Source organism: Molothrus ater, chromosome 2 (assembly GCF_012460135.2).
Source record: "Molothrus ater isolate BHLD 08-10-18 breed brown headed cowbird chromosome 2, BPBGC_Mater_1.1, whole genome shotgun sequence".
Taxonomy (NCBI): domain Eukaryota; kingdom Metazoa; phylum Chordata; class Aves; order Passeriformes; family Icteridae; genus Molothrus; species Molothrus ater.
Genome location: NC_050479.2, coordinates 27065284 through 27552905, shown reverse-complemented (window position 1 = coordinate 27552905; position 487622 = coordinate 27065284). Strand labels below are relative to the sequence as shown.

The 487622-nt window shown below is 41.6% G+C and overlaps 6 protein-coding genes across 6 annotated transcripts; 2 read left to right on the top strand and 4 right to left on the bottom strand.

Annotated features, from left to right (window-relative positions):
* The first annotated feature begins 75873 nt into the window (after positions 1-75873).
* On the top strand, positions 75874-322852 carry SH3RF3 (SH3 domain containing ring finger 3). Its single transcript, XM_036380397.2, has 10 exons — positions 75874-76312; positions 229923-230198; positions 236945-237040; positions 259481-259849; positions 274698-274798; positions 278810-278980; positions 282886-283136; positions 287251-287555; positions 309585-309922; positions 319617-322852. Exons 1-10 carry the CDS (start codon positions 75917-75919, stop codon positions 319783-319785), a joined length of 2472 nt encoding a protein of 823 aa, XP_036236290.1. The 5' UTR covers positions 75874-75916; the 3' UTR covers positions 319786-322852.
* Positions 322853-342589: 19737 nt separating this feature from the next.
* SEPTIN10 (septin 10) lies at positions 342590-366678 on the bottom strand. The gene is given in 12 exon segments (XM_054513990.1): positions 342590-344360; positions 344569-344754; positions 347111-347243; positions 354207-354369; positions 354926-355022; positions 356490-356651; positions 360228-360414; positions 361876-362071; positions 362750-362867; positions 366439-366479; positions 366482-366581; positions 366583-366678. Coding segments are annotated over 12 exon segments (1623 nt in total). The 3' UTR covers positions 342590-344216.
* SOWAHC (sosondowah ankyrin repeat domain family member C) lies at positions 366677-371722 on the top strand. Its single transcript, XM_036388297.1, has one exon. The coding sequence runs from the start codon at positions 366806-366808 to the stop codon at positions 368312-368314; it is 1509 nt and encodes a 502-aa protein (XP_036244190.1). The 5' UTR covers positions 366677-366805; the 3' UTR covers positions 368315-371722.
* Positions 371723-410943: 39221 nt separating this feature from the next.
* CHAMP1 (chromosome alignment maintaining phosphoprotein 1) lies at positions 410944-422353 on the bottom strand. The gene is given in 3 exon segments (XM_036386413.2): positions 410944-413444; positions 413446-414625; positions 422269-422353. Coding segments are annotated over 2 exon segments (2838 nt in total). The 5' UTR covers positions 414565-414625; positions 422269-422353; the 3' UTR covers positions 410944-411725.
* Positions 422354-431039: 8686 nt separating this feature from the next.
* UPF3A (UPF3A regulator of nonsense mediated mRNA decay) lies at positions 431040-456804 on the bottom strand. The gene is given in 11 exon segments (XM_036406759.2): positions 431040-431317; positions 434564-434858; positions 437919-438079; positions 439936-440094; positions 440187-440242; positions 443650-443760; positions 443847-443945; positions 445887-445993; positions 454163-454269; positions 456524-456763; positions 456766-456804. Coding segments are annotated over 11 exon segments (1548 nt in total). The 3' UTR covers positions 431040-431143.
* A 1926-nt stretch (positions 456805-458730) lies between these two features.
* On the bottom strand, positions 458731-481403 carry CDC16 (cell division cycle 16). The gene is made up of 18 exons (XM_036387292.1): positions 481298-481403; positions 478401-478455; positions 477412-477509; positions 476900-476938; positions 475933-476073; positions 474381-474540; positions 473651-473745; positions 472901-473034; positions 471776-471855; positions 470173-470222; positions 469427-469500; positions 467395-467520; positions 465927-466079; positions 465259-465322; positions 464736-464797; positions 462501-462636; positions 461859-461949; positions 458731-460768 (listed from the first exon to the last, which is right to left on the bottom strand). Exons 1-18 carry the CDS (start codon positions 481343-481345, stop codon positions 460503-460505), a joined length of 1872 nt encoding a protein of 623 aa, XP_036243185.1. The 5' UTR covers positions 481346-481403; the 3' UTR covers positions 458731-460502.
* Positions 481404-487622: the final 6219 nt, after the last annotated feature.

Here is a 487622-nt window from a genome sequence, read left to right as displayed (position 1 = left end):
ACAAACTACCAAAGCAATGATTGTGCTTTTCTAACACCTTTTCCTTTTTGCTGTGCTTTACTCTTCTAGATGACGAGTAACAAAGTAAGAACAGCTTGTGTCTTGTTTTTTATTATTAGGACCAATAAGGATTTGAGATCACACTTTGCTTCCATTTCTCAGGGTTTGTTCCTGGGAGCTGCTGATTACCTTCAAAGATCATAATATTTGGGAAGCGGATGATTTTTAGCATAGTGCAGACAGTGTCATTCTTTAAATACAATAATGGTTGATTATTGTACTTATTATTGCATTTTAATTTAATACAATAATGGTTGAAATTTAGAAATACTTCACACGAAGGAACTGAGGTGAAATCCTGCAGTGACCATTGACAAAATTTATTGAAATTGTAAAGAGAATAAAAGTCCCATGGTGACCATTCAACAAATAATGTCTGTTCTCGGCTCTACAGTACATTTGCATTTCTTAACTAAAAGCCAAATATTGTCAGAGAGATCAACACACAGTTCTGGTTTTTCCATGGTTTACATGAAAACATCTCAATTACTGCATGTGACAGGCACAGAGAATAGCAGCTGGGGTGCAGTGGGAGGGAGATGCAGCACAGCATGGTGGTGCCTCTGGAGGTACTGCAGAGCACGTCCCTGCGTGGGGCAGGATGTTATTGGGAGGGTCCTGGCCACGGAGAATCCTTCCTTGTACAAGTGCATGAAACAATGGTGCAGCAGTTTCACTGTTTGGCAAAGGTAATGGACGCAGTATTATGTCGTGGCCATGTATACTTTGGTACTTGATATTAGAGTCCCAGAAAAGCCTCTTGTTTGTCAATGGGCCTCTGTCTCACAGACAAAGGGATACGTATGCTGCCAACAAACATTAAGTTTTTTTTATTATTCTACTTTTTACATAACTGTGTTTGAAGGGGATTTATTATTTTTGTAAACTAAAGGCTGGCTGCATTTAAATTCAAAGCTGCATCCCGAGCTGCCCGGGCCACCATTGTTGGGAAGAGCAGGGAGCGAGAGCAGAGGAGGGGAAGCTCTCCGCTGGGAGCGGGGCCCACACAGCGAGCAGGCGCCGTGCGGTGCCCGGGGGAGCGGCGGCTGCAGGGCACGGCCCGGCCTGCAGCACCAGCCAGCCCCGGGGCCCAGGCAGGGCACGGTCCATGGGAGCAGCCCCCGTGTGCCCCATCCACCCACCCATCTCATGGGCAAGGCTCCCCCCGGGGCTTCAGCCAGGGGAAGGGGCACAGAGGCTGAAGCCCAGCTGCCGGTGCCAGAGCTGGGCAGAGGACACCCTAAGCAGCCAAACCCCCCTGTCTGTGGGCACTGGCGAGCTCCGGCCTGCCGAGGCTGCTCTTCATGCCAAGCACCACATGCACAGGCAGGAGAGGGAGCAACCACCACCTTGGCTAAGGAGAGCTGAAGTTCCAGCCCATCTCATGGACATGCCTACAGGAATCACATGTTTACAGGCACGAGTGTGTACACAAACACATCTGTTTGTACACACATGCCTTCAGAGAGGCTGACTGGTCTTCACATCTCTCTTCAGCCAGGATGTCCCAAAACCCCAGGAATGTCCTAGTGCAGTGGCATCTCATGGTCAACATGCCTGGTAGGGTTGCAATTACAAAGTATGCTGCCTCTGCTCCTAGAGAAGGAGATGAAATGGGTTTCTTTGTTGGAATACTTTCTCCTTCGAGTCGATAATCATAAAATCTCTTCATAATTTCTCTGAGGCCCTCATTTCGTTTTTAATGAAGGTGTTTACATTCCTAATTAAGGAGTGCATTAAGCCTAGTGGTACCTTATCTGATAAACCCATTAGTAGGCTATGTCAAGCTGAGCCTTTCAAGGTAGCAAGCTAGCTTTAAAACTGGTTATCCTCTGGGCTGAAATATGCAAACCAAGAGCTCACAATTAACTTGGGTTAATTACAAAATACCAGAAATGTAATAATATATTTAAAAATACAACACAGGTGCTAATAACTTTTTTTTTAGTTTTCTCCTCCCCTTCTCCTTTTTTCTCCTCTCTGCAAGAGCTCACAGCCTGTCACTTTGTTCCCAGGTAACACCCCCTATGCTCCACAGGTGTTAATCACCTTTTTCTCTCATGTGGAGGGATTCATTAGCATAACAAGATTGATCCAAGAATTCTTGCTTCTCCCTTGCAGTTAGCATGGATTTTACTGGTGCTTTCTGGACCCGATGAACGAACTAGGCTTGAAATGTTTATTTTTTTCAAGGTATGTCAGTTGGTCTAATAAAAGACATCACCTATCTCTCCATACCTATTCTCCCAAACACCACCATCACATGACTCAGGAAAACTTTGAGACACCACCTCCTTGCCACAAAAGTGTCAGCTAGTGGAAGTACCCACTTAACCTCCTTCCTTGTGACTGCACCCTGCCTGTTTGGGAGCAGCTATTGTTTTCCAGCATGGCACACTCAGCTGCTTGTCATTGCAGCCCAATATACTCAAATTAGACTGGTTTTGAGGGACCAGGCAGGAGTCTTCAATTCAGTGGTTGCTCTTTTGATGTGATCTGTAGGACCGGTCTTGTTCTTTATGCTTTTGAGTGTCAAATTTTTTATCAAAGTCAAGGATTACATGAAATCTTTATCAGGAATTAAAACTTCCTATCAAGGGGAGCTTAGGAGCCAAGTACTACCTACCAAGGACATATTGCACATTTAATTTGTGCAATGTCTCTACTGTGATTTTACAGGAGAGGGAATAGGCTACGAGCAGCCATCTTGGAAGAAGGGGCCAGTAGTGTCCAGGGGCTGCTTGCTGCAGGTAGCTGAGCAAGCCTCCTGTCAGGGCAGGTGTGGGTCTGCCTTCCGTGGGTCCCACTGGTGCCTCAGCCTTCATACCTGTGACCTGGGAACTGAGGTAACTGGAAACCATTGCACACACTGCTGGCCACCCTGCAATGTATGAAGGCCAAACTTTGCCACCTGCTGAGCTGACGGCAAGCACTCCAGAAAGCACAGGCAAAGTGGGGAGCTCAGGCTGGCAAACTAATGACCTGGAAGGCAAGCCTCTGTGGTGTTCAGAAAATGTATCTGCAGAAAGGAAGCCACATTCCTGCTGCTAGTGCTGTGCCGGGTGAGGTTCCCCCCTGTGCACTGCCAGGTATCTGTGACTCCCTGCCCCAGTCACCTGGGGAGAGCTGCTGACTGCCCCTGGCTTGGGTACTGCTCACCCTAGCCTACATATTCTCTTCAAATATACTGTATTTCAAATCAGCTTTATATTTCCTCTTCCCCTCACTTCATTAATTGTTCATTTAGCTGATTCACATGCCTTTAATGGTGCTACAACCCAACTAAACTGCTGAGAACAAAAGATATTTTTATCACTCATAAGAACATATACTGCCTCATCCCATTCCAGTGACACGGGCACAAGAAAACATGGAGATGCAGTTTCAGAAGCACTACCCTGTCCTGACACAGAGGTGATGTGATGGAAATATGGCAGAGCACTGTGGAAAAAATAAAGAGGATGACACCAGAGAATAACTGACACAACAGTGTCATAGTCTTAAAAACCATGAGTGTCATGATCTTGATTTTTATCATCTAGATGTTGCATGTTTAAAAGTTTAAAGTCATTTAAAGCTGCTTTCTGATAAGAGTCTTAGGACATGTCATGAGTCTGCTGTAATTGTGAACTCAATCTCAGGTTTTATAGTGTTCTGTGCTGCTGTAGAAAAAACTAAACGAGGATAGGAAAGGGATGTCTGTGAAGCAATGACAGTTCTAAGATGTATGGAAGACAAGGAGCCAGTAGAAGTATTTAAAGTTATCTCCAGAAACATCCAGTATGATCAAATAAATATAATCTTTTCTGTTACCTACCAGAAAGTGACACGTTTTCCTACCAGATGCTGAGGAACGTTGTTTTCAATAAATACAGGTCCTGACAGCTGCTTTAATAGTTATGTGTAGTACCTCATTGGCCCTAAGACATTTTAGACTTGCTATTCTCTAAAAATGAGAACTTCCTATAGCTCCTCTTAGAATCTTGGGAATGTGAAGCATCACCCACAAATAGCTGAATACCTTCTGTTTCCTCTAATTGCAGTGCTTGCTGAGAAAGGAGAAATGCAGGGACAGCACTAATCGTACTGCACATTTAAAATCGGGTATGAATCATCCTCCCCATAAAAAAATTTGAATAGATTTAATACTGCCCCACCAATGGTTAATTTAATGTTTTACCGTATGTCCCAGGAGTGTTCTCTTTACACACTTCACAAGTGAAGGTTGGCAAAGCTCAATCTCCTGAACAGGATTCCAGCATCACTGGGGGGCAGTGCATTAGCACATGTATTAATAATGCACTCACCTGCTTCTGAGAAAGCAAGATTTCCAGAGAAATGTTTAGCTAACATGAGACATTCTGCTCAATGGAACAAATATGCACAAATATCTCTCCTAAATGTACTGTTAGATTACTGACTTGCTAGCTAAACAACCATTGCTAACCTGAGGATGAAACCAAGTCTGAGTACAGAGATAGTAAACTATTTATTGGCACTAGATCAACAGATTCTAAATTAGCTACAAAGCTGCAGGGAATCCTGAAATGTGAAATCAGTTTGGTGTGGGATTTATTTTTTTTTTTTTTAATTCTAAGCCCCTCAGGAGATTTGAGACGGTTTGATCTTCATCTGGAGACTTGTCAAAATTCCATAGAAACCTAATAGCCTGCCAACATGGGTGGTTGCTGCTTGCAGGCATTTTGACATGGCAAAGGTCCTGTCTGCACGCTGCAAACCTGTATCCGTCAGAGGCTGCCTGGAACGGCATGAAACCAGGAGCTGTGCGGTGTCAGAACGCTGTGTGCAGGACTGCAGGGTAATGTATGCACATCCCAGCTCTCCCAGGGCCGCCAAACTGTGGGAGGAATCCATCTGGCCCCTTAATTATTCTGAGCTCTGCCTAGGAGTTAAACCCCACAGGCTGCTGCCACACCTCTATACCAGGGTTTGGGTGGGATGGTGCTCTGTGCTCTCTGGTTAGAAGAGAAATGAAGACTGGAGGGCAGCTGGGGAGGAGGGATGAAGCTGGGCAGAAGCAGAAACCAGGGCAAAAGTCTTGGCATGGAGTGCTGCTGTCCAGACCAGGAGCCTGCACTGGAGAGAAGGCACTGAGAGTAGAAACAGGAATGGGAAATGTGACATAACTGGAAGGCAGCAGAGCACAGGCTGCAGTGGCCCTTTGGTAGGGTCCTGCCTGCTGGCTGCTCCACAGCCAGTTGCCTGGTGGAGTTTGGGTTACATGACTCTGGAAAATGGAATGGGGCCTTCAGGTCTGGAGGTAATCAGAGTGCATAGGGCCTCCAGGCTTGGAAGCAATCACAGCATGATGGAATGGACTGGGTTGCTGAGGCTTCACAAAGCAGAACTGGAGCCATCCTGTGCTGAGCAGTGGGAGGGGAAGAGGGTGAGCCTTAAGCTAGCCTTGTGATGAGGCTCAAGCTCTTGCAGGCATGGGAAAAGACAGCTTGACAGAAAGCTGGGATGTCTGGCCCATGGCAGCAGAGAGAGACACGCTCACATTTCCCCAGCAGGGCTCCACTGTGCTGTGCCAAGCACCTAGGGATGGTGGCAAGAATTAGAGCCGTGAATTAGTCAGTAGGACAAAACTTAGTTACACACCAACCTGAAGGAAGACATGTAGGTATTCTGGCCTGAACCCAGGGGCTGGAAATTGAGGGATACACATACATACAGCAGCTACCATAGGTGAAACACAGGAATTACATGGCAGGAAAGAAGGCACTTGGGCAGGACCTGCCTTTCCGAGTGAAGCCCTCACCCTGAGCAGTGCACGTGGAGGAACCGGTTAGCTCAGAGGAGCCTGAGCTAGCAGGCAGACTGGGACTGCCCAGGACATGTCCCTGGGAGAGATTTGTTCTTTCTGTAACTCAATCACCCTCTCACTGGGGCCTTAACCTGCTCTCACTGGGGTCCTCACAATGGTTTTGCAGTTGCATGGCTGAGGGGAGATGGGTGCTTCCCTGTGTCGTGTTTCAGTGGTAAAGAAAGGTAACATATCCACCCCTCACTACGAAAAGCACATTGAGGTGCTGAAGTGTGTCCAAAGAAGGGCAATGAAGCTGGTAAATGGGCAGTGATCTGGAGCACAAGCCTGATGAGGAGCAGCTGAGGGAGCTGAGAGTGTTTAGCCTGGAGAAGAGGAGGCTCAGAAGGGACCTAGAACCATGTGAAAGGAGCCTGTAGGCATTTGGAGGTCTCTTTCTTCTCCCAAGTGATAAGCAATAGAAGAACAAATGGTCTCAAGTTGCACTCAGGGAAGTTTAGATTGTATATTATGAAAAATTTATTCACTGAAAGGGTGGTCAAGCATTGGAACAGGCTGTCCAGGGAAGTCACCATCCCTTGAAGTGTTAAAAAATCATGTGGATATGGCAGTTGGGGACATGGTTCAGTGGTGGGCTCAGCAGTGCTGGGTTAATAGTAGGGCCCCAGTGTTCTTAGAGATATTTTCCAATCTTAAAGATTCTGATACCTGCACCAGGATTATACCTGTGTTGGAGACTTGCACTAATCCCAGTCACTGTTCTTGTTCCCCTTTGGGTATATTTGAACAGGTTTCAGAGCAGACTGGGGCAGAAGTGTTTGAGCTGTTTAGCATCCCTCTAGGCTAGGAAGAGGCAGAACTTGCTGGAAGTTTGTGCTTACTCATCAGTCCCAGTCCCTGGATGTTTGGAGCTTGTGGAGGAGGAGGTTCTCACTGGCTTTGTGAGTTTTGTTTTGTTTTGCTTTGCTTTGCTTTGTTTTCTTTTTCAGGGCTGGACATGCCATGAAGAGTTTTGTTGGTGAGCCTTGCAGCAAAGAACAGATTGACCTCACCACAGGCTGGTGGATCACACTTGGACTTCACAAGGAAGAGAGGAAGGGCTGAGGAGGCACTCAGAGAAATGGCCTGACCAGGTCCCACACAGCTGTAGTAGGGCTATGGCAGGATGAGGGGTGAAGTGGGATGTGCTGGGCTCTGGGAGGGAGAGATGGGCTCTTGGGATTAGAGCAGTAGGTCCCTGGCAGAGGAGAAATGCTGCATGTCTGGCTGGAAGTATGTCACTCCATTCAGCTTGTGGATAGCACAGCAGTGCAAGGCAGAAAACAGAGCTGGCTAAAACTAGCTAAGATAATTCTAAGAAGATTAAAAATAATTTTGGCAATTAATGGATAATTCATATTTATCAGGATTATAAGAAAGAAGAAGAATAGCTTACAGCTGTAGATTTAAATGCTTTTTTTACTGTCCTGGCACTTAAGAATTCACTGTAATTGCAGCAGTGAGAGGCTGAAGGGTTTCCTTGGATTACAGCTGCCTGCAATTCAGATGACACTGCAAACACTTCTTTAGTTCTCATGGATCTTTATTGGAAAACTTGGACTATAGATGCTTACTGGTGTGCATATTGCATCTCCATTGTACGGCCTACATGCAGTTTATTACTAAACATGGAAGAAATGAATTCTCCCTATATTTCATTTCTATCACATCTGACAGCTTTGTAGTTTGTGTCTGTGTGTGCCATATTTGTGGCCAAGTATTTTAACATAAAAATTCCTTTTGCAAGGCCAGAATGGATATTTTTCCTATACTTCATCTCCTGCTTTTTTCAGCAATTTTGATGATGAAGTAACATTAATAGAATAAGTTTACACTGAAACAAATCTCAGAACTACATGAAATTAATATAATTAAAACAAAATTCTTGCATCTTCTCAGCTGTACTTTCTTTAAAAGTATATGTACCTCCAAGGCACACCCAAAAAGACCAGACTATAAAGCCATCAGATTCTGCAGAGAATTATACAGACCTTTGATAATTCATTGTATTAGTACATTAAAGTGCATCCTGTCAGAAAAAGAAAAAAGATGTTTCTGTGATAAGTGCTTATTTTATATAAAAGTTATCAAATTATTCAGTGGTAAAAAAACCACCAGGACAAGATGGGACCTCAAGAAATCTTCTGATTCACACTCAGAGCAGTCACCCTTCTGATTCATACTAAGAGAATCATTCTCTGCCACACCAAAAAATTTTCATCTAACTGCATCTTGGGAACCTCCAGTGGCAGAGACTACACAGTTTTCCTTCATCTCTTTATTCCACTGCTTCCCCATTCCTGCTGTTAGGCAGCTTCTCTGCATGTCTCATCTGCATATCTCTCTTCATTCACTTGGAGCTGCTGCTGTTTTTCTTACCCACCACAGACATGAAGGATTATTTCCTTCTGCTCTGCAATCGTCTCCTAGGTATCTGTGACCTAAGCTTGGTCATATTTTATGTAAAACAGCTCTGATTCATCCAGTCTTGCACCATTACCCATGATTTCTAGAGCTCTGTCTGATTGTGCTTCTACCTGGATGTTCTCCACCGTGACCTCATCTTTCTTGAAATGAAAGCTGAACAGAGTAATTCTATGAAAGCCTTGGCCCCCCTGGATAGAGCATTGCATAAAAAAGTTTATAAATTCTTTTTCACACATCCCTACATGAAGTTCTAAGAGAATAAAGATCCTGAATTCAGCTAGGGATCTGGTGAAGACTAAAATCTCATGTATTAAGCTGCTACAAGTTTGAAGCTGGTTAGTCTTCGACTTGCTCTTCTCGTTTCTTCCCCATAAGCTATTTGGCATTACTACCAAGATGAGGAAAAAATATCTTGCATTTGTAAGACATATATCAGTTTTGCAGTGTTTCTATTTATACCCCAGCAAATACATTCCAGTTGTGCCTAACAACTGTCCTGGGTTTTTCATTCTGCTGGAGTAAACTCTACTGAATTTTCTATTCTGCCAGTGATGCCATAGCAACACATTCCCATTCTTCATGCTCCTTGCTTTGCCAGGCTGGTAAAGGGGATGTTGAGGCTGCTATGGTAAGAGAGCTTTTATCTGGAGAACAAAAGCAATCTGCACCCTCAGAAAGCTGTCATCGTCTCTCCTGCAGACTGCTGAGCCATGCCAGCTCACATCTTTTTGCTGTGATGCTGGATGAAAGCAGTGACTCCAGCAACACGAGCTGCTATTTTGAGTTGGATGCTCAAGTTGCTGAAAAAGATTTTTCTGGCAGAATATCTTTGCAATATTTCCACTACAAAATCTGCTTTTATCCTCAAATTCTAATGTCTCTTTTTTGAGGACTGAATGTTTTACAGGCAACACACTTGCATGGTCAGGAGAGAATACGGTTGTGAGGGCTGGCAAGAACAGTTCTACTTTAAACAGAGCTGGGAAATTGCTCCCCTATGTCCATTAACTTCTCCAAGTATCTCCTATGTCACTTGTTGGCCAACTCTGAGCTCGAGCTACTGGAGGATGCCTTAATAGATAACATCTATTTTAGCAAAACAAAACTATCAATGTCTGCAAATATTCATTGCAGATATTTAACTGCTCTTTAGAACAACTACGTTAAAATTTGGTTAACTCCTTAAGTGACCTGGGAGAAATGGGGTCACTAAGTGCATTTACCTGCCATCCTGAGTGTAAAAGCAAAGCAGACTGATATGTAATGAGTAGAGCCCAGGAAATGTTATAGTGAAGCTTATATCTTGTCTTTTTGGAGTACATTGGCAATGGCTTAGTGTTGGCTACATTTTTTTCTGTGTAGAAGACTGGAGGATGGATTTCACATGGAGACACTGAGCTTCTCAGAAGCTTTCTTTAGTGTAAAGCAGTGACTGCTCCTCCAGAGCCAGCACCTCTGTACCTTGAAGATCAACAATTGAGAAGAAATATGGGAAGCTTTGATTGCATACAAACCCTAATATTTTCCCAGCATTAAACTATGTGCCTCTACTAAACCAAAGTTAGGGCAATCAGAGAGGGAATTTTCCATGCAGGGGGTGAAGTTTTAAAGAACCTCATCTTACAGGTTGCAGTAAAATCAAGCCCCAAGGACAAAAGAGAGATGATGAAAATATATGTTTTTAGCTTTCTGCTTTTTTTCCAGTCTCCTGAAAAGATAGTGCATTGAAAATATACTGGAGTGCCATGCAGGTATATTATTGCTCAGCTGACTTTGCACCCTGAGAAAGCACTTGATGGAGTCAAGTATCTGCTTTGAAAGAGTCGAACAGGTCAAAATTCTGCTTACACTATCACATGAGCAAGACAGTGCTAAATGAATGTTTTTGGAGAAGTACAGGATGGGGAAAGACCATGTCTTTTCTGCCAGCTACTCTCAATTCTAGCTGTTGGGATGGACCATATAGTTTTGAGTCTATGTTGATTGAAAAGCTTGTATGTACATGAAAGCCAGCTGGAGCAATGGAGGAAGCCTTCTCTTTGTCTGAATCAGCTCACACACACGAGGCCATACTGCTAATACCTCCTTCAGAACTTTCTGGAGCACCTTGAGGTGCTGGCTTGAGTCAGTTGGTGTAGTAACCTCCCCTCCTGAACAGCACAGATTTTGAGAGCTACCTCCCAAATCAAATTGATATATTTTAATTAGCTACATTTTGTGTTAAAAACATTTGTGTGTTGTTTCTGCAGGGCAAGTTAGAAAAAACCTTATACACAGCAAAGTGATGCACATCAGATCTGTGATCTATGATGGGACAGGCACGTACAGCAGTGAGGAGTGGAGAAGGGTGGCACAGATAGGGCGCATGTGGTTTAGAAAGATAACCAGCCCAAAAATAACTGATGCTGGGTGCTCCTGGGCAACATGTGGGCTTGAGAGGAGCTGGTGCTGCTGTCTGCACAGAGCTCAGTGTCCACACACCAGGAGGAGACATGAGGCAAGGCAGGACATGCAGTGACCCACTATCTTAGAGCTGAGAATGGTAAATCCATCAAATAGCTTTGAAGAGCCAGAAGCAGAAATACATTGTTTACTCCTTAAAACCTAAAATGTTATACAATTTGGAAACAGAATGGATGAGACTTCATAGAATGAGAAATTTTGAGGGCTATTTTTTTCCTTTTATAAACAGCTTTCCTCCTTGGTGGCTGGTAGGACAGCCAGACTTTAACCCTCTGCCATTTCTTTTGTCTTTTTTAGAGCTGGAACAGGTGTTGGTAGTAACCTCACCTTAAATTAAGCTTAGTTTTAATAAACATGTTTCTAGGATGCAGAACTCAGCTCCTTTTTTGTGACCAGATATCTTGACCACCCTGAAATCACAGCTGCTGATTACCATGGCTCCTCACATCCTTCCACCTTCACTACACTGTAGATAGCAAGTCACACTAATATTAACAAATTTGTTATACCTAGAAGCATTGTTTTGCAGCCCTATAGGCAACTAATAGTGATTGCTGCAGAGCTCTTGCAAACAGCTCCATGGTTTCTGGAGTCCAAAGGCAAAATTCATAAAGTATTTTATGGTGCTGGTGAACTCACTAGCCAGATTTTTGGGAGGTAGTGTTCCTAAGCTAAAAAATTGCAGCAAGGTGGTTGCTCCTTACTGGTCACAAATAAAATTTAAAGTAATTCTGCCCTTCCTTCAGGTTAAAATGTCTGCTGCTATCAATATGTAAATAAGTAAGACACAGTTCTGGATCACACAGGTGACTGTGGTGTTCAGTGGATATAAATAACAAGGAACTATTACCTCTTGGAGAAGCTGTTTTGGTAAATTCAAGTCTAAGCATGAAGCAAGAGAAACATAAATTTTAGGCTTTTCCTGTCAAACATGCTGTCTCGTCCCACTGGTTTGAAAAAGAGCAGTTGTTTCCCTTAGAACAGCATGAAAGCCTTGGGGAAAATTAAAATGGTGAGAGATTCAGTATGTAAAATATACAGTGCAGAACACTAGAGAAATCTCAGTCTGGGAATGAAGAATCACTCTTGTCACGAGCTGGCAGGAATTTTATCCCTCATTTACACAAAATTGAATTTGGGGGATTGATCGGTGAGCCTGCTAGGTGAGCCATCTACTGGCTGCTCAATGCAGTGCCCAACAGCTGACCACCTCCATCAACTCCACGTGTTAATAGGTTGAGGAATCTAATGCAGGAGGATGTGTGCCTATGTGAAGCAAGATGTTAATTAGCCTGCTGCTGGAAAATATAATTCGAAGAATTTCTGGAAGAAGAAATGCCAAGTTTCTAGTTAAACTTGTTGAGTATCTCTGGCAAATTTGAGTAAGAAACTTTCTCTGGAGAGTCTATAAAAATAACTGTTCAAGCCAAGTAAACAATGTATTCAGTGTGACAACTTTTGTCTTTGTGTCAGCTCTGATTTTCACAGATTATGATGAATGCATCAATGAAAAGCTAAAATAACACTAAAGGCTTGTAAGTGGGGAGGGGATTCTAGGAGAGGACCTGAACTGGTAGTATGAATTAAACCATGGAGTTAAATCACATTAAACCTCCAAGGCTTCTTCTGAAGGTGGCTGCTGGAGCATTCTCCATCTGCTTACTTAATTAATTTAACATCCACCACGAAGAAACCTGGAACAGCCTAAGTCTCACATCACTGTGAAGCCACAAAAGCACTGAGGGCCACACATGTAATTGTTCTCCCATGCTTGACATGGCTGCTGCTGCCTTCCTCTGCATAAGTCCTGCATGTTGGCAGCCCTTCTAGCTGCAACTTTATCTGAGATGTATCTGAAACTTGTGACTGTGCTGCAGCTGGAAAAGGGGAGTCTCCTCTCATAGGGAAAGACACGGTCTTCCTATATATATATATATATATATATATATACACACACATATATATGTATGTATATGTATGTATGTATGTATATGTATATATGTATTTGAGAAACTGCTTTACAGTGTGGGAAAGGACTAATGCTGCCTTTCCAATCCATAGAAATCCAGGCAGACCCCTGGTGCATATTCTTTAGGTGGCTCAAACACAGCATGCCATTGTGCAGTGCTGTTCTTGTTCTTGGCCTCACATTACTGAAGGTTATCCAGCAGGGAAGGGAGGCTGTCCTGGAAGTGAACTGCAGTAATGGAGGCTGGAGCATGATGTGTACAGGTAAGTAGACTAGCAGAATTGTTTGTTGCGTTGCATACTAGGAGCTTGCTTTAAAGGGAGGGGCTGAAGCACAGAAGGATGATTCCCATGATAGACTGACTGCTCTAGATCGGTTTGGAAGCAGTAAATATGAGAGACATTCTCTCTTAGGTAAACATGCTTTTTTCTCTAAAGCTTTGGACCTGTCTTTCGAGGGTGAGCTCATGTGCAGCTGAGTAGACTTTAGTTATCTTCCTATGGATCAGTCTGACAAGTTGCCATAGATGCTTCAGATAACTTAGAAAACCTGTAACCATTACTACGCCCTGCCTTGTGTGCCTCCATGGTCCACTGGAGTCCTTATAGCTGGATATGAGTCAAAGCACCTTCCAGGCTACTTTAATATATTTTGGGACTAAGCCAGGAGAGGCAAAGCCCAAGGCATACCTCAGGCTCTGTGCTGAGGCCCTTGTTGCCACGTGAATATATTTCTTCTGCTATGCAAACTACATAGTGTGCATGCAGTAGCTCCTGGTGACACTTTGCATGGTGCTTTTAAACAGACATAGTCAGCCCAGCCTTGTTTTCTAGGTAGGCTTTTTTCCCCTGTCCTTTAGAAAGTTTTCTCTTGTATTAGGGATTTAAAGCCTGCAATGTCCAGCATTTTTTACCCTGGAAGGCACAGAGGGACACAGCTGTGTCTCTGTGAACAGTCCCATGCTCCCTGTGTGATGGCACTCACTTCCATCTGCTGAGGTAGGGTGTATGCTGAGGTGCTTGACTCCAGCCTGGGAGGGATAGACACCACTGTTCCTAGACTAGGAGGGGCTGAGACACTTGAGAGGACGTGGGTTGTCTGAACAGCCCTGTTTGAAAAGTACAGCCTGGCAGCTGGGGATGAACAAGGCTGCTTCCTCCCTGAGGTGAAGCATCAGGCACAGCTGTGCAGGTGAAACCCCCTAAAGTCTGCAGTGAAGTTCTCAGTGATGCTGGAGGCATCTGGATTTGAGCCATGAGACACAAAGAGCACATTCTGTATGGCAGTTGACAGAGTTAATAAAAGAGAATCATGTAGATAAAACTGGTGGGTGTTCAATGCACTCAAAGGAAATAGGTCTTATAATTTCTCTATCAAAACAATACCACTATAAGCACCAGAGACCTACCCTAACATAAACCTATACTTAGCAGTTTGATCAGCAACCTGAAAAGTATCTTGAAAATAGCCAAATCTGAGCTCAGAGACTGAAATACAACACTCTATACATTCCAAGTAATGGAATAATCACTAGCACATTAACAATTAGTAACATTAACATTAACAGTTCAGTTACAGAACATATGAGAAGTGCCATAGCCTTTGCTGTACCAAAGGGTTTATTTGTAGTCTGTTGCTTGCACTGAAATGACATGTTCAGGGAGATGAAGGGAGCCTGTCAAAGCCCATTTGAAAAGTCACTTCTTCTAAACAAGGCCGTCTGCTTTCATCCCTCTCTGCATTATCAGCTGAACTGCTGGCACCAGGTATTCAAGGAATTTCAGAGGTAAGCACAGTATTTCCTTGTCACTGTGATGGGTTTGGCAGAGCATTTGGACAATACAGCTAGCATCCTGTCACACAAATTGACATCTTGGGAAAGCAACAGGCTTTAAAAACAATACTCACCTTTCTCTAGGACTGGGATATTCAGTGATGACTAGTGCCTCTTTTACACATGAATCACTCACTTTCATCCTTTAAATGTGTTCAGAGAGCTGGAGGTTGGGATGCTTCTGCTACAGACTACCTGGGTTTGTAATTAAAGTGCCCACCTCCACTCTTGCTTGTTCCAATATACCTGTATCTCAGGGAGCAGGTTTTCTCTGCTAGAGATTGAGCTACTCCCCAGGCTGCTGTACATCTCAGAGACAATTAATCATGTTTGCAAAGGCTATTGTTTATGTGGCCTGTGGTTAGTGGGCACGGCCTTAGATGAGATGCTGGGCTTTACCAAAGGGACAGGTTTGGCACTGGTGACTGGAGACAAGACAAAGAGAAACACCAGCTGCTGTGCCAAGTGATGTGGGCACCCTTCCTTCAGAGGACTGGCATGCAGCCAGCAGCCTAGCACTGTCTTTGAAGTATCAAGCTGCTGACAGTGCTGTTTAAGATCAGAAAATAGGCATCCTATTTAAACCATGCTTGGTGCTTAAGAAAGGGAATGTTATCAAGCTCAAGTCTCAGGAATGCAGGCCCACAAAGGACCACCCCACTCCCTGCAGTGTGGCCAAGCAACCAAAGTCCCACTGCTCTTTCTAGATGAAATCTCTGAGCTTCCCCTATGAGGCACAGTCCAGAGCCCATTTTGTTAAACTTAAAACATTACCCCTCCAGTCACATGCTCCAAACACACACACACCCTAAAAGGAAATGGAAAGTATTTCTGAGCACAGCACAGTGCTGTGTTTTCTACTGTATGTTTAAAAGGCAGTGGCATGCTGCTGTGAAAAGCCATTACATACAATTTGTATATCCTTTCATAAAATCCTTCCACGTATTTTGGGATAGAAGTTATATGAATAAGACTGAAAAATATGGTCCTATCTATTATCTTCCTTATTTTTAATGACTTCTCACCATCCTGCTGCATGCTGTTTCTCAGTACTACAGCACAAAGTGTTGGATACTTTGGGCTACTGCACTTCAATGACATCCTGAATGAACTCAAAGGAACCTCAGAACGGTGCTCTGACTTTGAATTTATCCCAGTCAGACATGCACAGTCCTCAGTTCTGATAGTTTTTTCTCTCTTCCACTGCATTTTCCCAAGAAACAGCTTGCAAACCACTCCTAACTCTGTCAAACTCTGCCCATTTTTATTTTCAAGTCAGAAATGTGTGTCCTAGCAAAGACCACTTCCATGATAGCTCAAAGCCTTCAAACTGCATCTGTCTTTCTGTCACTTTGCCCAATGAAGTGACACTTTAGAGAGGGCAAAATGATTTCTCACTACTTGGAAATCAGAGATAATTTTTCTCAATCTTTTCCTCACGTGATTATCTTTTAGGGAGAGGCTAATTATGTACAACTTGTGGGAAAATATTTCTAGGCAATTATTAGGATGCATGCAAAGAGTTGTACTGCAATTATCTCCCCTTAGAGTAGTCAGGTGCAAATAACAATATTTCAAGGCTCCCAATATGAATGAACTAGGCCCCTGACTTCCTTCAAGAACTTGTTCTTCTCTGTGTAGAGGAGCAACATTAATTTCTCTTTGCTGTTTTGGAGGAGTACTGAATAGCAAAGGGCTTCTTTCTCTGTTCATTTGCTATACAGGATCAGTTTCCTGATGATTTCAAAGAAAGTACCCAACCTGGCAGGACCAAGCCTGCCACCCAGTACCTGCTCAGGCCCTTTACCCTGTGCTGTGCAAAGATTCAACCAGAGACTTTCCCAGATATCACTGACATTACAAGAAGGAAGCAAAAGGTGTAACTCTGTCTAAGTGAGCCTTTGATAAGAAGATTAATTTAAAACTGTACACTTTGCTCATTTAACTTTTTTTTTTTTTTGCAAGGAAATATAAACCAACACTGTAATTGTACTTTCGCCTGTGGGAATAATATCCAGAAATAACATCTCTACTGAAAATCTAGTAGCTTAAGATCTCTGTGGGGCTGCTTCTTTCACTGTAAGACCTATAATTAGCCATCCATTATAGCATTGAGCAGTGATCCTGAGGAAGCCCCTATTTTCTCCCCAAGCACCCTACACAGACATGCCAGAGAGCAGGTAGGGAATGCTCTGAGGTTCACCCTCCTTCTCAACACAGGCATCTCAGGGAGACCCTCCCTGGTGCCCCTTTGCCAGGCTCTTCAGCAGGGACACCCTGTGGGCACCTCAGTGCTCTCAGGTGTCTGGTACTTGGCTCACTCAGTGAACACTAGGATTGCTACAATCTGGTTCTAAAGCCATGGTGCTGTTATTTGAGCTGCTCCTCCACCTTCCTTTTGCTTTGGGGTGAGCAAAGACAGCAGCTGTCTGGTTGGGAAGGATGGAAAGCCACGAAGCCAAGCACTCCTTTCCTCAGCCTTTGGAGCAAACATGGTGGCTTTGGAGATGGAGATGGCTTGGTGGGGCTGCTACAGGTCAAGCAGTCTGTGCCTCCAGGCAGCAAATGCTTTCTTAGCATGACTGGAGGGCATAAGGACATGCTTCCAGGGTATTTTACTGGCCAGATTGAGGACTGAGCTCAGACTGGATGAAATGGTGCATACAAAGAAGGCTTGGCCAAAAGGGTTTCCCCATGGTTTTGGGAAAGATTTTTGCTCCCCTTAAAATAAATAAGCATTTTTATCAGGTAAAATACTATAAACATGCAAATTGTTTCACATAGCAACTCCTACATTTGAATTGCTTTGTATTTTCCAAAGCTGTGTCCCAGTATTACTGTCTAAAACCCTTTCTGAATTAGAACTGAATTTATAAATTGTTTTAATTACTTAGAAACAGTGTTAACAGGTTTTGAGTGTGTGCATGTGAAGAAATAACTGGCTGAAAAACTCCTTTCTATGTGTAATCTTTATTAACATTAACACAAACACCTCTGCAAAAGTGGCCTGGAGAACTCTGGTGATGGACACAGGGCTGAGGAGGCTGGACCTCATCTTGACAATTTCAGGCACTGCGACCAACATACAGACAGTCCCCAGATGTGCCAGACTTCACCCCTCACAGAGCTTCCTCTGAGCCTGCCAGCCATCCTAAGCCTGTGTTTAGAAAAGACATTGAGTTCCTAGTGTGAAAGCTCCACACTGACTTCTGATGGGGATTGCCAAGAAGATGGGCTCTCCAAGGCTCAGCTGCCCTGGGAAGACTGTTTCATGGCAGCTCTTGTGTTATGACCTTCTAGTCCTGTGTGCAAAGTAAAGCAAACAAGCTTTTTTACAAGCACTTCATTACTACAGGTCAATGCCATCACACACTCAAATTTGCTTTTCATGGATTCAGTGCAATGGGCACAAAGATGATTCCTCTAAAGTACCAAAAATCCAGGATCCAGGGCATGAAGGAATGCAAGAGAGGTAGTTCTCTGCTAGATTTTTAAATGTGATTACTCCTCACAAGCAATATTTTACATTGATCCTCACCAGCCTACTGCCACTGTGAGAAAAAAATCCATGATCTGCCTCAGATGTAGATACACTTGAACTTCACTTTGTCATGTGTCTTTAGTAAAGAAATGGGTCCACAGAGAAGTGAGGTTTGACTTAAAGAACAGGTCCTGCTTTTCTGAAATTCCAGATGATAACACAAAGCTGAAGGTTTGAACAAAGAGCTGGTGTAAATCTCTAGACACTGCAATAGGTGTAATATAAACTGCTTTTTTCAGGCTTGAAAAAAAGCAGTTTATATTACCGGATAGGTGCCATTTCTTTATCTAGCAATTTTATATGTTGAAGTCTACCTCATATTACTCATTCAGTAATGTCAAAGCCTGATCTTCTTCCAGGCATCTTTGGAAACATGAGGGTAATTTTCACAAGGCATAGGAAATTTATAATTTTTTTTTAAATAGAGTGATCTTACTTTTTGGACATCCAATGTTATTGGGTCGCCCACTCAAGAAACCCCTACTTTGATCTTATATTGTAGCCAATTTTTTATATTCTGTTCTGTGATTTTCATATAAGTTCGTTAGGCATTAATAATCAGTTCATATTTGTGATAATAAATTACCTACATAATTTTGAAACCCTACTAGGATGCTGCAAAGTGATCATATTGACATTCAATGTAGGAATCCACTATATGCAGTGGCAAATGTAAAAGTTGTATTTACTTGGGTAGCTGGGAACACCCATGAAAGCAGGGAAGAAGAAATGTATGATATTCTTGGGGAAAAGGAAATGGTTTAAAAACTGGGCAGTGGATCAGGAGCTTTCTGGATCTGTTAACTAAGCAATTCTTCTCGTTGCTGGCCTCAACAAAGGCTCAACACAGCTGCCCACATACAGGGGGGTGGTGGCACCTGAGATGTCCTGTGGACTTCTGCCTGATCCCAGTGTGCCACTTCAAAAGGCAGTGGGTCCCCTCAAGGTCCTATATCAGACCTGCCAAGCTCACATGGACATCTTACATAGCACAGCTTAAAGGCAGTAGCCACACGCTGGCAGGCAAATGAATGCAGCTCTTCAGAGGATCTCATTTAAAATCACAGGCAGAAAAAAAAAACACTAAAAGATCTCATCTTTGAGACCACATAAAAGAAAGATGCAGGGTGATTTTCTGATTTCAGGTTATTATGGTAACCTGTTTTCTTTTGGGGAAAGAAGGCACATGCAAACTTCCAGTGGCTGGTGCCCATGCAATTAATTATTTCTACATGATCTGAGAGTGAAAATACTATTTTTCTACTTGCTTCAGACTCTTGCAGGTCACCAGAGAAAACAATCATGTCATGTGAAAATTGCCATACAGAGTCAAACCAGCTGTGTTTTTACCTATAAACAGAACATATATGCGTAGGGGCTGTATGGTATAAAAGTAAAAGCCATCAAAGGCACTGTTCCTCTGACTTTGAAGCAAAAAGCCTGTGTTTTGAGGGCAGGATCAAAAATCTGGGGCCTCACACAGTAGATCTGTTGGATGAAAGGGGACAGGCTGAAGAGGTAAAGAAAAATCCCCCAACACCTTATTTTCCTGAACAAACGGAGGCTGTCAAGTGTGAGTACAGTGACTGTAGCTTCCCAGAGCTCTCCAACTCCTCCTGAGAACATCCTTATCAAAACCTTTTCATGAAGATGGCTGCAATTAGCATACAAGTAGCATGAGGCAGAAAGAAGCTGAGGTGCAGAAATGTTGTTGCACAGACAACCTCAGCTGCGTACTGACCAATGCTGCATTTGGGGTTCTCTGATTGAAATCTTCAGGGAGTTCCACGTTCAATCACTTTGTTTTGAACAAAAACTTCAGCTTGTTCACACTGTTTCTCACTCCCTTCTTAATTGTTAGAAATTAATACCCTTGACGTACTCTTAAACCACACAGTTTGGCAACTACTTTACAGTGTAGGCAAACATTTGAGCTTAGTGCTAAATATGCGGGTGCTGTACATACACAAATAAAGACTGTCTCTTTCTCAGAGATCTTACAGTCTGAAAGATAAAAGATGAAAGAGCGTTTGGAAAGATGAGTAACTGGGGGGATTGTGGGAGGGGTTCACCTCAGTTAAAATGTAAAAACCTGGATAACATTCAAAGAATGTACAGATTTTGGTCCTGGAAGTGTGCATTTTTTTATGTCTAACAGTTTTGTAATTAAGAAAAAGGTTGAAACTGTTGACATTTTCTTGTGCCTGGTTTTTCTAGGACTGAGGTAGCATGTTGCTGCTAATTCTCCTGACACCCCCAAGCCATCCTGCCACAGTCGTCCTCTGCACAAAGCCCAACACTCTCGTTCAAACCACTGGCCCTGCTTGGGCTTTGACCTTGAGAGGGGTTAGATTTGGAGACCAGATGTCTCTTGTATATGATGGATAACTTTACACTGAAATACAAGAAATTTTTAGCCTTTTTTGCTTGCATATAATTAGGAAGCTTATGAGTCACAAAGTAAACAGAAATAAATGTGATGCAATCAGCATGTGCAATTCCATTATTTAATTTTGCAAACATTTCTTCAAACCAAACCTATCTATCTTCAGACATCAAGCATGGGTTAAATACAAGGACCACCAGACACAAGGCTACTGAGCTGCTCTCTCCTTCGGAAGGAGTAGTTGGGGTGTAGGCTGCTGGGGCACAGCAGCAGGGTGCTCAGCACTGCCCAGAACCCTTGCTCATAGTTGCCTCCAGGCTTCTAGACATGCAGTTTTTTGCTCCTGGAGATGGAGGCATTTGTCATCAGGTAGCACTTTTCATGGTACAGCTATGGTGCATTAGGTATCCGTGGGTTGTAACTTCTTCATATGTCACCTTTCATGTGACATGTGACACTTGCATCCACAATGAAAGGACAAAGATTAATTCTTCTTTCATTCTTAATGTGGTTTAGTACACATCAGATGGTGCCTCTCTTGGTTTTTGGGATCACACCACGATAGCTTGTTCCTCAAACAATGTTTGACATCAAACTTAACTGCAGATCACAGAGATGACAGAGATCATTTTGCTTTAGCAGTGTAAGGAGAGCTCAGATAGTAATAGGAATAATGCAGTTGCAGCTTTTTTTTTTTTTTTTTTAATCCAACAAAGTGCTAGTAGGATGCCACATGGATATGAAACAGGCAATCCCTGGCATAAGGACGTTGTGTGTCTGTTGTAAAGGCAAAGGCTGACGTTGCCTTGTGAATCCAAGTGACACACTTGGAGCCATCCACACTTTGATTTCAAGCCAGTGAAAACCAGACTTTCTTTTTGCTAGAGTTGCTGAAAGGTTGGTGAAGTGGGAGGCAGCTAGTGCCAAGGTAGAACTATGCATGTTTCTTGTCATATGTCTTCAAGTGATGCATTCCAGGGTTCTTCATTTAATCATCCAGAGATAAATAAGCTACTACTTATTAAAAACTAATTATGTGTTAAGCAGCCCAGCTAAAAGATAATCTGTGTTACAGAATTCCTAGTGGCAAAATATCCAGGATTTTTTACATGTAAAAGCATGAAACTGTTATGATCCTTTTGAAGTTTTAAGACAGTCATGCATTTGCTTGAAAACTACTATGGAAGCAGTAAACACTCTTGTTTGGATCTGATTCTTCAAGGTGAAATACAGGTAGCTCTTCACTCAGCTTCATGGGCTTAGTTCTCACAAGTCTGACATAGCTGATAATATTTTTGAGCTATGTGTTTGACAATCAATGCAATATAAAAAAAAGATCTGTGGTTTTAGTATCGATTAGTCTCCTCACCAAAAATTACATTCCCAGCTAGAATACTGAAGAGGCTTAACAAAGACACTTTGAAGGGAAAGAAACCCCAACACTGCCTTTTTCTTTGCTTCTCTAATTGCTGCAGATGTTGTGCAGTTGCACCTATGAAAAGTTAAATATTATGTCTCTGTAACATTTTTGATCTTCATTAATTATAGCTCAGAAAACCTTACAAAAAGCAGCCTGCCTCTTTAATACAAATAAGATTAATTGCATGGATGTTCAGAAAATGAGCCATCAGTAGTTAAACAAAAAATGTTTGTCTTTAAGCAGCCCTTGAATGATTTTTTTTTTTTGAAACTGTTACAGGAAGTGAAGAGGCTGCCAAATTACTATGCCCGTGAGCCCCACTCTTATTATCAGCCTAAACGAACGCACACACCCCGTCACTTTCATCCTCTTCCAGGTCCAAGAAAAAGAAAAAAGGAGGCAAAAAAACCCAACCAACCTTCCACACAAAGAGGTGTCTCTGAAGTCTGGAATGCACCCTGGCTGTTTGAAGACAAGATTTATACCTGACACCCTCCTTTAAGCTCATTGTTGAGACTCGCCTGCGTTCAAATCAACCGCAGACTGGCTGCTGCAGGTACCTCATCTTACAGCAACCACATCATCCAAGATAAATGCACCAGGAATTGCTATCACTTTGAGGTGAAAAAAAACGGGTGGGGGGGAGCAGAAATCAAGCCTCTGATGCAGGTAGTGGGTGGAGGAAAAGACAGACGGGCACGAAGGAGTGTGTAAGGGTGTGACCGGGGAAGAAGCCACGACAGCCGCCAGCCTGCGGTGTGGGACGCAAGGATGAAATGGCTCTGGCTGCCTGGGTGGGCACCTGTGCTCTGGCCCAGCCTCTCCTTGCCTTTGGCAGCCAGGCTCTGGGACCAGGCATTGGGCAGGATCCTTGAGCCACCCCAGTGCCAGGGAAGCGGTAACCACTCGGGTGCTTGTGAGGGACTGAAAGGAGCCATTTGACTTGGTGGGAGACAGTGAGAAGGACTGTTGCCATCAATTCATGTCATTCCCATGTTTTCTGAGGCAAGCCTGATTTCTTCATTTTAGGATCCTGTCCCTAAGTAAGCTGTGGTTAGCTACTTTAATTCAGCTTCTTAAATTTCTCTGGAGGAAAACCCTTGTTAGTAAGGACTTAATTTTACACTGGATCTGTCTGGTGGGAGGCAAAGCCATAGGGCACTGAGTTAGGTAAAGCAAACAATAGGAGAGACAGAGGAGTGTGCTCAGGACAGTGTCAGGATGTAGAGAAATACAGCTGAACCTCCTAGAGCTCAGGCTGCTGAAACTCTAGCATTAGCAGGAGTTGAGCTAGTTGTTGAAGGCTTTGAAGTGATGCAGGCAGAAAACCTCTGTCATAATGAGAGAATAACACCTGGCAATTGGCAGAGATGCTTATTGCCTATATCATACTATTGCTCAAAGGCCCAATAAAAATTGGGGTGTAAGGATGCAATTTGTGGTGTAGAACCAGCTAAGAAGCATTTTCCATGGTGAAGAATTACCATGTCATTTGGAATAATGCCTCATTAATCCAGGGCATTCAAAAATAGTTTTGAGGAGATAGTCTGAAATTAAACTGATAGAGAAAAGAAAGCAGAAAAGATGACAGCATAGGTAGTTAATGCAAAACTCTAAAGTTTAAAAAACCTTCCCTTCTGAAGCATTTCATAATACCTATCTTGGATCCAGAGATCAGAAAGCAATAAGGGATTAGCAAAAAAACTAAGGTTCCTACACAGGTTTGACCTGCTGTTGGGCAGGACCCATCAACATGTTCTGGATTTAACCCAACAGAAAGATCTTTGTTTGGTTTTCTGGTTCTCCTTTGTCAAGCAGTTAAGTCTCAGGGCTTTACAGGGCTTCTTCCAAAACTTATGGGCTGGCAGGGATGTTTGAGATCTGGGAAAAAGGAGCTGTTTTAATCCATTTCAGTTATAGAAAACTTTCTATATTTAGGATTTTAAATTATGTTTCATTAAGAATGCAAATTATGAGCATTTCTAGGACTCCAGGTACTTGCATGTCCCAGCTAGCACATAAGTCTCATGCCATTACAAATCTGAATAAGGCAGGTTAATTTTGCAGCAGAATTAAAATAGAGCAAAAGGGAGGGCAGGAAGAAAGCTTGAACAACACATTTAACGTTTGCCAACTTGGGTGGGAGGAAAAACATCTACACTAGCACCAAACTGACACAACTGCATGTGAAGCTGCAGCATCAATCTCAGCTTGGCTACAGGTATCCTGTTACCATTTATAATTATTTTTTAGATTTTTTTTTTCTATGGACTGTTTTGTAATTTTGTTTAGGTTTTTTTTTTTCTCTTGGGGGGTGATATCTTCTACCTGGTGACAGCAAAAGATTCTCAGAGAAATTGGTTTCATCAACCTGTGACCAATGTATTTAAAAATGGAGCATGGCTCCGCTGCAGCAATCACGGGAAATGTTGCAGACACTTAGCCTGGAGCCTCCATAATTTGTGACACCAAGCTTCTGAGGAAATAGCATTCAGTATTTCATTCTGACATTTCAGCTCTTGACAGCACTACAGAATGCTGCTTGAACCTAAAGTCAAATGCAATAAACTGTGCACAGCTTTGCCAAAAAAAAAAACCCAAAAAACCAAAACAAAAAACATGAGCAAAGCCAGTTCAGATTGCCATCACAGGGAGCCACAGGAGTGGGAAACAGAAATCCCTGGCTCTAAGCAGCTGCTTCACTCCTGCCTGCCTATTAAAAATAACAGAATTTTCAAGAAACAGTTACAGGCACTATCAGGGCCTTCTGGCCTAAACACAAAATCATAAAACCATTTAGGTTGAAAAAGAACTTTAAGATCATCGAGTCCAACTATTAACCCAGTACTGCCAAGTCCACAAACTCGTAGAATCATTGCATTCTTCCTTCCCAAAAGGATCTTCAGCATCTCCCAAAACAAGAAGGGTTGATAAAGTATCTCACCAAGTGATAAAAGACCATCAGAAGATGCAAATATGAATATGGATGAAAAACTTGTACATTAACTGAGATTGTTCACATAATTGTTTGTGATTAACTACTTGGCCAGGGTGTAAATGTATTTTGTATTTGTACACAATGTGCATCTGTTGCTGGTATTGAGCAGCTCCTACTGCAATAACATGCTAAAAAGGTTCCAGGAAACTTCTGTTTACTCGTAACCACTGGAACTTTTAAAATTTCTTCCGCACCAATGAAAAATGGGAATACTTATTTATATGTATAAATAAGTATATATAAAATGGGAAGTATATAAAGTATAAATAAAATGGGAATACTATATTATATGTATATATATGTTATATGTACATATGTATGCAGGGCTACATGGTAGATCAATAGACACATTTTAGGCTCAAGATAGTTTTTCTGCAGCCTATGAAATTTTGTTTGTACTTTCCCCCCTCTTTGTGTTTCTGATCTAATAATTTTACTGTTCTGAAAATGGATCTTCAAAGTTTGGTGTTCATTATGTTATTCAAGAATAAGAGCACCAGCAATGAATTAGACAGCAAATGCCCTGGATTCACCAACAATTCCTTCTCCACCCCTAAAGAGATGCAATCTTTCTCCCTGTACTCCAAGCATTTGCTGGTTTTGTCCCCATTCGGTCCTTTGCCTCTGATTAACTCAGTTCTTCCCTCACCACACATGCTTTGTGGGGCCAATGACTCCTTTTTAATGTTGTGTGACTCCTCTGGCTGCCATTCCCCACTCCACTGTAGCTCAAGCAGCACCTCAGTGGAAAGCAGCAGGTATCCCTTCCCCCTGCCAGCACCCTGTGCTGTTCCCACAGCCACTGCTCATGTCCCTGCTGTTTTTCATACTTTTGGGAGCCCAAGCGGGATTTGAGCATCCTTTCCGACAACCCTCTTGTTTGCTGCAACTCTGACCCTCTGTTCTACCTGCTCCCTTCATGCACCTGTTCTCCAGGGCCATTCAACTCCCCACAGAAAGAAGGTGCTGGACAGAAACCCCAGGCAAGTCACTCTCACCTGCTTGGTGCCTATGCTACCAGGGCAATGTGGTACCATGTGTCATCAGCCTCTGCCTGCAAAGGGGTGGGCAATGTCAAGATCATCTTGCAAATTGAAATACAGCAGCAGTCATGTTTATGATTTGAGAGAGCTGTGAGAAAAGCCTCTTCCTGCCTCCTGGCACACCTGTTTCTCTCCAAGAGTTGAGGACAGCCTGCCCGATTCAGAGTCCCTTGGAGTCCCCCAGGCCCTGGTCTGGGGCAGCTCTTAGAAGATGGCTTAGTCTGACTAAATGTGTTGTTCTGTGTAAGCAGTGGAAAAGTCATATTTGTAGTGGTAGCAATGTATTCTATAGCAAAGTCCCATAGTAGAAAATTATTTATTTCCATGACTATTTGCTCGAAATAAAAAAAAGGGTTATAGAAACATAATTTCTAGAAGATAAAACTATCAAGTGCACAACAGCAGCTGAAGAACTACATTTCTTTTACAGCTTGTCTGAAGTGTCACCTTGCAGGGACCTGAGGGCATGTTATAGTGAAGAGCTTTAAAACAGCGAACAACGAAAGCTAATTCTTCTCCAAAAAAGGCAAACAGGAAACTTGTTTAAAGGACAAAGCTTTCGGTGCATAGCAAGTGCTTGTGTTCACATGTGTGCTCAGGTTGCTTTCAGAGTCTGTTTTTTTGGCTCTCTTGGCTCTGTCTCCAAAAGACATCTACAAAAACTCATGTATGTGTGTAAGTGCCAAATGTGTACACAGCATCTCAGTCACTTTGACAGCAAGCGACAGTTAATTCAAACCATGCATTGCAGGGAGCTCATCCTTTCATGATAAATGGTGGTATTGATAGATGAGTTATTTTTACATTGAGCTTAATTATATTAAATCTCAGCCCACAAGTGTGCAGCAGAAAGGGTAGCATTTTTCTTTGTTACTAATAAGCTGTGCTTGTTATTTTTCTTCTCCACTATTCACATGCAGTTAAAAGTGACCCAAACCCATGTAAATTATATGCCAATTAAAACCCTTTCATCTTTGTTGTCATGTCATAACATACTGGATATACAAATCTGTTAAAAAAAAAAAAAAAAAACACTAAAAAAAAACTAACAAAAACCCTGCCATAAGACCACCTCATCTCTTAGCACTTCATGGTGATGTAAGTTTAAATCCTTGAGGAAACAATGACTGAGTTTGCCTGTCTGTATGGAATCAGTTCTGTACATTTTTCTTGCCCAGACTGTTACATATATAAAGCTCCTCACCTGAAACCCTGATGTCCTGTTTATTTCTCACACTACTTCCTACTCTCTTGTAGGATGAACTCAAAACTGTATACAGAGATACAAATTTGTTCTCCCTAATTTAAGTGCCCAATAAAGCAAACTTCAATTTTTAAAACGTAAAGATAGAATTGTGCTGTTCCTGCTCCCAAAGCAGCATCAGCACCTGGCTGAAGTCAGCATGCCTACTAACAGAAAGGTATATTAGCTCAGTCAGCAGTTTCTCAAATAAAAAGAGTTAGTTTACAATACAAATGTCAGTGCTCAGAAAATGCTAGAACATTTAAACTTCAAAGCCACTCAAAAGCCTGGAAATACAAACCTAAGATGACCACATTGATACCACCTATTACCCCTTCACTGAAGTCTGCTCTGCAACATCTTTCTCCTAAATCTCTGCTGTATTCTCTGCTTGCACTCTGAATAATTATTCTTTAACAGATTAAAATGTATTCCTGTAACTTTAATAAGGACTAAAGGCTTGATTACAGGGTATGGTTAGCACATTTCAGAGGAGTATATGTTTTCCACAGATCAATTTATTGGTGCAGGTGTATGACACACTTTGAGTAAAATGGGACGACATCAAATACTCCCTCTATTTAATTTGGAACAGGGAGCTGAATTTCCAACACCTGCATCTCAAGAGAGTGCCAAAGCTATGGGGTTATTGGATATTAGCAGCAGGGCTACTTTGTGGTTTTGGTTTTTTTAAACTGGTTGTATTTACCCAAACTTTAAGTGGATTCCAAAGCAAATGGGCTTTGTGTGGCCATGAAGCAATTTCCCACACACTTCCACAGCTTAAATGGGCACCTCCAGCCCCTTTCCCCTGGGGACCCCAGAGGTTTCATGGTGCACAACAGCATGTGACAAGGGTGCCTTGTGAGCCACTGACAAATGCACATGGCAGCAAGGTCTTTGCAAATGTCCCAGTGAGAAGAGCTTCATCTGGAGCTGGCCACAAGACACTGAAAATCAGAAATCATTCTTCATGCTTGCTAGTGTTCATGGAGCTATTTGCCTCTTAGCTGTCTTTGACTTTAACTAGCCTGGACTAATGTCCAGCATTTTTCCCAGGAAAGTTTCCTTCTTGACTGAGGATCAGGCCAGATTCATAGCAGGAACAGTGGACTCAGCGCTGCACAGCAGACACAGAAGGTGGCAGCATCCTTGCTACAGCCAGAGTCTCAGAAGGGACACCTCAAAACAGAAATCTTCAAAATGCCTTGGCCATGACCCTGGCAGGGCTTAGAAACCTGACAAGGCTTGGCCATACAGTCCTCCAGACTCACCCCAAATTCCAGCCTATGGAACTTCTCCTACTACTGCTTCATATCTTTGCACTTAATACCCCCATCATCTACAGGGCAACACAAGGCCAAACACCTCCACCTGCCAGGATCCTCCTTTGTTTGAACACAGTTTTGTAAATCTTCCCTCTAAGTGGCTGGGAGCTGGCTGGGTGGCTCCATAGAGAGGGAGCTGTTCAGAGCCCCTGGCCAGGCAGCGTGGCTATACAGGCTCTCTCTTTGTCCAGCTCCCTCCTCTTGCAGCTTTTCTGTTTTGCATGAGACAGTTTTTGTCTCTTTTTCACTCACTCACATGACTTCCAAACCTAGTGACTGGGGCACCACCTGGGTCAGGGTTTGGAAACTGGGCTACAGTTCTTACTCCGAGCTAAATTTAGATCTCTTATATTATTACCCAGAGCCAACATCTCCACACACTTTGGCAGGTGTGTGTGGACACCCTAGCCACCATGTGGCAGCATTATTTTTCTTTTGCTCTCCAAATTGTCACTTATGCCTAGGAAAATGTAACAGTTAAAAAAGCAAAAGGAATAGACAGGCAGACACCCCTTTTGGAATGCAGAAGAGCTGGGGCTGGGGACACTGCTGTGAGTAAACAGCTAAAGTCTTCACAGACTGAGAAACACGTTGAGTCCAGATCTCCCACCTGAGCTCCCTGAGCATGTAACAGTGTGACCATGCTCAGTGGCAGGACTTGAAGTGTGGCATGTGGGTCTGTTCATCCAGCACAGGCCAAGCCAGGTAAAGCATGTCCAGAAGCACACGTTCAGGCATGCAAGGAACTCACTGGATGCAAACGTGGGTGTTGAGGTATGTAGGCACCTCTGTGGTGAAGAGGAGGCAAGGAAGATTTCTCAGTATCTAAGTTTCAGACTTAGCATGTGAGGTGACTTGTCTGCTAGGCATCCAAGTTCCTCCTTGGGATTAAGTCCTTGAAGATGATCTAACAGAAAGTGTCTGCTTCTCACTTCAGAGTGCTGCTGATCAAAGACTCTGAGAGTGCCTGTTATTCTGTGCACTTTTCACACACCCAGCACTAATTGCTCTTCTGTGATTAAGGAAAAGTGCTTTATCTATATATACAAAAAAGCATAAAAACTCCAGATGAAAAATATTGCAGAGTTGAGCAGAATTGTTTATGAGTTTTCATTTGTTCTGTGAAAGTCAACATACCTATGAAGATAAGCAAAGTTCTGTGTGCACCTCTTGTTAGATTAATCCATCTAAAATTAGTAATGGTGGGGAAAATACTACAGAGAGCAGCTTCTGCATGTATTTCTGGGAAACTTGAGCTGTTAGCAATGTCTTTGCACTTGGCTTTGCAATGGGAAAAGCAGATGTCTTTCACTCCTTTTGATTAAACTCATACAGTTTCAGCAGCTTGTGCAGCAATTGCGCCTTTAAATTTTAATCCATCTCTGACATAGGCACAGGCAACAGCATATAAAAGTACATCAACATTTTGTTAAAATAAATGGCAAAATCACTGACAACATCAGGACTGAGGCAGCATCTCAAGTCTTCCCACTCAAATCTTTATGCCAAACTGTTTTAAAATGGCACGAACAGAAAGTTCTGAAGAAACAAAACAAATCCAGACATCATGCTTTCCTCTCATTTTCTTTCCTTCTGCATTTTAGAATTCCAGAAAAAAGGCATGCATACAGAAAATTTTTATTTTTTACTTTAGCTGCTAAACGCATGTATCATTCCACTGCTTTTGTCTTATTTTTGTCACATATATTTTAAGAAATAATTTTATGATGCTTCTTATGAGCATCTCTGAAATTTTCCAGGGAGACTTGCATAATTAGCAAGATCTTACTGAATTAATAAGCCAGAGCACTTTTGTAAAGGCATGAAAATAATGCCAAGGCTGTGCTGTGGATGTTGAGCTCAACTGCAGTGCTTTGTTGAGAGCAAGCACTCCCTTCCAAAGCAGCCAATGGCTCTACCAGCTGTAAGCCCATCGCTTTGCAGTCACAGACTCTTGCAGTGATGCCATACAAAGCCTTTCGAGCTGCTGCAAACCACAACAAGTTCAAAACTTGACTCATGTCTAGAACTTCGACTCCCTCTCTGTTGCTGGCTTAGTCACTGCCAGCAGCCCTGCATGCATCTGCTGATCCTGCGGTATCCTCAGCACCGTTCCCTCCTGTGGGAAAGCCCTGGTTAGTCAGACTGCAGCGAGGCAGGGTATTGTTAGATTTCTCTTACCATTGTGCTGCTTTGTTCTTCCTGCATTCTCATCTTAATGACGGTGCGAGCTGTTGGCCTTCCACACTTTCTTTGTGCCTATGTAAATTCAGTGTTTGATGCAGAGGAGGCGGAGACAATTTCTAAGTCAAGGGGCAGGTGTGAGTGAAAGGAGCAACCCAACAGCCAAACTATTTGAAAAAGAAACCTTTAATGTCTCATCAGCTCAGCGCTAAAAAAAAAAAAAAAAGCCTTCATAACTTGCCTCAAAAACTGGAAAAACAGGGTGTCTAGCTATAATTTAAGACATTAATAATAACAAGATATTGCAGTTCCCTGACACATTTTGACTTTTGCATGGTGAAATGCTATCTTAAAACTAGGTCTGATTATAGAAATGTGAAACACAGTCAGTGACAAAGAAATTACAGACAGGTTTAGCCCAGGCTAAATTTTAGAACACACCTGAAAAAATTGTTCTTTCCCTTTCTTTAATGACATTCTGAAAAGGATATTTGCAATGTAACAACTTTACAGGACTGACCATGGTCTTCAGAGATATTTAGTGCAGCCTTGGGATGTCACACCTCAATTAACAAAAAAAGTTTCAGCAAAAAGTATTTTTTACCTGCAAGCAATGAGTATACACTTTTCCAGTCTGGGAGTCTCCTTTCCAGCGTAGAAAACATAGTAAAGCAAGAACGAACACATCCTGTCAGATGGGAACAGAGGACAGTACAAGCTGTCTATATCTCCACAATTTATTTTTATTTCCCTGGTCTAGAAAAGGCTTTCAGGCCTGGAGTTAAAGCTTAAGAGCATGAATAGCTTGCTTGCCATTTGTGGGACAATGTGACTATTTGAAGTTTTGTGTGCTTATAAGCTCCACCATTGTAAGTTACAATTTACAGAAAACAGGCACATAAAGTTTCCTCACCACAAGCATCTTTACAGTCATCATGGAAATCTCAACAAGAAACCAAAAGTCAAATTTCTTATTGGATTTATTCCTTCTGCTGAAATAATAATTTTTTTCCATGGCTGACTCATCTAGAAAAATTTTATTAAGTTAGTAGCAAATGCTCTTTGCCCCTTCAAAGCTATCACATAAAGATAACAGTGTTTTCTTTTAATCTTTTTTTTCATTACTGAATATTATGCTTACAACAGTCCTGCTTTGCTACAGATGGTTTCCTGTTGTTTCTGCCAAATGTGAAATAGCTATAAAACTTGAAAAGGTTCTGATGCTGTCACTGCATGAAAAATTACATCTACAAGGGAAAATTAAATATGAGCCTTAGCCTTTAATTTCTTTAATCTTACTTAGTAAGTGAACTTTTTTACTCCCACCCCCAACTCAAAGCTTCCGATAACATGACCTGAAGGGAAAAACACAGCTATGTATTTTAGTCAGGTATAAAGCCTTCATTAAGAAAAACAAAAAAAGAGGAAGGGGAAGTAGATAATTCTCATGTCCAGACCAACCAAACAGCCACCAACTCCAGCTGACAAGAGCAGTGCCTTTGGCTCAGTTTCATAAAATACATAAAGTCATTTCTGTTAGAAGACTGTGAAGTTCCTGTTTTCAGTGCTATAATAAGGAAATCTGTCACCTTAGCAGACAAATTACTAGAAAATGGCTTGTGCAATCCCAAGGGGACAGAGCCTTTGCTCCTTGCGTGGGCAAACCTCAGTGAACTCAATGACAGCTTTACTTGAACACAAGAGTATTAAGAAAGACTTCAAAGAGAAATTGAATTTTATACATGTGATGAAGAAAACTTGTGATGCTCTGATGCTCTCTATAGGCACAGTTCAGTGTTAAATGGGCAAAGGGCTAGGAAAAAGGTATTTTACTAGCAAAGTAACTTACTAAGGCACATAACTTATGAGTGGAGCATCAATGAACAAGTGAGCTTCACCGCTCCCTAAAATTTCTGTCAGTGTTTGACCAGCACCACATCAACAGACTCATTTTCTAGTAAAAAAAAATCAGGGATCATTTAACCACATCCTTCTACCAACAAGGTAAGACTGTGCTCAGTGCCATGGATCTGCCTCTACAGGCACTGGGGGTAGAGACAAAGAGAGTAAATATGAGAAATTGCTCTGTCATTTTGAGTGCATTTGTCTGCTGCTGTACATAGAAGGTCTGATATCTTCGAGCTCTGCAGCATGAGAAGCAAGTGTTCTGTGTTACACCAGAGATTTGGCAAGCACCCTTTCTGCAGGAAAAAAGGCATTTAATTGCAATCTCACCCAAGACATTAGACCTCAACTTCCCAGCTGCTCAGATCCCTACTAGGGATCATTCTAGGGTTTGGATCTGATACTCATTTGCTATAAGAGGAGTTTCACTCTTGGTTGGAAAGAGAAGTTGGTGGAGTTTTAGGTTTTTTTAACCTGTGGTGCCTTTCCCTGCTGTGGAGGCTGCAATTTAAAAGTGGAGGTAGAGGTGACATTGTGGGCAGGAGTGAGTGGAAAATATGTACACTCATCAAGCTGCAAGCAGATGTCTCATCTACATGTGGACGTGCCTCTCCCATGTGCTGTACCCCCAAGGGCACCACTCACTGCCTCCTCAAAGTTGCTCCTGGTGTTTCCCCATGCATAGATATTTGCAGCAGAGGTACCCATTTGTTTGTTTAGTCTGACTTCCACCAAAGCTAAATTAGAAACAGCTTATGCAAGCTCTGGGAGACCTGCACTATACTGGGCACACTCCTGTAGTTCAGCCCAGCTGTGGCTCCTTGGTAATTGTGAAGATATCCAGGTCTGGGAGAGCAGGGATGCAAGGCACCTGTAAGGCTGACATGCTGGACTTGCTGCTTTCTCTGAGAGACCCTGCCTGGTGCCTGATTTTGTTGTCTGTGAAAACCACTGACTGATCACTTGAGCCAGGAAAGCACTCACAGACAAGCACCCTTTATTTCTCTTTTGCAGTGTAGCCTGTGTACATGGGGATCTTGCAAGAAAATCAGAAATTGACAGGCAGGTTGGATATCTGCTGACATGACTGGAGAGTCTCCTGTTGGCTTTATTGGCAAGTATATCGAGGCCCTTTACCTTCATTTTATCAGGTTGGGGTTTTTTTGGTTGTTTTTTTTAATTTATTACCATTATATAATTTGGTCACCAGATGAGTATTTTGCACCTTTCACATCCATTTAAATACGACAAAGTGCTAGTAATGGATTTTTCTCACAACTGGTTAGAAACCATGATAAAAACCATAACCCTACCACATCAGAGATGTTCTTCATATACCATAAAATATTTGCATTTAGGTTTCCTTGTTGCTAGCCAGTGCCATCTGTTATCTGTTTTGGTCTGCTTATAAGAACTGGCAATTTTTGAAAATTGAAAGCAAGACAAGAACAATGGCTTTTTGCTTTGTATTTTACTCCCCAAAGAAACCAACTGAATCTACACATGCACAGAAAATATACCCCTCCAACTGGCAATATATTGGCACATGCTTTTTCTGTATGGAAAATTTAAAGACAAGACTCATCACAGGGAAGTATTTGAATTTAATGAAATAAATCTGTGCCCCACAATGCCTGGATACTCAGTTTTACATTTGTCTCTCTTGGAGGGTGTTGACACAGACTTGGTGATGGAATAAATGGTGACAGCTGAGATAGTTACTGCCCTCAGCTGTGCGCTCTGTCCCTCTCTTGGAAATTTTTACCCTCCTGCAGCTGGCAAAACTGGATGCTTCGTGAAACCAGCTTTAGATTGCCAGACTTCACGCCAGCCCATAAACTCCCGTGGCTTGGAGGTGAGCCCACAAGCCATTGAGCCATGCCTGCTGTGCAGGTGGTAAACACTCAGACAGAAAGGGGGTGGCCAGTTGAAGGTGCTGCTGCTTCACTTGGCCCCTGTCACGTACCACTGTATGGGTGGCAGCCCACAGATCATTCTTTCCTATGTTTGTAAGTACAAATGTGCCCAACTCAGGGGACACATTGTCACAGCTACCCACCGAGAGAAGAAATGGCAAAATCCCGAGTGACAAAAAGAGAACATGTCCCCAGCCTTTCTAGTTTTTGTGGACTCCAATAGGAAGACAAATGTTACTTAAGGATGGTAATTTCAAGTTTTGCTTTGTTATAAGAGGTAAATTGAAGTCCCTCATGTTTGAGGATGTCGACTGTTTCATAGCTCCTAATGAGAGCAGGCTATAAACCAGCACCAGGTATTTTAATAGACTCTCTCTATTTTAGCCTTTGATATCATCTGTTCCTCATATTTTTGCAGTACCAGTGTTTCTCTTCCAAGATGTGTGATATAGATGTACAGGGTCTTTTCGTTTTCTTCTTTTCAGTGACAGAAACCAAGTTCTAAAAAGCCTCAATTTATCAGCAATTACTGCACAGATCTTTTTTCCTCCCTGATAATTCTCCCAAGAAGTGGAGTTTGTATAGAGTTCCAAAAGAAAAATGGAGCATGTCCTAGGAATGCATCCTTCTAGCCTGGATAATTACAAATATCTAATCCTGAACTAATAAAATGGTTCTTGCTTCAAATGGAATGCAAAATTCTGACAATCTGCAAATAATTGTGTGGTGCTTAACTGGCACTTCAGTAGTTTTTGTTTGTGATATATCCAGAGGAAGAGATGGATGCACTGTCAGAATTAAAGCTCTCTCATTATTTGTCCATACGTTTCTGCTTTGGTCCCCAGGCTGTTATGTTGCTGTACAGAGGATAAGGCCTAGTCTTCATATGCATGTGGAGTAGGGAAAAGTGTGAATTATTCCTGGGTTCCTTCTTACTAAAGAGCTGGTTTGGACTTGGATGCAGCTAAGTTTTGCTGCACCATATCTTTCCTGGCTGCAAAGCCCAAAGAACCAGAGGCTCATTGAGGTGATCTTCAGGGAATGTGCATCATCAGCACTTGCACAGCAGAGACAAAGACAGAAAGAAACTGGAAGTAATGGATTTTTCTATGCCAGGCTCCAGTAAGGAGCTGGTATCTCACTGAGGATTGGTTGGGAAGAGCTGGATACTGAAGGGTAGCAACTAGATTGATCTTGAAGATCAAAAGGGTCTCTCGGTCCATCAACATTCAGGATGCTGCAAGTATAATCTAATTAAGTTTTCTGAACTCTTTTGCTTTTTCTCCCCGATTCACCCATAGCCATTGATTGTATCAAAGTAACATTCTCAAAACACAGTATACCATGCACATTTTATTATCAGAGCAGGACCCTGGATAGTCAGGCTATTGAGACCCTCCTAGCTTCCTATGCCCAACAAGTAAAGCAAAGATCAGCTGCGATACCACCAACTGCTGGAGAGGTTCCTTGTGGGACAGGGAATGGGGCAACATCAACCTGCTCAAAAAGTCTTTCTGCTAATAAAACTTATACAGCTCTGGCAGTCCCTTCTGCTACATAAACTCTTACCAGCCATCTCCTCCCAAAAAGCAAACAGGAAAAATTTAAGGCACCAAATAAAAAAAAAATCTCAGCTCTGCAGAACAGTCTCTAAAAAAGAATGCCAGAAATTCTGTGAAATCCACCAGGGACTTAGCTATTGATTTTGCACTGCAGATGGTCAGACATTATGGTAATGTGGCAATGTAAAACCTGTTGCTAGATTCATGGTGAGTGATTCAGTTCAAACATTGTGGCTTAACTTCACAGAATGACACTTCTGACATTTCAAAACTAGCACTTGCTTGCGTCAGATCAGGAGGATGTGGCTCTGACTCCATCTCCACAGAGATTTGAAAATCCACTGGCAAAGCTTTAACTTCTTCATAAGACAATAGCAGATAATGATTTTTAAGTCATTTTTGTTTATCTTTTATTCTTTTGTTTCTAATGGACTCCTTCTGAATTTGAAAATAACGTCCTCTCGACTTTTGTTCTGATTTCCCCAGTGGAAAGAAACTGAAAAAGCTGATCTACGTCAAGTCAGAAGAAATGTGTGCAAAGTTAATATAATTCAGGAAACAGTGTTTGATCACTGGATGTAGCCAAAGAGCCAGCAAGAGCTGAGCACACAACACTTGTGGGAGTTTTGCCATTGACTGCATTGGCCCAGAATCTTATCCATTTGTAATAGAATTGGATGAATGATAAATCAAACAAAGGAACAGCAAGTTACTTGGCCTCCAAATAATATTTGTATGTTCTAGTCTTCACTGTATGAAGATTCTTAGTTTTCTGGGACGAGTATAGTTGAACACTTGGTCCATAAATTGACCATTGGCAGAGGTCAGTTACACTTTGCCAAGGTGGACAGTCTTACACATCACAATTCCATCCTTGTTCAGTAATAATCTACATCTTTACAGGGACTTACCTTCTTGGAATATACATGACAACAAAGTGTCTCTGTTTTTGTAAATACCTCCCTGACCTATTGACACACCAGCCAGAACTTTTCTACATGTTAGGAAAGAAGGGTTTTCTGCTACAAAAGCTGCTGCTTCAGGACCTGTTGAGTAAAAAGGGGTACCTGTTACCTTCTATGGCATCATAAAATATATACTGGGTCTTAAGGGCCAGGAGGCCCCCAGAAGGCAGTAAAGGCCTGCTTTCAGAATAATCAGAAGGAGAAATTAGATACATTTTACAGGAGTCAATGGAAAGGCTGGTCTACACTCAGCTTCACACCAATGACTCATGTAGGGTGGGGCTATGCTGGCACCTCTCTGGTTATTCTGCTATAGGCAGTAGTTCACATTGCAATTTATCTACCTTTTTGCTGAAAAGAGAAGTAGTATAGATATGATCTGAGACCCAGTTGCATCCTAGCATGGTTAAAGGAAACAACTCTGTTGATGATATTAGAGGGGAATTCCTCCATTGATGACAACATGAGAAAAACATTATCTTAATATTAATCTAATCTTCAAAAGCTTATGCTGCTATTTCTTGAAAACTGAGACTTGGATCATTTATAGCACAGCTATATGGGTTCAGTTAGAAACTTTAGACTCCATTAAAATATTTCAGTCCTCCAAGAAATGCCACCTTAACACATAAAGTTGAAATGTTCCACGTGAAGTAATTTTCGGAGGAATTCTTAACAGTGCTATGGTACAATTGCGTTCAGTTCAACATTTTCAGTGAGATGATTTCCATGGCACACAATTCAGTATGATGCCTTGAAAATGACCATCTCACAATCCTATGTGAAAAATTAAAGCATCACATGTTTTTCATCTAGCTGTAATAGAGAAAAATCAGTCTATTTATGCCAGTGGTTTTCTGCAAAAGCTATCTATGTTCTAAAAAAAAAAAGCCTGCTGGCTTTTTCTGGGCACATTCTCATCTGAGTTCTTTGTTGTGGTCAGACTACATTATTGCAAACAGAACTCAGCTCTGCTGTGCCCTACCAACCAAAAGAACTGGGCTAAGCTCTGGTAACAGTTTCACTATTGTCAATGATCTCCAGTGAAAATGGGTTCACAGGAGGTTACCTGAAGGTGGAATTGTTCCCACTGAGTGGTGTGGAGCCAACTTGCTGCTGCTCAATATATTTCCTTTATTTGATAGTTCTTGTCTTTTTCAATTTTTCAATTGATTTCTTATTAGTATTGGTCTTCAATAGAGGATACCCAAACTTTCTTTCTTTTCACTTTGTACAACTTAGGCATTTCTGAAGAAATGCCTAAGTTGTACAAAGTGAAAAGAAAGAAAGAAGAACAAAGAAGTGAGTAATCCTGATAATAGTAATTTGGTTTGGCCCTGCTTTGCACAGTCACATTAATTTCCTTTTAAAATTTGCAATCTTCCATGATTTTTCCCATAGAGCTTCCAGAGATTTCCACCATTTGCCCAAAACGTTTCAAGACCTATCATTCGAAACTGCAGCACACAACATCAACTCCCACCTCTGCTGTAGAGGAGGGGCAGCATGGCCTTGTCTACTCAATGAAAAGCAGCCAAAACTGTGAAAGATTTCCTTGTAGTTTGAGGCACATAGAGAGGTTTGGGGTGGTAACCCAAGGAGGTGCTGGTCACTAAGCTCCTTGGCATTGTTGCGCTATTGATGAGGATCTCACCCCATGGGGGACAGATCCTAAGTGCCATCCATTGCCCTTTCATACAATATATAAAGCTTCACTGGTTGTAAAAATGAAAACACCTTTTCTCTTAGGCATATTAGTGTCTAGCTGCACTTTTACTAATACACAGTATCAATGCTCTGGCCGTGGCAGCAGCAGCTGCTAAAACCATCCAACTCAGTATAAATGACAATCTTTCAGAGGCTGCAAGGTTCACAGAGGCCACTTCACCATTGGAGCAGGTTCTGCAGTCCCAGAGGAGCTCTGCCCAGGCATAGCTGGGCATTTCAAATCTACTTTGGCACCATGTATGGCTACTGAGTCCTGTGCCTGGAGCACAGGTATGCAGCACCACTCTGCCCAGCTACTTCTCAGTGTGGGCAGCAGCCTGCTTTCCTCTCTGGACCTCAGTCTCACAGTACCCTTTCACAGAGAGATTGTGGAAGCAGGGAAAATCAAAATCAGAATGCTATGAACATGTATTCACATGTGTATGCAGTCAGCCACAACACTATCAATACTGTGATATTTTACAGCAGTGGTTGGGACTTCAAAAGTATAGCAGCAGTGTAAAAAATACATGCAAATTAGTTTGCAATGTTAACACAAAACTCAAAAAAGCAGTTCCAATATTCTCTGGAGAAATTTATTCTTCCATTGAAATAAAAAACACACTGGATCCTCTAGAGTTTAGAAACCAGTCAGAACATCAGTACTTCTAATAATAAAAAAGTCTACCACGCATTCTGTGTGAAGAAACTAACTTCTAGCCAAAGGTACTACCAGGAACTGCAGTTACTTCCTAGAATTCACAGAAAAAGCAGTTCTTTAGTCCTGTGCTAGCAGCAGAGAAACTCTCTCGATGGTAGACCTCTTTCAAAGAAACTTAAACCCAACACGATATCCAGCCACAGCCCTCAGTGACATCCCCGTGACAGTGTGGATCCTGTACCAGAGGCACGCTGGCTCTGGGGAGAGGCAGGCGACGAGCTCGACGGGAGCCTACCTTGCACAGACGGGCTCACGGCCTCCGAAGCCCGGAGAAGGGCTGCTCCGGCGGGCGCAGGGAGCGGGATGCCCGCAGCCGCTCCGGCGGGCACACAGGAGGGAGCGGGATGCCCGCAGCCGCTCCGGCGGGCACACAGAGCGGGATGCCCGCAGCTGCTCCGGCAGGCACAGGGCACACAGAGCGGGATGCCCGCAACCGCTCCGGCAGGCACAGGGCACACAGAGAGCAGGATTCCCGCAGCCGCTCCGGCGGGCACACAGAGCGGGATGCCCGCAGCCGCTCCTGCGGGCACAGGGCACAGGGTCCCGCTCGCTCGGGCTCTCACAGGTGCCAGCGCGCGTCTCCTCCGCTCGCAGAGTTTGTCATGAATGTCCCCAGCTGGGTCCCAGCGAGCCCAAACACCTCGGAGCGTCAGCCCACGGCCCCGCGGTCCGCTCGCAACTTCTCCTTCCCTCGCTCTCCGCTGGGAAGTTCGGCAGAGCCGCGGGCGCCGGAGCGGGCTCCGCTCTCTGCGAAAACTCGCCTGCCCCACCTAGAGGAGCCCCGCAGGATGAGGAGGAGTCCCGAGCCCATGCCCGCTGCCGTCGAGCTCGGATTTGTCTGGGGAACGGAAGGTTTTATCTGCTTTGGCCGAGAGAAGGGGAGCCAGAGCCTGGGGTGCCGGGGAATGCTTCTGGGGAGCTCCTGAGAGAAGAAGGGAGGGGGAAGTTTGATGACGAACTGGTTCAATTTAGTGAATGTTGCTATGGCAAAATCAAACTATCCTGCAGGAATACCTGATTTTCAGATAACTTGGGGCGGCTCCTCTGAAGCCCGCCTCAGTTTCCTATTCTTCAGTGTAAGTTTTGGAGACTTCCTGGACTTCCCATAGGACTCTTACCAGAAAGGGATATCATGGGGCACTTCAGGAATCACTGGTTCCTCAGGAGCACAAACAGCTCCTTGCTGCATCTAGAAAATTCTAAAGAATAACCTAGATGATTTACAAATTGAAAATGTCATAGGTACCTTTCTGAACTATTGATTCTTTTATTCCCAAGCAAACTTGAAATATTCTTATACAGTTGTGCTTTCTAAAGGTGGCAAATTCTGGTTGTCAACTAGCTTTGGAAAGGGAATTGCCAGTATTTCTGCAAAGACAGTGTTCCTCAAAATCAGAAAATGTGAAATAACCTACTCAGATAGCGTTATTTATCACTGAAGTGAAAATAAATGAAATTAAAAACACCCAGCCCACCTGCAAGTGGCTTGAGAGCAGTTAGAGCACTTAATTCAGAGGTCATAAAGGAGAAACATATCAACACTACATCTTTTTTGAGCATCCAATATGTACTATGAAAAACTGACAATGCTTGATCAGTGGAAAATATTTTTCAAATGAGATCTTTCAGCCTTGTTGGATACAAGATTCTTAATTGTGCATTGGTGTGTGTTGTTCTTGTCATCCTGCAGCTGACCTTACAGTCACCATCCCACTGGGCAAAGGCATGCATTGAAAGCAGGGGTGCTTTTGTTCTTATCTAACACCTACCAAACTCAATATGTGAATCAACATTAAAATATAATCGGGCATTTTTTCATTTTTTTAAGAAACATATTCAATACAATGGTTCCAGCTGTCATAAGCTGACCCTGGACTACACAGCAAGTTGCTTCCTTCTTACCTGCAGAGAACAGATTTTGGCTGGTATCACTACAACATGGATAAGCCTGTCTGACCTTCCATGGGGATCACTTCTCTTAGCAGCAAGTGAATTTTTCCTGAACCTAGTTCTTTTCTGAAGCAGAGTTATAGGGGAGACAAGGATGAAGGTGGTAGTATCAGGGCAGGTTCACTGGAAATGATGGAATAAACCAGGAAAGATGTTGCTTCCCTATAGCCTACAGGGTGTATCCATTCCTGAGAAGAGACAAAGGCAGCTGGACCAGGAAAGACAGAGGATAGTGTGGAGCAGAGGGCAGAGGGAGAACAATAGCTGTTTATCCCCATTGCCTTCCATTGTAGAAGCAAGGCTTATACAATGCTTGTGTTCCCTTCGAATGGCATTTGAATCTACTGGCCAATAAAGATACATTCTCAGAAGCCTCTAACAATAAGCAGCTGGCTAAAGACAGTCATCCCAAATCTATTGCCTAGATTTGGAGAAAGCATACTGTGAACACACCTTATGAGAAAGCAACAAATCCATGCAGAGAGAGACCTCACACATTCTCCAGCCACCCAAAAAGCATACATCTTCTTGGACCACACAAGTCAGCCAACCCACAGAACACAAATCTGTAGGAAATCAGGATTCATTAGTTCCAGTACTTCTGGAGCAAGATGTTTTTCTGTGGATGGTTTATCATTGTGGGTCTGAGAAGCACTGGAGAATTTTATGATTTATATTTTTGGGCCAAATTAGATTAATTTTCATTCTTCTGTTTGTCCCAGTCTTCAAGGCAGCTAGGCTGTGCCAAGGGAAAATTCACAATGCAATATGGTTGGCCAAGGTCCTGCCTCTAGTGAACCAAACCTCATGGTTTGGTTTTGAGGTCCACATCCTATCAGGGCTGACATCTGGCCCAGAGAAGCTGCTCTGCAAAGACACTCTGTGAAAAAGAGAAACTCATGTTTTGCTGACCCAGCCACAGGGGAAAAGTAAATATGAAAGAAGAAGAGTTACTTTTGTCAAAGAGCCACCAAGATGACAGTGTGCTTTTTAAGCTGCCACATTGATTCCTGGCATCAGGGAACAGACTGAAAGGATTAACTACCCCTTTCAGCCCCTATGACATCCATGTCACTCACCTACCCTCTCTGACATGAGAAATTCCTGCACTGAACACCCAGCTGGAATGAGGGGACATGCAGGTATCAGTGACAAAATAAGTATATGCAGCCACAAGAAAGGAAAGGAGGAATGAGCCATGATGAACCTATGAACTTGTGAGGCTTCTTACTGCTTACCTTTTCTATCAGAATGGAGGTCTATAGGCACAAGAATATCTGTTGTCACATTATCATCCTTCCACCCTGCCTTCAGTCCCACCAGAGGCAGCCCAAGGGTGGAGCATGTCACTGCAATATTTCTTAAGTTTGTCCAAAGGGCCTGTGTCTTCCCTCAAGTCATGGGAGAGGTAGAATGACATGAGAAGTGCCTGTACTGCAAGCCTAAGACAGTGAGTTTGCCTGGTGTGTGTTCTTGCTGCTGCTAAGTAAAGCTGATGGAGCTCTCCCTTTTTGCATTTTCTGTCTCCCTTTTCTGCAGGGCTGGTATCCCCCTGCCACAAGACACTGGCATCCAGAGGTGGTACATGAGGAGAAGGAGAAAGCATCATGCCCATTGGAGATACCTTCTCCTTTTGTGGTGGAAAATTGTCTGGTTTATAACAAAACTTGAGCTGTCTGAAGACCTCCATTGTCTCACAGAAGAAGTGACATTCATTTTATTGCAACACTTAGAGCTGAGAAAGATACTGTAAGAAGGAAAATGAAATAATTGAGCAGAACCTCCTAGGAATGAAAAGCCAACACTTCTGGAGGTGTGCTTGATAAAGGGCCCCTTTCCCAGAGCTTACATTTATTTCCCAAAATACAAAATTACAAAATAACCAGCATACACCTGCAAAGGGCTCCCATTAGCATCCTGCCTATTTCAAAAGCTGGACTCACTGGTGTTAGACTGATGACCATACATGAGCATACTCATCCAGGGCTTCTAACCCTGCTCCTTTCCTTCATAACCCACCCAGTTATCTCAGTCAGATTTATTGCAACACCTACCACTGCCCTCAGCCTTTCTCCCTCAACACTTTCTATGTCCATGGGGTTGCCCTTCACTGGTTCTATCTGTCCAAGACCCATCGCACTGCTTTCAGATGCCACCCATTTTATCAGGCCAGAGAAAACACACATGGGTGCTGGTTTATGTAGAGACTAGACCAATAAAGGTTCCTTACAGCCAGAAAAGTTTGGTTTCTTTTAAATGGCATCTTTCAGTGATTCTTCAGGTTTAACTGACTCACTTCTTCAGCTGACTCATTACAAGCCCCCTGCCTTACACTTATCTGGGAACTGAAACTGCTCACCAAGTCACAAAACCCTACACAGCATTTGGAGAACTTCTTCCAAATCTTCAGGTACACTGTTTCAAATTAGCCCATTTAAATATATTTCTGGTTTTCAGAATTATGTCTTTTACAAGAACCTAGTTCACAAGAACCTAGTTCTGAAAATTGCAAAGCAATTAGCTTAGCTCAAACACCCACAGTAACCATGCCCTTGAGTTTGCAATAAATATTTCAAATAATTAGCAATGTATTTCTGTGCCTTATAGAATGTGTGTAGTTAACAAATACATTAATCATGACTCCTTTCCTAAAAGGAAGAACTCATGACAAATACTGCAGAAGTAATTAAAACAAAAGCAAATGAAAATACCTTTTCCCTTGCTGCTAAGAAAGAACTCCTTATTTGTTATATGGTATTTTCTTCCCAGTCTTTCATAAACTCAAGCAGGCTTTGGAGAGCACAGGAGGATGGATCCAAGCACAAACCCTTCTCAAATATCTGAAAAGCCGAGGGAAGAGAGGAAGCTAGGAAAGAGTTAAACTGATGGGCCAGGAACAAATGGAATACAGGATGCTTGAGATACACTGTGGTATCAGAAGTATTCTTAAGAGGCCTCTTCCTGCATCACAAATGTCTCCCAGAGTTTTACTATTCATTTTATAAAAACCCTGGATTCTAAGACAGTCAGTAGCTCAAACTCTTGATCTAGACTTTGGATACAGCATTTTAAACCAGTGATCAATGGATGTTTACTGTGTTACACTATATTTGAATCTACATTTGTACCTCCATTCTCTGCAGCATTTTTGTTCAAAGCATGTATTGCTTTGTATTGTAATTTTTCACTTTTGTGTATATGCTGACCTTCTCTCTTCATTGACATTTCTGTACTTACTGTTGTAAAATTACTTTCTTTACCAATGTCTTTCCATATAGTTTCACTTAGTTTTATTTCTTGATGTATATTCTAGAGATAAGACATTTGTCAAACTGCTGTTTTCTTTTATTACCCTATTGTTATATCTAAAACTGGCTCACATTTTGTAAGGTTTTATTATTTGGGGAGGAGAGAGAACTATGGGTATTAAAAACCATTAATCTCTTATGCTTCCAGATTTGTCATTTTTATTCCAAACCTTTTCAGTATTAGGAGAGATTTCTTCCATCTTCAATATTCTTGCCTATCTTATTTAATTTCATATTTTCTCTGCTGAAATCATCCTGCACAGAAGATGACAATGTCAGAAAGTTTCTTTAAAACCCTAAACTTTAGGGGACCACTTAACATATGTGTATATTCAATGTAAATTATGCATACTTACACACATGTTAATGCTCTGTTCCAAGCTGACCTTGTATTTTCTCTACCTTTTGAAAACAGTCCAATTTTATCTGTGTCTCTCTTTGATATCAAATCATCAGAGGCAACAACAGTGCTGGAAATTTTGCCTATGCTAATATTTACCAATGGCTTCCATCAGGAGACTTCATCATAACACAGATTTTGACTTAAGGATGTGAATTTTAGAGAAAATAAAATTTATAGTTTGCTTTTTGCTACTATACACACTGATCTGAGAGTTATGCATCTCTGAATATCACTATTTGCAATTTTACAATGAAAAGTGAATCATTAAATTATCCAAACTTTCTTCTTACAGTGAATGTGCTCCAACGTTGTGGAAAGGAAAACAACTTTTTCCCCTGAAATAATTTCTTGTTAGTGTTATTGGCATTTAGTGCTGACCTGCAAGGAAGAGAAATCTCCTATGCTTGTAATGACTCATCCCTGTGTACAGGAAAAATGCAAGAGCTGGGAAGAAACAGAATGTGAGAGGAAGGAGGAGGCAAAAGAAGGAAGGGAAGATAGGAAAACATAGGGCAGTGGTTAGGCTTGAGGGAACAAAGAAGAGAATGGCACAATGACAGGCTAGAAGGATGGAAACAGTAGCACAAAAGGAGAAGAAAGTTATGAAGATTAGCAAGAAGAACAAGATGAGGGAAAACTTACAGAGGAAGAGAGTGAACACTGGGAATGACCAAAGGTAAGTATAATTGTAAAGGTTGTGTTTTATTTTTTTCAGTGCTTTGCTGGTTTTTTGAGGTTTTTTCTTTTGATATCTGAAACTAAAATTTGCAAGTTTGTTGTGTCCATATGTATATCCATGGCTGGACAGCCTCATACCCACATGTATGACTGCAAAGGGAAGAGGGGGACTCAGCAGGAGACCAGAACTAACATGGCAAAGCCAGAATGCACAGGAACTTGCCTCTGCAGTTTCAGTCCCCAGACACTGGCCATGCACCCAGCCACAGTCAGTGTACACTAGAACAGTCCTTCTTTTCTCCATTATGCAAAGTGCAAGCAGGAACCTTATTAATGACACAATAGCAAACCCTGCTACCCATATATTAACTTTTTAATGAAAGTTGCCAAGTACTATGTATGTCTCTTGTAAAACACTCAGTATTCCTCAGAGCTTTATGAGGAATATTGATTGTATCAATAAATACAACTTCTCTCTAAAACGGGTGGTGTTAACCTGATGTAATAGAAAAGGGAGGAAGACATAGGTGTAATGATAACCAAATATGCCCAATAATTTCAGATGTTTGATTTCAAATGTGTCAGGACTGATATTTCAGTCTGTATCCCAATATACAGCACTTGATATATTCTGGGGGGGGGGGGAGGTTTGCAGTGGCTTCAGCGGCAGTCAGAACTTGCATCACTCTGTCAGGCCTGTGCATCTATTGGGGAGCAGGGTAATGAGGCAGGGAGCCTTGGAGTTTCCAGAGCAGCATTGGCTGCTCAAATATGACTTCTTCTCTTGCATCTCTTTGCCTTTACTTTTGTTTATATATTGCAGCAGAGGAAGCAAAATCTAGTAAAAAGCACAGCACAGCACAGCACAGCATGTAACCAAACAGAATACAGTATGTCGTGGTTTGATATTGGGCAAATGTCAGGCACCTGCAAAAGTCATTCACTCACTCTCTTCTGCTATAGTTGGGCAGAGGAGAGGAAAAAAAATTATGAAGGGCTCATGAGTTGAGGTAAGGACTGGGACAAAAACACTCTAAGGGCAAAACAGGTTCAAATTAAAAGACATAAGGTAAATTTAGTATTAACAGTCAGAAGAGGATAATGAGAAGTTAAATAAGCCTTTAAAACACCTTTTTTTCCCCAGCCTCATTCCCACTGACAGCACAGGAAGACAGGGCATAGGGGTTTTGGCCAGTTCATCACTTGAGATCTTCTGTTCACTCAGGGAGAGGAGTCTTTCCTCTGCTGTGCTGTGGGGTCCCTCCCACAGGCAAAAAGTCTTCCCAAAACTGTTGTGGCATGGGTGACTCGTCCATGGGGTGCAGTTCTCTAAGGATAGACTGTTCTAGTTTGGAAGCAGGGGCCCTGTCTCTTGATTCAGGTCTCCCACTGGATCACAGCTTTCTCTGGCATCCCCCTGCTCTGGTGTGAGTGCTTTTCACACAGGCTGCATGTGGATCTCTGCATCCCCCATGGACTTCATGCACTACAGGAGGACAGTTTGTTTCATCACAGTCCTCCTAACAGCCTGCAGAGGAGTCTCAGCTCCGACGCTTGGAGCACCTCCTCCCCCTCTTTTTTTTCCCACTGACCCTGGTGCTGCCATGTTGTTTTCCCTCACACATTCTCACTTCCTCATTTTCTCTGACCAGCAGAAAAACTGCTGCTCGTAGTTATCATTGCCAACAGGTCCCACTAATTCCTGCAGCATCTCACAACACCTAGAAGTTGTTTTTGTCTAGGTTCCATGTCAGGGAATTGCCGTGTTTCCACTGCTGGCCACATGGCCCTGCCACCATTGTGTCAGTGGTGGCTGCCATGGTGCTGGTGCTATTTAATGCCTCTTCTCATGTGGAGTGCCAGGAAGGAAAAGCTGCTGCCACTGTCCCTGCCCTTCTGCCTGTGGTGCAGCTGGCTAGGGGTGGCCAGGCTGGCAAGGATCACCGCAGGCCGCAGTGGCAGCGGCCATGGTGGCACATTGCCACAGGCCGGGATGGCAGCGGCCATGGTGGCACATTGCCACAGGCCGGGATGGCAGCGGTCATGGTGGCACATCGCCACAGGCCGGGATGGCAGCGGCCATGGTGGCGCATCACCACAGGCCGCAGTGGCAGCGGCCACGGTGGCACATTGCCATAGGCCAGGATGGCAGCGGCTGTGGAGGTGCATCACCACAGGCCACAGTGGCAGCAGCCATGGTGGCACATTGCCACAGGCCGCAGTGGCAGCAGCCATGGTGGCACATTTCCACAGGCCGGGATGGCAGTGGCCACAGTGTCTCTCTACCCTTGGAAAAAACTGGCTGTGTGCTGTTTTGATGTTCTTCTTAATATGTCATCACAGAGGTGTTACCAACCTCTCTAACTGGGACAGAAGCATGTCCATCTTCAGAGCCATTAGAGATTGGCTCATGGTCATGGTGGAAGCTTCTAGCAGCTTCTCACAGAAGATACCCCCTGTGGCCACACCCCCCTCACCACCAAAAGGAACACACTGTAGTTTGTACTTTCAAAGTAATCTGAGTAAGTCCTTAAATTCAGTCTCAGATGTCCAATTCTGCTTTATGTTTGTATAACCTCTGCCAGTCAGACAAAGCTAGTCTCCAGGCCTGTCACACTCAACAGGTGACTCCCTACGCTTGGTTTGTACACAAATCACTTTTCATGGATCAGGCTCCATCCCTCAGAAGTTATTTGAAACTTGACCACTGCAAGCTTTGTCACCTGGCAAGAGCAGTCACCAGCATATTAAAACATATATTTCACTATTACAGTCATGGGTATATAGGCAAGGGAAATCTTTAGTCAGCAGTGATTTCTCTCCAAATAGCTACAAGATACTAAAGCTGCTAGCCACCTAAAAAGTGAATTAACTTGCAAGAATTATTTGTAGATATTTCAAGCATGTCCTGAGCCTGAAAACACCTTGCTTTTAGCATAGAACTGGAGGCTTTCAGTTTGGAGTCTGTTTTCCTCTGTTTTGTGTAAACATTGTATAAAACCATGGAGTATTCTTGGAGGAATCACTTTAAAAGGGTATCTAGAACAGTGTATTAAGCATTTGTTTTAATGCTGATCATCATAAGTTTTTTTGATGCAAAATATATGATCATCACTTCGATTTAATAGAAGAGTATAAACAGGGCATGAATGGTATTGAGTTTATAAACATCTTGCAAAATGAGGTTTTTAAATTGCTGGTGATTTTACCTTTGGTTCAAACCAAAATCTAATTGAAATTTGGACCATAAAAGTAGGGGTAGAAAAAACCACAGTGATATTACAATTTGTCACTTAAGTGGTGAAAAAAACCAAAAAGGCTTAGGTCATGAGTCTGACCAAAACAAATTTCTATGTCTAGTAGAATAAACCATTCCATTCACTACCAGTCAGCTCTTTCTCCAGAGTGACAAGAGAGTTTAAATTCACATCCCTAAAGGTCAATTACACTTTTATTACTCTTAATATATGTAATTAATCTTTAATCCAGGAAGCTTGTATTAAGAGGATTTATTCAGGGTGTTTTCAAATACATGCCAGTAGCACATTTTTCAAACACAGTGCAATAAATTCCAATTTTGTTTATAACTTCTTCCTTTACAGATTACTTCCCTTCATGAATGCAGATGGTTTGCACATTTGATTAATATTTTAATATGGTCTCGTATCACCTGAAATATATGACTGTGGTGTATTACTATACTTTAAAATACATAATAAATTGAAACTGTCAGCTGGTTAAAGAGAGCAAACCCAGCCTTGCAGTAATACTTCCATCCAAGTGCAGGTGACTCAAGGTTAGCAGGTAGTCAGGAGGCAAGGGTGACAGCACCATCTAGATCATCTACTGTCCACTGGTGGGCTTCTTTCCAAATATTCCTGTTTCCATTTTAGAGGTGAACTGTAAGGCCATGTGCTTGCTCAGAGGTAGAATCCTAGTTTCTGTGCTGAAGCAGTTCATAACCTCTCTCAGACCAGAACACACCTTCTCTACCTTGCCCTTAGTTCCTACAGTGTATCAGCTGAACTGGTTGGGATCCTTTCCCAGAAGAAATTCAAAGCTTTTTTCAAGATAATTTCAAAATTCTAATTCCTGGGAAAATACCCTCAGGATAGAAGGCATATGTAGGTGTGTGAGAGACATATGTGTTTGTTTCCCTTTCCAGCACAGCTAGCAACACAGTAGTCAAAGTACTCCCCTGGTACATTGGGCTTGAATTAAATTGGGCGCTTACACTGAGACTTCTACCAAGAATTTTCACTGCTTGCTGGTTAAAGGTTTTCATCTTCTTCATTTTTTCTTTTAAACTAAAGGGTGAAGACAGAGAAAAATGGATCCAGGTGTTGGCAGCTGCCAAAGATTTTGTTTTAAACTGATGCCTTTTCCTGTGCATTCTCAGGCCCAGGGTATTGATTGCTGGCAAGACTCCTCAGTAACATCATTGAGCAGGCACAGAGTGTCTGTGAAGTCAGTGAGCCACTGTTAGAGCAGCTCCTGTTCAACAACAGTGGAAAGCATCTCTGTGCAGGCAGTTTGCATGGATGTTTTAAGAGCTTGTGCCTTCAGAGAAAGATATGGGAGCTAAACAAATTGAATTCACTTTGAAGGTACATTCACATTGAAGATACATTTGCCACAGCAAACTCACACCAGCACTTTGGTGTACCTAACAAAGACCCTCAGACAGCTGAAGAGACTATGCAAAGTGCAGGGAGAGCAACAGGAACAGAGAGAGTGGCCAGGATGTGCTACAGAGGTGCCTCACCCTACACACCCACAGCAACAGCACAACCTGGTCTGTAAAAACACAAACTTGTCTCTAAAATTACAAATAATGGAAGACTTTATAAACTTTTTTCCTCCCCCCTGCTAATAGCACTTTTGCTTCTATAATGCCAGATGATCTTAATTTGTAATTTAGGAGAGACTTAATTACTGTAATTGTTAAGAAAAGTTAATTTAAATGCTTACAGAGTCAGTGACCCAACATGCTCAATGAACTGCTAAGGTTAGGTACAGAAGAATGTAATCTTAATGTACTGAATTCCTTTCCTTCAGGCAAATACAGGACCAAATGTTCAAAGCTGCTTCTTAAATTGCACATGCAAAATCTGAGGAGACTTCTGCCTACGTGTAAGAAACATGATTTGCATCCACAAATACATAATTTAATTTAAACATATCTATATATTATATTCACACTAAGGGAGCAAGCAAAAAAAAGCACCCTGGTAAACACTGCAGGCAGTTTTCTCTGCTCTTTCACATGAATAAAAATACTAAATACTGTACTGTAATATTTCTGAGTTAATCCTTTAGAGTACCCTGTGAAATGTGAACTTTGGTTTCTATATCTACCTTTGCAGCTTGTAATCTGCTGGTTTGATGGAGCCTGTACTTTCCTTCCAGCAGTGCTGTTAGGCTTAGTTATTGACTGGTATATTTTGAGATTCTTGATTCCTAGGAATATTTGGAACATTCTTTAAATGCAGTTACATTCTCCTTCTTTAAATGCAGTTACAATTCACTCCAGTCTGTTCATTTTATTAAAATTTTAGGAGCCTTCTTTGGTCTTGGGTTTTTTGGTCCTCCTGCACATTTTTTACCCTCTTTCTTTATACTAAAGTAGGCATTTCCATCCCCTCCAGGCCAACACACTTCAAATCCTGTTCTCCAGGTGGGTAATAAGAATAAGAGTGTGCCAGCACTAGAAGACCACACTCAGCAATTTCAACAACTTTGCCAGTGCTTGGGAAGACTAGAAAAAAAATTATTTGAATTCAGAGTGGGTGAGGGGCAGGCATGCCAAGCAGATTAGGAGAAAAACCTTGTGAGGAAACCTTGGAGCTCAAGGAGGAAGAGAAAAACTGGGACTGGGAGCTGGATAGTGAGACTGGGAACTGAAGTTGTGAAGCAAGACAAAAACTGAACAAGACTGCAGTGGAGGGGACATGGGGACAAGACATTGGGTGCAAGTACTTGTTGTGGGGTGGGGGACTGGGAAGGTGCAAGGGCTTGGGAAGGGCTGCAGAGCTGTGCTGAAGACTGCAATGAAGGAAGTCATTCAGATAATGACTGCACTCAATGCCAAAAGAGGAAGAACTGAGGTGGCACTGGGAACTGTAATGCTGGCCCAGCATCAGTAGAGTTCACAGCAAAATTGGGTTGGCTCTGTAGGTTTTATCTACATATTACCAGAAGCAAAAATGGTGTTACAAGACATATAAAAGCCCCAGAAGTCCTAGTTTCTATTGTGAAGAGTTTGAACTGCCCTTAACATCTCTATTTTATCAGAGTTATACTGTAGTACAACAAGCTGAAATGTAAACAGTCTGGATACAAGTAGCAATGATTAATTAGTAAATTTCTCAGAAGTGCCTCATCCAAACAGCACAAGATGTATTCCCATTAAAAGCACAAAGAAATCCACTCTTCATTAAAAAAGCTGCATTTTCCATAAAGCTCCCTGAATTTTCCCCCAGAGCTCTAAATATCCTCCCTTACCTCATACCAGAAATGCAGCAGACACAGCTACTCCAATGAAATTCATGAACCATCAGAGGATTGTCCAAGAAAGTGAATTTGGTGAAAGCAAGACTGATGTGGACCAGCTATTGGGGCTGCATGGGCCTGGGCCAGGCTGTGTAGCTGTGAAGGTGCCCTGACACCTTGGGGCTGTGCCAGGCAGTCAGAAGGGGAATGGCAGACCCTCCACTCTGGCAGTAAATCAACTTCTGCATGGTAAGGTTTGGACACACAAGTATGGCTACTTGGAACTGTGAAGAGATTTCTCCTGCCTGACAAGTGGTAGATACTTGATGCTTTAGACACGGCATAAATAACTTGATGTTATGGCACAAAATTTTCAAACACAAGGTATTTTTCTCAGTTTTCAGTACATGCTGTTCACTCACATCAGCTAGGCTCTTATCTTCACACAGGCAGAAAGGACAGCTAGCTAGCATCACCCATGTTTCTTGATCTCTGGTCACTGATGGGTCAGTCTCTTTTAGCCTTTACAAATTTCTACATGTTCTTATTATCTCTTAACCACTATTTCCACCACATTTTTTCAAGGTGAAATTACCACAATCAGCAAGTCTTAATTTTTTTCTCTTCCCATGCTAAAGGTATAGACTGATAAATACAGTCCCACATTAAGTCCCTGATCCAATAGGTGAATTAAAATGCTCTTGGGACCTCTCCCAGTGACCAAAACACCTGGGTCCTTTAGCAGGCACTGGATCAAACTGTGCAGCTCAATAAGCCTGTGGGAAAAAAAAATTACTAAATCCTAATGAGTCTAGAGTAATTTCAGACCCTGCTATGCCCCCTACCTTCAGCTGCTATTTCTGGAGGAGCAGACCTCTCACAAGTCTTGTGTCATTCCTGCCAGCCACACTCAGAAGCCCCAGATATTGAGGGCATGTCCAATGGCAGTAAGTCACCTATTGTTAGACAAGATAAACTCACAATCAGTCCCATTCTTTCCTTGTGAACTTCTGGTAAATTTAAAAATAGATACATCTTGTAGACTTGCAATTCCATGGTGAGTGCTGGAGGCAATGTCTGGGCCATACATATGATATTATGTCACTGTGACCCATCTCTATTTGTAAAGATTAAAATATTAGTCAGTGTGGACAGATTTCATAGCTAAAGAAATGCAGATCTTTTACTGGTGAGTGGCTAAAAGTCAAGGCTCTGTGAAATACCTGCTGAAAGTCAAGGCTCTGTGAAATACCTGCTAATTTCCAGTACTTTAAATTGGTATTTCACTGTATGACATTAGCTTCATCTGTAAATATGCTGGTCTGTTGGTAGATAGGTTGCCCTTTTTCGCTTGGTATGATTTATTTATTCACTCTCCAGAGCCTAATTACATCTCCACTTTTATATGATAAATATGAACTCTTTCCCTGCAGACTTAACCTCCAAGATCTGGGGGCATAAAACTTAATAATCTTTGATAATTACATGATGGCACCCCTGAAAATTAAGTTAGAGCAGCTGCAAAACATGTGAAACAATGAGACTTATCTATATTATAGTCCTGATGAAATCTTGTAGAAACTTTACAATATGCTTTATTGACCTCTCTAGGGTACTATGATACATCCTATGTCAGATCCACATCACTGTAATTGAATTTTAGAGAATTTCTATGATGACTTAAAAATTGAATCTGTTCCCTGGTGCCTTTTCTTTCAATACAACCTAAATCCTTTTTTCATTCCTCCTTTTAATTATGAAGGTGGGGAGACTAGAGAAAGTGTTATCAGTCTTCCTTGGCTTAGAGCCCTTTGCTTATGCTAACATTTTTCCATCAGCTATCAAATAGTGAATGCATTTTATGCAGGAGGGGCTCAGGCAGTTTTCTACTACTTTACATACAGCAGGCAAGAGACTGGTACCAGCACATTGATAATTTCAACATTCAAGCCCTAGCATTGCTCTGTATGATCCAATTGCCTGTTCCCAACTGGATCCCACTGTGCCTTATGCAGCACACTCCTGTGAGATGATGTGGATGGTCATCCTCCCTGTGCAATGCCAGGGAGGGCTGACTCCCACAGGGCAACCCTCTCCTGACATGGCTTAGCCCAGGTGCGCCTCTGTGAATTAACTTTGGACATACCTACTGAACTTGGAACATATCAGAGGTTTAGGGAGAGCCTGTAATACACCTTCAGTTTTGGCACATCTCTACTGTCTTTGAGGAAGGTCATAGGGATGCTTGAACTTGGTGGTGTTCTACAAGTGGTTGTTGCAGCTCTCTCTCTCTTCATCTCAATGGACTTGTTCATGTATTTTGTTAATCAGTATAGACACAAAAAGATGAAGAGGGAGTACCAATATGGTTCCTAGAAAGCCAGCTTCAAGAACCAAGTTGACTGGAGTTCACTCAGAAAGGTGCAGCCAAACCACTTTCTCTCTCCAAGTTAATAATGGCTTTCAGTAACAGTGAGTGAGAGCACATACAACATGAGTGCATGGCATTTCCCCTGCTGGGACATCAACTTAGATAGCTTTCCCTGAACAGTGACTGGAGATCCCATCTCCTTTCTTGTCCCCAGCTATGCTGGGTTTCTCCTTACCTCTCCACATTCAAGAACAGTCTAAGTGTATTTATAAAATGACTTTTTATGGTAGGAAGAAATTGCCTCAGTAGGGCTCTCTAACCAGAGCAAATGCATGTTACTCATTACATGTCTCCTGTGCAGTGAAATCATTCGAAGGCACAAGCTCTTCTTCCTTCCCTCTGCGTGAAATCCTCAAGGGACAGTGCCACTGCCAGAGCTGTGGCATTTCCCAGAAGAGCACACACTATTTACTTTCAAGACTCTCCACTAAAATCCATTTGCTTCTGGTATAGAGCACAACAGATCTGTATAGAATAAAACATAAGGAGAGCAGTTGCTTAATATGGTGGGATACTGAACTTTTACTTGCACTGTTGTGTCCTGGTGCTGTTGTTCCAGAGAGTCTATTTTGTATCTGTTCATGTCAATTCAATATTCAGGGGCCTCGTGAATTCCCATACATGCTCAGGAGCTGTCTGGCTGCAAGTTAGTCTGCTCCCTTATCTCTCCTCTCTCATGAAGAGTGGCAGAACTGTGTAATAAAACCTTTAAAACTGGATCTGGTTGAATTAATTTGCAACAATTCTTAAGTGAAACTAGAGAGTCCTCCTCTTGCTGCCTTTCTGATTTTTCCTTTCTTCTGGAACTGTAAAGACAAATAATGACACTTAAATCTGTCACTTTCTATAAATGCTCTACTTTATACAGAACCACAATAATGCAACAACAATGTTGGGGGGAAAAAATTTCTCTATTTAAAACAATGCCATTTTCACACTCTTTTGGGCACCTCTGATCTTCTCAGGCTACTTTTCCTCAGACCTCCCCTTCCCTTTTTTGTTAAAATGCAAAACACAGAAGATTTTGTCATCTCTGTGTTTGAAGAAAAAGATTCTATTTCTGAGAAGAAGAGCTATTTTTGTAGCTGAGCAAAGCATGGTTATGTCTAGACTAGAGTGGGAAATGGCAGCTGGCAAAGAAAACCAGAAAGGGCATGGCAAGTTTATTTGCAAAAGCAGTAAATACAGGCCAAAAATGCACATGGTATGTCATTATAATTATAAACAATTTTAAAAGAAACTGTGTTTTCACTTCGTTCTCATCCTAAGCAGTTTGTGATATCTATAACTATGCTACAGATCTATTTACTGCAACTCTAACCATATACGCTATGCTAAACTATATGACTTCAGTAAATGTTCAGTACATTTGATGAAATCAGGCACTTGGAGTATCTGCTGGTTTTCCACCATGAAAAACAAATTTCTACATGTTCCAGAAATGAAAGCAAATATCTCATTCCATAATTACTTCAGTGAGTCTTACATTGTACTTATTGCATTGGAGTTTGCCCACAGGAGAACTGCCTTTGCCTCTGGTACTAAAATGACTGATAAAGAACTTCAAATAAATAAATAAATCATTGATGAAGGTTGAATAATCAATCTCCAAACTAGAAATCAAATTAAATAACTATTTCTAAACCAGTTCATTCTACTGTTCTATTACAAGTAAGCCAGCACTGTAATCTATATTAATTTTCTTGGCCTTTTATCCGAGACAAATCAAGAGAAGTTAATGTGTTAGATAATGGGCTTCAGGAGTCTGCCTTTTGATTTTGGTTGGTTTGATTTTAATTGGTCTGTTGATACCTTCCAGAGGCTAAGGATTCTGGCAGTATAAAATATGCATTTTTTGCACTTTAGATTTGCATCTTCTTAAGATGTAGACCCGAAAATTTAGTGGGCTAAGAAATGAAGAATCAGAGAATAATGTGTTCATGGGGCCTAAGGCTTGTATTAATACAAAGAAATAGTGCTGGGTGTGTGGTTATGCAGTGTGTTAACCAGGGACAAGTTCTGTGGTACCCACACTAGATGACTCCTTGTAGGTCTCTGCCCTTACATGCCATCACAGCGCCTGCAGGAAGGGCAGAAATGTGGGGCAGGATAAAGGGCAGGCTTTTGGTTGTCCAAAAACCTGACCTAGGTGGTTCTGGGGTAGGAACTGCTCCAGGGGAAAACAGTGTGGATACTCACTCTGGATGCTGTGCCGTTTCTCTGAGCCTCATCCCATGGGAAGTTGCCCTGTGTGCAAAGGGTCAAACAAGCACGACCTGAGCTATAGATACCCTGCTGTTGTCAAGGCACTTCCACACTCAGAAGGGGATATGGGAAAGTGAAGTGTGGCTCAGGCTCAGATGCAACTTCTTCCCTCTCTTCTTCCCCACTCTTTGGGGCATTTCCAGTGGCCTTTTAGCTGTTACTTTTAACAAGAACACACTATAATACTGTGGTACAGTAATGTGTTTTTCCAGTTTCATGGATTATTTTTTGCAAAAAGCTGGTTCCATAGGTATGGAGATGGGCTGAAACCACTCTGCCAAATCCAATGCCCTGGGTGATGGGAAAGCTGATTAGTGCTCTAGTTTTCATACTCATGATTCAGGCCATCCCTCACTAAGCAAATGAAATAAAGAAAAGACCTGTTCTGGGAGAAGGCAACAGTATTGTGTAATACTTCAGTAATAAAGTCCCAACCAGCTTGGCAGCCAACTAAACATCTCTGTTTCTAAAGAGGAAATATGTGCTATTGCAAAGGTCATTGATGACATACATGGACTGCCTGGGATGTACTCTACTTCTGGGTCATGCTGGAGTGCAGGATTTTGGCCCATACCACAGTTTCTCATGATCCCTTCTCAGTATCTCTTTTGAGAGGAAAATGGGTTTACTGACATTTGTTGAGTTTCAGTGCAAGAGATGGCTGTGAAAAAACAAGCCATATTCTTTAATAGTATTTCGATTTGTTTTGTGATGCTTGACTAAAATACTGACTAAAATACTTCCTAATGTCCTATTTCTATAAATCGTTAATAGCTTACTTCAGCAGATTCCATGCAGGATGAAAAAAAATCTAGGATTAGGCCCTGAAAGTACATTTCCTCCAGGTTAACATTTTAGGTTGATTTTGCTTAAATAAATATCTGAATTACCTAGATTACTGCATTTCAGGTCTAGCCTATGGAAACAACTTGTAATAATGGTTTTGCCTTTTATAATGATTTTCTTCCAAGCACAGAGTTATTAAAAGGCAGACGAAGTATATTACAAGTCTCATTACATTTCCTGTAAAGCCAGCATTATATATCAGATATGGAGAGATAGACTGCAGTATAATTTGCTATGGGCAGCCTCAGTAAGAATTTGCTGGATCTGTCCCTCTCTCCAGATAACCCTGCCTGCACAGCAGCAGCCATCCATGATGGCTGCCACTCAGAAGTCTGTTCCTTCAATGATTAGATTTTTTTACCTTGCAGTTCCTACTCTTACAATATTAGCTGGAAAGACATTTATTATGGATAACAAGATTTAATTAGATTACTTAAATAAATCTTCATTGTCTCTCATAATTCTAGTAGATTCAAGTCTTCTGAAACCATTAGTTTTTTTCAGAAAGAGGTTGATGTATTTATTAATTTGCCATGTATGAGTCTGTGAATGATAAAATAAGAAATATGATGTACAAATTCTACATTCTTCAGATGATGCTGTGATTGTTCTTTTCCCAATGAACTCTAAGATTTTTAGAATACCAAATATGTATGAAAAGGAGAGTGGCAGACTTTTAAAAAGAAAAGTAGAGAAACTTCCAGATTCTCATAGAAGGCATATTTTTAATCACGTTTTTTTAAAACTCTATCAATAACTTTCAATAATAAAGCTTTTTTATTACCTCATCCAACCATAGAAAGATTTCTTGTTAAATTAAATAATCTCCTTCGAAGGATGTTAATTTAGTCTCCTTTACTAAATGAAATACCCAGCTATGGGGAAAAGGTAGACCATAATTTGAATAGTTAAAAATGTATCAATGCCGCTAATTCTACTTCAGGAGATACTAAAGTCAGAATGGATTACTGAAAGAAATAACTGTAGAGGAAAGAAGACTTATTATAATTTAAATTATGAAAAATTCTTAATGTCACTAATTCTATCGCAATCGCTTTTTGTGTAACAAGCCATTTATCATTAGGATCATTTCAGTCAGCTGTGGTGATAAATGGGTGCTGATTAAATGAGTGGATAAAGCAAGGTTTCTAGTACTGGGGGTAAGAACAGCACTAAAATCTGTACATAAATGTTCCTTTTGAGTTTTGGGGCAAAAAATGGTGTTCTTTTTCTTTCTTAGATGTTAGTTCCTTGAACATGTGAAAGTCTGAATCTCGTGGCAAACACAGGTCTTTCATGCAAACTCAGGGACTCTCTTCACCAGCAGTGTATTCTGTGTCTGCACTTGTAGATGCTGTTTAATCCCACTGGAGGATATATTTTCATATATAAGGAAAAATCTAAGTACTGTCTCCTACTTCAGAGGAGAAGAAGTATTAAATTATTTTCTATTTTTTGGCATATCAAGTGTGTCAGGAATTTCTTTTTTTTTTTCTGTCTAAAAGACATGTGTAAAGAGAGCTTTGCAATATACAGGTTCCAGCCCATGAAAGCTGGGTGTGGGTTACCTCAGCCTAAATCACATCTCTGAAAGATGCAGGGCCAATTTCTCTTCTCTCAAAATAAGATGGAGGAGACCTGCACATGTTCATTTCCCTGAAGTCTGGCATCTGATGGAGTCCTCTGAGTCTGAAAGGAGAGGGGTTTGTCAAGGCTCAGCTATTAGGAGCATTGAGAGCTTTTTTGAGCTACTCCAAGCTCTCAGGTTTGTTTTTCATCAAAGAGCTCCATGTCCCTCCTAGCCACTTCTCACAGCAAGAACTGCAAAAAGAAAGGGAGAATTACTGGATACAGGTCTGTGATATACTGATAGTGAAGAGGAGCTGATGCTTTTCTGCTGCTTCTCTGCACCATCAGTTCACCTAATATTATTCTCTTCTGGGTGTCCACTGATCACCTGTAAGGCGTAAGGAGAAACTCCTTTCTATTATCTAAATGCCTAATTTGCCACTAGCTGTTTCCTACACACACTTTTCTTTGAGAGGCTGGGAGAGAGGCACAGACAGGTGCTCTTGATGGTGTAACATCCTCAGGTAAAACATTAGCAAGTACATCCACATCAGCATTTTAACCCAGACCAGGACTGTAGTTTGGAAGTGGTGGTCTTGGTGGTCCCCACTCACTGCAGTGTGGGTTGTGTCACAGCAATGCCACTGGGTGTGCGAATGGGGTTCCCTGAAAGAGATTAAACCAGGTGTGTCTCAGCTGCACACCCAACATGCCCCAGTGTGGTCCTGGGGATCAGACTTGCTGTTATCACCCCTAAATTGTGTAATGTCAATCGCAGGTTTCCAACATCAGTGGTTTTGCTCTAGAAATCCATATTTATTGAGTTTCTTACTTATGAAGGTAGACATAGTCTGTTCAGTTCACATACTGAAAGTTAAGGCAGTTTGTGATCTGCAGTCAGAAAGGTGTTATCCTGCTGGATGGTTTGGCAGGGAGGAGCAGAATGAGACTCTCATTCACAATACAGTGATCTACCTTGAAGCATCCATGGGATATCCTGTGACTGCAGGAATTGGAAATCACAGAATCACAAAATAGGCTGAGTTGGAAAGACCCCACAAGGATCATAGAGCCCAACACCTGGCTCTGCACAGCATCATTCCCAAGAAACGCACCCTATGCCCGAGACCATTGTCCAAATGCTCTTTGAACTCTGTCAGGCCAGTGTTGTGACCACTTCTCTGGGGTGAAAAACCCTTTTTTAATATCCATCCCAAACCTCCCCTGACACAACATTCCCTTAGGTCCTGTCACTGGCCACCACAGAGAAGGGATCAGTGTCTGCCCCTCCTCTTCCCCTCATGAGGAAGTTGTTACTGCAATGAGGTCTCTCCTCAGTCTCCTCTGAGCTGAACAGACCAAGTGACCTCAGCTGTTCCTCAAAAGGCTTCCTATTAAGGCTCTTCATCATCTTCGTTGCCCTTCTTTGGACTCTATCTAATAGCTTTAGTATATTTTTTTATATTGTGGTGACTAAAAAGTTCTCAATTTCTCCTAATCTTTCCTCTGCTCCATTAAAGATATCATAGCTGGTCTTTCTGTGGCAGGGGAAATGGCACTTTGATTGAAGCCTCTGTTGCAGTCAACGGGGACTGGATTCAGAGACCCTGCAGATCCCATCCAGCCCTGTTCTTCTCTGCCTACACCTGGACAAATATTAGAGAAGAGTGGATGAAAACAAGCTGGGAGCATAGATCAAGAACTAATGTTGATGCAGGGTGCTGGATTCCCAATTAATTCAATACCCTTTTTCACAAATTTCTTTGTATGGTTGTCTTCAGCTACCTTAGAAAGCAGACACTGCTGACATGAACTCTGCTTTGCTGGCATTGTAAGGAAGCTGATCTCGAGACACAATCAATCCATCTCCCAAGTACTTGGGGCATTAACAAGTTTGTAGCTCTGCAATTTCCATGAATTTTGTCTAAGAGTCTTAAAAAAAATATCTCCCTGACTCAATGCTGTTGGGTTGCTACTCAAGGGAAAATAACCATCTTCAGCCTCATGATTTTCACCAGTGCCATATAATATATCAGAGACGGATTTTTTTTTACCCAGCAAAGCTAATTGTGGAATTTAGCTCCCCACAAAATGCTGCCTGAAGAGAGTAGCATTTGCTAGTGTTATGAAATGGCTTTCCCCCTGCACTTTTTGAAAGGGGAAAACAGAGCCCTGTCTCCATGAACTGTAATGACTTCATTTCTCTCTTCCTTAAAAAAAGCCTTATTTCTTCATCAAAGCACAGTTGTATTTTTATGCAACACAACAAAACACATTGATGGATCTTAAATGATGATATAATATCACTAGAAACTTCCATAGACCTTCTGAAGTTACCTGACTTTGTAGGATAGAAATTACATTAGATTTCCCTCAAATCACTTTCAGCTAAGAACATGCCAATTAGTCATGGGATGTCCCTGTGAGCCCCTTGTGGTACCCAGCCATACTTTGAGAATCCCTGGAGATGCCCAGCTGGCTCAGAAGCCACTCATCCCACATAGTTTGTCCCCAGGTACACCCCTGCCCCACTTGAATTGGGGTATATCCAGCCTGGTAGGTTCAATCTCCCTTTGCAAACCAGTCATGCAAGTTGGGGAATTGAAAAAGGGCCATTTCCAACAACTTTTTGGTGATGGCAACTGAAGGATAATTTTACATCTTTCAGTTCCTCCCACAGCTTTTGCAGCATGCATCTGGGGTTCTGCCCCTCAGATGTGGATCTGTGGTGATTTCTTTCCAAAATTCTTGATTTTCATCCAATAGTTGCATCTTGCCTGTCTTGCAGTGGGGTACTCTCCAGTCTGACTACAAACCAGCTCCTCCCATCTATAGCATACCATCCTGTCCACTTGCTGGTGTCATAAACACCAGCAAGTGTTTATTTTTCAATTTCTTCAATGCAGTGTAATGGCAGAATATTGTTCCCTTCTCTCTATTTGCCTCTGTTTCTGCTAGTGCAAACGCACTCTTGCCTCCTTAGCATTTGTCTAGGAAATATTCCTTGCAAAAACTTCAATTTATTTTCCTTTTATTCTCCACAGCCCTGTGGATATTACAAACTTTCCAAATTCTACCATTTCATTATTTAGCTGGGTATTAACACAGAAAACAAGACCAGACTAGGCCTTGGGAGGTGATTTACTCCATCACTCCGCCTGAGGCAGGATGATCTGTACTTATGTTGTTCCTGGCATAGATTTGTCTAACCTGTTCTTAAGGAAAGTTTTATCCTCTCAGGACCTTATTCCTCAGCATATGGGAGATTGCCAGCAGCCATATCACCCTGTCTGTATTCAGCCCTGTGGTGTGCTGACAACTGCACCTAATTCCCCTGACTGTCCTGAAACCCAGGTTTACATAGCACACCCCTGACATCACAGCTTTGTCACTGCTGTTTTTTGCACTGGTGGTTGCATCCTGTGTTTCCCTGGGCTGTGGTATCTCTGAGATCCTACCTCCCCATTTGGCACACTCTTTGCACTGAGATTTGCTAATACAAAATCAATGTTGACAAAGTGGTATCTCCAACCATGCCCCTGCCTCTTTCCTTTGGGCTGTGGAAGGAGGTCCCACCTGGGCTGAGTTCTGCTCTTCTCCCTGGCAGATGCTCCTCTCCTTTTCTTTAGCATTTAAAAAATGTGGCAAATTTAATTTTGAGGAGTTAAATAATAAAGCTGCTTCAGCGTCTCTGTGTGATGGTCATTCCTTCTTATGCAAGGTTTTAATATAACTCTCACTTCTCTTTTTGTACATGGTAGCTTACCCCAAAACCTTACTTGTATCTCTTTCAATAAGAGCTGAACAGACAGCTCTTACTAGCCTTCAAAAGTCTCATAGTTGTTTTTTAAGGCAGAATGCACTTGATTCTGATTAAGAAAAAAGATAGTAGGCTTTTGCCTGTACAAGCTGTTCACGGAGATACACAAACATGCTGAATGATGGACCTCCTCCTCCTCCATAGCAGAGCATTTATTCAAGTTGCTGATGTTGTACATGTTGGAAAACATCCCTCCTTCTCACTGTTGTGGGAACTGGTTACATAGGTGTCCATAGCATCTTTGGCAGGGATATGCTTCCAAAGGAGCATCAGACCGTGCTGCCTAAGCTGTTGATTTAGCCAAAGTAGATTGAACTGCTGCAGGCCTTAGTTCTCTTTGATTTTTCTTGGCATCCATTCCTCTTAATAAGTTTTCTCTATTACATAATGCCACAAAAGACAGTTAAAAAAAGTCCCAACAACACAAATATTTCTCTGTGAAAGTAGACACCAATGCTTCCTTCAAATTTGAAGCTGCCAGGCATCTGAAATTAAAATAGGTAACAGAAGGACACAAATTGAACCCCACTTGTCAAAGAAAGCCCTCCCTGGAGGCACTAGACCTTGTTCTGCCTTTGCCAGGAAAAAATTCAACTGTTTAGACTCTTTTTCCAAGACAGGTGGAAGCTGACTTGTCAGTCTACTTCAGACACTTACAATGTATTGGTGGCAGTGTCAGTCCATGCTGTTATTCAACACCTCTCCACAGCTAAGAATTCATGTTTGAGTGCCTGCTATGGGAGCAATGCCTTGCTGGTGAGCTCAGTCAGCATTTCAGAGATGTGTGCTGATTTTTGTGTGAGCATAAACTAGGCTGGAATAGCTGCATGCTTGAAATGTCTCCTTTTCATCTGTACTTCTAAAGGTTTGTGCCAGTAGCTCCTGAGATATGTTTAGCCAGTAGCTCCTGAGATATGTTTGGAGGCCTCCTGCCTCCAGACTCTGCAGTGGTGAAGGATGCAGTTCATGGAATCACAGAATTGTTTGGTTTGGAAGGGACCTTAAAGACTATCTAGTTCCAACTCCACTGCCATGGACAGGGATACCTTCCACTAGACCAGGTGGCTCAAAGCCCCATCCAAGCCTCCTCGCATTTTCTCTCACAGGCCTGGAGATCATCAGCATCTCAATATACATATATGTGGACAGTACATCTTCAAGAGTTGCAGTCTTCCATAGAAAACGGTCCTTCTCCTGTCTATTAGAGAGCTGATAGGACACCTTTATATTTCAAGATCTGCATTCTGTCACATTAGCATTTGTTAGCATGTTAAAGTCAAAGTAAAATCAAGAAGCAGTAAAGCTTTATGTCTTTTCCCAGCTCATTTTTCTGAAATAATTATGGTATTTTGGTCCATGTTATTAATATTATAGGGTTTGGTGATCTATTTGCACAAACAGGAAGTGATTAAATCAGTCTTGGCCTCATTGTCATGGAGGTCACATTACATTGCCTTCCCAACTTTTTGTTGTGTGACTTCCTAAAAAGGCATGTGATAGTATTGCTTCTTAATAACCACCTGACTTTTGGCCAAAATGTACAATTTTCTGTTAATATTTATTAGTTGCTATTACTTAACTGGCCATTGTAAACCAGTGTTTGGTAATAAAACCTCTATTTTTTCCTGCATTAACCCAGGATAGGTGAGTTCCTAGACAAATTTTTCTGAGAAATGAGTTTGTGATATGTTTTGTCTGCAGAAAAGATCTCTCAAATTTACTTGCATCAGCATTTATTCTGTGTGTAGATTTTTACAATACACAGTAGCCCTGACATCATGCAAGCATAGTCTGGAAGGGCAACACTGTAGAGTCTGTAGTTTTATTGATTATGTTCAGTTTTAAATTATGGGGTGAAAAACCTGATGTGCAATACCCTGGACTATATAATTTACGCTCTGCAAATGAGTTATAAATGCTATTCTGCTGGGCCATATTAATGATTTTTGCACAAGGGTGAATTATTACAGAAGGGCTAAGACACTATGAGCTGGCCTTCCAGTTATAGGCTATTATAATTTGGTTTTTCAGCTGGGAAATAAAGAGAGGAAAATTATGGAGAAAGAAATGCTTAATTTTTGTATTGCTCTTTTTTGTAAATATGAAGCTGGGTACATGCTAAGCATTTCTGCAAATTAAAGAAAATGTGCTTCGATTATATTCAAGACCTTTTGTGTTTCCTTTCCGTAAGTGGTGCAGCAAATAAACACTCTGATTGTAATGCTCATGAAGAAGGTAAATCCCAGAGAAGTGTGTGAAAGAGTGCAAGCTGATTTGTGGAGGGGTACTCACACAGAAAACCCCGTATGGATGATCGTTCTTCGCTGTCCAGAACACATGAATATCTCCACATAAACATTCCCCTTAGGAAAATTACCCTGCATGCTGGGCATTGAATAATTGATTAATTACTGGTTTCCAGGCAATGCATTTTTTACATAATTTCTCCAGGTAATATTTCTGATGAAAGAGAAATAACATTTTTAAGATTTTGCTATTTGTGCCTTTGGAAGCATACTGCTCTAAAAAAAAAACCCAAAACCTTCAAATGTATCCTGGATTGTTTAATGGTGAAAATTTGCAATATTTCAACTTGGGAAGTCACTTGAAGCTTAACAATGATATCTAAATTGGTATCAAAACTAATTTAAAGTTATAAAAATAAGCACAGGTCACATGAACAGAAGTGGAAAGTTTTATTTCCTGTTTTGTTGAATCCTACAAATCTCAGAATCTGCAATTGTGTTTCCTGTAGAAGCAAAAAGCTTTAGCAAAAAGCTAAAGATACAAAATCTGAAATACTTCCTAATATATTTTCTTTATATAGAGGCAGAATGCACTCCTCCTATTTACTGAGGCCAGAGGTAATTCAGTGCTGCCACAACAAAACACCTCCTCCTCTGACAGCTTTTCATGAGGTAAGAAGCGGAGGCTGCACCAAAACTGAACTTCAGGATCATTTTTGGCTCCTTGTCTTCTGCAAAATGTGTAGGCAGCATCCCACAACTGCTGAGGGTGACTTCCTCTTCATGGCTTAAGTGTGTATTAGGGGATAAATATTGATCTACAGGGAATTGCATCACAGTAGTCTCTGCTAGGGGGAAAAACCCTCCTTCTTCCATGTTATTGAGATGGCTCAAGTCAGTTGAATTCACTATTTCCTCAAGAGAGACTGTGCCCTTTCACCATGTGATTCATTTCCTCTCTATTTTCATGGAGTTTGTTGACTTCTATGACCTCATTTACAAAAGTAGGCAGTAACCACAACTTGGACTAGACCCCAGCAAAAACTAAATGTTCAGGTTTTGTAAAGAAAACTACAAAGCACGTAATCAGAGGGCATTATGAAGATAGATTATGTCATGCCACAAAATTTTGCATGCAACAGGATGTGTCAAACTGGGTTATCATATCTGGCAGAGTTATCATATTTATTATTTCTGAGTAGAATCTTTGCTGCTTTGCTTTAGAGCCAATCAGCCTGCTCAATTTTTATGCATCCAGAGAAGCTGATAGTTAGTGAAATATAAGTAAATAACTAATTTTCTACCTAGACTGAATTTGGAAAAAGTGTTTCTTCAGAAAACTTGGCAAACTATAAAGAGGGTTGTTTTTTTTTTTCTTTCTTTCCTCCTTTCCTCTCCTCCTAGTTCCACCTGGTGTTTCTGTGTGGTATTGTTTTCCTTAGCTACCCTCAATGTTAAATAATTCATAAATTATATCTATGGTGCTAGACACTTACAAGCTTCCCCTCAGACCAGCTTTCTTTGAATATTTCAGACTGACTTTTTCAGTCCACATACCTAGAAAATATGAGTTAGTCTGCAGAAGTGCCTAATGTTGGAGCATGCAGTATAAGATCGGCATCAAGAGGATTAGGGCACAAGGCTCCCTGGGAAGGTGAATCCTAGTGTGGACTGGAAACATTGCTGCATTTCTTGAGCCATTTATTGGTATTTCCAAACTGAAGGATGCTATTTTTAAAAATCTTGTATTGTGCGTTAAATAAGATAACAGCACTTCTTTATATACTGATTTTTTTCTTTTACAACTTTTCAATATTTGCCTTTTATAAACTTAGTGTTGATGTGCTGGAACTGTTATTACCAGGCACTTAGAATGTAAATAAAACAGCTTTTCTAGAGAGATGAGTCTGACTTTTAAAGATAAATATACAGAGGAGAAGGATAAAAATCATAGGAAGAAACTGAATACTATGTTTCTTATTCCTCTTTTCTGGCATTGGGGAAGCAGTTATGCTAAATGACAGAGAGGAAGAGTTATAGCTGCAGCGAGTGAAATTTTGTAAGCTCCTCTGTAGGACATAATGTGCCTTTGGAGACCTGACTGATTCCTCCTCTTCCTTGATGTGACAGTAAAGTGAAGACACCACAAAACCAGTTTTGGTCACATCAAATCAGACATTGGACTGGGGAGAAGAAAATATTAAGCCATGCTTACTGTCCTTCCAAGAAATAAGTGCTGTACAAATCCTTTAAGCCCTGTATTGAAGGCTGGCTGATACTCATTCTAGAAATCAAGTCCTCACAAGGTGTCCAAATGCTTCCTACGATACAAACATCAAAAGATTTCTCCCTATGTAATAGACCACAGTATAATCCTGACAAGTGCGCCCTTATTATAGCAGAATTTACCTATTTATTTATTATTCATGAGTACATTATAGCATCTTCAGAAATATACTCTGCAGCAGGTAATCCAGTATGGGAAAACAAAAATGCGTACGTCTAATTATAAGTGACATTGAAGTATCCTGTAGCAGCATACTTCCTTGGCACTGGCAAAGTACTGCATTATAGATTAAAACAACACAAACACATTACAGTTTGTATAGTGCTTCACTGTTGCTGGATGTATGTTGCTAAGAAACAAAATTGAAACATCTCTTTTGAACCTGAAGCCTCTTGTGAGCGTGGCGTTGCATGTGTCGTAAATGTTTTTCACTTTAGGATTGACTAAATGCCAGACCAGGAGAAATAGGGAGGGTTCATTAGTCTTGCATGTTTTCCAATCTACTGCCAATGAACCCAACTATTACAGTAGTAAAACCATGTAAGGAGCTTCAGTGTGTTCTTCTGATGAAGTGTTGACAGCTGCTTGTTTGAATATTAATAAAGTCTATTGAGCTCTTCCTTGCCTGTATTGTCTGTAGCTTGAAACTGTGAAGATTTCTCTGTATATTACATCTCTACATTTCTAGGTACATGCCTGTCTGTGGAGATGGTACCCATTTCATCCCTAGAGATAGCACACCTCACTATAGAGAAAATTACAACCTTGAGCTCCATTAAATTTTTATTTTGGTAGTACTGTTTGTTGCTGTTTCCCCTCTTCAATGTAAAGAAGTCAACGCTGATTGAAAGAACACGTGTCCTCTCTCACATATGGTAATTAATCCTTATTCTTCCAAACTTTTACAAATAAAAGTCAAAGTTATTCCTAAACCACATGCAAAAAAAGTTAATTCTCCTTAAAAAAAATTAAAAATTATTAAGTCAAAAGTGTGATAAAGAAAGGAAGAATGTTACAGTGCAGAGTATTGTTTCATGTGTTAACTGCAGATGGTTTGTTAAGTCGATCATGCATTGATTAGCTGTTGGTGAAGCAGCAGTTTCTGCTGGCTGGATGCGCTGGCTAAAGTTTAAGGAAAACACTGACAGCAGAGTGGTTCAGTTCCTGCTGGGGAGGGGAGACCTGGGTTTTTCATTTGCAGAGCTGAGAACCCAAGGACACGAACACAACTGTTGTGCCTACACAGCACTGGGCAGATAGGTGAATGGACATCCAGGAAAAAACTGGGCTCCTGGCAAATAAGTTTTCTTAGCTGGTTGCTGCAAGTGGAGTAATCTTGATTAAATATTCATGGAGTAGTGTTTGACTAAAATTGGAAATATTGGCCATCCCCCGCTGAACATAGCCCAGTCCCCATGAGGGCACACAAATTCAAGGAATTCAGGTGTCAAGTGCCAGTTTACTGCAACTTGGCCTTTTAAAACAACTGCAACACAAGAAGAATAAACAGCAAATTTTAAACTGTTAAAAACCTGGCAATTTGAAATGTGTAGGTTAACCATAACAATCCCTTCTTACTCCCTGCAAGGGATTTCTCTAAAGCAACTGTGCAGGCATCTCATTAGTAGCAGGACAGTGAGGAAACAGTTTATCCTCTCATAGTTGTGACAAGTAATCGTAACACAGGATTAACGTGGGCATCTGCAGCCATGCAGCATGGGTCTCCCGTGGGTTCACAAATCCTTCCAGCAAATCTGCTCCAGTGTGAGCTCCTCTCTCCACATGTCCATGGGACCTGCCAAGAACCTGCTCCAGTGTGAGCTCCACTCTCCACATGTCCATGGGACCTGCCAGGAGCCTGCTCCAGTGTGAGCTCCACTCTCCACATGTCCATGGGACCTGCCAGGAGCCTGCTCCAGTATGGGCTTCCCACAGGGTCACAGACTCCTTCAGGCATCCACCTGCTCTGATATGGATTCTTCCATGGATATCTTCTATCTGTAAGTGGATAACTTCTCCACTGGCTGACCAACATTGGCTGCAGGGGTCCAACCTGTCTCTCCACAGTGCTCTCCAGGAGCTCCAGGGGAATCTCAGCTCCTGAAACACCTCCTCCCCCTCCTTGTCTGCTGACCTTGGTGTCTGCAGGGCTGTTCCTCTCACATAACCTCACTCCCCTCTCCAGCTGCAGTGGCCCAGGGTCTCTCCTTTCCCCTTCTTAAAAGTTATCCCAAAAGCTCCACCACCCTTGCTTTGGCCAGCAGTGGGTCCCTGTTGGAGCCCACTGGCATTGACTTCAGGAGACAAGAGGGGAGCCTTCTAGCATCCTCTAACAGGGGGCACCCCTGTAGCCCCCCTGCTACCAAAACCTGGCCATGCAAGCAAGCCCAATACAGAGACTTTGTCAGATATCCTCAAAGCTGCTGTTTATTTTACATGTGATTTTAGTGGGAAGAAATCAACTAACTGGAAAAGGTATTTTGATAAACGGGGTAAACTAATTAATCACTAACTGAAGTATCTTTCTCTCATTTTTTTTTAAATCTGTTTTGCTACAGGAAGAAAATTCAATCATGATTGACAAAGACAAAAGAAATAGAATGTGGGGTTTTATCGTCTTACAAAACTGTAACTGACTCCTAGAGAGGGCAAGGAAATATAGTTCTGTATACTGTATTCATGCCTGGAAAAATTCCTCAGGACTAGGATAAAATTCCTCTTTCAGCCTCTGATGCCATCAAGCTCATTCCCACAAAGATTAAAAATTCCTTGCAGCATTCATGTAAAATTCACTGCAAAGAAGGTGGTATCATAAATGCTTGAGGCCTTAAAAAAGTTGCAGAAAAATCCGAAGTTTACACTTTATAAAAGCCCAAGTTTACACTTTATAAAAGCATCTTGAAAGCCCAAGGAAGGCTCTACAATCACATTGGAAGGGCAGTGCCTTCCAGAAGGGCTGGATGTGCCATAAGAGCTACAAAACAGGCAATGCCTCTGTCCACACCTTAAAAAAATCCCGAACTACCAGGAATGAGATAAAAGTTGTCAGAAAACTGCAGTGATTTGATAGGCTGTCATACTGAGACTGGCAATGGAAATGTATTGTCAGAGGACATGCCATTGAAAAAAACTCACAGTATAATGCAGTAATTTTCCTAATGTCAAGAGTTTTGACATTTATTCATCATTTTCATGGTCAAAATTATTTGATTTTTTTTCTGGGTTATTTTTTGCCTGTAGGAGTTTCATAAAGGCACACTGATTATACAGGCAAGGTGCAAGGGAGGGGACAGAAGAGCCAGTCTGGGCTGTTGGGGAAGATGAGGCAGGACAGCTGAAGTGCCTGCTTGAACATCTGCTGCCATTCCACTGCACTGTCACACACATATCCTTCTGACCTGTGGCCTCCATGACCAACATGCATGTAAGGAGACAGCAGAGGTACATGGATGTCATTCTCTCTCCTGATGTCAGTGCTGTGGTTAAACACCAGGCGAGGAACTATTTTCTCCTCAGTATTAAAATACTTTCAAGAGTAATTAAAGTAACAAAGAGTCTTTTAAGTTGGCACTGAAAATAATCCAGAGCCCAAATGAGTGGATTTTCTGTGGCTGTTTCACATGGGGGAATCTCAGCTACTCTCTCCAGACCTGGAAGCAAGGGCAGGCTGTCACACACATGCTGCCAGGACAGGTATAGTGACAGCCAATGTACATTGGGGCAGTGGTCCTGCTGTACCTTCTGTAAGCATTTTCAGCCACCAGTTCTGTACAGGCTGGTTTTTGCCAGGTTACCCTCTCCATGGATAAGGAAAAACTCTTGATGGACTTTATTGCTAGGTTTCTATATTGGAGGGCAATGTACAGGTATATGTGGATGGATGGATGGATGGATGGATGGATGGATGGATGGATGGATGGATGGATGGATGGATGGACAGAAAGATCAGCTGATCTTGATCAAAAATCTTATCTCCAGTAAAAGAAGCAAAGAGAAGATCCCATAATCAAATTTATCTATTTTGCGGTATTATTACCATGGTCTAAAATTTGGTATTTTTTGTTAGATATACCTGATTGTTTAGGTCAAATAAAAGGAGGAAAAGGCAGAGCTGACAAGTCCCCTTCTTTCCTCCTGTTTGGTATTAATATAACTCACTTCAGAAATCCAAGAATGCTTTATTTTTTTTGAATCTAAATGTAAATAAAGTAAGTAATGTAAGTATAACTGAATGATCATTTAAACATATAGAGAAAATGCACTAGTAACTGCTGAGAATTCCACCATAACTTTAATCACATTGAATAATCTAAAATAATAATGCCTATCATTTGTATAATGCTTTCCAGGTTTAGGAAGAACCACAAAAATAGAGCAACTCATTGTTATTTAGTAGGCAAATGTTCCCTCACTATGCAAACTGAATAGTTATTGTGCTGTAGACTCTTAAAAGCAGAGCAAGCATACAAGCAAGAATTGAGAATGATTTCTGTATAATCAAACCCCATTTGGCAGAAGACTGCAAAAGCATTGGGCATTTTCAAGAGCAGCATGCAAATACATGAAGGCAATGCTGAAGGTGCAATGTTCATTTGCTGTCCTGAGAAAATGCCTTCAAAACCAACATAGATATAGCTGCAAACAGCAAAATCTGTCAAGTCTCTCCTGATCCTGAACTAAATAGCAAGAGAGATCATGCAGGGAAAAGAACCAGGAAAGCAAAGCAGAACACCCTTTTTAAACTTTGAATTGAGACACGAAGTAATACCTAGTATATATTAATTTAAGGACAACTACAAATGAAGTCTTTGAATGCTTCAGCATCACTCTACTCTCCTGAAACAGTATTTTGCTTTTTTGAATCTCTGCTTGTCTCCAGGTACTCGTCATTCTTTACATCCATCATGGGAGTGAAGCCACTTCCACAGCCTGAAACACCAGTTGCTTATCAGCTGCCTTGTCAAACACATTCACCAAGGAATGTGTGGCAAAGTGGGCAGCTACATCCCTGTGTGTAAAGCAGCACCTCTGCTTGAGAACCGTGTTAATCACATTACTTAATTAGTTCACAAATAATCACTTCACACTTATAATCTGTAGCTAGATGTTTTGGCAGCTGAGACAGGGAAATTAATAAAATCCACATTTGTTTAAAGTAAACCTGTTACATCTTTATCTTCTTTTTTTCCATGTGTTTTATCTCAGGCTTCTGAGAGTTTAATCTTTTTTCTATTTCTAAACTTAATACTCTGAGTATTTAATTTCCTAATATATAAAGCAATTTTTCCCATGGTCTCTTTGGCAAGAAGAAAAAAAGTATGTGTGGTGATTTTATTTCTTTCATTTCCTTTAGGCCTGGCCTGGCCTAACTTCCACTAAGTGCCAGGTACAGAGAGGCAAACAAACACACACTAAACTTGTAAGTCTGAAAATACTTCTCCTGACATCAAAGAAATAGGAGGTGTTTTTTCTAGTTGGAGTCCAACTTGCAAGTCTCTTCCTCCTTTCATAAAAATGTGCTTTTATTGTCTCTAGTCATTTGTGCCATTTCTGTATAAACCTTTCACTCTCCTAATCTTTGCCTCCCTTCCTTTTTCCTTACTTCTTGTTCATCTCATGTCCACTTTTCTCTCTCCTTCTCTGATTCTCCATTTCCTCTATCCTCCTTAGTGTCCCTCATCAATTCCTTCCCTCACTTGCAGTCCTCTGGGGTGGTTGGAGAGCTCCCTGACCTCCTCTCCCTGCAGGGGATGTAGCTTTGCTTCTGCTTCTGTGATGGCACGCAGCTTCTGTTTAAGAGGGCACTTTCCCGGTGGATTACAGCAGATTCTCATTTTAAGTGCACCAGCAATTTCTTCTATTAAATAATAACTGTTTTGCTCATCTGCAGGTATTTTAAGCCACCCCAATATCAAGGCACCCTCTGATCATCTTTGGGTGCTGGCTCTCCAGAGTGCTGGAGGGGCTGCTCTGGGACTGTAACTGGGCAGCTCTGGTGGCTGGCTAGTTTGGCTGTAAACTCTGGAGCAACCAGAAGGAAGGAGGGATGAAAAATGCCCCTCTAATCACTGGAGGTATTCTGGTATGTAACACAGCACTTTTGGCTTTTATGTTTTGACAGTGATATTTAAGTTTTCACCTCTGAAGGAAGCAATACAAGGTCCCGAAACAATTATACATTTCATTGCAGACTTTCCAATATTTCTCTCTCTTTGCTGAAACAATGCTTTTTATCATTAAATGTTCTCCACTGTTTCTTTTTCTTAAATTAACAGTTTTACTCTAGAGAAAGTCAAAGTCCTTGATCCTGTGTTCCACATTTCTCCAGGAATCATTATTATTTATAGTTTAAAACTGTTGTGCTTGGTATTTCTATCTGCAAGGGCATAGGTTCTAACCTTACTGGCCATTACCAACAAATAATGATCTGAGCTCTTTCTTCATTGGGAGCTTTTATTTGGCTTTACACATATTCCTTCTAGAGCAGAAAAAGAGTAGCAAGAGATTTGTGGCTTTTCACACGCTGAAATTAAGTAAATTTTATTGTACAGTGTCTAGATTACCCTTATCAAACAGGTTCAACTTTGTGTGTGCATTGGAAGTTAACTGCATAGTCATGAAGCTGATGGAAAGATTTTGTGCAGCTGTCATGACATGGCCCTCACAAAAACGCAGTTTTAAAAGTGTCACTTAAGAGATGGATAGGAGGGCTTCTGCAAGCACTTGGATTGCAATCCTCAATTCCAAAAGTGCTCTGTTGCAGCACAGGTACAGAAGAAAAGACTGGGTTAGGGGTTGGACCACAGCTGAAGAATTTTTTTGGCAAGACTATAACATATTTCAGTCGTAGTTCCTGGGTTAAGCAGGGCCCTAAATTGTATTAATAGTCGAAAGTTAGACAAAAAGGGACTTGTCAAATGAAATATTTATATGAAGAATAGGGCAGCTTTCCTTAGGAGAAGCTCTGTGCATAGTCCACGCATGCAAGTGGCTGTATGTCATATTTTTAAACTTCGTGTGGTTAATAAACACCACAGATGCGTAACTCCAAAATGACAGGGTCTCTCCCCTTACCGCAGGGACTGACCACCAGCTCACACAGGACCCGGGCACATCTTGCGGCAGCCTGGGTACCGCGACAGACTGGACGGTAGCCGGGCGGGCAGCTGGCTGGAGCACAGGACACCCGGCAGGAAGAGAAGGCGCGACCCCCGCTCTTATTTTCCCCCTTTCGGCCCCCTGAGGGTTGGCTACGATACTTTAACAATTAAATTACAATTATTTGGAGACGCCCTGGGGCACCGGGGGTGACGGGCCCCGCGCCGCCTCCAGCCGCGCCCGCCAGGGGGCGCCGCGCCGCCAGGGATGGCGAGGGCCCGCGGGCCGAGCGCGGCTCCCCGCGGGGCTGCCGTGCCCGCCGGCCCTGCCCGCCCGGCCGCCTCCGGGACCGCTCTCCGCGGGGCGCCGGGCCCGCAGGGGCTCCCCTCCGCCCTCGCCTGGCTGCCGCCGGCTTCCCCGAAGGGTCTCATCCGCCTGTCCGGCAGCCTCCGCCGGGAGGAGAAGGAGGAGGGAGTAGCGGCAGCAAGCGGGCGGCGAGCCCGGCTGGGTCGGGTTACAGGGAGCCACGGAGCGGCGGCGAGGCAGGCGGGGACCGCCTGCGGGGCGGCCGCCGTGCTGCGGGCGCCCCCCCGGGGCTCCCCGCCGCTCCCCGCCCCGCGCGGAGGCGCGGCGGGCGCCTCGCCGGGCCCCGCCGTAGCTGCCGAGCCGCGCCGGGCGGCGGGAGGAGGCGCGGGCAGACAGGTGCCCTCCTCCCGAAGCGCTGCGCTCCCCGCCGCTGGCAGCGCCGCCGCGCCGCACGGCGCTGGGCAGCGCCGCCCGGGCAGCCCCCGAGGTCGCCGCCGCCCGCCGCCGGGGACAGCCCCGCCGCCCCGATGGCCCCCGCCGCCCCGCCGCCGCCCCTCCCTCGCCGCCGCGGGCCGCGGCGGCCCTAGGGGCGTCGGGGCCCTGCGCTGCCCCGCGGAGGGGAGGCGGAGGCGGCGGCGGCGGGGCGGGGGCGGAGGCGGAGGCGAGGGGGCGGCGGAGCGGCGGTGGAACGCCGGCGGAGCGGGAGCCGGCGGCGGCGATGGACGAGTCGTCGCTGCTGGATCTTCTGGAGTGCTCCGTGTGCCTGGAGCGTCTGGACACCACGGCCAAGGTGCTGCCGTGCCAGCACACCTTCTGCCGCCGTTGTCTGGAGAGCATCGTTAGCTCCCGCCACGAGCTGCGCTGCCCCGAGTGCCGCATCCTGGTGGGCTGCGGCGTGGACGAGCTGCCCGCCAACATCCTCCTCGTCCGCCTCCTGGACGGCATCCGGCAGCGGCCCCGCGCCGCCGGGGGCGCCAGCGGCAGCCCCAGCTCCGCGGCCCCCACGTACCCCCAGCCCGCCGCCGCCCCCAGCGCCGTCGCCGCCGCCGCCGCCTCGGCCGCCGCCAGCCTGCGGGAACTGGCGGCCGCCAGCCGCAGCGCCCTGCTGGGAAAGGTGGGTGCCGGGCCGGGGGCGGGCGGGCCGGGAGCGCGGCCGGGCGAGCGCGCGTCCCCGCGGAGCGCCGGGCGGCCCCGGTTTGGCGGCGGGACGTCCCGCGGGCGGCGGAGGGTGTGTGCCCGCGGGCACCGGCGTGCGCCTGCCCCGCGCTTGTGGCCAGTGTTGTGGGAGGTCCCCGATCTAGCGATGGGACGCTCGCACGGGGATGTCATCAAAGTACTCTGGGCGGCCGCGGGCGGCGGGAGCGGCCGGGACTGCCCCGGGAAGGACACCCCTCTTTGGGTGGGTTTACACCGCCGTGGGGCAGCTGCTGCGCCGGCGGTCCCCGGGGCCGCCTCCGGTGTAGGAGAGCCGGACGCGGAGTTGTGAACCACAGAGTGCCCTCGAAAGCGCTTTTAGCCGGCGTGTCGCGCGCGCCGGGTGCCTGTCAGGTGCGGGCAGGAGCGGCTCCCACCCTCGCCCTGCCTGCGGGGCGAAGTCTCTGGGATCGCTCGGCCGGTCCGAGCCCGGCGTGTTCCTCCAAGCCCGGAATTCTCCCCTCCGCTCTCCGGGCGCTGCCGGTGCTGTTACAACCCCACAGAGCCCTCCTGACAGGCGGTACGGAGCGGGGTTTGAAGCTGAAGCTTCCCCTCTCAAGGGAGCGTAATTTCATTTTTATGTATAAGGTGTGTGATTTATCGAAGGCGAGTGCTGCAGCGTGTGCATTTATTTATTGAACTCTTCAATCGAGTGCCCCATCTTGCGCCCTTTAAAGTCCATGACAAGGGTTTCATTGGCTCAGAGGGGACAAGAACAGTTCCTTTCACTGTTCTGCATTGCCCTTTCATGCGATATGATAAAATTTACTATTAGACCTCTTCAGGAGACTTAGGAATGGAGACAGTCTTAAAACTGTGAACTTAATCTCACTTTTAATGTCATATACACTGGATATGTTTAATTGTCTTTGATCTTTTACAAAATCCACTTGAGGTGGAGTTTAGTGTACAGGATTTTGATTTTAAAAGGTCAGTGTAGAGATTCCTTGTGAAGTTGTATTGCTATAGTAAATCTTTCAATTAATTATTTTTCTCCTTTTTTTTTTTCCCTGAAAAAAAGGAGTAGACCTGTATTGCTGTTTTAAAGTTTTCCCTGCAGGAAATTATGGCAAATGCCACACATTGTTCTGTAAAATTCTGACCTGCAGTTGGAATTGAAATATGCTAGGCAGCATTTCTGGAAGGGTAGATCTTTTATTATTGAGCCATAGTCTTCAATGAGCTTCAGGTACCTAATAATGACGTGTCCAATTTAAAGAAGAAAGGCAATGGAATTCTGCCTTCTGCTTTTTTTCCTTGTTTTCCAACTAAGCTTAGTGCTGTAGCTTTGTCACAGCAGACAGCTCCCATCGTCTTAGTTTCAGCATTATAGAAAGGGAAGTTTGCATTCATTAGGTAAAGTACAATATCCCATGGTCTGGTTTGAAGTCCAGGCAGGTGTCTCTTGTGGGAGGCAGGGTCTGCTGATTACACCTGCAGTGTTTGTGTTGGAGGGGCAGGGTCTTGCACCCTCACTTGGCTTTTGTGACCATTCAACAAGAGAATCTCTGGTTATCAAATCTTTAAGTCCTAGTCAAGCTTGCATATTACAGTGGGGTGCACATGTAATAAAATGCCTGATGGGGAAAGCAATTTGCAAATTTTTAGGGAAGTTGAGTTTTTGTTATTTTACCATAAATTGTCAGTCTTTTAAAAAGTTGCCTCCCTAGCCATTATTGCAGATATCATGTAGTAAATAAAAACACATTGCATTTTATAATTTTCTGTCTTTGATTGCATAGCACTTTGGTGAGCGTTGGCTGTTCTGTTGTCAATTTCTGTGAGGCTTGTTACCCATCTGAATTTGACAGAAAGCAAAATGACACGACTTGAGAATCACATTTTGGCTATTATGGTTAACAACTGTGTTGTTCTTTTCCCCTTGCTGGGGTTAATGGGTAATTCTGGAGCAGTGGGTCTGCTGGGACAGAGTGGGTCTGTGGAAGTGTTTGCTTGGCCTTTTGACTGATGGCACAATTTTATCCTGGAAATCAATGCAATGTGCTTGATCCCTACAAGGTTCATTACAGTGAAAGAAAGTCTGAACTAATCTGCTTTTAAAAAAAGCAGCAGGGGAGAATAATCCTCCTTGGAGCTGCTGATACAGCTGATTGCTGAGCAGTCCTGGAGACGAGAGTGCAGAACCTCTCTCTGTACTAAACAATAGATGGTACAATCCAGGCTGGAATCAAGCTTTTTGAGGCTGATACGGAAGAGAAGAATTACATCCCTTTCTCTCTTGCGTTGGTCTTTGACAGCTCAGCTGCCTTGAAGAAAGCAGAAGTGATTCTTTGTGATATATATATATATTTCAGAAATTGCTGTAGATTTGCTGCCTGGGGCTTAAATGCAAATTGCACTACTTTGCTAATTATTACCTTTCATTTTAGATAATGCAGTATATGAAATAGGATGTACCATTACGAGCTTTTTGGTTAGGAAGGAAAACGCTGATTGTGAAGTGTAATGGCAGAGAGCCAAGGTCACTTCTATCAGACTTCAATCTTGCCCAGATCCTTGGACCAGTGTGTTAGAATCACACCAGGGATCTGTTTCTGTGGGAGTTTTAATTAACCTTAGAAGACAGAGCAGGGTCAGCCTCTGTGTTGCTATCATGCCTGTATTTTGCTTCTGCACCTTATACTTTGGAGAAATCTTCTTTGCATAGATGCTATTTTCTGAAATCAACACATGTTGTTTATCTCTTGGGCAAAACTCTGTGGGGTTTGTGTTTTTTTATTGGGTCTCTGGCCTTTCTTTTCCCATAGTTTGTCACAGACTTGGTCTGTACAGACTGCTGAAAGCCAGTGTAAGAGGGGCTGAGCTGGGGGTGAACTGGCACTGGTGCTGTTTCTAAAGTTGTCCAACACCATTCTTCAGAAACACTCCTGAAATACTGTAGGTGTTTGGAGATACGTGGTACACATTTTCAGTATGTGGGAGTGCTGTGTACCTACTAATATATGATTGAACAATATTTGGGATCCTATCAATATACAGTAGTGTGACCCAGTGTCTCTGTTTCAGCGTGTAAAAAACAACAGTCTTGTTCTAAATGGTATTGCATATTTTGAGATACTCACATTAAAGCTGTTTAAATGCAGAGTATGGTATTAGACACTATAAAAGGGTCCAGCTGCTGAAAGAGCCCACTGGAAGAGTGAAGGAAAGGAAATCCAACAACTGTGTGCCCCCCCACCCTGCTCTGGGAATAGACAGGAGGCTAAGAGTGGTTTATAATGGTAGGCGCATTACTCACAAGGTTATAATTTATTGGCTCCTCTGTTTCCATTACCACTGCTGAATTGCTTGGGGAATTCAGGTTCTGTCAAAGTAAATGGCTCCCTTAGATTGTTGAGGCATTATGGTAAATCTGCCTTCTTTACTGAGTGTGGAGTTTGGTGTTGTATTTTTTTTTAACAGTTAATGCAGTTTATCACTTAATTTTTTTTTGGGGGGGAGTTCTTAAGGTCTAATAGCCAGCTAAGTGCATGAAGTCTTTAGTAATTTCCTCCCAAACTAGGCGTCTTTCACTCCAGGTGCAAGGCTTATTGCTTGTTTGCTCATAATACAAACTGAGAACAACATTTGCATGAAAAAGAAACAAGCTAGTAAAACAAAACATGTCCTTTTTCCCAGAAGAGAGAACATGGCTGAAGTGATGGATAGGGATGTGGTGTGTTACCAGATGGTTGTAGGTGCTGGTGAAGAGTAAGATGTGCACATAAGGAAAATGATGTGTCAGCAGCGTGCCTGAGCAAAGTGACGGATGGGCTGCACTCCCGTGTTGCACGGGATGCATCTCATATGTATCAGCTTTGCAGGGCTATTTCTCTGTTTCAGGAGGAAGGCTGCCATTTGCTAGCCCTTGGCTTCATGCAGGTTTTGCAAGCAGAGGGAACAGCGCTAATTTGCTAAATAAGCTTTTCAGCTACTCTGTAGAAATTCTCCAAAGGAGACGTTCTGTCACTTTTTTAAGAGTTCTGCCTCATCCTGGACTGGGTACTGTGGATTAAAGGAGTTGACCTCACAGTATTTCTCTGCTCCCCTGTTTCTTTCCTTTTTTGTTACATTGTCTATCAGGTGAAGATCCTACCCTGGATTACACAAGAGGAAGCAGATGGAATCTGGCGTTTATATGCATTTATATATATATTACAGCAGGAGAGGATTGTGTAGGGGACACACTTTGTCTTGGGCAGAGGGTAGTCTTCAGCTTGCCTTTTTAGTGGTCAGGCTTGCACAGACTGGAGTGCCATTCAGCAGTGTGCCATGTACATAAACCCTGGGACTTACCTTACTTTTGTTCATTCTCTTTGATTTATTTGCTTCTGATGCTGTAGTTTCACTGATCAGCACTTGAACTTTGTCATAAAGCATCCAAAAAGGAGTGATGTTCCGTGTGTCAAAGGCTCTGATCTTGAGGATTTCCTTTTTGTCTGGCAGATGGCTAAAAATGTGTTTTGACACAGGAGATTAACTACCATACTAAAGGATATTGTGAAGAATATAGCCAGAAGTATTTAAAACCCCAGCAGCTGAAGCTGTCTCCACAGAAATGAGTGAGCAAAGGAGAGGGGATTGCTAAGGGGCTGTGTCAGAAAAATTCATCATTCACTGAGCACTTGGACTTTCCAGAAAATGTGCCATTTGCAGGTGTCATCTTTATATCCATTACGTTTTCCAGAAACGGAGTATTTTTAGCTGTGATTTTTTTCTGTGTGATGATGTTATTTTACTTGCAAGCTAGAAAAATGTGTGATGGACCTGATGTGACCAAAGGGGGCCAGTGCTGACAGTGGACTTTTTCTTCTGAATTGGGGTGGCCAGCAGTAGCTCAATCACACCTAAAAAAGTTGTGGGGCAGTGGAGAGAACTTTGTGTCATTAGCCCCAAGCCCTCCCTATTAGTTTGTGTCAGTGTGACATGCCTCTATAGGACTCTTCTTGATGTCAAATGTGAATGCTAAGTTTAATCCCTGCACGTCATCCTTCTGAATGATTCATGATGAATGCTGGTAACATTTAGCATATGACAGGGTTCCATGTTCCATAGCTGGTTACTCAAAGACAGATGGATAGGCTTGCTCAACTCAGCCCTAAAGTGCACATTTCAACCCTGGCAATTTTTGCCCAGCTGCCCTAAAGCTCTGCTGTGGTTTCAAAGCACATGCAGAACATGGTCATTGATGTCTAGTGAGCTGCATGACCTTCCTGGGCTTCACATTTCCCAGCTGGAAACCTGCCCCAGTAGCACTAGGCCACCCTCGTGTGCTTCTCAGTCTTCCAAAGGAAGCTGCCCTTCAAACACAGAATTATTACAAGAGAAACTGGGTTTTGGGAAAATTGAAAAGTGCTGGCTGTATGCACTGAAGCTGCAGTGGTTATTTTCTGCTGTTGTGTGGGGTTTGGCAGAGATGCTGTGCTGGGTTTGCGGGGAGCGCCGGCGCAGGGATGCAGCGATGTGTGCTGCACATGGACTGTAATAGTACACTGTATTCCTTGTTTCTAATCTTATCAGTTCATGTTCAGGCAGACTCCTGGCTCTGGCTGGGTGCCCAACAGGTCAGACGGGCTGCAGGCACTGGCTGGTAATGCTGGGTGCCTGCACTTGCAGGTCAGGGGGAGGCTACGCATGCTCTTTCTAGATGAAGCTGTGTCCATATGATCAATAAGCTGCCACATAGAGTGCTACAACAATTTTTTATTTATGCCATGGAGGATTTCTTTCTCTGAGAAGGTATTTTCTTATACTATAGAGTTATTTTTTTCTGCTCTCATAATTTTGGTTTAGTAATCCCATTACAATTTCATCTTGAAAAGGCTGGGTAGTTCTTGAGTTTTGCACTGTTGTCTTTATATTGTCCCCTCTAATTTCACTATTCTGTTCAATATTTCATGTTGTTTCTCTTAAGAAACAGTGCTTCAATTTCAGATTAAAACCATAGTTTACTCTTGCACTTCAGTGACCCACCTGAAATATCGTCAGCTGTGAGTTGCACTTGTTTTCAAAGCTGTAGATCATTCTTTCTTAAAAACCTTTCCTTGAGCTTCAGGAGGCATTATAACTAATATTTCACTCTGATTAATTTTAATTAATCTTTAAGCATCGGAACATTGTAATTGATGACCTATAGAGCACTGGATTTATTCAGTGTTCAGGGACTTTGTGACTTCTACAGACAAAAACTGCTGGGGATAAACACGGTTTCTGCTTTCCTGCATTCACTCATCACATATCAAACTAAATTTTTGCAAACATGTTCAATGCAGTCCTGTTAAAATCTGATATTTTACAGCAGGTTTTCTCAATCTGCCTTGAGCTGTCATGGGAAGAACCCAAGATTAGTTCTAAAAGGACATGAGTGCCTGGACAAAGATAAACTACAGGATTTGAGAAAGTTGCATGACCTTGGCGTTGCCCAGCTCCCACAGCAGCTGTGCTTCTGCAGCTGGGGAGGGAGTGACAGGGAAATACAGTGCCAGCTGAAAGCTACAGAAGCCTCTTCCTTGGAGCAGCCTAGCAGCCTGGTACTTTGGCTGTAAAGTTACTGGTCTGACTGTTATGCACCAAAAAAAAAAAGAAAAAAAAATTATTTCTAGTGCATGATGCAGATGAGCCTGCGAACAGGTTCTCCCCATTTGCCAGCCCCGTATCCCTTTCTTTTGCTAACTTGGATTCCTCTGACAGCTTGAGCCATGCCTTTTCCTGACTGTATGGGCTGGTGGAGGGGTTGCTGATGTGCTGGTTTTACTCACTTGGCTCCATTACCGTCTTCTCAGCAGTAATGTTAAACTTGTTACCTCTTCTTTGTGGGAAGTTTTGCTTATGTTGCTAGAGGATTGCTGAAAAACCTTTAAAATTGTTTGAATAGCTTTAAAAAGAAAAACCCAGACTGTGTGCCTAATAATTTAATCTAATTGTCTTTGTATGTAATTTGAATGGTTTTGTTCCGTTAGACAGAATAAACATTAATTTAATGATGCATGTACATGAGATGGCTCTTAGGGGAAGAACAGAAGGAGAGAATATTACTTTTGGTATTAAAAAGACATTTTGTTTTCAAAAGCAGAGAGAAAAATGTAAAACATCTGGAATCAAGAGCACTTTCTGACCAGCCTTTTGAGCATAAGTTCCATTGGTTCCCCAGAACTTGCTGCTCACTGATTGCTATCAGCTGGGGTGACCTGTGAACTCAGGTGATGGGCAGCTGAATGTCTGCCCAAAGGAGCTGATGGAGCTCTTCAGGTGTCAGTGGAAGGACTCGTCACCTGGCCCTGGGCTGAGTCTGTCACATCTGCAGGCCGGCTATTGAGGGGTTAAATAGTGAAAAACTTGCTTGGCTTTGTCTTACAACTGGTTTCTGGCACTTTCAGAGCATGGGTTGGCCCCTGCTGGAGTTTGGCTTCTTCTCCTGTCGGAGTGGTTGGGATTTTTGGTGCGCCTGGTCTGTTTGCATGTGGTTGACCGAGGGCAGGGGTTTCTGAGGGACACAGATCCTCATGAACAATTTAAAGCTGTTTCTGCAGCAGGTCTCCATCTTGGCCCATTTTGGAAACAGGAGGGCTTAGCTGTCTGGTTCACAGTGCTGGGTGCCAGGAGGAGAAGGAAGGCTGTGGGATTCGCTAATTAAAAAAAGGGAGAGATGGAGCTGTTTTCTTTCACCATGGTGTTTGCATAATATAATTTGAATCAGGAATGCTGAGGAATTTTTGTCCACTTGCAGTGGCAGTGGGACAAAGGTGCAAACCCCTTTCCTGCTTTGCAGCATTCAGCCTCTTTTTTAAGATACCTAAAGGATTTGTGGTAGGGAGGAATTTGTCCCTCATGTTGGCTGTCAACAGGAATATGATTTATCAGACAAGTGAAACTAATGCTGTATATGGTTAAGGAGTGCCTTTCTGTGCACAAAAATGGTATTTATGAGAAGAGATTGCTTCTTAGTCAATGCTTAGAGTGTCTTTCCACTGCTACAGCAACAAGCACAAGAGTCTGATTATTCAGGCAAGTTAGCATTAATTTTTTTCCAAGTTTTTTTAAAATCTGATGCAAACCAATATAAATTTGCCATTGCTAATTTTAGAGTGGTCTGCTTGTATAAGATAACAAATCCCAGTTTTACTTTAAAGAGAAAGTGTTTTAACAGAAGGCTGGCAAGATTGTTATCAAAATGCTAATGATCATTTCTCCTACAGTCTCAGTTATTTTCAGAGGGAGGACTAGAATAGATACATAATATGAATAATATTGATTTTAATATGTATTACTGTCTCATTAAGCTGTTACAGTCTTCCCCTTCTGGACAAAGGTTTATTAATTGCTGCAGTTGATGTATCATTGAAGTGGGTTTAGGTGCAAGAAGAGTATAGGGAAAGAGAGATCTAAAGTGTTGACTGTGCAGTAGTGGATGGACCTTTGGGTTAAGATATTACGGCCCTAAGCAAACGAAGGGGACGCTGCTGTGTTTGATGTGCTGCCTCCTGATTGCCTTCCCTGCAACAGCCAAGAAGTCAGCCAAACACAGGCACTGTCTTATTTACTTTCCTAAATGATCATTTCAGTAAATATTACTGAACATGTTTATTTGTGGATTACTTTCAGGCCAATTCCAATAAGAAACTCCTCTGTGACTTGCTATAAAAAGACATGATTTTATAAATATACTTTTTAATTTCTAAATTAATTTTGAAACAGCTTTAACAGCTTTTAGTAGGCTGCCTCTTTAGTGGCTGCCTTCATATGTGTTTTGAAATGCTTTTATTTCAGCTTGTACCAGGTTTACAATATTGTCATTCTTATAAGCAAATCAATATGTTTTCATTTCCAATAACTGCAGTAATTTATGAATTTGTAATTATTTTAATGCAGTGAAGTCGAAGGAAGTAGAAGGAAGATTTTGTTTTGATTGTGTTTTGATTGACTTCAACTTATATTTAGTTGTCTGTAAACATGGTACACTCAAATATAAGTATGTATACTATATATATCTATATCTATCTGTATATCTATCTCCCTGAATGTATATTTTCTTGTCAGGTGGGCCTGTTCCATGCTTTCTCATGTCCATATCTAGTAAATTGTGCATTATTGTCAGACATGGGTGTGTGCTGTGTCACAGCACAGTGCCTGGTCCAGCCACATCTCTGGCTGTGTGTCCATGGGGACACGTGTCCTCAAGGGATCATAGGAATGCACCCACACAGCTTCCTCTTGCACCCCAAAAACACAGGCCTGTGCTTGTTGTGTGAGGGAGAAGGGATGTCCAGCAAGGGTTGGCTGGAGAGGAGGAGGAGGAATGTGTCCCGGTGTGCTGCAAGGCACCTGTTCTCAAGGATGCTGGGACAAGTCATGATGGGCTCTTCTGATGCTCATTGCTGAGCCTCCTGGTGATTTCATGCTAAAATGTCACGAGATGAGGCACAGAAATAGCACAGACTCTCCTGACAGAAGTGGGATCTGTAGCATGTTGAGTGGGCACGATGCATCCATGCTGGGGCTGCTGCTGCTCGGCCAGCTCTGTGTAGGGAGGGTGCAGCCCTGTGGAAGAGGCAGGCGAGGACATCTTTGTGTTCAGTCCAGAGCATCTTGCATTTCAGCCAAGAGCTTTTGTGTGGAGAGCCTCATTCTTTTGCATATGCTTTTTCTAAAACAAATCATAAACCCCCCTGGGAGAATAGAGTCATACACACACGTCATAAAATACAGTAAAAATAGTAGTTGACAACCATGAGATGAAATTTTTTGCTTATTCTCTTCTGCTGTTTAGGTAATCATGGTGTTAGATCTTGGTGGGAAACATCTGACTATTTATATTTCACACTCATGCAGCAATGTAAAATCTGAACCAATTACACCTTTTTAAAAATTAGTAAATTTTTTATAAAAGGAAAGCATGTTACCTTTGATCTATATTGCAGAAGGGAAAATTCATTTTTTCCTAGAGTTTTATCTGTTCTTTTGATAAACACAGGACTTCCTTTTATGTGCAGTTAGTCTCACTTCTGTCTGAGTGTAAACTTCCACGATGGTCGCTACTGTTGAAAATAATTCAACACATTTTAAAGAAGGGGCTGTGGAGGTTTCATCATCTGTACTAATATTGTTCAGCCAGGGAGATGTCATTTTCTGCTTCCTAATAAACAAGAACTCAATGGCCAGGGCTGAATGGCCAACCCCCCTTCATCCCTGGCTTCTAAAACCAGGAAGCAAGCAGCTAAAGGGAAGGTTGGTGTCTTCCTCCCTTTGTCTTGTCAGCAGCACACTACAAGAAGTACAGAGGTGTTCAGAGCCACAAGGTGTTCAAGAGCCAGTTTCTTCCTTTCTTTCTTCCAAGAGCCAGTTTGCTTTCCAGTTTCTCCACTTGTGATGTTCATTTCATATGAATTTTATACTGTTGAAATCGCTGTTGCTAAGAATTGGTTTTACCTGTTGTATTAAAAAAACCCCAAACCAGCAAGATATAGCATTTAATTTGCTGCAGTGTGTAGAGCAGAGAGACGAGCCCTGTCTACCCCCATAAATGAGAGCAGGAAATAGGTTTGGTGCCTCAAGCACTGTGATTATCTGGGGGACTGGGAGGAGTTTGTTGTCCTGTTTAGTGCATCTCCTCTCCCAGGTGTTTCACCCACCTTTAAAAAGATACAAAAAATAGGAATACCAGAAAGAAAGTGCTTTGTTGGTAGTGGTAACAGAAGATCCAGCAAAGGATCTGTGTCATTGTCCTTCCTGCAGTGCTTCATCACATGAATCCTCGCTTTTAAGTGGGCTAGGGCACCTGCCTGTGCCTTCACTCCTGCTTGTTGAATTTTTAACCTCCCAAACCAGCACATCCTCTCTAGCCTATATTGCAGAGCCCAGCTTTCAGGATGAGCATCATCACCTTTTTTACTGTGTGATGAGCTCAGAGAAGGACCCAGAAGATGAGCTTCTTTGACGTGGGTGATAAAGTGCTTCATGAGTCACTGGTGGTAGTGGTCAGGGGCCCTGGGAGAGGGGGATGCCTGGTAGTAGGTAATGATAGAATGACTGTACCAAGTAGAGTCATACTGAAAGGCAGCACAGGGCTGGGCAGAAAATGAGAGAGCAGCATTTTGGATGTTCAGTTTCCTGTGGGAGTAGAGCTTGTGTGATAGCCTAATCTTAAAAATATGAGGGAAGTATTTAGGGAGAGTTTGCCCTGACAGCATTGTAGATTGGTATTCAATAATAAGATTTGGAGACCACGTTGAACTTTCTAAGTCTTTGTACCCCATTCTCTGAACTCAGAAACCTGTGCTGCACCAGGGACATGATCAGCTGTTGATGGTGGGCATCTTCCTCATTGCTACAGCAAGAAAGGACGTGGTGGGCTTGTGCTTTGTTATTGAATTAATGCTCCCAAGACTCAGCCTGCTTTGACCACCACTCTTCACATAGGCCACCACTTACTTAGAAAACAGAGGCAGGGGCAGCTGTCTCCAGCCAGTGAACATGGGAGGAGAATTCAGGGTGCACAGAGGTGACAATAAAAGGGGCACAGTACCAAGGAGAAGAGGGGATGTTCCCAATGGCTGATGTTCTTCATTTCTTTGTAGTTCTTTGTTCTTCATCAATCATCAAATGAGGTTCAAAAATTCCAGGAGGTATTCCATTTGTTCCAGCCTTGTTCATGTGTTTTAGATTTTTGTTAGTTTGGTTTTATACAAAATAGAAATGTAAAATCTTCCTTTCTCAAGTGAAGAGATGAAAGGAAATTACCTTAAGTTGCACTAGGAGAGGTTCAGATTAGATATTAGAAAAAAAAAATCACTGAAAGAGTGGTTAGGCATTGGAGTGAATGGAGTCACCATCTCTGGAAGTGTTCAAGAGGCATCTGAATGTGTCACTTGGGATATGGTTTAGGGGTGATTATGGTGGTGCTGGGTGGATAGTCTTGAAGATCTCTTCTAATCTTGGTGATTCTGTGATTCCCTCAGCAATACCCTTCATGTAGTGAGTAGTTTCTACACTAGAATGCTGCCCTGCCAAAGAGGGTTTTCTTATTTAAGTTGATCATTTGAGAATTAATTCATCTGGTTATAAAAATTGTGGTGAAAGAGGAGTGGTTGTTTTAGGATCTTGGATGTAGGAGAAGTGTATTTCCTTTATACTTTACATAGTTATCATTCAGGAGATTTTTTGTTGATGCAGGGGCTGGGGTGAAAAGAGGCTGTGCTCAAAGTTGAATTTAGAGATAGCAGGAAATAGGATAGATTTGAGGTTCCTCAGCTGGTCTGATGCTTTTGATGAATGTGTTTCTTTGATTGAGTCATCTCATGAGTTTTGGGTAGTGATGCTGATTCCCCAAATCAGTCAGTGCTGGTGAAAAAAATAGAAGCTAAACACTGAGCACAGACTGTGGTCAGCCTGCAGTTGTCTCATTAGTGTGTAAACTCAGAGCCATTGGCAATGAACAGATAAAGACCAGAATGAATCTCAGGTAAAACAGTAAAGGTTATTTCAGGGGTTTTTTTTTGGTGGATTTTTTCCCTCCCCTGAAGAGTTTAAAAGAGCATTAAATGATGCCTCTATAGCAATATTTTATTTTTGATGTCATGTAGTTGCAGACCCAAGAAACTAAAAGTATGAGGAGATTCTGATCCTTGTGATATTCAGTATCCTAGCTGCTTAGTAGCTTTGTCTGAGTGAGCTTAAATACACACTCTTCTGGTTTTTGTGTCTTTTTTCAGTAATTAATGAAGAATGTGAGTAATCTGCTACTTGACAGATCTGCTCTTTAGGACTCTGACTCTGTTTGGTGGGAGGTGTGAGAAATCACTACTGTAGTATGTAGCAATATTGTAGCACCTCCGTAGAACCATTTTGGAGAGTGTTGCTGGAAGGCAATAGTGTCCTTCCTAGGAATAAAAGCTTGAAAAACATCATTCAAATAGTTTTGCTTCATTGACTTGGTGAAAATATTATTCAAGATAATGGTTTGCACAGATGGAGTTGCTGTATTACTTCACTGTAGGTCTGTCAGGTGTTACTATTTTCTGCTCTCCATGCCATGAATAGATTTGCTTTTTCCCTCTTATTTAATGTATTTTCTTTCTTTGCACAGGCAAGAAGCAAAAGGAAACAATTTTTCCAGGAATAAAAGACTCATGTGGAGGCTGTGTCCTCATCACCATGGATTCAGGCCATGGAGGGGTTTGCTTCCATTGGGGTGTGGGAGGATGTTTTCACTCTGGCTTGATGGGAGGTGACAGCTCAGGAAACCCCCATGGCCCGCTCTGTGCCCTGTCATGTCCCGTGCTGCTGGCACCCCTTGCTGCTGACAGCTGCCTGGGCAGCAACATCTCAATGGCCCCATTGCTATCTCCCCTTGACATTGTCTCTGCCCCATTGCCCAGGATCTCACCCCTTTGTCCCAGGATCCTCTCTGTGTGGGGCAGCAGACAGTCTCTGTAGCAGAGCTGTTTCTGAGCTTTGACACTCCCTATTCATTTTGTGAGCAGCATTGGAGCAGACATGGACCAAATAAATGGAGATGTGGACACCCTGTGAAGTTCCTTAGGTTCTTTACTGGGACCAGTACTGTTCAGTATCTTCATTAATAACAGAGACATGGGATTGAGTTCACCCTCAGCAAACGTGCTGATGACACGTGTCAAGTGGTGCCATTGAAATGCTTGAGAGAAGGTGTGCCATCCAGAGGAACCATGGCAGGTTCAAGGAGTGGGTCCATGTGAACCTCATGGAGTTCAACCAGGCCAGGTGCAAGGTTTGGCCCTCTGGCAAACACTTCTGTCACTACAGGCTGGGTTACAGATGGACTGGGAACCCCTCTGCCTCGAAGGATTTCAGGATACTCGTGCCTGGAAAGCAAGGCATGAGCTGACAATGTTCAGACATGTCCTGGCCTGCATCCAAAGCAGCATGGCCAGCAGATTGAGGGAGGTCATTCTACCCTACATCACTCCCAGTAGACCCTACCTTGAGTACTGCAGCTCTGGGATGCCCCAAACAATACAGATGTGGACCTGTTAGAGGGGGTCCAGAGGAAAGCTGGAACACTTCTCTTAGCAAGACAGGCTGAGGGACTTGGGTTTGTTCAGCCTGGAGAAGGGAACGTTCCAAGGGGACCTTATTGCAGCCCTACAGTACCTAAAAGGGGCTTACAAGAAAGATGTATAGAGATTTTTTTTCTCCAGTAGTTACAAGACAAGGGGTAGCAAATTTTATGTGGAAGAGGGTAGATTTAGATTAGATATAAGGAACAAATTCTTTGCTGTGAGGGCTGACAAGGCACTGGAACAGGTTTCCCTGAGAAATTGTGGATGCCCCATCCCTGGAAGTGTTGAAGGCCAGGTTGGATGGGGCCTGGAGCAATCTGGTCAGTAGAAGGTGTCCCTGCCACTGGTAAGGGAATTGTAACTAGATGATCTTTAAGGTCTCTTCCATCTCAAACCATTCTGTGATTTTGTGACTCCATGACCAGAGAATGAGCACAGAAAAGAGGATGTGGCAGACACAGCTGAGGCAGCAGCTCTCCGGCCACAGAGAGCAACACACAACTTTCCCAGGCCTTTCTGGGAAAGGCTGTGAGAAGATCAGAGCAAAGAATGAGAAACAATTCTTATCTTCACTTGCTGCACCTGTTATTGTGAACATGTGGAATGTGCTATAGAGATTTGTTTACCAAAGGGTGATTTCTTAATTAGCCAATGGTGATGGTGTTTAGATTGGTGGACCAGTTAGGTCCAGGTGTATTGTTGCTGTCTATAAACGCTTTGGGTTTCTTAATAATGATATAATATAATAAAGGGACTGATCAACCTTCTGTGAATCATAGAGTCAGTGCTAATTATTACCCAGCTAGGGGTCCATTGCAGTGACACACAGCTATAGACAGTGGAAAGTAAATATTGTAAAATGCATGTGTATGTGTTTCATGAAGTTACAGTAGTGCACATCTCTACCATGGATTCTTTAAACATTGTGATGCAGTATGAAGATGCTACAAGGAAAATTGTATTTTTGTGCTGAAAGGTTTCTTTGGGTGTAATGCTTCCAAATTGAATATAGAATTGAATAAAAATAGAGTCATTCTCTTATCTTTATTCCATCACAGCTTTGCTGGAGGAATTCCTTTGATTTGCAGAAAAATTTATAGTGGAAAAATCATTTGACATTCATAACAAATATAGTCTCATCTTTAATGGATTGTTTATATTTTGCAATGAGCGTTCTTTTTCTGAACAATAACAGTAAATTCTTGACCTTTTGTTACAGTTTCCAGTTCTTCAATAAATACAGGAATCTTTAGTTAGTGTTTCTTAACTCCACAGAAAACAGTAAATATCAGTGCTTCCTTTGGGGATGAGAAGTTAAAGCAGGACCAAAGGGACCCATTACCAGCACAGCAGGACCAGGGAGTGATCACACTCCTCCAGACTTGAGCACTGTGCTCTTGTGGCACTTGATGCACTCAAGCTCTTGTCATCATCCTCATGTTTGGAAGGAGCGTGACAGACATTTCACACGAGTTCCACCTCCTTTGCTGTGTGCTACAGCTCTCTTTGGCTTAGAGTCAAGTTTAGTTGCTGAAATGGTTTTCCTGTTCTATTTCCTAGTATTAAATTGCTGTAAAATTAACTGGAAAAGTGCTATTATGTACCCTGTTTCTTTCTTTTGTCTTCACATTCTGGGGTTTTTTTTTGTTTGCATATGTTTAGTTTTCCTTTATTTTCTCTTTTATTGCATCTGTGAAGCTTTTGTTCTCAATTTTCATGTCATTTGACATATGAGAGAAGCCAAATGAAATATTTCACTTTTCTGTTTCAAGTTAAAAACCAGTTTTTATGCTGAACAATAACTGTATTACAAGGAAGCCTGATGTGCCCTCAGTGCCATTACAATATGTTGAATAAAAGGTAATTTAATGGAAACAGTGGAGTATTTGAAAGTTCACTGCATGCAAATTGGATTTTTGCCTTTTATTATTTACATTGCACCTTATTCATATTTAAGGCCACAGGGATTATCATCCTTCTTAATGGCTTTATTTAATAAAGACTTTGCATTTCACAGTATAGGATGGAGCACAGGCTTCAATCTGTTATCAGGATTTCAATTAAGTAGCTTTAGCTTCAGCTGACCTATAAATCTGATAAATATATCTAAATAATTAATTTGCTTTCACTGGCTACTTTTAAATACAGCTGCTATGTACTTAGTTGCTGAATGGTACACCAATGCTCATAGCTTGCTTTTATTGTTATGATTCTAAAGATTACATGTGTCTGTTGAAGTGACTGGCTAGGCCAGGGCTGGTCTCTCAATTTGAAAGACCTTGTAGAGGGGCTGCAGTTGTGGCTGAGGACCATTGCAGCTGGGATGCAAGTGCACCTTGAATTTTGGAAGCAGAGGCTAAGAATGAGTAGATGTTGTGGATCAACACATCCCTTAGCTGGACTGAATCATCCTCTGGCTGTGATTATGTATTTTGTAAACCTGGGGTTGGATGTAATCAATTCCAGGGTGGAGGAGTGATGATAAATACAGGAGACTGAATGAAATTTTGTTGCTCTTGCATTTCAATTCTGTTGCTCTTCACCTAAAAAGAGTCATACACCAGTGTAATTTTGCAGTCATGGTTGGGGGTTTTTTTGAGTCACATTTAAATCTTGCTAAGCACACAAAACAAATAATGATGTTATTTTTTTTCTGCACCTTTTTGGGTATTGAGAGAGGCTGAAATTTGATTTTAAGTGAGCGTTATAAACAGGCTTGAAAATGGGTTCCTCAAAAGTACAGAGATAGTACAATATTTCCTCCTGTAAACTCACTCCCTGCAGACCAAAATGTTGATACCCTGAAATAAGCAATCAGCCTCATGCCAAGCTCTGGGGACAAAGCAAGTACCAGATGATTCTTTTGGTGGGACTCATGAAGCATGAGCTGGTGAAGCCAGCTCGATGCCCACTAAAGCTGCCCCCTGGCCAGGAGAGAGGAGCCGTCCATTCCCCTGAGCTGCTGCACACGGGGGTGCTTGGAGACTCACCCCAGAGTGCAGGTTGGCATCCAGACTGGCAGCTGTCAAAAGCGCTGCTGATGTGGGGATCCTGCTCTTTCCAAAGTTATTCCAGCTGGCTCACATCCTGAGGACTGAAGATTTCAGCCCTTCAGGGACCTGCAAAGACCAGAACACCAGTCGAATTTAAAATGCTTAAGTTACAATACCTAAAGCTTTAAAGATATTTTCTGCCTATCAATGCATCATTAACAGAGTGTATGTACTCAAAGAGAAATGTAATATTTATTAAACACAGTTAATTTAGACATTTTGGCATTTGGTATGCAAAGATTATGCATTTTTCCCAGGAGTTATGTTAATTATTTCAGCATGATAAGTTTAATTTTAAAAGGGTTTTTCTTTGCTAAAGGGAGTGTTATATGTGCGTGTGTACAAGGAGAACTTTAATTAAAATTTCTGTTCTCCATTGTTTCAGGAGTTTAAAATGCACTTTCTCCTCTGTGAGTCAAAAAGGCTGCTTAAATTTACAGGACTCAAAGAGTTAATGTATGAAAATGAAGACATTCAAGGTTATATTGCTGACAGTGCCATTGTGTTGGCAAAGAAAAAAGATGAAACACAGCCTCAATTTACTTCTCATGCAAATAGTATTTTGTTCTGTATTGTTAGAAGAAATTATTCCATATCTGGAGAATATGGAAAACATGGAAATCATGATGCTGCCTCTGCTGACCTTAATATAATTTTATTTTTTAACTATTTCTCTCCCAGGCCTCCTGAAAGGCTTGAAATAAAAATAACTCTGTTTTTCTGAGGAAGATCTGAGAATTTTAAATATGATCCTCATTTTTGGTGCCTACTGCAACTGATAAAATATGGGAAGTTCTCCTAATGTTTGTGTGTACATCTGGACACTGGGAAACTGATGCTCTTAGACACATATTCCATAGGAAAATAGGATATATTGAGTAAGTTTGGAAAATATTAATCAGTTGGTACATTTAATTTGGCCATGGTATAGGAGATTGTTGCCAGTGTTAGAGAATTGATGAATAAACTGGAGCGGAGCAGGGCGGGGTGGGGAAAAAGGCAAGGTAAGAGTTTATGTCAAAGCTGTCTATTTCTTGTAGGTTCCTGAAAGTTCTTCTGAAAACTTCTATGAATTTCAATGGAAAATGAGAAATCCTAAAATAAATAAATCATTTTCTTTCCTTTTAGCTGATGTTGTTTATTAGACAGTTCTAATAAAAATACAACTGCTGTAAATCAGTACTTGTTGAGAGCAAGCTCCAGCCATGGAGTAGAGCAGCCCTCCAGAGAACCCCGAAGGGACACCAAACGCCAAGGGTAGCTTCTCTCCTGGAAACCCATGATCGAGAGGCTATGGCTATAATCATTCACTGGGAGACTTTCACTTGTGCCTGCACCGCCCTCTCCTGTTGAAATTCTCCCAGAAAAGTCAGGAGGGAATTAATGCCTCTGCTGCTGCAGCTGTCACAGGTATCCTTTGGTGGTGCTCTTGACGGGGTTGTCACCTGTCCTGAAAGGATTTGTCACCCAGATGTTATATGCTGAACCAGTAGCCCTTAAATATCATGTGCATCAGCAATACAGGTCAGAGAACCACATCACTGGGAACTGCTCATCTGCTAACCACCATCTGGCAAAGCAGCTCCTGTAACAACAAGAAAAGCAAATAAAGAAGAATATAAATGTTTTGTTTCAGGAGTTGTATTTTCCTTTGAAGGTTGATAGCAAGGGGTCAGTCTGTTAAGAAGGAAACTTTGGTCCCACTTCAACTCACTGCCTCAGTGAACCTTTTGTTATTTTATTTCAAAATAAATGTTGCTATTTTTACCTTAAAAATAACAAATGTTACTGATTGAAAATGGTTTGCTAAGACAAACGTTCATCTGTAGCTATGGGAGCACTATTGCTCCTTCTGTACAACACACACACATCTTTCCCTTGGGTGTTTGTGATCAATCTGTTTTTCTGCTATTTGTCAGTGGAAAGGCCCTGGCTCATTTCTTTCTAGTGAATCATATTTTGATTGTCTCATTTCCTACTGAAGTGAGTGAAGTTGATTTGGGCATACGCAGGCTGTAACTTCTACACATATCTCTGCTAAGCTGCAATGCATATTAATAAAATGTCTAAAATTATCTTCTACTATGAACTTATTTAATGCACTAAAGCCTTCTGAATTAGTTCAGAATAAATTATAGGGTTATCCACATTCAATACTTCTTACCAGGTGGAAGCAACATGCCCTGGGCGTTTGGGCCAGGGGACCAGCACTCCCGGGTGCCTTGAGGAACAAGCTCACCTGGTAGGATGAAAGCAACCCAAAGGGTCCTTGACAGGCACCTGTAAAGAAGCGCTGAAACAGGGCTGAGGTGCCTCACAGGCAGTGTGGAATAGTCTGGGTCTGAATATGGGGAGTGTGTCCCTGCACAGAGTCAGAGTGTTTGGCAGGGACCTCTGCAGGGAACCTTATCCAACTCCCCATCTCCCCATCTCCCCTGCCACCAGCTGGCAAGGAACATGAACAGAGGTACTGAACAGCACATGAATGCAACAGAGACTGCCAGCTCATGGCAGTGAGGGTGGTGGATTTAAAAGTAAGCAGTCCTTAAAACTGTGAACCTGTTGCATTGTTAGGCTCCCTCTTTGTCAATATTTAAAGGATGCATTTGGCTAGTTTCTTGATTGGGTGTGTGTTTTAATGTTCATATTTGTACTATCACTAATTGGAAGCAGAGCTGGAAGGTGCAGCCACTTCAGCCACTCAGATGTGAGAGTCTTTCTTTCCTTCAGACTTTGGAAGTTGTCACCTGTCCTGAAAATGTATAGTTTGTCTTTGCTTTGGTGCTACTGTGAGTTAATCTGAAGTATTAATAGCTATTATAGTTGTTTGATAAACAGGTTCAACCTCATAAGAGAGAAATCAGAAGAGCAGATTAATAGCAGAGAGTCCTTTGTTTAACTTGGCAAGGCTCATCACAAGCCATCAAAGGAAGCAGTCACTTTGTCAGCAGTATTGAATGGATGAATATTATAAACAAAGAGGTCACCGAGTCTTGCAGCCTAGTTTTTCTAAGAAACAGAAGGGGTTGCCAAACAGGACTAGAATATAGGTGTATTATATATTCAAAGCATATGGGGTTCATAATTACTGTTCCCTTTGGTATTGGTGAGTTTTCTGAAAACAGAGGAAGGAAACAGGTTTTGAAGGAGCCTGGACACGACATGCAACCCATTTGTTTTTCTGAACCATTTCTCTAAATTAATTCCATTGCTTCCCAAGTAGAGTTGATAACAGGATGTTGAAAACAAGAGTATTTCAGAACCAATTTTGAAAGGAGTTCCCAGTGGTCTGTTAGAGATGCAGGTATTCTGACAATAATTCCCCATTCCCAAGTGAGGTATTCGCTTAAGGCTCTAGTTCAACAGAGGCTTTAAAAGTATGCTTGTGTCAATCTCTGTTGCTACAGTTTTGCCTGTGGTTAGCTCTAGTAGTGTGTTCTCAATTAAACATGTTTCTGATGTGTCCTCTGCAGAAATAAAGGGCTGACTTGAGGTTAGAGATAATTTCCTCTGAGAAGCTACTGAACTCTGTTCAGGCTGTACCTGTCTGCATCTATTTAGCACAAGGCAAGGCGGTGACTTACATCCTCCTATCAGGAATTGTTCAAGAAAACAGCTGAAATCTTCCACTTGATTAATTCATAAGAGAGGAGCTGAAGCAGCTCTGCAAAAAGCAGGACTATAAAATGTAGTTTTGGGGTTACTGCTCTTTGTCAGCTGTTGCAGGAACAATGAGCATTGCAAGTGTCATAGGCATCTTTAATTATATATGGCCTACTTCCTGAAATATTCATAAGGAATGGAGATACAAAGTGACAGTTCTGGTTGGAAGGTATAAAGGTTATTCCTAAGTATCAGCAAGGTGATTTCCCCTACCAGGTTCTCCATCTAGCAAAATAACTGAATTGCTGTGTTTACAGGAAAAAAAAAGTCAAAGCTGTTCTTTCACCCATGCATCTTCTTTCACCCATGCCTTCTTTGCCATCCCACAATAATGATGGGTGTAGATGTGTCTGAAAGTCCTAAGCACTTCAGGTGTGAAAAAATCCTGGCTCCTGATGAGGAGCCAGAGAGTGAAGACAGTGATTTATAGGACAACATAAGCATTGCAGAATTCAGAAGCAAGTGTACTCTTCAGTTTTAGGTTTGATGAGTCCTGTGAGCCCTGCAGGACTGGTGAGCCCCATAAACCATATGGTTATCAAGTTGTGTGAATTCCAGTCTGAAACAAATGCAAAAACAGAAGAACTGGGTTTAGCACTTTGTTTTTTACTGCCTGTGCTTACATTAGGATTGTGTTAGAAATAGGAGCACTAAACTTTTACAACTGGCAACAGGTGGAGGAGGATGAACAGAAGGACTGTGTTCTGGATGTGCAAGATGCAGATTGTGGGACTTAAAGGTGCTGCTGTTCTAACGACATAACTCATTTAAGTGTGGCCCAGCAGTAAGCCCCTGGGGCAGCCATCAGTCATTTCTGCACACTTAACACTGCCACCAGCTCGGCGTGTGTCCCACTCCCAGCCCCTCACCCTGCTGGTCACACCTCTGTGCTGGAAGGGGAGGAAGGGTGAACCAAACAACTGCAGTGTCATCCTGGTCCCCCCATCTCTCAAAGGGGCGTGCCTTTCACTGAATTTCATTTCTCATCTCTTATGCAAGCAGGGAACAACCTCTCTGCACTACCAGCCTGCACTGCACAGTAGCTGTTCAGACACGGCAGCATTTACTTTAACCAGTGGTGCCCTGTCCCCTGCTGTCCCTGCAGGTTGCTAATGTGTTTCTCTGTCCCTGGCACTGGCTCAGCTATATGTGACCCTGCAGTGCTTCTTCCCTGTCTGCTCAGTTATGTTGTTCACTGCAGGTGCCCTTACTCACTGACACATTTAGCTGCAGTCATACTGAGCCTCATTTGGCCCTCTTGATTGGTATCTTGAGCCAATTAATGGTCATTTTTAGGAATAGATCCCAAACTTAAGCCGTGCTTTAACCAGATGCTCAGAAATTTACTTGCAGGATGCGCGATGTTTACTCATTCTAGTGGCTGCTGTTGTCTTACCAGCAAGTACACATGGTTCTTTGGATGGTCTTAGAGACCACTCCTTCATCAGGGGTGACACACCGTGACCCAGCAGGACCATGACGACTTTTGGTGCCTCCTACTAGTTCACATGACCCTCCTAAAAGTGGGGCTAAGGCAGTAGAGCACTCTTAGCCTCTGTTTGCCAACACTGCACACATGAATGGAACCACGTGGCCATTCCCTTCAGCCTTCTCTTATGGGAGACAACTGCAATGCAGAAGTCATTCTGGAAAGATCCACAAAGCACCTGTGTCCTGATGGCCTGATTCAGCAGAGCCTACAAGTCACTTACCAGCATTTTTTTATTAAATATAAGATCAAAACTCAAAGGAAACAGTAGGAGCAGGATGAGCCCTGCTAGTGTTTCTAGATCCCTAGGACGGAATAGAAAAATCCAGTACAATATACCCAGATATCCAGGAAAACATCTCCCCCAGCTGGGACTCCATTTGAAGTGAGTGTGGGAACAGAGTATGTCAGCCCAACTTGTGAGGGGTTTTAGTGCCAGGGTGTGCTGAGCTGTGCCCTGCCCAGCACCATCACTCCAGCTGTGGAATTCTGGATATTGCAAAACCCTTATTTTAAAATTGTCACAGGCTGGCATTTTGAGAGCTGCCTCCTCCCATGACTTGGAAGAGCAGCTGATTCCCAGCAAGCCTCAGCACTAGGCAAATTGCTGCTTTCCTACCCATTTGCAGCCCTTGGAGTTCTGTATGAGGTCAAATAGCTCAACCAGACACTTCCTCCTGCACCTCCCCCAAGCCTCATTTTAGGTAAGTCCTTGCTGGCATAAAGGGCTGCAGAAGTAGTCTCAGGAAAAGAATAATCCTGAGCATGGGTCCTGTCTGGCTGCATGGCATGGCACTTGGTTGCAGCTCTTAATTAAAGCCTGAATGATAATGGACCATAAGGGGTTTTTACTAGGACTTTTGGGATTTTCAATTTTTTTTATAACAAGGAAATTTTTTTATTTTTTATAATAGGAAATAATTGCCAGTAGTCCACATCAACAAAGTCTGGAACAGATGATAGGGACAAGCTGCTGAATCTCTAATTTGTCCTTTATCTTAGCAGTGCTCCAGGCATCTGATGATGGAGCAGTCAAGATATTAAGTGTTGTCTGATTAGCAAAACATGAAGGAATGCTGGGGATTTATCCCAAATATCATTCTTCTGCCTGCTTTACATGGCTTTAAGTATATATGTGGATATATAGCGACAATACATTTAAAATCGTTTTAAAAGGTATTAATTCTCTGACTTACCATGAAAGTTCAGCTTGGAGTGTGGCTGTTTCATTTGTACAGATACATTTAAGATGAGGGAGGCTTATGTTATTTTCAGGTAAATGAAAATAACATAAAAAAAAGAAAGTCTAACATAAGAAAATAACATAAGAAAAAGAAAGTCTAACTCTTTGCAGCCTCAGACCTGACAGCACTTTGGTTTTCATTATTATTTATCTGCAGGCACCATTCTCTGTAAGAGATCCCAGTTTCTCTCACACCTGGTGACACTCTGCTGTCAGGACTCTGGAGGATATGTGTGTTTTAAAAAATTATGTGTATTGAAGTTTTACGGTAAAAGCGTCACGTGTTTTATCTCAGATGTGTCAACCAAGGGGAAAAACACTAAAAAGAAGGAAGGAAGAAAAAATTACATCAGAGCTGAATAATTTTTGTACTTGATTGTTTCAGAGTAAAATGTAGTACAGTGAGTGTGCGTAATTTACCTCTTCTTGTTGACTCCCTTTGCAGAACTGTATCTGAATCATTTCCTGTTAGTGAATAAAATCAAGAGGTTTTCAGGGTTGTTTAGTCTGGGCAACTGGGAGTTGGTGTAGCTAATGTGTTCCAGGAGGTTAACCACTGTGAACTCTCTTGTCTGAGCTGTTTCCCTTTTTCGAGTAGTTTTCTGCCCATACAGTTGCCTTTCAGGTAGCAAGTTATCAGCTGTCTCGCCTGTAATGTGAAAGAAATGAATCTGTGGCAATGTAAAATCTCAAAAACACGTATTGTCTGTCTCTGCTATAGCCAGGGAGGAGGTGAAGGAGAGAGACTCTTCTACAGCAATGATTTTTACTCCCAGAATAAAGACATTCATGCTTTATGTGCAGTAGTTTTTGAAAGCCTCATTTTGTATTCACATAAAATCATGGTAACAGGCAGGGTATTTATGTGTGATTCATATCTTTAACTCATGGGAATGTGTTTCCTCTGAGGCATTTTAATGGAAATTTTTATTTACAGATAGAATCCAAAAATGAATAGGAATTTTAGGTGATGCCAGCAATGGGGAGTAATTAATACAGACTCCTTCTGACCTCTGTGGTGCTCTTGCTGTGGAAAACTGGGCACAGACAGTGTGGCTTTATGCTTTCAGAGCCATCTGGAACGGGTGATGACACGGGTTGCATCTGGCTCCTGGTGTCAGGATCCTCAGGTGGGAGGGTTTCTTCAGCAGAGCGGATTCTGTGGCATCGAGTCGCTAATCACGGGCGGATGCCTGCAGGCGATTGCTGCTGGCAGTGCTTTCTTCAGCATTTAACCTGGGCGCTTTGCAACACCAGTGCTTCTTGTACTTCTTTTATTAGCTACCTTTGTGAGCTTTTCATTGATTTCCCCCCACCCCCTTCTTTTTTTTTTTTTTTCTTTTAACTGCAACTGATGTATTTGTAATTAATTATTTAGTGGACATAGTATGACATAAAAGGGAATATTGTACAAATGATTATATTTTTCTCCTTTGTGTGGCTTTTTTCCTGCTCTCTTGTGATCTCCCCACAGCTGATCTCATGGGTGATGACAGTAACTGCTAATGGGCTTCCACTTATCCGCAGTTATGGGTGTGCTACATTTCAGTCCCTGTAAGGAGAATAAATTCTGAGGTTCCTTAATTGGAGAGTATTTTTCATGTGTAACAGAAACACACTAATGGATACCAAAAGCTAATTCCATTCTTGGGTTTCAAATTAATTTGTATAAAAGCTCAGAATTTAATTCAGTTCAGAATGTAGTCTTAAATCAGTAAGAGGAAGAATGGTGAATATGGTGAATACTAGAAAGCTGATGTTCATTATATTAATGTTTAGAAAAGAAATGCGTTCTTATTTGTCTTACACTTCACACTACACTAACAGGATGGCTGCAAACCATGGAACTCCATTGTAAGTACCTTACAAACCATTTCTTTACAAATTTCTGTTTGACTTAAAACAGTAATCAACCTTTTTGCAGCATTTTAAAAACGCTACATAAACCCATCCAGTATTTTGTGGTAGGCTCTTAATTAGGCCCAAATTGGATGCTAGATCTGTAGAACTAAATGAAGGTGAAAGCCTCTTAAAAAATTTTGTTATTTGTGTGTTTAACTAATACTGTACCAGTTCTTAATAGCCTGAGGGTCCAAAAGAAGAACTGACTGAATAATTTTATTTCTAAATACATGTACCTTGACAATGGCAGTTTTTAATGGCAAAGTTTCATTCTTTATGTATGCTGGTATAATATAAGAGTGCTTCAGTTAGCTTAACAAAGGTTAATGAAAATATGCTGACAGTGATCTGTCTGTGGTGTTTACTGAAATTTTCAGTTAGCTTCTGTACTAATTTCCACCCTGCAAAGCCAGAGAGGTCATTGGATTTGAATAACATATTGGGCTTTATTAACAGTTCTTTTATGAATTTGTTTCACATTTCACATGTAGGTTTTACATGCACCCAACAGGTGAAAGAAAACATGGGAAGTTGTGTGGCAAATGTTTGTCTCTGATCATTGCTTAGAGGTGCATGGTCTCGGTGGGTGGGTGAGGATGCGAGGTGGGACCACGCTGTCCATCACATGGGGCTGTGGCCATACCTGTTCCTGGGACCCCTGCCATCTCTGTTTGCTTCTCCCCACTTCAGAATGTGAATTGAAAGTGGATGTCTACAGATTCAGACAGAGGCAGGATTTACCTCAGGAATTGAGCAGGTTTTCTGGGGGAAAGGGAGGAATGAGAAGAGACCCCAAAGCCGCCTGGGGCAACTGCCTTTTGTTGTTTCCCTTCTATAACTTCTGGTTAGGCTGGGTAAAAGGAGAGATCAATAGCCTTACTTCAGCTTTGAGAACCTTACCTGAATGTTTATCAATTAGAGCTCCTCTAATACCCTCTCTTTTCTCTGAACATCTTTGGACAGTAGTAAGGGAGATGCATCCTCACTCAAAATCTTTTTGTCTTGTGTGCTGTTTCTAAAAGTTTGCTTTAGCTGCCTTATTTGGGCTCTTGCAAAAAAACCCAAATGAAGAATGTTTCAATTATGTCAAGTGTATTTCTGAGAAAAAGGTTAAAATTGGTCCATTTGAATGATTAAGAAATGTACCTAGTGATGGTTCTCCAGAACCAGAACAGGTGTGTCCTTTGCTGGCTGTTCTGAGGGCTCTGCTCGTCAGCTTTCCAGTGTTTACAGGACACATACCATTTTTTCTTGCAATTTAGACCATAAAGTCTTGAAAGCCAGGTTTCTGATTTAATCTGCAATGCCCCCTGTTAGAAGGCTGTTTGCAAAAAAGAATTACTAGTAACAACAACTAGTTGTAGCACAGTAGTGCTGTTTTCCAGTGCTACCAGGTCATTCAGGTAACCTCCACTTACCTCGTGGAGGGATAGAATGTAAGAAAATAGTGCAGAAGGTAGTCTCACACCTGAACAGTTGCAGCTGTACTAATCACCAAAGATTAGGAACAGGCCTGCCCTTAATAGGCCACAGCTGTGTCCAATAAGAAGAGAGTGGGTTAACTGGGTGAGGAGAGAGACGGAGTTTGTTGGTTGAGCTGTGAAGAAGAAGGAGTCAGTGCTGTGAGGGGCTGCCCATGAGAACTCACTGAGAAGGTATAGGAACTTTTGCAATAAGATGACAATGTTACCTCAGTTTCTCTGGCTGTGAAGTTAATGTTACTTTGTTTTCTTATCAAGAGGAGATTCTCTGGAGTTTCTTTCATGCTTGCAGCTTACCATATAACAGCTCTCTATGATCTTGCTATTTGTGGGTTGGTCTTTCTGAGAAGTCTGTAAAAAAAAAAAAAAAAAAGTGGGCATGTGGTTCTAAATGAGCTTTTCTTGTAAGAGTGTCTGGGGCTTTTTGCTTTTTGTTTGTTTCCTTTGTTTTTGTTGGTTTATTTGGGTTTTTTAGTGGTGTGGGGTTTTTTTCTCTAGGTAAACTTGTTGTTCAGAAATTGGCTTAAAAAGCAAGAAAACAGCAGATATGGGGGTGATGTTTTTTTTCCCTTTTATTTATGTAACCACTGCTTTCTAGAAACCTGTCACAGGATGTTTTTAGGAAGCAGTAAAGACTTCAGATTTTCACTCTTTTGTCTTGTTTATTTTTTCTAGGCTCATAGGATTCCCTGGGAATAGTTACAAATGCAGGTGTGAAGTTAGGTATATTGTTGAAAATATGCAGATGGGTGTTCATACAGTCTCAGGGGAGCAGGCCTGCCTGCTCTGTTTGCAATGCACAGAGCACTTCAGCAGCCAGAGTTTTGCAGCAAATTGGTGACATTTTCAGTAAGGCTAATGGAATCGCTTGCACAAACACAACCTATGCTTCAGGTGTGCCAGGAGTTAAGGAATACGGTGTTTTGCAAGGATGCATCAATAGGATTACATTAGTAGATAGAAAACATGATTTTTTTCAAATGCCTATTCTTAGGTTTGTCAGGTGAGATTTTATTCTTCCAGCCATGACATACTGTTGAGTTCCTACGGTCTTAAAAGGATATGAGAAGTAGAAGTGTACTGAGTACTGCCATGTCCTACAGTTGTTTCCCAGCCCTCTTCATTTTCTATGGTACTTTAACCCAGCTCTTAATTTCTGTTACCTGTGAATCTGGGAAGTGGTGGAGCTTGAATTAGAGCTTTAAAGGTGAATAGTTTTTTTACTGTCTACTGTAAATGCTCAGCAATTTAATGATAGGAACAGTACTCTTTGGAGACTTGTGGGTGTGCTGCAGTTATCTGGAGCTAAATCCCTTTGTCACCTATGGAAAACAGATGATGTTGCTAACACTCAAGGAGTGTAGCATGTTTAAATTAGCTGTACAGGAGAGCTCAGTGCTCAGCACTCTTGCAGGCTGTGGTCAGAATCAACAAGTTTCCATGTGTGTCACCACAGAAAGGTGCACTGTTGGGTTCTGGGATGCCACAGCCTTTGGGGATCTGACCCTGACTGTAGTGCACCTCTGCTTGGGTCCAGCATTCCCACAACCTCCTGTGGTGGGAGTGGGCATGCCATGATTAGAGACACTCAGGAAAAGGTCTTCAGGTCCCTGGGAGCTGGCATTTCGTTCCTTGGCACCAAATTCCCAGGTAGCCAAGAAGGCCAGTGGCATCTTGACTTGAGTCAGGTGAAGTGTGGTCAGCAGGACAACAGAAGTGGTTGGTCCCCTGTACTCTGCACTGATGAGGCCATACCCCAAATGCTGGGTTCAGTTTAGGGCCCATCACTACAAGAAAGACATTTTGGTGCTGGAATGTATCCAGAGAAGGGCAATGGAGCTGGTGAAGAGTCTGGAGGAGGAGATGAGGGAGCTGGGATTGTTTAGCCTGGAGACAAGGAGGCTCAGGGGAGACCTATCAGTCTCTACGATCACTTGAAAGGAGGTGTTGCGAGGTGGAGGTCAATCTTTTCTCCCAAGTAACAAATGATAGGATGAGAGGAAACAGCCTCAAGTTGTGCTAGGGAAGGCTTATTTTAGATATTGGGAAAGACTTCTTCACTGAAAGGGTTGCCAGGCATTATAACCAGAGAAGTGGTGGTGTTGCCCTTCCTGAAAGTGTTCAAAAAACATGTGGATGTGGCACTTGACGACATGGATTAATGGTTTACATGGTAGTGGTTGTAGGCTGACAATTGGACTTGATGACCTTAAAGGTCTTTTTTGTTTTAATGATTGTATGATTCAACAATCTGTCTCCTCCTGCCTGGGCAGTGACAACAGTACTTGTGTCAGATACTAGAAACTGCTGCTTTGCAATGTTAGAAGAAATGGATTTTGTTTTCTGTTGTGCCTCAAACCATGGGGTTTTTTTGTGTTGTGGCCTTTGTTAGTCCTGAGGTGCAGTTGCAACAAAAAAAGCGTATATGAGATGTCAATAGTTTCAACAGATGTTTTAAGCATGGGGATGGTGTATCAGCAGAGATATCATAGAATCGTGGAATGGTTTGGTGGGGAACCTTGGAAGGGGCCTTAAAGATCATCTAGTTCCACCTTCTCTGCCATGGGTGCCAGGGACACCTTCCATTAGACCAGGTTTCTCAGAGACTCATCCAGCTTGGTATTGAGCACTTCTGTGTGACCACTCATTTTTACTGATCAAAGTTAATGAAGCCACAATTTTAATTCCAGGTCAAAGGTGCAGGAGGGTTTTTTTCATGTTGTCATTGGGAATTGTAACCACTGTGCTACCATATGTGGAAATCACTCAACTGTTACATTTATTTTGTTGACCATCTGGTCTGCTGCTGCTGGGGACCTCAAGCCTTGCAAGGGTACATTGAGGTACCTTCTATTTCAAACCACACTGTTGAAACCTGGAGCAGTAAGATGCTTTAATGAATGCTTCATTCACACCACTTCAGCAATGACAGACTGGCAATGGCATGACTAAGTGATTGCTCTGTTAGTAGGAGCAAACATTTAGAAAGTGTTCTTTTGGTTGTGGAAACTTGCATTGCTGACTTATAGATCAGGCTAGCCAGGTTTTTGTGCTCTGCAGACTGGATTAAATGGTAGAAGATTGCTCAAAGGTTACTCATTACCTTGTAATGTTACATGATGGTGGAAAATACTTTAAGGATTAGATAAAATTGTCCTGTGGTCTTAAAGGCTGCAGGAATTATGGAAGAAAGAAGTAAACCAAATGAAATTTGATATAATTCTTGTGTGTTTGGTGTAGAAAGCATTTTCAGTGTAAGGTGAATTGTTGTGCTGTTCATCTTTCCAGAAATATAGATGGAATTTCTATAGGAAGGCTAACTTTGATGCCAACAACATGTACGTTCACTAACCCATGTACTGTGATCCTTGTTAAATAAGCCTGAGGAATAGTGGGAATTCTTCTGTTTAGAAGTAGAGGCACTTATCCTCATCTGTTCTGTTTTCTCTGGAAGCCACAGTTGGGCTCTGCAACATAATGTGGTTATCAGTATCACTGTACTGCCAGGACTAGAAATTAGTCTTGTGGTGTGCTTTAAATAGGACTTAATTCAAGTCTGAGGCAAGCTGTTTGTGTTTGCTTATAGTGAGAATGTTTTTGTTTTTAAATAAATGGAAGAAAATAAAAGAAAAAATAAGTAAACCATTTATGTCTTTGTGCTTGGAACTTGTTTTACAAAGACTGCTGTGATTTTAGAACAAAACCATATAGAAAGCAAATGTACGTTCAGCTTCAGTTAAACTTGCCTTCTCCAACCACAATAGGCATTATAACAGAAGGAGTACTTATCATGAAATTTATGATACAGTCAAACCTTATGGAAATGCTTTTTCTTCAGATACAATTAAAAAAATAAAAATCACAGAAGCAGGAGCTAAACATGCCTCATCTGTCCAACATCTCTTGGTGGCAGGCCGTTAGAAGTAATGAGAATAATTCTTGCAAACAGCTCAGTCTTCTTCAGGCTATTTAAAAAGCCTTGGCTTTTCCTACACAGTCTTTATGTTTCGATATCCATTACGGGGTAGGATGCTTTTCTTCTCTTCACTGCCCTTGACTTGTGTGCTGTGGGTTTCTCTTCACAGCACACATCGTGCCAACACATTCACACCATTCTTGTGGGGATCTCCATTGACAACCTCCCAGCTATGTCATGCTGAAGCTGCCTCGACCAGACAGATTATTTGCCAGAAAGACACAGGGATCAGCTTGAGGTCTGCAGTTGTGTCTGCACTGCTGTGTGTGAGCAGCCATGGAAAGGGGCCCTATGCCAGCCTTGTCTCTTTTCCCTGTTGCTGTTCCTTGGGAGGGCACTGGTGGGAGCACTGTGGGTGATGTAGCCAGAGTGTGGGGCTCCTTGCCTGCTCTGGCTGTCCTCTTGTATTCCATCCATCTTAAATGGGTACCACAAGACTTGAGTTTTAGCAGACAGAGCAGCACAGGATCCTCCCCAGAAGGATCTCTGTCTTTCTTAAAGCCAAGACAGATGGGATTTGCGATTATCTGGAGCACAAGTTAAATTGTGTTCAAAGTGTCAGTGCAGAGAAACATAAACCTGCAGCTCAGGTAAGTTGAGATGTTGCCATTGAGACTAATGAAACAGCACAGCTCAGAGCTACATTAAACAGAACTGTCTTGAGATACTAACCAAATCCACTGACGTGGAAATGTGTGTTAAGAGAGGCATGCCTCAGAGGCTTGCATGTGGCAGAGGTGAGACATGCAGTAAACAGCTTTTGAGAAATAAAATTTTCAGTTCAGGTACTGCAGTCCTAACTTTCTTGTCAGGATGGCAACATGCCCCACTCACACCTCAGTGTGGATGGGAACAGCAGCACTGCCAGTGGAGATGAGAGGGAGTGCAACTGAAATCCCAACACAGAAAGCAAAAGCACAACAGAAATAGTGTTGTAAACTGCTGCTGTCCTGGAAATAACTGTGTAAAGCCATAGTTATGACAGTGCATTATGTTACTTTGCCAATAGAAGTTTGTGATACAGGATCATTTGTAAATGTTAGATTGAGTCCCTGCTTAAATAGCAAGGAGCATGGAAACACTTCCATGTGCACATGTATTCTTCCAACCTGCATGACAGTTGTAGAAAGCTGAAGTCTCTCTGCCATGGAACTCAGCAGAGCATCATCCCCTACAGGTGAATTTTGAAGTTCAGTAAACATAGTTTGCATCAGTTCTGCTGGCTTAAGTAAATGTGATTTGAAAATACACTATTTTAAGATTTCTCCAAATTTAGAGGAAGCATTTTCTTGCAAAAATGAACATGGGCTGTGATCTTGTGGTGTGCTGGTGACAATCAAGGCAAAACTTTCAGTGTTGGGGACTTTCTGTACTGGGATGGCCCCTCTGTTAAAGGCAGTGCCAGGCTTTACCTTTTGTACATGATACCTGTGTGGAGGGAACGAAAAAAGCAAGCAACTGTGATGTCTTCAACCAGAAAACTGTTAAAGAAGCACCATTATGTAGTAAAGCAGGCATCACGCTTCTCTTTTGCCCAGTATACTTGTTTCTGAACTTCTTCTGTCTATTCCCATGTCACTCTGTGAGAGATGTCATGGCATCAACTTCAGACTCACCAGGTTAGAGCTCACCTTATCTGCTTTCCTATGTTATAAATCTCATTTCTGTGGGGATTCACTTTTTTTGTTTTAACTGCTGGCACTTTAGGATGATTTGACAGGAGTATTTTTGAGATAAATGGTCCTCCTGCAGATAAGGATAAATGTAGGTGTGTTACAGAAATAACTAATAGTGAACACTGTAAAACAGTGGGGAAGGAGTGAGGACAGATGGGTTTGTTTTTCCTCAGGGAATCTAAAATAAACTTGATCTGTCTTCTTTAAATCCTTACACTCAGTTGACAAAAATATAGGAAGTGATGTTTATTCAAGTAATAGAAATCTCTTTAAAAACAGTTTACATCGGCTAAGGAAATTTGGCAGGTCAGGGATTTATTTATGTATGTATATATGTAACTGGGTTTAAGGGAGGGCTGATGCTTCCCTGTACTCTCTCTGATAGTAACATAATCTGTTTTATTTTCATAGATGAATCCAAAATCTGTATTTGGCATTCTGTGTGTTCTGCAAAGGATATTTTTTCTCAATTTAGGCCGGATTTTCAAAGGCATGTACAGCAGATAGGCACTTAATTTGCACTCATGTTACTAGAATTTGACCAGTTTCTTCTTTCTTGCTTTTTGGCATTTTTCATGTCACAGTTTTTATTTCAATTGCATCTGCCTAGTATAAAGGTGTAGGCAAAAGAAGCACATGTCTGCCAGCTCTTCTGCCTCTTGTACTCTTGATAGACTATTGCTTTACACATTGCTGTACCTTTTTCATTTTTTTTTGTCTTGTTTTGGTTTTTGTTACTTGCCACATTTCTGGATGCCCAGTAAGTAGGGTAAGCAGTAGCTCAGGCTGGAAAACTGGAAATCCAACAAGCCAGAGCCAACAGCTGCTGGGCACTGGCTGCCAGTCTGAGAGGCTCCAGACACATCATTCTCCCTGCATCTGTGGCATGAATTGCTCCTGACCCACATGATAAATCTGATGTGTGTAATGCATGGCAGAGCTGTTGTGCATGTGTGGATCAGATACACAGAATACCAGAGACATTGCCATGATTTTGCATTTATGGTAGAACACAGACCAGCTATCACCTAAGCCTTCCTTGCTCTCTTTAGGATAGACTTTTCTTGTGTGTAAGGGTTCGTATCTAAAATCGCCATAAAAGCCTACATTGTAGTTAAGTTTCTTAACCACACTTTTCCTTTGGGTGTGCTACTTGCGGAGATACCAAATTACTCACTCCATTTTTATCCTTTTTTTTATTTTGGCTATTTTAGTTAAAATAATTTCTGTAGTTGTCCAGATTGTGCTTAGCCATCATGCCTGTCAGCAGTGTGCTGTGGCCATCAGCGCTGTGCCTTGCCTGAGGCAGTGTTCATTTGGATGTACAACTTTGTCAGTATGGAACACGTTCTGGGCAGGATGCGAGCTCCCAGCCCCAGGGCCACGGCAGATGTCTCAATTGCTTTGGACTGAAATTGGCTCATTATTGCCAGTGTCCTATTTAGACCAGTTAGAAATAAGCAGTAAAAGAGTAAATTGCTTGAACTCTGTTGTAGTGAGGGTAAGTGAATTTTTACAAACATTAGTGTTAGTAATGCATTGTTTAATAATTAATAATTTTGATGCACAAATAGACATTGCATGGCTATAAGTGATTAAATGCTTTTCACGTATGCTTACTTTGTGACAAAACACTCGATTAGCTGCCCCAGTCATGTGTCATTGTTACTAACCTGAGAATCATATCAGCATATGAGAAAACACAAAGTATTTTCAGTGAGAACCAAAGCTTCTCATCTAACTAGGTGCTGTACCTGTGTATTTATGGTGCAATTTTTCAGTAGTTACTCCATAAAGGACATGTATTAATCTCAAACCAAATTAGTTTGCTTCAAATATATCTGCGATGTCCTAAAAAATAATAAAAAGTCAAGAATTTGACAGGCACTGTTGTTTGCCCTTATACATGTTTAGGAAAAAGGAAAATAGATGCATTTAAAGGCATAGTATGTACAGATTTGCATAAACAAATGCAGGTACTACCTGCAGTTGACACTGGCTCTTGCTAGAGCATGGGGAGCACAGTGCAGAGGAGCTCCATGGTTGCGCTTGCTGCCAGTGGCTGAGTCCCCTTGCTGCAGACCAGGTTTGCTGTGTGGTTGGTCTCTGGTGGCTCCTGACATGCTGAGCACCACTTGTACATCACGAAGGATTTGAGAGGAAATTCCTATTCCCATCCATTGAATGAACTGAGTGTCCAGTAGCTTTTCTGTGAGGTCAATACATCAATAACCTGGGTCAGTGTCCTCTTCTGTGTGAGGGACTGGGACAACTCACCTTGGGTTGGATCTCTTGCCATCCCAGCGTCCATGCCAGGGAGGACAGCACTTGCTTTGATGGTAGTGCCCACCCTGGAGCCAGTCACTAGGCACAGGCTGCCTCTCCTTCTGTCCTTCCTTGGAAACCTGCCTGCTGTCCTGCCTGCAGCCTCAGGGATGCTTGGGCAGATCTGGAGTGGTCAAACTCAAAGCAAACAGTTTGATAACTCACTGCAGAATACCACTGGGGTCCTTCTCCTGTGGGTGAGGTGGAAATGATACAAAAATAGCCCTGTCACATCATATTCCTGTATTTCTGCTTCAAATTGAACACAAAATAAAGGGTTAACAGTGAAGAAGGCTATGGTTGCTTTTGGAAATCCAGCTAACAAACAAAGATGCAAACTGCATTTGCTTACATTATTGATTAATATACAAAGGTTTAGTTCTCTGTGTCCTTAGCCTGAAACCCAATAATAGGCTAAATCTGATTTGGACTGAACATGTTGTCTCCAGTTTATTTGTCCATTAAAGTTTACTGATAAATTGATCTTTCTTTAATGGTTTTAGTGTAAGAGATAGCCTATAAATCACTATTTTAATGGAAACAAATACAATATTGATGCTAGGTTCTTACAAGCAAAGCAATGGAAGATAATTATCACGATTTATTAATAAACCAAAGCAAACAAGGATCTGGTGTACTATCCAAGAAACTTGATTTCTTTTGTTTAATCAGATGTTGTAAATATGTTTTCATCATTGTTTTAGAATAAGGTTTTGTATTTCTGAAATAGTTTTCCCTTTGATGTATTCATCAAACTAGCCAATATACAGATTGACTCCTATGCTGCCTTTTTCATTTTGGTTTTTGTGCCCAAGTACAGAAAATTATGCCACTTTTTAAAGATACATTTACATCAAAAGTATCAAGGTGTCTGGCTTGGAGCAGACTGTCCTGGGCAAGGGAGGGAGCATCCCTGCCCGTGGTCTGGGCAGGTCCCCCCTCAGTGCTGCCTGCAAGGTAAGGGTGGCTCCCCAGCCAGAGTGAGCCCAGGCACAGCAGAAGGAGCAGCACTATAAAAAGAGTGACTCAGACCCCATAAGGCACTTTTTGTCTTCTGCACTGGAGGGTTCCAGTGCCTTAACTGAGTTTCTTACCTCCATTTGAACCTCACAGATATACAATGTGTAGGATAGCAAAGCCTTTATTATAAACGACCATGTAAGTCAGTGGGTTTTGTTTCTGTCATGTCAATGCTGGTACTTCAGATTCCAGCTCTACTATTCAGTTTTACAAATGCTTTGCAGCTACCACCTTGTTCTCTGAAAGTGTCAGGAATTTTCTCATGGTCCTTCATGTTACCCAAAGTGTAACAGGAAGGCTTGTCCTCTCTCTGAAACAGGCATGAGTGTCAAAATCACCTCTGCTTGCCTATGTCTGAACATAATATAATAAGATAATCTAAAAGATAATTTTAATTTGCTGTTTTCTGAAATAGCCCCTTTATGTTCCTTGTAAAAAAACCTTAATAGCTTTTTGAGGAAGCCTGCATAACCAAAGAAAAAGTGTTTAATAAGTTCCATCTTTACACAACAGCTGTTGAATTAAGCTATTTTCAACCTTTGTGGAAGTTATTCAGAATTTCTGTTTTGTTAAATGCAGTTCAAAATTCTTGTTTGTCTTTACTGCATAGTCCTCACTTTTGTACTTTGACCAGCTCAGTCTGGTGCATTGTAGTACACAAATGATTAAAAAATGGGGTTTGTACCCACAGCCACACATAAATGTGCACGGAAATCAGAGAAAAATATCAGGCCCTGTTTCTTCTGCATCAAACAACATAGCATCCTCATTAACTGAAACTGGTGTTTTTCCTCTTCTGTCTTTGCATTTCTTGAAACACCTTTTCTGAGCTCATGTAGCTCTCAGCCTCTCATTTACAGATGTACTTTGTGTGTGGAAAAAGGAAGATGGGAGATTACACTGGTAAATCTAAAAGAAGCTGTTAAAGCATGAAAGAAGAGGTGACTTTGGAAGGGGATAGAATCCTTAAGTTTCCACCACTGCCATAAATGAATTAAGAAGATGATGCTTAAAAGTCACAAAAGCAGATTGCAAAATGTCTAAAGAAAGTGACCAGGGCAGTCACTGTGGGTCTGGAGCTGGTGTCCATCCCAGTTCCCACCAGCAGCTCTCTCTGCTGGGTGCTGGTGCTTAGAGGGACACTGGAGGTGGGAGTGATGACCAATACTGCACACTGGCACAACCCTCTAGCCCAGATACCCACCCTTGCCCTGTCGTTCCCAGTAGCTGGGTGGTTGCAGGTTTAGGTTTCAAGGCTGCTAAAATGCATAGGAAAAATGAAAAAAGAAGCCCCCCACTTTTCACGTCTGCTCTCTTCCCCCAGCTTCATATGGTCTGGAATATCCCTCTGGTCAGTTGGGGCCAGCTGTCCTGTCCTCCCAACTCCTTGTGCACCCCCAGCCCCCTCCCTGGTGGGTGGGGTGAGAGGCAGAACAGGTCTTGACTCTGCATAAGCCCTGCTCATTGATAGCTAAAACATCCCCGAGTTATCCACATCAATTCCGGCACAAATCAAAATAATTAATTCTATCCCTGCCAAAAACCACCACAGGGTGGTTGTGGGTTTTAATGCTGTGGCACAAAACAAAGAGTTTGTTTTCTTAAGGCACTCCAAAAGTGAGTTTGAAGATTTGGATACTGGGAAAGGGCATCTCCTTGCTTTTTGGAGTGAAGTTCTTTAATTTTTTATTAGTGTAGACTTCTCATTTCCAAACTCAGCAGGTTTTTAACAGTGTTTGGTTACACTACAAGACCTCCATTTCTGAATTCCAGCTGTTTTTTTCAGTGGTATTAATGCATCAACAGGGTGTAGCAAAGCTGGCTGGCAAGGGTGAGATGCTGTACCCCTCTTTCAAAGTTTATGATATCTGTTGTAAGCCCCTTGAAAAATAAAAGCTTTTGAGAAATGTTGAAATGTCCATTCCTTTCTTTTGTACCCTGCACACAAATCACCCACCCTAAGATAAAACTGGAGTCTAAGGAATCATAGTGTAATCTTCTCTTGAGATGGCAATCTGCTTCAGCAAGTCCTTCAAATGTCTCTTACAGGAGCCTGCTAACCTTCTCTGAATGACATATTAAAGAACAATAGAGCCAGCCACGATGCCTCTGGAGCTGCTGCAACTTTGAGGTCAATTAATTGTCACTTAGGATGATAGATCTGAATTCACCATTAGTTTCACAGCCTGCAAGGGACTGGGGGCAGGCATGCTTGCCTTGTACACGGCTTAAAGCCCTTGATGTCCTTGATGCTGAAGGAAAGATGAAGGGCAGTATCACACAGTCAGCTTTATAAGCAGAGTCTCTTGTTGATTTAAGGAACTTTGTGCTTCTTTCCTGAGGGTGAGAGACCTGTGTGAGAGCCTGGACATGATGCTGTGTGGGCAAGCAGGAGTCTGGTGTCCTGACCATTTAGCCAGGCGATGGGCTGCCAGCTATTTATTCAGGATCCAACTGAAGATGGGCATTTTGCCCCATTTTCCTTAGCAAGTGTTTAGAAACACAAAAAGCAAATACATAGCCCAGTCTGAACAAATAAGGTCGTTCTCAGGGATTTCTCAATGCTGGTCAATGCCTAAAGATGGCTCAATGCTGGTCAATGCCTAAAGATGGTTGAAAATCTCTTCTTGGAGATACAGGCTCTTATATAAATAAGCTGGGGGTCAGTGATTTTTTTCCCCACAAGAAAAGCACAATTTACTAGGTCCATAGAGCACAAGGGTGAACCTGCACTGTCTCATAGCTTCTCTCCCTAGACTGCTTCTGGGTTCTGTCTCTAGACAGAATGGCTGCTCCATATGTACTGTTCTTCTTCCAAGCTGCCTGACTGACCCCACTGGCTTCCTTTGAGAAAAGAGTTGAAGCACAGCCTGGGTACAGGCCCCCAGGGCTGCTGCCAGCTGTACACCTGGGCTCTGGTTCCCTCCTTTCTGTGCTGTGCCATCACCTTTCTCTGCAGCTCTTGAAGCGTCCAGGTCCAGGCTGGGCCTTGCTGACTTCCCTGGTAAATGCACCAGAGGAAAAGCAGACATTACTGTGATTTTGGAGACTCCTGTGCAGGAACTGAGCTGGGAGGATGAGATGCAGTATCCAGTCAGCTGTGTCCCCCAAAAGTTTATCTGTCTGACTACTTGCTATGCAGAAGGAGCCTGAAAGAAGTTTTAGTTTTACTCACCTGTTTGATTTCTGTGGAATGCTGGGACGTTGATGTTGGAGTAACAGCTCTGGCAGTTTCAGTGACTACTTAGAACTTTTCTTCAGAGGGTATATTTAATTACATCACGTTTTCAACTGCTGTATTTTCAATACTTCTAATGTCTTAATATCACAGTGTATATATATTGAAGAAAAAAGCCCAAGTCTTTTGGGGTGCAGAAAAATAGAGAAGGATCTAGGAGCCGTCTGCTTGTTGGAAGTCAATCAGTTATTTTTAACATTATTTTGGTGTAGATGTTGAATATCTAGTACAGAAGGGGATTGCAATGGTGATTCACTGAAATATGACGTACAATAGGCATTGCAGAGGAATTCACAGTTCCCTGTCCATGGTGGATACTGCAGCCTGTGGCAGCTCCAAGAGGCTGCTGGCCACCAGCAGCATCAGATCAGCCATCCCTTAGGGCTTCCTCTCCTTGCTGCCTTACCAGAGGCCAGCAGCTCAGCCAGCTTTCTCTGACACAGAAATACTTCCAGGCTTCAAAACTGCCACTAGCAGTTTGTTGTCACACACTTGTGTCATCTGCTGCTGCAGCCTTCAGAGGTTAGACTGGGGAGAGGCAGAAAACAAAACGTCTGCTTCACTAGCTAGTGAGTGAATGGCTCATGGTGGAGCTGTGCCAGATGCATTGTTTTCTACCCCCAGAAGTGCTGAGGCTGCTCAGTTACCCTCCAGGTCAGGAAGAGAAAAACTGGCTTAACAGCCACTGCTCCCTTGTCACCCCAGGGAGGGCTGTGACACCTGAGATGCCACCCATCAGGCAGGAGGTCATGCTTGTGTCCCCAGCACCAGATAACCATCTCTGACTGTGGGACTTGTTCTGGTTGTCCAATGAAACAGGCAGTGGATTGTGATTTTGTCAATGTTGATGCAAAATGATATTTTGAGACATTTGGCAAGAGCTAAGTCCCACTTGTGAAGGGTGTATCAAAATGAAAGATGAGAAACCTTTGGGTTTTTATTTTTTAAAAAAAGTGGTGAAACGGAGCAGTTGGAGTTCCCTAAAATATTTTGCAATGTAACACATATCAAATATTTACCAGATTTTTTTTTAAATTCAAGTGGAAGTTGTGAATCCTTCTAATGCTTCTGAAACTGCATGTTTGACAAATAAACCCTTCATCCAAAAACTTCACTTGACCATCTTGTCAGCACTGTAGTATGTTTGCACTGCTAACAAAATCATCCCACTCACTAATCCTGCTGCTTGCACTCTGCCATTTTCTAAAGTGGCAGCTCAGTTTGAGAGGGGAGCAGAAGTGAAGATAGTTCAAGTTAAATCTGCAGCAAGGACAGAGCTGCACAAAACCAAATCCAGGCTAGAGCTCTGCAAAAATTGGCTGTCCCTACCAGCTTTTTATTCTCCAGAAGTCTTAGGGCATCTGAATCTGCTTGCTGGACCATTTTGGCTGAATATAAAATAAAAGTAATAATTTTGCATTGGTTGAAATATTTTCTTTTGTCATTTTCAAAACAAGATCAAGTTAAATTCTTATTTTGAAAATGCCATTTTAATTGAATTACTGTGAGTTTAAACTGAAGCCAAGTCAACAACCCCAGATAAATTTCTGTAACTGGAAGATACCCACCCTTGCTCCCTGGCTGGGGAATCTGAAGGGTTAGTACTGTCTCAGTGGGACATCTGATGGCAGCATCTCCCTCCCTGGGGTGGAGATGCTGCTGTTGCCACAGCTGCTCCTTATCAGTGTGGACAGGTGGGGCAGGTGTCTTTTGTGGGCCCTGGGGAAGGGTCAAACAAACCCCAAGCCAGCAGCTGGACCAGAGCTCGTGTTTTCAGCCAGCATACTTACACAGAGGGAGCTTCCAATTTCTTGAGGAAACATAAGGGCTGAGAGTGCCCAGACAATCTGAGCAAGCCTCTGTAGGTGGTGGTGTCACCAGGTGCTCAAGAGGAAAAGGTTTGAAGAGGTTCCACCACAAAAGGTGCCCTCAGGAGAAGTTCTGACTTAGAAGCGCCTTTCTCTCCCTGGCGCCAGACTGGGCAGGGGGGAGCTGCATCTGACAGCGTCTTCCTGCATTTTGCAGCTTTTTTTTCCCTGTATTTTATTGTAGCCCTAGTGCTGCTGCAGCATTCAGAGTTGGAAACCCACCAGCCTCCCAAGCCCTGTCCCTGGGTACTCCTGCCTTTCCCAGGGAGTGGGATCACTCTCTCCAGATGTGATCATATCCATTAATCACATGTTTAGAGGCCAGTGATCTTTCCTTAATGTCATTCTTTCTGATCATATCTCTCCAGATGTGATCATATCCATTAATCACATGTTTAGAGGCCAGTCATCTTTCCCTAATGTCATTCTTTCTGCAGATGCTTCTCCATGCTTTTCCATAGTGGTTTCAGCCAGGCCGCAGCACAACAAGGAGTCAAAAAATGTAGCTGTTCTCACTAAAAAAAAATCCATTTTTTGAGCAGTAGGAGCATTTAAAATTCACATGCAAGCAGACATGATACGGGAAAGCTTTTTTATGCCACACCGCACTGAAATTTTTGTGGTGTTTGCCCAGACAGGATCGTAATTCAAGGAAACAGATGGGACCTGTACTGAGTGCAGGACTCTCTCCAGCCCCTGCTGCCAGCCACCAAACAGTCTCCCTTTGCCCTCAGCCTGCAAAACAGGTACAAGTTCAGTTGCAACTACCCCAGCAAACCTTTGCATTGGAATTAAGAAAATATTCTAAGGAGCTGAACAAATTTTCCCCCAGTCTCTGTGTTAGGAATAATGGGAATACCATGGTAACAGCTTTCCCTTGCAAGAAGGAAGTGATATTTTGATGGGGGCTGCTATAGAAGATGGAAACAAAACTGATACAAATGCTGTGATTTTGAAATGAACTTAGTAAATTATAGATAAATCTTCTCTGGAATGCGTTGTATAGTTATCTGTCTTCCACATATTTTATCCTTTTATAGATTTTTATAAAAGGAATGAAAAGATCAGGATGCATGGGACAAATAAAACAGGAAAAGCAATAATAAAAAATAATAGTTGATAATTTTCATTGACAGAATGACAAGATTTAGGGATTCTGCAAAAGACACTGAGATTCGGTTGTTCTTAATTTCTTTTTAACAATCTTACTGTAATCCCTAGCCATTGTAAATCTCTTGCAGTTTGAAAAAATAGATGACAAAGTCTCTTCACAGATAGGAAAAGCTTATTTGAAAACAAAGAATACAGACAAATCATGGACATTAAAGCGTTTTAATTATTCTGGTACCAACTAAAGAAAAAAACTGACAAAAAATTAAAGGAGGTTTATTTTCTGTAGAAACAGGGAAGGACTGTTTTCCTACATAATTTGAATAAAAATCCTGCAGAGGCTAGTGAAGACATCATTGAAGGCAGTAACAAAGCTCCAGTTACTAATAGTTCCTCACTGTTCTGGCACAAACTTCTCATTCTCATTCAGGGCTACTGAGCTCTTTTACCATCTGTAATTCTTCCCTCACAGCTGTGGGCTTAGGACTATGCACTTTGCAGTTGGAAGGACTGCAGAGTGGGGACATGTTGTCACTGGATTACATGGTGACAGTTCTAGGGGTGTATGAAGTCAGGCTCACGAAGCTGTGTCCAGTTTTGGTACAAGTGCCAAATGTGTTCTCATCGTAATGTATAAAAAGGGAAGGAAGGAAGGGATGCAGATGTTTTCATCCTCAGAATCTTTGTGAATAATGGAGTACATTAAGAGAATAGTTGTTTAGGTATTTTTTTCACTTTCATACCTAATGAACTGAGGCACAGACAGGCTTTCACAAAACCTGAAAGTTGGCCTGCTGTGCTAACTATTGCATTCTCTGCAGAGAGAAGGATTTTACAATTGCTTTGTAAGGGTTGGTATTGTTAAAAGTTCAGTGTTAGCGACAGAGAAGTACTAGAAGAGGTCAGACAAGAAAGGCAATGCAGTCTGGAGTTGTTACAGGACTCCTGATAAGCAGCAAGGAACAACGCTTTCCAAGAAGTATGAAAAAGGATGCTAGGAGTTACTAGCTGGACAATGTGCTTTGAAATACTGAAAGTCTGTCTTGTTGGCAGACAAAACAAAGGAGTCTTTTATCTCTCAGACCCACTGGACTAACACAGAAGAAAGACAGGGACTAACCTTTAGCCCTGAGGCCAAGTCACAGATTGGTTTGCACCTGTATTGCTTATGGTGAGCTCTACCCAGAGCACACCCGGTGCATCCAGCCCACACAGAACTTAACCATGAATCTCCTTGAGGCCCCATGTGGTGTTCTAGTAGCCCTGAGGTATAAGCATGGTAGGTTTTGTGGTTTTCTTTTCTATTTGGAGTTTTTTCTTTTCTGTTGGAGTGATGCTTTTATTTCATGAAGCTGAAGATGCATGGTGCATGACCTGGGGCATGGCATGAGGCTGTCAGACCCAAACTGAGCATTTGAAACCTGCTGGGATAACATTACAAAACTGCATGGAGCATAGACTGCCGTGCCTGTTGTCTTCTCCATGCTTTGGCGGTGCACTCCCCAGAGTGAGTTATTCCCAGGAGGGTGCTGAGGCACTGGCTCAGGAAGAACTGACTGGAGCAAACAAAGCCAGAACCAGACAGAACAAAAAGTAAGCACTGGGGATGATCAAGACTCTCATTACTGACTTCACTCTAAGTTAGTCCAGAAAAAGGTGGAATAGATTGTAAATAGTTAAACATGTATGATCAGGAAAGAACAGCTGTTTTCATCAGATAATTTGCTTTTGTATTCACAGAAATGGTAAAGAAATGCTCCTCATCAGAAGAGGCTGGGATCACTCGGTGCTGGGCTGGAAGCATCTGATATGTATTAGGGATGACCAGTGCCACACCAGCCCCAGCCTAGAGCCTCAGAGCCCAGCTCCAGCTAGTTTTGCAGGGAAAGAGTGGGGCTGCATCACCCCAGGGCTGAGTACAGCTCCCAGCTTGAGACCTGTGAAAACACATGTGAGCACATGAGTGGGAGGCAGAGTCAGCCCAGTCCACTAACACGTGCCTTTGCCACCCAGTCTCCCTCTGGGCCTGCATTTACACCTGCTTTGGGAAAGGGAATGGCAGAAATGGCTGTGGGGTGCCTGACATGGATTATCCCTGTGGGCTGCTTCCCGAAAACACCCCTGCTCTAGGCAGGCAAGTGGTCATGGGGCCAACACAGGCAACTGGCCTCTCTGCCCTCTCTGCCTTCTTCACAGTGCCCAAGTCAGGCTTTGAGGATTAAGAGATTGCAAGATACTAGAAATAAAATTTCTGATGTAATACCAGTCATTTGTGCATTCCTATGCAGCTCTTAAATTTATACTTGCCCTGGTTTGGTATGGTTGCAATGCGATGAGAAGGTACAATGAGAACAATTTTCTTTCTTCTTTGCTTCAAATACAGTGCTGTGAGCTTCATGGCAGAGCTTACAGAAAAGCAAAAGCCAGAAGGAAAGCAAATCCACTACCTTAAGAATTAAAAAAACCCCAATACAAAACAAAAAAAGGATTGATAAATTATAAACAGCCTTAAAGCAGATTTCTAGTGAGCAGATGGTAAGAGACAGTTTTTGTCACTCAGAATGGTAGTGGTTAATTGAACACAAAAGATAAGAAAATAACAGATGCATTTATCAGTTAATTTGCTTTTCTATTCAAAGACAAAAAAAATTATAGTGACTTTAAGTAGGAATTGTGTCCCTGTTAGAGTAGGAAAGGGCTTATTTGGAAGGCAGCAAGAATAGAAGTAGGTATTAAAGATGTCTCTAAGTAGATGACAGAAAGCAATAACTGGCTACGTGTGCTGAAGTTTTCCATTTTGTTGTTCTATCATGAAAAGTCAGATCCCTGTTGATGCAAGAGGATGAAATGTGTTTGTTAATTATGTTTGAATAAGATAACAAACTGTGATCTCAAAGCCATCTGTAAATGTAAAACCAGGTGGCTGAGCAGCAGAATGAAGATCACAAATAGAGGATCATAAAAATTTAGGGTGTAAGAACCACTTGTATGCCTGGTCTGTTTATGAAAAAAAGGCAGTAAAGAGTTTCTATATTTGTAGGCTTTACCTTGAGAACAGAATTTCTCATGATTCCCTTTTGCTCTTTGGCCTTTCTTTTTATCAAGAAAATTAGTTTTTGTGCAGGCTGCACTGTGAGAGAATTCTCCCTGAGGTGACCTTTCTTTAGTACAGCCAGGTTGTTATTGCCCCCATGTGCCCTGATGCCACTTGAGCCCCTTTGTGGGACATTCCTGTGGCTCCTGTCCACAAGCAGCGAGTGGCACGAAGGCAGGAGTGTGGCAGGAGATGAGACCTTCCCACAATCAGTTGTGAGGCTCATGGAAAACGGTGCTTTGCATTTCTCTGCTTTCTTCCTCTGACCTAGATTTTTAGGATTTACTCCCCCTCCCGCTTTGGTTTGGGTTTGTTTTACTTATTCCTGGAAACCTGCTGTGATGATCTGAGCTACGGAGGAATGCTTGTCCTTCCAAATCTGAAGTTAAAACCCATTTTCTGCACTGTGTCTTTTCAGTGTTTACCCGTCCCTCTTTTTAAAGACACCAAAATTAACTAATTGAGATGAGACTTTACACACCATAATTTTTCATAATACAGAATTAATTCTTTTCTGGAACAAGTGGGGAAATCACACAGAATGGGAAAAAGTACTTAAAAAGTGAAAAAGACTGTTTTTTGGGGACATTTGTGTAAATTTTTTTAATATTAAGTACAGATTCACATTTTTTAGAAATCCATAAATCTTGACCCCAGATATTTCTAGTAAGCAAAAGCCACTTCCATACACTTGCCAGACTTGCATTCAGTTGATACATGCTTAAGGCATGGATATGTGAAGTATAAGAATGCTACCAAAATAAGTGTATACATGTTCCCTTTGTGAATATGATGTGCATATCTGTTAAAGACTTGTTATCTTTGTTACATGAAGTATGTTGATGCAAACCTTTCCTCAGGGTTATTACTTTAACTAGTAAACAAACATGTAAAACTAGGTAATATTGGGTTGCAGTTGGTTAGAGCAGAATCAGATAGAAGTCAGTGTCATTTTGTGGAACTTCTCAGGTTTGCAAACAAAAAAGTGTTCCTCTGCAGCATTTTAACACATGCTTTGGAAAAGAATCTGTCTTCATGAGTGCTGAGAGGCAGTGACATCCAGACATAATTTGTAAGAATCTTGCTCTGTGTATTGCAGGCATCTGCAAAGCTTATATTATTGCAGCCCCTCCCTGAAATGAGGAGACATTTAACATTGCCATGGTTAATGTTAAATAAACAGTGCTGGAGAGCAGCTTTTAGAGCGAGCTCTGGAGTTTGATATGGAGGAGTTGTAACTCTGTAGGAAACTTCAGGTCGTTTCTAATATAGCATTCATTGTACCTTTAACCACAGCGGGAGCGTGTATCCCTGGATCATGTACATGGCTTTAGCTCTGTGTCAAAGGTAACCAGAAAATTGGAGCTAATTGCATCATCATGTGAAAGGGTTACAGGAAAAGCATGAAGGTTTGAGATGGAGTAAAACGTGAAACTTTGGAGAGATTTGATTTTTGCCTCAATGTGGAAAGTCTAGCCTTTCCAACATTTATTATAGTTTCTTGGAGTTATATAAGGTGTTTTCCCTTCTGAAATGCATGAATTAATTGATCAACCCAAATTTCAGTTTAATTAAGCTTTCACTTTTGACTTACTCTTTGATGTGTGTAAATATATTCTGTATAATATCAGCTTTTTTTTCATGCTGATTTTGAAGTCCTTTAAAAGTGAGATGGGGATGTCTCTAATTGAGGCATTGACTCTGTATCTCCAAAGTATCATGCCTCCTTATTATTTATTACTTCCCTCTAGAGAACTATCAAAGTGATATTTTGAAAATCTGAAATTCTGACTTTTCAGAATACACACTTTATAAAAAGATGTTGGAAAGCTATTTGCAAGATTTCTTAAGCAATCAAAGCCCTTTAGGATGATTTCTGAATTGGCCGTTACAGTACATGACACGCACAATGAAGTTAAATTGTCATTATTTAAAAATTAGCGAGTAAAAATTAGGCAGAAGCATCTATGTGGAGTGTCTCATTGCTGCAGATTCAGAATCTGAAATGCCTGTCACATCTGCAGCTCATTATGACCCGAAATGGGAGAGTGCCTGGTACATCTGCGAGAACAATGCCTGGTGACTGCTGGCGTAAGTGGACATGGCTGGTGCAGGGTGTGCAGGGTGCCAGCAAGTCTTTATCCTTGATGTCACGTCCCACATTGCCTCCTGACAGCTGGCACAGGAGGTCATCATCGCCTTTGCAGCACTTTGTCTCCATTTGTACTGAAAGCACTGAGAAGCCCCATTATTTTTGAGGAGGGCATTTTCACGGGTGGCTGGTTGTTGCCCACGCGCTGCCTGTGGGACCAGGGTCTTGTTTTTCGTGCCTGTGGCCAGCAGCTCCTCAGCTGTCTGCAGCAGGGAGGCATGGGCACGAGGCCAGGGAGCATCTAGCATTGATAGGGGTGTGTGCAGTGGCTTGGTGGGACTCCTTTCCCTGGGTCTCCATTCTAGTGTCACAGACGTGGTGAGGGTGTTAGCATCCACCATTATGGGTGATGGTCTTCATGGCGTTTGGAGGGATTTGAATACTCAAGCTCAGTGGAAATTTCACAGGAACAGAAAGAGGTACATCTTACTCATACAAACACATATGCCCCTCTCCTGTTTTCAACTCTGAAACAAAATAAAATTATGAAGATCTTGGGTTTAGTACCCACGAAAATTGTATTTTCCCCAGCCTTGTTTTCGGGAATAGAAGAATCATTTTAACAAGCACATCTAACAAAACCAAAGCAAAGTGCTTCCTTGGTATAAGCCAAACACCTGGCAGGGACACTGAAAGCCTGTCAGTTTAAGTTTGGCAGAGCACTAAGCAACTGAGGGTGGATGGGAGGCAGCATCCGGCTGCTTTTCCCAGGAAGGACTTGTGCCAGATCTGGTCCACAATCCTCCTGCAGCCGAGGTGATGCTTGCAAGACAAGCAGCACTGCTGTGGAAGTTTCCACTTACCTGGGTCACAAATCTCAGACCTTGCTTCTCTTCTCTGTAGTGTGCCACATGTGAAAGGCTGCCTACAGGACATAGGTATTTACTTCAACCTGTTGCTCACTAGAGAAATTTAGGACTCAGCGGTACAGGTGGACTCAAACTGAGCTCACCTTCATTCATCCGTGCACATGTAAACAGGAAAATAATAGCTAGATGGAACAAAAAAAGCCACCCAGCTTGACTTGACAGAGTTTGCCTGAGCATCTGTAGGGAAGTGGAGGTGGAGGAGAGGATAGGGGGGTTGTTTTGCAGGGATGGTGCTGGGCAGGAAGCAGGCAGCCGTGTTTGCAGCAGCTCACTTCAGTGAGCACAATGCACACAATTACTGAAGTAAGAGATGTCAGTGAACAAATGCATTTGGCAAACTATTTGTGCTTAATGTATGCTGATTTGTGAAGTCTCTGGTGGTTTTCTTTGTCCCTTGGGAAAAAGGAAGGGGGGGAGAGAGAAAGTGTCCAGTTGCCATGACAACAGAGCAGGGCTGAGGAGAGATGAGACTTATCATATTTTCATTCTTGATGCTCTATATAAAATTATGTAGGTAATTACACATGTACTGATTTGCCATGCAGCAGAGCAACTTCTTTTAGGACACTGCGTATCATGCAACACCATGCTGATCCCCTTTTAGAGCAGAGACACAAATGTATTGACATTTTGCTGGGAATACTGCTGGAGAAATTACAGCAGCAGGAACGAAAGAGGGCGTGACAGCAGCCCTGCTCTCCTTTAAGAAACAGAATAAGAATCAATTAACAAGTTGCCAGTGGAAACCTGGCTATAATTATAGCTCTATTATGCTGGCCGTGTTGTTTTCCCATAGAAAATACAGCTTTTAATTAACTTGTGGATTTGGCACTGACACCTACGCGCTCCCTTGGTATAAGCCAAGGAACAAAGTCGGTGTTTCCCTGCTCAGCATTGGCACTTTATCACAGCTGAAGGTGCCAGTAGCACCCACAGAGCTGCCCTGAAGCTGGATGATCTGGGCATGGTTTTTCCCAGTCTGGAGGGAAGCAGGTGTAACTCTTCTCCCCACATTGTATTGTGCAGATAAGAAAGATGAAGCTGTTTTCCTCAGTGGAAATGTTATCCTTCCTGGAGGGTACCTGAACTGACTGGTCAATGGGGGGATGGAGGGAAGGAGCAGCTGGTGTTCCTGGGGGAAGAGTGGGGTGGAAGTGGATCTCTCTTAGTGCCCAAAGGCCATGTCCTTCATGCAGTCCATGAGATGCTTGGTGCAGGAGCTGGGGAAGTACAAATTCTGGCCAACAGCCTGAACAGGACTGATTTTGCATTGTCAGGAGAAGGTAGGGAGGAAGCCTCTGCCACCTAGACCTCACCAAGATACCCATTTGTTAAATCTGTTGGGATTTTTTTTCTTCCACTTCTTTGCCTGCCACTTTTTCTCAAAGGCATGCTGAATTACTTGAGGGAAGTAAGAATATTTCAGCTGTGGCAAACGTACTGCTTTTAAAATGCAAATGTGTTATACATGTGTACACCAGGCACTGCTGCTGCTTTTCTTCTGGCCTTGAGAGCAGTTCAGTTTTTGAGTGTAATGCAAAACCAGGAGGGGTTTTCCTACAGAAATACATTTCACTGAGTAGCGTGTTTCTAGCAGTGACCTGTATGGGGTGCTCAGGGAATGAGTCTAAAATGCTAAAATGGAGGATGTTTTTAAAGCAATTTTTCTCAGTGGTATATTCTGCCTGCAGCTGGCAGCCAGCAGCTTGGGAGTTTCCCAAGCTGGGTGTTGTGTGTAGTTTGGAGGTCAGTAATGGATTTCTCTCTGAAATGTTCTGAGAAATCTCTTATTTATTCTCTTTTTTTTTTTTAACTTTTCACATACAATTTTGGCTATTACCACATCCTGTAGCATTCAGATTCAGTTATAATTATGCTTTCAGTAAAAAGATAATCCTCTGATTTATTTCAGGCCTGCTGACTGATAATTTTTCACTGAACAATTTTTGTGCAGTAAGAAACTGTGAATACTCATGCTGCCCAGGCTGAGTCTGTTCTGTGTCTTCTTGTGTGGAAGGCTTTCCAAGCCCCAGCCTGTCCTTATTCTTCTCAGCCCTTTTCTCATTCCACTGTGTCCTGTCATTGCTTGGAAGCTCAGTAAACTCTGACTCACCATGCAGGAATTAATGGAACCAAACAATTATTTTGAATTGTGTGATGCTTAGACTGCATTTTCAAGTCAAGTTAGAGGAAGCAGGTTTATCCATGTATATGCAGTTTGAAACAGAGAGCTAAGAAGGATCATAAATGATACTGTGAAAATATTTTCTGAAACATTTCCTGAGTTTTCTTTGTGTGGCCAGTGAACTACAAAATCATGAGTCAGAGCAAGCCAATAGGTGTAAAAGGTGGTATGGAACTAGATGACCTTCAAGATGCCTTCCAACCCAGACCATTCTAGGATAAAAAAGCTGATGGGTATTTTACTCTGTATTGAATGTTTCTCCACCTGGAATCCATTGTTTGCTTAATTTAACATGTTTTCACCATGTGTCTTTGAGTTGTTGGTGTTACTTTATCATCTGTCTGTGAAAGACATTACACCACTAATAAACAATAACAGGAATATTGAGCTGTGGCCACACTGCAGGGAGATCCCTGTGTCCCTGCAGACTCATAAACAGTTCAAGAGTGTTTTTCCCTTTTGTAGTATCAGAAAACAAACAAAATGCAGAATCTGCACCATGGTCATTCTAGGCAGGAGAAAGCTGTACTGTGCTTAAGGGCTTCTCTGAAGCACTCACAAGCCTTGAGCCTTGAATGAGCAATGAGGATGGTCTGGGGATGGAAAGAGGCAAAGACCCTGCTCTAACCACCTTCCTGGTCCTGGAGTGGGTGGGTAATCAGACCAGCCCAGGTATAAAATACAGTAGGATGAAATAATCCAAGTTTATTTTCCCTCCTTCAGAATCTCTCTGGAAGTCCTTGCAAGGTGAACCTCAGCTGCACTAGACTATTGTTTTTCCTGGCAAGGCTTTGAGATTTGCTCTTTACAAACCTGGGTGAGCTGTCGCTGGCTCAGGACTGGCCAGGGAAGGAGCACACTGTGGAGTGCTTTCATGAGACTCCATGTGGGATCACAGGATATCACTGTGAGTGCCAAGTGATGATTTGAGGTGTTGCTTCTTCCGATTTCATGTTAATAGTTGGGGCAGTGTGGCATTCACATTCTCTGAACATGATTCCTTCGCCCAGGGTTTTTCTCCTGGGAAGCTGAAAGGCAGTGAGAGGCCTCAGAGAAAAGGAAAACAATACTTATCTCATTTGCTTCTCATGTGTTGTGCTCATGTGGAATGTGGTTGGAGACTGTTTACCCATAGGTGATTGCTTGATTGGACTCTGGTGTGAGTTGTTTTGACTCATTGGCCAATTGGGGCTAAGCCCTGTCAGGACTCTGGAAAGAGTCACAGGTTTTCATTATTATCTTTATTATTATTATCTTTATCATTATTAGCATTCAGTAAGTATCTTTTCTGTATTCTTTAGTATAGCATAGTATAGTATTCTTTAATAAAATATAGTATAATAAAGTAACAAATTAGCCTTCTGACAACATGGAGTCAGATGCATCGTTCTTCCCTGCCGCGAGGCTTGTCGTGCACTTACAATAGGGCAGCCCTGAGAGATGTCCCTCTGAGATGTCCCTCTAACATGGGGAAGGAGTCCTGGAAAAAAAAGTGTTGGGTTTTGGTTTGTCTGAGTTGTTTGTGTTTTGTTGTTATTGTTTTTGGTTGGGTTGTTTGTTTGTTTGTTGGGATTTTTAATTTTTTTTTTTCATTCTAATATCTGGGAATGAAAAGGGAAACTCACCGTTTACCAGCAGCTAGCTGCCTGTAGATTGCATTTTGGTAAATCACTGGAGTGCTATATTTACAATACTTTGGCTGTGCTGCTTTTTGTTCTCACAGAGGGCAGAGGTGCTTTCTGAGCCTCAAGGGGATATGTGAGCAGCAGGGTTGGGGTGCTTGGCCTCAGCAGCTCCCCAGGTTTTTCTGAGCCTGGCAAGGCTGATGAGAGTGATGGCAGCATGCTGCTGAAGGTCTGTTTTCTTAAGGCATGCCATCACCCTGATGCTGTTTGGATGGGAATGGAGAATTGTGGTGAATGAAATGACTCTCTGGCCAGGAGGAATGGGTCAGGTTTTTATTTACAACAGTCGAAGAAATTAAAAAGGAAAAAAGTTTCCTGGTTCTGATCACCTTGTTAGGGTTAATGCAGTGAAACAGAGCAAAATACAGAGCTTTTTCAGAAATTGTTTTCCACCTGATTGAATAATTTCAATTCTTTTAAGTCAAGGAAATCCTGTGTTTCCTCAGCAGCTGTTGCAGCAAAGATGACTGCATATATATTTATATTTTGCATATATATTTATATTGCTGGAGGTTCTTTTTCACTTTATCATTGAATGGCCCTTTACAAATAACAGATATTCAGCTGCTTAAGTGGCTGGACATTTGACATCATATTTCCTGAAATCTTGCATGAAAAGATATTTGCATCAGAGATGCATGACCATTATTACATGGCTAGAAAATTTACTAAAACAGCAGGAATGGTGAATAGAAATAGCAGCATACAGGCTGTAAGAGAAGAGACTAGGATTCCAGCAAAGTTTGATGTCTGGGACATTTTGGCATAAGACTGTAGAAGCAGTCTGAAAGCAGATCACACATTCTTACTCTGAAACAAGGCACTAAATAGGGTGATCACAAATATACCAGTAGTGGTTCAAAAGTGTAACAAAAAAAGAAGAATCCTAATTTTGCTTGAAATATGGAAAAGTGGGATGAGGCTTAGAAAACAGGGGCAATTCATGGAAGGGAAATAATATGAAAAGAAAAAAGACTGAGAGGTGGAAGAACTAGCCTAGTGATTTTGCATTTAAAAGTTGCAAAATCCTCCCTCTCTCCTGGGTCTCTGGAGGGTACATGTCAGCAGATCTGTGTTTGTCACGTGGTGGGGTACATGTGACATGTTGTGCATGGCAGGCACAACCTTTACATCAAGCATCAGTAGAGAAACTTGTAATCTGTTCTGGCTGTAAGATGTTCTCTGTATTTTTAAAACCCTGTTGATTACATGAAAAAGGGCAAAGTGGACCTTGTCTTTTGGGCAGTATATCTTTTTAACAGGAATGGCACTGGCAGAGTTCCTGTACTTTTTTGCCATTAAATAGTGCCATTAATTCTGAGCTTCTGCTTCAGACCTTTTGTTGAAGTTGAGATGCTCAGTACTCCAGCCCTTGCGTGTTGTACAGTTGTGAAGAAAGCTTGTACTTTGCTTGTCATTTATCTGCACTTTTGACTCCAGATAAGTGAATTTCTGGACACAAGCTTTAGTGCTTGTTATTGTATTCACCATGGGCCAGTGAGCTTTTGGGCTGTCAGTGATTTTCAAAGTTGTTTCTGTCCTCTTATTTGACCCTTTTCCAGGGGCTTTGGAGACTGAGCAAAGGTGACCCACCACCTTTGTAATTCCACTTCAGAAGTAGTACTTACTCTACTAGTAAAGTACCTACTAATTATCTAAACAGCTGTGTAATTCATCTTGGCTGTCTTTGTATGACAGAACTACTTTTTTGTGGGTTTTTTTTTTTTTTTTTTTTTTTTTTTTTTTTGTTGAGTGGATTTTTTTTGTTGTTGTTGTGGTGTTTTGTTTTGTTTGGGTTTTGGTTTTTTTGTTTTGGTTCTTTGTTTTTTGGTGGGTATTTTTGTTGTTGTTTTTATTTGGTTTGGTCTGGTTTACTTTGCTTTGCATTGGTTGGCTTTGGTTTTGTTGTGTTTTTTTGTTTGTTTTTGGTTTTGTTTGGGTGGGGTTGTTTTGGTTTTTTTTTTTTGTTTTTTTGGAGGGTTTTTTGTTTGTTTTGGGAGGTTTTTTTAGCAGTGAACAATAAAAGGTCACATTTTCTTGTGGTTCCTGGTGCGAGGTTTCTGGCTTTTGATAGGCAGTGTCAGGTGTTGCCATAATAAGGTATAGGAAAGTTACTTAATTACTGTAATTTAATTTGAAATTGTCAAGGTTTTCTGCTGTTCATTGCCTCTTTAGTTGGTGTATTTTAATGAACTCCAATGGTAGGATAAATGCCTCTTGGGTCATCATAATATTAAGTGTGTGAACCCTGCATGCAGTAAGGTATAGTGTAATTATTTTTTGCTCCTGTTATGTGATGGATTTTGTACCTTCAATTAGGAAACAGAAGAAGCTGAATTACATCTGTGAACAGATGGAATTGGAGCTCCTCAAGCTGCTGTGTTCTCTGGGAAAACACAGCAACAACATACCAGAGAGAAGAGGGTTGGTGAAAAAGTGCCTTTCGAGGAGACAGGAGATGAATAAGGATAAATGCCAGGAAAGAGGGCAACTAACCTTTTTACTCTGGGAGATTTTCAAATGGGTCTAGTTTGCAATGGCCATCTAGAAATGTAGACATCCAGCTAAATTCATTATAGTTCATTATTTACCAGAAGCTGCAGCTCAAATTAAAACAGAGCTAAAGAATTGCTTCAGTGTTTTCAAAACTGTTTATGTTGATATAAACTAAATGATGCAAAAAGCTAAAAATATAAAAAATAAAGTAAATGGAATAATTTTTTATTCAAATCAAGCACTTGAATAGCATGAAAAGTTTTTGGGGTATTTTTGGTCAATTGGTTGGTGGGGATTTTTTGCTTGTTTTATTTTGGTTTGGTTTGCCTGTTTGTTTGGGCAGGGAAGGTTCAGACAGAAAAGAAGAAGACAGTAAAGCTCTCTTTAGCTGTTTTGGTTTCTTTTTCCCCCAAGATATTCTCCCTTTCAGGAGAAGGCTGGGTAACCAGTCTACCTGGAAACACCAATGTAAGAAATGTATTACAAATGTAGTATCCAGATCCATCAGTCTTATTCCACTCTGGCAGTTCGTTGTTGTTAAGGGAAGGGCTCATGATCTCATTCCTTCTGCCTGTCTTCTGACTTTTCTTTCTCAGTTGAAATAGCATTTCTCAAATCATACTAATGTCAAAATTGAGACATTGTGTTGCTTTGCATGTATAGTACTGTCAGCTGATCAACATGAAATTTTCTTCTATAAATCTAGCTGTTAGTAAATGTACATGAATTCCTGGAAAACACTGTACTGTAACAGTGGGGTGCTGTAACACACCATGAAAGCTCTTCAGGACTGTGCAACCTAGAGGAGGGACACTGTGATAGCCTGAAGCTGGCTGATGTGGATGTTATCAGAAAAAAAGTTGCTAACAAACGGCTAGCCCTGAGATCCAGAGATATGGTATTTTGCTGTGCAGAGAGGTACTTTGTATGCATTCTTCTCAAAAATCTGGCTCAGTGACAAAATACCTTCCTGCTCTTTCATGATAGAAAAACAGGAGTAGCCCAAGTCTGACAATATCTTGGAGGCTTTACTCCTAGGAAATGTTTTGCTCCCCAAAGGTTAGTAGTTACTCTTGGTGGGAGGAGCTGTTTCAGAGGTCCTTGTAACCCCTTTCTCTGCTCAGGTGATGTTCACAGTCAGGAGCCCAGTGATCTCCAACATGGTTCTGATTGCGAACAACAATTGGTTGTGCTGGAAGTTTTAAACTTTCCATGTAAGCCATCAGCTGCTGAAAAACATGCTTCTATTTTCCATATCACAAAATTAAAGAGCAGTTGGCTTTCTGTCCTCATTTTTGTTTTCCTTTCCACAGTTGTGTATTTGCGTTTTGTCCACAGGCCAAGTCTGTGTGGTTCTTGGCAGGCTCTCTCGGACATTTTTCTACTGAGCTTTTATCAGAGCATCTTAGTCTGGGTTACATGAAATAATACAGAAAGGCTGAAGAAAGGAAACCTGTATTACAACCATTAATTAACGCTGTGTGCGTGTGATCAGTGATAGGCGAGCCACAGATGCAGTTTCATTTTGATGCTCTATTGCTTTTTTGCTCTGCAGTGACATTAATAAATAGATGCAGGCAAGCATTTTAGATTTCATTACTGCCTGAAACGCCTTTATTTTTTGTCTTGCCCCAGTTTTTTTATGAGGCATCATCATGCTCAAATTAGAAAGAAACTAAGCTGTATGTCACTGCTGAGAATGATTGGATTATTCAATTACTGTGAACAGTGCTCGCAGAATAAAATATTCAAGAAATATTGAAGGAAAAATCCCTAGATAACCTAGCTACATAAAGGTTACATGTTCAGGCATGGTTATAGTCCAAATGTAAGGCGGGGGGTGAGATTAGGGCAAGGGGCAGCTGCAGGGTTGTGCATTGTGGCTCATGTGATGAATGCTGCCCTGGCCCTCTGGTGAACTGTCCTTGTGATTTAACAGAAGAGCAGAAAGAGGTTCGTGAGGCATTCAGGGCTGAGATCTCCCCCACAGTTTATAGAGGTGCTGATAGGGTGCAAGGTGGTGTTCCCAGCCAGCCAGGCCTGGGGACCAGGAAAAATCCCATTAAGACTACACTGATTTCTTTGTCACCTGGCAGTTCAGGGAAATGGAAAACAAATGGCATGTGGATACCTTCAGTGTGCTTCTCTTTAGAAAATGAACTTTTTTCTTTAGCTGAATGACTTAAGGCAGGAGCTAGTCACAGTTTCCATGCTGAACTGAGCTCTGGGCTACCTAAAGCTGAATATCTAAATTATTTATATTGCCAAGCCTGCATTGCCATCAAGCATGGGATTAGGCTGTTTTGTTCATGTGTAGGCTAGAGTCACTGGTTTGAACCAAACATAACCTTATTAGGATTATGTCTGTACTTGTGCTTCAAACTTTGGCCATCTTTCTCCCAGGAAATCTGTGTTTGTTTTATTTTAACCACAACTCCTTCATGGTAATAAACGTTCCTATTTAGTGAAGAATTTTAGGTAACTGAGAATACTCTGGATGGTGAAAATTTGCTGTCTAATAGACAGTGCAGAAGTAGGTAAGTCAGTCAACAGCAAAAAAGTATTACAGGAAACCAAAGCATGAAGTCATTGATTTTAACGATAATGTTGCTGTTTTACACCAAGCTTAAGTGAATATAAATGTAACTTCTTGATGAGATACTGGCAAAAACCATCTGTGCAGGTTTTTTGAATTGCATCTGTGCTTAAGCTAGCTCTGCATTCTAAGAAGAAGCAGCAGCAGCCGACCTTCAGCTGACTCCCAGCAGCATTTCCCCTTTCAGCAGCAGCCAGGAGCAGCCAGCAGCTCTGCTGTGGTTGTTTGGGATGGTGGTAAAACGTCAGACCTTTTATTTTTACCACTAACACGGTCTTCCCGTGTTTGTTATCAGCAGGTGGTTTGGCAGGATAGTTCAGCTTTGATGCTTAGAGCAGAGAAATGGTGAATTGAGCTGATTCTTAATAAGGCTAGTTATCCCTTCACTGCTATTTGCAGTACTGTGGTTAATAGGGTATCAGGACTCAGTCCAAGAAGTTGAAATAATGAAACAAAAAGCCCATTGTCTCCGTAGTGATGAAGGTAATTAAAAAAGAATGGGACTGAGGGGTTCTATATGATGCAAATCATTATCTTTGAGCTTTTCTTATACCTCACACCTTTTGACCCAGATGAAGTTGTATTTCTGCTCTATAAATTTGGTTCACAACTCAGTGATGGCTGTTTTGCTCATCAAGGGATGCAAAAGGTTTTTGTTATGGTCACTGATTTTCCAAGAAATCTTATTAATTTGCAGACATCTGCATTCATTTAGATGCACAGAAGGAAAAAGACAATTTCATCTTGCTTCTTTATTTGTGATGGATCTCTGGTTTTGTTAAAAAAAAAAAAAAATGCACCCAGGGAACAGATCCTTAGGGAAATCACCGGAAACAGTTCCATGTTAAATTTATAGATCCAAATATGTTATCCTTGGCCTTTCTTGAAATGCTCCAGTGGGATGTCTACGAGAATATCTCCAAAGGTAATAATACTGATGAAGTTAAACTGATATGGAAAACTGGCCGGTGTAATTATTCATTAAAATTTTTAAAGCTGCTGTGAGCATTGAATCCCGAGTCATGCTAGCAGCTGCAAGACAAAGCAGGGAGACATGCCAGTTTTGAGAAGCATTGTATAAATGGCATTTATTTGATGGAGAATGACATAAGTCAGAGTTGTCAGCATCTTCTGAAGGATCTGGAAGTCAGACTACTCATACTTTTTGTTACAATTATTACTAAACTTGACTCGAATGGGCAGAGATCATTAAATATATTTTTAATGCTGCTCCCACCCCCACACACTTCCAAGCCAAGGTCAGAGGGCAGCCAGATAGCTGATTATTTCATCTCCCACCCTGCTGCACAGACAGTGTATTGGAGCAGCACTAATGTCTGTGCTAAGATTAGTAGCAAGCCACTTTTAATCTTAACTTGCAGTTGGACACGTCTGACCTATAAAGCGTAGGTGATGAGAAGTGATGTCAGATTTAGTGGCTTTCCTCTGCTAGAGTGGAGATTGTCAATTTTGTGGCATTTAAAACTGTTTCTTCTCTGCTGGGAGCGATGACTTAAGGCAGCAACTAAAGTCTACGAAAATGCAAACTGACCTGCAAATACTCGTCAGCAGCCTGGCAGTTCCCAGCCTTACAAGTGAGCACATTAAAGGAGGAGGCAGTCCACATTCTCCAGGGCAAGGAAGTGACTTGTCTGCTTGTGAGGATTATGTTTATCAGGGTCATTAAATTCTGATGTCAAATGTGACTTCTAAGACATGATTTTTTGAATAACCATGTCTGTGGAAAACTTTAAAACATTATTTTTTTTCTAGTTTCATACCACTTTCATAACACATTTCTTTGCTCAAATGGTGACACAAAATAGTATGTTTGAGGCCAATGAGATCTTTTGATGAACGCTTTCTTTTGTATTCTTTGTGTCCATAAACTCGAGGCTGCAGCATCTCAGATTCAAGAAAAAATGCAGAAGGTGTGTTTTGACATGACTGGCTTAAAAATGCCATGTGTCTCCAAACTAATAATTACATTAGATACAATTTTTCATGTTCATTTTGCAAAATATTGCTGTAATATCCTATGACCTTGCTTCTTTTCCAAAATACCACTATGGAACACATGATAAAATTTAATCCTGTTACTTGTTTATTGGCATCACTTGCGTATATGGGAATGTTTCTCAGTGTGCTACTAGGACTGAATAGTTTGTCAATAATATATCCACTCTTTAGTTCAGTCTTGTTACATTCTGATGTTGGGGTAGCTTCAAGCTTCACAACCCAGGTCTTTCTGTAGTGAGCTGAGTGCTAGTGCAGAAACACCTTTCACAGGTTTGTGCAAGTCTGCACGTGTGTTATCAAGAATTTTCCACAGGAAGCTTGCTAAGTTGTCAGTGGCTCAGATGGTGTCATCCACTAAAAGATGGCCTCCTGTCAAATATCTATTTTGTCCTTTTTAAAGCCTGAATATAGAGCCAGATTCCTAGCCTGTCTCAAATGTGATGCTGGTTCCAAAGTGAAGATGCTGGCTGCAGGTAATCCCCTTCTGAGCAAGGAATTCCAGAGCATGTGGTGCTGGAAAGGTCAAACTCATTTGCAGGGAGTTGTGTTTAACTGTGCGGTGCAGAAGTGAGCTTCATTACTTGTAATTAATCCTCACGGTTCCTGTATGTCAGTTTACAGACACAGCCGTGAAGGTAGTCCATGGAAGATAATTAATATTTGTTATTCCTGACTTTGAAAAGACTCTGGATAGCACTGTTTATAAGTCCTTCCTACTGGGAGAGCCTATGAGGAAATTCCCTGATTAAATCATCAGTGCAGTTGTCTGCCTTAAACTTTGGTTTACAGTAATTACTGCCCTTTCACAACAGAAGGGCATGGGGTGACATGGTGGAAGACACACACTGGCAGATTTTCACAGTTTCAGAGGAAATGTCCTTTGGGGAAAGGTTAATGCAGTTATCGGGCAGGTTAATGCTCTGGCATTCCCTGAGGGCTGTTCATTGATATGGGTATGGAGGGGGGTTCTTTATAGTATTTTTATTTTAAAACTATTAGGCTGCTCAAAGAGAGTGAATGAAATCTAAAAATACATGTTTTATTAAAAGAAGAAATTTTTTTAGAAAATATAGGTCAAATTCTCCACAGTTGTCAGTGGGAAGTTAGAACTAGTTGTAGCAGAAAGTAGAAAATATTCTCAATTCTGTGAATTTCACCTTGTGTTCAGATGAGATTTTGGCTTCCTATTTGCATAGCAACCTCTGCATACAATCTTACCATCCTTTTTCTGTATTGTATTGTAGACTGAGCTGAAAGATTAAAGAAGAGCGATTTTCGTGCTTTGTAGGTCCATTATCAAACAGAAGACATAATCTTATTTCGTGTTTTGATGTTGATATGAAGCATTTTTCAATTTTATGTAAACTCTGCAGCTTAAAAAGACGAAGACTGATTTTTGTGCAATTTTATGATCTGCAAACTGAGATTATTTAGTACCTCATACAAAATTTTACTCTCTATAGTCCAGATCATTCATTTCTTCCTTTTTGCCATTTCTGTAGGAGAAACAAATATACAAAAGGCTTCTTCACATGCTAGAGTTTTTAGAAAATATTTCTGGATTAATGTAGGTACTCAGTGGTTTTTGGCCAATTCTTAAGATGTAGAGTTTTCTGGTTTGAATCACAACTTTCTCTCATTAGAGTGATTCTAAATTACTGTGGAAAGAAGGAAAAGCAGTTAGTAAGTTTTGGGAAAATACTTCTGTTAGTGAAAGGGCTTCTTCAATATGAAATAGCCTATTTGATATAATGCTGGTATTTTATTGGTGTATGAACTAGGGTCAAACTCCTTGGCTATGAATTAGAAAACTTAACTGCCTGGATTTTAGTGCCATCTTTCTGGCAAGAATTCAGTGATCCAGTGAAAAAATTTAATCTTTTTTCTACTTCACTGGTTTGGCCATCATAAGCAATGCTGTTATGGACTGTAAAGTAGCATTTTTTTGTCTTTTGTGACCTAGTACTCACATTGTCAGAAGTGCTGCATTTGCCACCTTCATGGTACTAATTAGTATGTTTATAATGAGCCTCCAATACTGTAATCCTCATCAGTCTACACACCTGACAGCAGCTTGCATATCTCAATGGCAGACAAAGTCAGGGAGCTAAATTTTCTGCCATATGGAAGTTGGCTATGAAAATGCACTTCTCTCTAATTCTATCCCAAATGTACTGGTGTTTTGAAATGTACCCTTTCTTTATGGATAATGGGTTACAATCATTGGAGAGTTTTTATGCAGAGGTTTTAAGAAGAAAGAAATAATAGTTCAGAGAAGAAAAGAAATAAATAGATAGGATTATAGTCCTAAAAGCTAGTGAAAGGAAGGATTTGGTTTTCAAGGTTTGCTGTAAAGTTTGCTCTCAGAGTCATATGACAGCCATAAATGGCACAGGGTGCAAATTTGTAATTTCTGCAGGGAAGTCATGTTTATCAGGAGTGGCTTGTTTGCCAAAGTGTCAAAAAAAGCTGACAAACTAAAACATCATGTTGTCACACAAGGGATAGGGTTGGGAAAAATGTGTGGTGGAAAGTGACTGAAAAGCAAAAGAGAGAAGAAAAAAGCTTTACCTGCAGTATACTGGGATACTTCCATTATGGTTTTGACAGTTCTCCTTACAGGATGGGTTGTCTTGCAATGAATGCAGCATCACCCAAGCAAGGTGGAGCAGGTGTGGGCTGAGCATTTGGGATCAAGCAACAGTTGAACTTCTGGGGTCCCTCGGAGTGTTGACACATGCCACTGGCTCTCCCAAGTGCTGTGGTGGTGTGGTGCTGTGTCCTCTGTGCCAGCAGGATTTATTTGGATCCACAGAGATGGCTGGTCTAGTCCTACTCACCACCAGCCTCCCTTCTCCTGCTGCGTCTCAGAAATTTGCTTCCACTATGTTTGGAGCAGTGATGCAAAATATAAACTTCCCATCCTATTTATTTCTGTCTAAGGATTTAGAGGCATAGCACCTGAAGCTTTTTTTGCCTCTGGCTTAAACATTTTTATGCTTGTCCTGCTAGACTGCTTCTAGGCAGGGGGTCCCAATCTCCTTACCCCATGTACTGCTCTCAGTGCTTTTTCTCCCTCTCCTTTCCCTCTCCTGCTGCTGCTGGGGTTTGCCCAGCTGCATGAGGGAGCAAAACCAAAGGGAAATTAATTATGCTTCATCCTGGGTTAATTTTCATATGGGTTAGTTCCCTGACCCAGCTCACTGCACAGCATCCAAATATTCATGCTGGCAGGAGCAAACGGGAGAGAAAAGAGCAGCTGCAGGTGCTGAAGAAGGCCAGAGCATCCTCTGCAGCAGCAACACTGCTTTACACTGGGGCTTTGTGCTCCTCTGTCACAGCATGTTAGACAGAACTGCCTCAGGAAGGGGGTTTGTCACTAGGATGTTGCACCAAGGACGGGGACAGCCAAGACACAGAGGTTGCAACCACTCACAGAAGGCTGGCACTGTCCCAGCACAGCTCACCAAGGATTGCCATGATTATCTTCCTTCCCAATTTTCACTGATTTCTGGTTTTGTGAGTCATGGGAAGTATAGATAAATTCTTACTCTCAAGGCTTTTTAAAAGGAGCTGCACTTGGGAAAAACTTCTCTTAATAAGGTCCTGTCACTTTTCAGAATTTTCCAAATCTATAGTAAAAAGAAAATCTGTGATTTCCCCTAATAATAACAACTTCTATATGTACTTAATACTAGGTTATTATTCATAGTTTTATGTTCTTATACTGTGTGAATTACACTTTCCTGTGTGTCACCTTTTATAAGAAAAACTACTTTTTCCTTACTTTTTTTGTTAAATAATGCACTGTAGTTCTTGAGTTTTATAATTCCCTGGGGACTTTTTGAATATTTAAAAGATGAGCTTGCTGTCAGCCTTCATACCTCTGCCTTCTTATTTGAAGAAACTATTGGCATCTTTATGCCTAAGCTCAAGTAGAGGAATACATTCATACAAATTTCATACAAAGCTTATATTAGTGTACATTGGATATGTAATAGTAATACAATTTCTTTAGGTAAATAATACATTTACCAGTTGCAAAGCACAGACTTTGGGGGAGTTTCTTAAGGAATAGCTATAATATTGAGTTCTTGGGATTAGCTTGTTATTTTTATTCCTGTCAAAAGTGCAGGGTGTTTTGTTTCAGCACCAGGGATGCGATGTGCACAGGTGCTGTGCCTGGTGTATGTGCTGGACCCAGCACTCTGATATGTGGGGTCTGCCTCAGAGCACTCTTCAGTCTTGACTGGTTGCCAGCCCCAGAACTGGTAAATGATCAGTCTGGGGCAATGGAGGACAGCAGAGGGCTCTCTGAGGTCCCACTGCCCACTGAACTGGGGATGGGTTTATGCAGTGGCTGGTGGGGCAGGGAGCTGGGATGAGCTTGTGCAGCAACTTGGTGGGCAGGGCTGGAGTGGAAGAAGGACCCCCAGGAGAAGGGACCACCTCCCGTTGCTTCTAATGGATGGAGCCTCTTTGCAAGTCCTCCTGCAATCTGTGTGTGGGGTATCTCCTCATGGATTTGTGTACATGCATACCTTAAAGCCAGACTGGTTTCACAGAGCTCTCTAAGTTATTATTTCCTGAGCAGCAGTTCGTTAATGCAAAGTGCATGCATGGGAACGCAGAGGGCTCTTGACCTGCCTGGTGCCTGGAAGCGAAGTTAAGCGAGCATGAAATCATTAACACAAGGCTGCATTTGTTTGGAATTGCAGTATAACACAGCCCTCTTGCAGTGACCATAATGTTAATAGATGTAAAGAGGTTGCAAGTGCTCAGTGGAGTGGCATTTTTGGGTACATGCTATGCCTGGTGGACCAGCAGGCAGGGCTGGTCCCTCAAACCAGGGCAGTTGGTATCAGAGGATTTTCTTGAAGAATCTCCTTTCCACTCACATCCACCCTGGCAGTTTTCACTAGGTCTGGCAGCTCTTCACTGCTTTTATTCACAGATAAATTTGAAACTGACTTTTTGCTGAGAATCCATTTTTTTATGAAATTAGAAATAATGCCATTAAAATAAAGAGTCTTCATCATGTTTTCTGTTGGCACTTGCTCTGGGAGATGCCTTGTTTAAAGCAAATCCTACAGAGGGTTTTGCAAAGGTCTGAAGAATGAAAAGTACTTAGTGAATGTTTTCCTCATTTAAAAACAAATTCTGTTGGCTAGGTATAACTCTGTGACTTGGCGTGAAAACTCTGAATTTATTTGGCTCTGTTGGTCTTGGCTGCGGCGTGCGTCTTCTGCTAATCTCGGAGAGTTAATGAATTAAGTGCAGTTACTTATTAAAGCAGCTGCGTGGTGCTGACTTTGCAGGGAGCCTTGCAGCCCTGGTGCTGGCCTCAGGGGGCTGTGGGGCAGGGGAGGCTGGTGCTGGGGTTGCAGGAGCCAGTGTGGGACAAGGGGAAACTGTACCAAGGCCAGTGAGGGCCATTCCCAAGCATCCATCTCTTTTACACCACCACCTCCTTTTTCATCATTATTCTGTTTTTCATCCTGTTCTGCTTCATAGCTTACCTTGCACCTGTAAAAGGGGGTTATGTGTGCCCAAAAGTGTGCATGCTTTTTTCCCAAAGATTCATCTCTCTACCAATCCTGCCTGCCCCATATGCTTAGGTGGTCATGATTACAACAGAAGTGTTGCTATCAAAAAGATAATAAGCACTTAATCTACCTGCAAATCTTGTATTACAACTGAGCTGCTGCAGGAGCAGCAGCTGAGGGCTGCAGGACATCCCCCTGCATGCCTTGTTTATCTCTGCTGTACCCCTTCAAGGCCTTACTATATAGTGCTTGCTTGTTCTTAGGAAAGGGATCTTTCAGCAGGATGGTTTATTCAGCATCATCTCTTCAGTGAAACCTCAAAGAACTTTGTATGTCTATAGAAAGGGATTTGGTTTATTTTTAATTTTAATGTTGGTTGTTTTCATGTCTAACAGATGTGTACCCCCTGTATTGGTGCAGCCCCCCCTCCATTTTTGTTGATAGCAGCAAAGCAAACAAGAAATTCTTTTACCTAGGAAAAGGTTTTGATATGTTAAATACAGCCTTTTAGTCAGAATCTAGGTTTGCCATTAGATATTTCTATGTCTTTCCCTCCTAGGCTAGAGCACACTTTGTGACTGGAAACCTCTTTCCTCTGTAACAACCTAAATGTTGTTAACAAGTCACCTCTGAGCTCTCTTGGGCAAATAAGAAAGTCTTTTGGTATTGCTTCATTTCCTCAATCTCAGATAAATTTTGTATCATTTTCCTGAATCCAAGCCCTCTCTAATCGGTCAGTGTTCTTTCTCCCCTGATGGATGGGCAGCAGTTGGGACAGGGTGCAGTGCTTGCCTAAGGACTTCCCTGCTGCCACAGACCCTCATCCTTTATTCCTTAATCCTTGCCAGTACACCTGTGATTTTTCATAGGGCTGCAGGGGTTTACTGTAGTTCAGAAGAACCCTCCTTGTCAGGCAAGATGATTTAAATAATTGGCACATCCACAGTTGTGTTTATCCACCCCCCCATCCCTCCACCCGAATTTTGACTCTTCTCCAGCTGTTACTGAAAATTGATTGGTATTTTCTTTCAGATCATTCATGAAGACACGAAGCAGTTTTGTAACCAGATCCCTGTAGGCCCCATTAAAAAAGCTACTCTCAGATGATGAAGCCCATTTATGATTAGAGGGGTTTCATTCATGTGGATGAACTCATTGTCAGCTTCTTTTTAATCGATTTGGCATCAGCTGCATTGATTTTGTGTAAGTGCTTTTAAAAACAGTCAGGGTTGCTAGTTATGCATGTGTCTGGGTGCTGCACAGAAGTCTGTCCTGGGGCTGGAGATTGCTTCTGCCCATTGTTCTGTCAGAAAACAGCAGCAAGTTTGCTTGACCAGACCTGTTTCCTGTAAAACCATGTTGATTAGGGTTAATTAATTATGCTATCGTCTTTTCATTAGGTGTATAACTTGGACTGCTGTGTTTAGAAAGTAATGTTTCATTGCTTTAGAAAACACTTAGGATCCTGAGTCCAGCCTGCAGTTTATTACATATAGGAAATACGGTTTATTTGTTTCTCACAGGCTTTCGTCCATAAATTCAAGGGTGTGAGAATGATGAGTGTGATTTACCAGCCAGGCCATTCCTGAGTGTCTGCCTTTTCTTTATTTCTCGATTCATGTCCTCCAAAAAAAAAAAAAAAAGTCATGATACATAATGGGTTTTAAAAGGGTGTTTGTGTGTGTTCGTTCCCCTTAGTTCTCTCTTCTGTCATCTCTCTACTTGAGAGCTTGACAGACTGTTTTAGCATTACTGATTGCAATAACACACCAACCAAAATTCATCCATGAAACAGAACTATAGTGCTGATTTCAAAAGCTTTAACAAAAGGCTTCCCATCTGGATCATTTAAAGCTCTCGTATGGTTTGTTTCAGTGTGTGAAAATTGAAACGCTCCTTTCTGACAACCCAGAAGTAAAATTGTGTTTGATATATAGTGAACTCAACAGTTGTTTTCCAACACACTTGTTTTTTCTGTTCTTCCTTATTTTGTTTAGTGTTATCATTCATAAACAATTGAAGGTGCCATTCCATTCCCTACAATTTTTTATTTTGTTACCTTGTTTATGCTGCATTAAACCTTGTGTGAAACCAAAATTTATGCGGTGACGATAACTCTGGATTTGATACTGCTCCAGACTATTTTGTTTTATTGAATGAGACATTTATTATTTCTAGTTCTTTGCTAGCTTTATGATCACCAAGGATATTTTCTGTTTAAAAGGCTAACAAAGTTAATTGGTGTGGCACTTTCCATCCACAGATCCTAGCACAACTGAAAATTAGGCACAGATAGGATAGGTATGGGACTCAGCAGTAGAGGAAAGTGCTTCATTACCCTTGTTTTTACCTTACTTATCCAAGTCTGTGACCTAGCACAGGGAGCTGGATAGAGCAGCCCTCTGTGTCATTAGACAACGTGCATCACACTCATGTCAAATAATTCTTTATCTATTTTTTACCATAGAATATATTTAAACAGCTAAATTTTCTGTGCTTTATTCACTCCAATGGCATGTATTTCAAGCTGAAGGAGTAACTCCCTGAGCTAAAATAAATCAGGGATGTTGCTGTAGGCTGAAATGGTGTTTTGGTCATTGAGTGGTATGCTTCGTGACTTAGGTCAACAGTACAACACAACAAAAAGAACAGTTTTATATTTGAAGTGTTCCAAGCTTGTGTTCCTGGCGTCTGAAGAACAGAAGACTTGACAAAGAAAGCTGTGGACACATTGAAATGGCAACCACCCTTGTCTCCCTAAGTTTACAGGGTCTGTTTTAGGAATGGACTGTACAGTACAAGTACACTGAGAGTGTCAGTCAGTGATGTTTAGTGGAGAAGTCTCAGATGGCTCAAATTCAGGTGACAGTAAAGAACCTGAATATTGAAGCAATTAAACAGTTGTGCATTTTTGTTAAACTTACAGTAGCAAAATACTCCACCAGTCTGGGACATGAACCCTGTGGTTTAGTTTTCAGTGAGAAGAGTCACTTTGGAGTCCTCAATGGGAAGGTCACTTGGCACTGCAAAACTACCTTAAAGCTAATTTTTTTGGGTTCTATGTGCTTGTAATGAGTGAGCTTCCTTTAAAGCTCTGCTTAAGGCAGGGGGCTGGGGAGGGTGTATTTGGGCAGCATGAACTGATGAATGTAAGCAACAGCAAGGCACCAGCATTTTCATACAGCCAGTGCTGCTGTGACTCAGTCTTGGTGCAAATTTGTGCTGGGTCTCTCATTTCTTAATGCAACCCTGAAACATAGGGAAGAGACCTGTGATGTGGCAAATGTAGCCCTGGTATGAGTGGGAGCAGCACTCATTTCAGCAGTACAGAAGTATTTCTGCCAGCTCCACATCTTTCCCTGCTGAGCTTTACAGTTTTGTTTTGCTGTGCACGTGGCTTCATGCCCTGTTGAAAAGCCTTTCTCCCTGAAGAAGCATCCTCCCTGCTGATGCTTGCTGGAAGCATTTTATAGTACCTTAGGGACACCCTTGGTTTTCAGTATGGTGCTAATGCACAGATAGCACAAGAAAGCAGGAAAGAGTTTATCTGAGTATGCAGTGCTCACTAGTTTACTTTTTCAGTTTCTTCTTTGCCACTACAAAACAGGTATGGTGCCACTAGTTTCTAAATTTTTTGCTCTTATTCTAAAAGGAGAACGTTAAGTTGATTTCTATCAATATATGATCCTCCTGAGCATATCTCCTTTTAAAAGGTTAAGAGCACAGAAAAAATAGGATTCCTTAAACAATGCATCTAGTCTGTTAAGGCAGAATTTCAAGGTATTTTGTCTTGAACAACACCTAGGGAAGAGATGACTTGCAGTGTCATCTACATTGCTATCTGTCTTGGTGGACACCCTGAAGAGAAGATATTTTTTTGTGTTGAGGATAGTTGCTCCCACATAGTAACATAGTGAGTTCAGTGTTTTTCATGTTTTCTGCAAATATAGCAATATTGTTAATACCATTCTTGATGAAGGAAGAAGCTGATATTACTCATTTATGCACAGATGACTCTCCTTTCTTCACCTCCTCTTTACCAGAAGTACATGAAGTAGCACCTGGGTGTTTTTTAAATACAAACGTTCACATGGTCTTAAAAGGTGGGGTATTTCAAACTGATGCCTTTTCATCTATGGATATCAATGAATGCATAGCACTGTGGCTTTTTCCCCAGCAGCTGGCACAGAAAAGAAATTGAAAGGAAGAAAGGTCAGCGATTAGAGAGGAATGCCTTGACCTCTATTCCAGACTTAAGTGAAAAAATATGAGAAACACCCCCTAAATGGCCAAAACCACCTGTGGATAAGTGTTGGCTGTGGTAGTTAAGCTGTCATTCATGAAAACTGAAGAAAGGCAGAGAGATAGCTGTTTACTTTAAACATCTTAGGGAAGAGAGGATTTCCATGACAACACAGAGTTAAATGCTAGCACTGTATAATAACAACAAAAAAAGTGTCTTTCAAGATGTCTTGCTGAGTCTCCTGATGGAGTTCCTCTGTCACCGAAACAGTTTTAGTTTAGGATGTTGAACAGGGCATGTATGAAAGGAGTTAGCAGAAAATCTTTGAACCTGTGGAAATGTGCTTCAGCATCAATTCCTTGCCTTTATGGTTAACTGCTAGTACAGAAAGATCAAGAATTTTTGCCAATGATTTACTGTCTGATGTGGGCATTTCTGTTCCAAGATTTAGCCCTTAGAATGCATTAAATGCTTCCTTTACAGAGATGTTGTGCAAGGGGTGATCAGGCACTGGAACAAGGAACAGGTTGCCCAGGGAAGTGGTGGAATCACTGTCCCTGGAAGTGTTCAGAAAGCATGCAGATGGCAGTAGCTGCACTAGGGACATGCTGTACTGCTGGACCTGGCAGTGTTAGGTTAATGGCTGGACTTTAAGGATCTTAGAGGTCTTTTCAACCCTTAATGATGAATGATTCTCTGATTTGCATCCCACACAAATCATAAACACTCTGTGAAATGACCACTGTTTTAAAAAGTAAGAAATTCCCAGATGTTTTTGTATAGTGGTTTTGAAGACATAACAGCCATGTTTTTTTGGGGGGAGATAATGCTGAGATAGGCAAGGGAGTTAAAATCCACACAATGCAAAGTAGTCTGTAACATGCTGCCCCTCCTGTGTCATTCCAGCCATCAGCTGTATGGGAACAGTTCTTTTATAGAAAGAGTGACAACAGCCTGACCTGTAACATATATATTCATTTTCCTATGACAAATTTAATTAACAAATGGGAAGTTTGGTGCATTTGCATGTTTTGGAATTCTGATAAGAATAAGGCAATGTATGGCTATTACTGATCAAGGCAAAAGTGTTTTCCTGCCAGTGTTTTTGCATGCTGTTGTTGTCAGCCCCCAGAGTGAAGGAGTATGGGCAAAGATCTATATTAGGCCTTGATGAACACCTTTCATTCCCATATCAGTTGTGGAAGAGGTAGTGAGACCTGGAGATTTTGGACTAATATATGTGTGGTCAAACTCCATCCATGTGCAGGGTGCTACCCTCCTTCCCAGCTGTCCCAGGCTCTGTCTGTAGAACCCTTTACCCTGCAGTTTCTCTCCTGATACAATCACGGTTTCACCCTGACATCCATGAAGGTGGAGACTGTTAATCTGGGTCAAATACACCGGAGAGCTGCTCCTTTGTAACACATTTAACCACCACCATACCATTACACTGTTTGGACAACTGGATAAAAAAGATGCCAGTTGCCAGTTTTTCTGTGTGCCAGTTGTTTTAGTCCCTTTTTTCTCAGGAAAAGATTTCCTGGAGAGTGAAGGGTGATTTTACTTTTGCAGGTGGTTGTGGGGCTGTACAGCCACTTAACTCCCTTTTTGCTTGTCAGATGAGTGCTGCATCTGACCCTGTCCTCTGCTCTCTTCTTGTCTTTTTTTTCCCTCTCCTCTTTCCTATTTGCTACTTTATTTTAATAGTCTGGAGTAACTCGCCAAGACCAGCAACGTGACTGGAATACAAGGACAAATTAGAAACAGTGTTTTCAACTTTCTGCTCGTGAAGTTTGCCAGGTCTTGCTGAGACAGATAAGGCCATATTAACTCTCTTTAATGACATTTGCTAAATACTAATTTGCAAGAGAGGAAGGTGCCCAAGAAAAAGCAAGTATTCCTCTTTCTGTGGAATGTTTTCCCTTTGTGTTTTAGGACTTTAAGAGCTTTCAAAAATAACTTAAGGTCAACTACAGCTCTTTATTTGTTCCCCAAAAGAATTGCAATATCCTTAAACACCACTTGAAGTAACTGTGGTCAGGGGACACATAGATATATGGCTATATGATATCTCCATTAAAAACAGAGTCATTAAAAGAAGAAATTTAGCATTTTTTAGCTTGTGCTTTTAATAGAACCTAATTATTTTATGTGACATTTATTTGTTAATGTACTAAAAGTTTTGTGTGTGTGTGTGTATTGCTTGTTTAGTAGTGAAAAAAAAATAGAGATCTTGATATAAAATTCCAAACTGTGATTAATAGCACATTTATTCATTCTTTAGTTCTCTTACAAAGGGCAATCAATTGTGAAAAGAATGGTTTAAATCAAGACAAAGAAAATCTTTCTTGCCCCAAAAGAAAGAAAAAAACCCATGCATCTTGTTCCAGTGTTTTCTCTTTCTCTGTGTCACATTTCATCTTCAAGCTCTGAAATAAAAGCAAATGAGATAAAAGCCTGGATTAGAAAACCAAAGAGGAAGAGTGAACCCATTGCCTTTTTACTCAGTTGAAGATAATTATGCCACTAACCCGAGATGGGAGAGGCTCAATTCCCTTTACTGCCTGGGGGAACTTGAATCCATTTCCAGGAACAGTTCCTATAAACGTGGAGGGGAGCGGCTGATCCCAGAATACCCCTTTTGCTTTGCCAATGGTGTTCCCACTTCGCACAGCTTACTTAAATATTCATTAAATGAGGGAAAAAGCAAGCTCTCTGCAGCAGAGGGGGATCTAGAGAGGTGCTCAGGGAGCCTGTGGTCCTTGGCTCACCAGCTGCTGCCAAACAGCCACCACTATTGCATGGGGGCTGCAGCATCACCCAGACCCCAGGGCTGTCCCACTCTGGAGACTGGAGGTAATGCACTTCCCTTTGCCCATAGACTGCTCTATTCCATCCAGGCTCAGCAGATGGAGGAGGCTGAGGTCTGCTCCCTGCCCAGGATGGTGCTGCCAGGCCATGGGGCCTTCAGAAGGGGGATGGAAGGTCCTGACCAAATCTTGCTCAAAGGCACAAAATTGGCCATTGCTGCTGAGAAACCCAGCTCTTGTACAGAAAGTGCATCTCCCTCTCTGGCCTTCTCCCACAGCACTTCTGGAATATGCATCTTTGCTGTCTTTGTTTTTATTAAATGTATCTGAACATCAAAGCATTCTGGAAATAGTGCTGTGAAAACTTGGGTGGGTTTTTTGTAATTTTACGTACAGCACCTTGAAATTTCATTTCTCAGTAAATTGCTGTATGTCCCAACCCTAATTAACTGGTCACTATTGCAGCAGTGGTCAAGGGCTTTAAAACACTCCAGGTAGGAAATATCTCTCCCAGCTTTATCAGCACATTATATCATCCAAGTCTAACCTTATCCTTGTACTGCCCTTAATAACTTCTCTGCTTTACCCATAAATACACAACCCTTTCTATCTATACGGTCCCTTTTACTTGAGGGGAAAAAAACAATGAAAGATAGCATGTTTTTACTTTTTAAGTCCTAAATGGGAGTGAGACCTGCAAATTATTACTGCTGGCTTCTCTCTCTGGACAGGTGGTCACTTCTGGCTCCAGGGACTGCAATTCTATATGGGTACCTTGTCTCACCATATCATTATCCTCATCCCTGTCCATTTGCCTCCTGCTTTCCTTGACATATTTTAATCTTGCTTCTTGCTCTGCTTCTGTAACTAAGAGGAACTCAATGCCTCCTTTGGAGTTTCAGATGTTACATCAGTAAAAATATTTTCTAATATGTTTTCTATTCTGAGTACTTCACACAGGGAGTTGTTTCTTAGCTTTGTGTTTACATGCAATCTGTAATCCCTCTGGAAATAACAATGGTGCTAATGTCATTTATAGATAAAGTGAAAGCATTAACAAAGTTCATAAGCAGTTTTGCTAATATAAATAATGTAAATTCATTATTTACATGCAAATATCATGGGGATGCTTCTGTTTCTAATAATACTATCAGCATCATGTATACTTCCTTCCAGGTGTCCTTTGCTCTGATTTATCGTTGCTGACTTGGTGATGTTTAAAAATAATTATTGCAAAGCATTTTGCAATTTTTTTGCATTGTTTACATATAGAACTTTTTTATCTTCCTTTGAAACCCATAGAATCAAAAACCTGCTACAGAAGCAAAAATCTGGTCTACTGTAATCCATACTGTATACAATGATGCTTTTAAAATAAGTTTGTTATTGGAATCAAGTCAGATGAATGTAAACTAAATGCACCAGCTCATAAGATAAGTAATTAGCAGTTCTTCTCTGTAAAGTAAAAGATCTTAGTTTAATAATGTAACTCTGCTCTCAGTCAGCTGTATTTAAAATTAAGTATATCAAAATCAGATTTAGGATCTTTGGAAACTGAAGTCAATTTATTCAAGTCAATAGAGCCAACTACAGATTTGACCCTGAATATCTGATGAGATATACAACCCAAATTTTCACAAGCATGTATATTAAAAATGTGTGTGCAGTGCAAATAATGTTTTGTAATAAAATTTATTTACTGTTACAGTGGATTTTTATAAATGCAACCTTCAAGGATGTAGTACCCATGTGCTTTGTCACCCCCATACTGCTCACTTCTCAGAGCTGGCTCTTACACAGCCAAAGACCTTTATGTGCAGTACTTGGTTTGACAGTGAAGGGTGGCACTGAGACAAACCTTGACCTGTCACACCTGAAGGAATTTCACTCACTAAGAATAAGTTCTATTGCTTTTCCTGATACCTGACTGCAGGTAGGACACTCTTAAAAACAAACAAACAAAAAAAACCAAAAAACCAAAAATCAACCAATGAACCAACCAACCAACCAAGTCAATGTTCTAACAGCTTTGTAGAGTATGGAGATTGCCGTGATAATTTACTCCAGAAGGTTAAAAAGCTGGGGAGAGCCATGGAGAGGTAGGTGTAGATTTAAAAAGCCTTAGGTGATTTTTGCAAAGATAGATGTGAACAAATGGTTGCTGCTTTTTTTTATGAGGAATCTGGGGATCTGTGGCAACTCCTGGTTATCAGCAGATGAAATCAGAGCTAAACTTACCCACCAGCCAACCTGGACTGATGTCATGCCCTTCATCCTTCAGACTGGCTCCTCTACCCTGTGCCAGAGGCAGTTTTAGCACTTTGGAGCTTTGATGAATCCTAAATACATAGTCAATACACTAAATGTGCTCAGCCACCAGCACTATGTTTTTATTAGAAAGAGCTTTCTTAGCCAAAAGTGTGATGCTTTGACAGCACGTCACCTAATCAATTTCTCGTTTTTCAAAGTAAAACATGCAGGCTATGTTCTTAGTTGCTTCCCACTTTGTATAAATACTGTCAGTTGTCAAAAAAAACCCAAAAAACCAGAAAAATAAATAGAGAAAGATCTAAAATGCTAATGCCTTGATTAGCATTCTTCACTGACCTGTCTCTAGTGGCATGAACAGCAGAGGAGTGTGCTCAGCTCCTGGAGCACCTCCTCTCCATTGCACTTGAATTCTTTCCCCTGAGCCCCAACAGGGTTTTGCTCTTTAGTACAGTTTAGGCTTCTGTCCAATCGGTCCAGATTGGCAGATTTCAGTCCAGATGGTTATGATAGATATGGTACCCTCTCTTTTAATCTCAACTAAAGAAGTTTTGACAAAGGCCTGTGAATTAAGTGGGCTATGAGTAGCAATGACTGAGTGAATTTCACATTTTTGCCTAGTCCATCTGCCAGGCTGAAAAGAGGGAAGGCAAGCAAGCCGTTTCAGTATAAATTAGTGTGCCTGAATTGCACAAATCCAATTAGTTAACAGGCAGGACATTTCTCTGCTATTACTACTATTAAAAAAAAAATCTCTTTGGCAAAATGCACATTGAGTAGTAAATCTTTCCTTTTCAGTCTTGCCATCCATTTGGTACCTTTGTCCCACATTTACATGGAAATTTTACTCCCCTTGAACACAAAGCTTCTCCTCTCAGCATGCAAGCTGCATTAATTGTCAGTAATGTGGGCAGAAATATATTCCATAGCATTATATCATCAAAACTGAATGGGATTAATAGCCTGTCCTGTTGTTATAAGGAGTTTGGCAGCGTGTGTTTTATCTGTCAGCAAGATGACTATTTATATTGTTTTGGGGTAACTGCCATAATAGCCTTTAGTATAATTGCTTATCTGAATGCACACAATTAAAACTATTTTCGGGGGGACTTTGTGCTTGGAACTCACTAGGGTGGACGCTTTTTTTGCCAGGAGGGAGAGGACAGCACAGTGTGCTTCATGGGACGCCTCAGCACAGCTCTGCCTGCTGAATGTGGCCCTTTTTCAGTGATGGTTGCCTTTCATAATAACAGGTTGCCTTTCTTTTAACACTGCCCTGCCAGTCCTTCCTTCTTCCTCATGAGGAGCTGGTTTGCAGCCCTCTGAAGCTGGTGAAGTTCCCAGGGCTTTGAGTCATGCAAGGAGCCCAGATCCTTCACTCCTTGCTGCCTCCTCTTAAGCACAAACATCAACAGCCCCTGGTCTCATCCCCCAAAAGATTTTGGCACTTGGTTCCCAGAAGCACTACTATGGAGCTTCACTTTTGTTCTTCTGATGTCATTTTAACTTCTTTCATAGAACTGTAAGGGCTGATGGAAGTGTTTTCTTCAGGCATGGTCTGTGTGTGGATCCTCCTCCATGAAAGCATTTTGAATCTGAGTTTCAGCAGATGAATTCAACAGGCCTCTGCATGGTGGAGGGAAAAAATCAGTAGTACATTCTGGTATTTATGCATATTTAAAAACATTTGTTCAAATGGGTATTAATAATAAGCTGTAAGTACTTCATTAGGAGAATGAAAGCAGGGAAGCAATTTACATTTTGCATTCAGCAGTAGCACTGCAGCTGAAATGCCAAAGAGATTTCATGTTGGAGGTCCATTTTCACACTTTATGAAAACTGAGGTCACACTAATAAAGCATGAAGTTGGATATGCTGTAAATATGATAAGTTTATTGCAAGTCTTCAAAAATTCATGTGTGTCCCAGTGTCCATACAGAAGCTTATTTACCATAATAGGTTTTTCAAATAGAAAGTGTGTTAATTTGACTGCTTAAAGTTTCTTAATCCCCTCCTATCGAATGCTTTAAGAAAGTATCAACTTGAAACTATTTACATTCCAAAACCTGTATTTTTTCAGCCCTTTAGATGAACTGTTGGTTTTAAACAGCTGAAGCTCCTAGTTTGACAAAATATTAAGATTATCTAATGGAGATTATTTTTAGTTTCAAAGAGAAAAATATTGATTCTTTGTTGTCTCCTCTATTCCTCAGTCATGCACAAAAATCACAGAAATATGAGTATTAAATAGTCTTTTAAGCTGTCACACATTAATACAAAGCTTTTAAAATTAAATTGGAGATCAATAAGAAACTTAATTTTAAGAACATTTCTTGGCCATGCCAAACTGTTTGAGTTTGTTGATATCTTAATGGACCTTAATGGAGACATTTTTAAAACAAAGAATAACTTGCTGAAGTAGTTGGCTATTGTTAACACACACATGCACTAGTTGCAATTGTTTTTTATTGCTATGGGAATAGCAGACAACAGTAACAACAACAAAAGATCAAGATTCAACATATTTGTGAAAAAAGATGGTTGATTTGAAAATAGAATTAGGAGAGAGCAGAGTCTAACTATACATTTCCTGTAGAGCAATTCTTCAATTACTTAATGCAGTCTTGTTTCTCAGAATGTTATTTGTTGAAAGCACATGATTATCTCCTGAACCTTCTTGAGTTAAAGTTGATAAAAGTTTTAGAACATGTAATTTTTTGTTCTTGACACTGCATGCTGCTTTCATGTGTAGTTTCTAATAGTAAGGTACTCTTTACTATGTTTACAAATCCGTGCTTGGAAAAGCACATATACGAATGGGTAGGTTTGCAGAAGGATTTACGGACGAGCCAAGGCGTGTTCTTGGACCATGACGGCTCTGCTCACAGGAGAGCCATCTCCTTTCCCATAAATGCTGCCAGACATGTGGGTTTCTGCAAGTGTCAAGCCAGGTGGGGCAGTGCTGGGTCAGTGGCGTGGGGATACTCAGCTTTACGGACCAGTGGCAAGATCTGCATGAGCCAAAGGCCTTCAGTTTAGAGAGTGCTTGCTTGTTCCCTCTGTCCCCTGTCCCTAAACCTGGGGGGTCCTTTGGGAGCAGACTGGCCACATCCACAACACACAGCCCTCAGCCCTAAATCTCCTTGAGCCCCAAATAGTCAGTGGTGGTCCTGAGACACAATTATTATTTGTTGTGCATCTTTTTAGTTCCAGGTTTCTGGAAGCATCAGCGTGGTGCATTGCAAACATGAAAGGCAGGACCTGGGTTCAGTACCTTGGGACCGTGGGAGGAAAGTACATCCAGCTTCTAGATGAGACCATGATATAATGTTGGAGGGGAGATGCTATAAGGAAGACAGAGAAAGATGTGGGGTAGTCTCCATCATGTCAGCCTTAGGGGATGGAGCAACATATCCCAGGATCATGTCCAGAGATTGTCTTGAGGAGGCAAAACAGCAGGCAGCAGAGGGCAGTGAGCCATCAGGAGCCAGGTCTTGGCCTCTCTCCCTGGCCTGATTTTCTTTAAAAGTATAGTCAGGCAGTTCTGAACAACAGCAAAACAAATGTATGTAAGTTCTACTTTCTACAAAGAGGGAAGCAGGAGAGTGCAAGGAGCAGAGGATGTTTGACATCTGCATGTTCAGGTAGTGGAAAAGTTTGAGTAAATGTGTGACAGGTTAAATTAATTTAGGTTTCTTCTATCAATATGTCTGGCCAAAATTGCTGAGCTAATGAGGCTAGTTCTTTACTTTTATCTCTGGTCAAAGTGACCTCAAATGTAAAGAATCACATGGTTGACAGCTGGGTATTGCTTTAATGTTGTATTGCAAGGTAAATATGTGCACTAAATGAAAAAGGCTGGAAAAGTGCCTTCAGAATGATTTTCATGAAAACAATTGCATTTATGAGGAAAACATCTGCTTTCACAAGAAAATGAAGAGAGAAAAACCTGAAAATTGGAGCCAGTTGCTCCAAAGCTGCCCTGCAATGCTGCAGAGCAGTGGTCGTTTGGGTACTTCATGTTCCCAACCCCTTGGTGAGCTGAATTCCTGGCAGGGCTGTATTTCCCAAGAGGTAGCACAAACTCTTAGGATGTGTAGGATTACACTTCTTTTAAGGACAGGACTTCTTTTAAATCCCAGGTGATAATGATGGTGTGAGGTGAGTTTTGGTGCTCTCAGTCCACAAAGACTAGTCAATTCACCAGTTTTAGTGCTTTTAAGCACCCGAGATGTGCAGTCTAATAGCGCAACTCCCTAACAAGGCTTGGCCCAGTCCACCCTGGGACTTTGTGCCAGCATAACTTTGTTGAGCTGAGCCATGCTAAGGTACAATTTGTAGCTGGCAGGGCTTTGCCAGCCAGAGTTCCTGGAGAGGGCAGAGAAATGCTGCCAAACCTGCTGTTGGAGGAAGCTTGTCTGGCACTAAGGCAGCTTGGCCCCAGTGCCGACTGCATCTGGGGGAGAAGGTTGTTGGTTTGGGAGAACAGTGCATTCTACACCCAGCTTTCCACCCAGCACTGCAGACACTATGACCTGTCATATTTAATTTATCACATCAAATCTGATCTGGCCTCCTTGATCATACTCCCTTTCAAGGCAGCTGTACTAGACATCACCAGTATTAGCTAGAGCTAGCGCAACAGCCAAAGATACTTGGGGTGGAGGCAGGCATGCTAAAAACAACAACTTGGTTGTTGTAATTTGCAGTCTTATCATGCTTTTTTGGCTCAGCAGTGTCCCTGACAGGTCCCATACACTGTGTACAGCTGGCCATTTTGGTTCTATGCCAAATGAGAATTTCCTGGTGTTAAAAGAATTCTCAGTTGTCTATTTCTGGGCTTCCAGAATAGAACAAATCATGTTTAACTTGGCTGTAGAGCTAACACTGAATACCTTGAAACAAATCCATAAATTAGTAAGTGAAAACTGGGTCTTATTGTCCACAAAATACAAAATTTTGATTCAGATTACTCTTTTATTGAGCCATATTGCAAGGATGGTCATGCTTCCCTATCTAATTCCCTCGGTGGAAGAGCAGAAACAGGCAAGAATCTCTTATCCTGCATCACTGTAAATCCAGGCAAACTTTATTTGCTGGAGCAGAATTAATCTACCCTGTACTGACTCAACCCCAGTCATGGTCCAGCCTCTTATCTACAGTAAAGGCTACTATGTAATAGTTTGTGGAGAAGTAGAATAGAGGAGCAGAGCTTGACAAACGAAACCTCAAATCAGAAAAGTCTTTGCTTATGTCCATCTAAAACCTTCCCAGCAACTGCTCTGGGGAGAAAAACAAAAAAAAAAGTAGGTTTGCAGGCACAGTTTTCCAATTACTGCACTCTTCAGAGGCACTTCCACACTGGATTTTGCTCCTCCATTACATTTTGGCAGCATCTCTGACCAAAGGTGCCTATTTCCTAAACAGATAAAGCTGCACTGCCAACTGCAGGGTTTGTGGCTTGGCAAGTCCCATTCTGGCTGCAAGCTGCCCTAATGAAACTAATTGGAGGTTCATTTGCAACATGGGGAGTCCTGTGATGGGAGAAGTTTTGCCTTTTTAATGTTGACTTTAAAACTTCAGCAGGCTGAACTTAGATGGCTCTTAGGCATTAAGTGTTTTTTGTTGACTGTGCTATGTCACCACTACTGTCATGTCCTGTATCCATGATGCTGTATGTCCCCCTGCACTGGAAGATGTCCCATCTTTACAAAGGATGTGCCACTAGGCAGCCTTGCCAGTCTTGGTCACAGACTATGTCATACAGGAGTTGGTGTTACACCTGCTGAAAGGCCATGGAACAAGAGCAGCAAGCCCAGACATCCCTGAATTTAAATATTTTGGATACAAAATCAAAAGCCATTTATGGTTTCCTTGATGTTTGAAAGGTGAGTGTGAGCCCAGCTGCACCTCAGCCCCGCTCCTTGTTGAGCACTTCACAAAGTGCTTTGTGGTCTGTGTCAGAGCACCTGGACCCCTGCCAGCCAGGTGCTTTCAGGGGTATTCTGTGATCTATGCAACCATCTGACCAAGTGATTAAATGCTGTGTATCCTGTCATTACCATCATACAGATCAGCAAGGGGAAAGCAGAACATTTTCCTCCTAGCACCCAGTGTTGCATCAGACTTTTCTTTAGGATTGCCTTGCAGTCAGACTGGCCTGTTATGCTTGTGAATGGAATAGAAAGTTCAGGGAGGCCCTGCACCCTGGCCATGTCTAGAATGGCCAACAAACCCTTTAATTTTCCCAATCTGAAATCCTGCAGCTGGAAAAGCACTGCTAGTCACTGAAACATCTTACTGCAAATAGAGAGTCACAGTAATGATGCTAAGGGAGAACTTGTGGATAAAGGTGACAATGTTCAGATGCACCTGTTGGAAGGTAGAAACAGCATGCCATAGTCTGATGAATGAGATTAGAAAGACCTTACTTTTCACCCTCTTTTTAAGGCCTTCATTCCTTAATCCATCTCTCTAGACCTCTTTCAGTTGGCATGCCAGACTGCACACTGCTAGATATCAAAACACTTCAGTGTGGTCTGGAGTCCTGAAGGTCCCTCTCAGCTCTGCTTGGTGTGACAGGGTACCACGTGCTTGCCTGTAATGACCACTGCTGGATGGTGCAGACAGGAGGGTCCTGGTGGAACAGCATGGTTAAAGGAGACAGCATATTCAGCTGTTAGGGGAAAATGGTGAAGAGATTGGCAAAGCATATCAGATTATCATAATCAGGAGATGTGTGTTGATTCATGCCTTCTCCCCCCACTCCCCATGATCAGCATGCTGTTCCTCTTCAGATGGCTTTTCAGTGTCGCCTGCTGCAGCTCTTCCACATCTTTCTAAGTGTTACATTCTCCTGGCCTGAACCACAAGATTTGATCTCCCAGGGTCCATGTGGGTTCTGTCTCCACAATGTAATGCTGTACTCACCTTAGCACAGCCAATATCAGGTTTTACAGAACACTGAACAGTTTGGTAAGAACCAGTTTGGAAAAATTATTGGCAGGAGATTATGTGTAGGACCCTTCCCTCAGACCTGAGAGACTCATACTCAAATGCCTGGGCTGAATTAGTCAGAGCAGGCAACTATACTTGGCTGTCCCTGTCTGATTTAACACCCTGACTACTGAGTTGTTGTGGAAAACACCAAGCTCCTCAGTTTTGCTTTAAAACGGGATGAGGGGAAAGGTAGGTGCTGCCTGCTTTCCTAAAGAGGCAGAGTTTTCCCAACAGCACTCTGCTGATCTTACTGTGGGCAAGGGTGGGAACATTTTCTTCCAAGTTGGCTCCAGCACTCAGATCCCTGAAAATTTTAAATATCCCTTACTATGCATAAACAAAATTTGCCTAAACATAATCCCTCCCTCATCATCCTGACTTCATCTACACATGCAGCTTTAGCAGTGTGACTTTTCTCTTGGATATGGCAGAAAAAAGCTACCTGTGTCCTTAGACAGGACAGAGAAATGTTTTGAAATGTATTGATCAGCATGGAGTAGTGGAGACCTCTGCAGTGATTTTTTATATGTGTGTGTGTGTGCACAGAACATTAGAGATCATCATGAAAATAAACAAAATGAGAAAGGATCTAGAGGCATCAAGCAAAAGGTGACCATGTAAATAAGCTGCAAAATTTCTCACACCAAGCTCATTACATGGATTTCCTTGTTGCAGTCCTTTTTCCCAATACATTTTAAGTGCTGACTGGATAATGTTTCCAGGGTGACAGGGGCATTTTTTCATCATAAACCAATATACATTTAGTTTCAGGCCACCTTGTGTTTTTACAAGATACAGCTTTTTCTTCTGAGAAGTCTGTTTGATAGTGAATTTGAGTAAGGGTGTTTTAATAGAACATGAAGCATGTGGGTGGCTTTGCTGGCTGTGTTTTAGGAGAAGCTGTACCTTCAATTTTACAGACAATGCTCCGCTTCAGTAGACCATTATATTAGTCCACTACTGCTAACATAGCAGTCATATTGAAATTGTATTGCTACATTATACAAGTATGGTTAATTAAACCCAGTTATCAGCCCAAGTTCACACAATAGCTGTGAGTGGGTAGAGGAGAAGCAATGAGTTAGGAAAAAAGGTATATGTTCTAGAGAAAAATAAAGGGAGAAAGAGAGGGAAGGAATGGGCACAGTTGAAGAGAGACCATGGATGTCAGGAGAGCAATTGGATGGTGGCTGCAGCCTGACCTGTGCTCTCTGCCCATGCTGAATAATTAGGGAGTCTGTTAATTTTTTGTATCATTATTACAGTAAAAGACATACCTTACCACATGGAGCTAAAGAGGGATAGTACAAATGAAGCATAACTGACAGTTTTTAAAATAGATGTTCATCAAAGGTTTACTTAATGTCTCTGAAGTACAAAGCATAATAAGGCTGTGGGTTTAATGTGTCTGGAGTAAAAAACATGTATATCCTCTGCACTATCCTTCTTTCCTGCTCCAGCTGGCTTTTAATGCACTGTTGAAAACAATCGAGTATAAATAGTAGTGCTTGAAAGAAAAGTTGATATTCAGACTGTGACTGTGTGGGACTACAAAAATTACTTGTTGGGTCTTTGGTCATATTCCAGGGAGGCATGAGAAACTACAGCAACAGTGCCTTTTCCTGTTGAGCAGGGCACCCTCAAACACAAGAAGGGCAAAGCAATGTGGGAATCCTCTGCAGACCTTTGCAGAAATCAGGGTCCCAGTATGTTGCCAGAAACTCCCCAGATGTGGAGTTTCCTGCTGTCCATCAGCACACTGTTATCATTTGAGTTTTCTTTTTATTTGACACATTTAAGTCTAGTACCTGAGCTTCAGGGAATAGCTGACACTTTTAAGTGGCAGTTAAAAAAAACCACTTTCTTTTGTACTCTTTTTACTGGGGCCTGTTGACCATAAACCTAAAAGGGTGAGTTCAGTCTGCCACCATTCTCTTCTTTAATACCCCATTCATAGCATGACATATTTGTACTGAAAATGAATCCAAAGAAATCCCAAAGGCACAGATGATCTTTTTGGGGGAAGAAAAAAAAGGCTTTAGTATACTGAACTGTTTCATGAAAGGACTAACATTGGCTGAATCATAAACGCAAATGAGTGTAGCTGTGATGCCAGCAGTTAGCATTGAAGTGCAATTATTCATGGCTGGCACTGCCAATTTAAACTCAGCTGTAGGTTGGTGGGCTTTCATTTACTGCAAAAGGCTTGTCATTTTTTTTTGTGGCATTAATGTGTCATTGTTGACGTGGCATTAATCCTTGAACTTCTGTCTCTGGAGTGCAGTTTAATGTAAGTTTACCTAATACACTGAGGAGGTGAGTTTATAGATGAACATGTTGCTGCATGATCTGTCTAGTTTGCTCAAGTGGGTGCTGGGCATTGTCAGGGGTGAGCTGTGGGTCTGCAGGGAGGAGGCTGTGGAAGCAGGAGCCATCATGTTAGCATAGCATGGTCCTGGGCCTTGCTGCTTCATGTCCTCTGTGGGGCTGGGTCTCCTGTTCCAGAAGCCTGTACTGATGTACCTCTTGGTAGGTCATGGTGTATGGGTGTGGCAGAAAAAAAAAAAGGGGGGGGGGGAAGGGGAAGAAACTCATTTTTAGGGAAGAACACTGTATTTTGCAGCCTGGTTGCCTCAAAGGCAGACCACGGGATGGACAATTTTCAATGTCTATTTGTAGGTTTTAGACAATAGGGCAAAAATGAGCAGTTAAAACTTAAATGGATGGCAAAGACGTTGCTAAGCATGTTGGGGAGACTCTCATGGGTTAATTTCACCTGTTACCAAGAACATTGTTTTCTTTGATTAGCTAGGTTGTGGTTTTTTCATTAATTACCTTCCAAAGTAGGACACATGCTAGGGAGGTTTATGTATTTTTCTTTCAGAAAAAGCTTTTTCTGATTTTTAGTTTTCTTTAATACATGAATATGGGACTACTTTATTTTTCTTGTTCATAAAGTGCTCCCCACTAAATTGTTGATGATAACCACTGGCAGATTAATTTCTTACTTTCTTTTGTTCACAGTGGAAAGTCTTTTACGAGGCAAAGTTTCAGAAATTCACTAGCAAATTTGCTTGTCACAAAGGCTTCCAGATAAATTAAGAGACTTCACACACAGGATACATCAAAATACATTTTAAAAAAAGGTTCTTCCACAATAATATTATCAACCTTTATAAAACATGTACCACATCCTGGGTTATTCAATACATGTCTATATTTTGTCAAAGCAGGTACAATTTAAACAATTTTTGTGATAAATTCTCTCTGCCTTTCTTGATTCCGCTGGCAGAACAATAACCTCTGACATAAATATCCTGAATTCTGGGATAAGTGCCTTATAGGTAGAGCCTATAGCAACATGCTTCGTGCTCAAACCTCAGCTTACCTGGCAGTGAAATTGTTCAAGTTCACATTTGAATTTAATTTTCATTGACTGGGACATTCTCCAATTTTTTTTACAGTATTTGGATCAGAGTAATATTTTTTCTACTCTTCAGCTTCACTTCCCCTCTTCTCCCTACCTCCCCATTACTGCTTCCCCTCCTTAATTTATTTTCTTTTACTTCTGGATCAAAAATTCAAAAGTACAGTAGATTTTAGTGCATTTCTTTATATACCTGTCCAGCATGCTTTTTGACTAGACTATACTGATTGGTGAACTACTTGGAACCAAGCAGTCAGCAGTTCTGTCTTGCTCCCCATAAGTCCTGAAGTTGTTTTTATTCCCTCTGTGAAAATGGCTATGTCAGCAGAGAGTACAAAAGGAATCAAATTGTACTTCATCTTATTAGAAAACTACCTGGAAGCCAATGGAGACATCCCACTCCTCTTTGCCTTGCAGGTCTTTGATCCACTTGAAAAGCCTCATCCACTGTCAGGAGGGCTTGCCTCCCTGCATACTCAGCACTACATGAAAGTGTATTTAAACTGAAGATTAGTATTGAAAATGCCCAGAAAACAGAGTTTTCCCCACATTTCACCTTCTTCCCAATGCTTGATTTGGTTCTTCTAGTCACAGTCCTAATATTGCCAACTTCAAGTCTTGTGAATCCAAGAGGCAGCTTCCTTTTTCCTCCCTCCTCTCTTGAAAAGCCTACAAGATTCACTTAAATTAGAGGGGTCAGCAAGCAGCTAATGTTGTTCCATCACTGGATCTCAAAAAAATCTCCACAATTGGGAGGGTTGGTACCACTGCTATCTCTGACATTGCTTGTGGGACTTAGGGGCTTGGACTCCTTCTGGAGCAAGTCCAGAGGAGGTTCCTAAAGATGATCAGAGGGATGGAACATCTCTCCTATGAGGACAGGCTGGGAGAGCTTGGGCTGTTCAGCCTGGAGAAGATTCCAGGGAGACTTCATTGAGGCCTTTTAGTACCAAAAGGGAGTCTAGAGAAGAGGTGGAGAGGGACTTTTTGCAAGGGCTTGTACTGATAGGAATGGCTTGAAACCAAAAGAAGGTAGATTTAGATTAGGTATTAGGAATAAATTCTTTACTGTGAGGGTGGTGAGGCACTGGAAAATGTTGCTCAGACAAGTTGTGGATGTTCCATCCCGAGAAGTGTTGAAGGATGGGTCTGGTGGCAGATGTCTCTGCCCATAGTGTTGGAACTGGATGGTCTTTGAGGTCCCTTCCAAACCCAAATAATTCTTTCATTCTGTGATCAACAGCCCATCCCTGACAGTTCATTTACCTCATCAGCAGAGTGGTTGCAAACAGCGCTTGACCCAATTCTTTCCCTTCCTGCTTCAGGCTCCTTACTCCTGGGGCAACTGGGAATGATGGGAATGTAAGACAGAGAGAGGAGGTTTATGGGTTTATTTACTGACCTTCAGGATGCACCCTGCTGTGCAGAGTCTCTTGCTCACGTACACAGAGGCACATGCACTCACACGTGCACATTAAGGCTGCTACATAGTGATCATACAACCCCCTCTCAGAGCCCGTGCTCATCTCTTTAATATTTGATAGCTATTTGGCAGTCAGCAGAAAGGAGCAGAGCTTTGTGTTATGTAACTCCTATTAGAAGTTTGGGGTTGATAAAGCATAAGTTCCATTTCTCATTATGAGAAATAAAGTGTGTTTCTCACTTCTTTGCATCCAAATGCCAGCCTTTGATGTCTGTACTTGGCCCTCACTGCAGCTAAAATCTCTTGTGGCATGTACTTCATAGCCATGTAAAATAGCAGTGTGTTTTTTGCCCTGCTCGTTAAGGAGATGCCAAATGATGTCAAGTTTAGGCTGAAAGTGCTTTTCTGCTCTACAATCAAATAGCTGAGCTCTGGAAGCTTATTGCTGCTTTTTTAAGCATCTTCGCACCCAGTTGCAATGAGATTACTCCATTCCTATTCCTTCTTCTGCCTTCCTCATAAACTTACAACTCCCTGTTTGCTTGCTCTTAGTGCAGTGCAACAGAGGGATTAAATAAACTTCATCTTCCCTTTTTGCCTTCATGCTTTAGTGCATTTCAAAATGAAATAGGACTGTGATAAATTGCACCTTGAAGAAACCAGAAGCTTAGAAGGAGGTTTAGGTTTTAGGAAAAAATTAAAGTGGCTAAAGCAGCAGGCAAATAAAACACAATTTGAAAGCTTATAACTCCCTCTACTTCTGCACATCTGAGATTCTCTCCTGGACCTGTCCCCCTCCTCATCTATGTTCTTAAAGAAATCCTCTTGACAGCTATTATGCCCTGTGTTACCACAACACTACATTCAGTACTTCAGCTTTACAGGGTAGGAGAAATGTCTAGTATGACCTTCAGTCTTAGATATCCTTCTTTATCTTTTAGAATTACTTCCCCAAGCAGTCCTTATTTAAGCTTTTTGTTTCATGTGGTGTGGAAGCCAATGATTTCACATAAATATGTGATTTCACATATTTTTAAGTTGGTAGATTGAACTGCAGATGATAAAGGCTCTACTTTATCCTGTAAACCAAACTGCTTTTAATAGTACCCCATGCTTATCATGTGGCCCCAGACTTTTTTTCTCCTCCCTCCTAGAAGTGAGACTGTTGTTTGAGAGAAGCAGCTAACTGATGGTGGAAAATGTGTGTCCCTCCCGTTGCTGGGGAGATGTGCTCAGGAGGAAGGGGCTTCCAGGGAGAAGAGGGCAGCTGGCTCCTCCTGCCCATGCAGCACTGGTGGTTTCTGTGATGTGGCCACCTGTGCTGAGTGGACTGGGTTGAGACCATGCAATCAATCATTGCCAGAAGGCCCTGAGCAGCAATTACTGATGCTAATGGCTTTGTGTGTTACTGGTGCAGGCTGGAGTGAGCCCTTTATGGGTGCTGCATCTGGGGATAATGGAGAACTGTGGCAACCAGTTTCCAGCTTACCCAATTTAAAGGTCTTGCTATATGAGCTAGTGCTTGCTTTTTACAAACCTGCTTGGTGGAGCTTCTGCTTGCCAAGACCCACTCTCACTTAGCTCTATGAAGAAGACTGTGAAGACACATCATTTTGAATAGCTATTACCAATATTGCAAAGGGCATAACCACTTGTGCACTAGGGAAGTTTACTTCCTTCCTTGGACTTGGTGGAGGATGTAATTTTGGAAAATAGAAAGGCAATATTATTTTAAGGTACTACTGTGTTAGATATGAGATGTGCCTAATTTTATGTTTTAATAAGCATTGACTAATCATTGTCTAATCTCTAGAGTTTTCTTGTTGCCTAATCTTTGAAAATCAGTGTTGAGATACTCTAAAACTGAGGCTTTTAAAAACCAGTTTTGACTCATAACTGATTATACATTAAAAAATAAAGCTATATTTTGATGAGGTAGGAGTTGATACATTCCCCCCTCTGGCACTTATTGCAAACCAAGGACTATATGTGAGATAATTAATTTCTAGTTTCTACAGCTATGAAATTTTTTTCACAACAGAAAGCCCATTTTTTCCAACAATATGACAATACTGTGCTTTTAGAAGTGGCAGTTTTTGTGACTTACAAACATAGGTACAGGTTGTTTTGAAGGTAGTGTCATACACACTGGGTTATGACACAGGATTGGTGTCACAAAGAATAAACCCATGCAATTTGTCATGGGATATAATTGAAATAATGTCTTTAGCAACATGAAAAAGGAGATTGGAAGTTTATAAGAAATCCAGCAAGACCAATCCAGAATTTTTGTAGCACCTGCCAAAACAGGTCTGAAGTTCGTGTTGAACTGCATCCTAAGACCTCAAGGAATAAAATACTACTTAAAAGTATACTAAAGTTTTTCAAATTGTAGTAATCTATTTTGCATGATCTGCAGAATATACCAGTATCAGGCATAAAAAGCCACCATAAATTAGGTACATATTCTTATGTGGTGTCTTATATATTAGGCAGAATATGCTTTGTCAGTTACATTAAACACCTCCAGCATCAAAAATTTAGGCTTAAGCTGAAGGATGAAAGTGGCCTGCATGTGCACTTTCAATGCTGCTCTCACGAGAACAGGCGAGCCACCAAGTCAGGCACAGCAATTCCTCTCCCCCTAAAGGTTGCAGGACTCTTACTAAAGATTTTAAGATGAATTAATGGATATTTTAAGGGTAGTCTTGGGTATTCAAACTGACAAATGTATGCAACTGATGAATATGCACTTGACTCAATTCAAGTGAACAGTAACACAAAAAATGTAATGTCTTCAGTAGCATTTTGTAACCTCTGGGAGTGGGTGATGTTTAGATATAGAAACCTGAAGGAAACCCCATCTGGGATAGCATCCTCCTCTGAATAAGTAAAATTGAATAAACATTCATAGCTTATAACATGCAGTGGGTGGTAAAACAGATGAATGTCAGAAGACTACATTTCTGGAAGAAATAAGAAAAATACAGATGTGGCAAAAGATTATTGAAAAGCAAGTGATTGTTAAAATAAGCCGTGAAGAGACTGCCTCTGTCAGGTCTTTGTAGCTCTGGCTCTCTGAAGAGGTAAGAAAGGAGGTTAAAAAGTCTATAGCAAAACATTTCTTTTTTAAAAAGTGAAAATTACGTCCATCCCTTTCAATTCTATTTGGGAGTCTAATAAAAGATATTATCTCTCAATACAAACCTTGTCTTTTGTGGCAAGATTTACATGCCTCTGTGACATGAAATCCATTAAGCAGATCTAATTAGACATCCATGCCAGAATGTCCTCCGAATTAATGAAATACATTGCAGTCAAAAGGAAATCTCAGAGGAGCACCTAAACAGGAATAATGCCCGCCAAGTTATCTTTGGTTACCTCCTTTTCCTCTGATAATGAAAATGTTCAGGCAGCCAGAATTAATAACATCGTGAATGGCAAATAATGAGTCCCAGAATGCTGGAAGTAAAAAGAGAGTTGGACTTGTAGCCCTTTTACAAAGCAACTGAAGGAGTAAAACTGAGCATCTCAACCAAAATGATTGAAGCCTAACTGTCTGGTACATAAATATCATCCTTCTATTTTCCTATAGCTTTATTTTTTTCCCCAGTATTTTTGTATTCAAGGTTATAGCGTGTCAAATATAACTAATGTAGCAATTTAATCAGGAGTTGCATCTCATTTAAGGCTGAGTTATTTCTTTTCTTGTGAGAGATGGATGGATGGATGGATGGATGGATGGATGGATGGATGGATGGATGGATGGATAGATAGATAGATAGATAGATAGATAGATAGATAGATAGATAGATAGATAGATAGCTTTTTATAGATGTTATCCTCCTATGCCATATAGAAAATTAATGTCAAAGGAATTAACAAACCAGACACCACTTCCTCTTGAAATAATGAAAGGAGGGACAGGTGGGAGAAGAGACATTCAGCACTGGAGAGTGGAATAGGGGTTGGACAGGTACACTGTTCACTGGGTAAAAACTGGCTGGATAGCCAGGCCCAGAGAACAGGTGTGGATGCAGTTGCATCCAGCTGGTGGCCAGTCACTAGTGGAGTTGCTCAGGGCTCAGTACTGGGGCCAGTCTGGATTAATATACTTTTCAATTACTTGGATGAGGGGATCGAGCCCACTCTCAGTCAGATGACACCAGGCTGGGCAGGAGTGTTGATCTGCTGGAGGGCAGGAAGGCTCTGCAGAGGGATCTGGACAGGCTGGATTGATGGGACAAAGCCCATCAATCCAATTGCATGAGGTTCACCAAGGCCAAGTGCTGGGTCCTGCCTTTAGATCACAATAACCCCAAGCATTGCTACAGGCTGGGGCAGAGTGCCTGGGAAGCTGCCCAGTGGAAAAGGACCTGGGGGTGCTGGTGGCAGCAGCTGAACATGAGCCAGCAGTGCCCAGGTGGCCAAGAAAGCCAATGGCATCCTGGGCCTGTGTCAGCAATAGTGATCCCAGCAGGAGCAGGGCAGGGATTGTCCCTCTGTACTCATCACCAGTGAGGTCACACCTCAAATCCTGTGTTCAGTTTTGGGTTCCAGCTGCAAGAATGACACTGAAGGGCTGGAGAGTGTCCAGAGAAGGGCAATGGAGCTGGGGAAGGGTCTGGAGCACAAGTCTGATGAGGAGCGGCTGAGGGAGCTGAGGTTGTTTGGCCTGGACAAATGGAGGCTCAGTGGGGACTTTATGACTCTCTGTCAGCCATCTTAAAGGAGGTTGCATCCAGATGGGTGTCAGTCTCTTCTCCCAAGTGACAGGAGATAGGACAAGAGGAAATGGCCTCAAGTTGCACCAGAGGAGGTTTAGATTGAATATTAGGAAAAATTTCTTTACTAAAAAAATGCTTGAAAAAGCATTTGGACAGGCTGCCCAGAGAAGGGGTGGAATCGCCATCCTTGAGGTATTCAGAAGATGTGTGGACATGGGGACAGGGTTTAGTGTTGAACTTGGCAGTGACAGTTTAATGGTTAGACTGGTTTCAGACTGATAATCTGAAAGGTCCTTTCCAAATCAAACGATTCTATGAAAATTAGTGTGATGAGGAACAGAAGAGGCATGAGGAAGCTTCCTGTCTGTTTGGTGCACACATAAGCCCCTCTGCATTATGGTCCTTGCACTTGGGGACAATACTGTCCCTGGGACCTGCCACCCCAGTCTGAGCCAGCAGCTCCCTCACCCCACATTCAGGGGGTGTCCCTAGGGGAACAGGTCTGCCTTGGATCTGCCTTGCTTACTTCCTCCTTCTACTCCACTGCAGTGGGCTGCTCTAGAGCTGGTTTGGAGATGTGAGCCCTGAGGAGCACAAAGGGGGTGTCCCTACTGCCCCAAGGGGCTCGGTGCCAAGGGTGGCAGCAGCCTCTGTGCAGACAGACACAGGGATGGTTTGCAAGGCTGGCCCCCAGTCAGGAGCACCCTCAGGTTTTTATCACCTACTCAGCTGGTGAGGCTCCTGCCCATGGCCAGCACCATGCTGTGTGTGGTTGGGGACATTTATTTCAGAGCTCCTGTTCTGAGTTTAACCTTCCTGTGCATGATGAAGGAGGAGTTTCTGCCAGATACTGTAATAACACAGAACACAATTTCTATTGCTTTGATTATTTTTTTATTCCTGTCAAAAGAAGCCACATCTGCTCTAGCATCAGCAAATATGCAGCTTTTTATGGCTTTATTCCCTTGTAATATTTGTCCTAGATAAGGTCTGGTTGCTAATTATTCTGGCCCTGGTCCTTCCTTCCTCACCCCTGCTGAAACATACCCCCTGTCACAGCTTCAGTCAGCACACAGAAAAGAAGCAGTGTCAGGCCTCCTAGCACTTCCATTATTTTTGACTGACAGCCTAAATTAAAATCCTTTACTTTGCTGACTTTCATTAAAAAGCAACAACAATTGGTGTTTGGGTGGAGGAGAGGAGTAAAAAATAAATAAAACCAGCCTCCAAACATGAACTTTGCCATGCTTTTTATACTGCATAAATAGCATTGCCCCTTCAAATCTGTAGCTGATGCTGCAGAGATTACAGCACAGACAGAGCTACACCATGGTGTGCCAGCTGCCCCATCCTTCCTGGTTTGCACTGCCTCTGGCCACCAGGAGTGTGATGCCTGTTGGATAAGCAAAATAGCTAAGCCTGGGGAATGTTAGGCTTTAGGGACTGATGCCATTTAGTTTTATTTTATCATGGGAAGGAGGAGATGAAGACCACACTTTGAATTTTTCTACATAACTCTATATGTGCGTGTGCAAGTGAGCATCTGGGTATGTGCTTTTTCTGTGCAGCTCTCAACCAAATACAATGCCAGCTTTCCCTGACCCTTCAGAAGTCTCCAGAAGGACCTAGATAAAAAATCCCACAACAGCAACTGGCCCTAGCCAGGGTCTTTTCTTCGAGAAAGTTATTTTTCTGCCTAAAATATTCCAAAGGGACAAAATTGCTTCTTGCTATCAAAAATAATCTATACAGCAAAATGCCTAGCATGCACAATTGGTGCAATGTGCAAGGCTTCATATTCATTTCTGTTATTAAACTAGGGGGTTAATTTAGGCTTGGCACATAATGAATCAAGGAGATTTATAAATAATTGCCTTGGAGATAAGTCATACAAAATCTTACATCTGCTTCTTTGTTAGTGCTTCTGGAGTGTAGTCATTTTGGGAAAGACTAAAACTAGCTGATGTACATATATTCCCCCCTTCATAAGTGATCTTGTTCTGGGCAGTTGGTTTGTTTCAGAGTAGAGAATGCAGGAATTAGGATTTGCATGTAATCCTGTTGTCTGAGGGATGTCCAGCCCCTGCAATTCACTATTGGGGTTTTCCTTGAAGTACTGGCAACTGTGGATCTGGTTTTAAAGGCCAGCCCTGTCCTGACATTAGAAAATAATGCTTTCAACTTGCTTCCAACACCCAGAACTGGGTAGCATCCCCCAAGCCCAGTTTTTGAGAGCAATAAATGCATCTATAGCAAATTTTCAGTGTCTGATAAGAATATTTTCCCCATCAAACTAGAAGCATGGGCAAACAGGCACTGACTGGCCCTTCTTCTCTCTGGAGAGAAGTGAGTGTAGCTGGAGCAAAACCCGGGCTGGAGGGTGGAGAAGTGGCTGTAAATGCACCAAATGCTTTGTTCTCCTCCCAGGCGTGTTCTGAGGTCTCTGCAGAGTCTCTCATAAATCCTAAGCAGCAGCCCCAGGGCCATGAGGGACCCACTGACATGAAGCCTTTTAAATCTGCCCTTTGGAGATGTAGGAGGGACAGCAGGAAAACCACCAGAATAATAGAGCCACCAGAAACTGCTAATGTTTGCTCAGTCCAGCCTCTGCTTCCAGATGAGCCTAAGCTGTTTTCCTTTCTATTTTTATTTAATTATTTTTTCTTGGTTCTCAGTGTTTCCAGAGATTACTTTGTCCTTTTTTCATAAGCCATCAATTCACACTGTGATCTGAGACACTGAGGGAACAGAGGATCTGATGCCAAAATGTTAACAGATTTAAGGTATCAAGAGGCAAGTCACAGGAAATAACTCATTTGTTCAGGCATTCAGAGCAAATATTTATAAATTTCTTCAGAAATAATTCCCACTTCCCAAAGCCAAAAGGCAAAAGGCAGTTTTTTGTCTGGATGTATTGAGACTTGTATGGGTAACTAAGAATAGCCTGGAGAGCAAGAAAGGAAAAAGCAATCTGCTTTGAATTTGTAGAAGATCTACCTTAGACATTAAGTAAAGTAGGATGCATTATGTCTAGGCAAAAGGACCTGGATTATGAGGACTCTGGAAAAAAAATGAGGGCCTTTTTTGACTGGATAAGTTTACACTGAAGTGAATGAAATGCCAGAATCAGGAAATGGAAAGCTGAATGCTTTGGAAATAGTCTTCATCATAGATCTCTTAGGAAACACTGGTTCCTAGGCCCAATCAAAAAATATTTGCTCTGCTGGAAAGGTGTGATGAGAAAGAGAAATGTTTAACTGAAAAACAGGAAATCAACATATTCTTTTTTTTTCCATAACAGTTGGGATTGTCATGAGTTTAAATCTTATTGCACTAACTGTAGTCTGTCAGAAGTGTTTGAAATAAGGTGTTTAAACTTTTGATTGGTGCAATTACATTTATTTAATGAAGTTAGGCCTGATTTGCACAGATGCAAATGACAGCTGAACCACTCACATTCTGTCCTTTTATACATTCACCACCAGGTCTTCGGAGGATGCATGAGTGACTGTTACATTCATCAGTATACAATGGGAGTAAACTTCAAGCACTGTTAGACAAAAATAGCCAAAAAGCAAACCTAATCAACTTACTTTTATGCAAAAGTTGTTTATGGTCTTTCTCAATTTGGAATAAGAGTGGGTGGAATTGAGAAAAGCTCAGTGAATTTACGCTAAATCCAGAACACAGCTTGTGCACCATTTGTGAATGGACGAGGAGACTCCACAGAAAAGGGACATTTTGCAGCTCCCATCCTCTGCTGTGGTGTCTGGCTGTTGCAGACTGGTTGGAGCTGTGATGTGCTGGTAAAGTGAACCTTGCACTGAGGTTCTGGGGAGAGGGGGACTCAGTGGCAGGGTGTAGGCTGTCCCTAGAGCCTCATCATTTAGTGTTCCCCTGCTCCTCTTGGCTCATGCAATCAGACAAATACCCATTACATTGTCCCATGTATTGAACACATAGGCACTCACCATCAGAAGGGACTTGAATGCCATGCATGAAGGAAGCTGAGAGACTTGAGTGCCAGGTTAAGACAATGATTTATCTAGGTCATCATGGGTCTTTCCATCAACATTCATCTTTTCCTGGAGGAACCATTTGTTTGGTTCCTGAAATAAAACGCAAACACTATCCAGCAGTCTCTCTTATGGCATTGCACAAAAATAAGCTGCTTCCAGATTGCATTAAATTTGTCCTAAAACCAATTTGGAATAAATATGGTCAAATCAATGCATGTATTGATGAAGCATTATTGTCTTACAGTTGACAGGATTTGGGCCCGTTTCTCATGTATTTCCAGTTTGAATTTCTTTGGCATTTCTGGATTAGCAAAGGCACAATCCTTGCCAGGTTCAAACCAACTAGGATCCTGGTGCTGGGGTATTTTTTGTGCAATTAGTGCTGAGGTACTTTAAATTCACCCTGCTGAATGCAAGCTTAGGTTAAAGCCTTAATGTGGTTTTGAGTATTGCTGCCTTATGCCTTTTGCATGTATTATGGTAGTTATTTTAACAGTGTGGAAGGACATAAAATGATAGTTTAGGGCAGAAAAATAATGAAGATAAAATACTCTGTTGAAACTGCTGTAGAAGTAGAGGTAGCAGACAGGGTCTGACTGTTTGCACTGAAATCTGGCCAAACAACCAGAAGCTGAGCAGCAGCTCTTCTGAGCAGAGGCAAACGTGTGGTTTGGTCCTCTGGGCAGAGCTGCACGGTGACCCCAGGAACAGGCTGAGGTGTGGGTCTGCTGCTGACTCAGAGGCAGAGGTGCCAGGAACATTTTGGGCAGCACGTTTGGTTTCATTTCAGCGTTTCCTGTTCAAAGACCGCACAGCCTCAGTGTGCTGATGTTCTCAGATGTGATCCAGTCACAGCCCAATGTGGGATGGCTCCAGGCAGTGAAAGCTGTAACTGCTTTGCCAGTGAAGTGGAAAGTATGTATAATGCACATGGTATCAGTGACTAGTGTTTTATTCATTAAAGGCATCCTAGTTTTGTACCGCTATGTCCGCGGCAGACCAGGCACACTTTGAATTGTGATCCAGAGGTTCACAATATATTTCAGAAGGTCTGACATCATCTCCAACTGCACAGAGTATTAAAGTATTTTACAGCTGGTGCACGGTATCAATAGCCATGTGTATGAAAATAATTCATGCCATCATTTAGAGGCACTTGTACTCTACTGAGATGCTAATTAAGGGGAGAATACAGTACACACCCAGTGTCAGAGGTCATGACATTACTGAGATTTTGCTCATCAAGTTGCTGGTCTTGGAAAAGCTTCATGGTGCTTCCCATTTCTTTCACAACCAGTTCTGCTGTCGGAGGCAATACTTGACAGGACAATGGTAAACATGCCTTTACCAAGTCAAGTCCATATATGTTAAAATTTCTGTCTCTCTCCATCCTAGGCTTTCTGCAAGCCTGAGTTTGCAATGTCAGCAGATAAAATAGAGATGGAAAACTAGAAACAAAACAGAAGAACACAAATGCTTCCCAAAAATGCTCTCTTACCGCTGCTAGCATTTCTATTTTGCCTCAGATCACTGTAAAAATAAACAAATTGAACTGTTTGTGCTTTCCCTGTAAATTCTGGTGCAACTTTTTACATGGTTTCCTTTGAAACCATATCTCCAGCCACAGAGACTCCAACCACATCTGAGCTAAGCCCAGACTATCTTTTTGTTTAACCCTTTTATTTTTCCCTCCAGCCTTGCTGGCCAGTATTTGTATAGCATGTTGCTAGGCATATGTGTAATTGTATCTTTCATGATTCTTGATATCTGAGTGGTAAAGAAGGACTACACTATAGTTAAGTAGTGTAAATATTGTTATGATCAAATAGTAATACCTGGTTTAGATCCTAGTCTTTTAGGTCCCACCTGTGTTGCTGCCCCCTTGAGTAGTCCAGCCCATTTTGGTGAGATGAGTCCTGCTAGCAGAGCCAAACCTATTGCAAGAGTGTGATGGTCTGATTCAGAACTTGCAAATAATCTTGTCACATCTTCACTGAGTCCCAAAGGAATATTGCTCCTGGAAGAACTGATGGCATGCTGGCTCTGTGCATACAGGGAGGAAATTTCTGTGGATTGTTTCTCCAGGTGCTCTTTCAGTTTGGGGAGAAAAGGACTTGAGGCAGAATTTCATGTATCGATGTGATTCCTTTTTTTGAAATGACCAAAACTCTTCCTTCCTGCAATCCACCAAGGCAATCAGCCTTACATATTGTTCTCAACACTGAGGCATTTGAAGAAAATGTTTTCCTGACAGATCAGAAAGATAAATTGCATCTGTTTACTTTCAATATGTCTTTAAGACAGAGTGCCTCAAGTGCCAGAGCAGGCTGTGGGAGGTCTCCTTCATTGGTTTTAATTAACATTACTTTGCCTCATTAAAATTGCTAATCACTTTGTTCCACCTAAACTGGAATAAAATATAAACAAAATATGCATTTTCAAAAAGGAATTAGCAGAAATTTTAAATGAAAGTTAGGAAAATCTGTATTAAATTTAGATATTCTCACTTGACTGTGTAACCAAAGTCTGATGTTAGCCTTGTAGGTGTCCTCTTTGCCTGCCTCCATACTTGCATTTAGAATAATATTATCTCTTCTTGTTGTTCCTTATAACTCCCCAGACTTCTTTCTTACCTTCTCTCACCTGCCAGTACTCTTTTGGCTGCTCACTGATAAGAGTGGCCTTTCCTCTCCCCACCCACTTATTCTAATCTCCATTCCAGCTCTCAGTGGCTGAAGAATGTCTCTTGGACATAATCTTTACGTCCCCTCCTTAGAGGACAAAGTACAGTTTTTCCTTTTACAATTCCAAAAAATGTATAGAGCAATTTCTGTGATGAATTGCCATTAATTGCTTTCAGTTCACCATTAGTGAGGGACTTTGCTTTCAGGTTTTGAACATGTGATCTCCACATATCAAAATGACCCTTTCAGACATTGGAAGGCTCAACAAGGTGTAAAAAGTCAAAGTGAAAGCCCAGAAGTCTGTCATAATGACACTTAAAAGCTGGCCTCATTGCAGTGCTCCTCAGGAAAAGCACATTAAGACTGGAACACCACACATCTTCAACATTTTGTAATCTTAAGTTACCTCCGTACTGAGCTGTTATTAATACATCAAATCACTGGTTGTGTCTGACAGGAACACAAAAGCTGCCTGTTAGAAAAATTCACAACTAAAATAGTTCTTTGGAAGGAAGCTGACCACTCTATTTTGGGAAAATACTGTAATTCAAAGGAAGCAAATATTGTCAATTTTCTCTGCTATTTGCTAGCTGTTGACCTTTGTGAGGGACTAGCGCACCTAACTCTTGTTGCAGAGGCCTCCTCCATACAGTGAGGGGAGAGGAATAATCAGTTTCTGGAAGGCAGTTTGATTTCCATCTCTTTTCAAGAGAAACTCAATCCATCTACCATTCTTCATTGCCTAAATATGGAGGCAAAAGTGACTGTGTTTTCAGTTTGGGAGCCTCAAGTAGGTTTCTGAAGTCAGGAGGGATGATTCTAAGCCCATGTGCATAACTGTAGCTACACCCCCTGTGGTTTTTTTTCCCTTTTGACTGCTGAAGTTGTGAATCCAGACATAGTTTACCATGGCACATGTGTGCTAATCTGCATAAATCTTCACATAATAACCTAAATGGAGTATCATTTATTCTCCAGCAGCCCTAAATGAACTAGTTGTGGTCTCACAGGGTGATATGGTTTATAAAATGAGAATGGTCAAATACTACATAAAATACAGACAGGGATGTGGCAGTGATTATGCAAAGGAGAGTTCACCTGGGCAAGCTCACCTGGGCAAACTCACCCTATTGCAGGCTGCTTCTGAGTGAAGAGGTGAAAAGTTCTGTCTGGTGTTTTGTCAAAGCGTTTGCATTTGCATCTTTTCCCTGTTCTTTGTTCAGTTGTCTCTCTTGGACAGGGCTCACTGTTCTCTCTGTGATTGGCAAAGCAAGGTTCTTCTGAGCCTCCTGAAGACATCTAAATGTTTTTGCAGTGACCGGTTCAATGGCCTTCTGGTGAGACTCAGAGTTTGGAGTTACTTTGGACTGACTTTTTTTGATAAAAAATGAGATTTCTGATATATGAGTGCAAGCTAATCATCAGCGAAGGGGAACCTACATGATTTTACAAGCCAGGGTCCTGACAATGAGCAGTATTTGAAAGAAACACACTTGGACAACCAGAACTTGTTGAAATACTAAAGGAAGGAATGTGTGAAAAGGAGAAAAGGAAAAATTAGAATTTTAACAAATATGATGAGATGATGGAAGCAAACCAAAAGACACGCAGCCTTGCTGGAAATACCAGCCCTTTTTTCACATACTCATGAAAAAAAATTATGGGACAAACTTCCTCTTGTAGAGCAGAAGAGAGAGCCACTGGAGAGATACTTGTGGGGTTACAGCTTGTGGAATTGAGGATTTAGTCTGCTGCTACGAGGTTCTTCAGTTCAAGTAACACAGGCAGTGCTATGTTTAGGCGAATGAATAGAGAATTCAGCAAGAAATCTGTCAGCTGTCTCCCTAGCATAAAAAAAAATTGAATGAAACTGTAAGGTTGGCAAGTTTCCACCAATGGTTACTAACAATAGAGGAAATTATTTAAGTAAATGTAGAATTATGCAAATTATAGAAGATTTTGGGCAAGGACATGGATAAAAGCCAGTTTGATTTTCTTAGATATCATTTCAAGTGAATGAGGGAAAAAACACAGAAGTTAGGAGACTCAGGGTTTGGATAGATGACTGCCCTTCTGAGGTGAAGCTGGAAGTTAAGGTTCTATGGAAAATTATGCATCACATCCCACCCAGACCATAGAGTCCTGTACATACAAAGTGCAAGAAAAAGGAACTAGATAATTCATCAAAGGAGACATAAAACAAAAGAGAGAGCAGTAAAGAGTTCAAACTTAGAAATTTTTTGCAAAACAAAATGAGTCAATGTGATATAGAATGTCAGATAAAGAGATAATCTTAGTGCTTAGAAATTGCATTAATACTTCAGACAAGCTGTAGGAATGAAACATTATCCCTGAAGAAAAGATGCAATTATGGTACAAATGCCATTTCTAAAAACTAATAGGTTGGTTTCTAACACTGAAATATTAAGGTCATTGGTTTCTATCTTGCTTATAAAAGACAAAGAGGGCAAGAAGGGTGGGGAGAGAGTGGGGTGAATCTACATTGCAGTCTGCACAAAGCCAGTGCTGCCTGTTGTATGAATATGGATAACACTGGGATCTTGAAAGCATGTGGGTCAATATTAATCAGCAGAGCCTCAGTGAACAGTGTGGTGGTGGATGTCCTCAGATCCCTCACAAGGTTAACAGAAAGGGTAAAATCTGTAAGGTGCTGCTTACATTTGTGTCTGTGATGGGTGGAAGGAAGAATGGCAGGGATGTAGGGCATCACAGTGGGAGACATGCTGCCTCATGAAGACAATGCTAACACATTATTAAAGTTTGAATAAAAGGTGGTTGAGAATGTCCTACGTCAGGAAGCAACTGCTTTCTAAAATTTTCTTACAATGGATAAAGAAGTTTTGCCTGAGTGACCGGTGAGGACCCTGTGATCACAGCCTGGTTACAATTCAATATGGGCATACAGGTGCCTGGCATTAAAGAACAAGTAATATATCTGCACTGTTCCTCAGAAGGATCAATACACAAAGCTGAGGAAAACTAGTAGTAAAATAAACTGTGGGAAAATCTTTTGCTATAAAAATGCAAAGAGTTTTAAAAATGGATTTTATTGGATGAGGAGATATAGATTCTGTTACAGAGTGGGACATTGTTTTGTCTGAAAGCCCATTCTGTTTCAGGATTATGAAAACGACAGTAATTAGAAAGAAGCAATATTATAGTTAATTTTGAAAAAAAATGCTTAGGAGATGGTAATCAATATAAGTTAGAAGTTACAACATGTAGATAATTGATGAGGGAAGCTAAAGACATCAGGGAAAAATCAATGGTTAGCAGAGCTGGGGACAGTAAAGATTATTTAAGTATTTTAGAAAAAAAAAGATATCCTAGCAACAGTATAAGGCATTACTTGATGGAGATGGCAAAATTGTTAATGATGCAGAAAAGAGAGTTCATCAATAAACATTAATGTTCTGGCTTTTTTCTAGAAAAAAGCAAGGTTACGTGTATGAAGCAGGTGATGATGGTAAAGTACTTCCCAGCTCAGTGGTGACAAAAAAGGGCATAGTATCCCTTCTGGGTTAGGGCAGACTTACAAAGCAATTACTATGACTTGCTGAACTGGCCCATTCAGTTCAGCAAGTCATAGTAATTTCTTAGAATTAGGAAAGCCTCCTAATTCAAAGAAACTATGTAAATTAGGGTAGCAAGCTCCCTATGTGGGTGGAGTTTTAGGGTATTCACAATATTTCAGATGATGTACGAGGTCATAGTTACTGGATTGCAAGACATTTAGGAAAGGACTGACTTCCAGACTCCATACTCAGTTCTTATGCTTGGTGTGTTTGTGTCTTTTTGAAGGCATCCTTCACGCCTTGCAAGAGCAGTGGGCAGTGGACATGCTGGGCCTGAGGACCAGCCTGGAGGAGCACAGCCTCTGACAGCCTTACCTTGGTTGAGTTATGTGAGTGGAGGTGGAAAAGGGCTTTGCTTCAGGTGTGGGAGATGTTCACATGGCCACATCAGAATAGTTAAGGGACCACATGATACTGAGAAGTTATGTGAAGAATAAGATGACATAAAACTCTGAGATGGCATTATCAGAAGTTCTGGTTTTGTCTTTTTCGCCCATTGGTTTTCATATGAATAATGGTTTCAACAGTGAATAAAATATATTGCATAACCTCATCAGTACTAATGCTCTTGTTTTGATAACATTTAGGAAGGAGAAATAGTGGTAACAGAGGTGAAAACTACTGGCAACAATCCCTTTTCAGTGATAGATCTCTTCAACTGTCTCATAATCATCTGTATTTCACCACAGAGCTCTTGATAGCATAGCATGGAGGGAAATTATCTCTCCTGGTTGTGAAGGTGGCACAAAAAACTTGGCTGCCTTTGTTGTGTTTCATATTAAATAATGTCAGGACAAAAATAAAAACCTGTTAACAGCTGAGATAAATAAACAGCTATGAATGTTTATAGTTTATGACCCTCCTGGGGGTTCTATGTTAGAAGAATTATTTTGTGAGAAGAAAATTGTTCTTTTGCTGGGTCTTTTCATATGCTGCAGCAAACCATGAAGAGCCAACATTGGCTTCTCAGCTCCTCCTTCTCTCTGATATGGCTTTACAGCCAGCAAGACCTTATGGCTTTGTCTTCTGAGCTTGTTTCCAGCAGAGCCTTATTCCAGAAGGACAATGCATCTTGCAGGCCTGCCTTGCAGGGCTTGTGCTGTTGCTACCCCCACCCTTTGGAACTCAAGCTGACTTGTGAATTCTTGAGTCAAGACACCATCATGGCAAGATTTGTTGTAAAGTCCTCCATATTGGGGTCTTCTGGTCTTCTTGTTTGGGGGTATTAGTGTGCAAATACAGCATGTTCTGAAGCTCTGTCATTCAGTGACAGCTTCTAAAGATTAATTTATATTATTCTTTATCCATAACTGCTGTTTATTACATATAAAGGAGGCAATTAAAGTAAAGTGGTTATTTAAGGTAGCTCTCATAAACCTTAAACCCCACATTATAACTACACATAGCTTAAATTGCTGGGGCTTCTCCCTAAACTTGGCTTCCTTTTCTGTATTTTGCACTCTTCTTTTTGTAGACTTTTTTTTTATAAATCCGTGTTCTGCCAATACACAGAAGGATTTTCTGATCAAGATTCAATTGTAATGCCATTTACATATGTATTGCTAAAGTAATTATGAAAAGGATTTCTACCTTTTATGTCTCCACAATTGAGTATATCTTACCAGTGAATGAGTAATTTTCAAATTGTACAAATGGGTGGTCTGGAAGATTATTTCCCATATTGCCATGTTATTTCAGTAATTCCCCTCCATATGGGTTTTCTTTTTATGCATTTTCAAAACATTTTATTTCCCTTCAATATGGGTATAGTCTTGATGAGTCTCAAGATCTCAGAAATTGATAGACTTCTCACATGGAGCTCTCTCATTTGCACATCATGTGGTGATAGTGATGAGGGCAGTGGTGAAATGCCAGTGTGACAGCTGTGGGTGACTCTGAGGAGGCTGGACAAGCACATGCCATTCCTCTGCAGCATGTACAGCATCTGCAGAGAAAATGAGCATTGAGCTAATGATACCTGTGATCTGAAATAAGACAAGCATTACCTATCGATTGACAAATCAGAGTGACTCTGCTTGTGCTCCTGCTAATTTCATGCCCATGCATTTACAGTCAGACACAAATTATAAATCTTCTGGGTTGGCTTTTTTTCAGTTTTTCATATTATATTGTGAACTGCACTAAAAGGTGATTTTATGCCTGGGATACAAACATGTGGAAAATTAACAGAGCTTGGGAAAGGCACTAAAGCTCTGCCAGTGCATTAATTATCTGGCAAGTATATCTAAAATCTGGTAAATCACCCATAACATCAGCAGACATAAGAGAGATTCGGCCTAAATTAGCAACTAACATTTTAGATGTGATTCTTACTTAGACACACAAGTAAGGAGAATAGTTTCTGTAATAATCATCGGAATTCTACTACTGACAATTAGTCCCAAAAGAGACAATTCTGATTTCTGCAGCTCATCCTCTTTGACACACTACTCAGAATGTATGTAAAGTGCAGAACATAGTGATTTGACTTTTCTCAGCAAATTGTACATCTGTTCAATAAAATAAAACCCTGAATTTTAGTGTATTTAATTCCAATATTAGTGTACTTCCCTAAAAGGAAATTCAAACATCATAAAAAATTTCTAGAATATACCATGTTTAAATGGCACAGAATGTATGTTTACTAGCAGAAGATAGCACTTAGTTGAGATCTTTCCCAGTGCCTTCATTTCAGTTATTTTTCTTGCTTCAACTTACAGAGAAGTCATTGTGGTGGTGGGGTGACAGAACACTTTCCTTGGAGAGCACTGGATCCAGTGCAATTCTGTGTAGAATTCTGAGTATACTCTGGGTTTAAGTAGAAGCACAGAAGAATGAACAATTAGACACAAATAATCCACAATAATACTACTGAAAATAAGAGGAAAACAGGAAATGTATTTTACTTCACAGTAATGGTCTTTTTATTTGAGTTTTCCACAGACTAAGATTTTTCTCTAAGTGACGTATTAGGATGATTTTTATTTACAGAAGAGCATATTTGTTACTCATCTTTGACTCTAGAAAAATAATTTTCTCTATATTTCTTTTAGCAAATCGAATTGTTCCCAGACACACTCTCAGTGAGAAAGCACTAGGTAATATATGCATTTTTTTTACTAAAGTGCACTGCAGTCAGGCTGGATGACACTATTCTGCCTCGTGCCAAGGTTTAAATCACTGGAATGTCTAAAGATAAGATAACAGGGGGAAAATCTCAGAAGTAATAATTTGTTAGGAAAACTGTCCTCGGGGTGACAGTGGAGAACATGTCTGTGCCTGGGAACATGGCACCTCCTTGCCTGGTTCCAGATGGCCCTGGTGGTTCTTCTTTTCCCCAGGCTTGGAGATGGAATGGAAGGGATTCTAACCATCAGCAGCCACTCAGGTGGGTTGCCAAGAAGAAGCACAGTGACCTGTCAGGTAGGTGCAAGAACTCTTGCTGCATTTTGGCACATGCAGGCAGGGCAGCAGGCAGACAGGCTTGCCCCCACAGGCAGCAGCAGTGGCCAGCACCCTGGGGAGAGGGATGCTTGCAGGCAAACATGAGCATCCTCTCTCCTGTTGCATCTGCTCTCCTTGAAGACAGCGGTGGTGTGGAGGTTTATTGAGATTTCTTGCTCAGGTTTTGGGAGGGGAGGAAAGGTGGCTGTTCAGCAGGAACATACTGTGAATGTAGAGGATGTGGGGCAGGCAAACTCTCTTATGCAGACTAGCAGAGTTCTTTGAACAGCCTTTAAATGCTCTGTGAAAGGTGACTAAGAAAAACAAGCAATAGCTGCAGGAACACCTGCTCCTCAGGTAGAAAACTGGAGGTGAAGCACAGAGAGCTTGGTAACTGCTCCTTTTGCTGAGCTTCAACTGGGAACAGGCAGTGTTCAAGGCTTTTGGACTCTGATACAGAAAAATAAATGCAATTTTCCTTGTCTGGGTTCCTCTGGTGTTCATGATGGAGACAAAGGTGTGGAGCTATAGCAAAACAGCCTTTCCATGGTGATGCTCACTTGGCCATGAAATGGGACCTGCTTCTCCATGGGGACTTGAGGATGATGCACAGAGCTGGCAAAGTACACTGCAGATATGGCCAGTGTTTCCCAGTTCAGGGCTGTGAGAGTTTTTGGTCTGTGCTGGCTGCCAGGGCCAGAACTAATTTGAAAACCAGGCATCCACCCTGAAATGCAGTCAGCAAACACTCCCTACAGCCACTTGCTAGTGCCAGAACTTCCAGAGGTATGTTCTTCTCCTTGTTTGAGACACCTCTCCCAGAACAGGATGAAATACTTGATTGAACTGCCTGTTTCTCTCCATTGCCTGGAGTGGAAGCCTCTACACTGCCAGAAAAGCCAGATGCCTGCTTTTCAGGGTGGGTGAGATACGTCTGGTCTTCAGAATCTGCATTATGCTGAGAAGTCACCTTGTGTGATGATACCACAGCTGCTACAACTGTAAAGTTGGGTGATTTTAAAGGCTCATTGAATCCCATTGTCATTCATGAATTAACATGGTAAAGGCTGAGTTCCTAGGCCTTAGACTAGGGGTTTCTAAGGAAGCTTTTCTAAATTGGAAGAAAACATGATCTGGGTATTTCTGTTGCTATTGCACTGGGTTTTTTTCCTACCAGTAAAAAAGTATTTGAAGTACTGAGTACGCCTTCCTTATATTAAAAACATTTTGTAGAATATTGGATGCTGAGAATGAAAAATGCCCACTGAGCAGAGGATGGAGAACAACAGGCATTTCTGTTTCACAGTGCCTGTGAGAAAAAAAGGATGGTTTCATGTCAGAGTGAGAGTGAATTAGATGAAAATTTCAGTGAATTGAGAGCTAATAACCACTGTACCCCACAGACTCCAAAATGCTTTGAGTTGCATGAAACCTTTTGTTTGACATGGAATGGAAGATTTTATTTTGGTTTCAAACAAATTCAAATATTCTATGAAATAAGGAAAATTTGTAGATGGAAGTAACTTCAAATGAGAAAATCAAAACCTTTCATTTTCAAAATGTCAAAATGAAGCCTTTCCATTTTTCACTGATTTCTTTTGTCTGAAGCTAACAATTCAGCAAATTTGATACGAATTCATGAAATATTTATGTGATGATGAGTCTTCATTTTATTTCAATAAATAGCTTACAGTTAAAACTATGCACAGCTTAAGCATTGCATCATGTTGTCCAGCCAGCCCTTTAACAAACACCAGGTTCTTTTCTCAGATATTTTAAAGCCTGAATAGGGGCTGTTACAGACACTAATAAAAATGAAAAACTATGTATCATTCTTCATAAAAATATAGATTCTCTGTTAAAATGTAGACCAAGAAACCTTTAGTCGTTGTAAAAGACTTAAATTACAAAAATGGGTGAAATAAATAATTGAAATGTTGGCGCATGTCGCATAAAACTTAATCCATTTACTGATAACTGAGTATTTTTAAAATCTGCTTCTGAGAGTATTTCTTTACAGCTTTTTCTGCAGTTTCACTATGTATGTCCCTTGATTTGGTCCTGCTTTGTTAGAGTTCTTCCACCGCAGTTTTCCCAAATGGGCCGGGTAAACACTGAGGACATAAATTGCAAATATATATGCATGACTTGCCCTCAATTTGCATGATTATTGCAGCAAATATAAACCTGGCATAAGGCAAAACAACAACCTATTGATAAGGCTGGTTGCGGCAGGCTTGGGTGCCTAACTCTTTGTGGACAGTGCCTTGATTTATGCTATAAATAATCAGGGTAGGGTTTTATGTTGAAGCCTTTGTGTGGGAATTAAATGGGATGTCCTAACCCTTGAACTATCTTTGGGCTTCAGTTCAGAGGCACTGAGTTCAATGTCACAGGAAACATGAAGGGGACTCTAAGGGATAGGAAGAGTGATGCAGTACGCCCCTGTTGCTGTTGATTTTTCCTTGGGGATCCTTCTCACGTTGCTTTTTGCTGATAGGCTTCAACTTTTTTTTTGTGAAGCATTTTCAGAAAATGATTGGGAGAACATACACACATACAAAATTTATAAGTAGCAAAGAATATTTTCAGGAGGGGAAGAAGAGGCACTGTTAACATAATACATGCTGGTTTTGTTTGTACATGCATAGTCATATACAGAAAGAGGAAATGTTATTTGTTCATAGCATAGGTGGAGTACTTAATTCTGTGGAAACTTTAGGTTATTGTTGGAGGGCAGATTTAATATTTAATGCAATTAAATAAGTAGAATCTATAGAGAGCGTAAGATAGTATTAAAGTAATTGTAGCAGCTTTTCTCTTTGATAAAATGGTTATGCAAGAAGAAAGTCTCTGCCAAATATAACATGTTCATCATGTTCTTTTACTTGGTTTTGGGACAGTTTGAAGGAGTCCCTTTGTATATGTCTGCCACATCATTCTGTGTACTGAGGAGTAAACCTCAGTATGAGGCATGTGCTTCTGTGGTTTCTGATAAATTGCACTGCAGCCATGGCTTTGGTCTTTTTGTTTTCCCTTCTGGCTTCTTTAATACCCTGGGAATTCTGGCTTTGCAGTATTAAAAATGAGCACAGTGTAGAAAGCAGCTACAAGCCTCAATGCATATTGTTCTTGGACTTTACAAGTGGCATCAAAATGCAGTCAGAATTCACTCATGCCATAATTGGAACAAGAAAAAAGCAAGGTACACAATAACTCCTCTCCATTGATGCACAAGGTCTGAGCTGGGGGGAGGGATGTCCAAGCATGGAACGTAGATACATGGAGCAAAGCCTTCTGAACTTGGCATGCCTCTTGGTCCTCCTGTGGACTGATGAGGTCTCTCAAATGTAGATGCAAATTTCCCATGTCACACCTTGCTACCAAGTGCAAATTGAGTCTTATGTGAGGGTGGCTAAAATAAACAGTTAGCAGGTGTATTAAACAGTCTTTGGGTTCCATATCACATCCTGGGAAGACAAGCATACTGTCTTCCCCAAATGTGATATGGAACCCAAAATGCTTTCTTTGGAACTAAACCACATGCAGCTGACAGTCTTCAAAGTTTCATTTTGGTGGCTTGCTTTTCTTTTCCTTTTTCCATTAGAAATGTAAAGCTATAATCAGCTGGAGTAGTAGGTCACAGGGTTTCATTTTCATGGAGGAGGAGAAGGGTGATAAAGACATTTTTTATTCACAGAGAATGTTATCATGCAGCATGAATGGGGACTTGAGCTCATTTAGCCTTTCTCTGCAGCCTCTCAGAGCTGTGCTTTACAGAAGAACACGTTAGAATCTATGAAAGTTTCATTACTAGATTTGTCAAGAAACATTTGTCTGTTGTGAAAAAGAAAAACCTACTTAAATTCTGGAGATCAAAAGTCAGGTCTCCTTACTCTTAGGTGACAGACCTTTGTGTCTGCAGCCTGCCCAAGGTAACAGACTCTGGCCTCACTTCTGAAATTAGGTGTGGATTTCCTGCTGGCAGTGGGGAAACAAGGCTGAGGTCTCCTACACAGGGATGGGTTGCCTGATTCATATTCTCTGTGTAGAGCTGCCTACCACAGAGTGCAGAACCCTGAGTTTTAGCCTTTCTTCCTTTTTTTCATACTACCAGAGATGTTGCCTACTGCAACAGTGTAAGAAATGGAGCAACTTGAGGTCTCAACCCTGTGGCAGATGTTTCTTGCTCCCCTGACTTTGGAGATGCCTCACTAACTAAACCCAGAGTACCAATTCTCAGGTGACAGCCTGACAAGAAATTTAGGGGTGTAACTCAGAGGGCCTCATACAGCAAAACTGTCCAAGGCTTAGCCCCAGTGTCCAAATCCTAGCTCTCAAAGCCAAAGGCAAAGTGTGGATGTCAGTGGATACATTAGGATGCCCCAGAGGACTGGAGAAACTCCAGTGACTGATGAAATAGGTTCTGAAAGGTCACCTGGTAAAGGAAAAACTCACCAATTTTTACCTTGCTTAGAAAATAATGTATGTCAAAAATAAGGTAAAATCTTGCCTTTGCTCAGCAGCTGACATTTTCAAATGAGGTCTTTCATTCTCTTGGGGAAAAAAGAAAGGTTTGCAAGAGGAGCTGTGGGGAGATCTGCCTCTAAGTGATGACTGTGGCAGAGTGCTGAGGCAGCTTGAACTCCTGAAGAAGTTTAGGAGGCTACACTCAGTGCAGGGGATATGAACACAATTTCCAGTAATTCGGCTCTTGTTGTGTCCCCTCTAGAACTGATACTGCAAGAGGGGTCAAAGCAGGAATATAGGACACACTGAAAGACTGAGGAACAGGAAAGAGGCACACATTTTCCCCAGTTTCCCACACATCTGGTTCCATATGTTTGAAAAATTCTATCGTGGTCCCCATATAATTATGCCTCTACTCTCTGTGAGATTTATGGTGTAGGATCCATGAAGTATTTGGGAACCTCCCACTAGAGTCCATTCTGTGGGCACACAGGATAAGGCCTGTATTAGATCTCTGCACCGTTTGGAAGATGGCATTTGAGCTAAATGTATTGCATTTAGCCACCTGTTGAGACTGCAGGATGCTCTGCAGCTCTGCAGCCTGAGCTCAACAGCAGAACTGTGTCCCAGGATGGCTGCACACCAGTGAATCCTGTGTACATCCTCCTAACATGACCACTGGGTTTGTGTGCTCAAGTCATCAGTTACTTTAAATGTGTCAATCAGGAAAACTCTTGGAGTGTAGGATACGAGTGAGAGCAATCCTTATTTAAAAACATGTAGGTTGGCTGTGGTTAGATCACTGGGGAAGCCTGTGGCTTGTCCACATTTAATGTTAAGTCAGGCTTAAAATCACATTAGTTAAAACAAGTTAGCTAACACACTTGCACATGGAAACACTTTTCCTATTCTGATGTGTCTAGAGGAAACAGTTTCTTGTCTGCAGTAGTGAATAATGCTTTGCATTTATTTGCTGATCCTACTTATTCTTACCATAAGAATAAGCACCTGATTATTACTAACCTCACAGGGTTATCACATCCCTGTGAGGCACTTGCCCTCAGACATCCCTGTGATGATCAGGTTAATCACTGCAACAAAACAAAACTGAAAGGAGAAAAAGGGTTATGTTTTCAGTCCACCTAAACCCTTGAATGGACTGATTTCACTGGTGTCCCTATATGGAATGTTCACTTAAGAGTTGGACTTGATGATCCTTCCTTGTGGGTCCCTTCTGACTCAGAATATTGTGTGTGTGTGTGTGTGTATGGAAGAGACAAGGCTGGAGGAAAGAAAGAGGGCCCATCAGGAAGGTGGGGACCATCTCCTTTGGCAGCAGCACAGACATAGATGGCTTTTGGAGAGCATGAACCTGGCCAGGTACACCAGGTCTGCCCAGCTGGCAGCAGTCTCCTGGGCCTGGTCCTCTGCTCAGCCTGGGGGACCATTCCCAGGAGGCAGCTGGTGTGCAAAAGGATGGCTGCAATGCTCTGCAGCTGCCATTTTTATGGTGTACTTTGAGTGGCTGTTTTCAAGTTCGATCTCTTGGGTGATCAGTGCAGCTTGGCAGCCCTGCAAAACCTGGAGGGGCAGCAATTGGCAGTGCAAGGGGGCAGTGATGGTTGTGGGTCAGCAGAGTGAGCTTCTGCAGCCAGCACTGTCCCAAAGGTAGTGTGCTCTCCTGTGGCTCCTATCCCTTCTTCTGTCTCACTCTACAATAAACAGCACAGACATTGGAGAAGCTATGTTGTCTAAGTCAAGAAACTTCTAGGGTTTTCCAATCAATTAAGCAAAGCATGTGTTAAACTACTTATCTGGAGGATTGACTTGCCTTTCTTAGCCTTTCTTTTTTAAAGGACTTGATATATCTCTAGCACAAGAAAAAGAAATAGCCTAGTAATAAAAAGCAAAAAGGTATTGGGAAGCTGGAAGCCGATATGCATATATAAGAACTCTCACTAGTTTTAATTACTTCTATGCCATACTGATGAGAAATTTGGAGAAGCTTTCAAATTTTACCATAAATTTTTTACCATCTATTTCTTAATGCACTGGCTGCCCAGACAGGGGCACCATTTTCTCTAGTCTGATTTACAGAGACAGTGTTTATGTGAGTATCTTCAGGTGGTACACTGAAAATCTTACTTCCCAGAGAGTAGTGAGATCTTTGCTTGCTATAATCTTACATCATTGCTTGCATGGTTTTTGTTCTCAGGAATATACTCCATGTGTTTTTTATGTCTTTGTTTTCCCCTTCCCAACTGTTTGATTTGTGTGTTGATAGCAAATTATTCTTATTTTCAGGTTACACAGTTTATTAAGTGGGGAAATTCTGTTGTTTCAGGAGGCTAAGATGACATTAAAAGACAAGTACTGGAGATAAAAGTGCATGTCATACCAACTTAGGTATACAACATTCAAAGCTTGAAAACTAAGCCAGGGCATGCACAGAGCCAAATTTGGGTCAGCTGTTTCACGGCTGGTGCCTGCTGGAGCAAAACTGGGTTATTCTTGAGATATGCATTGTCTAACCTCTGCCTCTCCAGCCAAGGTATCATGAGAACTTAGCAAGGGACTCAAAAAGGCCCAGGCTCTTCTGTAAGCAGGCAGGTGGGACAGGGCTGTGGTGGAGCTGGGGCTGCAGGCCAGGAGGGAGGCTCCGTGACTGACGTACACAGAGTCCCAGGATCCTGCAGGTTTTTTGTGTGTGGCACTTCTGGGCACTCAGCAGGGTGCCAATAACAAGCCCTTCTGTCATATTTAAAAAGTTAAACTGAGCTGCCCCTGAAGGTACCCTCTTAACTGCAGGCATAGATTGTATGGTTGGAAGATGCTGTGGTGTCTGCTTCACCTTTTAAATGCTGCTTATAAACCATTCATAAATTTTTTGGTATTTGTTAAAAGTAGTTTGCAGCATCTCCATAGCTCAGGGCAGTTGTGTTTCCATCTGTTCTGCCTGCTGTAAGTTGTCAGTTCTGGATTTGACACTGTGGAGGAAAACTGGCGTATGACAAAGAGGAAGCAGGACCCACGGTGATTGACAGAATATTTTCTCAGTGGGAAAGTGCAGTGAACTCAGGCATAAAAAGGGGTAATCCAAAAGATATTTATCTCCAGGGATCTAAATTATATTAGAAAGTATACAAACAAAGATGCTGTGGGCTCTACACATTCTCGTGCTATCCTTTAAAATAGATCATTGCTAAAGGAATGAATAAGAGAAAAGTCTTTGTTGATAAATTCCCTGGGAATGCATTATAATTCTGTTTTGAGCCTTTGCATGCATTCCTGGAAGCATCACATGTCACATTACCCTTATGTGTAGTTGTGAAATGTGGAATTTAAACACAGTTTGGCCAAGATAATTTTTTAGGCTGCTGTAACTGTACCATTGAACCAGTATGTGCTGGAAGGTGCACAGGCCTTACTCAGGAGGTTTAGGTTTTTTCTTCTGGTCCTTAGCCTAGGTAAGCACCATATAAAGTGATAGGTAAAGAAACCTTTGGGATGAAGAAGCAGATGGTCCAAAGCTATAAGGAAGTTTGATGTCTAAGAGCTTTACTGGGCTTCTGGAAGCTGGAATGCCTGTACATGGCAAAACAGATGGTGGTGCTGTACCAGTGACTGGCACTTCTGCATGCAAAGCTTGGGATAGGGCATTTTTTCCTCTCAACTTTGTCTTTGGATACATTGCTGAACTTGCCATGGCCTTACCAAGGGCATAAAGAAAATTATTCTGACTGGCAAATGGTGGTGTTATTGTTTGTGTCAATGCCATCCTGGCTCATGAAAAGCTCACTGAATTGCTGTTAAATTGCATTGTAGCAAAATAACTTTCATAAGGCTGTGGGGGATTTTCTGAACCATCGTAAAAAGTGGAAATGTGAAAACTAAAACTATTGAGTCCATTTAATATCACTGAGAGAACATACCCAGCCAGTGCACTCTGAGCTGACACAGATGGCACACTACTCTCGTCTTGTCTTCATAGATTGAGAAAAGAATCTCTTAGAAACAATCATTGTCTCTCCTTTCCCGCTGCCCCCACCCTCAGTGTTAGTTTCTGCTGGAGCGTTTCATTGCCGTCCCTGCAAACACACTGGGAGCTCAGCACCACCAGTCCTGCTCAACCCTGAGCCAGGGCAGCTTCTGAGGGATTTGGAGAGTAGACACAATCAGCCTCTGTCCCACGTGATAAATAAAAGGGACCCACTTGGGAGGATGAATAGAAAGTTATGATGTCCAGGCTTGTCCTAGCCTTATCCTTTTTTGTGGTCATCTGCCTCTGGTCACCCTTCAGGGGTTTTTGAAAAGGTGCCTGGGATTTTATTTGGTGTTTCAGTTGACTGACAGACCTTTATTTACCTCTCCTGGAGGTCTTACACTGAATGTTCATTCCTTGCCCTCTGTCATATGGCTCTCTGCTTGGTCATGTTGTCCAGGCTGGTCGGTTTCCCCATGGCAAGAAGACAGTAAACTCGGTGTCCCTCTTTCTGTCCACCGCCTTTCTCCTGAATCTCCTGGTGCTTGGGAGCTGTGTTCACCTGCTCCTCGGAAGGACACAGGGCTTTGCAGCACCATTGGCATGGAGGGCTATCACCTGAGAGTGCCTCTCCCTCCAGCTGGAGCTTTCTCTCTGCTGGCACCAGACTGGCTCTGCTACTCACTTCTGGGTTGTGGTTACATGACACAGCTGAGCCAGTGCACTCCTCTGGAACACTGGCCCAAAGCACAGCCAGGAGTTTTCCAGTGGGACTCAAGCTCCCAGGTCCATACTAAGATGGGTACAGGGGAAGCGAGGGTTAAAGGAGAGGTAGAGCAGCTGAGGAGGAAGGAGACTGTGCCTGGCCACAACAGTGAGACATAGAGTGACCAGCAGGTTGAGTGGGGTGATTCTCCCCCTCTACTCCACTCTCATGAGAGCACACCTGAGAGCTGCATGCAGCTCTGGGAGCTCTGACATAAGGATGTGGACATGGAACTGTTGAGGTGAGTCCAAAGGAGAGCCATGAAGGTGATCAGAAGGGGTGAACACCTCTCCTATTAGGACAGGTTGAGAGAGTTGAGGATGTTCAGATTGGAGAAGGCTCCAGTGAGACGTCCTGAAGGGAGCCACAGAAAAGCTTGGGCTTTTTGGGGATTTTTCAAAGGGCATGTAGTGACAGGACAAGGCTTTAAACAATGGCTTTAAACTGAAAGAGGGCAGGTTTAGATTAGATACTAGAAAGAAATTCTTTACTGTGTGGGTGGTGAGGCACTGGAGCAGGTTGTCCAGAGAAGCTGTGGATGCCCCCTCCCTGGAGTGTTCAAGGCCAGGCTGGATGAGGCTCTGTGCAACCTGGTCTGATGGAAGGTGTTTTTTTAATGTCCAGGAATTAATTTCAGGGAATGGAAATATCCTTATTCATAAATAAAGCACTGGCCTGAATTTGTGCCCAAATTTAATCAGAACCAAACCCATGTTTCTAAGATGAAATACCTTTACAGCAGAGGAGGAAATACCATAATGTCCCAGTATTCACTGACTCATGACATTCTAGCTAAGCTTTGTATACTGAAAACATTCAAAGTGTTTGACATAGACTTAAATAAACATTTACCCTTTTGGTGTTCCATCCAAGTAGAGCCCAAGGCAGTACTTGAGACTTATCCATTCATAACTGTGAGAGGAATGTGGGACCTTCCTTCAGAGTCATTCCAGCTTGATCAGCTGTGGTTTGTAGTGCTAGGAATAAAAAAGGTTTGTTTTTTTTTTTTAAACTTGGTTTCAGGTTTTTACCTCCCAAAATGTTTCTGTCATTCTGGCTTTTTTTTTCTCCATTTTCAGGGTTTTTAAGCTTAGTAATGTGAAAACCAAACTAATGTCTCAACTAGACATGAACTTGTGCATGAGCTTTTCTGTCACAACCCAAAGTGCAGCTTGGTCTTGATGATTTCAAATTCCTGAAGTATGAGAAATTCAGACTGAGCTACGTGCTTGCATATATGCAAGTCATATTTTGCCAAGAGGAAAGGAGATTTCCCTCAACAATGTATAGCTGCATATCTGAGTTTCTCAGGCTAAACCTCTGTAATTTCTAAATAAGAAACTTTGGCAAGTCGTAGGAGTTAGAGAGTGCTAGGCATACAGTGTGCTCCAGGGGAAAAAGAACATTGTTTTATCATGAGCTTTTGCTGCACTTTTAGAGAACAGAGCTGGAGAAAGAAAGAGGCTTGTTTATGGTTGCACTGAGTAACACAGTTATCAGAGAATACTGTATTATCTACACAGAAAGTATTGCTGAGGATATTTAGGTTCCCTCATAACGTTTGTAGATGCTTTCAGACTTTACTAAAGTTGTGATTAATTTCTGGAAACAGATCTCCCATGTTTCTCACAGCTGTGCTAATTTCTTTATTTAATATTTAAAGTCATGTCCCCCATTGATTTTGAGGGTAGATTTCACTTTCTTAAAATACCTTCCTGCATGCATGGTTGTGCAGAGAGTGCTCTATCAAATTTTAATCTGAAAGGATCAGATCCCTATTCTTTGCAAATTTTTAGAGGTCTTTACTTCTGCTAAGAAGTTTGAAAATATAAAGGACTGAAGTTAACTTCAGAAGCTTCATTAGAAGCACAGTTTGCCTGTGAACCTTAGAACAGAGAAAGGTTAGAGAAAATGAGATGCTGGAGTATAGATTTCCCTTGCGTAAAAAAAGGTGTTTTAAACATAAATCAACATACTAATATCTTTAAAGTGAGCAATTAAAATCCAGTTCACTTCACATAACTCCTGCAATTGCCTGTGCATCAATATTAGAGGCAGAACAGAAAATGCTTTATTTTTATTTTTAAGAAATCCTTAAAAGTCCTTTAACATTGTATATATTGGCACATAAAACCCCATAACTTAAACACTGAGACATTAAATTAAGCTTTTAATAGTGTTTTTTTTTCAGAAATCAGATGGTATTTAGAATCCTGCAGAACAGAAAAAATACATTTTTGCTTGGAAAAGCAAAATGCAGATGCCATATATTTGGGGCTTTTTTTGGCACGGTGAACTAGATGAGTTCAATTTTTGGCTTGTGAAGTCAAATCTTCCCACTATTGTTTTATTTCAGTTTTAATTGTGGAAAAGACATATTAAATTTGTAGTCTTCTACTCGTTATATTTGCTTCTCAGGTTATGCTTTCCTACTAACCCTAAGTGCCCCCATATTCTTTTTCAAGTTGCATTAATTTTTCCCTCAGCGTACCATTGAGAGAGGTGCTGTCTCAGCTAATAAGCAAATCACTCCTTGAGCAGCCAAACTAACAATGCCTGCTTTCCAATGGATGCCTGTCTCTTGCTTGATTGACTTTTAACTGAATTAAACTGCAGCTGCAATGTGTGTGCATCCCTTGGTAGGCTCTCCAGCCAAAGTTGTTCCCCCATGAGGTTTCTCTGTTGTTTCGAAATACATGGTCCAAGTGTAGCTCTTCCACTACGCAAGAACTCAGATTGTTGCTCTCTTTTCCTTCCTCTCTCTGGCTCTCCTGGCTGGTGTGGTTTCACCACCATCTCCTCTGCAGGGCCATGGTGCCACCTTGGAACTCCACTCTGCTCCTCAGGTTTGGCTGAAAGTGCCCAGCAGGCTCCAAGTCCCTAGGGCAGCTGGAGAAGCAGGCAATTTGTAGTATCACATAATCTTAGAAAACCAGGCTAAAAACTGAAAAAACCCAAACCAAATTGGGTCGGAGAAATATTGGGAATAGTTCCTGTTTGGATTTTTCTTCCTGAGAGTGGTGCTTTATGGGACTTAAGCACTGTTTGCCAGCCCAGTGGAGAGGCCAATGAGCATGACAGCAGGAACAGGAAGGCATCCATGTCTGCTCAATGCAAGGCAAATTTACACCCCAACTAGGACTATGCCTTAAGCACCAGCATGGTTGCTTTCAGCCATTAGTCCTGAAGGTGTGTTTTTATGAAGTACTAAATGTACTCACCAGAGCAGAAACAGTATTTATCCTGCCAGTAGTAGAGCTGGGAAGGGAGCAATGTGGATTCCTGCTCCACTGAGCATGTGCTTTATAGAAAAGTGGAACTGTTCCAGTACATAAGCAAATAAATAAATAGAATCCACCTCCAGTGTGCTCACAGCTATCCAGAGACAGGGGAGATGTGAACTTGGGTCATCTGATTTTCAAATGCATGTTCTGCTCCGGAGCGATTTAACCCCCCATCTCTTTTCATTCTGGAAGTGATGCCTAATTTCCCCCCTAAATATGGCCTTTTGCTTAAGTGTGCCACAAATAAAATTACAAACTACATATTTGATCCTAAAAATGGTACATGTACTTGCTGGAATTTCTCCACAGCCTCACTCTCAGAGAAGAATGTATTTTTTATGCACACACATATATATACATAAGCAAGCCAAAAAAGCCTCCTTGATTGTGGTGGGTTTTCTTTCTTTTAAAATGCTTTTGAACCAAGTTCTTACACAGTTATTATACACCATTTCAGGACACATTTTTCCCTGCTGTTTTGAGAAGAAAGAAATTTTTTAATGTTAGCATTAATGGCATTCAAGTTTCATAATGGTGCATACAATGTTAATATATTGCTGAGCACGCCCTGGATTTCAGAAATGATTTGCACAAGACTAAAGAGGGAAAAAAATTGAATGTGGTGGTGAAGCAAATATATAGGTATTTGCCATAGAATCACAGAATCAAACAATGGTTTGAGTTGGAAGGGACGATCTAATTCCAACTCCCCTGCCACAGCAGGGACACTTCCACCAGACCAGGTTAATCAGAACCTCATTTATCCTGGCCTTGAACCCTGAGAGGGTTGGGGCATCCACAGCTTCTCTGGGCAACCTGTTCCAGTACCTCACCTACCTCACAGTAAATATTTTTTTCTCTATATCTATTCTAAACCTACCCTCTTTCAATTTAAAGCCATTAATCCCTTGTCCTGTCATTACATGCCCCTGTGAGAAGTTTCTCTCCAGATTTCCTGTAGCTCCCTTGTAGGTACTGGAAGGTGTTATAAGGTGCCTTTGGAGCTTTTTTCTCCAGCAGAACAACCAGTTCTTTGAGCCTGTCTCCAATAGGATGTTATCAGTTGTGGTCCTACCCTTTTTGTGACAGTTCCCAACAACACAGTTAATTTTCAGCTCACTTGTTTGAACAACTGCTAAGTTTAGAAAGGGTGTTGTTGTTCTTTTAAATGTGCATTGCTCTGGCAGAACTTCTCCTAACCCATAAACTGGAATAATACCTTTGAGATCAGCAAGCTTCTTTAGATTTACAATCAGACAACCGAGATAAAAGTCTGGCCCAAATACTCAGTCCCCCAGGACTTTCCAAACCAGACAGTAACCATGCACTTTAGAAAGAGGGAAAACATTGAGCACAGTTTAAGTTTTGAGCTAAGGAGTGAATGAGCACTGTATATCTTCTTTTAGGACTCCTTTTTACCTATTTTGGTCCACTACTATTTCATTTACTGTTTTTACATGCTACATGAATAAGACTGCTAGGGAAATTGTTTAAATCATGGTTTACTTGCTAGGAGGCTATAGGAGAAAATGACATTTTGTAAATGCCATAAATTAAGTTTTTATTTTAGACTGCCATGATAAAATTGCTGTTCGTAGGTCTGCTATCTGTTTTAATTATATATTTTAAGGAAAGTATTTTAAATGACCAGTATCTCATAATTTCTTCCTCTAGTGTATAATTTGAATAATATAAAGGAATTAAATTCCTCTGAGGTTACAGGCAGACAAGGATTTGAAATATTGCCTGGAGATAGGTTGGGCTTTCCTGTTAATGGGACTCATTTTTATGCAGGGAATTGCCACATTCAAACAGACACCCTTTCATTTTAATGTTCCTTTTTGTTCTTCAGTCTCTGAGTGACAACATCCTAAAAGAGCAATGTATGGCAGGTGATTAAAAAGGACAAAAATTCCAGACAGCATCCTGAATTACCTTCTGAGCAGCACTGATGATTGCTTCAGCCCTCTCTGTGGCTGCAGAGAATTCAATAACCTGTAATTGAAACAAATATGTGAAAAAGAAAAAATTCGCTTTGTTGATTATCTGTACTTAGAGCTAGATCCAAAACCTGGTTTCCTCTGGGCATTTCTGGATATATGTACTCACCTGATGGTGACTAAGTAGAGGCATTTCCTTGTGCTGTCAGGAACCAGCAGACACATGCAGGCAGAGTGAGTGGGTGGCAGCAGAGGGGATGCACCAAGACACATTGATCTAATGTGTTTCATTATCTAGATCACATTTTGAATGGCCATTACAAAGTAATTCTGTATGGTCTGTGCATTGTGGATAACAAAAAATGGCTACTAGTGGGATTCATTAAGCAGCAACTAAATTTCTTCCTTTGTGAAAACAGTTAAGAACAATTTTTAAGAAATTATTTCCCCTAAAAATCTGGAAGAGATCTGCAGAGATAAGGAAAAGAAGATATGTAGAAGAAGGCACTGTGTTGCTTACATCTATTTAGTGCTTGTTTTTATCTCATTTTTTTCCTTGCTCAAAATACAATTGTCCCTCATGAATTTCAGTGGGATCACTCCTGGAGCAAAATATTATGGTGAATGACATCCAGCAGAATTCAACCATCCCAGCATGAAATTTTATCAGGCCTGTTATGTCTATTCATCTTTTTTTCCTATTATAGAAGGCATCAGGAAGTTCACCTGTGGTGCAGGGGTGGGGACACCTTGGCCTGTTTTGACCACTGAGAAAAACTGTCCTTGAGAGGAAACTCACAGAAGACAAGAACAGTAATTCTTCAGATGGTGCAAGCCCTGTGCCACCATCACTGTTGGTTTCTGAGAGCTGATAGAGGGTTCTGTATCCCTCTCTCTTCATAATGGATTTGTTTCAATTATTAGGTCTGCAATGTCTGTGTTATGTGAAAGAAAGGACAAACTTGTTTTGGGAGTCAACCTTGGTATTGCTGCATTGTATGTTTATACAGTCCTCTGGGATTTCCCAAGTGATGCTTGGCAGGTCACAGGGATGCAGTAAATGGCCCAGGAAGCACATTCAGGTGGCACAGCATGCCCTGGTAGGGATTTTTACCTGCAGGAGAACAATTGTGTTTGGATGGGACAACACTGATGCTTTACAGGCTTTTACCCTGACTTTGATGGGAAAATGCTTTAATGTGGAGATGTAACTGTGATTTTATCTGGGCACTTAAATTAAAAAGGCACATGTACCCTGAAGCCTTTTGCAAATATTTGAGGCACCTGGGATATAATCTGAAAATTCCGCCATCAAAAGTGGCACTTAGGCAATTGAAGTGCAGGAGTGACCTTCGAAATAACTCAGCAAACGAGACAAATAGGAAGCTAAAACTCCTGTCTTGCTGGCAACTCACCTCTCTCTCCACAAATAAGCTATTCATAAAATGCTGCCGGGAGGGTGAATTGTGTGGCACATATTTCATTTCCCCTGTCTTCAGTATATCTTACCAGATGCCCTGTAGTTTCAAATAGATGCATTTTTTTTCAGATTAAGCACTTCCTAAAAGTAATGGTCCTTGATAGCAAAACTGGAGAATGATTTGCTGCTTGATTAGAGACCAAGTCCATGAAAATAACCCTTTTGATAGATGTACTGTATTACAGTGAATGATCCTTCCCTGCCTGGTCTTTGCATGACTTGATTTGGCAAATAGCACTGATTGTGGGTGGACTATGACAGTCCAACAAGTGTCATATCCACTAGAATAAATCATAGCCCAGAAGCATAAATTTAGCTAAAACACCTAGTTGACTAGTTCTGATATTTTTTGTATCTTTCTTACATTTCTTTACATTAATTGCCTTGCCTGCAAAATCCTTTTATTTCGTAATGGGTTATAAGTAGGAAATGTTGATGTAGTTCTTCTTGGGTTATCTAAGTCCTTGCTTTCAGCCTTAGTAGATTTCAGGTCTCTTCCAGACTTTCAGTATATTGCTGTTCGTTGGTGACATTCAAATTAAATGGGGTGTTTGGCCCTTGAGAATTCAAAATATGGGCAATTTAAGTAAATCACTTTATTAAACTCTGACTCACTTTGAACTTAAGATGTGTGCACTTCAAAGGGTCAGGCTGGATGTACAACCAGTAGTTCAGCAACCTACGCAATATTCTTTAAGCTGCCAAAGGCAGCTGGAAATATTGTGAGATCAAGCTTTCTTTTATGCAATTTCCACATTTTCCTTTTTTACCTTGCAGTAAGCTAAAGAAATTTATGTATTTGGGGAAAAGAGAAGGAAATATTTCTTTCAGTATTTCAGAAACTCAGCATTACTTCAGATCTACCTTGAATCGACCAGTGGCTGAAGGAATCTTTATTTTTCCCTAAGCTTTCTGTAACATCCTTATTTAGACCTTTCAGGTTTCTGGATCTCAATAAATCTGAGGGAAATTGCTGAAAGGCAGGGCTGCAGGACTTGCAAACACCAATCTAAGTCAATGTTCTTGATATCTCCAGGCTTCTCGCAGCAGAACCAGGACTTGGCAATGGCCAGTCATTAGGCTCTGACTGAAATAGATAAGTCTCTGTGGGGGAAAAACCCCAACTTTGCTTCAGTTGATAAGTCCTGAGATGGAACATTTTCCTTTGGGTCATGAGAAAGATTTAATATTTTGTGGCCTGGAGCAATCTGGCACAAATCCATTCCATAATTCCCATACACCAAACACACATTCTTTTCTCTCCACCCCAACCAAAGAGTTTTGCTCAGCTCCAATAAACAATTCTGTATAAATTGCCATATTGATACGCTTCTCATTTATCTCAGTTGGAGTTTTTATTTGGGCCATATTTTTGGAAGAACTCAGGTCTTCTCAAAAGTATTGGTCACCCAGATTGAGTGATTCTTTGGGCACTGTCTGGTGAGCAGTATAGTAAGTTAATTTTCATGCTGTCGGCTCACAGTGTTTGATAACCTAACCTGTGACAATTTCAGAAGCCTAATAAATGGGGCTTCAGTTTTATTTACTGATATTTCACTCAAATATGAATGGAATCTGACCATGGAAATATTAAATTAGCTCTATCATGCCCTTCTCTGTCAGAAGGAGGTGAATTATGAACAATAAATAAGTGCTGAATGAAATACTCTCAGAGCACTGCACTATGCCTATGGTTTATTAGAAATGAAGCAATTCCACTTCATCTGTCCTGTCCAGGTTCTCCAGGTCCCTGAGACCTTATTAAGGGAAAATTGGTCTTCGGTAACTCAAATGAATGACACACAAAACAGGAGGTTTTTAAAAAACATGAGTTTTTAAAGATCAAGTTCCCTGTCTTAGTTCCTTAGGACACAAGAGGAAGATAAATATTTGTTATATAAAAGACATAGATAAATTCAAAACATAATATTGGCAAAACTGGAAGATGTAGATCTACAGGAACTGGAGCAGATTTTTGGGAGAGAAACTGGACAGGAGGAGGAAGGACTGATAAAAAAGCACTGCTTTGAGTGGATTGTGGTTAATAGGAGAATGGAATTCAAGCAGCTGAAGGATAAACAAGCCAGAGGGTTGTGTATTCATTCATTCATTCACTCAGGATTTAGGGGCAGAGAGGCTACTATGCTGGAGGCTATATATGCAGCTATTATGCTGGAGATAAGGAAGCACATGGGGGAAAGATGTCTGGTCTGAACAGACTTTCCTGCAGTGCTTCTGTTGCCTAGGCAGGAGGTGCTTCAGGAACTGCTGTCCTCCCCATCCTGCAATATCTCTGCCTCCCACTGCAGGAAAAATCAGCTTGGCTTGGAGCTTCCCCTAAAGTGACCAAACCTCTGTGGCTCTCCAAAGGGGATCAGGTTCCTCATCTCCGTTTATCAAAAGCAGTCAGATGAGTCAGTCCTCTGGTTCTACATTGTTCTGCATCAGGGTAATTATAACATTTCATGGGGCAGCATAAATGGTGAGGAAAGCATGAAGAACTGCTGCTCATATTACAGGGGGTGTGGGGATGGCAGAATGAATGCTGGTGGGGGAAATTCTGGGGGAAATATGGGGCAACTCCAGCCAACTCCACAAGGTCTCTCTCATCAATGGGGCACTGCTGCTCCTTGGGCTGGAGGCTCACACACAGCTCGTTCACACCATTCTAAATCTACCAATCCTGTTTCACCTATGTCCAGTGCAAGTTACCAGAATTTAAAGATTATGAGCTTTGTGAATAACTAGTTCTTTCATGTAGTGGGCCCATACTGCCTCTTCTTAAGCCAACTGATGCAAGTACAGAAGAATGAACGTCAGGGAAAGAAGAGGTGTGACAGCCTCCTTCAGTTACACAGGGGTAGGAGGTTGCAATAGGGCTGAGGAGAGGTGGCACTTTGTTCTGTCATGTTTCCTGGGGCAAAAGGAGATGCCACTCATCAGCTTTGTCTGGTCACTGTCCATTTGTCTCCATGGGTATTGTTTTGACCAGGAGCATGTGTTTGAAGTGTTTCATTCAAGCATTCTGCTTGACTGTGCTTTGGCTCTGTCACATGGTGGTCTTGAAACACACAAATTTGGTACTTTCCAGAGGAAACTCAGTGGGAAGATGCAGTCCACCAAACGTGATGCCCCCCAGCTGGTAATGGACATTTAGTGCATGGCTGCAGAGTGGAGACTTGTGTGAGGTAAAGCTCACAAAGCTTCTACAGCATCATTCTAAGGTCCTCAGCACCAGCTCTTCCACTCTGACATTCCTCTTCTGTGACTCCAATCCATGTGCTGATGTAGGCAGACACTTCCTCTTCCAAATTATCCCCATGAACTTTTGGAGCATGCAACAGAGTCGGCTGAGTCTTGCTTTTCCACTCGGTGAAAATTAGTTCTTTCCAACTTCTTGAAGAGTCAAGGAATTACACACCCAGGAATGGGGAAGTTGATTGGCATTTTTAAAAACCCTTTGGTTTCTCCTGTTGATTTTTTTAATCACCCAAATATATACATGTAACTTTTGAGACTATGAAGTAGAATTGATGGGTACATAGCCTTTGTCTGTTACTTTTCAAAAGCCTGAGCTATTTAATTCTTCTTAAAATTAAAATAGAAGTGGTACATTTTACACTAGCTGACAGAGACTATTTTTTCTGTCCAAGTCAAGTCAAGAACATAAATGTTAATTGCATTCATGTATGTTTCCCTGCTATGACGTTAAGTGAGGGCGGAATAGGAAGAACTTCTCTGGCAGAAAGAGAATTTTCAGCCTGTGATTAACATAAATCAGGAATTCAAATCTGGGTGGCTCCCAAGTGAACCAATTAAAGCATCACAGAGCCCTAGATCACCCCGTCTTTCAGACTTCCAAGTGGAAATGCAAGTAAAACCACAGTGTGGTTGTATGGGGTAAGGCACAGCTTTTAGAAGAGGACTGAGCAGGAGATACTGGCTTTTTTTCTCCAGCTGAATATAATTCTTGTCACCCTCACACTGAGCTTCACCTCACTTCCTCAGTGAAGCTCCCTTTGAATGCCTTGGCCTACTTCCATGAGTGAGGACAGCCAAGTCAGCCCTGCTGTGATGAGCAGGTCACCAGCTAGTCCTATTTGCCCATCACTCTGAAAGTCTCTTTACTGTTTTGATTTTCCCTACCTCTTCCTAACTTTTGTGTTATGCTTCAAAACTTAGTTGGAAATCCACTCTGTCCAAAAAAGTGGCTTTCTAAACCAAGTCTCATTCAGCATGGAAAATTAAGTAGAGTGTACTCTCAAAGAAGTATTTTAAATTCAGCTGTGATGGAAATGGATCATTGTGAAGGTCATCACCTTAAGGAGATTTTAAACCTCAAATTGGTTGAAAATATGTAATTAATGTTTCCTTAAAGTGGAAAGATCTACTGCAGTGTGAGTGAAAACAACACTTGAAACCCTTGAGTCAGATTTCAAAATTAGGACAAATGTGTTTGCTGTATACCCAAATTAATGCTGTGTGGAAGTAGGAAGTAACTTTGAAACTGAAACAGAGCCAAGGCTGGCTTTGGAGTAGTTTTATTCCACAGCTAGCTATAGGCCTTCCAGTTACTGAAAAACAAATGTGGCATGCTTACCACCTTTTATGTGATGGGGAAAGTGACCACCAGGAGGAATCCTGGAAATATTTCTAAAGCTGGAAGCACGCAAAGATGTGGAAATAATTACTGAAGTAAAAAAAAAAAAAAAAAAAAAAAAAAAAAGAAAGAAAGAAAGAAAGCTTGGAATACTCTCAAGGAATTAGCATAATCTTTCTCAAAACTACAACAACAACCAAAAGAACCAGGAACGAGGAAAATTTGGATCCTTCATATCAAGAGACAGCCAAAGCCGTCAGAGCACATTGGCTGCCCTGAAAGCATATTTATTCAGCTTTCAGCAGATGATTAGCAGAAATGAGACTTAACAGGGCAAAGATCCTCAATGTAGGATCTGCCAGGAGAGCTTGGAATTTGATGTTAAACTGGAATAAAAGGAACTATGCTTGGTTTAGTATGTCATTGAACCATTCAAAAGTTCGTGCTTTGAGTTATGTTGAAATTTTTCAGATTTTGAATCTAAAAAACATTTGCTATTCTTTTAGTATGACTCATAAGAACAAATCAGATGGATAAAGAGAAGTTGATTTCATATTAGTGTGTTGGTTTTGTGCAGAAGTGTATTCAGTAGATTAAATTCTTGGAATGGATACAATAACTCCATACCCTTTTTGTTTCAGGCTTGTACTGTTATCTTCAGAAAAATAAGATTACTTTATTCCCTGGGAAAATGTCTGTACTATCATCTTAGACTGGTAAAAATATTTCTAGGAAAGGAACCAGGACTTGGGTTTCTTTTTGCTTGACTGCAGAGTGCTCCTTTGTTCAGCTATTTGTATGTTTTGTGCTGCATTTAAGATTTTCTTTTCTTGCTGCTGCTCGTGGGATGTGCTGTGCCTATGGCAGTGCAGGGCTGGCAGTTCTGGGGAGCACCTGCAGCAGCCAAAGCAGAAGCCAGCCTGTTGTCCTCCTTGGGATGATCCCACTCTTTCAGCTTCCATGTAGCAATGGCAAAGGTAAGCCAGCAAATCTCCATAGAGAAGGAGCAATTAAAAGTACTTATTGATGGCTGCTTTATTTAGAAGTGCCTTCAATGCCTCAGGTTAAATATTAAAATTAATTTTAGGAGAGGGAAAATTTTACATTTTTAAATTTTAGGAGATAGAATTTTAAAATTCTTTACATTCAAAATTTGAAGAATTTTAGTGAGAATGTTGCTTGCTGTAGTCATCTTAACTATTTTTCAGACAGTTCTATGTAATTTGGGGGGCTCTAAAGTGGTTAATTTGGTTTTGTGATGTTCTCCACTCTGTACACATACCAAATTCTTAAAATTGTTCCTGATTGTACCTCATAGCTCTTCCTTTTTATCACTGCTGCTGGTCATGTGTTTAAGAGAAGTGGTGATGTGCACTACAGAAAGTGCATCATTGTTGCCAGTGTTGTTAAAAAGCTCCACAGCCTCTCCATGTCACATGTGGCATCTCACAAGGCTGGGCATTAGCACATCCCCTCAGGTGCACTCTTCTGAGAGCCCTTGCAATGGACAATTCCAACCAGCAATGGACAATTCCTGTCCTCAGTGCTTCCCAGAAAGGGTTTGGCCATGTTCACGAGCGAGCCTTCAGGCTTGAATTTCTTGTGAGGGGTACAGGCAAAGTGCTTTCTTTTTAGAGCAAGGATGTGTGGCTCTGAAATTGTCAGTTTTATCATCCCAACAGAGCCAGCTGCCTCACAGATATCAGTAATGTGAAGTAGAAATGAGAAGACCAATGTAAACAAACACAAGGGAGCAAAGAAATGCATTTCCTACCTGGAAATGTAGAGTGTGCTAAGGATAATACAGCTAGGAAAGGTCTGTCACAAGATTCATAGTCCCTGGGCATATTTCATTGATGTGAGTGGTGCTTACACAGCAGATAATTTGAGCTGGTTTTACCTTCACAGCGTTGACAGAGAAATATTTTCATGCCCTAAAACAGGTCTTAAACAATAGCCCGATCACATTCCGTGCACAGGGTGATCTGCTCAGGGCTCTGCGGGGCTGCTCGGGTTTCTTGCTGCCACAAGTATTTGTTATCACAGCAGACAACAGAGTCTGTAATGGAATAGGTACATGAGCTCCATTCCATCTGCAGACACATTTTTGAATTTCTACTTTTTTTCTTTCCATCTTCCTGCTAGTAAAATAACCACAGATGAATAGTAATAGAGGGCATTTATTATGTGGAAGCAGACGGTGGGTAACATTTCTTCGCTGGGTACAAAATCTTGTTTTACTTTCAAGGAAATGCAGAGTCAAGCCTGATAATTTTAGACCATTTTTACAGCATGAAGAGGCTTCCTGAAAAGTGCCAGTAATAGGAGGTGTTGATCTGTAAACCACAGACCTTGCCCTCAGTGTTCTCTCTGTGAAGTGCTGAAGCCCTGGTATCAAGTGCTCCTTACATCCACCACATTTTTGCTCACTGCTGTTGTAGTTTAAGTATTCTTTGGCGGGTAAAAAAACAACAACAAAACACACACACACCCAAAATTAACAAAAAACAAAAACAAATTGCCCAAAACAAACAAAAAACCATCACCACACCACATCTGTGCGTCTTCCCTTTTAAATAAAACTTGTGCTCAATGGCACACCCATGGCATAAACAAAAGATGGTGGTAAAGATTTATGACCGAATTCTACAAACATTATATCAAAGGGGAAAATAGTCTAAACTTTAAATTCATGTTACTTGAAAAACAGATTACAGAAGTGCCCCAGTTATGATTTTCATCTGGCTTTGTTTTGGTTCTGTTCTAAACCTCTCTTCCCACATAAGGGCTCTCTTCCCCATTCTCCTCTTTTGCCATTTAATTTAATAAATTATCAGAGCAAATGTGCCATGTAAATTGAAATATGCAGGAGGAGTCATAGAGGATGAGAAATGATGGGGATTATCACAAGAGAAGGAAATTCTACAAGTAAATACTGGCTCTCTAATGCTGACCATTTTTGGTGTGTTTTGAAAAATCAGATTGTGCTTTTTTCTTTCAGTAAAGAGAATCTCTTGGACTGGAAATGAAAATTGTTTACTTCATGGGATATGACTTATTAGCACTTATAAATAGTAAACAGCAATATTTATCTTCCAGTATTTTCTTGATTAGAGCATAAGATGAGTAGCTGGGGTTTTTAACTATTTCTGTTAACCAAATAAATGTTTACAATTAATGCATGCACTGCAAGATAATTTGTTTTTCAGCAAAATTTGCCTTTTCCTTTTTTGACAGGAAAGTCACCTGGTGGTGTTTCACCACTAAAGCAGACAAGCTTTATCTACTCATATCCCTGAAGATGTGAGTTAAAACCATCTTGATTTGTAAAACTATGTTTTTATTTTAAAAAATACGCTTACAACACCAAATTTGATTAAAGAGGGAATTTGCCACTGGCTTTTGACTGTGGCTGTGGAGAAGAAATGGCCAATGGACATGCCTATGTCATGGCTTCCAAGGATTTTCCTCTTCACCAGAGCAGGAGCAGAAGGCTGCACTTGCCTCCAAGAGCTTAGTCTTTTATGGAAGTTGAAAACCTGGAGACTCCTGATGGACTTATGAGACACAGCTCTAGCTGGGAGGAGAGTAGCATTTATGTGAGGAATAGTTTGCACTATCAATCTCATCATTTATTAATCTTTTCAGATATTTCTGAGCAAAATGCACACTGTGCTAATCTGTTTCTAAGTGGATAAGGAGGCATGGGGTCTTGGCATGTGGTCAAATCACATCATCTCAGCAAGGGATTGCCCTTCCTTGAGATGTCAAATGGTGCCTTGACACCATGACTGGGTGGGCTGGGAGCTGGCAGGGAGGACCAGGGAGGCTTCACCAACCCCAACTAACTCTTCAGCACCAGCCCCTGGCAGCAGCTGGTCCTGTCCTGTAGCTGTACCTCAAGGAGCCAAGAGCAGCAAATTTTCTGAAGCAAGTCAGAAAGCTGATGTCTAACCAGTTATGAAAGGTGAAGCAAAATAGTAGTTCTTCCTTGGGCAACAATTTAGGAAACAATGAGGGACTTAAAGGAGTTGTCCTCTGTGCATCTTCCCCTTTAAATAAAACTTGTGCTCAATGGCACACCCATGGCATAAACAAAAGATGGTGGTAAAGATTTATGACCGAATTCTACAAACATTATTAAAAAATTATTGCTTGATACTGTGTACGCAGAACACTGAAAAGGAAATCTATTTTTATTAAAGTTTGGAATATGAAAGTGGGAGATGCTGCCAATAATTTTTCTAAAATCTGATTTATAAATGAAATGCTAATGAATAATTCCACAAATGGAACTACATGGACTAAACCAATGAGGCAGATTTTCGCTGCTGCTGGTACAAGAATAAATCTGAGTGAGTAAATCTGCTGTGTATTCCCAATTTTTATCATAGTTGGGTGTGGAAATATAATTTTGTGCAATATTTAAAGAATGTAAAAAGTTGGCGCACAAGGGCCAAATGCTGTCGCAGTAGTAGGAGCATCCTTGACAGTGCCAGTCCTCCAGGCAGAGTCTCACAGGGCATCCAGTGGTCTACACTCTGCTCCTGGAGAACCTTATTAGGATTCAGTATTAGCAGGGCATAGCAAAATTGTACCTAAATTCCCTTTCCCAGCTCTCTGGAAGAGCTGTTTTTTAAATGAGTGCCTCTCCCTCTGTCCTTGCTCCTGGAGAAGGTGGGAGCTGCCTGGCCTTGAAGACAGCAGGCATGGGCAGTGCTGGCTGCCACCAAGGAGCCAGGGCTGGAGGACAGCACCTTTCTGACACACACAGGGACCAGAGGGGATCTCCTCTTAATGCCAATTAGAGCTACACAGTGTTTGCTGAGGGAGGGGTTTATTACCATTGGTTCGGTTGTTAGCTTAATGAGATTAGACAAGATCTAATGAAAGAAGACAAGTACATAACGAGTCTATAGTAGTTAAACTGCTCTGCTCTGGGGTTTTCTGGGGCTGTGACATGGCCTGCTCTAATAGCCTGTTCCCTGTCACACTGTCCCATTCCCACAGGTGCCTGACTGAAAGCTGTCATATTGTCAGCACTGGTATTTCCCCTTGTACTGAGCTGGGAAAGGGTTGTCAATCCGATTTAACTGGCACTCCTACATGTTCATGACCAAATGATGGCATCCTTTAATAAACCCTGAGCTGTGCAGCCAGTGATTCATTCCTGACAAATGGGTCAGCACGGCCCCACTATCCACTTTACCCAACTCCCAGGGCTGCTTCGCCAGGGAAGGGGCAGCAGCAAAGTGACAACTGCCCAACACACAGATAACAGTGGGAAAAACTCAATGGAAGCATGTACGGCTAATGATGGTAGAAATGCTGACTGGGAGGGGTAGGCAAGGTTCTGCAGCTGAGGGGGGGTTGGTCTGGAAGTCCGAGAAACAGCGAATGCCTCCTGCATAACTGAGCATTGGCCACCGCGTTGTGGAGGACGAGAACAAAAACCTTGGTCATCTTCAGCATCTCCAATGCACTTTTCAAATCATCTTCCAGACTTGGCTTCCTGAGACATTAAAAAAAGAGGGAAGGTGAAGCTGTAACTATAGAGATTGGGAATAATTTGGCAGCCATCAGAAATCCAGAGCAGGTTATCCTGAGTTACTGCACTTTTAGGGAGTTTGGTATCAAAGGCACCTCTGGTTTATGACTGGATGGTGACAGAATCACAGAATCACTCAGAATGGTAAAGACCTCTAAGACCATCAAGTCCAACCATTTTCATAGTACTACCATGTTCACCACTAAACCATATTCCCCAGTGCCACATCCATTGACTTTTGAACACTTCCAGGTATGGTGTTTCACTGGGCAGCTGATTCTAATATGTGATCACCCTTTCAGTGAAGACATTTTTCCTAATATCTAATCTAAACCCCCCTTGGCACAACTTGAGGCCATTTCCTCTCATTCTGGGGGAATTCACAATAAATTAAAACTAAATGCAGAGGGGAGTTTTAATATCATTATGTATTTATTTTTTCAGGAGGAACAAAATCATTACTGTGTTGGGTCAGCCAAAAAATTATCATTCTTTTGAACCTCTTAGAAGAGACTGAGGAACTGATAGGTGCCCCATGTGCCTAGAATCCCCTTGGGGAACTGCATTAAAATAGAGACAAGACATTGCAAGAAGGTAGAGTATTTTCTGCTATGCCAAGGGGTCACCACAGCTTAATTAATTAGAGTTTCTCATTTCTCAAACACAGAGTATCCAGCTGTCTCATGCCCTCCCCTCTGCAGATGTCATATGTGTCATGTACTCAGAATTTATGTCAACATTTGCCATCTCATTGAGTGCCTCCATCCTTTGGCCATGTGATAAGCCATTGTTATTTGCTGCTCATCTTACCAGTCATTCCCATTAGCACTATTAACACCAGAGCAGGGGGAGATTTTGTTTTGCATAAACACCTTGTGCTGACCTTCCTTGGAGAATTTCCCCATCAAGGAAAGACTATTTACAGATGTCACACTGCTGTAAGGATGTATATTGAGGAAGTGGGGAAAGGATATGAATCATCCAGGAATTCACACTGTACAAAATCTTTTCTTTTTCTTCCTTTCAATGTGCAGTCCTTTATCTTTTTTTCCTTAATGGTATTTTTGCTGGAATACTTTTTGCAGAGCAGAAGACTGGAGCTCTTCAAAGCTGCAGTGCCAAGTGTCTCCTCTCCCTCCTATTTCAAAATAAATCATTCTCCTGGTGGTAATGAGCGATACAGAAAAATGCAGGCAGTGAGGATTTTGCCAGGGAGAGAGATTTGTAGTGCTGTGCTTTGGCTTCTATGCAAAGTTCTCTTTAATGACACTGCCACAGAAGGAGTATTATATTATCTGTCCCACTGCTCAGCCTTCAGTCTCGGCATTGTGTAAGCACACTACTTTTTTACATTTATAAGCAGCAAGCGATTCCAGAGAAATTCCTGTTCCAGCTCAACGGAGCACAACTGTGTCATTACCTCACCCTGCTGGGGCAAGTCCTGCTGCTGCAGCTGCAGAGGGTCCCTGCCAGCTGCCCTGGGAGGCTCCAGCTGCCCTCCCCAGGAGCCTGCACAGCCTGCAGGGCAGGAGAGCTGCTCCTCCCTCGCAGCAAACTCAGCACCATGGGGCAGCAGCGGGGCTGCAGGCACTCTCCAGCATCTCTGGAAACCCTACAGGGAAAAGGAATTGTGGGGACATGGCTGGTCCTTGGCTCTCAGTGGGTTCAGGGGGAACCTGGATCCATTAACCTGTCAATACTGATGCAGTGAGACAACCTGCACCCGAAGCAGTCTGCTGATCACTAATGTTTGGTGTGTTTTCCTGATAAATTTTTCTTGATTTTGGAGGGAAAGTTAGGGGATTGTTTTTTCTGTTGGATTAACCAGGTTTTTTTGACATTCAGATACAGTATAAACAGGTTTTTACCTTGGAAATCTGGAGCTTAGAAGAGCTAAGCTGTTGTTTGAACAAAATTAATTTTACTTTACTGTCATAACAAAATATTTCTGAAGATTTCTGTTTCTCACAAATTGCTTGAAAATGCCAGCTTTCATTTGTGCAGACTGTGCTGAACTAGTAATATTCATAAATAATCTCTAAAGCCTTGTCTAGTTAGAAGAACCCCGTGCCTGTCCCACCAGTACACCTTGACCTCACACTGAGGGACAGATGAGACCAGTAACTGAGTTCCCAGCAGTTTCTCCCTGGTCAGATAACCAAACCGTGCTGGGTTGTACTTCCATGGTGCAGAAGCACAAGGAGAGCACATCAGCTGTGTCCCCCTCTTGGCACAGCCATTCATTCACACAGATCAGTGTAAACCTGGGCTGAACTGCAGCCAGGAGTGGGGATGGAAGTGCCCATATCCTGTTACCAAGTTCCTGAGCTGCTTAATCCCTCCAGCTGAAAGCTGACCTGCAGCAGATGCTGTCTCAGCAGCTTCCAGGAGTCAGAGATGTCCAGGCATGGTAAATTCAACATATAGGGCCACTTTCTCTGCTGGTGTTAGTAGCCCCAGTTCTAGTGACACCACCAGCATAATAATGAATCATGCCATAAAGAAGATCAGGCCCTAATTATCTGAATTTGCCACGGCTCATGTTTCGTGTGACACAGAGGCAGAGTTTTGAGTCAAGAGGCCCTTTGTTAACACATTCCTGCATTTCTCAGTATCTGATGTGCCAAAAGTAAAGTGGCTCTTGACGCTTATTTCCTCTGAGCTGCCTTTTCAGCAATGGCTTAACCTTGATTTACAGCACTGTCAGTGGATCACAAGGCCCATCTACCCGGGTGTTTCAGGGCGCTGTTATTTTTGGAGACAGGTGCCAGATCTGTTCTTGGTCGAGTGTCTGTGGTTGACACCATAGTGACCAACATGCTTATTCTGGGGACACTTGCCTGGGGCTCTGGCAGGGCTGAAGGATTCTTTCTGTGACACCTTATTCACAGTGCCCAGGAGAAGATACTGGCCAACGTGGCCTCACACCCCCCCATATCAGATGAATATTCACAGTTCTCCCATCATTATCATTTTGGGCTTTTCAGCAGGAGATGAATGCACCTTAATGCTCTAATAAATAAAGATACTATCCTTAGACTCTGGCAGGAGGGAGGACAGCTTTATACATGAGGAAAGTGGTGTTTATATTAATGGTCTTCCAATTAGCAAAAGCAATTTTAGGGTTCCTTGATTTTTACAATTCTTCATTTGGGGTTAAAGCCACTTCATTTTCCTAGCAGGAGACCTGGAAAATGTGGCTTGCTTTGGCATTTCAGCAGCACTTTCTGGCACATGTGGGATTTATGGCTGGTTTGATGAAGTTAAAGCTGGCACAGCTTTTCTGCAGGTGGAACATTTGAGCAGACAGGTTTATACAACTATGAAGAAGTGCATCAGACTGGAGCAGAACTTGATTTAGGGGAAATCTGGGGAAGGTGGAGTGTTATGAGAGAAGAGAGAGAAATAAATATAAAATAAATTCAAGCACTAGATTAGATGCCATCCTCTCTTTCCTCACACTTTGGGAGTCTCTGGCATCCCCTAAATAGAAGGCAGGCACTCTAAATCAAAGCAAATGTTTTATCTGTCGTTTCTGACACGACTCAATGTTTTCTTGGGTGGGCTAGCAAATCAGGTGGGCTGTAACCATCTTTCTCACCCACAGTGCTGTTCTGAGGTTCCTGCCCATGTTTCAGAGGCACTGCCAGAAGGTGGGGACGGCGTGGGGGGAGCCCCGTGTTCTCACCAGCATGAGACGAAACATCACCCTCACATCCACCTTCCATGATAGCTCAGATGTTGTCACTGTCCAGACCTTCCCTGAAAGCTGGAGCAGTGCCATTGCATTATTTCCAATGTAAATGGGAGCTCTTTAATTGCTGCCTGTGTGTCCCAGGGCATGGTGAACATCAGCTGACTGGTGTTTGTTTACGAGTAGCATCACGCTCTACCATGGCTTCTCTTCAATGAGGTTTTATTCATAAGCTTTCTTGGTTGTGGCAGGGAGAGTTTTCTGGTTTTCTGTGATTCATAGCAAGTGAACTTTATCTTTTTATTCATAAAATTCCCAAATGATCACACAGAAATGCTTCATTCCTGCCACTATCCCCCCTTAGAGGTTTGTGTGCCAAAAAAAGACTTGGAATTGGCTGACAAGTAATTTCCTGATTCGCAGCCATTCCAGATTTACTCAGCTACCAGTCATCCCCACAATGAGTTGTTCCTGTTGGAATGGCAGCAGAGTTATTCCTTTTGTGGGTTGGTTTTTTTTTCTTCTGTTCTACAGGTTTAAACCTGCCAGGTGCTGAACCTAAATTCCTGCAAAAGCTATCAATGAATTCTGACTTTAGTCATACAGCTGGGTGATGAAGTGACATCTGGATTTCCTATTTTCTGGAAGTGTTAACCCCTTTTGAACCTTAATCTGTAGCAGATGGCTATGGCTCATGAATCAGGTTTATTTCTACTGGAGTATGTCAAGGAAAGGATCCAGATTGCTTTCTATCCTTTACCTAAATGATGTAGACATCTCAGCCCAGAAAATAATGAAGAACACTTTTGTCCTTAGGTGTCTAAATCTCCTGATACAGCTCAGTGTTTTGGCCCCAAAGTTTCCAAGATCCATAGGTGCAGGAGCACACAGCCAATCCTGCCTGCTTGGGCTCTGGGTACATAGCACCCACACATGTGCCATCCTATTGCAGAGACAAGGCAAAGTCTGCTTTTCTCTTCCCAAATCCTGGGGTGGACACTGTGTTCAGAGCTCACAGATCTATTAGATGTAGGCCTAGGGAAAGGAGATTGCCAGACTTGTTAAAAATACCATAGCAATTGTATACCCACCCACAGGTATCATCCATGAAAGACCCAATCTCTCCACGTGGTTGTGCCACCAGTCTAGAGGACATCTAGATAATCTTGCCTGTGCCTCCTGTTGAATTTGAGGCACGGTCAGCTAGATTAGGGTCAAAAGAAGATCAGCTGGAAGTAGCCTTAGGATAAGTGACTATTTTTGCCGAATCTGCCTGTTGCAAAGAAATTCAAGCCTGAAATTTTAGCCAGGGTGACATAGCAGTGTTACTGGTACTTGCAATGGACAACATACTTTTTTATGGAGTTTTGTGAACGTACAAGTTTCAGTTGTCATTTTGTTTAAATTAACTAAATGAAACTTTGTAAGCATTATGTTTGCAGAGAAAGCCCTAGTAATGCCAACCCTGCAGAGTTCCATGTCAATAGGTAAGCAAAAGTTACTACTATGTAATTATTTTTTACATCCCTTTTTTCCACCAGCTTTAATTATGTTTTATTATTTCTTGGGTACAGCAAGTGCTGAAAAAGTATGCATAACTGATTAAAGTAGCCTTGAATTGTGTGCTGAGTTTGAGAGCAGGGGCATAGTTTGTGCTTCTTTGTGTATCTGCAGGTTCAGATCACATCTGCCTGGCTGTGCACTGGGCTGTGTCGGCACAGACAGTGAAATGGACAGGCTGAAAATCCTGCACGGTTCTCCCGACCTCCAGCAGGACTGCACAAAGGAGGGGCTGGTGCAGTGATGTGCGGGAGGCTGCATTGTGTCAGTCATTTGAGCAATTGGCCCCTGGTCTTATCCTTAGCACATACTTAACACATCTTGCCAAATTATGCGGTTGCTTAGTAATGCGAACAAATATCCCCTGGAGATTCAATAACCAAACTCATTATCACTTGTCATGTAGGCCAGGAACTGAATCCAGATCTCCAGGAATGAATGACTGGTGTGTTAACCTAGTCTCCTACTGCTAAAATAGCAGAATGAATATGTGCAAAGTCAGCTCCACACAGTGGGTAAAAATATGCCCATGGTAGGAACACAGAGAAGGTCTATTAAAAATGATTCTCATTATGTAGATTCCATTATCTGAAATAAGTCGGGGGGAATTTAGCGTTTGTTAATGTTCTGAAGAGAGACATAAATGAAGACTGATTTTTTTTTTTTAATTATTTACTTTTAATTTTTGCAAACTAAGCAATAGCTATTCTGGTTAAGTGTTGCAAAGGAAGAGGTTGTTGCATATGTCATCCTCTGCACCTCAAGAGGCCACTAAACCCCTTTGAAAACGAGACCTTCATCCCGTGTCACTTGTGGATGCTTTTAGGTGGGTCTACAACACTCCCCTCAGCTACGTGCAGAGGCCCCTGACCTTGCTCCACACAAGATTACCTTGCAAGAGTATGGCCACACTGTCAGGACTCATCAGAATGGTGCTGACACTTCCCCAGGATCCACACTCATATCCCAGGCAGAAATGTGCTCTGCTGCAGGGACATACCCGCTTATCTGGGACTAGCTGGATCACACTGCTTTGTGCACACTATAAATCCATGATCTGAAATTTTTGCAAGTACTCTACCTCTCTTCAGCAAGTTCCTTCTGGTTCATCAGGAAAATGCAGCGAGTCAGCCAGTTTGCTTAACAATGATTTTTGGCAGTGAATCCAATATTTGTAGATCTGCATACTGAATACATATGCTGTTGGCTATAAAGATACCACATTTTTTCACTCATAAGCAATCCCAGCTGCATATATGGTTTTTGGACATAAAAAAAAATTATTCTGGAGTAAATTTCAGGCCAGCTGCTCAGTGTACAAATGCAAATTGGTTTAATTCATGTAGATAATGTATGCACATCAGACATTGAGGGTGTGTGTGCACTCATAATGATGGAAGTTCAGAGGAGATGCAGACTGATGATTTGCCTGAACAAGGTCGATTCTGGCAAGCAGGGAAGGGAAGATCTTCAACTTTTGTTGTCCTTTCATGTGGTATCTACTCAAAGGTAAAATAGGCGTGATCTCCCTTAAGGAACATTTTCTGTCACTTCTGCTGGACATCATTAGTGACGATAAATTATTTTCTAAAGTTCAGTCCACAGGATCTTTCCACTGCCATCAGCACTTTTCAACTTCTACTGAAATAACCCTGTGGGACAGCAAGTTTGCAAAGTTCTGTGCAATTTTTTGGTGTTAAAATAGCCAACAATTGTTATAATAGAGACCAAATTGAGGGGATGACAGCTTCACAGTAGAATGTTTTGGAACTGGGTTTGACTTTTTCCCCCCCTTTTTGTTTTAAGGAGAAATTTGTGTCTTTGAACTATTGAACACATAATTTATCATTTTCTACCTGTGTGATAAGACATTGATCTAGTAGCTACAGTATCTCACTGGCTGAACAGTCCTTCTGTATGTCTGGGGATTTTTACAGTTATCAGGTTCTTGCAGGAGTAATGGCATGTTTAGTGCTCTAGAAGTATGAATCACTAGGTATGTGCTACACTGATATGCCCAAAGGGCTTTTAAAGCTACTGTCACACTGCATCATGCTTACATTGCCTTCATCTCATGCTGCAGAACTTTTGCAGGTTGCGTGACAAAGCTTAATTGGGGTTGGCATTCCTGCAAGGATTTGGGTGTTGTCCATATCCGGAGCCAGGACACAGGTCAGGGTGCACTGGGGCACAGAGTCATACCAAGTGTCTGCTCAGGCCTGCATCATTCTTTACATCTGTGGTCAGAAAGAAGCTTTCTCTTCCACTCAGCTTACAAGGTACATTGATGATAAGCTTTTCAATTTTTCTTGGTGCTTCTCATCTTGTGGTGACCCAGCCCTCTTACCAAAATTCGCTCAGCTCCCTTCTTTATCAGGAGCAGAACATCAACATTGCTTCTGCTATGTCCTGCTGTCTTCATTTACCATGTGAAAGTTGCAGGTTCTGGTCATTCCTGCTTGGTGCTCATGAGAGGGATTTGAAGGGGCTTTGCTGCCTATGGTGAAGTGCAGCACATAGAAAAAAAATGGCTGAGAACCTGAGAAACAAATCTGTTACAACATTTCTTGTTGATGGCAGAGGATTAGACTCCGAGGCCATGTGGGAGTCCAGCAGCCTCAAAGGGGTTTCTCTCCATTATATCTTGACTTTTCTTATATTTGCTCAGATTCTGGATTTGCTCATACTTGCTTTGTTCCAGCCTGCACTGCTAGACAATTACAGCTGAATTGTTGTTGTGCTGTAATGGACTTATGCATAATTTCTGAGCACAGATATAATCTTTCAAGTTCTAAATCCATAGAAACATTCAAACGAGGATATGGACAATTCCTTAGTTGAGATTCTGGCAGGCAGGGGGATAAGGTGGTGAAAAGAAAGCACTTACATGATATGGAAATTAAATTCCCATCCTTTGAAATATAGCATGGTAAATCCCATCTGCTCAAGTGAAAGATCCAGTGTGTTTTCCCAGACTTGGAGCTATCACTTACTGTTGTATTGAAACTGTGTGTTTAGGGTAGTGATGAGCCTTTGGGGCCCATGTGGGGGCTGCTGCTCTAAAAGGATGTTCTGGTTCCCTCTGGGCCCTCCCATTAGATATGAAGTCCCATTGCACTCCTTGTGCAGCAGCACATTGTCCTCATCTCACAGCCAGAGGAGGCAGCTCAGGGAGCTAAATCCACAGACACACTAACCAGCAAGGATCTGCCTGAAGATCGGCTCACATATCATAAAATTGCACACTTGGCCACTTCTTTCTCAAGTCTTTCTTCTAGGTCCTGCTGCTGAGAGAGTCCAGGGAGTTGCAGCTTTCTCCAGCAGTTCAGAGAGAGATGACTTGACCACAGAGCACTCACTGCTATTTCACAAAATGCACTTGCAGACCCTTGGACTTCAGATGTGCTGAGGTCATACAGTGCACATAACTATGAATAGCTTTCTGAAGGCAGAATGATGGAATAATTAAGCATAATGAGCAGAGAAACAAAGCTGAATTGGTTTTGATGTCATGGAAATACAAGATGTAGTCTTTTTCAGAGTATCTTTATATTTTTTCCCAGCAACACTGAACTCCATACTTCACCTGTGTCTTGCAGATGTCTCGCTTCCATACCAGAGTCACTGTCCTGAAATAGGGGCCTAATTCCAGTGAGAAGAGTTAGGGCAGGCTGGGAGCCTGAGGTGCTAGCTGAAGAAGGGGAAAGGTAAAGCTAGTGTGCTGATTTAGCTGCTAGGGAAGTGTTGTATGTCTTACTTCTGCCCCTCTCAGGGGCCAAAGTCCCTTCTTCCTTTTGTAAGATATACCCTAATCCTTTCCCAAAGTTGTATCTAAAACCTATCTTTGAAAAGCAAAATACTTTTCAGTTTTATAATATGGACAGAGAAGAAGCCTGTTTCATACAATATCCCTGTGATTGTAGCATTAACCCAAGGTAGAGGCACAGGGTTCAATTCTATTCTGAAGGGATTTGAAACCATACAGAGATGAATAAGTAATAAAAATGTATACACTGTATATATATTTTGCTTTGTTGTTAAGTTTGTTAAGTCTTTTTCTATTGCTAATATGCAGTGAGTCTAATTGAAAATAATTTCCTTATCAGCAGAGAAAATTATTTCAGTAAAAGCAGTTTCTTTCACCAAGTTAGACAGTTACCTTCTTAAACCTGAAAAACAAATGCCCAGACGTCCTGTTATTATTGGTTTGAATTATTTATAACCTGTAGCATTTCACAAGACATTGGAAAAGCAAATGGATCCCATATTTTAAGGATTACTTGGTGGTAAAACATGCATGCAGTGCAGCATAGGATTGCTATCATGGCATTTCCCCTGGTGTCATTTCCCACAGAACTTGAGTGTGCTGCCACAACAGTGACAATCAGGAATACTGTCATTATGAGCAGTGGGAGAGCACTTGATTTATTCACATTCATGTAAGCAAAGGCAGAACCTGGCCTTGGAAAACAGAAAGGTCATTGCATCTAGCAAGGTGTAGCTGCAGTTTTCAAAATGACTGCACAGCTTGGCAAGATAGGGTTTATGAGCTGACTTTGTATCAAGAACACAGCTATGTGAAGTATTTTCCCCTCTGAGCTTTACAGCCCCATATCTTCTCACAGAAAAGCAGGGGTATTAGCTTTGTTTGCAGCCCTGTTGATGTCAAATGCAGGTGCTGATGATGCAGATGTCTAGGTGAGGCAAGATTTCAGCACTGGTTGTTTCCCCCCTGGCACTTGGGTCCTGAGATTTCCTGAGGTAGGTAAAGGTCACCAGCATCTCAAAAATTGTACCTGAAGTCAAGCAGAAGTCCAGGAATCAAGTATTTATCACCAAGACAAAGGGACACCAGAAAACTGTGAGGGAGAAGGTAGGTAGGGAATTGTGGGAATAGTGCTGACACTCATGTGCCTGTGCCTTTTTCCTCCAAAATCTCTGAACATCAGGCACCCCTGATTGTGATGAGGGTTTTCTAGCTGGTTTTTCTTTTTTATTTATTGTACTTCATTAGCCAGTGCTTAACATTGGATACTATATACTCTAGGTTAGCCAGAAATTCAAACACTTCTGTCATTAATATCAATATCTCTGCCAGAGGGCTGGTTACAGCACAAGCCTTTTCTTTTCCCTTTCCTAAAGACATTTTTCACCCAGATCAACGACTGGTGATTATCCAGTCTAAATCAGGATCCTATTATGTGAGGTAGAGGAGACTCTTTTGACTACTGCTGAAATGTATGTAATAATAATAGCCTTAGAGAGGAGTGAAATGTAGCACAAGCATCCTGTGTGTGTCTCTTTAATTAGAAACCATGCAGAGTTTGAAATCCAAGGTGCTTCCTAACATGTGCAGCATTCATTTTAATCATTCCTCAGAGTGCAGGAGGAAGCATCAATTAAGTTCAGCATGAGAGAAACTCCTGGGAGTGGGTGCAGGAAATTAATTTTTTTAGTAATATTATGAAATTGAGGATGATGATGATGATGATGACGATGATGATTATGATGATGATGCCCAGGGACAGCACTTTGAAAGCATTAACCTGAAAAGGCAGTGAGGAGCTCCATACTATGTCAGCAAGCAGCCAAAGCACTGAAAGATCCTTAAGGCATAAATTTGACCCATATTCTGTAGATAATCAACTTTCCTCTCCCCAAAGGGGATTTGGGAGAATGATATAAAAGCATGATTTGCATTATGAAGCCTTGTATCTTCCTTGATGTTTTCCTTGTCTGCTCCAAGTGCTATTGCTGCCGAACATCAAACTGCACAGGGGTTTGCTGCATGCTGGGCAGGAGCTGAACTGTTCCTAATGGGAGCCCAGCACAGCAGTGGAGGAGCCTTTTCCAGCCCAGAGGAAATGAGGACTGGCAGCACTGGAGTGCAAGGTGCTCTCTGACCTCTTCAGCACAGTGGGCACTGCTGCCCAGCGTGCCCAGCACACGTCAGAGTCAGAGCTGATTAAAGCCCTCCTGGCAGTCAGCTGGCTGACCTGCAGGAAGGTGCCAGCCTGTCCTGTCAGCAGGACTGAGGCCTGAAAGCAACTCCCAATCATCTGCATGAAGAGAGTGTGTGTCAGGAAATTGCAGCTAATGAATCATTTCAGGGCACGGGATCTGGGTGGGATCCCATGCCCTGAAACAAAGTGGAGGCAGGGTGGGGGATGCCAGGGAACCTGCAGTCCCACCAAGGAGTGGGCAGGGATTCTGAAAAATAAGGTACTCTTTGAGGGAGAATAACAGCCATGGGGATACTTCTGACAAACAGGGCTGAAATGCTGTGGTTTAAAAAGCACACATTTTTCATTTTTACTGCATAGCAGATATTTCCATATTGCTAATCACAGCAAACAGAGGGAAAATAATCTTTCTAAATTCCTGGCAAGTGAGTCATCATGTACATTTCTTCAGACAATGAGAGGATGGACACTCCAGATGGGCTCTCACTTGAGAAGTTCTCCAGCAGCAAGGGGATGAGGAGGCTGCTCACAAGTGCAGATGTGGATGAGCTAGCTCCTCTCACACTGACGTTTTGAGCCAAGAATATTTCAACATTGGCATCTCCTGATGCAATTTCTTCTCACTGGCCATAAAACCTGTCTTGGTGCAAAAGAAACCTCTGTGATTTTCATTTAACTATGAGAAAAGAGCCATAGCCATTTTTGTATAACAGGATTTGTGTGGGCTGTTGGTAAGGGCACGCTGCTGATAAATAAGGTTCAGTTGTAAATATTCTCTAGTGACATGGGAATTTATCCACCTATTGAAGTTTACAACTGAGCTACCAAGGAAACATGTTCTTTAGCTTCACTGTGTATGCAGTCCACGGTTCATTTATCAAACACCCTGTCAGTTCAGGGAAGGCACAGTTCAGGTAATACAGTATTTATGAAACTGTGAATACCACCTCAGAAAGTTCTCTTAGAGTACATTTTTTAAAGCTGTCTTATGAAAACTTTGGACAAGTGGAAAGCAGAGGATATATTTTCAGTTTTATAGCACAGGAATCTGCTGTGTGGTCACATGCAGTGGAAGAGATACAACAGAAATAGGTGCTTCCTAGGCACCACATTTATTTATCATAAAGCAAAAAGTAAAAGCTGCATAAGTAAATAAAATGTGATTTTTTGCAAAGTTGGAGTTTAAATAGGAATTTCAGATCCTCCCCTTCATCAGATATAAAAATCAAGACTGGTTTCTCATCCTTCACTTGTTTATCCATTTCAGTTTACAGGCCACCCTGACACCACAGGCAGGTTCTTTGGGTGGGCACTTTTCATTCCATTCCCATATCAGAGGGCCTTAATGGTCTTTTATCTTACACTCCCTCTCCCATATTCCTTGGAAACCCTGGCAGTGACCCTGCTCAATCCCCTATAAAAAAACATCCCTGTTTTACCCTTCAGGACTTGCAATACTCTGCCTCAGAGATTCCTCGGCTCCTCAGTAAAGGCAGGTGTCCATATGGAGGAGTAATCCCCAACTGTGTCACCTCAGAAAGCTAATTTTTAAAAATCCTTAATTTTTAAATTTTTCTGGATTGTTTTCTTTGGGTGCTGCAGCCTGTGAGCTGAGGCTGCCAAAGTGGCTTGTGTTGTTTCAGGCACCAGTTTTCTTGATTCTCAGTGGTTGAAATTATGGAAGAAGCTTTTGTGTAACCTTTAAGTTAACATTTGTAGGAAGGGAGGAGGAAAGAGAGGACAAAGATTTTCCTGGTGTGAATTTATCTATGTTTAAAAAAAAAAAGAAAGGAAAAAAAAGAAATAATAAAGTCTCTTCTGTACGGGTAGCAATCCCAGCAAGATTCACCGGAGTGGGGCTCCCTCTGTTGAGCTCTGGGAGCTTTGCCAGATGGTGAATAACAGCTGCCCACTCCATTTTTGGGGCAGCTTCATCTCCAGGCCCTTCCTTACCCCTCTCCTCTCCCTGTGGTCCCATTGAGAGGGAAAAAATTGCAATAGAAAAGTGCCAAAAAAGTAGGGTCTGGGAGTAGGACCTCTGAGCTGTGACCTGCCTGTTGTCTGTCAGAGCAAACCCAGCTCTGATGAGTTGTAGCAGGACTGGACCATAAAGTCCTTTCTGGGGTGGGAGAGGGTTTCTGCTTAGGAAACACTTGAGTCACAAGGCAAAGAGCCAAAAAGAAAGATGTGGAAAGGCTGGAAAGTAAACCAGAGGTATTGGGCTGGCTAGCAGAGTTACAAAGACACTGCTGGAAAATGTAAGCGATCCCGTGCTTTGTCAGCTTCCACCAGGAAAGATCAAATGAAGCAGTTACAGCAGAGATTCATGTTATGGGCTTTTATGCAATACTTCTTGTATTTTCCCCAAAGTATTCTTCTTTTTCTTGCTGTGACCTACAGCATAAGGAATTGTGGAAAATTCCAGAGCTGTAAATGCTGCCATTGTGGAAGTGAAGAAGCCTGAAAAAACTTCAGGCTCTCAAAATTGCACAGGGAACTGACTTTTAACTCATCTCTTTTATTAAAAAGCAAGCAAGGACTGTTTCTGTCAGGGGGCTGGGAAAACTGGGTCATGGTTCTGACCAAAGTGGTGTCATCTGGGGAGTAATCAATGAGAGATTTCATGTTTATTTAAAGGTTTTAAGACACTTTGAATTGAGAACACAAGGCAACCTTAAAGATATAATCTTGTAATGCCTTGAATATAAGGAGTTTTTTTTGTGTTTCTCTGCAGCTTCAAGGGAGCTCCTATTTGATTTGTCTCTATTGGTGGCTCTGGCAGGCTAAATGTAGCCAACTATGCTGTCTTTCCTTTTTGGACTGCTCAAATAGCACATGGCTGTCAGTTTGCTTAGTAGAGTTGCACTGGAAATTTTTTTCTTCTGTTATTTGTTGTTTTTTCCGTGTTAACCCACCACTGGTTCCTGAAGCTCAGGAAGTGTTTGGTGCCTCTTGCCCTTGTGAGGCAGTCAGCTGAGGCATATTTTGTCTGATGGTTTCTCAGGAAGCCACACTGCATTCTTGGGTTAGAAGTTGTGTCAGCTATTGGTTGGGATGTTTTGTAGACCAGCTTCTGCTCTGAAGTGCCTGTGCACAGCAGACAGTCCTTTCACTGAGATCCCTGCACAGGATTATCAGGGTCACATTTGGTCCTTAGGATCCAGTGAATGTTTTCTGCCTGAAAAGTGAAGGAAAGATTCTAAGAACATACCTAGCTTTTGTAAAGGCTATGGCCAGCACATCACTAAATATTCTCCTCGGTAGAGACTGCCAGACATTCAGCTTTGTTTCACAGAGGATTACTTGTAAGGTAAAGCTTTATACCAGGTAGGAATTTTCTATACTTCCACACCACTTCATCAAGATCAACGGAATTAAAGTGGTTCAACTGAAACCAGAAAGTGACCTGTAATTCCAGCAGTGTGTTCTCTGTATCACTTATTAAAGAGCAGAGAGTTTGGAAGCATTGGGGTTTTGCAGAACTGGAGGGACTTTGCACTGACATGGTTAAACAGCTGGCTGGTGTTACCCACTAATTCTCTGGGCAGCCATAGCTGTGAACTCACTGCTGGAAATCCAACCTGACCCTGAATATCACATGTTGTTTAATAGGAGAACATGTTGTTTGAAAATATTTCACTTAAACAACAGGTTACTAAGAAATAGAGATCTTTGAATGTGTAAATATTGATAGACAGTGAGTGAGGGACTGAAGCAATGTGAGCTGTGCAGAGGACATGAAGCTATTACCTGCAATTATGAGATCAGATGCACTCTTCCATTCAAGTTGTGAATCTAAGAGCAATGGCATTGGACTGTAAAACTAGCTCAGCTCTAATATTGGAAAAGTGGAGAATCCAGGACAGACCTATGTGAAAAGCTGTGCAGTGGAAAGCCTGCTGGTTTTTTCTCAGTTGTGCTGCATGCATCAACTGCATTTGCTAGGAGAAAATTTGAAACATGCTTTAATCTTGCTATGTACAAGTATGGACCTTATAAGGTGAAATGCAAGTTGTGCCTGTTTGCCAGATAAACTACAAAATAACTTGGTCAGACACTGTTCTCTTGGAAGATCAATTTGTGCTCCATTGGCCCATTCTGAGGAGGATGGACACCATCCTGTGCTGTTCTGGGGTGGTGAGCACTGTTGTTCCCTGTTCATTGGAGGCAATGGTGATGTGCCAGAATGATGCTGTACCTGCCTGCCTTCATGCTCCATCTGTTGAGCAATTCCCCCGGTATCTTCATGCTAATTGCAGAAGTCATTTCTGGAAATGGCAGATAGGCTCCTAATCTGTTTGGACACTTCCCCTCCATGTATAAAGGCTACCTCTTGCAAATGTGTAGAGACAGTCCCAGACCTTTTAGTTTTGGAAAAGCATTTTCCCTTCTACTCCAGGTGGGAGCTATGCATTGTCTGCATGTGTCTTCAGGTGTCACAAGGGCTGCAGCCTATCTGCAGCACCATCAGCGTGGGTCAGGGCCTAAATATTAGTTAACCATTTTGTCAAACAAAACAGTAAAGCTTTAGTTAAGAACTTTTATTTTTATTGTGATTATTTAATACCTATATGGCACTATCAATAAACATGCCACTTTCCAGTGTATATAAACGATTACGTTCAGTTTTCATTCTCCGTGGTGCTGTTTCTATTGTCATCTCAAATACTTTTATTCTTAAAGTTGATTTCAAAAAGGTTGAAAGTCACATGCAAAGTGTGACTTTTCAGGCTTTTACTGATCTGTCATGCAGAGCTGACTAACAGCATATAAGTGGGGTTTGTCTTTGCTTCTTTGTGCTAATTTACATTCTCTTTGATTAATTTTCCTGTAATCAGCTTTCTGCGAAAGCAAATGCTGCAGTGTCACTGTTGAGATATGTCAGACAGGTGACCTGTACTTCTGAATCACTGCACGTAAGACAAACCATCTTACACAGAAGACAAAGCACTTTTGAGAGTTTTTGCTGTGAGGTATGATGATGATTCATGATCTGTCACCCTGAAAGTTCCTCTTGAGGAGAAAAGCCGCTAAAAACTCTGCAGGTCACAGATCTGGTGGGAGTATACATTTTTTGGTTTAACTGCACTGGCTAAAGTTTGCCTTGACCCCTTGTTTCTTAAGCTCGTTGCATGTGCAAGTGCTCTCTCCTTCTAGGGCTGACTGAGACACGTGTTTTAGTTTAGGTGAAAGGTGTCACTCTGGAAAGGTGTTAAACGGAGGGGGAGCACAGTGGGCAGGGTGGTGAGGAGCAAGCAGGCAGTGCACAGCCCCTGCTGCCCTGCCAAGTCCGGCAGACACGGCTGGCACTGCCACCACAATGGAGCTGCTCGTTGTGCCAGACTGCCTTCCACTTCTGTGTCCTAAAGGGATCCGAGCAGGCTCATGATTTACGTTGCTCTCAGCTGATTTGAATGGGAGTTTTGGATGCCAAGATCCCAGTAACAGGGTAGTTCTAGGGAGTGGAGTAGCCGGTCTCCTCCTCAGCAGTCCTGCTGATGGATGCTCCATCACGCAGCCCTTGTCCTCTCCAGCACAGCTGCTGGGATTTTTGCAGAGCTCTTATGGGTGTCAGGAAACCATATGCTGAAGTGCTACCCAGCCTGCTTGTGGGGAGTTTCCTACCAGTTGGAAAACGTAAATTCAGTCCAAACTGTTGCTGCTGAATCTTTGCTTGTGTAGACTGGGAAATTTGGAGTAATGTATGATGCTTCAGATTAATGGAGCAAAAAATTAGCAGTATGTGTTTTAATTATTATTTATGCTTTATAGTAATAGCTTGTGTTTAACTGTATTTTACCACTGAGATGTGCATGCTTTTAATTACTTTTCATTATTTTTTCCTTTTCTTCTTTATCGACTTTGAATTTACTTTGGATGTTTACACTTGCTAGTGCTTGATGAAAGAGATAAATATACATTCATGCAGAGGAACAGACTCTTCAGAAATATATTTGTAGTATGGGGGGTATGGAGATAGATCTTGGAGAATTTTGAAGGACTGCAAGAAGCAACATGCCAGTGTGTTTTGCTGAAGTGACTTATTACAGACTTAAAAAAAAAAAATTATTGTCCCTAGCAGTGTTCCTGTCAGTCAGTGTTCCTGTTCCAGCAGTGTGTTCTGAGGTTGTTTGGCTTTATCCCCTCCTGTTTCACCCCTAGCTCAGATGATGATCAAGACTCATGGAGCAAAGGGAAAGAGGAGTTAAATACTCCTCCACCTTTTGCATTTCTCCAATTCTTTGACTCTTTCACCCCCTGTCATGGGGGTCAGGTGATTCTGCTGCCCTATGGGGCAGGCAGAATCACACCTGCCTCTTGTGGGGGATTTCCATGTGCAAGGGAACCCCTTGAAGCAGTGAGGTTGAGGTTTTTGCACAGTTTGAGCTGCACAATGCAAGAGCTTGGGCAAGAGAAATTACCCTTCAGCATTAACATGGCTTCCACACTGCAGAAAAAAAATCTTCAACTTTGCTGTTGTAGAGAGGAGCCATAGCTGGAGCCTCAAGAGGTTTCTAGGCTTTCAAGGATAAAACACAAACTTAGTTTGAGAGAAGGATTGAATCATAGCATTTCTATCTGGGTTTAGTAGCTGGATGCCTTGCTCTATTTATTTTATTCTTGATTTCTTGTTTTATAGGCACCTGCATAGCACTTTGGGCAAGCATTAGACATTTTTATGAAGTAGTGACCTCCTCCACCAAGTCCTGCATGCAGAAGTTGGCAGGCTCTTACCCCTATTGCATCCTGCATTGCTTTTAAGCACATTGGGAAAGAGTTTATTTTCTGTAACTTTTGAAAACTGAAGACCTACTCTATCTGGGCAGCTCACATTCTACTAAGCTTTCTACTGGGAGAATTTATTGGAAGCAAGTATGTTTGGGTTTTTTCCCATTCCTTTTGTTCTTCAGGATACATAATGAAGGATGCTCCAGCTTTGCCAGTTAATTGCTTCATGGCTGTTATTTGTCAATTTGCCAGCAGGTTTCTGCTTAACTGCTGCTATTTGACATTGCTGAAACACAAATGCAGAATGATTGAGTTGCCAACATATCATTGAGTCTTCTGCAAGGGGGATTTTCAGCATATTAACGCTTCAGGCTTTCACATCAGTATTGATTGCTGAAATAGAAAAGAAACCTTTGGCAGTATTCAGCATCGTGCCAGCATGGATTTAGTGGCAGGAAAAAGAAACTGGCTGTTGCCATTGACTGTGACTTCATCCCTTCCTTTCTTAATTTTTTTTATTTCTATACACACCCACACAGAGTTTTGAAATTTAATACACATCATAGCCAAGTGCCAGTTAGCCTCACAATAAACCAGCAGGGCAAATCAACTACTTGACGCAGTCAGATGTCGAGGCTGTTTAATTTTGCAGCCACCTGCGTTGTGCTCCACCAGATTTCATGGCAGCTGGAGAGGGGCTTGATGGCAGGGGTTCCTCACAGTGAAGCACAGGTCAAGAGCTGACTTGGAGGAAGGCAGTGGGCTGGTGGTCACTGCTGAGCTCCTCACAGGACAGCCAGGCTGCCACCACATTGGTGCCTGGATGCAGGAGTGGCCGTTGTGGGGCTGAGTGGCACGGGGAGAGGAGCAGCACGATGCTGCTGGGGCCAGGCTTGGAAAGGGAGTTCCTCTCCATGGGCATAGTGAGGCAGGAGATGCCAAGATGGGGCCCCATGGATGAGCAGGACTTAGGTGGTGGAGCAGGGGATGAAGTGCATGCCAAGGGTGCAGTGCAGAGGCTCAGTGTTGTCCACCAGCAGTTGGTGTGGCAGTGCTCATGCATGGAATGGGCAGAGGAAGGGTAAGGAGGTTTTGCTCTGCTGAAGCAGGGAGGAAGAGGAAGGTGTGAGCCTCCTGCAGTTGCTGGAAAAACACCTCTATGTGCTTTGCCTTCCCCTGAACCTTGCCTGTCTCTGCTTTGCTTAAGTCTGATCTCTGGGATGATTCTTTATATCCTGGTTTAGATTAGAAGGTTTTGTAGGAAAGACCACGTGGACATTCTGAAGGTGATGATTTCTGACTGAAATGCTGCTGCATGGAACAAATACCCGAGTGGAAATAGGACAGGGCATGAGCTGAGGTTTAGAAAATAAAATGGGAAGGCCATGCTCACCAGCAGGGCTTGGGGAGTTTGAACATCAGTCAGACATCAGTCCTGGCCAACCTCTTTTCCTTTGAGTTGGGAAAGTCAAGTGAAGAAGAGGGGAGTGGATAGGCCAGAATTGTCTGCACAAAGATTATCAGTGAGGAAGATAATCAAGATCAGAGGAAGACTTCTAAGAACCACATTACAACTAGCAAACAGCAGCAGAGATTGTTTTTATTCTATTTCTAAAAGATAGTTAATGCTCCCTCCTTTCAGATTAGTTCAGAGGAATTTTCTGAATCTGATCTGCTTCTCACTTATGAATTAACCAAAACTAGGAATAATAAAGGGAAACTTCCAAAAATATGCTTCTTAGGAACCATTAATATAATGTGACCATGAAAAGTCCACTGAAAGCTAGATCTTTTGACCAGAATATATAATCAAAGGCGCTTCATGAGTTTCTCTTAAGTGTTTGGGGTTGGTTGGTTGGTTTGTTGGTTGAGGGTATTTTGGTTTTTTTGTGTTTTGTTTTGTTTGGTTTTTTTATTGTAATTGTGATATAAAATTTCTCTCTTTGACTGATTTGAGCAGACACCTAAAGTTTTAGAACAGAGGAAGTAGCTTTATTTGAAAATGATTAAAGGACACTGGTACCTGGGCCACAGTAAATGCAAGGTTTACATGGGACACTCAAATAAAATGGGTCGATAGAGCCTTACAGAAAGGCTGGGAAGCGTCTCACTTTTTCAGTAGGAGGGTATCTTTTCCACTAAATAACATGCTTACCTTAAAAAATGCCTCTGCAGAGTTTTTAGTTGAAAAGCTGTGATTCAGAATTAGAAATTCTGAATAATTGGAGCAGTTTGTTTTTGGAAGTCCCTCCCACTGTCAGTTGTCCAGATCTTCCTAGATGGCCCACAGATAAGCCCATGAAAGAGAAGAGGAACACAAGCACCTAAACTGCAAATTCCCACATTAGGGTCTCCAAATAAAACAATGCCAGATTTCAAATTTACATCTGGCAGTTGATTTGTTTTTCTTAAAAGTCTTCATTTGCATCAGGTGAAGTTAAAAACAGGACCTGAATCATCTTCTAGCCAGATCAATTAATTATCAATAAAAGCCCAGCATGTATTGCATAAGAATTTCATTGATGAAGTGCGCAATGAAATAAAATCTACTTTGTTTTCTGTAGCTCTTGGGGCTACTGTGTTGCCTTTTTACACAGTAAAATAAGGCTTGGGAAGAGAAATTGGCTAAAAAGTAAAGAAAGTGATCTGACCTTGAATTGCTACAAAGATCTTGGGAATAGGAAGGTCCTGTCTAGGGTGAGTGATACAGAGCATGTTTCTGGATCAGCAGTATGCACCTGGCAGAAGTCTTACTCTTCCTTTGATAAATTGTCTTCTCCCAGCATGAATTAGAGTAATGGTTCTTTTATTTCTAAATTACTACAAGGCTCTGTAGTCTTTCAGCTTAGTGTGGGGGTTTTTTTTCTAGTTTCAAATGAGTAATGCAATCTATGCCTTACCTAAGGAGTTTGATGGTATTGTATGCTTAATCTTTAAAATGCTGTGTAGGGGACAACGCTTTGCTTTCAAGGGAAATAACCATCCTGGCAGAGAGAAAAATACCAGTAGGATGCTGCCACTGATTTGGCAGAGACTGTTAGCTGGTTGTCGATTGTATGCTTTTTTAGTTATGTTTGAAGGAGCTTCCAGAATAACTGGTCTTTAAGTGGGTAGCTCCATTCAGATACAGCAAAATCCAGAGAATACAGAGGACTTGCAGAGGAACTGCAAATTGCTAATGAGAAAAGTTAGAACTGGGGACACATCTGAAAGACATTAAATCCCCCTCCAGACAACATGGATCACACTCTGAAGAGCTGTGCCTCTTTGCCTGTCTCCTCCAGTGTGGGCTGTAGGCAAAAAGATCTGTCACACAGCATTCCAAGACCTGCACAGCTACTAAAGCCTTTCCTAATAAAAATGAGTAAGGTAACGCCTGTGTGTGAAGGTGCATTGAAGAAAGTTGCTCTTTGATCAGTGTGATGGTGTGTGCCTGCCGCAGTGACCATCTGGCGCCCAGGAGCAGCAGAGGCACCAGCAGGCAGTGCAGGCAGGGCTCTGCTTCTCCTCCTCCTGCCGAAAGATGCAGGTGGAAGAGCATAAAACCCACTCCACCAGAGCAGGTCCATTTAATGCACCCATTGGAATTGAAAAATGCCTCTGCTTGTGGCTTTAACTAATACCATGAAAAGTCATCCCAGCTTCTTATTTTCTGGAAGTGCAGTGTTTCTGTCAGGCCACTCCACCTATCCTCTGGGGAAAGCATCTGAGTGTTATTTTAGGCACAGGAATGTCATCCAGAAATACAGGCATTAGAAACAACTGGGGGAATACCAGGGTGTTTTATTAAATATAGCTTTACCTTTTCATTGTCCCTATAGAACACCCCATTGACAAGCATGATGCACAGCAGGGAACAGACTAGTCAAAGGCATGTGTATGCAAAGAAAACTCTGTCATTTTTGTAAATACAACTCTGAAAAAAAAAAACAAACCTTCTTACAGAAGGGTGATTTTTAAGGACCCCTCTAACATCCCTTGTGTTATGTGCTGCTATATATTTGCAAGCTGACTCTTAGTTCAAATTGAATAAAATAAAAAATGGTATAGGATAATACAGCAATACACCTTTTGCACTCCAGCATGGGTTAAAGAACTGTGATAGGCCCAAAGCAGCAGGAAGCTGTGTCCAACACAGTTACACCCTGCTCTGTGGGACTCAGCAAGAAGAGGAGCAAGTAGATGGGGAGGACAGGGGCTGCATAAACCAGTACTTCCACCAAAACATTGTCCATGCAGTCCCAGCCTGGCTGAGATAATCTGCCTTTCACTGGGACAAAATGAACTCTGGGAAGAATTCTTCCCACTTGAGTAGAGTGGCTTCCATCAAGTAGGTTTCACTCTTTTATCATACCAAACAATGAACTTCTTAGGCTTTTTTGTTCTCATGGGCCATGATTTTTTAGTAAGTTTGTTTAATTTTTTTAATGACAGTGCAAGCTTCAGAGCTCTTTTTAGTTCTAAAAGAAAGATTTGGGGCATTCTGCCTATTCCACTTTTCCACAAGGACATTAATTCATAAGCAACAAAGAATATTATAACTGTTTACAGTAGCCCTCAGTGAGTAGCATGAGACTTGGGGATTTTGAAAGAAATAAGAGTATTTGGTTACAGAATCAAAAGCTAAACAAAAGGCTTCAAACTCAAAAATGTTTGGAAATGCTCAAACAAATGCAATGAAAAATTACCAATTTGCCAGCTTGTATAACCCTGTGAATCATCAAGCATGTATTGTTTTGTCTCTCTTCTGAGCTTCAGAAACCAAAGCAACCCTGAAGGTCAAAATGTCCAATATTTTGCCTTTTCACACGTCCAAGTTTAGTTGTTTAAACATATAGTCCTGCTTACATAGGATATTTTGCAAATTAAGTGATGCTGCTTGGTGGTGTAAGACGTATTGCAGGTTTCAGCTGAGCTACATGAGATGGACAGTGCCTGCTCTAACACACCTACCTTCTCAGGTTTATCATCACCTGCACCCTAGTTTTCCTGAGATCCAGCATCTAGCAGTATGGGGCAGTCTGCTGCAGTCATTGGGGTCATTTGGTAAATGACCATGGCTGCTCAGTTTGCTTCTAGCTAAACAAGGGCTCTAGGAATGATATTGGTGCTGGCTGGAGATGGCTTAAAGCTGTTTGTTTTGTTTCCCCAGAGTGTTTCTCAGCTTCCCTATGGCAAAGCCCTGTACACATATGAGGGAAAGGAGCCTGGTGACCTCAAGTTTAACAAGGGAGACATCATCATCCTGCGGCGCAAGGTGGATGAGAACTGGTACCACGGGGAGCTCAATGGCAACCATGGCTTCTTCCCCGCCAGCTACATCCAGTGCATCAAGCCCCTCCCACAAGCTCCACCGCAGGGCAAAGCACTTTATGACTTTGAAATAAAGGATAAAGATCAAGACAAGGATTGCCTGACCTTCACCAAGGTAGGGGAATGGGTTTTTTAAAAATGTTCAGCAGTCTGCTTAGGTAGGGAGTGATGGGGCACATGCGGTGCTGGCAGCTGAGCCAGGAGCACAGGGCTGCTGGGACTGGTGGGACACCTTCCTGGTCTTCCTGGCCTGGCCTCCCTGGCCTACCCTGCACTCTCTGAGATTGTGCCATGAATAGCAAGGCTGGTGTAAAGCTAGTGACGCTCAACAAGTAGAACTGACTACACGCTTCCTGAGAACATTTTTTCCCTCTAAAAAGCATGCATTTCATCTGCATTGAAATGTTCCCCAAGAATTACTCAAATTTCAGAAAAAAACCCTAATGGAAATGTGCCTTTGAATGTTCCTTATTGAATCAGATGTTCCAATGTTTTAAAATTGCATTCAGCTTCAAAATGTGTATTGCATCATACCATATACCAATTAGCAGTTGAAATACACTATCATCATAATAGTATTTCCTATTTTAAGAACATAAAGACAGTAAAAAGCAGACATTTAAAAAACTGTCTTTGGTGGTTTTTTTAAACCAAAATGCTTAATAAATTCCTGTTGGAATGAGAGAAAACTGAGATACCGTAATTTCCTTTGGATTTAAAATGTCACGTTTTCCCCTTCACCCCCACCTCCCCACCTGCTTTTTGCCTCCCACTCCCCTCCCTAGCAATTTGTGTTGACCTTAGATGGGTTTCATGGATATCAAGAAACCCACAGTAAAATAAAGCCTATCCCCTATTGTTAATTTATGGCAGTGAATGCCATGGAGAACCTGTTCATTGTCATTTTCTGTTTTATTTCAGCTGTCTGCAGCTGTTATAGTATCACATAAAGTAATAACAGTTATGCTGAAAATGAATATGAAATAGACAATAAAAATATCCTTCACCAGGATTTTACTGACCTCCTCTTTTGAAGCTACTTATTATAGCTGAATGAATTATTTGCAGCGTGTAATTTTCTCACCGAATGTAACATCTTTTTCACTCATGCAGTGTTTCTCAGCAGAATGCAATTTCCTAGACTGTATTTTCTCATATTTATTTAACAAAGGATTTGTAAGCACTTTTATTCCATAGCAAGTGAAGTGTTTGATTGCAAACACTGCAAACCCTGCGACCAGCCAGCCTCCCTGGAGCCATGAATCTCTGCGAGAAAGTGGGCTGCTTAGTGAGAAGTTACAGCCCTGCACTAACAGAAAGTTGGCCAGAAGTTACCTCTGAGACCTTATCAGTAAATATATATTTTCTGGTGCGTTGTTTTTCTCGCTGCCTGCCCAGAGGTACACTGGTGACTTCTCTGAGATGCAGTCTTCCTTCTCTGCTTAAAGTATTCCTTGCTTGCTTAGTCTTAAGAAATTTAATAGGTATGCCAGGCAGTTGTGGTCTTTTTTGTTACAGCAAGTCCTTTCCTAGACACTTTGTATTTGATGTATTTGGTGCCATATATTAGAAAACCTCCTTTACAATAACTGCCTTTCTATAGTGATAGTCCTCATTTTCCTGGCTGTCCAATATCATTCTCACATGGAGCATTTCTTCCTGCTGTATAGCTCTACTCTCAATCTTTCAATTTCCCTTGTTTTCACCCCTCGTGTTGCTGTCGGCATCCTTTTATCCCTGATGACTGTGTTTTCTCCAAGGGGGTTTGGTTTCTCTTCTACTGCTATTTTCTTCTTTAGCTCCTTCCACTACACACACTGTCACCTTGTAACAGTTTTTATGTCCTGCCTATTGTTCTCCCTGACGGTGAATAATCTATTTTTCATCTTGGGACTTCACTGTCATGTTTTCATCAGTTTTCTCAATGCTAATTTTAGCTGTCACCTGTGCTGATGAAGGTTCCTGTTTAGCCCAGATTATAGATCATCTGCTGATACAGTCAGTTCCTCTGCACAGAGTCCTGAGCACTGCAGTGCTGTAGATGTGATTTGTCACTTTGGGCAATATGCATCACTTGAATGTCTCAGTTTGCATCTGAAGATGCTGGACCAGGTCTCAGTTTCATTTACACTATTTGTTCCTTCCTCTGGCAGAGGGGTTACATTGGCATAACACTTACACAAACTAACACAACCTATTTGTGTACTGCAACTCATTTCAGGCTACCAGACATTTGTGATTGGATTTTACCTATAAACATAAAATAAAGAAGAATTTTCCTCTAAAGAGAAGCTACAAGAAGGAAACTCAAACATGGGAGTATTCTGTATAATTTTGTTTTGTTGTTCTTTCACTGGGCTTTGCTTTTTCCCATCCCCCTTCTTACTATGCACTCAGAATATCTACTGGTATAGTAAAAGAAAACAAAGGGAGGATATTTGGTGTTTCCTGTTACTAATTTGTTTTGTTATATTTTTCAAAATGAAAATGTTTCATTGTTCCAGATGTGTATTGCAAGGAAATGAAGTCTACTTTACACAGATCTTCATGAGGAGTGCTGCAGGATGCTTCTGCCATTTACCTATTTTCATCCCCTGTGCATACAACACTCTCCAAATAAAAGGCCAAAGATGTAAATGTAATAATATTTATATGTAAGAATAAAATCAAGAGGGGCAGAGAAAAATCTGTGTTGAATATCCAGTGCAAAAAACAAAGCTCCCACATTCTTTTACACCATTTGGACTGCTCCCTCAAGTCCTCTTCCCAGAGAAGCCATACATACATACATACATACATACATACAGAGAAGCCATACATACAGGCATAGGGTCTCACCTCTGTTCTCTCCTCTGTGCTGTCTGTAAGATGATAGAACTTACCCAGATTTCCTACTTAATTTGTTTTCTCTCAGTGTTGGGCAGTGATTAGCCAAACCAGGCAGTTACTTTTTATCAACGGTATCAACCAGTAACAACTGGTTCCAGCCTTGTGTCAACTGTGCACCAGTTTAATGACAGTAGTTTCAGAAGTTGTACTCCTGATGTTCTCTAGTGTGGTTGGGATCACGCTGTGGCCTACAGAGCCCAATTGCATGCTTTTGGGATATACTTAGTGGCTCAGCTTTCTAATCTCTCCTAACATGGTACCACAGTATGGACATGGGATCCTGCTGTCTCTGTTTTAAAAAATAATCTATCCTTCTCTGGGCTGTGAATGCTGGTACAAACCATGTGCAAGAGGATTCTGCTCTCAAGTGTAGCAGTGCAAATCTGAATTAGTTGCATGGTTGTCTGTTCCAGTCTTACCCTGAGTCCAGTTTCAGCCCACACATTTGTTTTGGTGTTTGACCACCCTTTGCATGCATCTTCACATGGCCATCAGAAGGCTGAGTGAGGCTGGTTGATGAGGCTCAAACCTGTCGAGGTAGCATGAACTGTTCACCATGCTTCATTGCTCATCACATTGTTAATAACATCAACTGTTTCCTTCATTTTCCAACACTTTTGATCCCAGCCCACAGTGCTGTCTAACAAGAGCCGTGCCAATCTTAGAACCATCACATCCAATACTTGTTCCTGGCTGTGGAGCAGCCCCTTAGCACTCAGTTCCAGCAGCATTTGCTGTTCACAGAGGGACCATCCCAGCAATAGCTGGTGACAGGATTCTGGTGCCAGCTGGCAAGCGCTGTCTCTGGACTCACCAAGCAGCACGTGGTGCCATCGCTGCGATCTCCCCAGTGCTCTAGATGGGGTAGTTATCTCTGCAGAATAGCAGGCACAGCTGCTCTGTATTGCTTCGTTAATGGCCATTAATGACTAGAATAAAAATCAGGCTGTGAATCATGACTGTTATTGGACACAATTTTGTGCTGTTTTCTCAGCAAAAGGATTCATTTCTCTGTCAATCAGATAGCTTTTTAAGTGATTTATCTTTGACTTCTTTTCTGATAATGATTATAAACTGGAACTGCAGGTCCCACATGCCTGTCACAAGGCTGATCCAGCCCTGATGAATAGAGAGAAACTCAAGCAAGAAGGGGAGAGCAAATAATTAAAGGGTCTAGCAACAGGCAAAAAAGGAGCGCGGCATATCTTTGTCCAAACTACAGTGGATACCATTGGCTTTTGAAATGAGATTTGAGGCTTGGATTCCTTTATGCTGCCTGGAAATCAATTTAGTCAATGTGAAATAGTGAAGTGGTATACCAAGAGATCTGTGGCGTTTTGCTATTCATGATCCTTTTGGGAACCTTTCTAGGAATTTATAAGTAGCACGGCTATCCAACTAATATAAGGTTCTAAAACAGTTCATGCTGAAGCTTTCAGCAGTTCACTGTATAGAATGATGTCGTTGGCTGCAAATTCAAAGAAACTTTCTAGTAATAAAAAAATTTCAAAAGATATTTTGGGATTTGCTGTAATTATGAAGATTTTCAACACCCTTCTTAAAACTAATTATGTGATGGAATTCTCAAGAATTTGCACTTTGCTCTCCCACAAAAATACTAATTTTGAATGTCAGCGTATCTCAGGATGCATTTCTCATATAGGACCATATTCAGTAGCCAGACTTGGCTGAGCCAAACGAAGTTCAGTGTATGGAAATGCTTCCAGATTTAATACATCCAGGGAAGGTAAAGTTGAAAGGGATCTTCAAAGGTCAGCCATTCCCCACCCCATCCTTGAGCAAAGTCAACACAGGATAAACCTTTCCTGCCAGGTGTCTGTACAGCCTGCTCCAGAGATGGGATTGCACAGTGCCTCTAGCAAAATCTGGTCAAAAGCTTCTGGGGTTTTACAGTTTAAAATTTTTTTTCTTAATTTCTTACATGTGTAAATAGTTGCAAATATATGTACATTTATATGCAGTGCTGGGTTAATGGTTGAACTCAATGATCTTAGAGGTCCTTTGTAACCTGAGCAATCTATGATTCTATTCATACCCATGTGTATGCACTTATACACACATAAGATTATATATGTGCATGTAGTGTAGACTACATCACATTTTGTGTTTTTAAAAAGCTCTTTTAGGGAAATAGCTGAGCAGATATAAAAAGTAGGAAGACTCATAGCAGGTCCCTGAAGTGATGCAGTCGTTTCTTTTCCTCGTTTACACCTTTACCTAGATTCTAAATTTATGCTAATCGGTCTTTTGTAAGAGTGTGTGGAAGCTTTGCAGAGATGTATTAATGTCAGTTCTTTAAACAGATCAAAAATGGTCTGTGCAGACAGGGCTTTGGAAGGGAATGCTAGCTGTTTCTTCAGGAAATTAAATGCACAAATTCTTTTTGCATCCTTCCAGCTGTAATAAATAGCTGAAGGACTCAGTTTGTAGCCATTTCTATGAGCTTTCCCCTAATGGATCATTCAGATGAATAATGCAAAGGAAACATTTAAACAATTTCAGAGTGCATGTATTCAAAATGCACATGTTCAAAAACTACAAAGTACATCACATCACGTCTCTGTTCTGGTCATTTTTCTATCAAAGCAAATCCATGGTCTGAACATCCTGGATCAGGAATTTGTGGGAGTTTTTTCTAGGTGAGAAGTATCTGCAAAAAAAAACAGCTGCCCTTGCCTGGCCATTTGACATCAGGATCTTGTTACATGGAGCGTGGTATACCATACATAGCTCTTATTTTCACAGAGTGGAAATAAAGTGAGGGTAGTGGAAATAAAGTGAGAATGAGATCGGCAGGGAACTCTGTCTCAGCTTTCTGGAGGAAGAGATTTTCTTCTTTTTGGTAAATTCCTGCACAGGAGCAGAGGAAGATTGGATGCCATGAGGGAACAAAGCTGACTTCCCATCTTTTCTCAGCCCACTCCTTCCTTTTTTCTTAGGAGATCTGAGCATCCAGGCAGAGCCCCATTGAGAGGGTTGCCTTCCACAGCTGTTGTAGAAAGCAGTGCTGGTTTAAGCCTGGGTTTAGTATGATGACCCCAGAAGAAAGGGATGGTAGCAGAAATCCATTGGCAATCTGAGTAGTTCAAACTGGAAAAAGTCAGAGTTTTGTTCTAGTAACTTGAGCTTTCCTGATTACTTGTACGTTTCTGGGTGTGAACTATACCAAGTGAAAATTTGAGCAATATGAATGTGGTTTGTACTTTGCTTTATCTCTTGTTTTATAATCACAAAGAAGTTCATCATCTCCTGAAATTCTTATAAGGTCCCCTAGAGTAAACATAATCTCAAAATACCATTGGTTTTAGGAAATGAACTTGTATCTAAACTGAAGCTGATCCAACAGGTCAATGCAATTTGGTTTTTTGACATGTTATCTTTGGTTTTTTATTTGCTTTGCAGTTTTACCTTATAATATTTTTTTAAAGAAAAACTGACATTCAGTGTGCTAGCTGTGTAGGCTTGTTGCTGAGCACCTTGTACTATTCCTTGTTGGAAATGTTTCCAGGAGTACCTGTGCTGTACTGGTGCTTCCCTTTGAATTGTGTTCCAGAGCAGACAAGCATCACAACAGACCCTTGGATGCACAGGGGCAACTTCATGCTGAAGAGTTTTCACCTCTGATTTGTAGGTGACCTCTTGGGTCAGACATTCTTCTCTCCCCCAGTGAAGCCAGGAGTTACCTGTTCCCACCTGCTGTGCTCTGACCCTTGGAGCTGCTGACAGCCAGCATGAGCTGCACTGGTCTGCAGGGTGCTTCAGTGCACTTTGAGTGGGAGGCCTGGAAAAAGATGCTGGGACAGGGATGCTGCTAGGATTTAGGAAACACTTTTACCTGGCTTGTGACCTCCTCTGTGTACTCACTCTCTAAGCTATCATTTGGGTAACCAAAAATTGGCATCTTTCTACTGAAAATATTTGATGATGTGTTTTGTGTATCTCTGATTTTAGGATGAAATTTTGACAGTCATCAGGAGGGTGGATGACAACTGGGCAGAAGGAATGTTGGGTGACAAGATTGGCATTTTCCCTATCCTCTATGTTGAGGTAAGTTTATAACACATGGTAGTGGATGCTGGTCTTGAAATCTTGTGAGGGTTTTGTGCCTACCAGGGCAGGATAACTCAAATATTCTTATATGAGAAGGAGAAACTAAAACAGAATTACTGAAAAGGGAATTGTTTTGGGTGCTGTCTGCTAAGGCACTATGGTTGTATACCCAATTCAATTTAAAGTGGTCAGCACAATATGTTACATGAACTCCTAAAGGCTTCCCCTTTGGTGTAATCTCCAAAGTGCATAGGGGAAATAGCAGGAGAGGAGGATTGTAGTTGGGATACCTTCACACATCTGAGGACAGATGTGAGTTTTGGGCTGGTGGAGAGCCGTGATCTAAATGCACAGGCCTTCTGAGAGGTCTGTGTCTCAGCAGGGGACACCTGCTGAGGGCGTTCTCTGCCTCAGCAGGGGCTCAGGCACCTCCACCCATGTGCCCAAGGGCTCTCATTCCATGTGTGCCTGATCCATCTTTATCCTGAACTCTTTCCTGTTGTAATTTCCACAGGATTCTTATTTCAGACTAAATGCTGAGACTTCACTTCCTCTGTGCACACCTGTGGTTCCACCTCTTCCCACTGCTGCCCCTCCTGCTGGTGGTGCCCTTCCAGGCAGATGTTGCTTGGGTCCAGGGCTCCAGCCAGCAGTGGGGACCCTGCTGGTGCAGCTCTGTTGTCCAGGTGCCAGGCAGTGTCTTCAAGGAGTTTCCTCCCTCATGGGTGAACCAGGGGTGCAAAGAGCAGATGGGCACCACATGCATGTGCATTTTTGTGAGGTGCTGCCACTCTGCATCCAGTATTAGAACAGTTCTCCCTAACTCTGCTTCCAGACGTTGTCTGGTGCCTCTTTGCAGTGAAGAATCTCTTGTGCCCACAGCAGAGCCTGCTTTACTGTGTGTGGCTCTGGTGCCTGCCTCTGAAATTACTTCTCCAGTTTTCTTAGTTAGTGATTGGAGACAAAATAGAGATAATTAGTGCCTGGCTACCTAATTATTAACTCCAACAATGACCAATTTGGAATAAACCGTCATTAATATACATTGCATTCCCACAGTTGACAAGAACAATAATATTAACACCAGAATGTGTAGGAGCTGTTATTGGGAAACCAGCTGCCTCACATAAGTTAATGACTAGTTTTCTTCTATTCTGAATGTGTGAGACATGTTCAGTTTGTTGTGATTAAATGAGAAAGCTGGGTTTCTTCCAGATTTCATCCTTTTCCCCTTCGTTCCTTGTCCCTGGAAAGTGCAATGCTACTGTCCTGAGTTTTGCTGCAGAAGGAGTGAACTGGGGACCTCTGCACAGCCAGCCACCACTGCACCTCAGCACCTTTCCCCAGCTCTAGTTTCATCTGTAGGCTGGCACTGCCTACGCACTGTGCAGCATCCTGATCCTTCTCCCACTCCTAGGTATCTGTTCTCCATAATTACTGCTCGTGAAGGGTGAAGGGCTCATAACCTCAGAAGAACAGCCTGCAGGGAAGTTTTGCTAAAGACTTGCTGAAGTTCTCCAAGCACTAGCACATCCTGGGTGGCCGTGGAGGAGCAGGAGGTAGCGCTGTGCAGGGTCAGAACAGTGATGCTTGCAGATTCTAAAGAGATGCAAACAGCCAGGTGGCCAGCACCAGGGGCCAAGAACACATGGAGGAAGGTCTGCATGCATATACTTTCATACCAGATACACACACAGAGTAGGTAAAGTTCAATTGTATACACTTATGTGTATATTCATGTGTGTATACACACAGGTATTTTATCTGTATAAATTTGAAATCTGGAGATTTGAAAGGCCTATTCAAATGAGATGCTTGGGTGCCATGGCCATAATATTTGTGCAGTGATTTGTAAAACCAAAGGGAAGTGATCCTCCTGACTACAATACTGGACACCTATTTCATCTACATAGTGGATGAAGGCCTTGTTCTGAATATGAGATGAGCTTATGCAAGTATTCAAGTTATACAATTATGTTGCTGTTGCCAGCTTCAGATGTTACTTTGCAGTAAAAGTTAAAAGGAATCAGCAGGTCAAGTCCCAAAGAAGTTTTTTAAATCTCAGTGCTGATATTTATAAAGTAAATCCATTAAACAAGTAGTACTTGAATCTAAAAACACTCCTCAAGTCTAAGTCCATTAAGTGGTTTTCAAAATCTTGGCAAAATGTGTAGAATAAGCAAAGTTTAATTCTCACAGTAGCCGTCCATTTGTGTCAGTTGATTGGCTGAAGTGTGTGGGATTTCACATGGCATCCTAAGCCCTGCACTCTGCACAGAGTGAATTCCAGCTTGGCAGGCTCTGCTGTCCCCAGTTGCTCCCACGGCCAGACAAGAGCTCTTACCCTTGCTGTGCAAGCCAGAGCTTTGGAAAACAAGCCAGCCACTGAGGACCTGAGTGTTTAGCATGCCAGGGCTACAAACAGTACATATAATCCTTGTTTTGGCCCCTTGTGGCAACACTCTGTCCTGGCAATGTGCTGCTTTACCCTTCACACAGGTGCTTGCCCAAAAGGCTTTTGCAGGGGCTTACAAAGTTTTTGCAATGGGTGGTGAGGAGGGATGCTTAGCAAATACCTCACCAGGATCACCACTTCTGTAAAGGAAGCTTTTAGAGCCAGATCCTGGTGGCAGAAAGAGGCACAAAAAACCAGCAGATGTCAAAATACACCTTTCCCCTGCAGTGTTTTAGAAAGTCTCTATCTCAGCATCATGTTTGGTTGTCTGTACAGCCATATGAGTGTAATATGGCATGGATCTTATTCTTTACTCCTTACAAGTGTTTAACAAGGGTGCTTACATGTCTTCAGAGAGGCTTTTTCCTGCCTCTGTGGTATCATCTCTGTCCCAACCTCAGAGCAGCTACAAGTGGATAAGGAACAAATATTCACAGCTCACAATGATTACTTTTACAGCATGAGTCACAAACAATATGTTCTGTCAGGGAGAGTTGGGGCTATTGTTTCTTCTTACTTTGTTGCTGTCCTTCATCTTCAGTAGAAGTCAGTTTGCCTGATAACTTACATTTTCATTTGTCTACAGAAAAAAAACTCACAATATAATGAAATTGATCCTCAATGTGCCTTCTGTCCAGAAATAAACATCTTGTTAATAATCTGTATGGTTTGACGTCATATTCTTGCTCTGAGGAGTTTTGGACCTCTAAGGGATTCAAAGCCCTGACAAAATTTCTTTTATTTTACTGTCTTCAAGCTAGCTCCTTCATTCTTAATAACTGCTTTTATTATCTCTGTTTGAAAGTTGTGTTCTGCTGCTATGTGCAAAATTGAGAATAATGAAGAATAAAGTGTGTCCTAATAGATTTAAGTAACTGGGAGTGAAATTTGAGGGCAATGGTGTGCCAAGTATTTGGAGGGAGGCATCCTGCTCGGATGGGCAGGAACTGGGAAATTCAAAAATCTGAGCTATTAGAGCAAAATTTCTGCCTGCAAACCCCAGAGCAAAGAAAAGGATTGACCAAGATCAAGAAGCCTTATGAATCAGTGGTAGAGCATGGCAATTATGTTGGGCACTACTGTGACTGTAATATCAGCAAATTACAATTGATGAAGTGCCAACCCATTGTTACAATGTTTTATGGCAGCAGGAGCACTGAAAGCTGTGATTAAGTAATATTAGGAGCTTTAAAGTTCTTTTTACAGAGCAGCGAAGCAGGGTAATGAGGATCTTCTCCTGTTCTTCACAGTCAAAAAGGAAAGAAAAAAGTAGAAAGGAGGTCTGGGAGAAAGAGGGAGGAGGAGAATGGGCAGAGCTGATGGGTTCGATGCCCTGCAGCATAGGTCCAGAAGACTCCCCAGGGAAAATAATTCTTGCAAGTCAGGGTTTAAAAAGAGTTCAAGCAGAAGTGAAAATAAAATCCAAAAGCAAATGCATTTCTTAAAGAAAACAATGATTTTTCATTCCAAAATTATCTTTGCAAAGCAGACTATCCATTCAAGTTTTGTGCTGTACTGTGGGATCTAAAAGTCAACCTAAAACATCTTAACCATAGAGGTGAACCCAAGCACATTTACCAGGATCCCAGCTGAGGTTGTTCAGTAGTGTCACAGAGGCCCACGTTCCCAGCAGAAGAAGGTCCTCAGCTATGTAACCATGTACTTTGCTGAGAGTAGCCTTCAGTTAGCTGCAAATGAATGCAGATGGTTTACCCTTTCAGTCTGGATGGCAGATTTTGTCCTTTTTTTCTCTATAGGCAGATTCCCAACAGCCATTTCCCACTATGCTGGTGTCCCCAGTGGCAGTTATCACAGTCATATTATATTGTTGAAAACTCAGGTGTGCCTGCATGTGTATTTCTAGCTCTAATAGCTATTTTGACCATTTTCAACAAATGATTGTTGCCCTGTCCACTTCTTCTTTATCTTTTTTCTCTGCTCAGTCTGTTTGGTTTCTCCTTTCAGCTGCAGGACAGATGGGTCCCTATGGGACTCTCATAATTAATTCAACCTTGATGTCTGACCCATTATTTATTTTTGTGTGGTCTTGGTGGCAGCACACTCTGAATCTTTCTGAGTATCTTTTATGAAAGCCTTCCAAAAAACCTGAAGCATTAGATGTTCATTAAATACTAACGTTTGTTTGGTGCCCTTTTCAAAAAGAATGTGCAATCTCTGTTTTTAAGTACTGTCAAAATGGTTCATTTTAGCCTTGCAAGTATCATTTAATGTGAATAAAAATGGAATCTTTTGAAAGGTAGGTAGATGGAAACTAATGTAGATGATTTTAGAAAAGCTGACTTACTAAATCTCAGAGGAGCAAATTCATCCCAGTTGTAAGTAGGTGTAACACTAATGAGTTAAGAATTATACCCATTAACATCACAATTGATTTTTTTCTGTTCTCTCTCCTTTTGTATGTCAGATAAAAATGGAATAAGAACCTTGTAGAGCTGACAATAATGTAAGCGCTAAGAGATGTTCAGCCAATTTCTGTTGAAAAGCTTTATTGATATGCATTTTCAAGGTTTGTGCATATATTGTTTTAAGAATTTCATTCCTGCACCTTCATAGCTTCTAAAAAGTTGGTGCCACTTGTTTTTATCCTGTATAGAATATTAAGATACCAAGATTAAGATTACCAAGATAGTTCTTGGTATCAGATTTCTGTGTGAATGGAGTACAAAATACAGTTCTCATGCTTCACATTCAAAATAAAACATGAAGAATTTCTGTTGTAGACTGCAAGAGGGACCTCTATTTTCACATCAATCCATGAATAAAACTCATTGATTTAAAGTACTCTTACATGCATACAAAGTAAAATAGTCTGTGGAAGTTCAAATAAAGATTATGTTAGTCAGGAAAACTAAGAGTATTGGCTGTCAGAGGTGAGAAAAAGATTAAATATACAACATATTACAATATATAAATATGTATTCTTCTATTATATATCTATTATATATATACACATTATTTTTAATCTGTGGCCCATTTTTCTGCATAACAGCTTGATTTCTTATGTTCCCTTTTACCTCTATAAATAAAGAACTTTGTGCTCTTTGATTTAATTTCCTATGTAAAATGTAAATTAGCGTGACATTGGGCAGAAAATTTGTCTTCTTTAAATTTGACTGGTTTCCTTTAAGTTCTCTTGATTTCTAGCACCCTTCATAAAGTGATCATTCATACAGATTCTCTAACACTTTCCTCCCTCTTCAGGATACAAAACTGAGTTCCACTGTCACCTTTTGACTTAAATGTCAGGTGTCCCCTGGACTAGCTGAGCACCTCAGCTCTGTAGACCTGTTTGTGTCACTCAGTCCCCTCAGGCTGTGTCTGGACAAGTCAAAGCAGGGCAGCTTTCTGGTTTCTTTGTCAGGGAACACCACATTTGAAGTTCATCTCAGGTGGGTGCCACCGAGGGGAAGCCTGCATACAGAAATAGGTAGGAGTACTGTCACATTTGAGTCATCCTCCAGCCCAGGCAATTATGAGATCTGTGTGAGCCATGGTGAGAGCCAGCATGTAAATTTAGACACAGCTGTAGGTTGTGAAAATTTGCCTTTTGAGAACTGACAGTTTTAGTTACAGGTCTTCTCTGGATTTTACTCTTGCCTACTTTAATTTGAATGAGCTCAAAATTATTTGGATTTATGTGTTAAGACCAATATTTCTATTCATCAAAACCAGATCCAAGTTGTTATCACCTCTTATTGTTTCAGGGTGTGTTAAACCAGAAATTTGTCAGCTCTCATATCCAAAAATATCTTTCCCACCCACCCCTCCTAATTATGAGTAACATCTGAATTTCCTAGACTGTGTTTTGTAAAAATAACTCTCTGCAGCAATTTATAGCAAAAAACAGGTTTCCAGCACAACCAACTCAAGCACACAACCTTTGAAAATAAGCCCATTTCCTGAGTCTTTCAGAGTCATATAGATCAATTCTATATCTGTACAGGCCATTTTTGAAGTGCTGCTGCTTCCTAGATGCCAAATATTAGGTTCCTTAGGTATCTAAGCTAATCTGATAACAAGACTTTTGTCTATAGCCACAATCCAATGAAGGGCTTCTGGCACTTCCCTTCACCTCCAGATCACCTGAACCAGGCTTGTGCTTTAATATATGTTTTCTGGTCCTGGGTGCCTTTCTGTCTCATTTCTGTTATTTCTACACTGAGTTTTGGGTTTTGCCTCAAAGTTTTTGTTCTTCTGTTATGGTTGAAGGGTTGCTTGTATTACAAAACAATCACTAGTGATGATCTCTGAAGGACAAAGTAAATAGATAGCACATCTCTTAGAGATAACTGCTGCCTGTGCAACAAATGTGTTGGACTTGGCAGTGATGCTCAGAAGCTTCACAGCACACAACCACTGCAGTGACAGACCCCAGCAATAGTGCAGGTTTCCAAGCACTAGCAATTAGCATTCCCAAGTGAGCATACCCACTGTCCCACAGGGCTCTGAGAGGGGTCTAGAGCCTATCATCAGTAGTCTATGCTCTGTAGAGAAGGTACTGAAGAGATCTTTTGTCTTTTCCAGCCATTGATCACCTTTGACAGCTTCTAAAGATTGTTTCAGCACTGATGACTTCCTGGGATCTTTTTCCTTTTGAAAAGAAAGTATATTTCAGTCCCACTTACCTAGAGCTAATGCATGAATGTATATTAAGAAGCTATATGTCAACAGATACACTGTCTAGAAGTTAATTAAACATAAAATCCTAGAGGATTTCAGTATTTCTCACACCAGCATTCTTCATCTTTTTTCCTAGTGTTCTTGTTAGTGCATGTTGCACATCTTAATTATCTGCCTTCTTGGGGAATTAGCTCCCTTCTTGGGGAGCTTTCCTAATGCCTTAAAACTCTGAGTGGGGATCTTAAATCCAAATATAGACATGGAGGGTCAGTAGGAGGGTTTTGGGAGATGCCCCAGGCAAACTGGCTGCCTTCTCTGCCCCTTTGCTCATGGGGCTTGGGCATCCAGAGCCCCATGAGCAAAGAGCAAAATGTTTCCATGTGTCTGCCACAGCCCTGATGCTGGGAGTGATCAAAAAAAGTGTGTCCTATATTAAAATCCCAGATTGTGAAAGGACCTGGCAGAGGTGGAAGCACATGTTATCCTTTGTTGTGTCAGTGGTGGGTAAGATGCTCTCCATCAGAGGGACAGGAGGGACAGCTGATGAGAGTGACACCAAAAAGGAATTACCAAAGAGTGCCTGTTAGAGCTCCCTCTGATCTTTGTTTTCAGAAGATAGCATGTTGCATAAGTATGATGGAGAGACATGGATTTGACAGATGAACCACTCAGGGATAAGGAATGGTCTGGGTGGTTACATTCAAAGAGTGACAGCCAACACTTTGATGTCCAAGTGGACAGCAGTGATGAGTGGCATTCCTTATGGGTCAGTATTGGGACCAATGCTGTTTAAAATGTTTGTTAGTGACATGGAGAGTGAGATCAAGTTCACCCTCTGTAAGTTTGCTGGTGCCACCAAGCTCTGAGGTGTGGTCAACATGCAGGAGGAAAGGGAGGGCATCCAGAGGGGCCTAGGCAGGCCTGAGAGGTGGGACCATGCAAACCTCACAAAGTTCAACAAGGCCAAGTGCCAAGGTCCTGCACCTGGGACAGGGCAATCCCAAGCACAGGTACAGATTGCATGAGGAATGGACTGAAAGCAGCCCTTAAAAGAAAGTCTTGGAGGTGCTGGTGGATGAGAAGCTCAACAAGGCTCGGCAGTGCACAATCGTAGCCCAGAAATCCAGACACATCCTGGGCTGCATCCAAAGCAGCGTGGCCAGTGGGGCAAGGATGATGATTCTTCCCCTCTACTCTGCTCTCATGAGACCCTACCTGCAGTGCTGCATCCAGCTCTGGGGACCCCAACATAAGGAAGATGTGAATCTGTCAGAACAAGTCCAGAGAAGGGCCACAAAGTCAATCAGAGGGCTGGAACACCTCTCCTGTGACAGAGGCCTGGAACTAGATCATGCTTAAGGTCCTTTCTGACCCAAACCATTCCGTGTTTTTATGCTTATTCTACTATGGTAAATAGTCACAAATGTGTCTGAGCTTGACCTCTTGAACTTATAAGAAGAGTAGTTTGAAGAATAACAGTTTCCTGATAGATTGTAGCGATGAATCGGTTTTACCTCTTTCTTTACTTCTTATTGTCACACACGCTGGAATGGTCAAACTGCTTTTATTCTAGGCACAAAAAGATCAGTGAGTGTGTGTGTATGCTGAATGCATGCTTCAAATAATAAAAATAACAGATAAAGTTGGGGTTTTGCCTAAAAATGTCATTAGCTGTGCCAAAACCAGATGTTGAAGTCTGAAATCCTCTGGCATTTTGTTAGGTGTTAGAGCTGAACATTGAAAAAGCCAAATTCAAAAGACTAGAGGAAGAATCTGCAAATTAAACAGGGGAAAATCAGAAACAGAGGAAGATAGTTGGAATTAATTTGGGAATCTCTATCTTTTCCAGATTTTCTCGAGAACACACAGGACTCTTGAAGGCTGATCCCTTGGTGTTTAGTCTATCCTGTAGAAGAAATTGCATTGGTTTTGCTTACTTTATTCCTTTACAAAGTAGACCAGCCATTGTTTATTTTATCTCCTGCTGCATCGTTTTTGTGTGTAATATGGCATTATTTTAATCTGACAAAAGCAAGGGCTGCTGCCAAATGGATTGTCCTGCTTTTAACTCATGTGTGACAATTCTTTCCTTCTGCCCTCCATGTTCCAGGACTACCAGATATATCTGCATGCTGAGATGAATCAGGGAAGTCACTCTGTTGAAAGCTATTCATTTAAGTCGGAGCTGTTTTAGTTTCCAGTCATATCTGTTACTTTTACTGCACAGTCACATGAACATCCTTGCTGATGCAGGGCAGAAAGAGGGAAGATGGGAAAGGAGGCTGTGTGGTACCTCACAGTGCAGGAAAACATGTCTATGAGGCAGCAGCTCCCACCCACAGTTACCCTGCAGCGAGTGCTGCCATTGCACTGTGCTGTAAGCCATCAGGCAAAAATGGTGAGGTGAGGAACGTGAGACTTTGTGCAAGCAACTTCCTCAACCTCCTGGTTGTCCCTTGACTAATCTAATTATTTTATTAAGTTATAATTGTATGACAAAACATACTAGATACTCCATAAACCAGGTTAATAATATTAGTTTTTGCTTAAGTGAGGCTGGAGGGAGTGTCCTGCTCTAAATCTGACTTTGAAGTCTTCCGATCTGTTTAGACACAATTGAATCAAATTGACAGGAAATTTCATGAGAGACCTTTCTATAATAGAATTTTTCTGTAACAGAATTTTTCTGGAAACCTTGGGACAGAGCAAGAGAGGTGCCAGAGCATTCAGATAGTGATAAACTCATGCTGGAGGTATTCTTCTCTTATCCCATGGCTAAAGGGATGGCACTGAGGGAAGAGGCAGCTCTGTTTCTCAAGAAAAAAGCAACCATGCTGAAGGAGGGGGAACACTCCCTGATGGTCATCTCCTTGATCCCTTTCTCTGGTCTGCTTCAGCCTCAACATAGTAAGGAATTTATAGTAATGATTTCCTCTTGTATCCTTTTCCTAGCCCAGGAGGAAGGACAATGACTCTAAACTTTGAGAAATAATTTCCTCAGCATCTTCCCTCCTTGCTCCAGCCTAGTGCTTAGATTTGCCTGTTCCCAACCAAAGCCTTTCACTTCCATAGGTGCATTGCTCAGGAAAGAGATGTGTGTGGATATATTGGTTTGGTGGATGCAAGATTTTACTATCCCTCAATATATGAACTATGGGAGTGGAAGAAGAGCTATAGAGATTATTAATACTGAATTCCTGGAAATCTCCCAGGCCAAATGAGATCTGAGAGCTCTTGGTACTGGCACTGAGCTTCTCTGCCCTAAAGCACCTGGGGGGCTGTCATGGTTTAACCCTGGCCAGTTACTGCTTAGGGGTTACTGCTCTGTCTCAAGCACAACGTTTTGTCCTATGGGGGTCCTTGAAGGCACAAAAGCACTCCTGAGGGATGAGTTTAAGGTCGAGGTAAAGGCAGCTCCACAGCATTCCAGTGACACACAGGTCTGCCTTTGCACAGAGGAGCTCTCACTAAGCACATACCTGAGTTTTCAGTGCAGTACTCAGTACACAGTTAACTGTGTTACTTTCTCTTTGGCCACTGGTTAAAGAGGGAGCATTGTACTTTCATGGCAAGTAATAATGACATTGCCAGTGGGAATCACATCCTCCTGAATGGTTTCATTCATTCATGTAGCTGGCAGTTCTTCCAGTCTTTGTCCAACCTGATTGCTGAGCATTTACAAAGACCAGACTCTCATCAGGTCATACCCTGATTATGGCTACAGCCTTTTTGCATCCTTAGCAAATGCAGACTTGCCTCATTCTTGACAATCTGATGCTGTGTCTAATGACATCTGTTGGTACTCCTTCCTTTCTCTCTGGAGTCTTTTTCTGTCCTCTAGAGCCCATAAAGCTCACCCTTACTTGCAACCCTTTGCTTAGTCATTACTCTCTGACAATTGTCTTTTATTTATTACTGAGTGCCAGCTGTGACAATCACTTTGTCAGTTTTTTAATCCCAATTTTCTTCCATAGTGCTCTGTTCTTCACTGTTGTGATGAATGCTTCAAACATCTGCATCAGAATTGCTCCTCCAGATCCTTCTCTAAAATTGCTCTTGGCTGTGATGGCTAGAGAAGATGTATGTTGTGCAAAATCCTCTGTCCATCTTGCTGATAAGACTGTTGCATTGTATATTTTGTCTATAACTATACACTGTCTCTTGTCCCCATCCTAAATTGTACTTCCTTTGGGCCAAGAGCTGTCATGTTGCTCTTTGTTTGCATAATGCTTCTCACAATGGAGTTCTGATGTGTGGTAGGAGCTTTTCAGCATTTAATGGCAAAAATAAGTATGAATAAATGTTTCTGTGTGACTGCATCACACAACGTGGTCACAGTTTTCAAAATTTCAGTTTCCTTGAGACAACTTGTCTCTCTGCCTACGGAATGTAGGTGCAATGCAGGGCAGACTGTTTTCAGAAAGGAATGCGTTAGGAAAATATTTGAGCTTGAGTAATCCCACAAACAGGAAAAAAACCCCAGTGTTCTGCAGTTTCAGAAAGATTTCCTACTGTGTAGACTTTTTGCTAGCCCATTCCTTTTGCCATCTCAGAGCTCAAACAGCATGGCCTAGAGCAGTGGTTTTCCAAATTCCTTCCACTTGTAGCATACTAGCATAAACAGCATTTGCATATGGATGTCATAAAAGTGACTAATGCTGGCAATCATCGTACTTTATTGCAGTAATGTGACACATGTGCCTGAGCATCCTAAATTATCTGCTCCAAGCTCACTGGGGCTGAAGAAATGGCACACCTCTTATCTAGCAGTGACACCTGTGGCAGAGCAGGCTTGGACAGAAACCAGAACATTGATCCAGCTCCAGATGGGTGTACAAGAGGCAAAAGCACTGGCTGCTTCACTGCATGATTCCACTGCACTGGGTGTGCATCCTTTACCCTAAACCAGAAATTAAACCCAAAAAGTTGAACAAGTAACATTTCTAGTTTGTTAGCCAGAGAGTTCAATCTCCTTTTGACTGCAGCTGTTGGAAGTCAATGAAGAGACCTCCCACTCTGAACTCAACCTTGCCCCTAATCATATTTTAACACCTCAGATTCCCCAAAGAGGTCTATAAATGGTTCTTTTAGGTGAGGGGCAGTGAGTCATGCCATGAGTGTGAGGTTGAGTGCTGCCATTTTCAGTCACGAATTTGCAGAGTTTAGGGAATTTATCACGTTCACCTTTGTCAGATATTTCTTCCACAAGGTGAGGGGGGAGGGTTGTGAACCCAATTGCATCATCATATAGCACAGAAAACTTCTTTTCATGTCTTACAGACTAGCTTTCAATTACTGGTCAGGCTTCCAAAACAAATGAGATGTGCCTGTTGTGCAGGGTGCAATATGCCATGTGCAATGGCCCCTGCCCCATGATGCCATCCCAGTTCATTGTCTGCCTTTTAGCAGTATGACAGAAATATAGAGGTCCCCAAGGTGAGACAGGGCTATGTAAAAATAATTTTAAAATAACTGGTCACTGCATAGAACAAAAAAGGATGCAAATTAATGCTCCCACTGAGGAAAAAGAGCCATTCTGCTGTACCAGGCATCAGCACATCTATGCAGGAAGAAGGTGCTTTAAATGTGCAGGCAATTCAAAGCAGAGTTTGCACTGTAATAACCACAGGAGACACAAACTCAGGCTGTCAAGTCATGTCTCCCTCAGCACAATTCCTTTTTTTTATCTGTGTGCATAGCTAAGAAGACCAGTCTCCCTGTCACAGAAACCATTCATGTATCCTGGTGCAGCTGCCCTTTTCAAACACATAATTAATCCCCCATTTCAGAGAAGCATCTCAGAACTCTCCCTCTAGGGAATCATCCCATGGCTTGGTGAAACAGCAGCACAATCTGTCCTGACTCATACTTTCACCCCAACTGGCAAATAGCAAACCCAAAGGCCGGATGCATCTCTCCAAAGACGCAGCAGTTTTGTGACAGATGGCTGACATCCATTGGCTGCTTCCAGAGAAACATGCAGTGTGACCCTGGAGCTGGTGCAGGAGCCCTCCACCACAACCAGCAACCTTGCTTTATAGCCAGTTGTAGCAGGAGCTCCATGCACACCGAATCTCACTATACAGCCCCATGGGATGTCACACTACTGCAAATGCCCTGTACCACATGCAGCAGGCCTTTTCTGGCTTGTATTTGGAAGCAGAAGCCAGAACACTGTGTAGAAAAAAGGTGTCTAAATATAGTACACACAGGGCAAAGGCTGTTTATCACAACCCTTTAGTGCCAATATCTGCTTGAATTGTGTATACCTTGGTTCCTTTTATAAGCAATTGAACCAAAACATTTTCTTGGCATTTGCTTTCATTCTTCATTTCCACTTTATCAGAGATAGAGAGTACAGTGCATTTATTTGTATGCAATTCCCCACAGGTAATCTTCAGTTGCAGCACATAAAACTTAATTTTCCCTGATTGCACAAGATTTCTTCTTCTACATGAAGTTGTAAATCACTGCAACAAAGACTCCTTGCTTGTTCAGTGTAGGCAAAGCATTGCATTACTTGAAAAATTACTTTGGCTTTCCCATAGGCTCCTTGTGCTGCAATTCCAAGAGCTTCCAAGACCTCCAAGGATTTATCCAACTTCATGCTTTCTGCAGATAGCATTGATGATGTGAGGTGATGGTGTAGGTCTTCTTCTTATTACCCACTAGAACACTTTTCTTATCAAATTTATAAAGGACTTCAGCAAATACATGGGTTTTTTTTTTCTTTCCTCCTTATGTCTCATTAAGCTAGAAGCAAGGGTTTTCCTTTAAAAAATAACATGGTATTGTTGCTTCTTTCACACAACCCTGATCATTCCAAAACCAGCCTTTTCAAGAACTATATTTCCAGGAACAAATCTGAGAGTATGAGCAAAAGGGTACAATGTCATGTCTGGTAGCATGTGTGCACAGTGCAGCTATTAGGAAGAGAAGGGTCTCTGCAACAACATGAGCATGATGTTCCTGGTTCACAATCCCATTTATAATTACTGGGGGCCACACACCATAATTTGGAAGCCATTTGTTTAAGACTTCCAGGCTTGATGCATGCATTAACTCTGAAGACATCCTCTGCCCTTAGTTGGTGGCATTTAACTTCCTTAGTTGGTGGTATTTAACTTGTCCGTTTTCAGTCAATTCATAATTTTATGGGGATTGTTGATCACTTGAGTAAGCAATAGCACAGGAGCCTTTTGAAACATTAAGGAAGGAAGGAAGTAGAAAGTTGCCTGAAAACTCTAAAACCACAAAACTTGACTCTTTTTAAAGATATTGTGTAGAGTTTACATGTGATCCATACAGGTCTGCTCCAGGATCTAAACAATCTTTCCTAGCCTGTGCTGAAGTTTTTAGGTACAGCTGTGGAAGTTTTCACAAGTGAAGGGCTTTCTAGATTCAGCACAAAACTCCTTCAGAGGGCTTCCCTTCCTTGCAGTAACTGGCTGCAATGATACAGGGCTCATACAGGTGCCAGGTTTTGGTAAGGAATGAGGACATCACCTGAACTGCTCTTCGAAGCCTCCTGACTTATCCAGGTCCCTAGCTGAGGTTGCTGCCCAGAATAAGGCTGCTCACACTTCTGCTAGCACCAGCCTCTTCCCTCGTGGTGCAGGTGGATACCTGGACTCAGGAAGGGAGTCACAAAGGTTTTCCAGTTTACAAGAACAACAGTGAAAGACACTCAGCACAGCCAGAAAGCTGGTGGCTTTCTATTTGGAAAGTGTTAGTGTTGTTTCAGGTCTCCCATGGCTATTCCCCCACACAGGAACTTTCAGCCAGGAGTCCAAGTACCCTGTTGAACTCCTAAAACACTGTGGCTTTGGTAATTTCTTGTCTTAGCTGAGAAACATCATCTGCAAAACAATTTCCTGATGGACATCTTGTCAAAACAAGCAAGTTCCTGGGAAATACTTAAGTTCCAATGAGTTTCATTTTTTGATGAAAAAATAGTTTGTCAGTAAAATCTACACAAGCTTCAACAGGGACTCTTCTGGTACTGAAATTGGTGCCAGATGGGCACCAGTCCTTCCACTGTTGAAGGCAGCTGGAGTTTTGCCACTGACTTCAAAGGAATTAGGATCAAGCCCATGAATTCATGACTGCACTTTTTATTTAGCTTTCTGAATAATTTATAAGTAAAAATAGGCTGTATTCTCCCACTCTTTCTGATGTTGAGTAAAGCTGTATTTGGTTACACTTCTTGCTTTCAAAGTAGCTTTGGTGCAGTTATGAGTGTCTCATTATGGAAAAGGGTGTCTATAGGGGACAGATAGAAGGAAAAACGAAATCCTTAGGCATATCGAAGGCACACAGCAGATCAGAGATTCAGAGATGACAGATCAGAGCAAGAGAGTGCTCATACTTAGAGCCAAAGGCTAAATAGCTAGCATTGTTTCAGGAAGTGGAGGGGGATCTAGAAGGCATACTTCTTTTTGGTAAGGTGATCTATTTTTAATGATATTGCATTTAGTTTTATTTTCTTTCTTCTCACTTCTTTACACATTAGTTTCCATTAGGTTTCTTGCTGTGCTTAACTCCTGAACAGATAATGCATTTTTCTGGGATACACCAAACTTGTTATCCACCACTGCAGACCATTTTCCTTCTTAAAACTATTCAGAAAAAAGGGGAAAGAAAAAAAAATTCCCAGTTCACCACCCAGGGCTTAGTGTTTACTTCTGCTGCACGCATCATTTATTTTCATTCTGCACGATCATGATGACACGCTCGTCCAAGCACATGCTGTTCTAATATGCTACATTCCTTCAGCCCCTCAGTGTGTTAGAAGTGACATTGCTGCTAAATGAGAAAGATCTTGTAGGACAGGCAAATAGATTGCTAAGTACTGCTGCCTTTCAAAGACCCATGTTGTAGACAAAAATGATTGGCTTGCTTTTTCTGGACTATACATCGTTGTGTATGTGGATGGCCCTGGTTAGGAAGGCTGTCTGCTGTAGGGTTTTAGGGACTTCGTTCCTTGAGAACATGCTGACATATTCAGCAGGCCTTTGGAAAAGAGAACGAGATGTATGCCTCAACCTATGGCTGGAGGAACAGAACACTTGAAGTTTGAGATGTGTCCTAGGAAAGTATTTCTGCAGCTATCATTTCATTTGAATCTGTTCAAGCAAGCACATGTACTGCGCTTCTTTTATTTTCTGGGTGAATGGAATAACTCTGCTCTCAATCACAGTGTGGGTTTCAGAAATCTATCTTCCATGATGGATAAACCACTTGCAGAAAATCTGTTCCAAATTTGCTTGTTCCTCTCTGGCAATAAATTAGAAAAGGCAATAGTGGATTGTTAGAGATTAACACAAAACCATCAAGTACTGCTTTGTATATCTATAATATTTTCTCCTAAACTGTGCCTTACTAATTACTCTTCATAAGATAGTGCCTAAATGAATAATTGTGGTAGGATTTTGTAGGTTTTGCTGAATTAATTTAAATTGTCTGTGGAGAACTTTGGAGACTTTCTCTAAACACTTTTAAATCAGAATTAACACAAAAGATTAAAATTATAGATATATTCAATATGACTTGGTCAAAGAGGCTTCGGCACAAATTTGTCTGCTAATATCCCACTAGTAAGCTCTTGGAATTGCTGTGTGTCCTTCTGTACTAACCTACCAAAGAACATGTAAAGTATCAGGTAAAGAAAGTATTATGTACTTCCTCCTAATGTCCATTTGAGTCAAAGGCTGTTTTGTTACTTGGCTAGAGCAGAAGAAAGATTGTATCCTGCATTTGCCAGTAGGGATAATAGTAAGGAAAAGCAGTTTTAGCTTTCTGAAAGACTACTTTTTGGGTCTGAAAATGCTTTTACAGATGCAGTCCTCTCAGGAACCCAGCAGAGACAGAAGAATCTTGTATAGTTATGCCCTTAGTTACTTAATAATCTCAGTGTGCTTCAGAATATAAATTATAATACTAGCAAACTAGTTTAATGAGGGCACTTTATGAACTTAGTAATTCCTGAAAGTACCTACTCTGAAGTGAAAATGCAGTAATAAATTCAGACTGTTTATTTTAATCACAAAATCAGATATGGAACTGCAAGTTGCCAAAGTCTCCGCAAGGCATAAAATAGGGATGTGCACGATCTTCTCAATATTTATGAACCATAAAGTATAAAAATCAGCAGTCCCTAGGTGAAAATATTTTCAATCTTTCAGGGGGACATTGTGAAGATGTTTTATTAATAATTTTAATTTTGTTTTCTACTCTGCTCAGTGGTTCCTTTCTAAAATCTTGAGCATGATATTTTTTCTTTCCAATTTGTTCTTCTGTACTGGATATGTAGAGATTTGAGAGGATTTGTAACTTTTTGCTTTTAAAACTGGTTTGAATCTTATATCTGTATTTGAACAGCACCATTCTTTAGCTAATAGTTTCCATAAAGACAGAAAACAAAGATTTTGTAGCAAGTGAAAGTCTTAATAAAGTGTACTTTCTGGTCCAAATTGGCTCCAATTTATCAAAATACTGAATCACATGTGTAAAATTGAGAATTTAAGCAATCTTTTCTTATTTAGAGAAGAATGACATTTTAGTCACACATTAATAACACTTTGGTCTGCACAGTATCAAGTACATGCTGAAGTATATTTGTAAGCCACACAGTGAGGTCCTGTCTTTGGTAGGGCAAATGTCAGTCAGAAATTAATCCCTTACCCAGACCTAAATGACTAGAAAGTAAGAGTATTCAATAGCAGAATAATCCTCCTTCTTACAGAAGACAGCACTATCAGGGAAACACCACAACCCAGGAGCTGCTGTTGTGATCATGGTGTATCAAAGCGTCCCTGGGAGGTCTAAAGTGGGATAGGATAATTTTGCCACTAACATGGATTAGTAAATGCACTGGCGTATTTGTCAAGGGAGATGTAGTAAGGATAAATTATTTAAATCTGACCTAAATTTCCCATGTTTCTCTCTTGTTGTATAATAATAACAACAATAAATTCCAAAGAATAATCTGCTATTTGAACTAAACCTAGAGTTAATTGTCACCCACACTGGACAAGAAGTAGGTTTTCCTTACTCTTCATTCCATCTGGGATATGTAAGTAGGTGCATACTGGTGCCCATTAAAACTGTAGTTCATTAAGTCATATTGGGATATAAAGGACATATTTGGTCCCACATGGGACTGTCAGTGTAGATGACAGTTTCTCTCCTGTATCCACTCATCCTTAAAAGAGAAAGAAGTTGAAAGCATTTATAGGTGGTCCCTTTTAAACCCACATGTATTAGAAACTAGATGTGTGTGTGTATATGCATGCATGCAAGCACATGCAACAGAGACTGAGAGAAACTCACCATAATACATTCTGCAGGAAAAAAAGAGATTTATGTGGAGACTAATAAAAAATAATTTTGGCAGTGGAGAAGTTCTGTATGATGTATCTTAATATTTGTCACCTGTATGGTAAAGTCACAGGTAGAGTACCTAAGACAATCATATCTAAGACAGTCAAAAGCCACAAGAAGGAAAAAACCTCTCCCTTAATTCATATCGCATGGGCTCTCTGCTTGGACACTAATGTCATGACAACTTGCATTGTGGCAAGGTGGAGACTATGGCTTCCTGATCAAGGCCACCAAATTTTTAATGAAGAGCACTTGATTACTGCTCCCATTGTAGGAAAAGGTTGTTTGGAAGTGAACAAGGCTCTGTGCAGAGAGGTATTCCACTCCTACCCTTCTTCACTCCCAAAACCAGATGAGCTGGAGCTGTCTCCAGTATGATTACTCACAGCTGGGGAAGGTCTTCCTGAGAAATAGGGACAGTAGCTCCATGAACTGAGACTGGTGCATCATTATCTCAGCATGCAGGACTCACAGCCAATAGTCACTGAGACACTGTGAACAGTTTTACTGCGCCATCTCATCACATCTCTTGCATGATAAAGTTCCTCAGATAATATAAGGCTTGCTGTTGCAAGATTTTGCCTTTCTAGACAGGATTGCAGGGCTGCTGGGAATGTTTGACTGGTTTGGCATTCAAATCCAAGCCTTATCCCTCTAAATCCTATGTCAAGTTTCCTAGGACATCCCCTTTGCAAAGAATGGATTTGAGGTAAAATCAGTCTCTCTGCAGTCTCAAGGGCATAAGTCTCAAGTCGCTTTGGGCTTATCAGGACCACAAACACAAATGTAAGATCTTTCTAGAGAAGGAATCAAAACTGAGCAAAACTGAGTGAGAAAGTTGAGTTCTGGTCATAAGAGCTACAGGCTTCCAGAAATGTCAAATTCCTGACACTGACTGTGGGTCAGAACTTTCCATTAAGCTTCTCATCTGGAAGCAAATCTGCCTGAAGATCAGATGACAGACACCAGAAAGCAATACTTGTTTACATATTCAGAGTTTAAAATAAGAAATTTGCAATCATGTTTATGTTTAAAAAAAAGGTTTCTAAAAGTTTTTTGTGAAGAGGAAGAACTGTTTGCTTTTACAAAGTAGTAAGCAGACTTTTCTCTGGCATTCATAGCCTATTTGGGAAGTACTTTCCAGCATCTGTGGGCAAAGCTGTTTAAAAACAGTTCTCTACAAAAATAAAGTTGTAAGGCTATAAAGCATTTTTTATCTTGGCAGACCAAAATAGTTTTTTCCCAGTATTTCAGGAAGCCTCTGACATTCTCAAAAGTTCATTAGCTCGACTGTTTGGGGAAGAGTTTTCTTTCTGTCTTCAATCTTCTACTGATACAGAGATTTACTTTTGTTTATATCAATACAGGGTTATTTTTTATCACTTCATGTTTAGATGCTTGCTTTCTTATTGACGTTTCAAGTAAGTGCCACTTTGAACAAAAAAGTAAGGGATTTTATTGTTTTTAAAAGAACAGCTTCAGTGTTAAATTGGATTCCAGACAGTGGGATTTATACTTTGACTCTTACAAGATATTCATAGCCTGATATCAAGAGCTGAAGTACTTCATTGCCCACATGTAGCACACTGTAAAATCAGAAGTTCTAAATTCTTTTTTTAAGTCTATTTTTTCCTATCTCAAAAAGTTAAAATGTATTCTTTTTCTTCTTGCTGTTGATTAGCAAAAATTTCCTCAGCCTCTGCTGTCAAAGAGTCATACATATTTGATAGCTTTATCCTTTTCTCCTTAATATTTCAAGTAATTCAGCTAGACTATCTTCATCAATGGAGTAAGCAGAGCTGTAACACCTATTTAAGGGAGGGGAGCCATCTGGTTTCCTTGCAACTTGGAGCCTGCTGGCAAATATTAGGTTGTACCAATTTAAAGCATGATGAAGTGGGAAATAATGGACGTTTCTGAAGAATCTGAAATAGGATCAGCTGTTATCGGCGAAAATTGGCAGGTGCAGTGCACTATGCTGGCTGTAAGCGTGGTCTCAAGTTGGACAGTGCAGCTGGGAAAATGACTTGCTAATTGAATGGTTGCAGGACTCCCAACAGCTCTGAAAGTAGTGGAGCATCATTAATTGGAGGCTCTTGGTTGACTTAGTGGAAGCTGTCACAGAAAGAAGGATCCTGCAAGTTGAGGTTTACTTTCTAGGTTAGTGTTCTGTTACACTGAATGAGTCCTCGCGGAGTCAGAAGTGCTTTCAAACTCAGGAGGACCAGCCTAAGGCTAGCAACATCTATTTTATTTACAGCATGGTGACAGCGGTTGGGAGGCATAAAAGATACGCAATTACACATTTCTTTAACTGCATGCTTCTGTTGTTATCTTTCCCTTCCCTCTCTTTTTCCCTTTTATTTCCACTTGTGTTAGGTTTCAAAATTGGCTTGGCTTGCAGCAGAAATTATTCTTCTTTTTTTTTCCTATTTAGAGCCTTGGAAGATTGTGTCCTCAACTGCTTCTTGGATGCTGCCATAATTCATAAAAGTAGTTATAGAATAAGAACTGGCCTTATTTTGGTCCAGAATAGTATTACATACACCTCTGGTTTATGTGGGTCTCAGAATAGCAGTGAATGCAAAAGCACATGTGCATTAGTTGTGGCTCCCATTCTTATATGTTGTTTTTGTTCATTAAATGCAAACATATTGCAATGTATCCTAGTTTAATATAAAAGTCTGTGGGCAAAATGTGGCATTTTCCATCAGCTGTTAACATCCCTCGAGAGAAGATGTATTGGCAATGAGTGCTGTGCAGAAAGCATTGCTGACTTCAGAGTGCACTTCATGTATCATTAGTGACGGTAGCATCCCTGAGCACCTGAAATCTCTCCAGCCATGTACAGTGTAGCTTTCCTGGATGAGTTATGGAGGCTAGGAGGTAAGAGACTTCAGTGACAGGGTTGCACCATCCAGCATGCCTCTGGCCTGCACAGACACGAGGTTATCTGTGAGTGTGGATTGGATGAGGAACAGCAGGCTGAAAGCTGGCCTGAGCCTCCTAGTGCGGAGTTCATGGGCTGTAGATCAAGTGTTAAACTCTTCAAAAGAACTGATGAAACCACTTTTTCAAGCTGGACTCTAAGCAAATCTTGCAGTGGCCATCAAGCTCTTTCAAAGTTTAGGTGATACAGCTAGGGAAAATGCATTCAGTTTGCATCTGCATTTGGATAACCTGTGTTAGGTGGGAGGGAGGGACATGAAATTGGAAAGATTTGGAAGTTGTACCTTTGGATCAAAACCATGTGTGGCAAACATCAAGCACAGGCCTGTGATGGACCTGAGAATAGCAAAACATTGATGAAGAGGCTCCTGCCTCCTTCCCCAGGCTCTGACTCAGCACCCTGGGACAAGCTGTTTTGGGGGAATGCTGTGTTTTTAAATATTGTAGCTTCATGTGGACCAATTTATGGTGTCTGGTTCTAGCTTAACTCTTCTGGATGCTTACTTTGCCTCTTTTGATCTTCCTGACATTAACAAGTGGATGGAAATAATTCATCTGGCCTCATAAATCAAATAAATTCATAGAATCATAGACTCATTTAGGTTGGAAAAGACCTCTAAGACCATCCAGTCAAACTGTTAATTCAGCACTGCCAACCCACCCTTAAACCATGGCCTTGAAGTGCCATGTCTATTGAGTCTTTGAAATACCTCCAGGGACAGTGATTCCACCACTTTCTTGGGCAGCCTGTTCCAATGCTTGACAACCCTTTCAGTGAAGAATTTTTTCCTAATATCCTATTCTAAACCTCCCCTGGCACAACATGAGGCCATTTCCTCTTGTCCTGTTAGTTGTTACCTGGGAGAAGAAGCCAATCCTCACCATGCTACCACCTCCTTTCAGGTGGTTGCAGACAGAGATAAGGTCCCACTGAGCCCACTTTTCTGCAGTGGAGGGAATCTCATCACTCTCTACAACTTCTTTATCTATCTCTTTTCCTCCCCACACAGCTGAATGAATCTGCCAAGCAGCTCATGGAGATGGACAAGACGTGCTCGGCTGCAGCCTCTGGCTGTGACCTGCCGCTGGCCACGGAGACGGTGGCAGTGGCAGCGGCGGCGGCGGTGGGTCTGGCTCCATGCTCCACACTGGCTGCTGCGGGGGCGGCCGGCGCAGCCCAGAGGCAGGTGGAAGGCAAGAAGAACGCCAAGAAGCGCCACTCCTTCACCGCCCTCAGCATGACTCACAAGTCCTCCCAGGCCGCCAGCAACCGGCACTCCATGGAGATCAGTGCCCCTGTCCTCATCAGCTCCAGTGACCCACGGGCAGCTGCCAGGATCGGGGACCTCACCCACCTCTCCTCCAGTGCCCCAGCCCAGGTAAGGTGGGGTGCAGGGGGGGTTTGGGCATCCTTAGCAGGTGGCAGGCCCTTGGGTCACCTCTTCCAAAATGGCTCACCCTCGCATGAAGCAGTCACATGGTGCTGTCATCCTGGTGTGACAGTACTGGGCACCTTGCATTAATCACTGGGCAAGCGTGAGAAGCCAGAGGATAAGGCTAAATTGGATTCACATTACTGCAACAATTTAAAAAACAAAAAGTAATCCTACAATCTGTTAGAAGCAATGCAACTGTTACAGCAGTTTCTGTTGTAGGAGGGAATAATTTTGAGTGATCCCATTACCCTGAACATAACTGTTACTCTGCAGGGTAGCAATGTCAGTATGAAATTCACACACTGGGGATAAAAAAAGATTTTTTGAATAATTATTTCTGTACAGATCACTGGAGGATGAGCAAATGTGCTGCACTTTGACAAGTGTTGTACCCTGAAAGTAGCTGCTGTTCAGAAAAACCCAAGGAGTTTTTAAACCATCACACATACTGAGAGTGCAGCAGCCCTCTCCATCCTTCCCCCTCTCAAAGGAGGAAGCAGAAGAGCACCTTCCCAGACACCCCCACAGGTCCCAAAAGGAGCTTCCAAGAGGCTGCTTCTGGGGCCCTGGCAGAAACAGGAGCCAAACTTACCAGGGGTGCACTGAAACCCTTTGCAATTGCCTGCTATTTCTATGGATAAGGAAATTCAACTGGCAATTTGCAATTTGAAGATGTAGAAGAGAAGGGAGAATAGTCACAGTCCCAAAGCCCTTCTGCCTCAGCCTTCCTGCCCAGTCATCCTCACCATGTGTGCAGATTAGCACCCACATGTGGTTTATAGACCAGTTCCTCATAGTCTGTATCTCATAGTCTCATAGTCCAAAATAACCTCAGTATGACAGGGTCATCCCACACATCATGTCTGTGCTGAAAAAAGCCATCCTTGCCCTTCTCCTCTCCCTGGACAGGATGTCCCCTCACATCCACATCCCCATACAGGGACAAACATGGATCACTTGCCAAGCATGTGGCAGCCTGGAGCAGGAGGCAATTCATGTTACAGCCACTGCCTATGCTGGTATGCATGTAGATGGCTGTGAGAGGGACAAGCAGCAAACTGTAGGGGCTGCTTTGGGCAGAAATGCCTGTTTAAGTCCATCTGTAGTGCTGGTGGGTCTCCCCTATGAGGCCAGTGTGGTGCACCAGACCATGGGGTCACTCCTGATAGCTGTGCCCCACTGTGACCCAAGATATGAGCCCCAGGCCCCTGCAGCACAGGTTTGCAAGGACTCTGGGGGAGGCAGGGTGCCTGAATGCACACCATGAGCAATGCAGGGCCAGCCAAAACCGTCCTGAGATGACACTGCCACAGTGGAGCAGTACTCTCTACTCCTGCCTCAGCTGCTCGCCTCCCTCCACTGCCCATCCACATGTAGGAGCAGAGAGAGAGCTCAGTCCAACTGTAATAGCACCCATTTTCTTCCACATGCCTTTTCCAGGAAGGGTTTCTGTGGTGTAAGGTCTTCCCCTCCTTTCAGCCCCCAGCAGGAGGGTGAAGGTGAGGATATGGCTCCCACACAAAGCAGCAGGGTGTCAAGATGTACTGGGACATCTGTGAAGCAGTATAAGCACTACACATGAGGGAGGGTCTCAAACTTGTCAAGTAAATGACACCCAGGCTTTTGGCACTGAAAGTGACACATTTGGACTTTACAGAGACATGATAGTGGCTTTTCTGGTCCTGTGCTAGTCAAGAGAAACACAACACACACCCTTTTTTGTTAGAGTCATGTTGAAGACTCAGTCTGAGCTAGTAAACCACAAAAGTTATACCATGAAACAAAAAGTGCCTTGATTATTCTCCTCTGTTGTAACAGAACAACTGGTATGTGAGACCCCACTCATTTCTCAAACAATTTTGTCATTTGCACACAAGTGGTAGAGGACAAGAAGGGCCTGATGTTCCCGGTGACAAGTTATGATTATTGAAATCCAGCCCACAGGAAGCTTGGTTGGGTCCTTTGCAGCAGATGGGAAGAGATGTACTTGGTGCCATGGTCAAAAGCTCATCTAAGGCTGGGGTGTCATGAAGCCCATGGTGGGAACAGGTCTGGGGAGTGGTTCTGCTTCAAGGCATAGAGCCAGTTTGCAGACAAGGCAGCTGAGCACATGCCTCTATCACTGCTAGTCAAAACTGTCTTGGCCAAAATCCAGGCAGGGAAGCAGAGTCTTGGTAGCTCAGATCAACCTTAGTGAAAAGATGCTTCCCTCTGTCAAAAAGTGCCCTTGGCCCCTGTCACCCCAAGTGTGGCATTTACATGTATTAGTACATATCTCTGCTTTTGGGAACCTTGCTTTCTAATTTGAGGGACTTAAACATTTTCCTTTGAAAGCTTTGCAATGAATGTGGATCTATAGGGGGAAAAAAGTGGGGCTGAAGTTTTCACTATGTTCTCTTGACTGTAGGAGCAACCTTCAGAAAAATGCTTGTAAGATTAGCAATGAAATCACAAGAGATACAAGTATGCATTCACCTGTTTTTAAGCCTTCTTAGTTAAGTCTACAAAAATACAGAATTTGGCTTTTACCAAATGTCCATCAAAATTGTGCAGTTATATTTATATAACTATTAATCCCATAATAGTAGGGGTTACATTTTAATTAAAAATGTCAGAAATTCAGTCTCTTCTCTGCCATCTGCTAAGACCTGACATGGCTCTGAAGCAATTAATGGTGCTTCAGCCTTAGACAGAATATCAGTTCAGCACTTTTCTTTTATTCACATGGCTGAATGCCAGCCAGAGTAGCATAAACAATGGGCCCCATGAGCTCTTACATCAAGGCATTCAGGGCAGTGAGAATCTTGTCTTCAGATTTTTTTGCTCTAAAATGCATTTGGCATTTCTAAGGTAAATGCCCTGTATGTCTTGTTCAGCATTTGACATCTTGACAAATCTGCAAACTGATTTTACTGCTGCTTCAGAAGTGCTCAGGGGCGTTGCTGAGAGCATGGGCAGGTTGTAGAAAGGCTGTGCATGTAGCTGCTGAACTCACCAGTGAGCTCTGCTGCAGGAAAATGTCTCACCTTTTCTTTCCTCACTTGAAGAGGATCCTCTCTGTCCTGCATGTCATTGTCACATCCCTTGAGTGGTTGTCTCTATAACCATCTCATGCCCTTACTGGTTTGCAACAGCAAATTCAGCCAAACCTTATTTCTTATGAGGGACACAACAAATTTACAGTTTCAGTATCTAGCAAATTTATGCCATTTTTTAACTAGAATGTAAATTTGGTTTATTGTGTCATTATATCCCATCCTTGAAATTTCCAGGCACTTTTTCATTGCTTATTTAATAGATCTCTTCATAAAAAGAAATAAAGGAATTTTGTTCCATTGTAGGTATGAGTTTCTCTGAAACATATCAGGATTGGTATTTAGCTTGCAGGGGGATTCTACATTTGAACAAAAAGTTCAACACAGTTTTCTTATAGCCTGTCCTTTGAACAAGCAGAATTCAATTACAGGAGTTCTTGAATGGCACCGTCCCCTACCTCAAGGCAAGCCAGCGAAACATTCTCCTCTGAACAAGCATCAGTTTTCCCTGCAGACCTGAGGCACCTACATGTGGAGCACCTGCTTTCTCTCTGCTGACATGAGAAGAAACAGAGACATCTAGGGCTTACTGCCTAAGTTACTGCAGGAACTTAAAATTTAGGTGCAAATTTTACATGTTTCAGTAAATGTAGCATATATTCCACCCCTTAGAAGTTATTTCATGTGTGGTGCTTTATTCTTGTGGCTTTTGTCAATTCTTGTGAATTGAAACCAGACTTCCACACTAAGCTGAAATGGCTTTTTTTTTGTTTTTATGAGTCGTTAGACTAATATAAGCCTCCAAGAGGGCACAGATTTCTGCCTGATTTCTGCACTGACATGCAGACCAGACTATGAAATCACATGTTTTGAAAGCAGTTCTGCATATCATTAATTTAATAATCAAAGACTGCTGGCCTTCCATAATGTGTTCATTGTTCTTTAAGCAGAACCAGCTCAGCTGTTTTCCAAAAGCCAAGATGTATTTTGAAATGAATGATGGTCTTAAAAAACATCTTCACTGATTACAAACTTTGGGATGCTTGAAAGGTAGAAGAATCAACTTGAAGTCACCTCAGCTGGATAAAATAGTGACTGGAATTCCACAACAGCCAGGATATAAAGCATTTAATTTAAAAGAGGCAATGCTGGAATCCTAATTTTGCCTGCAACTAAATTTGCTTGTATGCTTTTTGCTGCATGCTAAGCATCACTCATTAAATGTAAGATCTTCATCTGAAAGGTAATAGTGCCTTTCCATCATGCAGAATGTCCTATCATACTGGCAAAATGGATTTTTATTGAAGATGTAAGTAGTGCTGCAAGCCTGTGATGGAGCTGAAGCTGAATTAGGTTACAGGTGCAGAGGAGTGGTTCGTAACTGAGACTCCTTGGGGAGTGGGGAAGGTCCCCCTGGAAGGTAATCATGCCTAGGCCTCAGATGGCTTGTCTTGCTTCCATTTTCACCCCTTATGAATTATTCGTCCCTGCTAGTTGAAAAGGTCATGGGTCAGTCCTGCTCCAGATCCCCTGGATTTTGACAGAAAAGTGTCTCATGAATAATGAAGCATGGCTTTGTGCACACCAGGGTAACAGCTGAGTGAGGAAGAAAGGACCCTTCCCACAGAAGGAACTTCTGTGTGTGTTTTGAACAACTCATCACTATGCACAAGAAGTCAATTTGTATCTGCAAGTATTAGTTCAAGCTCCTAACCAGAGGACACATGTTCAGGAAAAGCTGAGAATAATGTCTTGCACGCTCCTAATCCCAAAGATTGACAGTATTTGAAATGAAAAATGTTCCTTGAAGTGTCTTGCTATATAAATCATTTGGAAGTGTGTCCTTATCAGTTATTTAGAAGTGCTGAATTTTAGCTGAGAAAATGTAATAGCAGAACTCTGGTTGAGCCTTGGCTGATAACCTAAATGTGCTGACCATGAGAGGCGTACAGATTATACCTAAAATCCAGAGACTAAAAATGAACCTTGAATTTTCGAGTGCACAACAAGCTCTGAGAAAATAAGTCAAATTCAGGTATTTTTCAGCTTTGGCTGGGAGTCCAAATTCTATCCAACCTGCTCTGTTGCTGACTGTGAATGACAACTGACTGGGTACAAGAGTGAGACAGGTGAAACCAAGGGCAGCTATTTCAGGAGGTGGCACCAGTCAAAATGGCAAAGTACCTGTCTTTCTGTAAATGCATAAGAGCTTTTATTAAGGTCTAATATAAACTAATTATTTATCTTTGTACATTTTCAGTTCTATTCATAGTTATTTATAATTCCAGACATTGCCCATTCTAAAAATCTTGTTGCAGGTTGGGTGGTTGTAGGTGGGAAGGAGTTAACTTCTTTTAAACAGAAAGTTTTAGGCAGGAATGTAAGCAGCTTTTTTTTTTTTTGGCTACCAGGTCTCTGAATATGCTCTGTGTGTATTGGGATTTATTTCATTATTTGTCAAAACTGTTGCAAATGAGGCTCATGAGCTGATTCAGTCTATGGACTGATTACATAAGCTGCCAGGAATCCAGGTCAAAGCAAAATTGTCTTTAGGGAACTACCAGGTTAGAAACAGTGTCTTCTCTTTTTGCTACAATATGCCTTATCACAAATATATTTTGAAAGATTTTTCAAGAACCAGATAAATCCTAATTTTTTTACAGGAACTAGGAAGAGAAAGTTGTGCTTTAAAAGGATTATTCAACTGTGTGTGAAATCCCATTGCCAGTAAAAGAAAAACAATATATTTTTTCCAGATGCTCCTCAGGGTAGTAACCTGAAAACATTTTGCCACTAAAATAATTTTTGCACACAACTCATCTTGAGGCTTTACAGTACCTGCCAGTCAACTACTGGTTTAGAAGTCTCAAGAGCAAGTGAGACACTGTCTTGGTATTTACCCCATACCATAAAATCCTGTTCATCTGGCACACACTATGTCTACTTATGTATGACACTTGAGCAGAAATTACTAAAGTGTATATTTTCTTCTTTTTTTTTTTGCTTGGAGGTTTTATTTGTTTACCACTATTTTCTTCCTGGATGGGGACTTCCTACGGAGGCATTGCACAGGATCCTGATGATTTTGTTGTACAGTTATCAAAAGGACAATTATGAGTGTGGGATTAAATTAACATCTTTTACAGGTCAAGCTTTCACTCAAAGCCTTCCTGTGTCTCTGTGTTTGATTTTTCACGTTCTTTGATCCCAGAATTTCAAGAAACTATTTACTACAAACCTATTTAAAACCTTGTGGTGGAGAGCTATACCCTGAGTATAGTCTGAGAGAAACAAGGCTGAATAAAATATAATTCTCATGATGCTCATCCACATGATGCTTAATTAGTCCTCATTTGGGGGATCTGAGAAGCTGTGAGCCAGAATAATCAGCGCTTTTATGGATAGTAATGTCAGATAAATCTTCAGAAGAAAATGACAAAAATATTTCGGTTTTTTTTCTTCTAACTTTCAGGCATCATTAGATTGCAGGATAGGGGAAATGGAAGCTCAGGAAATTAATTTACTTGACTTCTCCAGCTCTTTGCATAGCTCTATGAGCTACTGAGAGAAGATATGATTTAGAGTTTTTGGTCTATTACAAACCAAAAATAATCAGGGCCAACCTGGTCCTAGAAAAAGCTAGCACCATACCATGCCTCACCTTCATCCACAGCCACAGATACTTGCAGGTTGTAAAAGCCCCTCAGTAAATCATACAAATTTAGCTCCAGTCTTTGCAGGAAGGAACTGGGTATTTATGCAGCTATTTATGCAGCTGCAGCTGTTATCCTGCACATTTGTTTGTTTTTCACACACACCGTTATGGAAAAAATAAATTCTTCCTCTAGAATTGATAAGTCCATTTCAGCCCCCACTTTGATAATTAGCATTTGATGAGGCTACTTGATCTTGCATGTAACACTTTTCATCAATACTTGGTGTCACTACCATGCATTAAGTGCTAATACATTATTTCTAGGAACATTAAGGTTCAGAATGATTGCCACAGTCATTGTTTTATGGAGTCAGCAAATTAGAGAAACGAGTCACAGGAATCTTAAAGACCATTAGCCTGTTTTTAGATATTTCCAGAGGATGGTATGTCAACTTATGTGAGTTGAATGGGTGTTTTTTCTCTTATTTTAAAGTAATATTAAAGAGAAATTTAAAGTAAGCTGTAAATATGCATTCAAGACATTAAAAGATTTTTTCCTGAGAATTAATGAATGTGATAAGTGCCCTGTGGTGAGAGAGTGCTGGATTTTCTTTGAAGTCAAAACTGAGAATTCTGGTTGATTTTCTAGATGATAGGAACATTCATCTGATAGCAACAATTATTTTTCAGTGAAGGCTACTGCAACCTACAATATCATTTTACTCTGTTCCTAGTTTTATCACTGTCTTCTAGACTTCTATTCTGCTCAAAGACTGAGTCCCTTGCTTTTGTAAGGCACTTCACTAATCCCTACAGGCACCATGTCTTTTCAAATTAAACCACAAATGTGGCCTTAAAGTACTGGTGAAAATCTAAAGTAAATCTGCAAGGGAAGGAAAAATTTAATTTATGCTGCAAGTCCAAACTAGTCATTCTTATCCTTCAATAAAAGTGTGGATGGGAAAAGAGAAAGGGAATGAATTTGAGAAGATGTTTCAGCCCAGATGAGTAGTTGTTACCTTTAATTTCCTGGTGTCTCTGGTCTTGTCAGTAATATTTAGGGGGGAGTAATGTTTCAGTGGTCATAAGGAAGTTGTTGTGTTTACAGGAAAAAAAAAAAGCAAAAAGTCCTTTTAATATTATTCTCCAGTCCATGAGTACATAATCACCTACTACACCAGAGTAGCTGGTGATAAAAACAGAGGGCACAGCATGAGCTGGGACTGAAATACCTGTCATGCAGCATCGTCATGCCTATGTGTATAGTCTGGGAGGTTTACTCAAGATTTAGCCTTGCATAGTACAGGTGGTGCTGCTGTGCTACCAATGGTTACCAAGAAGCAGAAATTAGTGCAGAAGGATCTGGAGGTGACTCTCAGCACACCTTTGTGCAGCTGCTTTCCCCTGCTGGGTGGCATCTGGGTCTGTAGTGTCCAAAAGAGAAGACCTGGTGCTGTTGAGCTGAAACAGTGGTGAGTGGTACTTGGAGGATGCCAGATTGAAGTGGGAGCATGAAGAAGTCGGATTTGGCTGTTCACGGGCCCAAGTAAATGGGATCAGAGTTGGCAGTGCCTGGTTCAGAAAAGTGCATGCCACCATTAAACAGCCTCCTAATCAAGAGGTGTGCATGTGTGATCACCCAGGAGGAGGTCACATCTGGAAATTCAATGGCCAACTGTTTAAAGGCATTAGAGGCTCATAAGGATAGAGAGGAACACCAAATGGTATTTTCAGAAGTGACTCCTATTACTTAAATTGCAATAAAATCAGTGGGAATCAGGCAGTGAAGTACTTAATGCCACTCTGAGAAAACTCTGCAAGGTGCCTGTTTTTATCAGTAAGTGCCTGTGTGCCTCTTAAAATCCTGGCTGTCAGAGCCATCTCCTACCCGTAAGGCTTTAGCAATGCTGAGTAGCAGAGATTGAAGATGGATTAAGACACAAATGCTGCAGTGTTTGAGCCCTCCCTGTGTAATGTCTGTGCATTGCTCTATTTGTGTGTCTGACGCCACACAGGGAAGATGGATCATGTAGGGACATGCCATCAGAATGCAAGGATGTGGCACACAGACTTCCTTAAAGGTATCAAAGCAGAGAACAAGAAAATCAGAGCATTGTCTTGGATCCCATTCCCCTGAGCAGATGAAGAGGAAAGGAGGACATGTTTAGTACCTTGTTCCTTAGATCACAGTAGCAAAAGTACAACCTGGCTCCAGGGCTAAATAAAGAAGGAAAATGTACTAAGTCCTTCTAACAGCTGTGATAGAGAAAGGCCTGCTGTGTTCTCCAGGAGGATTATTGGTATTACTAGTTACTGGAGAGATGCACATAAAATTGTGTGAAGAGTAGAAAGGTGAACTTCCAACTCAGGTGATCAGAAGTATAAAGAAAAGAAGTATAAAGAAGTATAAAGTATAAAGAAATAGGAGATTATTCTTTTGCAAAAACCAGTCTCTTCAAAATCTTATTGCAAATACAATCTTGCAAAATAATCTAGCAATACTGTATTTTATGATATGAATTAATTAGTGATACATACAAGAGACAAGAGGACCTTGAAAGAATCAGCTTAGAAAGACTTCACCAACTGTGTCAGGGACTGTAGTTTAAATGCAAAGCTGGTGAACCTTCAGATGCATAGTAGCAATCAAGCAGCCACCAAGAGAATACAGCAAGGAGCACAGAGACACATGAAGCTGAAGAGCACAATACTTCTGTGACAGTAAAAGTCAAGATGTGAAGAGAGGAACTGAATTCAATGTGTGGAAGGCCAGCAGATCCTGTGGAGTAAAACCTGATGATGAAAAGCAGAGTCATAGACAGACGGGAAAGTACACAGTCATGTCAAAGCCTGTAGGGAGAGCAGCTAAAGAAAAACCAGAGCACAATCAGGAAGCAGTTGCTGATTTAGATTTTGGATGTATAGGATACTAGGCTGTACCAAGTGGCAAAAATGAATGGTTTGTAGGTGTCAGGCTGGCACCAGATGCAGTAATATTGGAGTAACCAGATACAGGCGAGAAACTGAATGTCAGGTAGATAGACATATACAGAACTGTGGAGACATCTTTGGGATTATTCAAGAGAAGAAAGCAAAATTGTCATCCAGCAATGGTGAATGGCAGTTACATTATTTCTTAATCCCTTGGTCTATATGTTAGTACAAGCATAATAGGAAGCACTTGAGATCATCAGTAATACAGAAGACACAGAAGGCCCCATTATCAGTGCAAACAGGCAAATAGATGATGCTTTGACTACTGCTCTTCTCTCTTGGCTTGAACTCATCACTCTCAGTCAGTCAGGCTCAGCCCAGGGTGCCTGCAGTGGCCACTCCAGGCTGGGGTAGCTACACCTCTGCAAACTGGCTTTGCTGCAGTGTGCAGAGGGAGGATCACAGGAGCTAAAGAAGAGTTAGCATGTGTCTCACAAGAAAGATGCAGCATTGGTCAGCTCCCAGAGCTGGATATCATTGCTACTAGTGGAATGAGTCCTGTGACTGGAGTGCTGGCACCAAGGGCTACAGGCTTCAGGTGGAAGCAGGACAGGTGAGGGGGAGGTGTGACACTGTAGGTAAGGGAGAGGTTTGATTGCACAGCCCTTAGAGTTAGTGATGATGTGGTGAAGAGCCTCTGGGTGAAGACTGGGGGGAAGGAAAACAAAGCAGGTACTGTAGAGGTATTGTTTACTACTGATTACCCAGTTGGGATGTAAGCACCAGTGAGTTATTCTATATGCAATTAGGAGAACTCTCTAGATCAGTAGCCCTTGTCCTTATGGGAGATTTCAAGTTCTCAGACATCAACTGGAAATATCATACTTCTGTGACAAGTCTTGGAAATTCTTGAGGCTTATAGAGAAAACTGCTTGTCCTTCATACTTAGTAAGCTAACAAGGAAAGATGCCCTCCTATTTGTGAATAGAGAAAGACTCATGAGGGATGTGACAGTAGGTGGCTGTCTTGGCTACAGTGTTCATGAAATGGCTGAGTTTAGGATTTTCACTGTAAAGACAAAAAAGGATGGCAGAGTTGCTTCCCTGGACTTCATGAGAGCAAACTTTATGCTGTTCAGAGTGTCCTGGGAATCTGCTTTTAAGGACTTTGGAGTCCATGTGCTGGCCAGTATTTAAGACTCATCTTTCAGAAGCACAGGAGCAGATAACTTCACCATGCTGTCAGTCAAGCAAGCAGAGCAGAAGACCAGCTTGTCTGAACAGGGAACTCCTTGTGTAGGTCAGGAGGAAAAAGAAACTGTATGACCTCTGGAAGTAAGGTGAGGCTTCTCAGGAAGCTGAGTACAGAGCTGGGGTTCATTTACACAGGGAGAAGACATGAAAGTCCAAAGCTCAATTAGAGTTGAAACTGGCCAGTGTTGTTTCAAACAACAAGAAGGGCTCTTTTTTCAGATGAGGTCTAAAGAAAATATTGGGCTGATACTTGGTGAAGGTGGTGAATACTTGATAGTACTTGGTCAAGGTGACTAACAGGAATGAAGAAAAAGCAGATGCATTCTATGCACTTTTTGTCTCATTCTTTAGTAGACCTACAGCTTCCCAGTCCTCTGAGTTGGAGGACCATAAATGTGAGAACAGTGACTTTCTATTTGTGAACACTGGAATTGTAAGGGACCAGCTGTATCAGCTGAATGTTCACAAGTCCATGGGGCCTCATGGATTCATCCAAGTGTTCTGAAGGAGGCAGTGAATGTTGTGGCAGGACCCCTCTCAATAATCTGTCAAAGACCTTGCAGGTTTAGAGAGGTCCTGCTGATAGGAAGCTTGACAATGTTATTCTAGTCTACAAAAAAAAGGCATGAGGAAAGACCCAGGGAATTCCAGACCTGTTAATTTAGCCTCAGTTGCTGGAAATGAAAAGCATTTAAAGAATGATACAGTCATAAGGAACAGTCAATATGGGTTCATAAAAGGGAAGTCCCATTTAACTGATTTGATATCCTTCTATAATAAGGTCACCTGTGTAGTGGATGAAGAGAAAGCAGTGGATACAGTTTTTTCAGGATTTTAGTAGGCTTCTGAGGCTGTACCTCAGCATCTTTCTGGACAGGTTGCTTAGCCATGGAATGAGTGGAGTTGTGATGCACTGTGTGAAGACCTGGCCAAAGGCCAGATCTCAAAGGATTGCAGTGCATGGGGCTACAGCTGGCTGCTGGCTGTTGACAGGTCACCAGTGATGTTCTTTGGGGCTCAGTTTTAGGGCCAGTTCTGTCATATATATATACATGTGTGTGTGTGTGTGTGTGTGTATGTGTGTGTGTATATATATGCATATATATCAATGATCAGGATGCAGGAGTTGAATGCAGCACTGGCAAGTTTGCTGATCATACCAAAGTGGGAGGTGCTTTTGACTCTCTTGAGGGGGCACAAGATGCCTGGCAGAGGGATGTAGGTACACTGGAGCATTGGCCAATGATTAGCAGGAGGAAATGCAACAATTCAAAATGCTGGATTCTGATCCCCCTGGGATGGGGTAATGCCAGGCACAAGTATGGATGAGGAGAGGAGTGGCTGAAGAGCAGCCCTGCAGAGAGGGATCTGGGGGTGCTGGTGAACAGCAGGGTCAGTGTGAGACACCAGAGGGCAAACTCCATCCTGGGGTGCATCAAACAGAGCATCACCAGTCACTCAAAATTATCCTGCTGTATTCAGTGTTTGTGTGGCCTCACCTGGAGCACTCTGTGCAATTCTGGGCCCTACCATGGAAGGAGGATGTGAAAGTCCTTGAACACATCCAGAGAAGACAACAAATCTTGTGAAAGGACTGCAAGGAATGCCCTAAGAGGAGCAGCTGAGGACACTGTGCTTTTCTAGTTTGGAGAGAAGGAGGCTGAGGGGTGACCTCATTGCTCTCTGCAGCTTCCTGAGGAGGGGAAACAGAGAGGGAGGCACTGAGCTCTTCTCCCTGGTGTCCACTGACACGATGCAAGGGAGTCGTCCTGTGGGAATGCCCCACAGGACATTCAGATTGGACATTAGGAAGCATTTCTTTGCAGAGAGGGTGGTCAGACTCTGGAACAGGCTTCCTAGAAAAGTGGTTGATGCCCCAAACCTGTCAGTGTTTAAGAGACATTTGGACAATGGCCTTAATTGGTCAACCTTGAAGTGGTCAGGCAGTTGGATTAGATACTTGTTGCAGGTCACTTTCAATATAAATATTCTATTCTACTCCATTCCATTTTGTCCTATTCTATTCTTTTTTGCTGTGATCTTCTCTGCCTTTACAGTTGCACCCTGAGGCTGTACATTCAGATCTGCTTTTTCATGACATAAAATCTAATTTTTTTCCTAGCAAGGAAGGGTGGGGACTGATGCATTTTCTGTTTTCTTAGAGACTGATTCTCTAGTCCAGAGCAGGCATACAGCGGTAGCACAACATGAAGAGGTTTGAACTAGTTGATTTCTCATTTACCTCTTGGATGAGGTAGCTGCCAGGTGTCTCAGCCCAACATCTTCTGCAATCCCTAGCCCCATTAACCAGCTCAACATAACAAATGAGGGATCATTCTGCAGCCATCCCTAAATTTTTTAGTGGGCTGGTGTGTTTTTTCTGTAAGTTGATACTAGCTCACTGACGTGACAGGCAGTATTAATAAAGCCTTAGTCACAGAGCTGGAAAGAATGCTTTTTACACATAGGACCAAGAGCTGCCTGGATCCTTCTTTGTTTGAGCAAGGAGCCAGAAAGTTTGAGGAAATAATGAGAAAAAGGAGATGTACTTGTCAATACAATTTCATGATTGAGTGTAGATGTTGGTGAGAGATGAGACATCTTACTGCTTTTTGCCAAAAGTTATAGAATCACAGTGCAGTGTTTCCATGTTTTGCTGCATGATTTCCAAATGATAATGTGTTCATAAACAGCAAAGCAATATAGCTCAGCAATGCACTGTCAAGACAGAACACTAATAATTATGTGGCTTCTTTGGAATGAGATAACCTTGAAATCCAGTAATTAAGTAACAATGTGTGTCTTGGTTTAACTATGTGTCTTGGTTTAATTCAGTGTCATTTTTAAGTGAAAAAATTGTCCCCATGTTTGTGTTCCAAAAATCAATATTTACCGTTTGTTAGATAGAATTTTGAAACAGAAAAGCTGTAGTGGAGGCCTGTGAACTGCTCAGAATCTTTGCTGAGTATAACACACCCTGCCTGAACCTGCAATTTGTGGGTATTGGTTCCTACTTTGTACAGCCATTCTGCATATGGACATGCATACAGCATATGGTGAGACTTATTAGAAAACTTTTTGTTCAAGTAAACCACTACAAGTCCCATCAGCCCAGGTCTGCCCTGTTTGCCACAAAGATCTGTTGCTACAGGCCTTGGCATTAGTTCAGGAGACGTTTCCAGTCAGGATTCATTTTTGACAGAGATGAATGAGGACTTTGGTGAGATAACTCAAAAAGAGATTGCCCTATATAATTTGGCTGAGCATTAGGCTTTGAGAAATGAATGATTGCATTTAGAATTGCCTTTCACATGAATAGCTGGAGAAGATCTGTCCAGCTGTCTATATGAGAGATTTATTTTCTGGGGTAAAAGTGGAGTGAACTACTTTCTCCATTCAGTGAAAGTTTTGGGTGAGTAGTCACCTTCTTTTGAAGGAGAAGAATATTCCTGATGATAAAAAGAGTACATAGAAATAAGAGTGCATTTTGGAAATTGAATAGTATCTTCTTCTCCAGAGATCCATAACCACTACCAAAAGGGTACCAATTTAAAAGCAAGTTTTTGAGGGGAAAAGGTTACTTTTATCAGAGAAGATACCATTGCAGATGTACATGCTGAGCTGTCTTTACAAAGCAGTTAAGTAGTTTTACATTGTAAAAGTTTTAAGATGTGCATACAAATAAAATTTCTCTGACAGGTACATGGAAATTCTGCTAATCCTTTGTGTCAGAAACATAGTTTTGGAATGTGCAGGGCTAGAATAAGCCTTTTTTAAGGTAATATAATGAAGTTAGAAAATCTAGGAATTTATAAAATATGTGGTTTATTCTTCTATGCCTTCACCCCATAGAAATTTAGGAAATTATGGGCTTCTTCTTAAATCCTTGTGTGTTCTTCTTTGTGTATTTTCAGGATTCCTCTTTGATTGGAACAGCCACAGTGGCTGGTCCCAGGACAAGTGCAATAATTGGAGATCAGGGAACACCACCGAAGGTCCAGCTCCCCCTCAATATGTAAGCAGCTCATCTCAGTCACTGTGTACTCTTTGTTTCCAATTGTGTGTGTGTGTGTGTGTGTGTGTGTTTGAAACCTGAATGTCCAAATCTCGGCTCAGGTGCATTCTGAGAAGACAGAGATTGCAATTTCAAATGTGAGGCAGCCTCTGCTGAAATTAAAAAATTAATAGAGAAGGGCAGGGCAAGATTTCCCCCTTTCTGTGTGAGCCCTTTTAGACTTTATTTATTGTAACTGTATGGATCACTGTGAAACAGAGTACCCCTAAGCTAGAGAAAATCTTTCATTTAAAGCTCTTAAAAAGGTGCAGTCCCACGCAATCAAACACCTGATTTATTCACAATTAACCAGAAAAAATGGCCCAGTTGCACTTTTTTGGTGCCATCAACAATGAATGAACAAGGCAATGAATGAACTTCACATCTTTGGCATATGGTTTTGTTGAATAGTGCATAGAATAACAGAAGGTTCACAGAACAAAAAGAGTAGACTTCAGTATAGCAAGTCTCTTCTAGCCTGGTTGGTTTATCTGATACTTGTCTAATTAACTACTGAATCCTCTCCTCTCAACACATATACCTCATAAAAGCAGGACAACTATACACACACAAACACATATGCATATCCATATTTTTGGGTTTTATGATATGGCTAAAACAAGGTCTGAATTCATTAAATCCTTAAAATAATAGATCTTCTTTAAGAACAATAGGTGTGTTTAATCAGAACCAAACAAATCTCTTCTTAGCTACTTGAGATCTTTATACCTGAGAGATGCCACACATCACTGAATGCCCCATAGAGAGGTCTCATCATTGCCCTGTGCTCACCCTGTACAGCCTGTGTGGCACATAGTGGAGCATGTGTTTATTTCAAGATTTGCCCTGACTAGGAAGCGGTAACTGGCAATATTTGAAGTAGCTGGTTGCTGAATCAGGACATTTTCCAGCTCTCTGGCAATGCCCCTGACTCCATGCCTCAGCAAGCCTCCCCTTCTCCCTCCCATACTTCTCCTGTCATCTCTCTTGTGAAGCAGCCTTGTAATCTGGTCTGTCATTCTGCATTTGCGGGCCAAGTTCCAGTCAAAGAAGATGCATTATTTGAAAGCTGTAGCAGTAGTGGGGAGGTGCAACTCTAGACAAAACCCTGGGGCTTCTGCATTGTAAGCAGAGTCACAGGCAGCTACCCAAGGCCAAGAACACTTCACACGTCAACCTTTTTCAGGGAATTTCTAATAAACATTTTGGGTTCTTCTAGGTCCCACTTCCAAGCCTTCACCTCACTGTTTCACATAGCCCAGAATAATCTGATACTGCATTTTGCAAGATTTCAGATTGTTGTTTTAACACTTTCTTCTAGGCTGTACAGAGTTAGCTGGTGAAGTTTCACACCTAAAATCTAGAGAACAGTGAAATGTGTCCAAATCCAAAGACTTTGCCTTAAGGCAAAATCATCCTCAGCAAATGGGACCACTAGACCTGATTTCCTGCCAGAGGAAAAACCCAGAAACAAATTCTGGGGAGGGAAGCTGCTGGCAATCAGATTGTTTTCTGCCATGGATGAGAGCAGGCATCCCCCCAGCTCTCCCACAGCCACCTCCCTGCCAGGAGTGGAGTTTATGCCTGCCCACAGACCCAGGCTGGGCCTGCCACTGGGTTTGGAGAACCCTGTGCCTCTGCAACTAAAAAGGAGACCCCCAGGGATGGGCATCCTCACTACCCCCCTGCACAGGAGGTAGGATTGCTGGTCCACAAAGAAAGTACTGATCACTTATTTTGTGCAAGGGTTACCCTATATGGTTGTCACACACAAGCTTTCATCACTTTAGCCATACAGAGGTTGGTCTTTCTGGTGTGGCATCTGTGCTGGGCTGTTGTACACCTTCTTTTAGCCTCTGCAAGGATTTCAATACTCTATCCAGAGGATGTTTAGGCCCATTGTAATATTGGATATTCCGACTTACTGGTAGCTGACTTGGGGGAATTTACTGGGTGAAGCTAGTAGGAGAGAACAAAAAGAAACTAACAGGAGATCTGGAGATAACTGCAAGGCACAACAGCCTATGATCCACTTAGGGTAATTTTCCTTGCACCTGCTTCCAGAATCTGCACCTGTAAGTTACATTATTACATGTAGGCCCTTGGGGGAAAAGGCTAAGTGAGTCTATCTAAAATGCTCTATCCCTGACCCCCTGCTTTACCCATAGCTTCTGAATCTGAACCCTGTGTAAGCAGCAATTTCAAGAGGGACAGTCAAAGCCACACTCTGCTCCCTTGAGTGAGTGCAGTCTGGCACTTTCTGTTATGTCCTTGCAGAGCACAGTGCTGAAGGATTAGCACTGAAGCATGCAACCTTATTTCTTGTCAGGGTGACGCATGTTAATGTCTTTCAGATCATATGCAGCCTCATGTTTTCCGTCAGGTGAACAGCTACAGACCTGCTCAAGACCACCCGATTATATAGGCTAAAAAAAGGATGTGCAGGGTGGTTTCTCCCATCTGTTGGCTAATGAAATGTAGTTTCTGATTAGGTCTTTGTACCCCATGCATGTGATAAACAGAGCAGGCACATCAGCCTAAGATTCCCCAAGCAGCTGTTACCAAATAGTTCATATTCTGCTCATTACTGTTGTTTATTTACTACCCTCAGAATAAAAATGAGGAAATCTATGGTACAATAAAGAAGTAGAATCAAGAAAAATAACAGGATTTATTCCTCAATTATATTTCCTGGAGAGCAGAAGTAAAAAGTCATGTATCATTTTTATTGGCTGAAAATCTACAATTACAACTGCTATAGTTTTGGTTTTTTCTCTGGTTCAGTGCTATAAGGTGGAGAGCAAGCCTATTCTCACCCACCCCTGAGTCTAAGAGCATTCTGCTGCACTTTGTAGTGTAAATGCACTTTCTCTGTTTTCCCATTTCTCTTAGTCTATGTTCACTGCCTGTAAATCACAAATAAATTAAAAAAAACTCAGGAAGGCACAACCTTGATCAAGAATTACCAGAAATCCCTTTTTGTATCTGGAGAAAAGCAGTAATAAAAAAAAAATCTAGTATTTACAAAGAAAGTGTTGTTCTGTGTGTGCACTCTTGCTATTCTATCCCGACTTTCCATTATTTCCCAAAGTGCAAGCAATCATTCTTAATTTTCAACAAGAATCTCTCTAAACAGAGAGAGTCTCTGTAGGGATTTTAAGCTGTAGTCATTTCACAGCACTAAACACATCCCTGAAGTAGTAACAGAAGAACAAAAGAGAAATAAATAGAAAGACTCTAAACAAAGCGAATAAATAAAAGCTGTAATTAAATAAATAAAAGTTCTACATATTGGATCCTGTACTAAAGATTTATTAGTATACTTGGAAAACATCCAAAACCAAATTCTACCACTTCACTTACGTAAATAAAAAAAAACCCCCAGAATGTGGCCCATTCTCACTTTTTTTACCAACACATACAAGAATTACCATACCAGATCAGAACAGTTTGGTGTGTTGTTTCTAAACTTGGCCAGCATAAATAGCATTGAGAAAACTGCAAGAAAAGCTTTTGAAATAGCCTACCTATTTATTTTCTTCTTAAACTCCAAAACAGAGGTGGATCCCACCTGAAGCAAATGAATGTATACTTCTTCCAAATGTCAGGATTTGCAAAGCCCTTTTACTCCAGCCCTTGTTACTCTGGCTGTCACTTGTAATTGTTGTGTTTTTCTGAAACCCTTGCTACGTCCTTAACTTGGGTGCTGCTTTGTGGCATTGTTTTGCTTTTGTTATGCCCTGAGTGAGAAGCATGTCTCATCAGGGAGCTTTTACTCTGAATAGTTATTCCCTTATTGTCTTAAAATCTAGTCTCTGCCCTTCCCTGTTTGTGAAGCAGCCTGTGATGGTGTCCCTTTTTAACTTCAACTTCTGAACAGCGCTCTCTGCTCTGTGGGGCTGGAGCTGGAGCAGGACAGGTGGTGGTTGATGTCACCTGTGTGCTCTCTCCCTGTGTGACCTCTCCCCACAGCTACCTAGCCCTGTATGCCTACAAGCCTCAGAAGAACGACGAGCTGGAGCTGCGCAAAGGGGAGATGTACCGCGTCATTGAGAAGTGCCAGGACGGCTGGTTCAAGGGCACGTCTCTGAGGAGTGGCATGTCTGGTGTCTTCCCAGGCAACTACGTGACACCCGTTTCAAGGTGAGGACCACTGGCCTCTACTGGGGCATTCTGGATGGCACTGAAAACAATGTAGCTCTGCTTTTAAATCACATTCCCCTTCCAGAAATTCTCTGCACTGTGGACTTCAGTAATGAGACTTGCTGGTCGTAGCATTTGAGTTATCCATGTCCTCAGGAGATTGCACCAGTTGTATTAGAGGATGGCATTTATAACCTCTGATAGGCCCAGGTTTTACTATTGTAAAGAATCTGCTGGCTAATGATTTTATTGTTATAAAACTACTGACATGTAACAAAATAAACAATGTTTGTGTCTTGCTGTTCAGTAGCTCCTCGTGTAGAGTTTGTTCTTCTTAAAGCAGAGATCTGGGGTAGTTTGGATCTGGACTAATGTTTGAACAGTTAAAATTCTAAAGTGGTAGGAGAGTTAAGTAAATTGTCTGATTTTACCTACCCCTGCCTCAGTTGCAGCAGAGAAAAGGAAAAAAGGAATTTTTGAGGAAAGAATGCCATTTGCCAGAGTTCAGTATTGGACAATACCAAATCAAATCTGAGAAGCTGAGAAGAAAGTCCATCTCTTTGACCCAGACTGTTTCCCCTACATGTTCCTTGCAGGTGAATGCTGGCATATGTATGCCCGTATCTCCTTTAGAGCAACTGCAAACTGCAAACTGAACTCATTCCTTCTCATGTGCTCTCAGTTTCTCCTCCCACATGCACACTGTCTCCACCATCTCTGACTCCTCTCCAGAAAAGGGCACCTCACAACTCAGACACTGTTGATCTGGAAAAATTTTCCAGCTTTGTCGCATCTAAAGTTTATGTCAAGTCTGCTGCATGTGTTCTGAGCAACACCAAAAGTTAAGAACAGATCAGAAGGCAATAACTAAGCCTGCTGACAGGCTAATATTGCATTACAGTAAGGAAAGCCCAAATATTAATTCACTGGTTCTTCACTGCTCATCAACCTAAAGGTATTTACCTTATTTTATAGAGCCCCTTGCCTGCCTTCACTCCTTGCCTCTTCAGCTCTCAATTAGTGAGGAGGTTTGTGCTGAAGGTTCGGTTATCTGAATCAGCAAGACTTTATAATAAATGCAGCATGTCACAGCTAGAACAAGACAGAGAGGTGCTAAAGGGCAAAAGTGCTTTCCACAAAACCTGAAAGCAGCATTATATTTATGATCCTGTGGGCTAATTAAATTCCTGTATAAATCACCCTCAGTGAGAACAGCAATAAAAATCTGATATCAACAAAATCTCCTATTTCCACTACATTCAACATACATTGTTCTCCTTTGACAGAAAAGCAGAGGATTAGATTCATACATGTTTTTCTGCCACACCCTACAAAACCAAGGAAAAGAAGTAGTGAATTTAATAACACTGAACTAGATTTATATGCTGCCAAAACACAGGTGTGAGTGGAGCATTATGGAAAAAGAACAAAACTCTCTAGATGGGCAGACAGGCCCAGGGCAGCAGAGAATATCTGCCACATCCAACATGTACCCATCTCTGTTGAGAGTCACAGATAGTTTCTGTACTTGTTGGTGTGCATGTTTGCCTGAACACAGCTCTCAGTGGACTGTTAGATGTGCTTTTCTGGCAAACTGAATCTAGTGCAGATGGCCAAGCCAGCTCCAGCTGAACCTTCCTGCCACCCTGCCAGCTCTTCACAGCAGATGACAGACAGTCAAGATTTCCATCTGGTGGGATTCCCAGCTTTTCCCAACCTAGGGACTTATAAAAAAATTGAAGAAAATAAAAAATCAGATTTATTTAGCAAAATGTAATCCAGGCAAACCTTGCACCATGAGAGGAGTCAAGTCAATGATGCCACAGTGATGTCTTTCCTCTTATGACTTTAGGAGGAGGGAGGATTGGGCAGAAGGCATAGCTATTTTTTGCCCTTTTGGACCATATCTTCCAGCCTGTGATTTAGTCTTTTTCCATCAGAATTTCACTCTTTTGGCTTTCCACTCTTTTCTTAGGGTTATTTCTTCTGTCACCCATGTCCTCTGAACCGGACCAGACTGTTCAACATACTCCTTTCTGCTCTTCTCCTCTCTGTCTTCCCATGCAGTGTTGGGGACCCAGAGTTTCTCCCAGTTCTATACTCCATAGATGACTCTTAACACTTTTTCTGTTATTCTCTCCTCTCTTGCTAAACCCTTGCACTGCCTCATTTCCATTTCCTCCATTTTACTTTGTTCTGCTTCATGTCCTCTGTGCTGTCCTTTCCTGGAAGAGGACCTTGGCTCAAGAAGCAGCCCAGGAGAAGAAAACAGCACAAAATGATCCATCTGTTTCATGGCATCTACAGCTGAGGAAGGAAATTATTCAGGAACTTGAGTAAGAAACACAGAGAAAGAGCTGCTCAGCAGCAGCTGAGTTTGTCCACTGATGTCTTTCTGTCTTCCTAAGTGTCCTTCTGTCCTAGTCAGAGTTTTTAGCTCAGTGGTAAGAGGATCCAGACATGCTTTAGTTGAACTCAATTCATAGGAAAAAAAGCCTTGTCCCTCCCCTCTGAAGGGACTTGGCCACTCAGGTGAAATTATGCATGCAGTTTAAAGTGAGGAGTGAGAGAGATGTCAACAACTCTTTGGACTTCTTTTTCATTCAGGTCAGCTGCATTCCTGTCCCTGTTGCATTCTCTTAGCAAGTCTAAGCTAGGGCTGGTTACATCAATAAGGTGAGTGTTCAGCCAAGCCAAGCCCAGTCAAGTCTGCAGCTTCTCAGTCCCCTTCCATAGCCACACACAGATTGTGCTATCCATCTTTGTTTCTCCCTGTAGGGCTGTATGCAGGTTTGGTCCAAAGAAAAGATCTCTGAGTCTGTTTTAATTATCAGTCCATGTGAAATAGCCTCTGGCACACAAAATGACATCTGGGAGATACCCATTTCCTCTGAATTAAGATTTTTGATTTTACTAGAAACTATTCAGACAGAAATATAGGGTAATAAATGACATGATGAGAAAAATTATCTTTTCTATTTTTACCCTGCACTTTTTCCTGTAGAATAAAGGGGTGAAAATATGCCCCAGCTTGCTTATAAATGTGTCCTATAAAGATAAGTATATATCAATGTGGGAACCCAGGACATCCCTCTGGCTGTCCAGTATGGCCAAGACCCCTGCCAGGGGGCTCAGAAGCCCTGGCACAGAGCCCAAAACACCTGTGGTTTTGATTATGACCCATGGAGCAAATTACCAACCTTATATGAAGATATATATATATATATATATATACACCTTATATGAAGATATATATATATATACCTTATACCAGCAGGTATAAGCAGCAAGCCACAACAGTTTAAGTAGAATGATAGTGAAGTTATCACAGGGTGGAAAAGTAGATTTTGGGGTTTCTAGAATGGAGGTTCAGGAGGCAAGATGGAGGGATCTGGGTGTGTCCAGCCTTTCTCCTTCTTCTTCTTGGCCTCCATCTTCTGCTGTGTTGTTGGCACTTACAGATTGGTCTAGAGTAGAAGCTCACTGTCTAACATAGGTGATAGGTATTGGAAAGTAATTGTAAACATTGTATACTTAGTTTTTAGTATAAAGACATAACACCACCCCGGGGGCAGGCAGTGTGCCTGGAACTGTCCTGCTGGATGGACCTCGGCAGGGCAGGAGAAAATTTTTTATAGATAAGACGCAATAAATAACCTTGAGACCGAGAACTGAAGAGCTCCGACTCATTCTTCAAGCGCTCGGGCTGGGAAGAGACTTTTAACATTTCTTGAGGTCACGGTGACCACCAAAAGATCCCGAGATATCAATACCTCAGTTTACTTTAACAACTGATAGGATATTATGTTAAACCCCCTAAGTAACTGGGGGTACTTATCAGCACTGTGGTGGGGTATTGTGGTCTCTGCAGCATGCTTACACTGCACTTGTCTGTCTCCATGCAGGGTGCCAGTGGGAGCTGGGCAGCCCAGGAACAGCGGAGCTGTAGGAGCTCCAACCACAAAAGTAGCCCCAGGAGCCATCCACCCCATTGTGGCTGGTCACAGCAACGCCACCTCGGCTGCCAGGCCGGTTGTTCCCATCACCGCTCCCCCGACGCACGGGCAGCTGCAGGCGGCCTCTCCGCAGCTCAGCACCTGCCTGCGGTACTCGGCCCAGCCGGCGGGCAGCCAGCCCCGCAGCGCCATGCAGATGGGTAAGTGCTCACCCTGCCTCCTGCCTGGCAGGACTGCTGGGCTACCCCTCCAGTGCAACCCCCCAGAATGCGCCCATCCCCACTGCTTTCCTCCTCGCTTAGCCCAGGCAGGGTGGAGTTGGTGCATTGGTGATACAGTATGTTTTCTTTGCTTGTAATATTTATGGGTTTCTATTGATCTCTAGGAACCACATTGTGTTTATCAGATTGTTCTGTTGCTACAGCTGAAATAGACTGTAGTGTTTACAAATATTTATACAATTTATCTGAGTGAAAGCAAGCACTCTGTATACTAAGGAGAATAACAGTTCTGAGTCTGGTCGGCTTGCTGATAAAAAATACTGCCCTTATAGCAGTGCAAGTAATACATGCCTTGAAATTAAGACGCATTTCATTGGGCTTCAGGGATGAAAGGTATTTATTAGGCAGAATGGGACCCTGTGTTAGTCGTAAAGCAAAAGACCTGAAAACTGCTGCCACCTTTTTGAAGAGAGAATAAGAGCTTCTTGCACCAGGGGGCCTCTGTTCTTTCTAGGCTCCCTTTCTGATGTACAGCACAGATTTTCTAGAGTACAATTTATTCCCCTTTCCCTGATGTTAAACAGCTTCTGATGTTGAATAAAGTAAAAGCAAATCCTGTGGTGGAACTTTATACAGCAAAATTTAAAACATTTTGTTTCTGATATTTTATAGGCATGTGAGCCATTGTATTTACAAAGATCAGTAACAACTGTGACTGCTCAAAACTGAGGTCTTAGATACAAAACAGAGCAAACACAAATGAGAAATACCCTGCAGAGTAAGTCATGAATTCATACCTTTTGAAGCCATAAGGCACAATGATGACCATCTAATCTCACCTCCTACACAGTTCAGACCAAAGGGAAGAAAACGTAATCAAATACTTGAGAATCTCAGTCTCGAACAGTGGAGACTCCTCTGCACAACAAACAATGCAGGGCTTTACATGGACACGTGTCACACTGGGAATAATCCATTTATCCTCTTTTTCTGTACTTCAGAAAGTTCTGCTTTCCTCTCAAGTCACACCCTTCTAAAAGGTGTCCTGGTCCCACAGCACCAAGGCAAAAATGTCCCCTTTTTGGGTGCAGTGCTCAGGAAGGGTTCAGGTGCTCCTGGTGCCTCCTGTGCCCATGTCAACAGGCAGGTGACTCCCTGAAACCAAGGCGACAGATTACTCTGCCCCACAGGCCCGGCATGCCCCACACCTTCTTTCCACACCTCCAGCAGCTTCCCTAATTCAAGATTGATCCTCTAGGTCAATCTGACATATCTAAAGTGCCAAAGCATTGGCAGGCAGGGTGATCCAGGGACCACAGAGCTATTCCAAAACCTCCCAAGCAGACAGTTTTCCAACCTTTCCAGAAGGTTTCCAACCTTTCCAGAAGGTTCATGAGATTGTTGTTTTAATTAAATATATCTTTGCTAGATAAATAAAGGAAGTTTTCACGATTATCAGTAATTATCTCCATAATGGCTGTCCTCACCAGCATGCTGTGGACCAGAGCCCCTGCAGGACAGGTCAATGCACTGACTTTTGGAAGAGCTTTTCAAGAGAGGCAAGCTGGCACAGTATTCAAATCACGTTTCTGTTGGCTTGCAATATACATGAGTAACAAATCAATTTTCTACAAGGCCACTAATGTAGGAACACACCCAAAACGAAATATGAGTGGTGTAGAACAAAAATAGCCTTCAGTGAGCATTGCTAATTAATAGCATGTTTGATGCAGCACAGTCCAGATCCAGAGATCCCAGAGCAAAGGCATACATTGTAACAGTAAGCAGATGAAACTACAGAATAAAATGTGAGAACTCTGCTCAGAGTTGATTTTTCACAGGCCATTTCTTTTACTGTTTCTCATGTTTTATGTTTCCTTTGTGTCTGGAAACACCAAGTCTTACATGAAAGAGGTGATGTACCAAATATGATTATCAAATCAGTGTTCTGCATCCAGGTACATGCAGAGAAATTCCATTAGTATGCTTTCTCTCTAAATTTAGGAAAGTCATTGCTCCCTACAAACAGTAGTTCAAAACCTAGATCCTACAAGTTTAACTATCCCAAAAAAATTAGATTTCTCATAGCAAAATTGCTCATCACTCAGGTTCCAAATGGGAAAATCAGGAGGGAATAATTTCCAGATAACTAGTGAGTACCTTGCCTGGCTTTCTGGAAGTGAATTGCACTTTCAGAGCATGTTCTTAGTAGTCCTGGGAGGGGATGATGATAACTAATAGTAAAAAGAGTCTTGAAGGCATCTGTAATAACAACTTTTAGGGCCTTCCTCATTCTACATAGTAAAGTGATATCAAGTTACAGACTAGCTAAAAATAGTGTAGCTGATTTGCTATAAACATTAGTAAAAAAAAGATGTTATAGAGGAGCTTCTGTAAGGGAGAATCATATAAACTTTGGAGGTGCTAATCTGATGAGGACTGGCCCATCATGTTTAGTATCACATCAGATAATAGGGCAGAAGGCTGGAGTGAAATCTCCTCCTGGCAGGAGTGCTCAGCTGCTGTAGTGAGTATGGCTAATGGCACTCTATCAATCTAAGTCCTGCAATGGGTGCCACTTGATAACCATAGGAATAGAAGCTAGTGGTTTGAGTTGTTCTAGCACTGTTGTTTAGTTATAGATTCAGTGAACTCCAGCTGCATAAAAGTTTGTCGTCCAGATGAATTTGTCAGAAAATGACAGATCAAAGTTAATCAGAAATTTTCCAGTAAAATGCAACTTGGTCAAAGAAAAGCTGATTTGCTGGACTCTAAGTTTTTTTGTCAGGAATGGATGTAGTTCAACCAGACCAACCATGAAGCTGTACTGGTTCATGTAAAGGGAACTGATGGCTTTCCAGAGCTGTTCTCCACATAAGAGAACAGTGCAATGACCACATTCTATGTTTTCACATCCCAGGTGAATAACCTGACCAAAATAGAGTCTATTACAGGGGTGAGTGAGCATGTTGTGCTCAGAAGAATGTTCAGAGTTCAAATTTTGCACTGAGACACAACTAAACAAGATTATGAAACCTTGAAATCATTTATGAAATGGGCACTTTCCAGCCAGTTTTATTATTGCATCATTTATGTGAGGGAATGTCTGAGTATAGACTCGGCTTTTAGGCTGCACATACTTGAAGTGGAGCTGTATTTAGGTAACACCTAAGCAATCAACCAAGCTGGAAGTCATAGACAACATCACTGTGGAAACAAACACAGAGCTTTGTCACATTTTTTGCATCCTGAAGCATGCAACACACTCTGGAATCCCTGGAGAGCTGACCTCATCAGTGTGTCACAGTCACTCTTAAATGGGCGAGCTCTAATTCCTGGTTCCCACTGCTTGCAGGCAGGATTTGCTTAGCAGGAGCAGCCAGACTAACAGGCACTGCATAGTCCCTTAGGGACTTTGCTGGCAGAGAGGAGGCTGAGATCAGAAATCCTCCGGTGAATTTCTGCTTAATTTATCCTGTGCAGCACAGTGATGTGATGTTGATCATTTTGTTAGGGCTGAAACAAGACACCTCCTTTTGTAATTGCTGTCTGCAGGGTCAGCATGGATCATCTGGGCTAACCCCTTAGGTCCTGTGCTGCATTGCTCCAGAACGGATCACCTTAGGAGGAGGGCCTGGGGGTGCAGGAAACAGCTCAGCTGGAATGAGATAATGTATTTTTAAAAGGCAGCAGGTTAGGTATTTGTTTCCAGGCACGGGCAGGGATAGAGAATATCATTCCCCAGTGGCATCACTGGGGGAAACAAGCAAATTTTGGTGACTTTGGGCAAGGCTTTGCAGCCAGGAGGGGAATTAGCCAAAAACACTTGCAGGATGAGATATCCTGGGCAAAGGCTCAGAGCTTATATCCCCATCGGGCCCTTGGCACCTTCACAGACAGAATCACAGAACATTCTGAGTAGGAAGGGATCCACAAGGATCATCGACACCAGCCCTTCAAGCGAATGGTCCCTAAGGGGACCGAACCCACGGTGCTGTTGACACCGTGCTCTGCCCAAGCGAGCCACGGCCACTGAAGGGCCTATGGAGGCCGTGCGAGGGCAATGTAACCGTGCTCTCTGCTCCTCCCGCAGCGCACCCGGCAGTGCCGGCCCCGGAGCGACCCACGGCCACGGTCTCGCCTCTGCGGACGCCCAGCTCGCCCTCCCGCCTGCCCGCCGCGGCCATTCGGCCTCACCCCGCCGTGTCCCCGCAGCACGGCCACCAGCCGCCCGCGCCGGGAGCCCGGCCCCTCATCCCGCTCACCTCCGCCGCCGCCGCCATCACCCCGCCCAACGTCAGCGCCGCGCACCTCAACGGGGACGTGGGCAGCGGAACCCTGGGCGGCCCCGCCGCGCCCGGGCCTGCCGGCAAAGGCGAGGAGAGGAAGAACGAGAAGGTAAGGGCCGCCGGGCCTCTGTGTGCCTCGTGCTGCTGCCGCGGCGCCCTCCCACAGGGCTGTTGAGGAGGCACCCTGCGAAAGCTGGGTTCCATCGCCAGACAGCTTGGGCATCCTCATCTCACACTATTTGCACACTTCATCTTTACCCCCACCACCGTACTCACACTGCTCTCGTGTTACCTGCTCATGGATGGGAAACAAGGCTGGATGGGCTGTATTTGTGTGTTTCTGCCAATGATCTGCGCCGAAATCTGTAAATTTGCAGTGGTGCAGTGAGATGTAGCGGGCTGTAGGCTATCAGAGCCGTATGGCCAAGAATCCGTCTGCCTCCCTACATCAAAGAGGACGATGGTGGTACCAGCCACACAGCAGGTGCCTCAGGCACAGCAAAACATTGGCTCTGAGGGTAGGAGATGTTTCATTCTTCCAGAAACATCTCAATTTCTTCAAGAAACTCTCATTGCAGTGGCACAGCCAAAGGAGAAGAGGGCAATGGGATACTGCTGGATGGGATGTAGGTACAGCGTACAGTAGGGTCAATCTCTTAGGGGCCAGCAGTGGGATTGATAGCTGGGTACGTGCTCCCTGGCACACCTTGCTAAGGAAAGCCAGCTTTAAGGAGGAGAGCTGCTTTAAGCACCCAGCCTTTTAGGTTCTTGGCAAATATTTTGCTTTTCCCAAATGTTTACATTGTGTCAACAGTTCCTATATATCAGTGCTGAAGATTATCTCTGTACTGGCTAGCAGAGCAAGATCCTGGTTTGTGTCTGAGTAGGAGGAAGAGATGTGGGGGCCTGCTTTTCCTTTGAACCTGAAAAAAATCCTTTCCATATGTTCCCTGAGTTTTTCCATGGTGACAGACACATATGGAGTAAACAGTTTCTTTGTACATGGTAATACTGAGGTGGCAGGTCTCATGTGTCCTCCAGGCCACAGAGAACCCATAGTTGCACAAAATGAGGAATATGAGTTTTAAAATGCTTTCCTTAATCCTGTCTTGAATTTTCTCTGAATGCATTTTGTTGAAAGAAGAAGGGTGTAGAAATTCTGCCCTGGATGTGACATTTAGGTATGTACTTACAAAGAACAGCTCTCAGGTATGAATCAAGGTCTGCATGCAGTGGAAACAGAACCACACCTGCTACTTCTGCAAGTCCAAGGAAGGGAACAGCATTTGGCAGGAGGTGGTAGAGCTGCACATTGCCTCAGAGCATTGTGTACTGGCTTATTTATTACTTCCTAAAACACATTAAGTGATAGGTCCATATATTTTAATTCATGTGATACTACACATGGAAAGTCTGTAGGCAAAATTATATCGAGCACAGTCCTGAGATACTGGTTAATCTTTCCCAAGTGGTTACAGCCTAAAGTTACTGAATTGGGATGCAGAGAAGTAAAGTTAAGAGGTTTTTGATCTCCATGCATGAAGAGGAGAAGGAAATAATACACAACATCATTGCAATGGGCGTTGCCAAAGACCAGTTCACTATCTGGGAAGTATCAGAGAGAAGTAACCATAAAAATTGTCATTTCTGACTCAGTTGGGCAATACGTAACTGCCCTGGCTGAACAACATATTCCTGGATCTGATCCATGTTATAGTTCACTTTCATTTAGAAAGATCTGAATTAGCAATGTTTCCTTTCTTTTTAGAAATAGTGACTGATGTTTGGCCAGATAAGTTGACTTACTCTTTGCTAAGCCCAAATATTTCTTTGAAGAAATTGAGAGCTTGGATAATGCCAGAAGGAAAGCCATATAACTATTCAGAAAGGTATCTGTGAGTCAGAACTGGAACCATATCTCTAACAGGGCTTGATATTTTCAGAGTGAAGGCTGTTTGGGCAGGTTTTTGGTAAATAGGAAAGTGTCATAACACTCAGAGGGAATATCAGTGGAGAAAGGCAGTATCTGTTATCAGTACACATAATAGGAAAAAATCAGAAAATATCGAGGAGGAAAAACAGGAGAGATGTAGCTAGCAAGCTTCCAGATAAGCAAAGATCAGAAGCAATTTTTTTGAGTTCAGTTTCATTATATTAATCAGTCAGGTATTTTGAGATTAAAGGAGCAGAGGGGAAGTTAGTAAGAGGAGAGGTAATAAGGTCTTCAGCTCTGTTGAACACAGGATGGAAGAAATGCACAGGTAATTATCTCCTGAGAAACTGAGATTAGCAATTCATGTGTGATGTAAATTGTAATGTGTCATTAAATTAGCGTTGCTGTTAGAATCGACAATTTTTGGTGTCCTATGAAGTTGTTAGCTTTAATCCTGGCTTAGTCTTTCCAGTGTCTTTTGTAGGATACCATTGAGGAAAAAGGCTGAATGATCAGAGAATAACTGGTTTGGGAGACATTTTGTTGTTATTAACCATGGTTTTCTTTCATTGGAATTGTCAGTGTGAGTTCACTATGGTACAGAGGGCACATAGTTCATAAGAAAAAGTAGTTTGCATTCAGGGATGGACATGATAAGGATCCATTGTTTTTCTTGGTTCTTTTGAGGGCTGTGGAGATAAATTGCATTTTTTGCATTTATCACTCTAGTATGGTGAGATATATTGGTCCCTGGGGAATTTTCTTCAGATTATCACTTTAGTAATGTTGGTTGTCTGCTTGAAGGCTGGGTTGGGAGATAGTGGGGAAAAGTGTTTTAAGATACGATCTCCTAAAAATTTATGTTTTATGATTTCCCATGTTGATTCCACTCAGGGATACTAAATGTGACACCAAGGGGCAGCTTCTGCAGTGAGTCCGTGTATGCTGTTTGTGTTGCTTGTTCCAAGATGGAATGAACTTCAGCTCAGGAAGAGCCTTGCTGTGTGTATGGTGCAGTCATCCCTGTTAATGCTTTCCTCTGTGAAAATATTTATATGCCAATAAAATAAAAAATAAAAAATATAAAAAATATAAAAAATAAAAAATATCACAGGTTCCTGCTGGTCTGCAACAGTCACATGTAGGCAAATCCCACAATTTCTCTAAAATCAAGGGACTCCAATTCCAACTTTTACTCATTTCCTTGTGGCTTAAAGGCAACTGTCAGAAATAATCCTAAGGATTATGGTTTTCAGATCAGCATGAATGATTTTCTTGATCATTTTCTATTAATATAGCAAAAAAATCCTTAGGTCTATTTTTGACATCTCTAGTTCTCTGCTTCAGCTTATTTCTTGAAGATCTTGATCCAAATTTCCAAAGCTGCAGGTGAACCTTGGTACTTACATTCATTTAGGTACCCTAATAATATTGTCTTACTGTCATATTCCTGCTGACTTAAGCAGGAGGTAAAATTCGGCCTCCATGCCAGTCTTCACTTGTTGGTATGCATCTAATCCTGGAGTATCCCATCTGCAACTGGGCTTGGGCTCCACATCTCAGCTCCTTGACCAGCCTCCTGTCTGCTTAGGGAACAGTTTTGAGCATGGTCTCCTTTACCAGCTGCTGATAGTAGCTGATGAAAAACTGTGACATAGACAGTGCTGAAGTCCACTGTGCAACAGTACTTGGAAAGTACTCTGGGAGCCAAGCAGGCTGAGAAGTAGAGCACTTGAAAATCAAAGAAGTTTCAGTGCTGTTCGGGCACAGTAGGAAGCAGCAGGAAAGGCGGCTCCCGCAGGGCAGCCCAGACGCTGCAGGAATGACAAGTGGCCTGAGTAAAGGTGAGGGAGCACGGCAAAGTCTAAGAGGTAACAGTGGTCAGGGCAGCAAAGGAGAGAGAAGAGCAGTGGCAGCTGCTGGGAGATAGAGCAGGGAGCACCAGGGAAGCGGTGCAAGGTGAAGGGTGCTGTGCAAAGCCCAGAGGAAGGGGTCCTGAAACAAGGAAGTTGAAATACAGGGTGAAATGTGTCTAAATGTGTCTAAAGAAGGCAGTGGAAGAGAGGAAAGTGTGAAGGAGATTCTTTCTTCTTTTGCTCAAATACTTCCCACTTGAAGCATTTTTTTTCTTTTTCCAAAAAGGAGGTTCCTTTCCCCAGAAGTAAAATGCTAATTTTTCCCCAGAGTCACTCTATGCCAGGTTAGGGATGGGAGCATCCCTAAGACATCACAGGGCCAGGAGAGAGGCAAAACAAAGAGCAAATGGACAACATCCATTTCCTTTAGGGGTGTGGAGTGATAGCAGGGTTCCTTTGAGTTCTTTGTCATTTGTTACTAATATCTGCATGTGTAGCTGTCTGAAAGTCAAAAAATTCAGTCCCACTTCCCAAATCTTCTGAACATCTGAAAGAAAGACATGGAGATCTCAGCTGTGGAATTGGAGCAAAACTGTATGGTATGGGGGCTTTTTTAAATAGGGATTCTGCTTTTTTGGGCAGGAATACTACCCAGTTCAACTGGTAGATTACAGCTAACAGCTTGTAATTATGGTATGACTACTGCTTTGACCTTGCTCAATTTTTGCTATAATAGTTTCTGCTGTACATAATCTGGGTTGATGCTTAATACTACTGATAAAACCACTTGTTTGAATGAATTAATGCATTTCTCATTAAATGAGCTCTTCATTATGTTAATCAAATCAAGCAAATCATGCTGGGTGGTTTGACCACTGTAATTAAACTTTCTTTAAAATCCAGTCATTTGGCTTTTGATGAGGATTTTGATTAAACTCTTCCAAAATGTCTGGCCCAAGAGCTGACAGAGAGGAAAATAAGAGCTTGTGCTATCAAGCAAGTCATTAATTCGTCACTGTGTTACAGCAATTCCTTACTGTTTTACCTAGCCCAAGTATATTGAAATATTTGAAAATTGGCAATGTAAAATTAATCATTTCTTACAAGTATGCTGAGAGAACAAGTCTGTTTGCAGCTTTAAATTTAGGAACTGGGTCCCTGGAATATATAGTGGATCTAGATTAACAAGTTACAACAAATGGGAAAATACACTAGGCTGCTGTTTCCTGATGTTAAGATAAGAAGAGATACATCTTCAGAAAATTACTTTGAACACACACCAACAGTTTTGCATGTGGAGACTAAATCAGTACACATCTGTCTGTTTTCACCAGTGTCACTCACTTTCTCAAGTATCAGTCCTGCTCAAAATGAATGCATTCCTCAAATGATACAGTATGTTTGGCATGATGCTGGTGTGAGAACTACATTGCAAAACAGAACGAGCCAAGGCCTATTTTCTGGCCCTGCAAATGTCCCTGCATGACTTGTATCCATGCCTCTAAGCTTTTTTTCTGCCCAAAATAGGATGGCTACATCCAGACTGCTCATCAAGAACAGTCCTGGTAAGTGGTGTGGCACAAACTACGCTCCTGTGTTGTCCTGAGAGAGTGTTAGTTCACAGAATCATAAAATATCCTGAGTTGGAAGGGACCCACAAGGATCATCAAGTTCAACTCCTGGCCCTGCACAGGACAACCCCAAGATGCACACCATGTACTCAGGAGCATTGTCCAAATGCTTCTTGAACTCTGTCGTGCTGGTTCTGTGACTGCTTCCCTGGGGAGCCTGTTCCAGTGCCCAGCCACTGTCAGGGTGAAGAAACTTTTCCTGATATCCAACCTAGACCTCCCCTGGCACAACTTCAGCCTATTGCCTCGGGTCCTGTCACTGGGCACCAGAGAGGAGACATCAGTACCCGCCCCTGCACTGCTCCTCATGAGGAAGTTGTAAATTGCTGTAAGGTTTCCTCTCATTCTCCAGGATGAGATAAGTTACCTCAGAAGCTCCTCACATGATTTCCCCTCAAGGCTCTTTACCATCTTCGTGGTATGCTCTCTAATAGCTTTATATGTTTCTTATATTGTGGGCCCAAAACTGCACACAGGACTTCAGGTAAGGCTGCACCAGTGCAGAGTAGAGCAGGAAGCTGATATAAGCCATGCCCACAAAGGTTAATGGATGCAGACATAGCTTTGTTGCTAAATCCTGACCTTGTCTTTTATGCCAGAATAGACATGACCAGAGAGACTTCCCTCTCCACCACTCCCCCTTCCTGTCAGTGCCTTTCTCATCCTTCTGAATTGCAGCCCAGTGCCCAGTCCTACCTGGCAGCGTCCCTCAGGGCAGGCCTCCTGCATGCACTTAGTTGCCCACTCTGGCTTTATGAAGCATCAGAGACTAGATCAAGGCCCTTTAGAAATTTGGCTTCGTAAACTCTTGAGATGCTCTTTGACCTTAGCTCACATTAGCTGTCCAATTAAGCTATCAGATGGTCAACCTGAAACTGCCTGAAGAACCAGATTCTACACAGTTATGCACTCTCAGTTTTTACTTACTCTTAGTCTCTGCATTGCAACTTCTTTTTATATTAACTTGTCCCTGACTGAAAGGGATTTGTTATCACTTCATATCCCCAAAGACATTTTAATTCCTTATCTAGAAAATGAAAGATCAGTCTCAAAAGTGAAGTGTTGAGGACTTGCAAGGACTTTGTAGATATAAAATTATGTGACAAAAATAGTGGTCACCTGTGATGAGAAGGGGAAGCTAAGGACAGAGTTGATGCAAGCAGCTTTTTCAGATACTAAGTCTATGAGACTGACCCCAAGTTTCTGGAAGAGGAATTCAGTCTTCTTAGCAGATATGAAATTATTTAACATTTTTCAGTTTGGGAAAAACATTTCCCTTATGTTAAACTAAGAAAGCCCACTAAGCTGCACAGGTGTGAAACAGAACGATAACAACTGAGTGATGAAATGAAAACAGTGCAAGACATAGCAATAAAAAATTGCACAAGACCTGAAGAGCCTGACTTGAATTCTTAGAATAAGTGTAGGATGCATTAAGAAGGAGCAACATTGGAGTAGAAATCTAAAGGTATACATAAAAAAGAATAAATTCTATGACACTAATTTTCCTGAGTAGTCTGTAAGACATCTGAGTTGATCCAAGAGCCACCAACACCAGCATTTCATGGATCATTTTCAGAATCAGCTATGAATTTTCAGTGTAACATGTTCCGGTTTGTTTCTGGTAAGGATGCTTTAATCTGGAATGTTTTAGTTCAGTTCTTTCAAGATTTGTGCACAGAATACATACTGTTAATCCATTTCCCCTCAACAAAGGCAAAGGGACTGTCTTCATCACAAATAAGCCACTGCTTCCCATGCTCCAGAAAGTGAATCTTGGCTCAGTGACCAGCAAGTGATTCACCAGAAACTTGGCCAGGGAGCAGAAATCTCTTTTTCTGGTCATGTGAACTCAGGCCACAAAGTTCTGTTTTAGGGCAGAAAATTCATGCTTAAAATCTCTCCAGCACCTTCTCCTTCATCATTAGAGCTCAGTTTGAAAGGACAAAAACCTGGCAACTCAGTGATGAATATTTTAAAGCTGGCAAATTACCCAGCGAAAAGCATGATCCCCAGCTGTCAAAACATAGAAAACTTAAGCTTTACAATAAAACAGATTTCTGTTATTTCTGACTGGCTAGGATTCTTTTGCTTAGATCAAGGGCAATAAGTCATTGATCAAAATTTCTTTTTCTTCTTCACATTTTTGATGTTAGGAAATGCTTTCAAACTCCCCACAGATATTTCAAGCGCTGACTTTGCTGCCAAGCAGTCTCCGAAAGCTATTCCTTTTTTCTCTCCTCTCCCCCCGCCTCTGCTTATCTGCCTCACAGTGCTGTCACAGGATTTCTCAAGTGTCCGCAGTGGATTTCTCTAACACTCTTTTGAGTGGTTCTGTGCTGCATTCTACGGCCTTAAGGGGAAGTGGATCCTGGGGAAGAGAAGCTGGAGAGTGCTTTAACTTCAAGAGGAAATTCAGTTTATCTGCTAACTGGAGATGAAGCTGTTTGGATGCCAAGGCACAGAATTCTCCTGGCACCTGTAGAGACCTAATTTTATAGCACAGAGGACCCGGGAGCTTTTTCTAAATCCTTAGCACGGCTGGAGGAAGAAAGTAGAACTGACAAAAGAAAGAGCATGCAAGGGAGCACTGGAAGCAGAAGGCTGGAGGCGTATGTGTGCGCGAGTTGTGTCTGCGTGTGAGCATCCCGGCACTGGCGTTCCCATGGCATTCCCCTGCCTGCAGAAGAAATCATGCAGGACCAGATGGCTGGATGGGGCCAGGCTGTGGGTGGGGATGGCAACTACGTCCTTGGATTAGTCGGGTGAAATGTAAGTGCTCTTCTGCTCTCAGTGGGAGACGTTGACACACTCCGCCTGTTGCGGGATCATAGGGGCCAATCCCCACCCCAGACCACACAGCTCTGGAGCTGAGCATCCCCTCATGCCTTCTGCCCTCTCCCTGCCCTGTTCCTGAAGAACACGTTTTCATCTCTCATTCCCTCATGGCATCAAGGTCCCAGTCCCTATGCATGGCTTGAAAAGCCCAGAGTGTGAATGATCTTCCTGTCCCCGTAGTTCTCCTTTCTGCCTGAAGCGGTAACACACAGAGCTGGCATGAGCTGACACTACCTCACCACTCCCAGGAAGGAAGAAATGCATGATGAAACCATTCCAGCAGAAAAACAGAGTAGGAAGCTGGATGCCTTGAAAACAATGAAACAACTTGCAGTGTGTCAGAGTTGGTGGCATCTTGGCATCCCGCACATTCAGGACTCATTTGTTTTCTTCAGTGGTTTTCCAACTGTGAATACACAAACCAATAAGTCTTAAACCACCAAGAGGCAACAGAGATTACTCACTGAGCTACAAGAAATTTAATTTTAACTGCCAATGCATTTTTTTTTTATGGAAACAAAGGCTGAACTTTCCTGTGAAAATTTTCTCTAATCAACTTTTTAGTGCCAATGTTTCTGTTTCCTAGGTGGGTTAAAATATCTACAGTCAATGCAGGAATCTTTCAGCAAGCTCTACTAGAAGAATTACGTAAACTGAAAGAAATTGCCATTTCTGACAAAACATCAATACTGTAGGAATAGCATGTTGAAACAGTCAACAAATATCTGTGGCATGTTTCTATTTTTGGTACGTAACTCAAGGGCATAACCAAGTTGTAGCAAAGGGATATTTCTCTTATTTTGTACACTTTTGTTTATTATTCATATTGCAGAAGCAGTATAAAAATGTACAACCCCTCGGCCTTTCTTTAGCAAAATAGTAAAGCCACTTTCAGTTGAAAAAAATAACAACGCAGGCTGACTCTAATGTCTCAAGCATCTAGTAATTTTCTTCAGACCAAGTGAAGACATGGAAGTCTCTGAAGGACTGAAAAAAAAATCTTACTATTTTGCCCTCTGGAGAAAAGATGAGTGTCAGGAATTCAAAAAGCACACCATGCAAAAGTCACTTTTCTGACACTACATCTGCAGGCTGCCTGGAATCGATTAATATAGTGTGTCAGGCAGTCAACCTTCTAAAAAGCAATTTATTATAAAGGCAGAACTCAACCTGTTGCTTTACCTTTTTTTGCATATATTTTGTTTGGTTCATATTCACTGACATGCTTCTGTAAGTTAATACTGCAGAAGCTGTAATACTAACCTTCAGTCTCAGATCACTGTGTTCAGCAGACTAGAAGCAGATTGGCATTGGCCTTCATCACCAGATGCCTTAGGGAGAGAAGAAGTGATTTAATGCAAGTCCATGGCCAACTTATTTTGTAGTAAAGTAGATTTCCTGTGCTGTAGTTTTTTGTCCCAATTCATGATCAGTCCAGAACTAGTATATTTTTAATGGATCTAGATGGCTTTTTTTATGACCTCAGAGATCTCTATTCCCTCCTGTACAACGTCATGTTATTTTTCATACCTTTAGTCTTGAGACAGAAGAGGGAGGAGGTCAGGCAGGCAGATCCTGTCAACACAATGGTGCCTGCTGTGGCAAGGGAAATGAATAAACTAGGCTTTGACCAGGACATAGAAGAGGAAACTGATTTTCCAACTTTTAAAATTTTTCTGGACAGGTTTTATATCCAAGCCAGATACTCCTGGTTGGCAGACTTCGAGTGAGCCTGGCTGAGAGAAACAACTGGCCAGCAGATACAGTGGCACAGGAGGGGTACTAAGGATGGTGGCCCCAAAGCCTGGAATGGATTTCCATTCATCATCCGTGAGGAAGTCAGGTAGATGCTGACTTCCCACCACAGATGTCTAACTTTTCTTGAAATTGTTCCACTAAGACAGTTCTGCAACTTCTCTGAACAATCCATTGCTGTCCTTTCATGTTCCTCAGGTCAGAAAATTATTGTCCCTCACAAATCTTTCATGGTTATAATTCAATCTTGCTTCTTCATGTCTTGTTCGAGATGGAACTGCTGATCAGCTTTCCTTTGACAGCCTTTCACATGTTAGAGAACTAATAATGTGTTTGGTCCTTCAGAATTCTCTTTGTTCAGCCTCACTGAGCCCAGTTCTTTGCCTTTCTTCACAGTAATGTTTTCTAGACCTCTGATTACACTTTCATCTCTCCTCTGGGCAGTCTGCAGCTTGCTGGAGTCTTAAGGTAGGGTAGTGGAGTAGTGTCCCAGAGTGGAGTTGTGCCGAGATCTTGTTGGTGCAAATGAGGGTGGAGTAAGCACTTTCCATTACTTATATATGAGTTGTTTACAGATAAAGCTTGTCTTTTTCACAACAGCATCTTGACTCACTCCCAGTTTGTGATCCAGTGTAACTTCTATGTCCCTTTGCAGAGCTGTTGGCTGGCCAGTCACTCCTCATATTGCAGTGTGCATTTGGTTTCTCATTCCCAGCAGTTGCATATCATGCTTGTCTTTGCAGATCTCATTATGGGGATTTGGGATAATTTCTCAATTTTAGGAAAATTGTTTTGAATTCTTACCCTTTTAATCCTGCTGTTGTGGATTAACCCTGGCAGGCAGCTTAGACGGCCACTCACTCACTCACTCACTCACTCACTCACTCACTCACTCACTGCCACAGTGGTAAGGGGGAAAGAATCAGTAAAAGTGAGAAAACTCATGGAATGAGATGAAGACACTTCAATAGGTAAAGCAAAAACTGCCACACAAGCAAAGCACAACAGGAAATTCACTCACCATTTCCCACTGACAGGCAGGTCTTCATCTCTGTTACAGTGATGCTGACTTGGGATGACAAACACCATCACCCTGAATGTGCCCCACTTCCTACCTCTTCCCCAGGCTTTCAGTTGCTGAGCATGATGCCATATGGTCTGGGTTATCCCTTTGGTCACCTAGGGTCAGCTGTCCTGGCTGTGTCCCTGGCTGCACCCCCAGCCCCCTTGCTGGTAGGGTGGGTGAGAGGCAGAAAAAGCCTTTACAATGTGCAAGGGTGCTTGCTAACTAAAACAGGGCGTTACTACTGTTGTGTGGTCACAAATCCAAAATGCAGCACCATACAAGCTACTATGAAGAAAATTAACTCTGTCCCAGGTAAAACCAGGACACTGCTTGGGGACTCAATCAGCTCAGTGCTCACTGCTGGTTTTAGAATACACTCAGTAGCTCACATAGCAAGTAATTAATGGAAAGATTGACTAGCACTAGGACTGAGACAAGCCCTAATGGTACCTACTTGAAATGTCCTCATGGTTTGACAGAAAATCATTAACTGGAAAGCATTGCAAAGCAACTGGTAGCATCTGGTTATCTGTGGTTGGAATTCTGAAGCAGCATGAATACTGCTGAGTTAAAAAGAGGGAGACTGGAAGGGGGTCCTCAGACAAACACATTGCTGTTCTGGCAGGAAGGAGAGTGCAAGGCATTCATCATATTGCCTACTGCTCTGGGAAGATTGTCAGATACAGCAAAGTAATCATAGTACAGGACCTTGAATAGAAATCATGATTGCTTAACTGATGGGCTACTAATTCTGTTATCTTTATAGACAGAGACATTCCAATCAACCAGGATCAAATTGAGGATGGGACAATTATAAGTGAATGTTTACCCCCTCTGTTTTGCTAAAATGAAAATCAGAAAGCCTGCCAGTCTGTCGATCAACCCCTGCAGTTTTGCACCGTTATCTGACTTGTGTAAAGGGTGTTTCATCTTCATCTGTGGTAGGCAGGCTCAGAGATGGAATGACAAAGCTGTCATTTCTGCTCCAGTGCAATAGTGATTTTATCTTTATATAGTTTCCATCATTTTCAGATGTGAGATATATTTGCCCAACATCTTCACAAAAGTATTTTTAACTTACGTGTTAAAATTGACCATTTCTTTCCATTGGTTGGCAGGATTTACCATTTATTTCAGGTCACACTGGCCTCTTCTGCATCAGTCAACTAGCTGGCAGAGTGAAGAGGAATATGCTGTATATGTGCTGTCATTGGTAATTATTTCTGCAGTAGTTGCAAATGAAAACACCAACCAGATGTCACTGCCTTATTGCATAGCACAATCCAGACATGCAACAAATTTGTGTTCAGAGAGCACTTGAGGTTACAGATGTGAGTCTGTGTGCAGCCTGTGTGAGATGCTTCTCACTGATATTACACTGCTGTCAGCCCTGGCATAAAGCATAGCCTCACACATCTTGGGCTACCCAGATCAGTTTAAGCCTGACATTTGAGCTAACATGTTTTGTCTCACAGTTGGGATAGAATGAGGCAATGGAGAACATTGGCTTGGGTAGCACACGTGACGAGTGGTAATTAGTTAAATGAGTGTAACTCAGTTGCATTTCATTCATGGTCGTATCTGCAGGTCATGTGGCAGGGAAAAAGAAGAGGGCTAAACAGACAAATGAAGGGAAGGTAAATGGAGGGACAGAATAGCAAATAGTAAAAAAAATAGTAAAACCAGGGTTAGTACAAAAGGGAAAAAAAGCTGCAGTGCTATTGGCTCCCTTCCCTGCTTATGCCCTAGTTATTCCCTTTGGTTAGTTCTGTTTCTCTTTGCTGATTCTTCTTGCTCTGCGCTTTAATTTAACAAAGAGAAATTCTATATTCCTAGAGACCTGTCTTTAGTATAGGATATTTTAAGCAAATGGGGAGAGGGTGTATTTTTTAAGCAGAAAAAAGATGAAGCTAGGTAAAAATATGAAATACTAGTTTTTGATGAAGAGAGGATGCTCTTATGACATGTGCTGCCAAGACTTGAGAAAGCAAGCTTTTTTGTCATGGCAAAGTTCTCTAGTAATTAAAACCCAAGTGTTGTGGCATTTGGAAAGTGACAGTTTCTTGGTGACTTTACCAAAGAACTTGTCATTTACAATTCATTCCTCTGGTCATTCCTCTGACATTGACAGCCACTTTCTTTTCAATATTTTAAATTATTCTGGGTTTCTTTCTTCATTTTTTTAAAGAGTATACTTGATCAATTGATCTTCATGTGAGAAAACTACTTCAGCCATCTTAGTGTGTCCTAGGAGTAATTCACAGGGCTGCTTGGAAGTACAGTAAGAGTGAAAATGCCTGTCTGTAACACAGCTGACAGGGGAGGTTACAGAAACCTCAGCTGCTTTGCCTGCAAAGCTTATGCACTTCAGTAATTGATCACAAATCAGTGTGCAGTTCTGTCCCTGTGCAAGAGACATCCCAGCAGGGCCTGTGATGCCCATGGAAATACAGCACCTGTGACTCCCTGCATGCCCCTGTGTGCTCAGGGGCTGAGCTTCTCTTACACCCAGAACAGAAGACATCAGCTTGAGCGTGTTAGTAGTACTGCTTTGTTTCAGATATGCTGTCATGATGGTAGGAGGGAGAAGGAACAGGCCTGATGTTTTTAATGCATGAAATAAATCAGAAATGTTTGGGGAATTCTCCAGTTTGATGCTGTGATAACTGCCAAAACTAGAGGCCAGCCTTCAGAAAGAGAAAAATGTTCATGCTTGTGGCTTTGATGGTGTCAGGAACCTGCTTCTGAAATTTCAGACCATCTGAGGACCATCAGGGCCCCCCTCTCATTCCTGTCCCTCACTCAGTCCAGGCTGCCCAAGCAGCAGTGCAAAGCCCAGATAATTTTCAGAAATATAGGCAAGAGGAGCTTCTGCTTTGATCCCCTCTAGGCCACAGTCCATGCAAGTGTGATGTATGCTGTCAGTCTCAGCTGACTCCTGTGTCTCCAGCTAAATGCATCTTTTAGGAGCTGTTTAATCCTTGGAAGGAATTATTTCACCATAATGAGTATACACACAAATTCTGGCAATTTTGCACTGTCTATTGACAAACCTTCTTTTTCTTCCAGTGGGGAATTGATTTTGAGAGGAGAATATACCTCCTGTGATACCTGATTTTTCCACAAGCAGTCTTCCCTCTGAGTGCAGGCCAGCCCAATACTGTGTGGTTTGTTGGAAGTGCTGAAATTACAGCCTGAGGTGCCACAGCTGCTGGAACAAGATCGACCAAGTGGGAATAGATACATCAGGGGTAAAGCACAAGATGGCCTCCACTAATCCAAACCATTTACCCTCATGTTTCTGCTTTCCATAAAAGCACAAGTGCCACTTGCCTGTCATTTAACAAGATTACAAAGGAAGGCCAAGCAATTTTAACTGTTTGCTTCTGAAACAAAATCTATCCCTCATGAATGGGTAGAGCCAGAGCCAGCTATGTGTAAGACTAAAATATGTCAAAGCACATTGTGACTTCTGTCATTGATTCTCTTTCATTCAGGTGTTCTGTGAGTGAGAGTGCTCTGGCTTACTGCAAAATCTGAGTGTTGCTTCCCAGGACCAATCAATGCTTCCCAGGACCAATAAATCGTTTTCACTTCCTTATGTGAGACAAGGAGCAGCAAGCTAACCAGTCAGTCTAAACCATCTTATTTAGAAACATTAATTTTAAGTAGTTCATCTAGCAGTTAATTTAATTGTACATCTTTTTCTCATTTCAGAATCCTGTGCTGTAGTCAAGCTGTGATGGATTATCCTCTAGTTTGAATAAATCAGCCTAAAGTTTCACAAGAACGCTCATGGTCTGTCCAGCTGTTTTGCTCCCATTCTCTAGAAAGTACAGTTAGTCTACCACAGTTGATTTGTATTAAAACTAAGGTGCAACATTTCTAGGCTTCAGATTAGGTTATGTCCTCAAGACACAGTGTATCATAGTGCAGGAGACCCCCATGGTAGCTGCAAGGCAGCCCTTGGCATGTGCAAAGGCAGTGCAATGTCGGGTTAGGAAGCAAGCTGGTATCCAAGAAGGAATAAGGCCTTGTCAGCCCTGTCACCGGTACTTTTGTGGCTCCTTGGTGCAGTGTGAGTGCAGCAGCCCTGGATCTGAGGTTTCCACAGCAGAGATGGAGCTGAGGAATCCAAATTGCAGTTGCAGGGCTGTGAAAGTGCTCTGGGGCTGTGGTTCCCAACGCTCTGTGTCTCTTCCTTGGCTGACACTGCATCCTGATGGCTGCCTTTTGCCCTCTCTCAGACCCTTGCAGCTGAGGAAGTCCCTGAACAGCTGATTTCCCAAAACTGAGAGGGCACAAGGGAGGGCTCATTCCTGGTTTTGTCCTGTTTCCTAAGCTTTTGCCAAAATACCTAAATTTTTTAGCATAGCAATAATTCTGAGAACATTACTGTTTTTACGGTCTCTTTATAGCAAGGTGGAGTTACCCTGTGTGTGCTCTAAATACTATTTCATTTACCTGTTGGGATTTACTGAAGCAGAGTTTGGATTCACACCACTTTTTAATAGTCCTGGCTAGGTCTGTTCTCCATTAATTTGTCTAATCCCCTTTGAACCTCTTCATACTTTTGGCTTCCGCAATACTATGTGCATGAAGTCTCCATTTAATTATGTGTTATGTGGAAAAGTGCTTCCTATTTTTTTCATTTCAACCATTTGCCTGATAATCTCATTTAGGTTCCCCTAATTCCTGTACTGTGGGAAAAAATCAATCCATTTCCCAAGTATCATCTCCACAGGAAGGGGTTTTGTAGGTCGGTATTTCCTGTCAGTTTTCTGCTTTCCAAGCATGCCCAAAGTATGTACTTAATGCCTCTCTATGTAGGCAGTGTGGTGGGCAGGAGACTGGAGCAGAGAGGGGAGATCTCCATGCTTTGAGCTGAATTTCCCTTACTTGTTGTAGGATAATTGAAGTCCAGTAGATTGCTGAGCAAAGAAAGAAGCTGTGTCAAATGTACAAGGATATCAGGCCTACTCCTTTATTTTGTGTACCAAAGAGATTGCTCACACTTCAAGGAAGAGGTGGACTAAAATTAGGACTAAAACTCATCAATCTGACCTTAGTTCTAGAGAGGGTGGCTGCCTGAAAGTGGAAATCTCACACAGTCTCCTTGAGAGCCATGGTTTCATCACTTCTTTGCTGGTGTTCTTGCCTTTCAATTTCTTGGTGCACAATTTTGAGTTACCTCATCACAGCAGTAGTTTTCAACTCCTTGTGCTGTGTTTCAGCTGTTCCCATGACAAAGTAGCCCTAAAACTGCTACAGTATCAGGGGAGCAGGTCATCTCATTCACCCTTAACCCTGTCAGAGTGTCTTTCACCTTCTACCTCTTCTGAATTTTGCAGCCTCCAGGAACCTTAATGATAGCTGAGACTCTCTGCTTCCTCTTCAGTTGGTTTTGTTTTTTCTTTCCCTTTGAGCTAGCCTTTAACTTTGCTCCAGTGTTTGAAAGATCTAATATTCCATCTAAATTGAATATTGAAATATATTTTTAGATTCCCTCTTTATCTCTTTTTGTAGTCTCTAGAGCGTTGCATCTGCCTCAGTTCAACAGAAGCACATGATGAAGTGCCTATGTGCTTTGCTGTATTGGGACCTGAAATCTAATTTCTTATTCTCAGTTTTATTTTCCAAACATTTAAAATTCCTAGACAGGTCTAGCAAGACATTTTTTTTATTTTCCTCTATTTTTAATAGTATCTATCTTCAAATTAATAATAAATAAATAAAATATTTTGTGCACATCTGTATGCATGTTGCTGTCACTGGAATTTCAAAGCTAAAGATACTATGATCCTAAAATCCTTTTTGTTTCTTGGCATGTTACATGTGTAGTGAGATTATAATAGACTTGTGGCCAGGAGCAGTTGTCTCCATTAAAAACTAAATCTTTGGCAAGTATTTCCATATAATATATGATATCGGACTAGTCTTTCCCTAAAATCAGAGGAAATTGTGTAGTAAGTAATTGCTGTTGTCTTGTTCAATGCCTCATGAGAAATACTGGCAAATTGCACATGATAAATACATATCCAAAGATATTTCAGACCTGAAGCTTCCCTTTGAGATGATATTGGCTTGGGGGTTTTGTCAGGGCTTTTTGAATGATTACCAAAATCCCAAGTCAAATAATTTTACAGATTTAAAAAAACCAGATAGCTTTTTTTCCTCAGAGACATAATACAAAATATGACCTGCTGCTTCAATACAAGCATCAATCACCAGAAGCCATGCTGGAATCAGAATAAAAATGCACTGTTCTCCAGCCACTAACTTACATTTACTCAAACAGGCACTGACCAAGTTAAACAAGCAATAAAAGTGGTGTTTTGGGGGCACTGACTGATAGATGAGTTCCTGATTTGTGAGGGCTTTTGAGCCCTCATAGGACTCAGGGCAGCACTTAAACAGTTTTGTTTCTTTTTTCTTAATTTTAAATGAAACCTCTTCTTCTCCCTCTGGCTGTCTTATCTATTGGTGTAACTGGTGTTGCATGAGAAATTACCTCATTTCAGTGACTGGAGACAGCTTTTCTAAAAGCTGCAGTAGGGTTTCCTCATTTGTTTAATGAACCTGGATAGGCAGAAAATTAAGTATCAGGAGCTGCAGAGGAAGAAAACTAAACCAGAATGTTCTGTGTATTGGGTGGCTTAAAAAAAATCTATCTGTATTAATATAGCCAGTACATGTAATTGGTATTTAGATTATGGCATGATTATTGCTTTGCAGACAGGGCACTCTGTTATCACTCAGTCATCAATGAAGTAGCTGCATTCTGTGCTCATCTCATCTCTGAAGCTGAAAGAAGAGCTAGTTATTATCTTCAAGTGAGTTATTAATGAGGGGAAAAATCATCCCCAATTACTGTGAAGCAAAATATTTCAACATTTACATATCTCAGACTTTAATTTTGATCTAATCCTTTGTGAGTTCTTAAGCTCAGACAGTATTCACTTTCCCAAACATTCTCACACTGGCATATTGAGAGGAACTTAGACCTGTCCAGGTGCTGGCTTCCCTAAAGGTATGCTCTAGGGTCACAGAAGTGCTGCCCATCCCATCCTTGTGCTGCTAGAGACTCATATCCTCTGAGATTCCTTCATGCTACCCCATAGGAACAGATCCTCCACTGTCAGCTGTGCCAGAGAAAAAATCCTGAGTTGTCTATACTGTCTGTGTTCCCAGTCAGGTTTTTTTTCTTAACTAGAAACTGCCTGGAATTTATTTGTAAGGGCTAATTTTGTTCTTTTGCTTTCCTTTGAGTCCTTTTGAAATTAATGGTTTGAAAGTTTTGACTCTGAACATCCTAGAATAAAATCTGGGCAACACAAAGGTGATGATTTAAATTCATATAAACATGTGGGCAGTAACCAGGAGATGGGAGAAGTGCTGTCCACACTGGGAATCCATCTATCAACACAGATGTGAAGGTCTGACCTTGGCAGATTCAGGGGGTAGGGATGTCAAACACAGTTTGCAGTCAATTGGAAATGTAGCTACTAGACAAAGAAAACTCAATAATTACACAGCTGTTTCAGTAGATTACAGATTTCCTAGAAAACAATACAACAACCATCTGTGAATGGAAAAAAAAGTAAACTATTTTTTTAGATTCAAAAACATTTCTGAAAGTCATCAGATATCTCCCCTGTAAACTTCTTATCTCTATTCAAAAGTGACACAGTCTGTAACCAATTGGTGTAGATTTCTCTACAGCATTTATGTCCATTAATGCTTCATTGATTTACAGTGAAACTGCTGAAGGACTGTCTTGAATAGACATATAAATATTAATTTCTAGTGAAGGATGGCTGCTATTACACTAAATATTAAATGAATTCATAATACTTGGACATTTGCAATAAATCACTGCTGGGACTGCATACTAACATCCCATTCCCTTTTTTTTAAATATTAAAGCCATGGAAAAGAGCTGGTTGCTCCCAAAGAAATGTAGAGCTTTGTAATTCTAGAATCATGAACAAATTCCCACAGCACAAGGAGGAGTTTCAACTTAGTCTCATTTTAGAGACAGAGAGAGGCATGTTGTGGTTTAGGTTGAACTGCTGATCACAGAGGGTTCAAACCCAATCTCTTTCTCATGGGTGATGTCGCACTAAATTATCAGTTCCTGACAGTGCTTCTTTTGCTTGAAATGCTGTGAGCAGCATCAGCAGAGGATGTGGCCATGTGATACCAGGAGGCTGAGAGCCAGACTCAAAGGGAGAAAGAGCAGGGCATACTGTCTAATCTCCACACACACAAAGTGGTTGCTATCAGGGCACCTCTAAGTACCTTGCCCAAGGACACTGTTTGAAGGATGGTACTGGTCAGGTTTTGACTAGGCTTGGCAATTGAATTAAGTCATCTTCTCTCTTCCAAGACCACAGATCTTGGTTTCAAAAGTTCAGTAAAATGCTCAGCAGGGGCTAAAAATCATTTTTTTATTTTTTCTTTTATTAAAGTAGAACAAAGGATAGATCAGCAAGTTCATTATAGCTTTCTGTTTTCTAAGGGATAGTAGCTTAAGAGTTGAAATTTTTGCCAGGGCTAACCCTGTGGAGTAGAAGCCATTCTTGAAAACAAAACTGAATGACTGTCAGACACATCTGCTTTTCAATGTGTAGATGGGTGTGAGTATATGCACCTCCTTCATTCCAAATATTTCTGCTTCTGTGCTTCTGTGCCTTAAATGGTCTAAGTTGCACAAGGTTTTTCTAATGAAAATTTGCCAAGGTATTTAAATTAGAAGCAAAAATGAGAAAAGCTGCTACCACATAGGAATATTAATTGTTTGTTATACAGGGCTTTAATTCACATAGTTACTTTGCATTTGCAAGAGTGCCAATTAAAGAGGCTCAAAGTGCTCACTGCTGCACAATAGCCGTTTCTCTGGAGCCCCACAATGGCTATTGTATTCTGTCACTGACCTTTGGACACCTTCAAATGCATATTGACACAGGATGCTGGGATCATTAGAGATATTTTTTCAGTGTGCCACAGGGACAGAAGAGTTTTGCAATTTCATGAAGAGCTTTAAAATTTTATATAATGATGACAGCAACAATATTTCTTAATTAGACAGTGAGAGAAAAACTGCAGTATTTTTCTGGTGTTTCAGGTGAATTCCAGAATGCACTTTCCATACAGTCCCTTCCCATCAGGAAAAGAAGATATTTATCAGGGGCATTTGGTCTGCTTTTCTATTGTTTCCAGGGGAATTGATTTAATTTTTTTGACCTGGTGGTGCCATATGGCCAGCCTCCCTTAGCTTCCATGGATTCTGCCTGGATGAACATCTTGACAGGATGGATCCTTTCATCCTGTAAGTGCAAAACACTCTTTTAAAACATGACCAGTGGTATGCAGGAGACCAGGATCCGGATGCACAGATCACCCTAGGACAGCAGTTCAGACTCTGCTCTTCAAAAATCAGTGGACTTTGGCTCTGTGACAACAACTGTCTTCATTTTATGTCTTCTGTGTCTTGGCATCTAAGGTATTTCTGTTTTCTTACCAGTCCATGACAGTTAAGGAGTGCTGACAAGAACTTTGGAAGCAGAGATACCAGACATTCCAAGTACATTTACTGTAGTGAATCCTAGCATCTTTTAAAATCTTATATTTAGTTTATTGTAGCCTTTCTATTCCTTAAAGCTGCTTTGAGAAATTACTTCAGCAGTCAGAACATAAAAGAGCATAATTTTAAACCTTGCATGGGACATTTTGTCTACAGAGAATAAATAAATTACTGGCTTGTATTTCCAACAAGTGTTCCTACTTGAATATATAGAGAGAGTTTCTGTTCCATAAGTCTTGCTGTTTCTGGGTTCGATTTTATCCCCTGGGATCCTATTATTGAACAAATTATCAAGTACAGCTAAACTTCACAGCCCTGAGACTCTGAAGATTGTTTGGGTAATGGCTTACACTTCTGACAAAAGAGGAAGAAATCTAATAGACCTTTGCAAAGTTTCTTGTATGATTTTTAAAAAATGGAAAATTTACTGCACAACATTGCTGGTTTGCAACTCTAACCTAACATTGTGGAGCATGTGCCAGAGGATGGCCAATTTCTACATATAAACCTCTAGCCAAAAAACTTTCAAGATGAATGACATAGTGTTTGGTATTTGTGTGTGCTTGAGGTAAATGTGCTGCAGGATTTCTCACACTGTTGTGAAATCAAAAAGGTCAGATGTGTTTCCTGAGGAGCACAGGCTAAATTTTTTTCTTCCCATTAATTGAAAGGGTGCTATTATCATCTTTTCATTTCTCTGTGTCAGAAACCCTTGTAGAACTTTGAAACCTCCCATGCACTGCCACTGCAATTGCCAATTGTGAATTTTGTGGTCTATCTTCAAACATCAAGGTGATACCTTTACCTTAACACATGAGGGGCAGTGACCCCCTTCTGGGAGCGAGACATGAATAGTTCTTGATGTGTGGTGCAGGATTTGAAGGGTAGCATGTCATGGAAAGAGTTCTTAAACTAGATTCTCATGCCTCCATTCTCCCTACTGTAAATCTGCATCAGGTAGTAAAAGAGGCAGTAACTGATGAATGCTACTCTTGCACTGGGCTGGGATCTGGAATCTCTCCTCAGCCCATGGTGCTTCCCAGCAGAGGTTTTTAGCCATGGGTCCTGATTTCTTACTTGTGGGATGTATCTCTATTGAGGGACAGGATTCTCCTTGAAGAGAGAGGGCAGCGCTCTGCTTGCTGTCTTCTCTGCATGGGAAGTTTGTATCTTTGCTGTACTAGTGTAGCTTCACTCTTTGTTTGAAAAGGCACATGATCACTGCCTGGATAGATTTGAAAATGGGGCTAATCTTTGCAGTATGTTTGGTCTTTACTGAATTAGTTGAAGCCCTTTTCAATGGGGTGGGATTTTCATAGGATCTTTATTATAGAAAGTTCAAGTTCTACCTGGATCCACCTCTATGGCAGTTTTGAGAGATTTCCTGCCTTACACATTGAGGTTTTCTAAAATGAAAACAAAGGGACTTGGTATGTTTGCTCACTGCCCATGTTTTGTTTGGTTCCTTTGCAGAAGGAGAAGAAGAGCGGGCTGTTGAAACTTCTAGCAGGAGCATCAACAAAAAAGAAGTCACGCTCCCCACCATCTGTGTCACCCACCCACGACCCCCAGACAGCCATTGAAGGAGTCCTGCAAGGGGCAGTGGGGCCTGAGCTGTCCTCCCTCTCCAGTCACGGCAGAGCTGGCTCATGCCCCATCGAGAGTGAGATGCAAGGAGCCATGGGGCTGGAGCCTCTGCACAGGAAAACGGGCTCCTTGGATTTGAATTTTTCCATCCCTTCACCTGCCAGGCCTCCCCTCTCTTCCATGGCAGCTATTCGGCCAGAGCCCAAGCCTTTGCCCCGGGAAAGGTAAGTTGTGTTTCTCCTGAGGTTGCCTGCATCCACAGGGAGCTGTTGGAGGAGGGATGGAAGAGTTGTTGCAGTTTTGGTGTTCTGTGGATTGACTGTAAGTGGCTCAGCTGTCTTTTAGGAAGACAGGGCTTACATGCATCTGCCCATCGAAAGTCACTTGGTACACCGTGCAGGTTTAAAGTGTTGAAGAGCACCTGTCCATGACACTCCACAGCTCTGGTCTAAATGTGGAGGACAGCAGTACTTTCTCTGCCCAAGTGGTGTAAATACTGTTGGCAAATGCCACATTTAAAGTGGGATTCCAGTTTTAACTAAAGGAATATGTTAAAGGAATTGGCATATTGTGTCCCATCTGGACATGTCCTGTTCTGCAATACCAAAGACTGTTTCAAATTCTTCTTGTTTAGAATACATACAGATACAGCCATCTTCAGTGACCTGTTACCAAAAATGTAGCTTGTTTCTAGAGAGGGATGAACCAGTGATTCTGGAGTTCATTTCAGCAGCCTGCTCTCCACCTTGGTACTTCAGAGTAACTGACTTCACAAACCTGAAAAAAGAAGAATAGGAATACCAAAATACAAAAGCTGGTGAAGAGAGAGATAACTGACCAGAAGAGAGCTGGGATTGCAGAAAAGAGATAGGTCTCACTGTGCAGAGTCACACTGGCTTCAGGTAGATGTTTTCTACAAGACTGCAGCTTGTGGACTGGGAAGCAAATAAATAATACACAGCTACAGTGCTGTTGAAAAGCTTTCCACTCAGAAGGTGATTGAGAAAAACATACTTTTACAAAAGCGTTGAAGAATTTTTAAAAAGCTGCAGGGAACACTGTTCAGGGAACACTCTTGAATTGGTATTTAAAACAATTTTGAAATAACATTAAAATCACAGAAGTTGGAAAGAAACTAGCTTTGTGTGTATGAAAGAGGCTGAAGGGAATGGATTGGGCAAGGCACCTGACCCTGAATCCAGCTGGGATCATGAAGCAGATGATGTGTAATAAGGGACATTACAGGCCCATCCATATACACTTTTTTACTCAATGCAAGTTGGAATTCAGTTGCAAAGGTGACAGTGACACCATAACATACTTAAACTTTTTTAAGGCATCTGGCTTGTTACCATAAAACCCCTTGCTGAGTAAACTGTATACAACCAACCCAGCAGATACTAAGTGGATTGGAAATTGATTCACTGGCATCAAATCTAACTCTACATAAGAAATCTCTAGAAATGGTTATTAATGTATGTAGTGCAGCCCAACAGGAGTGGGGTCCTGAACCTGGACTGTCGACACAAAACCTTTGCTGTTGCAGGATGAGGACTGAAGTGGGACGTGTGTGATGGGTAGGGCAGATCTGTTGGTACAGAGCTAATTCAGCTCCTGGTCAAGTGAAAACAGAGTAACAGTGTATTTCAGAAGAGGCAAATCTGATGCAAAGTGAAGTGGACTCCAAGAAGCATCATAAGAAAAATGGAAGATTTAAAACTATATACTTGCAATGAGAGACACCGAGAGCTCTGGCACACCTGGTAAAGAGTGTAGGGATGGCATGGTAACAGTCTGTAAGAGACTGCACTCAGGACAGGCATGGGAATATTTTTACACTAGATTTGGCATTTTTTCTAAAAGAGATGCTTTTGTTCAGGTGCAGCTGTTAGACTTGAAGCAGAAATAAATACAGGCAAGTCCTTCAGCATTGTAATGAAGGCAGTGAGAACAGACTATCGCAGTAGTCTCTTGCCCTTAAAATCCATGAAAAAGTAATTTATAAAAGGAGTGAAAAACCAATCCCTATTTAGGCACACTTAATTTAGTCTACATCAGTTCAGATTAATGCTATAAGAAAAGTTAAATCAATATAAACCAGATTTAGCACCAGTGTAACTGAATCAGTGGGCTGCTGCACCTTTAGTTAAATGTAACCATGAAGAGAAGCTGGGGAGTACAGCCCCTGACGTCTCCAGAGCTGGATGTTAATGTGCTGCTCTCAAAGCTTTACTCTAGAGCACTCCAGACACATTATGTAATATGCCAGGGCTAGTCCCATATCCTACAAATTTCTCAGTCCACCTCAGGTGGTCCAGGTAGGGAAACATTTAACTGATGACTATTTTTAACTGTCAGAATAAAACAGAGAGACAAAGGTTACCTGGATCCTCTTAGTTGTGCTAGAATCAGGAGCAAATAGATTTAGAGTGCTAAAACTGAGTAAATACTTCCAGCTGCAGTATATGGTGATAAGGCACTTCCTCTCATTTTACGTATTTTGATTCCTGAGTCTTAAATCTGAAAATAAGCTATAATTGAAGTAACCATAATTATACACAGCAGGCAAGATTCTTTAATTGATTTATGAATTAACTTCCATATCATTGGTGTATCTGCATTCCTTAACTGATCATATGGGTTTTTTCATGTCCATAATGGGAAATATTAATTACCTTCATGCAGTAGGAAGGATAATGCTTAGTCCTGGAATAATCTGAGCAGATACATTAAACACTTGTCTGCTAGAAATTCATCCCACATCCATCTGTGCTCATTAAATCATCAAATTTCTCAGAAGTACCAAATTATATTTTTTTTAAAACAAATTACGGTTTTCAAACCTCTTGTTCTTTTCACATCTGGCAATGGAGCAACTTGCATTCAACGTCACTCAGCTCCATATTTTGCTTGTTTGCATTTTGGTGCATTTCATACACACAGTAGGAGCAATTCTCTGAGAAAGAAAAGGGAGGAGAGGGAAAAAAAGGTTAGATAAACAGATTCAGATGCTGGAAGAAATTTTAAAAAGCTGCAAAGCATTTCAGTACACTTAGCTGTACTTGGCTTTCTGTCTCCCAACGCCCATCTGTGCACACAGAAACAGAGCACTGAAAGGTTGGAAGAAGTAGCACATTCCTTAATATTTACAGCATTCAAAAAGGGGCTCATGCAGGCAGCAAAGCACCGCTACTTTTCCTATAGAGGTTGGCTTGCAGCTCCAGCCCTTGCCACATCCAGGTTACCAATCAAACCCAGAGCACCAAGGGGTGCATTAAAGGGCTCTGACTGCCTGCAGCTCAGTCACTATTTAAGGGATGAATTGCCTGTTCTGCTCCCCGACAGTGCTGACCTGTCTGGGAGTTGCAGACAGGTAGACAGAAAGGTGAAGCAAGCGTCACCCTCTTGCAGGTGCTGGTAATGTTTATACTCTTAGTCTTTTTTGGTGGTTTGGTTTTTTTTGTACACAGAGAGGAAAACAATTATCTTCTTGATATTCCGAAGCCTGGCTATGGATGACTGGATTAGGAAGGAAATTGCTCCTAGCTCTCCTGTCATTTAGCCTTCATATTTGTCTAGTTTGCTAGGATAGTCAGAGACCATCTCTGCCTTCTGGGTGTAGTTTCCACTACCAGTTTATAAAAGCACATTCCATCAGATGCTCTCTGCCATAAAGCATCCAGCAATCCAAGCAGCAGAGCAGAGAAATTTCCCAGGTGGTGTCCTTGTCACTTCATGTGGCAGTGATTGACTGCCAAGTGAATACCCCATCAGTCTGTGTGTGCCCCACACACTCTTTTCCACCTACAGCTCCATCCAGTTTCTGCTGGTATGAGAAACAGGACCAGTACAGGGACGCACTGTGGTGAGGCAGGCACTGGGCCAGAGCCTTGCCCACATCCCACCACGCTGTTGGCTCACAGGAGGGGTGTGCTGTGTGCCTGGCAGCACCAAAACAAAATACTTCCCTTGCCACCCCCTTCAAGAAAATGTGACTGTCCGTGAAGCAAAACAGGAGAGTTGAGTGTGCGTGTGTGTGTGTGAGTCATGTTCCCCTCGCTGCCTGGCACTGTTCCCAGAGGCGAACCTGAGTAAAACATGTCACGCGTTGCTGACTCTTTTATAGTAGCTGGCACTAACTCTGCCATCTTATATTGTGATAAAGCAGCTGTGGCCAGACTTATTGTCACGACTGGCATATCTGCACTGTGTTTCTATGGTTTTCATGCAGCCTTCAACCAAGTTATAACCATAACAGTGCTGCAGAGTAAGATGGGAGTAGTAAGTTTAACCTTTAAAATAAATCCTTCCACGTTTCCATGTATCTTTCTACAAATCACTGCCACATTAGAAATTGAGCTCCCAATTCAAGGAAGCATTCAAGCATGTGCTTAACGCCCATTGACTTCAATTTTGCTGTGCTCATATGTCTTCTTTGCCAAAAAGGAAAGCAAAAGAAGAGTTCTTTTCATTCCTGGAAAGTGATACTAGAGAAATGACCCAAGGAGTAATTTCTGACTGAACAGTGACATGTATTCACATGGTTAAGTGCTTCTCTGAGTAGGGATACCTGCCTTAGGACTGGGAACTAACCATCAACCATCTCAGAAATTAAATCCTAAGATACTTCCAGCAGAAAGGTAAAAGATCCGACTGAGATTTGTTCTTCTAGGGGTACTGATTCAGTCACCATACTATGGGGAAGCAGATTTTGGCTTGTAGTGTGCAGAGTTGCCTTGCAGGTCCCTGCAATTTGCCAGTGAAAGGATGAAAAAACAGAGCTCCACTGGTAGACAAGAGCAATGGTTAACTGAGCTAGATGGTCCATTGGCACTGATTATCCATTGCCTCCACATTAGGGATGTGTATCCCTAATGTGTAAGAGACCTGGACTAGACTCATGAAACCTGTTTTTAGTGTATGATACTTTGAGAAACAGGAACTTGCATTAAGCATCAAAATTCAAGCACTCTAGATGGGATCAGATTGGAGGTTAGCCCTGCAGACTTAATTTGCCTCATTGCACATTTTCCTAAGTTGCTCTAGTTCCATCATTGTCCTGGATACACATATTTACTCAGTGAGTATTTTGGGGTTCAGCCATTAATTACTGATCAGTCCTGATCAATACTGTTCAGAGTGCCTGCCTGCACACTGACAGAGGCCCTGTATGAGTCATTCAGAGCAGACAGGACTCCTACACAGGCAGTGTGCATGAGATGAGTCTCTGTGGAAAGTGTGGCACGAGGCTTTGCAGCTGAAGGAGTCAGAGAAGTCACTTTCCCCACATCTGCACTACTCAGTGCATTTCAGCATGGTCACTTGCTAATGATATTCCAACCTCTGCAAAAGGTGGGGTGCCTCCCATGTCAGAGGCTTGACTCACATCCAGAGCAGCATCTTGTGCACTAAATTAAGCAGGCATCCTATGGGAAAAATAGTATGCAATCATATAATGAAAGATTATATTGCAAGACAGCAGAAGTAAAGTCATGAACAATTTTATTTGCCTTTTTCTTCATCTCAGATGCATGGGTGTGAAACACTTGTGTTCTTGTAAGGTTGTAGATTTCTTTATGTATCTACACACGATATTTTTAATCACTTTGCTTCTTTAAAAGAAACAAAACCAGAACTTCCATCAGGTGACATCTGTTTGAGGTTAGGAGTTTTATTTGCACCTTCCAGATTTCAGTAGGAGTAGCAAAGGAGGACTGGGTGGGAGAGGTGTTTCTTTTGGCTGTGAAAAGAAGTGCTGTGAAGACAGGGGACAGGGGGATTGCAAGGTCTTTGCCGACAGCAGAGGATAGACCTATTCCCAGCTCAGTGAGATAATTGCTGCCAGGGTGCCCATCCCACCCACAGCCCCAGTGCCAGCCTCTACTGATGCAGTCTCCTGCTTCTTGGGATGCCATGTCCCTGCCCCAGGCTCCTTCCCACCAAGGCTTTTTGCTCTCCCAGACTCAGCTCAGCAGAGCTTCCCCCCTCAGCAGCCATACCCACACCTTCTCTCAGGGCTTCCAGTTTTCATCACAGTCACGTTTCTTCCTCTGCTCCCAGTTTTTCTGCCATTAGCCTCCCTCTTCCTCCACCTTGTCCCTTACTTTGCCCCACTCTCCAGCTCCCTGGGGTTTCCCTGCCCAGGAAAAACCCATCCTCTGTCCTTGCTGATACTACTTGCAGCCTCTCCTCTTGTATTATCTCTTGTGCGCCAAGGACCCTCCCAGGCCACTGCCCATCCTGGACAGTAGCCTCCAGGGATGAAGTGCCCAATCCAAGGATGCCCCAGCAGCCAGCAGTGGGGATGTCCAACATCAAGTCTGTCTCCTAAGAGAAAAATACAAGAGGGGCCCAGTACTAAGAAAGGAAGAAAAATGCAGCCTCTGAGGTCCCACAGAGCTAGGACAGCTTGGAGCATAAATCAGCAGAGATTTTACTTTCAGTGCTCGTACAAGCCTAAACATGTGCCATTTTGGGGTGGTTTGAATGTTTTTAAACCTGGCTGTGAGTGGATGAATTTCTGAAGGAACATCATCCCTTACAGACCAGTGGGACCACAGGAAGGTCTTTGCTCCCAAATACTACAGGACCTGAGAGCAGTTTGTGGAAGTGCTCATATGGGTCCTCCTGGTGCTGCATAACCCCTCGTGTTATTCTGGAAAGTGATGAGGCCATTGGGCTCTATGTTGGACCCTCAGCCTGATACAGCCAACTGCTGCTGAGAATTTCGGCCAAAATGATTGACATTTGTCAGAATTTTAACTATATAAGACAGATTTACACAATTTACAACAGAAATTACCAAATATTGTTAATATTGGTCAGAGGTGGTTGCCACACTTGTCATCATTAATTGTTGCCCAGCTAATTAGCATTTTTGAAAGTTGGTAATTCAGAGGTGGAATGTGACACAGACAAAATTGAGAAGGCTGAGATCCATCTAAAATGCCAAGCAACAGTTTGGTATAGGAAAACCTACAATTTTATAGCATCTTCTCGAAGAGGGGACAAAAGGGGAAATTAAAAGTGGAGATATAAATAGAAGTATCCCGGGCTGCCTTTTTGGGAGTGAGGGAGGATGTCTGGGAGAAGAGAACTTTTCTGCCAAAAAAATACGGCTCATAGCTGTCCTTGGGGGTTCCATTCCAGAGGATAAGCGAGGCTGAGGTGCCACCTGGAGGTGTGGAGGGGCGGCACAGCTCCCCGTGCCAGCGCAGTGCCGGGACGCTGCCCCTGCAGCCCCGCCGGGCTGCCTCTCCCAGGCTCCGCTTCAAACCTCTCTAGGAAAAGGCATCGCGTCTTTTTCCATCTCTCTCTTAACTGACTTGCAAGGTCTTTCACAGATAGTGTCTTGTTATTCTATCAAAAACCTCTTCAGTACCATCTTGTGAGGTACTGTAGTTAATTAAATGTAAACCATAGCATTTAGGGGTTTCATTTTGTAATGCAGTGACTGAGATTTATTTCTCTAAGTTGCTAAGAAGATGCTGTGTAGAACCCCTTTTATGACAGTGGGTGCATTCCTGTTGAGTGTGGTCACCTGCTTCCTCATGTGAACCATTTAGGGACTAGCAGCTCATCACTCTGAGGATGCAGTTTTGCTTTAAAAGGACATCTCTGTGCTTTTGGTACAACGTGAGGTGCTGGCAGCCCCAGCTGGGTCTTCAGCGTGACCCTGCCCAAGACACCACCTTTTTCTGAGTTTCTGTTTCCTGACTTGCCAGAACTGTCCATGAGTACCTCCACAGGACTCAACTAACGTTGAGGTCCAACCTTTTTTATTTCTCAAGGCCTCTTGAGTTCCTGATGCAGAGCTCCGATATGTGTGATTGTGCGTAAGAGTAGTGAGATCTGAAACTTGGCATCATCTTAGCTGAAATTGTTCCACTCTGATAATTTAATTAATCAACACTGCAGCAGAGTGTTTGAAATAATGTGTGCATTCATTTGCATAATGAGTGTAATTGGCAAAGCTTCATATTATAAGTGTAGCAGTTCCACAGATGATAGCTTGATAGACCATTTTCCTGTGCACGTTTCAACCCCTGTTATTTGCTTTTCCACAGAGGAAGGAAGTGACAACTAGATTTATTAACCAAGGTACAGAGAGGATCAGCAAATTTTTGATGGCACTTGAACACAAATATTTTCCACGACTGTGTTGCTGTCAAGATAAAAAAGCCATAGTCAGTTATTAGAACAGAACCCCTGCTTCAAATGGAGTTTAATGCTTTTCCAAGTAATGGGTTGTTTGGTTGTGGAGATGTCCAGACATAGAGTCAAAGCTGATATTTCCAGGGTCATGCCAAAGTGGAGTGCCTAGTTTCAGAACAGAAGTCACTAGGCACCTGAGCAAAATCTGCTAAGAAAATGGGTGACTGCCACTGGAGAGCCCCTTGCTTTAGTACTGTCTCGCTGGGGATGGCCTCGATGGTCCGCAGCCTCCAGGGCATGGTAAAGTCCCCAGAGTCAGGATATTATCTTAAATAAGTACTCACCTTGTTATAAACAGGCACTGGCGGCCAGGCAGCAGTTGTGAATATATTAATTCTCAGGAGATGAACTTTAGGTAATAATCAATTGGCAACTTTTAACTATCTTACTATATTCATTACTTTGCAATTAGCAAGACAGTTATTGACTGTTAACCAAATGCCAGATAACTGCAGAAGTGCTGAAGGAAAAAAACAACCATGCAGTAGAAATATATTCCCTTCTCTGCACACAAGTGCGTTGATATAAAATGGCCCAGTCTGTGCTCTCAGAAGGATGCCTGCTGATAAGCTCTGAGTGCAGAATAGCTGTATCAGGCTCAGACACATCATTACTCCATTGAAATGAAGTGACACTTGACAACTAAGTTCCCAGAGAGCCCTGGGAATGGTTCAGGACTGGGGCTCCCCGTTGGTTTGGAGAGTGCTTTGAAAGTCACTTGATACCTCTCCATTTTAGCTTCCCTTCCAGGTTTGAGGGACTCAAAGTACATTCTCAAGACACATTATAAGAAGAAAAATATGAACTGCTTTAGCTAACATCTGCTGGTGTCACATGCAGTGGGAGCATTGCAAACTCCATTTTTCATCATCAGTGGACAAAGGAAGAGAGCGTATCAGATATCTGGACTTCTATAAGGTCTTGGAGATGGTCCCTCACATGTCTCTTTAAATTGGAGAAGGAGGGATTTCATGGGTAGACTGTTAGGTGGATCAGGAATTGGTTAGACAGCCACATCCAGAGGGTAGTGATTAGTGACTCAATGTCCTAATGGACATGGGTGATGAGTGGTGTCCCTCAGGGGTCCACACTGGAACCAGTGCTGTTCAATACCTTCATCAATAACATAGATGGTGGGATTGAGGGCACCTCAGGAGGTTTGCAGATGACACCAGACTGAATGATGCAGCTGACACATGTGCTCTGAGCAACCTGCTTGAGTTGAAAATGTCCCTGCCTCTGGCAGAGGGGTGGAACTAGATGACCTTTCAAGTCCCTTCCAGCCCATACTGTTCTATCATTCTATGATGCTATGATTTTTGGAGGGAGCAAATGCAGAGCTGAATAAGACATGTTACAGTGGAGATGCAGCACTAGGATAAAGCAGCCAAGTCCTGGCACAGGCTCAGCACACAGCTGGGAGCAAAGATACCATGAGTGGTCCATCCATTTCACAGCACATTTCTGCTTTCATGGGCTGGCTCCAGAGTCATCCTGGTCAACTGACCAGCAAAGCTGGCCAGAAATTTACATCTTACTCAGTTTTAGTGGAAAATATAGTAGCTGCATTGCATACAACTAGTGTGTGAAAATGTAACTTACTGATATTTCCTAAAGTTTTTTTCCCAAGATCGCAGTACTGGTGCCCAGCTGCTCCCATCAAGGGCAGATTAACCAAGCCTTTGCACGTTTTTCTCTCCGAAGGTACCGCGTTGTGGTCCCGTACCCGCCGCAGAGCGAGGCGGAGATCGAACTGAAGGAAGGTGACATTGTGTTTGTGCACAAGAAGCGGGAGGACGGCTGGTACAAGGGGACCTTGCAGAGGAACGGCAGGACGGGCCTCTTCCCCGGGAGCTTTGTCGAGAGCTTCTGAGGACAAACCACCGCTCTCTCAACTGAGGAGCTTTCAGGGGAAACTGCATAGCACAAGAAGAGACAGCAAAGAGAAACTGGACTGATAACCACTGCCATTTTTATTTCCAAAGACTTCCCCCAGGCCCTTCAGTCTGCAGCTCTGGAGACACAGTGTCCCGCTGTGCTCCCGAGACCGTGTGCGGTGCATACAGTGGTATGTTGAAGTAGTGCCTTCCACCTGGAATCACAGACTGAAAGGACGCCCATCTGGACTGTAGTAACCTAAACTCTGGCTGTTAACCTTTTGTGTAAATTATAGAGAAGATATCTTTAAAAAAAATTAAGAGGAAAGCTGTTATATTGCTGTAACTTATTTGTCAGAGCTGCAGTGTTCTTATTACTGGCCTATGCAAGATGGATTTGAGAGTTCAAGGAGGTGTGCTAGGAAGCTCTTAAACTGGGATTTTGTTTTTACCAAGGGAAGAAGAGGGGAGGGTGGAGAAAACCCCAGCTAAAGATCAGTGCATCATTGTGCAAGTAAGAATGAGGAGTCAAAAACGTTAATGTCATGCTTTCTATATACCTCAAAGATATGCTGCGCAGGTTTGTTGGTGCGTGTCGGCGTTCAGAGTGCCACACCACCCCGTGTCCTGGCACTGCTGCCAGGGAGGTCCTGGAGGAAGCACGGCTCCACCATTAAACTGTGGTTATTTGAGCAGAATCCCTTTTGCCTGTCTTCTGCCCGTATTATATGCAGCATGGATTTTTGTCCTCGGTATCACTTTCCATTGCTTTTTTGTACGACGTACCTTTTTACTGTAAGAATTGCTCTACTTTATATATATTCCTACTAGATCAGACATTTCCTCTTTTTCATACATCTGGTGCTATTTTTTTTAATTGTTAAAGATTTGGTTAAACAGAGAGGCTGCAACAAGATTTGCATTCAACATATGAAATTAGAACCGTACCTGAAGATTGAGATCAGACTTGTTCTTGCATCATAGAGGAAAAGAGAAAAAGCTGCATGGTCACCGATAAATACACCTGGGGGGGCTGCCTGTGGAACACACACATGCTTGCTCTCTCCTACATATTTAGAGTGGCTGAAGACCCATGCTGAAGCACAGCGTTCTGTCTGGAGAGTGATAATGACTCCAGAATTGGAAGTAATTCCCAGAGGAGTCATTTTAATTGACTTTCATGGCAATAAGAAGAACACTGCAGGTTCTAGCACACGCAGGGACCATGGAGTTTTCCTCTGTCGTTGCATGACGGAGACAAGAGCTGATCTGCGACAGCAGTAATTAGTGTTATGGAAATGTGATTTCTTACTGTAGAAATGTACAGTTCTGGAGACTGTTGGATTTCTTAATGTCGTCAAGCTACAATACAAACTGTATCAGGCAATATAAGCTTCCATCTACCAGGGACTTAAAGGTGCAATAAATGTGAGTTTAGCCAGTAATTTGTATGAAAAAGAATGAGAAAAAAAAATCATAATGCAATTGTTGAGAGTATTTAAAAAGACATCGGTTCTTGAGGAGTGAATTGTGTTGAAAGGCCTTTCATAGCTGTATCCATACCTTGCCTCTGACAGCATCTGGCTGTTTGCCAAAGCCCACATGTGGTGGGTGTTTAGAAGTGTGTCAGAAGCACTGTAACCTGGAGATGATCTTATTAAAACAAAGAGGCCTGGTGGGTGAACATCATCACTGCATTACCAGTATTTCATGTGCGAAGGTGTAAGTTTTGTTTTCATTCAAGCCGTGTGTACTAGTACATATCAAAACCCATGTAAGTGAGCATTCATGTTTAAGTTCAGCTCTGTGACTTTGTTCTCTGTAAAATAAGTTCTTCTTGCTGTCACATGTTAACAAACCAATTCCAGAAACACAGTTCATGGCCAAGTATAGCACCTTCAAACCAGGAGGCATCACTTTCAGGGTGTTTCTTTTTATACTTGATGTTGCCGCATTTGTTGATATTCCAGATTGTAATGAGTCAGTCACTAAAAATTTAGTTACTGTTAAGAGGAAATTGCCTTTTTATAACCAATAAGAGACTGAAGAAACGTCTTCTGGAAAGACTTGTTCGAGATTAGAGCCATATCTGTTCCACTTATTAGGTCCAGGTCAGAACTGGTGTCACTGCACCTCAAACAGTAAACTGCACAGTTAGGCAGTCAGCAATTCCAAAATGTGTTATTGATTCCAATAAAAATTCTGGGTTAGATCCGTCAGAGATGAGATTTTTTTCTGACAACTTACAGTGGTTAAAACGCTCTTAAAATTCTGTTCCATGGTGTATTTACTACAGTCAGAAAAACAAAACAGGATGACAACTTGCATGCTGCCTATTCTGTTCAGCCAGATCTAAAATGGTTCCAGATTTCCATCGTTTTATGCTTAACTCTAAGAGGACAAAAGTTGGAGTGTGAGAGGATCAAGGAAAACATGCAGATCATTAAATCATTAAATCAGTGCTTTAAAATATATTTTGCAAGAAGGATGATGATTTTTTGAATGGTCAACAGCCCTTCCAGTCATATTTTTCTTCTAGGAAAAATATGGGGGGAAGGGGAAGGAGGTGTTCTATTTTGATAGCAGCTGTTTCTGGCCCCTCTTTATTGCTTATCACAGTTTGGGTTACTCAGTAATCTTCTTGGACAAATCACTTCCATGCCAGGAGCACAAGTATTAAGGTGAACTTAATACAGCCCAGTGATACAAAAACATGACCCAGTGCCATTCAGAAAGTCCTGGACTGAGAGAGGTTTGACTCATACTGTGGTCTAGTTTTTACCTGTCATGCCAGGAAAAGAGGGAGGAGAGGGCATCTCCATCTCCTGCAACAGGGCGGGGAAAAGATTCCTTCTGGTGGCCTCAGTTTGTAAAATGCCAGGTTTGTTCTTCTAGAAATGGGTTCAAGTAATTGAACAGTTCCTTTGAACTTTGCACAGCTCAGAAAATGTTTTTGTTATACATGAATGTTAACGTGGTTTAGGAAATGTTGGCAGATATGAGTACAAATGAGCTACAATGACTGTGTTTCTGATTCTTTAAATAAAATAAGTATTAAGGCAACTTGACTGAGGTTTCTCTCTCTATTAGACAACAAGGTGAACAAGCAGTGTAAGTGGCTCGGAGGTTTGCAAAGAAAATAGGGAAGACTGGTCTGCAAACCCTGTAGTAATTCCCACATAAATAAAAACCTGTTAGGGGTAAGAAATGCCTGAACAGGAGTCAGAATCTCTGGTTCTTCTTTTAACACAACTGGGATTTCTTTAAAATCTTGAGAAGTTAACAACTTACCTGTGCAGAAGAGGTGTGTAGGTCCAGAGAAAGAGAGTGGGTAGAGGCCAGGAAGAGGCAGCAAGGTGGCAAGGGTAAGGCTGTGGCAGAGAGGCTGGGAGGGGATATGGAAGCAGAAAACTGGCAAGGAAAAGAGCAACCTCTAATAGTGTTAATGGGCTTCAGGGGTGCTCTGAGGTCACCTGGTGGCTTGAGCAGGTTTGTAGGCAGAGGAAAACCCCTTTCTTCATGCCCTGGGTAGGCTTGGGCATGGTGTTAGCAGGGTCCGTGTGTCCTCTAGGCAGTGTCCAGCCAAGGAACTGCAAGAGAGGGAAGGAGCAGGTTGTACCCTGGGCAACTGAATGCCCCCTAACTCAGGTGAGAGGGGTAAGCCTGTTTTTGGACAAGGCCTGAGATTGCCATTCAGCAGCACAGTGCAGAGCATCTGAAGGGAGAACATGAGCCCATAAGTGGGTCTGGATGTGTTTGCCTTGATTTGGCTGACAGACACCACTGGAAAAGTCACCCACACACAGGTGGCGATTCTTTGCAGTTAGGGAGCACAGAAGGCAGGGATGAGTAAGGCACAGCTAACTCACCAGGTCATCTGCATGGGAGGTGATACGAGTCTCTTTTTGCCCCAGCTGGATCCTGAGTCAAAATTCTGAAATGTGGGAACCACTAGAATTTAAATGTGGGCAGGCAGCACTTCTCCCTGTGCTAAGCCTTGCTGGCTGGCTGACAAGCAGCATGGTGCAAAACGCTGCACAGAGGAGCCTGCCAGCTACTTCTGAGCTGGTCTGGCGTGCCAGTCCCCTCCACACTCTGCCAGGTCCTGTTCCTCTGGCATTTCTCTGTGCCCTGCTGCCAGCACATAACCACATACCACACACCTCACACAGCCTTCGTACTGCGTGTCACCCTGAGCTTCTGCTCCAGTGCCTGATAGAAATTTAGGCCATGTTTTGAAAGAAAAATAATCATTGTAAAATTGTTACATGGTTTGACTGTTTCTAAATGCTCATGGAGAGCAGAACCACCTGGACAACATCTGCAGGGCTTTCCTGCAGCCAAAAGCTCTTCCTGACATCAGCAGCTCCTTATACATGGTGAACCTGGCAGCTACATGGCTCGGTTAGTTGGTGCCAAACCAAATAAATGAGCTGTGCTGGAAGCAAAGCCAAGAGGTGCTACAGTCTGGAGAAGGCCCTGTCCTCGCGCCCCAGCCTTTCATGTAGCAAAAATAACTTTCCAAGTGGTCACAGATGTATTTCCAGTCACTGGGACATGGGTGTCTATCCTCCCTTCAGAAAAACACTTGATTTTTCTCAGCCACCAAAGAGCACCACCTGCCCCATGGTGCCACAAAGAGGCCACAAGCCAGAACACCAAAGAGCTTGTACCAAGGTGGTCCCCTTGCAGCCCGTGCCTGACAGCCTGTGTGAGGCCCCACATTTACAGTACATCTCCATTGCAGGTGAGCCCACCTCTACCTGGGTCTCTTCTTTGCTCCCTATGGAGACCCCTGCAGCCCCAGGGAAAGACAGCCTGCATCCTGCTGACTTGGCCAGGGAGTCACTGAAAGCTGTTTCCAACACAAATGGCTCTTTTGCACCAGCCAAGATGCAATGCAGTACTTTTGCAAAGGCAACAGGAATAGTCCTGCACGCAGGGCTCTGAGCTGTGTGACCTCCGTGTGACACACACGTGTGTGTGCAGAAAGGCCCATGAGCAAGGACTGCTGCCAGGGAGAGGGGCTGCACCAGTGCTACCTGCCCACCCCTCTCAGAAAGGGCACTGAAAAGGACAGGACTGGCTTAGTTAAGGGTGAACATCCTTGGGGGAAATGCCTGGCCTGGGGAAACCTTGGATTGGTTAATGCCATTGGTGCTGAGCTCCAGCAAACGACAGGGGGGAGCCATGGGGGAGCTGCCTTTGGTGGAGCTGTCACACATGGAATCCTTGTGGGGAACACAGGAGTGATGGGGGCACAGCTAAGTAAGGGGGCAGAGGGAAAATGAAATCATTAAGACAGGAGGGAAGGGAAAAGTGTCTCTAAATTACCGTCAGAGAAGGAAAGCACATTACATTTGTGTTCTGCATCTGCACAAGGGCTTGGCAGAGCTGCTGTCAGTCATGCAGTGTGTGCCCCCCTCACTGGCCCCAGGAGTGCAGCTGTGGGGTGTGCATGGCAGGAGTGCAGGGCAATCCCATTGCCGGGGTGGGGCATGTCCTCTGCCATCCCACCTGGCCAAGGAGGACCACAATGAGTGCTTAGGGCCCAGGGTCCCCAAGGCTGGCACTGGCACAGGACTCTGGAGACAGGGCAGTGTCTGACAGCACATTTCCAGCTGCTGAGTGGACACATGCCCAAGGAAACCCACAGGGAGCCCTGGCTTTGCCACTGAATCAGGCTGGGAGTCAAAGTCCGACACATCCCTGGCCCAGGGCTGGTGACCCTGTCCCACATCCCTGCAGCCTCCCTAAGGCACTTGGCTCTCATGTGTGATGCTGCACAGCCAAGGGGTCTGGAAGCCACCCCCACACCTTTCTCCCCAGCAACAGCAGAAAGGCATTCCCTTTCTCCTCCTCCTGGGTGTGTCAAATTTGCCCTACAACTGCCCACTGGAAAATCAGCCTTGAAGACAGCAGGGCAATTTGTTAAGGTTTTTCCCTCTCCCCTCCCCAGATAATTGTCTGGGATCTGCGTTAATGGAAACATAAATTGACTGCCACTCTGCTAAATGACAATCAGGTTTTGTTTGACAGAGCTAGGAAGTATCTTATCCTGAACAATGGCATCAAACAATCTAAATGCAAATTGCAAAGTGTTTGGGGGTAAGGAGGCTGTTTATCTTCTGATGAGGTTATATAATAATGCAGAGGGGGGGAGAGAATCGCCTTTCAATTCCTAAAGGCTATCAAAAAGCGTGATGGTTAAAACATGGGGCTAGTGTTTACATTCTATTTTAATGGAGCAGATTCAGTTATTTGGCTTGGATTTTCTTTTAAAAAATCACTTTTTAAACAAGATGCATCACAGCGACATTTCAACCATATTTCAGCAATTGTCAGGCACCCAGGTTAGCATGGAAAATGACAGGGCAGCCATCATTTTAATCCTGTTATGTCTATTGCTCCCAGCTTGTTCTCCTCTGATGAAACACACTGCTGTGCCTCAAAGAGGCAGGAAAACATTTGCTGCACTCGTGGCCTGTTTCTCTTGTTACATTACCAGGTTTATCCACGGCAGCACTGCCCAGGTATCTCCAACGCTCCCACATAGGAATGGTTACAGGACACAGCTGGAAACGTGAAATGCAACCAGGAGCAGCTGCTTCCCGAGACACCACCATGTGCTGGGGCTACTTCTCATGCTGGATGCCCCACGCTGGATGTGCAGCAGCTTTTGTGCCAGTTGGTTGTGAAAAAAAAGTCACGGCAAAAGTCCACACTCTCAGACATGCTCAGCACAGTGCTCCTGCACAACGCTCCGCACTACCAGAGCACCGTGCCACAGGGGCAGCGTGCCAGGCTGGCATCTGCAGCCCTGCCATGCTGGCAGCTGTGCCCTGTGACATTTTCCACAGGGAAATAGTTTTCCTTAGTCTTCTCCTGGGAGGGAAGAGGTGTCCACAGCAGCTTGGGGCCTTCAGTAACTCGAAGCTTTCAGCAGCTTGCAGAACTGGTCTCCTTGTAGTTTTTCCACTCCAAGTTTGTAATCTAATCTTCTCGGAGTTTGATTTAGACTTCTGCATTTCTCCATAAATTAAGAAGCAGGCTTGAGTTTACTCCAAGAGTTTTGCTCATCTGGGAGGCAAAGGAAGGAAAGGATTAATGTGTCATTTTTATTTTCCCATTTAAATATGTCTCATACAGAAAAATGAGCATGAATCTCTGCAAGGCAGGAAAAAAGCAATAGATCTGGGAAAGTGACACAAGTTGTGTGTGTACAAATTGTTGGGCCTGTAGACCACTTGGTGTAGACTAGCCAAATAACTCACACTAATCTATTAATAAAAGCACATTTGAATGTAAGTGGATACCACTGGAGAGGCCACAATAATCTGGATTTGTAGAAAGGGAAATCAGTGAGTAGTGATTCCAGCCCCATTTAGGAGGGGGATTTTGGTTTCACCCACTGCCTCTGTGATGTACCTTTAGGGACCAGCCAGGGCATCCCTTGAAAGGGACTCACTGAACCACAGGAGAAAAAGGGCTGTGGGCAGTTTCACAAATTCAACCAATTTTAGAGCACCTGTTTAACTTACTGCTCTTGGAAAACACAGCAGGTGATTTTCCAAAGGCTTGGATGACGTGGCTGACAACATGCAGCTCCTGGGAGTGGCTGAGATGAGGGTTATTGCTCCAGATGGTCGTTATTGCTCCTCAAGCTGAACACAGGGTGTGACTCTTGGGGTGTCCTGTGCAGGGCCTCCAGTTGGACTCAATGATCCTTATGGGTCCCTTCCAACTCAGCTTATTCTGTGAACATTCTGTGAGCTTTGCCTTCACTACTGTGATAAATACATATATGTAACACACATAAACCACACACATGTATATATGCATTTACATACACATCTCTTTCTGCATATCACCATCACCCCTTCAGCACCAGAAAAGAGCCAGGTGTTCTTGATGAGCTGCATGCCATCTTGATTGATGTCATTTAAGCTGGTCCAGGGCTACCTGTGTTTGCAGCTACAGCATGGGGTGCACTGGAACAGTTTCAGATGTCAGCTGTAAAGCAACACCAGGAAGTTGTGGAAAACCACCCTGAGGTTTGAGCTGTGACTCCCTTGCCTGAAGGGCATGGCCATTCTGGCAGATTCTGAATTTCCTCTGATGACCTCCCACCAGTTTGGAGATGCAGCAATAGGATCCATTAAAGAAATCATGCAATGCCCAAACTTTCTATTAATGTCAGAGGATTCTGAAACAGGTACCTTAAAAGGAAACTGAAGCAAAAAATTAAGTCCCTCTTCCTTCAATTCTCCAATCTTCACAGAAGAGCCTTTAGTTAAATAGAGCAGCGCTCATTCAGATTTAAAGGCAGTAAAATGCATTCTTGAGCATTTCCCATGGCTTAATATGAAGAGCAGCTGCCATGCTGTACCTCCATCCATTCACCATGACCATAGGACAGTAAATTGTTCTGGAAACCCATACCAAATTAATGCTAGATTTTGCCCAAGACAGTATGTTAAAAGCACTGCTTTGCTTTGTCTAAATAAATACTCATTAGCTGAGAGAGGGGAGCACAAGAAAGCCAGGGAGAGTAACTGGGGTGGGGAGGATCAGGTCTGGCAGTGTCTGGTTATTTATATGGAGCAGAGAGCCAGTGAGTGCCCTGAGGCACTTCCCAGCCTCCACATTCCCCATCCTGGGGGGCAGACACTGTGCTGGGAGGGGAGCCAGCAGCTCAGGAGGTTGTCCCAAGGATATGGAGAATCACATCACTGCCTCAACACTGGCTGGTGCCTGAAGCAAAGCCACCTTAGACCTGGCTGGATACTCCAGCAGCTGGTGGGGCATCATCCCCCACCACTCCTTGTGCACTGCCAGGCAACTCCTGAGGTTGAGCACAAGCAGGAAGGGATGAAGCAGCCCACAGCAAATACCCAGGAGTGCTGGGATGGGCCTCATCTATCAATAATATGGCCCCTTCCCTGTGCCAGCTGGGGCAGCAGCAGAGTGCAGGTCAGGTCAGGTCAGTGTTTGAGACCCCTGGGCAGTGCTGGGTCAGACACCAACCTGCTGGCACCCACCAGCCCAGGCACAGCCATCACTGCTGCTGAACCACGCGACCCCTGGGGGCTCAGGCCAAAATCAGGACTCCTAAATGTGGGCATCCAAACCCCCTCTGGGCTTTAGGGTGGGTGCAGGCAAGGGCCACTGCTGGCGTGGCTGTAGCTTGAGAAGGAGCTCCCCAAGTCAGCCAATTTTCTCACCCGATTATGAACCTGCATCAGGTTCACACAGATGCAGAGAAGCTTTTATGGTTCTGCTCTTCTCAGCAGTGAGGAGAGCAAACTGCACTCTGGCACCCCTCTACTAAAGTGTCCTGCTGATTTCAGTGCTGGTGAGGCTGGCAGCAGCGCAGGCTGGTCCTGCAGCAGTGCAGGCTGGTCTCACAGCCCTGCAGCCCGTAGCTGATGATGCCCAGCACTGCATCCCCCCTGTTCAGCACAGCCCTAGCAGGATGCAAAGATTCAAACTCGCTGGGTGATGGTGGGACAAGGGAGCTGCTGCTCCACCCTTGCAGGGGCAGGGGTGCAGCTCAGAAAGGGACACCCACCCAGTACCTCATTAGTCATGAGCTACTCTTGGAAGATGGTTATAAAGTGATTTATTTTGTCATTAGCCTTATCTTGCTTTCTGAAGCTTAGTTTCTAAACTATATTCATTTTTGCACTTCCATTAATCTCCTTGGTTTGATAGACTAAATTAACCTTTTTGAGGACAAATTAAATTTAACTTTTTTGTGATCAAAAAATTCAGGTTTGCTTTTTTTTTTTTTTCGCTCATTTATATTTTACTGAACTATCAGAATTATACTTGTGTGCATCTCTGTAATCCAAGCACTGGGGATTTTTTTTCCTGAGGCCTCTGCTAATTTTTGTACTGAAGCCTTCCTACCACATCCCAGATGTTAATAAAATTGGAAATGAGCTGCACCAAGAATGCAAGGGAGACAGAAAAAAACATGATGAGGGACGGTCGCTCCTATCAATAAAATCTGCCGCATTTCTCCAGGCAGTGTGTAAAATATAGCGGGCACATAATCCACACGGCAATAAAAGGCTGCCACATGCCTCCCCAGCACCCAGGGAGCTATCATTTTCAATTAGGAACAAAAGCCTCTGGCATGTGACAGCAGCAGCAGCAGCAGAACTGAACACAGTTAAGGCAAAATTTAGTTTCATTACGGCTTGATGGAGATTACAGATTTTTCTTTGTTTTCTCACTGAGTCCCTCTGTCATCGTACAGGAGGTAGTGTGGCAGTCCAGGCTTTTCTAGTGGCTTGAGCACAGCCAGAAGTGGGTCGAGGAGACCCTAAAATGATGTTTTTAGGAGCTGCAGCTTTGATTTTAGCTCCTTTAAGCCATCACTTTTCCTTGGGCCAAACTGTGATAATATGCATTTGAAAATCCACTCTTGGTGCCTGCTCCTTTCCCTCTGCTGACAGCATCAAGTGCTCGTATGATGCAGCAGTAAAGTGAAGGAAGGCACAGTGCCAGGCATGCCCCAGACTTAGTAAAATTACAGCAAATCCAATATATTAGTCAGAACATATCTCTTTCATGTCTCACTTAAACCTCCATTGTACCCTAATAAGTATAACTCAGTTTTTACCTCAGGTTTTCAGAAGCTGATCAGTTACAACATTACTTTGCATTTATTAAAGTATTTCTTATGTTTTTAAATTAACACATTCTGCAACCTAGTTCTATATAGTTCAAATTTTTTAAGTGTGTCAAATTCATATTTTCTCCTTCTCTTTTCCTTTTTCCAAATATTTATAAAGTCTTTTCAACACAGGCACAGAGATGTGAGCTCAGATCAGCCTCTGCCACTGCTATGCCTGACCCTGGCTGAGGCCACCCCATGTTTTTGCATGCTTTTCTTGGGTTTAGCCTGGGCTCAGCAGGAGCTGAGGAACACAGGGGGAAATGGAGTGGCTGGCAGAGCTGTTCCAGCCCCTGGGGATGCCCAGTGAGGGGGCAGCTCTGGCCACCACAGAACCACGAGTGCCAGCTGTAGGGCTGTGCAGAGGGCACTCCTCTGCCACCAGACCCAGAGCCCCAACAAGCTCTGCAAGCAAGCCCATGGTTATTCTTCAGCGACTGGTGGGTCCTGCTGTGCTCTGCTTCTGCACCATTGGCTTTTTCCTTCCTCCTGTCCAGCACATGTCTATCCCCCACCCCTTGTGGTCCTGAAGTTACTGCAAGCCCAACCCTTATGGAAGACCATGGGCCCTGTGAAGCCTGTGCAGACACAAGGCAGACTGGTACATCCACCAGAAACAAGCACAGAAGAGCTCCTGGCTGCTAATGTTTTTATCCAGCTCTTGTGAAAATATAAGGGTAGAAAAACATTAAATAAGTGCTCTGCCTGCTCTAATCTGCCATTTGGGGAATTACCATATTTTATGCATCCAGTGCAAAGTGCTTTACCTCTGAAGCAATGGATATGTATGCACAGACTCACCCATGTAAAATTGCCCACAGCCCTGGCTCTTATCACCTACTCAATTTTTGTGCAAGCCTAAAGGGAGCTCCAGCCCTGAGACAGCAATTACCATACTGATCCCATGTCTTACAAAATGACAGAAATTGAGTCTTTGATAGGTGTTCATATTAGGCCTAGAAAGATTATTTTCTAGCACTCCTAGCCACAGGGAAATGTCCTTGTTTCAGAGCTAAACATGAACAGAGATCCCAGGGTCCTCCATGTGGATCACAGAATCATATAAATATCCTGAGTTGGAAGAGACCCATAGGAATCATCAAATCCACCTCCTGGCCCTGCATAGGACAGCCCAAGAATGACACCATGTGCTGAGAGTGTTGTCCAAAGACTTCTTGAACTCTGCAAGGCTTGGTGCTGTGACCACTTCCCTGGAGAGCCTGTTCCAGTGCCCAACCACCCTATGAAGAACCTTTTTCTAATGTCCAACCTAAACCTCCCCTGACACAATTTCAGGCCATTCCCTCCGGTCCTGTCACTGTCACCAGAGAGAAAAGAGCAATGCCTGCCCCTCTGCTTCCCCTTATGGGCATGCTGCAGGAAGCTATGAGCTCTCCCCTCAGTCTCCACTAGACTGAACAAACCAAGTGACCTCAGCCAGGGAAGAGCAGGGAAGAAGGTTTAAATTCCAAGTTCATCCCCTCTCTCTCCATACTACAGCTTCTTCCACTTTAAAGTTTTAATCACTGAGGCTTTTTGGTAAGTGCCCCTGGCTGGGCTGCTGCCATGCCACTAAATAAACAGAGTGCCATACAAATAGTCTGGAATCTCCAAGCACCAGCAAAGGCTAAAAGTTCTCTCTGATATCAACAGTTCCAGTAGAGCTGTGTACCCATTGCATCAGGTTCCAGGCTGGGTCAGGAGGGACTGGAGAGCCCCCACTCCTCGGGGGCCATTGGGCTAAGCCAGCTGCTCACAGCAGTGGCATGCAGATCACCCACCCAGCCACCCAGAGCTGAGCCAGCCTGTGCCACACTCACCAGCAGCAGCACGAGGCACAACCTCACACCCCTGGCTGTCAGACAAGCACCCAAATTGTCACTGCTTCATTCCTTCAGGGCACCCAGCAGAGGAGCAGTCCAGGGGGGAGCACACATCCGAGCTGATGTCCAGCTGATGTCTTCTCCTTAGTGTTTATAGGAAATAGCATGCTGCATTTGGAGCCAGTATGGAGCCAGGAGGTGTTACAGCCACAAGCACAGAGAAATGATACAACAGGGCCTGAAAACTTTACAAATCCTGCACCATCAAAAGATAAGAATAACATGGAGAAGGTGGAAGCCAATATTATCAAGGAAAATAATCAGCCCCCGAGACATTTCATGGAAGAGACACTCAGAAAGCAAAGCTTAATATATGCCTACAAAGCAAGAGGTGAAGAATGAGCATGTGCATGTGTGAAAGAGACCAAACAAGAGTCTGGAAGAGCTTTTCTCAGTGGGAATTACACAGCACTAAAAGCATGGGGTCATACTGCAGCTTTAAGGACATTGAGATAAATCTTTAATTTCCTCACAGTTGATCCTGGGATAGCACTGTCTTCGGGGAAGGATGAAGAAATCCCTCCCTGCCCCCAGGCAAGAGCCTCTGCCTTGCTAAGAACCACGGAGCAGGGGGACACAGGCAGCCTCATCAGGGCACATGTCCCCAGAAAGGTGCCACCAGCACTGCAGAGCTTCCTCCCTCCTGCTGCTTTCCTCTGGGTGCCATGGCACACAGTCCTGTGCTGCAGACATGACAGACTGAGCAGCAGGGCCTAAAAACGTGGTGAATTGATAAATAATGAGCAAACCTTCCCAAGCAGGACTCCTATGTTCAAAACGTTTGCAAAAGGATGGCAAATGTTACTTCTTGTCCATGCTGCATTTGCATTACATGAAGCAAAAGCTTGCAGTTAATCACCAAGAGCCTGCACTGCATTCCCCGGGAAGAGGTCCATCCCTCCAGGGCAGATTGTACAGCTGCATCTGCCCTGCTGCCAGCAGCTCCCTGGCAGGCTGCAGACACTAAGGCAAGGGGATAAGACCCTTATGACCTACAAAAGAAATCACAGAGAAGCATGGAAAGAAAAAGCAAGTTGGTGCTGGAATAGGAATCAACAGAGAAAGAGACACAGGTTATTTTTCTCTTTGCTAAAAGGCTCAGGTTTAATCCCCAAATGCTTTGAAAATTAGCTCCAAAGTAAAAACATTCTTTGAAAATCAGCCCATTCCCTGCTACCACCAGCTGAGCCATTTATCTGAAGGGCAGAGAGGCAGTGACAGCCCTCATTTCTTTCTGAGTGAAGACAGACCAGCTCCATCAGGCTCTGAAGATGCTCCTCCAGCCACCAAGCACAGCTGAGGCTCAGGTGTCCTGCAGAGCACCTGGCATGAGCAGGGTCCCTTGCTGCCTAGCCCAGATCCTGCTCACCCCAGAGCATCATCAGGATGCCCAAGGCATTAACAACAAGCCCTGAACAAATCCTCCCTGGCAGTTTGAAGGATAAACTCCACACAGCAGATGAGTGCTGAGACCACACTGACCCTCTTGTGCCACAGAACAAAATTTCATTGCGTCCAGAGGAGCAGTTTGTGCAGAATGACATGAAATTACATGTTTTATTTCCCTGGGTTTTGCTCAGAAAGGAGAAGAAAAAGCTTTCTCTTCAGGGTCTGTAGGAGCCAGGACTCAAGTCCTGCCTTTGACAGAAAGAGAAAATACTCCTGCCACTGCTGAATCTCAGCTGGTCAACTTTTTTCTTCCATCATCTCTGATTTCCCTGCAACAGAACTACTCTTTTCCTACTGCCCCTCCTTAAGAGGATCAGACATCACCCACTCCAACACCAAAAGAAATCAAATCAGAAATTCCCAGATGGAAGTTCTTTCTTTTATATAGGGAGTTTCCTGTTGTCTTACCTGGTTATAGCTGCACTTTTAATCTCTACTTTGATCTGCTTCCAAACCCATCCTCAGCCACCACAGGAAGCAGTGAGCATCTGCACAGTGCCTGACAGAGCCAAGGTGCCTTCCAGCTCCAGTGTCAACACAGCAGGACAGGGACATCAGCTGTGCACTTTTTACTTTGAAGGGTACTTCTTGGATGTAAACCACTGAGTATATTACCAAAGAGCATTCTTTTGAACCGAGGTAATGCACATTTTCAGCTTTAAGGCTGAGAACCTTCACCAGATTTAGTGAGCAAGCGGCTAAGATGAAAGAGGAAGGATATACTGTTATGTCTAGAATTAAAAGAAAATAAAAATGTGCAACAATAAAATACACTGTTAAACTGGTTTAAATCAAAATAATCTCTTGTGTGTTTGACAACTAAGATGAGACAGAAAAATCTCAAGAGTCTCCACATCCAAGCATTAGAACATACTGTATCAAACTCCCCACCTTGGGAAGGTCAGGATTTTCCACACCCTCCCCAGCCACTCTCCTCTCTGCCCCCGGGTTGCTCATGAAAACCTCATCCCTGCCAGACAGCTTCTAGATCCCACACTGCTGAATCCTTCCCGCCACTCCGCTCTCACAGAGTACAAACTGCCTGAGGATTTCCATTCTGGCTGCTTCTGAGGAGTAAAATCCTGACAATCCTTTAATGTTCGCTTTATAAAGTGAGGCTTTCACAGCTTTCCTTTGCTTGGGGGTTTGTTTTTATGCTTAAACATAATTTTTGGCTGGCAGCAGGACACAGATTCAGAAGCTCCATCATCTCTGGGGTGATCACGTAGCACCCCTCACTGGCAGCCTCCATAAAATTGCCTTTAAAATACAATGAGAAGAAATAAATCCAAAAATGTACCAAATAAAAGATCCAGTGAAACCCAGACTGACAGCAACCACAATACACCTTTCCCTCCTAATTTCAAAGAAACTACATTTCCAAGACAATTGCAATCTTTTTTAAAAACCAGTCTTTCCTGAAACAGATCTGGTTTTTAAAAACAGAAAAGTCCTAACTCTCAGATCTACTTATTTCTGTGAAGCTACATGAAAACATTTAATTTAAAGAAAGTCATTATTTAAAAGTCATCATTTAAATTACTTTTAATAAATTATTAACTGGGTTCCAGCTATCAAAGGTAAGCAGATTAAGGATGATACAAAAATACACATCCAGAGGACACTTCAGTTGGTGTCTCTCTTACATTTGTCTCTTACATTTACATAGTTACAAGATAAGGGATAATTTTGTAGTCTTTGTGCAGTCTTGACTGAATGCTGGCCAGAGCAAAATTAATTTATTTGAAATCACACACATCTGTAAATTCCTCTGCAGTTTTGGATGGCCTGCTTGCCATTTTTAGTAATTCCAACTTCATTTCATATCAAACAGGAAATACTTTCTTTTTCCTCTCCAGTTAAACTCACTGATACACCTGCAACCTCCCAGGCTGCACAAGGCAGGGCCCAGAAACTTCTGCACGTGGGTTTTGTCTTTCTGTTAAGAAAGCAGGGAATTTATTGCTTCAGGTATTACATTCTGAGATATGACATTTGTATTATTGCACCTTATAAAAATTTTAAAGCTATAAATAATCTTTTAGAAGTACATAGGGATTGTATGGGCTTTTTTTTAAACATCCTATCCAGGCAAATTTCCAAACAAGGCTTTCAGCAGCAGGCATATTAGGCTATAATTCCTTTATTTGCCTACTTAAAGTGACAGCAACCTCAGCCAACTGTTTGCAGCAATTGTTAATTCACAGCTTGCAATGCACTAACTTTACTTATTGATCCAGTAAGTTTTGCCAATATACAAACTCCATTATATCGTCTCATAAAACTCTCAAGGAACACTCCTGACCTCACAGGCACAGAATGGCACACTCAAAACACTCAAATGACATGCAAGCCCTTACTGGGGCAACCTGCTGTGCCACCCACCAGAATTACATTTCACTTGCCCAGAATATTATCAGCAGTGCCCTCAGGTTACTGTGATCTTTAGTTTCTGTGACCATGTTTTCAATGACTACATTCTTAAACTGAACTATTTTAAGCCCTACCAAAGCCAGACCAGTAAGGTCAGGACGAGCCTGAGGTCTGACTGACACAGGAGCTTACAAAGGGCTTTCTGGCAAGCACCAGCTCCCAGGGCCAGAGTGCTGCCTTCCCAGAAACAGAAGTTTGGGATGGAGTTTCTTAAAGTTTGTTGGTTTTTTTTTTGCTTCTGATGACTCCAGAGCCTCCAAGAAGTCACACATAAAACAACTGCCTTCCCAAAGATCACTGTCACTCAACGACCAGAGAAAGCTCTGCCAAACTTGGAGAAGCAATTTGAAATGAGCTTTCTCACATTTCAGACAATGAACTTGTCCACCAGGCTAAGGAATTTTTGAGAAACTATATTCATACTGAAGCAATGAGCAAAATCTGACATGAACTTGGAATTTTTTTTTTTCTTTCATGGTCCTCTCTTTTTTCTTTACCATCTCAATAAAGCTGGAGAAGGCCAGCAAGATGGACTGACAACTCAGACCAAATTATGTATCAGGGAAGCCTCTCCTCTGGTGAGGACACACTTCAGGTCCACACCATGGAAACCCAGTCTGGTTTTGGAGATGTTAAACATGCTGTATGAGTTCCTCCCAAAACCCAAGTGGCTGGGAAATCAAGATGCTACAGCATAAAGCACTGAAATTTTGTACTTAGGGAAACCAAGGTCTCATATAAACCTAACTCAAAGCAGTCAGAATTCAGAATGCATTCTCTTCCTTAAGTAGATCACTTTCCACAAAAGCTCTTCTGTTTTATTTACCAGTCAAAAAAGCAGTAGGATTGAGATCCTTTTACAAGTTCGGTGAGCAGAGGCCTGTGCTTTTCACCAGCAAAGGATGTTAGCCCAAGTACCTAGTCCATCACAGATTTCCTGCAGGACTGTAATTACACATTAAAAACTATTATGTATTTATTTCCCTGGCTCATCTTCACTGAGTGGGTGCAAATTACAAAAAAAAAAATCTAAATATGCTTAAAAATCTGAGCCCTACCCACTGTGGATCTCATTTTCCAATGCAGTATCTTTTAACTTCTTAGTGTATTTTGTGAGAATAAATACAATGAAGATTGAGAAGCAGTCAGAAGGTACTCTGACTTACCTAAGAGAATTTTTCCCTTGAGAAGTCAGCATAGGCAAAAAGAACTTCTGTAACTTTGGAGAAAAAATACACGTGCCAATCTCAAACCCCGCCAGGACAGGCAATGGAATTATTTCTCACATGTAGGTATTCACACAGCATATTTGTGCATTTTAAATTATTAGGGGTATATATTGATTTGACCTTGGGGCAAAGCTTGGATGTCATTCATCTGCTGTGAACACAGCCATAAACCAGCACTGGTATTTTGCATCCCTCTGCACAGTGCACCAGTACTGCCTGCTGCGTTTCTAACCTGGGATGCATTCTTCACCAGAGCCTGCAAGTGAAATCAGTCCTGTCACACCCGTGACATGATGGGGGTAACAAACATGAATACTACATGTGGCACAGCTCTGTGTGTCCTGTCTGCCTGTGCTCACACACCTTGTCAGATGGATAGGCCAAAATGCACTGGGATCCTTGTTTGCCCAGAAGCTCAAAGGACTGACCATCTTCACACTGCCAACACAAGTGGGAATGGAACTCAGGCTCTGCCTTTCCCCAGACTTACCAATGAAACCAAAGCAGAAGCCATGAAAAACAGCTATGCAGACACCAGCACCTTCCCATCATCTTTCTAAACACATAAATGATTCTTTCTTCTCTCCAAAGGGATGATGACTACCAGTCTGCTGCTTCTAAGCCTTGGGTGAAGGAGTCAACATCTTCCAGAGGAAGGAGCAGGTCCACATCTCCACTGTGCGAGGACAGAGGTGTAAAATCTGCAGAGAGCTCTGCCCTCTGTTGTTCCACTCAGCAGGAACAACCATCCCCCCAGAAGGATGTGGACTAATGGGGTGGTAAAGATTTCTGACTCCCAGCCCAAGGGGATGCAGACACTGCAGGCAGGCACCCAGACCAAGTGTTAAGCACTGAAATAGTCTCTTGAACTGATCAGGAACCACACAGCCCAAGGCCCACTCTTAGCTAACCTCTGTCACTTGTTGTGAGTGGTATACATATCCACAGACAATGGCAGGTGTGAGTACATCTCTCTAGGTACACTTACAAAAAACATCTGGATTTGTATATATGAATAGGAATATATCAAAATTCTTCACACTTGCATATGAGAATCAGAGAAAGGCAAATTTCTGCCTGAAGCCAGAATTTAATTTTGAAATAATTGATTTGGTGGGCTTCTCATTTATGAAAATTGCACTTACACACTGTGATACACTGAAGTGCCCAGAGAGATTATTCCTTAATGACTGCGAATACAGGTATCCCCAAAATAAAGAGATACTTAGAGATCTGTTGTCAAAAGACATTTGTGTAGCTCCATAAATACTCTTTTTCAGAAAGTCTAAAGCTCACACGATGGTCACCCAGAAACCACTCTCACACATCTCACTTGTAGTTCTCAAGAGGAAAAATATGCTATTTCCTCACACCTTTCAGGAAGTAATTTAAAAATATTTTGCCTCAGAATGAGGTGCAATTGTACTCTTAGGTTTTCAAACTATAAAGACTACTTCCAGCATTTTAATGCCCTAGCACATAATCAACCACATCATCTCAGAGCTCTCACAGCACTCACTTTTATGTTGCCTTCTGTGCTTACACCTTTGTTTCTACAGAAAATAAGTTAATATTTTCAGAATATTTGAAGAAAAAAGAAATTGTTCGTGATAAATGAGCTACAGAATTATGGAACTGCTGATGTTGGAAGGCGCCTCTGGAGCCCACCTACACCAACCCCCCGTCAAAAGCAGGTTTAACTGGCCGGGGCTGTTCAGGGCCAGTGACAGCTGCTCAGTGCCACGGTCCTGTCCCCAAAAGCCAAAGCCATGTGCTTCGAGCGCGCCCTAGCGAACATCCTGTGAAAGCTTTTTGTGTCCGCCTTAAAATCCTGCAAGTTTCTATATTTAACCATCAGGGCTTTGCTGCCTTGAGCTGGGGTCTGGATTTGAAAAAATACATTTATTAAAGAAAACGTGGAGACGTAGATGCCTCAGTACTTCCCAAAAATCCAGCTGGGTATTTTACTCATCCATGAATTACACTGAATCACCTTTTGCAGTGATTCACTGAATGTGAATTACAGAAGTCTTCAAAAAGGTCTTAAAAATTACTCTCTCTTTTTTTTTTTTTGAGTATTCTTCCTTCTATATAAATATTATGTTGCTGCTGTTACAAGAGGCTTGTGTTTCCATAAGTTAAAATCATAGAATATCTCAAGTTGGAAGGGACCCATAAGGACTGAGCCCAAGTCTCTGCTCCTTGCAAGACTACCTAAAATTAAACCATATGACTAAGAGCATATTCCAGATGCTTCTTGAACTCTGACAGGCTTGGTGCTGCAACCCTGGGGAGCCTGTTCCAGCCATGCTCCCGGTGAAAAGTCTTTTCCTCATGTTCAGTCTGAACTTCCTCTGAATTTCTGGCACTTGCTCCTGTTAATTTCCATCAGCTGGGGACTGCACAGCTCTGTAGCCTATCCAGTGGTCTCTGTAAGGCCTCTCTACCCTAGAGGGAGTGCACAGCTTCCCGAATTTAGCATCATTAGTAAACTTCTTTAATGTACATTGAACTCCTATGTACAGTTCATTTATAAAACCATTAAAGAGCACTGACCTAAAAGTGAGCCTTGGGTGCCTGACTGCCAGTTTGATGTAGCCCCATTTACTGCAACTCCTTGAGCCCAACCTGTCAGCCAGACTTAAAATAAAACTCCTTACTGGCTATGTCTTGTTATTGACAAAGTAACTTCAAATATATAGCTGTGAATAAATATACAAAATAACCTTAAGAAAAGGATTAAAAAAAATAAAGCCTTCAGATTTGTACAGGGTGTAAGTAATCTTGCAGCAGCCACTTGCAGAAGGTACCATAACAATAAAGAGACCTTAATAAGTGGTCCTGAAACCATTACACATGTAGGATAAACCTCTCTGAAGTGTCCAATTGAAAAGCACATGGCTAAGGTAAACCACAAGGAGACATACATGTTTTTATTTACCACCACTATTAATTCTCCATTTCCAGACAATGCTGTTAGTTGCTCCTTTATAATTCTTTGCATTACATTTGACTGTCAGGCTGTGATGTGCACTGGTATCTCATCTTTGGGCAAACTTCAACAAAACAACAGTGGAATCTCCCACACTTACAGATGATTCTCCACTGCTTAAAGGAATACAAGGAAACGAAAAGGAAAACCCACCAGCTCTCTTACTTTGTGCTATGTTGTTTTTGTGCTACAACTGAACAACCACCTCATTGCAAAGACCTGCACAGGTGCCTGAACCAGTTTTGTTTTGCTGCTGAGTCCTGCAGGGCCAGCACATGCAAGTGCACAGAAACCCATCTGACCAAGACATGTGGTACCACATGTCCCTGTTCATGGTTCCCAGCTGTCAAAGCACAGCACATCCTCTAGCACTAGCCAGGCACAGAGCTATCTAGGTCAAACAGTACTTAACTATTCTCAGTCTTTGTCCTCAGCAAAGTGGCCAGACTATAGACAGCTAAATCTGTCTTTTGATGCAGTTTTGTAACACTCATCAAGAGCTGTGCTTGAGCTAACTAACATCAGCAGCTGGGACAGCCCACTGGGAGATAACTGAGTGCTGACAACATGCATCATTCAATTCTTTCTACATTCTGTTCAAGATCACTTGGTAACACTTCCAAATCACTTTTAAAATATCTTTTTATTTTGCTGTTACCTCCTTTAAAACAGGCATATCCCTTCTTTCTAATCCAACAACTGCAAACAGCCCAGTCAATGGTACAAAGTCAAACAAAAAATAGTCTTTCATCAAGCTACAGTTTGGTCAGGAAGGAACAATCACAGAGCCTGGCCCTGCCCCAGTTTCTTCTCTTGAACAAAGTCATATGTTGGCTGTTGTGGGCTAAATGAGCGTCTCCTCTTAACCCTTTCCTCCTATGTCTGTTCTGTCTGTAGAGACGATTGAATTAGCAGTTTGACCCTTTCCTGGTCAATAAAGGGTTTGTGTCTCATTATCTATTCCTTCTCACTGCTACTGAAGGAAAACAATCTTTTATGTACAGGTTGGGCAGAGAATTGATTGAGAGCAGCCCTGCAGAAGACTTGGGGGTGATGGTTCATGGAAAACTCAACACAAGCAAGCAATGAGCACTCACAGTTCAGAAAGCCAACCACGTCCTGGGCTGCATCCCAAGCGGGCAAGGCAGGGGACTCTGCCTCTCTACTCAGCTCTTGTGAGACCCCACCTGGAGTCCTGTATCCAGCTCTGGATGGAACATGGAACTGCTGGAGCAAGTCCAGAGGAGGGCCACAAAGTTGATAAGGGGACTGGAGCACCTACCCTACACAGACAGGCTGAGAAAGTTGGGGCTGTTCAGTCCAGAGAAGAGAAGAGAAGGTTGTGTAGAACAAACCTTCCGGTATTTGGAGGACACCTACAGGGAAGCCAGAGAGGGACTCTGTCAGGAACTGTAGTGCTAGGACAAGGAGCAATGGGTACACATTAAAAGAGGGGAAATTTGGGTTAGATATTAGGAAGAAATTCTTTACTGTGAGGGTGGTGAGGACTGCAAGAGATTGCCCCCAGGGAGGTTGTGGATGTCCCAGCCCTGTCAGTGTTCAAAGCCAGGTGGGATGAAGTGTTGAGCAGCCTGGTGTAGTAGGAGATGTCCTTGTCCATGTCAGGGGCTTGGGACTAGGTGATCTTTAAGATCCATTCCACCCTCTAAAATTACACGGTATATTATATGGCATCACTGTGTGAGTAAAATAGAAGGTGAGATTGGTGACTGAACAGCTCCCCAGGGCAGTGGTCACGACACCAAGTCTGTCAGAGTTCAAGGAGTATCTGGACAATGTTCTTAGTCATTTGGTTTGGATTTTATGGTAGTCCTGCAAGGAGCAGAGAGCTGGAGTCAATGAACCTTAAGGGTCTCTTCCAACTCCTTATGGTCTTCTTACAACTTGAGATATTCCATGACTGTATGGTAAGTACAGTGGTATATGACAAGTATCACAAGTCACACTGCTCTTCTGGTACTGTTCACACAAATCACCTATTTTTTCCAATCAATAAATGACTTAAGATATTTAAAACAGATGTAAAACCTTCATATTTTTCAGGTAAATGTGAAATCTTACTCCTTTTTAATAACACATGAGGGACAGGAAGCAAAACAAGAGTAACACTTAGGCAAAACCAATCTATTTTATTTTTGTCAAGTTAGTATTTCATATTTAAACAGTCAAATAACACAACTCCAGAGAACTATACCTCTTAAAGTTTCCCATTAGTTATCATGACTACTGAAAACATACAAAGCACTTAGAATTTGTTTTAACTAACCTGGAGTTTTTGTAAATCTTCAACTGTAACTGAATACCACACTCAAAACATCAAATATAGGTACTTTCCATACTGAGTTAGTAATATCAGATGAACTATCCTGCAACAGTACAGCATTGCAAAAATATCTCAGTAAATTTTGATTTAAAAGACCGTATCTGAAATTTAGAACACTGCTTGTACATAAAAGCCTACAAGCAAAAACTTATCAGCAAAATCAGTAAATGGTTCAAATATGTCAATAGTTGTATTAAATAACACTTAGTGGACTAACAGACAATACCATTTGAAAAGAACTCTTCAGGAAGCTTGTAGTGGATATACTCACGGAATACTTTTGTACTACACCGTTCATACTCTGAATGGAACTGTTTATGGCAGGCAGGGATTCTTTGGCACAATGCATTTAAAATCAAAGCAGGCTGACCACACTTATGTAAGGCAAACTCATATCAAGGCAGAGCTGTAACAGAAACCCTGTGATGACAGTAACCACCATGCTGTGTGTGTAGAGATCATGCTTAAAAATTATTCTTTTGCAGAATGCAGCAACAAGAGATATTAGCCAAACATTTAAGTAAGAAACTGGAACTCCTATACCTTCAAGAGCCCACCACGAATCACTGCTTCCTCATGAGAAATTACCAATATTGTGTCTTCTGTCATCAGTACTACATAAAGCTGGAACTGAAAAACCACAGCAAGCATATAAACTCAGCATACTCTGATGAAATAAAACTAAACCAGAGGAGTTACTCATATTAGTGCAGAAAATGACTTCTGTTACCAAGAATTCCACTTTCGTATGCAAATCCAGGGAAAAAAAGGAATTCAGGAAAAGGAATTTGGTAACAGTAGCTGAAATGGAATACATTTTGGCCAAATTAGGCTTCTGGCATACACCCCAAAAATGTCAAAGCTTGATGATTCTGTGGAAATATGTGCACCAACATAGCTTCTAAAGTTCTTCAGAATATAGCAGTTATAAATAAATTCAGAACCAAGAAATCTGTTTTCAACTGCAGGAAGTTATTAATTAACAAAATGTTATCTGCAGTAAATTTGTAAATTATCAGGAAAGAAAATTAGTAAGTTAATTGACTTCTGGTTTTGGAGGAGAAAAACATTTAAGTCAATTTAATTTAATATATGAGTATTTAATTCAATGTTTTTAATATAAATCAGTTGGGAGTGTTATTCTGGACACTACTTTTGAAAGTATTTCTGAATTTTCACAATTTATTCAAGTTTTTCTTTTAAGAGTGGTGAAAGAAAGAAATGTATGGGTGGGAAGAAAGCGAAATCTTTATTGGGTCATATTCTGCACTTTGTGTTTTTACAGCCAATTTTTTCAATTTCTTCTCTCAAAAATCTGTACTAGGAAGACACATCTAATATGGGCCAAATAGCAGTTAGACTACTTCATAAAACTACTAACATACCCTACCATTCAAAACCTGAGTGCTGCAATCAAATACTATTCCTGAAATTCCCTGGGTGAATTTCTCTCTCTAACTCCTCCTTCTCACTCTCCCTCTCGCTCTGCTCTCCAACATTCACAGCTCCTTCATCTCTGATATGAAGGCACTGAACTTCAAGTTGAAAATCTTGCTTCTTTCATGGAAAAAAGAAAAGAAAGAAAAAACAATGCTCACAGAACATACAGCAATTACTCTAAAAGTAAATTCAAGCATGAGGGTATTTTATACACTTCGGTCTTCTTATCACAGAATAGGAGCATCTGTCTTTTCTAAAAGATTACTGAAATTTGAGTTATAAAAGTGAATGTGAAGAACTTTCTCATTGCTCTCTGATGACTTACTTTTTGCAGTCCTTGTGCCTTCACACTAACAGGGCTAGAGACAGACACTTGTGACTGAATCGATTCAGTGACACCTTTCTTCTCAACAAACTGAGCTTTTTCATCTTCTAGGAGTTTTTTCTCTTCCCCACATTTCAGCTCCTCTTCTTGATGCATTAGTGTAAGATGTTCAAATTCAGTCAGTACCTATTTAAAGAAAGCACAAAAAACAACATTTCCAACTGGCAACACAAGGTGGTGATATCACAATATAAAAACCCTCTGCAAAATAACACTAAAACCCATGTCAGCTTGTGTTAATAGTCGCTAGAAATTGCAGTTATTTCCCCAAACTGTTAAGATTAAAAAGCAGCAATACAGAAAAATAATAACTTTTATCAGATGTTCTCATGATGCAGGATAAACACAAAGTTTGCACACTCAAAGTACAGGTAGAAAACATGAAAGGCACTAAGTGAATACCAGATTCCCTACTACATTTTACTGTATCTTTATTGTATCAAAATAAGGAGGCCTTTAGAGCTAAACCAATCATCAACAGACAGATTAAATCAAGATGACTCAAGCAGAATATAGTGGGGAAGTGTGTATTGATCAGATTTAAATATAACCAGAGTTAGTCTGGTTGGGGAGTTACTGGTGGGCTGCAAGAAGCTACCTACTTCTCAGCTCTTTGACTAGGTTTTTTTGACATACTAATGCATTTTCGTTTCCAGATGTATTTTAACCAGTTCAAACCTATTGTGAAGTTATATGTGACAACAAATGAGGTACTTCATCCTTCCTCATCTCCCATTTCCCCACACACAAATTCTCCTAGAATCCTGCTTTTGCAAAGAAGAAACTAATTAAGACTATAAACATAACAGTATGCCTGCTGTACACAGCAGACCTGACAAATTTTATAGGTGCATCTGCTAGTCTCCTCTAAATGAATGATGTGAAAGAAATCTGAAGTTCAACAGAAATTCCCAGTTTTCTTTAGTTTCCAGATACAAATACAGCAGTAAGAGAACATGACAAATCTTCTTTAGGAGTGATTGCATGATCCCTTTCCCACATCAGGAACTTAGAAAACTAATATCCATAATTCTGCAATATGTAGAGTTCACAAACCACTTGGTATCAATCATACAAGGAAAATATCAAAGGGTTAGCACAGATACTGTGTAAGACCTTGCTGAACCTGCTTTGAATATGACTAAGCATTCTTCCAATTGAACAGCCTCCCACTGAGAAGGACTGAATCTCTTTTTTTTTCCTCTACAAGTAGCATGGGGGTCTTAACAGATTTAGAAAACAAATACTAAGCTGCCTTCTTATTTAAAATATGCACCTGAACACCTCAAAAAACCTGCTACAGCTTTGCTGGGGGACTGACATACAGAAAAGAACATTAATAAAAATACACAGGTTTCCAATTTCAATTAAACCAGAGTTTGAATATAAATACACATGACCACAATAAGAGTCTGGCAGAAAGTAGATGAGAAGATCCTATCTTGCTAGTCCAGCTTGACAGGTCTGAATCTTCAGAGCCAAGATACATTTCACATTTTCAAACAGCCTTAAGTCAGCTGGAACAGATGAGATTTTGGAACCAGAACTGAAACAAACCAATAGAATACCAGACGTACACACTTTCAAACCTCTCAGTATGAGGGCTGAGCTTAGATTTAATAATTAGATCTGGAAGTCAGGCAAACACACATGGCCCACTCTGAAAAGCCTGAGGAAAGACTCTTTCCTAAAAGTTTGTTTTTTACAGTGCAATCTACGCACAAAAAGCATCTACTGTGTTGTTAAGGCATACCAGTGTTTCTCACATTGCTAAAGAAGGCAAAGAAACACAAACATTATATTCATCACTCTCTTACTTCACAATATCAACTCCTCCTCCACAGATGTGCACCAGCTACCCACCAATGCCTTTAGACTGTAAGCTCCTGCCTTCCCAAAACAAGATCCATTTACAGAATCACAGAATCATGTATGCTGCTGGGAAAGACCTTTAAGATCAAGTCCAAGCGTGAATCCAGCACTGCCAAGTCCACCCTTAAACCACATCCCCAGATGCCACATCTACACGTGTTTTAAATACCTCCAGGCATGGTGACCCACCACTTTCCTGGGCAGCCTGTTCTCCAATGCTCAACAACCCTTTCTGTGAAGATGTTTTTCTAATATCCAGTCTAAACTTCCCATCACACAACTTTAAGTCCATTTCCTCTCATGTTGTCACTTAGCAATTGGGAGAAAAGACAAACTCCAAACTCATTTTTCCTTTCAGGCAGTTGTAGAGAGCAGTAAAGTCTCTCTCCCCTGAGCCTTCTTTACTTCATGCTAAACAATCCCAGCTCCCTCAGCTGCTCCTCATAAGACATATTCTCCTGTTTGCTGGTGTCTAATCAAACTGCTTTTGATTTAATGCATTACTGTCCTCAAAATATTAGGAAATTATAAATATCAACCAGTGATTTTGTTAAGAACTTAGCTGTTCCAAATCTCAGAAAACAAACTCAAGACAGACAGGCATGCTTGCCTGTTGCTCTGCCTCTTCCAACATTGCTGCTTTCTCCTTCACTCTCTGCACAAATCGTTGCCATATCTCCTCTTCTTTTCTTTCCACTTCAAGGCAGAACTCCAGCCTCTTTGCCTCAATGACTTCCTGCAGACTGAAGTTCAAAAATGTAAGCAACTCTCCAGCACTCTGCTTTGTTCAGTGTGGAAAACCAACAATCTAGAAAATTATTTAAACAATTAATACTCATCTGAAATATTAATTTCTACAGCTTCCCACATAAAAATTCAAGAAGAAACCTAAACAGAAGCAAGCATCTTATCTATTTTTTTATTTATGTAAACAACCCTGAGTAAAATTACTTATGCTAACAGCTCCTAGGCAATTTACATTTCAAAGTAAATGCAACACTTTAGGCATTTCATGTTCTAAAGACTTGATTTATACCTTTCTGACTCCAACATGCATAAGCTGCTTCTTTTAGTTGCTTACTGCTAAGACACTGAAATTGCCAGAAAAATTTCACAAAATTTCCACATTGTGAAACCTCAGTCTTCAAGTAGGACCATACAAAAACAATTAATCTGGAGCACTAATGTAACAAAAAACTGATTGTTCCTATATGAAAATGGAAGAAAATAACAGGATCTTCAGAACATATAGCACTCTTTTTTAATGTCAAAATTTAAATATGGCAGAATTACATTAATATAGAATGAATTCAATTTCCTAAATAGTTCAACATCTAAAGCACAGGGTTGCTTTCCAACATGCAACAGCCAAAACCTCAAGACTGCTTGTTTTTTCCTGAACCCTCTATTCCAGAAGTAAATAAACTCCATATATCCTATACTTATATTTGAAACTACATAGGAGGAGTAAATTAGTTCAGATCATTGAGCAAATCTCTGGCAAAAAAAAAAGTCAGCAAGTAAATCAAACATTTCTTTACTTTTAAATCTATGCCTCCCTTTTCAGTACACAAGACAATTTTTTTCCCTCCAAACAACAGGTACTTGAAATTGAGATACTTCTTTCATGTCACAACATATCATGGCAAATTAAAAGATGCTAGTAATTTATTCATATGAATAAACTACTAGAGGTTTGACGTTTCCAGAGTCTATACTAGCGCTGCCAGGCAGTGCTGGTGGGAAATGTTTGCTTTTCAAGAAATATGAATGGAGCTTGTACACAGATGTACTTCACACACCAAACCTCCTTTGAAAAACAAACCTGCTTAATGACACAAGTTCTTCCATCAAAACATTAACCATAAACTTCTCTAAGTCACATGATTCCAGAGAGCACAACTGGAGGACCACAGCTGTTTTACTGGTTATTGAAAACTCTAAAGCATTGTCTTCTATGACATTTGGCTTAAGAACAGCTCAAACCCTGGATAATGTTCCAGCTTTTTTCTGCGGCTGTTCTTTACATGTTTTGCTGAGTCAGCCCTTCCCAGCTTACATGAGTTACTGTCCTTTGCCAGATAACTCATGCCTTCCACCCTCATGTAAAATAAATATGTATGTATATTAAGTATTTCACTTTGATTTATACTTTTAATATAAATTAAAAAACACACTTACGTTTTTGTCCTATCTTTTACTGTTTCTATTTAAACCATTTATAAATGGAAAAACTTACCCAAAAAATTTAGAGTTAATTATTTAGAGCAACACTAAGCTTAAACGACTATCTTCTATCTTTAAATTTATGGTGACTGGGCAGTTTCTCAATCTTAAAGTTTCTTATTTGTATTCAAAATATCATCTAAGAGAAGAAACATTTTGAAATTGCACATGCAGACAATGTTTGTAAGATATCAAGGCCAGAGCATTCCTCCTACTCTATCTTATTCAAGCACTACATGGCAACAAAATAAATTCAGAACAATTACCCTTTTGTGTTTGGGCTTGTTTTGGGGGCTTTTAATCAGCTGTGAAATAACTTAGGTCACTCTGAAATTCTAAATCCCTAAATCCACATGAAACAGGGGCATGGTTTTCACACAGATATATTAATTCACACTATCTCTAAGTTTAGACAATAATGCTACAGCACAGGTTTTTCAAGTGCTAGCAATCTCACACTATTCACACTTCTGCACACAGTGTCAGTTCTCACAGATAAAATGCTGCCTTTGGGAATGATAAAGCTGCTAGAGCAAATGCTAGACTAAGTTAACATGCTACACTCACATGGACACGTGGACATCTTTAGACCCAGACTAGGTTACTTTATCAGGTAAAAGCAATTTTGTCTTAAAATTAATAAAAGATTAACTTTGAAGACACTCAACTCAGTAAATAATCCTATTACACATAAAAAGAAGAGAAGAAATAAAAGCGTATTTTTTAAATTTACTGTGCAGGTGGTTGTGGATGCCAGTACGTTTTCAAGTGGAAGTGTTCAAGGCCAGGCTGGACGGGGCTTTGAGCAACATGGTCTGGTGGAAGGTATTCCTGTCCATGGCAAGTGGGTTGGAACTAGATGGTCTTTGAGGTCGCTTTCAATCCCAACCATTCTGTGACTCCATGAAATACCCCTTCCCCCTGGACTGAATTGTTCTGGGAATCAGCCAGACAGAACTAAAGCAAAATTTCTTTTTCTGTGTGTGACGTCCCAGCAACACAATAGCTCAAACACTCTTAAGTGTTAGGAGATTTGGGGAGGAAGGAAAAACAGTTCACCACATCTTAAGCCAGTCCTTTTATTACTTCATCCACTGCTCATAGTAAAATATTTTTTGGTTTATCTGAAGACTGGTTTCACTGCTTCTCTTTTAGCACATTATGAAAATCAAGTTCACAGGTACTCTCATTCTTCTGGCTTACACATCCAGAATGAAATACTCTGTACAAAGACACTTAAAAAATTTAAATGTTATAACTAATTATTTAAATAATGTATTCTTACTGAGGTTTTGTAGTAAGGGATTGTGAAGAAAGTCTAAACTAATCATACATACCAGCACTACCACCTGCCTTTCTACAGAAGCATAGCTGTGACAGTTTTTCTGTCTGTACGAGACTGAAAGCATGGAAGCCTAAAATTGCAAATCAGACACATTATGTTCATAAATGAAGACTCTGAAGTTAATTTAACTCTCAGTGGAACACAATGTGCACTTTGAACAACACAGGTATTTAAAGTTTATTCACTTACACTTTTAAAAGCTTTCAAATTTGAATGTAACACTTTTAACTTTTTGCAGTACATTTGACTATTAATTAAGGTATATCAGAAAAACTAAAAAAAATATTAACTAGTGGCAGGTATTTCCAGCACTGTGCTTTGACTCAGTCGACTAGCTCAATTGATTATTGAACAATAATAAGGATGTGGTAGACCTAAAGAATTATCAATTTTTCAGTAGGGGCAAGAAAGCCAGGTATTTTAGGTGTGGCCCAATCTCATTCTAAGATGGTTAAAATATTTAGTTCAAATACAAAGGTCTGCAGCTGGTCAGATGAACTCCATGGCCAAGGAGTTGTTAAGGAAAAGGTGTAACAGCCTTTCAAATGTTAGGTTTCTTTTCTTAGACATGAAAAGAGTCACATCAACCTTCCTCTACATAAAAACTTCTTCATGTCACTGAATCCTTCCTGGTTTTCTGTCATCATCTTCAAACAAGACTGAAAAATAAACAAGTTCAAGAGCTGCATGGTCTAAATATCCCAGTTTCGGGGAAGAAAAAAGCAAGGAATGATTCTCCACATACTGAGAAACCAAGATGCTTATGTTATAATAATGTTTAATTGCAATTATAATGGAGAACAAACTGCAATTATGATGACAGAAGAACAACTAACCCAGAGAATGATTAACATCAGCAAATCTAAACACACAAGCATACAGCCTGAATATCAATCCTCAGCTTTTTTCAACAGATCCTGGTCTATCAATTTTCTTCTTGCAAAACAAAAATGTGCCCATAGGCAACAACTTAAATTGAAAAACAGACTCAACAAAATGTCCAACTTTAAAACACTAGCAATCCTCTCCTCCCTTGCAAATGCCTAGGCTAACTAGGTATGTGTGTGTGTATATTTAGAAGTTTGTTTCCCTGGAAGTAGTCTTCATGTCTAGATTTCTGTTTTCAATTATTCCAAATTTTACCATTCAAAACATCTCAGCAATTATCTCTTACTGAGAATGACCTGAAACTGGAATTCATGTTCCTAATGGGCATAACTGGACCATCAAAAAGGCAGGACCAGACCATCTGCACACACACAAAAAAGTTTATCTTTACTTTTCAACAACAAAGAAATGCAAATGCCAATTTTAAGTAGCAAAAAATTATAAAATTATAAAAAATTAACTTCTGAATTTTATATCCAACAGATAATGCATAAAATGCATAAACATTCTAAATACTCTGCTATCCATTGACTTCATTACTTCATTCTTAGAATGCAATTGCAAACTAACAAAAAGTTATTATGAAATAGCTTCATCAAAATTACAGGATTTGGGAATAGGTGTTTTTAAAAGTGTGCACAAGACAGTCACTTCAGAATACCTTTATTTTCCCTTCTCAAACCCAGTAATAAAGATGCAAATATATTTTTCTGCTGTATGCTGATCTCTTTCCACATCTCCCATAAAAAAGGTAAAACTTGCCAACAAGTTTTTACACACATGTAAAAGTGTTTTTTACGCACATGTTAGAGTAAAAGGCTTTACAGATGTCTGCCCACAACCTCTCTCATAAAGCAGCTGGACATCCAAGAATTACTGGTTTTGCCTTGCAGTGGCATACAACTTTGGAAGAATAAACTAATGTCCTACTTCTAAATCCAAAAGGGTAGTACAGGAACTTCACAGGCAGTTTCTTCCCAATATGCCAAAAATCATGGCACATTTGCTACTCAAGTGTCAGTGTTCAAAGGCTACAAACAGCCAATTACTTAAGTCTAGCAAAGGTTTTCTAAATCTATGTTATTATCAAATTTAATATCTAGACAGCTACATCACAGGCACAAAATATGAATTCTCAACATGCATTTTGATCATTATTTATACAACTAGCATGAAATTTTAATCTTCAGGCATATACTGCTATGCAATATTAATTACTCTAAAACTACACCTTTTAGAATTCACATGTATATATTGTAAACATCTTTAAGGACAAAGAGGATGACAATTTAATAACACAGTTTTGCCTAAAACAACTGGATAGTCTCTATTCTAAAAGTTATTTAAATGTACAAGCAAACTGGGAACCATTGAACTTCCTCTACGTAAAAAGACATTTTCTATCACATTGCTGAGGATCACACTTTTTATTGTTTCCTCAGTAACTTGATAAAGCACCTTATGGGTAAGGCTGCATTAGACTGCTAATTACACTGCATACACATCCTCTAAATTCTCTTCCTTTTTTATAGTACCATAAAATGTCTCTCTCAAAACACCAAACACCTTCTCTTTCAGACCTCAGCATCATTCACTATGCCACATTATTGAGGGACAACCACAACATCTATCCTAGTCTTACTTTTCTCTTCCTGTTGCAGTAAATCTGGGAAAAAGTTCATTTTTCTAGATTCTTATGGGATATCTATCTATCTCATCCTTCCAAAACAATGACATTTTCAATAGAACTGATTTACCAAAACTAATTACTGAGTGTACTTTCTTGCCAAAACTCTCTCAATAAAACTGACATCTAGTGGGCCATATGTAAAATCTACACACCAGAGAGAACTCGGCTCCTCTGTATATCCAAGAAGCAGACAACTCCTAAATGAGCTCTGAAGTGTAAAATACTGGGACATTCTGATGTGAACCTGCCACTTCAGCCTTTTTACAAAACATAAACTGTGTAGGGGTTTTACAGATATAATTCCTTTGTCTGTAGAAGAAAACACTTCTATGGATGATGGTTTTTATAATTTAACTCTTATCCTGAGATGGCTGTATACCATGAAATGGAGCTTCAGAAAAGCTGAAGGTACTGGAGTCAATATTGCCATTAACAAATCTCTAAAAAAAATCTTCCCTAGACAAGGATAACAAGACATCAGCTATTAATACATGTTCTTACATGTAAACCAAATGAAAATTCTATGGTTAATTTCAGTTGGTTTTAAACCTCTTTCACCTTTGATTCTCTTTTTATGAAAAAGATGTATTACATTCTTGTTAAGTGAAGAGAAATGTCAAGAGACCACTGATTCAAGGTCAGCTCAACATCATCTAAATGATTAATTTGCAAATGTGCCTTGGTTCAAACAATGAGAAACTGTTCTTAAAGCAAAGTCTTATTCTGTTTTCATGCCTGGTTTAAGTCAATATTTCCCACCACAACTATGTAGTAATGGTGCTTCACTAAACCATGAAGGCTTGAACAATTCACAAAGCATCAGCTCTTCCCCAGCAGGTTTCTGACCAGTTAAAAGTACAGTTCCATGCATTAAAAAAAACCCAAAGGAAGAGGAAGACAAGAGAACGGGAAATAAAAGATTAAACAAAATGGATATAAAATTTTAAATGCTTCCTGCAGAAAGCAGCTTTACTACATGAAACAACTGAGTGTCTATAACCCTCTTTATAACTTAACTTTCCTTTGAAATCCTCTAACTCTCTGTAGTCCAGCAAGAGATTTCTTGACCTGAAAATGCTAAGACATTTGTTATTATGGCAGATAATGTGGGAAGTCAACAGTGTAACCACTTATTTTGTAAAAGTTTTTGCTTCAGTTCCTTCTGAACCTGGAGTCCAACCAAACTATTATTATAATCAGACATTCTTAAGAAAGAAAATAAAACATAATACTAATACATAATTAAAATAATTTAAAAGCTTGTAAAGCACAGATACCTGAAGAAAACAGACAAGCTTCCCGAGAAAAATTTAAATCCTCAGGTGTATTATAGAACAGAAAGATTTCAGAAATACAACTGGCTTTCATGTTTTTAAAAAGAATGCTGATTTAAACCCATATACTTCTCCATGAAGGTAACTGAAGGAACAGCTACATCCTTCAATTATTCTTTCCCTCTTAGAAAACTTATTTTATGTATGAATGCTGCTCTGCATTGGGTTGATGTGAAGTGAATGGATGCTGAAGAAAGCAAGTGCTGCACACCAAGTCCTTTACCTGACTGGTTTGTTCTCAGGGCCAATGTCTCTGCAACCCAGCTTTTCCAGCCTGCAGCGCCTGTACGACTCATAATACGCACGAGTCTTCTCCTTCAAGTCTTCCATATTTGTGCACAGCATCCTGCGGAGCTTTATTGTGTCACAGTGGTTCTCATTTTCCACTAATCAGTAAAAAAGATGATTTTATTATTATGCAGAAGTAGCAGAATAGTCAAAATACATTTTAAACATCATCACTTACTTTGTTCACTAAATATACTTCTAGGAAAAGGTGTCTTGTTGTTTATTATACCTCTTATACTTCTTTATCGTTTTTAATATACACACTGATGTACTGAAGACCTGTAAGTACTGCTGAACATATTTCAGCCTGTCCTGATTTCCTGCTTGAGCTGAAGGCAACCACATTTCTCTCTTTTTTAACCCTCTTTACTGACAATCACAAATGTTTGAAATTTGGTAGTGCTAGAGGTACTGCCACTATCCCAACCTGCCCAAATACTACATACACCATCTCATACTTTGACCCCAAGAATGTATCAGTGAGGACGAAATTACAAGTTAGTGCATGCCTCAAGTATTAATTGCTAAATTCCTTATACTGTTGATCCAAAATACAATCAGCCTGGCATCAGTGAAACAGCCCTTGTATTATTGGTGAATTTTATACTTCAACAGCAAAAGCTCATAAAGATATACTTTAAAGAATTCTTTTACCTTTTACAATGCCCCAAGGGTATTGACGAGCTCTCACCATTTTGTTTCCAATTTTCACCTTCTCCATACTTCCTACCACGGCAAATGGCAAATAATCCTGTAGGAGATGTACCAATTAAGGCTTATCTGTCAGCACTCTTATGTAAAAACATAGAAACAGCTCAGAAACAAATTAGGGAGGAAAACACATTTTCAGGAAAAGCTAACAAGCAGTTTAAAACTACCCCCAGGAGATCAGTAGCTAGGCAGTATCTACTGATAAAAAACTCAAACTACAATAGAAGCAGAAGGAGCAGTTGATAGATCCAGATGGGTGTGTTGAGGGGAACCTCAGCAGGCTGGAGAAATGGGCCAACAGGCATCTCACAAAGTGGAAATGAGAGCAATGCTAAGCATGTCAGGAGGAATAAGCCCGTGCCCCAGCACACGCTGGGGGCTGTCTGGAAAGGAACTTTACAGAATAAGACATGGGGGCAAAGACCTGGTGAACAGCAGGTTGTTCCTGATTCAGCACGTCTGTCCCAATGGCAAAGGCAGCCAACTACACCCTGAGCTGCCCTAGGAAATGTCAGCCCCAAACAGAAAACTGCTCTAGAACATACATTCAGTCAGAGCTCATATCCCAGTAACACTCATGTGACAATCACACATTGGAGCCTGTGCTGTGGTTACTGCTGTGGGCTTGGCAAAAGACAGGCTGGGCACTGCCTGCCTGCTTGCTGACCCACAACAGCCAACCAAATAAAGAAACACCATTACCTGGAAAATAAATCACTAGCAGAGCATGGAAGTGGTCAGTAACAAACCACCATGTTTCTCCACAGCAAAAGGACTTGTTACTGATGGACAGCTGCACATTGTCACTCCCTAGTCAGGTAACAGAGGTTGGGAATGCACAGCCATGGGCTCCGGCATCCTGGCTCCTGTTCCCACTTTCATACCCCCCCACACAAACACATGGTCAGGTGCACCTACAAACACACATCTGCTGCATGAGAGCAGCAAATACAGAACACTCAAGGCAAAGCCATCTAGCTTCACAGCTGAGAGCTGGCAGCTACCTCTGGGACAGTCAAAAAGGACAACCGAAAATAAGCCAGAGTCACATCTCACTTCTTCATCCCCAGAGAAAATCTGTCCTAATTTCAAAACAAAGTACTAAATAAAAGAAAAAAAACAGGTGTAAGACTTGCTATTGTAGAAAGTTGTAGACATAAGGCACCTAAATACCTTCTCTACCAGATGTAAAATTGTATCTGTTGAGGAAAAGAGCGAAGTCAATCTGTCCACCTATAATAGTAATTATATATTAATTAACCAGATATTAGAAAAACCATTTATGCATGAGAACCTCTTTTCTGTTACATGTATCAACAGCAGAGGGGCAGAAGATTTATAAGTAGGGAAAAAAAACCCCAACACATAAGAGCTTTTTAAGGAGAAGAATAAACTGGTGACATACAAACTTACAAGCTTAAAGAAAACGGTGAAAGCAGTGACACGAATCAGCATTAGAGAATGATGTTTTAGCACTGAAATATCAAAATTGTTGTCTTTTACTTACATTTGTGATGGTATTAATCTCAGAAACAGTTTCATCATCAGTAGGAAACTGGTATATTCGGATGCCATTGCTAGTTAATTCACTCATTATTTTCTTCTTGAACTCTTGCAGCTCAGTTTTAGAAATGCTGTCCGCTTTGCCTATAACTGGTATAATGTTCACCTATGAATGACATAAATTATATGAAATGTGTGAGACTTCAATTTTGAGGTGGCAACTTTTGTAAATAGAATTGTTTTTTAATTAGCTGTTTAAAACTTCCTCTGCAGTCCAAACCTTTCCATCGATTGATATCAAATTTTCACAAACAATGAAAAATATTCTCATGGGCATCATTTAACTAACTAGCAACCAATTATTTAATATACTCCCTTAAAAGTAATTGATTCTAAGAACAAAGAGGGAGGTCTCATAGAGCGAAGTACTCAAACACAAGCAATGCCTACTTATTAACTAAATGCCATTAAATATTTATATCTCTGTTAAAAAAATAGATTGTTTAGTTTATAGCAGCAGGGGACATGGCTCAGGTGTTAAATGAAAGCTGGCAGTCTAAATACAGAAAGAAAAGGAAGCTGGCTGCCAAACCCTGCCTACCCCTGAGCCTCTTCCTTGGGCTCCTTTCAGCTACATCTTTCTCACCTCACCACTGCAGCACAGTTTCTCCAGCATCTAACATGAGCAGAGGAGTAACACAGGTGAAAGCTTCTTGCTCACCAGTCCTTACACTAACTATTCAGAACACAGAATTCAGTTCTATTAAACTGCCCTATTTCCTAAAATAGTGATGGCAGTAACTTGGAAGCAATAGATGCCAATTTTTTCTTACAAATACTATCATCACTCCCAAAATACACATTTTTCAGAACTAAATGGAAATAATGAATACCCAAATGGAAAAAAATGTAAATCATGAATTTTCCAATATTTTGAACGAACAACATAAATAACTCTACTGGATTTCAAAAGATGAAGTGTTTTACAGAGTTCCTTGATCACAGATGCAAAAAGGAAGGAGAGGGAAAAAAAAAAACAAAACAACATACACACTTTCTATTCTTCTGAATATTCTGCCTGAATGGAAATGCCTAAATGTCAAGAACAGATTCAAAATAGATATTTTTCAAATAAGACTTCTGTCTTAAGCAAAATGTCCCAAAGAAAAAGAAGCAAGCCAGCTCTGAAGTATGACTTCCAAGATTACCTGATGATAGTCCTTAATTGTGCAGCACACATGATCTAAGCATATATGGGGTAAAATATCTAAAATCAAATAAAATTATGGGATTTATTTTTCTAATAACTGAACTCATTTAGAATTGTATAAACAATCTGTTACACTAGGAGTAATTCACACCTTCAATCAAATTAGCTGAGGGACAACAGCATAGTTTTTCTCCAGTGTAGGTCTAAAAATGGATGGAACACAGAGTCCTCAGAATTCAATTAACCTCTACTCTTTTTCAACATGAAAGTTGTCTTTTCAACGTGAATGTTTTTCAAGCACTCACTAATTAGGACAGAATTTTTCTTAGAAAACAGGAAACAAATAGCAGAGAAAGTCTACCAAGAAGAACAATAAAACACAAAATCATCAGAAACTGTGATTACAGCTATCAACATTGACATTAAATCACCACAAGTGTATAAAAATTGAAAAGCATGAACTTAACTCTGGCTTTAGATAAGCCCCAAAGAAGGAAAATAAATACATGTAATTGAAATCATTGTTGGTTGCAAGAGCAGGCTGATTTAAGTGTATCTCTGTGAATCAATATAAAAATTTCTGAAGATTCTTTCTGAAGGGAAAAAACCTAAATCCCCAAGGTACTTTACTGACTTAACCATAACCTGCATACAATTCTGTGAGAATGAATTAAAACTGAAGAGCTATTAGTTGAATAATCACTATTTCCAGGAAGAAAGAGTACAGGAAAAGATCCCTTTGTCTGTGAATGAAACTTGGCTTGTCTGTAGTGATGCCATCCTAAGCAAAACTAGAGAAACTATAGGATTTTCCAGTGTCTAAATGCTAGAGTCCAAATTTTTAGCTAGTCATCCAATCCATAATAGAGAAAAACAAACTGACCATAGATACTCTGTTTTTTCTTCAAGGACTGCGGAGTACAGGATGAACCTGATCTACCCCAAGAACCCTCTGTACCTCTGAGCTGTGTAATCTGCTATTGTTTTGTAGCAGCAGACTGTAACAAAAGTACACAGTGTACACTGCAGTGGATTCAGGAAGAAACTCAAGACAGCTTTCCACATAGATTTACACATTTGATGGATGCATGTGGCTGTACCATCTTCTCTTTATAGAATCCTGTACTCAGTGAATACACCCAGGGACTCCCACATCCTGGGAAATTCCAAGTTCTTAACTGCTACTAGGAGAATGCAGTACTAAAAGCACCACAAACATGCTCCACAACAAGATGCAAACAAAACTACAGTTAAAGCACATAACTCTTTCTGTGTATATATGGATATTTCTGTAGTAAGATCAGAAAGAATCCATTGCAAAGGGATAAAACAACAGAGTTACATGTGGTTTATGCTCTCTCTGTGCCAAAGCAGAATTAAAAATTTTTGCAGTAGATGGCTAGAAGCCAAAATTCCTCAAAGCAGAATTACTTTTGGTTTATCCTGATGGAAGTATTTTCTTAGGATGATGGAATTCGAAGATCTATATCCTTTTCTTTTGAAAGAAACACTGTTTTAAAGGAAGTTCAGTAAAGAGCAGGCACAACCTAGAAACCAACAACATAGCACACAGAAATATGCTCTCCCCTACCTTTGTACCACCATACCTTCCTTTCTCTGCTATTGAGAAGTTCAGAATGCAAAATACATCCACAAACAAAGTAACAAAATTCCCAAATGGGCTTATCAAAGACAAATGTGGACTAGAGAGCTGATTTAATCCTTGCTATCTTGGAAAAACTTCTCTGAAACAAGAAAATGCAGGAAGAAAATTTAGTGGGAGGGGCTCTAGTACAGCACAAAGAAAAAGGCGAAAGGCACAGCAAATGCATTTAAGTTTTCAAAATTTTCAACATTTCAACAAATTAAATCCAAATAATATAAGGTTTCTTAAAATAGGTTAAAGATTTAGCTTCACACAGTTCCATTACAGGAAGAAAGTTAAGGAATTAGAAAATGCAAGTAATTTCACTAGAAAGTGCTATTTCAAAGCTTTCTAAACTAATCAATATGTTAAAACACTACTGCAGCCTATCACAGAAAAAGCCACATTGGCAGAGTGTTCTGTTCATGGCTCTTCATGCCTCTTCGGTTATCTAAAACAAAGATCTTCAGTGTTGCAGAGCTTTTTAGATACCAACTTTCCAGCAGTCCCAAAACTAGAAACAAGCTTAATTAGAAATAGTAAAGTGCTTACAGAAGGTACCCTATCCAATCTCCCTACTATGCTTAGGGTTTATTTAAAGTAAAGTTGGGGTGGTTCTACTTTTTTTAGTATTTTTTTAACTTTGTTGTGATTCTTTTTTCAATGTTCTTGCCACACGTCTCTCTCTTTTTGATTTGTAAATAAACAAGTGATGAACTGCAAGCTACGTGCAGAGCCCATTTATTTGGAACTTAAAGTATATCAGTACCAAAAAAAATTACTAAACCAAATTCATCGATATAGATCTGAAACATGATAGTGGACCTAAAAGTTACAAGATGCTTTAGAAAGTAAGACAAATTCTTGGAACTGTTTCCAAGTCTTACCTTACTGTCTAGGCTTCTCATAGTTAACAAATCTATGGTTTTTAGAGAACGGCCTGTAGGTGAAATGAAATAGAGGCAGACATGGATGCGAGTATCATGGTAGCTAAATAAAGAACGTATAACTTTCAGTTCTTCCTCGAGATAGGCTTCAAATTGTGCATCTACATAATCCACTATTGGCTGATAGCTGTAGGAAATAAAATTTAACAACCAGATATTAGCTACTCCTAAACAGAGACAGACTAAGAAGGGAATTCTCTTGAATTGTTCTGCAGATTTTTGCTTTACATGTCAAAAGGCTGCTAAAGTAGGCCAGAAAATTATGTGTACAGAGTAATCCTAATTTCTGAAAACCTACTCAGAAAAGAATTGTGCATCTAATACAAACAAAATATTTCCTAGCTACTACTATTAGTGAAAAAAAATGATATAAAGTTAATTATGATTATAACAAACTTCCCAAGTGATGTTTTTAAAATTTTGCAATTAAGTTGTGCAAATGCAGAACTCTTAAACATAAGGAAGATACAACAACCTCTTAGGTACAATACAAGAAAAGAAAGAATATGTAACTAATAGTACCAAGAAACAGGATGAACTTTATCATCTGAAGTACTGTACATAAGAGCTCTTAAACAATAGACAAAAACTAAAATGAGAAATGTTAAAGAATAAAAATCCGATTTATAGTAAGTACAGTTTAAGTATACTTTATCCTACCTAAAACCAGAGTCTAATGTGCTTTCAAAAAGAAAGTTTTGCTAGATGTAGAAACAGTGCACCCTTACATTTCTTCTGCTCCACAAAGTTTACAAACCAGATCAAACAGCTATCGAAATCCAGAAGCAGGTGTTACACACAAAATCAAAAGGACAAAAAGGCACCTCCTATACCACACATCAAAATCTGTAATAGCTATACTAGTATCTACTTGCATCTCCTTCATCCAATTCACCACCAGCAGCTATTACCCAGTCATATCATGAGCCACAGCTGTCATGATAATCTTAACGTGACTCTCTAACCTTTTATTATATGAGTACCACCATTTAGGTACTCACATGACACAAATCCTTTACAATTACCTTGAAAGAAACAAAATCTGCTGAGACAGTTCAGTCCTGTAAAAAAGTCACAAAAGCAGACTCAAAAAAAGTTCTGAAAGACACCAGTGTGCTGCCTCTACATCTTCTGACTAAGCTGACTGACACAAAACACAAGGGCCTTCGGTAATTCACATGATTAAACTTCCAGTTTAAGGTCTTCAACAAGTTACAATGAAATTGTTAAAAACCCTGTAGATCTAATCTATATAATCTGCAGTACTTTATAATCTGTTTAGCTGTTTAAAAACCCACCCATTGAACTCCCTGCTTTTCTCCACCCCAAAAGAAACTACTGCATATGCACACATTTATAAAAGATTAAGAAAGAAAAGATTTCATAAAGCAAAGGGCAGAGTTCATCTGAATTATAAAATAATTTCTTACATGAGAAGAACAATATGTTTACTTTGGCACACAGGGAAAACAGTTAGCCATCTACTTGGAATACATGTAAGACAGCCACTTACTACAAAAGCCCGAAGTAAAATCAACTTGCACTTAAGACCAAAACTTCAGCATAACAGTGACAAGAGGGCACTTACCTATCTGCTTTGTTCATCTGGTCACCAAACCCCACTGTTTTTACAACTGTCAGCTTCAAAAGAACATTACTTTCCTGGAGTTCAAAAGCCTGGGCTCTAAGTCGCACACTTGACAGAAAATGTGTTGATGGAGAGTCCTCAAAATCGGTGTTAAACAAACTGCTCACCAAGGCTGATTTCCCAATTCCAGTTTCCCCTAAAGTTAAACAGAAGGGTTTTTCACATCCAATACATACATAATACTCATAGAAAGTGTACACAAAAACTCAACTGATTTCTCTGAGCAAAATTGCGCATTTGTGCATTCTTCTAGTGAACACTAAATATATTTTCATTATTTTTTCATCCTACACATAAGGGTAAATTATCAGCTAATGAGTAATGAGCTGAAGAGTATCATGACACTTTGGGTTCTTTAAAAGTCTGAATTAACTTCCTATAGATTTTTAAAAGTTAAGTACCTAGCTGTGAAACCAGAGATTCAACAAACATCTTTAAGAATAAGGGTAAAATATTAGAGCAAAACATTTGATAAGTATAGAAACATTTCAGTAATATCACCTTGGAATTTTAGAAGTTTTTTAATCTGAAGCTCTTTGTTACAGGTGTAAGCCCCGTTTACTCAAAAAAATCCAAAAGGCTGCTGATAAATGAATAAATGACTGGCATACATCTTCAACATTTTTTCGGTCTTCACATTGTTTAGGAAAATGCTACATACAAACCCAAATAAAGAAAGCTGGGAGAAGGGGTGGAATTACAGTTCATGCTTAACATTAAAGAAACTGTGTAACACCACAAGTGGATTTAAATTCCAGTCACTTCCTAAGATGGGTATGCCACTAAAGCCTTTAGGCACGCAGATGCTACTCACCAATGCAAAGAATGTTGAAGCAGAAGCCATGCTTGATGGACTTCCTGATCAGTTGGTCAGGTAAGCTATCAAACCCAACATGTGCAGACAAGGACAAAGTTCGACAGCCAACATTTTGCTAGAGAAAAATAATTTTAAATATCAGTTAACAATGGCAATAAAAATTCTACTAGGAAGCTAAAACTCATTCCTTATGATTTCACATGCAATGGAGAAAAGCCAAAGTTTGAAAAAAAGACCTGTCAAATGAGCTTTCGTCCATGATTAGAGGAAAAATTTCAATTTACTTTACAGAACAATTTGAAGGCTTAAAAGGAAAAAAAAAAAAAGGAAAAAAACCCCAAACCAAACAACCTTATGAAATATGAATGAAATAAAGTAGACAAGTCCAACTGAAAATGCAAACTGTAGGGAGAAAATAGATCACAGTTGGTTTGCTCTTAGAAATTAGGAAAACGTACTAAAAAAATCTAAGCATCAGAATCAAAATAGAAAGCATAATCAGAGGAAAGTATGCATTACCAAATGGAACTCAGCTGAGGAGCTGGAACTGAAATTGCTATTAATGTCAACTAAAACACTATCTACACCCATTATATGCACCAGAACTCTGAGACAGCTTTATATCTATTTCATTAGAAATATCTAAAGGTGCACATTCCTTTTCAAACATGAGTTAGCAATCTAGAACCATGACATCAAGGCAGTGAGCACACTAAAATGCATAAGGAAATATCTTGATCATAAGGAAATTTCCTTGCATAAGGAAGTATCTTAAGCACACTACAATATAAAAGGAAATATCTTGATCCACACAAATGAACTGTATTTTTAAACAAACACTACATATCAGAAGTAGAAATGGTGACAAGTCCATTCTTTCTCTTATATTTCCAATCCACACGGAATTGGAAACCATTACTGTTTCCATGTGAATGTGCACATGGTCAACAGTAAGAAATTTTTTAATTTAACACTTAAAAGCCCATTAAAGTGACACCTTTTCTAATAAGTATGCATAGCAAGTCGAGGAATTCTTGTAGCTAGAAGGATATGGATATTCCTCATGGCATATACTCATCCTCTTCTTTACTTGAACAGGACTTCCTTGTATGGGCTTACAGACTGCACTGCACCAATTCTCATTTTAGATTCCTCTAATTAGATAATTTCATTTTAGACTAATATGAGGAAAAATACATATGCAAAGTGAACTGTTTAAAAAGAAAATATTACATCTTTGGGCTATTAAAAAAAATGCATTCAAAGCACATCAGAAAACAAAATTTCTCAAGTCATTCTACCAAAAAAAAAATGACTATTAAAAAGTGCTGAGAAACACTGAGAACTGTCAGTTTCCTGTCCATTTAAAGACAAGCGCATCTGAGACAGAGTGGCTGCACATCTATGAACTCTAGCTACTCAGTCTGTTACTCAAAGCACCTCTATTGCCACTAGGATAACACAGCTCCTCTAACACAAACCACTCAGCTCCACACCAAAAGCCAGTGCAAGAGGCTCAGTGTGATTGCAGAGGGGAAGCCTTTCACCTTCATGGCATCAGCCTAAATCCCGACCTCTGCATTGCCATTTGTAACTCTCAAAATTAAAAACCCTCACAGGAATAAATTTATTCCCTTCTGATGTCCAGATGTTGGAAAGATAAATTACTTTGTCAGCAGAATTGCCTTGTTATGGCTTAGGACTTGACATGCCTCGATGATCTCAGACCTGGAGGAGGTTAACAAAGCCTGGGGAGAAGGATGTGCTAATGAGAGTGGACACAAAAAATGCAAAATGAATGGGCCACAAGGACATTTGGCAGAACATCCAATATAAGGAAGAAACTAACAAAGTCAACTCAGCAACTATGCTGAAATCAACTGACTCAGCGCCAAGGAAATTTTAGCAGGAGATTGTGACCACCGACTCACACACCACCAACTCAAAAGAAGAGAAAATTGCGAACGTGAACTAATTAGCATGACAAACCAGAGAATCACTAACCAACAGAAGGTAGAACACTAATTAAGAAAACTATGCAACTAGTAGCCAGTCACCCTTGATTTCCTTGTTTGCTAAAATCTATATATGTAGTTTTGATGACTGGGCAGCTAGCATTTTGTGAGTCATCACCTAGCACCCCACTTTGCACAAACTGGAAGAAAGAAATAGAAGTAGCTTGTCTCAGTGTGTAAATTGCTGGTGCCTACCAAGCAGCGAGCTCTTATTCAGGACAACTCTTCCTTATACAAGAATCACTGTGTAAACCTATTCCACTTGACAGCAACTGAAGCATTATCTTAATAGAAAAGCAGTAGCCACATTTTTCCCTCTGAAATTTTCCACGGACATTGGGTGTCAATTTCTCTGCTTATTTGTTAGACAATAGCAGAAAGACAAAGTCCACAAAACTGACCACAGGATATCTACATTCTTACTACTTCTAAAAGAAAAACAAATATCACCTAGTTGATCACCTAATTGATATCACCTAAATATCACCTAACTCACACCTCATTCCTTCCCTCAACCCCATTCTTAAAGGTTGGGGGCGTAACTAATGTGTCTAGATTTCTCCAGAATTGTTAAATTGGATGGGGCTCTGAGCGACATGGTCTAGTGGAAACTGTCCCTGCCCCAGAGCAAGAGGGTTGGGACCAATCTTTTTGAGATCCCTTCCAACCCAAACCATTCTAAGATTCTATGATTTAATCAAATATTTTGGTTTATATAAAGTTGTCTTGCCCATCAAAAACAGCGTGAAAAAAACATAACCTGAGACTGTGTAACATTTAAAAAATATTATTTCTTTCAGAAAAAAAAACCTAAAAAAAAATAGCAATCTTTTAAATTTACCACATATTTTTGACCAAAACTGTGCAACACCATCCCTTACCAAAGCAAAAGTTAAGTCTCAGACTACATGCATCGCTCTGCGTAAGCCTCTGCTGAACCAGACTAGCAGTCTAAGCAAGAAACTAGCTTGCTACTGGATTTGCAGATGTCACAGAAACTTGCCCTCCAAAACTCGAAGAAAATCGTACCCAGTGTGTGATTCTGCAGGGGGTGAGGGTCCCGGCACCCCCGCCGAGGTGCTGGGAAGGATGCGGCGCCCGTGGACATCCCCCCATGAACGTGCCCATGGGCACCCCAGATCTGACTCCTCCTGAGCCCCGAGTTCCACTACTACCTACAGGCATGGGAACTACGCTCCAGCACTGTCGCGGGGATGGGCTCAATGTCTTCAGAACATAAAGCTGACAGCTTTGCCATTACACAAGATACTCTTCAATACACAAGATTAAACTTATTACCTGAAATACGCGATACGCCAGGGGAGCACGAGGAAGAGGGACACCTGAACACAAGTTCCTTTAACAACAAGTGTTCTAAAAGCCTGACAGCTCCGGGAACTAACGTGAGGAAGGAGCCTTCATCTCCCCCGCTAACCCGACCCGCACCCTGACGCGGCCCTCAGCAGCGCCCGGCACGGACCAGGGGCAGCGCCCGGCGCCCCACAGGGAGGGCAGCACTTCCACCTCTTCCTTCGCACGGTGCGACCGCCACCCTCCTTCCCCTCCTGGTGCCGGCGCTGCCGGGCCCCTCCGTCCCCTCAGCCGCGCCGGGCTCATCTCCGGCACAGGGGCTGCTCACCAGCCGCTCCCTGCACCGCGGAGGGGACTTACCAGGTGCTCGTCGGTATCGGAAGCGGCCATAGCCCCGCCAGAGAGACACAGAAGGAGGGAGAAGACCAGAGAGAGAAGGACGCGGCCAAAACTGCCGCCGAAGGGGAGAGCCACGCGGCGGGGAGGAGCGCGGGGAGGGGATGCGGCCGCGGCTCCGCCGTCGGGGCGGGCACTGCTAGCGGGCGCCTCCCGGCCGGAGGGCGGCGCGGTGCCGCCGCCGCGGCAGTGATTGCCGGGCATGCTGCTGCCGGGAGGAGGGGCTCGGGCAGCGGCGGCTCTGCCGCGCCCGCACCACCACTGCCACCATCACCAGTAGCGGCAGTAGCAGCAGTAGGAGCGCCGGCGGCGCGATGGGCTAGCGGCGGCGATGGCGGAGCCGGCGGAGCTGCAGCAGGAGTCAGTGGTGCGGTTCCTGGCGGCGCGGGGCGGGCGGGCGCGCAACGCGGAGCTGCTGGAGCATTTCCGGGACTGGCTGAACCCCGCGGAGCCCTCCCGCCGCGCCGCCGCCCGGCATCGCTTCAAGGAGCTGGTCAACGCAGTGGCCACCGTACGCCAGGAGCCCGGCACCGGCGTCAAGTACGTGCACCTCCGGCGCCGGTACTGCGCCCCCGAGCTCCCCGCCGCCGCCGCCCCCCTGACCCCCGGGGAGCAGGAGCCGGCGGCGGAGAACAGCGCGAAGCAGCCGAGCCCGCCGCCCTCCCCACAGGCGGGTGCTGAGGAGACGCCGCCGGCAACAGGCGAGGATGCCGGCAGCCGTCCGCAGCCCCCGGGGCAGCGGAGCGAGCCGCTCCGGCCGAGCCCGGCGGTGGCTGGAGGCCAGCGGAGGGGCTCCCGGCGGGGGCCACCGCCCGGGCGCGGCGAAGGCGGCGGCGGCCAGGAGACCGCGATAGAGACGGGCCCGGGGCGGCCCTCGGCGACGGACGAGGTGGGGGCGGCGGAGGGAGCGCCCGGGGCGGCGGCGCAGGGCGGCGGCCGGCGGAGCCTGCGGGAGGCGGCGCGGGGCAGCTCCCCCCAGCTGAAGCGCGGCGCCCTCCCCGGCGGGGGCCGCGGCCGCGACTCGGACAGCGCCTCAGTGGCCTCGTCCTCCGCCGAGGAAGAGGGGAGCACCACCGGCTCCGTGGCACTGGACCCCCTGGAGCACGCTTGGATGCTGTCGGCCTCGGACGGGCGATGGGAGAGCCTGGAGGGGCTGCTGAGCTGCGAGCCGGCGCTGCTCTGCAAGCGGGACTTTATCACCGGTTTCACAGTGCTGCACTGGGCCGCCAAGCACGGGCGGCAGGAGCTGCTGGCCACGCTGGTCAACTTCGCCCAGCGGCACGGGCTGCCCGTGGACATCAACGCCCGCACGAGCGGCGGGCACACGGCGCTGCACATCGCCGCCATGCACGGCCACGCCGAGGTCGTCAAGCTGCTGGTGGGAGCCTACGACGCCGACGTGGACATCCGCGACTACAGCGGGCGCAAGGCCGCGCAGTACCTGCAGCAGGGCACCTCGGGGGACATGCGGAACCTCGTGGGGGCCCTGGAGGAGGAGGAGGAGGAGGAAGGGAATGCTGGCAATGGGAGCGGGCGCTGGAGGCTCTCCAAGGTGTTGCCATCTAATCTCATGAACTACCGGCTCTCCCACCACCATCACGGCACTGGGGAGGAAGCTGAAGGTACGGATGGGGCAGCGGTGCCGGGCAAAGGCAAGGAGATGACCAGGAAAGCCTCTGGCAGCGGACGGATGAAGCCTCGGCTTAATAAGATCCGCTTCAGGACTCAGATCATCCACAACACGCCCTCCTTTCGCGGTGACGCTGAGGAGGAAGAGCATGAGGAGAAATCCCTGAAATCGTCATTCAAGCTCAGGCCAAAGTCCAATGTGTTTGGATAAGGCCAGGGAGCAGGAGGTCTGGGAGGTGGATGCACGGACCAAAGTGCCCTCAGGTGTAGCACAGAAGGTGAGGCACGTACGAGTGGGTTCTCGCCTACACTCGTGGACTCTGCCCAGAAGGGTCCTGAGTATCTTGCTTTAACTCCCAGTTCGGTGCGGTCAGTGAGCCCAGCAGGGCTCGGGGAGCTCACAGCTCCTAGGAGCAGCTGCTCCAGTCGGGCCCTCAGAGCTGAAATGGGAGGCAGTGGGTGGGTAGAGAAACACTGGGGTGTTTAAAAGCTGTGCTCCTTTCTCTGTAAAAGCAGGCTTTGGGATCGTAAACCTGTGTTAGTGTCTCTACTAGGATTAGTGAAGTGAGTGGGAGAAAGAAAAGTGCAAATGCTTTACTCTGACACTATCAACCGGTACTATAAACTATCAGCAAACAATTTGCTATGGCAGAAGAACACCTCAGTAATATACAAGTATACCTTAAGTTTCTCTTTAACAGCAATACCACCTGGCACAGTGTGGAGTTGGGTACACAAAATGAGATGGTACAGAACGGTTTCCTGTCAGAATCCAAGCTTCAATCCATCAAAGAGTTGAGCCTGTGTTGACTTTATGCATTGAAAATTGCTTGATTTGACATCATGAATACATTATTTTAAAAAATAATAATCCATTGCACTGCAAGCAATGAATAAAGTTAACCATGTGCAGAAGTCTTTGCTGTCTGAGGTACTACTGAACTTGCTTATCGCTGTTGGAATACTAATACAAGATAATAGAAGCAAAGAGTTTTTATATATATTTGGTATCTTATGTTTTGTCTTAGGCAAAGCAATTTTATTTTAATCACTGTGAATTCTCAAGTGCCAGACCTAGCGCAGTTCCAGTTATTAAGTCTGGTCAATTCTTGTTAATGTTCTTTGTGTAACTCACTGCATTTAAAATCAGAAAATCGTGTTGTATGTGTTACCTGTGAAAGTCATTCTCTTAGAATAAAAGAGCACAGACACCGTTGCATGAAATCTTCATGAAACTCTAATATGGTTCTGTAATGTAATAGCTACAGGTCTGTGTTCGCTGGTAACTCGTGTGCCAATCCCATCAACTTACACTGTGCGGAAATAGAGAAAAAAGGGGAAGAAAACAAAAGGAGGGTGTGTGAATTCATGCATAGGGTGAAAAACTAGAACTCCAAAACCCAATCCCTGTTTACCATTCTGAATGAAGCATAATTACATATTCTAGTTAAGTGGTGGCAGTGGTGTTTGAGTTCTTTTAAACCTATATTTCTAGAGAAGTGATAGCCAAGGCTTTGAACTGTTGTTTGACAGCCTAGTAAGTCTTAATCTGATTGACGAGCCTATCCGTCTGTTAAAGCTTTTGGAAACCTTGAATCTTGTTTCTCTGCTTTAAAGGCAGCAGTTCCAGTGAAATCTAGGAGGCCGATTTATATCCATATTCAGCTTTCCTTGAGAGCTGAGGTATTGAGCTGACCCTGGATCCTGAATGCTGCTCAGTGTAGCAGCTCATCTGTGTTTAGTGGTTAAAGTATGGCCAGTTTCAATGCAGCATCTGTCAAAGCACGTTTCGAGCTGGCTTCCTTAAGATGCATGTGCGTGCCTGGCCTGTAGCTAACCAAAAGTAGATAGGCTTTGACATGTTAAAATCCAAATTTGAAACACTGATTAAATGCATGCCACAAGCTGTAGAGCACCTCACAGGAAAACTGCTGCAGGGAGTGTGCACTTTTGAGATAACAGCCAGGTCTCTGTGGCTGTTCTAGTGACTTATATTTCTTGTAGCGACGGGAAGGAAGTGCTACTGATGCATTGGCATCAGACTTTCCATGCAGATAACAACCAGTTTCTGCACTTCATGTCAAGACCTAATAAATGACAGTGTTTGCACAGGCATGCAAGTGACACTTAACTATTTCTGGAAAAAGCTGCATTAAAAATAATATAGAACCTCTGCATAGGTGCTGGTCATTACTTCTGTGCAAAAAGACTAGAAATGATAGAGAGGTTCAGCTTTAGTTTACAATTTATAAGCTATAATGTTACAGATTTCATGTGCCTTCATTTTGGGTTAGTTGCCTCAAATGCAATGGATAAGATCAGTCTTGCAAAGCGCTTTTCCTTTATCTCTGTGGGACAGGACCAGAAATTTTCCCTCAGTCCTCCCTGTTCAAACTGTACACCTGTACAGTGGGATGTCTGAAACAGGGAAGATTAATCATACATATTATGATGTAGAGCTAATTCTGTTGTAACAGAAAAGATAATTAGATGCCTAAGTCTTAAACTTTCCTCTGCAAGATAAGTAGGTTTTTAGACTTCTGTAGGAGGGAAGTTTTCTGACTGAACACTTAGAACATGAGTATTCTTCAGTACGGGCACATCTGAATTGAGCACATATTCCACACAACTACTGATGTCCAAACCTTATTAAAGTTGTTTTCTGCTTTGAGAGTTTATGGTTCTTTCATACAGGCTGTTGGGTGAAGTGTTTCTCTCTTCGCATGCAAATAGCAAAGAATTACACAAAAATGCCAAGTCTTAGACAGCTATTGGGTTACAGGGAAATAATTTTAGGGTTTTGAATAGAGCATACCTTGGATTTTAAGAGATTAACTGGAATATAATGTTACATAATACAGTAGAACTTTGCAAATTATTAAGGGAACTTGAAAAATGATCAAAAGATGCCTCATTTATATCATTATTTGAAGTTTCAAAGTGAAATTGCTGGTCCACTGATACCGTTTAGCTGTCAGTTAATGAAATTTCACCATAATGATCCAAAGGTCTTTGCAAGGTGGGGTGCAACAGAGCAAATATCTCTTTTGGTGTTTGAGATATACAAAAGAATGGCTGGATAACCACTCATGTCTCTCTGTGCTATGGGAATAAAGCACTTTGATTTCACAGTATGACTTGTCACATTCCACATGGTTACTTTTTATAATATGACCTAAAACTTAATCATTTTGGTTTTTGGGTTTTTTTTTTTTTTAGGTAGGGAAGACTTGGTGTCCTATTTCAGTATATTTGCAGTCTAAAGGTATGCTTGAGTCAAATATTTTGGATACATTGCCTAGAAAGATGTGACTGAAATGTGACTGAAATAAAGTTGTATGGTACAGAAAACTGGAGCACTTACTGGTATCTTTTTAATGGTACGCCTGAAGTTACTGAATGTGTTTGTTCACTTTTTATGATGGTGTGAAAGTCAGCAAGACTGTAATGTAACATGTGCTATCTTTTTTTGTACTTTATGTTCGAGAAATTTTGGAGGCCTGGAAGCCTATTGGGTTTTATTAATACACTTTTTGTGGTTGTCTCTCTGAATGGTTATGAGTTGAGAATCTGTAAGCTTTAGTTTTATGAAATAAAAAGAGCTCATGAATGCTCTGAATTGGCTCCTGTATGCTACATACTTAGGTGCATATTGGTGTTAAACCTATCTACTGGTTTGTGTTGGTTTGTTTTTCATTATCAGGATGTTTGATGCTGTCTAGCACTCAAGCAATAAGACATGGAAAAACACAGTAAAGTTGTTTGCAAGACAGTAACATTTTTCTTTGGCAGCTACTTTCTAGTAACTCATGTCAATATAAATGAAGACGCAGCAATTTTTATTGTAGACAAATATGTCTAATAAGGGCCTGGGAGAGTGGCATTGCTTAACTTAAAATAGTATATTGACCTTATTTCTGTGCAGCTTAATATCTCTGACTCTGGAAAGACTAATACTAGTTTTAGTCACTGTGTAAAGGTCAACACCTAATTAAAAAGGGTTTAGGATTAAGGTATTTTGTAATGTGTCTTAACTACAGCTGGTGGCTACTGTAAAGGGAAGTTTCATCAGCAAGCTAGACTGGGATTTTGGTGTATCTAAAAATTCTTTGAAGCTGTTGCCTCACCAGAAGATATGTTAAAACCTCATGTGGCCAGTAGCTCCTAACAGACATCCAGATTTTTGCTTAAACTGAAAAAAGTCTCAGCTGTTACCATGCTTGTGAATCAGGATGCATGCAGCTCCAAGCCAAGCAACCCTATGGTGACACAAGTGAGAGAAGAAGGGAGGAGGAAGTGTTCTTGGAAACTTAGGAGAGAACAGAGGCATGTGAAAGCAGCTGAGGTTATGGGAGAAGTAGAGAACTTGGTAGAAGAACAGTCTCCATAAGGCTTGCTGATCATGCAATGGCTTGACTAGTTCTTTAGAAAATTGTATCTAAACATGCATCCCTTCTCCTAAAGAGTAATAGTTGACAGAGATGGCTTGCTTAGAGCTCTTAACATAAGTTAATGTCTGATGCTAAGTATTTGAGTTGGCCCTCTTACCAGCATTTCTTTGTGTGACTAGTACTGTTTGCAAAAGCACAAACAACTCTTCTATTGAGTGTAGCTACAGCTGTTGCAGCACAGTCCTGGTACATCAGAAGAGCCCAACTTAACTTCAGGCTTCTCACTGGAAGAGAAGCTGTTCAGCATTGCATTGCTAACTTATTTTCCATTAGCTAGAAAGGAGGACTAAGGAGATTACTGTCCTGACTTAATACACCTTCAGTTATATAGAATGCATATGAACCTGAAGGCAATAGGCTAAACTTCAGAGACTTCATCCAGAAAAAAGTAGTTATGTATTTTGTTTCCAACTTGTTGGCATTGAAGAAAAAAAAAGGTACATACTTTCATTTTTTCATGTCCTCATCTGAGTGTGCAAAGGAAGAAGTCTGAGGTTAATAGAAGGGATTAGGAGAGGGGCTAACTTTTTAGTTTGTGCTAAACTGTGAACAGTTTGACAGAAAAAATGAAACATGAATTCCTAGTTTTGTTATAATGAAACATCATTTTACAAGTGTTCCACAATTTATCTTTTATGATTTTTCAGTCTAGTCAAATTTAGTGTTGACGTGTCCTAATGTGCACTCATTATTGGAAAAACTGAGCCAACCTACCAGGTTTTGTGTCTGCTTTTAATAAAACTGTGTTATAAGTTAGGTAGTCATCTCCTGTGGTAAAACCTTGAAGAAACCATATTCTGAGACTTTCACTAGGAGTGAAGCTGCAAGTGGCACATGGGATGCCCTTAGAGCAGGTAATGCTCAGGTCAAGGTGCAAAAGCATTCTGTGTTGTTTCAGCTAGACCAGCCATGCCAAATGAACCATTGTAGTGTATTTAGGTGCACCTGCCCTTCTGCACAGACAGCTGTAAACTGTCCCCTCCCCTGGGGGCAAGTCACATTAACCAATTTTAACCTGCCCTTGTTTCATTAAGAGGCATTTGGCAAACCCGCAGTGGGACTGGCGAGAGTGACAGAAGTGAGCAGATCCGTGTCCATGCATGGCTCTGCATCAGTGCAGGTAAAGGATTGCAGCTGGCTGCTATCAGGCTAAAGCAGGAAGCCTGTAGAATGTATCCTTGCATCAACCCTTGTCCATGAAAAGAGACTTTGTAAACCTAATCTCAAATGCTACTAACTACCAGAATAATTCAGTCATGTGGGTTGTATCTGGGCATTTCCTCAGTACTTCTCTGCTGAAGCCAGAAGCCTTTCACTTTTTCTGGCTGGCTGTTGAGCTGTCCCAGTTATTTCACTTTGCAATTCCTTAAGAGTGCCTGAGAAACTGGTAGTAGGGTGGGCATAAAGAACAGATGTCTTTTTTAAAGCTGGGTGGGGTGATGGTAGTATGGGTGGAAGGGTTGACTATTCTGGAAGTGTGTTGGGGGGTTTCCTTTTAAAAAAGAGATAAAGTATGTCTGTAATATATGTTGAGGTACAGAAATCCCTTGGGACATTTCACACTAAAGAGGTGCTGTGCCTTTTACTGCTTTAAATACAGAAAACCAAAATTAACTGCACAGACTTAGGAAGAACTCTCTATTCAATGGACATACACTTGGACCATATAAAGCATCCAAATACCAGAAAACATGTTTGTTACACTTGAATATATAAGGACAGCTATATTTGCTATTTCTTTTCCTTGTTACCTGTGGCATAGTGTCTAACTATAGATCTGTCTTATTGGGACAGTATAACTAAAGGAATGCAGGTAAGTCCTGCTGGTTCAGCTGCTTCCCACAGCAGGGCCATTAGCTACCAACCTCACACTTGTCTCCTGCAGCTTGAAATGTCCCCTTCTGCCACAGCTGGACTGGGTGGAACAGGCTGTGGGTGTCATAGCTGCCACCCCTGCAGTCTACAGCTGCACAGTGTGGCTCCAGCACTGGTAAGTTTGAGGCCTTTTGAAGCTGTTCTTCTTTGGAAGCAGAGATGCTACATCATTTTGACATTTACACAGGTATTACACCTTCACACGTGAACAAATGACATGAACTGAACTATGGGTGAAACTGGAGTCCTCACATAGCTGACATAGCTGAATAACAGTCTGTTATTAATCTCTAGCTACTGACAGAAATCTGCTGGATCAACACTGAACAGTAGCTTGAGTAGGAAACTAAAGAGTTGCTGCAAGATTATCATATCTGTTCATAAGCTACATAACTGTTCTTAAAGATATCTCACTAAGGATATATTTTCTTTGCAAAATGAGCTGTATCATGGGTAAGAGATTGCAGTACTACATCCTTAGTATGTCTTTTAAGGGCTGTATGGTAAGTCACTGACAGCTGTCAGCATGCTAGGCAATATTAGGCTTTTGGGTATTAACTTGAAATTTTCTTAACTTTGAAAGTCTGCTTCAAGTTCCTGCAGTAATCTCAACTTCCTTGTAGCCATTTTTTTTTCTGGGATAATTAAAAAGCTGGGGAGTTCTTGAACTTGTGTATGCAAGAGAAATGTGGTAGTGGCCTTTATCCTGTGTTTACATTTGTGGGGCTTAAACAAAGTGAGAACCCAAAACTTTTCCTGGATCTGGAGTAAATTTATCTGAAGCAATGTTTGCAAACAGGCAAACATTGAGGAGAGACTTCTGCTGTATGCACTGAGGGAAAGCCTTTTTCTCTCTGATATATCAGTGATACAGAATAGCAGTTGTTATTTTTTACATCATTGCAAAGTTTTCGATTTAGCTCAGAGCTGATAACAAATGAGAGAATTCTAAATTAAAGTGTGATTCCTTCTAGACTGGAACCTTGGCTAAAAACAAAGCAACTGATTTTCCACTAGGTAGCAAAGTCCTGCTATGAAAAAGTCTGCTGATGGTGCTTGGCAAAGCACAGAGCTCTTGGGATCACAGTGCTGTGCATCTTTATCCTCTTCTTTCCTAGCTACTTCCCATACATCCTCTTTTTTCCCCCCCTCTATTTTTTAGTGACTTGAATTCTATAAATATTGATTAATAGGTCAATAAAGCTCAGAAAATGGGGATGCTTCAAATAAAGAAATCTCTTTATTAAGAATTAAATGGAAAAATTAAACATAAGCTTTCCTTTTCCACTTGAAATTTTAGGAGTGGAAAGAACAAAAATTGTGTTGATGATAAAGGTCTCCACATACATCATTTTAATTATAACAGAGACAAAACTAAAAGTTGGTGGCAAATGTGGAAAAAAACCGCACTTTCTCCTTGAGGTTTTAGTGCTGTGTACCTTAACGTCAGCCCTGTGAATCATACTCTGCTTTGAACAAGAAACACTGCACATAGTTCACAGGATTTCCAATGTTATTTCATTAACCATGTCAAAAGTAGTACCTTTGGCAGGGGTCCTTAATGGGGTTTCTGGCTAACTGGCATGCCCACATCATCCTCTTGCAGATGAGCCCCTTTTCATCCCTGTGTAACTGAATCTACATTCTGGAAAACTTTGCCTCACATTTCTGTTGAAAGTCGAATACTGTAGCTTTACAGATGACTAACATTTTGAAAGTTCACTTTCCTACACACCCTTCAAAGTGAAATGCCTGGTGTAAAGACAATGGAAAAAAAAAGCAATCTATCTCAGACATGCCAGTACACACAGTGAAAAAGCAGTGCAGGGCAACATTTCCTGTCTTTGTGACTGTTGAATGATTTTAATATTCCACATTCCACACTAGTGCTCTTCAGGGGGCCTTTTCTGGTTTAAATCCCTCTGACCTGTTACAGTAGTAAGTCAGTAATGAAGAATTACCTACTCTCAGAATACTGCTTTTTCACCAGTGTTCTTTTTGGAACTGTTGCCATAATCTGTGGAATTCTTGTTGCCAATGTTGCCAGTGTGGCTTTTTTCAAATGGCCCTTCATGGGTTTATGAAAGTTTTGCCTGCTTGTTTGACTTGAGATTGAATGAAACAACAGGGAAATGATGCTGAAGAAGTGAAAATTGATTGATTGGGAGAGGAGGCAATGCAATAAGCTGTCCAAACATGCATTAAGCTGCCCAAACTTGTGCTGATGATGTTGTACAGTCAGCATCCCATAATATCAGATGTTGTTCAAATACAGGAAAGGATGTAGCTCCTCACCTACAGTCCCTAGAATCTTTGTAGCCAGCTTAAATGGTGGCAGCCAGGCAGGGATCATCCTGTAAAATAGAGCAAATGTATGCAGACACATAAAAAAACCTCAGTCATAATAATTTTGGCTAGATGCTTTCCTACTTACCCCTAGCACCTCACTATGACTTTCTTGGGAGCCAGTCAACTCATTCCAAAATCTTGTAGAACATTTGACATTCATGAAATTTCAAATACCATCAAAGGGGTATCATTAAATCTTCAAATCTTTATCCTTGAAACTCACTTCAAAAGACACAACTGCATTCAGGCTTAACTGATAAAATATTCTTAGGAAGGAACTTAAGCCCAACCTAGTCAATAAATGTATGTGGAAATCAGTGTGTGACTGCAAGACTGCCTGCAAGGCTTTATCTGACAACTTGCATTCATACCCTGGCATGGATAGCTAACTGCTATATGGAGGAGTGCTACAGAAAACCTACTATGTGTGTCTAAGAAATTAATTGATGAAAAAAATACCTCTGTTGAAAGATTGGAAAATTTTGAAATTTTGTCTAATTTTTCAGTGTAATTTTAACTATCCACCAGTTAAGAATCAAATTAACCCTGCTGCTCCCTGCAGTCTGTTTGTTTTTGGTTTTTTTTATTTGTGGAGTGTGAAGAAAAAGAATCCAATTGTTATCACAGGATCTTCAGGTTCCCATGCTTCATCAGAACAGCAGAATTTCCCTACAGAGCAATCTTCCGTACAGAATGGGAACTTAGATTCTCTGCAGACACTACTAGACTGCTTCCAATAAGAATGGGAAACACTGCCTAAATGATACCCCAAAAATTAAAAGCCTGAGAAAATGAGTCACACAAATACTGTGTGAGTTGTCCAAGTTAACACAGGAAGACTGTGAATAAGAAGTACTGTACCCAAAAAAAATCTGTTTCACCAAATTCTCATTAAATGTTCAATCCTACAATCTTAAATATGGAATTTATGTGGGATTCAAATATTTCCTAATTTTAGAGTTTTTGACTAGCATCTTTAAATAGCCACAGTTTCTTCACTCCCACAAATGACAACTTTGCATTTGTTGGTTGTCTCCTTTTTTTTCCCTCCACCCTGTGGCTTGCTGTGACAATGTGGCAATTCACAAATGAGTGGGTGACATAAAAATGTCACTGTTAATCCTCACTGCTATTGATGCAAAAGGTCTATTTATGTTTGCTGGCTAAATCCTGATTCTAACAGAAGGCATTTATTAGTCTGTTCTTAGAATAATTGTTTCTTTAATGACATGTGATGTTATATCTGATTATGCACAGAAGCAGAAAAGACAGCTGATGGAATTATAGTACAAATTGCAAATTGCAGTCTCACAGGGAGATAATAATAAAATCTTAGGGTTTCTTGTCCTGAGAATTGCTCTGTATTACACTAATTTACGTCCATTGCTTCTACTTCACTCCAGAACTATGATTAACTAGAACTTCCTTATGTTTGACCTTAGCTACACTTTGTTCATGTCAAGTGCAGGAATAAATTTGGGGCAGGTGTCTATCAGACAACTTGTACTTTATCAGCAGCAGTATCAGCATCTTGATGGAGCAGGATCTACAGGACTGATATGGTCATCAAGCAGTTAAATTACAGTGTCAGCTACTCTTTTTTATCTTTCTAAAGTCAAAGGAGGGAACAAGGACTTTCTGAGGGTAAGTACTTTTAAGCCAAAATAAATTGTTATGGTAATTATGCAATAGAGAGCCAGAGTTCTCCCTGATTTGCATACCACAAACTATGTCACAGCAAATTATGGCATTGCAATAATTTGCAATGTAAGTCCACAGATTAGAGTAAGTTCAAGAAGTTACTCCATCCAACTTTTCTTTCTTTCGTTATGTTCTGGTAATTAGCTTCAAAAGAGCCACATTAATGTACAAGCCCTGTACCCCTGTGTGAATAACCAGCTGCTTCTCCCAGCTCAGCCACAGAATGCTCTGTGCTTCAAAGCTGAAGAGCTGCTGCTCCAGGGTGAAAAGTGTTTCCTGGTTTTGGAAACACTAAAACAGTCAATAAGCAAGTTTGGTGGTTTGGAATCCTGGCCATCAGAAAAGCTCTGAAGCAGCAAACCAGCACCTGGAGGTGACTTTATGCACGATTATTGATCCTATACTGGTTTGATGTTATACCCAGGCAGGTCCACCTGGGCTTACACTGCAAAGACCCTGATTCCCCCTGTTCCATCCCCATCCCATTCCCAGATATGAGCACCCACAGCCTCCTAGAAGGAACCATGGAGGGAGAGGTCCTTTAGCCTGGTCCTTTAGCAGCTGGAAGATGAGCTGCCATTGCCATTGGAATGAATTATGGTCTCCTTGAGCACTTTGGTGCTTGGGGAGTTTAGTTCTGCCTCAGGGTCAAAACCAGATGAACAAGGATTTTATGAAAGAACTTTTGATTTGGACAGTGGAGAAATATTTCAAAACCAAAAGCTCCAAAGGTAATTGGGTCTTACTTGTTTCCTTGAAGGGACTTGGTTCGTACTCGTTTCCTCAAAAGATATTGGGAAGGCCACAGAGCCTGTTCTTTCAGGGGGCAACAGGCTGATGGATCTCATATGACTAGCTAAATTAATTTTCTATGCAACTCTGCAATCATTCTCATTAGGTCTCTTTTCAGGTCTATTCCTTTTTCCTCTTCTAAGAGTTCTACAGATTTGTTTCCTCACCTCCTATTGCAGTGTAACCTGTTAGGCTCTCTGTTCAGACAGGTAATGGTGTGCACACCAGGGAGCTTCCAGGGGCAGAGGAGTGTAACACTTTGCAGCACACAAGACTGGTCATCTGCAGCATTCTTTGCAAAACTATTCAGCAGTCATTAATGGGGGGGGAAAGGAACATTGACAAACAGAAGAGATTACTTAAGAAGAAACCTAACACCTCCCTAGTTTTTACTCTGAGTGTTACATCAAGCTGTAGTTCTCCCATTCTTGGATTGTCAAAGAATGGGAACTTAAGCTCCAAACCCATCAAGCTACCTCTGCTCATGTAAGATTTAAAAGAAACAATGGCCAGAAAGAGAGCAATGGAAATTTGCACTGGACTAACCAAGTCCTCCTTAACAAATTTTTGTGGGCTTGGCAAAAAAAAAAATGAAACCAGAAGTAGTCAGAAGTTTAAGAGAACAACATAATCGGAGCTCCCTTTAAAATAAATGGAATAAACTCTAGCACAACTGGCTCCTGCTTTACCAGAAGAAGAATAAAGGACTAACCTTTGGTTAGTGCTCCTTTTCCTGGCAAGCTTTCTACATTGTTGTAGCCCCTAAATGCCAGCTTGAATTTAAGAACTTGTTCTATTTATTTATCACCATGGAAAGTATTCAATTTTTCAGCACTTTTGTATTTGTAACAATTTTTCTGTGTTTGTTTTCTGTCATTATATTCTATGAGTTTGGTATTTATAAAGGGTCAGAGCTGGAGCTAGTATTGCTCAGGAAGACTGTCATTCTGCAGCTAAGTAATTTATATCAAAATTTTCCAAGCTGGACATGGGGATTTCCTCATACTATTTAATGCAATATATGTGGTTAAATCTCCTTTCCTGTTCTAAGAGCCTCAAATTAATCTTTTCTACAGAATCTTGACCTCCCAAATACATCTGCAGTTTAAGCTGTTCTCCTTACAAACTTTGCTTGGACTCCAGAAAGTCCCTTCCCATTCACATTCCTCAGCATTTCAGTTCTGCTGCTGTTTATCAGCAGTGACTGTCAAGTTGGGATAGCAGCACAAGGGGCAGGAACTGCAACTGGTGTTGTGGGGTTCTTAGGAATAGGCTGTGTACTGAAACCAGCTCAAAACCAGAACATTTATACAGAAAAAAAAAGAAATTATGCCAGCAGTAACCTGCACTGACGTGACTGCATCTGAATGACACTTTCAGCTCTCTTCACATTATTGATCTTTTTGGACTTTCTTGGCAGGGACAAACCCTGGGTATTTGAAGCTGGTTTGTTGACATGATGAGAAACAATGATGCTGTAAATTCACAGGAATTGGGAGGGGAGAAAAAAGACAAACTTTGAGCAATCCTAAGTCCATAGCTTTCTCTGGCACTGTTTAGAACATGTGCTAACTACTCAAGGCCTCTGCTTCCTAGTGTAAGGGGTACATACTCCATGCCCCCAAACAAACTGGTTTTTTGTCTAAGCTCAGAAGCTCTACACAGAGAAAAATATATTGTAGCACTATGAATCCTGGAGAAAGGTGGTGGGCTCTTACAGCCCAGGAATAGACTCCTTAGAGTTCTACAACCAGAGTAAAGTTAAAGTACATGAGCTCCCAGGTGCTGCAAACTGTGCTCTGTCCTGCTCACACGCCCTGGGAGACCTCGATCCCTTCCAAGTGCTGGAATGAAGCACCAACTGAAACTGCTTGTCCTGCCCAAAAATAACCCCACCAAAAGTAAGAGGTGAGCAGCGTCTGCCAGGTGAGAATTGGTTCACAGCTTCTCATCTGAGGGACAGAGATGGGCAAAGCTCAGTGGAGAATGGCCAGGCTGCCCCTTCTGGCAGTGGCAAGCTGCTGGAACCCCCAGGTGTGCTGTGCAGGTACAGCCCAGTGATTGCACACACCCTCTGGGCATCCCAAACACCACATCATGGAGTTTAAACCTGCTTCACTGTCACTCCCAGGCCAATGGCAGTTATTTTCTTTGTGGTTTCCAGGGTTCCCTTAATGCCAGAATTCACACAGATGCATTTCGCAATTACAATTTCTGGGCCCTAAACTTTTATCTTACTTATGCTAATGCATTTCTCATCTAGCCCAGCTTTTCCTGCCTGTGAGGACTTCTGTCTTCTTCTTCCCAAAACAAGTGAAGCATTACCTCTCCTGAGACCAGCAAATGCTTGACAAATGTCAACTCACAGAAGAAGAGTGACCTGATGAAAAAATTATTGTGCAATTGAATATGCAAATGAAGGGGTTGGTCCCTTAAGTGTAGTCAGAGAGAATGAGTACAAGGAGAGCAGCCAAATCAGAGCAAAATGGAATGAAGATATCCTAACCACTTAAATATGCTTGCTTGTAAATGACAATGGAGTCTCACTAGCCAGAACCTGCTGTACCAGAAGACTGGTTTAGCTGAATGTGAGCCCCCTGCTGTGCAGGGTGATTGCCTTCAGAGTTTCTGTGCTGTGTTTTATAGTTACTGAGTCTTTGCTTTGTCCTATGCCAAAATACTTTTTTTTTTCTTTTAATCCATGGAGTACATAGTGTATGCAGAAAGTAAGCAAACACTACATTGCAGCAATATGTCCTTTCAAATAATGACATGCAGCCAAAATACTCCAACTGGAGAGTTTCCACTGAGTTATAGATGAAGATGAGGCTTTATCCTTACAGGTTCACTTATGCCTCACACACCTTACAGCCCCATCTTCCATCAAATTATTATAAATATGCCTCTGCAGGTGGCTTCTTCTTCCTAGAAATAAGCATTTCTACCTCAAGATGGTCAAGCCATTACAAGGCAGTACAGTTCATGTGCAGATAAAGTTTTTTAAGGTTTGAGAGATCCTGCCCTTAGGAGTAGGAATCTCTCTCGTGTATTTGGCAGAAATATTTTTTCCCTTCTCTGTATTAGCAGCAGCAAATAGCTCTTTGATAATGCCTTGCAAATACAGCAAATACAACTTTTAGGAAGATCAAGAAGATGTAACCTGAAGCATAAATTGAAAATCAGACAGAAAGTGATTTGAAAGTTTGGGGTGAAATTGAAGGCCAAACAACAGAGCTGCACCTGGGCTACCAATACCAAGGCAAAATTGATATTTTCCCAACAGAATCACTCAAAGCATGAACCCAAGGTGTCCCTTTGTCCCACTCCCTTTGCTCTTAGAAGCAGGAGGCTGATGCACCAACAGCTGACCCAGAGGGAGGGAGAGGGGAGGGATCCTCCCTCTGGCATTTCCTCTGAGTCAGGGTGGCATCTCAGGTGCCACACACAAACAGGGAAGGGGGTCACAAAGATCAGTGTTCTAGTGTCTTCCTCAAATCCATTTATACAGGAAATCCAACTGGGTTACGCTGTCAGGAAGAATTTCTGCTTGTTTTAGAGTCCATATGGAGGTCTCTCTCTCACCAGATTAAAGTCATTTCAGAGCAAGAGGTTTTGATTTTCTTCCATGGGCTCAAGACTTCTCCATCTGTGCAGAGTGTAGGCTGGGAGTCCCAGGCAGATTCGTTTTCCTCTGAGTCCTGCCAGCAAACCAGGACTGGGGTCCCTCAGGACACCCACCAGAGGAGATGGCAACTCCTGCCTCCCTATGGCTGTTTGCATCCCCTCCTGTTCTCTCCTCTTGCCACCTGGAGAGCAACTTACTTGCACACATGTGGGATTAGTTCTCAGAGAAGTTTCAGTAATGCTGCGAGTTTCTGTGATTTGATGCTGGGCTATAATTGTCTATTAAGAGAAGAAAATAAAATTCTTTTTAAGAAAATTGTTTGTTTCACTTCTGCTTTTTTTCAAAATGAAATTGATTTCTTTTGATCTTTCTGCCTTGGTAGTTCCTTGAAATTACTTTCTACTATGTTTCATATGTGTGGCAGTGCTCATAGCAGAAAGAATAATGCCTTTACTCAAATCGAGTATTTCATTTACCCTGAAATTATTTTTCTCAAACCTTTTAATTTCACCAGCCATTTCTGAAAGTTTTCTGTTTTGATGCAAGTCAAAATTATTTTTCCCTGTCATTTCTTTCAGAACTACCTGTGATTCAAAATATTCATTATCTTCATTATCCTATTTCTAGGTAACATGAATAACCAGGACCTGGTTTCAGAGAAAGATATTTTCCTTATTGACAATTTTATGCAGAAATTCTTAACTTTCTCATTGAAAAAATAGAAATATTTGAGATTCTTCATCTTAGTTATAGCCAGAACATACTGCCTGTGATAAGTTCTGTAGAAACTATGGCTCCTACATATTATCTGAAGCTGAGCCAGAAATCAAAAGGACATGAGAGGAGATGAGGCATCTTGAGAAATGCATTCATTTCAGATCTGGCTTTAGAGTATTTTCTCTGTCTGTTAAAAAGTATTGGAACTTGTCTTTCAGAAATCCTTAGGAGACAAGTTTTAGACATTCAAATTCATGGCATTCCATGTGGATTTAATGTTTAGCTTATTTAATTTTTTCTATGAACAATTTTTCACTGTTTCTTGTCACTGTGCAAGTCTGATACTCCAGTCCTTCCAGCTATTTTTAAAAAGTCTGCTAATCAGAGACAACACCAATATCTTCCTCACATGGTTCCTTTCTCTCATAAAGTTCATAAAGACACAGGATTTGTGCTGTCCCTGGGCTGGCCACAGGAGATGATGGCTGAACCAGCATAAAGCTCAAGCAGCACAAACAGTGATACTAAAGCTCCTATAAAAACCCCGACCCTGCCAGCACAACAGATTAACAGTGAAAACTTGACTCAGCAGCAAGGGTTTGGTGTAAGTCAGCATTTTACATTGTGTGGCTGCAGTGATTTTGACCTCAGAGCTCTAATGCTGGATTTATTGTGAAATCGTGTGAAATCATGGGCACAGGAAGAGCAAATGAACAAGTGAGGCCAAAGCAGCCAGCACCCTAGGGATAGCAGCTGGCAGGACTAAGCCTGCAAAAAACAGAGATCTGCCTGGTCTGGCAGTGCTCAGACCTCTCAGCTCTATTGTAAGCACTATCAGAGCAGATGAAGAGCTTGCCAAGTCCAGTGTCTATATGAGAAGTTGGAAATAAGGAATATGATAAATTATCTTTCCATATCCTAATTGCATCTAATTTGGTATCTGACCATCTGTCTACTTTTTTAGCTTCTTTTTAAGTCTGTGATGTGTGCTTGTTTTCAAAATCACTTCCACATATAAAATTCTTTTAGATACCAATCCCTTTTTAATTCTTTCACATTAGATATTTGAGTGTAATGGGTATTGGTGAAATGATTTTTTTTACCACTGCCTTGTTCATAAACTCTTCTTTTTTAAAGTGTGCCACACTCCAGAATAAGAATACTCTGCCAGTCCTCTCACGTAAGTAGCCCTAGTGCCTACAATATACACACTGACACCAAAAGCTGCAGTTCTACAAACTCCTCTGCACAAAATAAAGGTCCTTTAAACTAGCAGAGAGCCTACCCAGCTCCATGGCTCAGAGAAGGGTCAGAGAAGCACCAGAGTCCAGCCAAATGACATGGCAACAGGAAATATTTGAGAGACTGAGAAAGAAGGCAGGGGTGGCACTGGCACAGCAGCACCTTCTTCGGCAGCCTTTAGTCTGTGCTGGCTAACCAGCAATTCTATTTCCTAAAATCACTATGTCAGAAAGGCTAAAACCAGGATGGAATACTGGATCTGTGACAGGTGAGACAAACAAGTTTATGGTCATTTGTCCATGCTTGTCCCCATCCCGTGACCTGTGCCACTGGCAAAGGAACCACATTAATGTTTAACTAATGTGTTTTTCCAAGGGGGAGGATAGAAATTTTCAATGCATTTTAACCACTCAAAACATTACTCCTCTCTGCCAGTGGAGCTCTCTGACAGGAGCCTATTACAGTTCCATTGCTCTGTCTGACCCTAGTCCAGAACTGTTTATCTCACCAGGTATCCAGGAAGGACACATTTCATCCTGCCATGTTGTGACATTTTTCTATTTTATTTCCTTCTCAGTGAAATTTAAGCTGTCAGAGATTTTTAAATTTCCATGGTGATGCAAGAGCCTATACTGTAGATCTACATCCTGGAAGACAGCTTTTTTTTGAGATTATTTCTGGCTTTTCCATTTCTGCAAATAAGGTGGAGAATCTGGCAGCCAGTTTGATACCCTGACAAAAAGGAAAATAACACAACCGCCCTTCAGAACTGCAGTAAGTGCTTTGGGCACTGCCAGATTTTCCAGAGGTGCTTTGAAAGAGTGTTATCCCTCTTTAGCACTCCCTCAGCCATGGAGCCCATGGACTCCTTCACCAGCACACCAGGGCCTGGGTGCTGCAAGCTGACCCCCTGCCAATCTGCAGGGCTTCTTTTGAGTCCCCTCTCCGTGCCACCTTTCCCTCTGCAAGGAATCTGTCTTGAGGGGGTGTTGCTGTCCTCCTTGGTCTTCACTGAAAACTGCAGTTGTGGAAGTACCATCTAAAACTTTTTTCTGAAACAACTTAGTTGATATTTTTAATTTTAGCAAATTTTTGGCAGATCCCTGGCTTTTTCTTGCAAAACTGCCTTGAGAAACCCAAATGTTTTCCTTTTCAGTTCCAGGCATGACAATGCCCCACAATTTCTGGTGAAATCTTTGTCATTTCACCTCATAGCTGTGAAATGAAAAAAAGCAATTAGTGCAGATATTAAAATAGACCAAAATACTTTCTCTTGATCTTATTTTAGAGGATACCTGATGCAGTACAGAGTTACTGCCATGCAATCAGGCAGGGGATTCCCTGTAACTCCTTCCATCTACAGGTATTGATGGGATGAAGCCCCATCTCAAAAGAAAGACACAGAAGATAACATTTACCAGCCATGGGGTGCTGCAGGACACAATTTGTAAGTAGAGCCCAGTTGCTCCAGCCCAGCCTCCTGCTGATGGACCAGGGACCCTTGTCAGCACACCTTCTCCTAGGTCATCTAACAAGGCAGCTCCTAGGTTGGCAAATTGCTTTTGAAGCTGTAAGTAGAGTACCAGGAAAGTTTATCAAGACCACTTCCTGCTTGGAATAAGTCATACAGTTCAAGTCACTTGAGTGTTGCTCTCCTTGAGATACTGCATGTTCTGTGAAACCTCCTCCAGATAAAAATAGATTGAGAAGATAGGAAATGCTTGAAGTGGTCCTAATCATCGGGATGAAAGCCAGGAGAAACAGGTTGTCCCCTGTCTACTATTAACATAATTAATGGCCTCAAGTTATGCCAGGAGAGGTTTAGTTGAATTCTAGGAAACATTTCTAAACATTTCTTCACTGAAGTGTTGTCAAGCATTGGATCAGGCTGCCCAGGGAAGTGGTGAGTCACCAGCCTGGGGGGATTTAAAAGTAGTGAAGATGTAGCACTTGAGGTCCTGGTTTAGTGGTGGACTTGGCAGAGCTGGACTAACAGTCGGACTCAATGACCTCAAAGGTTTTTTCCAATCTAAATTTTTCTGTGATTCTGTGGTTTAGATTAGCTTGGGTTTCAGTTCCCTCAGACTGTCAAATTTCATAGCTAGATCTCCTTTTCTTCAGGAATGTCATGGCAGAGTGGCTGGGACACTTCTGTCCTGTGCCAAGACTCCAGTGAGTGGCACCAGCACTTCTGGTGGGGCAGCAAGCCCAGGCTTATGGATCTCAGCAGCACTGCCTAATCAGTGTGGGTAGTGAAGGCCTAAGTCTTAGACCTGTCCTGATACCTCTGGCACATTTTCATGTCCTGCTAGCAAGTTTCCCTATAATGTGTTGGTCTCTCTTTAGCTTTTCTATATCGTGAGGTTGCAAAATTAAATTTTAGATGTCTGATGCTTTCTTTATTCAAGGACTTGGCATCATCCTGGTGGCACAATCCATCCCTTTTTTTCTGTCAAAGCAGGAGAAGTGTAAAGAAAGAGCAGCAGATACCAAGCACCTCTGCTAAATGCCCCTAGACTTGCACAAGAGCATTATTGTGTTCTGAGCTGCACAGAGAACAGCACTGCAAGGGCATATACCAGTTCCTACAGGCCTGCTCACCTTTCTTACTCATCCCCTCCCAGCACTTTATGTGGACAAATTTTAGGTTATGTGAAAACAGCTATTTTGGCCAATTCAGTGTTTGCAAATCATGTTGGCATGGTTACAAGAAGGGCACCTAGGAAGGGCTATGAAAGCTTTGCCAGTTTCTGTTAACTCAGGAAGGCCATAGAAAAAACTACCTCACTTTTATTGCCCATCTTGTACAGACATGTTCACACAGCAAATGTGGTAATAAAGATAGATCATCCCTTGAAAAAAATTCCCCCCAGCTGAAGCATTACACCTGGTCAACCCAGGGCCATGGTGTCCTGCCACCTGAGTTTCACACTTAGATACTTTAATTTTGGTCTGGATCTGCCCCCTCATGCCCACAGGGCAGGGTGAGATGGGGAAAACAGCAAAAGTTTGTGGACTTTTAAAATCAAAATTCTCTGCAAAGGGGCACTTTTTAAACATAGCCACCCAAAACACAGCTGGAAGAAAATCCAGCTCCTATCAGTGCTTGTTGTCTGGAGGTGAGGCCTCCTGCTCTGACCCAGCTTCAGCTGCCATCTGCCACTTTTCCTCCCTAGCCCTCTTCTCTGTCTGCAGCCATCTGAGCAGACCCAGCACCCTGGGCCAGCACAGCCAGGCAGGGGGGAGGACAAGAAGGAGCCAAGTTCAGAGCTCCAGACATTGCTGCTGGAAGATTTTCCACCTGCCCAAATGTGCTCTGATTCACCATCTGCTGCAGGCTGAACAAAAGAAGGATTACAACTGTAACAGCTACTGAAGGATACAGCTGAATGTGACTGCGGTGCCTTTTGCCTACTTGGCTGCCTGGCTCCTTGTGACGGGATTGTGGCACCTTCCCAAACCTGACTCAGAGCTGCTCCAAGAAATACTGGGTACTTGTCAGTTGTGAAAAGCAAGGAGAGTTGGAGCCTGTGAGTTTTGCAAATGAATAGCTGACCTCTGAAACAGAGATGGGAATCTCTCACCTTGCTGTCAAACAGGACAGCTGGAGGAGAAAGTGATTGCCCTTATCCCTCCCCATGGGCACAAAGCAAAGTGAAAAGTCATGTCACCACCTGCAGAAGTTTTAATAAATAAGGGTATGGTGAAAGTTTAAAAGCTTGCTGCTTTCTACTGAGCAGACTGTCTTCTGGGGCTGTGGCTGCCTGGCTCCAAGGAAAAAGTCTGTGGTTGATACTGACACCGTGGCTGCTTACTGCAGAAAAGAGGTGGGTGCCATCCCACAAAGGAAAAGCTGAAATCTTAATGCCATCAGTAAGAAATGGGAGGAAGGCATTCTTTTACCACACATTGTGAGTGGCAAAATGAAAAGGAAGTTGCCACCTTCAGGTCTGAAGCTGAGTCCCAGTTTTACAGCTACAGAATTGCACTCAATTTTTTCCGGCCAATAACTGAGTCACTTCAGAGGTCAGAGCTTTGCTGGTACCTGCCCATTGCAAACATCCATAATCTGATGGTGACTACTGGCCCATGTACCAAACAGTAGATGAGGATGTACTTAATTCATCTATGTCACACTAAGATTGCTAGCTAATTAAAAATGGAAACTCAACCCCAGATCTGCAGTGATAATGTCAGATGAGGATATTATTGGCATTACATTGCTTCGCTCTCACATCTCATCCCTTCCAGATGGGAATTACTTGTGCTTGGATATGTGCAAAGTCTTTAATTAGCATGTTCAGAGAGTCATAGATTAAAAAATCTACACAAGACAAAAATAGTAACAATTATTATTCCTGTGGTGATCTTTTCCATTACTAACTGTTTAAAATTATATACAATATGCTAAATATGGGTACTTATTACTTCCCTTGTTAAACTCTTCATTATCTTAATTATTTTGAATTTTTTTTTTACTACTTTTCCTTTGGTTCCTCAATATCCATATCATGAGCCTGATCCTGTTGGGCTAAGAGGTCCAGAGAAAAGGAGGAGATGGTCATCACCCCAGATTTTACAGTTTGATTTCAGTACAAGACAAGAGAGTAAACAAGTGCTGAGGAGTGCAGAAGAGACACAGCTGCCTTTGCAAAATGCTGTGTAAGTTACCCTTTGCATAGGAGAAAATCATAGAAACTGAGAAGTGTCAATCCCAGTGTTCTCAAAACTTTTTGTCAAAGAAGGACCTGAGACCATAGACAGAGCAGTGTCACAGAGATTTGCACTTACAACCACAAAAAAGGGCCAAAGGCTGAAGGTTTCTCTCTCACCACTACTTCTTTTTGTTCTTCTTCAGTCATATCAGTGAGTGACTGTGGGCAATTGTTTACAAATACCATTCTGCAGCCTTTTATTGAATCAAATTCTTATGTTTCATGGAGTGACCACAGACTGCAGAACTCTGATTTTACCTATCTTTTTGGCTGACCACATTTTCGTTTGACCACATTTTCTTTGGGAAGAAAATGGTGAGACACTTTTTTATTTTGCTAGTTCTTACATTGTGTATGCCCTACACTGGAGACAGTAATTCCTTCCAAATAACATTATATTCTTTCCAAAATACACCCTGTGACTCAGGTATAAAAAATCTGTTGTTAAACCCTGCTGTCTATGCTACCTGCCAGGGTACTGGAAATGAGTAATCCTCAGAAGTAGAAGTAGAACAAACACCCTTAAAGAGGAAAAAGGCCCCTCCTTTCCTAAGAATGGAAAGCTTGTTAACAAACATTATTTAACAACTAATACTAAGGACATTTTCTTCTTAAAAAGTCAGGCTGGCATGCCAGACTACTTTGACACCAGACAAATGCCCTGCTTGAGAAGCTAATGTAAGGTAAGGAACTTCCACAACATTTCAAAGCTACAAAAATAATCATATATTAATATTACTGACCAGACACAATGAGCAAATACTTCTCTCCTTTTTTAAGATGTGTGCACATTTTAGAGATTCCAACACTGACAAAGGCTTCATATGCAGAAACACCAGGGCATTTTATTTTGAACATGGTTGCAGGACAGAGACTCAAGTTCTTCCTTTACCTCCTCTCACTTCCACTTACAAAAAATTGAAACCCAACTGTCAGCCTTCTCACCACGAGCCCACAGACAGACAGGAAGGAGCTTCTGTCTCATAGCCTCAAAGAGTGCAGAATACATTGAATCAGATCTCCTAACAACGCCTCTTAAAATGAGATTTGGTTTGTTTCTTTGGTTGTTTTTTTTTTAACAACAATCTTCTTTTAGTTCAAATATAGCAGCCTAGAAAGAAAGTGTTTTATTTTCCACTTTTTGATCCTTGAGGCTAGAAATAATTAAATTTTTGCAACTTTTAATTCACTACAATTTTTAAGAAGTTTTCCTTTCTAAAACTGGGGTAAGAGACTTTTAGAATGAAAAGACTCAGCATGTTCTTTTGGTAAAAATCCATAAAATTCTACAGTCCTGGAGTATTATATTGAGTATATGCAGTAATTAGTGCTGCAGCACAATATTCTGTGGTATGTCTTAACATAAAGAACCCACTTTCAGTGAAGACCTTTGATGAGAAGTAATAGATCATTTCCCATTTGATGGAGAGAATGGTTGATGGTGTCTTCCTAAGGGTATGTTTTCCTTTTAGCCACATTTTAGCTTCTCATCCTTGTCTGTGTCCTCAGCAGAGTCTAAATGAGTACAATAGATGCTGCAGGAAAATAGGATGTGTATTAATGGTCATTAATGGTAGAACAAGCACTCAGTGGTTTTTTTGGTGGTACAAGAATTACAACCAAAACCCACCTCCCCTACATTGTACACATGGTCAATATCAAAGCACTTAGAACATCATTAACCATTTTGTTTACTTGACAGGTATCAGTCACCTTCAGGCAGGTTTCTGGAGCAGATTGGGCTGCAATGCCAATGCATTAGAGGAGATATCTTTTGGAGGGAAAGGAAGCCTCAGCAAAGTGAATGGGGACAGACAAAGCAGGGCTGAGAATTCACATGCCCAGCTGGTCACCCTGCTCAGAGGTAGATAAAGAGGCTGGGGGTGAGAGGCTTGGCAGGAGCCTGGGCTGGCCAGCCTGGAGATCAAAGCAGAGTGTTTCCCTTGATGCAGGTCAGCATAAGGCCGTGCCCCCTGGCCACAGCACTGACAAAGCACTCTTGAGCCATGTCTTCATGAGGACTTAACTGGTGTGCTGCTACCAGGGCTGAACCATAAAGCTCTATTTCCTGCTGGGATGAGTGCTAACCTTCACTGAACCAAACAGACTGTTCCTGAGGGAAACTCCCAGCACTTTTCCATGAACTGACTCTAATACTTGAGACTGGCATAACTCCTGGGAGAGTAGTCATCAAGTTCATGATATATTTGAGTGTTGCTTCACCTCTTTAGTGCTTGCAGACATGGCAGGCCTAGTGAAGACTCCTGGAAGAGGCTGTTCTCTCCAACAGAAGCTAATGATTTTCTGCAGCTGTAAGTAACAGTGTTGCAGATGTAATATAAAATACAGTGCACCCTTCAAAAATAACTCTGATGCCCTGAAATAACTCAGAGCACCAGGCTGTACAGTCAGTAAATCCTGCACCCATCATATTTCTTAACAGTCTGGTGACAGAACCTGAGACTGCACATACACAGAGTATTCAGACATAAGCATAGGCAGGTCAGGTGTGGGTGACAAGGAATGCTGCTGGGACAGATGGAATCAAGGGAAAATGCAGAGATGCCTATTCCTGCAGATAGAGGGCTGCATGCATGTTTCTGAGGTACAGCATTCTAAGAGCTTGATCCCAAAACGGTTGCTTAGGTTTCCTGCACAGTTGTGAGGGTGTGAACCAAGACTGATGAAATACCTGCTGGAGATGCATCCCCGTGGCTGTTCCCTGGGCACAGAAGGAGTCCAGGCCCTGTGCTGGGAGGATGCACCAGTGCTCAGCCAGTCACAGCTGCATGGGGGATCCCACACAGGATGATCAATTGTGTTGTGTGTGCAGTGCTCAGAGCAGGGCATCACACCCCATTTCTTCTTGTAGGCAAATGGTCCTGTGACTACAAGAATGTCATCAAGAGATGTCCTGTCTCCCAGAGCAGGATTTCATGGGAACTGAGTATTTTACTGCTTCAGAGAGACACTGGCATCCAGCTGATACCCCTATAAGAAACATGCATTCAAGAAAAACACATTTGGACACACACATTTTGAAGTGACCCAACCAAAACCATCTCCTACTCTGGGAGGTAAATGGAGGGCAAGGTCCTTGGGGCAGCACAGGGAAAACTTTCATTTGTGAAAAAACAAAGGGAGGGACACTGTCTGAAGTCATACAGGAATGGTGCTCTCCTTCACATCCCTACTGCCAGCCTGGGCTTTTCTGCTCTCCCAGTGCCAGTCCATGTGGAATGAATCACTGCAGCAGCTCGATGAAGCAGCGAGCCATGAACACATTTCCTTGCGTTATCTAATGGTGAAACACAGAGGATGTGGCTAATTAGGGAATCATCCTCACCCTGGCACATTTGCTCAAATGGAAATGGGTTTTGAGGTTTGCTGACTGCTGAGGGTGAAGCTGCTGAGTAGGTAGTCACAGAAGCATTTAAGTGTCCACACTCTCTGCAGGTTACCTGCTATGCAGCCACAGCCACAAATATGTCAAAAATGTAAAAAACGCAAAAGATTAAAAATACAACATTTTTTTCCCCCTTGGGGAAGTTTGGAGACTGTGTGCTGTTAACTCATCTGAAACCACGATAAAGCTGTGGATGGTCATGTCAAAGAGCCATGCATGGGGGATGAAAGTAATTTGCTGCCAAGGGTGGCAACAAACCCACACACCATCTGAGTGTAAGCTATTTCTCAAAGCAGATGCAACTATGGCTTTTTTATCTTCTTTTGTTTTTTTTCTGTGAACAGTATCCTTGTTTCTGACTCAAATTATATTTTCTTTCTGTTCATCTTCCCAGGAAGAGGATTTTTGTATTTGTTTGTTTTGCCTTTTCCAGTGTATTCAGAGCTCTAGATCACAGATGTATTTGTATGAGGATAAAAAGGAACATGGTTTAAAGAAACATAACTAGAACTAATCATTGTAGATATGGTTGATAGTTCTGGCCAGAAAAATACCTTGGTTTCAATTGTTTATAACTTTGAGCATATGGTCTGAAGTTTTCAATTTTCTGACTTCAGTTTGATTTTATCAAGGGCTTTGGGCAGGGGTAAGCTTGTTTCTTTCCATGTCAGCTGAGGGAGATAAGGCACTGCAGAATAACACCAAAGTGGGGTTTTTTCACATAGAACATTATGTAAAGGTTGCAATATCACCATCTTTGTGAGGAAAAAACTGCAGTTTGGCATGAAATGTGCTTTTTCCTGTTTCCAGGTTACAAATGTCAGAAAAAAATGAGCTGCATATGCTTAGTAGAGACAAGGTAACAGCTTTAACATTTATTTTCTGAAAACATGGTCAAGTTTAGAGTTGCATAGGTTCTTCTCTTTAAATGCAGTTTCTCTACTCTCTTGACTGTTCTGGGGATAGACAGAGGAGCTGACACTAAGAATCACAGAATCACAAGGTTGGAAGACACCTTCAAGATCATCGAGTCCAAGTCATGCCCTAACACCTCAACTAAACCATGGCACTAAGTGCCACATCCAATCTTTTTTTAAACACATCCAGGGATGGTGACAACGCCACCTCTCCAGGCAGACAATTCCAGTGCTCTATCACTCTTTCTGTTGGGGAAAAAAAAAAAAAAAAGCCTTTCTCTTCTTTACATTCAGTCCCAGAAGGAATTTGAGAATGAACCCTTTCCACCAGGCTTGTCTTGGGTTGTACTGAACAATGCCCCAAAAAAATCTAAGCAAACTCAGATTTTGGCCCAGTATCCAAAATATTTGACTAGGAAATGGTGATAAAAATTTTCAAAGGGTCTAAGTACCATTTGCTCTGGTAGTTTTAAGTTACAGCCTTAGGAAGTGTCAGCCTCATGTACAGCATGCCTGGATGTGCTCCCTTACCTGCTTCTGCCTTCTCTGCAGCAGGAGCTGCTCTGACTGTCCCAGTGGTGACCCTTGGCAGTGATGGTTAGAAGAGAATCAGGCACCTTGCAGAGATGACATCCCCTTGATAGACTCCTGTCTAACAGCAGCAACAAATCCCCAATGATTCCAGTGCCTACCACTGCAGGGAGGAGGGAGCCTGAATTTATAAGTGAAGAGATACAAGTGCTTGTCTCAACACAAAAACAAAACAAAACAAACAACAGCACACAAAACCAGAACAAAAAGCACCCAAAGACTAGCTGTTTAGTACTAAACGTGTTGCAACAACTGGAATTAAATGTAAAGATCTATCTAAAATCTACTGGTGAGATGCAATGTGAAAGAAAGTTGTCAGCATGTGTGTGGTTGAAATGTGAATAAATACATTGTTTTTTGTGTGGGTAAACATACAAGAAGAAGAGAAGAGGGTCCACAGAAATTCCCATCATTCACATGGCCAGGGGAGCACATCTCCCACCTGGGTAAGCTGCTGTCTCATTCTACCTAAATTTTTACTCTCTGTGACCATCAGTTCATGTAAGTGCCAACCTGCTTGATGGGGGAAGAATGGGGCACTCCCAGAATATGGGCTTGATCTCAAATTCAAGAAAAAAACACTGTTTTAGCACTGTTTTCAACAATGCCTGTGCAGAAATGAATACAAGGAAATGGTCTTGTTCATATCCCAGTACTGTTAGTCCCCAAAGCAGAGACAGGCTGTCGGCTTCTCTTTCATATACAGTTGCAAAGACTGAGGCATCTGTAACACATCTTTGGGGTTTTTTTACAGCTCCCTGTGGTGCTTGTGGCAATGGATTGGAGTGATTGCAGAAATGTGCAGAGCAACCAGTTCCCTGGCCAAAAGCCAGCCAGCTTGCATCCTCTCTGCTCACCAGATCTCAGGCATCAGGGAAATGATGTAGCTGCAAGAACTGCTGAGGTCAACAGCTGAAATCTGCTCTTGGTTGGGTTTTACAGGATTTCCCTCCAGGCCCCAGACAAAAGTTGCCAAGACAGATTGGAGTGGGAACATTTTAAGGGAGCAGCATGTTGGGTACTGAAAGCCCAGCTCTGCAGGTGGGAGAGGGTCTGAGCAGTGGGGCAGAGAGGGGGAAGAGCAGCAAGGGAAGGAAGCAGCTGGTGCAGATGTTCCTGCCAGAGCACCATGGACAGGAGCGAACGCTGTGTCACTAAGGTAGGAGTTGTTCTGCATCAAAACCAAAGAATGAAGGGACAGTTTTCAGATTTCTGACTATGCATAGCCAAAATATTTCAGCAACTCCTTCAAAATTTCACCCACAAACATACGAAATACGATCACTGGTGATTTAATGGGATTTCCAGCATTGTCAGGGAAAATCACACTGAAAAAGTTTTTTTGGAAAGACAGTGTTATTATAGCAGAATTAAAACTTAAGGCAGAAAAGTATTTCAAATGCAAACACTGTCTCCTTGACTAATCCCGCTCAGAAATCTTTTCTTAGCATGAGATAAAAACACATGTTAAATCCTCTCCCGTTTAGAGTGAGGACATTTTGGAAGTTGTTACTGTTGAACAACTGTAATCAGTTGTTACTGATTACATCCAAACAGCGCTTAAAATAGGGCAGAAGTTTTAATAAGTATCAGTTGGCTTAATTTAAAATCACAGTGAAAAGGCATTCAAGGGTCACATATCAGGCAGCTGTTGCTTCTACTCTCAGAAGGAAGTTTTCTCATCTGCAGAACCTGAAGTTCTCTCTCCTCTTCTTGAGCAAGGTCATCTGTGAGGAAACCAGGGCCCAGAAAATCACCATTAAAATCAAATGGCAGCTTCATTCCTGTCCTCACTGCAAAACACAGCAAATCTTGACACCTCATGTACTTGCCAATAACACTTTAGGGTGGAAGGACAAACCAATGTAGGTTCATCTACTACCAGTCAAGAAAAAATTCTGTAATCAGTGAGTCTGAAGTTCCACAAAACACAGGCTCTAGGAGTGTCCCAAAAGTGAATCAATTTGAGTCAAAGTTACTCCTACAAACCAGAATTCATGCAGGGAGTCTTTTGTCTTAATGCTGTGTGTTTGGAAACAGGTGGGATTTTTTAATCATAACAGCTTGCTATAAGACAAAAAAAAGAAAAAAACATTTTGAAGGAAAACTTGATTTCTTGCTTTTGAATATGTCAGTGGCAATAAAAACATTCAATTTGCTCCAGTAAATTTAGCATCCAAAAAGGAAGCTTTAGGGCTATCTCTTTTTTTTTAATGTTCAACTTGCATGGTCCTCCTCTCTCCTCTCCTCTCCTCTCCTCTCCTCTCCTCTCCTCTCCTCTCCTCTCCTCTCCTCTCCTCTCCTCTCCTCTCCTCTCCTCTCCTCTCCTCTCCTCTCCTCTCCTCTCCTCTCCTCTCCTCTCCTCTCCTCTCCTCTCCTCTCCTCTCCTCTCCTCTCCTCTCCTCTCCTCTCCTCTCCTCTCCTCTCCTCTCCTCTCCTCTCCTCTCCTCTCCTCTCCGTGGAATGTGAATGCCTTCTAACCACACATTAAATGATGCCTCCAGGTGCTGTCAGACCTGGTTTGCTGCCTTCCTTATCATCTCCCCAAGGCAAGATGGGTATCTGTGGTGTTTCTGAAGAGGCTTTTTTTAGACCTACCTGCTGCTCTATGTTTATATTAGATTAGACAGATTGAAGAAGTACACGTGATGCTCACAGTAGATGACAACACACTTGTGTAATTCCAAATGTCATTTCAGTTGTTTAGTCTATTTATTTCAACACTTGTTTTTCACGTTTTGTACCTTTAACATCCTTGTCCCTAACACAAGCTGCTTCCTAATTCTTTTGCAGACTGTATAAAATACTTTTTTAATAATGTATTTTAAAGTTACTTGTCCTCTGCAGTGCGTTCCTCTCCCAATCACGAGTCAGTGTCCTCCTTGCAACTGTGAATGTTGGGGATTTTTTGTTGAAAGTTAACATTGTTATTTCTCTGTCCTGGCTTGTCCTACCCATATGCAAATAGTCAGCACAACCAAGAGGAACAGGGTGAACAGCTGGGCTGGGGGAAGAAGTGGGAAATTATTCAGCTGCTTTCACTGCCAAAGCAAACACATTGTGTACCTGCACCATCAGCACATGGTAGTCAGGCTTTAAAAAAAGAAAGAAAAGAAAAAAAGAAAAAAGGAACAAAGAAAACTCCCATGATACAGAGGATGTGTCATGCACAGTGCAACATGGGGTAAAGGACAATTACCCTCAGTCTGGTCCTGTGGTGGTGAGGTTTCTGCATGGTGAGCCCCTTGCATGAGCTTCTGTGTCAGAAGAATGTTTGCTGACCTGAGGCAAGTGGCAAAGGGTGCACACAGACATTTGGTGTGAGATTAACAAAGTTCCCTGTGTTGTGTTGCTCCCTATAACAATTGTAGCCTCAGAGCCCAGGCTCTTAATTCCCAGATCTGAAAGGAGGCAGAGGGAAAAAATCTCATGTTTTTGGTGAATGGCATGATGTCCAGTTTCTTGTCCTAAGGACTCTTTCTAAAATGTCACACTTATCTTGTCAGAAAGAAATGTTCTGGGAGCACTGGCACAGTGTGGATGTTGTGATACTGTCTCAGCCAGAGCAGCACAGCCAGTCCATGCACTCCAGAGCAGTTATTCTAACATGGACTGCTTGTTACACTGAATTGATTCAGATAAGCTGTGCTGACTTTAACAGGAATGCAGTTTCACCCATGCTTGGGGGATGCATTGCTTTGACTTGAACTTGTCTAATTGCACTCATGGAAAAACCATGTGCAGGCGAGCCCTAAGATCCTCAATTCCCAGTGACTCGTTTTTGACTCATGGCCATGCTGAGAAAAGGCAAGACTGTGCTTGTTTAGTCAGCAGATGAAAGTTGTCACACTAGAAATACCATTATGGCAAGATTAGCATTGTGTGGAATTGTAATAATTAGTTAGCACACCAGCATATAAACAAAAAGACAAATTGCTGACAAAAAGGTTTTTTTTATATTGGTTGCAAATAAAAGTGGGTGCTTTCAAAATAAGGAGGAGGTATGACAGCTTTTGTTTGACCTATGACACATCCCTTGGGATGAATACTATTTTCCTCAGGAGGATTTTGATAGAATTCCCATGGTAGTGCACTCTGGCTACTTTATTAAAATTTAGCCAAACATCCACAGGATATTAAACAACAAAATATACAGACTAAATCAGTTCTGGGAAACAGATCAGCATTTTCCTGCAAAGCGTTAAAAAGGAGGTACTCTTTATAAATTTGGCAAAAAAGCACAAAGCATTGAATTAATTATTGTCATTCAGGGAAGGGGGAGTGTTATTTTTCTCTATTTTTTTCTCTTTTTAAATGGGACTGAAGATCAAAAAATGCACTTGGTAAGTGGCACAAGGACTGTCCTACCTCCTGCTCAGGGCAGATGGAGGGCATGGAGGGTACTTTGTCACACACACTGCAGCTTTGCCCCGGTGCTGTGTGAGCTGCCCAGGGCTGTGTGCTGGAGGCACAGCCTCTCATGGCTTCAGCTGGCCCTGGAGCCTGTGCACCAGCACTGGCCTGCACAGCATCTGCTCCCCTCTCCTGCTGACACACTTAATTTTAGCTCCAAGCCAAAGGACAGCACAGAGGCCACATTTTCTTGTTTGTTGTTCCTGCATAAGTATTTCCTAACCCAGTATCTTGAAGAGTATTTCAGCCTCAGCTGAGTGATCTGGCAGACAACCTAAGAGGTGTACATACCCAAGGACACAGAGCAGGGGCAGCAAGTGGAATCAAAACACAGCTGGTAAGCAATGAGTACTCCTCCTCATGGCAAAAGTATGGCACACAACAAGGCTTCTACCAGGACAAGAAAACTGGATGGCAGGTGGGAATTTCAGTAGCGTGCGCACACATGCACAACTCTTTCAGCAAACCACACTGCCCATGACATGGCTCAGATGGGATGGGCCCTTTGTTGTAAACTATGCCTGTGCCTAATGCATTGCATGGATAATCTCCTCTAGCCTGAAATCTGCCATCAGTGGGATGGGCTTTCTGCAATCTTGCATATGAGTTTCTAAATTATCTACCCCAGAAAGTCTATCTGTCATGTCTCCACAAGATTTGTAGGTGTTTTCTTCCAAAGGCACACAGGGCTGTACATAACCACAAGCACAAATCATATGTACATTTTTGTGTCTATTTTAAAAGTAAGTAGACTCCATAATTACCTTCAATGAAACTGTATGATGAAGAGTTTAACCACCATGTCTTAAATGTAACAGGGATGAATATTATATTGTAAAGATGCTGTAATTTTTATGAGTTTGCCATTATTCACTTGGTTGTAAGGAGTTAAATCAGAAGCAAGTAATTGGAGGGGGAAAAATTGGGAAAGGCCATGACGGCAAGGCAAGGTGTGGTTCAGCCAATACCATAAGCCCATTGCAAAACAGCAGTGAGATGGGGAATGCCCCGGTGAGTGTCTGGCTGGTGAGAACCCAGATCTGGAGCTAGGACAAGAAAGGAGACCCAAAGTTGAAAGGTGCTGATCTACCAAAGAAGCCAGGTGGAGGGTGTGTGCATGTGTGTGTGTGTGTGTAGAGGGAATTGTCAACACCACCTGGGTGAAACACCCATAATAAAGAGTGACCTTGAACTCAAGAATGAGAGCAGCCCAACTAAAACCTACAGGTAATGGGGAAATGTATGCATGGGCTTCACTCTCCTCATGCCATCTTCTGCTCTTCACCTCCCTTCAGAGGAATAAACACTGTTTTATTTCAGTGAATTTGTGTTTGTCTGTCAATCATCTCCCTTCCTTGCTTACACATTTGGGTCAGGTCTTGGCTGGACACCTGTGTCCTGTCTGCAGCCAGGGGAGGGGAAGTAGAGTCTGTGGTGGGAGCCATCTCCTCCATCCCCAAGGCTGTCACAAGAGCCCCTGAGCCATTCCCTGCTAGTACTCACCACATGCCTCCAGCTGGTGCAGGAACCTGGGCAGCAGGCTCAGGCCAAACAATTAAAGCTAGATGAGATGTCATCTGCTCTTGGCATCAGCCTGAATCACTGTAGACAGAGGCTGCAGGGTGCCCAGAAGAGCTGAGACTCTTGGATCAACAAAGCTGGTAATGGTTGTGGGCAGGAGAGGCTGGAGAGTGCCCCAAAGGCACAGATTTACCCCAGTGAGTACCCTTTAAAAGAGTTACTTGAGAAGCAGGGATGTCCCTGAACACACCTTCTTCTAGAGCCTTGGCTCATTTTAGGAGAAATAAGTGACTGTTTGGAAACACACATTAAACCATAAGCCAATAAATATGGTGGGTTTTTTCCTACCAGAGTATCTGGCAGTGGATGTGAGTACACAAATTAATGCTACCTGAGCCCTGAGTAAGTTTGGTGTTGCCTGCAGTGAAGTAATTAAATTCACTCTCATCATCTTTGTTTAAATGATTGTGACACCATAATCAAATATGTAGAAATGATTCATGCCAATTTAAATTGGTGTATTAAGAAAGCACCATAGTTTCCAAGCACAAAAGAGACAGGCTGATGTTTTTAAAATAAGAATGTGTTGCAATGTGAGGTAGGGGACTATACAGTAGAAAAATAAAAACAAGTTATATAAAGCAATTCAAGACTTACAATTAAAAAATTCTCAAGATTCTTCCTGGATACAATCAAAGTAATCAAACTGCTCAGAGGTGACACTGCCTTTCAGCTGCTCCCACAACAGGGCTTGGCTATGTGTGTCCTGCAGCATGGATGAACAGAGGTGTTTTGAATTTCTCCTCCACCTGAGATCCACATTCTTGAGAACTGGTTTATCATCAGGACCCACCAATGTGCCAGCCTGACTGCCCCAGCCCACATCTCTCACACACTCCTTTCATACCTCGTGTACAACCAGTGACTCTTGGCAGAGTCAATGCTGTCAACCTCAACTGTGAATGCCAGAAATCGTGTCCCACCAGAAATAATCTGAAAATACAAGGACCTTGTGAACTCAGCTTGCCTGCAGGGGTTTGAATTCCTTATGCATCACATGTGACGGCAAAACCAATTCTAACTGAATTGCTGAAGTACAGCCACAGTGACATTTAAGAACCGCCAAACACATTAACAATTGCATTTGGAGACCAGCAATTTTACTCTGCACTCCACCCAAGAAACTGGAACAGCACTATTTGCAGTCATGATTATTCTTAGCTAAGTTGCCATGGAACAAAGCCTGGTTAATCCTAGAGGACTGATTCAGGAACAATCTCTCCTTCTAATCTTATTGCCTAATTCTCTATCACTCCCATTGGGTTAGTATTTATTTAAGATGTAAGAGGAGCAAGATTTTCAAGGAATCGTCATTTCACTGTGTAGAATGGTAGCAGCAGCACAGTCCTCTCACTAAGAATAATAAAGGATGTTTTTGTTTCTCTTTGAAGGAGGCAGGGTAAAGAATTTTTCCTTCTAGATGCAGATCCTCCATTGAATTTTCCTTGAATTCATAGGATTTAGTACATGAGTCCATGTGTTGCTTTGAGCCTTAGAAATGACAATCATTTGGTCAGTGATACCTTTGCCAGAGAAATAAAAGTTTTGGGGGATGTGTATATAATAAGACAGATGTGCTGTTAAAAGAAGTTACTGTACTTTGCCATTTTTCTGATGCCAGCTTCATTGGCACCTTTCTTCTATCACCTAAGCAATAGTCTGTCCTCCTCTATTTTACTGATAGTAATACATAACATTGATTTCAAATACCTCACAAGGCTCCTGGAAGCCAGTCAAGAAGTGTTGTACATGCTAGCATTCCCTAGGGACCGCAGGCAGCCCAGCAGTCCAGCAGGAGCCTGCTATAAATGGCCTCGTGTTGCAATCCAGTTCATGGGGCAGAAGCTCAGGCAATGTCCAGTCACTCAGCGCCTCCAGACTCTGCCTTACAAGCCAAGTGTATTGCAAGGCCCTCAAGGTAGCTGACTCATACATTGTGACACAGCTCTTAGCAACGAGGTGTGTGCAGAACTACCAGGAGGAGAGGTGAATTCTTCATGGGTTTTTTTTGAGAATTGATTTATCAGAAATTAAATCATGGTCAGGTAGTGGAAAGGAGATACTGAGGAGAAGAATGCCATTCATGTTTGCAACATGCCTCCCACAGAAACACAGATATCTCCTTTAATAAATCCCTGGGAAAAGCCATGCAAGCTTTCTGCTTGCAGGGCTAAGCTTGCAGTGATTAAAGCCACAGCAATATTTTCTTTACAAGAAATAGCACCATAAGGTCACTGCAGACATCACCACTCTGCTCAGGGTTATGGAGAATAAGGTAATTTAATTTTAAAGTGCCTCGTCACTGGAATAAATTTGACAAAGCTATTAAAACCAGCCCTGACCTGAAACTAGAGGTATCCAAAGCAAATAAAGGTTTTGATGAAACAGATGGTAACCTTAATTAACTTTGGCATTTTCTGCCATAAACCACATAGTTTTAACTCAATTTGTTTGCCTTTGTTTTCTTTTTTTCTTTTTTTAATTAAACAAACCCACTTCCATCTAATCAGCAATGAGCTCATAGCCAAACAATAAAATAGCCAGTTTTAAGAAATCTGGATAGGACACAGCCCAGGCCAGCAGCCATCAAAGACTCCAGTGCCTGCTTTCTCCTGGCCAGGAGGCTGCAGAGCTGCTGCTCCAGAGCCTGGCAGGAGCCCTGCCCTGTGCTGGGATCATATCTGTTTGTTTACTCAAAATGTAAAACTTCCATCCTGCAGCTGCTGCAAAGCAATGTGAGCTATGCTGCACAAGCCAGGGGTGGTGGGTTCATTTTCTGTTATTTATCAGCAAAACTGGAATCTTCACTTCAGCTGTTTGCACATAAATGTGCCGACATAAACCAGTTTAGATAAATAGCTCTGATTCTGTTGTAAACACGTAGGTATTTGAATCTTTCCTTGCTGCTTCAAAACCACAATGAAGGCTATGCCAACAATCCTGCCTAAGACCATTTATCTCATTTTGTCAGTTCATCTTACAGTGGGAGACCATTACTGAAAAAAGGCATTTGCTTCCAAGTGATGTGACCATTCCTGGTGATCATTTCAATGCTATTAAGACATCCCTACAACTTTACTTCTGTTGCTTTAGTAGAAAGTTAAAATTAAAAAAAAATTCTCACTGACAGGATGGGAAGATCAAATTATGAAAGTCTTCTGACTTGTTTGCCTCTGGTACTTTTTGCAACACCTAAGAGTGGATGTATGCCAAAGAAGTCTGAAATTGATTATGAAATCGAGGGAATTAAGGATTTCTGGTATTTTTTTACCATAAATGAAGCAGGAAGGTTCCCATGGTCAAGGCAGTATGTTTGTATTTTTCCCCATTTTAACAACATTTTGACCGTGTCAAGGCCAAGTTTGTCATTTCACTTATTCAGTTTCATTATTGCCAGGAGTAATGAGAGCAGAGAGGAAAAAATGCTGGAGATGGCCCAGACCACAGCAAGTCAATGCAAAATGATGAAGGACAGACATTTCAGGGCTTGTTTTTATTTTGTTCTGCAAACTGCTTTTGCCTCTGTCAGACAAGTTGTGCACAGCCTTACTCAGGCAAAATTCCCTAGGATTTCAAGGGGAAATATGACTGCAGATAGGCAGGCTGCATCTGAAGGCAATGTCCCAAAGCACGGATGTAATAGCAAATCATAGAATTGTCTGGAAAGGACCCCAAAGATGATCTCATCCCCCCTGCCATAGACACCTTCCACTAGACCAGGTTGCTCAAAGATCCATCCAACCTGGCCTGGAACAAATCCAGGGATGGAGCATCCACAAATTTTCTGGGCAACCTGTTCCAGTGCCTCACCACCTGCACAGTAACTAACTTCTCCCTTATATCTAATTTAATATTAGATAAGATATAAAAAAGAAATAAATATATCACCAACACAGTACAGCAAGACAGTCATTGTCTTGCTGTGTATCAATAACAAATAAGTGCTGGAAGTGGAAACATACTAAACCCAGCCAGAGCCACCACTGCTTTGCAGGCAGACTTCCTATGACACCACCAGCTACACCTGGATTTGTACATTCAGATTTCTTACTTGGAGACTGTCCTCTCTCTGCCCAAACCTGGGAGAGTTTAACCTGGATCTAAATGTGGTTTCTCACATTTCTTCTCTCTTCCATCTCACTAGTTCCCTCCAGTGCATTTCTGTGTGACTGAATCACTGTGTGATCTCTGTGTGTCCTTCTCAGTGTAAGCTTTGGGTGAGAAACTCTGCTGGGGTCTTCCACAAAAGCAGTGGGAGCTGCAGCTGCTGTGAGCAAGACTTGAGGGGAATGCTTGTGGCCCTGCTTCATCCCCTCCTTTTCTGGCTGTCAGCAGGTCTGGGATCTTTAAACCCCCTTGCCAGGCACAGGCTGTGTCTCTGTGTGCACCAGCTGCTGTGCACTGCACTGAAATCCTCTTTGCACTTACAGAGCTCATGCCCAGCGTGGGTCCTGGGCACTGGGGGCCTCGAGCACAGCCCAGCACTCCAATGCCTCCGTGGGAAGGGCAGAACTCCTCTGAAACTCCCTCAGAGCTTCTTCTTACCGAGATGAGAGGAGTAGTGGCCTAAAGAACAAAAGAGAGGTCATTTTTTGGTGATTGCATAAATGTTTTGAGCCCCTTTGTAAATAATGCATGTGCAGAGGGATTGGGAATACTACACAGCAGGGAGGGATGGCAAAGAAAACCAACAAGTGCTTTAAAACAAAATACTCGGGATACAGTGGCGAGGAAATCAGTCAGAGGAGGGTCAAAATTAATTCACCAGAATAAGGACAAAAGCTCAGAGCCATTTGTGAACCAATAGTTGGTATATTATTATTATTATTATTATTATTTATTATAATTATTTATTATTGTTATTATTATCATCATCATTATTGTTGTTGTTACTATGACTATTATTATTTGTGTGTGTATTTAGCATGTTTAAAGCTGATCTGCTCATAAATTGCTCTGTGGCTCCCTCTAATGACAACTTTAGCGAAACTGGGCTCCGGGAGGCAGAGAACAATGAAATTTCTGCGCTCTTGGTGTAGCACAGAATCGCACCATCACGGAATGGTTTGGGTTGGAAGGGGCCTTAAAAATCCTCTAGTTACAAATCCACTAGTTACAACCATTCTGCCGTGGGCAGGGACACCTTCCCCTAGACCAGCTGGCCTTCAACACTTCCAGGGATGGGGCATCTCCAACTTCTCTGGGCAAGGGACCAAAAAGTAAAAAATGGCCGATACACTTGATCCTCAGGCAGATTTCTTTGCAGCTACAACAGGGGTACTGCCTAATCAAGAAATGTGTTGCTGATTCCAGAGCAAATTAAAAGAATCAGATAATAGGGAGACTAAAAAAATAATGGCAGGATCTAGCAATGCACAAACAGCAATGTCAGAGCATAGGATCATTTAAAATATAATATCCACACTGAATTAGTTGAAAATTAATTATAGAAGTCCATATAATACAATTCAATGAAAGCCATAATTCCTCCTGTGTAGATTAAAATGTACATCAAGTCTTGTAACACATCAATGAGAATTTCCACACTAATATTTTCTGACACTTTGCACTCCTAAAGTCACCCTGGAGATCAGCACAGTCCAAAGGGAGTAAAGTCTGTTTGGTTTCCAGCTCTGAAAATTATTTTAGTTGTGAAATCTTTGGGCAGTTAGATATGAGAGAAAGCTGTAACAAAACAATCTCTTACATGTGAACAAGTGATACTAGTAAAAGCCATGCTGTGTTTGCACACACACCCCTTTCTGCCCAATGTGTATTTCTCTCAAATGCATATCAGGAACATTTCGTTTGACTAAGGGTTTGTTTGTGTCAACTCCAACCTGCCTTTAGCCACAGCAATTATTTTTTTAGGCAAAATTAATATTCCATACTGTCACTTATTTTTAATGCTGACTTTGAAACAAAGACACTTGTTTCAGAGTACAAAGGAAGAGTCTTAATGAACAGTAGGTTGGGTACAGAGCAGAACAGAATCTGGAAACTAGAGGAAAACAATATTTGACAGTTCATTGGGTATAATTCCCACATAAATAATTGATTTATGCAGCAAAATATTTTGAGAAAACCATTTAACATTCTAATACACATTGATTTGCCTCACAGTAAGGTAGAAAGCATTTCATTTAACAGGGAGATTCATGGCTCAGCTGATACAGGTCCCAGAGTGGCAGGGCCTTGGAAGGAACCTGAAGTGACATGTAGTGAAGGACTCATTCAAACAGGAATATTTTGGTCCACATAGGCTACATGTAGAATCACAGAATCATAGAACTCTTTCGATTGGAAAGGTCTCTTAGTTCATCAAGTCCAACTGTTAAAGTAGCACTGCAGGCTCCAGCACTAAAGCATATCCCCAAGTGCCACATCTACATGTCTTTCCAACACCTCCAGGATGGTGACTCCCTGAGCTGCCTACTCTAGCCTGTCTGGCTTGATACTCCTTTTGATGAAGAAATTTTCCCTAGTATGTGCATGCTCTTTTCCTAAGAAATATGTAATTACTACCTACCATTCACCCCCACGTGACTTCTTTTGCCCCTTTTGGATGTTAACACCCCATTTGCACCATGTTTCATTTAACCATAAATGTAGTCAGTTAGAAATCGTGCTGGTTTTGAAAAAAAAAAAAATTATAGTCAAGACATTTTAAGAGATTAATTTCTGCTTTAGAAATCACACAGGTGAACAGTTCAATCAAAACGGGCTAAGGAACAGAGCACAGACAAATGGAGTCAGGCAGCTGAGAGCAGTAACCCCTAAAGCCAAAGCCACAACAGAAAGGTCATTACATTATCTCTTTAGTGCACATATGGTCCTCATGTAAAAAGCTTCTGTCCCATCTGTGAGGTTGCTCTACCAATATGTGTTAATGACATGCTGAGACATCATCTCAACTGCAGAGCTGATTTTGTCCAAATTCTTCATTTGGTCATTACCAGCTCTCCTCCAAAATAAAACAGCACGGGGTATCACTGAGCCAATTCAGGTCTGTAGCAACTGCATGGATGAGTCCTTATAATGCTACATATTTGGAAACTGCAGAATGAGGGAAAACAGAAGTAGCTTGAAGCTTCTTTTTAAGCTTCAATGCACATCCCCCTGCTTTCCTTTAATTTTCAGAAAGATTCTGTCCTTAGAATCAGCATAAGTATTAACATTTATAGAATGCCATTGCTAGAATAACCAAAGTATTCACCTTTAATATGTTTTCATCATTTTTTATCAGAACTTCAGAAATTAAGTATTTGCCAGCAGGGAAATCTGGACCGTCTTTCTGTACTTTTTTGAACATGGGTGAAGCCTTTGTTCTTCTCCAAGGACAGGAAACTTTTCCCAAAACTCCATTAAAGATGATGTACAATATCCATGGGTGTCAGCTAATTCTCACAGCACCCTGGACACCATCCCTAGGGTGCCACGGATGTGCATGAGCAGAGTTCTCTCGAGTCACTGCTGACTCAACCCTCCCTGATGGTAGTTCTTCCACTCTTTCCACCCTTTGACTAAACAGAAAGGCATGGGAGGCCTTGCTGGAGAAGAAAAGACCAAGGTGCACTGGATACATCAGATTTCTGTGTGCCTGCAGCCACCAATCCATCCACCCCACTTGGTTACAGTCCTGCTTCGCTCAGTTTTTTTCCACTAATGCAGCAGTAAGTATTGGCTTTGTGTGGCCAGGCTTGGGTAGTGGGGGGCTATGGGAAGGGGGGATCTTCTGTGAGAAGCTGCCAGAAACTTCACCTTCTTGTGTCTGTGAACATCTGACTACTGCTAACTAGAAGTACATAGCATGGATGCTGTGACTGATAAAACTTTCAGTCTTCTACAAAGTCAGGATGACACATACCTATGTTAGGCACCTTTTTCTTAATGCAAGCATTTTATTTTCCCATTGGCTTTAAAGAATTTATTTTTATTTTTACTTTTAAAATGCAGAAGGTTTGGGAGGTATTTAAAAGTTGTTTTTCCTCAATATGTTTCAAGTTTTAAGGCTGTGCGTGGAGGAAGAATAAGGAATAAAATTAAACACTGAATGTACAAAGAGCAGAACAACTGTTTTTAATTTTTGCTCTTGCAGCACTGGAGGAAGCCTCTGGGAATAAAAGCCTGCTTTTCCACTGAGTTTCACTTAAACTTTGGAGTTTGAGGTTTTGGGTTTCAGAAGGTTGTACACTTTGATGAGTCAATATTAGTATAAGCATTTGAGACAGGGAATCAGAACATCTGGTTTTGATACCTGCACAAACCTCTGCTGCAGTCATGGAGTGTCTAGGTACAATGAGGGCTACCCTGCAGCTTCAACAGAACAGCAAGTCTCAACTGCAACACCAAGGCTTAGCTCAGCTAATGAACCACTAAGCACACACAGTTTATCCATTTTGTTGGGGGTAAGCACTTGTGGCTTGGGCACACTTTCACAAGGTATAAGAAAAATCTTGCCTGAGCATTCAGTAAGACAGAGAAAAAAAGATACAGAGGCAATCAAAAATAAACCAAAAAACAACCCAGCAGACAACTGACAGATAAGAGGCAGATGTGAGGAAATAATGGAACTGAGCTGTCGAGATATCATCAATAAGCAACTCAGCCAGCATGTCTGTGATTGAGGGTGCAGGTTTAGAGTTACCATAAGCCCATATGAACTCACTGCCCCTTCTGCCCAAAGAAAGGAAGTAAGAAAGCAAGTCTTATCTTTTGATTGTATAGCTCAGAAAAAAATCCTGGTCAAGTATGCTAGACAATACAAATTAGCAAGAATTCCTTTGACTTCTACTAAATTTTAATACTAAAATTTAATACATCTTTGATAGAATCTTTCTCAGAATAGACAATGGTGAAGCACAGAATTCTTATTTTAAAACACTGAATCCTAAATGGTGTTCAGGGGTGTTTTTACACAATTAATTTACTCATTAATGTAAGACCAAACAGTACCAATAATGTTATATGTGTTTATATTCTAATGGTTACATTCCATATTTCTCTGATCTGGAGATAAGCAACATACTGATATACCAAGACAGCTACTTAGACACTCTTAGCTATGCTGAAGATATAATATTACTGAAACTAGTAATTCTTGCAAGAATCTCTCCCCAAATATCAAATGAAATGAAGTTGTAACCTGAGACAAAAAGGGCCTTTTCTGTCAAACACCTTCAAGTTCTCTGCAGACTACTTTTAGTTTGATTGAATGAAAGCTGGTAAAAATGCACTTTAAAAACATGACTGAGCATTCCATACAACCAACCACTTTTTGCCATAAAAAGATGAAGTTTGTATTGCACATATGGCCACAGCTAACATCCTTCTGCAACAACATCCTCTGATGTTTCTTTATTGTTTTCCTTTTGTACTTTCCCTTGAGCATTCTTCACAAAAAGGACTGAAACCAGTGAACCAGTGTCCTTCCAAGAGTACACAGAAGAGGTTCCTCTCCAAGGATAGGGACAATAAAAAAGAACTGCCTAGAAGTTCATATAAAAGCACTTTCTCAGTCAAATATATGATCTATGAATGTAAAAAAGCCTTTAAAAAGTTAGAGAACCTGAAAGTTGAATATGGTGATTATTACACCCAAGCGTAATGAAGACATGATGCAAAGTCAGGAAATCATTTCACCATGCTGAATTTCACTATTAAATATTTGCCATTGCAAGAAATAATACTTTCTAACACCTGGGAAGTAAAGAATGACTGTATGATTCTGTGCTGTCCTGAATGAGTCACTTTCACTGGCTTTTAGTTAATGCCACTCTTTCTACACTGAACTGGAGCCACAGAACATACATAGTAAATCACACAATGCATTTGAATTCATACAGACATGGTAGGAAGGCAACTCTTTCACTTAATAAACAGCACTAAGAAGTCACCTGAGGGTAGAGCTTTAAATATCTTTGCCCTTCCTTACAGAAATCCTCATGAAAGACAACAAGGATAAAAATACAGCTTCAATCAAACCAATCTGAAGCTCTTTGGTTGGAGATTACACTTGGAGACTTTTTTATTATTAACACTAACACCTTCATATCCTAAACACATACTTAAAACAGCTTGTCTAAGCATAATTCAGCTGGAGAGGAACTCCTTCTTCCTTCTGCTGCCTCCACATAAAATCTACATTCCTTCTGAATTATAAAGTACTTATGTGTTTTTAACAAATAATATACAGATCACACCAAAGCCAGCATCCTAAATAACAGTGCATAAATTCTTGTTTTCCTTTTTTTACATTTACATCTGACACGTTCTTCTGAAAGAGATGGGAAATTTAGACTAACCTTGCTGAGTGATGACTGAGGCTGATGACTGCCAAGTTGAAGCTTCCAAAGCAGACCTCCTAGGTAATTTTTCATCTCTTGTTGCCAAAGATACTTAAAAGATACTACGCTGAATACAAAGGTTTTGTTCTTGACTTGAACAAAAAAAATTATGGCCAACACCAGGTTGGGTTTCTTTTTATTGTTAAAACATTAAAGCATAACATTTCACCAAATACAGGAAATTTAGGGGTTGTCTGACATTACAAACATCTGGATCATCAAGAGAAAGTGTTGAGCTATACATAGTCTGACGTTAATCTATCAATTTAATGTATATTAGTAAATGATTAAAACATGGCCAAAATACAGAATCACAAAATAAGTACCATGATGCTTCTAAATCTGAGACAAGTCAGAGAACTGAGTGCAATAAATTTCCAGCAAATGTCTATACACTCAATTACCTCAGGGCAGAATTATTCCAGGAATATTGGTAGTTCCTCATATTCTTGCTCATTCACATTCAATTTAGTGAGAATTTTTGATTTGAGAACTTGATAAAAACATTTTTAAAAATACAACATTTAACAAATGTGAAAAAAGAAGTTGTCTTCACAGGAAAATACAGATTGCTTGCCACTCCAGTCCTTAATTGCCTATATGTTTTACAAATCTTTACAAAACTAATTTGTATCCATTTTGGTTTCAAAAACATAGTACATCTGAAAAATAAAATATGACTCTACTGATGGGTAATACAAAGACATGAACACGCATTTAAAATTACTTTTAAAAGTAAATCTTTTCAGTAATACAGCTATAAGACAAGTTAAACATAGTACAATAAACCATGCATCTTCTGACTTGTCAGATCAGCTAAACTACTCGGTTAACATACAGTAACACTTTTGAACACTTCGTAAATTCAGCTTTTCTAGCACAAGGGAAAAAAAAAACCAGATTAAATTTGTTCTTCAAGTGGTTCAAGGCTGTCCAAGTGTTTTTTAGGTGTATCATCACTATGACGGCTTTGGCAATGGGTTAAATGTTTCTTAAAGCCTCGGGGAAAATTTGATTCAAAATTACAACGGGGACACTTCAACAGACTTTGACCATGAGCAGCAACATGATTTTTAAGAAGAGACTCCAAGAGAAAAGCTTTGCCACATATTTTACATTTGTATGGGCTTTGAACGTTATGCTTGTTAACTAAATGGTGCAAGACAGCACCTTTTTTCATTGCACGACAGCAACAAATTTTGCAGTAATACTTTCCCTTGCCACGCTTCATGTATTTTGCTATTTCTTCCTCAGAGATGAAAGCCTCTTTCTCTTCAGTAAACTGAAGCACACACTGTGGCTGCGTAGGAGTAGTTGCATCCATTTTGCTCTCTTTGCTGTAATCAGATGACTCCATATCATACTGCTCTTGGTCACTGTTGGATTCTTGTTCCTTTATCTCCATTGAGTCCACCACTGGTTTTCCACACTCACTGCTATTTAGTTCAGAATCTGAGTTCTCCTGGTTTTCCTTCTTGGGCTTCTTTTTTGGGCATGAATATAACATGTGTTCAGGTGATTCTTTGGCTAATATTGACTGTTCATCCTGTGAGAATAAATCATCCAGTGGTTTCTGATCATCTAAACTGTGAGAGAGAAAGTCACTCTCACCAGACTCACTAGGTGTTTGGGGCTCAGAGAAAAAGCCCGAAGCAGACTTGTGAGGCTCGGAAAACAGGATGTTCTTCTGGATTTCAGAAGGTACAGTAGTTTCAGCATGTCTCTGGACATCAGAGGATAGAGCAGCAGCAGGCTTCTGCATCTCAGAAAATACAGCATGCTTTTGAACATCAGGGGAAACAGCAGATTTCTGGCAGTCTGTGAAAACAGCTTGCTTGAGTGTCTCGGGAGAAACAGGAGTAGGTTTCTGGGACTCAGTAAAGAGACCATGTTTCTGAACTTCAGGAGATGTGGATTTCTGAGACTCTAGAAAGGAAGTAGACTCCTGAACTTCAGAGGAAATGGAAGTGAGTTTTTGGGCTTCAGAAAACAGGGCATGCTTCTGGACTTCAGAAGAAACAAGAGCGGATTTTTGGGCTTCAGAACACAGAGCTTGTTTTTGACCTTCAGTAGAAACAGCAGAAGTAGATGTCTGATTCTGGGGCTCAGAAAAGACAGCACGTTTCTGGACATCAGTAGAAGCAGTAGGATTAGATTTACGAGTCTCTGGGAACAACACTCTTTTCCGAGGCTCAGTGAAATGAGCTCGTTTCTGAATCTCAGATGAAGCAGCAGAGGTGGATTTCTGAGTTTCAGAAAAATACATTGATTTCCGTGACTCAGAGAGTTTCCAGGATTCAGGAGATACTGAAACACCAGGCTTACGGACCTCAGGAAAGAAAGAAGGCTTCCAAGAGTCAGAGGAAACAGTGTGACTGGACTTTCGAAGCTCAGGAGAAACAGGGGGAGAATGCTTCCATGTGTCAGGGGACAGAACAGGCTTCCAGCCTTCAGGGTAAACAGATGAGATGGGTTTCCAGGGCTCAGAAGAAACAAGAGTAGACTTCTGGGATTCAGAAAAGGACGTAGACTTACACGAATCAGAAACGAGCCTCCTAGGTTCTGGCAACACAACCGAACCAGGCCTTCGGGACTCAGGGGCAGACCTCCGGGATTCTACAGGACACTGACATGGCAGGCTTTGAAGCCCAGGGAGAAACTGTGGAAGACTTCTGCACTTCATGAGGTGAAGCCCTCCAGGGCTCAGGGGAAACAGTTGGACCAGGTCTCCATGACTCCGGTGAAACCGCAGAAGCCGGCCTCCGGCTCTCAGGAGAAGAAGCAGAAGCGGGCCGGCGCATTTGGGAGGGATGCCTGCGTGGCTCAGGAGACACGGCTGGGGTGTACCTCCGTGGCTCAGGGGACGCTGCCGGAGGAGGTTTCTTTGGCTCTGGTGACACAGCTGGGGAGTATCTGCGGGGCTCTGGAGACACAGCAGGAGAATGGCGCCGGGGCTCAGGTGATATGGCGGGGGAATGCCGGCGGGGCTCTGGAGACGTTGCTGGGGAGTGCCGACGGGGCTCTGGCGACACGGCCGGGGCTGGCTTCTGTGGGTCGGGGGATACAGCAGGAGATGGCTTCTGTGGGTCAGGAGACACGACAGGAGATGGCTTCTGTGGGTCAGGAGACACAGCAGGAGATGGCTTCTGTGGGTCAGGAGACACAGATGAGGCTAACTTCTCTGGATCGGGAGATGTGGCCTGGGCTGACTTTTCTGGATCTGGGGACACAGTCTGGACTGACTTCTCTGGCTCTGGGGAAGCCACCTGAGCAGACTTCTGGGGCTCTGGAGACACAGAAGATTTCTGAGGCTTGGGGGAAACAACAGGTTCTGATTTGGGGAGTTCAGGAGAAAGGGCAGGTTTGCCTGACTCAGGGGAAAGGGTAGGTTTCTGTGGCTCCAACGTGACACTTTTCTTGGATGAATCTGAATCTCCTTCTACCTGTTGCTCTTTCTGCTCTTCATTCCATTTCTCAGGTGCTGCATGCTGTGCTTTGATGTGATAATATACGTTGCAATACATCTTGCTGGTAAAGAAACATTTATGGCAGTGAAACAGTTTTGCACTTTTTTGATAAAATATAAGTTTGCCCAAGCCAGCAGCATCCATTTCATCACAATACTCTGGGTGAACAGTACCCATATGAATTTGTATGTTTTCATAGTCAGTTCCCCTGAAGCTGCAGTAGTCACATTCCAAGCGCTCTGTGGTTTTACGTAGTATCTGCAACATGTCCATTTTTCTATAGGCAGTAACAGTTTCCACAGCAGTGCACCTTTTAAAGAGGATTTTTCAGTTCCTGCAATAAAGGAAAAAGATCTGTATAGTTATTCTTTCATGTTAATTTCAACTCTGTCACTCCTAAATAACCACATGTGCTTTTCCCTGCTCACCCCCACTCCCTTTTTAGAAAGCATAGATTTTGCACAGGTACTGACTACTTCATAGAGAAATCCAAACATAAGTGTCACCAACTCCTGAAAGTCATTTTGCATCAGTAAACTTGAAAAAAATAAAGCTTATATTTAACAATAGGCCTTCCTATCTATGTAAAAAAACTGGAAGCAAATGATAAAAAAAACCCAGGTGCTGAAGAGCAAAGTTTGAATTTCACTTGATAAATGTGACTTGTTTTCTCCATTATCTTCTCTTCCCATATTTGATGTGCTTTTAATGACATTGTATTATTTACATTATATATGTAAACTGAAACCAAAAAGTACTTTGGAAAGTACTTGAAACAATGCCACCGAGATAAGGCCATTTAAAAAATGCATCTTCACTATTAAATTTCAAAACAAATCATCCGTTTTTGACAAAGACCAAACTAAAATTCAAGAAAACAGCAGTCTAAAGCCTAGGCTGTTTACATCTGTTAAATACTGGCTTCTTTTCACTAATTATATGATAAAAAAATAACACTGATCATAAAAGCTTCATCTACTATGAAAAGGACTTTTCCTGTTCTATTATTTCATCTGTTGCCCCAATAACAACAAAAATACTATTTAAGAAAAACAGCAGGGTTTTTTTCCAGTTGGTAGTTAACAGTCCACTGTATCCAGAACATTGTTTTCCTCACCCCAAAGATGGAAATTTCTCAAAATTAATGTTTTTTACAAGACTTGAAAAACCACAAAATAACAACAACAATAAAAAAATCCCAAAAACCAACCAACCCCCCCCCTCCCATGTAAATAGCTTTTAATGATTTGGTTAGATTCCCCTATTTCCAAAAGAATTTAACCAGATTAGCTCCTGCAATAAGCAGAAAACCAAGTCTAGCCATAGTCTGCAAGTTATACTGACATAAAGTGGAAGGTAAAAAGGACATTTAAGTGAAATGAGCACACTTCTTCCTTGTAGGTTGAAATTAAATAGTTGTTACATGATTAATCATGCTAAGCTATCAGCTTAATTTTGGGGGGGGGGGTGTTGTAAAACACACTGCTTCAAAATACTCAAAATTGTTGTTTAATTTTAACATTAATTTTACCTGTCTAAATATATATAAAACTAACAAGTCTAAAAATATGCATTCAAAGCAAGTTTTCTTAATTTATTCCTAAAGCATTTTTCCCCTGGTTTCTTATGGAAATGAGGCTTATACAAACACATTGCCCTACAGTCAATGCCAATCAAACTGGACAAAGCAATCCAGCCTTACTTTGCATTTCTACACCTTTCATGAAAATCGGCAACTAGAGAATGCAAGCAATGCCTCCACTGAGGCAGAATATGTCACTTAGCAGCAACTTCTTCTGTTTAGCCTCTCCACAAAAAGTCTTGAAACATTCAGAGCAAGCAGTATCTGATTCAGCTTTAATTAAGGAAAACGGGAAGGAATTCAAAATACTACAGCAGTGAGTTGCTTTGGGCTTGGGGTAGAGACAGAATGAAAGCAAATTAGCAGTGCTGCTAAAGGATGAGATGGATACAGCAAAAAACCAGGAAAGAAGGATTGGATGAGGAGCAGGAGGGCACAAATCCCTAAGAAATACAGGTTCACTAGCTCAGCTGCTTATGGAACAACTCCTTTGTGTGCACTGTGCATACACACATCACATTAAGCCACAGGAACAGGTAGATTTCCAATTGGGAAGCACAGTGGAACCACATATGGAGCTTTAAGAAGGAACCTGCTTTACAACCATGAGGCAAATGAACAGCATCTGACCACAGCCTAGCTACAAATGAGAATTACTCTGCTCCACAGACACTGAAGTGGAAGGGTCTTTGGGGTATAAGCTGCAGTTTCCCAGCACTGCTGGCAGCCATACAAAAGACACCCCAAACTGTAGCCCACACCACATTCTGCGTTGACCCAAAACACTTCCCAGCATCTTATAACAAATTTTTTATGTCTGTAAAAGATGAAAACAAAACAAAGATGACAGCAGTGCTCAGTGGGCTGTATCTCTTCAACAGAAAATAACTTGCCAATTGTAAAAACCCACAGCACATCATGTCTTAGTACTCTATAAGACTTTCAAATCTTTATGAACTACAGTTTATATTTTGTTTGCAGGACTCAGGACAATGAGAGAAAAGGAAAATTTAAATTTGAAAGCAAAAATTTCTGAATTGCTGATATGAGTGAAATAAAAAGGTTTTGGGTTTTTTTTAATCAAATCACAGCAGAACATAATTAGGATAATGAAGACGTACTGCAGTAATCACGTTTTTAGACTTGAAAGGGAATTTGTGAATTCCAAAATTGGTTGTAATCCTGAATTACCCATTTTCTTTTCACAGAAAACCAAAAAAGGGCTTTTCTAATTTGAATTTATCACAGTTTATAACAAAGTTTACCAGACAATCTCTTCTACTTCTCTTCATAATTTCCCAGCTCTTCACATGTCACCTTGTTGCAGTTGCTGCAGTTTTTGTTATTCACTGAAATACCCTTCACCCCACCTCCCCATCCTCTTCTTTTATTCAGTTCTATCTTACTTTATGATGAAAATTCCCACTTTCTTTCCAAATACAACAGTTAGAAAAAGTCAGTGATTCCCAAATTCCACAAATTGTCCACATTGATGCTAAGCTTTTTTGACCATGAGATTATTTTGGAACCAAAGAAGTTACAGGCACAATCCAGACATCCAAAAGTCTTGACAGTCAAGCCTTTTGCGTAAGAACATTAAAGAGCTGAGGGCACTTTGTCTCACATTGCCATCACTCACCATTCTTAGTTTTGTAATTCAACTCACTGTACCTGGCAGTCACTGAACTGCCTCTTCTGCTGAAATCTCTACTTAATTGAGGCACCCTACTGAGCAAGACAGCTCTTGGTTATTGCAGCACCTTAGGCTGCAAGCCCATGGAATAGTAAATCTAGTTTTAGAATAGTTACTGAGATCAGTAACAAACAGCACTGAGCCCCTACTAACTCAACTCGTCCATTTAAATTTGTTGCAACACTTCTGGAAGAATAAACTCTGAGATGTTGCTGGTTCACTTAGCACAGATCTAAATAGCTAGTTTGAAAGATTTTCCTGTCAATCCCTCCAGATTCCTTCTCAATACTGAGCTCCAGTGCCACTGTCTCTACATGGTTTTGGTTGCTGTCCTCCTCTGTACTCAGGTTTCTCACACAGATGACTCTGCTTCACACTGCTCTTTGTCATCAGCTCCTGCATCAGAACTTCTTCTGCACTGGATCCTGGCTTGCCTAGTTGGGTAAGAGTGCAAGGAACAACATGTCACTGTTTTCTAAAAGAGTCCCACAGCAGCAGAGCCAGCCAGCCTAGAAACCATATATTCAGTAACCAGGCTCCCATGGCCTTGGTTCTGCATGAACTGTGATGTAACCTGTGCTCAGCAGCATCCTTTTGGCAACACTGAGGGAGATGGACCATGCTCCCTCTGTGTAAATGCATTATTACAGACATTAAAGGGAACTGGCTCTGTGCTGCTGCAAATCAAACCCATAAAAAGGTTTTATTAAATAAATGGTGTGATTTTGTCAGGGTGCTCCATGAGCACTGCAGAGTGCACTGCAAGTACTAAATCACAACATCATTCTAGTCCTCTGAAGCTCTTTGAGGAAAAGTATGAATTTCAGGACAAAGATCAAATTGTCATGAGCATCAGCTTCTCCATTAAACAAAGCAGAAGACAGATGGTCACTGGAGTATCTCTCAGGACTTCTTGAATACTCCTAGGAGGACAAAGAAGCTGCCACCTCTGCAAGTACAAATAACTGCTGTGCAGGCCCCAGGCCACTTTGTTTAGTTGAACACTCTGCCAGGCCATAACTGTTTTGTAAAAAGGACACCTGAGCATTCCCCTATTTGAGCTCTCAGGTAACAGGATGTGCAGTGCAGCAGTGGCTATAACAGCCTGTGCTGCATGCTACTGTAACACTACAAAGCACAACACATTCCTTAATTGCTCTTTCTACATTCCCTCCTACTTTTCTCACTTTCCATGGCTGCAACACTGAGAAAACAAATACATGCAGCCAAACAGAACACACTACAACTGCAGCAGAAGCCTGAAGCCCAGCATTTATGCCTGTTCTGCATCCACATCTTGCCTGCAAGACAAAATACTGTGATTCAACTAAGATTCTGGGGCTTGCAATACTAAATTTTAACTTAAGGGCAGCCAGGACTCATTCAGAGTCTTCCTAAGACATGACATTTCCCACTGAAATCTACCTGAACAGGTAAGTGCTTCTGGCTAAAAGCTCGCTATATCCTCAATGTCAAGCACAGTAACAGCATCAGTACCAACTCAGCTCTTAGCTGACTTCAAGTGACACAGATCAATGTCCATCACTCAGTTTAAAGCTGCCTCAAGAGACACAAATCTCAGCAGTGGGACCACCAGTCCTTATTGCTGCTCCATCAGCCACCTCTCCCAACCCCTCTTCTTCCAGGCATGTTTAGAACCTACATACAGAGGTTCCTACCACCAACTCTCTCCTCTCTCCACAGAGATGCTGAAGATCCTTACACCAGTTCCTGTCCCCCACATTGCAGTTCTGGCCATAATCTCCTCCACCAGAGGAACAACAGAAAAACAGCATGGGGAAAGGATTGGTAATGAGGGCATGTATCCACCTGAGAAAAGAACAACCATCACTGCTTTTCTTGATTTGTTCTTAGCAGCCAGGAGGCTAAAGTCATGATTTGGCAGAAAGAAGAAGTATCCAGGAAATCAGAGGCAGCGAGATAACCACAAATTCAACCAAAAATTGGTTATGAGTACTGCAAGGCAGCCACAGAGTGGAGTCAAACAGCATCAGAAGTTTCTGCTGAGTTCATGTTAAACTGAGCAATAGGAGCATCCTAAGCTAATGCACAGAGAGGAGAGACCTCCTGACGTCTTCACAAGGTTCCTACTTAAGATTAAGCCATACTTCCTACAACCTCTCAAAAACCTCCCAGTGGAAGAAAAGAGGAAAAATGCAGAGGAGATATCTACATATAAGAAGGAATCCATTCAACTGTTGGCACAACATGACTCTGGCAGCAAACAAGATATCTCTACTTTTTAACTCCATTCCAATTTCATAGCTACAAGTCTTCCAATCATTCCTGGTAATTTTTAATAAACACATTCTACACTTAGCATTGCAACAGTTAATATATACTTCCATTTTTCCTCTACTGAAGATAAACTGTGACTGAGGGAAGCAATGAAGGGCTCAAAGCTAAAGATCTAGACTGTCTGTGAGCACAGAAAATTAGATTTCTTTTAACATTACATGAAGAAATTCAAAGCACAGCAACAAGTAGTCTGCCACATCATTGTTCAAAATCAGACTGTCTTGGTTCTCAGTGGCAGAAAAATCTATAACTCTTCCTCTCAATGACAGCCTTGGAAGTTTCTTCCAGACAAACAGCTCAGTCATAACCCTCTGTCAGTGGGGAGGGTCAATGGCAAATTTGCTCCCAGCAAAAGAAATCTGAGTAAGTGAGATACAGCAGCATTGTTGCCTCTGCTAGAAGGAACAGATCCAGACTTTTGCTGGGTTTAAGCAAAAGGAAAAATTACACGTTCTTGCAGTGCCAAAAAATGAATGGCAGTCTGGTGGCAGCATGATGCTTCTCTTGAAGCTACATCCCTGTGTTGTGACTGACAAAGAGAAGTTTAGCTCGCAGAGGAAGCTGCACACAAACACCCCGCAATGGGGCAGAGCAGGCACTCTACAAGGCTCTAGGCAGGTAAGGGCATCACTTCCAAGGCACCAGGAACAAGACAGGCAGCCCTATGCTCCTGCTAGTCCTCAAGTGTCCACAGTATCTGACCACAACCTCACATCTGAACTCCCAGCTGCCAGCCGGTCTACTGAGGCTAAGTTCCACCAGCAACAATTGCTGAACAAGGTCTCTAAAATTTCACTGCTACACAAGGCACAAACACTCTGACCCAGCCACTGAAACAGTAAGATACACTAAGAACATGGGAGGCACCAGATCCAGGCAGGAAATGCTGCATTATGAAGTTCCATGTTTCCAGGAAAGGTTCAAGTCAGGAGAGATCTACAAAGTGACAATACTTGATGCACATACAGATGACTTAAGAAAAACAAAGCACCCAGTGCAGTAATTTCACAGTATTTCAATCTTTGTTAAGAGAATGACAAGTCTACACAATATTAGTTCTCAATAAAAGATCTAACAACAGTCTAAATTGCAGAGTAAATTCAATGTACCTTTGACAGATTCAAGACTGAAGAAATTAATTCCATGTACTGCTTCTACAGCTTCCTAACTCCAAGTTCCAATTCCACTTCCAGTTAGCTTCCAAAAAATGGCCTCGAAAACCTTATTGCTGCAGTGCTGTTCCTGAGCTAATGAAGTGCCACTAGAGCATCGCAATCTAGTCAAGAACCGAATTAAGGCTGTGAAACTTGGTAACATGCTAAGAATTCCATTTACAGTACTCTGAAAGAGTATGGGGTTCAAGGGAAGATTACAGAAGAGAAATGTGAAATCCAAAGTTTCTATATTCCTTACTTACAAAAAATTCATAGAATCACTGAGGTTGGAAAAAACCTCTGAGATGATCGAGCTCCAACCTATGACTGAACACCACCTTGTCAAGCAGACCATGGCACTCAGTGCCACGTCCAGTCTATCCTTCAACACCTCCAGGGACAGTGACTCCAACACCACTCTCGACAGCCCATTCCAATGTCTAATCACTTTCACAGTGAAGAAATTCTTCCTAATGTCCAATCTAAACGTCCGTTGGTGCAATTTAAGATTGTGTCCTCTCGTCCTGTCACTTGTTGCCTGGGAGGAGAGGCCGATCCCCACCTGGCTGTACCCTCCTTTCCCGTGGTTGTAGAGAGCGATAAGGTCCCGCGAGCCTCCTCCTCTCCAGGCAGAACACCCCAGCTCCCTGAGCCGCTCCTCACAGGACACGCTCTCCAGAGCTGTAGTGAGCCTGGTTTCTTCTGCACCTGCTTCTCTGCTCCCACGTGCGACGCAGCCGCTCCCGGCAGCTATTTCTGTCACCGGGGAAGGGCCCGGTCCCGGCGGGGACACGTCCCGTGCCGAACTCGCTATCCCAGGACAGCAGACCGGCAGCGTGCTCCTCCCGCTCCTGGCTCCGCCGGCATCACTTTAACTTTCCTGCGGGAAGCGGGTGCCTGCGGGCTCGGCTTTCCCGGGGCCGCCGGCTCCCCGCTGCCCGGCCCTCCCGGGGGCCGCACCCCCGGGGCCGGGGGCCACGCCGCCCGCCCATTCATCCCGCCCCTCCGGGCGCTTTCTCTCGCCGCCTCCCCTCTCCCTCTTCCCTCCCGTGCGCGGCCCCGCCGGTTTTGTTCCCCCCGCGCCGGCACCGGCAGCCGCCGCCGCCCCCCGCGCGGCGGGGGCTGGACAAGGGGAAGGCCCAGGCCCGATGCCCAGGGGGAGGGAGGGGAGCGCGCCGGGCCCGGCCGGCGGGAGCGGGGGGCGAGCGGGACGGGCCGCCCGCACTCACCGTTCGGCACCTCCGGGACGGCGGGCGCGGGCCGGGGGGGCCGGGCCGGGCTCCCCCCGCCAATGGCGGCGGCGGCGGCGGCGGGAGGCGGGGCCGGGTCACGTGCCGCGGCCGCGGCGGCGGGGCCGGGGGCGGGGCCGGGGGCGGGGCCGGGCCTGCACCGCCCTCCGCTCCTGCCGGCAGGGGGCGCTGCCGCCCAGGGGGCCCGGCCTGTCTGGGAGCCCACAGGGGGCTTGTCCGGCGCGGAGAGAATTCCAGAATGCCAGAAACAGAGTCACAAAGTCACAAAGTCGGCTGCAAAAGAACTCTGAGATCCTCGACTATGACCAAACACCACCGTATCAACAAGACCATGGCCCTCGGTGCCATGTCCAGTTTTCCTTAAATACCTCCAGGGACGGTGACTCCACCACCTCTCTGGGCAGCCCATTCCAATAACCCATCACCCTCTGAGTCAAGAAATTCTCCCTGATATCCAGCCTAAAAATCTCTTGATGCCGTTTAAGACTGTGTCCTCTCATCCCGTGGCTGGCTGCCTGGGAGAAGAGCCTGACCCCAAGCTGCTCCAACCTCCTTTCAGGTGATTATAGAGAATGGTAAGGTGTCCCCTGAGCCTCCTGCTCTCCAGGCTGAGCAACCCCAGATCCCTCAGCCGCTCCCTATAGGACACGCACTCTATTGCTCTTCTCTGGATCTGCCCATTATATCTCTCCTGAATTGAGGGGCCCAGAAACGTAAGCAGATTCTTGGTGTGGGCTCACCAGTGCAATGAGGACACACCTCAGGTACTGTGTGTCCAGTTCTGGACCCCTCAATTCAGTAATTGCTTTTTGTCTTTTGGGTTTAGCAGTGCTTTTTGTCCAGTATGGAAGGAATGACAGACTCACTAAATCACAGAACCAATTAAGTTGGAAAAGACGTCTGAAATCCACTCCAGCCTGTGAGTGAGCACCCCCATGTAAACCAGACCAGAGCACTGGGTATTGTGTCCAGTTTTTCCTTCAACAGCTCCAGGAAGGGTTACTCCCTGAAGTGTTTAAGGAAAGACTCTCTGGAGGCTGAGGGGCATTTTGTTAGGACAGAAGGTGGGGATAACCGAGGTTCTTGTTACTAGATCCCTCGGGGCACGTTAGTGTGAATGATCAGTTTTTATAAATCAACAATGTAGGGTTTATTATAGAACAACTTAGTTGCAAAGCAAAACAGGTATGGAGATGTTTTGGTGGTTATTATCTATAGTAAAACAACATGAAAGCATTGCAATGTGAAAGTGCAACATCACCCAAGGACACAGACAAGGAGAAAAGGGAATTTCAAGGAAATTTCAAGGAAAGGAAAGTTCAAGGAAAGAAAAGGGAATTTCAAGGAAATTTCAAGGAAAGGAAAGTTCAAGGAATTTCAAGGAAATTTCAAGGAAAGGAAAGTTCAAGGAAAGAAAAGGAAATTTCAAGGAAAATAAAGGAAATGAAATTTCAAGGAAAGGAAATTTCAAGGAAGGAAGGGATTCAAGGAAGGAAGGGAAGGGAAGGGAAGGGAAGGGAAGGGAAGGGAAGGGAAGGGAAGGGAAGGGAAGGGAAGGGAAGGGAAGGGAAGGGAAGGGAAGGGAAGGGAAGGGAAGGGAAGGGAAGGGAAGGGAAGGGAAGGGAAGGAAGGAAGGAAGGAAAGGGAAGGAAGGAAAGGAAAGGAAAGGAAAGGAAAGGAAAGGAAAGGAAAGGAAAGGAAAGGAAAGGAAAGGAAAGGAAAGGAAAGGAAAGGAAAGGAAAGGAAAGGAAAGGAAAGGAAAGGAAAGGAAAGGAAAGGAAAGGAGAAAGGAAAAACAAGAGTGTGAGGATCTCACCACCCTAAGCCTTACAACAAGACTTGATTGCTGTACAGCCTTGGTCGAAGTGCTGGTCGAGTGATGAGGGAAGTCCTGAAGAAGTGGTGGGGAGGAATCGGCGGAACACAGAATCTCTTGGGTTTATATTCACTCTGGTTCAGATAAATTTAAATCAGGTGCCTCCTTAGGAGCAGGGAGCTTCATGTAGTACTGTAGATCATGGGACACTTCGGGAGTCCTCGACACCTTATAAGACAGCACAGCTGCCCATCCTGGCAGTGCAGTTGAGTCAGTTGTGCCCCATTGTGTCCCATCAGCAGAGATGAACCCGCTCAGGTCACTCTCAGAGTTCCCTGCATTTCTCAGGAAGAGGAGAGGGAGCCCCACATCCCAGTGGTTTGTGCAAGGAAGCACAGCTTAGCATGACACGGGGCACAATCCTGTCCAGCTCTTATCTCACTCACAGCCCATCATTCACCCTGTGCCTTATCAGATCAGAGGTTTAGCCATTACACAACTAAAAGTTCACCTACTCCATCTCAACCAAAAACCCTTGCACCTCCATGAATGAGGAATGTTTTGAGTCCTTGTCTCTTAAGAGGAGGGAAGCTGAGGGAAAGATGTTAAGCTTTTCTCCCTGGTACCCACTGAGAGGATAGGTAGGAATGGCTCAGAGCTCCCCCAGAGAAGGTTCGGGCTGGGCATTCGGCAGGATTTCCTTACCAAGAGGGCGATCTCTGTGACAGGCAGCATTTAACAGTGATCTGTCACATCCCCTGGCTGCTTGGATAGAAGCAGTATTTTTTGCCAGTCTAAGTTTCCAACAAAATCAATCCTGCCCATGCTCTGAAAATGTAGCAGAAGTGTAGTGATTAACTACAATTACTGATTGATGAGGAATTTATTTCTTTTTTCCCCATCTAGATGTCATGGAGAAATCTAGCACTGCAGGCTAGATACCCTCCCGGTCTTCTGTGTAGTCATGTCCCAGGCTCATATCTCTTTGACTACAGGTTATACATTCATCATTGGGGATTATGTTTTTCCCATATGACTAACAAAAACCAGCTGGTTGTTTCCATCCAAGTCTTCAGCTAAGAACATTATTGCTACTCATCCCCCTTTTACTTGCATTTTATCTGTTTTTTATTACTCAAAATGCTGACTCCTGCTTTGCTCATTCATGGAAATAGCTGTAAAGTCAACCCAAGGCCAGCTAATAACCTGTTGTTTTCCCTTGATCCTGAGCTTTTCATCTCTTTCTGATTTGCCAGTGCTTTCACTCATCTTATAGTTTTAAAATTAATTTCCAGCTACTGTAGGTAATAGGATAATTTCCATTGAGAATGGAATCAAACACTTAATTAAATTCCAGATAAACCAGGTGTACCCCATTTATTAGGTTTCTTCTTAGTCAGACTAAGTAAACTTTTTCCATGCTATTGTTACCTGTAAGTGATTTTGAGTACTTGGAGGATTGCCTTTCAACCTAGTGAAGAAGTTTTCTCAAAGGAGTAAAGAAATCCCACAGAGATTTTTTTGCTGGATTAGCAGTTACAGAGCATAGGTAAAGAACACATCTCAAGCAACTGCAGTGAATAACTTTTTTTTTTAATGGACTTTTTTACTGTATGGTTAAACTTTCTTTTCTAACTTGTTTAGAACTTTTTTTCATTTACATCCAGGGATTAAATTTGATTTATGAAATCATGCTAAAGTTTCATAAGTCTCCCCCCTTTCAGTTAATATTATTGTAAAAAACACTTGAATATAGTTCGCAGTTCTATGGGTTTTTTTTATAAGCAACATGTAAAAAATTACCATATTCACTTACGAAGTCTCTCAGTAAAAATGCCAGCAGGCTTTTGAAGACATGGAGTTCAATCATCCAAGACAGCTATTTTTTCATTCAATTCCTTCCCTTAGGCCCCTAAATTACTTTCTGAAATGGCCTTTTTCTTATTATGCATTAGTAACTGTTACAAATAGGGCAACGAATGTTACCTAACACTGTAGCTATGGAGAGCTCAGTTCTTGGAAATAAATCTAAATACCCCTGAATATATTTTTACCTTATGTAACATATTCCCAAATGTTTTCCTCCTTGTTATTTTATCCCTAATTTAGAAACTTAAAAGTTTCAAATATACATGCAACTAATCTTTGTATTTCAGGATGTTGTAAAATATTAAGGAAACAAGACTGAGCCTATTCAGCCCTGAAAGTGCTTCCATTTCAATATCCTGATTTTCTTGACTGAATGCCTGAGAACATGACTGTACACATACTCCTGTTTCTGGATGCTGATGACCTTCAACAGCTGTCAAAACTGTGCAAGAACTTCCAGCAGGTAATGTCATACATTGGTGCCCATACTCCAGTTTATTCTTAAGAAACAAGGTGAGGTGGAACTTCCCTTCAGTTTCATCCAGCAGGACCGTCTGTGTTTCTGCACAGCCAGATACAGGGAGCAGCACAACACACACACACCTGGGCACAGGTCAGTAGAAACAGGCCATGTTCTCCATGCTGTGGGCAATCTAAAGCCAACCCCCCTGTCTGGCCAGCTGCAGCCTTTCAGAATTACTTTTCAATCTGCTCACTAGAGTTGGCAACTGAGATCCTGGCAAAAGAAAAGAGACTAAAACACCAATACCCTAAAAGACCCAGCCCCCCCCACCCTCTCTAAACTTCTATGCAAAATCTTCAGATTTGATTCTAGACTATATCAACATTTTTTAAGAGAAGGAGGAAAAGAATCACCTATTTCTGTCTGTTTTGTGTCTCCTCCCTTCTGCATGTGCTGGGAGCCATTCATGGATCTTGCATGGACCATGAGTCTATGTGCCATTTTTGCTAATATTTACCTTTTTGGAGTGTGTTGGAGATTTTTTTTTTAACTAATCCAGGATGTTAATTGGAATTGCGCAAAGAACACTGCAGCCCAATGTCTTATGTGTTTGTGTCAATTTGAATCAAAATACTGTAATACTTATGTGACAGTAATGAGCTCTGATAGTATTTACGTAATTGTAGATGGGATATGCAAATGGAGTATATTCAGGAGATCAGGTATGGCCTAATGAAATGTAAATCACAAAATATATCTGGAAAATATTTTTTTTTAGTTATGTAACAATGAAGAAGTTTAGGAGAGGGCTTAACTGCTAAGAGGGAAACCAGCACTTGGTAAGATGACATTTTCAGTCTTCAAGAACTTCAATGAAAAGCTCAAGCGGAGGTACAGAAGACAGAGTGAATGCCTTTAAGTCACTTAGAAATTATCAGGCAAGATTCTGGTTTCCCATTTGTTTCAGATATTTTTTTCTTTCTAATGAAACAGTTATAAATAAGTAACTTGAGAATTTTAAGACTCTCCTCTCATCATATAATACTCAAACAGCACCACCAACTCACAAGTAATTTTCCACAGATTTTCAACATTCCATCACGTTGGGGGAGGGAAGTACTACTCCATTTTCCTTTTAGGCATATTTTATTCTGATGTTCAATATTATTTTGTGCCCAGTGAGTGGCTTTTGTCATGTTTGTATTTCAGTCTTTTGAGTTGCAATACTGCAAATAAATGTCAGCAGAGAAACTGCCTTCAGCACAAAGAGCAGTGTTGGCTTAACCATGGATGGACCTCCAAAGACTCTCCAAAAACAACTTTCAGCCGTTTGGTTTTAAATTAAAAGAAGCAACAGAATGTATTTATAAACTGAATGCAAAGTTGTCAGCACAGTGTTTGGAGTTGAATAAGCTTCTCTTTAAAGCTGCAACAAGCACAAATGCAGGGATTTTTACTGAATATTTACATTCCACATCAGTTTCTAGTAACACAATAGATCACAATAGAATGGAGGCCAATCTCCATTTGACAGACAGAGTGATTTCCATCTTCCTAAATGTCAATGACCTTGGAACTCAATGAGAAACCAGGCAACAGAAATTTGGTGAAGCTCTCTATATGTAGAACATTATATTTTAAAAGCAAGAAAACAGATGGCACTGAAGTCAGCTGTGATATAACCAGACACAATTCCCATTCTGTGGGGATGCTGTCTCTACTTTCAGCTAAGCTGAATTTGCAAAACAAAGTTACTATTGTGGCAATGAAGCTCTCACGCCACGATGAGTTTGCACAAAGGCAGGCAGCAAGCCTGCATTTATTTGATGTCATCAGGAGAAGCATAAAAGAACAAGTGAGCACAGAGCAGGTGGCAGCTCCTCCAGCAAGGGAAGCAAGCTCAGGCCCTGCTGCATTCCTGTGCAGGAGATATTGGAGAAGGGACTTGGAAATGTATTTTGCTGCTTTAGCCATTGTACTTTGCAGCATTCCCATGAGGTACATGCTCAATTCCAGCAGGCAGTCTTCCCTGCAGATCTGGCTGCACAAGCTCCCATCCCAAACCTGATTCCTGTTTCCACAGGCACAGGCTGTCCTGCTGGCACTGCCCAAGATGACCATGAGTGCAGACAGGGGAAGCTCAGTGATGGTGTTTTTTCTGTTTTAGGAGGGGTCACACTGTAGCAGAAAACTTGCAGACACCATTCCCATGCACCCATGGCTCCTGGTGCTGCCGTGCTGTTCCTGTCTCTCCCGAGTTACTTGTGGCAGGTGTAGTTGGCCATGGCAATGCTCATATCCTGCTGATGGTGGCCAGTGCTTCCTACTGCCCTTCTCAGGTGTGGCAAGAATAGATGCCAGTACCTGCTGAATAAGAGAGGTTGACCCAGGGGTTCCTAGAGTGGCACTGCCAAGCCATCAGGCAGCTTGGGATGCAGCTCAGGCTGCAGCTGTGTGCAGATGTTGACTACTGCACTCTCCACATCCAAATTGGGATGTCCTGAATATTCCTTCCATGTGAATACCTAAGTCAAAGGACAAGTTCTCTGTCTCTGCTCCCTTGGGCAGGAGCCTGCATCCACAAGAACACAAAGATTTGTCAAAAAGCTGCAGGAATTTCTGTGTTCTGAATCTCCACCTTAATCTGATGGACACAACTGTTTAAGCACTGACAGTTTTTACTGAGATGAGTTTTGAATAAGAAGACCCAAATGGAAAAATACTGCAAAATTCCTGTGTTTAGTTAGTTCTCTATAATACTATCAAGAGGTGCTCATAACCAAGGAATTCGGGTGCAAGTGGAGAAGAAGCCCAAAAGCCAAAAGATCTCAAACTCGATTTGTGAGCACGTGCAAAATCACAGCTCGTGTCCTGCCCGTTCCTCTCACAGGTGAAACACACCCCCTGCTCCAGTCACCACAGGGCATCCAAAAAGGTGGGAGATGCTTTCGAGCAGACCCTCATCTGGTGAAGATCCCAGCTCTGCTGAGCTCTACTGCTGAATTTCCCTGATGAGTTTCCTTGGATCAAGCCAGGATTTTTCACTGAGGGGAAAGCTTGCCCTTCCAGTACTCAGCCAGGACACCATGACAAAATCCTTTCTCCTGCAGTCAGGATAAACTTGGCAAACAAGATAAACTTTAGATGGAGCTAAACCTAGATGATTCTTTAGCAGCACTTTTACTTAATCTTGAAGTAATTTTAGTTGGCTAAAATTGACTGACTTATGTAGCCTGATACTAAAATTCTTCTCAACTGTATTTTTATCTGCTTCTGAAGCATGCAAAGCAGTAAAATAACATCTTACTTATTTTTTTCTGGAGTAATAGATGAAAAAATAGCACAATATCACATCTCAAAATCATAGTCAAAATCTTTTTTGCTTTTATTCTATTTAATGCTTAATATCTGGTAAAATACAATAAATAATTTTCAGTCTAGGACAATTAGATGTTATGCTCAATAATAAAATGTTCAGAGAGGATGTAAAAATAATATCTTACTATTTAACTTCAATGACAAAGCAGGTCTCATTTTTAGACAGCTGAGAAATTTTCATCCATGAGAGATAAATGAACATATCCTGCCCTTTCATAAACACATGTCTATCATTGAAACCAACAGAAGACACACACACCCCCACACATACACATGTATATGTGCCTGCCTTAGAATGTGCCTGCATTAGAATCCAGGGAGAATTTGGCCTGGATCTTACAAAATGGCAGTTTGCAATTGACATTCATGTGTGTTTCATTTTTTAACAAACAAAACTGCAGAATGCTCATGTATTTTACATTTTCCAAATCCTGTTACTGCAACTTATATGAAACATTAGCATATAAAAAGTCATCACTGTACAACCACTTTTTTTTGTCCAAAAGTCAGTGTCAGAACGATAAAAAACAGCTAATTAATTAAAACCAGATTTGATTTATTGTTAATGTGCTGATGTTTGCATTAGCTGTCTTCTGTTTTAAGCACAAGGAATCTATTAAAACATAAAAGGCAAAAGTGGCTCAGAAAAAGACAAACTCTCCAACAACATACTTGTAGCTTTACTAACACTTATCTGACACTACAGTTAATTGAAAACCAATGTAAACACCATGAGGTACAGATACCACTGGACATTCCTCACAACTGTGCAAACTGTGGGCCTCATCCTGCAAACACCGCTGGCTCCAGAGCTTCATCCCAGGGCGGTTCCCACTGAGTCCATCTGCAACACCCTGCAGCAGCCCCCGCCCCTGCCACTTGCAGGAAGGGGTCCTGTGGACCCTCATGTCATGCACCAAATACATGTAAAGTGCCTCAGATTTCAAACTGATGCAAATTTACTTTTCATTTCTTTAGACTCAAGAAGCTGACATAGCTTCTCTAAAGTCTTATATAAATATTTCCTTAAAATTGCTAGAGGGTCTTCTTTTTCAAGGTAAATCTAATAAAGTATTTTAACTGCTTTTAAATTAGGCAAAGAGTGCTTGAGCTGCTTTTTGTAAAAAAGCAAGAATATTCCTTTGCTGTAAGATATTTTACATATCTCCAGTCACTCTTCCCTTTATTTTACAGAAAGTAAGAGGCAGAGCTATTATTATTTTGTTGATGCAATTGCCTGTGGAATTCTGAAACAGCCCAATGGATTTTTGTGATGATGCTGAATCTTAAATTCATTCCTTTTCACAAGACTTTTCCCCCAGACTGTTTTATTCTGTTTCTTCAGTCTTTTCAGAACTAGCTCCAGCTGAATTATCTGCCTCATACTGTTTATCAAGAGCATCTTCAAAGGGTTTCCCACTGCAGTCATAGGTTTTACTTGTAGGTCCCATATGTGTTCGGATGCGAGCTCCTGGCTGGTACAACTGCATGGCTGGACGATCCTAGAAGGAAGGAGATAATGGTTAATGCTCTGAGAAACTCATGTGGGACACATATGTGGAATTTTAAAGTTTTGAATCTTTATGAAGAAGGTAGATTTTGTGTTAAGTTACTTTACATTTTATAAGAACTAGGAAAAAAATGACATGTAATGAAAATGGACTGGGTATTCAGCATCTAGTATTCAATATGTGTTGTTTATAACACTATTCTTGGGAGCCAAACATTTTGAAAAAATGAAAAATGCTGCAAAAATTAAAGATCCTATGATACATTTGGCATAAACAAGGAGAAATACTGCAGACAATTATCAAACGTTATTTTCAGGGAAAACAAAAGAAATGTTGCTACCTTCACTAACATCAGCTGAGAACAATAGCCTGTGCACTTGCAACTCTGCAGATGAAATGTCACACATTACATATAAGTATAAAAATCCAAGACAGACCAGAGAACAGCTCAGCAGGTAGCAGCTAGAAAATTATCCTCAACTGATCATCAATCATTACCCAATCCTTACCAGACTTTAAATATGCAATGCACATTTGAATTATACACATCAGAATGAAATGGCACAGTTTTTGCTCCACTTCATCTTGCTTTCCATCCTGAGTATGAGAGTAGGGGAATTTATGTGCTGATAATAAACAAAGTAAGTACAATTTGAGCATGTGCAGGCTCTGTGAGTGACCCAATCATACACATGCTCTGATCCTGAGAAAATGGAAGAAGGAGCCAGTTTACATGAAAAGAAACCTCAAACCTGAAAAGGGTGATGCTATTCAGAGCACTCTTTATTTTTGAAATTTCATTACTAAAACACACCACTTAGAAACTCTGCCTAAGAAGTCTTCTCCTGGTAAGGGTGTTTTACTTTCACATAATGTTATGAAGCAACCAAAAGCTCACCAATACCCAAGCTTTTTGATCAGTCTTGTGTTAAGTTCAGTAAACAGCCAGCAGCCTACTTAAAGACAGTGGCAGAGCACTGAAACTGTCCTACATCAAACTATACCAATTTTCAATTGCCTTCATAATGAAGTAAGTAATATATAAATAACTTTTAAGTAATTATTAATTTTTGTTATTTCATCCTTTTTTCTTATTCCCAATATGCATTTCCCCTTTTATTTTTCTTTCATCTTTTTTGACCCACTTGGCTTTTTTTCACCCACCTTTTTTCTCCTTCTCTTTAGACCAGATGTCATCCACTATGGAGCCTTATGACAAGTTAGTGCTTTGCAGTGAGGTATGAAATGCATAACACACCTTTCTATATCCCAAACAGCTGCATAAAAGTAGATCCTCAAGCAGTGCCCTTTAGAAAGTTTAAGATTAAGGGTCCAAATGACTTTTCCTACCACAGCCTCTGTAGCCTGTGGTTTGTATAAAAGCTATCACATTACTTACACTGGAAATTTCTCATTTTCTAATTAATTCCTATGAACTTCAGAAAGAGGTTCCATCTCTGACTAAAAATTTGTATTGACATTGTCAATGCTATACCTAAGTTGTAAAACTGAGCCCCTAATCACCTATGTGATAAATACTCTAAGGAAAAAAATCACCACACTGCAACATACCTTACTGATGGTGCTAAATTTTTTAGGGAAAAAACCCAGTATTTTAGTCCTAAGTGTGGACTAATCCAGGGACTCAACAAGGTTCCAGAAAGTGATGCAAAGAAATAAAAAGCAGGCAGCTTCTTAACACTTGCCAAAATGTCCCCAGCACCCACCATCCAGTTCCAAGGCTGGAGATTATTTTGACAGATTTCAAGAAGAACATGGCAAGAATGAGGAAAAAAAAAAATTCCCAACTTTCTGTTTCTGAACTTGTAGGGGGATAGAACATAAGTAAAAAAAGGTAGGATAGAAAGTAATCTTACTCCCTAAAGAGTTGCAGCTGAGCCAATTATTAAGGATTAGGAGCAGGCCTAATGTCAACAGGTTGCAGCTGTAGCCAATCAGAAAAGTGTTATAAAAGAGTGGATTGGTTGCTTGAGGGGAACTGGAGTCAGTTGGTTGCTGTGAGGACAAGGAACAGTCAGTGCCTAGAGGAGCTGCCTACAAGAAATATCAAGGAGGTACAAAACTGGCAACATAGAACCCTTGCAATGTAATGATAATAGAACTCTTGCACTATAATGACAACATGAAGTAGCCATTTTTCTGACTATTCTACAGAAAAATGTTGAGCTACTGATGAGGAAATGGCTAATGTGTAAATGCAGATAAATCTTAGCAATTCTGCCCAGCTGATCTCTGCATAAAAAAACCTCAGGGCACACCAGGCTTTCTGTGTTGGCACAAGATGACTTCCTTGACATGCACAGTGAGTCTACCTGAACTTGTGCCCTGCACACTCCATGCAGACTCACTCTGCATGTGACCAGTTTACTCTTGTCAGCCTTAGCCCACAGTAGAGATCAGTCACTTGCTTTGAAAGAAGAGTTTCACATGCAGAATAAATTTCTATGCTAACACTGTTTTGGTCATCTTTTGTAGAAAATCGAGGATCGAGAGAGAGAGAGAGAAAGGGGCTGACAAGGAGAGCCACATCCTGAAAAGACTCTTGCACATCCATGAAATCAGCCAGCCTGAGAAAAACAATACCCAGATCTCTGGGAGACAACAGGGAACAGCTCTACACACTATGACACAGGCTCTGCTCACACTGGTTTTGCATCTGCTCTTCCCCTGACAACAGCTATGGGGATAAATTTATCCAATGAAATGACAGCCTTTTCATACTGGCAGGTATGTAATACTGTAGAATCCATACATTCACGCTCTCTGAAATAGCTATTTATTTAAGTCTTTATTGTTGCTCTGCCAAGCAATGCCTGGCAAATCCATAATATAATTATTTTATGAGAGTAATGGAAGTATGTTTTTAAAAGACTAACATGGCACAGTTTTTAAATTTCATTACAGATCAGAAGTGTAATGATTTTTAATATACTTGTAAAATGTAAGGCTTCCAAGAATAGTATTCTTCAAATGACAGGGTTGAAGTGAAGACAGAAAGTCTTCTATATATTGTGAATATGAATGAGCCTGTAGCCTTAACTTATTTTAACTGCTGTTGTCCTTTGACAACAACCCAGAAAGGAATCTGGGTTTTACTGAAAATGAGATAAAGAATTCTTTTGAAAAAGCATCTTTATGCTGTATTTGCAGAATTTAAAACCTGTGATCTTGAACCATATTAACTAATGAAAGATTATCCTAAATGAATAAAAGAACCTTATTTCTTATGCGCTCCTTTTTGGATGCCATGTCATCACACTTGTCCTCTTTACCCAGTTTGTCTACTGCCTCCACAGTGAAGCTGTAGTTGTAGTTCCCTTTCTTTCCTCTGTCTTGGTTGTATCCTTTCCCCCATTTCAGCTCTTCTTCATTCCTTCTCATAAACTTGTCAAACTCATAGTGAGTTCTATGCTTTCTGCCATCATCCAATCGATACCTTTGTCTTTCAGGTTCTTTTTCTCGAAATCTTCTCTCCAAGTCTCTTTGCTCTTTGTCACTATCATTTTGTGACCTATGAGTATGTATGAAGAGAAAGGAAAATCCAAGCAGTTAACAGTAAAAAGAAGCTACAGAAAGACAAAAGTCAAAGCCTTCCTTTGACTTCAGGAGTGTGTAGATAAATTATATACCAAGGTTGTTTTCTTCTCATTACAAAGGGTTAAATGCTGAATGTCTCTCCCATGTATGTCCACCCATGCATTTAGTTGAGAATTGCAGACACAGCTTTACCAAGCTTTTGTGCAACTGTTGTGGAAGGCCCATTCTTCACCTTCTATCCCTCTTTGAAATCCTATCAATAGTTCCCCAATACCCTTCATATAAACACATGCTGTGCTATTAGCTCTTGTAGCCTGGTGTTGAGGTGAGTCATGCATGGATGTATTCCCTTGAACAGGAACATTCAGGATCTGAAGGAATTGTGCAGGTATCATGTATCAATTTGTAAATTTTATGTCTCTGCATAACAAAAATTATTTACTGACATCATAACTTGCAGAAGACATTTGTGAAAATAAATACTTATGTTCCAGGCTTTTGTTTATTGTGTCTCCAAACAATCTAGCCTGCCTTTGCAATTTTATTTCAGCAAAGACCATTACCTTACCACAACATTATATTTAATTTCTGCTATGCTGTAAATTGTTTATAATATAAAGACTATTGGCAATATTTTGCTGCCTGTCTGATAAAATTCTCAGCTCTTATTCACTTCATTGCTCCAGTTCAGCAAATGGGTGTTTCTCTCATATGGCCAGACTGCAAATAATGAAAAAATATTACAAAATAGATTGAACTTCAAAAGGAACAAATACAGGCAGTTTCTTTTCATTACATATGTATAAATACTTAAAATTGAAACAGCAAGTTACTTTTGATAGTCTCCTCATATTTTGGGAAACTGCAGATAGAATCAGAGAGGAATGAGATTTTTCAATGGTGTGGTGATCAAATAGTGATATGCTTCTTATTTGCAATTATTTAATACAAATAAAAGTGTATCTATATATAAACTTTTCTTTTTCATATAACAGAAATGTGAAAATTGGTAGCATCTGTCAATGCCAACTTGGGCATTAGTGGGGCTGCCAAAAGAGGGTCCTCATCTCAAGAAGAGCTGAAAGTCAGAGCAGAACCTGAATGAGAGGTTAAGTTATTCAGCATTTCACAAGACTGAGTTTGTTTCAGCATAACACATTCACGAAGTGGAAGCAACATCCCAGCTGTCACAGACACCTGAACCAACCACAGTTACACTGACCCCGTACCTGTAGCATGGATATGTTTACATAAAATACATGTTAGTTAAGGGGTATGTGGCTGGAAATTGCTTTGCTTCATGTTTAATATGCTATTCCAGAACCTAACTCCAAGTCCTAGCAAGGCTCAGGGCAAGACCTTCTAAAAAGCCAGAAAGATTCTCTCAATTTGTGGTTGCAGTATTGTCTGATACTTGTCTGTTCCCTTGTCTGTTACTGTTGGGGAGGAAGTGCTGTGTCTGAAGGCAGGCAGGGGACAGGGATACAAACTCCTGTTCCAAGAGTGGTCAAAGTAGATTCCTAAAATTGAGTCACAGTGAACAGGCAGGCAGGAGTGGAAATGGCAGGGTAAGCAATTTCAGAGTATAGGTAGAAGACAAAGTTACACAGTCAGAGAAAGCAGAAATGAATAGAAGTAAAGGGAATGGAAGCACACTTCTGTTTGATGCAGTTTCAAATTCACATTTGACCATGTAACTTATGCACCAACTGAGATTTTGATTTGTGGTAGGAAGCTTTTGCTACCAAGCCTTTGACATGGTTTCAAACAGGCAATTCAGTCTCCTGCAGGTAGAGCTGGCAGTTATAGCTTATTACCAATTTCTGAGTCAGTGACAAAGTAGTTTCAACTTTAAATCTCAATCCAGCTGAAATAGCTCATAGCTTGCTACCTACCCACTAAAAATCAAGATGAAATCAGCACTTTGAAACACAAGGTAATGCTTACTGTACCTGTGCAGCCAAACAGATTCTGTTTTACATGAGCAAAATATACATGAATGTCTTGTTAAGCTTACAGGATCAATAGCAAACAATGTTACATGGCACCACCAAAAGTTTAATCCATAAAAAGCCAGGAAAGTAGTGGGGTCAGCATCCTTGGAGGTATTTAAAAGACATGTAGACATGACACTTAAGGACACAGTTTATAATGGCAGTTTGGTAGTGCTGGGTTAACAGTTGGACTCAATGATCTTAAAGGCTCATTCCAACCTGAAAGATTCTATGAGTAGCAGACAACTGATTTGCCCCTGCAAGTGTTTCTGCGGAGCCTGTTCTGCTTCCTTTCTTGAAGACCATCAATAAAGAAGTTGCTGAATATTTTCAATTTCAGAGTTTCAGGACATGGAATTTTTCAGGAACATTCAGAACATACATATTTTTCTTCATTATTTATCTTGCATATCTTATGGGTAGATCCTGCTTGCCATGGGACTCATGTGCCAAAGGACAAGGATAATATGAGTCATTTCCAGGCTACAGCAGTAATAGAACAGAGTTATGCCTTTTGTTCTTACCATTGCAAATGCAACACAAAAGGCAGCAGGAGACAGAGACAGCCTACTGCATGTATGTATCATAAGGCTTTCATTCACACCTTCACGATTTTGCCGTTGTCCCACTTACCTAAACATTTTTATGTTTATTGCAGCCAACCCACATGTGAAGGAAAAGTATGGCATTGTGGACAATTCAGTCTTCAACATGAGTAATGGAAGGAGAGACTCACCTGAGCTCTTGATGGGGAACAGGTGAAATAACTGAATGACTTGAGATTTCATGTAGAAATCCTTCCAATCAGGGATTTCATAGCATTACACCAATAACAAATTGCATCCACTAATACTGCCACCAGGTCAGTAAATTGTTACAAAACACCTTTTACCAAAACAACAGGAAGAGATTTGTTCACACACAGAATGAAATTGGTCCTTTGGTGACAGAACATCTTGTCAATGCACCACTTATATTTAAGCCTTGTGATGAAAGCATTTAAGATCTAAATTAAAGACTAAAAGGTAAATATTACTTACTTTTCCTTAATTTCTTTTAGTGAACTCTCCAAAGATTTGGATTTTATACTCCCAGATCCAGATGATTTATCCCATTTATTTTCCTCAATGTCAGCTTCTTCACCTTTTTCTTTGTGCTTTTCACTGGTCAGTTCATCTCCTTTTTCAGGCTTCTTGAGAAGCTAAGAGATATTTGTTTATATTGTGGTGCAAAATTATTCTCCTCTATTGTACAGGCATTTTAATAAGTACTAAATATATCAGTAACTTGCTAAGATTGGAAATACCTTATTTACATGCTAGGAATATATTTTACAAAGCATGAAATTTAAAGTTATTTTAAAAGGATGGTTTACATTTGTTAAGGAGTGACAGTCATTATTAGGTATTCAACTGCACACTTTCAAATACATGGAGAATACTGGAGAAAGCACTTACCTATTCTTCTCAGAGCACTTACCTACTCTTCTCTCCTGAGTTATAAACATAAAGACATTATTATGGTCTATGGTTTCTTAGAAATCATGTAACAGAGCTCAATGTCATTGCCCATAAAATAAGAAGCAGAACCTCTACAATACTACAAAGAGAGCAGGATTAATACTTCACTCCTTGAAATATTATATAAAATGTCTGTCACATGAATTGGGATAGGCATATAGAAGTAGGTGCTTAGTACATCCTGACACAAATACAGATGGGGAAAAACTTGTGATATTAGCAGAAGAGAAGTCATTGCAGTTTTACCTTGAAAATTAGGATTTTCAAGAAGTCTGTTTCTTTCATAGCAACCCATACAGGGTTTCAGCAGAGTATAGTATTACAGGCATAAACTTTATACAAGGACCAACTGTCTCAAATTATTACCCTACCATATCAGTTCTAGGCAGTACACCTCAGTCTTTCTATTCCACCATTTTGTTTCTGAAATGAGCACAGATTAATCTTCTCCAATATTTGAAACTTCTATAATGTTTCTCTCAGGTAATATTATCCTTTACTTTCAGAGACAGAAATAGCTTTCAGGGTTATATCACCACAGATATGTCATGAATACTAGGGCTTTTTGGACAAGCATTTTTAGGTAATATATTTTAAGGATTAAGTCCCTTTTCTTATGAACTTCTAGAGTATTTTTTTTTATGCCCAGATATGAAAAACATGCAATTCAGCTTCAGAATTTACTATTTTTATACTTTTAGGTGAAGAAAACTGTTTTCCAAGAACAAATGAGGAAAGAGGTACACAGTTCTGTGGCTTCTCACCACTAGTAAATCTGAGTCAAGCTCTTGCTTTATGCTACAGATTCTTATACCAAATTTCCTCTTTAAAGCAGCCTATAAAGCCTTTCCAATAACAAAAAATGTGATTCAGATGAACAATTTTATCTATGTCATCTTGCAGAAATAAGATGGTTTTATATGGCCTGACTTCTTAGCACAAGATACGCCCTCCTAAGTGATGTCATTAAAATCCATTCAGATTGCTGAAAGGCACTGCAACCTGAAATTAGCATACAATTAAAATACATCAGTTCTGAGCATAAACATAAATATGTGACTCTGCATACGTGGCCAAATGAAGATTTGCATGACAGAAAGTGTTAAAGCTATGTTTCACAGAAACACAGAATCACAGAATATTCTGAGTTAGAAGAGATCCACAAAGATCATGAAGTCCAACTCTTAAGTGAATGGCCCATAAGGGCATCAAACCCACAATAATCTTCAATAATCTTCCAACAGGCTGGCACAGAACAATTTGGTTCTGTCAGGTAATGCTGGCATGGAATGCTGCAGAGTTGTATGAAGATGCCCAAGTTACCTGCCCTAACTGCACCAGCACACCATGGTAGGTAAGGCCATCAGTCACACTTTCAAACAACACGTTGTCAAAGCTCTACATTACTTCCCCTTCCAGTCAAAACTGGTTTGGTGACTCCACACTGTGCTGTTGTACACTAAATAAACACTGAGATACCAAAGAACTTCTGGATAACTTCAAAAAAAGAATAATTTTTTTCATTGATCTCAGTTACCTTGATCCTTATTTCTTTTTCAGAAATCTTCTTTTGCTTCTCCACTTCTTTTCTTTTACGTCTTTCTTCTTCTCTGCGTTTCCTTTTCTCTTCCTCCCGCAAACGTTTCTTCTCCAATTCTCTCCGCCTCCGTTCTTCTCTTTTCTCTTCTCGTATTCTCTGAAGAGTTCAATAATGATTAATTGTAAATTGTCCAACAGAAAACCATATGAAACAGAAATGTGGAACTTCAGGCAAAAGTCTGAACGTACCTGCTTTTCTAATTTTCTATTTTTAATATATTCCAAAAGGGGTGTTGTTCTTCTAGCTAAAACACAAAAAATTTGTGATATAGTGTTCAACTCCTAAAATGTACTCATTTATTTACTTTAGTATTAACCCCCTTTTTCTAGCTTTATCTGAAAGGGAGCTAAGTTATTGATAAACCTATTTGTTTCATGTATTTTTGAAGGCATTCCCATCATTCTGCTTTAGAAACACTTCATTTCTTTTTTGCTGTTAGCATTAGAAGCAATAGAAATATGTTGCACGATTATTTGATATTTAATTAAATATCATATCCTTTCAGTTCAAGAGAATGGCTTTTCTCTCCTGCTCATTGAATGGTTATTTCACCAAAAAAAGAAAGAAATGTTCAGAAGAATCTATTCCTACTTTTTACTTTTGTACATCAAAACCTAGCTATATTGTTGTTCATATACAGCCCACATTACTGTAACTCACATAGCCCTTTTCAAACCCAGTTTTCAAAGTACATCAGGAAGGAAACATTATCAGTCTCATAAAACATTTTCATTTATCTGACATTTAGTATTCACCTTTCCACAGGAAAACAGGAGGAATAACAGATAAGCAGTCTGTCCCAGGTTACATAGGAAAGTATTAGCAGATCCAATAAAACTCTGGCTTCCAGAATTGCTAATAAAACGTCTCATCTACTGGATCACACAGCCATTCTTTTATTACAGAGCTGTCTCCACACTCTGAAATCAAGGTACCTGCCTGAACCATCCCTAAATTCTATAAAAACTTGGAGAACATCATCAAATTATTCATCATGTTCCTTATCGAATTCTTTATTCATGACTGTTAGTACTGAATTCAGACTTCAATTCAGCCTGTACTTACGGCTGTGAGTAGTTACAACAAATTTTGTCGGTTTTAGATATCCCAGAAGAGAAAATGTTTACTACTTGAAATTGCTCTACACTTACATAGTGGATTCTCCCTCAAACCACAGAAAAATATTCTCTATTGAAATGCATGACAAAATTTGAAAGAAAAGAAATAAAAAAATTAACTAGAAAAGTCTTCAACAAATTTGAAATGACGGCCAAAATCTAGACAATTCATATCCCAAAGACATTTAAATGTTTTTGCATTGAAAGTTGGATTATGCTGGGGGGAACCCATTCATTAATAACAAAATTTTGTTACATAGTTATGAATGGGAAGGCTGGTAGGATTCACTTTCTTTTTAGCAAATGTCAATGGTAGGAATCAACAACCAATAAAGCTTGTTAATTTGATATTTTCCTCCTTCTATTCCTAGATTTTCCATGCTTCCCCATCCTCTCCACCTGCCCATCATTTTGGACAAATTTTAGGCCCCCAGAGCCCCTGTCCGGTCCCTCAGATCTGAGTTTTGCCTCTGTTTTGCCTCTCTCTCCTGCTCCCTAAGTTCCCCTGCCTGAGCAGTGGCTGCCTCTGGGCACCTTTACATGCTGAAAGAGATCACAAATTGTAACTGAAAAGTCTAGGGAAAGTATAAGCTGCACTGAGAGTTCAGAACTTGACCCTAGTCATGAGTAAGACTGTAGTGCAAGAGGTTTAATGGGAAATTATAACTTGAAGTTCAAGGGAGAGAAGCAGTGTGATGAGTACTACCAAAAGAGGAAGGGGAAAAAGAATGTTTATCCAACTTGAATCTTACCCAACTTATTTATGGACCTTACTGCAAATACAAACCTAAGAGCATTTTCTTAAAAAGTTTAAGAATCTTTAAAAGAAAATAAATTACTAAATGAAGAGCTGTGTCAGCAAAACTTTACATTTTATCTTGTTGTCTACAGACAAATGAGAAAAAAATTGCTGATCTTCATCTTGCTACAGAGAAAATCTCTTTCATATCTCTCTGTCACATAGAAACTGATTAGCCAATGCACCTGGCATGATGCATAAAACATGTTGGTTTGCAGTAACTTTACAGGGAGAAATTCTGAGCATGTGAGGCTCAATTCTGCCACCAAAGTCTTGGGCACATCCTACATTGACATCAGTAGGAGTAACACCTTTGAAACTGGACACACAGCTAAACCCTTACATAATCTTGCTATAAACATGCTAACTGCTGAAGAAATCCTTAGTTTTGTATTGATAGCAATGGCCACAGCTTCGAATGGCAGGAAAAATAAAGCAACTAGGTTGATTTCCTCTGATTTAACAGAAATGAAACATTAAAAGCCTTAAAGCTGCCTTCAGTTAATATTGTTACTCAGAAATCTGCAACTCTCAAGATTAATCATCTTCCCTGATAGAATATTTTTAAGTTGATTTAATCTTGAAACCATAAACTTTTTGCAAAATGCATACTTATTACAGAAGTTTTACTGCCTTTACTCTGCTGTCAACCAGAGAACCATGGAAGATTTGGGGTAAATAAAAATTATTGGGCGACTTCCCTATTTAAAACAGCAACAAACAAGTTTTATTGATAACAGAGTTATCTAAATGTCCATTTCCATTTCCTCTAAATTATTAGAGTTCCAAATCTCTCCAGTTAACTCTCAAACAGCAGTAACAAGTGATAGGAAAGGGGAAATGGCCTCAAGATATAACTGAGCAGGTTTATATTGGATACTAAGAAAATTTCTTCACAGAAGACTGTCAAGCACTGGAACAGGCTGCCCAGGGAAATGGAGTTGCTGTCCCTGGAGGTATTTAAAAGATGTGCAGTTGTGGCATTTGTGCCACCATGGTTTAGTGGTGGACTTGGCACTGTTGAGTTAATGGTTGTGCTTGATGTTCTTGAACAGCAAGGTTCCAACCTAAATGATTTTATGATTCTAATCAAAAGAGGTGGCCACTTTTTCACTGTAAAGAAATAACAGCAAAGGTCAATTTTTTTTCCTACTCAAATGTCACACCTAGGGAAAGACTAATTGTTCTGCATGTTATCACTTGAAGATACACCAAAATTCCATGTCATCCTGAAAACTGCATACTAGCACTGAAGATTTCAGTGCTCACCTTATTTAAAATTCCCCCCAGCACTGTGGAAGCCATGCTGCATGCATACAGAAAACAAGATGTTGCCTTACTTTTAAAGCTTTTCCAGAATCTTGACCATGAGAACAGAGATCATTTCATGTTTCTTAATCAAAGCAGCTAATATCAGGGATCAATGGTTAAGTATTCAGCTATTTTGTATTTTAAAAATAAATCTTTCATCTACTAATACATTGTAAGTATTCAGAATTACTAAAGGCCTATTTCTGAAGCCAGTGTGTGTGCATGCAAAAGTTGAAGTGAAGCCAAATGATTTCATGCATAGAGACTTTAAGGTTTACTGCTACTACTTGCCTGGAAAACAAATATTTAACTGGTACTATAAATCTGTTAGACTGAACAGGCCAGCTCTTGCAGGTAGTATCATAAAGATAAAAAGTAAGATATTGAATATTCTCAACAATAAGAAAAATCAAGAAAACAGACCAATGAGTTCCCTTGTTTTGGCCTCAATCTCTCCCAAAAGAATCTCAGGATTGGCACAGATCTTGTCTTCATCAGCACAATAATTCTCTAAAAATTTCCTATATTCTGGATCTGTGAAGAAAAATTTTTGAATTATATTAATACTTTGCAATACATAACAGAAATTTTCCACTGTGATGTCAAGAAAAGATGCTTACCATCTTCAATGCTCCCAGCTTTGGCATCTTTCTTCTTCAGCTTCTTTTTTGAAATCTTCTGAAATGGAGCAAATTCAACCACTGCAGGATATTCCAAACCTAAAAAGAAATCAATCCTTAATTTTTTTGAGGGGGAGAAACATTCCCTACCTTCAAGCAAGATCTTCCAAACTCTTGAACACACATTGGGAAGTCTTATGTGAAAACAAATGTAAATGTTTCTATAACTCACTCCTAAACTTCTAATGAAAAGTTACATGAAGAGGTATTTAAAATTTTTAAAAAAGATCATTTATTTGGATATGCTGACAAGACTGAAAATGAGGATGAATACTGTTGCAAAATAAATTTTTGGCAATATTATTTATAGCTCCCTCTTAATTATTCACAGAAATTGGTTAGAAAAATCTATCAAAATCTCAGTCTGACAATGATTAAGTCAATGATTATTATTAGGAAATAAGTCTGGAACTGTTGAGTTGCTTTTCTAAGGCTTTGTTGCCTAAAAGCCTAAAAAATAAATAAATGCCAGGTAATATGCAATAAAACAACAAAGCATCTCCTTTCAGAACCACAACTGTAAAACTCAGCACACGGAATTGTGTGTAACTTCTCTCTTTACGATGGACTGTGCAACTCCTGCCTGTGTTTTTATTGGCAGGGATTCTTTGCTTTGGGTTGGCTTCTTCTGTGGACTGGAGTCAGAACCATGTGTGGGGTTTGAATTGCACTTGATTTCCACTTGCAGCAGGTTCAAGATTACACTTTGCTCAAGTACAAGGAAAACTTGTCTTCAGTCTGCTAGAACATTTGTTAACCTTATTGAACCTGCTAATCCTTGTCTCAGTTTTAGCCTCAAAATGCAATGCTGCCACAAGCCTCACCAGAGAGCACTTCTGATCAAACCTTGTGCTTTTTAATTGTACAAGCAATCATGTCAAACTGGCCAACTGTGTCCAAGCTTAGTTTTGCAGAGTATTCTGGCTTTAGTTCAGCATAATACTGAAGAATGTGCTGAATTTAGGCAAAGTCTTAGCAGAATCATTAAAAAAACTTCTTTCTAGTTTTAAATTTTAAAACACTCAGAATTTTAAATCTGGGAAATGCACACTGCTAGGAATGTTTTGTTCTTCATCTCTACAAAAACCATCTAAATCTGAGGGACATTAGAAAGAAATAAAACATCACAGGTAGGAAATGCTGAAGAGGAATTAATTGATTTGACACCTTCTTTAGAGATCAGTTTCTAGTAAGAGTGGCAGGACTACTTTTCACAGGACCTCTGCAACACTGAGTATACAGAAAAGAAAAATGTTTGTACAAGAGAGCCACAAATCTACGTCTATTTTACATAACCTATGCAACTTTTTACAGAAGGTATGCCTGAATGAGGCAAGGAACTGCTAAAGTTCTGCTAAACCCCTTCTTATTGATGGCAGTTTCATATTCCTGCAGACGACCTGGGTTTATCTACATCTACATTACAGACTTTTTCTTTACTGTTGGGCAAACATTTTCAGACTGAACATTTTAAAACTGGCAATCAATTTTGCCATTCTTGTTCTCAGAACTCAACTCAAGATGTCTACAAAGGCCCTAAAAATTCAACCTCTACATGTCTTAAAAGTGGGCAACCAAAATGTTGAAGGTTTCTTCTTGCTTTTTCGAAACAGGAGTAAGTGGCAGAACTTTAGCTCAGAAACAATGAAGATGTAAAAATCTGTGCTCACAATGTGTTCAGTTACTATTGTAATGAATTGTGAAGTTTGCATAAGGTAATTTCTTAGTATGGTCTTGATAGTGCATTGCCTAAAGTATAAAAATGCACATAAAGCATGCACACCACATAGACAAGCAAAACTGCATGGACAAATATATTTTGCACTTTATTATATTTTAAGTGATAAATGTTAACATATTTTTTATGTAATTAACTGCCTAGTGATGAAATAATGGCATAACTAGGAAAAAGAAAGCAAATTGACGCTCTAAATTGGTATATGTATACATAGACATTTAATATCTTACAAACAGTCCAACCTTTATTATCAATGAAGACATAGCCATCAAAGCGATCTCTAAAAAGAAGGATGTCCTCAGGATTTCTAAAGTTAATGTATGCTCTTGAGTAGAGATGAGGATAAAGGCTGCAACAAGAAATTTTATTTTATGTTACTTATTATTCTTTTCAGGGCTAGGGAAAACATAAAACCAGAGGAATCACATCATAATTCTCATCTTCTCTGAGAAACTGCTACCTTAAGCAGTCTTTACATTTACACATGTAATGATATATATATATGACAAAAAGTAACAGGACATCAGAGTTCTGTATGCAACTGTGAAATTTATTCTGAACTGACACAAATATTTCCAGTTTATTTTGTCCCCCTAAATTGCAGAGCATACATTTCCAACTGTGCAGGATCAAAACTTTAATATTTCCCAGTTTAAGAGAGATGAATAACAGCAGTGCTTTTGGGGAACATCTTGGGCATACTAAGAAAAGTCTTGTATCACTGAAAAGGAAAGGTTAAGTAAAAGACTGCAGTGAAGTGGCAGCTTCCAGGCTGTCACTGTATTTAAATAGATTTCCACCTTTAAGAGAGAATAAAAAGCCTAATCGTTGGCAATATAATCCACTGAATTATACACAAATAAATAAACTCCATCCATGTATTATCAATGTACATGCAACGTCTAGTTGTGACCAACAGCTGCTGTGAAAATCCAAAGCATAGCAAAAGAAACAGGTGCTTAAAATAATTCTGATTCTTCAAGAATTTATTGGCGTAGATCCCACTCCATGGGTAAATGTTTAATGTGCCTGATAAAAACCTCAGGGCTGGCACACCACAACCATGATGAAACAGAGGTAATGTAATGAATTAGAACTCATCAGCTAAGTTATTGTGAGTCATGGCATGTACATGCTTTAAACTCCTGCAACTGCTATATATAAGTCAGTTTGTATTAAGTTGACTTAATGATGACTACATATTACATCAAGTTTCTGAACAAATCTTAACACAAGCCGATATCTTTAAAATACCTACAATTCTATAATTCCAATAGTTCATAATTCCATTGTCACCTATGGCCTGTCTTCAGACCAACTCGCCACTGGCACCAGGAGACAATAAACACACAGAGCTGCAATTGTATTTCAATCCCATAGCTCTTTCAAAATCAGATTTCACAATGAGTGAGAAAGAGCAAAATATGGATTGGATCACAGGATCCATGCATGTGGCAGCTCAAAGCAACATTGCTCCTAAGTAAGTTTTTTCTTTTTAAAATATGCATCCATATGGATTCCACTTACAGTGTTAGGAGGAGACCATAAAGAGCAGTGCTGTCAATCACCAATGGTTTTGTACACCCACCAATTTTGTGTTTGATCCTGTAGCCAGAAGAAATGTTAAAAAACCAAAACAACCTAGACGGCTTTCTTCATTTAGCCACTTTGTAAATACCAGCTATGAAGTGTTTCTACAGCTTGAAGAAGATGAACTATTTCCAAGGAAGAGAGGAAGAGTCATTTTATCCATATATAGCCAGTATATTTTGACATTCTAGGATAGGAACAGCATTGTGTGAATGGTAAGTGGGTAACTGCTAGGGCATGCCAGGGCTGAGAGATGCTATAGCATGGCTGCAGAGTTATCACCAAGCTGCAAAGCAGATATAAAAAGACAGATTTCTTCTCATCAATTTCAAAGAAGACAAAATGTAACACTTTTCATAATTACACAGACTTAAAAGATGTATTTTAAAATGCATAAGGAGGGAATTTTATTGTGGCAATCTATAGCTGTACTGGAAGCAATGTCTCTGTGCTGCCTAATGGCTACAACTGTAAAAGTCTCAGATAACTGGGGCTCCCATGAAGAAGGAAATTTCCTTCTCTGTCATATCAACAGCACTATTTTTATCTTTCATGTGCTTTGAGGTTTAAATTAAACAAGGCCTGACATTTGACTGATATGATTGTACCCTTGAAGTGCTAAACATTCATCAGATAAAAATCTTGAGGGAACATTATTTTCATTCCAGTTATTACCTGAGATTGAGGAACTGAGTTTTAGTCCCTAGTCTAAATAACTACTCCACTGTTCTTTCCATCTTCAGCTTTTGTAAAATACTAAAACTTTCTATAGATTAAAGACTGTTACTTGGACAAGGGTCCACTCCTACATTACTGTGGCACTTCTCTGCCTCAGTGCACAGCAAGTAGATTCATCATACAGTTGGAATTTTTTTTTCCTGTAGGAACTTAGAAACTTATGGTTAGACTCATTGTGAAACTGAACTGAAAATACAAAGGCTTGCTCCTTCCTTGTTTCCTTCAGCTGGTATATCAATGCAATCTCTTTCACCTTCTTTGCAACGTAATCTTTTCTTGGTACACAACACAATATTTTTCTGGCTCTTTCAGCTTAAAAAGAGTGAATAACTTTCAAAATGGAGGAACATCTGATATGATTATTAAGCACTCATTAGTAAGAACTAACTGAGTCTGTATAAACAGGACTCTGGAAAACAGATTTAGAATTTACCTTGCAAGTAAGAGATCTAGTGTTGTTGCTATACATTTTTAACATCTTCAAGAACTTCACACGCATCAGCAGAAACATACAACAATGTAAAGGCATGGTTGAGCACAGCAGGATATTGATGTGCAGCACAATAACACAGCACTGTCTGTCCATTACTGTAGCTAGGTTTGGGGTAGGAGGATGCAGAAACAGAGCTGCGACAACGCTTTTCTGATGGAGCCACTTCCACAAAAGAGCTGGTTCTCATATGCATGTGAGTTAGCTATCACGAGTGCTGAGTGCACAAAAGCCACCCAATTGAGTGTTTCAAACCCTTGTCTTAGGCTTCTTACCCAGCAAAGTGCACAGTGTGCCTAAAAAAGTGAGTAAAATTCACATTCTAGGTGGGAAGCTAACTAAACCTAGCACATTTGAAATACTTAGCACTGGATTGCATATGTATCACTTTTACTCTAGGTTTCACACACATGATTTCCAGCAGCTACTCCCCACCCTGGATTGTCTTTACCTATCCACTCAGAACTCAACAGCATGGTCATGCAGCAAAGAATGCACAGGGCTTCCCAGGGCTACAGGCACTCTGAGGCTAACATCCCCTCCTAAGAAGAAACACTCTTGCTTGACTTTTGTACTTAGTATTTAGCAGTTACTGGCTAAAATTCCCTTTACTCTTCAGGATTTTGTCTTCCAGCTGAGTCCTACAGAAGTGAACTCTGTGTGTCTCCTGCTTTTTTCAAGTATCTACCACCACAGATTTCATTCAGGATCTGAAATTCAGTTTTATCATCCAAGAGCTGGTTCCATTTTGCCATATGTTTGCTGTCTATAATGCTGCTTTCCATACGTATAATGTTTTGGACAGATGCACTGCACATGTCTGGCACTTGGAGCAATCTCTATGGAAATAACCCAGATGAGTCTGAATGTACACACATTTATTCATTCCAACACAATGTTTCTTTTTTCTTTTTCTGCTCTGCATTCAAGGCTATTCAATCTTTCAGGGTACATTTATTTCTGTAACACTTAGTCTATCATCTTTTTAAGTCCTTATTTTTCTAGCAACTTTAATAACAAACACATTCTAAATGTTTACGTCTTCTACAATGTACCTTTTAACACAATTGTGTAAAAAGATTGATATACAGGAACATAATTTTAAATAGTTATTTACAGTCTAAACAGCAACATATTAACTATAAAGCCAGCAATCTCATCTTAGTAAAATACTTATCAACTCATGAATCATGGTGGGCATTTATAAAATATATACTTACATGTATATAGAGCTCTAAAACTAAATTTTGGAGAGTCAAATAGCTCCTCCACCCATTCATACAATAATTGATAACTCATCATTGACATTGTCATGTCAATCTAAAATCCCCTGGCCCTCATCCTTGTCATCTTCTGTGGTCATTCTCATTATGGGTGAAACTGGTACAATTTCCAATAAGCTTAGTCTTTCCTTTTTACAGCTCTAAATGAGCAGTTTGCCTGGCAGAGGAAGCAGAAACACCAGAGTTGTGCCAATCAAAGCCTGTCAATTATTTCATCCAGAACACAGTAGTGGTGGTTCCCTTGAAGCACTAAAGGCACTGCCCCTTCAGTGCTGCAGCTCCTGGGTGCAAACCTACAGCCTACAGTGGTAATGCTGTTTAGCTACAATATTCCTGAGCACAATGTTGGGAAGATGTTATGGAGGGAAAAAGAGGAGTGCTCTTTGGAAAAGCTTTATCACTCTGAGATACATGGCATGACACTGAGTATTTGAACTGTTTTCATGCAAGCAAGGCTTGTGTTCAGATTTCTTTCCTTTCATAACCTCACAACACTATCAACAATTACTGGCGCTCAGCACTCAATGCCAGTCCAGAGAGATTACCCAAACCCTGAAGGGCCAGAGATCAATCACTTGACTGGTGATTAGTCAAATCTTCAGAATAAGCTCAGAAACCTGTACTAGCAGACAAAAAGGAGAGAGCATCTGGAAAAAATAGTTAATATTTGAAGTCTGAGTACACGACAGTCTATCAAGAAGGCAGAGTCTTTATTATCATCTATAAACAGTGTTTTGTTTGCATTTTGATGTCAATATGCAAGAGAAAATAAATGTAATGCAGTGAATCAGATGAATCTGAAAAAGGAACGAAACACAAGTCACTTTCTGAAATGATTTTACTGAAATAGATGTAACTGAAAAACTGAAAATTACATTAATCACATGAAATTTGAAAAAGTTTTATAGCTTACCTATAACACAAAATTGTAAACTTAAAGATAACACTTACAAAGATATAAAGATTACAAAAAAAGAGAAACTGGAGTTGATATGCATATCTTTTTTTTGTCCTCTAGGATGAATTATCTTGGAAATAAAAATGTAGAACCAGCTACAGTTAGACCTCTCTAGTGCCCTTATCAACAGCAACTAATAGAGAATGTCAAGAGAAAATTTATTAAAAAGGGGAAAATGTACAAATATTGCACTCAGTTCATAACTGCAAGTATCTGCAGCCTAGGGACTTTGTAATACCAAACTTGAAACTTATGTTTAGGTTTTCATAGATAAATATCTGTCTAAGTATTTGTCTAACTGCTCCTGACCCATTTCCAACATTCATCATTCATGGCATGAATTTCTGAAAAGCTCAAAAATCTGAATGAGCCTATAGAAACTTCTGTGATGTAGTAACACAGGATGTGGTTAAACTGAGATGTTACAGCTCTTAAGGAAACTTGTCTGCTTCTGCATCAAAGCATCTCTATGCTCCTTTCCAACAGATCCTCTTCACTGAGGAGTTCTTCAAATCCTTCTCATTTTCATCTTCACATGTTTTTGTTTTCACTGAATTCTCTGGATTGCTTGCCACTATGCACATGGTACAGGATCTAGAAAAAAGCTATTCAGTGAAAGACAGAAAACATGCCAACTTTGTTCTGTAGCTTTTCCTGTTAGCTGGAATGACATGAAGACACATGCACAGAGTTTGCTGAAATCTTGTGAACTGCCCATAACATGACAGACTATGGCAATATAATGCCTTACACTTAAAAAGTATTCTCTGCTGGGTAAGAGAAGACTGAGAGTAACCTTGATTAAACTTTTACTTTCTGGAAGTTTATTGTATATTCCTCAGTGGGTAACGTAAAGAGATGACTCATAAAAAGATATTTGTGGGTATGTGTCAGTATTTGAACAAAGGGGACAAAAGAGACAAGGTAGTCTTAAGCCAGTCAAAAAACAAATAATCAGTCAAGCCAAAACTGCAGAATGGCAGTGAAATGCCCACATAAACTGTGTAGTTTGCTGAAAGAAGCTGTAGCCATACAAACCTGGTAAAGATAAATCCATTCCAAAAAGATCCATCTTTTGTCTGAAAACACATTTTTTGAAAAGCAAGATGAAGAAAAATGGAACGAACACAAAACATTTCATGCTAAAAAATTCAAATTTAAATGAATTTTTTTAGTGAGTTTAGATTTGTGAAGGCAGAAGAGAATAACATTACAAATGACAGTGTGAAAAAACAGTATCTTTCATTGGTAACCTGCCATATATGCAATTAAACGAGTGAATAGCAAGATTTTTGGGTAATCCAAATTTCATCACATAGGAGAGAAAATGAAGCTTTATATATGCAAGTATTGTCAGTGCCTTCTCTTTTCTAAAGAGGCTGACTCCCTAAATTCTTATGCAAACTTTTCTGGAAAATTAAAACTGGAATTTTTTTAAGTGTTAATTGGCATTTGTGCATCTAAACACAGTGAGAACCGACGTTCTTCTTGAGAGAATTTTTGGTTGGCCTTTGGTATTTTCCTCTTATCAAATGAACAGCTGGGACAGAAGCCTTAAAGAAGCCCACTTGGAAATAGAGATGACAAAGTTCAGAAGAGCAATGTAAGGTACAAAGATTTCCAGTCAGAGTAAGTTCTCCTCCTTCCTCACTTCGCATCCTTTGTAGTTTTAACAGAAAAGCTGAAGCACCTACTATTTTGCTGCTGCACTCATGTGCAACTACCTAGGTCAGAAAGGGTCATAATTTCTCTAAATAAACATTTATTTCTTCTTGGTTGTGAAACTGACTCTAAGAGAATCCCTAACTCAAAATTTGGTCAGCAATAAAGAGTCAGCATCCTTCTATAGTCAGTGGAAATAATCTCGAGCCAGTGGAGGGGTGATTCATCACACACTAAGATATGACAAGATGGATCTTCAGTTTTTCAGAACACGTGAAGTTTGAGCATACATGGTGTTTTGTTTCTCTTCTGGAAACTGATTTATTCAAAAGGGAATTGCATTTTACCACTGTGATGCTGAGTAAATTATGTAACTATACCAGCAATTCTGATTTAATTTAAATCCGCCAATATTTCTTCTTTACTTTTGCATGAGACAAAAATGAATAAAACTAGATTATTTAAAAATCTGTAGAAGCACATAAAAATCCAGGCAGGTAAATGAAGAAACCAAACTCAAATGGACTCATAAAAAGATTCTGTCATTGTTTGCCCCAGAATGAATCTTGCTCACAGCCAATTAAGCAGGCTGTTACAGTTTATCAATGAAAGTTAAAAGAAACATCAGGGTTTCAAACTACATTATGGCCTATTCATACAAAAAAAAAAATCACTTTAAAATCTGCAGTGTAAAGGAAAAGAGCAGGAATAGGAATGTCATTTTCTCTGCATATGCAGCCAGCTTTCAGAAATATTTTAAGGAGTAGACTGAACTATTCAGAGACAATGACTCAAAACATTCCTCATTTGTGGAGATGCTTGGTTGAGATGGAGTAGGTGAATTTTTAGTCGTGTAATGGCTAAACCTCTGATCTGATAAGGCACAGGATGAATGATGGGCTGTGACTGAGATAAGAGCTGAATCCCCTGGACAGGATTGTGCTCCGTGTCATGCTAAGCTGTGCTTCCTTGCACAAACCACTGGGATGTGGGGCTCCCTCTCCTCTTCCTGAGAAATGCGGGGAACTCTGAGAGTGACCTGAGCGGGTTCATCTCTGCTGATGGGACACAATGGGGCACAACTGACTCAACTGTGCTGCTAGCATGGGCAGCTGTGCTGTCTTAGAAGGTGTCCCCTGATACACATTCTTACATAAAGCTCCCCACCCCAGAGGAGGCACCTGATTTATATTCATCTGAACCAGAGTGAATTTAGACCCAAAAGATGCTGTGTTCCACCATCTTCTCCCTCCACTTATTTGGGACTTCCCCCAACTCCTCCTGCCAGATCTGGATCCAAGAATGCACAGCAAACAAGTCTTATGGCAAGACCTATGGGTAGTGAGATCCTCACACTCTTGTACTTTGTTTTTCTTCCTTTTGTGCTTTTCTTTCCTTCTTTCTTTCTTTCTTTCTTCTCTCTCTCTCTCTCTCTCTCCTTGTCTGTGTCCTTGGGTGATGTTGTTGCACTTTCATATTACAATACTTTCATGTTGTATTGCTATAGATAATAACCAGCAAAACAGCTCCATACCTGTTTTCCTTTGCAGCCAAGTTGTTCTATAATAAACCCTACATTGTTTATTTACAAATATTGATCATTCAGTGTCACTTCACACTATCTTGCCCCAATGGATCTAGCAACAAGAACGTGGGTTATCCCTACCTTCTGAGGCAGGCCACAATAGTAACTCAACAAAAATAATAAAAAGAGGAAAAACACGTGATTTGGAATGTCCCACATACCTTGATTAGGTTTTCAGCACCTGAAAACCTACAGAAACAGCTCATCCTCACCTGGGATCAGCAGTGCAAAACTCAAAATAATCATGGGCAGGTAAAGGATGCAGCTGTTCCTCCAGTTGCTCCTTGGTTAGACAAGGAGGAAGCCTTCGAATAACCACCTGCATATATAAAAAGAAATGGAGATTTATATTTGATCTAAATACTGTGGAAACAGATGGCACAAATTCCCTGAGTCAGTTCCTGCAATTGTTTTGAAACTGTAGGATAACTGACATATTCTGATGAACAGCCTGAGAACCACTGCAATTTAATCATCAACCTAAAAAACAGATATTGATTAAATAAAAATTTTACAGTATCTCTAATAAATTATTTAAACTAGCTTTTAAGTCTTGTTACAGCAGTATTTCAGTGTAATAGGTCTCTGTCCAGTTGCTCCTGGCCAGGGTTTTTCAGGGCAGCCTCTGAGAGGATGCTGGGGCTGCCCAGTGCAGAGTGCAGCAGCTCCAATGGATCTACCCCAGGGCACATCTGAGCCCCTTAAGCCAAATCAGGGTGACTCTGGGAAAGGTGTTTGAGAATGGACAGGAAAGGTAGGAAGCAATGGGTGAGACAGAGGAGTAAAGGGTGAAAAAAGTGTAAGACACAGCCCTGCAGACAAACAGGAGAAGGAGGGGAGGAGGTGCTCCAAATGCCAAAGCAGAGTCCCTTGAAGGAGATCATGGTGAGGCACACCGTTCCTCCACATGCCATGAAGGACCACAGTGGAGAAGACATCCACCTGCAGCCCATGGGGGACTCCATGCCACAGCAAGTGGAGATGCCCTGAAGGGTCCTGCAGCCTGTGCAGAGGAGCCCACACTGGATCAGGTTTATCCTGAAGGCCTGCAGCCCATGAAGGAGACTCATGCTGCAGCAGGTCATGAACAACTGCAGCATGTGGGAGGGACCCTCCTGCAGCACTTCATGAAGGACTGTATCCCACTGTGTCCCATGTCAGGTCCCCCATGCCGGAGGAGGCAAGGAGTCTTAAGGAAGACAGAGCAGCAGAGAGGAGCTGTTATGTCCTGTCTGCAACCTCCATTCCTCATCCTTCTGCAGTGCTTCCAGGCAGAGGAGGTTGAACTTGGGAAGGAAGAGAGGAGGTGGGAAGGTGTTTCAATCTTTTTTTTTTTTTTTAACAGTCCTCTCTAATTTTTAGTTAGCCATTAAGTAAATTAATTCTCTCCATATTAGAACCTGTATCCTGAGTTAGAAGGGACAAGGACCACTGAAGTCCCACTCCTGGCTCTGCCCCAAGAATCACAGTGCGTGCCTGAGAGCATTGGCCAAATGCTTCTTTAACTGTGTCAGGCTTAGTGCTGACTATTTTCTTGGGGAGCATGTTCCAGTGTCCAACAGCCCTCTGGGTGAAGAACCTTTTTCTATATGCAATCTAAACCTCCCCAGACACAGCTTTGTGCCATTCCTTCACATCCTGTCACTGGCCACCAGAGAAAGTATCAGTGCCTGCCCCTCCATTTTCGTTTGTGAGAAAGCTGTAAGAAGCTGCTATCAGGTCTTCCCTCAGCTGTGTCAGTTTTTCCTGTGATGACACTTTGTTTCTTCCAACATACCTTATTCCTGGATCTTGCTGAGGGAGGAGTGCAAGAGGGTGACTCTTGCACTCTGTGTGGCTGGAGGTCAGCCACCCAGAGTCAACCCACTACACCAAACTAAACTGCCCAATAATAAAGGCCAGGAAACTGTGTAGAAACCTCTGGCTGAATGATGCCAGCACACAAAGCAGTAAAATGGCCATCAAACTTCAGGCAACCTGTTTTAATTTCTGAGTATGTTAATATCTGAATTTAACTTTGCTGAGCTCTGAGTTATACTCATTTTCAGTTCTTCAGTTTTCCAATTAAAAAAACCCCCAGGAATAAATCAAATGTCACAGTACTTCAAGGAGTCACAGAATTGTCAGGGTTAGAAGGGATCTCTGGTCCAACCCCCCGGCCAAGGCAGGGTAGCCTCGAGCAGGTGTCACAGGAACGTGTCCAGGTGGGTTCTGAACGTCTCCAGCCAGAGAGGCTCTGTGACATCCCTGGACAGCCTGTTATAGTCTGCAAGTATTATACGAAAAATGCTCGAATAATGAAATAGAAGAGAGATGTGCTCTTGCCCTTGACAGAAGCTGCTTTGCCACAGCAATAGCCAGCCTTGACTCCACAATTAAAGGTGAAATGATTTCCAGCGCTGACGCTGGGGGTCTCCCAATACTCCAGGGAATGAACACTCTCATTCTGCAGATGAAGAAATTACCGTTACAAACACACGGACCTCCTGAGATCGGGTTCGGTCTGTCCCCTCACGGCAGCCTCCCTCCCACCGGAGCCGCCCCCACCCCGCGCCGCGCTCGCGCCCCCTCACTTTGCTCAGCGCCGTTTTCTTCTCCTCCCGCTGTTTCCCCGGCGCCGGATGAAGCGGCGGCGGCGGCAGCGGGGACGGCGGCGGCGGGTTCGGCGGAGCGTCCGTGTCGCGGCGCGGCGACTCCTGGAGCAGCGGGGCGTCCATGGGCCGCGAGTCCCGGCCGCCACCCCGGCCCGGCCCCGGCCCCAGCCCCAGCCCCAGCCCCTGCCCTGCCTCCCGCTCCGAGCGCATGGAGCCGCCGCGCCCGCAGCCGGGCGGAAACCTCGCGAGAACGGCCGCATGGCTGGCGGGATCTCGCGAGGCTCCCCCCGCCAGCCGTGGGGAGCAGCGGCGGCTCCGTCCCCGTCCCTGATGGAATTGCGCAGGGCGCCCACGCTGCCGGTGCGAGGGGAGCACACAGAGACGTGCCCATTTCCCTCCTCTCACGGGTGTCTTGTCACCCCGGCCTCAGAGCGGCTCGAGGGCGGGAAGGGCACGGACACCCCGGGGTGCGTTATTCAGTCTTTGGATGCAGGTTCTAAGGGGTAGCGAAATTCCGGGGAGAAAGCAGTGGGGAAAAGGAAATAAAAGGCCATTAACCATTACTTGTGTGAGGCCAGGAGTCTTATGCCCGCAGGGAGGCTCTGTGATAATTAAGCAGTGCCTACACTTCGGCAATGCACGCCAGCCTGAGCCCCAGAGGCAGCAGGGAGAGCTCTTCCAAAGGTGCCTCCAGTCCTTCTGCCTGGCTTCCTCAGGAACTGTGGTGATAGGACAAGGGAGAGTGGGTACAAACTGAGCAAATTGTGCCTAGATGTTAGCAAGAAACTTACAGTGAGGATGGTGAGGCGCTAGAATAGGTTGCCCAGGGAGACTGTGGATGCCCATCCCTGGCAGTGGTCAAAGCCGGGTTGGACAGGGCCTTAACCAACCTGGCATAGAGGTGTCCCCCCATGGCACTACAAGATCTTTAAGGTCCTTTCCAGCCCACACCATTCTATGATTCCATGATTATTCTAAGTACTGACCCATCAATTAGAGCAAGGGTTTTTAGTCTTAGATTGCAATCAATGAATTTTGCAATATCTAGATCCAAAAAGTTTCTTGAAATTCCTGTGTGAGTTGGAATATCTTGGACTAAATCTTCTAGAATTGGTGGCAGAGGTACAGCAAGCTCCACAGTACGGACATGTCACACATTTAAAGACAGACTTGTCTGGAGCTATGGAAATTAGACAGAAGGAGCAAAAATGCCTGCAATTTAATCAGAATACACAGGGTCATTGCAAATCTTCAGATCCTGCTGCATTGGTGGTTCCTCAAACAGCTGTCCAAAGCATGAAGGAAACACATGATCTTATGTGGAATAATAAAAGTAGGTGGCATTGGCTGCAAAAACTGAAATCTCAGAATATTCTGAGTTGGAAGGCACCCACAAGGTCCATTGAGTCAACTTTTAAGTGAATGGGCCATATGGGGTTTAAGTTTGCAACACTGGCATTATTAGCACCTGCACCCTGATCAACTGAACTAACTATTTGTCTTCAAATCTTTTAGGCAGCAGTATCTATGAAGAAACTTTTGGAGCCATTTGCAGCACAAATATCTTGTGGGTTTTCATATCTGCTCTGAAAACCTTTAAGGCAACATTCAGATCTCTCCCCTCTGGGACAAAACTAATCCTTGGAAGAGAAAGATGAAGTTATGAGACAGAGTCAAAATGTCCCTTTTTGGGGTATATTTATCAGCCACCCAACCTGACAGTCCTGGACCCGTGTACTCAGCAGCCAAAGCCAAGTCAGGCAATGGCAATGGCTTGCAGCATGAATCAAGAATCTGAGGTCAAGTCAGGCCAAAACTAATAACCAAAGTCCTCATGAGGACAAAGACAATATTCAATTTGACTAGAGCCAGGGTGAATGTCATAATAACCCAGAAAGGCACCAAGCTCTCTCTAGTAAGAGCAGGACAGGTGATGGGAGGTGCAGAAGACCAGGGCAAGCAGGTGCTACCCGTACAAAGGCAGGGATTTGGACAGAACAAGAGCAGGTTAAAACATTGAACAGAAGATAAATGAGAAGAACTTCCCCTAAAGTCCTGTCTGAGACATCATGAACCAGCTCACAAGCTCTAACCCAACTGTAGCTGTCTAAGAGGCTTGGAGCCTAGCCAAGCCATATCAAGAATTCCTCCGACATCCAAAAGAGTCCTTCACAGGACACTTTGCATACATTTCTTTCTGGACAATTTTTAATACCAATAAACAAAGGTTAGCAATTGCCAGCCAAAAAATCTCCAACAGATACCTGCCAAGGCACAGTGTCACGACAGGCTGCTGTTACAGCAATGCCCATTCTCACTATTCCATCTGTTTCCTCCCACTCCAAGCACTCTGCCCCAGTGACAACCAGTAACACAGCAGTGGCTTGCTCTCCTTGAACCTGAGAATTGATCAGATCTAGAAAATATTTTTAAATGCTGTTCCAGTTCCCTGATTTCATTCACAATGTAACCACACAAGGATTTGTATTACCACAGCTGAGGAAGTGGCACAGTAGATTCCTACAGGCAGGAATAATGTAAACCAATGTTGCCATCACAGCCGACACAGCATCAGATTGTTAACTGGGGAGTGCAGGAAGAAAGATGAACTTCTATCAATATTTAAAACCATTTTGCCAATGAGAAAATTACTAACAGAGCAAAACAATGCAAGATTTGTATCCATGTGTGACAGTAGTCAAAAGGCCTGATTCTCTAGAATATTATTTTGCCACCTTCCATTTAGAAATTGCCATGATATCTTACTAGAAAACTAGATTGACATATGCTGGATTAAAAATAATTATATAGAGAAAAAGGAGTTTGGCTCCTTGAGAATCTTTGAGAATCTATTTGCAATATCCTTCTGTGTGCAGCAACAAGCCTTTGCTGTCATATTATCCATGACATAGTCTTGGTTACAATTATTCAGGATACATGAGCACAGATGTAAAAATAACTTTCAAAAGATCCTTTAAAGGAAGAGACCTGCCTAATAGAGCAGCTGTTGAGACACACTCATTACAGATCCTTCCAGAGTGTTCAGAAAAAATCCCCAGTTTACATCAAAGAAGTCACCTGAACCACACCCCAATTACCAGGTTCCAAGTGAAAATAAAGCGCTTTGTATAAACTCCTTTTGCCAGTCACACTGAAGAAGAGAGACCTGACTCTGCCCAGGAGATACATATGCCTCCTAAATTATTAATTTTTCCTACACTCTGCTTGGGTATTTTTTCACTTAAGACTCATGGCTCATACTATGTTTTTCAGGAGAATGTGTAACTTTTGGTGAATTGTTTTAGAACTAGGAAGTAAAACATTTTTGTTCACCTTATTTTCTCATGCTTAAGAATATATGGGATTGGTATTGAATTCTGCACTCAATGCAAAGTCCAATCTATATTTTCTAACATATGGAAGGGAAATTTGGGCATCACCCATTCCCTTTGTGGAGCCACAGCACAACTCCATTATCACTGGGACAGAACCAGACTTCTCTGCACTACTGTCCTGGCCCTCATAGGAAAGCAATGGGATCACCTGGACCCAACAGATTTTCACAGTGAGAGTGTGTGCAATTGCTGATAAAATACAGACTCCTCCCCAAGCTCTTCCTCCCTTGATACCCTTGAATTCCAAAGTGCAGTTGTGTCAAAAACTTGAATTTATCTTCAGTAATGCACAGGCATGTGCAAAATAGCCAATACAGTGGATTCAAACTATGTATATGGCCTACATCAATCCAATGAGGTCTTCTTCATTCAGATGGGGATTCATGACAGTGCTATCAGGAAAGGAATATTTATAAAGTAAGAACTATAAAACTCCCGGTGTTAAGTACATAGTAGTTTGAATTCATATAAAAAATAGCAAATTCATGAAAGTACAACACCATAACAAAAATGCTAAAACATAGTACACTTAGACAAAATGAGCTCTCTACCAGTATTTATGGTCACGTACTATGGTCTGACATTGATGTTTCTAACATCATATCACTTTCATTCATTTCAATCTCAAATGTTTCTTCCAATGGGCGACTGGTATCTGTACTTTTTCTTTGATTTGATGTCTCTAATGTTACTATGCCACTTTCATCCAGAGTTTGTCTTTCTATGTCGAATTCTCTGAAATCCCAGGGAGGTGAAATTATGTTCTTTAATGTCTTCACTGTGTGTACATCAAAGTCATAACATCTTAATTTGTCTTTGATCTCTGTTCCTAGGAAAACAGACAAACCAGTAGTTTATTTCAAATGAATACTCCCAAAAATGTAATCTCAAAGAAACTATCATTCAGAAACTACTATAATTCTCTGCTTTCAGACCATCAAGGGGCTGCTGCTGCTTAATGACTGAAGCTGAATGAGTTGTTCTGAAAAAATCCAGCAGCCTCCTTTCTCAAAAAAGCACAATACAAGAAACACAACTCAGTTTCAAAAGTGTGTCTTGAGAAGTAATTGCCAATTCCCTTCACAATTCTCCAAGGGGCTTTTTTCTTGTTTAAGTTACACACAGCTTGGTTTGCATTAATGCATATCACATGGCTGCATGGTTCTTCCAGTTGTTAAATGACTACATATGGAGCAAGACAATATTGAGAAGAAACATCTGTTTCAATTGTGTGAAAAATCTACAGGAAAAGCACTAGAGCACACAGATGGCTTTTACTTTTAAGGCTTCAGCCTTCTTAACATGCTTGACAAGACATCAACTGTGTTCACTACAGATAAATCACTAAGTTCAATGAAGCAGAAATCTATTAAAAATATAGAAGCTTTTTTGGCGGGGAAAATCCTTCATAGAAAATTTAAACCCATGGCAATATAATGTATTACTGTTATGAAGCACTTTTTTTTTTAACCATATATAAAGCTGTATTTTTGTAGTCAGAAGAACCTATCCTGTCTCCACAGAGATAAGTTTTGACAAGGTGAAAATACCTTGCTCTGCAACAACATTAGCATTAGTGGTCTGATTTCCTAACTCCATACTTCTGTTGAATTTTTCCCCCATTCCCTTTGCAATCTAAGCTGCCGCAAATCAGTATTTTCTATAAAAGAAAACATTGACACCTTTAATGATCAAGTACTTCCTCTCTTTATGCTGTTGAGAGTACTGCCATGCTGCTCACAAAAACCAGTGGTCATCTGCTAAGTTCTGACTCACTTAGCCATTAAAAAAACCAACCCAAATAACCCCAAGAAAGACATCCTCTACTTTTTGAGTTAATTACGTGGTGGTAGGCAGTCCTTGACATAACACTCCTCTCAAAGGACTCAATGACTTCAAGAGACACATAAGTAACTTACCAATATAGGCTTCAGAATCACCAATGTACATTTCTATGCAGTGGCCAAGCATTGTGACCGAAAATGTGTCATCCCGCCTGAGACCAAGGGCCTATTGAAAAATACCCGTAAAAAGTATTTAGCATCAAATAAAAACATTTACATCATAAGTCTGCAATGGTTCAGTTTGTTGGTTTGTTGTTCCACAATGCTATCTGAGCATAGTCTTCACTGTAAAAGCAAAACTTTGCACAACCAAAATAACACCATCATATCAACTGGCTGAAGTAGTAAGCAAGGAAAGCACAAAACCAGAAAAGAACATAGATACAGACAGGAAATCATTCACATATGAGCTACAACATATGCTGCTATTTACTTACTGTAAAATTTCTAAGTTGGAAGTATTTAAAATTATTTCAGGTGAATGACAAGCTCACATACATAAAATGTAAATTGCAATTCAAAGTTTGCCGAAGAGGCCATTTTTTACCTAACCAATAAAATATAGAAGATTTAAGAAAAAATAAATTAAGACTATAAAATAAACACTCATTTGGAGGCTGGAAAAAAATGCTGGTTCTTTGCTCCAAACCCAAACCAGAGGGAAAGAGTAAATAACAGAATCTGTGATCAGCCCTTCAGCTGCAGGCAGTTACGTACCGTGTGGAAATAGTCAATGGCACTTTCAAAATTGCCCATGAGGCTGTGTATGTAGCCAATGGCAGAGTAAGTAGAAGCATTCTGAGGGATCAACACCAGAGCCTGGCGATGGTATTCCAGTGCTTCTTCATACTTCCTGTTAGGGGTAAGAACAGGAGAGTATCTGTTAGTAAGCTTCATGGTGAAAGGTGCTTTTACAGTGCCCTGTGGGTATTTTCCTTAGCAAAGCGGAACACAGTTGTGCCAGAACTTGAAAATTATTGCTTTGCACTCTGAACATAGTAATAGAATGTACAAAAGGCTCATGGATATCAACAATTTTCTTCCTCAGTGTAATTGAAAAATCATTGTTCTCCTTACGTAGGAAAACAGCTGCCTACAGCTAGGTCCCATTTGGAGATCTTAGCTGTTTGATATGGTAAATGCTCTAGGTGTTTAATGCTGCTCATTGTAGCACTGGCTTTCTTTCTGTTGCTTTCATTTGCCTTCCTGAGGGAGAGAAGGAGCAGTATGAGACTAAACCACATGATTCAAACTGAGACAAGCTCTCTGGGCAGAAATATCACAACCCTTAAGTGCTGCATACACTGGTACCTTCATCATTTTGCAACATGCTCTATCAGAAAAGGAGGTTTACACATATCCATGATATCTATCAAATACCACCCTGTCTTTGAAAACTGTCTATTAATTACACTGATTATTGCAATTGTTATTTTATAAAACAAGGATTAAATGTACGCTACAGCATTACTCTGAGAAATTAAATTGTCACATTTGACATCCTAGTTCTACATTGTTAAAGATAGGTATCACCTGTTTATAAGAAATTTTAATATCTAAAGCGATAATGAAATTATGCAATGAGGAACACACAAAGTTGTCAGAGGGCAGCAAGTAACAACTGAGGCAGAAAAATTATGCAAATGTTTGCTTGCTGCACAAGCCTTTCACATGATTTCAATTTCACTTCCACTCATAGTATTTACACATCCAATTGACTACCACTGTATTTGAATATGCTGCTTTGAAATTTCAACCACATAATACTAGTGAGTACACATATATCCAATAAGTTTTTCATAATAGCCACATTATGTATTACAGACACCAGTAAATTAGTTACTACACATTTTTTTAAGATGTGAAAGCATATGTACAGCTGCCTAAATTCTCAACTTGATTTTCTTGGAAGATAGTTTACATGGATGCAAAAATATTTTAGCTTTGATTTCTGAACCTGAGCAAATATTAAAAGTTATACAATGCATGATGTAAGCAGTTAAACTACTGTAGAAATTTTAAAAAGACAAAAGTAATTACAAACAAAACAACTATTTGAAAAAATCCTGCAATTATACTCATGAACAGATTTCAGAAGCAGTGCCTTTTGTTTGATTTTGGCATAAAGAGTAACTGTTATACGTCCTTATTTCATCATGAAAATGAAGACTAATTGGCAATTAAAGCACAAAGCAATTACTACCAAAGCCAAAGCAGAAGTACAGCTTTCATCTACCATAATCACATTCTCATTAGCAGCTTTGAAACAAAAATTACAGTGTACACCAATTGAGCAATTAAAACCACTAGAAATATTTTTTAAAAACTGCATTGATTGAACAAAAGAAAGGACTGGTTAAAGTCAAATTAAGGTAATTAATGAGAAAATGTCTCTGTTAAAACTGTTAATGCTTATATATATATGCTTTGCACTTTTTCTATTCATTGAATGGAAAGATGAAATTAAATATTATATAGTTTTGTTCTAAAAAGCAAAGTAAGACTCCCTTGCTGTGTTATAATGCCACTGAATATTTCACTTCAGTAAAAAAAAGTGCTAATCCAAGCAATTAATTGGCATAAACCTACCTTTGTGTTTATTATGTATTTATATAATAATCAGTGGACATATTTCAGTATGTGAGGACTGGGACAGTGAAGAGTTAAAATTCACACCCATACAAGCCTCTAAAAGCCTCCAAGTATTTACCTAATAAGAATCAATAGGTAAAGAAAGGCTTTTACATGAAGTACTTTAACTTTTGTGTAATAAACAGGATTGATTGAAGGGTTGATTAATGTAGTTATGTTCACAAGCTGATTTAGAGAATCTTGTTCTTACAGGGTAATTCTACACTGCTCTCATGTGGTACACAATCTTGGTATAAAGGAGAGAGAAAACACATTTGTGCAGCATTTTAGAGAAATGGAGCTCCAGTAATCTCTGCTTACTTGAGTTTTCTGCAGACGTGTCCCAAGTTGTTCAATAAAGGCTCCCACTTATCAACTGTTACCTGCAAAATAATGCAACAATTCAAATAACTGCAGCTTCTGAGACTGTAACTAAATTTTGGCTACTTTAAAAAAAATAAAACATATAAATGCATACGGAATTTTGTTTATGAACAAGAAAAATACCACAAGCATTTTAAACTCTTAACAAAACACACAAGCTGAAAACATTTATTCAACAACTAATTTTTCTATTTTTTACATTCCCCAAAGCTAATAATATTTCTTTAAAGGGTCAGTGTTATTAAAACTTGATGCAAACCAAACAAAACTTGTTTTCTACTGAACTAGAAAAAGTCAAGTCAAGTCTCAGCCTAGGAGCACTGAAGGCACAGTTTCAAATAAAAATTTACACTGCATTACTTTTATCTTAAAATAAGCACAACATGTTTTGTCACAAGCTATTACAGAATTTGGAGGAGTTTTACAAATTTATGATCTTGCACGTTACTAGAATAAATACCTCATTCCCAATAGCTTTGATTTTCTCCAGTGCATCAAGGAACCACTTTTCTGCAGTTTTCCAGCTAAGGATTGAAGGGGTGGAGGGAAAGAAAAGTAAATTAGTGAAGAGTTTTCATCCGCAGCATGAGAAAACTGTATTTAAGAAAGATTTCTATCATGTTATTTCATCATATGAGTGAAATTAGATGTAAAACCCAGTAATTTACATTTAGCTATATTTTGCATTCTGGCCCTAAGAGCTAACAAAACAAAACGAAAAATAAAAATCAGAATCAAACTAAAAATATTGGCTAAACAATTCTTATATAGGTTAGGGTTTTTTCCCCCAGAATTAATTTGGAACCTCCTGAGCTGACAAAATGTATTGCTGTACAAAATTTTATAGTATGTGTGCAGATAGATGCCTTTTCAGGCATTCAACTACACAGTGAGAGGCACGTAGAAGATAGCATCAATCTCTGGATGTTCTTTGAGTATTACATTCTGTTCTTGTTCAATCTTACACAAAGAAGAACAATGTAGAAAGCAAGGGTTTAAGGTGAACACCATCTAAACTATGACCAGAAGACACTATAATTCAATATAAGTACTTCAGATATATTGACACATTACAATTAAGAATAATCCATGTTTAAGATAGTATTTGATCACATTTTGCAAGCTTACTCTCCATTTTGAAATGCCACCACTCCAACTTCGTGCATAACAAAAGGATCTTCAGGTGCAATGCTTAAAGCTTGGCTGAAAAATCGTTCAGCCAACTTGGAGTTGTTGGTCAAACCATATTCCAGTCCAATATAGAGCATAGGCAAATGACACCTAAAAACCATAAAACAAAGTGCATGTTTGTTTTTGTGTGGTTGTCAAGAATGGAGTCCCAAACTATAAAGACATGCCAACTGTTTGCATATGTTTATGTACATCCAAGTAAAAACTGATTTAAATGTACTACTAACCTAAAGGGAACTTTAAAAGACTTTACATCTCTATTTAACAAGAGAATGAATTCCAATAAGTAATTGCAACCTGCTCTGCAATCACATGTATTTTCTCAGCACTTAAGTCTAGTTCTGATGGTTTTTTCCCCTAATTTCATTCATACATTTAATTTACAAATAGAATATGGAGGAAGTAATTGATAAAAGAATTACATTTCCCAGTAACCACAATCAAATATGATACTTTTATATGTGATATGACACAATTAGTTCACGACTCATTTTACAACCCCCTCCCACAGCATGAAAGAGCTGTTCAAACTATTACTATGCAGCAATTGATGAGCTGGTATGACAGCCATGATTCACAAATTTCAGAAGATGTTCAGGCAGAACTTAGATTACCTATATATAAAACTTGACTTTAGAACTTATAAAATCAGAAAAATAATCACAATAATGCAGTAAAAGTAGATGGTTAAATTATTGGGGATTTTTTCCCTCCCTGCTTCTCTACCACATAATTGTTGCAAATGCATTGCTACTGTTTAAAGAGATGTATGTTGGAATCCTGGATGCTGAGAATTTTAAACTTACTATGCTTAAAGGCACAGACCCACAAGAGAACACTGTATTTGACCTGAGGCTGTGAAGAAGGGTTCCAAAATTGGTAGTACTGGGATTACAGCTGTGTGGTTGGTTAGAAGTGTGTAATATCACAGTGTGGAAGACTTAAGAGTTTGGGATTTTAGAATATAGAAATAAATATGAAGCCAGATGGAGGTTTTAGGGTAGAGGCAGGTTGTTCTTTTTTACCTGCTTCTTTCTTCTTCTTCGTGGGTTTGGGTGATATTTTGTAATTGGACAGAAAAGTCCACATTGCAGGCTTCGAGGGATCAGTTATTGGGTTAAAAGGGAAAATAACCTAAGTGTCCTTTCTTAATTAGATAGTTTAGTCTTAAAAGACCTTATAACTAGAGATAGTTAGCCATTTTGTGCCTTGCTAATGAAAGCTACTAAACTCATAGTTGTGAAACTGTTTTACTGATAAGAAATAATAAACACCTGAGTCTGAACGTGAACTACCATCTCAAGTGCCTTCAATCCAGTCCCAGAGAAACCAATAGATGTAAGTCAATATTCTACACCACTTATGGATATATTTGAATCTTCCCAAATATGATGTTTGTACAGACCCTTTCATGAGCTGTGCAGCTGTGAAGTACGCAGCCATGGCCTGGTCATGCTCACTCTCCACTGCAAAGGAATGTCCATATGCTATCCATGCAGGGCCATAGGTTCGCTCCAGCGTAGTGGCTTTGCTAAAAACAAGAGCAAGTCACAAGCAAACACATCTGAATTAAATTTCATCTGCTACAGATGTCTACTCAGATAGCAAGGCTATGCTACATGGTTAGGTTATCTATTAAGATAATTGTCAGTAATAACCAGTGATAAACAAAGCTCATTTTAAAAGTTAAAACTATTTTGCACTTAGAAGTATCACACATTCTTGTGAATTAATTTCATTATTTCTGCTACTGTTCACAGACAGGAGGAATTATTTGATATTACTGAACATAAACAATTATATAGTAGGTGGATTAAATAAAATACAGAAAACATTAGCCGTGACTCAAAACTCATTGCAAAATCCTAGCTATACATTTTGAAATAAATATATTCTATCAAATCCAAGCTTAAGAAGCAGGATATGAATATACCAAATGAACATCTAAGTTGAAATTTTGCCATCTAATTGTGCTAGCTTTGAAGAAGGTGAGCATCTGTCACATCACAGGCCATGCATCAGGGAAGTATACAAAATGTCACTCAAGTCTTGAGCTGAAAACTGCAACCTGAGCATCAAGATATCAACCCAGAGACTTCACAGAAAGGTGGAGTTGACAAGAACATTAGAAAGCTCTGTAGATTACTTTCTGAATTTGAAGGCAAGGGTGTTCATAACTAAACAGCTCATAACAAGTGTGCCCAGTCTTTTCTTAAAAGCTTCTGACATGGAAGTAATACATGTTTCTTAAGAATTCTATCATATTGCTTAACTACCCTTAACAACTTACTTTTTTCCTATTATATAATCTAAATTTTGTCTGTCACAGTTAAACTCATTATTTCTCATGACAGATCCTAGAGAATGGTTTATTCTTTGTCTTCTGAGACAAAACTTTAGACATTCAAACATTTTTATCTTCCACCCATGACAGCAATGAAAGGTATGTGGATATTTGACTGTGTCTTCAAGTTTCTTTTCTGGAAACCACTGTGTAGCCCACAGCTGTCCCTAGCCTTGTTAGTTTTACACTGTCATTCTTCTCCAAGATATTTAAGCATCTTGTTACTATTTCACTTTCAGCAGTCCTCTTTTCCCTTTTGCCAGAACTACTCTGAATTTTGATCAGAGTACACATCCACAGATACTTTCTTGCTGTCTAGAGATGCGTGTACATTTAAAGATGTTTTTTATTTCAGCACAAAAACCAAAAATATCACTCAGGACAACTACATCAAGAATTTCACAGTGCCATTTGTAAGGAATTTAAATATTTTACTCATAATAACCAGGCATTTAAAAAGTATAAAACTAACCCATCTTTACATGTATTGTCTGTAAAGGTTTCAGGAAAAATTAGTCTTACAGGTTGATTTATGCCCTCTCAGTTTGAGCTTATAGCACCAGAACAAATGCCCTGCTTCACAGCAAGGTCCTGCTTCCCAGTGCTGATATTCACTGCACATACAGAACACCTACAGAAAACAGCATTGACCAAACCTAAAAAGCTTGTAGCTTGTGCACAGAAGGAACTGGACAGCCAAACATTGGAATTTTCCATATAATTCTTTCCTTTCAGATATGAAACCTGAACCTGGGAGAATGCCTGAGTGTCCCTCAACTGAGAACTGAGGCCTGATCACCCACAGCTGTAGTTAGCTCAGCAGCACGAGTGACTGCAGGGACTACACCTGCCCAGAACAGGAAGGTCACTGCCTACAGAGACACCACATAAGTCTTCCTCATTTTTAAAGTATCTCTACAGATGAGGTCTAAACTGCTATACCAAAAAAAAAGGGTGGCAATGAAAGTATTTAAATAGCAACCAGTTTATTGAGGCTTCTCTTTATGAGCTTCAAACAATCACAAACATTAAATGTTTATTTAGCAAGTGAGCAGCAGATTCACTAAGAAAAACAAACAAAAAAAAAAATTACCTGAGATATCTTCTAGCATGTTCATTTTTGTGGCCAACCATGAGATAATAGCATCCTACTGCAAACCATGACACCTACACATTAAAATCAAAATAGAATATTATTAGGTACATCACACTTCACATAGTGAAGCTTCAAAAGAGAGGAAGACATAGTAATTAGAGAAGTTAGGAACATTTTCACTGAAATCACAGTCAACTCTTCAAATATTACAGACAAGCTGGAACTGCTGGCTTGTACCTTTCTAACTGGGGCTTACTCAGCCTCATAAAGAGAGCTAAGTGGGAAGCTTCCTGCTGTCTTCAATTATTTAATGGTTGGGAATATAAGACAAAGCCAGATTCTTTTCAAGGGTGCAGTGATTGGACAGGAAGCAATGGGAACAAGTTGCAACACAGGAAATTAAGATCAAATCAAAGAAAAGCAATTGTTACTGTGAAGGTGATCAAACACTGGAAAAGGTTGTTCAGAGACATGCGGACATTTATAACTGTAGCATTTGTTTTAAATTATTAATCAAAGTAAATAACTTGCACTGAATACCTTTTACAGGTACTTAACTTTATGAAAAGAAGCTTGGCATAAGGAAATTACAATGCAGAGAAAATAAAAGGAGTGAACCATTTCTACAAGCTTCATCCACAAACAGATTTTGAATTCCGTATTTTAAACTAATACATTACAACTTTTATGTGCTTTCACCTAAAAAAGAAACTACCTGATAACAAAAACTTAGAACAACTTACAGGATTATTTGGGTACAAGTCCACCAGTTTGTGAGAAAGATAGAAAAGTTCTACATAGTGGGAAGAAACAAGAAAAGAAAATTAAAACATGCTAAAACACTTAGATGTTTCAAGTCTTTTAGCTTTCCATACCAAATACACAGAACATCTAACATTATTAATCCACAAGTGAACAAAATATTTTCTTTTGGTTATAATGCTTCAAATTGCCTCAAAATAGATTCAGTTTTGCAATTAGCCAAAGAAAACCCAACCAAAACAACCCATAAATCTTCACAAGACACAAATAAGCAGCTCTGTTTCCCACCCTTTAAGAATTCTGCAACAACTTAGATCATTACCATACATTACAATAAATGCCAGTAGTATTACACTTGAATGTACCTTGTCAAGGTAAAACACTATTCAACTTCCTACATCTAAAAGGTATAACATACTGGCTAGATCCATTTCAAAGTAGAGTCCTGTGCATTAATATGCTGAAAATAGGACAAAAGCAAATAAATTATTATATTATTTGGAATAATTCCAAGTGATTACTTTTTTAGTAAAAATAATAATTCTAGTTACTGGAATAACTTACTACAGATTTTCTAATAGCAGCAGTAATCAGCTACAGGATAACAATATGCAATTTCAAAGGAAGTAGCATCAGGGCATGTAAAGTTTCTATTTTTCCAGAGCACAGTGCCCTTAAACCAATGAGATTGTCCTGGAGCACTTTGTATGTCAGCCCAGAAAAAAATCATATTACAATTGGGTTACAAAACATTAACTTCTGTACATAATGCTTCTCAAGGCAGATTTAGAAGAAAAATCAGAGTAGTGGCCCCATTTTCAGATGTACTTAACTGTAAAATAATATTCACTAATCCCCAAGAAGTACCAGCACACCTAATGACCTATTTGTGTACATATAATGCACCATCCCAGGAGACTGCACAGCATATGAGCTCCTTATTCTATTTTCCAATTGATTTTAAAGATATTCAAGCTACTCATTTGTTTTATATGCATTCTGGAATGAGAAAAAGCCACTCCAGCTGCAAATAAGCTGTTACTGTAATTCCAATGAAAGTGTTGCATGATTATTAATTTGTTTGAACTAAAGAGAGGCCTTCACAACAGCAAAGGCAAAGAGAGTCTAGAATTTTTTCTATCACAGAATAATCACATCCACCTAAGCATACACAACTGCTCAAGATTACTTTCTAGTTCAATTTATTGTATTTTATTGTTGAGCAGAAAAAGTGCAGCCAGATACTGTACAAATATCACCTGGAAACAGAAATCACAATGACAGGGATGAGGCAGTGTAGCTCACAGGCCTCCTGGCTACACAGCCCAGTGGTTAAAAGACAGCTACACTCATGACCATGAAACTTTTTGCACATCTACTTCCCCCTAATCCTGCTGTCAGCTCAGATATTCCCTTCTTTACCAGTTACCACTGTTTTCTGAAACGGCAGGTTTCAAGAGGAGGAAAAATAGATGTAATTTTTCATATGGTATATAAGGGGGTTTCTTGGCATCTTTAATTTTTTATTAAAATTGGGGCTTTACAGCCTTTCTGTTGAGTTGTATGAAATGCTGTGTTCCTTACCATTTGCTTTGTTAAGCTCCACAAGTGTCCCTATATGTACAGGTAAACAATTTGCATGGAAGGGGTCTTTTTCCATCACTCTAAAAAAAAAAAAAATTAAAAAACTGTAATGTACATTTCAAAAACTTTAACGTGTTAAAAGCAAACTGCTTGTATAGCATATAATGTTCCAGTTAGTTACCACTTAAGGCATTGGAAAACTATTTGTGATTAAAGCACAACTATTAACAGCATAATAAAGGTTCTCTTCAGACCAGAAATACAACAGTTAATTTAGCTTAACAAAAGAGGGTAACAGAAAATTCTTTCAAGCTGAATATACAATTAGAAAATCAGAATAAAATGCACTTCTGTTTTGCAGGTCACTTCAAATTTAACCAGCAGACAGCAAACAACATTTCTGTTCATCTTTTCCATACATTTGACAGCAGCTTTAAAAACAGTCCTCAACTTCCTGAGGTTAACACCAGGCAGGCAGTATGCCTTCAGAATCACATTTAGCTCAGCTGTAAAATTTTGTTTCCTGTGGCATTCAGAAACACATCCATGAATGCAGACCTGCAGCAGCTGAGAAGCAAACCATGGCAGTGTTCTGAGCCCTCTGACCCCAGCAGCAGCAATGCAAGCCCATAACAACTGATACATGATACTCAGCCATCAGAATTAGAAATAACAGGCCAGCTTTTAAATTAATAATATCTTTTGATCACTGTCAATAACATTGTAACTGCTAACTGGCCAGAGAAATCAAACTTCCTAACTAACCAACTGATTCAAACCAGTTCATTCTGAAGGCCAAACAAGAAGTAAGCAGAGAGCACAGAAATTGAAGGTACCAGAATAAGGAAGAGGATGAATGAAGGGAAGTTCAGCACAGTGCCGATTAAACTGAGTTTCACCTTGGATACTTCTGATATGTATTATAATTATACCATGTCTAGCCAGACACAAACTACACATTTTAAATACATGAGACACATATAACACAGGACATGTATATTGCAGTACATATCAAATTGTTATGTGTGTTTCCCCATTGAACAACAATATTTCCTGTAAGTCCAAGCATAATTATTACACCCCACCATATGAGAAAAAAACCTGAAAGTTGCTTTGCACACTTACACTGAAGTAAGCTTATAACACATTTTGAAGTCACAATTGTAATAATGCCTTTCTGCTAGGGATACTACCACATCCAGGTTTTCCTGAAGACCATCTACTGATTCAGGAATCAGTGTTTCACTGGGTTTATTATACTGAAAGACAAAAGAAACAACATTTGAAACAAAAACTAAGCTAAAATCAGATGGAATAAGTATTAATATTTTTAGTCCCAGAAGAATATTTAAGAAGCTTTAAAGTTCTTAAATTTTTTATTTTTAATCTGAAAGTCCATATTTGGTAAAATGCTTCTTTAAAATGTACTTAAAAGCTCATTAGAACACAAAAGATGTTTGCTATAGTCAATGTGTTTTGTGTAGGTTGTAGAAATTAAAACTGAGCAATATATATTTTTAGTGGTCCTTGTCACCTTATCTTTGGATAAGAATAGTCTGGAATGATGCTCTTATAGCCTAATATTTTCAGGTAACTGACATTTTGTCTACATTATTAACATGCCTTTTCCCCACCTAGAAGTTTCTCAATAAATAAATTTTCAAAAACATAAATCAGAATTTCAAGTTGTTACCACAGCAGAAAACAATTAACAGAAAACTGTTACACTATTGCATAAAGTGAGATGTACTGCATCAAAATTTTTTAAAATTACAAAGTCCATATTTATTTCCATGTTCAGAATAAGCGGGATCCAAAAAAATTTACACCCAAAGTCAAGACTTTCAATGAATTCTCCAGATTTTTGGGACTTACCTTTTTCAATTTATTTTCAAATAAAAAGTGAAGCAATTCCTGCTCTTCTTCCGTACATTGTCTATTAAGAGGTAGAGATTCAAGGAGTTCTTTTTCTATATGAGTTAAAAAACATTGAAATGGTCATATTACAGAAGAAACAGCATGATCCCACATTTCAAGGACTTAGAGATACAAAGGATTTTGTGATGGTCATCCCAACTGCAAGGACTTCAACATCACAGATACACTGAAACAAATAACACTACTAATTTTGGAAATTAAGGATTGATTAGTTATTCCTTCTACACTTTAAAATAAAATGTAATAAAGATGAAATAACACACAATTATTTTTATTTACTCCACATGTCAAATGTTATCACTTAGAATGCTCTATTAACTAATGCCTAAGCAAACCCCAGGAGGGTTTCATTGGTTCAACGCCTGTGAAATTGAAAACACAGGACAAAACTTTGTTTGGGCTGGGCAGAGCAGAAGAGCTTCAGGAGCTAACAAGCAGGACAGCTGGGTTATTGTGTTTCTTTCAACTCTTAGCACTACAGGACTGAAAAATAAAAGTTCAAATGCAAATTTGTGCAAATCATAATTTTCACTCATTTAATACACTTTCTGTTCCTAACATTTTGGAGTCTGTTACTTGTTGTACTGCCTTAATTTCTATCTAGGAAACCACATCTTGAGAAAGCAGGTAAATTTTACTTGTGTTTGACAAATACTTCTCTGCAGACCTTCCTGTGCTGTCAGCATATGGTGTGATGTTAAAAGATCAAATGCTTCAAAGCAGTAAACATCCAGCTTCAAGGCCTCTTTGTAGCTGTAAGTTGCCAGGGTTCTATTGTCCAAAGCATCATAGATCTTCCCTCGTAAAAGGCATATAGAGCTCTTGATCTGGTGGAAAAGCAGGACTGGAGGTCAAAGACTGAGTCATTGTTTGCAATTTAGTTTTCAGCACAAATCAAATGTGCTCCCTGGAAAGTAGAAAGTATTTCATGTATGATAGAACCTGGTTTTCTAGTGCTGTCTTTAAAAAAAAGTTGTCTCTACTATCCCCAAGAAAAATCCAAAGAATTCTCTGTCAGGTTACCTACTGCCAAACAAACACATGCTCGAAATATACAACAGGAGGACAGAGTTTATCTTTTCTAATTCTGGCATCCAGCTCTTTGATACTGAGTTGAAACCTAATTATACTAAATTCCCTTCATATCCAACATGGAGAAATTGTCCCTTCCAAAGGCAATACACTTCTTTGCTGACCATTAAACCACATATTTCATGTAAGACAAGAATGACCACAGCAGAGATGAAAAAGGCCAAATCAATGGACTCAGTTGTTCTGAACAGAAAAGTATATCCTTGTTTTCAATCCAAAACATAGATATTAAACAAAAGGAAACAGTGAAAGCCCATAATTACTGGTTGTGCTACAGTATTTATTGACTAACATGTTCTTTCCAAATTTCCTTGATGGGTATTTAGTTCAGTCAGAAGGCCACAAAAGTGTCAGCAAAAGAGAAAGTTAACACATTACCCAACTCTATCATCAGACTAAACAGTCCTTTAATCCCATTATACCAGCACTCAAAATCAGTTCACATCATCAATGTAACCCACTTTGCTACTTCAGTCTTACAGGGAAAATGCCATCTTGTCAATCACCTACACTGTAATTTCAGCTAAGAAATTTTAATTTGTACCTCCAAAACTAACAACTCTTCACAGACTCTTCAGCCTACACACCATATCAATCTCTTTAAACTGTCTCTCTACACAGAATTTTTTCCCTGAGCTTCAAAAATTTCACTTTCATCTCACATAATTTTCACAAATGTGATCAAAGAATATCCCACTGAGAACAACACTTGAGTGATTATGAAGTATTTCATTAAAAATAACTGGAGGAGAAAAAAACTTGCTTTGTTATCTCAGAACCTGCAGCCCAATTGAAAGCAATGTTAGGACACATGATCAAGAAAGAGCTAAAAGACTGTAAAAACCAAAACCAATACTAGATCATGAAGTTCCTGCAAAACATCTGCAAATAATTTATAAGAAGTTGATGAAAAGTACTGTTTATTTTTGCATACTGAGTTATTTTCATACAGGCAAGCTAACACACAATGTGTGACTGAAAGAAGAACAATTTAGCATTTCTGAAAATTATGTTATCTGAAAAAGAAACCTTTAATGCACTTTCAGATTCATAGAGCTGTGAAATCACTTTCTGACTTCACAGTTTTTTTTTCCTACAAAAATATTTTTTAAAATAATGTCACTTACTGAGGACTGTGACATCTCCCAGTCTGTGGTAGAATCTTTCAACCCACTTTCATCCTTGAAGTACTTTTCAAAAAGTCGTTTGTTGATTGGCTCCTCCATATCAAGAATATCCAAGGCCTGTTGATGCTCTTTTGCAGCATACTAACCAAACACGTGCATGTAAAAAACAAGGTTTTGAAGAATTTGTACATAAAGCACCAATAAACACAGCATCATGTTTCAAAGGCATAGGTTATAAGAACTAGTGTTTATCAGCAGGTTTTTCATGCCTGCATTTTCTTATTCGGCCATTTGTCATTTTATAATTGCAGTTAGCTCTTTTACTGGTCATCTATAATATGCAAAAATGATAAAATTATAAAAATATGCAAAAATTATAAAATAAAGCATGTACAGAAAAATGCAGTATTCAGAATTATGCAGTCAGAGAAACAGGTATCGTTCTAAAAATAGTTAACATGGGTTTTAATAAAATACCATCATCTTATTCTATAAGCAGCACATTATTTCAAATTTCTGTATATTTAATCTACCAATTGATTCAGTTGTGTCTCTGAAAGCACTGCATTTTACCTTTTATGTATGAGATCTTATACAGAAGTACAAAGCTGCTAACTATGGTTATACCACCATAAATCACATCTCCTCTGGTCAGACTACAACCAACCAAATAAAACTGTAAGCATGAAGACATGAAACAAAAATGGTTCACATTGTTTTCCCACAAAATATTAGAGAAGTATTTCCTGGGAAGAAAGGTCAGTTGGATTTCTTCCAATTAGTGCCACAATGGATACTCCAGTGACCCAACTGAAAGTTAAAGAATGAAATCAACTGTCAGAAAATTTAAATCTATTGTTCCAATGAACATATATATCTACACTATCTATCAGGTACCTAATCTTCCCAAGATGTGTCTTTTATTTAGTTTAGCTTGTTTCCAGTAGGGGTTAAAATGTGTACTCACATGACATCTGGCTGCAAGGTAGCGACATGCCTCATACAACTGAAAGAAAAGTTTCATACACATCAGTCATAAAGAGAGAACATGTTTGCTTACACTGCCTGAGTCCCTCTGGCTCTCTCCCTTTTCAGTACTATGGCTCCTCCACCGCTTTCAGCCCCAAAAGTCCTTCCTGACCAAGCCTGTAACACTTTCTCTACTAGTAAATTCTCAAAGGACACTTACTTGACTCTTGTCTTTACCACTCATTATCAGAGTGGAAGGAAAATTGAAACAACTCCATGTGAAGTAACAATCCACCTTCCCATACGTGCTGCAGTTACATCCTCTCTTTTCTGTGACCCTGTCTGGGGACAACGCTATAAACCTGACCGATTGAACACAGAGCCTTATGAACTAAATAATGCAGCTTTCTTAATTACTTTTCTTACTGTGGTGGTGAAGAAGTCACCGTGGTTGGCAGCAGAGCCTTAAAACAGGGGTAACAGTAGCCTGTCTTTGATAAAATGACTTACCTTATCCAACTTCCGTGATCGAAGGGCGTGTGCTGCCCTGTGATACTGAGCTGTTAGGTAAAGACATTGGGCCAGCCAGTAGATATCCTGTGGTTCCTCTAAAGTAAAAGAACAAATTATAAACCATTGCTTTACAATACAGCTTCAAACATTTTAATACAGAATGTTCACTTTTGCTTCACTAGAGAAGTATCTTCTCCCTACTCTAGCATCTGACTGAGTTAAAAAATTTTATTTATAAATATGTATAAAGTACTTACAGTATCTATCAGTGAGAGATTAAAATGAGAAGATAATCAGATTTTAGCATTAAAGACCTCAAATGGTGCACTTGACAGTGAATACAAAGAATGTCACAATAGAGGTGTGTCACAAGAAGGAGACCACAATGATACAGATTAAAAAAAATAGCAGTTGCAGATTACCCTGGTCTTGGACACAGGGCAGAAAAAAACAACCCATAAATGTCTCCCTCAATAAAAAGATTAGAGGGAACCTAACAACAGTGAAGGCACTAGACTTCCATAGCTTGGAGTTGCAATTTCAGAAGCACAACTTAGTACCCTCCCACCTCACCGGCAACCAAAGCCTTTGTGGGATCAAGTCCCTGGGATCACTTTAAGAAGTGTGAGTGCCAGTGGCCATGGGCAGCATCGACTCCCTCTCAGTGTAAACACACTTTGTACTTGTCACCCAGGCAACCCTGAGTCCTGGGGGAACCACCATGGTCTCTTGTTGCTCTTGGTTTTTTCTTTCTTAAGTGAAGCAAACCTTAAGGTTTGTTCAAACATGATTTTTAACACAAAGTTCAAAAGGCAAGGAAGATGAGCTCTGCTCTATTTAGGAAAACAGCATTCCAAAGATCACAAAAATGGACTTACACCAAACTCAAAACCTCAATATTTGGCCATCCAGCACTAAAACCCCACCAAAACACAACACTATCAGAAAGAAGTTAATAAAATACAATGTAAAAAGTGACCACTCACCATGAGAGAGTGAAGCTACTTTGTCAGCCCAAAACAGGGCACTTTGATACTGTTGCTGTAAAAGTATGAGAGAAATAATTAGTATTCCTTTGGGGTTGGCTTTTCTGAATAATTTTGAAATACATTGTATTTCAGTCAGATCTAGTATCTTGTGCATGTAGTTTCAATGAACGGTGATTCATATTTCAGATCTTTGTAACATAGAAAAAATAGTTCAAAAGGGCCAATACTGCAGGTATCTTTGACCAAAAGTTATGTGCTCTGTAAGTATGGCAATAGGTCATTAGCTGAATTGTCATCACTGGAAAAGTAGCAAGAATCCCCATCTCCAGTTAAAAAATGCTACATTTTAGAAAAAAAATCAATAGTATATATAAAAAAGGCACCAAAATTACTTCAGGTAACTTCAGCAGCACCAGCTCTGATCAAGAAATGTTCATTCTCCAGTCAAGATGCTTGACCTTCACATAAATCCATAGTGCCTGCATGCATTTCCCCTTTTGCTTGGGTACACATTTTCACTCTTGAGACTCCAGTTTGGCAGAAGTGAGTGAAATAGGTAGGAGTGGTGGCAACCAGAGATCAGACAAAAGCAGAATTTGCAGATATATCCCACTGACCCTGCTAAAGTTGCTACCAGATTTGGGGTGCCAGGCAAAAATCTCACAGAACTGGCTGGGGTTATCTCCTGAGAAAATCACCAGGCATTCTTGCTTTTCCTTTTTATCCAGTCCATGCAATGAAGCCTAATATAATTCCCAGGGTATGCTGGACACTTAACAAATACCCTGCCATTGCAAGACTTTACAAGAGCATGTAGCAAGAGGACAATGGGGAATGGATTAAAACTGAAAAAGAGAGTAGGTTTAGATGTTAGGAGGAAGTTCTTTGCTGTGAGGCATGGGAACAGGTTGCTCAGATTAACTGTGGATGCCCCATTCCTGGAAGTGTCCAAAGCCAGGTTGGATGAGGCTCTGAGCAGCCTGTTCCAGGGCAAGGTGTCCCTGCCCCTGGCAGGGGGCTGGAACCAGATGTTCTTTATGGTCCCTTTCAACCCAAACCACTCTGTGGCTCTCTGAAGACTGAGCAAGCCTTGATGGCTTCTCTCCTCTCCTGCACCACTGCAGCTGTGGAGTTTGTTCAGAACCTCAGAGGCTGGTTTGTGCTTTTGGAGGACAGGTCTGGCAGTCTGCTCTGACATGCACACACTGATGGTATCCCAGTCCTCATAAAGCACTACACCACCTAAGTGGTCTCTTCTATCATCTGTTCCTACATTTCCTTGATGGGGCCTAATAATACCCAGCAAGTTTGTCAAAGAGAATAGTTTGGTTTCAATCTTCACTCCCCAGGGGGAAAAAATCCACAAAAACCCACAAAGCAACCCCACACACATTTAATAGCTGTCTACAAGAAATGAGATTTAAATTATTACCTCAACACCACAAAAGAAAGGTATAATCCAGGCCTACAAGGCACTGCATGACTTCTGTTGAGCACTTTTACAGTACTATAGGATGACACATTATTACACAAAAAAGCAATTTTATGCTCCTCCTGATGCCCCTTCCTCAGAAGTGCATGGCTGTGTGGCAAAACAGCTTGGTGAAACAGTTTAACACAAATGAGAACAGCAAACCAAACCAATCAAACCCACCAAATTCGCTTAGGTCCCTAATCAGCCTTTCAGTCAGACTTGCTGGCCACACAGAGAAATGTCTTTGCTGATTTAAGGGGTGTGCTTTTCTCAGCAGTGATGCCTGCACCAAGTCTGAACTGGAAGAAGGGCAGAACAGTTTGATGCTACATTTAACCTAATTTATTTATGCATTTTTCCCCGTGTGTCTTTTTTTTTTCTTTTTTTGCCCTGCAGCAACATAATTGCTGAATCCATCAACAAATGAAAACAACCCTGCCCTCCTACGAGCCGTCTGCAGCACTGCAGGAGTGTGATGGACAGCTTAATCACCACATACGGAATCACAGAATGGTCTGGCTCAGAAGAGACCTTAAAGATTGTCCCGTTCTAACCTGCCAGGGCCAGATACACCTTCCACAAGACCAGGCTGCTCAAAGCCTCATCCAACCAGGCCTTGGACACTTCCAAGGATGGGGCATCCAGTTTCAAGTTCCACCCTCACAGTAAGGAATTTCTTCCTAATATCTAATCTAAACCTAACTCCTCTTAGTTTGAATCCATTCCCCCTTGTAACGATCACAGAACGAACCATTAAGGCTGGAAAAGAAATCAAAGATAATCAAGTCCGAGCTTTGCCAGAACCCACCATACTCACTAAACCATACCACCGAGAGCCATGTCCACTTGCAAGAAGGGTGACTGCACCACTGCCCTGGGAAGTCGGTTCCAATGCCTAATCACCATTTCAGCGAACAGATTTTTTTCTTCTGATGTCCAACCTAACCTGAGCCTGCCCGGGTGCGATAGAGGCCATTTCCCCCTGCCTTAGGTAGGCACGGCCCAGCTTGCACAACCCGAGGGCGGGATCCTGCAAACACGTCTTCGCTACACAGCGGCCCCAGGGCGGCTCCCTTACTTCTTCTCCACAGGAGGGAGAAAGCAGGAAAACCCAGCGGGAGGCCCCGGCTCCCGCTGGACACCCACAGGCGGCTCTTCCGGCCCGCCGCACCCCTGTGTGACCGCCGCTCCTTCCCCTTCAGGGAGAACGGGGCACCATCGCAAATTCACGGGCACCATCACAAATTCACCATTACAAATTCACGGGCACCATCACAAATTCACGCCCTCTCCGCCGCTGCAGAGGCCGGCACCGCTCCCCGGCCTCTCTCTCTGCGGGAGCCACGCCGAGCGCGGTTTTTCCACGAGGAAAACCCGTGGCCCTGCCGCCCCTTCCCCAGCAGCCCCTCTGGGTGCTCACCTGGTCGATGTAGTGGCGCACTCGCTTCCTGAGCCGCTCCAGGTTCATCCTCCCTCCTTCCCGGTCTCCCTCCCGCGCTGCCCTGGATGCCGGAGCCACCGAGGGACCGCGGGCCGCCCCCGGTGCAGCGCCCAAACCCGCCCCCCGCCTTCCCTCCCTCCCTCCCGGAAACAGCGCCCCGAGCGCGGCGTTCCGGGAGCGCTGAGGCCGCCCGGGACATCCCCCCACTGCCTCCACACGCCCCTAAATAAACATGTGCTAGGACTTTTCTCTACAGTCCGTACTGTGGAGAGAGAGAAATTTGTGGTGAAGGGCTTCTTCACAGTCTCGAAATGAAAGATTGTCCGTGGAATGTGGCCCGAGGGAATGGCCTGGAGCTGAGTCAGGGGAGGTTTAGGTTGGATATCAGGAGAAGCTTCTTCACCCAGAGTGTGGCTGGGCACTGGAACAGCTCCCCAGGGAAGTGGCCTCAGCACCAAGCCTGACAGAGCTCCAGAAGCTTTTGGACAGGGTGTGTCTCTTGGGGACGTGCAGGGCCGGGGGTTGGGCTCCATGATGCCTTGTGGGTCCCGTCCAGCTCAGCACACTCTGTGGTTCCATGATGTCTCTGCCAGGGCTCCTTCAGGGATCTGCTACCCTGAAACCCCATTCGGCTGCTGCAGCCTTGTGGTGAAAGTGCTCCCTCAAGACTTTGCAGGGAGGGTGGATGCTGTGTCAGGAGGTTTTCTGTGAATCCTGCATCTCCCAGGCAGTTTTGGTGTCACACATATTAGGGAATCATCCACTAGGACACTGCTGAAACATGTCAGCTTTCACTACTGAAACCCAAGTAATGTGAACCATTAAAATGTCTGATTTGAAATAATTCGGGTGTTGGCCAATACTTCTTGGAGTGGGTATGCATGGGACAGGAGGAAGAATCACCTGTGTTTGCTTCCATGGAGAAGGAAGACTTGTGTCAAGGTTACAGTGTAGAGAAGGCCACAAAGGTGGCAGCTGGTCACCAGCAGACAGTCTGAGGAAAATTGATCCATGCGCCCTCTCTGGAATTACTTGCAGTAGCTGCACTTTGATGTAAAACTGTTTGATTTTAGTGATTTCCTCCAGTTATTAATTACATCAGCTTTTCACCTCACACTGTGTTGCCTTTGGGGAACCAATTCTTCACTGGTGCCATTGAGTGTGTGTGCTGCGGAAGGCAGATATTTGTGCCTGCTGTAAAGCATAAATTTATTCTGCTCTTGTTTGTTTGGGTTTTTTGTTTGTTTGTGGGTTTTTTTGGTTGGTTGTTTTTTTTTTAAACTCAACTGCATTTGTAGGACTGCTACTTTTTCATATTTTGGTAACCAACATCTTGGGGAAAGCAAAATTCTTGTTAATTTTTCCATTAGATCACATAATGAAGAAACTAATCTATGTGATAGTGGTTTCTTTGGACCCAACAGTCATATCTAGTGAGGGTTATTATCACATTCAACTTCCCTAAAGACAACTTCTGGGTGTGCAAATACCTTCCATGGCAGGATGCAATCAAGCTTTTGTACCTAGAGTTCTCAGAAACTTGAGGCTTGTAATGAGTACTACCATTCCACTGGTAGTGGAATTTGTTGCTTTAAAATCCTCTTTGAAATCAGTATGGAAATGACAGCATATGTATTCATCAGCTTGTTGGTCTGTCTGTGTACAACAAAAGATATTTGAGTGAGATTTTGATAACATTTAGAAACTGCTGAGTGGTGCAGCCCATGAGTTTTCCTATGTGGCACATTTCCCTCTTTGACCAGGTGTAATAATAACTCACCAGAGATCAGTGGTTTCTATTCAGTGTGAGACATCAAGGTAGCAAACTGCAGTAATTCAGAGAGAACAAGATAAATTTAAAAATCATGCAATCATACAATGGTTTGGGTTGGAAAGGACCTCCAAAGATCATCAAGTTCTAACCCCTCTGCCAAGGGCAGGGATACTTTCCACTAGACCAGGTTGCTCAAAGTCAGTCCCATCCAACCTGAGCTTGAACGTTTCCAGCGATGGAGCATCCACAACGTCTCTGGGCAACCTGTTCCCATGCCTCAACACCCTCAGCATAAAATGTTTCTTCCTTATATCTAGTCTGAATCTGCCCTCTTTTAGTTTAAATATCTCAGTAGGGAAACTGAGTTTGAAACTTCATGAAACGCAGAACAAAAAAAAAGAAATAAAATATGAAAATTAGGAGTTGGTGCTAACCAGTAAGATAGAAATCTTGGCTGGGGAAGAAAAAAAAGATGCACAGGAAGTGTGGGGGTTAGAAGAGAAGCAAATGCTCTTGCTGGGGATGGGTGACAGTTAAGCACAGCCATGGTCACCAGGAGCTGCTCTGAAGCACAGAGAGGACCTGTCATCTGTAGGATCTTGGAGTGGTCCAGGGAATGCTCTATGAACATGAGGAAACAGGTACAGAAATGTACATAGAGAGTGTTATTTCTCCTTTAGCATCTGTCTAGTTCTTACACTGTCAAAGCAGAGTACATCATCTCATGCTGCTCCCTAACATGTGTTATGTACTGCTTTTTTATATTTCCCTGAAAATTTATCTCATCTGTGTGAGCTATTTCTGGGACTGGAGCTCAGAGGAATAGTTGCTTAAGCTATGCTGGGGGGCTACAGCAGTGTGGCCCTGGAGGCTCTGCTCAGGTGGGCTCCAGTCCTGTTTCTTCAACAGGAAGCTGCTCTGACATCAGCTCTCATTGAGTAGGTGGTCACTCAAAGACAGCACCCTTATGGACACACTCCATCATTTTGCTCCTTCCCTGGGAGTTATGTAGGTGTGTGAGCAAATAGATGGGGCTGACACATCATGTTGTCAACAGCAAGATCTTTGTGAAGTGGTGGTTGAGGCTTAAAAATTACTTTAGAAGTGAAAAAAGGAAATTTTGAATCTTATGTAGTTTCAAATAATATGTAACTTTCTCTTTCAGGTTCAAAACTAGTAGAGAGCAAAACTACTGTAATGGTTAAGTGGTGTTGACATACCTACTGCTTTGCTTAATAATACTTCTAACAGTGGTGAGGGTATGGAGAGTCAGTTAAAACAAACTGATTTAAAAATTTGCATTCAGGTATCTTAAATCTTGACAGCAAGTGGAAGGCTCCACAGTCATAGTAAGACTTTCTTACTTTGTGGAAGTTCCTATATTTTTATCTACTTTTAGCTATCTTCTTTCTTCTGTTTTAAAAATACCTGTAGACATGATATGTGCTGATGCTATCACGTAGCTTCTTCCTGCTGCTTTTAAATTACTGTTTCCAAGTCAGTTTGGTGCTTGCATGTTTCACAAAATCACAGAACAATTCAGGTTGGAGAGGACTTTTAAGATCATCTATTTGCAATCTCCCTGCCATATGCAGGGAGATTTACACCACACCAGGTAAACTTGATTTACACCAGACCAGGTAAACTTGATCAAGTAAAAGTGTGTGTTTTCTTTCAGTTTGTACATGAAAAAATGTCTTCTTTGATTTGGAAAGTGTCCTTGCTTCTGGCTTGAGTACTGTAACTGAAGTGAGGCCTCTGAAATGGAGGTGTGTATTGAGCTGGGAGAAGTTCTCTCTGAAATAGCCCAGGAGCAGGTGTCAATCTTTCTGGAAGGTTTCAGAGGCAGCCCCTAACTCAACTATTGTGTTCAGGTAAGTGGAAAAAGTGAGTGACCATCTGCTGCCCTCATTCTGAAGTTTTTCTTCTTCATCCCTGCAACCCCAAACCCATGTGTGCTCCTGTTTCCAATGTTGTGTATAAAACTGCAGATGTGCCAAGGGGGCAGCCCTTGGCAATCCCCACTTTACAGAGGCAGAATATCTGAATTGCTCCCATGGGGTGTGACTCTCCCTCAGCTGCCTGCAGCATGGCTAAACTTGGAAAAAGGTATTGTTTTGATTTTCAGTGGGTCTAAAAAAAGTGATTTGGGAAATGGACTGAACTTGATCCACTGAGGACACCTGTGGCATGCATGGAAGGGGAGGAGGATGGAAAGGAAAGCAGTTGTCTTTATCTTGTCTCCTACCAGCATTCTTTAATTGTCTTACAGAATTCTTGCCTTTTCATACAGAAATTGTGTCATTTCTTCTAAACTTATTAGCATGATATTTCTGTACCTGAACTTCTATTATTTGATTGTTCATGATGAACTGCATGAGCTGTCAAAAACACAATCTGCAATTAAAGTGAGGCCTTTATTTAAATTTCCACCTTCTTATTTTAGCTTGGCTTACATAGCTGCTGTAAAACAGGCCTGCCTCTTTCAAACATCTTTCATCCCACTAGTCACTATCAAGCAAGTCTGACAGGTCTCCAAAAGCAGAGTCAGTTTCTGCAAGTTTTGTGGAAGTCAGTGTCAAGATTAGAGAGACATGGACAGACTAGTGCCTCCTTTCCTTCAAGGAAGGCTACAGCTCCAGCTAAGGAGTTACCTGCTCCATTTAGCCTGCCAGGAGCCCAGTGAGGATGTGCATGGCTCGGGATCACAACTGGAGATTGTGTCAGAAGGCTTCAAGGACATGGGAGGACAGGGACTAAAGTTACTACGGAGAAAGAGAAGCTGGGGCTTGGCAAAAAAATTTGGGGGCCGTGTGATTTGGTCAATAAAAAACCTTTGTGGGTTTGCTGCTCATAGAACATTGTTTGTCCTGCAGTTATTTAGGTGATGCAAACCTGTGGCAGTGTTCACAGGGGTCCAGGATGAGGGAAGAGATGAGAATCTTGACTCCATGTTTCAGAAGGCTGATTTATTATTTTATGATATATATTATATTAAAAGAAAATGATATATTAAAACTATACTAAAAGAATAGAAGAAAAGATTTCATCAGAAGGCTAGCAAGGAAAGGAAAGGAATGATAATAAAATCTTGTGACTGACCAGAGAGTCCAAGACAGCTGGACTGTGATTAGCAATCAATTAAAAACAACCACATGAGACCAATCAAATATGCACATGTTGCATTCCACAGCAGCAGATAATCATTGCTTACATTTCATTTCTGAGGCCTCTCAGCTTCTCAGGAGAAAAGATCCTAACAAAAGGATTTTTCATAAAATATGTCTGTGACACAAACGTGTTGCTGTAAAGCAAAGAATCTTGGTATTTGTTTTCTGCAGCAGGTTTTTACTCATTGCAGTGGTGATGAGTGAATCCCATTGATTGTATCAGAACAACCAAGATCACATTTGGCTTTGTTTTTTCCAAGAGATAAATTTTGGAAGAGTGGCCTCTTTCATGCTGATTTCTCTCCTTCATGCAGTACTACTCCATTTTAGCTAACAGGAGTGTCTAGGATGAGTTTGAGGGTGCTTCATCTTTCTTGCTCAGAAATCAAAAAAAGAGAAATCTGTTTTAAGGAAATGAAGATAACACAATCTTCTTTTGCTTCTTCATGTTGATCACAATAAAATGTAACACCTTCAGGACAAATTTTAACACAGAGAAATAAATATTTGCATCACAAAAAGTGACTTTTATTACAAATCTATGTTAACTTCCTACAGTTAGGCTCCTCTATGTAGGTTTAAAGAAATTGTATGAGTATGTGTTGAAGTAAGACTTAGCCCTGAGAGTTATTTTCTGCTTCATTAAGATTTGTTTTACATCTTATTTTCCTTAGATTTCTGTTGAGAAGACTTGTGGTATCTATGTGGCCAGAGGTGGTGAGCTGAGCTGGATGTACCGGGAGGGAGATGAGGTGCTTGGGGCTTGCTTTGCCAGCAATGTAGATTTTGCCATTTTCCTGGAAGTTTCTGTTGTCAGTGGCACAATATCAATAATATGGCTGACCAAGCATGTGTGTCTGCATTGGGGGGAGCTGACTGGCACTCTGGACTCTATTGTTTGTGTTAATTAGACTCTACTGACTAGAATGAGACCTTAAGCACTTGTCTCATAGTTATCCAAATGTATGTGTTGTAATGGAGTCTACCTAGGACCTCAATGAATTTCTCCACATGTAGGAGCATAGTTGTATTTAGGTATTTTCTCAGTTGCTGTAGAGTGTTTGTGACTTCTGTATGGGACTAGCCTGCTGATGTCCCTGCTTGGTTTAGAGTTTGCTCTCTCACCCTTGGGATGGTGAAGAAGGAGCACTGTGATCACTTTGTTGCCTAGGAGACTGAGCACATCTTGCATGGGCTGCAGCTTGAGCAGCTCTGCAGTCTGTGACTCATTTCCTTTAACTGTGAAGAGAACTGCTCACCACTGCAATTCAGCACCAGCATGGACAAGGAAATCCATGACATATTTTCTGATTAGCCAACATGAAATCTAGTTTGTTGGCATTTATTTTTAAAGAAATAA

What these genes read in the sequence shown, in the direction of transcription:
- SH3RF3 (XM_036380397.2), top strand. Translation starts at nt 75,917, where the DNA reads ATGGACGAGTCGTCGCTGCTGGATCTTCTGGAGTGCTCCGTGTGCCTG. An exon ending in GTCCAGCTCCCCCTCAATAT is followed by an intron (nt 274,799 to 278,809) that starts GTAAGCAGCTCA and finishes CTCTCCCCACAG; the next exon opens with CTACCTAGCCCTGTATGCCT. An exon ending in CCGCAGCGCCATGCAGATGG is followed by an intron (nt 283,137 to 287,250) that starts GTAAGTGCTCAC and finishes CTCCTCCCGCAG; the next exon opens with CGCACCCGGCAGTGCCGGCC.
- SOWAHC (XM_036388297.1), top strand. Translation starts at nt 366,806, where the DNA reads ATGGCGGAGCCGGCGGAGCTGCAGCAGGAGTCAGTGGTGCGGTTCCTG.
- CDC16 (XM_036387292.1), bottom strand. Translation starts at nt 481,345, where the DNA reads ATGAACCTGGAGCGGCTCAGGAAGCGAGTGCGCCACTACATCGACCAG. An exon ending in ACCTTGCAGCCAGATGTCAT is followed by an intron (nt 476,074 to 476,899) that starts GTGAGTACACAT and finishes GTGTTTGGTTAG; the next exon opens with TATGCTGCAAAAGAGCATCA. An exon ending in TATGCTGACAGCACAGGAAG is followed by an intron (nt 473,746 to 474,380) that starts GTCTGCAGAGAA and finishes TAACTCATATAG; the next exon opens with AAAAAGAACTCCTTGAATCT.